This window comes from Cucumis sativus, chromosome 1 (assembly GCF_000004075.3).
Source record: "Cucumis sativus cultivar 9930 chromosome 1, Cucumber_9930_V3, whole genome shotgun sequence".
Taxonomy (NCBI): domain Eukaryota; kingdom Viridiplantae; phylum Streptophyta; class Magnoliopsida; order Cucurbitales; family Cucurbitaceae; genus Cucumis; species Cucumis sativus.
Window position 1 is genome coordinate 3,756,914 of NC_026655.2, and position 495,575 is coordinate 4,252,488.

Genomic DNA, 495,575 nt, shown 5'->3' on the forward strand with positions numbered 1-495,575 from the left:
CTGTTATATACATTTAGAGGCACTATCCAAACTTCCAAGTTAAATACAAATTAGAGACTTGAATCTCTCTCGAAAAGTACAAAGTCTCAATAATGAGCAAAGGGTGACAATTTTCAAGCGTGCCTTTTGAAAGTTACATTTAAACCAAACTTCTTAAATTAATTTGAAGAGAGAAAGTTCATGAAGTTTCAACTCTGAAGATTACATATGATAGAGGTTCCATCAGGAATGTGAAAAAAATTTACACTTTTGTTTGATAATGGTTTACTAAGTGCATATGTGGTTGAAAATAAACAAGATCATAAACGCTATGAAACTGTTTAATCGCAACCACACACCAAAAACTATTTGGAAAGGACAAAGAAAACCTTGATAATGATCCGTGTTGAGAAACTCTATGTATATGTATATATTTATATAACAGATATCGTTGATATACAATCATGCCTCAGCTATAACCCATCAAGGGAAAAGAAACAAAAAAACAAAAACAAAATAGTAACCACTAGATCTTACCTCTATTGAGAGATGTGAATGGTGGCATAAAAAACTGAAATGATTCATACTCAAAACTGACCAATACAGGAAGGACTAAAACAAAATTTCAAGTTAACCTCTTTGCCATTTCCTGGAGGAGTACTCGCTTTTGTGAAGCATTGATTACATTATTAGATTCAGCACTCTCCAGAACATCAGTGATAATTGCAGCTGCGTGACCAAGAGGCTCCTCAACTGCCCTTTTCAACATGAAAGCCTATAAAGCAAAATTTAAATCCGCATGAAATTCACACAAATCTATCGGGAGTCAGATCAAACACATCTCAAGTAATACCAAGGAAAACAGAAAGCTCTTAAATGAAACCTAATCATGCCAGAGAATTGTCTCATTTCCTACGCTACAAGGGAGAAAATCTCGTACCCATATAAGTATTACCTCTAATCTTTTCTTTGAAAACTAGTTAAGGAGATATTTCTACTGAATAGTGAATGATTATGAAGCTTGAAGACAGTGTTTCAAGCAAATCAACGTACAATTATTAGATTCGAACAACTGAAAGTAGGAACGTGGTGCTACTGCCAAATCTAGAAGAAAAAGTAGGTGTTTGAGAACAAGCTTTTGATCACAGCAGAAACACTAAGTAGATCTAGGAAACTTGTATATTCAGCAAAGCCAATACTTAGAAATCAAATGATTGAGAGTGACAGAGTTGAACACATTTCAGATCCTCTGATGCTCCTCATTCTCTACCCGGATTCTCCCTTGTGTTCTAACCAAGTCCCTCCTTTTTAAATTTCAAGGCAATAAATATACAAGTTAAATATGCATTTAAGTTCCATGCAGGATATTTTTCCAATTTAGCCCCATTCAATTCAATATAGTATCTTACTATCTTGCGTTTTAAGATTTTTCAGTTATACACACTTTCATTGGTGAATGTTAAAATTGGCTTATGATATGCTTGAGTTGCATTGGCTTATCTTTATAAAAATCCCGATTAAGGCAAGAGTTTCATGTGATGTGAGGTACTTGTGCATAAAACTAACCAAACGATTGAACATCAAGATTGCTACCCTGAGTGAAAGGAAAATGGAAATTGGGTTTTCATTATGACAAGAAGCTGAAAATAGAAAGTGGGAACTACCCGGATCTTGCTGAATTTGACTGTAAATATCCTCACCGAAATTTAGGCTTCATTGTCGTATGCCAGGGATTTGAAAGAAAAAGGAAATGGTGAATATCTATGTGGATTTTACTTGGAATCTCTGTTTTTATAACTTTAGTATAAATCAGATCCTTACACAAGTTAAAGTTCAATTATGTGTAATAGTACACAAGCGTTGCCATTGCAGCTCCGGTTTAAACAAAAGATAAGCTGAATTTGCATCGTACTTATTGACTTGGCATAAACTTAAAGAATAAACTAAACTACCAGATGAAAAACTTCTCTAATTCTTTCACTAAAAAGGCAACAATTTTTCTTTCAAGTAACATAATTTCTTCTTAAAATTTCTGTCGACCCTCAAGCATCATAACATGGCCTTTTTATTTATTTATTTATTTGTTTTTATTTGGATTTTTAGATAAGAATCGTGTCATCGCCTATTAGTTATGTTTGAACCATCATCAATGAGAAGGGAGCTAACTAAAAAATATTAGAAGTAGAACATATACAAAATAATTTATATTATGGACCATAACATATATCGAGCCTAAATGCCTTTACTTATTTGCTTGTTTATAATGTATATTATGGCCTTCGCATATATACTCACAGCACGACAGGGGTTACTTGCAAGTCGACCAACAATTGAGAAATATCATGCATATTTTCTGTGTGTGTGTGTGTGAGAGAGAGAGAGAGATCCCAGATGTTCCACGAGTAACTAAAGCCACAAGATCGTGGGCTACGTTACAGTCTTCTTCAATGAAAATTTAAAAAGAAACGAAAGAAGAGAGCAAGAGCAATTACCTGTCCATGGTGGGATATGACTAGTGTACACGGGACTTCCTGAAACCAAGGCTCTCCATCAATTTGAACAGGCAGTGCAGCACATAATTGTATCCTAATCGACTTTCCCTGTGCAAGTCTTCTAGCTCGAGAAAGCCCCACCTGTTTCAAAAAGAAAGCAGCAGCCATCAAACATCTAAGCAAGGAGGTTACAAAACAACTCTAAGTTGAACCTTGTCCTTTACCCAAGATTCCAACCACTTCATGTCTCAGGACTCCAAAGTATATACTACAAGTCAGAATCGTCACTCTAATGAGTAAATTTGAGATCCCTAACATTTGAAATAGGATAGAGTCACGACCTAGCACTAAAAAGGATTTTATGATCTCACTGTTCGTTTTCCTGGGTGATAATATAGTAGCTTTAATAAACCTTATAGACAGTTTTGAAAAGCTCATGTAGACCACAGTTTGGTGTGGATTGAGGAATCTCTAAGGAAGAGCTCTAACTGAGCACTACTGCGTGCCATAGTGCAAGTGTGCATGCCTTATCGTCCTTGAACCCTTCTAATATTTCTTTTAGAGAATCTCTTAAATATTATTGGAGAATCTCTTTCTCCAACACACGCATGGTGCATATGTGCACACACAGACACTTAATCAAGACATCTAACAACAAAAAATTAGACAAGGCAGCACTACGTGAAATTAACGTAGGTCCATCAAATTTGATTTGATAGCATGTGGAGACAGAATCCTTTATTTGGATTATTGTCTACCTGTAGCTTCCCAAGGTGCCAGGTCCCAGATATGCTGACAACCTCAAGTAGTTTATCATGCATGGACTGCGCATCAAAATTATCAAAAGTCTCATCCTCGTTATGCCAAAGATCTACACCACCCATGTAGCTTCCAATGTTCGCAACAAGCACACCTTCTGCATCCTGTAAATAATCAAATTAAAGTTTCAAATAATCAAACCTCAAGTAAACGAAAATTCAGGAAAATATCATCCCAGATGAATAGCACAAATAGTATGCTTTAACAAAGGAAAAATTTTCAAGAATTCACACCCAAAAACTAAAATTTTTCCTCGTATTATTGAACATTTAACTAAAATTTCCAAAAAAAAAGAAAATAGAGTGACAATTTGGTAATGTTTCAGAACCAAAGACTTCGAAGTTCTTACCTCAGGAACCTCTACCTCAACACCATCCACTTCCACCCGAACTTGCCATGGAATATCTGCAAACGTCCTATCCATTATGCTCTTGGCTCCTTCTCTTGCATAAAGAACTTTATTCATAAACTGCAGTTATGTTAATCGTTTCAGCTAAGTGATCTAACTACTCAAATAATCTAGGATCAGAGACAACAGATACGCAAGAACTAGCAAGAACTCTGCAAATATAGACATTCACTTTTATAAAGTATATACAACTAATTCATTAATTTTTTTAAGAAATAAAAAATCAAGCTAAGAAGAAGGAAGAGGAGAAAAAGAAAAAACTTATTAATTGAAAAAATGAACACTTGTATCAGAGATATAGTTATTGATCAATTGTCTAGACATCAGTGCACCTGCAATCAGAAAGCAAAATGTCTGAACTATATCAAGTGCCCCTCAGGTTTCATAATATGATCACCCTTCATTGTAACTTCATTTTCGTGGCAACAAAGAGTTTAGCCATTCAACAATCAGCATAAAAGTATTTGCCCATAAAATTATCCACATTTTGGGAGTAAAAGAAATAAGGCACAACCCTGATAAAAAATTTAACATCTAATGGCGCAAGATACAAGGCTATAATATAACTAAACCATTTTCAAATAATAAACCATACAGTTTGAAAACTTGTAATGGGGGTCATGCATGGTTGAGTTATGGCCAGCATGACTTCATGTGATGGATTATCTTCGAGGAAGCTAAAGTTATCTTTTGTCTACAACTTTTATTACCTGGTTATAAAATTTTTCTGGATTTTCCTCACGTAAATTATGTATGTCCAGGGCAACCTTAGCATCACATCCAATTCCTGCATTTTGAGGGGCAAATTGGTAATGATGCGGTAAAAAATAAACTAAACCAAAGAAATTAGAGAGAGAGATGCAACGAGGGTTCAATAGAAGAACCCAGAATATGAGATATATGGTTCACATGTGCCCTGAAAGTTTGGTTGTATTTAACATCCAATACCTTAAATACGCAAAATACACGCACACTTACATATATCAACGAAACTTACCAAGATAATTATTCATAAATTGTGGAGATTTGAGTTGCTTTCCCTGTTGATCCACCATTGCCACCTTCCAACGGTCAAGAAGGGTCACCGCAGCATTTTCTACATGATGCAAGACTGTACAAAGACCCCCCTGTCTCTCCACTGAGCCCAAACCACCTCCCCAGTTCAATACTCTAGCGAGATCATTTCCTGTTCCAGCAGGAAGAATAGCAACTGGGGGAGGTGAAACAAAATTTTGCTTGTCTATACAGTTTAAGACCCAGCCAACGGTTCCATCGCCCCCACATACAAGAACCTTGAAGTGCGGCACTTTTCTGAATAAATAAAGACCAGATTCAGGGCCTTGTGTAGAACTCAACTCAAAAACCTGAAATATTAGCAGAGTAGACGATGATTACCTCATTAACATCATTAACACTTGCAGTCAAGAAATAGTTCAAAGAAAATGAGATTTAGCCCTACCCTACTCATACATAGCATTTTTATTATTTTCCGTAACAAAAATCTACATCTAGTTTAAAAATAAATAAAACCAGTTACTTTTAGAGGGTTTCATTGACCTTAATATTGTATTTCCGATAGACCCAGACATATATGATCCAAGTTCCCACAAAATTCCATAAAGAAAGGGAAATTGTGCAAAATGGTGATATCTACCTCGGTGGGTATCAAACAAAGAGTACTGAGTAGGTTGAACAAATTATGCTAAGCTGTAGTATACAGCAGTCTACTTTTAAAGTTGAGCCTGTTTTGAATAGAGTGGATAAAAACACATACCTGCACAGGATTCAAAAGCATGTTTAACCGTTGTTTTAGAGAATCTCCACGGCGGGCTCCACTTTTCTTGTTGATGAATACTAACAGGGGACGTGCATCTGATGGCATTTCAATCACCTCATATCTCAGGTTCATTCCTAATATATGAGTTTCATCCTTGTGATTGAGTGAAGAATTTTTCTTTAAGCTAGTATTTGAAATACTTTTATCATTTATATCACCATTTTGATGCCGACCTTCTGAAGTTCTGCTACCATTACAGTTTCTTTCAGTTCCATGATAACCATTAACTCTGTGATGAGAATCAGCAGTGCTTTCTGTAGACATATCACGAAGATTGCCACTTGAACCTGTATGATGAATAGATGGTTTCCGACTATGTTTACTCTTCTTACTCTGACTCCTTATACTGGCACGCACTGAGGATGCAATCTCATTTGCTCCATGGGTGATGGAGCTCAAAAATCCACCGGAAATCCTATTTGACTCCTTGACATAAAGTGGAGACAGAATCAACCTTCTAAATGAACCTAAGTCACAAATATCACCAGTTTCATTACACATACTACTATGGCAATCTACATGCACTAGACGTTGGCACCATAAGCAACACCATATTGGAGAACCACCAAGAAAAGATCCACTACATGGTTCTTCACAGTAACTGCAGAAGGAGGTTTCGTCAGATTGATCAGTAATCTCAGTCCACCGAACAGCCCATTGGTGCATCACATGGTCAAAGCCAATCATAGATACACACTTGCAATCCTTTTGAGCATTAGAAGAACAACTTAGGTGAGCTGCCACACCACAAATGTTGCAACGGTGAATAAAACTATCTGAAGCGACCATAGGACCGAGAGTTTGTGAAGGGGACACAAACTTTAAGCACACACAACAACTCAAATTCTTTCCACGAGATACTGATTCTAGAATCCAATCGTGTGCAGCTACAGGAACTCTTTGAGTTTTTTTCGGGTTTCTCCTCTTCGACCTGGCTATAGCCCTCATCCAACTCAAATTAATATTTCTCCGCCATTGGAAGGCCGTGAAGGCTATAGTCAAAATTCCAATGATGGCAGCACTAAAACAAGAAATAACAAAAAGGCGATCAGTTGGGTTCTTGCTGTTCCAACTGGGGAACAACAATCCAATCTCCCATTCTTCATCATCCATCTGTTTAATCACAGATATGAGAAGAAAACCATCTAATGCTGAAATAAGAAATCTGGCTCAACACAGTTGACGGCCAGTTGCCGCCCAAACTCCAACGTAATTCAAATCAAAACCAAATTTACTGACTCCAACTTAATGATGACATTACCAATTTATAGGTGGTAACTCACTATTTCACATCTCAATATCACGGATGTAAACTCTACCACACTTCCAATGGATCAAATAAAACACGGACAAATAATCCACATCATTCCTGAAAATGTAAAACAGTAAACATTAAAAACAAAACTTCAAAGTTTGAACGCTATCATTAAAAAAGACAATAAAAAAACATACATCTTCAAAGCAACCCTCCAACGTTGAAATTCCAATTTATTCCTAAAAATACCAGAGTCATATTAACTTCTAGAAGATAGATAGATTCAACAAACTTTACAACGACTAATTCAATAAAATAATATATACATATAAATAATAATTAAAAAAAAAAAGACCTCCATAGAGATTGCAACATCCGAACAGAAATAAAAAATAAAATCTAGCAGCACAAAATATTCAAGTTCATAACACACTAAACATGTTCAAATCTTCCTCTCAATACCAAAAACAAAATACAGAGCAAATTCATTTTAAAAACAATAAACATACCCACAAAGAACGATGGAAATGGGTCACAACACAACAAGAACCTGACAAATGAATCAAACTTACTGAAAAATAAAAAATAAAAAATAAAAAAAAACAATGAGTGAAGAACAGGATCAAATGCTCCGATCACAGAAAACCCTAACTCGATCTTTGAATAGTAAAATCACCGTATTGGTTGAATCGAAGGATTCGTGGGAAAACCCAAATCCGAAGCTTTCGAAAGAGGAAGAAAGGTACGGATTTGAGAATTTTCAGATGGAAGTCACGTTGCGTTACGCTCTCTATTCCTTTATTTCCCTCAGTTTTCCTAAATCAAATATAAATTCATTAGAATCTTTTTTTGAAAATTCGGTTTCCAGATTTATAAAAATTAAGATTCCATCAAAGAATCTTATTTATATATTCGCCACTTGGTCCCATATATATTTTGTACGTGGCACATTTACATTCGGCCAACTCGCCCTTTGATACTGCCACGTGGAACTCACTTCCCTCGTGTTATTTCCGTGGTTACTCAGCGTCATCCGATTAATTTAATTCCACTCTTTTAGTACTTTTTTAATTTCAATTAATCAAATTATTGTTATAAATAATCATTGAAAACTTCTTTTAAATTTTTTTATTATATTCTAAAGATTAAATTGAGATCAAATATATAATTTTAAATTTTCATCTTTAACTATTTATCTTATTATTCGTCACCCAATTTTTTAAATGAAAGTTCTGTTTGTCATAAACAAAATTAATTTTCATCTATTTTTCTCTGCATTAATTGAACTTCCCTATCATTATTATTATTTCTATATCACTATTCTCTAATTCAAATCATCAAAACTCTAAAGAGAGTGACATTCATATTTATTTACTACTTGCTTAATGTTCTTCTATATTTTATGGTTGCTAACAAATTGCAAAGAAGTACCTAAGTTTAATGGTCCTAATATTTCTATAATTTGAATTCACCCCTTCACTAAATTGTAGAAAAAAAAAACGTAAACTTTCAAAAGGGATTGAAGTATGAACAAATAGAAAAAGAAAACCGTGTGTTAATAAGGTGGGAATAAAATGTAATGGAGGAAGAAAGCATTTCACTTTCATTCTTTATCAATTAGTTTCCAATTCACGTCCATTTTTGTCGGCATTAATTCTTCCTTCTTTTTCTTCTTCGATTTTATTTTCTTGTTATTTAATTGTATAAGGACTTTTCCATTGATTAAGGGTAAAGATTAGAATTGACTTTTATGGGGACGACAAACAATTTCCTTTTCATTAGATCTCGATTTGTACTTTATATAGTAAACAAAAATTTCAAATTAATTTGAAAGTTAAAACTAGTTTCTTGGTCATTTAAAATTGGAATAAGGATAATTTACTTTTAAAATATAAAAAGTTTGTCGCATGGTTTTTGTTTAGAATAGAGAACTATAAATATTTGTGCTTTCTTTTCACATTGAATTTATAAAAAAGATGTTCACTTTTGAATAAATATGTGAATTCTTAATAAAATTAAACAAAAGAAAAAAGAAACTATTTTAAAAGTTTCAAAAACTAAAGACTTACTTCCTTCCGTAATCATTTAATTTTTTAATTTTAAGTGATGGGTCGTGATGGGTCGTTTTAAAAGATGATTAGCAAAGAAAGTCTAGAACTCTCCACTTGTAAGATGATGAATTTCATAAAAGATAATAAGAATCTCAACATAATTAAAATATTAAAAAGAACAAAAAAATTCAATCTCTAATCTCTCTAAAATTAAATGCTATAGTAACTTTAAAAAAAGAAACGAAACAATCATAAAGGAGAGAACTATGTTTATCCAAAACAGTAAATCATAGAAAAAATGGAATATTAAGTTAGAACCACAGATCACAAGACGACTAAATGGTTATTGTTACCAAGTCAACCCAAATCTTTCTTTCTCCTTTAAATATTCTCTATTATGGTTATTCATCCAAGATGATTATAAAACGAATCAAAAAAAAAGTAATACAACTTAAATTACTTAGGGTAAAATAAAACATATATAAACAAAATAATCAGCAAGCTTTTTGACTAAGAAAATCTAAACTAGTTGAAAAACTTGATTATCAACTGACTAAAACTCAATTGATTACACAAAAGGGGCAAATTGCTAATCCATCCAAAACGTAGGTTGATAGCTACAAACTTGCCACTACACCGAATTTCTATTATAAAAGTTGAGTTATCAAACTTGTATTGAGGATAAAACTAGACCTTCAAAGTTCAAAGTTACACAATTGCACAAATTGCAATTATATAAATTTAACGGTTGGATTTTTATCGTTTTGATGCTATGCTTGAAGTTTTACTATTCAATTTTAACATTTTACAAGGCAGAAGACGAAGTTCTGGGATGTTATTGCAACCACCGCCATAATACTTCGAGAATGGTTTTGCAACAAAGTCAAAAGAAGAAGAAAAACTTCTTAAAAGCAAAGCCAAAGAGAAATAAATCCTCTGAACCACAATGAAGACAGATGGGCAAGAGTACCTTTGAGACCTCCGGGTGGAATGACCAAAACAACCACGCTGCCCCTGAGGGAGATAGACTGTGGGATACTTGAACCAAATTGGAAAACGGATCATGACAACCAATATGATGACAATGGTATATCATTAAAAATAAAACACTTGATAAAAAAAAATTTTATTACTTCAGCTAAAATACTGATAAAGATTTACAATTTTTACATGTAACGGCCAAATAATCTGTAAATTGAAATATCAGCACACTAACTTCGAGCCCAACTCTGTGCCTCCACATCTAACACTCATTTTCTTTTTTTCCTAAATGAGAAAGGCTAAAGCTTAAATCGTTGAATAAAAAAAACCCATACAAGTACAATTAATACCTGGGTTCAGAGATGCATGGAGACTTCTGGAAAACAACCGCACTTCTTCTGCCTTCCCGTTTGCAGGAAAGAAAAAAGGAAAAAAGGAGAAAGACAGAGCATTGCAATTTCTTTTGTACATTTAAGTGTGAAGGGACCTATTTATATTACTCAAAATGACATTGATGACCTAACTTGAACATATCTAACATCCTCAATTGATTTCAAGGAGATAACTTAGAAATCATTTCTCTCTGACATTCCCATTTGTATGGTTCTATTTGTGAAGCATATTGACTTAAGTTGAAAGAAAATCGACCAGAAAAGCATTAGGGATGTAGAGATAATTGGCCGACGTGAACAAAATCAATCAATTAATAATTAAAGTGAAAGACATTGTACCCTGTCAGGAAGATTTCTAGGAATGGGAAGTGCAGTAACATATCTCTGGGGGCAAGATTTCTGAGAACTTGCGGTTAAATCAGAGGATGATGAGGCCTCACCTCCATCAACTTGTCCTCGGCTATGGAACTTGGCAAACCGATTGATAACAGAGAACTTTTCGAGATCCTGGCATTCCACTCTCAAGTCTAAGATTGAAGCTCTTTTCTCCACTCTGGCATAGCAAAAACAGCTTATTACTAATTTAAAGTGAATCACAATCAAATAGACAACCACATGAGATCAGTAAACAAAGTAATGGCAGCAACAGCAGACACCAAATTAATAGAAAAACCTACCTCAATAAATCATCTTCCATCTTCTGTCCCCGTTTCGTGAACTCCTCCACAACTTCAATAATTTTGTGAATATCAAATTTCCCCGGTACCTTAGGTCTGTCAGGAAGGCTAAAACGAACATACGAATAAACCGTTGTATTAGTATAAACAAATAATGAAAAGATGTACAACCTGTCCTCCTTGCATGGACATTCAAAATTAGAGAAATCGTGGAGGAAAATTCTTACGGATCTCTGCTTTCTGGAGGGACTGCATTGTCAGTTCCTGTGGAAGAAACTATATTACAAGCATCACCTAATGCTAGCCTTGCAACAAGATAAGCCACACTCTCATAATGTAAGCTGGCATCTGAAGAGAGAGTGGTAGAAGGAGGAGGACGAAGGAGTTGTTGTACAAGCTGTGTGGTCAAGTTAAGCCTCCTCTTCAATTTCATCATTATCCCATCGTCACCCATTTCAACATCATCTTCTCTCTGTCAAAGGGTCGAACGGAATAAGAGCCATTTTTAATAAAATAAAAACTCTGACTAAATCAGAGATCTGGAGTAACAAACATCGGACTCAAGAAGAGCATAGTGTTTTAACAACTAGCATACCTTCTCAATCAGCCGATTGGTTGCCTGAGCCCAGTCAATATCCGCCATGCTGCAGACAGAAATCAGCAGTTGGCATACATAAGAAAAAGCATTTAAAAAATGATAAATAAATAAATCAATCAGGCAATATACTAAACCCATAAAATCCACCTTTCACGAGATAACTTTTTTTCGTGGATAGAGAAGGTATATAACAAGAACCAAATTTTGTAAGACAAGAAAGGATCACCTTTTTGAAAATACAGACGCAGTGCAAATCAGCAAAAGAAACAAATTTGAAAATGAACACCAGAAAACATTATTTTAAATTGCTTCAAAGTATTCCAATCCTTCACTTTTTTTAAAAAAAGCATTTCAATCCATTACTCTAATCAACCAGAGACACTAATAAAATTTTGGGTGATGGTGCAAGATTCCGGTTTTGTATATTGAACAGTCAGTTTGCAGTTGCATTTCAAGACCAACCTTTCTACCAGTTCATTTCCTTTAAATTAAACTACTTTGGTTTAAATATTCTGAGGAAAATAGAACAACCTTATATCCTGTAGCCTTCTAAAGCTTTGTGTCATTTCTGCATTCCATGATAACAGTTCAGGTGCAGAGCTTTTGCGCTTTTTTGGTCTTGCAGCTGCCAAACTTTGATTAATGAAATCAAGGGGCAAAGAGTGACCTGCAGAGAAATTTCTGAGTTCTATCGACATGAGATTTGAAATTTCCCGAGCATTATTATGCTCACTACCATCAGCAGAAGCATTTGCTTGCTTCACAGAATTTTGAGCATTGAAATCAGGGGCCCTTTCAACAATCAAAGGTTGATCCAAAGGCGACTTTATGGTTGCATTTTTAGATCCAGGAAATACTGTTAAAGTTTGTCCATTTTTGAAGGTTCCGTATTGATCAAACCAAGATGGTGCCATCTGAGGACTGATTTGAGAATGCTCGCTTCTCACAGAAGATGCAATGTCACTACCAGGTGATACATAGGCATCCCCCTTCTTTGATGAAAAATTACCCGCTGCTGCATCTACATGTGAAATGGAAGCATGGTTAAGCGACGACTCTCTGATAGCATTACTGTGTCCATGCGATAAAAGTTGGCCCCCATCCATTGCAACTTGCTGAGAATCTAAACCACAATCTGGACCCTTAAATCTCTTAACAGTCCTGTTAGTCGGGTCATTTTCTGCATTTTTCACAGCCTGCATTTGATGCAGTAATGTGTAATGCTGCTGTGCATTAATGTTTGGATGCATAGAATGACCAACAGTCTCAACATTTCCTCGAGTACCCATGGAATTTGATGGAGATGCACCTAACGAGGGATGTCCAGCAGATTCCAAACCACCTGATCCAGTTGGGGCCTGCAGGGAAATTTCACTCTTCCCACCTGAAATTTGCTTGCCAGGGCTTTCTTGCATTTGCTTCTCTCTCCCAATAATGTTTTGCATATTGATGGAATTTTCACCATGGGCCATAGCCTCTAGTTCCAATTTCTCTCGATTATCTATCTCTTTTTGTCCTGGAAAGGTCTTGTCTGCACTGTCCATATGCATACGAGATTTGAACAAATCTGAGGCAGCTTTTGACGGATCTACATGTAGTGAATGTTTCTGGTTTGTGACATTTGCCCACTCATTAGATGAAACTTTTGAGAAAGAAGCACGTTGAGATGTAGACACAGAACCGAATTCCTGTGCAAGCTGGGGGAGATTTTGGGCATTAGATATATCACCACTGTTTTGCTGAGATGTGTCAGCAGAAGTAACTAGGTTCATTTGAAGGCTGCTTCTGGAAATATCTGTTGACGCCATATGACTATTGTCAACTCGCTCAGAAGAGTTATCAAAATATCTTGAATGAGTACCAATTCTATCAGAAAATACATTAGCAGAGTGATTGGCAACAAGGTGCTGATTTTGAAGATGACTTCTAGGATAGGGAAAGGCAGATTGAGAAGCTGCAGCCAAGTTTCCTGGAGCATTGATAGGAGGGATTTTATTGCCATTATGTCCAGAAGGCCCAGTTATATTATTTCTAAAATCCCTCTGTTTAGAGGCTACAGGAGGCAACAACATATGGCCACGTTCTCCTGATTCAGAAGTAGAATGTGTTGAATTCATAACCATGGGCAAGGAGCAATGAGAAGATAAAGCAGCATCTTGCATGGACAATCGTTGAGGGGGACCCAGTTGCAAACCAAAAACTTGAGAATCAGAGGACTGATTTCGTGGTGTTTGACCAACTGATCCCTCAGAAGTTTCTGCTTCACCCATTTCTGAAGAATGATTTCGGTAAGAGGGACTACGTGTTGCGTTATTATGTTCTCTTGGTTGATCCACTTTGTGAAGAAGCTCAAGCATATTTTGGCTGGAAAATTAATAAAGAATATGAAGGATGTTAATTAAATCATCATTTGATCTGAAATACATAATCCAGAAACACATAAATGTACACGTTAATGTGACAATTCAGAAAACACATGGAAGGTGGGAAAGGAATTTACCAATTGCTAAACTCAGACACAAAATTAAGAGGAACCTCCTTTGAAAAGAAAAATTGGTAATTTATGGCTAACCTTGATTCAAACTAATATTCTGTCAGAACCCAATTATAAATTAACAGTTGGTAAAACAATGTCTCCATCTGTGGTTTGTTTAAATAAGAAACCAAATTCTCATAAACCAATCACAAGAATATACTGTGTCAAGACAATATATACTTGTGATCCACCCCATAACCAAGCCAAGAAGATCACCCAAAGACAACCATTCCATTAGCATAAGCCAAGGATGGGTAATAGTTATAAGGTTTTTTTTTTCGAAAAAAAAGCGACGAAGGGATGAATCTTAGTGGATCGTGGCAGCAAGACCACTTTGCCACTTACAATACCCTATCGCGTATTTAAGTTGTCTGCAAAGGATTCTACCAATCGCTCAGTGGGAATTACGTTACAAGGCAGACCCTGCAACTCATCCGTCACGGGGACTTAGCCAACGACACATGCCTTTGGGGGCCGGAAGGCCCCTACTGCTGGTCGGTAAGAGTTATAAGGTTAAAATGACATTTTAGTCCCTCAACTTTTTATCACATTTCTGCCCCTAAACTATCGGACTTTACATATTATCCTAAACTTGCCATAAAAACCAGTCTAATCCTTGTTGATCATTATGAACCTTTTTAACAGGAATCAAATCCTAAGCTGATCAAATGTACCATGTGAACAGATCAATATTTGAGTCTTATGTACTGGATCAAATGCTAGGTTCCTAAATGGCTTCAAAATTTTGTTAAATGATTGATAGAAATATCAATAGCAATAATTGAAGTAAATACATGATAAAAGATAAAGAACGGCAGTAGCATCAAGCATGAATTGCATAAATGGTAGTAACATCTATGCATTCTTTTCTTTATAAAAAGTCCAGTTAGTTCTTGGATTCATGTTTTACTAGGTTTGTTTTTGCCCTTGTAGGTTCTTGTATTTTCGTCAAAAAGCTCAATTTTTTGCTGAAAATAGATAATCAAAAGTTGCATAAATGGTACTAACATCAATGATCGATCATAAATTGCATAAATGATATAAACCATCGTTTAAGTGTCAGATTACCTTGATGGGAATGCCACATTTCGTGGATCATGACCAGCAAGTTTATCCAAAGAAGAAGAGAAACGAGCTCCAAAAGGTGGAAGCATTCTTTTAGAAGGTAAATCTCCAAAGGGTCTCATTTCACTCTGAAAACAAGCTTAAGCCTCCATTAATCACAGAAACTTTGAATGTATACTCAAAATTAGAAATATACAAAAGAAAAGGATTAAAAGAATTGTCATTACTAAAAAAATAAAGTCTCATTACCTTTTCAACGTCAATAGAATTCCCCTCTGTTCCAGATTTGGATTGCCTAAGATTACTCGGCTCACTGCCTTTAAGTCCATGAGAGTTCTGCTGCACATGAGCCTGTGGTTGTGTTACATGACTTGTTCCAAAAGAAGGTTCCACATCCATTTCTAGATTCCCCATTGGATGATACTGGAATCTACGAGAAGTTACAGATGGCTTCCGAATGGTATTACCTCCTTTTTGTTTGCTTCCAGAAGAAGTGTGTGTATCACTAGCATTTGAATTTTCAACCTCATTCATTTCAGTAGCATTCTTTTCTAGGCAACTGTTCCCAGATTCCAATATTTGAGAGCCCTTATCAATATGATGCTGGTATTTTGCCATAAACCCACTTTCTTTTAAGTCCATTGAAGAATTGGCATCTTTCCAAAAGGAAAGATTACGATTAACTGGATTTTGTTGCCTGCTTCCTAGGTCATCTCTTAAACTGCTAGCATTGGCTATGGCAGCATTATTCATTAAATTAGAACCTTCATTGTACACCTGTGTGTTCTCAACAGCATGATTTGCATGCTGCAATTCATCATTTGGGTTGGAAATTGAATCTTGGTTTTGCTTGAAGGTAGCAGAAGAGCCCATCTCTTCACGCATAGATCGCTTATGATCTCCACCCTGAGAAGATTGTGACATGTTATGATTCTCATGATTTTTCATATTGTTACCTTCATGGGAGATCATCGGTTCAATATAGCTCCAACCATTAGGCTTACTTGGTTGGCTATTATAAGTGGCCACACTCTGTTGACGGAGCCAAGAACCTGACAAATTATTTGTATTGATTTCCACACCTGACGTATTACCTTCGTTTTCAGATAAATTTCGACCTTCAGCATGTGACTTCGGTTGCAGATTACGATCTACCCACTTTCGTTCACCTTCCAATGACGAAGGGGTTGAATTTTGGGCACTACTGTTCTGAAAGCCTTCAGTTTGTTGAAAGAAGGATTTCTGGACAGGTTGTTGAAATGAAGGGACATTGGCTGAGTTAATATAGTTGTTGGGCTTAGTATTAGCCTCGGCAGAGACAGAAGCATGTCTAGAATTTAATGTCTGCAAGTTGTTATCAACCCAAACCGGTTGAAGTTTTCCACTGTCGTTAGCTTCTGAATGCTGCTGATTTCCATTGGGAGGCCCACTGTTATTAAAGTTTACACCACCCCAACCTTCTTGAACGCCCATATCCCCACTTGAAGTCTCTGCTACAGCTGACTGCATCAGAGCACTCCAACTTCCACTCTGTAAAAAGGAATATCCAGAATTAAAATCACTACCATCTGCCATGCTGTAACCACCTGCTGTAATATTGTCGCTCCGGCCAAAAGCATCCCACAAGTTGTCATCTGAACCATACAAAATCTTTTCCTCAGTGGGATCTAACGTAGCCACATTCTGCGATGGAGCAATCTGTGCCATTGTCTTCTCCTGTGACATTTGTGATCGACCATCAAACTCTTGTCGGCCACTAAACTCCTGCATAGATGCATGCCTATGTTGGAGATTCACATGCTGAGAATTTTCAGAATTTAATCCACCATTTAAACCTTGACTAGCAGACATCCCAAACATACTTTTCCCCTGGAAATCCTGTCTCACAACCATTCCATCTTGCATGCTAACCTGATCTGGGTATGCAGTATAATGGCTCCCTGAAATGGGGTTGTTACTAACAGATAGCTGCTGCATAGCAGGTTTATCTGTTGGAATGAGAGAATTTGAACCTGGAAAACTACTTGCAGTAGAAATAGGAACGCCATACAATGATTGATCAACTTGTTCCGGAATTAAACCCATCATGCGAAGTGCTTGCTGCTGCTCCGAAGGAAATACAAATCCACTGGAGGGACCCTGCATTGGTGTAGACAAACTATGCTGCAATGAGTTTGTATTACTCCCCATATGCTCAGGTTGCCAAGGAGAGGTAGATAACTCATTAACAGGAATACCATCAATCAGCGCAGCTGAATGGTTTCCTGCTCCCGGCTTTGAGCTAATCTGACTCATCAAACCATGTTGTCTTGCTTCCTGCTGTTGATATTGGTGTTGCCTCTGAAATTCTTGTATATGTGAGAACATCGCTTGTTGTTGCAGAAGCTGCATGTCAGGATTCCCAAGCTGCTGCTTAGGCAAAATCTGTGTCACACTGGGATTTCTGCTATTCAATTGCTGTTGCCCCCCAAAAAAATCAAAATTTACAGGAGAATCAGTAGTTTCCAACCTAGCTACATTTTTCTTGCTCAGTTCAGGATTATTCACTTGTTGTGCTTCATGAATAGATAGGCCTCTGGATGTTAAATGCCTATCAGATACTGCATCTGGACCTAAAAAGTTTGCTTCAATTTGCCTTGCATGGAAAAGTTGTTGGCCTGTTGCATAACCATTCAGATTCTGGTGTTGATTTTGAGACTCGCTTCTTCCAATCTCAGAATTTATATATGATTGAGAGAAGTTCAAACCATGAAGTGAATTAGACGGCTGACCCAGTCCTCCGGAATCTGCTAGGGAAAATATAAACAAAATACAGTAGATGCTATTAAAAAATGGAATAATGATGATCCATCCATCACACACACAAACATAGAGTAAGCAAGAAAGAATAATTAATTCATTGAGAAACTATAAAGTAATACCTGGTTGGTGTGCATTATAATTCTTCAAATTTGAAATAAAAGGAGAATTAATCTCTCTCTGGTTTCTAACCCATAGATTATTATTCAGACCAGCCCAGCTTCCATCAGCAGCCTGTGACTGATGCTGGCCCTGATACAAATTTTCTTGGCCAAAGAAATTGTGGACCCTGTCTCCAACTTCGTTTCCAGGCATAGATGGTCAACCCCACTTTTCTGCTGGTAATGACTTTTGATGTGAATATAGGTACCTAGAAGAAGAGTAAAAACTATAAACTGTTGAAATCTTAGTGCGAACACACGTATAAATTTCTCAGGTACGATTGTTCTCAGAAACCTACCCTCTTTTGGTCATTTAAGATTTCTCAGAATTGCCATAAGAGGAAACCGTTCAAATGTATCCTGCATATAGCCACTCAATTACATCATACTAAATTGAAAATAGATTTTAAGGACAGAGAAAATAGCAAGGAGTTGCAGCACAAAGATGGATGATTACTCATCATTGCCTATGGGGATAGAATTAGTAATTAGTAAACCTTTCCAAAACAACCCGCCCCCACTGTAGAAAAAGAAATCACTTTTTCAAATATATACTTCTTCCAACACAATAATTATTCTTATCAAATTGATGTTACTAAATGCGAGTGAGTAGTGTCTAAAAACTGCAAAATTAAAAAATAGCCATTTAGTACATTTCAGTTATATCACTTGAAACCATTTTTGAAATTGAGGGAACATCATACTAGAATAATGAAGACATAAGAAATGACCACGAAAACAAAGCCCATGCCAACACGTGGGTGATAAAAAAAAGTAGGAACGACACAAATAGTCTAAAGAGGGCTCAATCGGTTGTAATCAACAGAAGTTTGATGTAATTGATTTAGGTACTTACATACGTCCTCATGAAATGTAACACTACAAACTGTAAATTGTTCTATTTTCTCAATCTAGCAACAGCGAGTATTGTCCATATTAGCATATCATTTAAAATCAGAACCTGAACTTTATGCCTCAGGTCTCAACAAACAGCAAACCAACCGAAGGCAACAACAGAACCCCATTATTTTTCCCCTTGTCCCTTTCCTGACCTGGAGCTTAATAGATATCCTCTTTGGTCCTCGTAAGGCTTTATACCAGAGAAAGAGAGGCTCTAAAGCTACAAAGAATAAGAACCTAAGGTGCTCCTGAAAAAGACACATTTTAACCATTAAAACTAACCAAAATTGTGAGTTTAATGTTCTTCTATTTTTCCAGTTTCTGACATATATCCTTTTCAGCTCTGTTCCTAGCTGACATGGATTTAGATTTAACTTTTATTCAGAGGTTATGAACCACCGTAGTATTTCCAAGCGTTTCAACTTTTTAAGTATCTTAAATAATCTATTTAATGTGGTAGAGAGAGCATCCTTTTTCTTGCTGGCTACTGGAGTATAGAGTTTCCAGAAAATGAAATTTTGTAGTTCAGCAACAACAATAGTTTGTGAGACGAACAGAACAAGAACAAATGGTGTTACCATAATTCGTGATTAATAAAAAAACCAAACACAACCTGAAGGTAACATAGCCAATACAAAAGGGAAAGAAAATGGAAAGAAACCTAGCCACCCGATCAACAACTGAACAGATCGGAGGTACAACTTCTAACGTAGGTATAATTGCACTCCATAAAGTGCATGGTCGCTGAATGTAGCCTAAGAAACCATGTGATGAGCCACGTGAAGTGAAAGTTATAACACTACGCAGAGTGGGATCCTTATCAAAATAGACCTGTTAATTCAAGTCATTTTCTTAATGGGCAAACTCAGAGAAACAACGTCCATAAAATCAACAATGTCCTGCCAGAATATAAGAATATGAGTAGCCATTTCCATGAATACTAGTATTTCCACAAGGCATAACATGAAGACGACTGCGTATATTCTCAATAGACGTTAAGTGGACTCCATGTATCACCACATAAGCAGGACGTCTCCAGAAAAGAACCATTGAACGAACGTGAGAGTAAAAAAGGGTTGCAGATACCCATTTTCGCAGTATTTATGACCCGCAGAGAAAAGATTACAACGTTGCATTGTTAAAAAAAAAATCCTTCCCCAGATCCTAGAAGCGCTAACCAAACACGTGATAAGCAACAAATACGAAAATGGGGATGGGGATCGAGAGACGTCAAGTTAGGCTGACACAGGCAGCAACAGTATACTCGTCCGAAGACTCCATTTTCAACGAATAGAAGTAAAAGACATCCTAAAAAAAACTAATCCCACCCAACCTCCTCTATTCCTCAAACAACCAAACATAGACAGAACCCACAAATTTTCTCGAGATTAACTCAAGGAGAAGGTGCAAAACAACAGTAACAAGGTGTAACAAGCTGCCCGACCAGAAGACGCCACCAGTAAATCATCTATTAAGTATTTCCTAAAAGAAACGACCCGCAGAAAGGGGGGAAAATTAGGGTTTTTGAAGATAAAAGAAGGAGGCAACGAACTCACACTGATTTGATGAGCTTGCGTATGGAACTTGAAGGCGATCCTCTGATAATGCTGGATTGTGAAGTGTTAGGGTTTGAATCAGAGAGAGGGCGAGAGAGAGAGAGAGAGATACGACTATATGAGCCTCCCCGAGCTCAGAGAGAGAGAGAGAGAGATAAAGTGATCGAAAGAGTGCGAAAATTTCAACGAACTGGGGCACAGAACTGAGGATCGGACCGAAGCTGTGGTTCGGGATGAATATGGGTGATTTGGGTCCGAATGTGAGCCCCGATTACCATCGCCATCGCCATTGCTACTGCCCAATGAGGTTCTCAGAATTCATGTTTTTCTTCCTCCCAATAATGAGTTTAGGCACGTGACTTTAATGTTGTACCCATTATCATTATTGGGCTTGGGCTTGGGTCTGGGCCCAATTCAATGAACTTACTAGATCAAAGCCCAAAATTTTAGCCTTTTGTCATAAGCCTTACGAGGGTTTCTCAAGGGTAAAATGGGTACATTGAAGGCTAGTTGTAATGGATACGAACATTGGAAATAATGATCGAGTATATAGTAACATTTTTAAAAATTTGTAAATCTTGTAATTAATAAACTTCTATTGTTGGTAAATTCTTAAGATGATTCTCAAGAAGTTGTGAATTTCAGTCTTTTTTTGGTCCAATAAATTAGTAAATCTCACTATTAAAAAAACGTCAAATTTATATTTTAGAATCTCCTTACATTGTGGTTTAGTAGCTTATGGACTCTATTGATTTTGTAATTTTTTACTCTCGTTGTCTACATATTTCCATTATTGTTTTATTAACTCTAAACACACTTTAGGGTGTGCGTGCAAGGAATTGTGAAACAACACTCGTAAACTTCATCATGAGTTCCACAGCTACACTATAAATCTAAAAGTTCGTAACTTCCTAAATTCCATGATAGTAATCCAAACTTCATACTATAATATAACAGAACCAAACAACACGTGAAATATTGTAAATAATAAAAGGCACATAGACCATGCTCTATGAACTATATGATCGATATCAACTCATAAACTAAGTTAATCTAAGCTTGATATTTAAAGTAGTGTATTCGAGCCTCAAAACACACCTATTTTAATCCATTTAATGTTTTTGTTACATTATTCATTATATGTTTGTTGTTGTTAAGAGAAAAATTGTAGTGGATTGTAAATTGAATATATTATTATGTAGATGCGTCGTCCATATTTGATATTTTAGAAATACAGTAAAAATTGTAAATACATTTATTATCATGTCCTCAATGATCAATTGATATGGAGAGGACAAGAGACAGAGCGAGAATTGACTAAAGTTAGAGATAGAGAGGTAGAACAGTTGGAGCAGTAGGTGGCAGCGGATGGTGTGGAGGAGTATTGAACGATGAAATAGTTTTTACAGTCAGTGTGTATCACTTTTAAACCACATCAACCTACTCAAGCTTGTCGTTATATCAATCAAGTATATTGATGAAGAATACGAGCATCATAGAAAGAGTTTATCGTTGTTGAGTTGATCAACAATAGATTGATCAAGTATAATAATTTCATCAACAATATAAATAAGTGAATGATTCATAATTTTAGTATTAATCTATCAGTCAAGTGCATCATTGTTATCAAGCATATAAAGTATATAACTCACATTTATATTCACGACGAGGACATTTGTGATATTTTACTTAATTTGACACGAAGGACAAACTTCGTTATACCATTTTTTGCAACACAAGTCGTGAGCACAATAAATGGAATTGATTTCCCATTTTTGTAGGCACATCTATTTTATCTCGAACAAAACCATATACAAATTCAATTGTTAACATAAGCAATTCGTTTGAAATCGATAAACGTCAACAACTGTTTGTAAGGAATGCCTCACTAGATCAAAAGAGTTGTTTATTTTTTGGACAAATTGCAAAAACCCACCTTAAAGTATGGTGGTAGTTATAGCTATACCCTTAAAACTTAAAGTTAAATCCTGAAATAATTGGATCCTCAAACTTGCGTAACCGTAAAAACTCTATTAATTATGTAATTTTAGGGTTCGATTTTTGTAATTTGTGGATCCAATTTCTATAATTACTGTAAGCTTAGAGACAACTTTTAACACATTTAAAAGTCGAGGGACTCAACTGTTATCGTTGAATGTTTAAATATGTAATTGCAACTACCATTCTACTCTTTCACATTATTTTTACAACATGATAAGTGATTTTTGCAAACTTGTCACTTTTAAAATATAGACTTATAAATTGATATTTGTCCAATTTTTAATTTTTTAAAAATTGAATGGTTGAAAAATAACCATTGATAATTGAGAGAATAATATTAAATTATGTTAAAAAAACAAAATTAAGAGGAAAAAAATAATGAAATTATTAAAAAGTAGACCAATTTTGAAGACCACAGATTTTTGGGATTGGTTTTAGAAAGTTAAGTTTTACGACAAATTTGGTACGAAAAGTAAAAAATGCCCTTACACGAACATTTTCTTTGATATCTTTCTTCCCTCCAAAATAATATAAAAAAGTTTTATTTTTCCACGGATTATCTCATATTTATTTAACTTATTATCTTTTCACTAACGTATTTTAAAACTGGACATTGTAAGATAAAAAAAACTAGTAGCTAATTGTTTGTTGAAATAGTTGTAGAACCCTAAATTGCACAAAACAAGTATATGACTCACGTGAGATTGAGTATTTGAAATTTAGAAGTTGCAAGATGAAAAAAAAACTTGCTAAACATGTATTAAACAATCCTAAACCACTTAAAACAATCATAAAATTGATTTTGGGTATACAAGTTAAATATAAACATTACATCAAGACAATATTAAACATTAAAGGGAGTGAAATAAGCTAATTTAACAACTCCATATTTGTCTGAGGGGTTATCATAGTTTTAGGATTAGAGCTATTCCACTTTTTTCCTTTTGTTATTCCTGACTGTTCTCAACTTTTTCAAACATAAATTATATTAACTCGATGAAAAAAAAAATAAACACATCTCAAAATAGCAAAAAATTGTTTAGGACGGACTAAAAATTATAAGAAAATTGAGTGAAAATTGGAAGAAATGGTAAGAAAGCTTAATATTAATAAAAACTTTGTTGCGGAAAAAGAAGAATAAAGAAAAATTAGAGGAAAGGGCGTTTTTTATTTTTCATACCAAAATACAACCCTTTTGTTTTGGTAATTCCCAAAGAAAATCCAGATCCCAGTGGGCAACCCTCGTAACATCGGAGCCCTTGGACCTATTCGGACTTCCACTTCTTTCGTTTTCCGGCGAACCTACAGAACCACCCTACACGACGATCACACGCTCACATGGGGGAGGAGAAGAGGCACCAGATGATGCAGAATCTCTTCGGAGATCAATCCGAGGAGGAGGAGGAGATTGATTCAGAGCACGAGTCCAATCCTCAACCCAATTATGCCTCTGTAATTTCCGAAGACCTATGCTTCTGTTGATTTTCGTCTTTACTGGAACTATCGTTAGCTAGATATCGTTGAGTTGAATTTTGGGTTGAAGTTGTTTTGTGTCTTTGTAGTTGTTTTGTTACTATTTGTACATACAATCAGTCATTATCTGGAAATGACGTTTATCGTGTTTTGGGAATTGGTTTTACTGGGATAAGCTGGTTTAATGTTGTTTTTTTTTTTTTTTATCTGTTTGGTTTCATAGGATGAAGGAGAAGGAGGGGCGGAGCCTGAAGGTGAAGGTGAAGTGGAGGGACATGGGGAGGTGGAAATTGAGAGTGAAGGTGAGTTGCAGGATGCCGATCCGGATCCTGGGGAGAGTGAGGGTGAAAGGGATCAAAGTTCTCAAGAAGTAGACGTGGGTCACCATAGAGAAGAAGAAAGTGAAGGGAAAGAGGTGGATAGCGACGATAGGGAAGAATATGATCAAAGAGTGGTAACAAGCAGGAGGCATGATTTAGTTGAAAGTGAATCCGAGAGGTCCGAGGAAAACCATTATATTGACAATGAAGACGAAGAGGTGGATCAAACTAGGAGTCCAAGGTAATAGAAGTACTTTATCCCCTCCCATTTTCTCTTTTTAACTCCAATGGCTCCCAACCTTTTGTATTATTTTCAAGAATTCAAGCTTCATGGCCTTGTAACTTCCCATTGGAACTGTTTGCATACAGCAGTCCTCTCCTTCATATTTTTGCATTCTTAACATTTCTGTTATATTATTATTTCATCGTATTTGCTCTCTGATAAGAAAGAAAATTGTAAAGTTGGGAGGAACTTGCAACAGAGAAGTTCATAAACAATCACTTCAAGCTATGATTCTAGAAAATTTGAAATTACAGAACGAGGAGCTCATCCCAAGTTTCCTGCGTCCAACCCTGCTTTCTTTAGTTTGGTGTCTCTTTTTCTTTAACACCAGATCCTTCAAAATTAGCCTCCAATCTACAGGACCATAGCATTTTTAGTTTTCATTTTAAAGGGACACTGTAAAGGAGCTGCTTCATAGACATGGTAGATCACAACTAGAAGTTGTGTTATTAAATCTGTCCAAGACTTCTTTATTTATAAATGGACCCTAACTATATCTGCCAGCATCTTGAATTTGAATTTTGAACTGTGACAGGGAGGAGGAAGATCACAATTCACATCCAGTTGCTGAAATTCGTGACGTATTTGGTGACTCTGACGAGGAAGAGGAAGCAGAATATGCAGTTGGAAATGAAATTAAGCAAGATTCAGCTGTGAGTAATAAGTGTCCATTTTCAAAGTTGAACAATCTCTGATTGCTGAAACTGAATGACACTTGTGTTATAAAGGTCTTTAAATACTGTGTATTTTTTTCCAGAGGTCACCTATGGAAGAGGAGGGGAGCTTTGAGAAGAGTCCAAGACCTGATGATATAATTCCTGATGAAGATGCTCGGTACGAGTCAGATGCTCGTTATGAATCAGAAGAGGAAAATTTTGAGGTAAAACATAAAGAGAAGCCAGTTGGGCCTCCGTTGGAGCTAGAGATTCCATTACGTCATCCTCCTGCTCGCCCAGAAAAGGTTCTCCTTTAAACTCTACTGCATTGAATTGTCATGTGATAAATGACGCAATTTTTATTTTGCACCACAAAACTACCAAATTTTGCTTTCTTATCTGATGTTAAGAGTGAAGTGTTACGTTGCATAAAATCTGATTCCAGGTTGATCGGTGATGCATTTCCTGGTTGTGTATCAACAATTGTTCTTTTTCATGCTTTTGTTGTTGATGTTATGTAACTATTTTTTAGACTGCTTATAGGAGCAAAATTATGAAACCATGCTTTAATATGTATGGTTAGAAATTTTATAGTCAGTGACAGTGAAGTATATGTCCATTTTTTAACGTATGGACATAAGTTCCCCCTTTCTTTCCCTCGTGCATCATTCAATCAGAAGAGGTGCAAAAAATTACAAATATTTTGATGTTATGTGAATGTGACAGATTTTTTATCTGATTGCAGATGAACATGATAAAAGTTTCCAATATTATGGGCATTGACCCAAAACCATTTGATCCCAAAACATATGTGGAAGAGGATATATTTGTGACAGACGAATCTGGAGCCAACAAACGCATACGCTTGGAAAATAACATTGTGCGCTGGAGGACAGTTAGGAAACCTGATGGCACAACAAAGGTATGCTTCTTGCATTCATGTCAATGATTTTGCATGATGGGTTGACATTTTAATTATTGCTTGCAGTGAATAAAGAATGATCTTATAAATGATTTTGTAGTATTGTCTTTTATTATTCTTTTACTCCAAGTGAGTGACACCCAACCATGGTCGTTGGAGTGTGACAGGAAAGGAACAAGATACTCATCCAGATTCTGCAAATTGTTAAGCTTCCCTAAGTTTATTCTGCTTAAGTTTCACAACTAAACTGTTTCTTCATTTTTTGTACACTACTTTGAGTTTTAACACACACATATATATTCAATTTGTAGTATGAAAGCAATGCACGATTTGTGAGGTGGTCAGATGGCAGTTTGCAACTGTTAATTGGGAATGAAGTGCTTGACATAAATGTGCAAGATGCAAAGCATGATCAAGCACACTTGTTTCTTCGGCATGGGAAGGTGATGTCTCAAAACTAATTAAAATTAAAATTTAGATTATAGTCCTATTACTTCATTCTTTTTGTTGAACTACTTGATGTCATGGCTCTATACACATGCCAATTTCTGGATTTGAGATCGAGAGTTATCCTCAAGTATATAGAATATTGCTGAAATTTGTATCTTCTTGTTACTTCAGTGTAGCAGTTTACTTAGGTAGTTTGTGTTCTCTGTACTTTTACATATTTGGGCATCGTTGGAGGGGCTAATGTTCTTTGTACTTTGTGGAGATGTTTTGATAATTTTTATATTTGGAGCTTAGTATTTTTTATATTTATGTTTTTGGAATTGGGATGTGGATATGAATTATGATAATCCATCCTTATTGTGCTTCCACAATTAATAAAAAGGGAAAAAAGAAAAGAAAAGAAAAGAAAGGCAATCCATCCTTGTTGCAAAAATGACCAAGAATATGTACTTGCATTTTTTAGCCATGCAACTCTTGTTTTCCCTTTCTAGGGTGGCTGTACATTTGTCAAGGAACAAATAACAGGTCTCTTTTTCTTCTCTATCGGTGGAACTATACCTAATGCGAGGAATGGATCATCTGTTTTGTACATGCAGGGAATTTTACAATCTCAAGGTAGGCTTATGAGGAAGATGAGGTTCATTCCATCATCTCTGACATCAAATTCTCACCGCTTGTTAACTGCTTTGGTTGATTCACGACATAAGAAGGTGTATAAGGTTAAGAATTGCATAACGGACATTGATCCTGAAAGGGAAAAGGAGGAAAAAGAAAGGGTAAATGATCTAATGGTGTTTTTAGCTCTAAACCAATACATAAATCACAGTGTTCACTTGCTATACTGTACTTTGCTGTTCTAGGCTGAAAGTCAAACAATCCGGGCAAATGTGCTTCTTAATCGGAAAAAGGAAAAGGTTAGCAAGAAATATGCTCCTGTCATTGATAGAAGGCGCCAACTATCACCTGGGTTCTTGGAAGATGCCCTTGAGGAGGTATGCTGTTGTAATTTTCTTGTTCCTTTGCAAATTACTTTATATTTAAGGGGCGCATGGGGTTGGGTTTATGTGTGAGGGAGTGTTGCAGTTTGTATGGAGATAACTTAACTTATCATATCTGTTCAGGAAGATGAAACAGATTATATTGATTCACGTCGCTCCCGTCGCCGCTTTGAGGAAGATTTGGAAGCGGAAGCTCGAGCAGAAAAACGTATTATGAATGCAAAGAAGGTCTGTTACCTTGCAAATTAAATCATGCTCATTGATTTTAGTAGAGTTCTGAAAAAGCAAATGAAATTTCATCACAGGGAACTAGGGACATCCCTCGGAAGCCATCATTTCACGCTTCTAAATCATCTGGGCGTCCTGTGGATTTCTCAGACAGTGACAGGGAAGAGTCTGAGTACGAAACTGAAGGGGAAGATGATGCTCCTGGGAGAGTTGAAGAACCAGAGCAGGAGTATGAGGAAGACGGGGAAGAAGATGATGAACGTGATGAAGAGGCAGAAGTTAATGAAGTTTCAGATGTGGATGAAGAGGCTGAGGTATGGCTTGATATTTCTATTCTTGAGGTTTCACTAGTGATGAAATATAAAGGAAAGGGGAGAAAAGGCCCAATCCTCGGAAGTTGCAAGAAAGACTTCCAACTGGCCAAACATTACAGGTTGAATAATTACTATAGGATTTGATCTCTGAAGGTTATGGTCTTTTGGATCTGTCGCCTTGGATAAATTGGGCAACCAATAGTCCACTGCATATGACTCCAACCAATGTTTATATCCTTTAATTTAGTGCAAATTTGTCAAAAACACCCTGAACCTCCTATTCTATTTGTCATCCTTCCATTCTTTATGATAAAAGTTCCCCCTTCACAGGAGCCCAAACATAAGGTTAGAGATTATGGGAGCAGTCACAAGCGCAAGGGGATTGAGTCTGATGAGGAGTCACCTCCAAGAAAGGTTGCAACCCACCGTAGGATGGCAGTTGTTTATGACAGCGACGATGAGTGAAGACTTGCTTCATGTGAGATACATAGTAAGTATTTTCACCTCATTTCTATTTGAATGCTAGTTATGGTGGAAACTGGAAAACCATGCTTTTGATTTTACGTGCAGATGGTAAATAACCATTTGTTACTTTACTTTTGATTTGTACATTGTAGTGTGCTTTATTTTTATTTTTATTTTTATTTTAGAGTATATTTTGGTCGTTCATCTCTTTTGTATAAAGTTACAAACACCATTTATTGTACGCATGGTCAGAGTCATCGGTTCAAATTCTTTTGTAATCACTTATCTCAAGTTTCATAACCTGCAGCGTCCCAACTTCTAAAGTTGGAAACGTTTTAGCCCCGAAGCATGAAAAGGGGTCACTGTGAGGCCAAATTCAATGTCAATGAATAGTTATAATTGTTGATTCGGAGCTCTGCTAATTGGAGCTATGCCTTTTTTACTCCTGAATTTGTGTTTTGTGCTTCACTTTCGTAAATTGGCTTTCTTATTAATCCCACGTCTGCATAGAGCTGCGTGCCGGGGTTGGTTTATTTGTTCTAAAAATTTCAGTATTACAAGAAAAAGTAAGCATGAAAGGCGTAACTCATTTTCATTTCTAATTAGCGGTAGCAGTGACACGGTTGAATCATATAATGCAATATAGCATTCTACTCAGAGCAACATGAACAGCAAACACAAAGTGGGGGCTAAGGAATTCATCAACAGAACTGCAGCCAGATCCAAAAGGTAATGTTAATGGGGCTCCAGTTTATGAATCCCACATCTGTAAATTGGTAACATGAGATTATGCTATGAAAGTGGCGTTTTTCTTGGAATAATTTTCCCTGTGCCAAAGTGACCCATTACTTAATTTCTGTTACAATGAAAAATCATTGATTTGCATATTCTCATGGGCCTGAATTTTCCCTGTTCTTTGAATTCTATTTCCCCTTTCTATTATTTATAACACAAGTGGTTCAATGCATTTCAATCTCAATGCCATGTTTGGTTTATTGGTGAGAGAAATAGAATGATAAATTGATGTTAATTGCTAATAGTGAATTTTGTGTTGGAAATCTTAGAAAATTTCGCAAACACATGTTTAATTGAAGTTCTCAATTTCAAAATGTTAAATTGCATTTTAAAAGTAATATAAACTCAACTTTATTTTTTTATTAAAATCAGAATATTTATAATATAATATTTCGTATGTTATATATGTTAGAAAATAAAAATGATTAATGTTGTTCTATGGCATCATTCTCTTTTAACTTATTGGAACATTAACAAACAGATCTTTTCTTTTTAGTTCAATACTTCCTTAAGAACTAGTAAATAAAAAAAACTGAACTTTCAAGGATCTTAGTAACATACATACACCATATCAAATATGTTGTTTGTGTATTGCATCAGGTTTAACTTAAACGTTTGAGATGGATGATCGAACACTTTCGCTCCTATACATATTATGTATACATACACTGGTCTATACATACATGTGTGTATATTTATACACTTATGTATTATATGATCAAAAGCTAGGATGTGGACAAGTAATGGAAGAGCGAAGTAACTCTTTAAGAACTATTAGTCGAATTATACACCGGATGCAACTTTGACATGGTAGCAAACCATCAAATGTGTGTGGATGATCAAGTTTACGATTGTGCAACTTAGACACCTGAGGAAATTTATAGCTATTGACTTTAGCATCTATTGTAGGCTTGAGGATGTTGCAACTAATTCACAAACTCTCCAAAACATTTGAATATAACAATACAGGATAGATGGAAGTATCTAAAATGATCGACATTTAAAGATGTTTCAACACTTAGAGTTAAAAAAAATTATCAATGTTACTCTATGACATACTTTTTCTTTTTCTTCTTGAACTTTAATCTAAACGTGATTATTTTTCTTTTTAAAAGGTATATAAGAATTTACTTATTAAATTGTAGTAGATGATATTCGATAGTGATATATAGAAATGGGAGCGGGTCATGGAGGTATTATTTTTGTTTCTAATGGAACTTTCTGGAATCTTCTTCGAACATCAAATATCTTACTATGATATATACTTAAATTATAACTAAATATTCATAGGTGATAATCTTTATTTCCAAAATAACACTTATAATTCTAGAATTTTCTAGGAGAATAAACATATCATATCAAAATGAAACGAAACCAATAAAAGAAAGTTATCTAAATCGATTAAATCATTTTTTTTTAATGATTCAAAAGAATAAATTTAACATTGTTTTTTTTTTTACTATAAAATTTACTGCAAACAAAGTATTAATAATAGTGTGAAGCTTCAATTCTTACTAATATTGTACTTAATTTCTTTTATTTTTCATTTATCTATAAATAATCAAAAATTAAAATAAGATAAAATATTTTGATATTTATAGAACAAAATTTAAAGAAAATATATACTAAAAATTGTTTAGATTTGAGTATACTTTTCTAATCTAAGTTGGGATTAAAAATGTGTTTGAAAAATCGAAAGTTAAAGAAGAAAAGAAAGTAATGAATGACAAATTTGAAATATATAGATGGTTTATATTTTAAAAAAAAATTCAATTAAAATGTTCTTTAACCCAAAATAATAAAAGTAGTAATAACAAAAAAATAACAAAAAAGAAAATGGGGGACGTGGGGCCGGGGGTAAAGCATTTTGAATAATTTCTGGTAGAATCCGGCGATGTCTAGCTCCTTCCAGAGCTCTCCATTTCCATTGCATAAGAACACCATGCTTCCCCCAGTTTTCTTCAGTTTCGTTCTGTTTCTCTGCATTAACATTCTAACGCTTCAATTCGATAATCGTAATCGGATTTCACTTGATAACAAAGGGCTTCTTTCAAAATCTTTTTTTGATTGCTACTACTGTTGCAAGAGCTTTTGTATAAGAGCATCTCTGTTCTGTTCTGTTCTTTCTGATCGTATAAGGTATGTTAATATCTTTACCTTTCATTCTAATTCAATGTGTTTGTTCTTAGTTTTGTTGTTTATTTGATGGGTTTCGTTGTTTCTTGCATGTTCTGGTGTTGATTGTTCGTCTTTTTTCTTTTTCTTTTTCTTAAGGTTTTTTTCGCGGATATGAATCCTGATAAATTCACCCACAAGACCAATGAGGCTCTAGCTGGAGCTCATGAATTGGCATTGAATTCTGGCCATGCTCAATTGACACCGCTTCATTTGGCGGTTGCTTTGGTTTCTGATCCGAGTGGGATATTGAGCCAAGCGATTGCTAGTTCCGGCGGTGAAAATGCTCATAAAGAAGTGGAGACGGTTTTCAAGCGGGCGTTGAAGAAGCTACCATCTCAATCTCCTGCACCTGATGAAGTGCCGGCGAGTACTACTCTGATTAAGGTGATTCGAAGAGCACAAGCTGCGCAGAAATCGCGAGGAGACACGCATTTAGCCGTTGATCAATTGGTTCTTGGCCTTCTGGAGGATTCTCAGATTGGGGATTTGCTTAAGGAAGCTGGTGTCACCACTGCGAAAGTTAAATCTGAGGTCGAGAAACTTCGTGGAAAAGAAGGAAAGAAAGTGGAGAGTGCATCTGGAGACACAACCTTCCAGGCACTCAAGACTTATGGACGAGACCTGGTAGAACAAGCGGGGAAACTCGACCCAGTTATTGGCCGTGATGAGGAAATTCGTAGAGTCGTGAGGATTTTATCAAGAAGAACTAAGAATAACCCAGTTCTTATTGGGGAGCCTGGTGTTGGTAAAACTGCAGTGGTTGAAGGATTAGCCCAGCGGATTGTAAGAGGAGATGTCCCAAGTAATCTTGCTGATGTGAGGCTCATAGCTTTGGATATGGGTGCTCTGGTGGCAGGGGCTAAGTACAGAGGAGAATTTGAAGAGAGATTGAAGGCAGTATTGAAGGAGGTTGAAGATGCAGAAGGGAAAGTCATATTGTTTATTGACGAGATTCATCTTGTTCTTGGTGCTGGAAGAACTGAAGGGTCTATGGATGCTGCCAATCTTTTCAAGCCAATGCTGGCTAGAGGGCAGTTACGTTGCATTGGGGCAACTACTCTTGAAGAGTACAGGAAGTATGTTGAGAAGGATGCAGCATTCGAGAGAAGGTTTCAACAAGTTTATGTGGCTGAACCGAGTGTGCCTGACACTATCAGTATTCTTCGAGGATTGAAAGAGAGATACGAAGGTCACCATGGTGTTAGAATTCAAGACCGAGCTCTTGTCGTTGCAGCACAGCTATCGAGTCGATATATTACTGGTATGTATCTGTTTTCTCTCAGCTGTTTTAATCTTTTGGAGCTATTTATAATGATCATGAAGAAATTAATGCTGATTTGGTTTAATATTGTACAGGGCGACACCTTCCTGATAAGGCAATTGATTTAGTTGATGAAGCTTGTGCAAATGTGAGAGTCCAGCTCGATAGCCAGCCTGAAGAAATTGATAACTTGGAGAGGAAGCGAATGCAGCTTGAAGTTGAACTTCATGCTCTTGAAAAGGAGAAGGACAAGGCTAGTAAAGCTCGTCTTGTTGAAGTGAGGAGAGAGCTTGATGATTTGAGAGATAAGCTTCAACCTTTGTTGATGAAATATCGCAAGGAGAAAGAAAGGATTGATGAGATTAGAAGACTTAAACAAAGGAGGGAGGAACTACAAATAGCTTTGCAAGAGGCTGAGAGGAGATATGATTTGGCAAGGGCTGCTGATTTGCGATATGGAGCAATCCAAGAAGTAGAATCTGCAATAGCACGGATCGAAGGGAACACCGATGAGAACCTGATGTTAACTGAAACTGTTGGACCGGAACAAGTAGCCGAAGTGGTGAGCCGCTGGACTGGAATACCTGTCACAAGGCTCGGCCAGAATGATAAAGAGAGACTTGTCGGGCTTGCTGACAGACTGCACAAGAGAGTCGTGGGGCAGAATCAAGCTGTGGATGCTGTTGCTGAGGCTGTTCTACGATCAAGAGCCGGATTGGGAAGGCCGCAACAGCCAACTGGATCTTTCTTGTTCCTGGGTCCAACCGGTGTTGGCAAAACCGAGCTTGCAAAGGCGCTCGCTGAGCAACTTTTTGATGATGAAAACCTCCTGGTGAGGATTGACATGTCTGAATATATGGAGCAACACTCAGTTTCACGCCTCATTGGTGCTCCTCCTGGGTAAGTATTCTTCTTCATTATATAGAACAATAAGTGTTATAATTTATTGGCATTAATGAACAATATCTCATTGGTGTTTGTGATTTTTCAGGTATGTTGGACATGAGGAAGGAGGGCAACTCACCGAGGCAGTAAGGCGGAGGCCTTACAGTGTTATTCTGTTTGATGAAGTGGAGAAAGCTCACATCGCTGTCTTCAACACTCTTCTCCAAGTTTTAGACGACGGAAGACTGACTGATGGCCAAGGCCGCACTGTAGATTTTAGAAACACGGTCATTATCATGACTTCAAATCTTGGAGCTGAACATCTCCTTGCTGGATTAATGGGCAAGTGCACGATGCAAGTTGCTCGTGATAGAGTCATGCAAGAGGTACCAAAAATATAACCAAGTTCTTTCTTCTTTCTGTCCATAAAACTTCATCTGTTTGTTAGAACATAGCTAATGCTTGTCTTTTCTTTCAGGTGCGGAAACACTTCAGGCCAGAGTTGCTTAATCGTCTTGACGAAATAGTTGTATTCGATCCACTCTCACACGAACAGCTGAGGAAAGTTGCTAGGCTGCAAATGAAAGATGTTGCTGCTCGCCTGGCCGAGAGAGGCGTTGCATTGGCTGTAACCGATGCGGCCCTCGACTATGTCTTAGCAGAGAGCTACGATCCAGTAAGTATAGATGAAGAAAATGAACATACGATACAACCTTGTTTTGTCCCAGCAAAAATTCTAACTTTATGCCCTATTTGTGTCAATTTCTTCAGGTGTATGGTGCCAGACCAATAAGAAGATGGCTGGAGAAAAGGGTGGTGACGGAACTGTCCAGAATGTTGATCAAAGAAGAAATCGATGAGAATTCAACTGTGTACATAGATGCAGCGGCTGATGGGAATAGCTTGGCGTATAGAGTGGAGAAGAACGGTGGTTTTGTTGATGCAGCGACTGGCAAAAAATCTGATGTTTTGATTCAAATCAACAATGTTCCAAGAAGTGATGCTGCTCAGACTGTGAAGAAGATGAAGATCGAAGAAACTGATGAAGATGAAATGGAAGAGTGATTTGATGGGGGTTCTCTGTGAAAGAGTTTGCCATCATAATCTGTGTTTTTTTCTTCTTTTTTGTGTTTTGATAAACCAACAAGTGTACTTAATGTCTGTGGAAAGTTGTTCAAGTAAATAAAAAGGTTTTTCTTCCTTCAAATGTACTGTTTGATTAGAGGTTTTGATTATTAAACTCAAAATCCACATTTGTAATACAAACACTGTAGAATTAAAATAAAAATCAAATGAGTATCAAAAGCAAAAGTTGTCCTCTTGTTCATGAAGTACTTCTATACTATATATATTCTAAACAACAATCTATAGACAGAATTGTAAGATTTTGTTAGCGAGTTATTCCTTTAATTAACAAATAATCATTTTCTTAAAATAAATTAGTTTGTTAATCTTTTTGTTTTCTAAAATCAGTTTTCAGTTTGGATTTTGTTTTTATTTAGAAAACAAAGATATTTGAATTAAAAAAGCAGGTTTCTTGTGTTTGATGAATTAGTTTATTAAACCCACTTATTCTAAAAAACTATTTAAATAAAACAAATAACTTACTAAACAAATCTTAAATTAAATTATGAGATGGTAATGGTTTTAATAGAAAATAAAAACTTTAAATTATGTATTTTCTTAATAGGGTTTATAACCAAAATAATATGTATTATTTTTTGAACGGGGTTTGTAACAAAAATAATTAATATATAACAACATTTTAAAAATTTACAAATATAATAAAATTTATCGATAAAAATCTATCGACCATTTACGATTTTTAAAAAATGTTATCGTATATTTGCTAAAATTATCATCCATTATAATTATTTATAATAATTATTTTTTCACTGTGAAAAGAGAAAAAGAAACTGACATTTAGGGACATTTACGACTTTCTACATGGAATATGACCTAAAAGTAAAACTTTGTTAAAATGGACCGAAATGGGACATATATCAGAATTTTAGGAGGTCTACAAATCTAAAACTTCTGTTTTCTCTTACCGTCGATCAATTAGTTATTGGTGTCATTTTCCATCGACTAAATTCTTACGAATAATCTTCTTCTTCTTCTTCTTTGCAATTCCGATAATATGCTTAAAAAATTTCCCTCTTTATTTCTCTCCAAATCCATCCATGCTTTCATTCTTTAATGGGTCGCATGATCTGTGTTCAGTAGATCGAAAACTTTCCTGATTTCGCTGTTTCCAGAAATGGGGACGATTCTCCTACCAGTTTTCAGTTCCTCTGATGCTTTGTCGCCGATTGGGAGTTTTTCATCTCAGCTCAATGGGGATGTCCGGGGACTCACTGCCGCCTCCTCCGGTTGTCATGGAATGTGGTATAGTGCTCTTTTGGTTGCGCCCTCGGTTTTGTTCGCCATCTATTTGGCGATTAGTGCCATCAGGAACATCAAGAAGTTTTTTCTTGGTCGGTCGTTTATAATGATTTCGTATTATGCCCTTCTTTGGATCACTACGCTCTTAAATCTTGCTTGGTGCTCTCTTCAGGTGAGTTTGTTTGGATTATTTTCATCGAGTAAGGAGGACTTTAATGAATTGTAGTTTGCTTTGAATTAATGAGCTCTCTTGTATAAAGCTAATTATTTGTGTGTCTCGTACTTACACATGATGATTCGCTTTTGTACTACGAGATAGGGATAGAAACACGCCTATCGCTCTCTTCTTATCTTCGTGTTTTTTTTTTTCCATTGCTGCGAAATAATGTGAAATTTTCTTTGTAAGAAGTTAGGGGCTGTCAGATTGTTAGAACAGACTTTAGGAAGATTGACTTTTGAAAATTATTCTCTGGGTTTCTTTTCTTTTTAGATGATGTGATTTCCTATATTATTTTTGAGTTCTTCTCCCGAATATCAAGATTTTAGGACAGCGATTAGACAAAAATATTGCCTCTACAGACTTGCAGTGATAGATTTTGAGTGAATTTTACAAAGATAAAAAAACGGAGAGCCTGCTTGTAGCTCCCAAACAGCCTTACGAGTTTTATTGAACAGACTAAATCATGTAGAGGAAACGACTTCCTGTAAGGTACTAGAGTTAGAAGTAAGGAGAAGAAGAAAAAAAAGACTATCTCCGATTGGCTAGTAGGCTCCAAAACCAACAAGATCCTAAAACCCCCATCAAGCCTCTTCAGTCTTCTTTTCATTTTTAGTTATTTATAACAGAGAGCCTAGTTGCATCCAACCCAAACAACTTGGTTTTCTTCTTAGAACTTTGTTGATCCCATGGAAACAAGTTTCGGGCTACTGATGCCTGAAGACAAAGCCATGCGAATCAATTCCATCAGCCTTCGTTTAATATTAGGGATATATGGGGCACCTTAGTCTATTTTGCATCAATTTTACCGAAGTTTGATGGAGGTATTATTTCATCGTCGTGGAAGTATTTAGAGTTCCTCTTACTGCTTTCCTATTGGCTTTTATAGTAGTATTTTAAGCAGTTTTGAATCTGAACCAACCCCATGTTTCCAGACTTGGGACTACTTTTTGATACATTCTGAAGTTCATGAGATTGACGGTGCTACTAGCACATTGAAGTGCCTATAAGCTGCATAGGATTTGACATATTAGTTATCTAAGCCATAGTACAACTTATATTTAATTGTGATTTATTGTCCCTGAAGTTTTAATTTTATTTTTATATGTCTTTTCCACTGGTTATTTGATTCCTGAGATGGATACTTTTCGTTAATTCGTGCTGTTTTTTAATTCATTGTAAAGCAGGAATGGGAATGCTCTCCTGGGAAGAAGTTTCTTTGGAATCTTTTGTCGTTGTTCACATTGTCTGGAATGTTGTTTCTGGAAATTAGTCTGGTAGCCTTCTTACTCAAAGCGAATTATTCAGGTGGGATGGAAGCACTGTTGCACAATTTTATTGTCTCGGGAACTTTAGTTGGTGTGGATGTGCTTCTTAAGGTAATATATGAATGTACACATTTCCTTGTTTTGCAAACTGTAACTACTGATTCTTTTGTTGCTAACTGAAGTGGCTCCTGTGGGCTTGATTTCCATTATCTTCTTTCGTACCATTTATATTCTCAATTAAAGGTTCAGTTCAGTTTTTGTTTTTTTGTTTTGTTTGTTCGTAATTTTCAACTCTTCCTGCAATAGTAAATGAACACCCACATATTTACCTAATGAATTCTGTTCAGGTCATATACGTGTTTGGGTTTGGCATTCCACTGTTCATCGGGGTTGGTAGTTCACACTGGTCAAAGTGGGGTGTATGGACCATCCACAAGTTATTGTTAACTGCAGCTTATGGCTTCATATTATTTGTTCATTTCTCAAAATGGAGAGATAAGCTACCACGTTAGCACATATTCATTTCTCATTCGTTATTTTATTTATATACCTATGTCATCAAATTAACTGGGAATTCTCTTGTGGTTTTGTCGTGTCTACAGCCAGACCATCATTCTACAATTATATCGCTGTGATGTTTGTTGTTAGCGCTTTAGCATTTTTTGCCAGTGGGCTTTCCGCGTTTGGAGTTAGGTTTGGCATCTGGTAATTGTACCTTCTTTTATTTATACCATCCAACAAGTAACTGTTCAAATTCTCTCAGTAATTTTGATCTCTGTGGAAGTTTACATATCTGATGGTGCTATACGCTGTAGGTTGTACAATTTCACGGTTATCAGCTACCATTCTATGTATCTCCCATTCCTCTATGTGACGTTTCTGGCAGATTTTTTCCAGGTGAAACCCTTTGTGCAATATAGTTGATTCTTCATCTACAATTCATTTCTTGTTTTTTTTTTGTCTCCTGTACAAACAAAAGAGTTTATGCCAATTAGTGCTTGACTATGCTCATGTTAAATATAGTCCATATTTCTAAATGTAGAGGTATTCATTCTTATTCATTTGAAAGGCTTACATCAAAGGGGTATATGCCAATTAATTTTGGATTATGCTCCTGTTAATTAAAATTCATCTTTCTAAATGTACAAGTATTCATTCTTCTAGTGCATAGGATTAAGAGTTTTCATTTTTCAGGAGGAAGACTTCCTTTTGGAGAATGCATACTATTCAGAGATGAGAGATGCAGGATTCTTTGATTCAGAGTGGGATTAGATGTCTTTGTATGATTTGTATGGTTAATGTTTACATACGATGTAAATAAACATAAACAGAAATTTCTCATTAGCAATAAAGCCTAATTCCATTTTCTGTTCTCATTCATTTTGTTGAGAGTTACTGATCACTTCCGGTATTACATTTAGGACAAATTTGCCTGAGTGATTCTCTCGTTTCTTCTGTTGTGCAATTTAGTTCATAGATTATACTTTATGTTTTTGATTCACCGAATCATATAGATTTAGATAACAAATGTTAGTGAAAATTGTTCATCAAAATTTCTCTGTTTAAAAAGAAATTATCAAACACATTTTCAAAAATTTCTTAGTCTTCAAAACTACTAGAAAATATTGCTTCTATTTTTATGGAATCATTTGTTTTTGGTGATCAAATCGATCACCAACCTAACCATGGAGACCTTTAGGATAATACAACATTCTCACTGGTTAGATACATAAAATCTAAAAACCTGACTTGATTTGAATTTTCCACCATTGAAGTAGAAAGTTAAATATATTGAGAACATACTTGGTGGTTTATTTACATCGAACCTAAAAATGCCTGTGAATGTATGGTAACAAGTCTCAACTCTATCTCCAAGAGTAATGTCCTCATTGAAGTCAAGGGCATTGGATTTGTATTTGGATACTCAATAGATCGTTAATTGGATATCAACTGCTTCCATTTATCAGTTCTTTAATGGAGTATTGTTGCACATAACAAAGATAATAGTCTTAATAGAGGCTCTTACCAAGTACGCTCACCATGCTTCAACTTTCATCTGCAAAAGAGTGTTTAATTTAAATTTACATCAACTTGCAAGTCAATAATGGAGCTGAGAATTTCACCTTGGGAAACTGTGGTGTATATCATCACCAACAATATCATCAGCTTGCAAAAGTTGAAATAAATAAATAAGGATTTGGAGAATTGAAAAGCCTACATTTTTTAGTCGAAATGTTGAAACAAAAATTCTACAGGAAGCACATAGTAAAAGAACTCGCAAAATCTAGAAACTGAAATAGATGGCCATACAATCAGAGTTACCCAAAATATAAAGTAGAATGTGATCATCTTATTCTTCAGCATCTTCTTTATTCTTCTTCTTTTTCTTCTTCTTTTTCTTCTCACTTCCATCATCGTGATCATGTGCTTCACCATTTTGAACATCAGCAGCAGGTAATTGAGAATCATCATTTCCAGATTCCTTATCTTTCTTTTTCTTTTTCTTCTCGGACTTTGGTGTCTCAGGTGTAGCTGCTTCTTTAGCTTCTTTGTCCTTCTTCTTTTTCTTCTTCTCTGAATTCTCAACAATCTCCTCATTAGAAGGTTCTTCAGCAGTATCCTTCTCCTTGTCTTTCTTCTTTTTCTTCTTTTCTTTCTTCCCGACTTCTTCAACTTCCTCAGTCTTCAGTTTCTTAGCTGGAGCAGCTTCAGTTTCTTCATCTAGTTTTCGCTTCCGCCCTCCATCATCTTTTCCTGACTCTTCTGCAGCAGTAGGCTTAGCAGTTGCAGAGTCGGAAACGAAAGCACTTGCAACCAAAACGTCCCCACCAGTGGGTAAAACCAAATTCCTCATCCATTCCTGAGGAGTGTTCTCATTTGGTTTTCCATGCTTGTCCAACTTCCCTTCCCCAATAAGTTTTTTCTTCATTGATGCCCTCGGACCTAGTCCCCACTTTCTTGGGTAAGTATCTCGATCCATCACAACCCTTTTGATCTTCGCTACAACACCATGGTCACAGGTTGCCATCACTGCAGTAGTCATCTCTGCGATACCAAGAGCAATAGCTTCACCTTTGGTAGTCATAAGTACAACTTCTTCCCCAGCACCAATATCATTTTCAAATCTCAACAGCCCTGGAATCATCAACTTCGCACCATAACAAATAGCATTAACAGCAGAATCCTTGACAACCAATCTTTTATAGCTCGTCAAAACCACCTCAAGAGGCATGATTACCCTCCTCAGATAGCTTTCATCCTTGAAATTATCATAAAACCATTGAGCATCCATCACATCATGCATTGTAACCATGTTATCCTTCTCACCCAAAATCCCAGATCTCACCCTTCTAAGCTCCTGCATATGCCCTCCAACGCCAAGAATCAAACCCAAGTGTACGCATAACGTTCTAACATAAGTTCCCGCTTCACAAGAAATCCAAAACACAACCAAATGTTTATCAGCATCATACTCAAGAAGCTTGCTTTCATATATAGTTCTAATCCTAAGCTGTCTTTTCACAGCAGATATCAACGGCGGCCTCTGAAACACAGCCCCAGTGAGCGTCTCCAGAGCCCGAGCAACCTTAGAAACATCGGGCACAGCAGAATGCAACCGAGCAACACACACGTACTCTTTACCCGCACCCTGTTGCGATTTCACAAGCCGCGTGGCTCGATCAATGCACACAATCAGGTTCCCAGTTACCTTCGGATCAAGAGTACCACTATGACCGGTTTTATCAACCCGAAGAATCCGCTTAATCCAAGCCACAACTTCATGCGAAGAAGGATTAGCTGGTTTATCAAGATTGAGAATGCCATACCTGATATACTCAGCAAGAGGCCGTTTGAGAGGCAAATAACCAGAAGGCAATGGAGTGTAATGACCAGTACGTACATTAAGACGGTCATAGTTTTTCAGAAGAATAGGCCACTGAGAGGTGTCGACCGGAGGAGTAAAACTTTGAGGCTTGATCATAAAGTCAGCAACTTCCTTGGGTGGCTGTTCGTCGGAACTAACAGCCGATGACTTGCTGCTATGCTTCGACATGGCGGAACTGCCAGATGGTTTCCTCCAAAAAGAGCCGAAATTTTGAGAGACGAAGTTTTAGAGGAAATGGCTGAACTTCAACATGTGGTTCGGTTTTAGGGTTTTAGGGTTTTAAACAAAACATTTCATATGCTGGCCCACTTTTGTAATTCTTTCATTTTGGTGGGCTCTTTTGCAAATTCCAAAATTTCCTTCTTTTTTTTTTTTTCTTTTCTTTTTCTAATATTTTTAAAAACCTAAAAACTAAAAAAAAAAAAAAGAAGGAAAAATCATTATGAATTCGGGGATCACTTGAGTCTATTCTCCTAAGCACTCGAAACTAAAAATGTACGGTTTTAAAATTCAAAACCAAATGCAAGCATTCTTCATAACTTAACAATTAAAAATATAAGGATAACTACTAGTAAAATTGTAAAAAATAGCAAATTTGACCAAATATTTACATAGCAAAATTTTAGATTCTATCGACAACAAACATTTGATAGACAGATAGAAGTATCATCGGTTACTACTACTGATAGAATCCAAAAAAAAATCTATAGTTTGTAAATATTTTAATTTATTTTACTATTTTTAAAAATGTCCCTAATTACAATTTTAAGAAGAATAATCACATATATAGCAACATTTTAAAAAACATTGTAGATATAACAAAGTCTTCGATAGACTCTTATGATTTATATTGACCAATATTTGCTAGATAGTTTATCAGTGTGACTCGAACATTTTTTGCTATATTTATAATTTTTTTTAAATATTGCTATATACTTGATCATTTTTAATCTAATTGTTATATTTGCAACTATCCCAGAATATAATTTACGAGTACAATGACAATGTATGTCTATATTATATCAAATGGAGAATATGTGATAATCTTGACATTCATTATTTGCTCTTAGATCTTTTCACAATCCATCTTCAACAAAAATATGTAATGTCTAGACGCATCCTTCACCTACAAACATTCACATTTTCTTTAGCTTCATTTTGTTACGGTAATTGAATTTTCTATTCTTCCTAAACATGATATATGATCATGTTTCAAAAACTTATTTATAAATTAACATGTTATAAAGCATTTGATATTGTAACATAAAAATTATTTGAGGAAGCTCATAGAATAAAATACTTTCATACAAAAGTTGGGATTCTGTCTTGGTAGTGACTACAATATTATGATAAAATCACTTAAAATATATAGACTATATATATAGACTATCTATTGAAAATGTTTTTGAGCTCATTTTGCTATATTTGAAAATAACTCAAATAAGAAACACACTTCATATGTTAAAATAAGACTTCGAAAGATGTGATCATGTGGTAACTAAACTTGTACTTGATCATCAGATGAACAGGGCATAAGCCTAATGGTTAGATTTACAGAGTTTAGCACCTGTACATAAAATCTAAACCTGAGTTGATTTCGATATATATATGACTGAACTGTAAGGTCAATTTCTAGACACCTAGAAATGCATGTATGGTATGGTAATTCGTCTGGATTCGTATTGCAAGCCACAGCTATTTCCATCTCCAAGAGTCCAGTGGTGACATCTAATGAGTCTTCTCTCAAGTTCATGTCATTGGACTTACTTAGATTTGAATACTCAACAGATTGTAATTGGATCAACTGCTTCAATTTAACAGTTCTTTAATGGAGTATTCTTGCTCATAGCCAAGATAACAATCCGAGACCAAAATCAATTTCATTTCCTGGAAAAACATACCATCGAAAGTATTAGAAGCATGTCAGAATGTTAGAAGTTAATTCAACGAACAGATTTATCATCCACGGAATGAAAAGCTATCATGTAAAATGTTAATCAATCAAGAACCCATGAAAGTCGATTCACAGACAATTATACAAATCTAAAGCAAGTGGGTTTGTTTGTTTGGATTTAAAATGCTTAGTTTCAAAGTTACTTTTAAACATGTTTTTAACTATTTATAACCAATTTTGATGGTATGAGAATTACATCTAAAAGTTTAAAATTAATTTGAAGTGATTAAAGAAATGTTTTGAAGTGATTTTAAATATTACAAAAGCGATTTTAATCCTTTCAAAATTACTCCTGAACATATATCAGGATATAAAGTCGATCAGCGTGGCACAAAAAGAATGAGAGGGAAAATATTGAGTCAAGCACGCAGGAATTTTAGTTCTGAAGAGCACTTTCACCTGGAAATCATTTCTTTTTGGAGGTAACTGCATGGTTGTGACCAAGCGATCAGAGAAAGAAACTCTCTTTAAAGCATACAGTTCCGACGTAGAGGTGTTACCAAGTACAAGCCACCATGCTTCATCTTTTATCTGCAAAAGAACGTGTAATTTAATGTCTATTTGAAACTTTCTATGTGTTTATCAACACTATTTTTGCATCTATAAACACTTTTTTTCACTTATAAATACTTATTTACACACTTAGAAAGCTCAATCTAATGACACCTTTCATTTACGTCAACTTGTTAGTCGCCAATGAAGCCCAGAATTTTACCTTGGGAAACCGTGGTGCATATGCCCTGGTTCTGTTTTTTCTCGAACTTATCTTCTCCAATCTAATGTTAAGAGAGGGAGCTTTTTCAGCGTCATCGTCCTTCCTTAGAAGTTTTATCTTCATTTGGACACGGGGGAAAATCTGCAAATCCTGTAGAAACAGTAAACAAACATCCAAATCAGATAAATACTAGTCACTCGTTGCCAGCTAACTAATTGGGACGGGTAAATTAGCCGGAATTTAGTAATTTCCAACTATTCTTAACTGTTATGCTGCAACATTACAGCTACCTTTTCCGTATGTAATTACTATCCGGCCTTTTTCCTTGCATGTTTATTTGATGCAATGCAAGGCAACCATGCAGCAAGGAGAAAATATTTCTCTATGTGAAGAGGATACATAAGAATGGGTGCAGGAAAGTATTACTTCTCGAAAAATGTTTCTAAATGGTCATTGGGTCAAAACCATTACAACTTACTCAACCAGCAGAAAATGACATGACATTGGTGAGGTGTCTATCTTGTTGATTTGATATAGATATTATCACTCCCCCTTCCCCCTCCTTTTTGATCGAAATTGTGTGTTTTTTTTTAAATGGAGTCAAGCTTCTTTAATATTATAAAAACTCAAAGTATAAAATAATTATCCAATGAGATAACAGAGAACCCAAAAATAAAATGAGAGGGAGCGAGAGAGGATTAGTGGGCTTAACCCAACGAAGGATTTACCCTAATTTTCTTTTCTTTTGCGTATTCTCCACTCTTGTATCTTTTGTTAATATGAGAAATTAATAAGAAAGTCAATTGTGGTTTTTCTTCCGGTACTTGGGTTTCCACGTAACTCAATGTCTACTTTACTTTATGACTTTTAACAATTTCCATTTTTTATGATGTAGTAAAAATGTAGAACTCATGGACATGTAATTCTTGACATGTCAATAAAAATTTAATACCTTGAATATAAAATCATGTAAAAAGATCACACAGAACACTCCTGACCTGAGTTAATTTTGAAGCAGGAAAATTTCCAATCAAATTTTGCAAAGCTGTCTTGGGAAGATCCAACAGTTGCTGCAGAGTTAGATATCCTGATTTTTTAAGTGAACTTGCAAGGTCATCATTCATGCACGGTATCATCCACAATGCCGAATCAACATCAAACCACAAGCCCTGGAAGTTTCATAAATATCATGTAAGTCGGAAAATTTTAAGACAGTTCATTTCCAACATTGCAAGCAAGAGGAATGCTTATCTGGCATCCTTGAACATCCCAAACATGGAAAATTGAGTAAAAATGTCACATGGCATACTTTCTCAATTCAACTATATACCCAGCACTTGAAACGTGAAGAATATTATGTGAAGTTTAGGCAATGGATTCTTGAGTACAACAAGCTTGGAGAAAAAAACACTAATAATAAATGGAAGCGGTCATCTAGAAGTTTCACTTCTCTTGTCAGTTGTATTACATTTGTATTTCCGAACATATTGAATAAAGGAACACAGTCGTATGTTAGTTAAAAGTTCCTACCACGAAGAGAAACAAATCAGAGAGCAGCATTACCAAGGCGTAGGAAAAACATGCAGAAACGAACAAATACTTGACCATCTAAGTTCCAAATCATTGTGTTGAAACGTGGACTCGCACATGCAAACACACTTTTCCTTTTGTTCCTTCTGTTCTCTTTTTAAATCTCTCCTCGTACGTTTGTTTATTAGTCTGTATTTCTTCTATTCAAGCATGAAAGTTTTAAAAATGGCTGCCCGGTTGGTGGGACAATGCAGTGCTCCACCCAATTCACGTCTTAATTACCAATAATTCCTTTTTATGATAAAAAAAACAACTTTAATTAGGTATGAATGATAGTCAACATGAGTTTGACTAAATGGTGTTGGCATGACTTCTGAGGTCGAAGATTTAATTCGTTGTTGTACCAAATTTCTTATAACACACAAGCAAAATAGATAAAGGAGAACCCATGTAGCAGGAAAAAAAAAGCCGACAAAAAACATACAAACCTGATAATAATTTATTTTAAACTGTACCAATTTGTTTAATTAATTAGAAAATAAACTATAAAGAGAATAACCTGCATGACCATTTGTAATAGACGCATGCATGTAATTGAGCTTGATAACCATCCACTGTTGGCACATATATCAATCATAGCCTGAATGATGCGAATACTCTGATCCAACACCGACTTTAAGTCAGTAATGTAGTCACTGATTGGCAATTCCAACTGAGAAAAATGTGCCTGAGTTCCATTGAGAGATAGAGAAAACCATGACAAAATTTAAGATGAGCACAATGGAAAAAATTGATTTGAAAACGGATACATTTGAAAAGGGTATATTTAAAGAGAGAGAAAAACCTGTAAAAGTAAATTTGCCTTCACATGTGGATCATCAAGTCGATCTTTGTCCACCTTATATCGAACCCTCTCGGATAGAGCACCATTGTAATTTTCCTTAATAATTTTGATAGTAAAGAGAATAAATGAGAGTTGAACTGAATGATATTTATACGTTATCATCAATCAGTTAACAGTAAATGACTTGAAAGAAAACATAACAAATAAAATTTCAACTTATCCACCAAGACTCCAGAAAGCTGGCGGTCCTTCTAGAGATTTAAATAGTAAGAAATGCTACATTAGAATAAGAGAGATCTGTGATAGTGGATCTTGCCAACAATGGAGACGAGGGAAGAAAGAAGAAAAGGAACCTCATGAACTGATGATAACTTAAAAGGAGGGTTTTGCTAATTTGTCAGAGTGACAAATATAGAAGGAATTAAACTGGACTTAACACGTAACCCACGACAAAATTTCAGGAAATGATTTAACTAACGATTAATTTGTCCTAAAAATTCTTCTATGACAGCTTAAAAGTCATGATTATTTGGCTCATTGGTTCATCTGAAAATAGTTAACGACTGCAAGTTAGTAATAATGAACTTGTAAGAAGACCACTACCTCATTATGCCGCACAGGAAGTTCATCATATTCAGAAGCAGCAGAAAGGATATGCAAAAATACCTACAGGCAACAAACATGGTGAAAAACTATTCAAAGAGGTTAAACTGCAAACTAAACATCCTCACTGGACCCATAACCCATTGAAATGACTCACTTCAAGTGACGTATCTGGACCTATATTTGAGCCAAACATTGATAAAGTAATGTAGCTGAGGTAATACTGAGATGCTATTGAACCCAACATCATTGGCTCCACACTGTCTTCCTCCATCTTTATGCATCCACTATCCTCAAGATCCTCAAATGTGCTTTGTACTAACCTGTTAGAAGAAAATGCTCGCCAAATATACCATCATCTTAAGACAATTAGAATGCCATATGAAAGAAATTCCACTAAAACTAACAAAAAAGTGTTTTTACCTAGACAAGTACGAACTTAGAATTTCAGGTTCCATGCTATCCAACCCATAGTAAGCAGGATTTACCATCTGTACAAGAATGATGTTAGAATTTCTCCAGAGGACGACATCTTCGACAGTTTAAAAGATTTCATCCTTTATGATCATTTGCATTTTCTTGAAAATCTAATGCTTAAAATTAATTCTCACAGCTCTTTATGTTAAATGGGATCGTGAAACATTGAAACATAATCCCATGAACCCACTCCAATAATCCAAACACTGCCAATCTTTAATGAAGTGGGTAACATTAAAGACTTCAATAACCTCTACAAATCTTTCATCCCAAAGAGCTAAAAAACGACTAGCTGCATCAATGGAACCCCAACCAGCAGTTCATACTCAGATACTCTTACAAACCAAACGGAGTAAAAAAGAACCAAGGTTTTTTACCATTACTGGATCAATTCATTTCCTCAGAAAACATTTCAATTCAAATTGTATTCAACAACCAAACACCAGCATTTACTGCTCAAGGAAATGCACCATGCTTGCAAGAAAATTTACCAGCCTACGAAACAAATAGGTCCAGCTAAGATAGTGCACTGCATCCTCTTTATGACAAATGGTGCCCGAAACTATCTCAGCATTGATATGGTCATGCAACTGCTCCTTCAGACTACTCTCAACAGGGAATGGTTCGTACAAAAACTGAAAGTAATTATAAGAACCAAAACTGTCAGAGTGAAGGATTATTGAATAAAAGTATATGAAATAATCAGAAAGGCTGACCTTCTTATAAAAGCTCTTTCTGGGTTCATGGACAAGAATAACTGCTTTTCCATGTTGATCATACTGTGGTCGACCTGCACGACCCATCATTTGCAGAATATCTGTGATTGGAAAGTCAACGTATCTCTTTGATTTTCCATCATAATATTCTGTTCCCTGTTAAAATATAATTACTCAATAGTTATCAACAAGGTTAAAATAAAAATTACAGAATAAAAAGGAAACTTAAGATGAACTTAACCATGGAAGGTGAGCGAGAGAGAATTCTACTTTTTACACCATGTCGTTAAAAAACTTACGAAATTCATTGTAAAACAAACAATATATATCAAAGTTAAATTGAACAAATTGAAGAAAAGTAAATCACCTTGATAATAACTAGATGTGCAGGAAGGTTCACACCCCAAGCTAATGTACTAGTACAAACCAATACCTACCATTAGATAGTTAGAAAAGCTAAATTAGTAAAACAAAAATAGAATAGTTTATTTTATTTTATTAAAGCTGAACTTTTTCTAGTGAATAGTTAGATCAGTTGGGTAACAGAAATGCCTGAATTTTGTTGTTTGCAAACAGTTCCTCAACCATAGACCTATCCCCATCATTTAGACCTGCATGGTGTAGCCCGATACCAAACTGCAAGGTGTGCCTGAGATTTTGATCAATAACTTGACAAAGAATCATTTGAAGCTCTTCTTCGGGCATATTAAGAAATTGCCTTGGATGCTCATCTGAAGCTGCAAACTTAAACCATAAAAAACAAATTCAGATAAAAGGCAGTCATTCACAAACTTGAAAGGACAGCAGCAATTTTAGACCAGAGTATGAAGTATGTATCAAGAAACTTGTATAGAAAGCAATGCTGAAGCTGCAGTGGCTTTTAAAGTCTAAAAAACCCTATTTACCAAGCAAAGAGTAACGGTAATCAAGATCTCACCTGAATAAGGTCCAATGCTGTGAGTCTTGTCTGACGACGAGATGAGACAAATATAAGAACTGGCTTGGTTGGTGAATGGGTGCAGATGGCTGCATACGTTGGTTTATTCATACTGTTCATTCTAGGACAGTAGAACTTTCCAGGGTATCCCTGGATAAAAATGTCAAAACGTTCATTATCAGGGGTAGCAACTAGCAAGCATAACCATCAACGGATTTATTATATATTTCATTAGACATTAGTGAGTAGAAATAGAATCCCCTACGAGCTAATTGTTTCTTATGTATTTCATTAGACATTAGTGAGTATTCAAGTTCTATATTTAATTCTAGCTGGGGAAGTGTCCTTTTATGCTCTTTGGATATTTAGTTCATCAACGGATTTATTTTTTATACATTTTTTCTAAAGAAATCAAACTCAAAGTAAACAGACCAAACACTAAAAATATGTGAATGAAATAGGTAGTTCAAATTAAATAGTTTTATGTTCCTTCTGACAATGTATTATCAGAGCAGATAGGAAACAGTCAATATTTTTGCTCCCTTGATTCACGTCTAATTGATTGAAACCAAGTTTACCAGGTAGGTTCCTAAGCGCAGAGCTTTAGAAGCAATGGTACAGCATATAGATGCAATTAAATTAATCAAGAACTCATTTTCCCAGTCTTGCAAGAATTTTCAGGTTTACTGTCACTTAAATTCACCCAAGATTAAACCATAGAGGGTGAATACAAAAATGAACACCATCACATATTTTTTACTGAAGTAACTTTGTTCTTGGACAAAAAGAAATAAGGCAAGTCCTTTCAAGACACCATATTTACTTGCCTGGATATGAACTTCAAGAGGCACTGGTCTTACACTTGGTTTGAAATTGAAAAGTCCATTTTCTCCCACACCTAACCAGTCACCCAAATCGCTAATAAAAGAAAAATATGAGTGTTATAGGCCATCATCAAATCCCAAATTTCCAAATAAACACCATATTTTAGAATTTAAGATCAATAAAACCATGAAAAGTTTGATCATATTCTTGTGTCATAAGATGCATTTAAACAGATGTGTAGATGTGCCGAGCAAGAAAATTAATTGCAGATGGTAAGTATTAACACTAAAGATACTAGGAATAAATTCAATGATTAATATCCCTAAGCTACTGCATATTTTTAACAATGAACTATGTTTATTTTCTAAAAACAACAAATGCAATTCTGTCTTGATTCCGGTACTGTCCTAAGGGGAATGGTATATAAGAATACAATTAAGCCAGCAGTGCAATGGCCGTGAAGAGGCATTCCTTCTAACAGCTCAGCTAAGTTACTGCATCCATCATCTGTGATTTTGTGTGTTCTTCATTATGGCCAGACGTTTTTGTCAACAACAGAAATTTGGAACAGATAACAAAATCAAGAAGTACAAAATTTGAAAATAGAAGAAAAAATAGCAACGTCTATTGTATAGTAATGGTAAATCCTTCAGTCGTGCTTGCATACCTTGCATTCGCTAAAGCAGTTGAAAGGCCTACAAATCTAACTTTTCGCTCAGTCTGTGATGATATATATCTCATCCTTGAAACAATAACCTGTGAACACAAAAGTTAACGACTTTAAAAAGTGAGTAATGTAGATAAATGGGAATCCTATACTAGATCAAGCCCTAAATCCTTTAAAAGGAAAGTTAAAATTTAAAGTTCAATTAAAATCGAACTTCAGGATCTGGTGAGTAAATTTAATTGATAAGTCATAGTAAGAATGTGGGTTGCATTAAGCATTGATGTTTCTCCATGATGAGAAGCACGTTGTGTATTCAATCCAATGAAACTGAAATTAAGGGACCCTCATACCAAAAGAAGGCAAAGCACAACATAAATTAAGAGCCCAAACAGCAACTTCTTAAAATCATGTGCAACAATTAACAAATGTTATATTCAATTGGGAAATATTTGAAGCAATAATTTCTTAAAATCATGTGCAACAAATTTTATTGAGTTAGTTTTGTCTACTGCTTTTTTCTTCTTGTGTAAAATTAAGCACATCTTCGTTCATTATAGCTTATCTTTCTTAGTCAATAATCAGCACTCTTTATCGTAATCACCTACAGGTGTTTGAGGTTTCTCTCTGAATTCATTTATCAATGAAAATGTTTCTTTTTTCACAAAAAAAATTGGGAGCCATTTATCATAATTTTTTTTGGGATAAGAAACCAGAATCATTCATTATGTTTAATATATATCTTCTAATATGTTTGATGAGATATCATTATACATAAGTTTTTAAAAATCGAACATGAATAAGTTCAGATAAAATTCCATCAATACCATCCTGTACTAAGTTGCTAGCCTTAATAATTAAATACCTCAAGAATGGGACCTCGATCTGCTCCCAATAAGTGGATCTCATCCAGAATCATTAGTCCAACCTATTATAAATGTCATTTGTTAATAATGTGCTTCCAACATTGAAAAGTGTGAATAAAAATCTGCCATTTAGTACTTGCGCAACTAGGAAAATTTGAAGAAAGCCATTTTCATTAACTAATGCCTCAAGGTAATGGGTAATAAAAACTGAGAGTATGAGAAACAATGGGTTCTCTCTCTTTGTGCCCAGCTGTGGAGTTTAAGGGATTGAACTTCTATGGAAAGAACTAGCTGTAGCCTGTAGTGTTAAACAAAAGTGTCCATAGACGTCCAAAGAAACAACCAAACTTTTGTTTTTTTTTCCCAAAAAGAGTGCCCATTGTGTCAATTCACCTTTGTAACATAGCTTCGACTGTGCCAATTTCTACTAATACCATCCCACTTTTCCGGGGTTGATATAATAATATCTGCTGACAAAAGTGCCATCAGATCAGGGGTATAGTCTCCAGTCATTTCAACCTGAAACCAAAATCATTGAGAAACATGATATCAAAGAGGTGGCCCTTGAAGCAGCACAACAACTCACCAAACAAAAGAAAATAAAAGAAAAATGAAGTATGCAAGATGTAACCATTTTTTTGCTGAGCCGAGAAACAAGACAATTTTTCCAGTCATTCATTCTTTCACGAACAATGGCCTTCAGAGGTGCTATGTAGACAACCTGCATTGCAATAGCAAAGTTATGATATAAGTTCGACAAGAGATCCAACCAAATAAATCGTCATAAACTGAAGGAACCAATGGAAACCCATACCTAAAAGAAAGGGAACCAAGAATTGCTGAAAGCCCCAAAATGAAAAACAAACGAAAAATAGAGAACTCAAAGTCATAGTTATACCTCCCACTTGTCATTGTTAAAAATATCAAAGAAAATATTGATACATAGTGAGCATTTTATGAAAACATTTCAAGAAATTGATCTAGCAACATCAACATGCAATCATTCTCAACTTGGTAAATTTTAACACTCGAGAAAAGTTGACATCCATCACATCTTGTACTTTGGGTTTTCTGTGCACAATAATTGATTTTTTCATGGAGAGTTTTCTTTTTCCCTTTTCTGCCTTTTTTTTCCTTTACCTTCATATCAGGCTGAGTATTGAAGAGACGAAGCATAGCAAGTTCAGCAGATATAGTTTTTCCACTCCCAGTGGGAGCACCCAACAGAATGTTATCATCGGAATGATACAACACATGAAAAATCTGTGCAAACCAACCAGAAGCATCAAACAAGAAGTCAAGATATGGCAAAACCGATAAGGATGTGTGCATTTCAATTGATTTAAGAGTTGATGGTTGTTACAAACCTGTGTTTGTATTGGATTAAAATGTGAAAATTTATACAGGGATTCATAACTTCTGTTACCAAGAGCAGTTATTGGAAGAGGCTTCAAGTCTAGGAGCTCAGTGTGTGATGTATGGGACTGAAAAAACAAAACTTCAACATCTGTACCAAAACTTTGGAATGCATTAAATTATCATGTCAAAAAAAAATTGCTATCGATAAAACATATAATTACCTCCGGTAGTGCTAAGTTTTGAAAAGATATGGTGTAAAATGCTTCTGCTTGCAGCCAAGAGTCAGAAACAGCGTGAATGTAATATTGAGGTGGATGTGGTTCAAATATTGGGACTGTGAATGAAAGCCTTTGAGGCTCTCTAGCCTTCTTCTTTGCTAGAGTGAAAAGCTCAGAGTGATAGATATGGTCATTCTCGTTGTCCTATTCAAACAATTGTGCATATGGTTAATTCACACGCTAAGGACAAGTTGATTAGAAACATGGATCGGTTGCATAATATACAACATCTAAATAAACTGTTACCAAGAGTGTTTCTCTTCTAACAAAAAACGAAACTTTTTGTTGAATAAATGAAAAGAGATGATTAACCAAAGGATTCAAACTCCACAAGGGGGGAATCAACAATAAGATTTAAAAAAAGAAGAAGAATGAGACCATTTCAATTCAAACCGATCTGTTTCTTCAGAATTTCTTCTAATCCTCTTCATCCTCATTTCAAAAATACAATTGCACAACTAGAAACAAATTGGATAAAATTTATTTCAATTCCAAATGCAAGATGTTAATATGTGAATGAATAGCTATTTTATTTTTGCTTTTCTAATCAAGAACCAACTTTTATTAGGAGAATGAAAGAATACACTTGTGTACAAAAAACAACATACAAACAGAAGCCCCTAAAGGAAGGGGATCCAATCTAACAAAATAGGACCAGGTGAAGAATTAGAAAAAGTACTAGTCGTCGTCGCCTAGAGAGAAACATTAAAATTCACTAGGGACTACATGTCAACAGGGTCCCTCTTGATCCCTTTAAAAATTATATTGGTTCTCTAGAGACCACATATGTGAACAAATAAGTTTTGGAGATAATAGGAAAATGGAAAAATATTAAATAAAAATTCTCCATGATTGCATTTCCTTAATTTTATTGGAAGCACATTGAATATCCTTTTATAGTAAAATACAGGTTGTGAGAGTGAGAATTCTACAAGAAAACTTAATTAGACACTATTACAAATGAATTGCAAATTCTCACCTCAACTAGTATCCACCAGCGTTGAGAACCACCATGAAAACGATCTTTCCATATGAACTCGGCTGTTATGAGCACCTCAACCTAAAATCAACATTTTAGATGTCTGATTGTAGCCAATAGTTTGATCACTTACGGTTACCACAGAGTGACATCTCGAGACAACTTATGGTAACATATAAGAACCGCAACAAAAGGTTACCTTTAGGACGGTTCTTGTTATTGGACTGACAGTTGCTGACAACTGGATTAGTGGAAAATATCCTAAATACTGCTTAACCAACTTCAATGAGCAAAAAGAAAAAATAAGTCAGTTATTTGACCAAAAAAATGAAAATATATACAAAGGGTAGAACATCGATATAATTAAACCTACTCTTCCACCAGGTGCATAACGAATCAATGCTCCTATATCTTTTTCCTGCATCTCCTGTAGACGATCCAAGTCAGCCTCTCGCTCCTCAAGCTTGCGCAATATCTGGTAGGGAAAAAATGGAAATAGAATGAGAACTTTCAACAGAGGAAGACAACATGTCTGAAGGAATAATAAAATAGAGTTGGACAAACATCTGAAGAAAGATCCTTGTCGAATTGTCTTAGAGGATGCTGGTGTGGCCATATTCGACGATCAACAGCTTTGCAGTATTCCAACATGAACAAAGTCATTTCACACCAACCCCTTCTCAAACATATTTCAAATAGAGCTCGCATAATACGAGCCAAGCTAGCACTTATATAAGCAGCATCGGAGACTAGAGAGAAGGTGTCAATGGAACCTCTGGAAATGTACAACTGCAAAATAACCTCTATATTAGAAATTCATTATTATCCTCCTTGTTGAAGCTAGAAACAACTTCCAGAAAAACAACCTGAATTAGGATGGAAATTTTTCCATGTTTATTTGATGGGCCACCTTTAACTTCCAAGGGGCATGATGTTCGTATTGACATCTCCAGCTCACTCTGCTCCTCATCTCGAACAACAATATTTTCAAACTCAGAAGAATGAGCAACCATGTCAATAATCTGTAAATGCAACAAACCAGTTAACCCAAAAGATATTTATATTAAGCAGAATATAAAAGAAAGATGAAGAATGCAACTTTCATTTTTGGAGAACAAGGCATCAGCGCCGTGATTAATAGAGATAAGGGAAAGATAACAGAGAAAAACCAACAGAAACCAGTAAATAATAAAGTATGGATGAACAAGTGAATGGAAAAATCAAGTAAAAAAAGCAATAGGCCACAGTCAACAACCTCACTGTCATTCATATGACGTCTCAACATCTCATTATATGTTTCAACACTGGAATACTGAATATAGAAGTGGCTGGCAATGCGGCCAAGCTCTGTACAATAAAAGTTGCCACTTTTTTCATCAAAGCGCATCATCTTTGATTTGTCAAGTGCACGTGCAGCATCCGTTATGAGAGCTCTTTGTTTTGAACTTAAAGATGGATCGGCCATGACCTACCAAATACAAACCAAAAGAAACCCTGCGCTAAGAAATATGATGAAGCAAGTTGGCAAATTAAATAGGACAACTGAGATGTATTGATCAAGAGTTGCAGTTGTCAAAATACCGAATAATTATATTGTAACTCTTTTTTTCTTTTCTTTTAAACAACCTTAAATCAATTTATTATATGACCTACTCGAAACTCTTTCGCTAGCACAGCTCAATGAACACTAATTGCCTAGGGTGAACATTGGAATTGATGGGTTAAAAAAAAAAAACGAGATGTCAAATAGCAAGAATACTTTTAAAAATAACTGTATGTTCACATTAATGGTTTTCTCGTATTACAATAATGCATCTCAAGTTACAGTCAGTAACAAAAAGTGTATAACTAGAAAAATTGTTTAATAAAGAACACTGGAAGAAGAATGAAATTTAGCCAAAACATATACTTTGTCCCACTATTTTCTTATATAAAATTTGGCATTTTCTCCCTAACAAAACCTGCATACATTCGTAAATTTTTGCATTCCCTAGGAATTTCCTACCACAAAATAATTGAACTATAATGTGGTTTGCCTTTCTTTCAAAATTCCACAAAATCCAAAATTGTTGCATCATCAGATTCCATTGGTTCAAAGGAGAATTTCTCTTTTGAAGAATAACTGAAAATGCTATGATCGTTAAAAAATAAAATAATTATAAATAAATAAATAAGTTAGTTTTCCTTGAAGAGAAAACTATGTTCCCATTTCCTAGTCCAAATTTCAATCAAATTTTCTACCGCAAACAAACATATATTACAATTTACAAGCAAATAATAGTATGTACAGAGATTCGAAATATACAAATACATTTACATATAAGGATCAAACAAGACTAAATAACAATATTTTTCACCTCTTAGTTTGCATCAACAAAACTTAAGAACATACCTCATCCCATCCAATGCCATATGCCAGAGGATTTAGTCTCATCCTTATAAATAGATATGTATATCCAAGCCAGGCACAAGCTTCTTTCACATTTGTTACAGTACCCAGTGCAACCTCCGCATTCAAATTATCTTTCAAAGAACCAATAAACTGCGGAATAAAAAAATTAAATATTTTCATAAACGTAGGTATTATCAAACCTTAAAAATAAGGAACCGTGGATAAAAATAAGTTCAAGAAAATTTTAATGAGGGGATGAAGTTATAATTTAAATTGGGCAAAGATAACAAAGCACTCTCATACCCGCTCCATACTCCACTTCCCTCCCCTATGTCCATGAAAACCGAGCTTTCTAGCTTTTTATGGTTCATTTCTTTTGGTCCAGGTTTCAGCCTAAGCAGATGGAGAATGAATACAAACTTTCTTTAAACAAAATTTCATTCTCAGAAGTTTTTCTAATAAAGTACAATTCTTATAGTAAAAGTATGAAAAATGACAAAGGAGTTCAAAAATCAAGTTCCATTTTTTAATCCATTGGATAGGTCTCCCTTTTGTAATTTCATTTTATCAAGTAAATTGTTTGATTTCTCTTATATATATATATATACACACAGCGTAGTATGACAGTGCTCTCTCTCTCTCTCTCTCTCTCTCTCTCTAAACCCCAAGAGAAACAAAACTAAATCAACTAAAAATAAGTCCATGTTAACTTATTTGCTAAAAAAACATACTTCAGAATCTCCAAAACTGAAAGTATTGAACATACGGACCTGACTCTCTATGGGGAGCTGACTTGTTAGCAATCGCAAATAATGGGCAAGCTTATCGTGCGATGTAATTATGATGCCTTCGCCACTTTTGTCGAACTGAGGTCTCCCAGCTCGTCCAAAAATCTGAGGGGTAAAAAGAAAAGTATAATATGAAAAAATAAGATCGCTTAGGACATCTAAATATGAATGGCATAAGTGACTCTGACCTGCATGACATCAAGCATACCCAAATCTCGCCATCCACCAGCTTTTGGATCATACAATTGGGTGCCCTATACGTTGGTAGAAAATTAATTATGAACTAAAAATTAATTATGAACTAAAAATTTGCACCGAAGCTCACTGACAACATTATTGCAACAAATAACAATACCATGGCAAGCAACGAAAACAAATCTAGATCACCAACTTATTAAATAATTAGTATACTGAGGCAAGGTTTTTAAATCGTAGAACATGTATCAGAATTTAATGTTAGTGTATCATGTATCGTAAGTTTTAATTTGGTAGATAACATATAACTATAAGTATAAATATGAAACTTTAAAATAGAGAAATAAATGGTCATGCACTAAATTAATTCAAAATAAAAACAAAAACCAACTTCAAAAGTCAAAAAGAATCAAAATGAAAAGGCTTCTGAACAGAAAAAAATTAATGGTCTGTCCTCACTCCATCTTTAAAAAGTAATGAAGTCAATTGTTTTTATATTTTAAAAGGTGAACTTGAAGAGTTTATATTTACATATTAAAAGAAAGGAAAATGAAAAAGCCCATTCAGTCCTGCACATCATCCCATCCCAGTTTCTATCTCATTCTCACATCTTTCTTCTATCAAGTCCAAAAATCAGACTTATTCTCCACTATCCAGTTCGGTGCACAACTTGAAGAGATGGAGATTAGGAGAACTCCAGTCCGGCGTGCAGGATTCCACCTTCTTCTCCTGTCCAGTTCGCTAAAAACTCGAAGAGAAGGAGAGCACGGTACTTCCAGCAAAAAAAAACCCATCTTCTCCAGGTGCAACTTGAAAATGGTTTTTAGAAATTAAAATTAAAGTAAAAAACGGAATGTTCCAATGTAGCACAATTAGAAACTTGAACTGTGCGATACATGAAATATGTCACCCATAACTACGAGTTAAATCGTTTTACATAAGTTCTCATACCTATCGTGAATTGTATGTTTTTAACAACCTGCTAACAGGTATGATTTATTTTGGAATAGATAACACTGTTGGAATTTCAACGTATCTGCTCAAAAGAAATTCGAGAGGTATACTTTCTCTCCACAGTCAACACTTACAAACTAACACAACACAAGACAACTTAACCCTCGGAAGACAGAAAACAAAGCACAAAGAGAAACACATAACCAACTAGAAAGTTGTAACTTCCTTGTAACAGGGCAACTGCTTGACTATATTATATTCGGTTAATATATGTAAGTGTTTGGACCAACTTACATGCACCTGAACTATTTTCATGGAACAACTGTCTAACTCTCCTACATTTTGGTGCCAAGAAAACTCAATAGGATATTAAATTCTAATTGGTCACCGTGGCTTGAATCAATTCCTTATGCCCTCTTCTACTCCTTCCAATTCCCTATTCAAACTTTCAATGACAGATAAAGCTAAAACTACAAGGTCTAAATACTTCACCACTTATTTTAAAAGGAAACAAATGTTTTTATTGATACGATGAAAAGAGACTCATGTTCAAAGCTACAATACAGTAACCAGTGGAAGGTGGAATAATAAAATAAGGAGAGAGAAAAAAGACGAACGAAGCCGAATTACAATGAAAAGATAAAAGCATTCCAATTGAGATAAAGATCCAAGTACCATGATAAGACCTAAAACTCACGCACAAGCATCCAAATTGTTAGGAATCAGAAACAATACTACATCAAAATTTGAACAACACTTTTACCTTTATAACAACTGTATGAGCAGGTAGATTTACACCCCATGCTAAGGTGGCTGTACAAACAAGAACCTAAAGCAAATAATCATTCGATCAGTCTATAATACGAGGTACTAGGCATTAACCAGAAGTGTATGAGCTCAACCTTCAACAATCCATCAGAAAAGAGCCTTTCAGTTAAACCTCTATCAGAGCGTAGCATTCCAGCATGATGCACGCCAACTCCAAAATTAAAAAGTTCTACTAGATCTTTATTCCTGGATTTGATGACTTCTTTCTGAAATGCATTTTAAATAAAAGGCCAAAAGAAATATTGGAAAAACAGTAGGCCAGGATCATAAGAGAAAAATGAACATATTGCACATAGTTACCTTGATAATACCAAATTGCGGGTGCGCATCATTCTTAAATAGTTCAAGATCATCGTACTTTCGACCAATTTCGACCTATATAATGCAAAAATAATATACTAAATGAATAAGAAAGAGAAGGAAGCATGAATGATAAGTTCATAGTAGCATACTAATTATTCGATTATATGGCATGAAACTTGATGAGATTAAACTTTTATCCGTTAGAACCCAACTATGAAAAAGAGAAAAACAATGGAAAAATGGCAAAATATCATTCAAGAAATAGGAAAATCTAATTAGATTGTCAATTTGAAAAATAAAATTGAAAATCCTAAATATACTCAGGCAAGAAGACAACCGATGATTATATCTGATTGGACTTAAGCACAACAAATTACAAAACTTACTTCAATAATAATCAAAGAATTAAAAAATGCCGGCTTTGTTTCTTTGTTTCTTTGAGTCCACTGAAATATTAACATCTTATTCCTCCAACCATGTGCTGGTTTATTTGTTATCAGGATTGTGGTTTAAGGACAAGGCTAGAATTTTGTGAATCAATGCGGGCAGAGCCCTCATGTTATCACTTTGGAAAGAAAGGAAAAGGAATTTGTTTTCGGATAAGTCCTACTCTAGTGATTTTTTTTATGAAATTGTACAATTTACAGCTTCTTCGTGGAGAATACACAATTCTTTTTGTAATATGCAGCTTAATATGATCATTTAGATTGGTGGTCTTTTGTTGTTAACCCTACGATTTTTAGGCTTAGGGACCTCATCCCTAAGGCCTTTGGGCAGTGTTCTTCTCTTCTTCTTTTTTCTCTAAATGAATATATAGTGTTTTGTTTCCTGTCAAATATCAAGAAAACAAAGGATGTTAAAGGCCCAATAGAATATTCTCATCCATAGAGGAAGATACATCACCGAGCAGCTTAAATAATTATCTCATCCCAAGATGTCTCCTCAAAATAATCAATGCTAGCTCTGTTAATCTTGAGACTGGAAATTTCCTTGCATGTGAATAACTATCGTTAAGAGTGATAACAGAATCTTCCTTATCGAAAAGTAGAAAATCAACTCTGCACATTGTAAATGAGTAAGATTAACTCTACCCATTCCCAACTTAAATCCATTAATCAGGATCGTATCTCCTTGCCTCTCAAACTGACAACTAAAATTACCACCACAATTATAACTTTCTAAGAAGTATTTTGAATAATTTCTTGCATCCACGACTTCAGAAATATTTCATTAGACAAATACTCACTAGCTCCCCCTTGGAAATTAAGCCAATTTACGTTTGTTTCTATAGAGTGGAACCTAAATTTATTATTCTATAAGAGCATAAAAATACCACAATTATTCTATAAGAATGATTCAAATCAATCCTTTGTTAAATAAATTGAAGAAAGCAAGAAGATTAAAGAAACAAGTTGCAGGTTAATTACAATGCATCAGCAATCACAGGAAGCCAAATTGATTCATACAACAAATGGACAGAATGGAAACAGTATACCAGTTTCTCTGCTGTCTTTGCTGTGTCCTTTCGAGAATGAACAAACACCATTGCTTGATGCCCATGCTTTAATGCATCAACAATCTTACACCAAATGTGTTGAACTGAAATGTTAAATCAATGGAATTCTTTTCCAAGGAAGAATCTGGTATAGATCTCAAATATAAGTAAATACCTTCTTGTAGCATATTTCATTTAACAATTCATTGCGAGCTGCAAAGTTATGCTCACTGATACCAATATATTGTTGTGCAAGGGGCACAGGACGGTAGCTAGAATCAAAGAAGAAAAGCCCTGTTCCTGGATTCACTCTAAGAAACTGTGCAACCTAGATTTAGATAGAGTGACTACAATCAGCTAAGAAAAAATAATGAGGTTCAAGATGGCCTAGTAAAAAATAATCACACAAAAGAATCTTTCAGAACATAGGGAAGGAAAACCTCTAAGTAATTAGGGAGAGTGGCTGAAAGGCCAACAATACGTATCATTGTTTGTGTTGACTCCACCTGTCAACATTCAGAAAATTAACAGTCAGGAAAACGCCATATATTCCTTGAATTTTCAGAAACATTAAGATAAATGGAAACTTGTCGCGACAGCTTGTAGTAAGATGGTATCTTAACTTGTGTTCATTTCAATGATTCGGGAGAATAGAAAAAAGCATGTCCATTAACACTTCGAGCAAATAAAACACAATATAAACTTGTATTACAATAAATTACCTGACGAAGAGTTCGTGCAACTAGTGCCTCAATTACCGGCCCTCGGTCATCATTTAGAAGATGTACCTCATCAATAATTAAGAGTTTGACTAACATCGACAGTGACATGTCACTGCTTTTGCGAGTAATGACATCCCATTTCTCAGGTGTTGTCACTATCATCTGGTGTCAATTGAAAAGCAGAAACAACCTTAGTTGCTTCTAACAAATGAGAAGAAAATTAAAGATGACTAATGTAGTAAAGCAACCTGAGTTTCTTCAAGTTCATTCTTCGAAAGTTGCATGTCTCCAGTTAGTTCTCTTACAGTAACATTCAAAGGTGATAAACGATGGCTAAAAGTAGATGTGACCTCTGCAGCCAACGCCTAGGATGTACAACACCAGCCAAAAAAAGAAGCTGTCATGCCAACACTCTCACCAGAAAATTAAAAACCGAATTGAAAGCTATTTACCTTCATAGGAGCAACATAAACTATCTTAAATTCATCTTTATGCAAATATCCATCCTTGAAGTGCTGTGAAATCTGGAACTCAAAACAAAACCGTAATTCATTCGATGCACATGAGTTTAAGAAATATCTTCCTGTCCATAGCAGGGCCACAATGTTAGTCATATAATTCTCTAAATTTTGGTTGGAAATGTACACAACCTGAACGGATTAATGTAACCCAAAGCATGAAAAATATCATTTTAACCACCATCAGCATAAAATTGTTCAAAATAGCTGTATACCAGTTCAATTAGCTATCTGAGCAAGTAACAATAATAATAATTTATAAGCATACATCATATAACACAAAAATGAGAATATAACGGTAGATGCAACTCTCCAACTCCTATCACCTCGATAAAGGCATCCATGTCGGAGAGGCCTGTGCTACAGGCCTACAGTAGTTATTCCTCGTAAATCAATTAATGACCAAAATATTATATCCAAACAAAGGAGCAAAACTTTTTTGGTACAACCATCAAAGTACAAACCTCGTGGAGAATGGAGATCATGGCTATATTGGTTTTCCCAGCCCCTGTTGGAGCGCAGACCTACAAAAAGAAATAATCATACAACCACAACAAGAAAGATAATCCGTATAGTTTATGTTTTCCAAAAATAGAAAGGAAATAACTCACTAGTATATTCTCATTGGTGTTATAAACAGTATCAAAAATGCGACTCTGGATACGATTTAAGTATTTGAATCCGCGAAAGGCAGCTTGAGCAAAATCATCCAACTCCTTTATTTCAATCTGATAGCAAATGAAAAGAAAATATATGTGCACTATAAGATGTGAAAAAAATTTAAAATACACACAGAGTCAAAAACTTAAAATGAGGTTGAATGAGTAAAACTAAAAGAAACATGAGTATATAAATAGTCTAGTGGTACATATTTTATGGCTGCAAAAAAAAACTCAATTTTTAAATCTCATTTTTTAAATGTCTTTGGTATATACATATCTCAACAGATCATAATATAGAATAATCTCTAAAGAACGGAAAATTATAATATAGAAACTTCAATTTCCCAGTTCTTAAAAAGTTTGATAAATCTTGTCTAGAATTACTCAGTACCATTTCTTTAAGAAAAATATCTGGAAAGTTAATCTTGGAAAAAATGGTATTACGATGTTATAAATGAGAGAAATCACTGCACCCTGAGAACATTATATCTAGAATTCAAGAAGACAGAAACATGAAAGGTTTAAAAATTAGTGATTATAGGACTCAATTCCTAAGGTATTCATAGAAAGATTACAATTAACTTTGTAAACTGAACTCTGAAAACCTGACAATTGCATTTTAGCAATAATATGCTTGGTATGGTTCCTAAGCCCATAACTACAGAAAAATGACCCTATACATATGTCTTGTAATGTCTTGACTAAACAAGACATTCAGAGATAAAGATAACAAATAAAATAATAATAAAAAGACTTACCAGCTTTTCTCCAGGTTTCATTTGCGCTGCTGGGATTGCAGGGATAATTACCTCCTCATATCCCTTAAAATGCTTCCTTTGTGTTCCTTGAGGAAGGGCACTAACTGTAAGGGAGTTAGTGCCCTCACCAGATCCAATAAGATCGTCAAATGGACTTTTCCTTTGACTTGCTTGAACTAGAGAAGAAAAGCTTATAGCAGAGAAATCACTTTCAGAACCATATTCAATTCCTCGTTTATTTTTCTTTTCCTCCTTACGTCGAAGCTTATCAATTTGTCTCTCTGATTCTGTTTGAACGGTAACCTTAAATTTCATAATAAAGTGCTTGATGAGAGATTTATCCACCTGTCAGTCCATGTTCTGATTAAAACCATTTTTACTCACCATGATCCAGATCATACCTGAGTTCCATAGCTAGGCATTCGTGATTGTGAGCTTGAATTTGTTTTCTCAGTTTTTATTATTGTTAATCCGTGATGAATATCATCAACAAGTTCCCTTCGGTGCTACAAGTACAACAGGAAAGAAAAGGTCAAAACATCAACCTTGTGACTTTGATCAAGATTTTTTTTCTCATTTAGAAATTTATTTTAGGAAAAAATTTGTTGTAAGCAATTAAAAATTGAAACTGTTAATAATTATTGCACATTCAACCTTCAATTAGAAAATTTCTCACTTCACCCTCCACCCTCATCCTACCCACACCCAAAAGAAAGAAAGAAAGAAAGAAGAGCAAGTAAAGATTAGGGGAAGAAAATCTGAACGTTCTAAACATAGCAAGGGTTTTCAAAAAGTTTGGAGTGCATGTTCTTACTGAAATAAGATCTTGAACAAACTCAAATGCTCCATCACCAACAAGATCCAACAGATCTCCAGCTATCTTCAGAATGGAAGAGAGAGAGGGAGTTATTTTGTTACAAAATAAGCAAGCTTTAAGGTAATGATATTCAGTACATATACATTTATTTGGCTACCTCCTCGCCAGGTTTTTCTGAATGAAGGACTCGGCAAATGGCCATTGCAAGTTCATCAAGAGAAAGTTGTGAGGTACTTTTTTTTGTTATCTCGCCACATGCATCCCTCAACCAACTCAAATTTAACTTTCCTTTTTCATTAGGGAGATCAAAGTTTATGGAATCGTCATGCACATGTTCTCTGTCATAAAATGTAGGTGCAGTACTACCCATGTCCAGTAAATCTGAATTTTCCAGAGACACGTCCACCAGAAACCTATTAGGTTCTCTAAAAGCTAGATCAGCACCAAACTCTACATTGGAGTCACCCTTGTTAACATGCTTCTCTGCCATCAATGCAGTTGCATGGTCCCTTGGCTGCAAAATAAATAGTTTCTGAGCTAGAGAAATAACTTTCTGCAGCCTAGCATCTGAAATTGTATTGCCAATAATCTTTTGCAATTCTTCCCTGCGTTTCAAAATCATAGTAGAAGTCAATATCTCAAAAACATGCTCCACTCACAGTTACACTCTTTAGCTTTTACATCTAATGGCTACGTTGGGCTGTGGTATTTGCACTCTTTGATGGTAATTGCAACTTCCCAACGTGAAAAGGTACTATACCAAGTTCTAATCCAAGAAACATTATTTCTTTTATGCATAATTTTGAAATGAAAACAATAAAAAATTTAATAAACCATAAAGTAGCACTTGTGCTTTCAGATTTTCTCTTCAAGAAACAAAAATTAGATATTGGCATCCATAATCTCACATGTTTTTAGCAGCACAGTCGAGATCATTTTCTTCTTTTTTCTCGCCAAAAAGGCAATAAATAGTCAGTGCTACCTCACCAAGCTCCTCGGATGGTACTTCTCTGTCCACCAACCCAACAACTCCCGCAATGAACTGCTTATAGGCTTGTCGAATTTCAAAGGATGCTGTTCCACCAATTTCCATCAGATTGAGAACGTCATGAGAAGACAAATTTACACAAATATGCTAATAACAATAATCTGTACCTTCGTCCCATTGATAAACTATCTTCCGCGCTAGCTCTGACTCGCCCGGAGGTACGGAGCTAAATTGAGATGAGAAAGAATAAACAGTTTCATTAAGTTCAGCATGAAGAACTAGCTCAATTGAGCACACAGATTGTAGCGTGAAAAAAACAAAAACATATTAGAATTTAAGCAGGTATGTATTCACAAATCATCCATTCATTAGCTCAATCCGCTACAGGGACCAGGACCATTTTCCTTGTTATACTCATAGTTTCACTCAATGCAATAAAACAGCTCAAACTCTGGCACTCCTGAAGCTGAATTCACATAGAGAAACAAATAGAAGCATAGAAATCGAAATGGGAAGTTCCCAGATCGATGGAATGAACAGAGTATATTATAATTTAAGCAGCTATGTATTCATTAGCTCAATCCACTTTAGTGTTCGTTTCCCTATACAAAAAAAAAAAAAAAAAAAAAAAAACAAACTAATTCAATCCTAATATAGCTAAGACTCTGACACTCCTAACCACGAATTCCTACAAACAGAGGAAATACGATAATCATGAACAATTGATTTGGGAGAGATTGTACTGGGTCGGTTTGTGGTTCTGAAGAAGAAGCTTGCGATGGAGATACGCCTGGTCGACATCGAATGGCTCCCTGAGGGAGCTGGTCAATCGGGGAATCTGAAACAACATTTTTCAATACTTCATATCCAGAGAATGGATCGAAGATAGAGATGCAAGTAGAGGAGGCAGACAATGCGACGGCACTAGCTCTCTCCAATGGCGGGTAGACGTAAGATCACTTCAATGACTCGCCCGACTTGTCGACCTCCACTGGACTACACGTCGTCAATTTTCTAACTCATATTTGTAGGAAAAGTTTCAAATTTAGCCATTTTTTTAATAATTAAGGATATAGCAAAAAAAAAAAATTTTAATTTATAAATATAACAAAATTTATCAAATTCTATAAATGATATAAGTCTATCACCGATAGACCATGTTGTAAATATTGGTCTATCACAATAGTCTTGTTATATTTGTAATTTTTTTAAAACGTTATTATATCAGTAATCATTATTCTTAAAAATGTAATCAGTTGCAATTTCATATTTTTATGGGCTGGAGTTTGGACGGCCTACTGATATTTAATATCAAACAAACGACATGTTGATTTGTGATAACAACCTTTATGGTTTGACTTGACTCATCGTGCATAAATGAGTATCGAGTATCAAGTATCAATTAGCATATTTTAGCTGTTTAGTTCCTTTAAATTTTGTGGTACTGTATAAGTTTAGAACATGTGTTTCCAATTTTTATTAGTTTTAAATTTGTGTGATATACTATAAGTTTCAAAATAATTATTTTGTGTATGCTTTTATGGTGTTTCTTTTTAGTAGTACGGAATTTGTGCGTTTCATAATATTGTTTATGAATTGGGTTGGATTTTGTTGTTTTTTCTTTTTAATATAAAGAAAAATCTTGGTCCACTCGAGTATTGGTATTTGAGAGATGGATAGAACGAGGTGATGCTCCTACGTCGGTTTAATTACAAGTGGATTTTGTTTTATAAATTTTCTTTATTCCTTATTTGAATAATTTCTTACGAAATTTTATTGGCAACTTGTTTGTTTCTTTTATACAGTAAGGATTCAGTTATTGAAGACTCTAATTTAGTGTATATTATCATTTAAAAAAAATTGTTTTATTTTAAAATATACGCTCGATTGATATTAAATTTATGTAGAGTTTCTCTTATTATATTTTTATATGAAGGTAGAGCTGTTGAAATTATATTATTTTTAGGAAAATTTTAAAAAATAGTAAATTTTACAAAATATTTACAACATATAACAAATTTTATTACTAATAGTCATTGACATACTAGTAGTAGTGATAGACGACTAATAATATAATTCAAAATTTTGATAGAGCTTATAAATATTTTAATTTATTTTGCTATTCTAAAAAATGCTCATTTTTTAAATTTTATTTAACTTTAATTTTAAATGAAAGTAAAACTAAATTTATCATTTAACCCGAGAATGGTTAGATTAATATTTTATCGTTTTTTTCATCTCACCACATAAATATCATTATCATCTGATATATTGAACTTATACATAGGTCGGTGCTAAAAAGTGTGGATCAATTCATTAAAAAAAGCCACACACATGCACAAAATCATGTGCATGTCATTCCTAATTCTTAACATGCACTACTTTTGTTTTCTGAAAGGATACGTATATTTTTGCATTTGTTTATTAGCTTGTCATGCAACCCACTTGATCAACCAACTCATTCCATTCTATTCAAACTAACATATATATATATATATCTTAATGATCAACATACAAATAATAATTCTAATATCTATTAGCTTCAATCAACAAGTAATTCAAACATTGTCCATAACCGAAATCAACACGATAGAAGTTTAAAAACAAATTACAAAACCCAACTTTTTTTAATTAAAGAAAGATGAGGCAAATGAAGATAGGTGTTCATGAATGACACTTAGGAAAGAAAAGTATATAAGAAGAAAGATTCATAATCATGTTCATAACTTTAAATACAAAATAAAGGAAAGAAACAAAAGGGATTATAAAAGCTAAAGGACGTGGCGGTGAACAAAGTAGTGGATGAATTGAAGGAGTATTGCTTTAAAGCAAAAAAACAACAAAAGAAAACTAAAGAGAAGAAAAAAAGTTCACAGTTCATTGTCATTATTATCAAACACTATTACTGTACATGCACTAATTTTAATTTAATAAAGGTTTCTTTAGGATGATTATCATTTCATTTTTCTCTTTCACACCTATATATAATATATATTCATTGTTTTCTGCCGCTTTGTGGTATGCCATTTTCAAATCTGTTCCCTATTTTAGTCCCTTTTCACTCTATATAGCAAATATCGTCTTCATCATATTAAGTTCTCCACCCTTTCTTTATCAACCTTCTTGTTCAGCTTCATTTTCTTCTGGCTATGGCTTTTCTGCATCTCTCATTGCTGCTTCTGGCCGCCATGGCTGGCCATTCAAGTAAGCTCTACGACTCTAGCTAGCTTCCCTTCATCTTCTTCCTTGGTTTGTGTGTGTGTGTTTATATGGTTAAACTTATCATAAGACATCAGTATATGATGTTAAGTTCATCAGATTTCGTGTTTTAAAATGGTATATGATCGTGAGGAATTAGTCTTTCCTTTCTCAACTAATATGGAGTTAATTTAACTGGTGATCTAACATTTTTTATATTTCCTTTTTCTGGAGTGATGCTGAAATTTTAAAAAACCTCACCATTTTTTGAGTTAAAAATTACGTTAGAATAATTTCCAATATATTTTCTAAAGTTTGGTTTCACGAAATTGATTTGTTTTGTTCTTTTGAGGTGAAGAATGTGGAGTGTACAAGTTGTGTGTATTTTTACTGTTCTACAACCCGATAACAAAAACGATTCAAGCAATACTAATACAATCTAGACTGCACATAATTGAAGATTTTTCAAGTTTGATCTTTTGTTTACTGATCTGGGACTAAATGTTGTTGTGTATATATGTGTCCCGTTCTGAGTAGGTGCAACATGGTGTGTCTGCAAGAATGGGGTGAGCGATGCGACGCTGCAGAAGGCGCTGGACTACGCATGCGGGGCGGGGGCTGACTGCAGCCTCATTCGACAAAATGCAGCCTGTTTCCTTCCCAATACAGTGAGGGCTCACTGTTCTTACGCTGTAAATAGCTATTTCCAAAAGAAAGGCCAAACTCAAGGCTCTTGTGATTTTGCTGGTGTTGCTGCTATCTCCACTACTGACCCTAGTAAGCAAACCCAAAACCCATGTTTTTTTCTTGATTAATAAATAGTTAAAACACTCCATAATAACTATGATCATGATACTAATTATAACCACAACAGTAAAGTAAAATCAAATAAAAGCAATAACTTTGTTTGTTTGTTTCTCATTTCACTTGCTTTTTGGGCAGGTGCTGCTGGCTGTTCCTACCCTTCAAGCGCCGGGTATGTTGCTTTTCTAAGATCTTTATACCATTTTATATTTCACTGACAAACTTTAGTCTAACTCATAACACATTATATTTTAGTTTTTCTTTGAAAGATCAAATATTTAATTAACTACCATATGCAACGTATGGATTGGTCGTTGTATACTATTTTGTTTGTTGGTGTGAGTTTATTTAATTTCTAACCATTTCTATACCAACTTATTTTCATTGTTAAAATCTTAAAACAGTAATAAATGTTTGTAGTCTCTCCAAATTTTGAAAGATAAAGAAGAAAGGTAAGTTTGATTTTCGAAAACTTATTAATTGCGTTCATACTAATTGATTCCTTTATCAATAAGTTGTGGGGAACTTACAATTTTCAAAGAAATATATTCAAGTTTTCCTTCCCTTTTTGTCTAGAAGGAATCTTCTTTATTTTAAAGAACTATATAAAATTCAACATTCCTATTTTAAAATTTTCAAACCCACATCAACCTCTTTAAATATTTCACACTATTATTCGAGTAGTACGAGACTCGAAATCACATCATGAACTCAAAAAATAAAACCTGTAAATAATCCATTGAAGAGCTCTACCTAGCTCGTACATTAGAATTGTTAGGGTTCTTGGATTAAGTGGCCACATATTATTTGACAAAGACAAAGGAAAAAGAAGATGCAATTATTGGGATTCCATTTCTTCCTCTTTAAGATTTGCGTTGTCATTCGGCAATTCAATAAATCAAAGGTTCGACTTCAACCTCGTCCAAAAGCATTATCTTCTTGCTTTTATTTTATCTCTGACGTAGCCCTAGCTTTTTTTTTTCTTTTGTAAATAATAATAAATTTAATTATTAGGAAATCATGGTAAATAGAAAAAACATATAAAATATTAACAAAATATAGGAACAAATCTATCTATTTATATTACACGGATAGATTTTTAATATCAATAATAGTTATAAAATTTTGTTGTATTTTGTAAATATTTTAGTTTATGTTTGTTAAGTTCAGAAGCGTCCCATTTTTATTATTATTATTGGATTTTAGAGTCGTACTTGATGGTAAAACTTTTTTTTATTATCATTTTCGTTTATAAACATTTAATTTCTTCCCATTTAGTCTTTTAAGTTTTTAAAATATATACTTCATAACATATTAAATGGCATATATTTGAACATGTTTGTTTACTATCACATTAACTTGAACATTTGACACGTGATATTAAATAGATAAAAAAAAAAAGTATATAGCAAAGATACCTACTAATAAAATGTGGTTCAAAGACTAATACAAACATTATTGAGATTTAACCCAATCAATTTTAATTTCTTTAGGAATAAAAACACCCAATGCTCGTGTTCTTTACAAAATGAGATATTTAAGCTTGGTACTTTGTTTAAAAACCATCAATCACTATAAAGTAGATGTTCTTCATGATTTTTGGTGTGAAACGTTACCATAATGACTTAGAAGTATTCGTTAGTGCTAGCCTGCTAGGATCGTCACTTTCATATCCCATAAGCTTCAAATTTCACCCTAATAAAATATCGATGGTAATATCTATATATATTATTGTTTCGATGCACTTAAAAAGTATTTTATTTATTTTTAATTATCTTTTAAAAACTAAAGATTTTATTTAACCCAAATTTGAACAAAGTTTAAAATTGAAAATTAGAATGGTTACCTTTTTCTCCTTTTACATCTGTGGGGCAGCTGGGTTGATCCCAGCGTGATTTTTGGGCGAGCCATTTTCCCTTGCTACTTTCTAGGGTTGTGAGCCAACTTTAATTTTCTTTAGGGTCCTTGAGGATCGTGCCCTTCCTTTTGACTTCATACGTCCTTTTGTCACTCCTTTCTTTCCTTTCACAAAAACAATCTAATCTCAAATCCTAAAAGACAGCATCCAATAACTCACATATTTCTAACTTTATGAACAATGGTTAACTTAACTAGTGAACTGAAGGGTATATGGTGAACATGATACAAATTAATGCTGACTATTAGATGTTATTTCAGGGGCAATGGTGGCGGAGTAACTCCAGTGACGACAACTCCAACACCACCTGGAGCAACAACAGTTCCCGGAATGACGTCGCCTGTCACGAGACCACCACCATCGTCGATGACACCCACAACTACAAATAACCCCCTTCCCAACACTGCATCCCCCACCGGAGTTTTGGGTGGCGCTGGCACGGGTGTCAACCCCACTGGAACAGGCACCACCGCCGACGAGAGCCATGGTGGAATCCGCCTCCAACGTCATATATTCTTCTCCATCTCAATCGTCCTTTTATTTAGCTTCTTGCTAATTTGTTGAGACTGATGAGTTGATTATAATGATTAAAGTACTTAATTAGCTAGCTTGTAAACGAGAGTTATAAGATTTATGTGGTTCCTCTATGTTCTATATTGTGGTCAGTAGTTTGATTAATCATCATTAAAATTGCTTTCTTATAAGGTTTTGGATCTTCGTTATTCTATCGAGATTAAGGATTGCACTGGAGTTTTGTAATATATACGATGTTTCGAGTGTTGATCTTCAAATATATATTAGAGTCATAGTAATTACTACCTATGGTTGGATTGTTAATTAATTACTAAAGTTTGGAAAAAAAGTTCACATGCATGGATGGACCTAGTACGTGGCACTTTCAAGATGTTTACACTGCACTTATATATGATACCTCTTTTTCAAAAAATAATATAGTATAAAACGACATTTAATTTGATCTATTAGATGAATTTTGTGATCATGTGAATAATTGAATTGCTACAAAGGATAGGTAGAAATTTAGCCAACATCTACGTTGTTTTTTTACATGGGCATAAGTACCATTGTTGTGTTTTAAGTTCTACCATTATTTGATCATTTCAATACATTCAATATAATGGGTTGATAATATACTTTTGTAAGTAACGTAAATTGCTATCAAAAGTTCAAATATTGATCCACATACATAACTGTTGTTGAAGCCAATTTAGAAAATTATTATAGCGAATTAAAAATCTTAATAGACACTATCCATTATAATTTAAAGAGTATATTTACCGAGATGAATAGCGCTTTTATAAATAAAACTTTTGATCTGACTGACTTCAATGGATCACAGTTACAAACTTTTGCTAGTAAGTGATTTAAACTAACTTTATCCAAAACAAAATATTATGAAATTAAAGCATCTTTTATCCTGACACCTAACTCTACCGTCAGGATAACTTGAATTTATTGTACTGTGCTATATTTTGACGATGTTGTTAGAATATCTTACTGACAATATTTTGCAGGTTTTTGACCATCTGCCAACGGGTAAACAATATCGTCAGCAAATAGAATCTTCGTCGACGCCTTTAATATACCTTTGATAGATATGAACTTCCGACAATGTATAACTAACTAACAAAATAAATGTTTATACCTCAACGATATGTATTATGCGCTAGGAGATCCTCTCCCAACATTTGTCTCTCGACAACACTGCCAACGATTTTTTGTGTGTCAACATATAAACCACTTTCGACACGTTTTCAAGTCCAATTAGACATTTTCGGTAGTCAACAAAAAATTATGTTTTAAACCTTCATGCATTTAAATTTCAACTCAATGTCATCACACATTTAAATCAACATTCCCATTTAAGTTTTGTATTAGGTATATCTTCACACATTTCAACACTCATTTAATTCTCATTAATATCAATGACTGTATTATAGCTCTCCAAACGTCATGATCATAATAGTCACACCCTTTGTTAATATAATTCATTTTAAGTAAACAAGTTATTGAAATGGTGCTCTTACAACAAGAGCATAAACCATGTTACTTCATCATCTCTACTTTTGGCCAAACAGTTCGACCATAACAATTACTTTGAAACAAATTTAAAATTCAAACGAGTTTTTTCTTAAACGAAAAGAAATATTAGCATTTCAAAGTGTTCATAAATATTTGACATAATTTATCCTTTTACTTAACTTTAAAGAGAGAGAAAAAAACTAATTTGACAGACAACCTTCTGATCCATTTTTTCCATTAATGGAGAAACAGGTCACATCAAGGACACTTCAATGCAAATAAATTACTTTTTTTACAGTATCTTCTAATCCCAGTATATATACGTTCACTAAAACAGCGTCTTCACACTAAAAATATAATAGTAATTAGATTTTACTTTTACCATTAGTTGAATGCCATCTTATTTCCTAATTTAAAGGACAAAAAAAATTATTATTGGCTGTTTATTCAATCTCTCTCATTTTTTCTCTTTTTCTGTTATCACAAGATCTAAACTATCGTTATTCTATTACAAATAAATAAGTGATAGATCTAAAACTTTGGGTATGTGACCAATTTTATTGATTTTTTTTAAAAAGGATCTTATATCTATTTAATTTGGATTTAGTATTTTTATTATTAATTTTCAGAGATTAATTAAGGGAAAATTGCAATATATGACTATTTTAGCAATAATAATGAATGATATAGCAATATTTTAAAAAATTTATAAATATAACAAAACTATCACTCATAGACTTCATATAGTATATCAGTGATAGACTTATATTTACAAATATTTTAAAATTGTGCTATACATTTAATTAATGGCTAAATTTGCAACTCGAATGATTAAGTAACTGAAATGATATTACGAGGGTGGACCCAAAGGAAGGCACGTCACGTGCACGACAGGGCCCTTCACGAAGAAATTGCGCCCGACGGATCGCATTATTTTACATTTTACATTTGATTTGTTTCCGCCTTCCTTAAGTAGTCATTTTCTCCCTCACTTGTTTTTCAAAGCCTTTTCTTCTTCCTCCCAGTTCTCACTGCTCATTCTCCAACAAACCATCATTGCCGCCGGCGGGCCAGCCATTAATGCTGCAACTCTGCTCGTTTATGTCAACACACAGTAATGTATTTCTTTGTTTTCCTTTTTCTCTTCTTCTTTTTTGTCCCTCTCATCTCTCTGTTTCTCTTCACTACGACGCTTTTTTGTTATGATCGTTTGGTTTTCCTACGTAAGAATGCCATTTCCAATGGTTTTTTAGGTTCAGTTAGTTACTTATTTACTTTGTTCTTTTGTTATCTGGTCCTTAGCAGACCAGCATTGTATGTGCAGTTGAAGCAGGTGATAACTTATTGCGGTGCTGAATGTAGATTTTTGTATCGGTTAATGGCGGTAAGTTCGTTTGCATTGTTGTGTATTTGTACTTCGCTTTTTTTTTTTTTTGTTAAACCGGACGTAGACGGCATATTTGTATGCTATATTTGAGAAGACGAAACTTAGTTGGATTAAAATAATTTTCTTGGACCCGAAGTTTGCCTGCTTGTTTCTGTTATCGGAATCTGCGTTTGGGTGAATATTATAATGTTTAGCATGCGCTGCTCTTTGGACTCTTGTATGTTCAGTCCAGTGTGTTTTGAGTGGAATACATCACTTTAGGTTTTAACTTTTTTTCCTTGTGGTTTACATGAGTTAACAAACTACGTGGAGATTGAATGATGCTTCATATATGTTTGTATATTTTAATGTAGTATTACTAATTTCAAAGTTAAGGCATTTTTGGAAGTCAGTGTTTAAAAGCGTACATTTCCAAACATTAAATTAATTTTTAATGACTGAAGGCTTGTTTCAAAACGATTTTAAACATTTTAGAATCACTCCCAAAATATGTTATTAATTACTCGTAACAATACTTAATCCAAATTTTAGTTTCCATTTTGTCATATGTTAACATGGTAGATAAATTAGAAAACACAAAATCTTTATTTCCCATATTTTAAATTTTCTGCATGCCACATGCGTATACATTATTCTGCATTCAATTCATCTTCCCATTTTATGAGAATGACAGGTTAGTTGGCTGCTCGGCAGTTATCCTTTCAGTTATGTTTTAGTAAGGAATCATTTCCATATTGAGAACAAATTTGAACATGTGTTTAGTGCTTCTACTTCTCTAGTACTACTCTCTACCTCAATTCTAGAGTCTAGACTTGCTTTCAATCATTTATGTTGATCCTTGGGTTTCTACTTTGATTTTCAGGATCAGTTGTGTTACATTTGTGGGGATGTTGGTTATGCAGAGCTGATGATAACCTGTACCAAGTGCAAAGTAGTTCGTGAACATCTGTATGGTTAACTCTTCAGTTCTTTTTCTTTGATACTGTTCAAGTTCATTTTCCTTGTTTCATTTCGTTATTGTGGGCTGTCGTTAGTTGAACCACTAACGGTCTTTCTTGTTCTTCAGTTGGTGAATACTACGATACAACACTTTGTTGAGTTTCAATTTGGGGATATTCCGAGGAGAAACTTACTCGTAGTATATATACTTAAGGGAGATTATGTGTATTGTCTTCTGGTTGTGTAGGTTTAAACCTCAGCTAGTTGGACTTAAAAAGGTTGATGAAAAATTGACTGATTTAACTTTAGGCTAGAGATTAGAAAATAAGTAATTGTAATGTTGGTGATATTAATCCCTTTAATTCCATTAGTGCTTTTGATCGTGGGATTTGATATGATTAGCTTGCTTGTTCCTTAAAGTTTTGTCCATCCAATGTCCTAATTAGCGTTCCCCATTTGTGACCCTTCTCATACGCTGCTATATCTCTGTTTTTAGTTATTGCATGCCCGACAGGTGTGATGAAGCCCCCAATTCCTGGCTTTGTTGTAATTGTACATTGGATGAGACCAAAAGTCCCGATGGTTCAGGGTTGCAGGTTCAACCCAAAATGCCAAGACATGCTAAAATTGGTAAAGTGAAGTTCATACCTACTGAAGAAGTAATAAAGCTATCATCGGGAGTGGTTAAGGTGCCTTCAAAGTTGAACACAACTTTTGCACCGCCGCAGAAAACATCCAAATTCAGAAAAGTCTTCGAAAGCTCTATGCCCCGGCCACTTTTCCAAGCATCAAAAGAATCTCAAGGTAGGTTCTTGAGCATGTTCTTATCCTTTTTTGCATTTGTTACTGGTGGAGTTCATCTATGAACCGTGTATTACAAGATATGGATACAACATGACATTACATCTTTTTAAATATCTATACATGAACATGATTATTACATATTTATTAGGATATAAAATTTAAAATACATCAATCGTTTTTAAACAAGAAGGAAATTGAAGGTCAATTAGTTTATAAATTTACATGGTTAAACGCAATTGATTTATTTCGCGTCCAAAATTTATTACTTTCTAGTTGTTATCTGTGTCTATTTTGTTATGCTTAAACAAAAGTTTGTATTGTGCTTAACAAATATTGGATACTTGGATCCATGTTTATTTTGTTCAACTAGTGTTTAAGACGTCTTTATTGTGTTGACAATTTATATGTGCACAAGTGTGCGTATGTATATTATGAGAAACGACCTTTCATTGAGAAAAGAAAAAAAGAATGAACTTGCATCGAAAAAGCAAGCTCACACAAGGCAAGGCAGCTAAGGAAGACCATGCAACGTACTAGTAATGATGAAATCGCCGCTTAGTCAAAAAGAAATATGGAATCTAATAACGGACCATACATCTTGTGGATCCCTTTCCAGACCTCTAGGCACTCATTTGTTTATTTTCCCTCAAAGATCCCTAAATAAGCACAGTCATCAAAAAAGCCACAAGAAATAACCTTAATTTTTAAAAGGCAGACGAAGAAGTAACTCCTTGATAATCTCTTTCACATCGCAGCAGTGGGCTAACTAAAGACCAAATTTGTCCAAAATAATTCCATACAAAGTGGTTGAAGCCGCATTCCTAAAGATATGCCCATCAAGTATCAAAGTGTGACATTTGTCAGCGCCATTAGCCGAACAAAGTATCAATACTTCTCTTTTCCCAAATTGATCTCCGTTTTTTGTTTATTGGAAGAAATTGCGGTGTTAGGTTTTCTATTTTATGTTATGCAAGGTCCAATAATTTATTTTATGAAAGTTCAATTTTTTTTGTACTAAAAGCCAAATTATTTGGCGACAAAGCTGTAGGTCACGCAGTATTTTTTAAGTATGAATCTCAGGATGTGTGTAAAGGTATTTTTGTGAACCAAAGAGAGCGACCTTTAAGGGGGGTCAATGAATCTATAGTGCCAAAAAATCATCGGTCCATCATATCCTTTTAGACAAAAAAGCATTCTACTTTTTATTCAATTTCTGACTTATGTTTAGTTGAATGTTTAATTTGAATTTTGTTTTTTCTTTCAGAACGAAGTCCTTTGATGCCTTCAAAGACGTGTGGCTTGAAGAAACAAGCATCAGCTACTTGTTTACCCCCAATGCCCGTAGGCCCAGTACAAACTTTAAAAAAGGTGAAGGTTGCAGATACACCTGCTTGCACTTCTTCTGTGTCAAGGCATGGTTTTCCTCTCACAAATACAGGTAAGAGAAAATAGGTTTGCAATCTTTATGAAACTCCTAAATTTGGTTATCATGGTGGGATCCAATCCCAAGCTAAACAGTATAGCCTCTTGCTTAGTTTTAATTTCCATTTCTAGTGGTATGATACCATTTGCTTGTTTTATGGCCAATATTATGATAACACAGGAAAAGAAGTTCCGTCACCTTCCAATAAGTTGCAAGATACGCAAAAACAAAGGAAGGATGCTTTGTTTACTCATGAAGTATATGCATATCGTGACAACAGAGGAAAACAAGTTCCTTCACCTTCCATTAAGTTGCAGGAGACACAAAAACAAAGGAAAGATACTGTGTTTACACATGAAGAATATGCATATTGTGACAACACAGGAAAAGATGTTCCTTCACCTTCCAAACAGAAGAAGGATGGCTCGTTTACCTATCAAATACACCCATCTCGTGACAACAAAGGGAAAAAAGTTCTTTCACCTTTCATTAAGTTGGAGGATACACAAAAAGAGAAGGATACTTTGATTACACATCAAATACATGCATATCATGACAAGAAAGGAAAAGAAGTTCCTTCACCCTCTACCAAGTTAGAGGATATGCAAAAAAAGTTGAAGGATGCTTTGATGATACAAGAAATCCATGCATACCGTGACTATCTCCCATCATTACATGCCTCTTGGAAGTGAGTCCTATCCTTTATTGTTTGCTTCTTCGTTTCCATCATTATAATGGGTATATCTAAACGTAGCCATTTTGTTTAATGGGTTTCTATGATATATTTATCAAAACCACATTTAACTTTCGTAAAGTGGGTTTCTATGATCTAACAATTTAGGGCCATTTGGGGCACTAAGTTAGTTATTATAGTAGGTAGGTTATAATAGTTTGTATTTAGGGTACAAACTACTTTAGTACAAGTTATTGTTTGTGTTAAGGGTGCAAACTATTTTAGTTTGTGTTGAAAATAGTAAACAAAGAGGGAGAGAGGATACATGAGAAATAGTGAACATTGTAACAAAGAGGGATTCCAAATAGGATTACTAATGCAACGGAAAAGATATCAGACCAACTCCTATGACCAAGAACGAAAAATTCATCCCTTGGAGACGAGAGAATGCCAGAACAATGTTCTATATTCAAAGGAATAATCAAAAGCTCCCATTACAAACCTTTGGCTTTTTATGGCGTTTCAAGGAAATACGAAAATAACCAGTTAAACACTAGTTAATCTAAATTATCAACTAAACTAGATACTAACTAAAATATTATAGTTATCTTCATCAAATGTTGTAGTTGATCGTAGGTTATAAATAGTTGTAAACACTATTGTTATAATTGAAGCTCTAACTCTTACCAACTTCAAGTTGGGTTGCCAACACTGATTACTATTTCGCCATCTTAGTGTTTGATGAGTGAAAGTTTGACCAATTCTCTTTTTTATATTTAATTGATGCATCCTTTTCTTGCATGTGTAATTAATGGATTATGAATCCCCATCCCATTTTTTCAAACTTGTTCTTTCTTATGGGGTTTTAATATTTTATGACTTTGTTCTTCTGGAGTGATTGTTGATGGATCAGCACTTCATATTCGTTGTTCCAACCTTATGTGAGCTAGTTATAGACATGGTAGGATTAATTGTAGAATGTTGATACGCTTGTTAGTTGGGGCATATTAGTAAATAGGTAGTAAGTTTGTGAAACTTTTAGTTATAAATATAGGGAGTGGGTCCGGGAGGTGTGTCTCGAGAATTTTGTGGGATTTCTTTTGGGAAATTTTGGGAGAGCTTGAAATGTTATGGTATATTGTAATTTCTTCCTTCATATTGCAACATATATTTCTATTTTTTTAGTGTTTTTTATGATCCTTGAGTTTCCTTCTTATGTGGCATTTCAACACATTACTGATATTACACATATATACAACAGTTTCATTGATAAAGAAAATACAGGTATTATCTATATGATTCACTGAAAATTAAAATTATTTACTACTTTCAGAAATTTCTATTCTTTAGGGGAGGCTTCCAATTTGTTGGTACACGTATGGCTGGTGAATTTTATGATGGTTTCCTGGCAAAGCCGCCATGTGCAGTATACGGTAGAGTATATGAATTGTCGCGGAAGATTCCTCCCATTCTTCAAGTGAAGCTAGTTAGTCGTTCTGATATTTGGAATGATCTATTTCACGATGAATGTCCGGATCTTGCTGATGTTGCCTTGTACTTCTTTCCGTGCAATATTGAAAGGTTTGTTATGAGTTTGGATTTAGTGGATACAACTCCACTTATTGTATAGCCATGTAAAAACAATTGTCGATTTAAGTGTAGGTCCAGAAAGAACAACTCTTGCCTATTTGAACTCATGGAGAGAGAAGATTTATTGATAAGAAGTCTTGTTGACGGTGCAGAGATGGTTCTATTTACATGTAGACAGCTGGATCGCCTCTCACAGTGTAAATGCTTTTACATTCGTTATTTTCCTGACATTCTTTAGTGTATGTAACCATTGACATCCCGAAGAGATGCAATTGGCTCGCATTTGATATTCTAAAGTTGGTTCATTGATTTTTAATTAATAACATTGGGTTTACTTGTGCTAGCTTTATGACATGTGTGCAGCTCTTTTTGCAGATATTATCAACATGTTTAATGCCGAATACCTCATTTTCGGAGTCTTCCGTGAAATTAAAGACTACCAGTCTCCTTTTCCTGTGTCACAGTATGGTCCTGCAGTTTCTTCAGTAGAATCTAATTCCAAAGTTCACCTACGGGAGTTCACGTCAAAGAAAACTGGAAAGCACGATGATGACAATGCCGTTAAAAGGGAAATTGACATCGAGGGTGGAAAGTCTTCAGCTGCAAAGGATGTAGACTCTACCATTCAACGATTACTCTTAGAATTTGGGTCACAAAAACCTAAAGATTCCGATGACATTACGTCAAACATGAATGCTCAGAAAAGAGACGAGGTAGAAAAATCTCACACTCGCTGCCGAACTGAGCCTTTTCCTCTTGATTTGTTTACATTTTCTCGTCGCCGTTCAATAAAAAGAAAAAAAAAAAGGATGAGCTAACCGAATGTTTCTTTAGTTTGTGTACGATGATGATACTAGAATCCTTCAACATCTAATCATTCTCTTTTCATTATTTTGCAAACCATATGACAGGAACGTACTCCAATCGCATCGACCGACTCCTACTCTCTGTCCGCGTCAAAAGTAAAGACCGAACATTCATCAGATACGAAGGCAGAAGGAAGTGAAGGAATAAAACGCTTGGAAACGGAGCGTTGCTTGAAGACGGCGCCAACATATAGTATCGGTGGGTCTCAAAGCATGAGTGAACAAGATGTTCCCAAGAGAGTTGCAGAAAAGTATCTCCAAATCTTTAATGCAGGGATTAAAAAGGAACGACGGTAGTCGTGATGCGATGCGATGCGATGATTCAAGGTTTGATTTTCAAATACATAGGTAGATAGATATCTAACTTGTTTGACTTAGCTTGTCAATAGTATAGTGCAGGGGTACATCGTAGGCCTTTTCTTTTTGGTATGTACAAGCAGTTGACCTAGGTTGTTAATTTTTGTGTTGAATACGTGTTTCAACAAATGTGATGTACTAACTCATTTTAAGTATCCACTGAAAAATGGAGGTTTTGTGGCAGATCTGTATGTTGTGTAGTGAAAACAAGTCTGTAAAGTTCTTTTACGTCGAATTTAACGTTGCTTATGCTTCTGTGTACAGTTTTATCACTGCCTCGAGGTTATGATTATTATTGGATTAAATTACAATTTAGTTTTCCTTCCAACTGTGTGTTTCTTTCGGATTCTTGATTTTCCAAAATTACAAGGATGTATAACTCATTCTACTCACTTTACATGTCATGAATTTACCACAAAACACGTTATCTTTTAGTGGAGAGTTTTCAACATGTTCTCTCAAAATTGCATCTTTACGTATTTCGTTATTCTTGTTGAATCAATATTAGATTTATAGGTTCTAATGGCATTTTAGACACACTACGATTCATCACAAAATCATCATTTATAAACTCGTGGGATATGTGTATATATAATATCTTTAACAGAACTTTATATTTAATTAAATCTTAAATTTATAATTTCGTTTTTAATAGATCCATAAATTTTAGAGTTTGTAAAGTCAAATTTGTTATGTAATAGTAATGATATTATTATTACTTTTGTACAATTGTTTGAATAAGAGAGCTAACTAAGCTGTAAACTTTAATATACTACCTAATATGAGATCTTGACCTTCAATTCTTTGAGAGGTAGAGAATGCCTTAAATAATTTATTTTAGTTTTATAACTTTTATTCCTCATAACTGTCTTTTAAGAGCATCTTTTATCTACTATCTTTTAATAAAAACCTAAAGTTGATTGAATTTTGCTATATTTTGTAAATAATTTTGATATTTTGATAAATTATATTTTTTAAGATTTAAATTCTCTTTATTTGAAAACTTAAATTCAGACGTACATGACATGCTTATAAAAAAAAAAAACTTATTAACCCTAACTTTTGTCTATACTCCAACCACCTTCTACCTTTTTGCTATTCCTACCATCATTCCTTAATTAAAACCGAAAGTACATAGGCTTAGGGGTTGACTCAAACTCAAAAAAACCATCTTAAAGGGTGTCAAGATGTCAAAGTCTTAAAATTACTATGATTTTGTGATTTTCATGCTATATAATATTTGATGGTCAAAATTTGTAGTGTACTTACATTTTGCAGTCCATCACTGTTTTATACAACTAAAATTCATAGTTCCTATTTAATATATATTTGAAAACACACATTAACTAACTAATGATTTTATCTCTTATAGGTTGATTGAAAATGGCTAACTAAGAAACAAGGTATCTTGAACCTCCAACTTAAATACGATCTTGTAAACACTAAGAGACTAATTAAATCTCTTCAATTTTTGTCAATATCTCTATTCTATAATGGAGTTATTTATGTTAAAGGGTGTTATTTATTAAATAGAATAAACGTGAGAGTCTAGTTATATTCCTATATGTTGCAATAAGATGATTCATTCCTCGTATTTAACTATATTGGATTGAAATCCTTCTTAATTGGCTTACTCGCATGGTTTGCTTTTGTTGATTAGTTTTGGTATGAATTGGTGTTTAATTGGAGAACAATTCTCCAAAATTTCGAATATTATTGGTCAAATACAAGAAGTTCAATAGTGTAATTTTGTTAATGATTGCGTTACATTTCCGAAATATAAATGAGGGTATTTTGGGGAAATGTAATAAAGGATTTGGCAATTTGGTACATTAACAAAGTATTTGTAAACATAGGCCTTGGCGGAGTGAGATGCGAAAAAGTCTCAAAACTAAGTGAGAAGCGTTTGAGTTGGGCTCGCTCGCAGCTATTGAAAAAGAGACAACAAACCCTTTCGTCGTTCTTATTTTCTTCCTTTGATCTACAATTTCCTGTTCCGATCTCGCTTTAGGAAGCAATGGCCATGGCAGCTCTGAGACGTGAAGGGAGGCGGCTCGCTACTGTGATCTCTCCTCAACCAATCACCGCTCTTCGGTCTTCCCTCCTTTACGAGTATTTATTTCTTACTTTTATTCTTCTATCTTTGCCTCAATGCGTTTTATCTGGATTCTCAGCGATTGGGATGTTTTTGTTAGACACCCAAAAGCTCTCTCATTTGATTGATGAAATTCTGGAGTAATTGCTTGTTAATTTTTATTTTTAGTACGTATTTGTCTGAACCATTTATGTTAAAGATTGGTTCTGGTCTAGTGCTTGGCTAATTGTTCTGAAATGTGCTGTGGGTTTTTTTTTTTTCTTTTGTTTTTTGAAAAAAATACAATGATCTTCCGTTTATGAGATACGTGAAAGTATTACATTTAAAAAACGTAGGGTGATTTTTAGATTTTGGGGAGCCATATTCCATTAGGTTTTCCGCCTAAGTTCTATTTGCAAATAAATCACTAATACTAAATGTGTGATTTTTGTACAGGGAACAAGCTCCTCTTGGTGTACGCTCCATCTCCACTCAAGTGGGTAGGTGCTATTTACATTGGATGGATGCTGCTATTTCTTTCAGTGCTATTTTCTGTTAATTAACTAGCATTTCTTTGATAATGTTTGGGTTTTTTTATTCTTCTTACTTACTAATGATTTGCCATCATTTTCTCAATATGTGGATGCAGTTAGAACTCGAATGAAGAGTGTGAAAAATATCCAGAAAATTACAAAGGCAATGAAGATGGTTGCAGCCTCAAAGCTGCGAGCAATTCAAGTGCGCACGGAAAATTCTCGTGGCCTTTGGCAACCATTTACTGCGCTTCTTGGGGATAATCCAAGTACGTTTATATTATGTATTTTTTACTTTCCATTGACACATAAGTTGTTTTTTTACTTCTTCTGTACTTCCCATTTGTATTATGTCAAAATGCACATCAAACTCATGGGTTATTTACTGGTTAGTGTACCTTATGTTTATTTTATTTTATATTTTAAAAAACCGATACTGTTCTGTACATAACACACACCATACACATACACACATGTACTTTTTCCCCTCTATCCTAGACTTGGAAATTTGACTTTTATTTTTGTTGGAAATGTAGGTGTTGATGTAAAGAAGAATGTCATTGTTACTGTCTCTTCTGACAAGGGTCTTTGTGGTGGAATCAATTCTACCTCAGTCAAGATAAGCAGGGCTCTGCGCAAGATAAATTCTGGTATTACTTGAAAAATATTTGTTTATCTATCCTTCACTTCAATGAAAGACTGCATAAGTAATATATTAATTTTGTAATCGCTCTACTCATAGGTCCTGAAAAGGAAACCAAATATGTTGTATTGGGAGAGAAGGCAAAGGCTCAGTTGGTTCGAGACTCCAAGAAGGACATAGAAATCATCTTCACTGAGCTGCAGAAGAATCCTTTGAATTATACTCAGGTTAGTTATCCACATAACATTGCTCATCATAGAGAATGTCTTCATTGTTTGTCCATGAGTTTGTGTTTCTGTCATTTCCCTATGCTTCCATATGTAGGGGTTCAACCGTTGGATTTGAAGTCTTTGCAATGGAGTAGGATAATTTCTCCAATTAAATAACGCTATAAATCTGATCCATTGTGGCAGCAAATAATGTTGTTTTTGAATGAATTTTCTTATTGTTTCTATCAGTGCATTTCTTTTGGTATACTGGCTTAGCAAAATGTTCAAGTTTGTGTTACAGGATGCCTTTCTTGACTTTTTGAAATGCCCATTTCTTATGGTCTTCTGTTGCACTTTTAGGTCTCTGTCTTAGCTGATGATATTCTAAAGAACGTAGAATATGATGCTCTGAGGGTTGTTTTCAACAAGTTCCAATCAGTTGTCTCATTTCTTCCTACAACAGCTACTATCCTGTCTCCCGAGGTAATAAGATTACTTGATTTTCTTTGCTATACTGGCCTTTTCTTCTCTCTTAAATTCTTGCACTTCCAATTGTCAATATTGTGCATACTGTATTTTAGATTGTTGAAAGAGAGGCAGAATCTGGAGGAAGTCTTTGTGACCTGGACTCTTATGAGATTGAAGGCGGTGAGACAAAGGCTGAGATTCTCCAAAATCTAGCAGAGTTCCAGTTTTCTTGTGTAAGTTAATTCTTACAGTCTCTCATACTTTTGTAATGAGGCATTAGTTTACTGCTGAACCTGTCAATGGTTATATACCAAATCAAATGAGCAGGATAGAAATTTGAGGTTTTTAATTCTTTGCAAGTTTCATGGAGTTCAAATTCTGGCCTAAGTTATACATAAGACACCGTGTAAATTTGATGATATGTATCAGTTAACAATTTTTTCCCATTTATTTTTATCTGTATCGAGCTGATCACTGAAATTTACGGGTCTTGATAATTTTATTTAGGTGAGCCAATTCTTAGGAAAAGTTTTCCTTCTAGATACTGGGACTTGGCATTTAACCGGATCACCATGGGTTGCTAGTGGTTTTTTGAGAATGAATAAGTGATGAAGTAATTTCAGTCTATGGTTGTATCGGTCTTATTTTCTTGGTTAAGGATGCTGCAGAATTGCATGTGTATCAACTCAAAGAAGAGAACTGCGATAATAATATGCAATAACGTTGATTACATTTTTACCTTCCTTCTGTATTTCTAATATTAACTTGTAGCAGGAAAATGTTGTCTTTTCATTGACCATTTATGTGATTACTGAAAGCTATATTCATGCCTACCAGGTACTGTTCAACGCCGTACTGGAAAATGCTTGCAGTGAACAAGGTGCAAGGATGTCTGCAATGGACAGCTCAAGCAGAAACGCTGGGGATATGCTCGATCGCCTCACATTAACCTATAACAGGTCTCTGAACATATCTGATGACCTTTTTTTCCCTCAACTTAAATCAATTTTTGGAACCTACTCGTTTTCTTCTTATTTATTTATTTTCTGTGAAACTGAACTTGTTGATTTTTGTGATAGAACCCGGCAAGCGTCTATCACCACCGAGTTGATTGAAATTATATCTGGAGCTTCAGCATTGGAGGGCTAGTTGCTAGATCTTCTGCTGGTTCACACAATGGTTGGTGAACTAAGATCACGAGGCTATATTTGATTATGACGATGTTGCCTTCTGAGTTTTTTTGTAATAATACACCCAGTTTCAATTCTATCCTGGGAACTATGTTTGTTTAGATATCAATTGATTTTCAGATTGCTTCATCCTTTTTCCAACCGAAATCCCCAATTGCTTGAATTGACTTTGTTTTTCTTTTTTTCTTTTCGAGAAACCTCTTCCATTTCAATATGATATTGAGATAAATAACTCGCTTAGAGGAACAGAAATTGAGTCGTGATGTTCTTCTACACTATGGAACATTTTTTTATAGCATTTTTGGCGTTTCTTTATAATCACTATCTAAATTACAAAATTCAAATATTGGGTTTGGAATTTGATTTATGTGACAGGAATTCATTGAATTCTTTTCATTCAGTGAATTTGGAAGTATAAAATTAAATTTGATTGGATACTAGATCAAAATTAAATCCAATACTGCCTTTGACATTTATATAATTGTTCATTGGCCATAAGGCTTTGAAATTGTTTCCCGGTTGACCAACACCACTGGCCACAAGATTTGGGGAGCAAAGTCTCAAGTAATTAAGAACTTGCATGGATATTTTGACTGTGTAATATATCCAATTTATAGTTCATGGTGAACGGGATATCATAAATCTCATAGAACACTCAAAAGTCAAAAGTTTGGTTTTGCATTTCCACTGAAAAATGACCAAAAGAACAAATATATTGCTGCTGCAAATGGCTAAAATACTAACACGTGTGATATGTTAACGCCTTAGCATGTTCAAACAAACTTCACAACACCTCAAAAAAGTTTGGACCGATAAAAAAGACAAATGAAGAAAAATAGTGGACGGGAGAAAGGAAAACATCAAACTCTTAACATCTTTTGATGGAACTGCTACTAAACTCAACCAGAATAATTACAACCAAATATGATAATAGTGGATTTTATACGGCTTTTGTGTTCTTCTTGCTTATTTTAGCCAATTATCTTTGCTTGAGCATGATTCTTAGACGAATTGATTTTTCCATTAGATTGCCAAGTTATTTTCTCTAAAAAAAAGAAGAGATTCTCCCTAAATTGCCTTTTGGGTCATTTTGGCTATTAGTTTAATTACCATCTGGGGTTGGAGAAAAAAAATATGAAAACTTCTACTGAAAAATTTTCATAGCATTTGTCTCAGCAAAGAGAAAGCAGAAATGGACTTGTGGGTTGTTGCAGCAGCTACTGGTGCTGGATATGTAGCTAAGTACTGGAAGAATCAATCAAAAGATGGGGATAATTCTTTATCACAGTTATCCTTTGGGGAATCCAATTTGGTAAGTCCTGAATACTCAAATCTTTTTCTAGACAAATTTTCACTAAGGAAGAAACCATATGAAGATGTTTTTGGCCATGGAATTATGGAAGAAACACCTTCAGTTTCAGAGTTGGGACTTATTGGGAGTCACCAAGGTTCCAATGGCAATGAATTGCCTACAACAAATATGACTTTGAAATCTTGGATCAATGAGAACTCTAAAGGACACATTGGAGAAAGCAGCAAAAGCAATAACATTGGAACCTTAGTTTGTAGTTCTTCAAGAAATAGAAGCACAGGTAATGCTAAATTCTCAAATGGGGTTCTTGTTAAACCTCTGAATTTAGTAGAAGATTGTCTTCTAGCTCACGAGAGTTCTTTAAATCCATGTATTGCTGTGGAACTGGAGGAAAATAAGCTGTTCAAGGGATCCCACTTAGATGCTAATGAAAGTTTATGTGGGGTTTCTCAACTGCCATTTGAGTCTTTGAAGATCTCTGATATAGTTAGTAATAAGACAGGAAAGGAATGGGAAAGAAAGTCAAGAAGTTTCAGCAAAATGGATAATAGGGAACATTCTGCTTCCAAAGGTATAATAGTGTTTTTTATTATAGCCTTTCGTTTTTAGCTTATTTTCTTAATCATTCTTCATAATTTGAAAAAAAAAAAGGAAATAATCTATTGAGAAAGGATATAAATCTATTGCAATACGAAAGTTTCGTGAAAGTTGAGAAGCTTTTGAGAATCATTCTTCTTTCTGCATATTTATGATTGATCTATACCTTAGATTGCGAACTTATGCTTATTGCTTATACTTTTCAGGTGTCGCGGATGAATCGTTTGTATTATATCTTGGAGTCTTCATTGGTGTAATCTTTTCCTTCATGTCTAATAAAAGGGAAGTTCACAATTTGAAAGAATTGCTAAAGCAGACCGAAGACTTGGTTCAAGATCTTCAAGAGGAACTTGAAATGAAGGATTCATTGAAGCTGAAGGAGCTCAGTAATGATAATTGTGAATCGTACACTTATAGTAATAATGCCTTCTCTGAGAAAACAGCAGATGGATCTTCTACACAACATGTCATGGATTACACAATAAACTTCAATGCTGAAGAACTATATGAACATAAGGCAGAGGAGAGTTCAGAATCAATGAGCAGAATCGAAGCTGAACTGGAAGCAGAACTCGAGAGGTTAGGATTAAATGTAAGCATTGATTGCACGGCGAGATTTCACGAGGAAGAGGAGGAGGTAATAGAGCCATATTAAAAACACAAGTTAATTCATTCTAGGAACTAAACAAAGTATGATGGTCTACTCATTGTTTCATTATGGATGATTTAAGTTAAAATGCAAATCCTTATGTGCAGCTTGATCCAGAATTCGAAGAAGATTTCGCTGAAGGTGAATTGAGGAATGAGATGATTATTGAAGAAAGTTGTGGTTGGACTAAGCCAAATGAAGAGGAAAGCAACTCAACAGTTCATTCTGGAAACTATACAGTGTCACCAAGGGAACTGAGCTTGCGTTTACACGATGTTATTCAGTCAAGGCTTGAAGCACGTATCAAAGAACTCGAGAATGCTCTTCAAAATAACAGCAAGAAGCTGCAGCAAATTGATGCACAATATAGGAGTTCTTGGCTTGAAGTAGCAGATGATGAATTGGAGTTTATTTCTAATACACCAATATGAAAGAAAAAAATGGTACCATTGATAAGTTCTGTTGAGTTTGGAAGAAGGGTGGTTTTTACCAACTGCTGACTTCTAGTGTTGTTTTTACAATGGAGCTCTCACATTTTGTATATGATATTTTTTTTAAAGAGTTTCGTTAAGTCAATAAACTAACAGAACACCATTCTAAAATACGAGATTACGAAAACCAAAACAATCATACTACAGAGCTCGAGAGACGAATGAACAACAAAATTGCACGAGTGATTAGCAAAAGCTCTACCATTGCATAACCACATTCTTAGTTTTTGAAAGCAAAAGACAACGTTTACATTTACAATTGTAGTTTTTTTCATCTTTTAAAACTACCCTACATTCTAATTACAAAGTATAAAGCAAGTCAAAATCACGTACGTGAGAGTAGAAGATTTCTTGATTTCTCTTTTTTTCTTTTAAAAGGTGGGGCAGTTCACTCAATTCTCATCACCTAAGCTCATCAAACAAAATTTGGAATTTTAATAAGAGACATGATTCTAAATAGCAATTTCACAATTCCATGAGGATAATTTGAATAAGAGACATGATTCTAAATAGCAATTTGTTTTCACAATTCCATGAGGACTTATCGGCCAGTCATCGTTGTTGTCACCGTCTCCATGGTTTTCCTCCTCGAAAAAATCATCTTCTCGTGATACATTGATGCAATTATAGCCCTTTTAGATGTAAGGGAAAAATCATCTCCTCGTGATATATGTATGCAATTATAACGCCACTATCACTGTAGTCTCAGAGAAAATTCTAAGGTTAAACAAGATGTAAATGACAAAAAAAATGTTGTAAATAGTAAATACCGTAACAAACTGGGAGTTCTAAAATAATATTTACTATAGCTAATTGGAAATGGTATTTACTATAGCACAAAATGGTTATTATAGTTCGGGATAATCTGTTTTAAACGACCTGTCAAGGTTTTGCAGTACAAAAAGGCACAAGACATAACAATCAGAAAGCCATTTTTTGAAAAATTAGATTGGGCAATTCCTTCAAGAGCTATTGGCAAATTCATCAGTTTTTGTCACCACCACCATAGCGGCTGCTACCATAGCGGCCGCCACCGCGGGCAACCTTTTCAACTGCATAGTTGCATCTAATGCGACGACCACCGAGATCCTGATTACAAAAAAAGAACAGTGTAAGAAGGAAAACAGTAGGTATAATCCACAACAGAACTACTAAGATCACCAAACCAACTCAAAGCAATGTCATGCTGATGTTTTTACCTTTCCATCCAAAGCTTTAATAGCACTAGAAGCTTCTTCCTTGGCACTGAAAGTGACAAACCCAAAACCTTTGCATCTACCAGTGTCAGGGTCCATTACCACTCTCGCTAAGACAAAGATAAACCATTAAAAAAAATTCAAATTCTTTCACTCAACACAACCTAAGAGAGGACATCAGCCAAGAATTGCTGTTCTTACAGAAAGTTTAAATGTATTCAATTTCTCCAAAACGAATGATGAGCAATAGTGGTAATACTAAAATATAAAATTTAGCTTTCATATTCAATAATATGATTAATTAGATAAGTTGCCTGCACACCTTCAACTACTTCCCCATACTTGCTGAACGCTACCCTCAGAGTTAGATCATCGGAGTTGTATGAGAGGCCTGCAGTACAAAGCAACGGACCTCAGGGAAATTTCTAAAGCTTAAAACAAGGTGTAAGAAAGAACAGGAGAAATGAACTTCCAGCTAACCTCCAACAAAAACTTTAGAACCCGACACGAATCTAAGAGTTCGAAAGATAGACAGCTTGGAAGGCTGCAAATGTGAACCGATCCCTGATGCAGAACTCTGACTAAATATTTTTCCAACTCTACTGAGAAAAGCCATGTTAACAACCTGAAAGAATTGCCAAGAAAATAAAATTAAATTCCGTAAGGGATAAAAAGTAGTTGCCCAAGACGATACAGCACCTGCAAATATTCAGAACTTCCAATGTAACATTAACTCCACAATAAAAAAGAAAGTCTTTAGGTACTACTGTATAATCCATAATAAACAAATAAACAAACAAAATCTGTGGAAACATGCCAGCAAACTAGCTAATCTTTACACTCATAAATTTTTTTATGTTCACATGCACGCTTTGATTAGACATTCTAGAGAGACTATGATATTAAAAAACGTCCCAACCGGAGCAAGAGAACACTGGAGAACGAACCGTAATAATCATTCTTAAGCAGAGCATATATACCCAAAACGTTAGAGTGGAAGTCTTAAAACACAAAAGAAGAATGAAACAAAACCTCCAAATCAGAACATGTGTAAGTTCAGTCAGGTGAACAGACAAACAAAATGTCTCTACACAGAACGACAAAAGATCAAAACACAAAACAGAAGCAATCAAAATCCACAACGAAGAACAAAAGATAAGAATACAAATTAGAGTCATTACGAGAAAAGAGAAGGAAAGGAAAGGGAAAGGGAAATGGGAAAACCTTTGTTTCGTTCTCTTCTTCCTTTCTTTCACAATCGACCTTAAACCCTATGCCTTCGATTCGTGTGGGGAATAATTGCATAGACGCATTCTTGAAGGCCCAATTAAAAAATAAGGTTTGGAATGTGTCTCCTCGAGAGACGCGTTCATGGAAAAACGGACTAAAACTCAGATTACATTATAAAAGTTCTTCTTGTTAACGTTTTTCATCAATTGTATGGTAAGCAAAGTGGTCACTCCTTCTACTTTCTTTTTCTTTCAAATAGGTAACATTATTGTATTATTCCTATTTACATTTTTGTGATCCATTAGAATTTGAAATTCAAATAATCAGAGAAACTATATATATATATATATATATATATATATATATATATTATTAATTACTTGTCAAATAACCATACAAATAGAAAGAAGTGGTTAATTTTTATTGTGAAATTATCAAATATATTAAAAATTAAAAATATCTAAAAATCACAGCAAAATCTATTTTATATTTTGTAAATAATTTCAATTTTTTCTACTACAAAAATTTCTCTAAATTTTTAATGCATATTTTTTTTACAATTTTAATCAAATTTAGTATTTTACTATGTGGGTAAATGGTTTCCATTCTTATCTATTCATTAACAATTTCTCTTTTAGGGAAGGAACAATGAGAACCCCTAAACAAACTTCTCTTTTGTAAGAGAGGGCTTTTAAATATAATTTTATTTACGAAGCATCACTTTTTTCAATTAAACTTTAATCATTCGAAACCCCTATAGAGCTGTGTAAGTGTATTCCTACTACCACGCCATCTTCAAAAGTGGTTAAGAGGTATTAAACCGAATGTTTTTGAGAGATTTCTCAACATGAAGAAATATTCTTACCATTTCAAATATACTCCAAAATAGGCCAAAAAGCAGTGGAACGGATTCAAGTTCGAATGGAAAGAGTTCTAAGAAGAGCAGGTCAAAATTTCAGAATAATGGATCATCAGAGCAAACGCCAGATATTGGAGTAGAAATCATTTACGCAAGAGAAACGTTTATGATTTCTTCAAGAATAAAGGAAGGGGTAGTTCATTCAATTCTCAAATCCTACGCAAAGGGCACTCTAACAATTCTGAATCGGAACGAATTATCTTCAAAATTGAAAAGTTTATGTCTAAAGATATAAACCGGCGGTACAAGGAAGCATAGACATTACACTTATAAAAGCCATTTGTTGAAACATTAGATAAGTTCCTTCAAGTCCTGTCAGCAAAGTCATCGCCGCCACCACCACCGCCATAGCCACCGCCGCCATAACCGCCACCACCATAACCTCCGCGGCCGCCACCATAGCCGCCTCCGCCATAGCCGCCGCCGCCACCATAACCACCACCGCCGCCTCCTCCTCCACTAGCCCTGTCAGTTGCATAGCTGCATCTAATGCGGCGACCATCGAGATCCTGATTACAGAAAATGAACAATGAAAGATGAAAAACAGTAAATATAATCCACAATAAAACTACTAAGATCACCACCAAACCACTCATGGCTATGCCATGCTGATGATATACCTGTCCATCCAAAGCTTGAATAGCACTAGAAGCGTCTTCACTGGCACCGAAAGTGACAAACCCAAAACCTCTGGATCTACCAGTGTCACGATCCATTATCACTCTCGCTAACACAAAGATAAACATTTATAAAAAATCAAATTCTTTCACTCAACATCAATTCCTGTTCTTACAGAAAGTTTAAATGTAATTCAATTTCCCGAATGATGAGCTATAGTGGCAATACTAAAATATAAAATTTAGCATTCATATTCAATAATGCTTAGTTAGATAAGTTATCTGCACACCTTCAACTACTTCCCCATACTTGGTGAACGCTTCTGTCAGCCTTTGGTCATCAGTACCGTATGAAAGGCCTGCAGTACACAAAACAATGAATGTCAGGGAAAGTTCTAAAGGATCACCAAGGTGTAAGAAAGAACTGAAGAACTGGATTTAACCTACCTCCAACAAAAACTTTCGAACTCGACATGAATCTAAGAGTTTGAAAGACAGACAGATTGGAAGGCTGGAAATGTGAACGGATCCCTGATGCAGAACTCTGACTAAATATTTTTCCAACCTTACTGAGGAAAGCCATGTTGTTAACGACCTGAAAGAATTACCCAGAAAATAAAATTAAACTCTGTAGGGAACAAAAAGTTGTTGCACAAGATAATACAGCACCTGCGAATATTTTCAACTTCCGACGTAAAACCTCCACAATCAAAAAGAAAGTCTTACGTACTACTGTATAATCCACAATTAACAGATAAACAAACAATAGCTGTGGAAACAAGCGAGCAAACTAGCTACTGGAAAAGCTTAACGTTAATATCCAATGTAGTCTCATACATTAATTTGTGTTCTCATGCGAGCAAACTACGCTTTGATTAGACACTCTAGAGAGACATAACAGATTAAAAGAATCCCAACCGGAGCAAGAGAATACTAGAAAACTAACGAATCATTCTTAAACAGAGCTTATGTACCCAAAACGTTACAGTGGAAGTATGAAATGAAACACAAAAGAAGAATGAAATGAAACCTCAAAATCAAAACATATGTAAGTCCAGTCAGGAGAATAAGCTTAATATTTCTCAGATAGATAAACAAAACATCTCTACACAGAACGACAAAAGATCAGAACACAAAACAGAAGCAATCAATATCCACAATGAAGAAAAAAGAGATAAAGAAACATAAGAATACAAACTAAAATCATTACAAGAAAAAGAAATGAAAGGAAATGGAATTGGAAATGAGGAAACCTTTGTTCGTTCTCTTCTTCTTTCCTTTCTCTGTCGGTCTTAAACCCTAAGCCCCCAATTCAAGTAGGGTTTTGTGATGGACAACAATTGCAGAGTGAGTTAAATAGACCTGAAGGTTTTATGTAAACCGTTGGATTATAAAGGGGAGAATGTAGACCGTAGGATGAGAAAGATATTTGTTGGGGGTTCACGTGTAACGATTCAATTGGACAGTAACTTTTTGATTGACGCGGACATGTTAGTTTAGTTTTCCCCATTAACCCTAAAATCTCTCACAATGTAACAAAAATACTTAAAGTTGCTAATGTACCCTTCCCAACTCTATATTTGCCCCTTCCTCCAGGCTTTCGACTTTCGAACGACTGGATCGAAGTTGATCGAAGAGGGTTCATGTCTAGGTTTGGAAAAATTCAAATAGAAAATTAACTAAAAGATATATTTCAAAGAGTTAAATCGATCAATCGACTTTTACTTCTTGACGAACAAGATCAATTTTAACATTTAATACAACCTAACATGTTTGGAAAATCGATTACGACTAATTGTTGCACACCTTTAGCTATTATGGGGAAAAGTAATGTTTATTCCAATCAACAAATTTCTACTCTCATTTAGGTTAAATGATTTGAATACTTTGTCACTCATAGCTATGTCATGCGAACGTTAAGCTCACAAGAGTTGCTTAATTCAAGGATTAGGGTTATTATAATCAAACACTTTGTTGCACTTCACCTACACCCCCAACACACTGTTTCACTCCTCCCAACTCCACACTTTCTCACACATTTCTCTTTTCTTATAGGGTTTTCATTTTCACTTCTCTCATTCATTTCCTCCTGGTTCGCTTTGACAATTTTTTTTAAACTTGATTGATGTATGTTTGATTACTGAAGTAAAACTAATATTTTCTTGAAAGACTATCAATAGTCAATTTTAAGATCACATATTTATAAACTTTTATGATACAAATTAAATGAAATACAACCTTGTTTTTAGATAACCATCTCCCAACTGTGTGATAAATTTATCATTATTTGACCATTGAACTTAGCTTAATACCAAAATTTGATGATTGGTTTTAGAGCCCTCATATAAGTCCTCTATCCAATGCAAGAATCCAAAAATTGTTTATTTTAATCATCATTACTTCTCCTCTCATTTATATACCTCATATGAAACTTTTATCATATTTTCATCAACAACCATATATATATATTACTAGGTTTGAGACTCGTCCTCAGATGATCATTCAAGATATGTCTATAACTAGACAATATTGTCTCTACTTTAAACATAGCTCCACCACCCTTCTCTTTATTCAATCGATATTAGGCTTTGCTCCAACTCTCTCTATCTCTCTTTAACAATGTTATGGCTGTGAGATTAGTCGGATGACAAATCTATTAAAGAATTATAACTCAATAGCAAAATTAATTAAAGAATATTCATACATAATGTCACCAAAAAGAAAGATAAAAGAGTAGAGGAAGTTGCATAAATGAATAGTTTATAAAGGAAGACAGCTGCAAGGCAATAGGAATTGAAAGTAAGTTGTAGTCAACTCTTGACTTTACTTTAATACTTCGATATATGTCAAAAATTCATTACTATTTCTTTCGAAGAAAATTCTCAATACTTTCATTTAATTACATATGATCTTGGCGGATCTTTTAGACATATTAAATTAAGTTTTGTATATATTATAATTTAACTTAATTTAATGTGTAGTTTTAACTGTAATTTTAGCAGTTTGAGTAAAAAAAAAAAAAGATTATTTCCTTTTCATAATCACGTACTTTTAGATTATTTAGAAAATTACAGTCGCTAGTTAAAAGTAAACATAGTTAAATTAATATATAAACGTGTGCTAGGAATTAAGATATTTGCAATCTTGATTTACTTTTTAACGAAGAAATAAATAATAAGTTTCTAAAACAAAATTATTATACCAATTTTATATTAAAAGTATCAAACTAATTAACTAATGATCGGCTTGGTACGATTAGGGTTTTTCAGTTGTTCTTAACGATCATTTGATGTTTGAAAATTGTTATTGTTTTTTAGAATCTCCTACTTGCGATTATCGTACTTCAATTTTATCCATACCATTTAATTTTTTCCGTCAATTTCAAGAAACATAAATAAGTTATAAAAAACCAAAATTCACTCTATGATCTTTCACCTTCAACTTCTAGATTCGGTACTTAAATAGATACTTTTTACTAACGTTTTCGAAATCTAAGTCAAATTAATTTTTTTTATTATCTTTTAATTTTTTAAAATTTATTTTTCATATTTTGATTTATTATATATTTTTTTGTCTTTTAGAATCGTAAAATAAATATAGTACACAACAGACTATAGGAATCAAAGTATGAAAATGATGTTTATGAAGTTATTTTTTTGTATAAAGAAAACTATGAAATATTTCCCAATGAAATCGATACTCATATATTCAAAATGGACAGTGTCGTGTGAATACAATGCAGAGCGGTCAACAAGTCAAAGCGACGAGACATAAAGAAAGGAAAAAAGAGACGATCATTTCATATTTCATGGAAAGAAACTACAAAGAAATCTTGTTACGAAATTTCAAACTCAATTTCTTTCAATGTTTCTTCATTATTGCCTTTCACTTTTCATCACAATTCTTCAAGTAACAATGCTTCCGACGTTCCTTTTCTCATGCTGATCGGTTGTTTTCCGTCGCTTCTTCTCAACTTTCCTCTCATTTTTTTTCTGAAGAACGGCTGGATTAACGGCCAATTACTTTAGATCTTGCTTTCTGCACTACAAAATCAGGTCATTCTTTATTTTTTAACATTTTAGCAAATTCTTCTTTTCGGTTTCTTCTGTTTTTTTTTTTTTAGCTTGAGGAATTTTAAGTGTTTTTGGTCCTTAGTCGTTCACTGTATTGTTTAGATTTCAATTCTAGAGGAAGCATGCCGTAGACTGTACGGTAGTGTTCTGAACTTTGATTCTTTGTACTTTTTTAGAACATCTCTGTTAAGCTTAAGAAGCCAAAATACGATGAAATTTGTTCTGTTTGTACTTTGTAGTATGATTTATTATAATTGGGATGGGAACGAGGTGAAGTGAATTATTAGATGACATAATGGGCTATGAGATGAGTAAGCTATATATCAAAACTAATTGGCTTTAAGATGATAAGCTATATATCTCTCTTCTTTTTTTTTGTTCATAAGGTATCTTTATTTATTTTAATGAGTTAAATCCAACCTTCTTCTTGAAGTCATTGTTCTTTTTATTAGATTACAATTTTTGGTTACATGAGGGCTTGAGTCTCTATCTCAAAAACAATTTGCACGTGAGAAGAGTAACTTTTCTAATGTAGATGCTCAACGTGGGGAAGAGTTGGGGACAATTAGAAATGAATAGGAAATCAAGAGAGTAAACTTTTGGTTGGAAAGTGCTTTGTGTTTTCACATGGCTGTTGATTTATGTCTTTCTTCCTAGTCAGATGGGGGATTGTGAATCAATTATACCAACCTCTGAAGGGGAGCAACACGCTCTAGCTGCATTTCAGCACCTAGTCAAGTTCTTAAGGACAAGTCAGAACGTGAATAATGAATTGAAAAAGCTCCTTGCCGATCTCGATTCTCATTTGACTTCCTTGACGTCGTATACTGTTGGAAAGTTGAGTGAGTTAGAGACAAGGTTCAAATCTGCCAAGGAGAAGATTACGAGATGGGAATCTAACAAATCCATGATATGGGATTCTGGTCCCAAAGAGGCTTCTGAATATATGAAGGCTGTTGATGAAATTCATAAAGTTCAGGAAGGTCTTAGAAGTTTATCTGCAAATGACAGTCAAAAGCAAAATGAACTTCTTTTCCAGGCCGACTCTGTCGTACAGATTGCAATGGCAAGGTTAGAGCAGGAGCTAATCCACATTCTTGCTCAGCACAAACTATATTTTGAGCCTGACTATGTTCCCTTCCAGTCTGGTGGCTATGATGTTGTCTATAACGAGTCCTTTGTTTCAGCCGAGGACAGTTTGGAGGTGGAAACTTCCCACGGAGAGAGTATTCCTGCTTTATATGCTGTGAACTTGGTCCATCCACACGTGATCGCTCATCTTAAATCCATCGCAAATGTTATGTTTAATTCAAATTATATTCAGGAATTTTGCCTGGCTTTTGTTAGAATGCGGAAAGATGCGTTGAACGAGTATCTGTTCATTCTCGAAATGGAGAAGTTTAGCATTGGAGATTTGCTGACCATGGAATGGAGCGACTTAAACGTGAAGATCAAGAAATGGGTTTGGCTTATTAAAATTGTTATTAGAGTCTACCTTACTAGTGAGCAAAGACTCTGCAACAATATATTTGAAGGCATTGGATCTTATAGTGCAGTCTGCTTTACTGAGATTTCTGCGACTTCTATGCTTCGCCTGTTGAATTTTGGAGAGGCCATAGCTATGGAACCCCATCGACCGGAAAAGCTGTTTCACTTGCTAGACATGTATGAGGTCCTAAAAAATCTTCTTGGATTTGTAGATGAATTGTTTTCCGAAGAAACAGAAAAGGGTTCTTTTCTCAAATTCGAGTTCCATAATCTTTTCAAGAAACTGGGTGTTTCTGCAAGGGCTACGTTTTTAGATTTTGGAAATTTCATTGCATGTTCCATATCAACAAACCCTTTTCCCGGCGGTGGTGTTCATCATCTAACAAGGTATGTAATGAACTACATCCATACCCTTACTGTTTTCAGAGACTCGCTTGTTTTCCTTCTCCAAGATCAAGCAACAGATGTCTTAAGCCCAACTACTGAGCTGCAGAGTGAAGTCAATAGCATACCTTGCCCAATGGCTTACCACCTTCAGTCAATCACTTCACATTTGCTATCCAATCTCAATAACAAATCCAAGTTGTACAAGGATGATGCTCTACGACATATTTTCTTAATGAATAACATCCATTATATAGTTCAAAAGGTTGAAAATTCTGATCTCATAGCCTTTCTTGGAAGTGGGTGGATGCGAGAACATATAAGAATGTTTCAAAGCCACGCAACTATCTATATGAGAGCCACCTGGCAGTCTGTTCTTTCTCTGCTAAGGCTTGATGGTGATGGAATGAAAACTTCAAAGGCAGTCTTTAAAGAAAAGTACAGGGCCTTCAATGCAGCCTTTGAGGAGATATATAAGAACCAAACTGGTTGGAATGTCCCAGATCCTCAACTACGTGATGACTTGCTTATTCAAACCTCAAATTGTGTAATTCAAGCATATCGAATCCTCTGCGGGTCAAGATCTCAATTTAACCGTGAAAAGTATATCAAATATACAACTGATGATCTGAGCAAGCATATGCTGGATCTCTTGCAAGGCTCATCGCGCTCGTTGCAAAGTTCACGCCGGAGATGATAACTGTTGCTGGTAAAGGTTTTAGAATTCATCAGCCCCTTTCGACATTCATGTCCTCCTCTTCTCGTTTTCCTTATAGGCACTTGTTAATTATATTGTTCAACAGCCAATCTTGCATAAGACTCTAGCATGCATCCCTATACCTACACAATCTATTCATTTATACTGAATATCAATTCAACTTGTAATACTCACAACTCCTCCTTGTATAAAGTTGACAGATATTGATTACTATCAATAGTCGTATCGTGTTCAATCATTTTTAAAATGATCTACTGGATGAGTGTTTCGATTAAAAATGTTTTTAAACACTTAAAAAGTTAGTCTAAATGGACCGTTTAAAAAGTTAGTCTAAATGGACCGTTTAAAAAGTTAGTCTAAATGGACCGTCAATAAGTTTACAATTGACTTACAATAATAATCAACAAGGTGTTTCTTATCATTTTATATGTTTAATGTGTGTAAATTCAATTGCAGGCCAACATCCATCGAAGTCAAATATTTGATTTCTAACAAGAAATGCCTGAGAATAATGATTGTGATGTGCTATTGCTTGACTTCCAAATTGTAATAGATACATAGATTTCAATATTTCTGTACCGTATTGGTAATGTTCAAATTCAAAGCATTAATCGTGTTGATTTTTGTCCGACATTTACCTAATAATCAATTTTCCAATCTTCATCCTTAATATTCAATTTCATCAAGTTGGATCCTAAATTGATTTGTTATGTTTCATTATACACTGAGCATACGTGAGAATACTTTTTGACAATAATATTCCAAACAGAAACTTACCAAGAGGGTCAAAATTGAAGAACATTATAAAGTTTAATGTTTAAATTACAACACTTGAACAAAACAAAACAAAAAACAAAAAGGAGATGAGACTTGAGTATTACAACAACAAACATGTTATTCAGTTTAAATGCTTGAATTGACAAGATTCATAGATATCATCAAACCTGCAGGAGCTGATTTAAGGTCAAGTCTTAGGTCTTCTCTTTGAAAAATTTATAAGTCTTCAGGTCAATACTCATACTGCCTTTTTCACAAACCGTATGCTACAGGGCTCGTTGACACAATTTCCAACCTCCTACGATTTTCCTTTGCCCTTCAAAGTTTTAGTACTGTTCTAAAACAATTTCAATTTATGGTTTGAAGAAAGTTATAACTTTGATCCAGAATTTTCCCAAACCATAGGGATGGATTTTATTTATTTCAACAACCAATAGCCGTATAGATAACCAACACAATCAATTTCCAAATTTCCAGGCATTGAACTTCTCAAGATTCAACCCTCAACCATCTAACAATCAACAGTTTTTACATATATACTGTTGGAGAAGCATCGGCCTCGAACATAATAGAGAAATCTAGTCTAAAACATCAAAAGGTTCAAAGAACATTGTACAACAAAGACCTCAAGGAAGAGACGTGTTAGGAAGTAAAACACGATACCTAGAGCTATTGATACTGGGAGAGCAGGCAAAGCTTTCTGATATATTGCCAATAGCATCAAAGTGATTCCAAGACCAGCTACAATTGCAAGATAACAAGCATAAACCGTCATGTAATCATACATTGCTGCTCTACCAACCAATACACTATAGAAAATGAAGTCTCCTAGCCCCAACTTGATAGCACCAGAGGATCCCAATCCTATTCCCTCTAACATCAAATTTTCATTTGATCCAGAAGCTTCTGCTACTCCATGTGGCTGAACATTCCCTCCATTATCAATTAATGGCACAAGAAGCTCAGTGTTCCTTATGGGGTGAACCTCCCCCTCTTCAGCTCTAACAGCAGTTGATATGATTGGAATTGGATTGGAGTTGGATGTTTCAATTTCATCTACATTAGATTCAGAAACCACATTCCCATCGGAAACAGAATCAGGAACAGCAATGGGGCGATTATCAGAAGTTTCATTTCTTTCCCTCCACACCCTCATCCTTCTTTGCACTAAATCCCTAGGATTTGAATCGTGATTAACCACTGGCCGAGCCTCATAAACTAAAGCTGGAATATCTTCATCCCTAGATATTGCAAGCTCGACTAACAGCCTCAATGGTCCAACAGGCAGTAAAACAGCTGCAAGATCATAGAGAGCCAATGCAACTAAAAGTGCCCAAGTAGTCCATTCAGGTAACAAAGTAAACCAATAAGCCACCAACATCCCAATTAAAACCAAGTACCCTTGTGTTACAAGGATAGCCATTTTTGACATGAACACAGCTAAAACACCCACAGCAGCAAAATTGAATAGAGCAACCAAAAAAGTGAAACAATCAATTGGAATACTGAACTCCTCAATCAAGAACAATGCAATTTCACCTCCAAGAAAACCCAACACAACAAAAGCAGAGAAACCCATGTAATACTTTAAAAACTTGACACATCTAAGGTAGAAAAGCAATACCATGAGAAATGTGGCCAGAGTTATAACAGCTACAAACACAAGTGAGTTTAAAAGAGCACCTATAAATTTGTCCCATGAAGTATCAGAGCTGCTCTCATTATATGCAATGGTAGCGATGGAGCCAACTGATGCATAAGAAGACGAAGAGTTGGGGTTGAGGATAGAGACTAGAATAACTACCATAAACATGCAGATTGAAACAGGAGTAACAATTCTAACGATCTCTTCCCCTAGAGATTCAAGAATGCTGGTGGGTCTTTGATTTTCGGCCATCTGGGTCTTTTTAGCTATAGATCAAACTTCAATTCTCAAGGCTATGGCTGTCGCAACAATCTGAGGGGGAAGATTATTTAAAGATTTCGACTCTTAGCCTAAATGGGTGGTGTTTCATCAAAGCGGGAACACCGCCATAAGAAAAAAGAAAGCTTTCATCGTCGCACAGAGAAAGTTTGAGCTGACAAAAATAAAATTTCTTCGTTGATTAACAATTTGAACCCTCCATAGATTCAATTAAAGCGAAGCTCACCAATATCCTGCGCCCGCTTGCCCTTCTTCAATTACTCTGCTGACCTAACTCCAGGGCATATTTGCCTCGAATATTATTGGTTTAAAAGTTCCATTTTTCATTTTGAATATCTGTCCTCTAAACTCTATTCTGATTCGTTTTGTAAATAATTAAACTAAACAATATCGATTAATATTTATTTTTAATAACTATCGGATGTAGACATTTGACTCGTTTTCGTTTGACAGTTAAATCTTGTTTTCGTTGTGAATCTATTGTGAACTTGACCTATAATCCGCTTCACTTCTAATAGTAGTTTTAATTTTAATGTATATTAGTTCATCCTTACACTAATAATATTATCAAATTAATTTACTAGATAATATTGAATCTTTTTCTCTATAAATTGACTCAATTTTAAACAATTAGAAGAAAAGAAGTTGAAATTTTATGATCTATATTTTTATATGCACAAAATTTTCAAAAGTTTACAATCTACATTTTTAATAATCGAAATGCATGTGAACTTGAGCCTTTAGTATTTTCATAAATCAAAACTAATCATCGTTTTCAGAATAAAGAAAGAAAGCATCATCAAGCAACGTAAAAGAGCTGAGAACAGAAAGGCAAAAGTTTTTCTTTTTCTTTCATTCATTGATAATTCTATCCAATCCTGGTTTAAATGCCATGCCCCAATTTGCCTTATCTATAAACAAATTTCAACAATGTTGTTGCCCAAACGAAGCAGCATAAGCCAACCCCAAATACTCGTCTGTCCTAAGGACTTGTATATGAATTTATCATTGAGGAAATTTTATGCAATAAATCAGATGCCTTCAGTTCATCCGCATCAGCGTCATTGGGAGGGAGATTAGAGGTCCATTTCTTAAAATGATGTAGACTACCCGTAAAGTCGGTGAAGAGGCCATCGACGCCTATTGTGTTGATCCAGTAATCAAATTCCTCATATGGATCTTGATGAAAGTTGAAGTGAACAAAATTATACTCGTTTCGGAAAGTGTATGGATGTACCTAAAATGAATATACCATGTCATTTGGATAACCATTTGGTATTTAAACATTAAGCTTATAAATACTACTTCTACCTACGGCGAGTTTCTTTGTTTTCTATTCTACATTAAGTCAAGTTTTGAATTAAAAAAATAGTTTTTAAAATTTTGCTTTTATTTTTGGAATTTATGTTTCTTTTAGAAAAATGAAAACCATAACCATAAATTTCAAAAACAAAAAGCCAAGAAATCAAATCGTAAGTGAACACTATCAAGCTCTAATCAGTTTATAAGATTCAGCTAGTATTCAAATCCAACATGAGATTTCACACTTCCGACATAACAATATTCCATGCATCAGTTATCAGGTGTAAGAGATTTGACAGGAAAGTATGTTTACCTGTAGGTTATGGGCGTGTGCTCGGGTAACAAGATCTGTAGGTGTTAGGATATAGTTGTTAACTACAGGAACAACAGTATCCTTCCAAGGTCCAATTCCCACAACATACTTCTTTATGTAATTGAAGTAGCTATCCGAAGTAATTTCCCAATATGACTGCACATGATCCAAAACTGTTTTTAAGAAGAAGCTTATTCAGACTAGAAAAAACAAGAAACTAATATGAAATTAGCAGAGAATATTTGCCAAGAAGCAGAGTCAGACGATGAACATCTATGTTGTCAGGTATATAATTTGTCTTCAAAAGAGAAAAGGGTAGTGAATTAACACGAAGCTAACAATTCATCATGAGAGAGTGATCAATGAGCATATTGTATATCCTTATCTATGACATTACATGAAGTTGATCAATGCAATCATAACGCTAATTCGCCTCTGTCGTTATTATCAAATGAGAAGTTAGCTGTTTACAGCAAAACTCTCACTTGATATTTTGCCAAGACAACATAACATTTGTAGCACCAAAATCTAGATACATTCACAGAGTTGAGAAAAATGCTCTTGAGGAAGGTTTCAAGTACCTGATTTGTGTCCTGCGTTGGCATTGTAGTATCATCGATCAATAAGATCTTGGGCAGGTCAGTTAGATTTGATATGTGTATGATGGAAGTTGGAGCAAATGACTGAATGAATACAGGTTGATGCAACCAGTTCTTTGACAAATATGAACCTTGGTATCCATATTTTTTAAGAATCTCAACAAACTTGTCCTCAAATATCTTACCATCTGGCCATTTGACCTGTGTGCATTGCCACTCGAGTATTAGGGTTTAAACTTTTGGTAAAATAAATCATTGAGCAACCATTGTATTATAAACACATTGCAGCTTAGGGGTTGGTCTCGAGAATATACAAGAAGTAGACCAATAAGCAATATACTGCCATTCTTATGAACAAATTCCACATTTGACTATAACATCATCATCAATAAGAAAAGGTCACAATCTTGAGAGTGTCAAAGCCATAGCAGGAAACCAAATTGCAGAAAACAGTAGAACAGTGATCGGATGATAGATAGGCTTTGTAAACTGTTTAGAAGTGTTTGCTTTTATATAAGAAAACTTACATGCTGGTTAATAAATACTGGATTTTTAATCTCGGGGTATATTCCAACAACTCTAGGTGCATCTAGTGCAACTGCAATGAAATCCTCAAAAGTAATAATGGAAAATTTTCCTGAGTTCATCATTTAGAGAAAAAAAGTTGGTTAGTATCATGCAAAAAGAGGAGGCACCAGAAAATAAATGAAGTAAAACATTCAGATAAAAATGGCAGTATATTGATAACATTCAGATAAAAATTGATGGAGCTTGGAAACTGATAAATTCAAACATATAAAAGGCTGCTTAAAAAATAAATATCATACCATTATATTGTTGATCTCTGTAAGGATATCTTTGCTTCACCTTCAATGACTGTAATTCTTTTAATGTGAAATCAACTGCATGTAGTCAATTAGAACCCTTAGAAACACCATGGAATGAGGTTAAAGTATAAGGATCCAATAAGAGATTTGAGCAATATAAGAAATAGATAAGCTGTAAAAAGACGTGCATAAAATTTTGCAGACACTATACCAGTAAAAAAACCAGTGACATTAGCTCCTTGGACTTCATATGTTCTTTTACGTTTGACGAACTTTTTATATTCTCCAACATCAGTAATCTCATCAAGGGTTACATCATGGAAGCATATAAGAGCCCCATCTTTGGATGATAAGATGTCCGTCTCAATGAAGTCTGCACCCTCTTCTATAGCTCTCTTTTATAAGTCATTGGTCAAAAGCAAATTATTAGAGCAAAGAAGAAAATTGAGTATAGTAAGCACATATTTCAATTACTCTACAAAAGATCATATGGTAAAACAGGGAACAAAACATAGGAGGCAAGTGCCTAAAATCCTAAGTATTCAGTTTTTTAAGAAGAGAAGACACAAACAGCCTAATCCTACATTTTTATACATCTTTATTTATGATTTTCACTATGAGCTTCAGGGTGTAAGATCAATTGATAAAACAGGGCGCAAAACATAGGAGGCCAGTGTCTAAAATCTCAAGTATTTAGTCTTTAATAAAGAGAAGCACAAACAGTTCTAATCCTATATTTTGATACATCTTCATTTATGACCGTGACCATGAGCTTCGAGGTGTTCGAGGGAAAGAAATGAATAGTCAATAACATCAAATTATTATTTATATTTTATTTAATAAATTTGATGTCATTTTATTATTTTCCAATTTTCTCGTTTTTATGACATATTAAGTAGGGGTATTTTTGTAACTTTAATATGAAATGTGTAATGTTATGTTCTTTAAATCCAACAAGCTGCTCATTTGGTCTTCAGTTCCATGCAAATGCATACGTCTGCTTGACCTGCTTCCCACTAATTGCACTATCTTCCAATAAATGAAGGACTCGTTATTGAACTTTGAGATGTCTATTATGAGCGGGTAATAATTGGTACCCTCATCAAGTACGAAACAATTTCAAAAATCAAGTGAACAAGATATTAGGACTATAGATAAAAGTAGATATGCCTACCTTATATGCAGGAAGAGTTTCTTCTGGAAATTCTCCATTTGAACCTCGATGAGCAATATTATATGGGCTATTGGTTTCCAGAGGTTGTCTAATTTCTCCCGGGAATCTACTAGGAAGTGGATAGAAAGGTCTTGCAGCACACCCAACAAAAAGAAATAAAGCCAATACCAGAGTAACTAAGCCTGTCCCATCAAAGAAACAGAAATTCAACAATCAATTGTTGCCCAAAGGTTTACTACACTGTAAGGATACTTCCCAACAAGAGCACTCAAGAAATACAAAGAACACCAAAGATGATTTATATTGCAATATCAATAACGAGATTATAATATACCATAATTTTTCAAGAGAGTCCCACACTTTCCCAAAGAAAATTACCACAAAATTCTTCACACTTCCTCTCAACCGCGATCCCTCTATTTATAACTAAACACTCTAACAAACTTATTACATATTGACTAATAATTCCCTTCTAATGAACATACCGATATTTTACTAAAAACCCTATTATATCTCTAACTAGGTCTTTCGCACTAATGCATATTAATGTTTCGCTGATAATAATATTATATCTCTAACTAGGTCTCTCACACATACATTATAAAGCAGTGAACACTTGACCATCCTATAGTGACAGACATAAGTACTAGGTGCTGCGGTGTTCCATGGGGTTGAATTTCCAGCACACTAAACGTTCATTGATAGGTATTTGAAGTACCTTTTATGAAGCAACATTCCAACTTAAATACTAATTTTCCCCATAGGCTCATTATTTGGGAACAGAATTGCTCTAAATTATGTCTGGCAATAAGTCAAGATCGAAACTCATCAAAATTAAACTGATAATACATACAAAGAGGTCGGTTAGGGAATTTTGATGTTTATCCCATCCAATTAGGATTATCCTTTCCATAGATGGAGCTGAAACCAAGACTTGCATCAGCCACGCAGACCACCACCTAAAAATCCTCAATGCAGAGGTGCTTATGCAATAATTTTGCAAAAACAAAGAAGTCTGGCTTCTCCAAAGGGCAATATCACAAGAGAAAATGCCTTGGGAAATTGCCATTTTTACATTTCCAACCATGCAGAGGTTAGTCCCGATTTCGAGAATGCCATGTTAGCATATAAAAACAAGAAGCCTCATGATACAGATGCATGAACGAGTAAGTAAATTACATTACAGCTAATCAGTGAGCAAACCCATGAGCCAAAAGAAACAAAATGACAAACCAACTTCACCATAAACGATTCAAATTTCCAGTGACGAAATTTCAGTTCCAAATCAAACAAGAAGACGAAACTGAGATGGGTAAAGTAAATGGAAAGCAAGAAAAGAAACCCACAAATTAAATTTAAAAAAAGAAAAAGAAAAAACAATCGATTCCTAAAAATCCTAGCTCCAAATGAAATGAAACTTCAAAGGGTACAGTGGCCATGTAGAGAAACAAACTTAGGCATGGTATGAATGATGGATCATGACAGAATAATGAAAGACAGAAAGAAATTGGAGCTTACAGAGTGCGGCGGGCATGGCTTTGGCCATTTCTCTGCTTCTCCGTCGTCCTTAGCTATATTTCCCAACTTTTTTAGACGGAATCTTCTCACCGGATATGCCTTTTCGAGTGCCTTTTGAATTGCAACTTACAGCCGTTTGATACGCCCTACATGACAATATTCTCATTTTCATGATCATATGATTACTTCAATTCACTTCCAATCTTAATTAAACAATATTCTATATACATGTGCATGAGATAATAAGGTTATATATTAAATTCCTTTACTAAAAATGATATTTTGGATTTTGTAATGATTTTGTTGTCGTACGTACGGTTCGATTCTGTCGATGTTAATACACACAACAATTCAATGTGCTTACGTCAAACGTTTCACTGCCTAGAGATGTATTGTCACGTTAGGGATATCTCACGTGTTGAAAAATGATCGAAGCCCTAATACATTGTTATTTTAAATCGTGATTTCTTGCTTAGGATAACATATATCTATGTCATTTTCATTTTTAATAAATAATCAAATTTTTCAAAACCACATCAGAACTCTACGGAATTCGTGAGTTCGATTGGACTATAATTGATAGAAAGGAATATCACTACGGAATTCGTGAGTTCGATTGGACTATAATTGATAGAAAGGAATATCACAGTAGGACTCTGATTATAGGTTAGAAAATCTTGTAAATGTTAAATTTTATAAATTAAGTAGGCTCACATTCACTTAACAAAATGTGGCCACCTCATGGAAATACCAAAGGAGAAAATCCACATGTACATCTACGTGGCAGAAGTTTAATGGTTGAGGATAATGACAAGAAGGCATTGGATTTTTATTTTCTATTTATGGGTTTAGTTTAGGAAGTGGGGTCCGTTACTTGTGGATATTGATGACGCGTCAGGCAGTTATTGGAGGATAAATAGTCAATCGCTGGGCTCAAGAGTTACTTATAAGATGCGGACACTCACATTTAACGCTTTCTTATACATGTCCACGTTTCGTCACTGACTTATCTTACATACGTCACCTTTTTTAAAAAAAATTCAAAATTAATTAAAAATATACAAGAAAGTGTTATGCATAAAAAATAATTATTTACAAAAATAAATCAAAATCATTATATTTATATTTTAAAAATTACATAAAATTGGACATATTTATTAGTTTCCTTTCTAAAGAGTTTAATCAAAACTTCGTACTTTTGCAGATGTATTTGCCTATTTCATGCAATCATCTAAAATTATTTACCTATATTTCTTTGTTTTACATTCCATTTGAAAAATAATTTAAGGTTTTGGAGGAACATTTTCATTTTTCTAAAGACCAACGTGACAATAACTCATTCCAATTGAGTTATGTAAAATAAATATGTATAGATTAAAGCTATATACAAAATGGTAAGTTATTAATCATTAAAAGGCATTGTTAATATTCTTGGTTTGGTTGAGATTTGAACTTGCATCAAGAATTGTTGATGAAATCATGAAAGTAATGGAATAGGAAAATGATGGTAACAATTAACAACAATAATCTCATTAAGTTGGTGCTGTGATCTTCATTGTTCTTGGTGTTTTCTTTCATTTTTCCCTAAAAACCAAACGGCCAGAGAGAAATCAGAAGAGAAAAACATTTCCAAATTAAATAAGTTTCTTTTTTTCCACTGTAATTTTCTAAAGAAAAAGGGCAACAAGTACAAGTAATTTAAGCAACTGACTTGAACTTACAATGAAAATGAAGTGCAGCATACATGGATGTGTTTCATGGGGTTAGCCACTTCCTTCCCACCGGCATGTTTCACAAACTCAGTTGGAGTAAGAAAGCTTCCATGGCATACACATACTATGCAGACTTGCCCTTTCATGTACTTGTACAAAAACCCTTCTACCTTCCTTCCGTTCGGCCCATCCCCGATTGTTGACACGCTTGGCATCGTTCTCATCACGTCCATCCCCTTATCCCCTTCCATCAATACCTTGGAAATTCTCGCTCTTTTTGCTGCATTTGTTGGTGGCTTTTCGGTTTTCCTTGATGCCATTGTTTGTGAGTTCACTACTGGCTCTCTGTCATTTGACTCCAGTGATGATTGAGAACTGGATGACCCTTTTCCTGATCCCACACTTCCATGTCCTGACAATGAAAATCAAACTTAAACTGTTTAGAAGCTGATTTGATCAAACTTATAAATCGACATCTAGCTCAATCGAATCCTAAACAACAATCAGTGTGTTTGATAATCCAACAACATAGTAAAACGTTAAGGAATTTGGATCGATCTTTCCATACTCCAATGAACCAGTTATTAAAGCCCTGCGGCTACAGTGAGGTAATAGTTTCGAAACTAGGCAAAACCCCTTTTGCCAACTGATTGGATGGCCAATTTAAAAGCCAACAAAACTCAATGACAATGAAAGAATCAACAGAGAATCACAAGCTTCCATGGGACACATGCAAGAGGTTTATTAGCAAGATCAGTTGCCTGAAACATCAGAAGAAATAATAAACTAAGTAATGCTACAGTGATCTCAGCTATGAACAAATACTTCAAGATGAATTTCGCATCATTCTTTTCACCCTCAAAGTGAAATATATCTTTTCAGCTCCTTGCTAAGATATCATCACTAGAAAGTAAAGTGCTTATAATTAACTCCCTTCTCCATTCCTTTCAGCTTATGAATCGCCCAGCAAAACAAAGTGAGAAGATTTTGATTAAACAAAGATGGTGAAGATTAATCAATTTAAAGAACATAGAATTACCTCTGAGCTGAAAAGCAGCTGATTAAACAAGTTTTTGAAAAAGAAATTAAAAAACAAAAGAAGAGGGAGTACCTTCAGTTGTATAACTCTGCGAATGGTTTCCTTGCGTGGATTTGATCTTATCAATCGCACGACATAGTGCAGGACTTTTTGCAGCAGAAGCGGCGGCCCAAGCCACCACTTCAGACGGCGACGGCGGTGCTGCGGCCGACTTCTCATCCTCCGGCGCAGGTGCTCTGCTACTCCTCTGCTCCACCAGTCTCTTTTTAGCCTCCATCCTTCTCAGCAATTGCAACTCCTTCAGTTTAATTCGACCGAGTTGGTCTGTCTCAGCAGGAAGAGAGCAAGATCTCGATAACGAAAGAAACGACCCCGTTTGCCTCTGCATATCCCATTTCGGTGTCTCTCCGTTCTGAGAAATCACTCCAATAACAGAAGACGATCGGGCTAACGAATTTTCCTTCGCCTTGCCACAATAAATTCCACCAAGAGAAAGCCTAAGAGTAAGGTCCGGCGGTTCAGAAATAGAAACGTTCGTTGTTTCTCTACTCATCTTCGGTGAAAGTCTCAACATCAGATCATCCCCACATACACCGATGGCTTCCCCCATTGAACAAAAACAGACAACAACCAAAGCCCCTTCTCAAATCAACCCACAAGCACACCTGATTTCAATTTCAAACACAAAACCCAGATAGAATTAAAGCTAAAACCCCATAAAACAAACGACCCAGATGAGGAAAAAGGTGAGAGAAGAAGTGTGAGTTGAAATAAGAGATTGAAATGGAGAGAAAAGAGAAACCCAGAAAGGGAAAATAAGTAAAGAAGAAGGAGAAGGAGAAGAGGGGAGAGGTTTCATGAAGGAGGGAAATGGGAAGAATCCACGTGGTGATCAGTGGTGAGGGGTTCACATCGTGTACGGTTAGAGAGAAACGGAGGTTCTGGGTGAGTGTGGGTTTCAAGTTGCAGGTGGAGGCTCCAATCAGCCACTCCCACCACCTGCAAGTAGCCGTAATACTCGCCCCCCTTCTCCAATTTCTGGCAGGTGTTGCTGTTGTTATTGCTGTTAGTGTGAGTGTTTCTCTTTGTAATTTTCTTCAAAATTTCGTCTCAATTTCTTATTCAACTTTCCTTTCCCAACTTCTTTGCTTTGCTTTTTGTTATTACCCACGCACACTCCCTTCCCCCACCTAAGTTCCATTTCTATCAAATTTTAGTAACATTTTAATTTTTAAGCAAGCTCTAAAACGTCGATCTTTACGAGAATAGTATTGATGTTGATAACAATTTAAAGAGAGAAACACACGAACATGACTTTTAATATTCATAGTTGTATGAAAATTAAAATCTAAACAAATTAAATATGCTTATTATTTACATTATATCTCCATCAATGTCATTTTGTTAGAAAACTTTTTATAGTATGCTAATTTTTTAATGATATAAGGAAAATATTGATTTGTTTCATAAGTAATATTGAATCCAAAAAATAAACATACACAAATATCATCATCTTCCTAATTAATTGATTTATATAAAATAACTTTATGTATAGCTAATTAGCCACACAAAATGAGGTGGTTTAGGAACTCAACTCTTATGCTATTTTTCTATTAATGTTCATGATCTTTTATATATGAGAATCAAATATTTAACCTCTCGAAAAAAAGGTTAGATAAATTACGATTGAGCTAAACCTACATCGATCGTTAAACGGTATATTATTTTATAAAATATCACTGTCAAACATTAATTTACAAAATCATAGACGTGTGTGAGAGAGTATACTTATAATTTCCAAATGTCACATCAAATGAAACAAGATTCAAACTTGCACTTCATGATTGAGGGAAGAAATATCTAACAACTCATACAAGCTACAACTTGAGGTATGTTTATACGTTCAAATTGCAAAGTTTGAGATGATTTTAATCGGTTGTGTAATAATATAACTTTATATAATCTCATATTTTACAATTTCAATAAAGGCAATAATAATAAAAAAGAAAAAAGAAAAAAAGAGGAGTGAGAGTTGTTGGCAAATGTGAAAATGAGGGGGGTGGCAGTATCAAAACGGTGGCGTTTTATATTTAATTAAAGAAATAAAGAAACAGTGGGGCCCGAATTTAAAATAAGAAAAAAGCCAAAAGAATAGCTTTTGGGGTTACGAAGAGAAAGAGAAAGAGAGAAAGAGAGAAAGAGAGAGAGGAAGGGGTAATTTAGGGAAGTGGAATCTGACACGCTGTACAGTTTTGAGATCGACACGCGTCAAATTATGGGGATCTTTGTAACAGTCCCTCCCTCGAGGAGCTGTTTTGTTCTCACGTCGTCGGCGCCTCTTCCTTTCTTTCAATTTCTATTTTTACGTAATAAACTATTTCCACATTTCCTTTTTTTATTATTTTATTTTATTTTGCTTTTCTTTTCTTTTTTAATTAAAATACAGCTTCTATAATTAAAAAATGAAAAGATATTGTTGTTTTTTTATTAAGGTTCAAATATATATATATGAAATAGATTATTTATAATTTCTATGGAGAAACGGTAAAATAATATTAGAAATATTCCTAAAAGTAACCAAATAAATTAAAATATTTACAAATTATACCAAAATTGTAGTCTTTTATCACTCCAATATATTAATTACTAATTTATCTATCAATACTCTCAAAGTAGGCGTAAAAGAAATAAAAAAATAAGAATAAATATTCTAGGTAATTTAGAAAAACATGAAAATTATGAATGAACAAATTAAGAATATATATATAAAAAAAACAAACATAATCTTTAAAAATCAAATAAAAAACCTTATCTTCTCATTTTAGCTCAAACTCAAAGAAACATGACTATAATTTGTTTTTATATATATATATATAATGTGATTTTGATAGGGAAAAAGCAAATCCATGAAAATAGACCGTATCAAGAGTTGACGAAGACATGCCATCCCCATTCATCAATCTATCCACATGGCCCCTATTACAATTTCATCATTTTATTTCTCCACTTTATCAATTCATTATTTCAAATTAAATGCATTCAATATTTCCTTTTTGTAACTCATAATAATTTCCCTTCCATTTTTCCCTAACCCAAAACATAACTTTTTTTTATTTAAAAAAAAATATATATATATATATAAAACGAGAATTGCGAGGGACAACAAAAATCCATTTTAACGTTCACCGTTAGTTTCATAACGCCTGCTTTTGCTTGTCCCTGGCGCCGTTTAGTGTATAATTTTAACGGACGGTTGCGAAAAAGCGGGGTGAAAAATCTCGCGGCGCCACGTGGGGGTAATGTTGAAAATTAACGTGGGGACGAGGGGGAGGTGGGGCCCAGGGAGGAAGGGCAAGTTGACGTCAAAAAGGGGAAAAAAATCGTAAAGAGAAGACACACGTGGCATAACAAGGAAGGGATTAGAATGGGAACCACATGTCGCCACTTGGCAAGTTGCATGCTACGTGTCAGAAAAAGGGAAGTACGGAATGACGAGGCATCAACTTGATTTGTGCCCCCCATAGGACATGATTGTCCACAACATAACAGGCTGGTGTCTAACACGCGCCCCACCTTTCGAGTGTGAACCACATTCTACCTTTCTTTCTATATATATATTCAAAATTACCATTTTACCCCTACATATATATACATATATTCGATGTGTCACTTCCAAGTTCCATTATATAAGGAAGGCTTTGGATTAACTTAACTTAATTAAATAAGACAATTCTTTTTTCTTTTAAATTTTATTTCTCAATTATGTTTTTTTGTGCAAGTTTCTTTCTTTCTTGTATATTATTGATATAAATCAAATTAATGTATACTCTTTTTTTTAATTAATAATTTAAAATAAAAGTTGCTAGTGACGATGATCATTAGAGTTGGTTGTTAGTGTTAGAAGTTAAAGATGGACTGGACAATATTGTTAATGTTAGAAGTTAAAGCAAAATTTGGCGTGATCTCGATGATAAATCGCTTATATTGTTGCTTCCCAAGATTAACGCGTACTCACAAGAGGTAGGAGTAGAATCAAAAGTAAATGATTGTTTAGATGAAGGAACTAGAGTTTTTTGGTAAGAAAAAAACTCAACGCCAAAATATTTTCTTTACAACATATACATATACAATGAATAATTGTTAGAATTATAAAATAAAATAAATAATGATAATCATTAATTTTTAATTGAAACATCAGTTATAAAACAGTGCAACGATAGTCATTTTCAAAAAACGCAGCTAGTTAGTAGTGGCTAGAGGGTGTGGTAGGGTAGCTACGACAACGTGATAAGTTGGTAGCCAAAAATTTCATCTTTTCATCTGTCGTCAATGACAAAATCGATATAGCTACTGTCGTGAAGGCATTTATACATAACATTTTACTTCAAGTTGGAGAGTTTGTTCAATTGCTTCTTTCAATTCATCAATACTCGAAGATCTTAACCGTGGATGTAGGGAAACATTATATACCAAACTGCTATAACCAACTCTTTTCTTCTTGAATTTGAGCTGAATGGATGAACTTGTTGCATCATTCGATGGAGAAAGAAGGTGAGAAGTACAACAAGGTTATTTTAGACTTTTTAGTTTCAATCTCTCCTTTAAATTAGACCGATCGTCTATTTTTACTATTTTTACAATAAAGAAAATCCTTTACCCTAATTTTTTTCAAATACTTTTTACACTCGTACAATTGCCCCTAAAAAATATAATAAGTTCGGTTCAAAGCATAAGAGACCAATGCCATATTTCAATATTTTGTTTCCATTGAGAACAAACTATCTCATTAAAACTAATAAGGTCGGTTGCAAATGGTCATTCCACCATATTGTTAATTGGTCACTTAGTCAAAACTATATGCTAATTACAACATTATTTAATTATCTTTAGAAACAAAACAAACCCATAATTAATTGAGTGAATAGTGAACAAATAATTAGATAATCAACATGTGATAAGCTAGGGCTATAAACAATCTTCATATCATTATTTTAATTCAAAACCCAAAATATTTTTTATATGATCATAATCCAACCATAGAAACAAATATTTTATTCAAATTCATACCTTGTATGTTTAACGTTAATACATACGTCATTTACTTAGTTATACATGTTTCAATAAGAACGACGTCGGATAATTAGTTAAACACGATGGATCATTCAAAGAATTTAATCATGTGTTTAATTATATTCGATACTAAATATGAATGTGTAAAGACATAATTATTCGACTGCGTTTTCTAAGACGTAAGTATCATTTGGCTGTATACAATGAATGTACAAGAAAAGATAGTCTAGTCACATAATGAATAATATAAAACTATAAAAGCGTCTAGTTTGACTAACCGATTTAACATACGTTAAATATTAAGACAAGTTGTAGCGAAAAGGAAAAAAAAAGAGTAGATGCCATTTTATTAAAGGATTTTACGTACACAACCACACAATGTTTCGAGACAAATAAAGATTTGATAAGATATATATTAAAGAAAAAAAAAGAAGAAACTTATTAAAGTGGTCACATAGGATGGAATCATGAAGACTTGATAAAGAGTATTAAAATATAAACACATACACATTATGATATGATATGATTCCCACAATAAACTATGTCACAAGTTGATATAAATTAATGTTTTTCTTTTGATCTCCTAAAAGTTGATTTAATTAAATTAAAATATGATGGGCCATTCATGAATTAGCATCAAATCAAGTGATCAAGTTGATAACAAGTTGGACTTAGTGCAATTTAATTAAACTTTGATTAAGCAAAGAGATAACAATTATGCAATTTGATTAATGACATTAATTAAAGCATATCTTGACACAATCTATTTAAAAGGGAGGGAATAATGTTTATTGGATTAAATAGTTGGTTATGACTTTTTTTCTTCTTTTTATCTTTTTTAAACTTTCATTAAGATTAATGATTGATGATGAACAAAAGGGAATATATTATATTTAAAAAAACATATGATTATTTCATTCTGATCTTATTCTACCACTTTCTTTCATTGAATACAAGTGGGAGTAACAAAATTATGAAATTTGTTGTTTATGGGTAGGGTTAATTTACCGATTTGGTTCGTATGGTTTATTATTAGAATTTAGTCGAGGTTTTCTATCATAATTATAAAGACTAAATAAGAATCACAATTTTGTCCATGTACCGTAATAAAAATCACAATTTTGATATCTACTGAAATGTCGATTGATCTATTCTAAGGGAGACTTGAGCCATTCTCAACTTTAAGCTATTTATATTATGTAACAAAAATAATAACAATACTAGTAGTTAACCTATCAATACATCCAACTCTTAGTGTGTAACTAAACCAATGTCAGTAGTTAGTTCAACGGTAAAACTGTCATTCAGATGGTCTGAGATTTATAAACTCTATATAAAGTTTCAGTCAACAAAACTTCTTAATCCGCCATTCAGCATAATCCTCTCAACCCAAATTAGTTCGAGAAAGACAAAGACTTGTAGAGGAAAAGAAAAAGGGGGTTAAATTTGTATATTGAAAAAGAAAAGAGAAGAAAGAGGAAGATGAGAGGTGAATTAGCTGTCAAGGGATAGTTCTTAGTTAAATGGCAAAAGATAGAAACAAAATTAAAGGGAGCAATCCCCCACTTGCTTTGCTTCCAAACGCCATTTTTTATTTTTTTTGTCTCTTCTCTCTCTCTCAACTAACCCCCCCATGTTTCACTGCTTCCTCTAACAAACAAAAGTTCCAATAACAGTCATCACTGCTTTTATGGAAATTCTTGTTCACAAATCTTATTAACTTCATCTTTATTCAATCTCATTATGTTTAGAACATTTTGCTAGTCTAATATTTGAGTCTTTGTGTGTTCAACCAAATCAAATTTTCGAGTTGTATAAGAAACTCCAACCGACCCATGTACTCTTTGATTTCTCTCCACACCCATGTTTTTCTTCTAAAAAAGAAAACATGTTTTCCTTCCAATGAACTTGCATAGTCTAGAGATAATTTCTTTACATACGTAGTTATTATTTGGTTACTTCACTTTCACTTGAATACGCATTCTCTCATTAAACTCAATATTCATAAACATACAAAATATATAATGAATTTCCACAAAAATTCTGACTATTTTATCTCATCATATTTTCAATTCTTTTTCTACCATCTAAATCAAAAACTGGTTTAAGTCACTCTCTGTACTTTTAGAGTTTTCCAATTCTCCACGTTTCTCTCTTCCAATGGATTAAGCATCTTGAAGAAGTCAGGCTTTCGTACCTTTTTTCCTCTGCTTTTTATGTGTTTTCTTTTCAGGATTTGGGCTCCGTTCTTTTGTTCCAAAACTATGAATTGCTATGTCCAACAATGCCACGTATCAAACTCATCAAGCCTTTGAAACAAATGAAACTAATGTTACTTGCAAAGATTTTGAACATTCATATAATCTTCAAATGTTCAAGAATAATCCATGAAGGTTGGGGAGAAAGTCCAAATAAAAAATGTAACGTTGTTAGATATTAATTGATGGATATGATTGTAGAAGAACAAGAAATGCATCAAAATTAGCAGTAATTCCACTGGACATTCTTGAACTGAGAAACCAGAGTATTGCTTTCTTTGAGGAAGGGAAGGTCTAATAAAGTGTTTTGGATTTCATTTTTTCATTTTGTCATATGTTTTAGGTGAAAAAGAGTGCATTCAAAGATTGGTCTACTTCAAAGAGAAAAGAGAACACATTCTCATCAATTCGACAGGAGGACAAAAAATCGAAACTTCCTATTTTGAAATTGAATAAAGCCAACTCAAGCAGAGAAAGGTTATGAGCTAAGAATTGCTGCCCTCTCGCAAACTCTCATATTGTCATCAGATCTCCATAATTCCGCATGAGAAGGATAGATCCTGCAAACATCCCCGCAGCACGAAGTAATTTCTGCAACAACGAAGAGAGTTGAAATTCAGTTCTATTTATAAAATACAGCCATACCATGATACCAAGGACACGTGTTTCTGTGCCTGATATTTCAATTTAGAAAAAACAAAGAAATATACTTTTCTTTAGGAGTCAAACAGAGAATTCACATAAGCACGACCATACAAAATCTAACAATATTTTCCCAAGTCCCAAATAATGAATTAAGTAAGGTAGCTCTATTGCAACTACAACCCAATTGGAGCGTTCATCCCTCTTCTTAATGCCAAAGCCAAATCATTCTTTTCATGCACGAGGGCATCTGCCGATCTCACTCTGGATGTTCCCTTGAGAATAATACTTCTTATGCTGCCTGCCTTAAAGTTCAAATTTACTTGCAGAGACAGCAATGAGGCTTACTCGTTTTTTCTTTTCTTTCCAAAAAGTGATTCTTATTGGAAATGGAAAACTGCATATCGTGTTCAGTTTTATGTTTCAGATTCAATAGATAAATGACGCATATGACACAGGCATGAGATGAGATAGTTATGCATTTACAACTCTAACCGAATACTCAGAAAAAACAGAACAAATCAATGTAATTTTCTGCAAATTATTATAATTGAATCAACATTTTAAAAAGCTAAAGGAAGTCTTGAGGATTTCCTCTTGAAGAAGCCATGCATAGGCATCAAGGTGGCAATAGGATGCAAGCTTCAAATTTAATAAAATACAAATCCTAGTATTGTATGATCCATCAAGTGTTGCAACATACATAATAATAGTTCTATAGAAATGTTTGTGTATATAAACATATATATGGACAACTCTGTCCACATAATTAAAAGTTATAAAATGTCATCCTTAGCATCACGTCTATAATCAAGATCGACTTATTCTAAAAAAATGATCTTCAATGTAATTAAATCTTTTGTCACAACAACTCACGTATTTACATTCCGTGCACAAGGGAAGCTTTACATTTTTCAGACTTGAGCAAATTAGTTTCGTTATTTTAATCATCACGCAAGACATGCTAAAGAGCCTTGGCTTGAGTTGAAACATAGATTTAAATGAGTGGAAAAATATAGAGAACCAACCCAAATGCATTACATCCAATTCTCCCCTTAATCTTCCCAGCTCCAACAACCCAATAAAAGTGCTAAACATAGACAAACCTACTGCTTGTTTGTAATCACCCAAAACCAAAAATTACATTTTTTCTTCCTTTTACTCTAATAGGCAATTTCAAAAGTGAGAAGAGAAAAAAAACAATCACAGTCTGAGACAACAAAAAGTAAGGTGTCGAACCAGAAGGAAACGCAACAAATTCAGATAAAGTGAGAAGACTGCTAACTGCTCTAAACACATACAACTTCACAAATAGCCCATCCAACAAGTTCTTGAATTTAATATAACCAAATGTTTTCTAGCAAGACTGGTCTACGAGAAACTTACATTTCCTCCTGAATATCTTTAATTTCAAAACAATCATAACGCTCAACAGCTTCGAGTATGACTTAAACCCAAAGTGTCAGACTATAAATTGCGCATTTCCATTAAAAGATCGACACTTCTTACGGTAAATGAAAAAAAAAAGCTCACACGATTTCTCAAACTTTCTCAGCTACCAAACATATTACAAGGCCTTAATAATGCAATATAAAAAACAAAACCGATGATGCCCAATCCTCGAAATCACATTTAGCAGATTTTGGGAGATCGAAAAATCCAGGTTAAGAAAAAAGATAAATATTGGAATGAAATTTAAAAGGATCGGAAGCGTACCATGTTCAAGGCCCACTTTTCTTCGTCATAAACCTGAGAATTGAAAAAGGATTTCACAGTCTCGACGGAATTGGCCGTACCGGAAAAGAGAAGATTCTTCACCTTCTTCACCGAGCTAGAATCGTCAGCCATTTTCGCGCGGAGTACAGAGAGCGAAGGCGTATGCGAGCGTTAGGGTTTTAGGTTCTGGGGGTTTGGTTCGAAGACGCGAGAAATCGGCTTGTAGACTTTGTGCAAAGTAACATTACGAATCTACCCTTGTATAAGAAAAAAAAAAGTAAAAATACTTTCCTATAATTTAAAATTTGTTAAATTTAATTTCAATACTTTCATTAAATCTTCAATTTAGTAATTCATATAACTTAAAAAATATAAATATAACTTAAAAAATTATTTCCAAAGTACATATACTAGAATTTAACCAGGAAAGATATAATAATAAAAAAGAAAAATTTGTTACCCAATAAACTAAAGTTGAATAATTGATTAGACCGAACATAAATATGTGTACAATTTAAGTAAAGATTATAGTACTCGAGGAAAAGTCTTCATGTTACCTTCTTCTAACAATATCTATATTTCGAAGATGATTTGATTATGGTCGTTTAGCTAAGTTGATGTTTATGGTGCTATTTTAAAATTATATATTATATCAATCCAAATAATTTTTATTAATGAAATATGAGAAAAAAATCTTTCCAACCACGTGGCACGAATGAGATGATTAAACGTGGAAAATCCAATATCCAACTACCTTCCCTCTCCATCATACATTTCCATGGTGCGGGCCTCTGCAATTCTCTCCTTCATCGGATTCATCCCTAACCATCGCCATTCTTCACTCTCCACACACTCACTAACTCTCTTCTAGCTATGGAGGTCACTTCTTTCTGTAGCAGCAGCACCAGAGCAGCTTCCTTCATCTACTCATATCCTTCCACAACCACTTCAAGAAGAAAACGCCCTCTTCATCTTCATTCCATGGCTACCGAGAAACCTCTCCCCTCCGCCGCTAAAACCGTCGGCTCCAAGAAGGTCAGTTCTTCTATTTCCCTTTTTCTTCCCTATCAATTTCTCCAATTCAAACACTGAAAACCCAGCATTGTGTAGATCAACACCACGGTGTTCCCTCTCGGCGAGAAAGGCCCAAGGAGTAGCATCTCGCTCTCGACTTCACCGCCGATTAAGCTACTGACGAGGGTGGAGCAATTGAAGTTACTAAGCAAGGCGGAGAAGGCTGGGTTGCTATCTGCGGCGGAGAAGGCCGGGTTGTCTTTGTCTTCGATTGAGAAATTAGGACTTCTGTCGAAGGCTGAGGAATTGGGGGTTTTATCGGCAGCGACAGATCCAGGAACTCCCGGTGCGTTGCTGAGTTTAAGCTTAGGGCTGTTGTTATTAGGGCCTTCATGTGTGTATTTGGTGCCGGAAGATAGTGTTTGGGAAATCGTGTTGCAGGTGGCAGTGGCTCTGGTCTCCATCGTCGGCGGTTCCGCAGCTTTTGCCGCGTCGAATTTGGTCTCGAATTTGCAAAGATCGAATTGAAATTCAGTGTTGGAATTTGTTAATGGCAGCCATGAAAGTTGTAGTTATCAGCTTTCCTTCTCCTTCCATGTCGTCGTTTTGTATGCTGTAATTATTGAATTTCATCATTTCCCGGCGAGTTAAAATGGCGATATTTGAACGGCAAATCTTATGCTCTCAATTTTACACCTTATGCCGATTCAAAATTAAATATTGAAGCATGCATTTGCATTATATATAACAACAACCTTATATATTATATTCAAACTTAATACCACCAAATAATTACCCATCTAATATGTTAATTTTATTTTAAGCAATGAATCATTTTCCATACCCAATTCAAATTAGAATATAAATTCGAGTTTGTGTGGCAAGACAAGACTAAACATATAAGAGCAAGTCGAAAGACTTTAACATATATATTTTTTCATGTCATTAACATATAAAAAGTTTGGGTAATTGTAATAATAAAAAAAACATCTTAATTTATCTTTAATCTTATATATTTTGTTTTTATAAAAAATAAGAATCTTATACTTAAATTTGTTGTATAATATTGGACCATTGGTTATTTTGAAACCTAATAAAAAAATATATTATATACTTTTCTAAAAAAAAAAAATTATAAAATTACTCGATGAAAAATTAGAAAATCATTTCACAAATTCGTAGTTATTTCGTCGGAAGAATTTTGGGTTTGTCCGCTGAACTTCGCTGCCGTTCACCATGGCGAAAGCTGCTTCTTCTTTATTGCAAACCCTAAGGCGCTACATTAAGAAACCTTGGGAGATCACTGGCCCGTGTGCAGATCCAGAGTACAGATCAGCGGTTCCGAGCGCTTTAGAGTACAGGGTCGTTTGCCCCGCCACCATAAAGGAGAAAGCCATTATCCCTACATCCAATCCCGAAACCGTTTTTGACATTAAGTATTACACTCGCGACCAGCGTCGGAATCGCCCTCCGATTCGACGCACCATCCTCAAGAAACCCGACGTCGAGAAGATGATGAAGGAGATCAAATTCGACCCTGCTGACTTCCCCAAAGTTTATCTCACTGCCGCGATTGAGGAGGATATGAATACCCATGGGGGTGGTTATCAGAAGTAGAAAGGTTAGTCGTTTTTTGTTTTTATTTTTGGTCTCCTTCAACTTTTGGATTTAGTTTTTTTTGTTAGAGAACCACTGGTTATGAATCAGATGCTAAAGGCATTTTAGGATGCGAAGTTGAATATATCAATACCGCATTCATTATATTTCCGTTCTGTTTTTGGCCAGTCTGCCTCATCTTCTTTGCACAATTCAGTAATCTGTCTGTTGTATAAGCTGTGAGTTTCCCAATTATGTTTCAGATGGCATTTGTCATTTACAGATCATTGCCAATGCAGTTGGTAGGATAGCTGAATACCTTGCCTCTTTATGGATGGTGGGTGCGAGGGCTAGACCAATTTCTGGTTCTTAAAACAAGTAGAACCTTAACGAGCTAGGAAGTGCTTTTAGCCTTATGGTTTTTTAAACTCTCCACTAAATCTTTCAGGATTTGGCTTCCATTCCGTGGATATTCTTTGAAGATGTCATATGATATATACAAATTGGATTGATTAATCTACTGCTAGAGTTGTATGTTATGCATTTCTTGAAGTGCTCAGTATAGGTGAAATTCACCATCCTAGATGCTCGAATCAAATGTGTGTATCCAGTTTCATGATTTCATCCCTATCCCTAGTTATGGTTACTGATCCTTTGGCAATTTCTTTGTATCATTTTTGCTCTTAGATATTTAACCATACACAAAGTATACACCGTAAGACTCTATGTGCTACCAATATAGGGTATAAGGTACATGGGAAGAAATACTATGTTTTTTGGTACTCTACCGGAAAAGTAGTAATAATCATTCCTTTTCAAAAAGAAGAAAGAGATGGAGATGGAAGAAAAAGTGAAAAAATCAGGTTGAAGAAGTAGTAGCCTTTCTTAAGTAATTGGGATATTCAAAAGTTAAGTAATAAAAATTCTGTGTGGACGCACTGTTTCCTGTTCTGTATAGAAATGTGTATTTATTGTCAGGCAGGTGTGTTGTTTGGCGATGGCTGCGTATTAGTTTCAGCTTCAATCCCCATGCATTTTATTGAATAGCATTCAACTTCAATCGTTCTTGATGAGCCAAATATTAATTTGGGGGTGGGAGGATGTGGGGAAGAGAACAAGTAGCTCTCATAAGATACAGTGACTGTACTCGAACACCCAGTCCCATATGAAGTTTAGAACATTAGGCTGCTGGTGGTGGTTGTGTTCAGTTTCGGAAAATGGCACTTCTTGTTTATGAAGGACAACCTGATACCAATATAATATTTCATTAAGAACATAATCGCAACCTTGTGAATTAATTTTATGATGTAGCTCTCATAAAATTAATTCTATTTAGTAATAATATTTCTTGCAATGATAGTATGTGCAGGCTTTCTGATACAATTAAGTTTTTCTTCTTTCATCAGGTTTGGTGGGTTCTTAAATGTTTTTCATGATCTTCTTGCTGCATTCTGGATTATTTCCTTTTGTTACTCTTGTCTTCTGCTCGATTTTTGTTGCTGCTATTCTATAGCATTGTAATCCTAAGAGTTGTTCTAGTTAATAATTGTCAACATTGGTAGCAAATTCCTGTAAATGACTATTAACTTTGGAATGTTTACCAGGTTCTTTGCGCTCTGGGCAATGTTCTCTTCAGCTTGTATTCCTCAACTCTGCTTCTCTTTCAATGTTAACCTGAGAGTGGGTTATTTAGGTAGAGAAGTTTGTATGCCTAGCCTATACATTAATACAAGACATGGGATTTGGCATCAATAAAGTACATCTCCTTCTGAACTCCTCCTCAATTTTTTGTTTCTTTTGTAACGTTATGTGCTTGTATTACAACCATTTGCAAAACACTCTTGCTTTTCCATTGCTCCTGAATTTTAGGACATTTTGCTTGCATATCGTTATTGCTATATTCCCAGCTTTGTGTTATTTGTCTTTGACTTCAGCAATAGCAAAGCTGGGATCTGACATATGAATAAAGAAGTGAAACTTACCTTGTCTTCAAATTTTCTTTCCCTTAATCTAAACTTAGACGATGATCTTCATTGGCAATCTTGGGGTCACTTGTACAGTCTCTTCTGGCTGCAGTTTGTCCTTTTACCTAAGCAAATTAATTTTTATCTGGTAGTCTATTATTCTATACGGATGAAGCAACTTGTTCATTTCGAACAAAAGATCGGTTGTTATCCATTTTTGATAAAGGGTTGGTATCCTTCTTGATAACTATTTTGTTTTTCTTAGCTTTGAAAATTATGCTCGTATCCTCAACCTTTTTTTTCTTATCATGGTTTTCATCTTTGCTGAACCAAATATTTAAACTTTTAGCAAACTTCAGAAAACATAAACACCTTCTCTAAACAACATGTTTTGGATGCCATTACGTGGAAGTAGTGTTTATAAATTTAATTTTTAAAAACAAGAATAAAATAGTTAAGTGACTATTCATTTAAATGTTTCTTCAATGAAAATAGAGCATAGTTTTCGAAATAGGAAAAATGTTTGGTATATTGCGATACAAACCATTTTCATCGATTATTTGATACGTCATAAAATAATTTATTAAATATTTATTGTATAATCTTCACACAACTTTAATAACTTTTTGTAGTACTAGAAGTTTCAACCGAAAAACAAAATACCTCTAAAAACAAAACACCTCGATAAGCCTATGCCAAAATAATTGGTCATCCATCTAACCACAAAGCATGTCTATTGCCACAGAATTCACCTTTGAAACAAAGCCATTTCACTCTATAAAGTCTCTCTCCTCAAATTACTCCAAGTTTTCTTCCATATTTTAGGCTCCTACTCTACACACCTTTAGGGAACCCTAATTAACAAAGCTTTTAATACTTTTTTTGACTTTTAACCATCAAATCAATGCAACAAAATAAATACCCATTATCAATAGTTCTCATTGTTAAACAATCTTCTCTATCAATTCTTCCTTTTCCATTTGGCATTACAAAAAATATATTCTCTCTCTCTTCTCTGAAATGGGATTGTTGAAATCATGAAACAACCCATTTGATTGAAAGAAAAAAGATCATATTTTTGGATCAGTCTATAAGCTCTGTTTTGAAGTTTTTTTTTTTTTAAAAAACCATAATATGATCTCAAAATTAAAGGAAGAAGGTGCTCATGATGAAGCAAAACAAAGGAAGGGGAAAATGAAGAAAGCAAGAACGTGTTCAAGACAAGGGCAATTTCTAAGAGGCAATCCAAGAATTTTTAGGGTTTCACCATTTTTTGGAGGTAAAGATAGGCACAGCAAAGTTTGTACAATAAAAGGGTTAAGAGATAGAAGGATTAGGCTTTCAATTCCAACAGCAATTCAACTTTATGATTTGCAAAACAAACTTGGTTTAAGCCAACCCAGCAAAGTCATTGATTGGCTTATTGATGTCACAAGGTTTGAAATTGATAAGCTCCCACCACTCCCTTTTCCAAAAGATTTTGACCCAAATGCTTCAATTCTTCATCATTCTGATATTGGAGATGCTGCTTTCAAGGCCAAAAATGAAGAAACTGATCACACACTTTTGGTTCAAACCAATGACATTAATGGAGTCTGTTCCCATTTTGAACCTCCAACCTTTCCATTCCCCTTCATGGACGATCAGACTAATTCAGCCCCATTTTCCTTCTGACCGTCGACGATACCATCGGAATTCTCTCCTTATCTTCTCAACGGCAGAAAATAAAGGTGTGTTTTAAAATAACTTTCAGACCCATGAAAATTTTGTTGTCTAATTTTTCAACTTTTATAAATTTGTATTAGATGGTTCAACTTTCAAATTTTTTATCTAATTGGTACTTTAAGTAACATTCAACAATAAAAAAGTTGAAAAATTAGTCAATATTTTTTAAACTAAAGAGCAAATAATATACAAAATCAATTTTCTTGTGAATAATTGTAATAATATTTGATAAATTAACCATTCATTTTTTATAACATAATGTATGATTGAGAATAGATAGTCATAAGGTGTTCATAATCCTTTCTCATTAATGTTATAAAATAAAACTTTGAATGATCATTATTAATTTTGTAATAAAACACCTACTAAATCCCATCAAGTAGGTGGTAATGTTAAAAAAACAAATACTAACACTAACCACCAGCCCCCGGCGAGGATCGAACTCGCGACCTTTCGCTTACGAAGCGAACGCACTACCACTATGCTACGGAGGCAATTTTTGATAACACAATTAAATTTATATAATCTTAATACATCATTTTATTTTAGTTTTCGTAGGTTTAATTGTCTATTGAAATTTTTTAAAAAAAGTATACATATAGGATGGAATAGTTATTCGAACTTATGTTGCTCAAATTGGTTAAATGATAATAAGTACTTTCGTGTCGTGAGAATATTGTCTCGAAGTATTATATTTTGAAAACAAACAAAGCTAACGTGGAAGGGTTATTTTAACCTATATAAGCTAATATGACATAATATTGATCTTGAGAAATTGTGAGTGTTAACTTAATGAATGGACGAAAATTTAGAGAAGAAACAAAGTCGTATAAAAGGAAAAAAAATGTCAAAGGGAGTTGAAGCTTTTCCCTCTTAGATAGACATTTTCCCTCCCCTAAATTGCATAAAATGTTATCATAAGTCAAATATAGTAACATTTCAACAATGGAAGACAAAATGCAACATTAATAAACAATAGAGACTAAAGTTAGAAAACACCCAAATAATTTGGATTCTGGGAATAAGACATAAACAGTCTTTGATTGGTAAAATATGAAACTTTCTCACTTCAAATAGATAAGCAGAAACAAGTTGTTTGATTCGTACAATCAAGTGCTGCAATTATCACATGGATTTTGTGGCTATGAGCAGAACCAATTTTTTGAATCATTCACTGTTTTCAAATGTTCTTCTTAGTGTTTATGGCCATAGAAAGTATGAGATGCTTTATACAATTATTTAGTTGGGTAAGACGAAGGAAGTGAAGAAAGAATATCAGATGCATACATATTTTGATTCATAACAAGAATATGTTCATGGGTTGAAAAACTTGTAAACCATCTTTACAACACTTAATGATTAGTCACAATGCTTCAGAGCATTATATATATTATAGGAAAAAAATATGAGAGTTTCATCACTATGAAAAGGTAAAATCAGATGGAGGTAGAGAATGTTAAAAAGAAGAAACTATCAAGTAAATAACTGTCTTCGTCTGCCTGACTTGGCGCGTAAATGAGCAGCCTCGACATATACGATTTCATCGACTAAGTCTTTGAAGACCAATCTTTCAATATCTAAGACAACGTTGGAGACGTCACCATAGAAATCAGTCCAACTTCCAGATCTTTGCATCATGTCTTCCTTTAAGATACTATCCAAACTCTCATCCTCCTCCGGTTTCTTTGTTTGGAGCTGTTCTATTTCAGAACATAGCTCCTTCAGAAGCTTTTGAGCACTAAGAGTTTTAGTTGCTAGTTTTTTGGATGTTGTCCAAGGCTCGGGTATTGCAGCAACAACAGACAATTCTCTAGCAAGAATCTCATTCACGGCATCAAAAATGAGCTTGCGATGAGATTTCTCTTGGTTCAGTTTTAAATCTGTAACTTTCAAAGAGCTACAGTCGTCCTTTCTTAACAAACTGCTTGTCTTGGTTTGCTCCAAGACGAAGAACAACTCGGGGTTGATTGGATGACCAGATGGATGGAGTTGAAATGTTGCTAAGCCTGAGCCAAGGTCCCGGAGTAAGAGGCCAGAAGCTAACAATATTTCGGATATGTATCTGTTATCTGGATCAGTATTCTCACATAATGATGCAATGTAATCTGTTTTTGCTTCATCATAGTGAGAGTTCAGGCGCCTGAGCTTCTGAACCAAGTTGTCAATGTTTTGCAGTTTCTTGCGGTTAATTTCTGTGCTAAGACCGGGCTCCACACTGTTTTCTGTGGCACTCCATTGGTATTCACCACAATCTCCAGAGCCTAAAGTCCTATTGCCTGAAATGTAAGCATCAAACAGTATAAGAATCAATCAAATTGAAAAAGAAGAGGAATGGTTGTACTACCATGATTAAATTATGAAATATTCCAATTGAATCAGAAAATGAATTTTGCTTTTGGGGACAGATTTGATCACCTTTAAGGGCCTTTGATATCTGCTTAACAGGAGATGGAGAAGGTTCGTCGTCCCTATATATAGAAGCATCAAGAATGGAGACTGGACTAGGGTGTTCAGGAGCAGGAGTAGCAAGTTCTGCCTGCAAGCCACAAAATGAAAACCTCATATTTGAGTTCTGAAGCAATCTAATAGACGTGTAGATTAGTTGCTGTAAATGCGGAGGAAAAAGAAAGGTCATTTACATTTTCCAATGAACGAGAATCTGAGTACTTTGAAGTCTTCATTTGTAAACCATGACTGCCATTAATGTCAGCAGGAAGTTCACTGCTGGTGACTTCAATATCTGTCTTTGAGTCCAAGGATAAATTACTGTCAGATATTTGAGATAAGTCATCCCCCTGGTTGCTCAAAGTTCTTGACTCATTGCTTACTTCACTCAATTGGTCATCCATTTGGGAGACATGGGATGGTTTCACTCTCGATCTTCCAACAGGAGAACCAGATTCAGTTCCCTGTCTGTTGGATTTCCATTTGGTTTTGTTTGTGTCAGATGGAGGAGTTGGTGGTCGAGATCGTTTGTCTTGCTCAGTTTTCTTCTGTTGCAGTCTTGGGCTCACGGACCCTGTGGTTTTTATTGAGCTTACTGTGTTTTCCTTAGGTAAATGTTGAGGCTTAGAAGAAGTATGGGTTTGTCTAACGTTTCTTGCATTATCTTTCTTTTTGGTGGAATTTGCACCGGAGTCCCTGTGACTGTTTTCCGGAGATGTATCTTTAACTACTCGGCTACCACTGGGGCTCTTTTTACCCTGTGAGGGTTTCTGAAGCTTCGGGAGACCAGGAAGGCCATCAATTTGAAGAACTGATGAAGCTGGGATTCCAGATTTTTCTACAAGTTTTGCTGGTTTCATGATCACAATTGGAGATTCCCCACACCTGGAAGAATCGGGCCTGCTAGTTGTTGCAGCCTTTTGGGTTTTTCTCCGACTTTGTTCACTGGTCAACCTAGAATTAACACTAGCGCTCTCCCGTTTCGGTTCATTCTCTCTTTGAGTTGCAGAAGGTTCCTCCTCCTTCCTAGTATCCAAGAGCCCCTTTGATTGCATAGCGTCAAGGATCTGTTTTAGTGCTCTAAGATCTTTCCCTGATTGTTTAAACTCCAAGTCTTCCAATCTTTTTTCAATTTCACTATAAACAGAAGGAAACGGGTTAGACGATCCAGCTAACCCTTTTGAATGCTTCATAGCAGATTTATCAAAGCCTCGAGTTCCATCTGGCTGCCTCCATGGTGCAACTTCCACAGGAAACTTCGAATTTGGTATAGGTTTCATAACAAAATCAGGATTCTTCCATCTTGGTGAAGTTGGGCCTTTCAACGTGTTCCGAGGAGAGTCAGTTCTAATTGGCCTGATAAAGTTTGCACCATCCAGTGAGCTAACAAAGGGGTCACCTTTAGCCTGAGCATCACTAGCCAAGGGGGAACCTGGAAGTGCTTCCAATCCCATTAACTTTGCCACAACACTAGGGGGATGCTTTCGAGATCCTGATGGTCGTGGTGGATCAGAAGAATTTTCACTAGAGCAATCACTACTGTGCAAGTTCTTCAAATTCCTAGTTGTATTTGACCCAGATTTGGAACCCTTAATTGAACTCTCCCGGCTGTCCAGTGAGAGCCTTGGAAAGTCTTTAAATTTTGGAGCTGACCGAATGGTATCTCGCGATTCAAAGGATAATCGATTAACCTCTCTCCCATCATATGAAAACCGAGGAGCATCTCTAGAGAATGATTGCAAATATCCATCTTTTACTTCGTGAGACAACCGATCGTGTTCTACAACTTCATTATAATACCATGGTGCATCTCGAAGTTTAGCAAGAACCAGAAGAGACTCCTTTAAATCAACAGGCATCTTCTGTTTCCAATCTGTATCAACCTTTGAAGCCCCATCTGCGGATTGGGATAGCTGTACAGGCCTTGGAGAGTCTCTATGCTTCATAGAACGACTCAGTGGTTCCTCACTAGTAGATGTCTTAACTGATAACGTTCTGGCTTCCCTATACATAGAATCCTTCACAACATCTCGAAGATCAAGATGTTGTCTCCCGACACGAGGAGAGGTATTTGACTGGTTCACTATAGAATCCCTTGAGGGCGTTCTTGATAAAAGTATCTGATCGAATGAGGACGCTTGCGACGGAGCTGTTTTGTTGTAATCACTGGAGGATAAGGAAGACGAGCAAGAAGAGAAGGAAGCTCTCGATAGTTCTTTATTAAACCTTTGTTTCTCATTGAAACTCTCATTTAGGGACATGTCCTGCAAGAACAAGATTCATAGTTTAAGATCCAGGAAGAACTCAAAATTTCCATACACAACTTAAATGCTTAACATAATTACAATGTTGTAAACTACTCGGCTTAAAAAATGGCTAAGAGTAATTAGAAGACTTACAGTTGCCTCTCTCTGAAAGGCATTGTACTCTTTTACTGCGCTGCCAATATTTAGATGAGAAGTGCCTGTAGAAGACAAGATCGAAAATAAATTGGCACGTTATCAATTTGCATACCCCTGGATTTTGATATATATATAAGAAACCAAGCTTTCATTGAGAAAGATAAAAAGATATACAAGAGGATAAAGAAACAAGCCCAATAACAAAAAGATCTAAATGAAATTCTATCCGGAAGAACGATGCTGAGCTCATAATTATATGAAGTCCGATTCACACACACACAAAGGAGCTAAATTTAATGCCTCGCAAAACCTCTCACCAAAATTTTCCAACCCTCTAAAGATTTTACCATTTCTCTCAATCCGGATGCCCCACAAATGACGAAAAACAAGACTGCCAAGGGATTTATAAACAATAACCAATTAAAGATTGTGAAGCTCGTTTGGAGTGGATCAAAACAGAAGCAATCTATCTGAAGTTCAATAAAACAAGCTCAAAGGATTGTCATTAGATTAGCCACATAATTACGAAAAGCATGACGTGTTTCCTTTTTTGCTCCACAGAACACCAATTACAGAGAAATTCATAAGACAGTGAAGTTAATAAATTAGGCAACACAAATTTCAATTCTGTTTCTCTATCCCCATAACAAAAAGGAAAATGAACAAACTTTTCAAGATAGGGAATAAAGTGGCATCTTCAATTCTTAGAAGAACATTAAAGTGATCAAAACATCAAAAACTATTAGGAAGCTTAAAACTTTGTAGCAGAAAGACAACAAGCCAAAGCAAGGTCAGATAGCAATACCAGGAGGAAGCCGCTTGTGTCTCATATGTCTTCCACTGAGTACATGCTGACGATCAAACAACTGCAAGATCCCAGTCATGCATCCTATTTGCTTCTGTAGATCTGGATTTTCATCAGCTAAAGAATGCAGAAGCTTTGCAGCCATCTTCGGGGTCTTCTCTTTCACAAGAAACTATGGAACTTTCCTCAGCTCAGTCATAGAAAGAACCACATACCAAAACAAAAACCCCAAATCTTAGGCTGTTCGAACAATCTAATGACTAGTGAAATGGATATTCTAACCAGTTATCTTCCAACCCCACCTAAAAGACCCTTTTTATCAGAAGAAAGACAAACACCTTTCTTCAAAAGGAATTAATTCTTATTCCTCATATTCCACGGAGTTCTATATGGTCCAAAAACCAAAAGATAAGGATAAAGAACTGCCAAAGCCCATGCCCTTTGAATTACAGCATCTCCCAAGAGATTCTCCACTCTAATAAAATTGCTTCTTGGGTTATATGTGCAAAACTCAATTACAGATTCAGAAAACAGCGCAATTAACAGCTTGAGATCACAAACATCAGCTCACAATATAAAATCCCAAACACACCACACACACACACACACACAAAAAAAAAAAAAAAAATCACCCCCCAAATTCTAAAATGCCCTTCTGGGTTCCTTAAAATTTTTCCAAATCTTGATTTCTTGCAGCAACAAAGAAAAATCCACAGCAAGAAGGAGCAAATGGGTAATGGTCAACGACGAATGGCAAAGGAAGAAACAGAAACACAGCTGAAAACTTTCTGCAGATTTAGTAACAGATGTGAGAAAACTATGTTCCAAGAACAAATGTAAGTACTTGGTTGCCACTAGTAACGTAGAAAATGGAGCTAAACAAACCCAATTGGGGGTACCAAGAAAAGAGCTGCCCCTTTTTTTCTTGGGATTTTTTTAGAGGAGCAAAATGAAAGAGGAGGAAACGAGAGAGAGAATGTGGGTCAGATGTTCTTTCAGCTCCCTATCTCACAAATCCATGTGAGATGGGTATGTGAGTGGGTCAAGAGCTGTCTACATGTGCATGTGAACTTGTCAGTACTCTCTTCTCTACAGAGAGAAACAGGGGAGCGATTTTTACTTACCAAAGAGATATGAGAAAAAATTGAAGAACTCCATTAGAGAGAAATGGAGGAAAATTACCCACAAAACTCCATTGAATTGAATCCTCTTACCTTAGTCAAACTCTCGCTTTCATGCTTCAAGTAGCTTCTTCCCTCAAATGGCCGCAGCTGATAATTAAAACAACATGACTTCAATCTCAACTTTAGTCCTTATAATAAATTTGAGAACTTGGGGTAGGGCTAGCTTTTAATTTCCTAGTTGATTTCTTCTCAAGATTCAACCTTTTTGAAATCTTGGAGTATTTAGCGAATTTATGTTTGATGGGTTTATTTCTAAAATTATTATTGGACTATTTTTAAAATTTGATTAATAATATGTACACCAATTCTAACCTTCTTTAACTTATAAAGTTAATTCAAATTAGAAAAGTCATACTATGAAATTGTTAAAATGGTCACAAATATATTATATGAATTTAAAATGATTGATTATTTATATAGATTAAGAACATGCGTTATATGGGAAAAGTAAATTAGTTGATGGTTTTGATTTCTATACCTTTCTTTTAAGCAAGTTGCATAAACTTTTAGTATTATAATGATATAGGAGATCAATTAGGTAGTAATTGAGAATCAAAAGAGTAGTTCAATGATTGTAAAAATGATTTATTCCAACCAAATCAATGCATATAATATATATTCAATTTAGATGTTAAAAGCTTCCTTTCTATTATTAATTATTATATACCCACAATTTTATATTTTGAAAAAATTAATTACATTTTTTAAAATAATAAAATAAATTAATTGCATATCTCAATTTACTATAAATTTTAAAATTGAATCAATTACGTTTAAAACATTTTTAAGTTTAGATTGAATATCGATTTCTAAATAGCTATGACTTTGTAGGTTCTTTGATAAAGAAATAAAGAAAAACGTCAACATTCTAAAAACGCTAACCAATGGAGACATTCCTTTTTATTAATTATTTAATTGCTTTTATAAAAAAAATTAGAAAAAAAGGAAATATTTAGAGAGGTTTTGTAGTTATAATTAAAAAAAATGTAAACTGTTAGGGGACACATCATGACATGGGTGCCATAATCTCACCACAACATGAAAAAGTCTTTGGTCATTTTTCAATTTGCTTTCATTTCACATTATTCAATCATAGTTTAATTTAAACCATGACATCTTTATTTATATATATATTATATATATATAATACACATACATTCATTAGAATATATAATTCATCCATCATTACCAAACCTTAGGGTTAATTTTTCAATTAGATTAAAAATGAGAAAGGGAAATGAAATTATTTTCGTATTTTAGTCTGTTTTGCTATACTAAATTGAATCGTCCTTAAATGCTAATATTACTGTCCAATTAAATACTAACAAATGTAATTTATATAGTACACGAGTAAAAGTCAACTTGACAATCATAATTTGATGACGTAAATACGAATGCAAATTAAAGAAACTTCCTGTAACGTAACCTCGTTTTCTTTTTTTGTTGGGTGTCTAGAATATTCGTGTAAAATGACAATATTGTTAATGAAAAATAGGTTGATATATATTTTAAATAATTAGGGCAAAATGAAATAATGGAAAGGTTGATGCATACTTAACAAAGAAACAATGACCCTACATGACATCCCAAAAGAAAGAGGATGAAAAGAAGGCTTTTTGCATGGCATGTGGGATGCCTTACAAAGATTAGGGCATCACCAACTAACCAATCAATATCAATTCTAAGCCATGTTCCATGCAAAACAATGCAATACTACTGCTCATTGACCTTATGCTTATGCTGCATTAATATTATTCGATTATTAAAATTTAATTGAGTTCTTAAACTTATACAAATATGGACAAATCAAACTTACGTAATTGTAGAGATTGTAACAATTGTAACAATTTTTACGAACTATTATAAGTTTGAGAACGCGATTTTTTTAAATTAAAGTTTGATGGTGTAATTATTACAACTACCACGATACATCGAGTGATGTAGGATGACTTTTTCAAATCTCTCTCTCAATTCCTCAACCAATAATCTATTTAATCATCTTCAAACATCATTTGGTTCATACCCCTCAATGAGTGGAAGAATTATATAGCCAAACAATGGTGGGGTTTTCAACCCTACAAACTCTAATATATATATATATATATAGAACTTTGAAAAAACATATATAAATCAATAATGATTTCATCTTCATGATATGAGAGAGAGAGAGAGAGATTAAAAAAATTATATAGAAGATGGGTATTGTTTGCAATTGAGTGAACATGGACCAAACTATTTGGGTTGGCTTAAGGTGCATGGTACCACCATAAAGTATACCCTAATAATTTGAATATCATAATTTCTCCAATGAAAAATTCCACTCTTTTAAGTATATTGTCTAAGAGGGAAAAAAAAATAAAAGGTTTTAATCATTATTCATGTGTATAGAATAATAATAATGTTTATTAAAGTATTGCATTTTTGTATATATTAGAAATGACAATCTATTATTTAAAAGTTGTGTTGTTTATCTTTAATTTTGAAAATGAAAAAAGAAATTGAATTATATTATAAAAGAAAAAAAAAAGTAAAATTTGTCTTCAACCTATATTTTTTAAAATTTAGTTTGATTTTAATTTAATTACAGTTTCACCTTTGAAATATAAATTTTGTTTTTTCAATTTAGTCTTTTAATTGCACGAGTAAAAATGTGAGACTTTATAATTAACAAATCAATTACAAAGGAAAACTAAACCTAAAACAACTTAATGACCAGAACTACAATATCGAATGATATTTAGAAATTAAAGGCGTATCAGTAAAGGATAAGTAATGAGAAGCTTTTGACACACCACTCCTTAATTTAATTTCATCCATAAAATTAATTATTGGAGACAAAAAGTTGAATAGAGAATAGTGTCCAAATTTTTTTTTTTTTAAATCCTCTCTTTGTTGTCTTTTGACTATTAAAGAGAAGTTCATATCCACTTTGTTGCATTAAGAGAAGTTCAACATTAATTTAGGTCACATTATAAAGGCAACATATAGGGGTGGAGGTTGAACCATAATTCTAGGCTATCCCTAATGCTAAATGGCTAAATGCCATGCCATGATACTTTATGTCTTTTTCCATTTTTTAGTTGACTTTTATGAATATCTTTAATTATATCGTTATTTTAAACGTTGTACGAGAAGTTTTCACAACTAGTTTTCTTTTAGTTTTGTTTAGTTCAATGCAACACGATTGTAAAAATTTTAAAAAAAATGGAAATTGGAGATCAAGAAGGTTGAGTTGGCAAGGAGAGGATGTTGGGAGTTGGTTTGCCAGGGCATAAGAATCCAACAGCATCTTTTGTTGCACATGATATGAATCAAAACATATACTTTGTTACCCTAGTTTGGTTGCAAGTTTGTTTGAAGAAATAATTGAGACATAATAAAGAAGTATCGGTTGAGTTAAGTAGATGGACGTGAATATAATTCGAGTTTGAGTACTCTTAGAATGAATGATTTTGAATGGATTGGTTGGTGCATGTCCCTATTAAACTTGTGAAGGCTTTGCTCAAAGTTAGTTTTTGGATGTGTGGTTGGCTTACAAAAGGGAAAAGCTGCTCATAACTCTAAACATAATGCCAACTACCTCAACATTATTGTTACTTTGAAGGGGGTGAGAGTGGCACTTTTGGGATATGATCCAAGTACTTCACTTTTCTTTTTATAAATTTACTTTTATTAAATTGAATTTTGTGTGTTTCGATGATTGATCTTTGTAATTTGTTCGACGGTACCTTATATATGTATTATATTGTTGGTGTGTGAATTTTGTACGCATCTGTTGTCTCCATGGTCCTTCGTGGACTTGACCTCCAACCACTTTTCGATCCTCAAGTCTATTACATCATAATGCCTAAATTAGTATAGAGACCAAATAGTTTAAGTAAACATACAGTATGGTCAAAGTTTTTCTTTGAAAATTACTTACTCTTCCACTCTTGAGCCATCAAATAGTGTTATTTCTAATATTCCTTTTCTCTAACCTACATGTAGTTATGTGCAAACTCCAGTGATATCAAGTTTGTTATAATGATCAATCTTATGAAGTGTGCTCGATCTCTTTTCAATCACACGCTTGGATGATGAGTCCAAAACCTAAGGTTGGGTTTCTTAGACTTGGGTCCGCCTATGCCTATAGATAAGACGAACTTCAAACCTTGCCTCGGGCCAACCCCTATATATATTTTGAAGGTGTTCTAAAGAAAAAACAAATAAATTTGGATATTGATAGGGGGAGGAGAGAGGAGATTAAATGTAGTGACATATTTTTCAAAGTATTCATAAATGATGTTCATGAAGGTTGTAATAGAGATATAGGGTATTAAAGGAAACACAACATTGGAGCATTGAAAGAGGTTGGTGAATTGGCAGTTAAAAAGAAGAAGAAAAAAAACTCCCATAACTAAATTCCTGTCTTATTGGACTTTGCCTTCTCACTCTTTTATTTTCCTTTATAATTTTGGATGAAAATATGAATTCACAATATATATATATATATATATAAATTTTATTTATATGGCTACTAATTAATAAGTAGGCTATAAAAACTTCAACCATATGGATGTTATAAAATTCTTATGAATAGTCCCTATTAGAATTATTTGCTTTTATTGTTGGTTGGAAGTGGCTTTCATTCGTCAACTTCATAAAACACGATAGCATGTTATCGAAAAGCTTAATAAAAATTAGATTAATTTAATCGTCCAACTACAAAAACTAAATTTACGATGCTTTTTTTTCTCTCATGATAGATAATGTTTGTACTTTAAATATTCGAAGATAAATAATAGAACCATCAATTTTATTATGGTCAAATTAATTATTATACAACAAATAATTATTATTTGCCGCATTGGTTGATATGGAATCAGTGCATAATTGACTATTATTGAAACAATACATTATTCTTTTTTTTTAAGAAACTACCACATGACTTTATCCATTTATTAAAAAAAAATCTCTCATTCATTGTCTAATAATAGTGAAGTGCAAATTTAGTGGCAAAGATTTGGAAAAAGTTTGATAATTCAAAATGTTTAACTAAATTCAAATTATAAATGATAGAGATTAAGTTCTAATGTTTTTCAAATCATAAAAAATAGAAGGAATGTTAGGTACAAAGTTGACTATCCGAATAACGTTTTTTCAACCTAAAGCGTTCTAGCCATTATCACAACATTGTAGATCAGTTTTCATCCAACATTCCAAAGGATATCCACTACAAGATTGGTTTCAAAGTGTTTACGAAAGAACGAATGGTTATATATTGTAACTTCAGTTGGATAACATTTTTCAAAACAAAGGGTTTGTTGTAATTTAGCCTTGGAAACAATCCATCATGAGAGAGACAACCCAAGAGAGATTATTGGAAGAGACAAGGATTGTAGAAGTGAAAAAAACAGAGCATATAACATTTTTCATTCGTTCATGTTTGTTTAACCAAAGAAGATTATAGATCAAGAAAAACTGAGGTTAGAAATTGATCCTTTAATGCATAAAAATCCTTTCAACATCAGGGGCCAAACTAACATGTAACACTGTTTCCATTCATACAAGAAGATATACCAAAAAGATGCATGAAAATGCCTCTCAAGTTTACCTTTTCAGTTCCATTGGAAAGAATTGTTATTCTCCTGATCATTTTTTCGCTCAACAAAATATATGATCCGTCTATAAAACTTCCAAGACGCGTTCTTTTCTGTAATGGGACGTTGGCCAAACCGATTCTGCTCAACGTATTTTTGAACGTTTTCTGCCATGGATAAACCTTCCAGAAAAACCCGAAGATCGCCTCCCGGTCCTAACATGAATCATTAATCATAAGAGATGACTGGCAGTAGTATAGTTTAACAAAAATATACCAGGAATCGTGCAGCAGCAGTAAGATAGAATAAGAAAAGGGAATATATTTGAAAAATTGGAAGGAAGTATCAGAATGAAAGTTTGTGTAGAAGATGGCTTGCTAGAAAGTAAGGGTCTAAGACGTGAACTATGGATAAAAGAGCATTGTGCTATTTTATAGCTTAGAAGCAGTTAGTTACCTAAAGACGTATCGTCAGTATCCCTAAACCGATATGTTACAGGAAATATTGCAGTGTTTGCCTACACAATAACAAGCACCCGAAAACGAAGAATGCCTTGTTAGCATTAGATTGGAGTGCAGAGAATGGGAAAGTACACATTCTTATTCAGAAAACGACACAAGGAACTAACCGGATTGCACAATGCCTTGTGTGGGGAATCATCCAACAGTAGGGTGTTTGATGCATTGAACTCTCGTGGCTTGAGGTATTTCCACAGTTTTTTTATTTCCTTTAAGACTAAAGGCTTGTGCTTGTTCTCTACGGTAGAGAACGTGGTGTCAGTACAGTGTGATTGATCCTGTATAGAGCAGTGTTAGAGAACCAAAAAGAAACGGCCTGATATCAATGATTTAGCAGAAGACATTACTTTTGGATGATTGCACACTCATATGAAATGGATTAGGGAACTGAATGATCAATGTTTTCCCAAAACCTGCATGACCCTCTTTAATCAATATTTATGATAGATAGAGTTCAGAGAAATAGTTTTAATAAAGTGTCTTGTGCCAAATATAAATGAACTAATACGAGTTAAAGACTTGTAGAAAAACTGCTGGCCACTAAACTACAGAGTTGAATATACTGATGCCAGCCGGCAAGAAAATACCATGCATGACATTGACAAGTGCTAAATGGTGTCAGAATGAGATATAACCAAATGAGAAACTATGCAGTATCAAATGACATTATTTGGTTCCATTTGTTTCAAATCCTCCTAAGTTCAAAATATTGAAGCATAATGACAAAGGCATCAACAGTCTTTCGAAACTTAAGCATAAGGTGTAAAAAAAGTCTGAATGTAATATAAAAACTATGAAATTATGACACATGAAATGAAAAAAGAAATAAAGAAATAAAGGGCTATATGACCTTCATGGGGGCCGCTAGCAGTCAAAAAATGTCATGGACTTAATAAATAACTTATGTAGTGGTCACCTACCTAGGATTTAGGACCCAAATATTATAAAATTAGACGAATTTTTTCATGAGATTAGTCGAGGTGCATGTAAGCTGGATTAGACACTCACAGATATCATAGTGAAAAAAGAGGAAGGGCTTTATCAAAGAAATTTATGCTTGTTATATGAATATACTTGTTTCTTATAAAAAAAAAAAAATTATCAAAGAAATTGTGTAAATATTTAGATATTCCCTTCTTTTTATATTGAAAAAAGACTCCTCTACGTACATTCCCTTCTTTTGCATCACCTGATATCGGATGCCTCCCTTGCACCATGCCTAGGTGAACGTTTTAAATCCATGAACATACTTGAGGGAATCATTCTATCAATAGATATTCTAGCCAACTAGATAGAAAAGAGGCCTAGAAAACTTTACAAAAAGAAGAAATGCCTATTAACCTTTTAGAAGCACCAGAGGTTCCATACCTTTCAGCATTAGTCCAGAGTCAAAGCTTCATGTGAAATAATTTTGAATCAATGTACAATAATAAGCACATTATTTTTTTTTTTTTGGAACAGAGACAAGCACATTATTTACATTTCATATTTCAAGAAAGAATGAAAACTGTGATATGATTGATTCAAAATCCACCCTCCCCCAGGTTCATATATGCATATATTCATATATATTTATATAAATAAACTTTTAAAAGAAACTGCCAAACATTATTTGGAGGTTGTAATATATGATACTAGGGGTAGAAAAGAAATAGAGAGAGAAACATAGACTTACCCAGCAAAATAGTAATTTTTCTCTATAGTCTCTCATTAGAAAATCTATCACCATGTCCACATTTCTCCTGAAAAATTGTTGGACGCGTTCAGGAAAAAATCATATGAAAAAGTAGGCTATCTTAGTGAAATGACCAAGTGAAACAATGCACAAAATAATTTGCAATTCACAACCAGACGAAGCAGGAAAAGTAAAGTGTAAAAAAAATTAAGTTGTCAATTGAACATTACCGAGTTCTTGACGACCAAACACCCACCTCGAATCTTTCAAAACAAAACTTAATAAAATCATCACAAAATGGCCTCTTGAACACTGTAGAAAGAAACAAGGCAATTCACTATTGAAGTTTTTAAGGAAAATGAAAAATAAAGAATGTAATTGTCAATCATTACCTGCTTTTTGTCTTATTATAATGTCTGGCTTATATCCAGGTGGAACGTAACAAATAAAATCTGCAAGCAGTCCATTTACATCAAGAACAAGAAGCTTCTTCGTTGTAGATCCAATTGAATCTCCTTTCTCTGAAGTATCCAAAACCAGCGGTGGAGTTTCCTCTTCAGCCATAGCATTAACAACACTGCTTGTCTCACCAGAATCAGTGAAACATACAACTTCTTCCTTGGCAGTTTCAGCATTTTCCAGTCCTGGAGGCACACAGGAAGGAGTTGACATAATCAGTTCCTTGATCGTTGAAGCTTCATCATCATGCTCACCAAATGAACAGCAAACAGAAGCTTCCTCCACAGGGCCTTCCACGATCTTTTCTGAAGCATTATTACCAAATGTGTCATTTATTTGTTCTACATCTAAACTTTTCAAAGAACCATCCCCATCGTATTCCAGCTCATTACATGGCAAAGGATAATCAGGGTCAGAGAGTTTTTCTCTAGAATGAACATCCTTCTTCACATCTATCATCTCCTTGCTCAGTTCTTGGGCGACAGTGTCAATGTTTCCTTGATCAGATACCTCATGACCTCTCAAACCACCTGGATCTTCAGAGATCCCAGAGTCTTCTTTGTAAGCATTCATAGAACTTGGCTCTTCCATTTCAACACTATATCCAGCAACATTTTGTTTTACTTCTGCTGCATTCAGGATAAGATTATAAGAACCATTAATATTTTCATTCTCTGTATCCGTATCCTTTGACAATTTTTCATCATCATTATGCTCCTTTTCATGAACATTCCCTTTTAGATTACATATCTCTGGAAGATTTTTTCCTGTTTCAGACTCCAACTTCGAGCACATAACTAACGTGGCATCTGGAGAAGGATCTTTTTCAAACAGAATTTTATCCATTGAAGATGCAAATTCAAAACCAGAACAAACACTACCCGTATTGTTTCCTTCAGAAGCATCATCAAACTGTTCTTGCTTTCTCTTTTTCATTTTATGCTCCAACCCTTCGTTTGTATCACATGCTGAAATATCCATGACCAATATTTCCAGATATTTTGCAGAAATCCCACTCTATATCCTCATAAATTCAAAAGGTCAAGTTCTTTGAGAACTCTCAAGTATTTCCTTGAAGGAATTTTCTCCTACCTGATGTATAAATAAAATAATAAGGTCATCAAAATCAGAATATCTATCTCGTTTCTATGCCTAGTCATAGATATCTATCACTAAGAAGCCCTATAGCCTAACTTCTCTGGATCTTTGTTCCTTTTCTAACTCCAGTTAAAACCCAGCACAGGGTCATTAAAAGTAAAATGTTTCAAAGCACAGCAGCTTACAAAGACATTATTTGTTTTACTTCAGAACTACAACAAAGCCATTAATACATGTAATCAGGCATATACCAGAAAAAGAAAGACAATAAAAGATCAAGGAGCTGATTCTAAACTATTTCGGCAAATAGCAAGATAAAGGTTAATCTTGAAGTTACTTACAAACGCAATTGCAAAACTCCCTTTCTAAAACTCAGAATGTCCCATTTCAGATAGATTCACCCTCTTATTGTCCTCAAAACACCACAATTCCTCACTTCTTAGTAAAAATCAAGTGCCAATAAGCTCAGACGCAGTCAAATCGAAGTCAAAATCAACAACAGTAACAATTAAACGAGCAAAACTCAGATAAAGTCTGAACAGTCATGGGCAAAGATAGTCTTCCAAATGAGCATCAACAAGCAGGACAAGTCAAACCCATCTCAAAACAAAGAAAACCCATTTGAATTCCCATCAACACTTGACCCAATAATGAAAAAAAAAAAAAAAAAATTAGCATGGGAATTAGGTAAAAGCGAGAGAAAGACAAAGAGACTTAACAGATCGAACATGGGATCAGATGAACAAGCAATGAACTGTAACTATTGGCAGGACAAAAAAGAAGAGTGTGGCATTGAATGTCGTTGGATGGCAGCTCAAAATTTCTCTCCTTTTGTTGGATGTAGCGCCGTCGTTCTTCTCGCGGGCAGCCCATTTGCGCATCGGCGGCTCACTGACCATCAATCTTCTCCTCTGATTTTTTTTCCTTTTTTCTTTTTCTTTTCTTTTTTCTTTTCATTATCAAATATATAATATGCTTTTCATACCCTTCATATCTTCTACAACGTGACGGTTTAACTGATAAAGTTTATATTTTTATATTTATCTATGCATACATTTTACTTCTATTCAACTTTAAAATTCACCGTCAACATATCTCAACAAGAGAAGATAAAACAGAAAAAAACAGTCAAAACAAATATAACTTAAATTGTTATAATACATATGTTAGCAAACAAAATATATGTGATTCGAATCTTTCAAATCATTACTAAAACAAATAGAAAAGAAAGTAAAAAAAAAAAAAGTTATAGATAAAAAAGAAAAAAACAGTTGTTTAACATGAAGTTATTTTAGGGTTTCTTCAAGAATATTACTTTACAAATATCGACATTTGGTGAAGAATGATACGTATGGGTAGTAAGTCTCACATTTTCTATAGTATCTAAAATCAAAAGAATAGCCAATAAACAATTTTCAACGAGTGTTTTTTATACAAACTTATATTATTAAACTATTGAACTTTTATAAGTAAATTTATTGTTTCATTTTGAAAACCTCTATATGAAATTTATAATTATATCAATTTGCTTTTTTAATCGTCCCTCTCATAAAACTGAAATTTAAAGAATTCTACACATGTAAAAACTGTAATTTAATTTGTTCATTCAAAATTTAGTACTTAAACTTGAAAGTTAATTATAAAAATCACTGATTAGCTCTGTAATTACAGATATAGAAAGATGAAATGCCATCCCATCAAATTATAATATAATTAAAGACTAAAAGGTTTTTAATTCATCTCATGAATAAAGAAAATAAGATGTCAAATCAATTGTTGTCCACTCCTCGGCTTATCCAGCCTAAAATATAATTCCAGTAGTGAATGAGCTTCTCTATGTTTCCAAACAGGTTCTATGATAATGGTCCTTTAGTTTCATTTGCTTTATTACAAATTTGAATACAAAAAGGTGAAACACATGGAACAGAAATTTCAACGAAATGGTATGCTATGTTAATGTGATTCATGTGAATAAAGAGATCTGCCAAATTGTCCCTTAGTGGACTGCTATTAGGCAGTCAGTGTGACATATAGTGACTAACTATATCATAGTGTTAAATCAACAAAGCAGGTATGTTATGAAATGTAAATGTATTAAACGTAAGAGTGAGAGGTTGAGAAAGAAGTTGGCGAGCATTATTGCATCAAACATAGTTTCGAGTATGGAAGTTCTTCTGATATTCAGAAAGGGCATGGATTGAGGCTGGAAATGCAGTACCCCACAGGTGGATGGATCTTGAAATTTGGTTGTCATTCTGCAGTGAACATACAAATTTTATGAATTTGCCTAACAGGAGGAGATCAGCTATATGTGACAGAGAAGAGAACTCAACATGGAGTTGGATAGAAAAGTTTAGTCAACATCGTACCTCTGGTAGCCTCAACATGTCCACTCCAATGATAAAACTGCCCGTAATGAGACCATCAAGAACTCTTTCAGGATTTTTCATAGTAAACTGTGAATCTTTATGCTGTTTAGAGTTCTGCATACGAGTAAGATGGCAAGAACAGGTCTGAAGAATTTGATACTGAGCGTCGAATTTGGGAAGAAGAATATATGAAGCAATATGAGAGCATTTACGGCTCCACTCACACCCTAAGTGATAAAGCAAAACGAACACCAATGATTATTCAAATTCTAATAAGTATATTGATGTTTGAAAGTCGAATGTGATCAGTAAAATGTATGTAAGGTTAAAGGAACAAAGTCTCATATCCAACCAAATAAGAACTTTCCCCAAATAATCAACTTTGTTTATCAGATGCCAAGCATCCTCCCCGTTGTTAAAAGGACTATAAACAGTTTAATTGTATTCAATAATAAAGGATTCACCAAGCCGTTTCAAATGTAGAAGGTTACGAAATTATTTTGGTATATGATATAACTTAAAGTAACCCATTATATATAATAACAATGCTAATCCTAAAATAACAAAGAATGAAGTTTCATAACAGCAAGCAGTAAGAGTCTATATGCCATGGGGGACACCTAAAATACAATGCTAGTGCCTATGAAACAGAAGGCATCATCATGTTATCCCTACAATTGTAAAAATCAGGTTCCAAAAATTTCAAGAACTCCCAATATCAAATGATAACCGTTTGTGTTATAATATTTACACAAAACCCATATAATATTTAGTGAAACTGCACTAACTGGGTACAAAGAAATTAAAGTGGCTGAACTGATCTAACCAAGTTAGAAGTTTCACAATTTCCTCATGCCATTTCCAGTAGTAATCAACACAACAATTGTTCTTCGTTTGCAAACTTCAACAGAACAATACAATTGGGAAAATCCGAATGCACGATGTAAAAATGAAATTCTGGACACAAAAGGACTTCACGTTCTTCATGTATGAATTCGTTTATACATGCAAGGAGTTAAATTGTTCTGATAAAACAGCCAAAGTTGGAAAAAGAATAAACACATTACCTGCCTCCCCATTGATGATCAAAAGCTAGTTTCAACTCAGACCTAATTTGTTCTAGACTCTTCCTGAAAAGGGTATTTGAAGTATTGAAGATGAATCGCTTTCCGGCGGCCGGAACTGAGAGAAACCCATAAATTTTCTCGGCAAAACTTGGATGAGAACTCCATGAACGGGAGTGATCCTGAAGTGGGCGAGTGAGGAATGAGGGAAAGAGGTGAGTTTATGGGTTCTCACTTGTGTGGCAAAAGAAGCGTAATTCTTACAATGTCGAGAGTTGGAGTGGGAAAGGAATTCGAGAGCCTTGATGCAAGGATGCGAGAAAGAGAAAAGAGCCTGTTCATGTTTTCCTTGATGATGCGTTTAGCCTCCAAAATTTGCTCTTTCTTGTAGTTTTTTTCTTTTCTTGAAGAAATTTAAAGACTTAAAATAACGTGTAACAAATCCTTAAGCTTCCTCTTTTTTAATATACTTATAATGTACATTCAAAAAAAATTCAATGTTAAATTAAATAAAGTCTAGTTTGGATGAAAACAGTTGATGTTTTGTATAAAAAATGTCCATAAACTTAAAAAAAGAAACTTAAACATATTGTTATTGTTAGCAATATGAACATACTTATTCGTTTAAGAAATATCTTTGAACTTCCAAATAGAATTAATATCATTAACCTTACAAAAAGAAAAAAGTTTAACAGTAGTAAATACAGTGATCAAAATCTCTCATTAAAGCTTACCAAAACGATAAACAAACAAATACAAAAGAATATATTTGGCTATTAACACACTTTATCTACTGATGTACAACCTTGTCAAAACATGCAAGTCTTTTAAGGTCTCTTTGAAATTTCAACAAAATGGCAGTATACATGTGATTTCATGTGAACAAAGATTTGCAAATTGGCTCCAATGGATTGGCATTAGGCAGTGTGACATGTTAACTATCATTAAACCAAATTGAAAAATCTTCCAGATTCTATACATTGAAAAGAAGATTTATGTAGAATGAGAGGATTGGGAAAAAAGTTGATGATGGGCATTGCTGCATCAAACATGGATTTTCAAGTATGATATTCAGAAACGTCCCCGGCGAACTCGAGCCCAGGCTAAGGCTGCAACTGCAGCACCCCCGAGGTGGGCAGATCCTGAAATTTGGCTATCATTCTGCACAGAACATACAGGTTTTATGAATTTGTCTAACATGAGGTGGCCAGGTATATGTAAAAGTTAAACAGAGAAAAGAACTGAAGGTGGAGTTGGATGGAGAAGTTTAGGCGTTCAATTAAACATCATACCTCTAGCATCCTTAACATGTCTTTTCCAATGAGAAAAATGCCCTGTAATGAAACAACAAGGACTCTTCAGGATCTTTCATAGTGAACTACGAATCATTTAGCTACTTAAAGTAGAGCATACCAGTAAGATGGCAGGAACGGGTATAAAGAATTGGAGATAGAGGGTAGCCTTTGGGAAGAGGAATATATCAAGTAACATAATGGCGTTTACTGCTCCACTTGCGCCCTAAGTGATCAAGCAAAACAAATATCAATGATTATTCAAGTTCTAACAAGTATGTTGGTGTTTGAAAGTCGAAGATGATCGGTACAATGTAAAGTTAAATGAGCAGAAGCAATGCATTATCATACGACGTACATTTTGGAAAAACAAATTTTGCATTGGAAGTAGGTTTATAGAGGAAATAGCTAAGGTCTTCAGTTGGCATTTACAGTTGAAAAAGCAATGAAGTATAAGGATTTCCAAAAGCATACCAATCCTTTTGCTCGCACTGGGTCCTCGCCCCAAAATGACCGGCTCTGTAGCAAGCAGAAAACCAGATAACAATGTTTAAGATTCAGTTTCTAAAACAATCAACAATTGGCAAATACTCGCATCAGTATAGTTTCTTTTTAAGGATAAGAAATGGATATGGTATATTCATCAAAAGAGCCAAAAAGAAAACGGCCCAAGAGCAGGGCTGAGGAAACCCTCTCCCACAAAATGGATAAGTATATTCATGGATCATGAATATATCAAGAGAAGTCCTATCAAAGGTGGTTTATTCCATTGGCAGATGAACTTCTCTTCTCCCATTGTGAATTCACAATTGGTATCAAAGTGCTCTCAACTACATGAAAGACACCAAATGAAGCTCTAGTTTTAGTTTAGTGCATTGCATCAGCAATTTTTTTATGCTGCCTTTGCATCATATAAAAAACAGTTACACCTCTACGACCTGAAAATTTTGCATGATAACTGTCACAGAAATTTGAATGAAAGAACTGAGCCATACACACTTTGCATACCTTTGAGGACAACGCTTGAAACAGATGATGCGCCAAGTAAAATGCTGACCCACCAATTGCTCCAGCCAGATACAATTTCAACAAAAACTCAGAACCAAATACATTACCGATCTGTTAAAGGCAAAACACATAAGATCAAGTATATGCTAAGAAGGTTGGGGAAAGGTCAGTTTTAACACTAATGGGCTTTATCATATTCTGGAAAGACCGAGGCTAAACAGTAAAGATAACTTTATAAGTAACATATAATAAACTCATGAGACAAACAGAATGGATTGGATTATAGTTCACAAGCAGACTAATTGTGAGCTTGGGATGAGCAATTCCTTGGTGAACAATGAGAATTTTTTTTAAATACTTTTTGACTATTTAACCACTTACCACACTATATCCACGACATATCAAAATTTTGAGGGGGAAAAAAATCTTTTAACAGGTTTGAGCATATTTCGCACATCCAAAAGCCATCAAGCTCACCTTATCAAAACCAGAATCAAAATGTATTACCCCAAATCCAGTATGAACTCGAAATTAGCATACAAGAAACTCACAATGTTCGTTTATCAATATTTATTGAAGCAAAGCAAGTTCTTTCAAAAGTCCTTTTATTCACAACTCACAAGGCAAAACTTTAAGATAGACTGTTGTGTTAAAATATATTATATTACCATGGCTACCTCAAAATGAGATAATACCAAAGAAAGAAAGAAGAAGAAAACTATGAGTAAAAAGAAAAAGCAACTACAAGATTACAATATAAGCCAAAGAGAGGAAATTGGTAAAGATCAGATCATACAAAAATATATATATATATATTATATAAACCACACAAATATAAACAGAAGAGAAAATAAAATAAAAATCAGGACCTAGTAGAAGTTCGAAAAAAGATAGCCATACGTTCATCCCAAAGAAGTATAGTCCAACCATGTTGGATACTATATGGCCAGTATCTATGTGACTGAAGGCTGATGTAATCAATGTATGTATGCGGCCGCTTCTAACATTTTCTAATGAAATCTGTGTAGAGAACATTGAAACACAGAAAATATAACGTTACCAATAGAGAAAAGTTGAATTGTACTTCCAAGCTTTGAAGCTTAGAACTCCAAAACTGCATTAATATCCTAACTTTTCCACAAATATTTCTCAAACCACGACTATCAATTTGAAATGACAATGATTATAAATTATAATTTATAGTGATGATGTTGTTAAGTTATCAACTATTAGGGCCATTCATCTTGAGAAGTCTCAAATGTCCACGTGGTGGATATCACAAACCAATGTTTCTCTCCCAAGGAATGTGGTTTACTAAGTATTGTGGCCTGGGTGTTTGAGATGCCCATGGATGAAATGAAATGGGTTTTAAAGATATATATCCTATCCGTAATCCAAATCTTCTTGTTACAAACTATAGAGACATCGGTGGAACAAATGAATGTTTTGTCACAATTATCTGTACAAACCGATGTACTTTATTTTTTAGTTCAACATTGCAGAGGTGGAAAATTGAATGATCAATCTTTGTGAAATACCAATATGAGTATATCTTGATTCCTATTCATGCAAAATACCCATATATCTAGATTTCTAGACATTCTTGACTCTCATGATCCCGATTCCCTCATGAATGGTTGGTTTCCTGTAAACCCTGATTCCCTCATGAATGGCCCCTTAAGAGAAATAGATCCTAAGAAAAATGAGAGGTGAGCAGAAACAATGTCTATACATTCCTCAATTCTGAGGCATGTAATTGCAATTGAGGACTTACAGTAAAATTTTTTGACATAAAGATAGGATCAGCAATCCGCCAGAGAAGGAAAACAGCAACATTAGCTATAATCAAGCCCAAAACCACTTCGTTAGGTGTCAGCCTTTGGAACCATGATCGCCTGTGAATAGGAGAAACAAAAATAATAATTATCCCCAGTAATCAACACTGTTTATCAGATATCAAGCATCCTCCCCTTTGTTAAAAAGATTATAACCTATTTTACTGTTTTCAATACTAAAAGATTCACCCACCCAAAAAGTAATTTTCTATGAGTTTCCTTGTCAAATGTTGTAGGGTCAAGCGGGATATTGAAAAGAAAAAAAGAAACTAAACTCATCGAGCCAATTCAAATGTGTATGAAGTTATTTTGATAGGGTTATACAAGAACTTAAAGTAACACGTGATAATAAAAATGCTAATCCTAAGATAGCAAAAAAGGAAGTTTCATAACAGCAAGCAGTAAGAGTCTACATGCCATGAAGAACACCAAAAATACAGTGCTAGTCTCCTATGAAACAGAAAGCATCATACGATGTCATCCCGATGGTTGTAAAGTTCAGGTTAAAAATTTTCAAACTTCAGGAACTCCCAAGATCAAAGAATAACCATTTATGTTCTAATACTTGCACAAAACCCAGATAATATTTAATGAAACTGCACTGATTGGGCACAAAGAAATTGGAGAGGTTTAACTTATTTGACCAAGTAGAAATTTCACAATTTCTTGAACTATTTAGACTTTCCAATAGCTCATGCAATCAGTCAATCTAATTGAAATGCATAATGTTAGGCGACGTGAGGCACACCGTTTGCAAACTTCAACAGGACAGTGCAAATGGGGGAAATCAAATTCACCATTGAAAGTTGAAATTATGGACATTATGATGTTCAACGCTGAACGAGTTGATTTAAACAAAGACTTCGCATTCTTCAGCGATGAATTCAATTGTACATGTAAGAAGTTAATTTTCAGATAAAACAGCCAACGTTGCAAACTTGCTAAAAGAACAAACACATTACCTGCCTCCCCATTGATGAACAAAACCAGGTTTCAACTGAAATTTCAATTTCGAAAATGGGGTTCCCGTAAATAGAGACCTGCTTTCTACTACACTCTTCATTGACCCCTTGAAATAGGTATTTGAAGGATTCACTATGAATCGCTTTCCAACCACCGGAACTGAGAAAAACCCATGAATTTTCTGCGCAAAACTTCGATGTGAACTCCATGAACGCGAGTGATCCTGAATGGGTCGAGTGACGAAAGAGCCAAAGAGATGGTTTTGGTTATGGGTTCTCACTAGTGTGGAAAAAGAAGCGCAGTCCTTACAATCTAGAGAGTTGGCGTAGGAATTCGAAAGCCTTGATACAAGTTTGCGAGAAAAAAGCTTGTTCATTTTGTTCTTGATTATGAGCTCTGTTTGGGAGCCAATAAAATTCCTTTCTTCAGGAATAGCTGTTTGATGAAACAGGTTTATATACTTGGAGTGGCTATGGCGTAGGAAGATTATAATACACCCAACTTTGAACTCTCCCTCTCCCTCTCCCCTCCTTCGAACGTTAATTTCTTTTTGGAAATCTGCGTAGGAGATGGAAAAATGGATACATCTTTTAAAACCAATGATAGACAGTCTTTTGCTTCTATAATCATCCTGTAAAATTCCCACGGCTTTCTTCTGCTTTTTTCTTTGTTTTGCAAATTCTGTTTTGTTTTTCTTTTCTTTCTTCCTCTTCTTTCACTCTTCTTTCTTTTTTTAACGATTATTTTTTTGGTGTGCTAGTATGCTAGTATTTAGTATCAACGATCGAATATCTAGTATATAACATAGAATACATAATATGAAGCATAGAGCATAGAACATTAAATATCGAGCATCGAGTATCAAGGATTGAGTGCACCGATGATTTTCAAGAATTAATTAGTAAATTGACACTCTTTAAAAATTGAATCATTTTTTATTTGAACATTCAAATGAAGGTCATCCGTATGAATCACACGAATAGCATGTGTTGAGATCCCATAAATTCTTTGTGACATAAATGGATTGCTTCTCTTATACAACAGCCCATAAAAATAATCTAAAGTTTCTTCATTCAAATATACCAAACCCATCCTTCCTACAGAAGCATGTTCTAAAATTCAACATAAACTTTAAACAGAAGTTTCATTTATTATTGATTTTCCTTTACTTTCTGTTTGAATTTTCTCAGAAAGTTTTAGACAGGTTTCGTCAACTGAAGAACATTTGGAGTGAATTACATAATCCTGAAGTCTATTTTCAGTCTTTCTCATCCTACTCACCAGTGTTGTTGACAGTAAACACAAAACAAATGTACAACACAAGCATCTTTCTTATAAAAGAACTATTAAGAAGAAAAGGGTGTGAGCTTTCTATCAATCATTGAAGCAAAAGTAATTTGTCTTATGTTGTTTTTGTATCTTGTAGTTGCCTTTTCACTAGTGCAGTATAGACACCATCCTTGCTAAGAAGTTCTTCATGTGTTCCACTTTCAACGATTTGACCATCAGAAATGACGGCCACGGTATCTGCAGTCTTGACGGTAGATAGCCTATGAGCAATGACTAGGACGGTCCTGCCTTTCATCAGAGAATCCATGGCATCCTAAAACGTGTCCATCGATGAGAATTTAAAATGATAGATATGAAATCGGAAACAGGTGGGGTAATTTTTAAGTTTCTAAAACCAAGCAAAAGTATTCACAACAAACCTGTACTAGGTGTTCACTTTCAGCATCTAGAGCACTTGTGGCTTCATCCAAAAGGAGGATTCTTGGGTTCATAAGTAGAGCTCTTGCTATAGCTACTCTTTGTTTCTGACCACCCGAAAGCCTCACCCCGCGTTCTCCGACGTGGGTTTTATACTTCTCAGGGAAGTTTAATATGAAGTCATGTGCATTGGCCATTTTCTGTCATTTCAGTAGTTTAAGTTAAACAATAGGTTTAGCCCTAAAGGTTTCCAAGAGGCAAAAGGACATAAGATCTTACAGCTGCATTTTCTACATCAATGCTATCAACTTTTCCATCTAAACCATAGGCTATATTCTCTTCTATGGAGCAGTTGAAAAGAACAGGCTCTTGGCTGACAATACTGATCTGCAATCGACAAGTAGAACATCAAAATTCAAAACAAGATCATACAGACTAGATCGGCAACACGACCTTGGACTTTCAATCGAGTTGGAAAAGTAATTATTAGAAACTTCTTATTAGTAATTATTATAAACTTCTTATTCTTACCCTTTTGTGTAAATGGTCGTGTGATATCTCCACAAGAGGAACCCCATTTATCAGAATCCGTCCTTTAGTGGGATCATAAAATCTTTCGATCAGGTTTGCTATGGTGGTCTGTGGCAAACAAAGAAACATGCACTATGTTGAGCGAGTTTTTAGCATGTAATAACTCTCAGATTTCTTGTCATAACCAGGAAAAGAAGAAACCAGCATTCAGCAAAAGAAAGTAAATTACTTTTCCACCGCCACTCGGACCAACTAGAGCTACTTTAGAACCAGGCTGCAATCTCAATGATATTCCCTGTATCATGGAAGTTGTTATAATTCAATAACACTACATAACCTGTCCCCATATACCTACAATTTTAATATAGTAGGTACCTTCAGCACAGTGTGATCAGGGCGGGACGGATATGCAAACCAGACATCATCCAACTCAACTTCTCCATCTAGGTCACTGCATTAAATGACAAGTGTTATCGTTCTGCTCCTTTTGAAAAATTGAAGTGAACAGTTTGCTTCTGTTCATGCGTCACATTTGCTCTTATTTAATAGAATTAGTCATCTCAATAACTAATAAAATAAAGCAAAATGAAGGAACACCAAATAGTAACCCAATGCTCAAGAAACAACAAAGCCTAAACGTAAAAATGATCCAAACTCTCCCCTTCAAAATAGAGTAGGAAATTTCATTTTCAATTCATAAAAACAGAAAAAACCATACCCAATAGGGCACTTGTTTCCTGAATTTGTCATTGTTGATACACGATCAAGGAGCTGAAAAACTCGTCTACTAGCTCCAGCAGCTTTCATGGCAACAGTGTACAATCCTGACAACCCCGATACAGAAGTTCCAACTACAAACAGAGAGTTGATTGCAGTTACTTTTATTGTTCCCTATGGAAAAGTAAAGCACCATAAAACAAATAAATTTTACCAGTTAAACTATAAAGGATGAAAGATGTTAGAGATCCCGGACTCATGAACCCTTTGATTGTCAGGTTAGCTCCATATATCACAACAACAATAACAGATAAAGTCGATGCTGCATAGAGACCTCCAGAGAATAATCCAACCACTTTCTGTTAAATGATTAGATTGGGAGAAAGAGCTATTAGCCTCCAAGAAAGATACAGACGTGCACGTGCTCAAAAAGATACTTTTCACTTCCAAAATAAACTCACAGCTTGTTTAAGTCCAAGTTGCAATGTCTCCTCGACTTTCTTAGAGTACCGTGATACCTCATAGGATTCTTGAGCAAAAGATCTGACAGTGCGCACAGCACCAAAAGATTCCTAAAACAAAAGCATAACAATGACATTTTCTGTTTTTTACTCTGGATTTCATCATGTACGATAATAACTAATTTGTTCACACAATGTGGATTTATACCTCAGCAATTGAAGCACAGACAGCAGCAGCTGCTTGAGTCTTGTGAGAAAGCTCACGAAGGAAGCGACCAAATTTACGAACAGCGACAGAAATAACAGGGACAACAACCAAAGCCAATACTAGAAATGATAGACCAGATAAAACAATGAGTGTATTGAGACCCTAAAAGTTGTAAGTTGACTATTTCTGCTTCAATGTTCAATTTCTTACATGTTAACTTCCAAGAAGTTGAAAACATGAAGGTCAACCCAATTGTTGCAGTTGATAGATTTCTTAGGGCCTCAGAAAGATTGGTGGTTGCTGCATTCTTAATTATTTGGGTGTCCTCAGATAGCCTACTGAGAAGTTCCCCTGTTCGAGTAACATCAAAGAAGGCTATTTCCTACAAAATTCAACAACCGTTACACGTGCTAAAAGTAATGAACATAAATCAGACCTTTTAACTTTTTGTTCCCCTTTTTCCATTGGGGGGTACCTGATTAAGAAGATGAGTAAACAAATTCTTCCTTAAGCGAGCAACAACTCTCTCACTAGCAGAAGAAAATAACCAAGCTCGAACAGCTGAGCACACCGAACTGGAAATCACAATTTTCATCAGTGAGTGTCATAGTACTGGATCCAACATAGTTTGAACTGCCCAGGAATATATTTTAAATAGACGTCTAAATCATAAAGCAGAATGCCAATTAACAACCAAAGCTATTAGTCTCCCCTTCTATCTGGTTTGGGTTTTGCCAAGCAGAACCCAATGGCAGTTTTATATACAAGACAATGACTCCACATATTATGCCTCAAGTTTAAACGATGTAAACAATCATACCCAACTAAGACAATCGATGTGATGTATACAATGGTGCTAGTGACTTCCTTTAGAGCTTTACTCTTCTGTTCGGGCGTGTCTATATCTCCAGATACAATGTCAATAATCTTTCCACCAAATTTTGGCTGCAGGATCAGCAATCCAAAGTATATTATATAATAGTAAAACTACAACTAAGTTCATGGCCATAATTTTAATCTCATGACCATGGAATAGATACATAAGAACACCCAAAAAAATGCATACGATCAATATACTAGTCGTGGAAGCAATCAGAAGAGCAATGGTAGCAATTATCAACTTTCCCGCTTCAGGCTTGGCCTGCAATACAATTTAGATGTTGAGCACTTGAAAGATTTTAACAGCAAAATCGATGGCTTTTTTGCCAACAAAACATCTACGCACTTACAAGTGAAAGTACTCTGCCAAATCCAACATTTGCGGGCTGAAATTTGCAAGCATAATAGTCAACATCGGAAAACAAAAAAGAAACAACTAGTTAAGTGAATAATTCCCTTCAATGAAATTTTCACTTCACTGAAGATCTAACAGGAACATTACCGGCACAGCATCCCCAAGTTCCAGGTCTGTTAACTGACGATCATCCGATGAGCCATTGCTCTTTCCTCCTCCCTACAAAAAACAAGGAAACAAAAACAAAAACCAATGAACACCCAAATAAACATATACATAAACATCAGCATTATGAGCACGATTAACAATTTATTCATCCATTTCAAGCTACAAAAAGTAACCGCGGAATTTCGAAGTGATGCTACGTTCAAAATCAATTCCAAATAAGCAGGCACAATAAATTGAAATTCAAATGAAGCATAAAGCAAAATAGTAAAAACAGGGAAAAAAATAAAAACTAAAGAAAACATACGTAAACATATATAAACGTCAGCAATGAGCACCATTAACAATTTATTCATCCATTTCAAGCTACAAAAAGCAACTCACGATACGTTGGAAGTGGTGCTATGTTCAAAAGCACTTTCAAATAAGCAGCCACAAGAAGTTGAAATTCAAACGAAGCATACAGAAGACTATAAAATCCCACAACAGAAACCAAATAAAGTAAGTAATAGAGACCATTCCATCGATTCATTCAAAAGGGACCAAATAATTTTCCACAAATACCGTGGAAATGGGGGAAAAAATAGCTTACCCCACGATCAAGCAGCGGAACTCTTTGGCTTCCGATGCCTCTCATCGTTGCAAAACTGTTGAATAAGCGACTAAAACTTCAGAAAAATCAGAGCCGGCCGAGGAGAGGTGCTGCTAAAGTAAAGTCTCTGTGGAGCTTAATGCTCCATAGACGAAGATTAAAGGACCCAAATGACAAATTTTGAATTTTATATGAAGTCTATGCTGATGATGACAAAAGTTGTAAAGAAGTTTGCGAGGCCACTATCGAAGAATCGTTCTCCGCCCCTCTTTGAGATGATTACGGGAAAGAGACAAATCTCCATTTCCTTTTTTCTTTTTTTTAAGATTTCATTGATCGATCGTAGCAAAAAACAAACCTTTTTTTAAATCTCATTGTTTGAATTTTCCGGTGAAGGGTGTAAGAGTTTTATACATGATTCTAAGTTTAGGCATATTTGTCCGACTTGAAAATGGACTAGAAAATCAGACAAAACACTGAAAATCTGTACCTTTTCCCCATTAACAAAACATATTTTTGTTTGTTCTTTGAGTTTCAGTCTTTTAAATATGTTATCTACCCAACAAAAATAAATGTATTTTGAAGATATATTATGATCTTATTATTCAAGATGAACATGGATTAGACTGATTCTTTCGTCCTTGTTTTAAAGTTTTAACTTTTTCGAACAGCAAAAAGAGAACAACTTTGTTGAACAGCTTGTAATTTGGACTTAAGTTCTTTCTAACGTTTATGTATAAAACAATAATTAGTGTTCCCTTAAAACAAGATTAAGAAAATTGTGCTCTTCATTTCTCTCTTCTTTTTTTAAAAAAGAAATACGTACAAAAATCATTTTTATTTATGCTTTAATTTTCTATTTTATCAAATTGTTGTTCCACTTTTTACCCTTTCACGCTAAAAATAGCAAGAAAAATTATGATAGTAAGATTTATGTCACTACACTTTTAAATTATAAAAATAACAAAGTTAACTTTAATAACATTTTGATAGCTTTTGTCATATTTGCAATATACAGAAAATCAGTGACATTAATTGTTTTTTTCTTCTAAAAGTTTTTTTTGTCATCTATTAAAGAAATAACAGTCTAATAATCTTCTTGAATTATTTTATTTCAATAAAAATAATGTTTTGATTAGAAGTAAGTTCAAATAATACACAAAACATCGAATAAAAATTAACTTTATTTGAAAGTGCTTTTGAACTTACCATTTTCTTAGGGATAATAAGAGAGGAAAATGGGCCAATGTTTTCTTAAGAGATGAGAATTTGGGCCTTTCTCGACCATTTTGGGCTGTAAACCACGTGTGGATTGGACTGAATTCTCACTTGAAATAAGGGCCTTTATCAGCCCAATTCGAACTTTGAATTTCCATGTTCATGGGCTAACGAGAGAAAATAGAATTTCAAATTTTAATTTTATAATTCATATCTACCTATAATTACAATAGAAGTGTATAGCAATTGTATTTGCAACTTTTAAAAATATTGTTCTATATGTTAATATTTTGATTATACTTGTCATATCTACGACTTTTCTACTTAAAGTTGATCCGTCATTATATTATAAAGTAATTTGTCAAAGTCAATCAGTACTAGTGTAACACATAACCTAATATATGAATGCATCGAGTTCGATAAAAAAAAAAAATCAAATACATATATTAATCTTTTTTTTTGCTAAATTAAATGATTAAAGATCTTTTTGCATTGAAATATGTAAACCATGTCTCCAACACCCCAACCATTTTGAGCCTTTGAAACCTAAAAACCCAACACCACTATTGCCTTTTCAATATACTGTTCATTTGATGTTTCCCAAACCCTATATTTTATTTCTCTAACCTTTTTTTTTTTTTTTCCCTTTACAACTTACATGGATATGATCTATTTTCATTAGTGCTATAGCTTGCCGATTTGGTTTGATTTTTTGTCCGTCGAATCTTTTTATTAGGGTTGTCGAACACCTATCTCTTTTTGTTGTTGTTAATTTTAATTTTATTTTAAATGATCAAGTTTAGAAAAACTCCACTTTTTATTCTTTCGTTCAAACACAAAATAACTTTTACTTTTGTGATTTGTTTTTTATAGTGTTATTGATCGCTAACCGTTTTTTCACTAATCACTATACATTAAAGTTGAAGTAACATCTATCATTTTTTTTGTTAATTTTAATTTTATTTCAAATGTTAATGTTTAGGGTTTCTTCTTATTCCATGATTTTTTCTCTCTTTCATTCTATAACTCGCTTGTTGGAATGAAAAAAGAATCGTTGCGTGTTTTCTTCTTCTACTAAAAATGGAGAAAAATTATAATTGAAAATATTATATTTTCCAATACTAAAATTTACTCGATGGTAAATGAGAGTTTTCCTCCTAACCCCACATTAATTATTATAAGCCTCAAGAAAGCAAACACACACTACCTTATTAATGGACCATTATGCAAACAACAACTATAGTAAGAAATTTGTAAATGCTTACACACAAGACATTAATTATCAGAAAAAGCAATTAATAATAACAATGGACCAAACTTTTAGTTGATTTATAATAATTATTATTAATTCTTTTAATTTTGAACAATACACATTGACCAAGTCAAAGGGTTAAATGTGTTTGATTGTTATATTAATTTAATTATTTTTCACTTAAAACCCGGTTGAGATGTCTCCAAGATTCCAACATGTTGACTTGGTCAAAGATATTTTGCCTTTCACCAAATTAATATATCATCACAACTCTTATTGCTTTCTTCAATGTCATCCACTACTTGTTTCTTCCCCTACACATTAATTACAACCTTTTTCATCATTCAATTTCTATATAATTAACCATACCCTAAACCCTAAACCCTAAACTCTACTAATCTTGCTTCCAAATTCTCACTCATTAATAACAATTAACTTAACTATGATATCACTTTGATCACACTTTTAAACGTTTAATTTAAATGTAAAAGTATTGTAATTTTTTTAGTCGAACCGTAGGAATGAATGAATCATTATTGATTCTTTATATATATATATAGTATGACAAGTGTCTCATTCATCGAGCTATGCCAACTTGCTATCAAGAATTCTAATTTATGCTATGCATATATAATTAATTTAACCTATCTCTTAAGTTTTTGACTCAATTAGGCTTCAATACTATATTTAGTTTATTTTAGTTATTGTATCATTAAGAACCACTATGATCTATTCATCTCTTTTGGAAGTTCAAAAATAAAAGGAAATGGAACAATTAAAAGTTGATGGACAGAAACTACCATACCAACTAAAGAATAGAAGAAAAATTTTAGCCAATTGGAAGTTTTATATTGGGTATGAATATCTATGAATTAGTGTATAAAGAAAAACATATAATATATATATATATATATAAAGGGTATCCCATAGAAGTTAGGATCCAACCAATTTTATAATGTAATAATAATTTGAATTGAGGACTTTTGAAGTAAGAATTTATAAGTGTGTCCATAAGCTGTCGATGATACTCAGACATTGGCGAAAGGTTTGTCTTTGCTCACCAATTAGTTGACGTAGAGCCATTGTAATCCAAGTATTGAATCTCTAAATAATTCAAATTTCTAAGCACATAATTAAACTAGGGTTTAACCGACACCCCACTTCTTAATTAACCTAATTAATTGATATCCCTTTAATTACCCTGTTGCCTAGCTAATAGACCCAACATTTGTTAATTGATTCCCACAAAGAAACCTATGTAGGATTCTTATGTTTAAAACCAAGACAATAACAGCTTTTATGGTCGAGATTATTCGTAAACAAAAAGGATGTGTTTTGTTTCTTTCAATGTACCTTTTTGAAAACTCTCGAAATTATCATTTACCTTTTGACAATAACGTAATAATTTTGGATGACAAAGAAAGCTAACTAAAATAAAAAAATAACTTCTCTTTTTTTTTTTAAGAATTAAACTTCTAGCCTCGAGATTGTATAATACTCAATCTTAAAAAAATTGTATAAATAAAAAGTAGAACAAATATCAATATTATATACTTCCAAACTTTAGGGATTATATAACTTAAAACCATAAGCGATCAATTAACTTACGCTATATCATCTAGAGTTTGTTGAACAAATTAAATATATCATGAAAAAGTTGTATACTATTTTTTCTAAGTATCATTAATTATTAGATAATCCATTAATGTCCGTTTACAAAAAAAAAAAGAATGATTAAATTGTTTTTGTATGTAATTATTAATTATTTTATACATAAAAACAAATGTAATAAATGATGTATTACAAAACTACCACATAACCTTTTTCTAAAATTTTATTTTGTATTTTGTACCTTTTTATTTATTAAAATAAAATTTAAAAAGCTTAGTCAAAATTTGAAAACAACCTTTCTAACCTAAACATTGACTAGGTTTTTGAACACTTTTTCAGATAGTAGTTGAGAATGGAAAATTTGTGTTTGGATTTAATCAGGGAATAAATTTTATATACTTTATAGTGTGAATGTTAACTAATTAATCAATGAATTTTTTACTATTAAAATTAATTAATTATAAAAAAAGTTCATCATACAATTACTTTTTAACGATAATTATGTCATCTTTCGTTCTAGTCTATATAAAAAGCGTCTTTTCTCATATTTTTATATAAATATTTGGATTTTTAATCAATTTCAAAAATCAAACACGTTTTTGTAATGTTTACTTTCTTTTGATTTTCAAACTCGTGATTTTGATTTTGAAAACACATCTAAAGTCGAGTCAGCAAAGCATGTAAACCAATATAAGAAAACGATGCTTACACGCTTAAATTTTAGAAATAAAATATTTTTTTCAAACCAGGCTTAATTGATATCTAAATTTTGGGTAGAAAAATTAATTTTATTTTAATATAAAATTTAATACTTTATGATTAAATAAATTCAACCATTAATAATGACCTAATAATATTCCAGCTCAGAAAATGATAAATAATTCTCACTTTGAAATTCCTTTGATTCGGTTTATGATTGTTTCCAAATCTCTTTACCTTTTGTTTCACTTTAATAAACCTGATTTCGCAGATTTTAAAACATTGAATTCCTATTATTATGGTCATAAGTCGTATTGTTTAATTTAATCTTAACCATGTCTATATATTTTTCAATTCATATTCTTATTATTTAACTAATTTTGAACAAAAAATTTAAATGACAACTTCAAATTTATTGAGAGTACACATATAAAAATTGGTGAGTTGAAAATATGTAGAAAAAATAGAGAAGTGCTTTTGGATATAGTAGAGAGAATTAAAGGAAAACTTATTATATACATAGGAGATCATGGAGAAAATGATTGAAGGTGTGTGAGAAAAAGGGTATTAGCTTTTTGTGAAGAAAATTAAACAAATCCTTTTTCTACATTTGAGAGAGTTAAACAATGTCTTTTCTTATAAATAATAATAATATTGAATATGATATAAAAGATATATTTACATAATTTTTTCAAATGAGAGCCACATGCCATGTGATATACACAAAAGAAGTCAGATGATAATTAAAGTGATAATTAGTTGTCTAAGTAAGAATTAAAATTGAACCCTTCCATATTTTTGTAGACACTTTATGTAAGTTTTCCTCCACATTACAAATAATTCAAAATTTTAAATTAATTACAATATAAATTAATAAAAGCATTAGAATAATCGATATTGCAACATAATTTTATCATTCAATCGATCGATTAACGACGTTTTTTGAAATACATATCCTTGAAGCCAACAAATCGAACACGACTCAAATCATATCCCTTAGCATCCAATCCAAACGGTAAACTTGTTTGATGAGACTTAGATTGTATTAATGTTGAATTGACAACTACCAATAATACAATTTTGAGCCGTCATGCAAATTTTCCTACCGACTTCATACCAATAAATTCTTAATTTGACCGAGAGGAGTTAACTTTTTAATTAAAAACATCAATACAATTTCAATATCAACATAAATCAGTCAATTAATTAATTAATTAATGAAATAACATCTTATTTTTGGTCTATGGACAACATAGACAGTAGATTAAAAATAATATAGATAGACAATGTAACAAACAAATATATACCATGACTAAAAGGAGGTGAAGAAATATATATATCTTATGAAGGAATATTATAGATATTAATTTGGTCCAAATTCCCAAATTAATTAATCGGTATCTTATGTACCCCATGATATTCTTTCATAAAGAATCATAAATAATATTAATCAACTCATGGCTTTAACTTCCACTACGTCATAGTGAAAACGTAAAGTTTAATAATGTCATATACACCCAATTATATGTTTGCGTTATTCTTCTATGTTGTGTATATATATATATATGGTGACTTATTTAATATACCATTTTTGGTTTTTATAAGTCATAGACAAAAAAAATTAAAATTAAATAACCTCAATTTAATTTGAGATTTATTTAAAATAAGTAGATTAATTATATCTAATCGGTATTACCAACGCGAGTATAATTGAGAAGAATACTAACTTCAATTACAAAATAGTAATAGAATTAAGACATTAAAATGAGTTTTATAACTAGCTAAGTTAAAATAAATGCTATGGAACTTCTCAATTTTGTCCGACTTTTGATTTCATTCAAAAACGATCTTCTATACGTTAGAAATAGTAAGAAAAAGAGTTTAGGTTCAACCCTAAGCAACAAAAAGTTAATAATATAAACAATCAACAATTTAAATAGAAAAATCTCGTTGGTGCATCTACCACGAAATGTTTAATCACGAAGTTATCATGTGAATAACTTTAAGATACTTTTAAAATTCAAATGACAATTAGTAAGTGAAACCTAATTTTATGCATTTAATTCTTTTTCTTGCATAGTAAAAAGATATTTTTTTATTATAAAAAAGTGTAAGTCAGGTTGTACCCAATTTTTTAAAAAATAAAAGTGAACAGTAATATTTTTAAATATAAAAATAAATTCAAATATTTATAACTAATATGGTAAAATATCACCATCTATTTACATAAATTATTAAACTATCACAATTTATCACATTTTTACCGTATTTATAAATATTTTTAATAGAAACAATTCTTCATATTTGATACGAAACTGATATTTTAAATATTCATCAACATTTATTATATTTTAGAGATTCAGAAAAATAAATAAAAGAAATTATAAAAAAAAGTATACTAAAAAGGCTAAAGCATGGGACCAAATGATATTTTAATAACATAATAAGAAATGATATTTTAATAACATAATAATTTTTTAAAGTGGGATTTAATCGATGTTCTTTCCCTCCAACTGCCCTCCCAAATTTCTCTATATATACTATTAACCTACACATTTATTCTTCACCAACTTAATTCTTCATCACTCTTTCTCATCTTCTTCAATTAACAACCAGTAATCATGTCTTTGGAACAAGAATTTCTCTTCCTAATTCCTTCGACAATGGCCAATAATCTCAATCTCTTCCTTTGTTTCCTTCTCTTTGTTTGTTTCTTCACTCTCTGCCTTAGCCCTGGTGGTCTAGCTTGGGCTCTAATTTCAAAGCCAAAAAACCAACCCATCATTCCTGGCCCTAGTGGCACTCCATTTCTTGGCCAAGTTTCAACCTTCACCAATTCCTTAACCCATAGACTCCTTGCTAATCTTGCTCATACCTTAAAGGCCAAGTCTTTAATGTCATTCTCAATTGGGTTCACTCGTTTTGTGATTTCAAGCAACCCCATCACAGCCAAAGAGCTTTTGAATAGCTCAGCTTTTGCTGATCGTCCAATTAAAGAATCAGCTTATGAGCTTTTGTTTCATAGAGCAATGGGGTTTGCTCCATATGGTGAATACTGGAGGAATCTAAGGAGAATTTCATCTACTTTTTTGTTTAGTCCTAAAAGGATTTGTGGCTTTGGGGTTTTGAGGGAGAGAATCGGGGTTAAAATGATGAAGGAAATTGAGGGTTTGATGGTGAAAAATGGGAAAGTTGAAGTTAGGAAACTTTTGCATTTTGGGTCCTTGAGTAATGTTATGGAGAGTGTGTTTGGTAAAAGTGTGGAGTTTGGTGATTGGGAGATTGAGGAATTAGTGAGTGAAGGGTATGATTTGCTTGGGAGTTTTAATTGGAGTGATCATTTTCCTGTCTTGGGTTGGTTGGATTTACAAGGTGTGAGAAAAAGGTGTAGAGTTTTGGTGGGTAAAGTTAATGTTTTTGTTGGGAAAATTATTGAAGAACATAGAATGAAGAGAAGGGTTATTGTTGGTGATGAAGAAAATAATAACAATAACAACAACCCTAATGATAATGAAGATGGAGATTTTGTTGATGTGTTGCTTGATTTGGAAAAGGAAAACAAACTCACTGACTCTGATATGATTGCTGTGTTATGGGTATGCATTATATAACTTCTTGTTTCGTCACTATTTTGATCTTTTTTTTTAGAAACACTTTAATGTTAACCGGTTTGAAATGACTTTTATAAGTCTCTCTTTACAAGAATTATGACATAGGTATATTTTTAGTAGTTTGATGTGCATGAAAAAAAGATTCATACACTTTTCTTTAAATATTTTACCTTTTTCTTATGTGTAATGACGAGAATAAGATGTATAAAGATAGACGCACATCTACTGACGTATAATGCAACATGAAATGCATGATTGATTTTTACTTGTTCATTTTCGATAAATTACCACTAGATCCAAAACTTGGATTCTCTCACTTATAAAGCACAAAATCCAACAAATAGTTACATGTTGGAATTTTCTTTACTTTGATATTATTCAATGTTTATAACGAATTTTCTCTTTGATAAACGACATGTAGGAAATGATCTTCAGAGGAACAGACACAGTAGCAATTCTCCTAGAATGGATTTTAGCACGAATGGTTCTTCATCCTGACATCCAAGCTAAACTTCGATCCGAAATCGACCAAGTTGTGATGAAAACCGGTCGAAACATCTCGAATTTGGACCTCCCAAATCTCCCTTATCTCCATGCAGTCGTCAAAGAAACTCTTAGAATGCACCCTCCTGGCCCACTCCTCTCTTGGGCACGCCTTGCCATCCATGACACCCATGTTGCAGGCCATTTCGTTCCCGCCGGCACCACAGCGATGGTCAACATGTGGGCCATAACCCATGACGACCAAATTTGGCCTGATCCAACAATATATAACCCAAACCGATTCATTAAAGATGATGTGGCTATAATGGGATCAGACCTACGACTCGCACCATTTGGATCTGGTAGAAGGGTTTGTCCTGGTAAAGCAATGGGGCTAGCCACTGTTGAACTGTGGCTTGCTCAGTTGGTTCATAAGTTCGAATGGGTTCAAGCTTCTAGCTCGAAAAACAAAGTGAATTTATCCGAGTGTTTGAAGCTATCTTTGGAAATGAAACACCCTTTGATTTGTAGGGCTATCCCCAGGAATGATGTGGGGTTTGAGTCTCACCCATGATCATAAAAGATTAAATAAAAACATATCTAGGGGAGCTTATTATGTTATTATCATATGTACGTTGAAAATTAAATGTGTTTGTTGTTTTTGTTTTCTTTCTCTTAATCAAGGAGAAACAGTACTTTGAATGTAAGAATATTAAAGTTTGATGTTATATTTTGTGTGGAACATATAATAGCCGGTTTGATCGATATTTAACGTTGGCATATCCTTAAATGTAAAATTCCGTTATTAAGTGTGAACTATAAAGTTTTTATGAAATGTGTTTTGTGTAACATTTGTTTATTTCTAATTCTTACTTTTAATCTTCATCAAATCTGCTAACTTGCTCAATAGGTTATTGCATACGTCATACACACATATATATATATATCTTTAAACCACATAAATTAAAAATCTCCATTTTTAAATATCTATTCCAACTTTAAACATTCAACCTTTTTTATTTTAATACTCAAACTTATACTAACATATACACATAGTCTATAAATAGCTTAAACAGTTAAACTGATATAAACCCTAAATCTTCGTTAGATTTAATTAATATAATACTATAGCAAAATTGTTTAATATGTCACATTAATTGGGTACAAAATTAATTAATTAGCTATTAATCCAAATAATAATTGTTCCCTTTTCCAAAAATCTCGTCTCTTTTTCTTAGCAAATGACTCGTACGTGTAACTTTAATCCCTTTGAATAGGCTTTTTTAGAAGGTTAAAATAAAAATTAATCACATAATGAACTTTGGTTTAAAGCTGAACTAATTATATTCTAAAAATAATAATATGATTTGCGGGTAATAATATTGACGTCAAGATATATATATATATATAGTTATCTTTAATTAATTGTTGAGAGACATATGAAATCATTTGAGGAATGAGAACCCCCACCCAAAAAATCAATAAAATAAAAACAATATTATCATATATATGTTTCCCTTTTTCTGTGATCCAAATCACTTCCTTCAATTTATAGTACAATCAAGGTCTATTATATGTAATATAATAACATATAATTTAACCATAAACTTTGCTGGTGAAAAGCTCCTATGCTTTTTCCCAAATTATTAAAGAATTATTCTGGGAATTTCTTTGAAATATATATATCCAATAATAATTCAAAAGCATTTCTATGTTTTTTTTTTCCTTCTTTATTCTAATTAATGACTGCAAGCTGCATTGCACTACAAAAAATAATGGGTTATTTTTAATTAGATGATTCTTTGTTTTATTTTATTTTATTTTTCTTCTTCTTCTTCTCTTTATAGGACACATGCATGCAACATTTAGAGGTCAGTCATTTCAGAGAATCCTTCTCAGCCAAGCCATGGAGGTGATACATATATATATCCATTTATTAAGAAGAAGAAAAAAGCATTATTTCAAAATATATGAACACTTTTTAGAAATTCTTTTGATTTGTGATCTAAAAACAAATATTCCATTATTGTGTTATATATTGATATTTACGATTGCTTGGAGTTGGGATTCTTCAAGTTGTGAAGTATGAAAATTTTAGTGTTAGATCTCAAATAAAAAGCATAAAGTTCATGGTTTTAATTAGTCGAAATCCATGAATTTCTTGAACCAAAATAAAAAATTTTAGAATTATTCTTTCGTTCTCAAGAATATTATATTTTTCGATTTTTTTTATAACTAATAGTGATTTTAATTCTTAATAAAGAAAAACATATAAATTTTTACTTTTCTTCCCCAATTTTTATTTGAATATTAAAATCCATCCCTAAAATGATATTAAAAAATATTTTGCTAACCCTTACAAGCTTAAATTTATTTAAAAATCAACCAATAATTACCAAATATTTTCAATGATTTAATAAAATAATAATAATAAAAAAGAAGGCATGCAAGACTTTGATGTGAAAAAGAGAGGTTAAATAAATATTTTTGGATATGGAAAATTTTTGAATCTTGAGATATATATATACCAAACTAATATGGGTATATATGAATATTATATATGTTTTATGTTTCCAATGGCAAAAAAATCTACTTTTTCAAGTGTTATTCACTTAATTAGTTGAAGAGAATATAAATGTAGGGTAGTTTTAATTAATTCTTTAATATATATTGTGTGTAATTAAAGCTACTTATAAAAATATTTGTGTACATAAAAAAAAAACCTCTTTGACAGACAAATATAGGATTTTAGCCAAACACACCATAAAAGCAAAAATAAAATAATTAAAAAGCCAAACACCACCTTTAAAGAAACCTATTTATTGCCTTATGTTTAATGGTATATAAATGTTGAATATATATTATATGCAAAGCATTTTATTCCCATGTGTAATTTGCACTAGACTACAAAATTATATTAATTTAGTTCGTTTTGCTTGTTAAAATTGGTAGTATAATATAATAACTCGTTAGTTTTACGGAGAATCGGTGTTTTGATGTATAGTATTAGGGTTGATATATTCGAACTTTTGTAATGCCATTTTTTATTCAATTGATATTCATTTATTTTTATGTATGAAATTCTTTATCTTTTAAGTCAATCGGTGATTTAATTAGCAATTTTGTTTCCTTTGTAAAATTTTTGATAACATATCACTCAAATAAGAGATTTAAGTATTTTTAAAGAAAACCAACGAGAATATTTGTATAATCGTGAATATATTGAATTTTTAGATGAAGTATAATCGTGAGATTTTCATATATATAATATTAAAACCTAGATCATGTTTTTTAAAATCAATTGTATTTGAATATATTATTATTGAGACATTCAAACAAATATTCTCAATTATAAACATAGGTTAATCGAGTAGTTAAGATATATAGAACGTTATTAACAAAAAAAAAAAAAAAGAAGAAGTTTTAATTCTTTCACTCGGATTATATATTAATGTGATCAAATTAAAATAGTACAACAGTGATAGTACAATATGCACATCGTGATATGCTTGGAGAATGATGAACTTAAATGTATTATAGTCTAATTAAAGTTATCAATAACTTAATTATTGACTAATGAGTCAAGCAACCAAATGGGTCTTGCTTATTTAAACTTTGCAAGCAAAAATATGTACTATATATTATATATGTGTGTGTTTAATTCATTGATATATGTTTGTATGATTTGGATTGGAACATTCTGATTTAGCTTTGGCTTTTCAGTACTATTTTTTTCAAAAAAGAAACTTTGAACCCAAGCATTAAGGATAGAATAATATATAAGAGGATTTAGCCCCACAAACCAAGTTTACATTTCTTTAATTTATTTTTTCATTTAATCACTTTTCATATGATTTCTTTCAAGTATACAATCAATTGGAAAGCATTATAAACCCTATAACTTAGCTATGGCCTGGAAGCCACACAGCTACAAAAGGAAAATCATCATATGAGCCAATGATCCATCTCATCCACCACTCTTAATTACACACAAACCCCCATTTTGGATTAAATTAATGTTCAAATCTGCCTCTTATTTATTTATTTTACTTTTTGCCAAAGAAAAAAAAAACTCTAAACATTTACATGAAAAAAAAAGGCATTCTTCATTTGATATTGCATGCGCAATATAAAGTAAGGTATGTGGCTTAGTCACGGTGTTTAAGTTGCTTAATCATAATTTTGTGTGGCCACTAATACAATTCCTCTCTCCAAATCGCAATGTGGAGCGGTCGACGTCTTTTTTTATTTATAAAAGAGCTTTGAAATCACTATTAATCATACTAAAGGTGTGGTTGGTCACTAAATTAAATAAAAAATATATGCATTAATTGATTGGTCTACGCGTAAATTTAGGGTTAAGTTCGGAAATATCATTTATGTGTAGGAAAAGTGTTAACCTTTAATCAACCCTACAACAAATGACTGATTCGAACATAAATATGAATATATGTAGATCAATGCATATACTTTCTAATGTGATAACATATATATGTTATATGTATGTTTTGAACTTTGAACTTTTCATTTGTCTTATAATATGATATTTTTTTATGTATTGACTTTTTAAGTCGATTTTTATATTATTAATCTACGATCAACTAGATACGTTGTTGTCCATTTGAATACAACTTAGATAGTTAGTAAACTTATGTATAAGTTTAAATCTTCACATTCACGTATTTTTTGACAAAATAAAATGAAAAAAAACTATTTAATGGTAACCTATACAATCTAATCCTATAGTATAAGGTTAATAATGTGGAATATGAACGAAAAAGCTTCTTTTAAAAATGGATAGAAATGATGATTTAAAAGAAATATAATATTTATTCGATAAATATTTAACTAAATTATATTATATATAAAGTGAGAATAATCGAGATTAGTGGGATTCTAAATCAAGTTGGGCAATGCACTTCTAATGATCTGTATCGCTATCCTCAAAATTAAAATAAAACAAAACAGAGATTTTCCAATCTTTCGTATCTTTCCACGTTTTTAAAGCGAGAATTTCTTTAACCCTAGTTTGTGAACTATGGACATCATATACAAAAAAGTTAGTAACACTCCCTCAATTCATATTCTCATAAATCAAATCCAAATCTTTATACTATATTAAAATTAACAAACATATATACATATATATTTAGGCGGCTTCAAAAAGAATTGATTTCATTCTTTGAATGAACTTTGTAACTTTTTGGAAAAAAGTTGAGGTCCCAAACACATGAACATGATTAACCTTATAAAGGGTTTCTTTCTTTCCTTTCTTTTTTTTTTAGGGATTTGGATTTGTGTTATGAGTTCCACTTAAAATTTTATTTATACACATATAGTACATTTACCTAATTTTTATAAGTGTCATCATCTTCTCACCATTATTCATAACAATCATGGCAATAGTGATAATCACTTTGAGGATGATTGAGATGTGTGAAAGACCACACCAATTCTCTTATTCATAATGTGTACAAACCACTCTTCCTTTTAATATACTTATCTAAATCTTAAAAACATTATATGCCTTTCTTTAATTTTCTCATCATCCTTTCAACCAACGTATCCATTCTAAATTAGTCGACGATATCAATAATTCTTACAATTTTATGAGAGATTGAATCATGTCTATCTTTTGAGTTATGTTCAAGTTGATAGTAAATTTTATGAGAGATTGAATCATGTCTATCTTTTGAGTTATGTTCAAGTTGATAGCAATACAATATTTTAATAATGAAATCACTTATGTAGTTACGAGTTCATGAATTTTATTTACAAATACTTTATAATATATATAGTAAAAAAAATATGAAAAAAAAGTATAAGTAGTGGGTTTGAAGCCAAAATTATAATTAACTAGACTAGCCTAGTTGTATTAATACTATATTATGTATTTATATATATAAAACATAAAGTTGAGAGGAGCTCGAATCTGCAAACCTATATAGTAAACCGTTGGTGATTGCATGATGTATGATTAAGTTATATATAAAAACCTAATAATCTATTATAAATGCGTCCAAAATCAATATTACCTTTTCTCTTTGTTCTACATTGATCTTTTATAAGTTAATATCACGGTTAGCTTTTCACAAACATCTCAAGATTTTCGTTGAAATAAAAATTGTTTAGAAAGAAAATTTAGATCACCATCTATATAGGTTTCAACTATGATTACATACGTCTCTAATTTTAAAGATTTTCTACACTAACGGTAGTTATAAAACGTCGAAAATAAAACTTTTGCAACTTTTGAAATTACAAGAATGGCTTTTATAATAATTGGTATGTTCCTACGAAGCTTAATCAGGTGTTTCTTAGGCAACAGAGTTTGTAATTGAAAAAGATTGATTAAAAACTAAATGGGAGGTGAGGGTGAAGGGTGAGGGGCCAAGGGATATATAAACCTTTACTGTGCTATCAATAATGGAGACAAGTTTATTTTAACACATAAATGGTACTCAATAATTATATAACCACAAAGACCAATGATTAGCTTCCAACCACATCGATTTTATTATATTTCCAATTTGGCTTTTTTTGTTCACTTTTTCTTAGGTTAAAACTACCATTTTTAGTCTCTATATACATGAATATGTTTTGAAAATTTATAGTGAAATTGCTAATAAACTTAGATAGTCTTTCAAAATTGATTAAGTTTAAAGTATAAGTATTTAATTTAGTCCTTATTAAAGATGTGTGTGTGGTAGAACAAAAGTTGTCTCCATTTTTGAGCCTTTAGTGATTCTATGTTTGAATTTTGTCCTAAAGTATGAAATGTATATATCGTTAAAGCTTTGTTTATATATTTGTTTGAAAGTGATGTTTGTTTAAAGTTTTTCTTTGGTGGATGAATTGTCACATTTTTGTTGGGGTATGATCATTTAAACTTTTGAATTGCATTATTAAAACATTATTATTTCTAAAGTTTACACTAAACCATATCCTTTTTATAGTTTAATGTGTGAGTATTTAGGTTGAGTGGATTATTTTTTTTTGTTAAATGCATGATAAGTAGAAATAATATAAAGGATAATTAACAATCATACAAGCAAATACATAAATTATGAATTAATATTGACCTAATCTAAGGTTTAAATACGTTTAGCTCATATCAAGTGGGGTATGTTTATAATTTGTAAACAAATTAATGTGTTATATGAAGGCCGGGGATAACGATGATCTATTGATTGATAGTACCATGCAACTTATATTGATTATTCTATATATTTAGACGATTCTCTTATCTTTTTAACGAACCAAGAGAGTAAACCGTTGTCTCGTTCCAACACAAAATATGAACATCATGTATTTTGGTAATGAGTTATTTTCAAGTTAATATGACTTGTTGGCTTCTTGCTAATAATATTAGTGTTTACGAGTAGTTTGTTACTATACTTCACCAAAACAACCACAATTCTATCTATTTTTGTGAATATACCAATCATTTTGAAAGTGACCGATACTATGTTAGTTGTGTCATCTCCTAAACAATACTCTCCTCCTACGATCCACTGATAGCTTCGCAAAAGCGATGTCACACGAGACACCAATTCACTCGAGCACTTATCAATCTCTATTTTACCACCTTGAGCTTGAAACGGTATATATTAGTTTTTTATTTGTATATTTGTATATCCTACGCACATTTTTATTGTAAATCAGACGTACACATTTACAACATTTATGAAAAACGTCACTTTCTTAAATTCGGATCAATGTTTGGTACAAAAATAATTGTATTTTATGATAAGTAATGGAATTATGGGCCCCATGATTCATTTAGTTTCTATTAGGGTAAGTGAAAGTAAATCCATAGGCATAGGAAAGAAATGATTTGGTTTAAAGTGAAGATGGATGGTAGGAAGAGCATTAAATTTGTTGGACCATTCCAATATGTATAGTGCCCCATAGCTTATTTTGGACTCGTGACAAATATGACGTCTATTTTATTATTATTACTATTATATTGTTCTCATTCAATCTACACATTTTTTGTTATTATGTATATACATATACACTTTTTTAAAGGAAAACTTGCTTTAATAGTTAAAATAGTATATTTCTAGGAAATTATAGTTTATGATTTTATTTATTTTTATTACATGTGTGTTGTGAATTTATTCAATGGTTTGGCAATAAGTACATCATTGGGCCTTCATGAGCAAGATTAAATAGTTGGGCCTTATTCACATGTCAAAGCCCAACTGAATGCCCATCACAATAGGGAGGATTTATTATCTTTTCAAGAATTTAGGAAATAAATCTAAATATGGTTTAAGTGATTTAGATAGTTGGGGTTGTTTTGAAATAAAACTACACCCGAGAAAGGAAGCAAAATGACAAAAACACGTGTTAGTGGAATGCATCTATGAAAAAGATATAAAAAAAAAACTTTAAAGATATATTTGACAAAGAGATGGTGTGACGTGACATTTTTTGTAGAAGAAAAGTTTAGACGTCCGTAACTCTCACTATTTCTTCTATAAAACCATCTCAATTCTACAATTTTATTTCAAAACAAACCTAATTATCCAAATCACCCATGAGATTCTTTAGAAATATATACATATCTCATACTTAGAAGAAAAAAAAAAGAAAGAAGTAAAGATGAAAAACCGAACCGAACCGACCGGTTCATGTTTTCAAGAAACCGAACCGACTTTCCCTCCCCTTCTACATCAGCGAAGGCTCTACTTTCCCGCCAATTTCTGCCAACTGAAAAGTGTAACCGCGCTTTTCAAACCCTAAATTCTCGAACACTGAAGCTTTGCTGATTTCCGGCATTTCAACCGTATTCGTCTACAATCATCGATCTTGCTGGCCGTTGCGTCGCTAGCTTCGTCGTGGAATTTTTTCTCTTCATCTCTCTCAGATCTTTCATTGTTTTTTCTCTCATTTTCGTTTATGGTTCGCCGGCCCCTGCACCACACACACTCAGTAGTCAGAATCGTTCAGGCATCGTCGTATCTTCCACGTCCAACAGGAAGTGAGCTGTGAGAACCTTGGGTAGGAGTTTTTTTCTTCACGTTTCTTGTTTGTTCTTTGATGAATTGACTCCGAATTTGGTTACGTTTGGTGTTTTTTACTCTGGATTTAAGAGATTGAAATTTTTTAGCTTGCTAACCAGCGTGTGAACTGACCCAGAACCTGTATGATTCTACATCATTTTGTCCATAGTTGGTAGAGTTCAGACATATAAGTTCGAATATTCAAACACGAATCAACAAGGAATCAAGTTCTTCTTCCCAGAAATCAGTGGGTAAGGACTTGTTATATGCGCTTTTGGACTTGTTTAAAGTGTTGTTAGCTAGACTTTAACCTGTGAAACTCTTTTATTTGCAATTTCAGTCTGAACGAACAAGAGTTAAAGTCGGCATCGAGCAAGAAGAGGTTAATAAGTCTCCTTACTGTCACTTGGGTAAGTAATAACTTTTTAATTGGGTTTCAAAGTAAGATTGTTCAAGTTCTTAGTTAAAAGTTGATTAAGGTCGACAAAGTTCTTTTAAGTGGGGTCAACTTATGTTTTATATGCTATTAAGATCATCGGGTCACTTTGGAACTAGGTTGAGAATTGTGTGCAATAGTTGGCCAGGATTATCTGTGTTGTGATGTGCTAAGTTACGTAGACTGACTGTTATGCTATGCCTGTGATTGAGAAGTGCACGAAAAGTTATTGTGTGTAAATACATTTTTTTATGAAGGAAATGCATTTTGAAAGCTTGATTCTTTGATTGAAAGTGCTTAAATTGCGTTTAATGTAAATGCTTTAAACATTGGAATTCTATGGGATTGCTTTTCCAAGTTACATCAACATGAAATTGCGAGCGTCACATCAATAGAACACTCAATACATTGTGGGACTTCATGCATACATGCACGAGTGAATAGTCACCGTGCTTTAAAGTTATGATTTTGAAGGTTGAAGTACCCTTAACTTATGTGTATGAATTCATGGTCGTTATGTTTATATGTTATGATTTCGAAGGTCGTGGTGCAGAACTTTCCTCTATCTGTACGTTGGTCTCGTAAACCAAGGCTCAGCCCCGCTGACTGGATGTCAATTAACCATCAGCAGGGGCAAAGTCTAAACAAGGGTTTACTTAGCAGTTAGCACCGAGGAGTTGGACATGAAAAGTATAAAGAGGAAATGGGGGAGTTGTACCCTTAAAGCTGGAGATAAAATGATAAAAAGAAAATGTTTTAATGTTGAAAAGTTTGGGTCCCACCAATCATGTCTTGCATGTGCTTGAATATATCATCTCGGATAATGAGGTTACTTACTAGGTACTTTTAATACTCGTTGTTTTATTTAATCCACCTTTCAACTAAAGACAACGACGTACTAGGTGACTGAAGAAGGTTGCTGCAAAAGGGCCACGAGAGACTTAGAAGTGCTTAATTGTTTTGCCTTAGTAAACAAATTGAAGTTTAATGCATTTTTTTTAAAGAAATATATTACTTTGAAGTTTAAAACATGTATTACTTATGTTTTAAAATGTTTTGGGGATCCCTAATATAGATTTACTTTTCTTAAAAGTGATTTAATTTACCTAAGGTTTAAGTCCTATTAGCCTTTGAGGTGTTCTTTAGCATGCATTTGTTGTGACCCCATATAGTACAAGTCTTACGAGTTGGGTTATTTCAGGTAGTGCCATGGAAGAAGAGATTGGAGAAGAATTCAAGAGGAGTGGCTTCACGTTCGATGAAGAGGAAGAGATTCTCAAGAAATGTAAGCTTTACTTCTCATTTTTGTTTGCTTTATTTCTATGATTGGGTACCGCTGACTGCCGATTCCTCCCTCTTCTGCACTAGGTGTCACTTTCTGTGTTAACTACAATCTAAAGCCTTCGGATATTGTTTCTAGCTGGGAGGTTTACTATCTCAACAGGTGGCTGTTTCTCTTAAACTATTGTTTCTTTTCGATGGCCATATGATTTAGTATCTACTTGATTTTCAGAGATTTTCCCACTAAACAATAGTGTCAAGCCAAGTATCTAAATTGCTTGAAATTATTTTGCGCAAGCTCGAATTCTTGTTTCTCCATTTCTTGAGGGTTTGGACATGATTGTTTCTCGGTTAGTAGCTGATTGAATGTCTTGTACAGGCTATTAGATGGGTCAGTGGTTGAACTTGAACAGCTGGATGGGTTCTTACAACATTTACAGAATGAGCAAAAAGAAACTGTCATTAAAGGGGAACCGGATCTTCATGTTTACTCAAGCAAAGATGTTGACGTGTATGTTTCTTTTCCCATTTGTTCTTTTTCCTGCTTTACCCAGTCAGCAAGCACAATTTTCAGAGTGAGCATTTACTTGTCACAGTCTATATAGCTCCTTAGCTCGTATGGTTGTGTTGTCTGTAAACACCAGTGGTTACTTTAGCAATTTTCGGAGGTCTGACTAACTTGCATATGGTCATGGATAGCTGCTTGGTTACCTTGTCTAATCAAGCATATTATAAGGTGAGTGGTCTATACCAGTCATGATAGGGTCACTTGAAAACTTGCACCAAATTGTGAAGGAGTTGTTTCGTCAAGGGTCTAAGAAATTTGTAATCTTGGTACAAATAGGAATTTTAGAGGACTCAAGGGGCTTTAGAAAATTGCCAACTACACTCATAACAGAAATTTCGAATAATTGGTACTTGTGTCTTGTTAAAAGTATAGTAATTTTCTCTATTGTGATGAAAATCTCTCTAAATATCATTGTAAAAAATTAATAAAAAATTTGTCACATAGGATTTTGAATGATGAGAACGAAGATCTAAATGAAGATATTCTTAAGACCCCAAATGGGAAATCTCAGAGCCTCCACAAAGAGCGATTGGATTTGACACCTTACACGAACGAAGGATTGTTCTCATCGGGAAAGCCTTCAAAGCATGAGACACCCTTTGGCCAAAGAACAGAAAAGTTTGTTGTGAGGTTCAACATTAATAACATGCCTGATATGGTGACTGCTGTGAAGGTAGATAATAGTGAGAATGATGAAGATACAATCATCAAGAAGGTTCGTCCCCTACAAGGATGCTCATTGACAGTCCATGGATCAGGATTTGGACTTGAACCTAATTGCAGGTTCATGTATGACAAGGATGAAGATAGGGTATTCATTATTTATCATAGCATTATATTTGATCACTGGCACAACTCCAGTACATGTTCTAAAATGGTTTAGTTTATGTTATAGTTTAATGCTCTTGATAACCGAATCATGAGACATGCTAAAGCTCTTGCTGCATCTGGGCTCTACGAGGAAGCAGTGGACCCAACAGTTGCTTCACAGGTAGTTTAATTGCTGTCTTACTCGCTTTCTCTCTGAAATTGTGTGCGTAAAGTTTTGATTGGGAGCTAGGTGGTTAAGGTCTTGGGGAGTTATTCTACAAACCTAATTAAGTTTATCTAGCTGCTTGTGTTTTAACTTATACCCTACAACTTTATGCTGCGCGCTGTGATACGCTTTTGCTGAGTAAATGCTTAGTTTGGTCGGTGATACCAAGTCTAAACGTGTGACCCTGTATCAGAAAAGCATTTTTGCGGTGGGCATGATTTATTGTGATGGTGAAGGACACTTGAACGATAAGTCCATCTTGTTGCAAAGCAGGTATTGTCATATATTGTTTATGATGTAAGAAGACTAAGAGTTAATTGGGTAATTCCTGTGTTTGTTTTTTTTTAAAAAAAAGAGTTAATTGGGTAATTAGGCAATATTCTAAGTTAATTTCTTTTTACCCAACTTGAACTCTATAAATAAAAAGTCTTCTCCTCTTGTATGAAACACATTATTCATTCTAATAAAAGATCCACAATCTTGGTTGTTGGAGGATTTCTTCTTGAAGTTACTTAGGCTACATCAATTTGATACCAGAGCAACCGTCTGGGCCATTGTTGACTGCCACCGGTGGAAGACTAGAAAACTCTTGTTGATGCCCCAATCACGAGGAGCTTTGAGTGTTGTGCTTGTTGCCAAACAACACACATCTAATTAGGGGGAGCTGTTAAAATTCCAAAAAAGAAAGAAGACTCCTATTCATAGAGTTCTGTTACAAAGTGGGGGTAAAAAGTGAATTAAATTAGAAGATTATCTAATCACCAATTAACCCCTAGTCTTCTTACATCAGTTTATTTTCTTGCCGCGTAAGTGCATTGCTTTTCTATTGCCACCTCTGTTTCTGTTTACGAAGTCGAGTTACTTTATTACTGGTAGTTACTTTATTACTGAACTCTAAGATTTCCTTTTTCTTTTATAGTATCGCGCATTCAGGGGGACAGCGAGTTCGTCTAGAATTACAGAACTTAAGCCAATTTTCAATCTTTCCTGGCCAGGTACAACATGCAATGTTAATACCATTTGTTCTGTCTTTCAAAAAGTATACCTACCAGGAAGAATTGAATTCATGCAGGTAGTAGGTATTGAAGGGCATAATCCTAGTGGACACTGCTTGATTGCGTCCAAACTTGTAGATTCTTTTCCTTTGTCTGCCACTATAGACCCCATTCTGCCTCCAGCAAAGAAGATCGCTTTGAACCATGATATTCAACCAATTAATCAATCTTCTACACCGTCAGAACTATCGATGGTGTGTGTTCTTGTAAATGGCTAATGTTTTTTCAGTAACCTTCTGTATTAGTCATCATTGTGTCCTAACACTTGCATCATGTCTCTACTTAATATCATATTGAAATAGGTCGTATTCTCTCTAGTAAATTTATTTAATACACTTTGAAATATTGTTAAACAGATCATTGCATCCGGCCCCTATACAACAACGGACAACTTATTGTTTGAGCCTTTGACTGAGTTATTAGCATATGCAAAAAGAAAAGTTCCCCAGCTACTAATATTGGTAAACAATCATCGGTTTATCTTGATTTTACTTAATGACTTGTCAAATTTAACTTATTGTCATTGACATTTTATGTTGTTTTAGCTTGGACCATTTGTTGATTCTGAACATTCTGATATCAAGAGAGGAACTGTAGAGATGAGCTTTGAGGAAATTTTCAAATTTGAAGTTTTAAGAAGGGTAATAATGTATACAGTAGACTTAACTTTGAAATACATTTTTTAAAATATTTTTTGTCTTTAAATTTGGCTTTATTTTGTTCAGGTACAAGATTATGCAGAACACATGGGTCCTGATGCGCGTGTGCTGTTGATGCCATCTACAAGGGATGCTAATCACGACTTTGCTTTTCCCCAGGTATAAATTGTTGCAGCAGATCTGTCCGTTTTTAAATGATTGAATTATTAAAGATCACCTTCTTCTGCAGCCTGCGTTCGACATTCCATCTGATCTCAAACTTCAGGTAATCTATTGTTTGTGTTACTTCTAAATTTTATGGAGCTTCATTTTCTTGAGTAATGCTTTCGGTTGAACCATGTTGGTTTTGATTCAGATATCCAGTCCCCCAAACCCATGCATCTTGGAAGCAAATCAGGTAAATCATGGATACATCTTTGTGTTTTGAAATGAGCTTTCAATGAACTTATTTATTTTGATAAGAAACGATGTCATTGATATATGAAATAAAAGGGGGCGGAAGCCCAAGACAAATGGAATTACATGAGATTTCTCTAGTTGGTAAAAAGAGAGGAAAAATCGTAAGAATGGAATAGGTGTTATTTTCAGCTCATGGCATGAAAAATTACAAGTTAAAAGTCATAGGAGCTTTTCCTCTCTGTGAATGGACGTTTGTTTCTTTCCTTCCAAATGTTCCAAATGAGCTTTCAATGAACGTCTTATTTTCATCAAGGTTTCCAATGTTGGAAAATTTAAGTTCGAAATAATTGGTTATCAATTAATGGTTGGCTATTTTGACACTATAAAATGAAAGAAAAAAGGGAAAAAAATGGGCGCTGGATGCTCGGCTGTAAAAAAAGAATCAACATATAACAATGCAAAACAGGAAAGAAAAAATATCGATCCCGCCAAAGACCATCTTGGCTTTTAGTCTGTCCATGATGTGTTTGCTCTGCAGTAGGAGTGACAATAGCAGTCCATTGGTATTCTATTTCTTACAAATGAAGAATTACATTTAGTTTTGTGCACCTGCAGTTACTTTTACCATGAGATAATTTTTTAGTTCGTTATTCTTATCATAAAGAGGGGGAACAAGACATTTTGAACATTCTTTGTTACCTTTTTGTTAAAACAAAGTATACATGGTCATGGGTCCCGTTTCTCTTTTCTTGCTCTTCTCTTTGGATTTCTGGCTGGGGAGAAAGAAACTAATACAAAAGGGGAGAATCCCACGGGATGATCCTTTTGATTTTGCCAACTGAGCTCCCTTCTGCTCTTGATTTGATTTTTATGCTTTTGTTATTTTAATTGGAGGGAGGACTCGCAAAGAGAGTTTGATAGGATATGTAAGAGAGTTCTAAATTGTGAAATAGATATGCCATTCCTCGCACATCACTCACATCATATGTAGTATTCTTGTAAAACTACAGAATTGATGTCCGTTGAATCAACAGAACGAATTACGATATTTTCGTCGATAATGAATTTCAGGCAAAGATAGCCTGCTGCACCATGGACATTCTCAGACACCTCAGTGGAGAAGAGCTGTCAAGAAATCTAACAAAGGGAGGAACCAACGATCGCCTGAGCACGCTTGCTAGTCATATACTTCGCCAGCGCAGGCATGTTTTATATTAGGCACAGAATTGTTGGTTATTCTATATATTAATATGGTGTCTATCTTACGCTTCTCTTGTTTTACTTATTTATAATGCACAACAGCTTTTATCCTCTATACCCTCCGGCCGAAGGAGTTCCACTGGACTTTTCACTTGCCCCACAAGCTCTTGACATCTCCGTAATACCTGATATTCTCATTCTTCCATCCGACATGAAACATTTCGTGAAGGTAAGTGATTGTCCTCATTATTTCATTATTGTACTCTGTACCATACATTTTACGTAGTGCCAGTTTTGCCTTCTATCTTTCATCAGTTACTTATTCTCAAAACTACTTCAACAATGAAAGTAAAAAATGTGACAATTTTGATACACACTATAGATAAAGAATGTAGACCGACTAAAGTTTCGCCTGAATCTCATCTTTTCACCTTTAGATGCTAATACTTACTTGAGGTGCTAAGTTGAGTTATGAAGTTTGAAGTTAGTACGTGAAATTTAAAAAGTTTGTTTTTGAATTTTAGAGTTAAAAAACGTCGAGGAAGTGGAAAATAGAGAAAAATGAACTACCTAAGGAAAATGTGCAAACTTTAGTGAACACAACTGAGGTGATGGAATTGAGTTTAAGTCGGTGGTGAAGATAAAAACATGTTATCTATGTCAGGTTATATCTCTTGGTGAAGGAGGTTCAGAGGAAGAGCAAGCAAGATGCGTATGTGTGAATCCTGGAAGATTGGCCAAGGGTGAAGGAGGGGGTACTTTTGTCGAGCTCAATTACTTCGGTAGGCCTGACCAGATAAATGCTATGGTTGTCAGCATATGAGCAGTGGTCTTGACGTCTAGCCTTCTGTTTGACTCATAAATTGGACCTGCCAAATCCTCTTCGGCTTCAGTTTCAACATGGAAGACTGGTTGTAGTTTAATTCATTAAATTAGGGATTAGGTATTAGATTTGCAATAAATTACTATAGTGTATATTATTGTCATTGTGTAGGAGAAGAGCAGTCTGCAAAATTAATGTCCTATAATTTGTGCCCACAAGCGTATCAATTATTTCAGCTACACTTTTCATTTGAGATAACATATCAAACAGCTGATGAGTGATTCCATCTTTGTATAATTGCCTACCTCACATCGTGATAGTAATTATATTTTATTTATTTTTTATTTTTCAAATTCCTAATTGAAGCATTACATACTTGTATTATACAGAAAACCTTTATTGGGTGGTTCTTAGTTATATATATTTAAAAAGGTTCTGACCTTTTAAATTTTTTATTTGAAAGACAATCTTGCTTTCCTTATTTGCTTATTGGAAAATAAAATTCAAGAGGATTCAGAATAAGGGCATAATAGTATTTGAGCCTTAACATTAATGAAATTATGAGCCTCGTTTTCCATTCATTTAAATAGCAAATTAGGATTCTTTTGCAATATGGACTTAGCCCTTAATCAGTCCATTTAGATTGGAGGATGAAACAATTCTTATCTTCTACTCTACGCTAGAGACTTTCCTTCCAAAAACGTATCGATTTATCAGTCCCGCAGGAAATGAAGGCCGACTCTGTTGGTGAGTGCTCGAGCCATCGAGGTGCACCGACATGGTTAGAAGGCCACCTTGCTACTCTCTCTGCTGTCAAAGCATCCCAAATAACAATCTGCAACCATTTAAATCTTATCAATTCAGATTCAAAACATAGGCTATCAAAGAACATCAATGTCACAGCTCTCAGAAGAGAAGAAAAGCAGGATCGACCTCATTGCTTGGTTCGTCTATTGATAGCACAAACTCCTCAGTATCATTGAATACAGCCTAACAAAAAAAAAATTATTAAATGTCAGATGGAAATGTAAACAGTTCATCAGAATCTTCCCATTACAAATTTGAGCCAAGGTTGACTTTCAAAAATGTTTAAAAATACTTTCCTTACACCTAAAATAACGTGTAGTATAACAGATGGTTGTCATCTGCTAGATTTATGTTAGTGGAATTAGAAAATTAGCATAACTCTAAATCCACATGCGAAAAGAAGTGTACTTGAATGTGCCTAGTTAATCGTAATTTTACTTTTATCTCGTTGAGATTTTTGTAAGTGTTTGGACCAACTTCAGCACACCTTAGTTATTTTCACTGGCCAAACCCTACTATATCTGATTACCAAAGAAACTCATAAGATATTAAATTTTAAGAGGGTGGCTTTCATGGTTTGGACTCATTCTTTTCAAACTCTTTATTTATTTCATGGCTCTTATTATTGACCACACGGGAGCTAACACGTTTTCAAACACATCAATGAGTTCCACTGTTCCAGTTATGGAAAACCTCCCAAGTAAAAGAAGCTTTTTGAAATTGAAATGAAACCAGACCTGACACCTCAATTGAATATGAGTGGCGCCAACATATTGTTTGACTAGTCTCCCTGTCCCCACGTCCCATAGCTTTACACTCGAGTCCTTTCCACAAGAAAGAACATACCTGAGATATTCATGATTAAATCATTGAACAAAACTCCAAGAAACCAATAAAAATATTAAAAACATTCTCTCAGAGCTGTGAAGGCCAGTAACAAAATCATATACATTCTGAATAACCCATCATGATTGTTGCCAGTTTACCTTTCATCCTTTGTAAATTTTGCACTGGTGGCCTCTGCTGTGCCATGTGCACTAACAATGGACCGAATACATTTTGCACCAATGCCGTCCCATAAACGAACTGCGCCGTCTTTCGAAGCAGTGACATACATACTACCTGTTGCCGAATACCTGATCTGTACAATCATTAAGCATGAACTGTGAGAGTTCCATCTACATCTAAGAGGATTCGGATTGTGCAAAATTTTGAAAAATGAAGTTCACAGCACCTGATTTATTGCTCCATTATTTCCTATTTCAGGAACATTTGCGGATAGAAAACACTGAAAAGTATTGACATCATACAAGTGGGGAATCTGATGATCCGTTCCTGAAGTTTTCATCCATGTCAGAATAATGAGGCACCAACCTCTTCTCATTTGGTTTCATTAATTTCAGGTCTAAAGATCAGCTAGTAGTGGTGGAACTCGGACTGAACTAGTAAGAGTAGGACTGAGAGCTATTGGAGCTAATTCCGTTGTAACCATTCTTTGTTGTATTTAATTTAGGATCAGTTTGTTAGTTAGTTGTTATTGTAATTACTTTTCCAAATGAGAACTTCCTCAAATTACTAATTAATAATTTATTTTTTTTGAATAAAGAAACATTTCATTCATAAATGCAACCAGGAGAAAACCCCCAAAGCACCTATAGATACAAGAACTAATTCAAAAAATGTATCAAAGAGGAACAGGAAAAGGATAGAGAAAATGACAGTTTAATAAATCCTCTCTCTCTCTAGTCAATTATAAAAGCAAAGCCTAAACCGAGCTGTCAGTTTTGGAAGGTGGATGGCAGCTAGCTTAACTAGCCCTCTATCGCAATGTTTTGTTCCTTTTTACTTCTCTTAATAGTAGAGGGGAAAAAAGGTCATAGAGGGATACACGTATGTATTCATTTAGTTAGCAAAGGAAAAATAATTTCATGAAATGAGAGGAAAGCGTGGTTATAGAATTCAAGTTTATTATGCAATCTAATTTAATTTCAATAACAAATAACAGTACTTGCATGCTTTCAAATATCAAAATCCAAAGAGCAGTTCAGCTATCAATTGATGAAAAGGAAGAAGACGGTACCTGCTAAGAGATAATCTCCTGAAGGATGAAGAGATATAGATCGCACGTTATGAGTATCCTTAATGACAAACAGAGCAAAAGGAAGAATTTAAGAGAATTCCTTTTGAAGTAAAAGAAGCAAAATTTGCTGAAGGATTTAAAAGCTGCAGCCAAATGGTACAATAAGATACAAGCTAAACCTGGATAACTCGAAATGCTTTCTTTGCAGTCAATTTGGAGAAGTCAAAGAACCTGGAAAAGAAAGCATTGTACAAATTTCTAGGATCAGTTATATTTCATTTACCCATAGAATGGTATCTTCAGAATTGAAGTTATAAGCTCAAAGATGACAAAAACAGTCATGACTTCTAGATTGCATTTGGAGCTTTGATAGTCGTAAATAAAATGGCACTACTGAATACTGATAATAATAAGTTAAGGAGCTACTCTCTCGCACAAACGACCTCAGGTAAAATGCATCAAGAAAGAACCATACTTTATTGTGTGATCTTTTGCACCAGATACAAGAACAGTATTCTGAGGATGAAAATCTAAATCATTTATTGGCTGCAATTAATTAGGAAAAGAATTAATCATCGATGGAGAAGAAAATCTAATTGATAATACAGAAACATACACAGATTAGAACAATGAAGAAAAGAGAGATGTAAAGAACTAAAATCCTGATCAGAAAGAAAAAAAACCATGTTCCCTTCCCTTGATGCAAAAAGTTTAGACAGCAACAGTGACCAACCAAAAAATTTAAAACATAAATGCTCTTAGCAGTTGTGAAGGTAGGGAGAAAACATAAATCTTTCTTTTTCTTTTTTTTTTCTTTTTTTTTTTGAAAAAAAAATTGCTTCTTTACTTATACATGAAACTATCAGCATAGCACATATGGGTTTCATGAACGTGATGTAAAAGACTAACTTGAATGTGATCATAAAATGTCCTTATAACTGGTCGGACAGGACCATCTTTTGCATCTGGCAGCATCATCTGCTTGATCTTTGCCACCTTAAGAAAAAGGGATTGTTAGTCAGATCTCATGTTGATTGAAGTAAACCATCAAATAACTTAAAGAAAGAGCACCAATACCTCAAACAGCTTTATTGACATATCAGCGCTTCCAGTTGCAACAAATCTCCCATCAGCACTGAATCTTGCACATCTGGCAACATTCTAGACAAGTTTAAGCCATCAGCCCAGAAAGAAGATACACCAATCAGACTCCGACAAACATAAACGTTAGTTAAATTTGACAGTAATAAAATCTATTCCCCCAGCCTATATATAACCAATATGTATGTCATGATGAGTAGGTGTAGGATCTATCCACCAAAACAAGACAATGTTATTGAAAACAAATATAATACAAGAACAAAGGACGCAAGCTAAATAAAGAGCTCTCTCTCTCTCAAATCTAAGCCTTACCTAGCCAAACCTTGCAATGAGTAACAAAATTTCAGGCCAACAATTCATTTCCTCTCAACATGAGTCTATAAACATCTTTTAGAAAAATTGTTGAGTTTAGTTTAATCACCTTATGCTCAGAAAGATGTCGAGTCTCGTGCTTTGGAAAATTCTTCGACGAACCTTTTGTATCCTGTGTAGTGCTGTCGGAAGGAAACAAAAAGAAGAAGAATCAAAAGAAGGTTGTTGGATTACTTCTGCTTTCACAAATCCTATACATGAAACTGCAATACATGACACATTGAATCCCAAGACGATCAACACTGTATCTAACATGGAAAAGCTTTACAACCTGAAGTCGATAGCAGAAGGACGAGAGGGCTGTGCAGATCCAAATGTAGTGGGCATTGATGAACCAAATTCATACAATGCAGAAGCAGGACTCCCTCTTAACGTCTCATCTTTCTCCACCGCAAGGCCCTGGTATCACCTTAATACAGAAACTTGCACTTAGCAACCCCACACTCAAAAAGGTTTGGACAAAAAGATTCTAGTAAACAAATTCAGACCTTTGCAACGAGCTCCATAAGCTTTTTAGGTGGAACATCAACATTCAGTGGTGTCATTGTAGCTGAAGCAGCAGCACTTGCAGCCTACATACATATCATAGTTATATACTTATATCATAATGTTCCCTCCCAAATACTAACTTAAAATTACTTTAATTTGAAATCTTTAATTTCTAGGAACCACGAGGACTTCAAAGGAGAACAAAAAGCACAAAACTTCTACTAAGAAAATCGAAACAGAAACCAAACTCGATATACAAACTCTGAAATGAGGTGACCCAGATGCTTAATAATTAAAAACTTGAAGAGAAAAGCTTGCCTGGGTGAGGTTGTGATCACGAAGATGAGCGACAATGAGAGAATTGACTTGTCTGTAAAGCTGTCCATCTTGAAGGGTCTGTTCGAAGCTGCCTTCCATCTCCTTCTTTGAAACAATACCTCAGTTGTTTCAGTTTAGCACCCCGACTGCTAGCTCCCTGCTCCACTCCAACTCCAACTCCAACTCCACTCTCGGATTCTTCACTGTTCAGATCCCCATTATAAATATATGGGATGTGTGGATGTCTTAGGAAGTAAAAGATGGCAAGAAAAGAAAAAGAAAAAAAAAAAGAGAGAAAATGGTTACTAAAAAAATTGAAAATTGGAAGAGCTTTGGGGGATCTTTCATCGTATTTCAATCTGAGAAGGTTGAGAATTGAAATTTAGGTTCTTGGGATCTCTTGGTTCGATCGAATCGAACCAGTTCATCTCGGCCCATTTCAGTATTAGATGAACCCAGACCAAACGGTGGCATTTTCGTTATTTAATTTGAACTCTCGGCTCTGTTAAACAAACTATGCTTTATTCAGCCGAGATGAATTGAGACTTTTGCCATGGAGAAATCAAGGGCTACCCATTTATCCCTTTTCTAAATTTTGATGAGGTACAGTTTATACTTCGATTTTTTGCTCAAATTTTGCCATTTGCGATTTTCGTTTCTGGTTCTTGTTTTTGATATGTTAGGATTAGAGTTACGCTTGTATGAATTCTAAGTGAAAAAAATTGTTTCAATGTGTGAAGTTTAACTTTTGGTATTTGAATGTGATTTCAACTGTTTGCTAGTTTTATTGAACCTGTTCTTTATACAAATACAATTGTATTACACAACTTTCACTGGTAGCCCAGGAGGAATTGTTGTTCTTACACAAAACCCACGAGAATCTGACAAAGAAAACTCTAGTTAGTAGGAATAAGAAACCCTTCATTTATTTCATTTCACTAGGAAGGTCAGGTTTCCAGTTTGGTCAAGCTTGAAACTGTGTGTAACTCAAGGAATGGCTTGAAGTTATGAAACCAGTCATTTTTCACAAGCGATGAAGTTTCAAGAAATACTTAGTTCTGATTTCCTAGTATTGACAAATAATTGACTCCAAGTTCTGTTAGCCAGATTATACTTTCCTTGGAAAATGAATTGAGCTTCAGCTCTAAGATAACAATGTAAAGAATATGGGAAGAAAAATGCAAGCTAGTGTTGACAATAGAATTGGATTTGCATTAGCTAAGTTGGGTAGAAATGGGTAAGAATCAGGAGATGGCATCACACATTCATCTCCATCAAAGTAAACTTTTTGAGGGAAAGCCCATCCATGTTCCAATGTAAATGTTGAATCCTTTTGAAAAATAATCTCTGAGTGAACGTTTCCATTTGGCCCTGCTTGAAGTAGCACATCATTGAAAGATTTTAAGCCATGAAACAGAGCAGTGTCGTCTGCACATAGAAAGGAAAGAAAAATGCAAGTGAATGACCAAGAAAATATCTAAATCAATGAAGTCAGCTTTCCCCGAGATATTTTCAGGAAAAATTGAAAGGAAAGTACAAGTACTCACTCTTAGAGATGAAGGGGGTGAGTGGCTTATAAACAAAGCTATAAACTTCCACCGTGTTGTTGAAATTGGGGTGCTCAACAACAAGAGTCCATTGTGAATAGTTAAGTCGATAGTTGAGATTACTGATGGTTATCTTAACCCGCCAATATCCCTTGTAGTTTTCCTTAACATGCCAGTGGACTTGAATTGGACAGTTATGTGTCGTGCACTGCACCAATGGAGCACTGTCATTTGTAGGTGCATTCAATTCCGTTATGCTTTGAAGATCTGATTCCGTCCTGCATCATGCTTCATTTCTAATGGTTACTGAAAAGACATGAATGGATAATTTGAAAAGAGAAATTCTCTCTTACAGGATACATGCCGTTTCTTCTTGGCAGCCACAAGCACATGCTTTACAAGGAGTAACTTTCGAGTTATAGAAAGATGACATGGAGACACAACAGGTTGGCGTTTGAGAAGCAAGAAACTGTGAGTAAGAGCATGTCACATTCCAAGTCACTGCAAAAAGAAGCAAGGGAGTTTGATGTTGGCAGGCAGTTGAAATGTTAAAAATAATGTGAAAAATAGTCTAGTAGGCATCTCATCCCTTTCAAAGACCTCATGAATCCTCCCTATCTTTGGAGTTATGAACAGTAAGATATGTAAGTGCACATAAAACATGGATATCTCTTTTTATGGTTTGGTGTAGTTGTGATATTTACTCAATGCATTAGTTTTTCGACGACCATCAGATGAGTAGAAAGCTGATGGTGGCACAATCTTTGCCTGGCTACATGTGTAACCCAGCCCTGGACCATTCAAGGTGAAATTCTTGGGAAGTCTCACTGTCTTATTCGAACTACCGGAATGACCAACCGTCAATTGGAAGGCAGAGACAGCAGATGAAGGATCTTGTCCCCAAGATGTCAAAACACCACCTTTGCAGCACATAGCTACCTGTCTGTTATAAGGAGCACCAGGAAGTAAGTCAACCACCGATGGATCTCTTTTGCAACTGTGTGGTATAGTTCCTGTAAACGTGGAACTGGAACAATCTCCTTGATCAGTAGCTTCAGCTCCCTGCATGGACCAAATGACCTCTCCCTTTGCCCATACCCATCCCAAGGTCCATCCGGGGCTCGTGATATGTCGGTATGTCTGAGAGTTTGTTATAGTCACTGTTGCCTGGAAATTAAACGTTGCATATAGCACATTACTTGTGTCAACCAAACCATAAAGTATAGTATTGTTAGAATAGGATATTCTTGGAGTCGTGTGTCAAAGAAGAGACGTACCACATAACCATCTGCAGTCCAGTACATGACATCCCATTTGATTTCGATTTTTCCATTCGGGTCGAGGAAGTCAAATGCCGCTAGAACATCAAAGAAGTGTGACAGTTAGGAACTTACCTTGGTAACATCTCACGGATAGTTCATAGACTGTAGCTTACCTGCTAGAGAAATCAGAAATAAAAAGGAAGTGGCTGAGAAAGTTAGGAGTTTATGTTTGTCTGAATTCATTTTCCTAACTTGGAATAGACTCGATTTACATAGAAAAGAGATTGGGTGGAGTTAAATGATCCAAAGCCTCCAAAAGCAAGCCTTATATATTGCAGTTTTGGGTAATTTCCTTGTGTTATGTTGCTAAGTGACTTGTTTATAATAATAATCAGGCAATTTTGAACTCTTCAAAGAAACAACACAAACTGGAAAGGAAGATCAAGTCAACCAAATCTCATTTTTTTCCCCCTATTTAAATCACCATTAGTTCTCCAAATGTTAGAAAAGAAGAGATGCTAAGTTCCAAGTAATATGCTGATACAAGAGCTTGGTTACAAAACAAAACAAAACAATTTATCAACGCGACATATGTCTTCGATGAAGACATGTAAGGTTCGAATCATGTTACCCCAAATATTGTATTGAACTGGAGAATAGAAAAACAAAACAAAAAAGACTTTGGACAAGTCCCACCTTTAATGGAATACACTTTTATTGGTATTTAATGTTTGAACCATTTCAAAATATTATTGCCAAATGCCATTAATATACTCTCTGTTGAAATTGCTTACATGTGAAGGTGAGTGAGACAATTTCATTAGCTCCATTTGGAACAAGCTATATAACAAATCACACTAGGTCATTACCAACTTGAAAATGACTGTTATATCCAACCACATAATGCTCAAAATTCAGCTGTCATCTTATTTATTTTAAGGCTTTCAAACATTACCTCATTCTTTCAAAATTATAATATTACCTTTTGCTCAAGAACTCTTCCTTGTCAACCGATCATGTAATACAATTGCTCACCTTTAAAAACTTTCCATGCTTCAACCCATTATTTTTCAATAGTTAGGCACGAAGATCAATCTCCACATTCCTTAACTTTTAGTCTCTGTATTGCCAAAAGAAGAAGCAAACCTTTTCCATTTTTTATTTGATGTTTTACTGTGTTCAACCTCTTACTTTTTGGGCTAAGTTAAGTTATTAACGATTATAATTAATTCAATTAGTAGAAGAGGATTATTGACTTTGCTTCAACACTTTATCTTAGCTTGAGTTGTGAGTAACTAAATTTGTCATGAATTGAATTGAATAGTAAACTATATATTTTCAAACTTATTTATTGTTTATATAATATTGTTTCAATGAATATGTTGGGGTTACCTAACTTTAGGCACATAAAAGATTTTTGCATGTGGCCCAATTTTGCCAAAATTTCCCTCCTTTTCATGACACATTGTTTCCAAGGAAAGCGACTTCGAATAACTTTGAATTATGTATCAATTTACATTTACATGATTTGACGTTTTTCTCTTCTTTTTTTTTCCCCTTTAAAGTAAAAAGTCCCATAACTCACAACTCTCTTTTGCTTCTTCTTTGAATTTTGAAATTAATCAATGAAAATACTAACATCTTGATTTTACGAAAATACGAATCAAAATTCTTCGTTTTGAAAATCTGACCGTTAGTCGGAATTAGAAACGGAAAGCGAAACCACCGGTCGGCGTCGGTTAAGGTTCAAAGCATACTCGTGAAAACGACGCCGTTTAGTAATTTAGCGGTTTTGTTAAACATATGCACCGTCGTCCGTACGCCACCACGTGTACGGCTAATATATTTAAGAAATAATAGCATTTATTAATCAATGGGAAAATTGTTTTCAGATGGTACGGCCAAGTTGGCCACCGGCGGCTTTGAAGGAGTCCGGTCCAGATGTGGAGGTGGAGGGTCGGCCACCACGTACTTACCTAATTCCTTAACTTTCTCCTCACACGTCATCTTCATTCCCCGTAGTTAATGCCAATTTTTCCACGCTGGCTTTTCGTTTTTCCTGCCACGTCTCCATTATTTCCTTTTAAAAGACGTCTCCATTATTATTGCCACATAGTAAAATCAACGCCTTAATTAAGTAATTAATTTTAAAATAGTAAAATAAATTAAAATATTTATTATCATACCTATATTTTTATAACACAAGAATACTAGTGACTATCAAATGTTTATTATTGATAAAATCTAAAATTTTGCTGCAACTTATAAGTATTTTGTCAAAAAAATTTATTACTTATAATTTTTCAGAAACAATATTGATTTCAAACGGTCAATCATTTCTTGTCATGTGATAATTTTTTTTGAAATATTTGAAATATTTGAAATAGTTTTTTATATTAATAAAGAGAAGATGTACGAAAAAAAAATGTTATAGAATGTAACATTAATTTATTTTAGTACAACAATTGAGGTAGGGGATTCTAACTATAGAGTAGTTATTGTTACATTTATTGTGCAAAAAATAAAAGAGTTGTGTTCTTACGTTTTTTTTAAATAATGAAAGATGTTATGTCACTAACAACGTGTTACCTACCTATATTTGTCTCTTGTTTATTAATGAAAATTAAGAGTGGTGAAAAATGTGATAGTGATAATCATGCATAACATTAGCGAGAAAGAGAACCATGTGAGAGCATTATTGTATCAAATTGCTTGAATGTTTATATTTCTAAAGTGTGTGGAAGACACTATACTAACATGAACTAAGTATGCTCTAAAGCAATGTTGATTAATGATTTAAATATTATCCAATTGATGGTTAAAAAAAGGTTATATTTTGTGGACATCAAAATTCAATACAGTCATATTTTGGAGTCAAAATCAACATTTTGAAAATTAAAAAATATGAAGATTAAATTGGAGGAAATAAATGAAGAGAAGAGTAATAAAGTAAGGTAAAGTTAAAATTAGAAGCATGAAAGTAATATATTTAAATGATGAACAATCGGGCTGCCCAGATATAACTCCATGTGACCGACACAATTTGATCAATTTTTATTCTTAATTTTCTTCTTTCCATATGAACAGAACATGTTTAGATGTGATGTTTATTCTATTCTCTGATTTTAAAACAACAACTCAACTACTACTACTACCACCTTCATCTCAAACATCTCAACACGTTATGAAACATCTTTGATTTGTTTATTTGTTTAGATACTCTTTTAAAGTTGAATACATGCATGTTGAGTTAAACATATAAGTTTAATTATGATTATGGGGGTGATTTGATTTTTGGTGTTGGTAAAGATGAAAGAAATGTAACGATAGAGAGAAAAGAAATTAAAAAACCGATGAGGAATATGCGTTTACTTGAATAATGGTGTGGTGGAGAACAGAAAAGTCAATAAATTGGACTCTCTTCGCTGTTCAAATTGTGATTTGAACCGATTCTCTTCAAATATATAAACCCTTCACCACCCCCATTGCATTTCAAGCTCAAACCTTCAAACCCCACAATTTTATTTCATCTCTCTCTCTCTCTCCACTTCAAAATGGCGGATTCCAAAGTTTCCCCAGTTCCCCTGTTGAAAGATGAGCTCGATATCGTCATACCCACCATCCGAAACCTCGATTTTCTGGAGATGTGGAGACCCTTTTTCCAGCCTTACCATCTCATCATTGTTCAGGACGGTGACCCTTCTAAGGTCATTAAGGTTCCTGAGGGTTTTGATTATGAACTCTACAATCGTAACGATATTAATCGGATTCTGGGTCCTAAAGCTTCTTGCATTTCCTTCAAGGATTCTGCTTGTCGTTGCTTTGGCTATATGGTCTCCAAGAAGAAGTATATCTACACCATTGATGATGACTGCTTTGTGAGTTGATTTGGGATTTTTTTGTTTTCTTCTTTCTTTTCTCTCTTTCCCCTGTTGTGAACTTTGGATCTTATCTGATTGGGTTTTTTTTTTCCTTTTAAATTGTTAGTCTTGGTAATGTTGATCTGACCTTACACTGTTGTAGTGTTGTTGATTCGGTTTTAGATTGTTGGATATATAAACTCTCTGCTTAGTACAGCTACATGCATCGTGTCAGTGGTGCATTTGTAGATTTGCATGCTTTAAAAGACAACACAATCCATTCGTTGGTGTAGATCTGTCTGAAAACTCATTCGAGGTCACAAATCAGTTTAGAATTTTTTAACGTAGTTGACTGAAACATGTGGATCTGCTGCATAATTAGTCAAGCAAGTGATCTTGGATTGCTAGAGCTAAGCTTCTGTCATTTCAGCTTTCTGATCCATGATCTACGAGGTCTTGCTTTGTGGATCCATGTAGTTTTTCTTAGTTCTATATGGGAGTGTTGATGTTGAATTTTTTTTTTTTTAGTTTTGTCTAGAATGGTACAAGGAATGAGTGATGAGATCGTCCATTCTGGATCTAATAATTATTCTTTATTTTGATCTTGCAGGTTGCTAAGGATCCATCAGGCAAGGATATCAATGCACTTGAGCAGCACATCAAGAACCTTTTGTGCCCGGCTACACCACACTTCTTCAATACCTTGTATGATCCCTATCGCGAGGGTGCTGACTTCGTCCGTGGATATCCGTTTAGTCTCCGGGAAGGTGTCCCGACCGCAGTGTCTCATGGCCTGTGGCTCAACATCCCTGATTATGATGCTCCTACCCAGCTCGTGAAGCCACTGGAGAGAAATAAAAGGTATAGACTTTTTGCAGTACACCAGAGTTTAGCATTTACTTGCCCAATTATCATAAGTTGATTATTTAGCTATACTATAGGTATGTAGATGCAGTCTTGACAATTCCAAAGTCAACCCTCTTCCCCATGTGTGGAATGAATCTGGCATTTGACCGTGATCTGATCGGCCCAGCAATGTATTTTGGTCTCATGGGTGATGGTCAGCCACTTGGTCGCTACGACGATATGTGGGCTGGCTGGTGCATGAAGGTACATTGATTCCATGACTAGATGGTTCTTTCTGTCATTTTTATTATTGTTTTCCCATGTGTTGCAATACCTCGATCAAAGCTGATCATATTTGGACTGTGGGATATATTGTGTACTAGGTTATATGTGACCATCTTGGATATGGAGTGAAGACGGGATTGCCCTACATTTGGCACAGCAAAGCAAGTAACCCATTTGTGAACCTGAAGAAAGAATACAAGGGAATCTATTGGCAAGAAGAGCTAATACCATTCTTCCAAGCTGCTAAACTTCCAAAAGACTGCACCACAGTGCAGGAATGCTACATCGAACTCTCCAAGCAAGTTAAAGCAAAGCTCGGTGGCGTCGACGAATATTTCATCAAGCTTGCAGATGCCATGGTCACTTGGATTGAAGCTTGGGATGAGCTGAACCCATCAGACAGTAAAGCTGCCAATCTGCCTAATGGTGCCCAGAAGTAGATATATCTGACTCAGATTATCAATACTTCTCAAAAGATCGATTTTACTGGCATTACCTTCTCAAGTTACCGGCTTAGCATTCGTTTGGAAGCCCAGAGTATTGGTGTAGCGGCATTGTAGAGAATGTAGTATGATGATTCACTTGTCATTATGACCTTAGTCACAGTAAAAGAAAGATGGTATGATATGATATCTATAATTTGATGAGCATTATTTATTTCAGTCTGAGATTATTTCCTGAGAGATTCAAATGATAATTTGATTTTCTTAAGCTATTAGTCTGTTTTGTTTGGTTTCCTTTGACTTATTTACAATTCTGGAACTTTCACATTTGGCTTTTGAAGAAGTAATGATTATAAAATGGCAAAAAGTAGTGAATGTTAGTTGTAGAATTGTAGTAGGCCTCCATTTTTTGAACTTGAGCTGTTTTTGTTTAGCATATTGATGAAAAAGGATTTCGTTTGTTTTTCAGTCAATGATGGAAAAAGATAGATTTGAAAATGGAGGTGGTAATAGCTAATGATTGATAAAGATTCCCCCTTCGTAAGTTCAAAATTTGAATTTTAAGAAACCAAATCTGAGATAGCTAGCTAATATCTAGCTGTAATGAAGAAAAGGGTTCTTTTTTTTTTTTTTTCTTTTCCCTCTTAAATGGAAAGAAAGAAAAAGGAACAAAATCCAAGTAAAAAACCATTCTAAACTCTTCTCCTATTAGCCTTTACACATCTAGTGGAGTGCATAAATGGAAGGCTAAACATAGGTTTGTCTCTAATGTAGGAAATTGATTGAACTTTGAATCGTAATCTATTGGATTTTTTATTCTTGCTCTAAATTTTGGCAAACTCAATGCAAGTTTATAAACTGTTTTGACATATCAATCTTTCTATTAAAAAGAAGATGTATTAATACAGGAATAGTTCTACGTAAAATGTATATTTTGATCTGGTTTGGATCCAGTTTGAATCCTCCAATTTATATGTTGGTTAAACTGATATAAAAAACAACAATAATAAAATAACCATAAGGAATTAAAATAAAAAGTGTCAATATCTAAAGAATAGACTAAACTGAAAAGTACAAACATTAAGGACCGAACTAAATATTTTTTTCAAGGTGAGAATAACACAACAATAATTAACCCAAACCAACCAAATAACGACACCAACAAGCAAAAAAAAATTGCTTTCTTTCAAATAGAGGAAAATTATAATAACCTTGAAAACTTCGGCTATACCTTGAAAACTGATTGTTTCTTGAACGACTAAGACAAAGAAGGAAAAATAAAAGAAGAAAGAAGAAAAAATTCCCAAATGGAATTGGATGGAAGCAGTGAAAGCATATTGTAAGGAAAAACTTCAACTGTAGGCATATGCAATGAGACATTAAGCACAAGTGTAGCATCTTAATCAAAGGGCGAATCTCTGAGGACTACAACCGTATAAACTAAATTTTACGACGAAAAATTTTTGGGATTCGACAAGCTAGTCCCAAGATAAAAACATTGGTATTTTAGAAACAACAACAGAATCAGAAAAGAAGACAAGGTTAGAGGTACTAGATAGGAAGATTATACAACAATTTATTCTCTCCTTGGCTAACAAAATGTACCATTGGCATAGGTGTGATGGGTTCAAGCTTCAACTTCTCACTAGCCTTCACGAAGTCTCCTATGCAGAGTCCTGTTGCAGCAAATGCATTTGATTTCAGTCAAAGCTATAAAGAATCTGTCGGGATACATCTTAACTAGAATAAAATTTGAAATATATTGAGATATAAATTATGAAACTACGAGACAACCTAAGTATAAAGGCACACTTGGAATCTCCCCTTTTCCATATGCTAACCCATGCCCTAAATCATTCAACAATTGCCTACCCTCCAATCCCTTTCTCTCTATTTATGACAAAATAGACTAATTCGCTAACTAATTACACTTGTTGCCCCCCTGCTACTAATACCCACCAATATTATCTAAGACCATTACAACATCTAACTTGATGTGATATCTAATGGTAAAAAGAGTAGAAGGGATTCTTAAAACTTTTTTTGTCAACGAGAAAATTTCACCCAACCATGAGCAAGGGCTTGATTCATGTTGATGGGGGTAAGTCTTTCACTCTCAGTCAATAAATGAGTGAAGTAAAAGGACTTATCTACCAATGGCCACCAAAAGTGTTCCTTTTAGAATAAGCATGTAATTGAAGAAAATCAGAAGCATATCATGTGGATTTTAAGGCACATGCAATGTATATTTGATCGAAGTTCAAAGTGATGCACAGATACCTAAGAGCCTACTTGGATTGACTTTCTAAATACTTAAAAATTTTGTTTTTAAGTTGGTCAAACAGGCTCTTAAGGCAGGCTACATTTGATTATGATAATGAAACTAAAAATAATCTAAAGATTAGTTTCCCCAACAACATCGGATCACTTACATAGTCCTCCGTGGATCTGTGTTGGTAGAAAAGAAACACTCTCATACTACAATAGGCAAAAGATAACATGACAACATAAAATTAGCAGTGGTGACCTTAGCAAATTTGTTGTAGCGTTCTTCCACTAATACTGATGGAACCGGTTTTCTTGTCTGGCTAAGAAGAAAAAACAAGTACTTTCTAGATTACTTTTAATTTGGGCTCCTACTTTTCGATCTCATTGATCCTGATAACACAAAGAACAAGAAAGTAAATGCCAGTGTCCTTTCCTATACCTTACAATTGCCATTGTACTTGTCAATGCTTGAACCCAGAACCCAGAACCCAGTGAGTATTACTATCAAAAAGAAACTATCACACATCAACAAGAAAAATGAGGAGAAAGTTTGGGGTCCCAAAAATTAAGCCAGAAAAAAGGTTGCTTGTGAAGACAAAGTTCGAGTGCTTAGGAAACCTTCAGACTTCAAGTTAATACATAAGAACCTTCAAGTTTGAGTGCTTAGTTCCGCAGAGCACAAGTACCTTTTGGATGAATATTAATCTGGATGAAAAGAAGTATAATATTCTTATTTATTTACCTGCATGGAGTGCCTCTGATGTTCCACTCGCTGGAGTTGTGATGAAAGTTGAAGCAAGTCAATAGTTGGAGTGCGTTCATAGGAAATGTTAGCTTTAGGATTTGCCAAACCTGATCTATGAAGAACTCTACCAGGAATCTGAAAGGTGACAGTACGATCACTACTTCCACAAGTCGGTATGGAACCCATTTGAGCTTCACTCATCCCCGAGGCAAATTTACTCGTAATCCCAGTTGAAGAAGCTTGTGGGCTCACTCCCATGAGCTTTTCGGAGAGTTCACTCATGCTATAATTTGATTGACTCTCGGACATGATGAAAGCACGAGGAATGTGAACTATGGATGGATGGTTCGATGCACTTTGTGATTGAGATGACAGAAGAGAGAGAGCACAACCAGAGTCCGGAATTCCAGAAAGTCCTTGGATGGTTGATGCTGCATCATAAACTCCAAAGTCTTCGCTTGATAAGGTAGTTTGGTGGAACAAAGGATGTGTATCAATATGGGGACCTCCCACATTATGTGAATATTGGCAAGTTGTCTCACTTAGCATGTTTACTGTAGGTGCTGTACTAGTTCCATTTTCTTGGAAAGGAGGAATCTGCACTTCGAAATCATAGGGAAGCAAGGGAGATTTCACATTCAGATGCCTGTTGCTCAGTGAAGTTGCAGATATAGAATTATAATCACTCTTCCCCTCAACTTTTACACGCTTACACCAATCGTTTTCTCCAAGCTTCTCTGGATAATACAGACCACTAGACAGTATATCTTTGCAGATAAATGAAGTTGCAGTCAACGTTTTCTCCTGAAATCTGCTGTCTCCAATACCTAAAATTTCATTAGGTATTGTGAATGTTAATAATGTTACATGGCTAAAAAACATGGGCTGAAAACTAATTCAGTATTTTGAAAACATAAAAGGAATGCAGTATGCTTACTTAGTGCTTACAAGGAAATGAAATTAAAAGTGATGATTCTTTTAATGAAAAAGCGAAGATTGATAATTTAGAGAAACAAATACAGGTATTAAGATAAAGCCGTGATATTGTGGTAGTGGTTAACAAGTTTAGTGAATCAAAGAATATTTTTAAGATACTGTAAACAGCATAATCGGATTCAAAACAAATAGATGAAACATGTCAACTAGATGTTGAAGGCATTAAAACAGCTAGGCAATTAAGCAGCACATGTCTAATGGAGGGCTGTCAGGAATCTTTGACTTTGAATCTCTCGTGTTATATAACTTAAAAGATTTAAGATGTTGCCACACAGTTACTGTTGTTCCCAATATTGTAAAACTTTTGGTTAGTAAACAAACTACAGTTGTGCGGTTCTCATTTAGTTCAACCCGATCCAGCTTTACCAAATTTGGTATTCTCTCAGGGAAAACTCAAAAACATAAGTTGCAAGAAGCAAAATGATTATTTGGTCAGCTTTCAACGTTTGCATTGAAATCATGTTTGAGAATGAACTCAAATATATGAAAAACTAGATACCATTATAAAGCTTATTCAGTGTGGGCACCAATGCAACTTATGTTGCTCCAGAGTTATCTAATAACAATAGGGGCACAACTAGAGGGAAAGGACAAACAAGGAATAAGACAATTCAGCAACATGAATGAAACTCAAAGGATGACAATTACCATCACCCAAGTTGTTAAAAGTAATGACAGTCGATGGAACACTTGAATGACTATTTACTCACCAAATAGATGCATGATTTCCAAGAGAATTTTGAAAACTTTTTCTCAGTTGATCTTGTCAAACCCAGTATCCAAATGTCGTTAAAGTAGAGCTCTAAAATTTATAAATTCTACACCAGTTATTAAAGGAGATATCATGATTCTTTTATTTACCAGCCTTGAGCATTTAAAAATGACCAAACATATGGTATTTGACCGGATAATAATCAGCAAATGCCAATTTCCTGAAAAATTACAGGTTATTTGTGAGGAATACCCAAATGTTCCATGTATTCTAGTTGTCATTACTATGGATATACTATGAGATGAGCAACCACTTTTACCAGAATTTTTTGTTTTAAAAAAACTTTTTTGAAAATTTCCTAGGTTCCAGTATCAGATGTCATTATGCATGGCAATATAAAGGAAAAAACCATCAACCAAGTATGCAACCAGATTCTAACAAAGTTTACATAAACAGAGGTAAAACTTTACTTTCACTTTTAAATGTGGTTGTTGGCTTGTACGATCCAAATCAAGCAAATAGTAATGACAGTTAGAACAGAACCATCACAATCTCATTCACTCCTCGCCCCCCCTTCCCCCAAGAGCGAAAGCATTAAAAGGTTGTCAAGAAATGATTCACAAGAAGAGCTAAAAGAAGGGAACAAACTCTAAAAAATGTTGATTGTTCTTCAATTTCAACTACGCCTAGCCATGAAATTGTCATCTAAAGTAATTTTTCTTGGGTAAGAAACAACAATTTCAGTGAGAGAAGTGAAAGAAAATATAATAGCTGCACATGCACAACTTCACCTGGTGAAATTTTTATTAGTAAAATTTGTGAAAGGGGGAAAATTGTGTATGGATCATGAGAGAGAGTTAGAATAGTGAGATGGAACGATGAAGAGTTAAAGAATATAGATGGAAAATTGATATGGAATATGCTATAATACCATTATAAGGCTGAAGCAACCTCTGTGCCCTGCCTGAGTGAAAACTGACTTGAGGCTTTCTTCTTCGCTCATTATGGCCTGCAAGCCGTTTTCGACAGCTGCGTTTACCATCATCAAATTCAACAAGCAAATGAAACCTGAACGTAAAAACAAGTCTTTTAATCAAAGCAGCAACCTTAGTCACAATCCCTAAATCAAGCTGACTAACAAAGGTAATGTATGTCTGAATTCATTATACGCCCATCGGCCAACGTAATGAGAAAGAGCGAGTTCTAGGATCCATAGTTGAAATAAAGATCAGCAAAACGCTCACTCCTCCCAAAAAGACCAAAAATACTGTTGAAGAATAGAAGGACGATTTGAGGTGATTCCATGGGAGAATTTCTATCTAAATATAATTCTTTGGTGGTTTTTCATAGCAATTGTGAGGAGTCGAAAAAATGATGAGAGAAAATGGATAAAAATATGTATAACGAACCTGCTGCATTGCTGACAAAACCTCTGTTCTATGCCATTCACAATAACTTTGGCAGTCTTTGAATGAACCTCACAAACTTTATGCCTCTTGTGGTAGTCTTTAGAGGAACTGAGATCTTTGTTACAACCATAGACTTGGCAAAACGCAGTCTGGAAATTCACCCCTTGAGATCGCATTTTCTTCTGAGAAGTCGATGATTCAGTGGAAGATGAAATTGCAGCTCTCTTGGAGTATTTGGAACTGTGAGCATCCCCTTGATCAATAAATCTGCCTAGCTTCAAATCAATAAGAGATGAATCTCGATTGTTAGAGTCAACAATGGAGCCAGAGAGCTTTGAAGTGGACTCTTCTTCTCCATGAAGTGGATGAGAGGTGGGCAAAACCAGATTCAAGTTTCTCCCTCCATCAGTTTTAGTATTCAAGACACCACTGACAGAATCATCAGGTAATTGTTTTCCAACCATTTGGGGAAATTCCAGTTCCCCAAAGCTCTGATTCTCCACATGCTGAGCACCACTTGTAAGAAGCATGTTGTCCCCAAAACTACATGGGTTCTTGAATTCCCAACCCAACAAAGAATATTTACTTCTCAGAGGTGAATTAGTAGATGAATTCATCTCATCAGACAGAAATCCCTTCCCTTGAGAACCATAATTCCAAGACTCCATAATACAGAAAGATCAAAGCTTATGAGTTCTCAAAAGAAACCCACCTGAATAAACAGGCAAAACACCATCTTCTTTCTTGAAAACTTCTTCAACCCCAACAAACCCAACTCATATCATAGTTTCCAAATCATCATTAACAAACAAAATCTAGGTTACATTAAGAGCCATCAAACCAATCAGCATAATCCCCAGAAACCCCCCACCTCCCTCCACTAAGCATAAATAGAAAGAAAGCTACAAAATTATCTTCCCCAAGTAACCATCGGTTTGAAGCAATCAATCAATTGGGTTAAAAAAAAAGAAACCCATCTTGGAGAATCCAAATACAGACAACTGAAATGCACAAGACGACAAAAGAATGTCTGAATTTCACGTGAATGGAAGAAGAGCTCAAGAGACAAACAAGAATGCTCAGCTCAGCTCATGAAACGAATGAAGTTAGAGCAAGACTACAGTGAATAGATTGAAAATGGGAGCATACTTGAAGATTTAATTGAAAACAAAAAAGAAAAACCTGAATAAATGAAACTAAAATTTGTTCACAATGATCGGAGAAACGAATGAGAAACAGGGCTCTGTGGATTTAGAGAAAGATGAGAATATGAATGAAACCTACTTTAAAGAAGGTACATACACAATGGTAATATACTGGCGAGGATTTGCACAACATAAAGTTATAAAAATAAAGAAAAAAGAAAACCAAAAAGTGGATTTGAAACTTGCCAAAATCCTTGGATGTGGGCTGAACAGTGAAGTTCTATTTTGAGGAAGATTAGTATAATAAACCTTGATTTACACTTCAAAGTTACTTCCTTTTTTAATAACTTCAACATATTTCTGTTTGATCATTGACCCTTTATCCATCCTCACAGCATGAAAATGATTTTTTTTTTCCCAATCTAATACATTTGAGCATTAAATGAAAAATGTGATAATATTATGAACAAGTTTAATTTCAACCTGCCTTGGTCCATAAGGAAAAAACTAAAAAAAAAAAGTGCCCAACTCAGTTGCTTTTTGAGAATTGATTGTTGTTTTAGGATAAATATGAAACTTTGACATGGCAATTGCATCCAGCTAAGTTGTATAGTATTCACTTCACTTGGGAATAATACTTTTCTTCTCTTTTCTTAAGTTTCTTTTGTCCCATTCTTGTAATTTTAGCTTTTAGATTTTAAATTTCATTTCAATCTCATCCTTAAAATTTTATCTTTTTTTTATTTGACTTTTATTTTAATTTAGTTGTTATATTTCATTGTTTAAATTTTGACGTAACTTAGCTCGGAGGTTCACGAGTATTAAAAGAAATAACTTTTTTTCTTTTTACGTTTTTTGTCTATCCACATCTCCAATAAATCTAGAGCATTCTTGTTAAGAACTTTAGTGATCTCAAATGTATGAGTACAAACATTTAAACCAACTATACCTAAAATCTATGGAACAAAAAAGTATATTTTTTTTTCCTTAAGTTGTTATCGAAAGAAAATTAATCAAATGTCAACTAACTTGAATTATTCTTCTTTTTCCCGAGTAAATATCAACTTATGGTGATGTTTATGCCACATCTCCAAAAACGAATACTATAGTGAAAGAGAATAATTTTATAGATAGCGTTCTAATATCCCAATTATTTGTACTATACATTTGTCGTTACACTATTTTGTTGCATGTGTCTTGTAGTTAGTTTATTGTCTTAATTTTGACATAGATGTTTTTCTTTTTCAAAGATTCAAATTTTCTTCTACTCTATCAACGTGTCGTTTTCATATATAAGTAATAATTTGATATAATAGGTGATTTCATTTTGAATGTTGTTGATAATACGAACAAATATATACTAAAATAATTCTATTTGAAACTAAGAAAAATTGAAAAATGTAAGGTTAATATCAATAGAGTATTATTGAAGACACATGGTAGTCCATTGAAAAATCTCATACAAACTTTTGGGAAAAAAATTGAAGAACTATTCATTCATATGCAAAGTCATGTGTGTAACACATCATCAAATGAAAGTGTAAATTCAAAAGGCAATAATAACAATAATATATTTTTGATCACAAAGAGACCAAAAGGAAAAGAAAAAGAAGAGTTTGAAAAGAAAATCATCACTATAGAAAAGCATGCAATTGGTATTAGTAATGACATAATATATTAAAAGAGTTGACCAAACCAATAATTTGGAGAATAATGAGAAGAGAATTAGACCCACACATCACCATTCTAATCATGAATTATTAACAATAACAATCAATACTAATTAAACCCACCTTAAGGGATTTCAAAACATCCTATTTTGTATGTAATTAAAGAAAGAAGAGAAGAGAAAAGAAAAATAGTGTGTTTGGAAGCTTCAAAGTTGATGGGTTTTTTTATGAATCAAAATGAATGATTTGCTTCAACACAAACCTTTTACTTTTGTTTTCATATTTGTGTGTGTGTTTAGGATGTGAAAAAGTGAGAAAGGAAGCATCACCCCACTAAACTAAAAATGAAATAATAATGTATGGGTTTCACATCCAAATGGGCACTTGGCAACTTATTGTTAATGGAGGAAAATGGGGTCCCTAAATTAACATCCTCACATATTTGACAAACCCCATCTTGGTGGGGGTCACTTGTCACATCCCTTGATTAGAATAAAAGCCCTAATAGGAGCTTTCCCCTCTAGTGGATTCATCTATAGCTTCCATTTTTCTCTCTTCAAACTGCTTCTAGGTTTTCTATATTCTGTTTCTAATTCCATCATCTTATGTTTCTTGTATTAGGGTTTTATGTTTGAGCTTTCAGTTTTCTTGCAATTCATTCCAATCAAAGTTTTGTATTTTACATTTTTTACCTTATTTCCTTGATTGGATCCATACCCACTTTTAGTCATTTATTATTTTAACTGTGGAAGTTAATTAGTTATAATTAGTTTTTTAAAAATTCATTGAACTGAAGACTACAGAAAGTGACCACGTCTAGATATATAACAAATTGATACAAAACTCAAACTTTGATTGTTTTTTTACTGTACAATCCGACTAATCTAGAACCAAACACAAAACTTAAAGCTAATGTTTTTCGAAATCTAGAGATCAAATAGTAATTATAAGACTTGATTGTAACATTTTGAAACTTAAAAAATGGTAAGATTTTGAAATAGGTTCTCGTTTTTTGGAAATTTTGTTTTATATATTTAAGATATTTTCAAATATAACAAAATAGTATGGAAATATATCATATTCATCCAAAGAAAAAGAAAATGATGATATAAACCTGGGATGGATGGGATGGAGTTTGTTTTGTTTCAAAATTTCTAAAAAAGAGAATTTGGATAAAAAGCAATTTAGTTGTTGGAGTTGGGAGTTTTGAGGGTATATGGTGAGTAGTAGTAGTAATAACAATAATAACAATAATAGATATCAAAATGAGAAACAAAGGCTCATGGTGTCCAACTCAAAGTGCCACCCAACTTTCCCAATACAAAAATCCCTTTTGTCTTTTACCCAACCACTCCTGGGGCCATCCCCCTCCCCCATATGCTTCCATTCATAAATATTTAACACCATTTCTTTATTTCCTCTTTCTTCTTTCTTTCTTTCTTTCTCTTCTCCAATTTAATCATTTTATTCATTTTCAAGAGACTTCAATCAACTCTCTTTTGTGTGTTTGTGTGTGTTTTCCCCCTTTTTTTTCTTCTCTCAAAATCCTTGTTGTTTTTTGCAGTTAGGAATCTAATTAATAATGCTTCTAAACAAACAAAATCCTTATCTTCATCATCATTATTCAATATCCTAAACTTAAGATTATCATCATCATCAATCATCCATATGCCTTTCATTTTAACACTCTTTTATACTAATCTTCACATGAAGAAGGCTAGCTGGCCTAAATTTGGACTGTGACAAAGTGTAAACATCAGCTTCTTCTCCATGCAATATTAGTTCTAACTGATGATTTGACACTTAAATTTGAAGGAATCAATTTAAGAAAATTGTTAACAAACAAACATCAATGAAAATGATGGTAAGATCATAGATAGATATTTAGAAAAAGGGTGTTTGGAGTTATTACCCACTCCATGAGTTTTGTTTATTATATATTACATATCATCTCTCCCCATCCACTTTTTGATCAATTTACATCAACTTGAAAAGGAAGTTTTCCTATTTTACTTTTGAGAAATTGAAAAGTTACTTACACCCAATCACTCATTTTCTTATATTTCAAATATTCATTTTCCTATCATTTTTTTTTTCAATTTTATTTTTTGTTTGGTGTGAGGAGAGGGAGCATCTTTTTTTTTTCTTTTTTTCTCTGGGTTAACTCTAAAAATAAAAAATGATGTCCACCACCTACTTCATTGAAATGTCACCATCAAAGGTGGAGAATTTCAAAGCAAACTTTGTAGAAATGGAAGAAGATTGAAAATTTTGATTAGGATCTCAAGAGAGATATTATGAGAAAGAAAGAAAAAAAAGAAATTAAATATGAGAATGAATGGTAGGGAAATAAACTCAACTATAAGTATATTTATTAATTTGGACCCTACTGCCCTTCACAATCTCATCAAACTCACCTCTCTCTTTCTTTCTTTCTTGCTTTATCCAATCATGCCTATACTTTCTTCTATAATATCGTGTTTCATCTATCTCGTTGATTACGTAATGAAAAACTTATTTTAGTTTTGTTTTGTATTTCTGTTTTTATTTTCACGAAATGGAATCAAGAGTTTAAATCTATGACATATTACTCGAATGTGTACCGTATATATTATAACTAGTTAATTGTATATATACTTTGAATAGCTTGGTATATCTGAACGAAATTTGATTCAATAGTACTGACACGAGTTATAGACTTATCAAGTCAACAATCTCATCCGAGAAAAAAAAAATCCCACCATACCTAAAAACATATCTCGTCAAGGGTCTAAGAGATCAAAGGATATGCACAATATGTTGTAATTTATGTACAATACTGCCCCACCATAAGCTAAAAAATCTCTTCCATAAAGAGCTTGTAACGAAAATTAGATGGTTGTAAAATGGGCTTTTACTACATACCAGATTCCTAGACCCAATCTTGAAATGGGCCGATATCCATTTAGGAATTTTGGGCTTTCTCTGAAATGGGCCGATATTCACAGCCCACAAAACTTCATTTCCAATTGATTGTGATGACATGGCCATGTGGTCTTTCTGTCCTATTATTCTTTTTCTTTTTTAAATGCTATAATTATTCTTTTCTTTTTTTTGCTCTATTTAAAAAGCTTCTTTTAATTTATCATTTTTACTCAACCAGTAATTCATTTAAGAATATTATTTAAATTTTGAATGTTAACAAATGTTTTTAACACAAATTATTAAAACACTAAAAGTCTTGGATCTATAACATGTTTCCAAACTTTTAAATATATCAAATAAAAAAATCGAAATTGAATGTCCGACATTTTCGACTCTATCAAACACTTTATTTTTTATGGTACCGAATTTACAAATATAATTTTGAATAGATTAATATATATATATATATATATGATAGAATTGTATAAATTATAAGCTATATATGTTGTATAAATTAAAAGCCATTAAAGAAAGAAAAAAAAGGCAATGGTATAGACATAGATTCTCATTGTTCTTTTAGAAAGTTGTCCATGTACATGAAGTTCACCATGTGGCCACATTTATATATATGTATAAGAATCAATAGGGTATAGATAGGGGAATGAGGAGTGGAGTATGGTATAAATTAAGGGAAAATGTTTAATATTATTTGAGTCTTGTTTTAATTTTATCTCATATTTCAAAAACTGCTATTTAATTAATATCAATTTAATTTCACTAGATATTACTCATTTTCAAAATGTTTAATGTATGTTAATTAGTTTGATGAAATAATTAGAAAAACTAGTCACAAAACTTCACACAATTATTCAATTACAATGGGTATCAAGCCAACTCAATTAAATGTTTAATACATGCTTTTAATTATGTGATCATTATACAAAGTAGAAGATTACATATTATTTTAGCTTTAGTCCATGAAAATATATATTGGTTCATATAAGAGAATAACAAAACTCTCACTCTCCATAAAATTAAAGTGTTTTGCCAATAAAGAAAGGGACAGTACAATCTCTTGGCATCATCATCACATACACAACTTAAAATGAAATTGATGGGATGTGCATATGATAATAATGGACAAACTTTATATGATATACAGAGAGAGAGAGAGAGCTTTTATTTTCTAAAGGGTACTATATATCTCATGTGATGTGTGGGATCCCCCCATATATGATAAATAACAATAACATATAGTTGAAAAAATCTTAGAAGAGAGGACAATCAAATCAATTTAATGTACAATGAGAGGGACCCCATTATCAATACATATCTATACCATATGAATTGTACACATTTATTTAACTATTTGCAAAATCCTTGTAAAACAAATCAACTACTCTTACCTCTTCAATAATCCACATGCTTATACTTAGAATAATCCATTTTATCCTAAGCTAGTTTCTAAGAACTTAGCTTATATATATATAAAATATTCCTCTAGCCCTTAGCTTAATTATGTGCCTCTTTTTTCTTTTTGTTTTAAAGAAAACACACCTCTATTATATACAAGTACAAGACCATAAAAATTTCTGGTACATTTGGTACGTAAGTCATTTTAAAGCAATAAATCCTATGAAAACTATATATATTTTTTTAGGACTTTATAATATATACTTTATTATCTATGTGTAACAAACACACATATATATAGCTATAAGGGAAGCTTGTTTCAGTTCCACATAATGAAAATTAAAAATATGGTATATATTTAGTATATTCTTTGATATGTCGTCCTTTAATATCTGCGTGTAGTGGTGTAGGTGATGGTTAGTTCAAATGATGTATTATATGTATATGTTCAAGGTTAAGATGTATGATTTGAATCTACCATCTTTGATTTGGACTAAAAAATGGTTTCTATTTAAAATTTTGTTAGAATTGGGTTTATTCCTATGTTTTTAAAACAAATGATAATAGTAATTAAGAATTATTATTCAAAATATATAGTTGAGTATCGAATATCTTAATTAATCTACTGCCGTTCTGAACCACATATTTATATGTATTCAAACAAAAATATCACTTTTTTGTAAGGCTAGTTTTATGCGAATATGATCACGTACTAGAGAAAGCTAGATTCTTCTTGTCGCATATAGAAATATAATGTTATACTTTCTATATTATATATAGACTAAAAGAAGATAAGTAATTAATTCTTACTCTTGAATCCTATAACTTTTACACTTTCTTTCATTACTTAACTTAGTTGTATCAGAGTATGTGTGACAAATACTACATCTATATGTATCTATTTTCTCCTTTTAGATTATCAATAAAATTATTATCGTTGAATCCTGTCTAAATTTTAGCTATCAATAACACGTTCCCATACAAAGTATAATTTTTTCTTTCTTTTTCTACCTCTTGTTCCCTTCCTACTTGGGTTGGCCATGTGAAAATTACTTTCATCCACCCCATTAATTAAAGCCAACCTTTGTACCAAACAAACCACACTTTCAACATTTCTATTCACTTTTATTCCCTTTTATTCTCACCTTCCTCAATACAAGTTTTCCCCTTAGTTTCTTTTATGGTTATACTCACGTGAAAACCTAAAACCCTTTCTCTCTAATTTCATTCGAGACAAATCTTTTGAAAAGTCCAATCGTTTCTACCAAAGGACATATCAAAAGAAAATATATGTGGAATAGATATGACCCATTTGACAAGACCCGACCCATATGAAATCCGACCTACCTTTTAATTTTAAAACATAAAAGTTTTACGGGATCTTTTGTCTAAATGAAAAATTACATAATTATCCCGATGTGTACGTTATATATACTCATATTCTTCGATTGGCGTTACTCACTTCTCATTACTTATCTCCTTTCTTTTTTCTTTTTAACGTATTTCTTCGAGTTGTCACTTCTTTAATATTGTATAGCGAAAGTAGCAAGTAGCTATAATTGAACAAAAGGGAAAGAAAACAAGAAAAACAATAGGGTTTAACCCGGGTGTAGCCCACTCGATCACCAATTGTCTGCTTAATTTAAAACTGTCATGTGTAAGTTAAATTATTATTCTTTTGTCATGTGATTAAATGAAGTGTTGGTAAGAAGATAGGTGTAACCAAGACTACACATAATCATTGAGCTTCCATTAAATGTATCATAAAATACAACAAGATGAATTATTATTCCATAACTTTCAACATTGTTAATTCTTTTAGTTCGTAATCTTACATTTTAAATTTTACTTATCGTCTTGTGAATTTGACTAACCATTATCCTCTTATTGTTCAGTTAAAGAAGTATATATGACAACGTTGATGTGATAAGACATTGCGTTTAGACATTCGAAGCGTATGCAAGGGAATCTTCGAACCCTACTCGTAGAGGGTCGAATTAAAAAAAGGAAAAGAAATTGAAGAGAGAAATAGTAGAAATTGGATGAATGGGTGTCATTGTGTTGGTTATGATATCATGTTGTGAGGCTTTTACACCAAGTTGGTGTTCATAAGTCAAAAAGTTGGACGTAAATTTGGTGCAAAACATGGAAGCATTCCCGCTTTTGTCGGATTCATTTGATTCATTTTTTATGGAATAATCTTCGACAAAATAAATTAAATTTTAGTACTCCAAATATTTTAACATAAGAATAAGAAAAAGAAAAAGAAAAAGAAATGAGTTTTTTTACCCAAAGATAAAATTTCATAATCATAAACCCTTTTCATCCTTTGGTGATAAAAAAAAATAATGTATGAGCGATGGAGAGATGGACACGTGTAAAATGGAAAAGAAAGCAACTTTTTAAGATTAATATTAACAACCATCAGACATTGACATGTAGCTCAGACAGTGTATAGTTATTTCAATACACACCAATACCCTAGGAATTATTACTTACAACATATCAAATCCATGAATTATCAAACTCAATTTTCTCATATATCAATTTAAACTCCAAATTTTGATAGATTTATATCTAGAGAAATGTCGTTGAGTTTTTTTTTTTAAAAAAAGATACAATGTTAAACATCTCTTTAGAACCCTCATCGTCTCCGCTTGATTAATAATCAAACAGTCAATAATACAGAAAGCAAAGAAAAAAAAGAGCTAGAGAAAAACTCAAATAGACCCAACATTAAACAAAAGTGTTGATGTTTAAAACGATAGTACTAACATTAGTAGTTCGAAGAACTTTTTACTCTATCTCCTTCCTTTCGTGCCCGCTGAAGGTTCTATGATTTCTCTCAAGCTGGATGGTCCAAAGAGGGGTAGCAATGGTAGGGAATAACTGAATATGATGGTTTCCTTTTTGTTTTTTTTATTTATTTATGCTACTAAGATTTTTTTTTAAATTTATGGTCCAAAGAGAAATATCGTTGAGTTGATTTTGATTATTTTACTAGGATGGTATAAACTTTTTGAATTTCAATTTAACAGAAACAAACAATTATAAAAGAAATCTTAGCGTTGTTAAAAAAATGTTTAAAACTAATTTTAGGGGAGATTTTAATCGAAAGTTTGAAAAAGATACATCAAACTGTAATTGGTCTTTTATACAAAATTTAACGTAACGAATGGTTTAAATTGATACACACTTCAAAACGAATATTTGTAAAGTGTGAGTATTTAGTCCTTTCTTGTAGATTTGACATTAGAAATATATATATATATTGATGGATGTATGGGGTAAGATTGAAATTAGAGGGGAATAGGGTTGGTTATAGATTAGGTGTGGTTATTTATATGAAAAAAGAGATACAGTTAAAAACCTGAAAGAAAAAGAAGATCTATAGTGGTTAAAAAAAGGTTAAAATGTTTTTTCTTTTCTAGTTGAGGGTTTTTTTTTTTCTTTTTTCTTTTGAGGTGTGCTCTGATCTCTTTTCTCGTGTAATCGTTTTCTTTTGATGTTTTTAGGACGAAAAATCAGAAAGAATTGAGAAGGGGTTGGTCAGTTTGTTTGCCAAGACTAGAAAGAATATATATATATTTACACATATATATATATTTTTAAATTTTTTTGAATATATATTAAATAATATGGGAAGAGGAAGAGTTGAATTGAAGAGAATTGAGAACAAAATTAACAGGCAAGTCACTTTTGCAAAGAGAAGAAATGGTTTGCTTAAGAAAGCTTATGAACTCTCTGTTCTTTGTGATGCTGAACTTGCTCTCATCATCTTCTCTAACCGTGGTAAACTCTTTGAGTTTTGTAGTGGCTCTAGGTACATGTTTTTCATTTCTTTTTTCTCCCCTAATTTTCCATCTCTTTCTGATATAATCTCTCTATATATATATTCACGTTTTTGTTTTTTTGTTTTTGTTTTTCATCCATCCAATCTTCTCTTCTTGTATATGTGTATTTTAATTTATAACCCTAATCATACTCAACTGGTTCTACTCTCTCCAGAAAGATCAGTGTGTGTTTTACAACCTAATCATACTTCAACTAGTTGATCGACGTATTTTATATAATCTCTATTTTAATTTATAGATCTAAGTCGTTTTGTTAAACATTTTGAAACGGAATTAACAAGTTTTCATGTATATTTTGTAAAAAATAAAAAACAAAAACTTGGGTATGTAAATTTGATCGAGTAACTGAAAGGTTTGTTTTGATGCCCTTCCAAAAAGAAATTATTTTTATTTTTTATTTTCTTGAGATGAGATGATGTGGAATGATCTAATTGTTGTATTAAATAATTTGAAAAAATATTTAACTATTGTAAGATTGATGGATGTAAGTTTAATGTTATGTTTAGTTCTTAATTAAGAGATCAGTAAACCCTTTTAGATGCTAATTATCTATATGATATGGGTTTGTGGGTTTTTTTTTTTTTTTTCTTATTTGGGGTACTTGGAAATGATTTGATGACATGAAATGTATACAAATTGTTTAATTTTGGTTTTTGTTGTGTGTGTGTATATATATATAATAATCTTAGTTTTATCTTTATTTCTTCAAAATTTTAAAGATGGATTATTACAGCTAAAAGAAGGGAAAGTTGGGAGTGTTCATCATTTCCCCCCCTAGTTTTGAGGAGTGAAGTCAGGATATTAACCATTATATTTTTTGTTTAGTTATTGGGGACTGTGTAAAATAAAATGTTATTAAAATTGTGAAAATTTGTTAAGAAGTAAAAAGTACTTTGTTTGTACTTTGATTGTTTACTGTTGTGATTTTTGTGGCAGATCAGATATGATGTTTGAGCTGAGACTTAAAATAATATTATCCCATCACCAAAAAAGAAAGTAAATGAATAAATAAAATCCCTTTCATGTTCTTCTTTGTTCTAATGAAATTTGAAGTAATTATTATATATTCACCTTCTGTTTTTTCTCTTGATAGGGTTTCGTCACATATATTATTTTGTATCTATGAAGAAAAGGTTTATCTTTTTGCCTGTTGTGCAATGTGTTTCTTCAATTTTTCTTCTTCTTTTTTTTTCTGGAGCACTTTAAAAGTTGGATAAAAGAGGTCTTGTTGTTATGTTTTTTATTTTATTTTATTATATATTTGGGTTATTAATTATTACATTACAGAAGATCATTAGATAGCTAAAGAAAGTTGTTGGTTTCATAAATGTTAGAAAAGTTCTAATTAGTTTTGTTTATTCTTGTTTTGTTTGTGATAAGCATGACTAAAACGTTGGAGAAATATCGAAGATGTAGTTACGGTATACCGAATGCTACTCATCAAGTAAGTGTGAATCAAGTAAGTGTACTATAGCTTTTGTTTTCGGTTTCAAAATTCTTTTGTAATTATTCTCTTTGCAACATTTTACGTAGCGGAAAATTCTTTCTTTTTTTTTTTCTTTGAATTTAAAGTTTGTTTCACAAATCATGTTTTATTTACCAAAATAATGAATAAATGGAGTCCAAATATATGTTTGGAGATACATCCTGACCCCTAACACTACTTCTTAACTCTTAATGTCTTTCAAACATCACATGACAGACAATATAAGATTTTTGGCTGTGATGATTCTGGCCAATATTATGCAATCATAGAATATTGTGATATATATATATATATATATATATATATATATATAATAAGCATTGTAGCATATAGATCTTGGTCTACTTTTTTAGCTAGGCTTTATGATATACATTAATTTTGACGATGTTTCCCATAAGCAGCCACAGAGCTTTGATGACTATCTGAATCTAAAAGCCACAGTTGAATTCATGCAACAATCTCAGAGGTACATAGACATACACATTATACTTTTTAGTTCACATTTTCTCCAGAACAAAAAAGAGAAAGGATTTCCCATTTGCCCTAATTTTAGATACAAGAGAAATCTATGGATGCACTACATGTTTCATGGTATAGAATTAGACTGCGTGTATTAATCAATGGGACAAAGTTATATAGTATTATTTGTATATATAACTAACCTGCATGGAATAATAATTATTTAGATCCTTTAGTTAAGTTTTTGAATTTGATCAATTATGATAATGTGTTACATTATATACAGAAACCTTTTGGGAGAAGATTTAGGTCCACTGAATGCCAAAGAACTTGAGCAACTTGAACATCAACTGGAGACATCCTTGGAGCGCATTAGATCCACAAAGGTATACTTTAACAATAATAACAATAACAATACATATACTTATAAGTTATATTACACAAATGTATATTATATTGTTGTTCCTTAAACAGACACAAAGCCTACTTGAACAACTTACAGAACTTCAACGCAAGGTATTATTTTCTTTTTAGTTGTTTTCGTTTAGAAAACATAAACTTAAATATGTTTTAATTGGTACCATACACATAATTTATATTTGATCTTCACATATATATATATACTACAACAAATCTTTGAGCCATGACGATATATTGACAAGATATAGTGTAGAGATTGTGTACATTAACACTTGAATGTGCATGCAGGAACAAATGCTTGTCGAGGACAATCGAGGATTAAAAAAGAAGGTAAAAACGACCGTTTCTCAAGTAGTTAGTGGGATGCGTTTCTTTTGTTATATATTGTGTGCAATTTGGGTCGTATTTATATTTTGTGCATCTCACTCAATTGTCCAACCACAGTTTGTCACGTGATAAACTTTTTTGTTTTTCAAAAAATTTATTTCTTTTATAGTTAGGGTTACAACTAAAGTTGCTATTTAATTTTAGAACAAATTTTGAATATCTAACCTAGAAGTCCAAATATAAACTTAGTTGGTTTGTGTATAGTGTAGGGTTTATTGATGAAAGGTTCTAAAATCTGCCATGATATCAATTTTATTATATATAATCTTTTTGAAAAAGTCATCTCAAACTCAGTCTAAATAATTTCATGCAGCTGGAAGAAAGCAGTGCGCAAGTGGCGGTGGCAGCAGCTGGGGCATGGGGGTGGGAAGATGGCGCCGGAGGGCACAACATGGAGTATCCCAGCCGTGGTGTTGCTTCACAATCAGATGCCTTTTTCCACCCCATAGTTCAACCCACTCCCACTTTACAAATTGGGTATATATTACTTCTTTTGTTTTCTTTAGAAAGAAAAAACTAAATCTTAATTCAACGATTTTAATACTCAATTTAGTTCATAATTTATCTATTTATTCAATGTAGAATTTTAATTTTGTGTTGTGGGGTTTGTGCAGGTACAGTTCTATTGGCTCAATGGGAATGAATCATATTGGATCTCCATCCCAAAATGCCAATAACAATGCATTTCACCTTGGCTGGATGATTTAAAATTATGACCTAAACTCAAAACCATAGTCTTCTACTAAAAAAAAAAACCCTATTATATATCATATAGCTTTCGAATAATTTCGGTTAATTAATTAACTTAATCTCGTGCTCGATTCTGCTGTGTTGTTTCGAGACCACGACAATCTAGTTTATGAATTTGAAATTTGGCCTGTATTATTTGAGCTTTCAAACTTTTGCTCGTTTTACTATCACCTCTACCTATCCTCTTTTCAGTAGTGTACTCATTATATATATATATATATGCAAACTTGTAATTATGAACTCTCCAAATATATTTTTAATTATATATTGCTTTTCCGTTAAAAAAATTTAGTAGTGTACTCATTATATATATTTGTGTGTAAATTTGTAAGCATGAACTCTTCGAATATATTTTTAATTATATATTGATTTTCCATTAAAAAAATTTATAGGAAGAATTGTCAAAAATAGCAAATTTGACTAAATATTTACAACATATAGAAAAATTTTAGATTCTATTAATAATAGACCTTGATAGTCACTGATATGCTTCTATCAGTGATATTGATATACGAATTTGAAAATATAACGACCAAAAAGTTTATTTTAACCAAAAATATTTTTTAAAAAAAATTAAAATGGGAAACAAAATAGTTGTGAAAGAGAATGAGGCTTGAGCCCATATGTAAAGTTGGGCCTAAAATTGAGGCCCATAATAAATTAACTTGGGCTTTCAACATTTTTTTAAAATATTGTAAAAAAAACCATAATATTTTTTATTAAAAAATTGTGGAATTGAAAGTTTAAACTTTTAATTAAAGAAAAGTATATATGTTGAGAAGAAGCTAATGAGTAGTGAGAAGACACGTGGCAAGGAATTGAGTACATCTAAAGTTTTAAAAAAAAAAAACTTTATGTCAAATAAGGAACCATAAATTTCTTTTTTTCTTTTTGAATCATTCATCAATTAACCCCATTGTTGACAGACTTAGGAATCATTTTTCTCCCTTTTTTGTATTTTACTTTTGAAAAAAATTATTCTAAAAAATTGGATATTTCAAAACATTGTCACTATTGTTGATATAAATTTTGGATTAAAAAAAAGGAAATATTATGCTCAAGATTCAAATTCCAATTGTTTTTATTGTTGGGATGTCATAATAGAAAAAAAATATATATTCTTGGACGATAAACAGTATTTTAAATAAATATTTAATGAGAGATTGAGAATTTAGTGGTTTATTTAATATGGTACATATTAGAAGAATAAGAAAATACAACGTTTTTAAATAATAAATAGTCCACATGATGCATATAAAAATCATATTCGTTAAATATCATCTTCTTCCCTTAACTTTCAACTTTAAACCTCTTAATGTTTTGTTGATTCTTTCCACTAAAAACCCTAGCCCAAAGTTTAATAGATACAACCTTTTCTGTCAATGAATTTAACAACAAAAACCCATATTTAACCTATCTATATGTTTTGAACTTCATCTAATATTTTTCTTAACATTGTGAACAACTAAACTAACTATAAATAGTGTCTTCCGTAAGAACAAAAAGACACCCTATTGAGAGAAAAAAAGATTTTCAATCGAACTAAACCAAAGACGATTATATCGTGTACACCAAAGAGTGGACTACAGAATTACACGTAGGTTTAATTACGATGTCCTCATGTACTTGTATATTGGAATGGGAAAGGCAGAGAGATATAAGTAAGGGTAGAAAGAAAAGAAGAGAAGTAAGAGGTAGATAAAGCACCACGTTTTGGGAATATATTATAAATGTTAAAGAAAAAAACAAGAGTGTGTATCATAACCAAATTAGGGCAATCAAATGGTCAAAGATGGGGTTGAAAAGATACCCTAACTTTACCCTTATTATCTGCAATTTCAATTTCTACACCTTACCCTTATTATCTGCAATTTCAATTTCTATACACTTTTCTCTTGTTTTCTCTCTTTAATCTTTGACAAAAAAACAGACCCTTGTAGGAAAGTTTCCTCTTTCACACACCCAATAATACCCTCTTCAAGTAAATATCACCCTTATCTTTTTTGCTTCCCTGTTGCATGCATCAAACTCTACTAATATGTGAATTCAATCACCACTTTTTCTAGGGTTTCGAAAGTGCATGCACTACCCGAATTCGTCCGTTTCGAATTGAAAAATTTGGGTTGATTATAAATTTAAATCTTTGAATTTTTGTGTTTTTGAATTTCTAGCATCTTTTTTTCTAGGGTTTGGAGGGTACACAATGTGTTTACGTCCGTTTTTCATCGAAAAAAATTAAACTTTTAATACATTAGGTATAAAATCAAAAGTTCATAGATTTATTAAACACTTCTCGACCATTTTATATAAACTTACTGTAAGAAACTATTTGAGATTGGATGGCATAAAAGTATAGAGGCCAAACTTGTGTCCTAACAGACATGTTAAAGGTATTTTTTTTTCTATTTCTCAAGATTGGAAGTCCAAAATATTATAGATTTCCCATCATTCATATATTTTAATATATTTTTGGCTAAAAAATTTGAAGAGATCATTAAGGTATTTAATTTGCAATATGGCATGTGGCCAACTTGATGCTCTTTTCTTCTTTGGGAATTGAATTGTATATGAAATAGAAACCCTAAATTGTGTGCCCATTGCCAATTGGTTCCAATTTGAAGGAATAATCTATTTATTGAATTTGACCAAAAACTAAACTTTATATTATTCATTAAAAAGCTATCAAATATACATACATACATACATACATACATGAACTTCATCAAAACTTTTATATTTGTTGAGTTACATTGATTGATACTTACTAAGTTGGTTTGAATTTTAATTAATTTTGACTATGTTTTACTTCAATGTGTATATAAAGTGAAATATGGATCATCTTAATTACTTTAGTTAATTACATTAATTAACCATTATTGATGACATGTCAATGTTAAGTTGTTTAAGTGTTCAAATTATATTAATACTTAAGAGGGTTTAGAAACTTTATTATTTGAGAGAATAATACCTCTGTAACCACTAATACTTTGAGATTAAGAAGTATATATATATACATGTGTGCCTTATAGGACTTAAATATAAAATATGGGAAAAGTACAATTAAAATATAGATATATATATATAGTATGGGCACTACTTTAATTTTTAAAGTAGTTTAAAGTAGATCAATACTTATGGGTGGTTTGAAGTACTATAATTGCACACACAAAAAAAAGTTAAAATAAAAAATAAAGAAACATTTATTATAAAAAAGAATAGTCTACTAAAAAAACTAAAATATGCAGATTAGTATTTTTTTAAAAATATTAACAGTTTTTATTATTATTATTATTATTATTTGTTGTGTTGACATTTGACATTAAATATCAGAAATAGTATCTAGAGATTTAATATCACAAGAGGCATAGAATAAAATAAGGCTAATTTTACAAACTTTTCGTCCACTAACTATTTTTCTTAAGATCAAGAATATTTATAACAAGTGATAATTTTATATATAGTCTAAAAATCAAATCAGAATAAATAAATAAATAAATGTAAATGAATTCAAATGTTAAACGAAAAAGTGATATAAATATGTTTATTTTCAAAACTACAGTTATTGTAGCTAGAAAGAAAAAATCAATTACAGTGACTATAGTTACTTCATTCTTCTCTTTGGTGACTACAAAAACGAACAATATTTGTAGAAGAAGCGACGTGAAGTTACAAGTTTATGAAAATATAGGTTGTCGGCAGAATGAAAGTGTCTCAAGCAGTCCAAAGCTCTTCTATCCATACTTGAAGCTGGCTCTGAAGGGACCTTCACCAAATGATGGCAACCCTAAATTTCCAAACCAGAAGGACTAAAATAGGCATAATAGAGTGATTAAAACAGGATGTATCAGTGTATAAGGAAGGAGAAAAATGAATTAAAAGAAAAGTATTTTGGAGATATATATGGGAGAGGAAGGTGAGTTTAGAGGAAAAAGAAAAGTGAGTAGTGTACAACAAGAATGGCTATAACAGTGAGTAATTGCTACATAAATATACCAAAAACAAAGGGTAAATTTCATGTCAGGACTTTAACTGTTTCACATCACCATACACCCAACCATAGTAAAAAGAAAAGTCTCAATATATAAAAACAAAAAACACAACAATATAGCAATATAGCAATATAGCAATATAGCAATATAGCGATATAGCAATATAATAATATTTGTAATTTACAAATTGGTCCCTTACTAATAATAAATTTTTAAAAAAGGGTGTGGCTTGAAACACCCCTGATGGTGACAGCCAACACATACGTCACAGACACCCTCTCATCAACCAATCAGAATTCGACAACAATTTAGACCAAACCACTCTGGTTTTATAAAACCACCCATCTAAACAAAAAAAAAAAGAGAGAAAATATTATTACCCCATCTTCCAATATTGTTTCCTTTCTCTCTAACAAACAAAATTTTCATATTTTCCCATTTTTCATTTCCAAAAGGTTTTTTTTTTTCCCTCTTTCATGACTATTTCTTGAATGAAATAGCTAAAGAGCTAGATAAAGGGGGGATTTTTTTATATATTTTTTTTGTTTTGGGAATTTTGTTATTTGGGTTTGAAGTTTGGATTGAAATGGGGAGAGGGAGAGTGCAATTGAAGAGAATAGAGAACAAAATTATTAGACAAGTGACTTTCTCTAAAAGAAGGTCAGGTTTATTGAAGAAAGCTCATGAAATTTCAGTTCTTTGTGATGCTGAAGTTGCTCTTATTGTTTTCTCCACCAAGGGGAAGCTCTTTGAATACTCAACTGATTCTTGGTATGTTTAAGTTCATTTTTTTGTTATGTATTCAGTAATCTTCAATAACCCCATCTTTATTTCTTGTTTGCTGTTAAAGATATTGGTGAATTTCTAAATTTGTAAACTGATTTTCTTCTTTGTTACGATAATATAATCCCCATATGTGTGTGTGTATATCTATGGTGTTATTATATATATGTTTATCTCTCTCCATGAAATTTTGTTTTTTGACAGTTTGTTTTTGTGTTTTACAGTCTAATCACACATTCTCCTTTTGATTTTTCAACTCTTTGTACTTGCATGATTTATATTTTTACCCTATTTTTTAGAATATATAACCCAATATATGAACAGCCATATTTTCATGTTTGTGTTTGTGAATTATCTTTTTTGAAAATTCAAAGTCTACATGCTGTTTTTTTTTATTTTTTTATTTAAAGTGTTCGAATTTCTCGAGATTTTGGTACTACGTACGTTTTTAAACATTAATACTTGTTCAAGTTGGTCTTGCTTGTGTTATTGTGCACATTGTTTTTGGCAGAAATTTTATTTTTCTTTAATTTCTCTTGGTTGTTAATCACTAATTTTTAGCATTGATTTATGGAGGAAAAAAGAAGAAGAAGAAGAAGAAGAAGAAAGTAAAGTTAAAAGTTTCTTTGGCTATGAAGAACACCTAGGCCCCCTCCCACCCTCTCTTTGATGCATTTGTTGTATAATTGGATGAAATTTGCACAAACTCCACGAATTCATACACTTTTGTTGTTTTAATTAATATATTTACCACTGAGTGGATCTTTCTTTTAAATAATAAAAATACGTGTTTAATGTAAAATGTATTGAATGATCAAGTGTTAATTTGTTTAGTATTTCAATTCAGCTTAAAGCATCATAATTTTCTTAAATAATTTTTTGTTATCTTACGAAGGAATGTCAACTTTTCTCTTTATATATATATATATATATATATGCTTTTGATATTGAATAATAAACTCAAGTACTACACTAATGTGTTATTATTTTTATAGTGAAATGAATATGAGTCAGAATTTGAATTTTCATTTCAGGTACGGAAGTAGTTTTGTAACTGTTTTAGTTGTGTTTATATTGAGAATCTATGTCCTGCTCTCAGTATTTCTATTTTTTTTTATGTTATTTGTTTACTTATGTAAAAGGTTTTGGGAATGAAGTGAATCTCAATCAGTCAATTATGATTTTTGAGTTCATCTCCCATTCTTCATTTTAAATTTAAAAAAAAAGCATTCAAAAAGAATGGATTAGAATCATTTGTCTTTTCAAGAATAATCATGAACAAGACTTTGAATATAATAAAAGTTTTAAACAGATTATTTGCAACTTTCATATTACTACTCATTATGATTGTAATTTGAGAAAAAGATTCTCTCAATCTAAAGACGAGCTAGCGTTTATCATCAATAGAATATGAAATTCGATTTTCTTTTGTAAATATTTTAGCGGTTTTATCATTTATAATATCTTTTTTTCGTATTAAACTGTCGGATCATTCTCAACCTTACTAGAAAAAGCTTTGGAGTTAAGAAAATGGATCAATCTTATGTTTCTCGTAAAGTGATTTTGTGATTTTATATATTTGGGATTGGGACCAAATGATTTCATATTTTTTCCATTCTCACTCTCTCAGTTTTATATGTCAATGATTTTATATTCATATAATTCTAACTGTGAATGATTTCTTTCTACAACTTTTACTTTAATCTAAAGTTTTTGTTTTTGATTCAAATTAATCTTTTTAATATTATGTTATGATCATGATTGCATTATATATGTTATATTACATAATGCCCTGAGATTTAGTTTCGGATTTGAGTTACTTAATTAATAGTCAAGGAGCTGGAGACTTTTAATAAGCTTGGATGTTATATATATAACATATTTGAATCATTTTCTCACACCCTAAAGTTTACGAGAATCCTACATATTATACAATTTTTATGTCAATGGAACTATGTTCTAAATATAATTGTCCATCATGTACATTACTATTACTATGATAGTAGTGTTACTAGAAGTTAAAAAGATTTGATATGAATATGAATGGATTATGGTTGAATATATATATACAATGGGATGATTGGTAATATATTTGTGTTAATATGAGTGTAGTTTTTAATGAACAGCATGGAGAAAATTCTTGAGCGTTATGAAAGGTACTCATATGCAGAGAGGAGACTTGTTGCAAATGATAGCCAACCAAATGTACATTACTAAATTAAGCTCTTCGTATTGTATTATTATAGATTTTTGTGTATATATGTATTCTATATAATTTCTTAACTCATTATTATGAAAACTTTGTGTATTGGATTTTGTTTTAGGGAAATTGGACACTTGAACATGCAAAGCTTAAAGCCAGAATAGAGGTTTTACAGAAAAACCACAGGTTTATTTCTTTCTTTTGTTGGTTATGTGGTTTATGTCATTGAAATTCTAAGTAAAAGGCTCCGTATATATCAACAATCATATCTTCTTTTATAACCTTTTCATTTTTCGTTTTCCATTTTCAAATATATCCTTCATTTTTCTCTTTATCTTGCAGAAAACCTATATTTGAATTCTAAGCTTTATTCTAACAGTATAAATAAAAATTTAAAAACCGATTTTCTTTTAGTTTAATAAATTTGGCTAGCAAAAGAACAAAACATAGAAATTTTTGGATGATATTATGTTTCTTCTTTTGTTTTTGTTTGGAGATTTATGGTTGTGTTTACTTGAAAGGTACGTTTCATATACTTGTTTTTTCGAAAGAATGAGTAGTGTTTAATCACGCATTAATTCGAAACCGTAAACTAATGAGTTACAAAGAAACATATTGAATAAAGTTGTTTTTAAATTATGAAAGGGAGCAAAATTTATTGGAATAAATTGCAGGCATTTCATGGGGGAAGATCTCGACTCATTGAGTCTAAAAGAGCTCCAAAATATTGAGCAACAACTTGATTCTGCACTCAAGCATATAAGAGCTAGGAAGGTATATATATATACACACATACATGCATTTATTTATTTACTATATGTTCAAGTTTGGCATATATTAATTTATTATATATATGTGTGTTGAAGATAATTTGTCTGTAGTATAATATTTTGTTGCTGACTGTATCTCCAAAACCTTTAATTCTATCTATCATTACAGAACCAACTCATGCATGAATCCATTACAGAGCTAAAGAAAAAGGTAAACTTTAAGATTTGCTTTTCCTCACTTTTTTTCCCCTTTTTGGCCTCACCCCACTACTCTTTAGAAACTTCACATCCCAAAAAAATGCAACTCCTAGGATACATTAATCATTATATATAAATTTATATATACTATATGTTCTTAGTTATAATTGTGACCCCAGTTCTATACACATTTTATGATTTCGTCCAAATTACAGTATTAAGAATATATTAAGAAAATAGGTAAGGAGTTTGTTAGGAAAGTTTGGTTATTACTAAAGTGAGAAGGAAAGAAGTGGAAGGTAGAGAATAATATTTTGGTGAAAAGAAACCACGACCACCTATTCTCAACTCTATATATTAAGAGGGGTAGGTACATACTTAGAACACTTGATTTATTTTGTAATTCTGTTATCTTTTCAACGTCCTACCAAATATGAATTCACTCGTAAACCGAACGACAACGAGTCTAAGCAGTTTTTTATTTCTAGTTTGCTACACCTAGCCTAGGCTAGCTTCAATATGATCTCTTGAAGCTCCTTCTAAGGAAGAATGTGCATTGTTTAATTATATTTAGCATTTTTTTTATCAGGGCAAAGTACTACAAGAGCATAATAACATCTTAGGCAAAAAGGTATACATGATTTGTTGTTACCTTCATATATATATAAGTTTAATAATATTGTTAATGAGATTTAAATAATAATAGATAAAGGAGAAGGAGAAATCACGAGCTCACAATCCACAAATGGAGCAGCAGCAGCACCAGAATAGTAATGTCATTGAATCTTCTCCACTTCTTCTACCTCAGCCATTTCAATCTCTTAGCATGAGGTTAGTATCTTAATTAATTAATTAACTTTATTATAACTAAGTGTATGGGAGTGATTATGAAATCTTTTATTGTGTTTAAAATCATTCCAAAACACACCTTCACGGCAGGTTTGAAAGTGTAAGTATAAATTATAATTTTAAGTGATTAAAGATTTGTTTATTTAGAGTGATTTCAAACCTATCTAAAAAAAAATTTAAACAACGTTTTGATTTTATAATTGAATTTTAACCCTTATTTAGAAACTCACTTCCAAAAATATTATTTAATCAAACGTAACATATCCTAAGCCATGGTTTCTATATTAAGTTTTGGATTGATATAATATTTGCAGTTGTCCTTATCCAACCCACGGCCTCGAAGAGAACGAGTCCGCTCCCAATCACGAAAGATCCGATACCCTCCTTCCGCCGTGGATGCTCCGCCACCACCTTGGTGACTAAAGTAATACATATATACAATACAGGACTTATAATAATTGTAAGGCTTGTTATATATATATAACAATAATATAGTAGTTGTAGTAGTAACAGTATCCTGAAATATGATTCTTTAGGTGTATGAACAACCCTGTTGGATAATGGATATATATTGGGATTGGATCCTTTGTGAAAACTTGTACTGTAGCTTTTAGTAAATGTAGTTAAGGAAATTAAAAGGGTACACCATGGGAAAAGAGAAAAGCTAGCATGCAGCTATATATATATATACATATATAGGCTTGTTATTATTGGTTCCCAAAATGAGACATTTTATAGAGAATAAGGCACAGTTTATATGATTATTGTGTATATATATACACTTTGTATAAATTCCAAGCCACAACTTTTTAATTACTCAATCTCAAATTTAGCAATAGTACTTTTGCTCTCTTTGTTTCATTTTCTCTTTTTTTTTTTTTGTATTTCACTACTCTACATATGCTCATTTCTTTCTGTATATATGCACGATAAAGCCATTTATATTATTCTTTTTAGTTATTTTCTAATTTGGTATAATAGCATTTTTCTTCTGGATTATTGATATAGAGTTGGAAATAATATAAGTAAATAACTAGGATAGAGGTTATATATATATATATATATATATATAAAGTAAGAAAAATAAAACAAAATCATTCTTAGTTTCAATGGTACACTGCTGGTAAAGAAAGAGCGCTGTCAATGACAGAAGGAAAGGAAATGAGTAGATGCAAACATAGAAAATAATTTAAAATATTAATTATTTTGAAAATGATGTGAGTTATATATTAGAATTTTCCTCCAAAAAGATGGTATTGTGCCATTATTTATGGATGACATGACATCCAAATAAATTGAGAATGACAGATGTCACAGTTTTGTTCCAACCAAGTGAAAGCAAATGGCTTCTTTGATTTTCACAACTATATATATATATATTAATTCAGACTAAAGTGTAGAGCAAGCCGATGCTTTATCTCTTTTATCATGTAAACACCAGACGAAACTCTCTTGTAAACAAGTTATAGTGTTGATTACTTTTAACATCAGTACTTGGTAGTAAAACATTTTAACCGTGTGTTACTAATTGATAATTTTGCATGTTATGATTTCATAAAATGTGAAAATACATGCAAAGTAATAATGTTAATTCAGCAGTACTCGACATGAACTTCCATTTCGAGTTGCTATACTAATAAGAAAAAATAAAATGGAAGAGAATATATAAATATATAGAGACAGAAGCAAAGGATTTAATATTGTGTGCTCAATAAAAGAAAAGAAAGGGAAATTAATATAATGTGGGTGGGTGAGTCAACAATCCAACAATAATTGAAATTGAAATTTAATGAACCCTTTACTACATTTAAGTTGTAAGTATCATACTTGGAATGCAACCCATATTCCCACTTTATTTCTCTAAATATTTTCATTTGCTTCAACCAAATATTTTCATTTTTAATTTAAAACATATTCAATGCAATTCAATTCACCATAAACAAAAAAATATGATTGCTGAATTTAGAGGCTGAATGAAATTAATTTCAAATTTCCTGTTTCCTTCTTCAATCTTCCATATGCCTTTTTGTTATTTTTTCTTTCTTTATATATATATATATATGTATTAACTTAAATTTGTAAACTTAACATACACATTTATGTATATATATTGGTTGGATTTATGTGCACACGTGATCGTTAAATTACTACTAAAATTCATCATCTATGAAAAAATATCTAAAACCGTAAAACAACTCTATTCTCTTTGAATAGCATGACAAAAACACGTAACATTATAACAAAAACTAAGAAAGATAAGAATTACAAACATAAATAACTTCTCTAGATTTAGGAATGAAAATATGGAAGTAGAACTAAAAATGGTGACCTAAAGCATGGGGTTAATGATATGAAGAAAATGAATGTGTGACCAAATAATTGTGAAGGGCAGAGTGTTAGGTAGAATGAGTCAATCAAATGAAGAAGACAAAGAAAAGGGAGGCCTCGTGTGAAATAATTCAAAGAATTCATATTCCAAATTATAAGAAAAAAGGTTTTTTTTCTTTTTCTTTTCTTAAAATAACAATGAATGTGGCAGCAAAATTCCTAAAGACTTGCCTTCCAAAAATTTATGTGCTGCACGTCTAACTAGGAACAGCCCTACCATCATTTGACATCAAAACAATAAAACAACATTAGTTTTTAATGCAACGAAGTTTAGACATTCAAAATTCCACACTATATTAAAGTCAATGCATTGCTGTCTTTATCCACCATTGTTTTTTGTATTTATGTGTCTTCATTTTGGCATTTATCTTCATCACTATTTAAATGGGTAGAGAGAATTGGTGGGTTTTTGAGATTTAGAGCAGCTTGAAATATTGTCCATGGCTTGTTTCTTGCTATGTTCTAAGTCACAACAAGAAATCCCCATCTCAGATTCAGTGGAAAATGTTCAGAAAAGAGAGCTTTTAGGGAGTAGTGTTAGTGGGGAAGAAGATTTTAGTTCTGATAACTCTAAAGTTGCTTTATGTCAAAATGGAAACAGAGTAATGGTGGTTGTGGATTGGAGTGTTGAGGCTAAAGAAGCTTTGGAATGGACACTCTCTCATGCTGTTCAGAAAAATGACACCATTGTTCTTGTCCATGTTCTCAAAAGTTTGAAGCTTCAACGTGAGAGTTTCATAGGTTTGTTTTCTTTTAGCAGAAGAGAAGATTTGTTTCTTTTGTTTTCTTTTTTTTTTTTGTCTTTTGGTGCAGTGAGGATCAAACCTCCGACTTTTAGAGACGAAAGTAATGCTAGTAATATTGAGTTAAGCTCACTTTAATGGAGATTGATCGTTTTTGTTTCTTCTTTCTGCAGGTTTTGAGTTTGGTAATAAGGTGAATTACATAAAGGCCCACAAGCTTCTCTTTTCTATGAGAAGTATGTGCCTAAAGACAAAGCCTGAGGTAAATTTATGTTAATCCTATGGCTTTTTCTTTAATTTTAATGTTTGCGACTCAAATGATATGGACAACTAAGGTGCATGTATCTAAATGGAAAGAATTGAATCGCTTTGAGTAGGTGCAAGTAGAGGTAGCATTGCTGGAAGGGAAAGAAAGAGGTCCAATAATTGTGGAGGAAGCAAAGAAGCATAAACTTTCGCTTTTGGTACTTGGTCAAAGGAAGAGGCCACTTCTTCGACGTTTATTGAACAGATGGGCAAAGAGACGCAGTCGAAGGAGGAAGAAGAAGAAGACTTGTCGAGCCACGGCGGAGTATTGCATTCAGAACTCATCTTGTATGACCATTGCAGTAAGAAAGAAGAGCAAAAGGATTGGAGGATATTTGATTACAACCAAAAGTCACAAGAACTTCTGGCTCTTGGCTTGATCTTTTCTTTATTATTAATTTTTTCTCATCTTTTTTGTGCTACATAGTCTCCCACCTTTTTTGGGTTACAAAGTGAATACGATGTTTAGACACTTAGACCTTCAAACTTGGACTTATGCTATACTATGGAGTTAGTTGTTACTGCATCTATGGGTAAAGTTTGAATTTTCACTCAGGAAAAGGTTCTGAAATTGTAGATTCAATCCTACAAAAAGTTATTCAAAGATCCTGCTCTGTAAATCATATTGTTCAAGCAAATATATCATTAAGTAGAAATCCATGGCTGATATTGATGAAACTTGAAAGTTAGTTGGCCCGGGAATATTAGTACGAATCATTAAGCTAAGGTTATTCATCAAACGACTTCGACCTGATCAGGATAAAAGAAAATGGAAGAGAGACTGTAAAATAAAGGTTGGATTCCCATAGCAATTCTTCCATTTGTATTTTCAACTTTTAAGTCATACATTATATAAATAACCAACAAATGAAGATGTACTTATGGATTATACACAGACAATGCCTTAGTATTCATTCTTCACCCCAATGGTTTTTTTTCTTTTGGGAATCAAATCAACATCTTCTTCGTTTAAATCTCCCTGCTATCCATCCAGTTCAATTTTGAAGTCGAACCAGGAAAAAGTGTGTCCCATTTTCAGTCATTTTGAAGCTATTTGATGTTGCCCTCCAAAGGAATAACCATTTCTACATGCGATTCGGTGCAATTGATCATAACCTGCAAGAACGCCAGCTCCAGCAACACCAACAAGCATATTGGCTGTGACTCCTCGAAAAAGAGCAGCAATGCCCTCATGGCGAATGATCTCAGAAAATGCATGCAAACCACTACGATACTTCAAGGTTTGTCCCGATGTAAGCATCATTCTTCGTCGCAGTGTGTCGAAAGGATAAGCACATACCCCAGAAAAGGTTGTAATACTCCACCCCAGTAAGAAACTAGCAAAAAAGTTCCCCTGCATAAAACAGCAATCCACATACTTTCAAGGGACTTTGAAGCAACGGTATAAAGGCAAGCAAATAAATTGAAGTTATCCATGCTTATAGACAAGAAGATATTGCATTTCTCCAACAAGCAGATCCCAAGACCATCATTTGGGACTTGGAATTATGAAAGGTGAATGAAGGTAATTGATTCACACCGTTGTAAGTTATACTAATATGTTTGTTGAAGTGAATAACCAATATTTGAGTTGTTTTGCCTATTTCATAGACATTTTGCCAAACATTAAGTTATAAGTTGAAGTAATTTCCATATATCTTCTAGTAAAAAGTTGAGGTACAAGTTTAATATATACCTAGAAGAAGAAAAACCAAAACTATTGACCTACTGAACAGAATAGATCCTTACCTCAAACTGTCCGACCAGAACAAGAGGTTTCAAAGTGTCATAAATCCCAAAGTACATGCCCCTGTACAGAGTAATTCCAATGATCGAAACACTAAATCCTCGGTATAGACCAACAATTCCATCACTTGACAATGTTTTTCTGTACACATCAAAGATCCCTTTGAACTGATGCTGACTGTTACCGCCACCGCCCTTTGCATCGGTGCCAAGCCGAGTGCGTGCATAATCCAAATGATATAGAAACAAAGATGTAGTTGCTCCAGCAGCACTTCCTGATGCCACATTTCCAGCAAACCACTTGATGTATCCATCCTTCTCTTTCGAGCGACCAAATTTCGTTTTGAAGTAACCTTTGAATGCAAAGTTGAAAGCCTATGGGCAATTCAAATTCTCTTCTGTAAAAGCATTTGGAGATAATAACATAAATTTAAAAATTTGGTAGGTTAGTCCAAAAACACAAATAAGCTAAAAGTTCAAACATAAAGAAAAATGATCCTCAATCAGTTCATTAGAATCTTGCATGCTCCATGCTGACATCAATTAGAATGCATCAAACATATTAAAACCTCACTCCTTGGGGATCAAGATGTTAATTAGTTCCTGAATCTATGGTATTCATAATTTCATCCAAATACTAAGTTAACACTTCATTCTAATATGGTATTAAATGAAAGAGGATACACAAAACAATCAGTTCATAAGAATTAAGAAAGAAGATATTAAACCTTCATTTCATGTGGATTAAGATGTTAATTAGTTCCTAAATCAGTGGTATCAATCAAATTCCGGATTTCACCCAAATGCCAATCCAACAATTGATGGCAATATGGTATTAAATGAAAGAGGAAACACAGAACAGACCAACCAATAAGGGAAGGGAAGAATCAGAATAAAATTTGAAGAGAAAGCAAACACAGAAAAGGAATATAAAACTTGGGTGTAAATTAATTAAAAGAAAGAAAGAAAGAAAGAAGAATAGGGTTACCTGAGTAGGGAAATACCGAATAACATTAACCTGATTTCCCCTCCATAGAGACAAAAAGCCTTCTTCTTTGAGAACAGTTCTGAAACAGTGATGAATTCCAAGATATGGGTTCTTAAGTTGGCCTCTCTTTATCATCTCCCCCTGATTCTGCAACAAAAGCTTGACCCTTTCAATGGGTGCGGCTGCAGTTTTGGCCACAATCGCAGCAACTCCACCCATCACAAAATCCGCCGAAAATTTCTGGGATTTTGTCGCCGCCATGAATCTATAGCTCCGGAAGATGGGATTAACGTGGAGGTGGGTGGAGCTCGTCGGCGAGAAAACACAGGGAAGATGATTGATGGAAAAAGCCAAATTCCCAGATGGGAATTGATAGAACGATGAACAAAAGTTCTTTTTGATGGTTGTGTGCGGTTGCCAGCTCAAAGAACAACGGAGGAGGAGAGAAAGGAGATATCTTTTTTCTTTACATTTCACATTTTATTGATTTCAATCGTTGAAATCTATTGGAATCGAAACAAAAAATTTCAAATCATTCTCAACCTTTAAAATCTTAAATTAATTTCCTAAAATAAAGTCCTTAACAATTCTTTTATTTAAAAAAAAAAAAAGAAAACACCTTGAATTTCTCATCTTCCAAACTCGTCAATGGTTTGCATCCAATCGATTTTTCGTTTAAATTGACTATGATAAAAAGACTGTAGTCGGTTTTGTAAATGTTGAAATCCACTTCGATCGTGTGAAGGATTACAAACGTGACTACTTCCTTTTTATCTATGATAAATGACTCCATTTTTCGATCTATGATACTCATCTAACATAAAATAGTAAAAAAAATTATTTACGTATTAATTTGTTTCATTTTGATCTCATATATTTTTATTTCATTAAAATCGTAAAATATAGAGACTAAAATAAAACATTTGTATATAAACGTAAAAAAAAAGAAAATCAAACTTTCTTAAAATTTAATTTGAGCAATTTTAAACCAATTTAGTTTAAGCTAATATTGCAATTTGAAATGATTTCTAACTCTTTAATTTCTAGAATTAAATCATTGTTAAAACAAAGAATAACTTCTTTTCTTTTTCTTCTTAATTTATTGTTATTATTTTGATTAAGAATTAATTCAATTTTGGCAGTTTTGGTTTTAGCCACTAATCTAATCTCCACAAATTCCTCCATTTTAAAGCATAACTTTAGCAAAATAACTAATTAATTATTAATCTTACAATTGTAACTTCCACTATAATTCAATCACTTCATTTCAATTTCAAATCTTACTTTCTCTCATTTCTCCCCCAACAAAATTTTGTTATTGTAATACACCAAAAATTGTACAATCAAATGGTGACTTAACGATTGGCCTTTTTTGGTTCTTTGCTTCCAAATTTCCTTTAAGGTATAAGAACAACCTTACCTTTTTCTTTTACAATATCAATCACTTTCACTTATCTTTATGATATTCATTGTAAGTTTTTCATTTTATCTTCTACAAACATTAGATACTTCACTTCACCATCACCTCTAATGCAAAAAACGAGTGTCGTTTTCGGTATGATGAGTATTACCTCGAAAGGTAAAGGGAGTTGCAAGAAGATTTCGAGACACAGAAAGCACTCCTCACCACAAGCTAAAGATGTTGTTGTCGAAAAGAAGACGACAACAACGGGGGATAGTTCAAGTTGGCCACAGTTTGAAGATGAAGACTACATTGTCTTCTGTTTCAAAGAAGATGGAGCATTCGATGTTATAAAGAATGGGAATAATTCAGACACTTCTCATTGCATTGATTTAGTTTCAACAAGTTCTAGACCAGTTAGTAGGAAGGTTTTGTGTACTTCATGTTTTCATCGTCTATTTTACGATATGATTCTAAATGAAAGATTAAGTAAATCTCTCTCTCTCTTGACAGCTTAATTATAGTAAATGGGATAAAGCAGCCAAAAGATACAACAATGGAGATTACGTTATATCACCTCAAAAGGTACATAATCTTTACCATTCATTTATCTTTCCATGATCACAAATGTGAAGATTTGCTGAGATGAGTTGCAGGAGGATGAAGGGGAAGAAATGAAGAATATTCACCTGGATAAAGAAGAGAACAGAATGGCAAATCACAACCAGCTGATCGATAAAAATTCGATTGTGGCAGTGCCTACTGAATCAAGCGACTCAAATTATTCAGATGTGGCAAATCACAACCAGATGATCGATAACCATCCAATCGTGGCAGTACCTACCGAATCAAGCGACTCTAATTATTCAGATGTTAGCAATGGATCCTTCGCGTTTCCTGTGTAAGCCTTTCCACAATAATATTAATGATATAAAGGGAAAAGATGGGAAAATGTTAATAAAGATTGAAAATAAATTCCAATTCTTGTAGGTTGGGATGGGAGTGGAGTGGAAGTCCAGTGCAAATGCCAAAATCAAAAGGTTTGCAGCTGAGAAAGCACAAAGTGGGGTGTGTAGGAGGATTTCTTTTCTGTTGTAAATTTTAAAAGAAATTAGGATTTCATTTGTCTCAATATTATTCAAATAATAAACAAGATTTTAGTTTTTTTTTTATGTTAATCTATGAAAATTTTGTCTGTGAAAAGAAGCATTTCCTCTTGTCTAATGTTCAAGGGTCTTGATATACAATGGCAATCCATTCTTTGGTTAGAGATGAGATCACCTGAATGAGATGAAATCCTTCTCCCTAATTTTCTTTCGAAGTAATAAGGTTTGATTTGATCAGATTATCTAAACTGCATCGGAAAATGAGAGATGTATTCAATAATTGTGGAACAAAATGTCTCTCTAGCGCACAACCAACGGTGGCGCGTTTTCATTAAACACGAACATGGAGAAGTTACATACATCATACATACAAAATGAAACAAATGTTCCAATTTTCGCATTTCTTGAATATATTACTACAATAAATAACTCAGGCAACCCTACATAGAACACTATAGTATCAGGCCGTAGTAACAATCAGAAAGAAATGCCAAAGGAAGCAAATGTTAACGCTGAGTGATGAATGTTTGAAACTTATGTTCTGAAAACGAAAGATTGAAGATGTAATCTTGCAGTTGCAGCAGCAGCAATAGATTCTTCATCTTGCTTTGCCTTTGCAGCAGCAACAGCAGCTACATAAGCTTGTCTTGCTTCTTCCATTTTCTTCATTTCCACATCATCCAAATCATCCTGCTCGATAAAAGGTAAATAGTCCTAAATCCACGTTATATTCTGAAAAAGTAACAACGTGATATGCTAGAACACAGAAAGAATAAGAATTGCTAATCTTATTAACGTACGGGAACCATAAAAACAGACTGCTACAAACGCATGTATAAAAAGAGAATATAATAATGTGCTCACAATGGAAGGGCAGCTCTCAGGGAGATGTAATGAAAGATTATAATCTTTGAGACGATCACTGCAATCTTTCTTTGTCAAGCCTTCAAGTAACAGCATAAACGATGAAACATCCCCTTGCGAGGATTTGAGCTGTTCTTGAAGTTCTTCTACTTTTGTATTTGATGTCGTTACCTCCCATTGTATCTTCTCCAAGGCAGCTTGCTTATCTGCAAGCTTAATCTGCAGATGAAAAAGAAAGAGAGAAAATTTATATATATTTAGGAAAAAGAATCCGTCCAAATGAAAATTATTTCAATAAACAAAATGTAGCTATAGGAACACCTTTGCATCTGAAAGCTGGGAATGAATAGATTTTATCATAGAATCCTTCTCAGCAGACTGGAGACTCAAAGCATCAAGTTTTGAGTAAACATTGTTCATCTGGTCCTTCGACATCTCTGCTGATTTTAAAAGCTCCTCCTTTTCAAGTAATTTCTTTTGAAGATCTTCCACTTGTTCTCTCAATGTGATTAGCTCTTCTTTCTCCTTTTCAGAGACCAAAGAACTTGAAGAGAACATTGAAAAGCCATTGGCATCTCCGTTATTATCAACATTATGACCCTCTTCTTTGTCCCCATGATCTTTTTTCTTCTTGGTTGGAATAGATTGACCATTATTCTTACCTTTCTGTTCAATCTTCATGAGTAAAAATATTCATCAATTAAGGAATGCATTCATCAATTAAGGAATGCACAAAAAATTAGAGACAACCACACCAGAAAACAAACTGACATTAGGCTATTGGCTACAAAATAAATAGAAACTCAAAGCTCATTGGACTCACTTAAATTAACAGAATTCATCACAAACATGAAACGATCCAGTAAACTTGTCCTGCCTTGGAATCAAACCGCTATATACAATCCATTGAATTCTTTAAATCAAAGAGAAGTATATATGTATGAAGAAATGCCATATCGTATATAAGTGAAAAATACTTACTTTCCTGTGTAATGAGTCTCTAGAAGGTGTCTTAGTGTAAATCATTGAACCCCTCTTCGTGAAGGAACTACTGGCTTTTCGATCCTAAAACCAAAACAAATACCCATAATCAATAAAACATCAAAGATAAAATAAAAAAAAATAAAAAGAAACCCAGAAAAGAGAGAAATCGAACGAAGTACTTCGAATTTGAGAAGAAATCAGTAAAGAACAGAACTGAATTACATTTTCAACAATTAATCCTTCATCGAATACAGAAACATTCAATGGATGAATTAATTTCTTTCCCAACTCCGCCCCATTTCCCATCTCTGAAAATAAACAACTCCAGCCTTTCCCATCCCACGAGTAGAATTTATAGAAACCTAAAAATAGTACGGTTTTCAAAATCAAATTTCCCTCGATCACGAGACTCACGACACTCTACCCTTCCCCTCTAGTACCCTACAACAGAATTAAGAAAAACCCCATTATTCATTTGCATCTAAAATAGTTAAAAAGAGAGGAATTACAATAAGAGACTGAACAAGAGGAACGATGGAGACGAGATTGTTGAAGAGTTCACGATCAAAATTCCCATTAGCGGCGGCGGCGGCAGCAGCAGCAGGAGTTGACGAAGTTGAAATAGATGCGTTGGCAAGTGATGAGTGAGAGAGACGTCGAGCTGGGGAGGAGTTGTGGTCGCCGGAAAGCCATGAATTCTGGTCGCCGAAACCAGAATCGTCTTGTAACAAATGTTGGGGATCAAACATTGTTAAAAAAGATGAAATCTTGAGAAATTTTGAAGGGAAAAGGAAAAGCCAAACCCTCCCTCCCTCCGTTCCTTCCTTCCTTCCTTCCTTCCTTCCTTCCTTCAACGAAAAAGGAAAGCAAATGAGAAAAGAAGGAAAAGAAAAGAAATTGGATAGTCGTTGGGGACCAAATTTCAAATTCCTTTTCTTTTAGGGTCACCGACGTAAATGCCAAATCTATCTTTTTTCCCCAAAATACCCTTCCTTACTTCTATTAACCACCATAATACCCTTCCATGTTTATGTTCATTTCATCAATCAATTTTATATATTGATTGATTTATGTGTTCTTCAATCTTTTCAATTTCAAATTTATACAACAATTCTCTTAAAAGTAGAGACTGATTCTCATAATTTCATTTCAAAATTCAAGAGTAAAAAACGGAAACTTAATGGCATAAAAATAATAATAGAGAGAGATACATTTGTTGTCTAAATTAATCAATCATCAATTGTTAAAAGGATGCGTTAATCCGTAGAAATTCAACCACGAACTTCCATTATTATCACCGGAACTCGTCGGCAATTGATCTAATCCAAATAATCCCTCTTCCGCTGCCGGATCCCCAGCTTCAAATTCCCTTCCGTTCCACTGGAAATCCCCCGCTTGATTATTCAACTTCAACGGACTGGACAACATATCCAAATCAGAGTTCGAATTACACGCTGAATCAGTGAAAGTCGCACGTTTAGCTTTAGAATTCTTCTTCGATTTCCGGGTTCCACCGCCAACGGGAATATTACGGAGGAGACCGCCGAGGGTCCAGTAGCGGCGGCAGGTCTTGCAAAAATGGCGAGGCTGAGAGTAGTTGTAGTTATTGTAATAGCAGAATTTGGTGTGGAGAGAATTGCATCTTGGGCATTGGGATTTCAATTCGTTGGGTTTGGATTGGAAATCCATGAGGCCTAATTCTGCAGAAGCATTGTGCGTTGGGAATCCGTATTTATTGGAAAGCGATGAAAGGGTTGAGAGCGTGAAAGTCAGAGAGGGGAAGTCGGCAGCGGCGGAGGAGGAAGGCGGAGGGGTTGGGGAGACACGTGGAGGGAGAGGGAGTGAGAGAGAGCGCCACGTAAGCGATGGAGGAAGCTGAGGTGTGGACGTGTCAATGAATTTTGTTTGGTTATGAAAAGTGGGGTTTGGAATCTGTTTTTGATATTTGAAATTTGATTTCTTTGTTTGGGTTTTGGTGTGAAAGAAAGATTGTGTCGGCCATTTCAGGATTAATTACAATACAAATATTACAATTTTTGAATTGAATTGAAGCTCCAAATCGAATATAATAACCTCACACCTCCTAATTTTAGTTTTGCATTTGAGAATAACTTCTTATATCATTTCAAATTTGGACAAAATAAATGTACTTATTTTCATTCATGCAAGAATGTGACTTTCACAAAATCAAGACTTTGGAGATGCAATACTATTGGTCTACTATTGTCACCATGCTTCTAATGATATATGTACGTTGAAATATTCTTTTAATTATATGCATGTTCAAATTGTTATTGAGTTTTCTTTAACTAACTTAATCAAACTTTGATCTTTTAGTTCGTGTTAATTCTTATTGAGTATATATGATAATAATTGACATAGTCATTTAAAGTTAAAAGATTCAAACTACCGTAATTCTTATCCGTACAAATTCAATTGATGTGCATTGATTTTAATTTGTTTGATTAAATATGACACAAACATACAAGAAGATTGATGATAGTTAAGTTCGCACCTCAAATTCTATGTATTATTGTTGATTGGAGTAAACGAAGAAGTGTGTTCATTATAAAGTTCACAACATTCTTTGAACATTATTATTAGCTTTTGACAATTCTTTGAACATTAATTAATTTCTTAGAAGAACACATTAAAGTAATTGACATTAATTAAGACTCGAATTTCCATTTATATTATGTTTCCAAAATCATTGGCTCCATAATTATTTTCAAACAAAAAGCCAATATATATAATATTACACAATAATTTTAAACAACCTTTTCAATTCAAATTTTGATAATAAATTCTAAAACTAATTTCCATTAATATTGACGTCTTATATATATATATATATATATATATATATATATATATTGGTTTCTTCTTTATTCTCATTCCAAAAAAAGGAAAAAGAAGTCAAAGTTTCTAATTAATTCTTAAGTAGATTTTTAAACATAATATTCGTCTTTAATTCACACACACACACACATATATATATATATATATATATATATATATCATTATGCTTTACTTTTCTAAGCTTAAGGTTTATATTATTAGAAGTACAAAAATAATATTCTCACGCATTAATTACTTTTCAAAGAATTGAATTGATGCTAAAGAGAAAGTTATTTATTCATCAAATTCATTCAATAATTTATTGATATTAAACAAGTTGAGTAATATGTTATTATTAACATGATGAGCATGGTTCTTTTTAATAAATTCAAATTTCTTACACAATAAATAAAATAGTTATACTTATTATGTGTAAATATTAGCAGTACATAATGCAAATATATCCTTTTTAGAGTTGTCTAAGTCGAACCATAAATACCACGAGCATATATATATATATACCCAAACCCATATATGGAGTATTGAAATTCATAAAAGGCATAGGAAACACATGCGTTCCAAATTAGGGTTTTCGAATTTAGATTGATTGACTAAGTGAGTTGGATGATGAATGTATACCAATCGTCACTCTGCAACCTTGAGTGTCGATAACGCACTGACAACACATTTCCATCACACGAATTTGACCATGTTCGTTAGATGACAAATTTAGAAATAGCTAGCCTCCTCGAAGAAATATTCCATATGTGAGAGACTAAGTAATCTAAAAACAAAAAAAAAGAAATGTGATGTTACTTATTTTCGTGCTCTTTGCCCTAAATATAGTTATTCATTGTTTTAATTTAGGCATCGTAGTGTAATAGACTTAAATTAACATTACAACAATGTATGGTAACTCCAAGAATATCGAGATTAGATTAGGGAGATGTGGACGAAAGGTCAACGCCATTAGGGATGACCCGCAAGAAAGTCCAATATACAAACGAGATTTGAAGCACCAACTATATTTACCTAAGCTAGACGACAAAAATAGCTCCTTCATTCACACATACAAACCAATTATGACACATGCATAAAAAGAGTAATTAGGAAACTTCCTTAGACATTCAAACATACATATTTAGACAAATTAGCAACAAGAACCTAACATAAAATCTCTCTTTCATAGACCTCAAGAATCTGCTACTACTAATTGAACCAAATCTAAACATCAACCAACTTCCACATATATTACTTCTTCCATCAAATAAATAAAATCATATGAAATAATTCAAAACCTCTAATCTCTGTAAAAGCTCACAGTAGAGTGATCCAGAAACATAAATTGCTACATTAACACACCATCTTCTAATTATGATTCTCTCTCCTGTTATCAACTACCCTTCACTACATTTCTTTTTTTAAAGAAACCAAAACTAATATCATTCAGAACATATATATATATATATATATATATATAAAGAAACAAAATGGTGCTCATCACGACAAAATTTAATACATATTATTAGAAAAAAACCAGTCTAAGATTTGGAAAACATACATGATATTAAAAGTCAAAGCAGCATTGGAGAATAAGTAAAATAGAAGATTTTGTGTAATATATATTAAAGAAAGTAAATCTCAAGAAATAAATGAGTAATCAACAACCTAACTTTGCTTCCTTGCATGTCAGATCCCATATTATTGTAATCATCCATAATTAAAGGGAAAAACATAAATATTTGATCTAAAAACAAAAACAAAATTACGATTTATATATATTTATAAACATTAAATACGCAATAATAATAATAATAATAATGATGATATGTAATATTAAATGGTAAGAATAAAAAAGAAAAAGAGTGAGTGGGCTTCCATGTCAAAGAGGAAAACCGAATATCTCTACGGCCACCGACTATCTATATTCAAAGATAAGCGCGTCGCGATATTTAGGGTTCAAATATCGTGAGTTTTTTTTTTTGCGTATTTATTTTCATCACCTACCGAGGAGGGGTCAGGGGTCAGGGGTCAGGGCTCATAGACACTGAGCCCCCACCCCGAGATCTCTTTTAAACCATATTTTCAATGAGGCACGTGGACGAATCTAAGTGGTGGAATATTGACTCATCCTCACCCTCGGGTTCGGTCGTTTTGTTTGATCCCCATACCAACCCGGTTCGGTTTACTTTCTCTTTCCTTTGGGTTTATTTTTAACTTTTTGCTCTTTTCTATTTTTATTATTATGGGTTAATTAAGTTTGATAAATGTTGATATCAATAGTAAATATTGAAAGAAAATTGAAGTCAAATGTTGATAGAGATAAATGGAAGCTGAAAAGAAATATAAAAATGGAAAAGGACGTAAATGGTAAATTAGAATAAAGAAAGGACTAAATGAGACCCAAATGGTAAATTTTGGAATTAATTTAATATAATATTGGAGAATTTCCGATTCCTATATATTTTCAATAGCGTCATCGGTATTCGCGGCGAGGCGAATGGCGATTGAAAGACGATCTTCTTCCGCCGAAACTTCTATTTGTGGAATCATCATTGATTCATAATTCTTTTGAAAAAATATTGAAAATTTTGAAAGAATCTTTCAACCCATTTTGTTGTTCTTGTTGCTGGTGGTGTTCTTCGTTTCTTCGAAGCTACTGATTTCAAGGCCTCACCGACGACGGGGATTTCGGTAATGTGCGTTGTACAATAAAGTATTTTAGTGTTTGTTGATGCTGTTTACAATTTGTTTCTATAAATCTGTTTTTTTCTCTTTCTCTAAGCTCCGGGATTTCTGTTCTTGTTTTGATCCGATTCTTCAACCGTATCTTCCCTCTTTATGAATCTTCAAGATTCGTACTAACTTATTCCCATATATATATATACATATGCAGAATTTTGTTTTGGCTGCATGTGTTCTTTATTTCTAAATTTCTGATTCGGCATTCATCGAAACGGAACGGATCGAGTGTTCGGCTGATTTTGTTTCTCGCCTTAGAGAAGGGTTGAGAGGAATACAAATATGTGCAAGATAGAGGGAAATCGGAGGAAGCTTAATGAATCGACGGTGATGGAGTTGAAAACATTTGGAGAAAGCAAGGATGATAAACTTAAGAGTTCGATGGTTTCTTCAGGGTCGAGAATACGGCCGTGGTTAATCCGTTTAACGACGACTGTTTTGCTCTGGACTTGCATTGTTCAAATGGTTTCGTTAATGGAGTTTTGGGGGCCTGGGGTCTTGAAAGGATGGCCTTCTTGTTTTTCTCATGAATCTGCGGCTGCTGTTGTTTCTGGAGTTCAGGAAAATGCCCTTTCAGTTCCGCCTAAAATCGTATTCCTTCCTAAACGTGAGTTTTTGCTTGTTCTATCCTTTTGAAGTTTGAGGTTTGTCGAAGATTTGATTACTTTTACTTTCTTTAAAGAATTGGGAATCACTGAAAATGATTTGTCAGTTTTTAATCCTCTTGCAGGGAATTAGAATTGGTTTATTAATTGGCATTTCTCTTTTGAATCTTAATTATTTATGAGATTTTACTTTCTCCCTTAGGATATTACAAGAACAATGGCTACTTGATGGTGTCCTGCAATGGAGGGCTCAACCAAATGAGAGCAGCGGTGGGTGGTTAGGTTTCAATATTATTGTATTTATCACAATATGAGCACAAGATTGAATATTTATTTGTGATATGCTTTAATAACTCTATGTTGTGTAGATATGTGACATGGTTGCGATTGCGAGACATTTGAACGTGACTCTTGTAGTACCTGAACTGGATAAGACCTCATTCTGGGCTGATCCAAGGTGCCTGACTTTTAATTCCAAACTCCTTCATTATTGGTAGGATAAAATTTTATTATATGACTGAGCTGTAACGAACTTGTATTGATTTTTCAGTGAATTTCAAGATATATTTGATGTTGAACATTTTATTGGATCACTGAGAGATGAAGTACGGATCATAAGAGAGTTGCCCGACGGGATTAAGAAGAGAATGGAGCAAAGGGAGACCTACACTATGCCACCTATTAGTTGGTCTGACATTTCATACTATCGTAATCGGGTTGGTTTTCTTCATGTTCCTCAGATGTTAATGCAATAAAGTTTATCTAGTTTTGTTTATCATTCGTACATAATTCTGAAAAGCCTTTTCCCCTTGTCTCCAATTATAGATTCTTCCGTTGATTCAGAAGCACAAAGTTTTACATTTGAACAGAACTGATGCCCGACTTGCCAACAATGACCAACCAATGGAGATACAGAAGCTGAGATGTCGAGTAAACTATAGTGCTCTGAAATTCACCCCACAAATAGAGGAGTTAGGAAAAAGGGTTGTCAAGCTGCTTAGGAAAAATGGCCCTTTCCTAGTGCTTCATCTTAGGTATGAGATGGATATGTTGGCTTTCTCTGGCTGTACTCAAGGTTGTAACAGCGAAGAAGTAGAAGAATTGACAAAAATGAGGTGATGTTTACTTACTTATTTACTTATTTACTTATTTATATTTCAGACAAAAATAAGACTTTTTGGCAATTTTTTTCTCATTCCCATTCTCTCACATTTCAGATATGCATATCCATGGTGGAAAGAGAAAGTAATAGACTCTGAGCAGAAAAGGAAGGATGGACTGTGCCCCTTGACTCCAGAAGATACTGCACTTACACTGCGGGCATTGGATATTGATCCTAATTTTCAGATTTATATTGCAGCTGGTGAAATCTATGGAGGAAAAAGGAGGATGCAGAGTCTTGCAAAGGCTTATCCTAAACTGGTTTGTAGATTAGTTATTCAACAATTTCTGTATCCCATGAACTATATTATGTCTTCCTGCCCTTACAAGCTGTCTCTTCTTTTGGTTAAATAGGTCAAGAAGGAGACATTGCTAAAACCTTCTGACCTCAGTTTCTTTCAGAATCACTCATCTCAGATGGCTGCTTTAGATTACCTTGTCTCATTGGAAAGTGATATATTCGTTCCTACATATGATGGAAATATGGCTAAAGTTGTTGAAGGTCATCGCAGGTATGAAGTGACTTATATTCATTTGCTTATCTACTGCATCTGGCTAAACCAATTGTACTGTTTTCTTGATGAGATTGATATTCAACTAAACCTATCCAACTCTAGTATCGAGCTGTTGTTGATTGCTTTGGTTCTTAGTTGTCAAAGGATGTGACTGATATGTGATTACTTATGTAGATACCTTGGCTTTAAGGAGACCATATTGTTGGACAGAAAGATACTCTTCAATTTGATTGATCAATACAAGAGTGAAAAGCTAAGCTGGGATGAGTTCTCTTGGGCTGTAAAAGAAGCTCACTCAGACCGGATGGGGAAACCAACTAAACGGACGGTGATCCCCGACAAACCTAAAGAAGAGGATTATTTCTATGCCAACCCTGAAGAATGTTTGCCACCATCCGAGGAACAAAAAGGGGCTATCTCTTCTTCAATGCTGAAGAGAACAATTTGAGTTTTGAATGTTTGAAACACTGACATTTTCAGTACATGGAGATTGAACTAATGGGAACACTCAAGATATTTTCGAAGGTCCACAGATTTGCATATACAAAAGCCGGAAAGTATATATAAAGAAGAGCCGATTGGAAAATTGTTTATTGAGCAACAACATGGTTGTATATATTCAGCTACATTGGCTAGCTGTTATACAGGATGAAAGAGCAGCAGCTGCACCATCAAACTTCTCAGGAGATGCATAAGTGAGTTTGTACACAGATGGATTTTGGTATGATATGAAATTGTCTCACACCCATTGTTAGCCTCAGTCTTCATATTAGTAGCAGGGGAGCTAATAGGGAATGAAAATTGTTTATTTTACTTATTTTTCCCAATAAAAAAAAAAAAGCAATAGCTGTTAGGCTTCATATTTATGTATTGAGCAATGTTCATCTCATTTTCCTTCGGATTCTATGAATGATGGCAAATTTATTCATTGATTTTGTTATTTATTCTCATTTGGTAAAATCATAAGATGCTTTGTTGTTCATGGTTAGGAACTTGTTCTAACCAAGATCAAATCATGTGAAATTATTCATTGCAGCAAAATATCATATTAAGTTTGACATGAAGGGAATAATAATAATAGAATTTGTTGGAAATTTTTGCATTTTTTGTGGGATGGAATAATGAATGCACATGGGTCCTTAGAGGCTGGCAAATTCTGATAACGTGGAGAAACCAAAGGTTGAATTCTAATTATATGAGATATTATGAACAGTAGAGGAGAAGTGGATACCCATTATTTTTTCTTTTTAAGGTATGCTTTCAGATTACGAAAGCAAATTAAATTATATATATATATACCGTAGTTTGATGCTTCTTCAAGTTTAATAACGGCGGAGGAGATTTCTTTTTTCTTTTTTCTTTTTCCTGTTTATAAGACTAACAGAGAACACCGTTGAGATCCAGAAAATGGGGATATAATATAATAGAGTCGTGCCATGAAAGTAAACAAATTTATTGTTTTCTTTTCTTTTCTTTTATCAAAAAAGCAGTTCTATTGATTCAATGTAATTATTGTAGTTGCGTAATGATTTAATTTTATCATATATGTTTCCGAATTTAGAATTTTTGGTTAAATTTAGTGGAAACCATTCTAAAAGTAATCATAGGCTACATCGTAAAAGAAAAAAACCCTCCCCTTAACTTTCTCTTTGTTTCCTTAATAGTTTTCAATGGTGTGGTAATCCAACTAGAATAGTGCAGCAATCTAAATTATGTTCGGGGTAGATTAATAGTAATAATATTTCAACTTTTAGAAGTATGGGATACTTTTGAAACGATGATCAAAGTTTAAGAGGTGTTTTCTAGTAATGTAATGGTACCGAAGTGTTTGGTTGAAGAGGAAACTATACATGTTTTGTTATTTTGATTCATTCCCAGAAATAAGCAAAGAGGTCTACACACCTTTACATCCAATTTAAGCCCTTTACATATAAAAGGGGCATCCAAGCCTAACTTTCTAAAGCAGAGCAGCTACATACTTCACCATATTCAAATGGGGAATGCCCAAAAGAAAAAAAATCAAAACTAGAAAATGAACTAACCTAATGTACAATAAATTAAATATTGGTCAGATGCCATAAACGCCCCAGGGAAGAAATGGAACGGTAAAAATGAAGTGATAATAAATAGAATTGACGGGAGAAGAATACTTGTTTGTTGTATCATTCTCTTCTTTCATGTCTTTTGCTTCTTTCTTAATGCCTGCTCCATATTCTCTCCAGCTATAACTCTTGTACCAACGCTCGCTCTCTCACTTGGGCGAGCTGAATCGTCCTACGAAATAACAAAGAGAAGAATAAAAATTGGGAGAAATGTTAATAGAACTAGGAAAATAATATACCAAAATGAACCTAACTCAATTGAGATATGTATGTTTAATGTTCTAGGTCTAAGATTCAAAATTCAGATTTAGCACCGGATGACCCCAACATTCTCCTACCATCTAGCATTTTCATTCCAGACAAGGAAGTATGACATTAAGTCATAAGGAATGCAGGAAAATATCGAGACCATTAGATGAATTTTGGGTCTACGGAGTTGCATGATGTACTAAAAAGACTCAGAAAAGGACATCTATGTAGTAGTATATTCAATTCTTGTTTACCACAATAGGAGAAGGGACGATCTCTCTGTAATTCGTTCTCTTTCCAAGTTCTATTTGCACCGCAACGCTGGCCTGTGACATATCCACTCCAGAACTTTGTAGCGCTTGTGTGAGAATTTTTAACAACCTGCCCATCAACAAACCAAATCTCAAATTGTTTACTATTATGCTAGATACTTAACCACCTTGGAGAACCACACTCCAAAAGCTAGCTATTGGGGTGGGAGAGCCAAGTCACTTAACTACCAAATCCGTCATCCCATTCTAACTAATGTCTAGGCATCCCATAACTACTTTAATTCCTAACATATTAGTCTCTTCCAACAATTAACTTTGCTGCCAATAAGAGCTACTTACTAATACTATAATGTCAATCTTGAAGAGCGCTAAATTTATTGTTTGACTGAATAAAAACTCAAGATCGTTAAAATTAATGTACACATTATACTCACCCTTGAGAATATGCACCTGAGATGCTAATTCTACCACCATCAATCCTCTGCTCAGGTTCTTTCAGCTTATTATTGCCATCAACAATATTGGTAGTACATGATCTCATCTCGCACGATAGTGGTTGTATTTCACATGGTTTATTGTCTGCATTATGTCCTACTTGAGAATGGAGTCTAGTTTTTGCACCTTCACTTATGACAGGTGTGAAATGGCGTGGGTCCAACATTGGATAACACGTTTTGTTATTTGTTCCAGGGTGTTGATCCGCTTCTCGGAAGGTGGTGGAAGTACTGACTTCAGATTCTACTGGGTTGTGCGAGCACCTAGGAAATGCAGGGGAGTGACACATATTTTTCTCATCAGATCCAGCAAATATAAACACAGGGCCGCTCTTTGCTATTTGAGATTGATCGATGTAACATTGTGCTGGATTGCAATTGTTTCTCTGCACAACAGATGATCAGAATCTTTCCTAATTAGGTGGCTAATACCATTAAGTTTACTGGAACAAGAACAAAAGAATAAGAGGTTTTTAGAAGGAATGTATAGAGAGAGAGTTTGTAATGAGTATTTACACAGGGGATCAATTTCGCTGGTTCATGATACCATCCTTGCGGTGGTGAGCTTTCATACTTGCGAACCTTTTCTTGTAAAAATTGAATGTACTCGATAACCTGGAAACATGCTGAGAAATCAATCTACAGCACATCATAAGCAAAAGAGAAGTAATGTATTATCAAGTGACATGCGCATTTACCTCTAATAAGAACGATGCCTTGTCTCTCTTCTGATCACTACGGGGAATTAGTTCTCTCAGCTTCTGAAATCTGCATGCAACTTTTCAACTTCAAACTTCTAGAGTGATACAACAAATTGCTTTCTATAAGGAAATATGTACGCAAGTCTGCTACTGAATTAACATATATCTACGAAATCTTGCCTATCATTAATTTTGCTCCTTCGACGCTGTTCTGTTGCAGAATGTTTGGATCTCGGCGTGTTAGCCTTCTGATCAGAGCTTTTTCCACAGATATTAATCTTCAAGTCACCTGTAAATCCAAGATTTTTAAAAAGGTGAATACTTGAGAAAAGTTTTCTGGGGGGAAAATTCAATTTTTACCCACTAAACTTATCACTATATCAACTTTATCTATAAACTATAAACTTCTTCAAATTGAACTCCAGACTTAGTTTAATACGATTCAATTTCCACTAACTTTAACAAAAGAAAAAGTGGTGAAAGAATCTCCATAAACTCACTAATTACAATGATATCAAAATTTACAAAAGTTAGAATTTCAGTAGTCCACATATCAAATGTGTAACTTTGCCAAAACTCACAAATTTTAGCCCAGAAAAAATTAGCTTTACTCTATTTTAATTTTTCTTTCTAATCTCTTCTATTTTATACTTCATTAAAAGCTATCAAAATACTTTTTTCCAACGAATTTTCACGAGAACTTCGGATAAAGATTGCAGCGAGATTCGACAAACTTAATAGTTTTGGGTCAAAATGAATGAGTTCTCCAGAAAGAAACAAATTATATTTGTGGGTATAACAAACAGAGCATCATGAGGAAATGAACCTTTATAGGCAGTGGATGGTGATGATTCCTTCTTAATAACAAATGCTTTGTCGTCGTCTAGTTCCTCTTCCATGGAGGAAACATTGACTGTGGACTTTAACATCTCACCGAAGCTTCGGCTCTGCTGCCCTGAAGGCCTGAACGTAAATTTTAAGGAAGTCCAGTCTCAATAACTACAAGGAAACTGAAACAATATGTTGACGTTTTGATAAGTAAGAAGCGAAAGAAGTGACTGACTGAGAGGGGGAGAGAGAGCTGAAGCTACTGCGATGGTTGCTTGACGACGATTGCATTGGCCGCTCTGTTGTAACGGTCCATTGCTCAATCTTTGCCGGTGATTCTGCTATGAAGAACAGAATATCCGTTCGATCGGGAAAAATGATAAGGGAAAATATGTACTGATACCAGAACTCCGAATAAACACAAATAGAAAGTTGAGAGGAGAAAGCCCACATATGCACATGCACAAGTTTCATAGTTTGGTAGCAAATATTGACCGATTAGTAGTCGCATGTTATTCCTCTGCGACCATGGGGTATGGTAGCAAATGTTGTGTGTGGGCTAGCTGTATATGAATAATTAGAGCTGAAAATATTGTAACAATAAAAAAACTTTACCCTTTAAGGCGGGCTTTTCACCCAGATTCTCCTTCCTTGTCTTTCCCTTTTTAACAGCAGATTCTTCCCACAGCGTGAAACCATTTCCAGACAAAGAGCTACAACGGGAGTTGTCATCACTTTTATCAGTATTACTGGCCTGAGGCACTGGGAATACCGACCCTTCTGGCTTTGGAACCCTCTGGTTAAAATAAGAAATGTGGCTAATACTGTAAGTCCCAATTCCACCCGGTAATAAACGCTCGGCAGCAGAATTATGTGCTTGAGTTCCCAAGGTTGGCGCTGCTCGTTCCACAGTGGATACATTGATTGTTTTCTCTTCCTTGGCGCATGTCTTCCCAGTCCGTTCCAACGGCCGGAGAAAATCATGCGTTTTAAGGAAACCCCCTGTTCTCATAGAAATAGAAAAGATATTACAGTAAGCTAACCCAAAGTCAGCCTAAACTGGGATTACAATTTACAAAACTTGGAGACTGAATTCCCTGTTCATGTTTTACTATTCTCTTTTTTACATTGGAGGTGGGGAAGGTAAGCCACTAATATATATAGCAATCATTACTTATAAAGAAATGGAAAAACAACTGTCCCAAAAAACAAGAACAAGCTGAATACAAAAATTTCAAAGTCCCCCCCATTCAAAGAGCACTTCATAATGACAATTCCTTAAGCGACACGCATGGTGGGGGAGCAGTAAATATCTACAGTAGACGATATATCCACATGTCAAGGTTAGAAAGATTCACTTTATTTATTATGGAATTTATTCATAAGCATATGCACATCTCAAAAGATTAAAAAAAAAAAAAGAAAAAAAAGGAAAAAAGAATGCATTTTTGAAGGGGTACCGAAAGGGAGGCTGAATTTGCATCCTTCCCTTATCCTGAAATGTGCGATAGGTCAAGTCATTTGTCGACACATGAGCTGAAAGCGGGTCCCCATCGATAAGGGGTGAGGCTAATTGGCTACCTGCCGAGCCTTTCCTTTTCCTTTTTGGAATTCAGTGACCCTATTCTATCATCTATCATCTATTCTATTCTGTTTCTAATTTAATTCAGTCCCTACTTTTACTTTACTTCCTGCTCCAAAGATCAATGATTTAATTCAAGGTCACGTGCACGAACAACCATAGTTTTTATTTCGTTTTCAAACCAAAAGCAATTTATTAAATTTAATAAACAAAATACCTAAAACAGAGACGTGGCTTTACTTTAGAATACAAATTCTAAAGAACATAAAAACTCCTCATTCATCTTGGATCTAAACTGTATATTACATCATCACTATTCACTAATAGTACGAAGCTAAACAGTTCTACGGAAATTAAAATCAAAATATGAGTTTGGATTTTTGCAACTTTAATCTGCGAGGTTTAATTAATTTAATTTACCTTGAAAGGACTGGGATGGATCTTGTTGAAGAGCAGTTGAATGACCATAGAGTGATAGAAAGTCATGCGTTGGTTTCCGTCCTGAACACAAAACAGCTTTATTCAATTTCTGTAAAACTCAAGTTCAGAAACATAAAAAATCAAATCGAAAAAACAACCTTCGGTTCCAAGAGGACGAGGAGGTTGAGGAAGCTCCATCGTGAATTATAATCAATGCAAATTCTAAGAAAGTTCAATCCTCAGTGATTTAACCTAAAATTGAGTGTAGAGATCGAGAATTTCCTGAATTCCTACAAAAGGTCACGGATCGGAGAATTTAGGCCTTGGTATAAAGATCTGAAAGTCGCATTCACTTTAGAAAAAAAAAAAAGAAAAAAGAACATATATGTGATTGCGAAGAAAGCAATTGTTGAATTCCAGCTGCTACAACAACAACAGTTGAAGAAGAAGAAGAAGATACAAAATTCAAGAGAAAAAAAAAAAAAAAGAATTGGATGAATTAAGAAGAGAGTAGAGAGTAAATACCAGGATGAATCGGATGAGAAAGTGATTTAGAGTTGTTGTGAATTTCAAGAAATGAATTGGGAAAATGGAGAAGAGGAAGAAGAGGAAGAAGAAGAAGAAGAAGAAGAAGAAGAATCTGCTTCGAATTGCCGCTTACAAACAAAAGAATTGTGTGTTTTTTTGTTTAGGCATCCAATTTCTCGTTTTTCAAAAACTGAAAATCCGAAAAACCAAATAATAATGAAAATGAAAATGGAAAAAGAGGCGTAAGGGTTGGATTGGATTCACCATCTTTTATTTATACTTTCTCTCTCTTTCTTTTTACTATTGAAAAGGGACCCTTCTTCCACTACAAACACTTAAACAATCATACAAATCACTAAGTAAGTTTTCTTCTAAAAATTGGATTAACATCACCACAAAAACATGAAATGTAAAAAAGTTTAAATGCTTTTTGATTCTTTGGTTTTCGTCGTTTTCCGTTAGGTGGGACTACGGCGTTAAGTTAACGGCGTCGCTGTCCACGAGCTTTAATTTAAATGCATTATATATATATATATATAATATATATATATACCTCTGGGCGTCAATCCCTATCTATTTTCCAAATATTTTCGGCAATCCCAACTTGTCCTAATTCTTATTTCAAAATCACCTTATTATTATTATTATTATTAAATAAAATTTTCATTAATATATCAAACAGACACAAAAAATTTCATTAAATATTTTGTGGGTTTGTTAAATTTTTTAAAAAAATCAAAACTAATTTTGTATTTTGGGTAAATAAAATAAATTGATTTTTTAAAAGTTTTATGATTTAAAATAAAATTTCTTATATATTTGTCATTTATTTTTGTGGAGAGAGAGGATGTTGGTGGAAGGCGTGGGATAATCACGTGACTGACAACCTCTTCTTCTTCCCTTTTTGTAATTTTTTTTTTTAATTTTAAGCTTAAAGTTTAAGCCTCAAAAAACAATTTCACTTTTTTTTTTTGGCATTTTCTATTTTTTTTCTTCCAATATATATATATATATAAAGAAAAGATTATCTTAAAAAATTTAGAAGGTAGTTAAGTTGATTAATTATTATATGTGCGTTAGTTAATTCGAGATATGCACATGGAGGTATGTGATTGTGGATACAAATTATATTAATATAAACTTTTCAACAATACCATTTGACATAAGATGAGAGGGTTTTAGGTTGTTGATTAGTTTTAGTCTATTTGATTTAACACCAGAACAACCTCCTAATGTGTTTCAATTAATTAATTTTCCTAATAACAATTTATCCCCATACTTATCTTCAACAACCATATTCATTACATAATTACTTTTAAAATAAAAAATAAAAAATAAAATTGAACTTAATTTAATGGCAATGGAGGTCATAGGGTTCCATGGGGTTTTGCTTAAGTTTTCGAGTCTATTATGTTTTAAAGTGTTGTGTCCAGCTTAGGTTTATTCATCAGAAAGGAAATCAAGTTGTTGATCATCTAGAAAAATTGGCTTGTTGCAAAAAGGAAAAGAACTTTGTAAGATGTTTCTTCCCTCTATAAAGGTAGAGCCTCCCCCCTCCCACCACAACTTAGCCATGTGATGAACATGTTTGGTTAGTGTTTTTCAAAACAAAAACAAAAAAGAAAAACTTGAAAACACTATATATCTACATAAGGCCCTACAAATATTTTTAGTTAACTTTTTATGCACAAACATATTGAAAAGAGAAGTGAAATTCTTTAGCTTTATTTATAGTAATTTAATTTGATTTTAATGCAAATGAAATATGAAATATGATTTAAGTGGGGGTTCGTGCAAGTTGATATAAATGCAATAGTTAGTGATCCAATTCCATCTCCCCTGTCTTCTTTCTATCATTTCTGTCTTTCTTTCTTCTTTCATCCAAACCTACACTTAAGACATGGATTTGACATTATTGCTTTTTATAGCTTCTTATCAAAATTTCAATATTTCTCATGTCTATACAATTCTCAAATTGTATCAACACTCAACATAAAATCACGTTTCATCCTTCAACTTTTAAAAATGATTCTAATGGTTGTCCCTTTGATCATCAAGTCTGCCTAAGATTATATCATGCCTCCAACTCGCTCTCCTTAAGTTTGGTCTCAATTTTGTTTGAATTGACGTGCTTAAAAGGAATATAAGGTCGGATCTTTGTTTTGGATATATAACATACCCTTTTCCAAGGGTTGTTAAATAGCATTTATAAGCCAAACCAACCAACACATGCCTTTGTTTGTGTGTGATGACAAAATTGTTAGAGACGTTTTTGGCACTCAAGGGAGTGCCAATCTGTCCTCTACTGCTTTATTTCTTGATCAATATATATTTTAGACATTTACCTTTTGGCCAGATGCACACTTCACAATGCTCTTTCTCAACATCCTTCCGTCTTGGACAACTTTTAACTCTTAAATAAGTTCACTCAAAATGAAAGCAAGGTGAATATGGATAAAAAGATATATTCAAACTAATTTGTAGATCAGTAATGAACAAATCATGAAGATGTTAACAATACTGACAAATCCAAATATGTTATCATCATCATTATTATTAATATTATTATCGTATTGAATTCATCATATAATAAATGTAATTTAAATTTAAAAAGTATAAAAGAAGCAACAGAAAAAAGAAAGATGGAAGGAGGGGGGAATAGCATAAAACACGGACATTCTGAAGGGATCCGTTTAGGGATCAGTTAACAAATACTAAACTTTAAAAGGGGTTACCGGCGAAGAATCCGCAAGACGCACGTGATCCTTTTCACACCCTCTTCCTCACGTGGCCAACTCACTATTTTCGGGACCCACTTTCTTTTTTTCTTTTTTCTTTTTTTAATATTTTGGCTGCCCATGCTTATGGATGCCGTCCGTATGTAATTTTAATTTAATAAAAGGGCAATATAAATAATCGAATTAATACGAAAAGTAAAAGAAAAGGGATAATTAATTAATATAGTTTGGAGAAAAGTTGTTTTTTTCTTTAATGGTTTGATGGGGTAATCAATAAATAAATAATTGATAGTTATATAAAAAGAAATGTGTGGAGAAGTGATAGGGGTATTAGGGCTGTGACGAATGATGAAGTGACAGCACCCAACACGGAAATGGTAGTTCAGTTTCAAAGCACGTGATAAGGCAGTTTTGTCACGTGTGTCCCCATCCCTCCCTGCCTCCTCCCCCCCCCACGTGCTCCTCTCCTGACACCTCTCCACGTGTGTTGTGGGTCCTTTATAATATATATATTTATTTATTTATTTATTTAATTTTGTGAAACATTTTTCCAAAATTGATATACCAAAATTTACAAAACTAATAATTATTTATGAAGAAACTTGAGTACCTAAAAGACGATGTCCACGTCCATGTCCATGTCCATCTTCTGCTGACGTTCTTCAAAGTCACGTGATTTTGTCATAAGCGCTTTTCTGAGTGCTTTCACAGAGCGTCCACAAAAGCACTTTCACATCAACCCCTTCCAGTTTGGTCCCCGCATCTTCTTCTTCTACTTCTTCAACTCTTTGGCTTCTCTATTTTGTCCTCCTCTCCTAACTCTTACGGATAATAATGATAATAATCCACATTATTTGTTAGTTTCTTTACAGCCTATGAAGTTGAACCCACCGTTAGTTTTTCTAACATAATGGCATTAACAACATCTTTCACAAACCACATGAAGCATTTCCTGCAAGAATCCGGCATTAGAGTCGACCTGTGAAGCTTCCGGATTTCTTCTTCTGTGTGTTTGCAAACCGAGGACGATACGTATTGTTTTGTTGGTTTTGGTGGGGGTTCTAAACCACATCTTGCCATGATTGTGTGTGTTGCTAGCCTTGTCACTTCTTTGTACCTTTCATATCCTGCATAAATCTTATCTAATTATTACTCCGCTTTATTGTTACAAGATAACTGCATATCAAATTAATGGTAATGGGGTTGGAGAGTGTGACGTCGTACCCAAATTTTTGCCTTGGCTTAGGAGTTTTAGATTGATTTTGACCAGTGTTCGTATCTCACTTTTGCCATCGTGATCACTGCCAGCCTCACGAGCAGAATGGTGTTTATCCGAGGCTTGTGTCATTGTGGAGGATGATGAAACTTCATCCACTATTTTGTTTGATGGCTTTCTTCTATTTTCACAGTGGAAATCACCTCCGCCAGTCTGGACCATTTTACCCAAGGGAAATTCTCCATTACTGGATGAATGGGTAGGAAAAAACTCATCAGAAGCTTTATTCTTCTTACTTGCTACAGGACGACACAATTGCTTATCCAACTCGAGCAATCTTTGTTTTCCCATTTCCTTCTTATGCTTGGCTGGCTCATCCGGCTTCTTGATTTTGTACTGTTGACCTTTAGCTGTGTGAGAATCTTTTGTTTTTGTGGTTATTTGTCTACTAACAGGATGTCTCAAGGTTTGATCTCCCTCACGTATAGATTTGGCCTTTGCAATTTCCATCATTCGCCATGCCTTCTCGACATCACAAGAGTTTCCATTAGACTCAGGTAATGTGGTTGCCTGCAAGCTAATGGCATGAGGTTGATTTGTTTGCTTGTTTATTAGTTCAGCACCACCAGTATCTCGTTTGGAACTGTTGCCACAATATGTGGATGAGCTGCTAGCAGGAAACCTCAGCGAACCCTTTCGTACAGCATCCCAATTATCACGTAATGCCCTTATATAGCTATGGATGTTGCGACATCGATGTAATGTTCTTGCACTTGTTCCCGCAGCTTTACCTCCTCGACTAGGCAATGATTTCTGGGCCACACTTCTTCTCGAACTGGGGACAATAGAAGGTGGTTCACGATTGGAATGTAAAAGAGCTCCTCTACGAGTTATGCTAACTGTTTGAGCACTTGATTCTTTTACTATATCAGAAATAGCAATGCGTGGTTCAACTGTAGTTGTTTGATTTTGTTTGATGAAACTAGTATCTAATTCAGTATCAGTATGTTGAGCTCTGGCGATGGTGCAGTCATGGCAATACCAATCACCTTCGGGTACATTAGCACCAAGGCCGACACAAAAAGTATGAGCAGCTGAATCACAGAGATCACAGAGTAACATGAGACCTTCATCTTCCATTCCCTTGCACACAGTACAACACGTCTCTGCATATGGATCCCCAATTCTAGCACTTCCAGAAGCAGACTGGTCCTGAAATCAGGAAAAGTTAGAAGCTTTTTAAACTATGTGTATTTCTACACCCAAATTGAACTATGTTTAGCAAATCATGCTTATAAACAGAAGATTTCTACTGCGCTATACATCTTTTAGATGGTTTAAAAACTAAAAAAGAATTCAAATGTGTGTTTTTAAAGAACATGAAATCTGACCAAACAAACTTGTGATGAACAAGTATAACAAACAGAAAACTAAAAATAAAATGGATATCAAACAAGACCTTAGATGGATGTTCATTCAAATTTTGTGGAGGATGAACTTGCGAAACTGAAATATTTCTGGTGAGGTAAATAAAGATGCTTATACTTCTTAAATCTTTTAAAGACTTCTATCATTGCTGTTCGAACAAGTAAATGACAGCAGAAAGAGAAATGGATGCTGTAGAGATGCAAAAGTATATCTATTTTGACCTTAACCTGAAAATCAAGCAAGTGCCCACAAAATTTCGACATAGTTCAATACAATCAAACGTAATTATATGAAAATTTGTTCCAATAACTACGAGTTTCAAAAGAAAGGGAAGAATTTTACTAGTAGAGAGTACTGCATTGCATTATTCAATCGGACTGAGACTTGCAGTCAAGCATATTAGCAATGACATCAATTCTAAAACAAAAAAATTTCAAATTCCAAGCAAAAACCGCACCCCTTAAACCCTAAAAAACCTAAATATCAATCTTCGAGTTCACAATCAAGCAGTAAGATGTCAATTACAGAGTTACTGACCTGATTCCGCATAGGAATATTAACAATTCGTTCACGGAGTCGACAAGGATCCTTCGCAATTCTATGAACAACAGTGAACCTTCCCTTACAAGCAGGGCATCTAGATTCAATCCTCGCCCACTCCATAATGCAGACGAAGCAAAAATAATGATCACAGGAATCAAGCTTGCCTCTCTCCGCTTTTCCATCTTCCGAAAAGCAAATTACACAGATAGAAGAAGGATTATCATCAATCAGCAGGTGACTTTCTTCAAATCCACCTTCAAGAAATTCCTCTTCGTTACCGAATTTAGCACTCGCGGAAGGACAAGAAATTAGGGCTTTTAATCGATCTTCTGAGGACGAAGCAAAGGAGTTAGTTGAATCGTCCGCCATCGTCGACGAGTGACAGAGTGACCCTTCGGACCGGCGAAATAGTTCAGACAAGGTCGCCGATGAACGTCGACGAACAGTCGTTGTGCGAGGAGGCCGCCGGTCTCGTATTGTCCGTTTCTCCAAAATATTCTTTTAAGAGAATGAAAAAAAATATATATTATTTTCATTTTCTCCTTTGCCAATATTTAAAAAAAATATTACCAATAGTGACATGGCAATAGCTGTATTTAAATTTTGAATTCTCCCACAACATCCATCAAATATACTTTCAAAGTTTGAAGTTCAATTAAATAGTATAAACTTCACACATTTGGTCATCATTCAATTTCTCGTAACATTGTTATTCAATCGTTTAGAGCTTACAAAGATTGTCTCACCTCAACATTACATGTTGTTTGATGATTAAGACATTATAAGTTTGAATTTATCTACAGTTTGATCAATGTTAATTATGATTACTGAAAATCAGACAAGTATTGAAATGCATGTTGAATTGAGAGCAAAACAAAGACGATCCAAACGATCGGTATCTCTTTAAAAAGAGTTCAGTATTGTAATTCATATTTAAAACGCTCGATTCAAACGTAAATTTTGAATTACATTTCAAACATTCTTTCATTTTTTTTTGTTTCTAATGCTAACCATTTTCAAAATTTAATATTTATTTCCACTTTTCAACCATTGCATGGATTGGAGAATGAAAAACATAAAAATAGAAAATATGTTGGTGGTAATGGATGAAAGCCCATGTGAAGGTGTTGGGTAAAGGAGAAACAACATTTTTTCATTTTGGAACAAATCCCAAAGTAATAATACTTCACAACATTATAAATTTAACCTACAAAAGTTTATTTTGCCCTTCATTTAACTCCTCACCCTCAAATGTTTACATTCATTTTCTTTTTACATCTCTATGTCATTTTATCATTTTACCATTTTTCTTTTACTGTATGGGTGTGAACCAAAATGTACCATTTAATTTAATAAAATATAAAATAATCCAAAATGTATTTTCAACCCTTCGAAAAAATAGCAAAAAGAAAAAAATTTTGATAATAGAGTTCATAATATGCCAAATTTACAATATGAAAGAAGAGGTGTTATGTGTTTTTTTTTTAATTTTACCTTTTTTTTTTCACTAATGCAATTTTTCTTAATTATATATCATTAAATAAATAAAAGTAAGAAATTTTTAAAAATAGAAAAATTGACAAACTATTTATGGTTCATACCAAAGTTTTAATCCAAGTCCAAAATAGATTACTAAAATTTTAACCTAAGCTCAAAGTATGTTTGTATATAATGTAAATACTTTACATTTTCTTCTATTTATGTGAATTTTCCGTAAAAGTAACACGTAAATTAATTTGTTTATGGAAATAAACAAAATTTCCACATTTCAAGAGGGTTTGTAATTTGTTGTCTCCTTTCACATCTCCCCAAACATAAAACCCATCAAATTACAATACCTAAGATTTCAAAGGTTCTTGAAGATTTGTGGGTTTGTTGTCTATATATATATATATATACAATACATAATCTTTACCTTTGACAATTTTCCCACTCACACATGCAATCAATAAACAATAACCAAACTCCCAACCACATTCTCTTCTTTATTTTTCTCAATGCATAACCAAACAAACACAAACAAAGATATACACTTTTGTTTTAATCTAAGTTTTGACTTCCAAATAACACTCTCTTTTTTACTTTTCTCTCTATAAATTACACTCTTCTTCTCATTTCAAATGCTTCCCCCCTTTGCTTTTTCTTCCCCACATCTCTGTTTTGTTCACTACTCATGGCTTCTCCAAGGCTTCGTCTCTTCTTTCTCTTCGCTTTCGTTTTACTACGAGGTAATCAAACAACAACATCAGTTTTTATAAATGTATGTGTCGACGTCTTTTGTGATGTAAGTTTGTTGTTGTTGATTACTTTTGTTAAATCATTACGGATATATCTCAAATACTCGAGTTTGTGAGTTTCTCACTCAGTTATATCGAACCAACTTGAAAATTTGTAGAAGGAATTTAAGAAGTAAAAGTGTATGTATGATAGCTTTTTGCTCAGCTTAAAATTTATGTAACTGTAGGTGGAGTTGCTGATGGAAGAAGCTATCCGGTTTCAACTCAAGTATTGGGTAAAGAAACGCAAGAAGATGTAATGAAAAAGATGGAAAGAATAAGAGTGAAAGAGCAAGATGGTTGTCGTTCTTCTCCAAGTACAACTGACTCGTCTGATAATCTTTATCAAAACAAGAAGAGAATTTTGAATGTAAAGTACAAATGGATTAACAAAAGAGATAAAAGTGAAGGTGGACATCTACTTAACGATGAAGGTTCGAGATTTATAGCTTATAATGCCGATTATTTTGTTGCTAAACCTCATCCTCCAAAGAATAATGGAGGAGGGAAATATCTCTAACTATTTGTTTATTTTCTAGTAGAAATTATATTGTTTCATATGATAGATTTCTAGATTATTTTTTTTGTTCATTGTAAGAATCTTAGTATAAATAAATGCTAAATCATTCAATAACACAATTTCTTTACTAAATTAATCATTTCTATGTACAAAGAGTTTGCTCTTCAAATAATTAAAGATGCAATAAATAAAGTTAGTCAGTCTCTGTAGATCAGTTCATGGGGTCAAGTTCAAATTTATGAGCAATTTCCATTCTTAGGATGTTTTACAAATGGCTTCATTATTAGTACTTTCCATTATTTTGGTCTATATATTGTATTTCTCAGGTTAACATAATTAGTGTATAATGTTATTTTATAGCAAACATATAATAATTCAATCATAATGAATATGTATTCCTTCTGTAAGATTGATAAGGTTCAAATATATATATATATGAATGTTCGTATCAGCTCCCACATAATTGCTATACTACATAGTTTTTATTTAATTAATCGATGGTTAGTATATTTGAAAACTCATACAACAACAACTATTAACATATATATATATATATATGTAGATTAAACTTTACTGTTATTTTAATAAACAATATCTATATATATGATGATGAACATTCCCTTTTGAAAGTTGGGAATAAAATAGGGAAGAAAAGCATCTTATCCTTTGTCAAGTCAACTGTTAAAGATCAGCAAGAAATTAAAAAGAAAAAGAAAAGAAAAGAACCTGAAACCCATTGAAAAGAAATAACAATGATAAAAGAAAAGTTAATTAATTATATATATATATATCCTGATGGGATAATTTGGATTTAGAAAAGTAGCTAAGCTAATGATCATGATGAAAAATACACATATATATATATTATGATATTTGTTCATCTTCTCTTCTTCTTCTTCTTCGTCATCTTCATGGTATATTAAAGTTGTATAAGAGAGAGAGAGAGAGAGAGAGAGAGAGAGAGAGAGAGAGAGAGAGAGAGAGAGAGAGAGAGCTAGGAAGAATTTGGTTCAGCTGCTGCTCTTCGATTATTTTTAATAATGGAGTTCCCAAAAGCATCTTCACAGTTTCTCAATGGCGTCAAGAAATCAGTTAGAATAATCTGAAGTGATGATACTTTTCGTTTTAGCTCTGCATTCTCATGCAGGATTTGTTGGTTGCATTCCACCACTTGTATCAACTTCTCGGATAATTGTCGATTTGAAACCTCCAACTGTCCTACCTGACACGTATTAAATTTCAATCAACATCTCTATATTTATGACATCTTAATCATAACAACTACACAATAAAACACGAATTATGGCTATCGAAATAACCATCCGAGAAGTGTGCATGGGGTGAAAAATTGAACTCTCGAACTTATACAGACGTTTATAATATTTGGTTTTTGCAATTATTATATACGTAGAGATTTGAAAATCTTGCCTGGTACTGCAACTCTTCGATTTGTTTCTTCTTTCTCATCCTTGACCTTCGTGCGGATTCCCGATTTGATATCATTCTTCGTAGCTTCCTCTCAGCCATTACGGTAAGATGATGATGACGGTGAACGTCGAGAACTTCAACGACGTCCAAAACGTTGTCGTTGCTATAACAAGAGGCGGAATTGGGGGAGGAAAAGACATTAGAATTGTTGTTGTTGGTAGGGGTGTGGCTAGTAGTGATCATAGTAGATGGGAACACAATTTCTCTATGGATCAAATTACCACAAGAACCATTTGACTCATGATCTTCATGATCATTATTATCACCTTCTGATCTTCTCATCATCGTCCTATTTGTTTCCATCATCAAATGTGAAGAACAATGCCTTTTCAAGCAGCTTCCATTAAATGGATTTTCACCAAATCCCAAATCTTCATTCATCTCCATTATTGAGAGAAAGAGAAAGAGAGATAGAGAGAGAGATTGAAAGGTTAAAAAAGAAGAAAAAAAGTTCAATAAAAAGATGGATGGATGGTTATAAAATGAGAAGCCTTTTGTTTTGATTTTGAAGGCTCTTAGCTTCTTCTTCATTTGCTTTAAGAGAGAAGAAAAAGGGACCATTAGGGAAAAATTAAAGAGGTAGATGGGTAGCCATTTAAAGGTCAAAAAATTAATAGACTCATCAAAAAGTGTTTTTTCTTAATAGGCAATCTTTTCCTTTAAAAAAAAAATTAATTATTATTTCCATGAAAAAATTACAAAATTCACACTCTTCTTTAACCGTCACACGATTGTAATTAAAACTATCACAAAAAATTTCACTTTTGTTGTCGACCGAAATAAAGCAAATTTTAGGGTTTAATTTTTACATTTGAAAGTTTGAAGGTGAATTTTGTGATTGATCGTATTGTTTATAAGATGCTCTTTTCATATATATATGTATATATATCGTTGTAATAATGTACCAAAAACTTGGAATAATTTTTTTGCAATATATTTGCATGGCCTTTTCACTTATAAAATGTACATTAACCAGAAAATTATTCTAAATGTTTTTGATAAAAAAAAAAAAAAAAAAATAGAGAGGATTGCTTAGAACATTTCTTCTACCTCTCATGTCTATATCACCACACAATTTTCTTTTTTTCTTTTTGATATTGACATATGCCAATATTCCTACCAAAATCATATGCAAATCCTAAATGATAATGTTATTTCCCATCTCATTTATTTATTCATTCATTCATTCATTTCCATCAAATCTCTAAAATAAAATTAAATAATAATAAGCATATGCTATAAACTTTTCTTTTTCAATCTCCCACCCACTATGCCACATCTTTGATTCATTTAAGGAAACTTTGTAAGAAAAAAAATATATATATATCATTGGAGAAAGTGTTAGTGCTTTAATTCAAATCCAATTTTAGTATTAATTGATTAATTTGACCACTATTGTATAGAATTAATAACTTAATTAGGAAAATTAATTGCTGTTTTGTCCTTATAAAGGTTTTCAATTAAGTATGTGGTTAATTAATTGCTTCCAACTCACACCCATGTTTGCAAAAATTTAAATAATTTTGTCCTTAGGCTTATTCTAAGCTATAGTTTCCATTTATGATATGATATATATTGGCCCCCCCTAACATTTAATGTTAGTATTATTATTTTAAAGAATATGTCTCCATAAAAATAAAACCATAGCTTTATATTTAGCTAATGAAGAAGGGGCCCTTTGTTGTGTTAAGTTTATGGCAAAAACTTGGTTTAAGAAGCAATAGTATTTCTTCATCAATTAATCACTTCAATTTCAAAACTTTGCTCATTAATTAAGTGGGTGTGTTCTTGGGGAATTTGTGTTGGAAATGTACCAAAAGGAATAAATTGTAAAACCCCTTGGAGTTTATATATATATATATATATTATTTAGTTGTTTATTATTTGTGAGAATTAGTATATATTTAGTATAAAGTGTGGATTGATTAGTGAATTATTATATATTTTTAGATGATTATTCTAGTTTTTTTTTTCTTTTTAATAAAAGTTATTATTTATGTAGATGATCGAAAAGTCAAACCGTGCGTAACAATATAGGTTTTGCTTGTTCGTCACTTCATTTTATTTGTTTAATCGTAAAGAAGTCGAAAGGTCCATTAAGAACTTGTATAGCGAATATTGTTTATAAACTAGTTCATTTTTTTAATTTACTTTTTATCAATATAGTCAAATTTTCAAAACTTAAAAAAAAAAGTAGCTTTTAAAAATTTAGCTAAGAATTCAATGGATTGAGAAAATTATACTAAATTAATTAAAGCTATTTGATTAAATACTAAATAATAATAAAAGATGTTATTTAACTAATTATCTCATAAAGGATTTACATAGAATATATGAACGAATTTTAGAGTAAATTCCCCTAAACCTAAATTTAGAGTTCTATTTTTCTTCTTAAACCAAATTAAAGGAAGAAAAAAAAGAATATTTTTATTTTGTGAATTTTTGTGTATATTCTCATAAAACATAAAAAAAGCAAAACCAATGGAATCAAACCTAACAAATTTATTATTAAGAAAAATTATTCTTTAGCCACTAAGAAAATAATTAATGGGTGTGGTTGGGGGAAGATAAAATCTCACCCTATATGTCTATTAAAAGCATTTAAAATTCCATTTCTACCAAAATTACACAAAATATAAACCCAATTAAAAACATTCCCTTTTAGCTTAAATAGTAACATAATATGAAAATTGATATTGATTAATATTAAGATCATATGCTATAAACAATGGTATAATTATAAATGCTAAGGCTATAGTTCAAATCTTATAATTGACCCAATAAAGGAGAGATTATGACATTAAACTTATAGCTAAAATTTGAACTTTGCGTGTGAAAATCAAATCAAATCAAATATCATTGAAGAAATTATCCGAAATGAAAGAATTAATGATATTATTAGTATGAAATTGTTGAGACTTCGATATCTTATGCGTTGTTTTTTTAGTAAAACACCTAAAATGGGATATTTCCAATGTTATACTTACTACAATTATTATTTATATTGCTTTCATATTTGGATATAATATTTTACTAGACTTTACATATTTATATATATAACTAAGTGATGAATTTAATTTAAACCCTTAATAGTTTTACAATTAATTAACTCTCAATTTCTACAATTAAACCTTTGAGCCTATAAGTTGGATTTTGCAAAGAAAATTGGTGTTAATGTGATGAAATGGGGTTTGGTTTACAAGTAGATTGGGCTTTCTTTCTACTTTCTAATATTGGGCCCTCGATATCAATCTAGATAACCGTAAAAATGGCAAAATAATACCGTACAATTTGAAAAATAGCAAAATTTAAAAATAATTTGATTTTTAGCAAAATCGCATAAGTAGATTTTTCTTTACAATTTTTCAACCGATTTTACTCCTTAATAGTCTACAACTCATTTTTTCAGTTATAGTATATTTGTGCAGCGTATATTTGCATATAATTCAATTTGATAATAATATTAAATAGATATTTATGTTTTAGATTGATCTCATTTAACCAATATAGGTTAGATTCATGCCATCAATTTATAAAGTTATCGGATTTGTACACTTCAAATCAAATGCTTAACAAATTATTTTTAATAATATCTATTTATTTCACACTATTTAATTTACACCATAAAATCATTGATAATATTATTCCTTCAAGGTACGTTGCATAACTTTTGCTTAATGATGCCAAATATCATATATAATGTATGTGCAAACTACAATCATTTGGGAAAACATTAACTATGATATTTTCGGAATTGACAATATTTTCCCAACATCTTCTAAATATATGCCTATAATTCATAATAAATTTTTGGATTTTTAGTATTTCAATCAAATTAATTAACATTTATTTATTTAATTCTTAAAAGTTGTTTAATAAAGATTCCCCTAAAAAATTGCCAAAAGATCGTTCCTTTTTCATTAGATTTCATAATATTTTGAATTCAAATATTACAAAATCTAATTCATAAAATAATGACAATAACTAATACAATATTTTTCGTATAATTTATAATTCAAAATATTTTTAAAAGATTATTAGATAATAAATAGTACGTATGAATATAAAAAATGGTTATGAGAATTTCAACCATTTTCGAGTCATTATATTTCATCTATACAATCATGCTAATTATGATTATACACTTATTTTGGTTGATTTTTATTTTAAAAAATAATTTATTGTGTCTCTTGTATCGAATAATTATTTGTTCACCTTGTGTTTTTTAATTACGTTAATATTCATATTTATTTTAATTAAACGTTTTATTTTGTTTGTGACGTTTTATTTCCAATCATCCTTGCTATGCATATCTGAGTATAATATGTGTTTTACAGATACGGTGTATTTACATGATACAAATAATGAGACCAAATACCACATAGTCACATATACAATGTATTTACAAAAATGTGAACTAATTTATGATATTTTCGAAATCGGCAAGATTTCCCCAAATAACTCCTAAATATATGTCCATAATTCATAACTAATTTTCGGATTTTTAATATTTAAATCAAATTAGTTAACATTTATTTATTTAATTCATAAAACTTATGTTTAATAAATATTTCCCTTGAAAAATTGGTAATCACTAATTTAAATTTGAATTTGTTATATTTTAAACAATTTATTATATTTTATTATATGCAATATTTTCAAATTTGTTATATTTTAAACCATTTATTAACAATTTATTAAATTAGAGGTAAGATATATTTTTAATAATTTGAATTTAAAATTTATAATTTAATTATGCTTTAATGACATTTTTGCAATTATTTGAATCTTCTTCTTTTAGGTTTTATTAGAGAAAAGAAAAGAATGAGATTGAGAGAGGGGCAGTCGACCATAGACAAACACAATGAGATAGATAAATTTTTTCTTCCAAACAAGAGAGAAGAAGAGCTCAAATGAATCTCAAATGTATGAAGAACTTGAAGAACTCACCGATTTGAGTAGACGAACTCACCAATGTATGCGAGTCTTGACTTCTATGATATAATTTCATGATTTTATCTTTATTATAGTATCAACAATGCTCCCCTTTTGAATACTTTGATAAATTGATGGTTTTAAATGGTTTTCAAACTTCCTCTAGGGTTTCGAATGAAAGTAGTAAGTAAGTGGCCGAAATTCAAGGGGAAAAAATGACCACTTGTAGAGATTTTAAAATTTGAGCTTCCCATTAATGACAATTTTTATAATCTTTATGTTTTTTGGGAAAAAATTTTATGTAGCATGTATGTTATTTCAATTACAATGTATTTGAGGTTTATGTAAACAATTGTATTTTACATATTGGTTAGGGGCATTTGAGGGATTGTTTTATTTATTTATTTTTCTAATTTTTATGTTTTGCTATTTTAACAATTTAAATTTATTTTTGCTATTTTGTCAAAGTAAAAGTCATAATTTGATACTAATATTTGTTGATGTATATATGTGTTTGTTAATAAGATTGTATAACGTTCTTGTCTATTTTTATTTGATTTGATTTAATGTTTTTATTTTATTGTAATTGTTAGTTGGCTCATTACTAGAAAAGCACGTTTGAAAATCTATTTTGGATAATTATAATTGATGGTCATTTTAAGAATAATAATTAAGAATATAACAATATTTAAAAATAATTGTAAATATAACAAAATTATCACCGATAGACTTGTACTGTTGATAGACTGTATGGTCTATTAGTGATAGACCAATATTTAGACTTCTATCATTGATAGAATTTGATAAATTTTGCTACATTTGTAATTTTTTTAAAATGTTGCTATATACTTAATTATTTTGAATCTAATCGCTAAATTTACAACTATTCCAACCATTTTTATCTACCATAAATATTGACTCAACTCCCAACGTGGATGATTTTGAATTTCTTTTCTTTTTTATTAATTTTCATAATTATCTATTCATATTTATTTTGTATTGCTTAATTTTATTTATTTATTTATCTACTTTTAATTTTTCCTTACTTTATTATTATTTTTTTAAATGTGTAGTTTGATTTAATTTTGAATTTTGAAATTTTTTAATATTTAGATTTATGTATTATTTAATTTTCAAATTTCATAATTAAATTTAAATTTTATTTTATTTAAAACAATTGAATTGAACGACAAATAATATCTCAAATCAAAATTTAATAACATAGCGTTAATAAAATTTAGTGCAATTTTTTTTTATTAATTTTACCATAGAATTTATATTTATATTTGACAATGTTAATGTTTTATAATTGTTTTAAATATTTTAATGAATTATATAAATGTTATGAAAAATAATAAAAAAATGATTGTAAAACAAGTTTGTGTTTCTATTTCAATTTTTTAAGAAATAGGAAACAATAATAAATATAAAAAATTGTCCCATTTCTTGATCTTAAAAGAGAAGGGACAAGAAATAAGAAATAGAAAAGGAAAACGTTATATCAAATTGACAGCAATTATAGGTAATTTCTAAATAATACAATTTTTTTTAACACATACTAAAATTGACAAGTAAAATGTATCAAGTATTAATCAAACTATCATTTTTTCGAATGTCAAGAAAGAATTACATTTTGACAACTAAAAATTGTCAAGTTATGCAATACTTTTATCGTATCTAGACACTTGACACTTAAAATAAGTGAACGTACGCGACATTTGTAAAATTAGTATAAAAAATTGTATGATAATAAAATCAATTTCACAATATTTTCTAGATTGTAAAAATAACAAATTTAAAAATGAATAACCGTTTAAGTATGAAAATTGAATATAAAACCGACAAAAAAAAAAGAAAAAAAGTGGGGCTTTACTTTGAAAATTGGTCAATCACCACACTTTACATCATATGTCTAATAGTGAATGAATTTTATTTTTTTCTTTCAACCTTCAACTATATCTGGTCAAGACTTTATGTAATAACAACAATTTTAAATTGACTTCCTGCACCTTAATTTTCTTTTATGTCCTTTTTTAATATAAAAAGTTTACAAAAAATAATATTTTTAGAAATAAAAAAATAAATTAAACTATTTACAAGTTATAGCAAAATCGATAATGTGAGAGAAGACATGTGCTTTGATGACGTGAAGGTCGTTATTACTTATTTTATAAAATCAAACCTACAAGAAAAGTGGAAAATGATTGATGAATAACACTACCCTTTAAATATATAAAAAATTAAACTCTTTGTCAAAAATGGACTTGTCTATGTTGAGGATAGAGACCTCAAATGTGTGTATATATATATTTTTTCATCTTTTAAAAATAAATTATTCAAATCTTCTATGGAATCCTAGCTCATTTTTGTTATTTTTGTCGATTTCTTCTCGTTCTTCAACCCAAAATATTCTTTCACATTGCTCAGCCACTCCCTTTCTTTCTTGCTTTTGTCTAAAAATTCTTCCACGTTAGATGTAACGATATTGTTTCCCTAATTCAACTGTGCAAACTGCTTCTCTACTCCAATCTATTTATCAAAGACATGCACAGAAAATATCAGAAAGGAAGGGGTTCGATCATTCCTCTAGATTCAATGCTTCAAATTTAATCAACTTTAAATTTCTTCATATGGTTGCCCATTAAGTATAAATAAGGCCACACCTCAGTTGGCGCCTCCCATTTTGTTTTCTGTGCATATTACAAACTTGATTAATTAGAAAGAAGAAGAATGTTGGGTTGGTGTGCTTTGATTGTGGCCGTGGGGGCTTGGTTTAGACAGCCGTATTGTGGAGCGAGGAGAAGCTTGGAAATAGTGGCGGAGACGGTGGAGGAGAGGAAAGAATTTATTATAGGATTATGTGTATCATCGGCAATAGGGATAGTAACAACGTCTGTTCAAATCAAAACCAAGCTTCCAAATTCATTTCAGTGTCTGTCCATGCCTATTTTGCTGTGTTTTGTGTCTGTTGTGTTTGCAAGAATGATCGAATCAGTTTTCAGAACACTTTCAGAGATTCTGTATTGTGTTGGAGATTTCATGTGCGCTACAACCTGTTTCATTGCCACGGCCATTTCCTATGACGACGCACATTTTCATACCATCGTCATTGTCCTTTACTCAATCTTCTGTATCATCTGCATTATCTTCATCATCTTCATCTCCATCACCCACAACGACCCTTCATCACCTTCCTCCTCCAATATCTAGCTTCCTCTTTAATTTGACACACCATAATCTATCAAACCAAAATCACTAAGTTTCTTCGTCCTATAATACATCTTCTTTTTTTTTTTTCCATTTTCATTTCACTTCTTGGGAGTTCCATTGGGTTGTGTTGGTTCCTTAATCAAAAACAATCTGAAGATATTCTGATGCAGAAGCTTTATTATTGTTTTATTATTTTGATCTTTTAGTATAATAGACTGTTATTGTCGGGTCGTGTTGGTTCATTTGCAGTTTGAAAAATAAAAAGAAAACATATGATTCATCATCTTTTTATATAGTTTTTAGGAGATAGTTATTGTGAAATAAAAAAGCAGCTCTCGATTGACATATGCATTTTAATATTTGGCTGCAGATACGTTTGGAACTTGGAAGAACAGAGACGCATGTGAAAAAGTATAGTATTTTGTTGGGCTTCTTTCATTTGACCCAAGCCCACAATTCATTTTAGGTTAAGTTTTTTATTATGCAAATTCACTCATAAAAAACAGTGAGTGAAAAATTAGCAAATTCCACGCAGTTCGATCGAGCTGAAATTTTGATAGTGTATTCTTGACATGAGGGTCTTCAATGGTGGAGATTTTGTTTGGAACTATCTATAGTCAAATTCTACTGGATAGTTGGCTGCCATATATTGTGAGATCTTTCTATTTTTTTTCATTGTTATTGTCGTTTGTTGTCGGGATTATTATTGATCTCGAAATATTTGCCTGTAGTTGTGACTATGGAGAACTTTGTTGTACCCATTAAAGATTATAACGGAGATTTTAACTTTGGTTCATGATTTTTTACCCCTCACATTGAGAGATGAAAAACCCTACAATCTTCAAAGTAATTAGGAACTCTTTTGTTATATGAACAATTATCAATCTTTTAATAACCACTAGCAAATTGATTTCAAGGAAGAGTATATATGAACTATCCAATATCAGAATGGTTGCATCATTTTGCTTTGAAAAGAAGGTGATGGATTTTTATTTTATATGAAAAGAAATTAATGCAAGGCAACATTTACTGAAGTCTTCAAGATTAGAACTCTAATTCTTGTGAAACATAACATGGTTTTGCCTTTAGTTTATGATTTTCTAATATAAATGAACAACAATAGTGTTCAATATTTAAAAAGAAAATCACAATATGATGCATGTAGTAAAATAAATTTATCAATGTTCAGATTGTTTGTGTCGTTTATTCAAAAGAATGAAAAAATAAAGTTGAAAGGAAGTCAATTAATTATACTTGTAGTTTAAAGAAAAAGTTAAATTTTTATTTATATACACATATAACTATCTACTAATTTATTTTATTTGAAACACTAATTGAATATTTGTAATTGAGTTTCAATTTATTGTTATGAAATAAATTAGATTACAACGATTTTTTAGTACAATTTATTAATGCTAACATTGTTCTATACATGTGTTAATTATTTGGTTAATAAATGATTATCCTCTCCAATCAAAACGGGTTAATTTCTAAATAATACAAAATTGTGTTCTTTAGGCAACTTAATTAAAAGGAAAAAGAAGAAGAATATAACATGGTTGTGCTTAATTTGATTTGTATTTTTTTTTTTTTTTTTGCCCATTTATTGTAAATAAGGCCACACATTAATTTGCTCTCATTTTCTTTTCTTGGTATTACAAACTTAATTAAAAAGAAGAAAAATGTTGCATGCTTTGATTGTGGGGGCCGTCTGGTTTAGACAGGCCTACGGTGGAGTGAGGCGGAGCTTTGAAGTGGCGGCAGAGATGGTGGAGGAGTGGAAAGACATGATTATAGGATTCTGTGTGTCATCAGCTATTGGAATAGCAACAGTGTCTGTTCATATCAAAACCGAGCTTCCAAATTCATTTCAGCTTCTATCCATTGCTGTTTTGCTGTGTTTTGTGTCTGTTGTGTTTGCAAGAATGATCAACTCCATTTTCGAAACACTTTCAAAGATTCTGTATTGTGTTGGCGGCTTATTGTATGCCTCAAGCTGTTTCATTGCTACGGCTATTCCCTATGGTACAAATTTTCATATCATTGTTATTGTCCTTTATACAATCTTCTGCATCATCTTCATCAGCTTCATCTTTCATCACTCACAACCCTTCACCACCTTCCTCCTCCGACACCCTTCCTCTTTAATTTGACGCACCATGCATATCTATCAAACCAAACTTTAGTAAGTTTCTTTGTCCTATGATACATCCTTTTTTTTCTTCTTTTTGTTTTCATTTCATTGTCCTTTACTCAATCTTCTGCATATCGTCTTCATCATGTTCATCTCCATCGTTCACACCCTTCATCACCTTCCTTCTTCAATGCCCATCCTCTTTAATTTGACGCACTACCATATCTATCAAACCAAACTTTAGTAAGTTTCTTCGTCGACCTATAATGCATTTTCTTTTCTTCTTCTTCTTTTCATTTTCATTTTTTCATCTCATTTCTTGGGAGTTCCCTTGAGTTGTAAACAAAAGTAAAAATCGTTTGAATTGTGTTGGTCGATTCAACAACATGACATGACGTCACTAAGGATACCAAACTGGAAGAAATAAATCAAGTCAAATATATCCATTGGGCTGCCTATCCAAAGGAGCCACCTATCTCTTCACAGTCCTCTCAGGTAAATTATTCATTATATTTTTTATTATTCCTATCACCAAATTCAAGAAATATTTGATGTATAAATGACCATTGGATTAGTGTTATTATCATACACAGAAAATTCTCAAAATTATTTCAAAACCCTTTTACCTTCATAGAAAACAGTCTGAAGATTCTGATGCAGAAGCTTCTTCTTATTATTTTATTATTGAATTTCACATGTTTTCATATAGAATAAAATACTATTTTCAATAATAATAAACCTTCCAATATTGATTGTCTTATCATAGTAATAAATTAAGAACTTATAGCCAACATATTAACAAAATAGAGTTATATTTCACGTTTTCATATACGTGTTAGTTTTAGTAGCAAATAAAAATTAGATTATAATCTATAAACACATATTTATTCGATATAATAGATTGTTTGAAAAAATATACAAAATGATACAAATGTTTAGGTATGGTTTAATGTCTTCCTTGATTTCAAGCAATTACCGGAGATCGATGTCTAGTAGCAAGTTCCAACATCAACGTTAGAGGTAGTGATGCTCCCTATCCTCATAGATGTTAATTTTTTGAACTCTTCTTACATGTTATTTGACGTTGAAAAAAAGTGGTTCAAATGATAAATTTTTTTTTTTTATTTTTTCATGAATATTTTACTTACTTGTTTGATATGGATAATGAAAGAGTGATGCTCAAAATGTATTATAATTATAGATCAATTGAAGTAGAGAAACAAAACTATTTTTTCTCATTAGGTGTAACACATATTAATTATTATCTCATATATTTAACACCCAAATATTCAAATTCTACATGCAACAAATATACATTTCTTAACTACATAAATGGCAGTGCCCTTGTTATTAATATAACACAAAATCCATTCTAAGATATATAAAATTATCGCAAATGTAACACGAAACGATTGAAAAAAGTTACAAGATGAAAAATTAAGTAATTCAAGAAAGATTGAAATGCCTATATACCACGTTTATATATCTTGAAAACATATTATAAAAAGTAGCTACGTACCATAAAGTAGATTATTTTATATGTTTAAATCTTTTATATTGTTATTTATAAAAGACAACCTTTCTTCTTCTCTTATATGCTATAATTAACACATTTTCTAGAGTTAATTGGAAAATGAGGATATATTATTTTTATCTTATGAAATTACTTAGGTTAAAGGACTGTTTTCCTTATTAAAAAAAACTAAGGTAGAATGATTAAAAGTTATATAAGATTGAATGATTTTACATATTATTAACCTTCTTCATAAAATTTTCGAATGTGTCGTCGTTCAATCAATATTTTTTTATTTTGATAACATTATTTTATTCTTTATTTTGATGATCCTCTTTTTTATTTTAACGTGAATAAAATAATATTATTGTTTTAGAATAGATTTTCTTTTACCAAATCTAGTGGAAGTGCAATACATAAAAAAAAAATAATAAATAAAAGCTTAACGATACTTAAGATGATGTACTACAAATAGAGACGGTCATAAAATATTTAGGGTTTTGGGAACCGAATCGAACCAAAATCAAATTGAATCACTGATTACATGCGGTTTGGTGTAGTTTATGTAATGCTTATGTGGTTTGGTTTTACTTAATATTTTAAATAGATTCTAAAATCGAAGAAAATCACTTCATTAAAATCATTAAAGAAATGTTCATAAAAGTTTTGTTTCTAAAACTCGATTAAATATGTTACCAAATCAAATCCACCTAGATCCAAAATAGAAAGAAATATTTTATAGAACTTGATGCTTTGGGTAGTTCGAGATTCTTTGGGGATTAAACTGAATCACATATATGGTGTGCTTTTGATTCGGTTTGATACAAACTCGCGATTCGATTCGGTTTCAAAGCAATTTTAGATTGAAACCGAACCGAATTGTGAATACTCCTAACTATAAACAAACATTATTATTTATTGGTATATTATAAATGCATCATCTAATCCCATCGGCAAATCTTATAATTGACCCAGTAAAACAGATTATGACATTAAACTAAAAATCAAATATATATAATTTGATTATTGAAATTTAACATTATTCACATAATTTAGAAGGAAATTACTTGAAATGAAACAATTAATGATATTATTGGTATGAAATTGGAGACCTTTGATATCTTATGTGTAATTTTTTATAGTTAATGGGATATTCCCAACGTTATTATTTTACTACAATTAACATGCAGTGTAATTAGGGTTAGGAAGAAGTCGAATATTTACATGAGTTTGATCATTTTGATAATTAGTTACCCGACTTTTTACGTAATAGAGTTATGATTGATGCATTTATTATTTTCTTTTAATCTTAATTTTAGGCTTAATTACAAAAAAAAAAAAAAAAAAAGCCTTTATAACCATAAATATTAATTACAAATCGAATTACTATATTAAGAGAAAATCGATTTGGTACAATCTTATATTTTTAAGTATAGTACGTCTTTAGAAACATAAGCTTTATCAATAGATTAAGTTAGGTGAACACCAAACCCATATTTTAAATTACTATTGTACTCATTGTAATATTTTTATAATTAAAATTTGAAAATTGGAAACAAAAATAAATAAATGGGTTATATCATGTTCATAACAGTTGATTTTTCCTTCTAATACTCTTCAACTTAATTCTAACATATGTATTAATAAAAAAAAAATTAAAATAATAAAATTACATCTAAATATTATTAAATAACTTAAAGCATAAATAATTACTTATTTATTTTTCCTTTTTGTTGTTGAGTAGAGATTAAGAATATGGTTTGTCTTTTTCTGCCTACAGGGTTGGGTGGAAAATCCTGTGGAAATTGTGCAAACATGTAATGTAACTTCCTAATATTTAATACTTCTTTTTTCTAAATCTCCAAAATTTTATTACTTTATAAAATATATTTATGTATTTTAATCATCTAAGTGCTTTTGTCTGCTTAGGAATCTACCTTTAATTTTGGTGTTACAATCCTTTTTTAAAAGAAATTTCCACATGACTGCAAGCTGTGCTATTCATTTAAGCTATTATTATCTTCACCAAAAAAAAAAAAAAGAAAAAAGATTCAAGTGTGGTATTACAATCATACAGTCACTGATTTTTCAACTTCTCACCGTGAGGAAAAATAAGATTGGTTTTGTTCAATGCTTCATTATTATTAGACTCTCTATATAGTTCGATTCATATACTATAGATAATTAATCCTAAAAATTGTCATAGTAGTGTTTATAGTAGATAATTAACCCTAATTAATTTCCAGCATCATTATTCTTCATTTTTTTCTGTTATTATTCTCTCTAACGTCATTAATCAATTATCATATACAAAAGTTATGGGTAAATTATTATATTTCAAAATAGGTTGAAGGGGTTTATAAACACACTTGCACAATATATCTAAGCGTGAAGTGGAGCTTTTTTTTTACACTAGGCTACAAAGGTATACATGCATAATTCAATGTAATTTTTAACTACTAACTTTTTTTAAAAAATATAGTGATTTGAGAAACTATTCTTGGAAATGAAGTTGGGTCAAAAAAAACAAAAAAATGTGTAGTTTTAGATTCATCTTTTTTTTCTTTTAATTATTTATATATATTACTCGTGAGTACCGTGAATTTTTCATTGTATATATTAAATATTTCAATTACTAAAATTAATATCTTTATTATTTTAATTAATTAATATATTTTTTGCAATTTCTAAATTTTTTAGAAACACATACATTAAAACAAAGGTGAATTTTTAAAAATGGTAGATTTTACAAAATATTTACAACATATAGCAAATTCTATCAATGATAGTAATTGATATGTCATAGGGATAGAAGACTATTAGTGATAGAATCCAAAATTTTGCTATAGCTTGTAAATATTTTAATTTATTTTGTTATTTTTAAAAATGTTCCTTAACAAAATATGTTATTAAAAATATATATTAAAAAAATTAATACGATAATAATAATATTTAAGAGAAGTTTGTGGTAATAATCATAAGGGAGAGAAATTGAATATCTTAATATTCAATATTCAATATTTTTTATTAAATTCACATTTTCTAATTTAATTTGATTATTTATGGATCAAAATTATACAGTTTTTTTTTTTTCAATTTTCAGTTTTTTTAAAAAATATATATATTGACAAAAGTATGTTATTAACAAATATAGTAAACAAATTAAAATGGTAATAATAATAATTGAGAAAAGTTGAAGTTTATCCAAACACATAATAATAATAATAAAAAACAACCACTACCAGTGGACATTGGTCAAGTGGGTAATTGAATAAAAAAAAATTTAATGTTTATAGTAAAAGGAAAAAAAATAAGAATAGTGAAATAATTTAAAATCAAATGGAAATTATGGTTCGATTCCAAATTAAAATTAAAAAATCTAATCTAACCAAATTAGAAAAGTGTACGAGGAATTTATTGTTGTATCTGTTACTAAAATTTAATAGGAATAAAATCAAATTAGATATGGTGTGATTTTATATAAAATAAATTAGTTTTTTGTTCTAAAATAATATAAATAAATAAAATGTAATATTGTTTAATATAAATTGATTTGTTTTCTTTTATAGGTTTTATTTTCAATTTTTTATAAAATTTGTTATTGATTATTATAAGATTTTATATTATTATAAAATTTTTACTTTTTAAAAAATTAAAACCTTATTCGTTATTATTATTATTATTTTAAGAATAAAAAATATATAGGATAAAAATAGGTGCTAAGGGAAAAAAAATAAAATTGAAAAGATATTAAATTTAATAAGTTAATATATTTTTATAATGAAAATATTTAATATATTTATAATTACTTAGTGTTAGGTTATTAATTATTGCATATATACACACACACAAGACGACTTATAAGAGAGTCATTATTTATTAAGGGTGATGAGTAGAGAGATCGGTTCATGCACGACGAATCCCCTATGTTTTCTTATTGGTCCACTTAGTTGACATAGTGGATGCAAAAGGCAAGTATAAACAACGTATAATAGAAGGTTTTGTCTTTGGATTATGATATTTCACTTTGGTTGCTGAAAATGTTTAATGCATATAAATAGATGAGAAAGATATATAAGTCGAGAAAAAGACAAGAAGAATGATGCAGAGGGCAGCTGCGCCGGCATATTGTTCATATATATTACACCAGGAACTTTAAGAGAAAGAATTTGCTTAAATAAAATTTTAAAAAAAGTTATGAATTTGGACTCTGATCTCCATATTAATGAGCAATATGTAAAGTAATCATTTTAAATGTGTCACACTTCGATAATGGAAGCTAAAAAGGGCGTTACTGCACTTTCATACCTGATCACCTCCATATTCTTTGGGTTATTTTACTTCTTTCAAATCAATCATGTAATTATCTCAACTTTATAGAAATTAACTACTACTGCATGCTAGCTCCATCACAAAATAGTTACTGTTTTTATTTTATCTTTTTGTACAAATAATATAATAATGATCCCTATTTACTCTAAAACTTGGTTGAGATTTAAAAGTTGGAGGACCTAAGTAAAAGATTTTCCATTCATGTATATTCTTTTTCAAGAGCGTTCTAAAATAATATTATGATATGCTCCTTGTATTTGGCCATTAATTAATTAGAAATCCCCACTTTGTAATTAGGGTGAATAATGGATTGAAAGATTAAATTTCTAAAATCATTATCATTAACTGATATAATGTTTAAAAATATCCATTTTGATAGTAGAGATTTGATTCCACACTTCCTATATTATATCATATATAAAAAAAGACTTAAACTCAATAATTCAAACTTAATATTCTTTGTTAATTAGAATAATTAACTCAACTATATGTATGCATACTTTAGATTGAGTTGTTCATATAGTTTGTGTCATTTTTTCAACAAAAAAAAAGGAAAAGTTGAATGGAAAAAGCAAGTACTCAGTAATTTAAAGGAAAAGTTAAACATCAATATATTATTATTCTGTATAATTGTATGTGCCAACAGTTCTATAAATGGAACTCATGGAATAACTCTCATTTTACGTTTATATTTGAGTAGAACGACTTTAACAAGGAGAGAGCATTCATTATTTTTGTTGTTTTAGAAAAAGAAGAAAGGATGTGTCGTTGTTGGGTTGGAAGTTGCATTAGAAAGGCTTGTAGGTTATGGGAATCATTAAAGGGTGAAGAAGAGAGTGGAGACAGCGGCGGCCATGGGGGGAGGAAACTGACGATGGTGGCGGAGATGGTGGAGGAATGGAAGGAGATGATAGTAGCATTGTGTGTATCATCAGCCATAGGGATAGCAACAGTGTCCGTTCAAATAGAAACAAATAAACAACTTCCGAAAACATTTCAGTTTCTATCCATTGTTGTGTTGCTTTGTTTTGGGTTCGTGGGGTTTGCAAAAATGACAAAACCCATTTTCAAAACAGTTTCAAAGATATTGTACTGTGTGGGAGGGTTTTTGGGTGTTACAGCCTTTTTCATAGCCACTGCCATTCCATTTGCTCCATACTTTCAGATCATTATCTTCATCCTTTACTTGCTCTTTTGTTTCATCTTCATGCTCATCACCACCATTCACAACCAACAACCTTCTTCCTGATCCACTCCTCCCCTTTGACACATGCATATATATATATATATATATATCAAACCTCTTAACCCCAATATCGTCCAAAAGTAATTTAATTATATGTTTATATATACATCTTCTTTTTCTTCAACTTAAATGTGTGTTTAATATTGTGTTCACCCTCATAATTGATCGATTGGATACAACCTGACTCTAAAAGATATAGGCAGTCGAGTTCTATCAAGTTCCATATAGACTAAAAGAGTACTATTTGAAAGTTTGGATCATATAATGAGTCAGATCTTCAAAAGTGAACAATTAGTAGAGGTTGCACCTTATATCATGCTTCGTTTTTTTTTTTTTTATAAAATAATAAAAAATAATCATAATTTAATATAAAAAAATGGTTGCCACATCACAATATTCATTGGATAACTAGGTGGTACAGTCCAACGACCAATACCTAGCTAAGTTTTTCTTGTTAAAGTTTGAACGTGAGTTTGAATTGTATATTTAGGTCATCATTTTTCAAAATAATAGGTTCATATCTAATCTAGGTCAAGTTGAGAACTATTCATCGTGGGTCGAGCTTGGATTGAACCAAGGGCTAAGTTAAAGATGAGTGTTTGGGACACGAACGTGCGAATGAGAGGTTTGAGTCAACTCTCATATTCCAAGTACTACTCTTTGTCACATGTCAAACTCTTTATTTTTATTATAAAATTAGGTTCAATAATTATTATGTTCAAATAGAAATATTTTGAATTTTTGTGTCTAGTTAGGGTCCTAACAAATTTTTTACATAAAATTAAAAAGTTTATGGTTTTATTAAATTTTAATTTTTTAAAAACAAATAAATTAGTTAATTTTATTATGCTTCAAATATACTCGGTATTAGTTACACAACAAAATTAAAACATAAAAAACTTATTCGATAATATTGACTTTTTTTTACAACGCGTGAACTAAAAATCTTTAATCTTTAACCTCAAAGTTCATAGTATATATATTTATATATGTTAGTTGAGTTATATTAAAGTTGAGAAATATCCTTGATCGTTTATTAAACACAACTATAAAATGTTAGCATAAATCGCTTAAATTTGATAATTTAACCCTAAAAACTAATCTTCCAAACTTGCATATATAGGTTGAACCTCTCGTTTTTCTTTATATATATATTCCCATTTGAGCAAACTTTTTCTTTCCTTCATTCTCCAAATATTTTGGATGATATTCTTCTGTCTATGGAGATATGATGGGGTTTTCTTCTTTGGAAATGACTCATCTTCTCCACTTTTTTTTGGAGTGGACAAAATGGCTTTTTCAAAGTGCATGACATTCTTTTTTCTCTCCTTTAATTTCTTTCATTTTGGTCTACCACTTGGATGATTTTTTAATAATTGATTTCTAGAATCAAATGGCTACATGTTGAACTTCATTAAAAAGAATATGAATTATAATATTATCATGAAAAAAAACCAATTAAAAATATCAAGGTATATACTTTTGATTAAGAGAAGGTTCAATTAATATTTCACTTTTACAATAAACAATAAGATAAGATATAAAGAAAAATGTTTAATTATTTCTTTATCATTTTCGTATAATTATTTATGATAAATATACCTCATAATATTCACTACGTTTTCGTAGAATCAGTTCTTCCTTTCGGTCATGTTCTTAATTTTTTTGTTTATCGTATCTTCTAATCGGTTACATATACACACTAACGTTAATAGCATTTTGTTTAATTACGACATATTTATGTAATCTTATTCATTTTTTTTTGTTTAATAAAAATTTCATGAACAATATTTACATTTATATATACGACATTAACGCTAATAGTATTTTGTTTCATTACAGCATATTCCGATCATCTTATTAATAGTAAAGGTTATGTGAACAATATATACATTTATAAACCGCTGTTTAATCTACTTTTATTGTGTGATATATATATATCTTTAGTTTTTTTCTTAAATGTGTCGTCAGTGGTAAATACTATTATATACCATTGAATATACCATTTAATTTGTTACACATATACTACTACATATATTGAATAATACAAAATATATCTTTAAGCAGCAGATGCATAATATATCATATATTATACAACATATATAAAATATCATTAACAATAATACATTTTTCTAATTGTAATGATATAAATTTGTACTTTGACATAATATAAATTTTGTTACAAACTTAAAATACAATGTAAAATATGCATACATACATTGTTATCTAGTATTATGTTAAATATATATGAGTATATAATAATCTATTTAAATGAAAAACAATTTTATTCACGGTAAATTTTATAAATCAACTTATATTATATGAAAATCAATTCAAAATTGATGAAATATAATGAGTATATATCATAAATTATTAAATTATGTGGAACATACACAAAACAATCCAAAACAAAAGAAAGAATGAGCAAAGAGAGATCGGAAAGAAATTCTTTTTAAACAAAATCACCAAAAGAAAAATAAGTAAAGGATAATTTTGATTATAATATTACACTATTCGAATTAATCCCATATGGTATTTACATAGTTTGTGTCATTTATTCAAAAGAAAAGGAAAATCTTGAATGGAAAACCAAGTAGTACTCGTAGTTTAAAGGAAAAGCTAAACATCAATATATTATTATTATTCTTATTATTCTGTATATATCGTATGTGCCAACAGTTCTATAAATGGGACTCATGGAAGAACTCTCATTTTACGTTTATATTTGAGTAGAACGACTTTAACAAGAAGAGAGCATTCGTTATTTTTGTTGTTTTAGAAAAAGAAGAAAAGATGTGTCGTTGTTGGGTTGGAAATTGCATTAGAAAGGCGTGTAGGTTATGGGAATCTTTAAAGGGTGAAGAAGAGAGTGGAGACGGCAGTGGCCGTGGGGGGAGGAAACTGACGATGGCGGCGGAGATGGTGGAGGAATGGAAGGAGATGATAGTAGCATTGTGTGTATCATCAGCCATGGGGATAGCAACAGTGTCTGTTCAAATATAAACAAATAAACAACTTCCAAAAACATTTCAGTTTCTATCCATTGCTGTGTTGCTTTGTTTGGGGTTTGTGGGTTTTGCAAAAAATGACCAAACCCATTTTCGAAACAGTTTCAAAGATATTGTACTGTGTGGAAGGGTTTTTGGATCTTACAGCCTTTTTCATAGCCACTGCCATTCCATATACTCCATATTTTCAAACCATTATCTTCATCCTTTACTTGCTCTTTTGCTTCATCTTCATGCTTATCACCACCATTCACAACCAACAACCTTCTTCCTGATCCACTCCTCCCCTTGGACACATGCACACACACACACACATATATATATCAACCTCTCAACCCCAATATCCAAAAGTAACTAAATAAAAAATTGTTGCCATGGGACAATTTTCAGTAGGTAACTAGGTGGTACAGTCCAACAAGCACTTAAAATTTTCATGTTAAAGTTTGACAGCGAGTATGAATTGTATATTCACGTTAATTATCGTTTTTCAAAAATAATAGTTCATATCTAATCTAGGTTAAGTTGGTAAACTATTAATTATGGGTTAAGCTTGGATTGAACGAAGGCTAAGCTAAAGTTGAGTGTGTTTAGCGCATTAACGTATCAATGAGAGGTTTGAGCCAACACTCATGTTCCAAGTACGCTATTCTTTTGTAACATGTAAAACTATCTTTATTTTTGTTATCTAGCTAGTTGTTGGAGTAGGTTATATAAAGATAAGTGCACGTACGAAACGTTCCAATAATTATTACTCCTCTTGAAATATATGGATAATTGTGATCTCCTTGTCGTTATAACATGTTATCATAAAAATTAGGTTAAATCATTTTACAAATTTAGTGCAGGAACCTTCCTAGTTGTGTTTTCATTTTTCCATATAAAAAAATTTCTGAAATAAAGAGATAAAAAAACAAATTATCTAGCCTTTGTGTTTAACAGATTTATTATTTTAGAAAAAAAAAATATCTTAGTCCAATAATAATTAATATCAAGCGTTTACATACATTTTCGTAGGTGTAAAGATTCAATTTATACAAATATATATATTCACATATATCGTATATGCTTGATCGTGTGTTACGAAGATCATGATGTAGAAACTTAATTATTATTATTATTTTCAACAAATAAGCATATTGTTAATGGATATATTGAATTATATTCTTAGAGATATGAGAAGGGTTGTCTATAATTATGTTGCATGTAACGCTTTCGTTTTTTTTAAATATGAAAATAATTAAAATTTTAGCATGATTATTCATTTTTAATCTTTTAACGTATATTTTAGCTTCTTATATAGGCTTGAAGAGATAATTATTGTAAATCCCCACCTTTCAAAATTAACATATAGTTTATGTTAGGATAGTCAATAACAACGTTGTGATTCGAAACCTTTATTTTTATTTTATATTTTGAGAGGGTTATGTTAGTAGTTGATTTAAAATTTGAATTCTAATTTAAACCATGTTTTGCTACTACATTTCACATTAACTTATATGGCACTTAAATATTAGATTGAGGATAAAATATTATTAGTTAATTTATGAAAATTTGTATAATTATTATTTTATAATGCCATGCGTAATATATTTGCAATACATTACATAATTCATAAAAATATCTGAAAACAAACTTTGTGAAACGTTGTACATATATTTCCATTTGAGCAAACTTTGAACTTCATTAAAAAGAATATGAATTATAATACTATCATGAAAAAAAATCAAGATATATACCTTTGATTAAGAGATGATTGAAGGTTCAAATATATTTCAAACAAATAAGATATAAAGAAAAATGTTTGGAATATAAGACAGCATTGCAATATATAACTCAACGACGTCGTTTGGATGATTTGGCGCATCAGAACACTCAAGTTCGGCCTTCAAAGATGATTTTGTTGGGCCGATAAAGCCCAATTAAACGTATGGATGTGAAGATATAATTGGGCTAAAACGGGGGAGCTTGTTTCGCCTCCATCCTCACCTTAAACCCTAGTAATAAAGAAGAGACGAAGCCAAAAACCCAAGCAGGCACCAGTCTCCGTCGTCGTCAAAATCCCATTTTTCTCCGATAGTTCCATCTTCAATCCTCTTACGGAGGCAATGGGAAGTGATAGCGAGGCAGAGAAGTCGCGTCTAAAGGACAAAGAAAAGGAGAAGAAGCTCTTGGCTCTTGCTCCAATTGCCAAACCCCTTGCGGGCAAAAAGCTCTGCAAGCGTACCCTCAAGCTTGTTCGCAAAGGTGTGCCATCTCGTTTACATTTTTTTTTTTTTTTTTTTTTTTGAGTTTTGAAGATGTTTTTGATTGTATAGAGGAGGTTTGTGTTGGAATTAGTACGATTGCTTTCGTTGAACTCAAACAATGGATGAAACTAGTTGAATCTGGAAGCTATTTTTGTTCTTGATAGATTTGATTTCTGTATTAGATATGAAAAACATTTCGTCTTAAAACATTCGTCTCTGTTCTTTCAGCTGCTGAGTATAAGTGCTTGAAGCGGGGTGTAAAGGAGGTTGTCAAAAGCATAAGGCGCGGCCAAAAAGGGTAACTTCGGCTATGAATTTTATCCTATTTTTTCGCTTACATCGATTAATATGATGCTAAAGATAGAATAATGGTGAAGGAATTAGGAATTAGGAATCATGGAATATTAATATAATTTCAATAGACTTTATATTCATTTTCATTATTTTGGGATGGATTGAAATCAAAACAAGCCTTTGGGACATCTATACATATAATGTGACGCACGAAATTCCTTCTACTCTATGTTATTTTGAATTTCTTTCCTCTTTCCTCTTCCCCCTTCATCTTTTGCCCTCTGCAATGCAGATTGTGTGTAATAGCTGGAAACATTTCCCCCATTGACGTGATCACTCATGTTCCAATCTTATGTGAAGAATCAGAAATTCGTTACGTATATGTTCCCTCCAAGGAAGTAAGTGATGGCTAACGTTTCAATCTTTTCAGGAATGCTTTGATTCTTTGTTTATTTGTTGTGGTGTTTTATCTGAATAAGTTGAGAAATGAGATAAGTAATGGGTGCATGTTTGTTCTTTATCCACTCTAAACTACTTGAGTTTGACATTGGTTCAATGTAGAGCATAATTAAATGTAGGAGGTTGCAACGCTTAACATCAAGTTCCCAAGTATCCTCATGCTTTGCCATGATTCTTCATTCTTGTGAAAATAATCTGACTGGTGTTAATCGTGTTTGTTATCTAGGATCTTGCCAATGCTGGGTCGACGAAGAGGCCAACATGTTGTGTGCTGGTACAAACAAAGCCAAACAAAGGGGAGCTTGGATCAACTGAACAAGAGAAACTCAAAGCTGACTTTGACCAAGTTGTAGCCGAAGTATCAGAACTTACTAGCACTCTTTTTTGAATAGTAAAGTTGTTTCTTTATCTTCTCTCAATGTACTTGTAGCATTTCTCTTCAAACTGGTTAGTGTACTCTGTTTTACCCTCAAATTTGTTTGGTCTTATTCCATTTCAACTCAATCATCTCTCCCAATATTATATATATATATATATATATATATAACTTATTCCAAATCATCTTGTGGAGAAGCAATCGACAGTATCCGGTGTGTACGGATCTTGTATTTCCATTGAGTTCCATTTTGGAGCTTTCGTGTAAAACTCGTCTACTATTTTTTTTTTTTTCGTCTTCAGATTTTAATCTGTTCATCAAACTTCTGAATTTCTAGTAAGCCTATTGTTTGTAGAAGATGTCGAATATCTCCAAAATGATACCTTGGGACTAATCCCAATAATAATTATTTACAAACTATTGCTTTTTTGAGATATCATAGGTGGAAATGAAGGTAATTTTAAAGTTTGTGTTTATTTGATATATGTTTACCTTCTGGAGTTGTATTTATTTGATTTATGAGTTTTTATGTTTTTGTCTAACAAGTTATTGATAAATTCTAATAATTAATTGATCTATTTTTAAAAATTTATTTCAATTAATGTTTTTAAACTTTCAATTCTAGCCTTTGAAGGCAAATTAACGAAATTCTCATTTTTTTTCATTGATATTTACATGTATCTATTGGTAAATTCATGAAACCTAAAAAGAACACCATAACTTGTTCTTTCAATATTGATCAAACCTGCCACGGCAATAAGTGCTGAATAATTATCATAAGAATCACTTTTTCATATAAAAGAGTTATGATAATGAATCACTTTTTCACACATATATATAAAGCAAAACAACAAAATACCAAAACCATAAGGATCGTTCATTCAATATAACAAAATCTATCCTTTGTTTTTTTTTATACCATAAGTTGAGTAGGGACTGAATTTCAAATCGATATTGGTTGAGAAAAAGGAAAATCTTGGGAAAAAAAAGTAGTATGTTCTCTACTAGAAAGGAAAGTCGTTTTTGATTGATTTGAACATTGGTGTGGCGTGGTTGCGTATGGTAACTATAGCCGAAGTGAATCCATATGTGAAATAAAAAACGAGCGCGACACACCACCAAAGCTTTTGGCTCCCACAGGTCAAACACCAAACCGCCTAGCAATCCTCTTTTGAGAAAAGCTTCAGCACAAATGTACATATTTTTAGTGTAACGTAAATCTCACTTTTAGTTTACGATTCTTTTCATTTTACATCAAATCCGGTCTGATTTCATTTCCCCTTCCATCGATTTGATTAGATTCAAATAATTTGTTTTCAATCCCTTCCTTCCAATCTATATGCTTTCGTCTCCCTAAAGGGGGAAATGGGTTGCTCCTTTTCTGGGTTGAATGCTCTCTACGACGCTGTCAATGGTGGTGGAGACGTTTGGATCAACGAAAATCGCTTTAGGATCGTCAGGCAGCTCGGAGAAGGTGGCTTCGCCTTTGTGTTTTTGGTCAAAGAGGTTGTTTCCGACTCTTCTTCACCCTCTGGTGGCGGTCTCGCTAAGAAATTGAAGGACCCATCTCGTCTTTCCGGTTTGCCCCTTTTCCTTGATCTCTGTTTTTTTTTTTTTTTTTAATTCATTGTTGCGTTTTTCTGATCTGGGTCATTCTGAAATTAACTTAGAAATGCTTCAATTTGATAGTTTTGATCTGGGTCTTGAGTGCTTTTAGAATTTGACTGAACTGGACTCCAATGTCGTTTCTTGCTTTTTGTTGTTAGTTTTAAATTTATGTTTTCGGCTTAATGAATTTAATTATTCTGTAGGTGATGGAACTTATGCTTTGAAAAAGGTTCTAATTCAGAGCAGTGAACAATTGGAGCTGGTGAGGGAGGAGATACGTATTTCGTCGCTTTTCAGTCATCCTAATCTACTTCCACTTCTTGACCATGCAATAATTGCCGTTAAGGTAGTGAATAAAGATGTTTTTTTTTCCTTTCTATATCTGCTTTGAGTTACAAGTAATTATATTATCTTTTAGCTAGTAGTTTTAATGTTTAAAAACATCTAGGAAGCTTTGCTTAACTTTAACTCTCATCTGAACATCAGCCTTTCATTGAAGATTATGTGAATGGATGGATTAATATATATGGTTATCACATAATAAAATACCTTTACAAATGTGGATATTTCCTTGGAGATTAGATGTCATTATTGCATTCGTGAGTTTGCGAGTTAGTATTGACGATGATATTACACTTAGGCTTCTGGTTCAAGTAATAATTTCTATGACTATACTTAACCTTTCAAATGGTATTTCCATGACTGTGCATAATCTTTCTCCCGCTTTTTTCTTTTGTTATGGGGTAGTCATCTGAAGGATCTGTGAAACATGAAGCATACTTGTTATTTCCAGTTCATTTGGATGGAACATTACTGGACAATGCCCAGACAATGAAGGCTAAGAAAGAATTCTTTTCTACATTGGATGTTTTGGAGATATTTCGTCAGGTAATAACTATCTGTTATTGCTTTATAGTTTTCACCTTTGAGTTAGTTTACTTCTTATGAGTTTTTCTTGACTTATTTACTATGAATATCTATTGACAATGTCAATACTCTACGCTTAGTGTGTATCCTATCCTTGACTTATACTTCACGATTGATATGTATCCGTGACTTTAAATTGTTTTTACTATCACATACCTCTAGCTGCAGACTTGCTGGAAATATAACAAATCTGTGGATAAATTTTATTTAAAATTTGTAGCCTTATGTTGCCCATTCTTTTTCCCATTTTTTTTTCCTGAAAGGAGGAAAATTTTATATGAATAATATCACCGTTTTGGTTTGAAGTAAGGTATGCATAGATATCATAATTCTTCATGAATTTTCTTGAAACAAATTCATTTGAAAACATTTCCTACTGCAGCTTTGTGCAGGGCTTAAGCATATGCACAGTAACGAACCTCCTTATGCACACAATGATGTGAAACCTGGTAATGTTCTTTTAACTCATAGAAAAGGGATGTCACCTCTTGCAATATTGATGGATTTTGGTAGTACTCGACCTGCTAGAAAAGAAATTCGTTCTCGTTCAGAGGCACTCCAATTGCAGGTTATTGATTGTTCTTTCTTTTCATATACTAGTACCAGGATCTTTGCGACCATAACTTACACAACAGATTATACGCATGTACCTTCAAAATTACACAACCTTTTGGTGGATCATTTTACTCATGCTTGTAACATCTTGATTTAAATAACAAAACTATAATCTTAGAAGAATTGGTCCTTGTTTGTAGATGTAAGATCAAAACATTCGTGTTATATAAATATACAGTGTACTTCATTATGGTTAGGCTTTCTTAGTACAATTGGGGGCGGGGGGGATTCAAACCACAGAACTGGTAGTTAACACATTGGTATGCAAATTAAGCTATACACATTTTGGCATTATGGTTAGGCCTTTGCAAGCGAGAACTAATAAAATCTTCAGCCATGATTACCAACTGTGAATTTTCATACTAAATTTGATGCATTCAACTTTATTTGCTTTGTAGGAATGGGCATCTGAGCATTGTTCAGCACCTTTCCGAGCACCGGAGCTGTGGGATTGTCCAAGCCATGCAGACATTGATGAGAGAACTGATATCTGGTCACTGGGATGTACTTTGTATGCAATAATGTGAGTAGTAATAACTTTTCTTTGTGATTATTGAAACCATGTCAATCTTTCAGAAACTATGATAGTGTGTTCATACAATTATGAGAAAACAAGGCGCTAATTGCTTTCTAGACAAACCTACCCTTACTGAGCAAAAGCTTTTAGTTTGATGCATCATGAGTTTACAGCCAACCATGGAAAGGACCATTTAAATGTGGGTTAGCTTATTAAAAAGTAATAATTGAGGACAAATTTAACCAAATGTCAATTCAGATCGGTGAAGTAAAAGCTTCACCTTATCGGTCAAAATATTTTACCATAATCCTTCATCTATTGGTTTGGTTAATTATTTAGATAAAGTGGATCAAACTTCATCACATCATTAATATATAAACTAAACTTCACTGTTGATTGCTTGTAATTTCTCATAATTTTCACTAATGGATATGCTACAGGTATGGGTTAACTCCATTTGAGTATGCCCTTGGAGAATCTGGTGGAAGCCTTCAATTAGCCATTGTAAATGCACAAATCAAATGGCCAGCAGGACCTAATCCTCCATATCCTGATGCCCTCCACCAGTTTATAAAATGGATGCTTCAGCCACAGGCTGCAGTTCGACCTCAGATTGACGATATCGTCATTCATGTTGACAAGTTGATTGCAAAGTTTTCTAATTAGATAAACAGGGCATGTGACAGAAGTTGATAGTTGTACACATTTTCGACAACTTTTGTGCCTCAGATCTTAATATGTCAGTTTAAGCAAGTACAATTTGTCTGTTGAGATTATTTTTCTCTATCGTCTAGGTGTAGCCGGGTTCGATTGAAGTTTTTCTATTTATTTTTTTCACTTTTTGCCCATAAAAATTCTAGTTTGTAGAATAACAGTGGGTTCTGTACATTGGGTTCTGTACTTCCTGGAATTGTTGAATGTTTCATAGAGAGACCCAATATTACTGCAAACTAATCTTTGATCTATCAATTTTTAATAGACACAAAATTAGGTAATTTAAGATTGCTTAGACACAAAAGTCTTTTAACAGATTAACTAATTCTCAAACACAAATTTAATAAACCTAATTTTGGAAGTTATGATTTGATTTGTAGATCAAGGTCATGACCCTAGTTGTAAAAATGAGATATTGTTTGAATAAAATAACTAAGAAGATAAGGATTCAAGGTCATGACTAACACTCAAATATTGTATAGTCTAGTGGTGAGTTGTCCCATAAACGTGTAAATTGGTCAAAAGTTATAGAACCCGATACATTTTACTTTTTTAGAAGAAAATTTTGCTTACATAACCTAGAATTTTTATTCTGAAATTTCTATTTGATTGTTTTGTTGCATGTACTCAATACTTTGTATAAAACAAATTGTTAACAAAATATATGAGTAGAAAACTCTCAAATTTGCTTAAGGTATTTGTTGTAATATATAAATGGAAGTCACATCATGAAAAAAGTGAGATAATGGCGTCGCCCGGACTTGAACCGGAGACCTTCAGTGTGTTAGACTGACGTGATAACCAACTACACCACGACACCAACTTGTTTGAAACGTATAATAGCCAAATACAAGTATAGCCATGAATAAGTTGACAATAACAATAGTTTGCGACTAGATCCACGACACCTCAATCCCCCGTAAAAGTTAGTGGGATGGAGAATGGGATAGGGTGCGAGGACACCCCATCCCCGCCCCCATCCGTCCCATGGACATCTCTATTTGTGACTGTTTCTTTTAGTAACAAACAAAACTAAAGAGAACGAGTAGAACTAACACAAATAACAACAAAATCCCCTACCTTGCATGCATGCATGGTATATATACAACCAATCAAAACCCTAAACTAAGCTTTATATGGTACAACTATTTTGCATACATGCTCAACTAATGGATATAACAAATTAAACATTGTAAAAAGTTGCATCATAAACCATTATGATGCTATATATCAACCTAATTTAAGAATTTATTAACCCACCAAAATTAATTTTACCTGACCTTTTTAGTCTTCATCTTATCGAAGAAAAAGAGAAAGATCAACCCATTGTCTTTGAAAATACTTTCATCAAAGGGCAACCATTTTAGCAAGTAAGTTGAATAGCAACTTGACAATTTTCAAATTGAGACGTTCCGTGAATAATTATTCGAAAACGGTAATTAATTTGGGGGATCTGATGCATAATAAATTTTAGTTTGAAAAGATTAGTATGAAACAAAAGGTTATAAATACAAATGGTGAAACTAAAATTTGTAAGTTTAGAATAAAAAAAAAACTGCTTTTCTTGAATTTGCATGCAAATGTATATATAGTTAACGTGACGTTGTTGAAGATCCACGAGGAAGAAACGAAGTTTTTTTTACCTCTTCTTCGTCTTCTTCTTCTTCAAATCATTCCCTCTCTGCAACCAAGGAATTAGGGTTCTCAAATAATTCTCTCATTTCAATTTGAATCAAAATCTCATTATCCTCATTGATTCAAATTATATCACAATTAATTCAAACATATAAACTAACAATGTGCCGTTTAAGCAATATATTAATGAGTCTCCTTAACAGCTGCACGTTAATCGTCAGCCTAATCGCCATTCTCGCCGCCGTCCAAGTCCGTAATCACGGTGGCTCCGCTTGCCAGAAGTTTCTTCAGGATCCTATTCTCACCGTCGGAATCTTCTTCTTCGTCGTTTCCTTGCTCGGCCTGATTGGATCTTGCTGCCGTCTCAATTCCATCCTATATCTCTACCTGATTGTGATGTTTTTTATGATTCTTGGGTTAATGGCGTTTACGATTTTCTCCTTATTGGTGACCAACAAAGGAATTGGACAGGCCGTTTCTGGAAGGGGGTATAAGGAATATCGCCTTGGAGATTACTCGCATTGGCTTCAGAATTACGTCGTTAGTCATGATAATTGGCGTCGCATTCGTAGTTGTTTGGTTGATTCGCCGATTTGCCGGAGCCTTGCTGCTAATTTTCATGGAGAACAGGCGGATTTCTTTAAGGAGAATCTCTCCCCAATACAGGTTCCTTCGCATTTGGATTTTGTTTATATAAAGAATTGCATGTAAATATTTCTTAATATAATTGTCCTTGTTCTTGTTTCACCGAATCTGAAAACCATGGAATGCGTTTCTAAACCAATTTGAATTGTTTTGCAGTCTGGATGTTGCAAGCCGCCGTCGTACTGCGGGTTCGAATTCAATAACGCCACATTCTGGACACCTCCGAAAGCAGGGCCGGCAGTGGCGGACAGCGACTGCACCACCTGGAGCAACATACAGAACGCTCTATGCTACGATTGCAAGTCCTGCAAGGGTGGAATTCTGGCTAACATCCGCAAGGAATGGAGACGTTTCGCCATTTTCAACTCTTGTGTTCTTGCAGTCATCACCATAATCTATTGCATCGGCTGCTGCGCCACAAAAAGCAACCATAAACGTAACAGATACTATGGTTATCCTTAACTCTTTCTCCATCCTTTGCTTCCACGCTTCAACCTGCTCCAAATGACTTTTTAATGCTTAAAAACAGTGTCATTCAACACGGATACGTCGTTATGAAATCGCAAATGCCTTAGTGATAGTGTTATGTATTAGATCTTTTGTATGATAATGGTTTGGGTTTGGATTTGTTAAGTTCCCATGTCAAGGTGATGTGTATGTTTTTGGTGCCTTTTACTTGCATCACGTATGCATGTGGCCTGTTGTTCATAATTTTTTTACTGTCTGTAATAAAGGCTTTATACAAAACTTGTGCAGTTGCTACATTCATTTCTTTGTCTTTATGAATTATTCATGACTCTGGTTAGTGTAAAGAGGAAGCAATGGATATTAATCTGATGCTATTTCTACCTTTTTCATCAAATATATAACCCGGAAGCAGTAACTAAGGCAAGATACGAAGACAAAATCAAATCAAGAATTACAGATGATAATTTACAGATACCTATGGTAACGTGGGAAGGGAAACTGTGTGATGATTGGCGAAAATTTTAATCAGCACCAGGAAGCAATTTTTGACTAGATGTAGATGTCAATGAAGTCGTCCCGAAACGTTTGGTTCCAGATGAGATGACTCGGGATGGCGAAAGGATCTCTGCGAATGAGAACTTGTATGTATCTGTTCCTAATCGACTCTGTAACCAACCTTTGCTACCTAAAAAGCCATCAGTTACAATCCAGGAGTTCTTGAAGCCAAGGCTTGTTAGTGCTTTTGCAACTGCTTTTGCTGAGTCTGAGTACCTGAATTTTCAAGAAATTTAATGCAAGTATGATCAGTAAAAAGATATGGATGGGTAAAGTAATGATGGAGGAATTAAAATTTGAGATGGGGAAGATGACTCACGAGCCCAAGATCACTATATTGGAGCCTTTGTTAAGTTTCTTGAGGTATGAAATCTTGATGGCTGAAAGTTCAGCTTCCAGTTTCTTTACGTTTCGGACAATGCCTCGCAACTTGTTTGGTAAATCTTCGGAACTGAAACAATTTGATGCAAATGTTCATTTCTATGAAGGGATGAGTAGATGAAATTGATTGTGAAAAAGTTTGTTCAACTTACGGGATGGCAATCGCTTGGTTCTTTGCACTTGAAGGAAGGCGGGGAATGCCAGACTTATCCTTGTCCTTCTCTGATCGAATATCGATTAGAAAGTAATTGCTCGATGAAATTAGATCGAGTGTTTGAGCAGGAGAGAGTTCACCTAGTCAAAACACAATGTATCCCTAGTCAGACTAAATAACCCTAAACACAAAATCATAAGATCCAAAAACTCTTTATTCTGTGGCTAGAATTGGAGATGAACGTGAACATTGGCGTTTTCTTGTAATGTGTTTCCATAAAGGAGAATAGATGCACCTTTGTAGCCACGAAAGTTGAAAGAGATAGCAGACCAAATTGGAGGAAAGAGCAGGTAAGCCAAGGCTAAGACTCCAGCAATTTCTGCAATTACAAGAGGATCGGTTGTGGAGATCGTCTCGACAGTCGACGACGCTATAGGCTTGGCACCTTCAATGACCTTACCAGTTTGTTGTGCTGCCCCTACTACTGTCTGCAACCAAGAAAAATACTTGATATGTGAATTTGGGTTTGATGAAAACAGTCTTAATAGAAAGATTCTTCAATTGGCACCAACGGTAGAAATAACAACTAAGAAGCATGGATGTGATACAACACAAGAGAAACATGTCGACACATCATTATTTATTGAACTTAGCAAATGGAGCATACTCAAAATTTATTATTTTTGCACATAAGTGTCTATTTGGTAAACTTAAGCTTTTGGTGCATGTAACTTCATCGTTCGAAAAGGAAAGAAGAACGGCAATAATCTTCTTTAATACAAGATGAAGAAATGACAACCAAGATTTAATGTCAATGCCAATGAAGGAGTACAAACCTTGGCAGCACTAAGAACAGGTTCGGTGTCAATGCCAGAGTCCTGAAGTGCTTCAAGGGCTTTCTTTGAAGCCTCAGAAATAGTTGGAGAAGCAACCTTCAAAGCCTCTTCTCCAGCTTGCTTCACAATCGGCAGCGCCGCATCAACACCCGGCTTCAAAACAGTTTTAGCAGACTCAATAGCCTGTTGTGCAATATCGAAGAAATTCGACCCCATTTCTTGAACCTGATCAAACGTCTTCTCCACCTACAGTTCCACAAAAAAAAAACGTCACATCGACAAACAATTGGTTCTAAATCGAACCAATTTACATTGGAACAGAAGAACGATTGAGTTACTTCATTAAGAGATGAGACGATTTGGTCTTTGTTGAGAGCCTTAGCTTCGTAGGGAGAAGAAAAAAGAGCTAAGAGAGAGAGAGTAGTGGAAGCCGGTAAAGAAACGGAGATGGGACGGAATTGGGACTTGGAATCGGATCTGTGAGAGGGAGAAGGAAGCGAAGGAGTTGGGTGGTGATGTCTAGGAATGGAGGAAGCTCTAATGTGGATGTGCATCGCCATGGATGACTGTTACAGAGCCAACCTCAACCCAAAGGCGAGTGAAGAAGAAGAAGAAGAAGAAGAAGAAAAGAAGGATTGAGGTGATGAATTAGTGGTGAGTGTTGGAAGGGAACATTATGAATAAGAAAAAGTGGTTCTTCGCCCATTGTTGCACATCTACTTGGCACAAAAATGGATTTCATTTCGTGGCTCCAAATTTCCCAATTATAATTCAAATAATACACTTCCTAAATTTATTCTCTCTTTTTTTTCTACTACAAAAATGAATATGACAAAACGTTATAATATAATATATAAAACAAATATTTAGTTACAACCTATCTAAAAATTCAATTCAATCTTTAAGTTGTCACGTGACAAATTATATATATATATGTATAAATATATATAAGAATAATAGTTGGACGATAAAATAATATAGAGAAATCTTTTCGATAGACCACGACATTTATATTTCATGTACTAAAATATAATGAACTGTGGAGTTTGTTGTTAAGTTTTCTAAACATACACTTTTGAATGCAAATTGAGAGCTATAGTACAATTCTCATGATTATTTGAAATTATTGAATACAACAATTGGACATGTTTCCTAGAAATTTCATGAAAGGAATAAAACTTTTGACCATTTGAGTTTCGAATGGTCACTTAAGCTGCAAAGACATCAAACTACACAAGAATCTTATGTACACATGTTGTATAAATATATATATATATATACACTGAGAAGAAACTTGCTATGGAAAAATGTTGTAAATCTTTCTATGGTAACGAATCTCATCAGCAAACTAATGACTCTTGATTTCTGAGAAGTCTTCAAAATGCTTTGATGCTTCGAACCGAGCTGTGTAACCGACGGTTGTATGTCGTAATGATCTTTGTCTCACTACCTGACAGTATTCTGGATCGTTTAACTGTCCGTCAGCTTTTATCCATTGAATCATTTGATGATACATCGGGAAGAATCGCATTTGGATCGAGCCAAAGACGAAGTATGGAAGAAGGGAAGCTCCCAGAGCCAAAAGTGTGAGGATCCAAAACGATGGTGCCGGGGCACATGCCTCAATGAATACCTGAAATGCTGTGGTTGATATAGTTGGGTTTATAGCTCCATATGCCATGAGGAATAAGTACCAAAGAACGATACTGCCCCAGATGAAAAGATGTTGAATATATGTGAAGTAACTGATGGACAATGCCATTTGGCAGTTTACAACCCAAACAACACAAGTGTACATGGTGACACCAAGAATTTCCAGCCCGACGACCTCTCCGCTGTTGCGGAAAGCTTGATAGTCCATTGCCCCAACACAAAAGAAGAATATGATGACAGAACTGAGTAGCCCATTGAACACCCATCCAAAAATTCGAACCCAACTAAATAACACATTTTGGACACCTTCTTGGTATAGAAGTGAGAACTGAAGATGCAAAAATATAGAAGGCAATAAGCCATTTGATATTGTATATAAGAAAGGCAAAAGATTGCATGAAACAAATAAAGGAAAGTTGAACTTACCTTAAGACAGTACCGGGATGAGACGTCTTGGTCAAACACTCCCAATGCAATCACAGGGAGAGAAGTAAAGAAGACGTTATACAGCGAAAGGAACCAGTCGTTGTATACAGTTTGGCCGGAGAATGATGCATACATCTCAAAGAAGAATAAAGTGAACCCAAAAACAATGTTCTTGTAGAAGAAATAGCATATCTGTCATATATAAAACCCGATCAGTTTGACATATTTCAACGATTTTCAAGCTAAAAATGATGTTGAGGCTGTACAGTTGCACATTAATCTAGATGATTCTCACTAAAAAGCTAATATCAAGTAATATTTATAAATCATAATGTACCATGGATGAGATCCTTCTGTAACACCAATGACCATGCACAAGGAGCAGCCGCTCCAAGTATCGAAACTGTGCGATTGCAATATCACTTGACATGACTGCCTGAAATTCAGAAAGATAAGAAATATAAAACAAAACTGAGATGAATGAAAACTTTTTGTTATCACTCCAGCTGGGATCTGTTTTAAATTTACCTGCATCCCTTCTACACCACTAATACCGATCCCGATATCCGCTTCTTGGATCATTCCGACATCGTTTGCACCATCACCAACTGCTAGAGTGGTGCTGCCTGTCTTAACCTTAACCATTTGGGTAACCTGCATTTATGCAAGATTGCATCATATTAGACTACTGCTTCTAATTTCTTCATTTCACTGTTTGGAGAAGGATAATTCTGACTCCGGTTTAGATAGTTTGAGAAGGTTTGCTTACTTGTGCTTTCTGTTTAGGAGAAGATCTGCAGCATATAACTGAAGCACAACCAATGGCAAGCTCCAGAAATAGGTCCTTAACATCGTCCTCCAAAGCATAGGTGAGAGACTTTCCATCAATTATCAAAGCCAATGTTTCTGGAGTTTCGCTTGAGGATGTAAGTAATGCTTTCGCATCAGTTATTTGTTGAGTCACACTTGTTTTAAACGCCTGAAATCAGCAAGGTCCCATCAGTATAAATTGCAACATGTAAACATTAGCTAATTATAAAGCAATAATTGCAGAGTTTGTCATTTAGTTTGTGAATCTGATCTATTTACCTTGATAGCTGCAGATTTGTGATCATCTTCGACTTTGTCTAAAGCTTTTCCTTCTGGAGTCTCTGAGCTGATAATTATTTGCTTCATTCCTTGTCTAAGTAAACTGCACGCGAAGCTGAACAGAGAGTGTCCGGGTTTGAAACAAGAAGTTGTTAGCATGTTGAACATTTACGTGAAGTGGTGTGCGTTGGAGCTTAGAAAAAGTTGTATAGATTATGCTTACCCAATGTTGATGGCTGTTTCCATCTTATCACCAGTCAGAACCCATATTTTAATTCCGGCCTGAGCAAGTTTGTCTATGCATTCAGGGACCTACAAACACAAAATAATCAATAACTTGTAAGCTTTTCATCTTCTTATGGTATGAGTTTATTAATTTCATTGTTAGAATAAGGCAAACTACTCATAAAGAGTGATTTTAGTTTTTCATGGCTTAATTCATACCCCATTTTGAAGTTTATCTTCAACTGCTGTAGCACCAAGAAGAATCAAATCTTTCTCAACGCTTTCTGTCAACTGATCGATTATGTCGTCGCGATCTGTGCTCACTGTGTTTTTCGCTTTGATGAACTCTTGATGAAATGAATTAAACTCTTCCTCTTTCAGCTCACGATATGCTAAAACCAAAGTTCTTAAACCAGCATCGGCGTACTCATTGACGTGCACCTTTGTTTGTTCTTCAAACTCACATCTATTCTTGGCAAGTCTTTCAAACATAACACTACGTTTCAAGAGAAGAAGATCATGAGATAAAATTTCTTAGCAACAAAGAAAATAGATCACTATTATATGCATGGGAGAACATAAAGTTTAAGTTTACCAACCTGTCAGCTCCTTTACAAAGAAGTAGTAGTTTTCCCTTTGAATCTCTTATAATCACAGACATCCGTTTTCTTGTGCTATTAAACTCCAAAACATCCAGTAGCTGATATGATCTGCAAACCCAAAGCCATAAAACTCACAGTGAATAGACGATTGGGAAATTTGGAGAGCAACCGTAAGATGACGGAAGATTAATCCTATAAACTCACAGTGAACTGACCTTTCAACTTTTTTAGCTGAGGTCGGATCGAACTCCCGTAATGAAATGCTTGTCTGACTCCTTTCATAGAACTCGAAACCGAATTCTCTGGCTGCAATCACAAAAGCTGCCTCATCTGGTGATTCAGCTTCATAAGATATTTTTCCAGTTTTCTCGTCAATTTCGGGCAATGCCGTATGGCAAATAGCCAGAAGCTGTAGGAACTTCTGGATTACATTGGCTCGAGGCTCCTTCACCCAATTACCATCCATCATTCTTTCGTCCTTGAAATTGAACCCCTTAACGAATGTTTTTTCGCCGCTAAGACGTGCATTGTCGGCCCCAAAGTTTTGAGGTAAAGTCGACTCCTTTCTTCTCGCAAGAGCTCTCTCTACTTCTGTAATTCCTCGCCCGTACGCAGTACCGCCCACCGAACACTTGATGAACTCCATTGAATTGCAAGTCAATGTACCCGTTTTATCGGAAAGAATAGTGTCAACTTGGCCAAGCTCTTCATTCAAATTTGACGTGCGGGCATGAGCTGGCTTATCAGTTTCCTCATGGTACATATGTAGATCTTGGTTGATGAAGACACTCTGCAGAACTTTGACAATTTCAATGGACACATACAATGATATGGGAATCAAATAGCTAAAAAGCATAAGAGCAGTCAAAAACTGCAATACTGCTGCAGCTGGAGCATTTTTGGGGTTGTAATATGTTGTGGTATCATCTGGCCGTAGGTACCATCTCGTAGCTCTTCCATTTTCTAAATCGTCTCTAGTCTTAACACCAAAGAAAATTGACCCAACAACTGATAACAAAACCAAGACAGCAAACAGAAAGAACACAATCTTATCCATCCTTTTCTCAATCTTGCTTCGCTTGGAAGGAGGATCTGTTGAGTTCTGAATAACCTTTGTATCGTGACCAGTGAAAATCACCACCCCGTATACAAAATCCGTGTTTCGAAGCTTTGAGTCTCGAAGAAGAAGTTGTTGAGGGCTGAGGGGATGTTGTTGTTCTTCAAGCAACATACTACCTACGAAGGAATACAAATTGGCATTGGGGTCTTCACATTTTATTGTAGCCTTGAAATTTTGGAAGCTTGAATCATCATGTAAGTTCGAGCTTGCTTCTAATGCGTTTTTCAGTTTCAAATTTGTTTCTCCATCAAGATTCATCGTCTCGACGTAGCAAATCGCTTCCTCATAACTCGACGAAAGTAAAATGAGATCAGCGGGGAAGAATTCATCCTTCTCCACTCTAACTACATGCCCAACTCTCAAGTCCATCCATTTAGTCTCAACAAACTCACCATCTCCAATATGTACTTTCACTTTCCTGTTATTCATTTCCATATCCTGAAAACAATTACCACAAAAGAAAATTATAAAAGGAAAAACTTTGAGCAGTCGTCCTAAACTGAAAATAGAAAGATTCCAAATTCACCTGTTTGGTTCTCCTCCAATCTTCAAGAGCTTCTTTGCCCATGGTGACTCCAATAACAACAACAAGAGGAAGAACATTGCTGACAGGCGAATATGGAGAAAGAGGGGTAAAGGATAGCAAAGCACAAAAAAGGAAATACAAGTTGGCAACCCTTCTGAATTGCTCAAACAATGATTTGGGGAAGAATGAAGCAACAGTATACTTTGAAGTTTTGACATAATTGCCTCCATAGTTAAGAAGATTAGCCTCAAAACTATCTGGATCGTTGCAGTAAACTATCCTTGAGAATCCTGGCCCTCCAATTAAAGAATGTTCATCTTTGAATGAAGCTCTACCACAAGGAAAAGCGTGAATCCTTCTGAAATGTTGCTTCCTCCTTTTTCTACCACTCCCCATTTATAAATCCAACTATACCTTCTAGTTTAAACCCTTGTGTTGCTGCAAAAAAATAGCAAAACTTGAACTAACAAAAATGTCTCAAAACTTTTCTAATCCTGTTTTTATATGGTTGGTTGATGTAGAAGAAGAAGAAAGCTAAAATAGGACGTAGAATGAGAAATGGGGTCTTAAAGACAATCTAAAATCCCAAGAAATGATTATGTAAGAACAGATAGCCGCTCAGGACACAAAAGGGGTTAAAAGTGAAAAGAAGGAAAAAGTATAGAGAGCTAAAATAGAATGTAGAATGAGAAATGGGGTCTTAAAGACAATCTGAAACTCCCAAAAATGATTATGTAAGAACAGATAGCCGCTCAGGATACAAAAGGAAGATTCTATGAAACAGAGCAGTTTAATACTGTTCATATCTTCCCTCTTTCCATTTACAAGCCCTCGGATTTGACTAATACCTTCAAGACGGCAAATCAGAGATGGGTATTATTTTCTTTTATTTTCTTTTTTTTTTTGAAGAAGAAGACGAGTTTTTAGTTTTTTTTTTACAGAACTCAACAACTTCAAAGGTAGATTTTCTAAAATCAAATCGTAAAAAGTAAATCACAAAAACAAACCCAACCCACAATGAGATATTGAAACCTCACCATTTTTCTTTTCCCTCAGGCTGCTGCTAAAACAAAAACGAAAGAGCTGGAATCTCACGTCATCGGCAAAACCAAAGACTTTTTAGAAGCGTTGACCAAGCCTTCTTTGCCTTCTTCTTCAAGTCAAGCTCAAAAGGTTAAAGATTTTGCAGAAAAAATCACAATAGTAAATCTGGGTTGAGCATGTTAGTCTCTGTTTTGCTCTGTTCTTTTTTTCTTTTTCAAAGAGAACAAGAAATGTGGTTGAAGAATCGAAGAAACTGAAAGCAATCTAATAAATGAAGGTTTCCTTTAAAAGTTAAAAAGAGTTTACTACAGATTGAGTAATACTGACTAGTGAGTAAATAAATTTATGATCTGAGTCTCTAACCCAGTTGGAAATTTCCTGTCATGATTATAAAATTAAATTCTGTGCTAAAAACAAGCGAATTATAAGATGATTCGTGTTAGAAATGGAGAGGAAAATAGTTATAAGAAAAAGACAGTTAAAAGTGAAAGTGAAGATGAGTTGGAGGAAGAGCAGGAGAGGATCTAGTGAATATCTATTGTTTATTCATTTATTTACAAAACTTAAAATTGTTGAAAAGATTGAAGAAGAACAAGAAGAAGAAGAAGATGGCGGATGAGGCTGCGTTGGGTTAGGGTCAAACTGAACCATTCTCATGCTTCAACTATTATCTTATTTAATCTCTCTTCACATTGTTAATACCCAAAATACCATTGTTTTCTATATAACGAATGCTTTTTATTTTATGTCAACATGTGAGCTTAAGTTATCTTCTTCCTTAGGGATGAGAGAGTACACAACGACGACTTATTCCACACATCTTTTTCTTCGGTCTGGAAAATCTTTGCCGTGGGTGTGGGTGATGGGTTTGCGTGATGGTGGAGGGAGTGAATGAAGAAAAAGAAATTGTAATGATATATATGATTAAGGAATATGAATACGACTCTTGATATGTGAATCAAGAAAAGCATATATTGATGGGGTCCTCGAAAATGAATTCTTTTCCTCAATCACATTGGCCTATTTTTGACATTCAAATATTCTTAAGTTCTATTGTTTACAATTGAAAAGTGAAACAAAAATGGAATTTTTCATGTAATTCTTAATTACTCATTTGTTTTCGAAATCAAATTCGATTAAAATCTGTGTATTTTTTCAGTTTTATTTTCTAAATAAGTTGATAAAGTCTCGTTTTGTTCGTTATTCATTTTTGTTTTAATGTTTTCAACAATAAGAAATGTATTGAAAATGATCCTAACCTCAATTGGAATACTTGTTTTGAAAAACGATTTCCGAAAACAAACCTTAAAATAACCTAATTTAATATCGTTTTTTTTCTTTTAGAAACTACGAGCATAATCATTTTCAAATTCCGCTATACATAATTTTTAAATTTCAAATTAAAACCAAACGTGTTTCCAAGAACTAATTGATTTTTGTTTTCTACTTAAAGTTTTGTGTTTTTAAAACAATTTATAGATCGCAAACCGGACGGGATCTAAGGATCCATGTTAATATTTAAATTATTTAATGCTAACACAAATTCTAATAGTGTTTTTTTTTAAGCAACTAATCTTTGAAAAGTTGAATAGTATATATATATATATATGTTTGGTTAATTTTAAGCCATCGAATTTTAAAAATATCGGAGGATTAAAAAAAAATGTAAAACAGAAAAAAAGGTATGAAAAAGATTCAAATTGGTTTAAAGTAATTGATATATAATTAGGATATTAATTAGCATGTGGGGTAAGTTGTTTCATTCAATAATATGATATGTCAACTATAGGATTAATTACACAAAGTCTCATTTCGTTATCAACATTATTCTTCAAATCAAAAGTGCTTCAATTAAGAATAATAATACTAAAGCTCAAGATTATCCATTTCATAAATTAATTAATGATAAACAAAAAAAGTGAAAGGAATTTGGTAAAAAGGGATCTGAAAATAAAAATTTAGAAATATTTTCAATTTTAATATAATGAAATTTCATAAAGTTAGATAAAGAGAGATTTGATAGAATTGGATGTGAATATCTTTTTCTCATTTTCAAAAACCCTAATAATTCGTACGGATCTTAGTCAAACCTTTTGGGTTGACTAATTTTTTCCTCCGATTCCACGTGGCACCCCCACATTGCACCAAATGCTTTTACTTACTAATTAGTTTCGTCTCTCTGCTAAGGAACCTTCCATTTATTTATTTATTTTATGGAAATTTCTATAAATGATCATAGTATTATTTTGGCTCATTTATTTTTTAAATGTCAATGATTGAGATTTGAGAATAGGGAAAAACTTGGCAAAAGAAATATATATATATATATATATATATATATATATATATATATATATATATATATATATATATATATATTAACTATTTTAGAAAGGTGTGTGGTGCGGAGAACATTCAAAATAAAATGTTCGCCGTATTGAGATGACCATTTTTCTCAATTGAATCTAATGTTGTAACTTAAGTTAATAACTAGCGATACGACTGGGAGAACATGTAAGTCAGTAAATCATAAATTAATTGGTAACTCAGTTCAATGACTATGTACTTATGTTTGGGGTGTCTTAGACCCAGATAAGAGGATATATTGCTCATCATATAATGGATACTATTACAATGTTATGACTCAGAGGACAACACGTTATTCATAGTGACCATTGACTAACTTAATAATTATCTAAATCATGTTAAACATAAAAACATGTGTCATAACATTATGGGAAGCACTCCCCCCTAAATCAATAAACATGATGTAATCTCTTATGCTTCAAAAGCATCGAAGAAGCTCTTACCTTACCGTAATCATCAATATATTCGTTCAAGACCAAAAGGAGAACGATCACCTCTCTTCTGATTTCTTGTTCCACCTTATACAAATTAGAATCTTCAACAATATTTACTTAAATGATATCCAAACAACCCAAGAAAATAGAAATATTACAACCAGATAACCGTAAATAAATAATCTTTTAAATAAAGATAGTGAGACCACTTTACAACATATAACCTAATTAAAACGGTCAGTCTCTTTAATAATGTTTCACTTAAAGTCTATTTTTTCTATATGTTTTGGGTCTAGTCTTTCGTTAATTAAGTTATGTACTCGTTGATTGATTTAGAAAACTATATCCAACACACTCAATCTACATATAATTAAGAGATTACTTAAATGATGGAAAAGATCAATTCTTTGGAATTTGCTCCCATCCATTTTTTATTATTCTATATGTTGGTCTAACTTGGGAGATGTTTTTCTTTTTGTTTATAGAAAAGTATGTAAATACGATATTATCATTATTAAAAAAAAAACAAAAACCCTATGAATTATTGTAATAGGACCTTCTTTAACACTTTGAATTTGATATCAATTATCATCTCTCTTTAGTTATAATTTAACCCTACCCTCTCAATTGGACCTGCTATTAATTGTTTCTCAACTAAACCTTCAACTCCAAAAACAAAACAAGTTCCTATTATTATTAAACTTCATATAACTACTGCCAAGTAAAATTAAATTCAGTGGTACTATAATAATTTTATATTTTGAATGCTTGATTAATGCATGGTTCACAGAAAACTTCATGAATTTTCCAATGTTTAAAGTTTAACATATATAATTAGCTATGGGTGTGTGCATGCTTTGATAATATAGATGAAGTAATTTATTTAAATATTTCGATTACAACAACTTCACTCTACTCTAAATTTGAATTAAATTTAACTTTTTGTTTAGTTTTGTTATTATCGATGTCGAGCTTTGAAATAGCCGAGGGAATTAAATATCCATTTTGGAGCCTCTTGCAGCCATGGGTTCTAAGTTCTAACGATTTGGATCTTTTCCTATTAAAGAAGAAAAAGAAGAAGAAGGGATTTTGATAAAGTCTATGAGACTGCGAAAATTGCACCGCCGGACGGACGGAGCCACCGCGTATTCTCCTCATGCCGTCGTCCTAATTTAAATATCATTTAATTTTTAATAATCTTAACATTTATTCAAACTCTGATCACAAAAACTTTGTATTTTATTTAAATTGTTTTTTTCCCATTTTTTCTAAATTGAAATTCCAGTCAAGTCTGAGAAATTTAAATAAAATGAAATATTGGGTTATTAGAAATTTATTAATACAAATAGGATAAATCCAAAACGTGTCAATTATATTTAAAACGTCGTCGTTTACCCTTTTTTTCCCTTTGAATTATTTGGAAATATTATTGGAAAAGCCTCTCATTCGATGCTGATATATATATGTATATATATATATATATATCCATTTTTTGAATGGATCAAGATGTTGTAAATTACCTAACAATATTCATTACACATTCATCAATTCAACTCAACTCAACATCACGTTTTTCATTCATCATTTAAATTAATTTTAACCATTTATATATATAAATTCTTGTAAGAATGACACTTTATTTTAAAATATATTTGGTTATATAATTTGAATAGAATAAGCTATTAGTTATTAACATTGTGGAATGTTATTGTATAAATATTGTTTTATTTTCTAAGCAATAAATTAATATTTAAGCCGAGTTGTAGTCTCATATAACGATAAAATTAAACACAATCATGCATACATATTTTATTACTAACTAATTAAACTTTATATCTATTTGAATTTTTCCAAAGAGAGGAATTGTGTATAGCTTTGTCTATGTCAATGAATTTATTTTAAAAACGAGTACAAATATATAAATTATCGTTTCTTATTATTATTGTATCATTCAAAGTCGTTGCTTGGAGTTAATAAAATATCAATGTTTTATGTCTCGAGAATATGTCCAATAATATTTTTATCTAACATTATTTATTCATCATTTGTTTTTTGTTCAGAATATTATAAGATTGGCACTGAATTTGATGTGATCAAACGATCATTTCTCCCCTTTTTCACGTTTTCAATTATTCAATAAGACCTAATTTGAAGTTTTATTTAATTGTTAGTTCAATTTAGTTCTTAAAATTAGTTAAATAATGATTTAGTTCTGATTAAATCGATAATGAAATGTATATATAAACTATGTAAAGTCTTGTATTAAGAAAATTGATGGTTGATAATTAAAGTTTTTATTGAAAATTTCTCTTCAAAGGGACTAAAATTGTGATGATGATTACATTCGGAATATAAGAGCTAAAGATTGTTGAATTTTATTAAAGTTTTGTAATTAACTAAATTCTTACCAAAAGTTTAATTTAAAAGGAAAAGCATTGAAACAATTACCCTAAGACTATTAATGACTTTAGTATTATTTTGTCCCAGTAAATTGTTAAGCATCACATGGTAAGATTAATATAGTTTGAATATTCAAAGTTAAAAGTAGAAAAGAAAAATAATTGAGTACTAAACAAATTTAGAGATTAATAATGCATATATGATTAATTTAGACCTACAATAGCCTATTTTGATATTATTCGAAACTACTAATAAACTAATTCAACACAAAAGTTAAAATTATTACACAATTATATATTAGTTCCTAAACTTTTATATATGTTTAATTGTTTTTATTAGATTTTTAAAATTAAAGAAAAAAATCTAATAGATTCCTAAACCCTCAATTTTTTAATTTTATAGGTAACAATATTCAAAAATATTTTGATAATTTAATAATTAAATTAGTGTATAAGACTTCTAAATTTCAATAATACACTAATTATTACTACAATGGTCGACTTAATAAACACAAAATTTAAAATTTCTATTAAAAACACAAAATCATCTTTTATCTTTCAAAATTAATCTTTTATCTCCTCTCAATTTCTTACGATAATTTATATATTTATTTAGTAATTTGTAGCTAAATTTCAATAACAAATATAACTTTCTTAAAAAGTTTTTTTTTTTTTTCATATTTTGGCTTAACTTTATAGAACACCAATTAATTAAGTAGATGACGAATAATCTATAAATTTAGAAATGGAATGAGCGTTCACTAAATAAATGGTTATTAGACCTACGATCTTAATTACCACTTGTTTGTAAAACTTTAAAAGATCTATTAGACACAAAATTAAAAGTTCTAAAATGATTTATTTGACCTAACTGTAGGTTAGGATTGAAATTGGAATAAAAATGATAGGAATTGTAGGATTTAGGGAATGAGGTGAAGGAGTTGGGTGAGGGTTGGTGGATTTTAGATGTATTGAATGGATTAGATTAAATCTTCATTCAACTCTCTATGCCCCACTTGATCATAATAAGAACACACACACCACACCCACCATATAATATAAGCTTTCACATTAATGCAAATGTGACAATTTTGATAACATATACCTTCCAACTTTGAAAAAAATTGCTCCACCTTAGCTTGTTTTGTGACCCAAAAAATAAACTATTGTAATTAGAAGCACCAAATTCCTTCGACGTCTTTTCTAATTTAAAACTATACTTTAAATTGCAAATTCAACTAATTTTCATGTATATATATATCCACCTCTTTAACACTAACAAGAAAAATGGTCTACAACCACAATTATTTTCTATTGCAAATAAAATCAGTGATAGTTAGTTACAGTCATAGTATCGTCTGTTGTGGAAAGTTTTTATATGACAATTTTAAAAAACTATCACAATAATTGTTTTCATGACAAAAAATAAATGTCATTATTTAATATTTTATGACAACAAATAACTGTCGTCTTTTATTTTTCGACAACAAATCATCATTTGCATATTGACAACAGTTACAAAAATGTCACGAATTCTTATATTATGACATTTGTTCCCTGTCACCGGTAGAAGAGATGACGACCACAGTTTGAACTTTGAAAAGATTGCGGCAGATTGGAGATGACGGCACAGATTGAAGAGGTTGCGGCAGAGGATGTTTCATCGTCCGGTTGAGGAGGTTGCGGCAGCATTTGAGTGAAGAAGACGAGCACGAGGCGGTAGTGGCGGTTATGGCATCGAGAGATGGTTGGATAGAGATGACCTTCTTCTTTCACATGAGGGTTTGGAAAAATAATGCTAAGAGATTTAGATTGGGGGAAAAGCTTCTATAAACTTTAATTTTCATTTAAAATTAATTTTATTTTAATAAATTAAATAAATTATTTATATATCTTCTATAAACATTAAAAAAATTGTTCCGAAAAATTATGTTTTTTCCATAAAAAAAATTATTACTATTTGTGACAATTTTTTTCCTATCCAACTATCCCAATAGATAGTTTTTGTTGTAGTAAAAATATTTGTAGGATGAATTAGAAGGATTTATATTAGTTAGGATGGAAATTAATTATCACATTTTGTTTGTCTAGGGAACATGGAATTTGACTATAATTATAATTATTATCACATTTATTTCAAGTCATTTGAAGAAGAAAAATACATAGAATTTGTTGCTTTTAATTTCACACACACACTATATATATATCATTTAAATCAATCATAAGTCATTACAACAAAAATACATATTATTAACATCTTAATTGAACTATAACATTTTATATGCATACTAATATTTTGTTTATATATATTGTAATTATTTGTATACTATGTTCAAGTTATAACTATAATTTAATTTATGGGTATATGAAGTAAAGTCAACTTAATTAATGGTAATACCAAATAATTTGGAATCATTTGAATAAAGAATAATTGAAGGTTGAAAAATGGTGAAATATAATCTACTTATTTCAACTGATTTATTTCAATGAAAAACCCTAAAGTTTTTTTTATTAACTTTTGGAAAGAACCTTGAAGTTTTATTTTCTATGAATGGAATAATTCTTAATGATCTTGTTCAAGATTTGACTTCATAATGCACAATTCAAACTTTTGCACTAAATTAATAAAATAAATACAGATTTAGAACTTAATCTAACTTTTTAATGTTTGTTAGCAGAATCCCAACCCACACAGCACCAACAACCACTATTTCTCTTAATATATATGAACAAGTAATGTGATATTTTATTTACTTATTTGCTGCATAACATTCTTTCTTTACTACAAATGTATTAATCTCTACTCCCCAAAGTGGATACCAAAAACAAATTACAAATCTTTCAATCTCTAATTTTCACTGTTTCTTTATTAGAAGTAAAAGTAAAAGTAAAGTTTAAATTTTAATTTTGAAAAAGCTAACAAAGCATAATATTATTAATCTAAATGAATTTTATCTATTACATTTTTTTACTTGTTTTTTTTTCAATTTATTTATCGTCATCTTTTTTTTATTATTAGGTATTTAATTGTTTAATACTGCATTAAAAAAAGAAATCTTGTAGTTTTCAAAACCTAACATAAATTTTAAACTATATCATATAAATATAAGGAAAATCATAAAGTGAATTGTAATGGTTTTTTATAAGTTAAATGATGATCAAATTAAAATGTTGTAAGCCTTAGATTTGTTCATCCTTCATTTCGATCATCTTTATTCTTTTTTATTTGAAAAGACATATCATTGATATTTGTGGTGTAGTTGATTAAAATATTTGTTGAGCAATCAATGATGATTTTTTGTTTTGTGAGAAATGAAGGAGGATTTGTTAAATGATATTTGTTGCAAGAAGAACACTTGGGTGTAAGCATAATTATAAATTAAAAATATGATCACAAATGGCTTTGGTTCAAATCTTACCAAAACCATTTGCTTATCTCAAAATGCTTTAGGATATATATATCTATAAAATGTCACGATCCTAATTCCTAAAGTGGTTATCCTATATCTCATGTAATATCATTTTAAAATTAAATTGAATAAAATAAAACCTACCTTGTTTTATTATGCAATGTTATTATTCGTTTTGGCAACATCATCATCGTCTATATTGATTGCCATGAACTTGTATTATCCATTCCAAGTTTTGAGTTTGGATTCCCACCCCACACAATAATAAATATATAGAACGTATACGTTATCAATTGAGTTGAAAAATACTAATCTATTTTAATGCGATGTATTAGATTTACAACGTGTTTAGAATATGTATTCGATGGTTTTTCCTATGATTGTAAATCAATTGATCATAGGGAATATTAGGACCAGTAGTTGTCGAATTTGAATTCTGAATCCGAGTTTAAATCTTGGACCTAGGATGTTACAAGGACGTATATCTAATTCTAATTCATATTTTTACGGTATATATGTATATATGTTTATTTGTTTTGTTTTTTTCATTTTTTGTTTTTTTTGTTTAAATAGGCTTTCTTTTGTGCAGTTTGTTGTTCCGTTTTCTAAACAGACAGTTTTGAATGCAAATGGAAAACTATGGTACAGTTGAAACTTCTCAATGATTATTTGAAATGGTTGAATACAACAATTGACATATTTCCAAAAAAATTCATGAAAGGAAGAAAATTTTTGACCATTTGAGTTTGGAATGGTCACTTAAGCTGCAAAGACATCAAACTACACAAGAATCTTATGTACACATGTTGTATAAATATATATATATATATACACTGAGAAGAAGCTTCCTATGAAAAAATGTTTTAAATCTTTCTATGGTTAAAAAATCTCATATGCAAATTAAACTAATGACTCTTGATTTCTGAGAATTCTTCAAAATGCTTTGATGCTTCGAACCGAGCTGTGTAACCGACGGTTGTGTGTCGTAATGATCTCTGTCTCACTACTTGACAGTATTCCGGATCGTTCAACTGTCCGTCAGCTTTTATCCATTGAATCATTTGATGATACATTGGGAAGAATCGCATTTGGATCGATGCAAAGATGAAGTATGGAAGAAGGGAAGCTCCCAGAGCCAATAGTGTGAGGATCCAAAACGATGGTGCTGGAGCGCATGCCTCGATGAATACCTGAAATGCTGTGGTTGATATAGTTGGGTTTATAGCTCCATATGCCATGAGGAATAAGTACCAAAGTACGATGCTGCCCCAGATGAAGAGATGTTGAATATATGTGAAGTAACTGATGGACAATGCCATTTGGCAGTTTACAACCCAAACAACACAAGTGTACATGGTGACACCAAGAATTTCCAGCCCGACGACCTCTCCGCTGTTGCGGAAAGCTTGATAGTCCATTGCCCCAACACAAAAGAAGAATATGATGACAGAACTGAGTAGCCCATTGAACACCCATCCAAAAATTCGAACCCAACTAAATAACACATTTTGGACACCTTCTTGGTATAGAAGTGAGAACTGAAGATGCAAAAATATAGAAGGCAATAAGCCATTTGATATTGTATATAAGAAGGGCAAAAGATTGCATGAAACAAATAAAGGAAAGTTGAACTTACCTTAAGACAGTACCGGGATGAGACGTCTTGGTCAAACACTCCCAATGCAATCACAGGGAGAGAAGTAAAGAAGACGTTATACAGCGAAAGGAACCAGTCGTTGTATACAGTTTGGCCGGAGAATGATGCATACATCTCAAAGAAGAATAAAGTGAACCCAAAAACAATGTTCTTGTAGAAGAAATAGCATATCTGTCATATATAAAACCTGATCAGTTTGACATATTTCAACGATTTTCAAGCTAAAAATGATGTTGAGACTGTACAGTTGCACATTAATCTAGATGATTCTCACTAAAAAGCTAATATCAAGTAATATTTATAAATCATAATGTACCATGGATGAGATCCTTCTGTAACACCAATGACCATGCACAAGGAGCAGCCGCTCCAAGTATCGAAACTGTGCGATTGCAATATCACTTGACATGACTGCCTGAAATTCAGAAAGATATGAAATATAAAACAAAACTGAGATGAATGAAAACTTTTTGTTATCACTCCAGCTGGGATCTGTTTTAAATTTACCTGCATCCCTTCTACACCACTAATACCGATCCCGATATCCGCTTCTTGGATCATTCCGACATCGTTTGCACCATCACCAACTGCTAGAGTGGTGCTGCCTGTCTTAACCTTAACCATTTGGGTAACCTGCATTTATGCAAGATTGCATCAAATTAGACTTCTACTTCTAATTTCTTGGTTTAAGTATGCTTGAGAAGGTATGCTTACTTGTGCTTTCTGTTTAGGAGAAGATCTGCAGCATATAACTGAAGCACAACCAATGGCAAGCTCCAGAAACAGGTCCTTCACATCATCCTCCAAAGCATAGGTGAGGGACTTTCCATCAATTATCAAAGCCAATGTTTCTGGGGTTTCGGTCGAGGATGTAAGTAATGCTTTCGCATCAGTTATTTGTTGAATCACACTTGTTTTAAACGCCTGAAATCAGCAATGTCCCATCAGTACCAAAACTCGTACTGCTTTTGACAAGATAGTTAGTTAGATTTGGAATCTGACACAACAGAGTTTCCATTACAAAAGAACAAAGATTCTACATTATAGTATAAATTGCAACATGTAAACATTAGCTAATTATAAAGCAACAACTGCAGGTTTGTCATTTAGTTTGTGAATCTGATCTATTTACCTTGATAGCTGCAGATTTGTGAACATCTTCGACTTTGTCTAAGGCTTTTCCTTCTGGAGTCTCTGAACTGATAATTATTTGCTTCATTCCTTGTCTAAGTAAACTGCAGGCGAAGCTGAAAAGAGAACGTTCGGGTTTGAAACAAGAAGCTGTTAGCATGTTGAACATTTACATGAAGTGGTGTGCGTTGGCGCTTAGAAAAAGTTGTATAGATTATGCTTACCCAATGTTGATGGCTGTTTCCATCTTATCACCAGTCAGAACCCATATTTTAATTCCGGCCTGAGCAAGTTTGTCTATGCATTCAGGGACCTACAAAGACAAAACAGTCAATAACTTGTAAGTTTTTCATCTTCATATGGTATGAGTTTATTAGTTTCATTGTTTGAATAAGGCAAACTACTCATAAGAAGTGATTTAAGTTTTTCATGGCTTAATTCATACCCCATTTTGAAGCTTATCTTCAACTGCTGTAGCACCAAGAAGAATCAAATCTTTCTCAATGCTTTCTGTCAACTGATCGATTATGTCATCACGACCTGTGCTCACCGTGTTTTTCGCTTTGATGAACTCTTGATGAAATGCATTAAACTCCTCCTCTTTCAGCTCACGATATGCTAGAACCAAAGTTCTTAAACCAGCATCAGCATACTCATTGATGTGCACCTTTGTTTGTTCTTCAAACTCATTTCCATTCTTTGCAAGTCTTTCAAACATAACACTACATTTCAAGGGAAAAAGAACATGAGCTAAAATGTCTTAACAACAAAGAAAATAGATCACTATTATATGCATGGGAGAACATAATGTTTAAGTTTACCAACCTGTCAGCTCCTTTACAAAGAAGTAGTAGTTTTCCCTTTGAATCTCTTATAATCACAGACATCCGTTTTCTTGTGCTATTAAACTCCAAAACATCCAGTAGCTGATATGATCTGCAAACCCATAGTCATAAAACTCAAAGTAAATAGACGATTGGGAAATTGGGAGAACAATCATAAAGATGACGGAAAATTATTCTATAAACTCACGGTGAACTGACCTTTCAACTTTTTTAGCTGAGGTCGGATCGAACTCCCGTAATGAAATGCTTGTCTGACTCCTTTCATAGAACTCGAAACCGAATTCTCTGGCTGCAATCACGAAAGCTGCCTCATCTGGTGATTCAGCTTCATAAGATATTTTTCCAGTTTCCTCATCAATTTCGGGCAATGCAGTATGGCAAATAGCCAAAAGCTGTAGGAACTTCTGGATTACATTGGCTCGAGGCTCCTTCACCCAATTACCATCCATCATTCTTTCGTCCTTGAAATTGAACCCTTTAACGAATGTTTTTTCGCCGCTAAGACGTGCATTGTCGGCCCCAAAGTTTTGAGGTAAAGTTGACTCCTTTCTTCTCGCAAGAGCTCTCTCTACTTCTGTAATTCCTCGCCCGTACGCGGTACCGCCCACCGAACACTTGATAAACTCCATTGAATTGCAAGTCAATGTACCCGTTTTATCGGAAAGAATAGTGTCAACTTGGCCAAGCTCTTCATTCAAATTTGACGTACGGGCATGAGCTGGCTTATCAGTTTCCTCATGGTACATATGTAGATCTTGGTTGATGAAGACACTCTGCAGAACTTTGACAATTTCAATGGACACATACAATGATATGGGAATCAAATAGCTAAAAAGCATAAGAGCAGTCAAAAACTGCAATACTGCTGCAGCTGGAGCATTTTTGGGGTCGTAATATATTGTGGTATCATCTGGCCGTAGGTACCATCTCGTAGCTCTTCCATTTTCTAAATCGTCTCTAGTCTTAACACCAAAGAAAATTGACCCAACAACTGATAACAAAACCAAGACACCAAACAGAAAGAACACAATCTTATCCATCCTTTTCTCAATCTTGCTTCTCTTGGAAGGAGGATCTGTTGAGTTCTGAATAACCTTTGTATCGTGACCAGTGAAAATCACCACCCCGTATACAAAATCCGTGTTTCGGAGCTTTGAGTCTCGAAGAAGAAGTTGTTGAGGGCTGAGGGGATGTTGTTGTTCTTCAAGCAACATACTACCTACGAAGGAATACAAATTGGCATTGGGGTCTTCACATTTTATTGTAGCCTTGAAATTTTGGAAGCTTGAATCATCATGTAAGTTCGAGCTTGCTTCTAATGCGTTTTTCAGTTTCAAATTTGTTTCTCCATCAAGATTCATCGTCTCGACGTAGCAAATCGCTTCCTCATAACTCGACGAAAGTAAAATGAGATCAGCAGGGAAGAATTCATCCTTCTCCACTCTAACTACATGCCCAACTCTCAAGTCCATCCATTTAGTCTCAACAAACTCACCATCTTCGATATGTACTTTCACTTTCCTGTTATTCATTTCCATATCCTGAAAACATTTACCACAAAAAAAAAAAAAATTACAGAAGGAAAAGCTTTGAGCAGTGGTTCTAAGCTGACAATAGAAAGATTACAAATTCACCTGTTTGGTTCTCCTCCAATCTTCAAGAGCTTCTTTGCCCATGGTGACTCCAATTACAACAACAAGAGGAAGAACATTGCTGACAGGCGAATATGGCGAAAGAGGGCTAAAGGATAGCAAAGCACAAAGAAGGAAATACAAGTTGGCAACCCTTCTGAATTGCTCAAACAATGATTTGGGGAAGAATGAAGCAACGGTATACTTGGAAGTTTTGACATAATTGCCTCCATAGTTAAGTAGATTAGCCTCAAAACTATCTGGATCGTTACAGTAAACTACCCTTGAGAATCCGGGCCCTCCAATTAAAGAGTGTTCATCTTTGAATGAAGCTCTACCACAAGGAAAAGCGTGAATCCTTCTGAAATGTTGCTTCCTTCTTTTTCTACCACTCCCCATTTATAAATCCAACTATACCTTCTAGTTCAAACCCTTCCGTTGCTGCAAAAGAATAGCAAAACTTAAACTAACAAAAATGTCTCAAAACTTTTCTAATCCTATTTTTTAATGGTTGGTTGATGTAGAAATAGATGAAACAGATGTAGAAGAAGAAGAAGAAGAAGAAGAAGAAGAAGAAGAAGAAGAAGAAGAAGAAAGCTAAAATAGAATGTAGAATGAGAAATGGGGTCTTAGAGACAATCTGAAACCCCCAAAAATGATTATGTAAGAATAGATAGCTGCTCAGGACACAAAAGGGGTTAAAAGTGAAAAGAAGGAAAAAGTATAGAGAGCTAAAATAGAATGTAGAAGCAGAAATGGGGTCTTAAAGACAATTTGAAACCTCCAAAAATGATTATGTAAGAACAGATAGCCGCTCAGGATACAAAAGGCAGATTCTATGAAACAGAGCAGTTTAATACTGTTCATATCTTCCCTCTTTCCATTTACAAGCCCTCGGATTTGACTAATACCTCCAAGACGGCAAATCAGAGATGGGTTTTCGTTTTTTTTTTTTTTTTCTTTTTCCTTACAATCAAATCCTAAAAAGTAAAACACAAAAACAAACCCAACCCACAATGAGATATTGAAACCTCACCATTTTTCTTTTCCCTCTGGCTGCTGCTAAAACAAAAACGAAAGAGCTGGAACCTCACGTCAACGGCCAAACCAAAGACTTTTCAGAAGCGTTGACAAAGCCTTTTTTGCCTTCTTCTTCAAGTCAAATTTTTTTATCTTAGCTCAAAAGGATAAAGATTTTGCAGATGAAACCACAATAGTAAATCTGGGTTGAGCATATTGGTCTTTGTTTCGCTCTGTTCTTCTTCTTTTTTTTTCAAAGACAACAAGAAATGTGGTTGAAGACTTGAAGAAACTGAAAGCAATCTAATAAATGAAGGTTTCCTTTAAAAGTTAAAAAAAGTTCACTACAGATTGAGTAGTATTGACTAGTGAGTAGAAAAATTTATGATCTGACTCTCTAACCCAGTTAGAAATTTCCTGTCAAGATTACAAAATTAAATTTTATAAAAAAAAAAAATCAAAAGAAAAATAACACACTGTTTTTTTCCTAAAAACAAGCGAATCATGAGATGCTTCGTGTTAGAAATGGAGACGTAAATAGTTAAAAGAAAATGACAGTTAAAGTGCAAGTGAGGGTGAGATGGAGGAAGAGAAGGAGAGGATCTAGGGAATATCTATTATTTATTTATTCATTTACAAAACTTAAAATTGTTAAAAATATTGAAGAAGAAGAAGATGGCGGATGATGCTGCGTTGGGTTAGGATCAAACTGAACCATTCCCATGCTTCAAATATTATCTTATTTAATCTCTCTCCACATTCTCATTAATTACCCTTATTATTAATACCCAAAATACCCTTCTTCTTTATTTAATGAATGGCTTTTTTTGTCAACATGTGAGCTTGAATTATCTTCTTCCTTACGGATGAGTGAGTGCACACAACGACGACTTTTTCCACACATCTTTAGTCTGGAAAATCATTTCTTTAAATCATGATTATAAAAAACTAATCATAAGCCTGCAGATGATCGGGTCCGTTTAATAAATTACACGTTTCGGTTCTTTTTGTTTAATAGATTTTCTGTAATGGATCTAATTTCGAAAGTTGTATTGTTAAAATTTTGTGATGAAAGTTGAGTTTTTACAAATTCATTGTTTAACCTTCTGTTTTGGGAAAACTCTACGTTTAGCGTTTTTCATACTTTTTTACACGTAAATTTCTTTTTCCGAAAGTTTCGCCATCAAAGACAATTGGGATTCTTTTTCCACGAAATTTCTCGCCACTGACGTTCGTGATGACGACGTTCCTCTCAAAAGCGTCAAATTCTTTTTATTCACGTCTCTACAGTATAGTATCTTCACTTGATTTTTTTTCTAAAAAAATCTCATGTTACATCAATATCTTTTGTTTTTCTTCAAGCTAATATATCTTCGGCAACAGGACTAAAATTGTTTATTCTTCTTCCACAATCTCATGTTAAACCATAATTAGAGATTTTTCATGTTAAACAGAAAGAGCTTTATATATAAAACTGAAGAAGAAGAAGAAGAAGAAGAAGAAATGGAATCAAAATCCATAAATTTTGTACATTGAGCTACATTGAAAGCAAACGAAGTGGGGAGTAATGAAAGCTTACCGGTACTGGGCAGTGGAGATTAGGTGGGCTGTGGGAACGATGCTTTTGAGAACTGTGCCGGAGATGGTGACTGCGCCGATGATGCTCCCCCTTTAGCGTGGGGCGTGGGGGTGGGTAGTGATGTGTTTGCGTGATGGTGGAGGGAATGAAGGAAGAAAAAAGACGATGACCCTAAATTCCATTTATATATATAGTTTTCAAAATTTTATTGTTTGGAGGGTTTGCAGGCATGGGTTCTAAGTTCTAAGGATTGGATCTTTTTGTATTAGAAAAGGAAAAGGATATTTGATAAAGTGTATGAGAGGGCGAGAATTGCATAGCCGGAGGAAGGCACGACGTAGACTCGTCACGCGATGGGTTAATTTATGCGGTCAATTATTATTGTTATTAGGATATCTCTATGTAGTTTTAGTAAATTTAAAAATCACTCATTAATGCTTAGTGTGGAAAATTGTTCGTGGGACCTCTTAGGTCCGGAATTTTCAATTTCTTTTATTTGTTACGTAACACATTGGATCTTACAAAATTGACAAAAAAAAAACAAAAAAAAAAAAATCATAACACTTCTCTCCTTCATACAGTAAATTTGATAAATACGTACTGAAACACTAATTTGATACTAATCAGCTTTTAAATTTGCTATTGTTACAATTTTAAAAAATAAGTAACATCAATCTTTTATCATAATTTTTGTGTTATTTTTTAAAGTTAAACATATTTATACATGTTTTTTTTTCCTTTGAAAATAATTATTTTGGTAAAAGTTAAGTGCACAAAATGAAGTATACAATTTATACGAGGACTAAAATTGAAAACTTTAAATATGAGAAATGATATTTTATTTAAGAAAATTGTCAAAAATAATAAATTTGACAAAAAAATTTACAAGTTATAACAAAATTTCAAATTTTATCAATAACAAACATTTGATAACGAGTGATATTCTTTTATTGTAAATATTTTAATTTATTTTACTATTTTGTAAATATTTTAATTTATTTTGCTATTTTTTAAAAATGCTCATTTTGTTCGTTTGTTTTTAGGTCATTTGCCAATTATTTTAACTTTGTTTTTTGAATTGGCATGATACAATGAAAATGAAACTATTTATAAAATATAAAAAAAAATGAATAATATATTTTTGTTTTGCTTTATTACGTAAATAATTTTATTTTTTTATTTTTTTCAAAATGTTTCTGGTTTTTTTTTTTTTCTATCTTTCAAAATTTTGAAAAATAAATATCTTATTCAATAAATTTATAGATATACTAAATTTTAAAATTAAGGATACATCAATTAATTATCAATTGTTTGTAGATCTTTGAAAGATGTAGCTATTAGACACATAATTAAAATTCCAATAATCTAATATTATACACAAAATGATAAGTTGAAAACCCTAAACATTGAAATTGGAATAAAAATCATTACACAATTAAGGATATACAAACAGTAATAATAGAAAGAAATTAGGGGTTGATGGGAGTGGGCAAATGGTAGGATTTAGGGAATGGGTGAAGGAGTTGGGTGAGAGTTGTTGGATTTTTAGATGTATCCAATGGATGATATTAAATCTTCATTCAACTCTATGCCCCCACCATATAATATAAAGTTTCACATTAATGGAATGTGACAATTTTGATAATATATACCTTCCAACTTTGAAAATTGCTGCACCTTGTTCTATGACCCCCCCAAAAAAATGATTGTAATTAAAAGGACCAAATTCCTTTAAGGTTTTTTCTAATTCAAAACTATACTTTAAATTGCAAATTCAACTAATTTTCATGTATATATACCTCTGCCTCTTAAAAATATGCAGGGACCATATATAGAACTAGAAGAGTTATATTAATTAAGATGGAAATTAATCACATTATGTTTGTCCAATGAACATGGAATTTGATTATTTATTATTTATTTATTATTATTATTACATTTATTTCAAGTCATTTAAGGAAGAAAAATATATAGAATTTGTTGCTTTTAATTTCACACACACTATATATATCATGTCAATCATATTTTATTTCAAGTCATTGCAACAAAAATACATATATTGTGGCCTTTTCATTTGTCATTTTCATGTGACATAGCCTTGTTAGGTAGAAAATTAGGTTTCTCTCTCTCTCTTTTTTTTTTTTTGGGATAAATTTCATAATTCATTTCATTAATACCAACTATTAGATGAAAATTGAACTAGTACAAGACAATAGTACATTATGTATATAAGAAAAAAACACATTAATACAAATTCACTCATACCCCTTAATATTAATTTTATATATAAGAAAAAATTACTAATTGAATTGTAAAAGAAATTCACCAACCAATACATATAAAAAATGTTAACACGATAATATAATTTAGTTGTGACAATAATTAATTATGTCAATCTCGAGGTTACAAATTTCGGTGTCCACTCAAACAATTTATATTTTCATTTTTTTATTTAAATATTTTAACCTTTTTTTTTTCTTTACTCCATAATAAGTTTTAATAACTTTATAAAATCGATCCCAATATATTTTTATTTAACTTTAATTAATTAATGTTAATTGATCTATAATATTTTATTTATATTTATAACACAATATTTCTGAGTATGCATGGTGTAATTATTTGTATACTACATGTTCAAGTTCATGGTATTTTACAATAATTTGTGGTTAATATCAAATAAAGTCAACTTAATTAATGGCAATACTAATTAAATTATTTGGTTACATCTAAGTAAATAATAATTGATAGTAGGGGTATGGTTGAAAATTGGTGAAATATAATCTACTAATTTCAGCTGTTTTTTTTCAATGAAAAACCCTAAAGTTTTTTTTATTATTAATTTTTGGAAAGAAACCTTGAAGTTTTATTCTCTTAATGATTCTCTTCAAAATTTGACTTCATAATGCACAATTCAAACTTTTCCACTAAATTAATAATTAAGTCCAAATTTCAAACTTAAACTAACTTTTTTATGTTTGTTAGCATAATACCAAACCACACAGCACCAACGACTATTCTCTTTTGATATTATAAACAAATTTAAAAACAATATATATGAAATTATTTCTTTACTACAAAAGTAATAATCTTTACTCACAAAGTGAAAAAGTGTAGCAAAAAATTAAATTAAATTATTTTTCCATTTTGTCCAACAAAAAAGGGTCAATTTCTTTATATGGGTAGGTGAACTTTAAAATTCAAAACTAAAAAAATGTAAGGTTTGAACTACATTTGAATTATTAGTCAAAATTAAAAAAAAAAAAACAATTTCTTTTTCGTTTTCAAAACTTAGCTTCATTTGGAAAACATTTGTATGTAATTAGAACAAAGGAATTTGTTTATTAAACAACCAAGCCTAACATTATTAATCTAACCTAATTTTAGTTTTTTATTTATTGAAAATTTTGACTTGTTTTTTCTCAGTTTATTTATAGTCATCTTTTTTCTTAGGTATTTTAATTGTTTGGGGGAAGAAACAAGTTTTTAAAATTAATTAATTTTGTAGTTTTCAAAACCTAACATAAATTTTAAAATCATGAGAAAGTGCCATTCAAATAAAGAAAATCATAATGTTTACTTTTTTATTTGAATTAGACTATTATATTTGATATTAGAAAAGGCATATTATTAATATTTGTGGTGTAGTTGATTAAAATATTTGTTGAGCAATCAATGATGATTTTTTGTTTTGAGAGAGATGAATTAGAGAGGATTTGTTAAATGATATTTGCTGCAAAGAGAACTTAGGTGTAAGCATAATTATAAATTAAGAATATGATCACAAATGGCTTTGGTTCAAATCTTACCCAAACCAATTTGCTTATCTCAATATGCTTTAGCATATATATATCTATAAAATGTCACAATCCAACTCCCAAAGTGGTTATCTTATATCCATGCAATATCATTTTAAAAACGAATAAAATAAAACCTAGCTTGTTTTATTACGTGGCAATATGATCTATATAGCTCTTGAATGTCATAAACTTGTATTATCGATTCTAAGATTTGAGATTGAATTCACGATACTCCACACGTATATGTTATTCAATTTAGTAAAAAAAATACTAATTTATTTTAATGTGATGTATTAGATCTGTAATGTTTTATATCCATAATCTATAATATGTATCCAGCAGCTAATAAGTTTCTCCTATGAATGAACCACTGAAAACGAATGTATACTTTGCTTATTTGTAAGAACAATTAGTGGCAGAAAACATAGGAGAATGTTTGGATTATGAATCATGATTTAACTCTTGGGTCTAGAACGGTACATAAACATATCTAATTCATAGATTTAAAAAACAAATTAATTATTAATGCCTCCTACTTTGAATTTAATTATGTATGTGAATCATGTTACACTCTTTGGTGTAAGTGTTATTTATGCTTATTTAACTCCCACTAGAAACATTTCAATTAGAATATAACTCCCAAAATTGCAACAAAAGTACGTAATAAGAAAGTTATCACGACTTTAACTCCTTTCAAATAAATATAAAAGACGGATAAAGATAGAAAAATGAAACATCACTAGAAAAAACAACACAAATTTTTCTACTATTATTATATCAACATACCCACTAGTAAAGTTTAGTCATACACGTGTAAAAGTTACATATTAACGATTTTAGCAAAAAGCAACCTAAAGTTGATTACTCGTTTTTAAAGAATACGTACAACTACCTAAATTCAAAATATTCTTTTTATTTCAACTAACTAAATTGAATTTTTGTTTAAAGATGAAAATATATAGTACTATATACGAACATATATATTTTATATATATAAAAAAAAAATGGTACACCCCAAAAGAATACTAAAATAATTTAGACCTAATATTTTACTTTTAAAAAATAAAGTTAAAATGTAAACCCACTTTATTTAATTATGAACATTGTCGGTAGGTAAAGTAAAAGTGAATGTCTCTCTTGATGAATAGTATCATACGATCAATAATTTATAATATAAAGTTTTAGGGTTTGTGGTTCATAGTGTATATATATATATATAATAGCCACAAGCTCAAAGCGTGGCACGAAAATCAAATAATTATGCTTTTCTCACACTTACTCGGACCCCACTTTTGCACTCCATTCTTCATTTTAGGTTTACTTTACCCTTCAAAGTCTTTCTATGGTTGAATGATCTCTTGTTATATCTCTAGACACTTTGAATTATTAGGTGTACTTTAGTTTTTAAGTCTTTCCATGGTTGAATCTCTTCTTATTTAGACTTTGAATTACATATTAAATAATTGTATATAATTATGTATATTTACTACTATATAATTAATTAATTAATTTAGAGAAGTGCTTTCTATAAACTAAACTTTTTAATTCCATTGGTTATTTGAGTATTCAATTTTACTTTAATTTGTGATAAATTTATACAATTTTTATTTTGTTTATGTATGATGATTTTGATGGAGTCACTAATCAAACACACAATTATTTATTATCTTTCTAATTCAAGATTAATACAACTTGGGACGAAAGGATTTGAATTGGAACCTCTTGTTATTGGGTACATACATGTGTTAGTTAAGCTAAGTATACTTTGACAATTTTGATATATTTAGCTAGACTATAGTTCGCGAGGAAAGATTGTCGAACATTCTAAGTATCAAATAAATTTAATATAAAGTAATGCAAAAGAATTTAGAAAAATGAATAGTTACAAATATAGTAATTAGATTCAAAATAATTAAGTATGTAGTAATGTTTTAAAAAATTATAAATATAACAAAATTTATTAAAATGAATAGTATGTTTGTAAATATCGGTTTATCACTCGTATGAATAGTAGTCTATAGTTCCTATCTCGATTATAATTGGGAACAGTTGTAAATTTTGCAAAATTTGTCAAATTCTATCCATGATAGAGTCTTATCACGGATAGATTATATTGTAAAAATTGGTCTATCACCGATAGATCATACGAGTCTATCGGTGACACAAGTCTATCAGCAGTAATTTTGCTATATTTGCAATATTTTTTAAATGTTGGTAACGTGGTTGATTATTATTTCTTAAATGGAAATAATTACAATTACCCGTTATAATTAGAATAATTAGAGTAAGAAAAAATTCGAGCGGACAGACCACGGCCCACGGCCCAATTCGATTCAAAGCCCAAAAGTTGGAGGTTTTGTAACGATCAGCTTGTTCCGACGCGTCTAGTTGGCGCGTGGTAGAACAGACTTCAGTAAGGCCTTTCCTTGGCGCCAAATCAACAATGACTTCTTCAATCCTTCGAGTCTCTGTACTTTTGTTCTTTCCGATTCGATTCAGTAACCTATGGTGAGCGCGGATCGTTTATCCGACTTCTGCTTTTATTCTGTCTTGGACTTGTGATTATTTATTGTGATTGTTATGGAAATGGTGGACACTGCACTGCAAACCGTGAAAAGTTTTCAGAGAGGAGAGGATGCTCAAAGGCACACTAATCACTCTACGATTACAATGGTGAATGCTGATTATTTTTAGGTTTTGTTATTATTCATTTTCCTGGAGTTTTTAATTCGTCTACCTAGTTTTGGTTTATTGATTGAAATCGATAACATGAAGGATATCTTTTGTTGATCATTGGTATTGGAGTGGTTAACGCGTATGGTTGATCAGCGAATTAATTCACACTGTAGATGCTTTCTCTTTCTTGGATTGTAGTGTGATTAAGATTTCTTGATTTTTTTTCCGGATTCTAGAATTGTGATAGAATGCTTGTAGTACGAGAAATAAATTTTGAGCTGAATTGGTTATATTCTATCATCTATATTACAAGATTGATTGATTCTATTACCAGTTAATAGCACTTGTAGTTTGGTGTGATTAGCTCCCATTTCTTTTTGCCAATTCATGTTCATAATCTTAGTTTGAGATTAAAATTATTATGGGTGATGCAATATGTTCTTCTTTTAAATCAGAACCATGATCAAAATCATTAATGGTCGCTTGTATGACAATTAATGTTGCAAGAGGTGCAGATCATTTTCTGATTCAGCCCCGTTTTCGGTCTGTATTACAAAGAAAGAAAGATTAGAGGAAGAGAAAGCTGCTAGAACTCATTCTCTTCTTTCCTTTCTTCTTTTGTTTATGTGTGCAGTGTTGTAATTTTTCTCTCCCTCGCTATTCTTAGTTTTTTGCATATATGTATTTGTGGAGTATCTCGCATATATTTTTAAAATCAAGGGACCTCGTTACTCTTTAACGATAGATAGACTAGTTTCCTTATCATCAATTGGTGGTGAGATGAAATCCTATATGGTTTTCACATTTTCCGTCTCTTAGGTAATTACTAGTCTACGTCCGAAGATATTGTAGATCTCCTAGTTCTGTTACGCTGGAAATGATAAAGTTATTTTGTAAAACAGTCAGCAAGATATTTCTGTGGAATATTTGCCTTTAAACTTATTTTGGAGACAAGCACGAGGAATGTTTTTTGAGTTGCTTAATTTGTTCACTTTGCAATTTCTTTGTTTCATTTTTCCTGATATAGTTTTCTCACACTATTCTGCTCTCTTAATACTAATTCGAGGCCTTTTCTGTGACCCGTAGGCTTCAGGACATGTGTTGAGAGTGTTTTCAAAAGAACATTTTTCTATGGCATTATCATTATTGTTGTTGTAATTTGTAAGTACTACTTCAATGATGAGGATCTAATAATAGTTTTTGATACCTTTTATTTCATCAAGAATAGTTTTAGAACGAGAATATCTTTTGAATTTTTTTTAAAGAATGATATATTTAAGGTAGCAAAAATATGATTCAAGTGAGAGTTTTAGAGAACAGCGAGATTTCCTTGGAGAAAATTTGTAAATCACTTGGAAAAAACTAGTGATAGGTTTATTCTGCGAACAGTTACATCTAGATGCGAGGCTTGCTTTACGATTAGATGGCTGGCATGTGAACAGTACTGTTTCAAACCTATGGGTTTTTTTTTTCGATTGTGGTTAACTATTTTGTCAATACCTGTCTATAATCTCCGTGCAGATCCATCCGTTCAACGTTAGCAGGCGTTTTGCTACTCTCCTAGGATCCTCATCTTTTCAATGTAAATACCGCCATAACTTTTAAAAAGAAGTTAAGTTTTGAAAATGAATATATATTATATAAAAATTACATGGGGATTGTTTGGAAACTGTTTTCAAAATGGTTTTCTGTTTTAAAGAATAAAAATCTGAAAAAATGTGCTTGGAGTCACTTTTTAAAAGTAATTTTCTTTTATTACTGTATTTCTTCTCACATGTACTTTTTTTTATATTATTTTTCTTAAAAAATTGAAGTAATTCCTTTCAAAATTACAAAACACGTGAATAGTGTTTTGATAATATTAATCATAACTCCTCTTAATAATGATTAGAATGAAAATTGCCAGTCATCAAATCAAACTACCGCCATAATTTTTAGAAACCATTCAATTATTGATTTTGGTTTTTTGAATTTTCTCCAACAGGGTTCTGTGAGGGTGAAGTGGATCACTGCAGTATTGCAGTTGTGTGGACCGAGAGGAAGAAGCATTGCCTGAGCAGCAGAGAATGTTTGCAGGAAGGCACATGCAATAATAATCGGTGGAGCCCCTGCTCCTAGTACTTGAGAGCCAGAGCTTGATCAAAATTTAGAGAGTTAACTAAAGGAGTTTAACAGAGTAAGCAAATACTTGGAAAAAACTGTACGTAATCACTTTGCAGTTTCTGATCTTGTACGTTTCCCTCCTGAGATGTTTTGTATCAAATCATCATTATATATTTAATATAAACTCTCTTGCCTTTTATACTCCCTGACTCGTTTGTTTTCTGCTTAACACAGTCAATCTGCTTTTGATTTGTGTATTTCAGATTATGCGCTGATCGAGCTTGAGTTACATCCTCCAGTTGAGATCCAACTACATCATTACAATGAGTTCACATCGCTCGGTCAACGAAATAAAAAAAGGGTATGGGGGTTTCCAACTCATTGGTGCATTTTTGCTCAAGTTTTTACTTTCTTGTTTTTGTCACTTTCCATTGAGTGGATTTTATCTTTTGAGCTTCCCAGCTTTGTCAAGACATGAGGGCAAGTAGTTAGAGCAGATAACCTCACTACCTGCATTCTAACGAGATTTTGAACCATATAAATCAAAAGGGGAGTCAATGCCATAATGCAGTTGAAAGGTGACTAAGATTTAGTTTATGTTAAGGAGGTCAAATCATATAACGGCTAATATATTTTTTTTCAAAAACTTGAAGTTTCCCTCTTTCTTCATCCTTGTGGCTCATTAAACTAGGAGGCGTCAGTTACAGAAGTTGGTAGAATGTATACTCTACAACCAGCAAAGGCCATGAGATTTCAGCAACACTATCAGATAAGCATTACGTCATCTCTTATGATACTTTGCATCTTCATAAGACACATCTCAGAACTATTCAGAGGTAGCATTTTCCGACCAATGTTCATTGTGAACAGTGTTGTCTCCACTCTTTTGTAGGGTCTCGATCCTCGGCTCCATAATTTTACTCGTCTGAGATTTTTGGGTCAAAATGTAAAAGGGTCAGTCAATTAAAATCCCTACCAATCCCTTCTCACTACCCACAAGAAAGTGAAAGAACACTCACTTTGTCGCCTCAGATTCCTTTCTTTTCCATTTTTATGTCTCTCTCTTCCATATTTCGTATGTCAGCTGGTGGGTCAGTGTGTGTTTCTTTTGTCAGGATTCTCTTGCGCTGCCTAGAAAATAAAGAATTTTGAGTACTGCCCCCACATACCAAATTAAAGAGAAGAGCGCAGAATCTCTTCCATTCTTTTATATTCTCTCACTCACTCTCTTCTCCAATATTTCCTGCTATCTTTCTTTGCTTTTCATATGAAGACGGTCATGGATTCCTCCTCCTCCAGAAGACATTTCCACTGGACCCAGAAGGTAGGTAGTGAAGAAGAAGACGATCAATGCCCCCTCCCAACTCTCAAGCCCTCCTCCGAACCGGCCGAGCTTGAAGAAGTGAAGAAAAAAAACAGAGTCGTCTCTCCAGAGCCGCAGTCGCAGCGACCGCATACCGCAGCCCAACCACAAAGGAGGAAGATGCCGGCCGTTGCAGTTGCGCGGTTGCGTTCGGTTCTCACGGTTTTTGCCAAAAATCGGTCGACCCTTTCACCAGGACTGGGTTCTCGGGTCATTGGAACCCTTTTCGGCTCTCGGCGTGGCCATGTTCACTTCGCATTTCAAAGAGACCCTAACTCGGAACCTGCGTTTTTGGTAGAGCTTGCGACGCCTATTAGTGGCTTGGTTAAAGAAATGGCGTCTGGGTTAGTCCGAATTGCGTTGGAATGTGATAAAGAGAAAGAAGGAGAAAAGAAGGCAGTGAGACTTCTAGAACAGCCTCTCTGGAGGACTTTTTGCAATGGGAAGAAGAGTGGTTTTGCTACAAGGAAGGATTGTGGGGTTAAAGAGATGAAAATCCTCAAGGCCGTGGAGCCAATTTCCATGGGTGCGGGTGTTCTACCAGGAAACTATGAAGCCGAGTCCGAATCCGCTGGAGCTGAATCGCCTGAATCTGAAGCCTGTTCTGATAATGAAATTATGTACATGAGAGCCAAATTTGAGAGAATTGTGGGTTCTAGAGATTCTGAAGCTTTCTATATGATGAACCCAGATAGCAATGGAACTCCTGAACTCAGTATCTATCTTCTTAGAGTCTAATTAAGTTGCAGCCATGAAAGCTCTGGGTCTTGCTCATTTGCAAAAGAATTTAGTCAAGCCTTGATGGAGCCTAGCTAGCTACATTTCTCCATAACCTTACTTTTGTTTTTAATTTTCCTTTTTCCTTTCTGATCTTTTGGGAAAATGGTTAGTGGGTTTATTGTATTTTGTTAGAGTAGGTGGGGGGGGCAATACATTATAACATGATGGGAGGAGGGGCCATGAAGGTGTATATGTATAGTTTTTTGTTCAGTCCTTTATATTTGATAAGACAAGGTGGGTGTTGCAATCAAATGATTGTCTTTGCATTTTGGTTAAATCCTTCTTGTTTGCCAATAACAGAGACTCCCCAATCAACAACATGTTTACAGGAGCAAAAGAAAGAGGGATTTAAATCAATGCTATTACTTATTGCAGGCAAGTGCTTTTACTATTTGTTTCCACTCTTGTTCTCTTTCCAAAAATGACATCTATAATCTATCCATACCTGCATCATCTTCTTTAATCATGTCATGTGGATCTAACATAGTTTCTTTGTCTCTAAACCAACCATAATGAGGGTGCTTTATGCTCTGGTGAATTTTCGTCAATTTCTTGTCTTACTTTTGTGTGTTTATGAGCTATATATCGAACCATTAGGCCGTTGAGCAGAATGGTTTAAAGCCAAATTCTCTCCATATTTAAGAGGAATTAGACATATTTCCATTCTCTCTTTTGGTTGATAGATCCTACCCGTAGCTCCTTCATTTTGACTGTTAAACCTTTGTCTTGGAATTAATAGAAAATGATTGATATTGTGCGATCTGACGCATTTGATCAAATCCTAAACCTATGAGATCTTTCCTTTTCTTTCTAAACGAAGTACCATTTCACTAAATCCATCTGTAGGAAATTTCGAACTAGAGATAAGAGAGATACTTATTTGGATAGAGATGCATTTTGAGAAAGCTCGTAAACGCAGTCATACTTTGATTAGAGATTAAAGTTGAAAGATAAGTTAAGAAGGAAAAGAGGATTATTCTTGCTGTTGCCTTCTTTTTCAGAATGGTGGGGTGCTCCAAGGTAAGGATGTCTCCTCCACCCGCAACCTTTCCTCAATAAATTCACCAACGATCATTAGTTATGTGTCTTCTTCCTTCATCTTTCCTCGTGAGGTTTCAATCATCTAGCAACCTATGTCCACAAAATTTCAGCCCTTGATCTATTGGCTAATAGACTAAGATATTCCAATCTTTACTTTTTCTTTTCTTTTCAAATTAATCCCAATATGTTTTTAAAATAAAGCCAGTTCATAGAAGTCATCAAAAGGGCAAAGAATTATCCTAAGGAATTGCAACTCGCATCCCTGACACCATTGATGAGCTTTCCTCCTTTTGTTGACTGCTTTTTACTCTTCTTCAAAGTACCAAGTCTCTACTTTCACATCTCTTAAGTTTCTGGCTTGATTCTTTTCTCCTAGTTTTGGGATCATCACTTCATCATAATTTCATAGATTGATTTTCTATACTTACAGCTAAAGATCAAATGGGACATAGTTTCAAGGATTCATGTATCTAATCAATGAACACGGGGGAAAGCTTTGGTTCTATTATAGACATAGAGTATAGGAAATAGCAAGAACATAAATCGCCAAAAATGGGCCTAGTTGAAAGAAAATGATCTAATTTCACATGGACGATTTGGCTAGTGGGCTCGATGTGGCCACTTTGTAGGGGCCTCTTTTTCTCTTCCTGGTTTCATGGCTTTCATTACCGCCTCTCTCTCTCTCCCCTTTTTAGATAAAAGGGGAAAACGAGCAGGTCGGAATGAGAAATTCTGAGTCGCATCCTCCTTCTTTCATCTATTTTTGTGCATCTCTCATTCTAGTACGTGAGATTCTAGTCTGTCACACACTAAATTATCTATACCTTTTTTAAAAAAAATATTTATATTTTTATATGTGTGATGAGAGTAAGATGCACAAAGATAGATGCATTTAGAAATACACTTAAATATTGATTTTTACTACAAGTATAATCTACAACATGTGAAAAAAGGAGAACAAAAAGAAAGTAAACAAAGAAGTGCTTATCATTATCTCTAAAAAAACATTCTTCCCTCTCTTTCCATGCTTTATGTATCTAATCAATCATTCTTCAAAAGAATAGTGGCTAGCCTGCTTCATGATACCATCATTGCACCAATTAATATGGACTTTCACCTTATTGTATATCCAAAATCCTTCCCAATACCGATGGCCCGAAGGTGTTCTAGGTTTATTGATTGTTTTGTGTAGTCTCCAAATGTTGTTAATTTGTCTCCCTCACCTAATATAGACGAAAATTATAGTTCTTTTAACTTGCAATTAAATCATTGATATTTGACATAATAATTTGACATCTTATTTTCTAAAGTGCGTAGAGATTGCTAAGAAAGATGAGTTGAACTTAGAGCTCATTTGTGTGGGTTTGGATGGTGATATAAATTGACATTTGTCTGTTTAAAGTGTCACATTGGTGATGAAGACGTGCATCTAGTCCGGCTAAATGTTTCCCAATTTGCCTTGACATGCCCCGCTTGTTTTTACAAGTGTTGTCTTTCAAGTTGCAACCCACATGTCTAATCCACCAAATTGGTTCTTAGTTTAGATTATTATGTATTTTCAAATATCTCTATTTACTTCTATTTTCAATCAAATCTCAAAACTAGTTTTAATTTTAATTCTTAGTTAACTATATAAAAGAAAAACAAAACAAAATCTATGATTAACTTTCCCACGATCAATTTTGGAAATATATTAACATTGTATTTAAAATTTATAACAAGTATGGATTAAAATAAAATGAATATGATGTATTTGACCTTTCTAAATAAAATTGAAGATTTAAATGCATACTTGGATTAAGTGTTTTTAGGAGAAGAAAATGTTTATAAACACTTAGAAAGCCAATTTAAACGCACCAGATACATTTTTGCTCTTAGATTGTAAATATAGTTTCTATTTGATCCTTAAGTTTGAAAACACTAATTTTTTAATTTAAGTTTTAGTTTAATTTGAAGTTAGTCTATAGATCTCAAAATATTACAATTGCACCGTTAAGATTTAAGTTTTATTTAACTTTAGTCAATCTATTTTAAATTTTACACTTTTAACGTTGATTTTTCACTAAAAATTTATTACTTATACAAATGGCTATAAATTAATTAAAAATATAATGCCATGTAATAATTTTTAGAAGGTATTCATTATTATAAATATTACTAAATAAATGTCCATTATGCTTCGTGTCTATGTCATGTATCACTTCTTTCATATTCCATCTATATTGTCTTATATTTTAAAGAGTGTCCGTTATTATGTGTCACTTCCTCTAAATCTTATAAAATAGTGACATTTGTATAAACATTAGTTGAGCTTGAGGCATAATGAAAATTTTTTTTTCCTGCTCTTGAATATCTTGTTTTAGTAATCCAGTAATTTATTTATATAGTATATTGTATATATTATCATATTATTATTGTTATATTATATTTTCTCTATAATTCGGTCGTGCTTCTCAACTTCACAACATTCATGAAATAATGAAAGATGGCATCTATGATGAATATTCTTTGTTTCATTAGACATTGCCAAATTAAAACAATATTTTTTGAAAAATGTTTGAATGTATCTTCTTTGTAAAAATAGCTAAACGAATAAATTTGGTTTGATTCTAAATTAATTAATTAATTAACTTAAATCTTGATAAAGCTTGAGATAAGAAGTCGTCGACTTGTCGATTCAATTAGGCCCAGAGAGCCCATAATTTTATTTAAACGGGTCGACTTGTTGGCCCAAATAGGTGCGCATCGTGTAGTCGTTGAAGTCGTCGAATTTTTCTCTAACGCCGGTGGGTTTAGCAGATAAACCCTAGAAGAGCTGGGCGGCTTAGTCCCTACTGGCTTAGTATCAAACTCTTCTCTTTCATTATTCCTGTTCGAAATTCTAGCGACAATCATCACTTGGAAGAAGTTAATGCCATGGTCGAATTGGATGAGAAAGTTCCCTCCTCATCAGAGGTTGAGGCAATGAACAAAAGGCGCAAGAGGAAGAGACCCAAGAAAAATCTTCCTTCAACTACTACGGAAGAATTGGAACTTCAAAGTTCAATGCAAGGCGAAGAAGAAGGGGAAGAAGATGGTGTAAGCAACGAACCAGAGGAGAGAGTGAAAAAAAACGAGATGAAGAAGAAGAGGAAGACGAAGACGAAAACAAAGGTGAATGACGAGTTGGAAGACGAAGGGAACGATAATGTTAATGATGGCGAGGGCGAGGATGGCGTGGAAGGGGAGGGTGAGGAGGATGAGAATAAGAAAAATAAGGCTAAGACTGGTGGGTCAGGAATTATGAGTTCCGTTTCATTTGATTCGCTTGAATTGTCAGAGAAAACTCTACGGGCGATTAAAGACATGGGATTTGAGCATATGACTCAGGTGAGATTTCTGTTTAGAGGCTCTATTGTCAAATATTTTTAATTTTAAGTTTGCTGGATTTGTTTAATGTCAGTGCGTGACTAATGGTATTAACCTTGATGATGACTATAAATTGATTTTAATGGAGTAAGTTGAACACTCGAAAATGGTTGGAGTTCTTTTATGAATCTTGAGCTGGTTTTGTTTTTTTGTTTTTATTAGTACAACAAGTGGTGTATCATGTTTAAGGATTTGAACCTTACTAATACATTGACTTTCATATTCTTAAATTTTTTTCGACATTATGAATGCAGATTCAAGCCAGAGCAATTCCGCCTTCTCTAATTGGGAAAGATATTCTTGGAGCTGCAAGGACTGGATCCGGAAAAACTCTTGCTTTTCTTATACCAGCTGTGGAGTTGCTGCATCACATTTGCTTTACTCCTCGAAATGGAACTGGCGTTATAGTTATTTGCCCAACACGGGAGCTTGCGATGCAGGTTGACCGATTATTCCCCCTAACTTGTATTTCTCTTATAATTATTTAGTTATTGATGCTGAATGAGCTTACTATTTTTTTTTTTTTTTCCAACCATCCGTCAATCTCATCAGCTCTCTTGATATTATTACTAACTTACAATTTTTAATAATTCAGACACATGAAGTAGCAAAAGAGCTTCTCAAATATCATTCACAGACACTTGGCCTTGTTACCGGTGGTTCTAGCCGACAAGCTGAGGCTGATCGTATTACAAAGGGGGTCAATCTATTAATAGCAACCCCTGGTCGTCTTCTCGACCATCTTCAGCACACCAAGAATTTTGTGTTCAAAAACTTGAAGGTAATGTGGCCTATCTTTCATTTACTTGCCATTATTTATGTATATTGGAAAACATTTTTAGCAATTCTAAGTAAAGATTGCATTTTTTAAATTTGGTTGCTAGCGACTTCCTCTATGAACTTGTTGCTGCCAACGTGTGGTCTGCTCACATGTTCCCTGTTTTTGGATGAGAAATTATTTCACGAATAATAGGCTTATATATTAATTAAGTTGGTTTTTATCATCTCTAAAAAATCTGAATTTTTTGTTTTCATTCACAGTGACTTGAATTTGCATTTGAGTAACTCATTGAATTATGTTAGTAATTTCCTGTATGTAATCCTCAATTTTATAGCATGTCATTACATTCTTTCCTGTCTAAACGCCTTTTGCAGTGTCTCATAATCGATGAAGCAGACAGGATATTGGAAACCAATTTTGAGGAGGAAATGAAACAAATTATAAATCTTCTCCCAAAGGTAATTGAATGTTGTCCTATGTCTTTTGCGATGATTGGGCTTTTACAATACTGTATAATTACTTATTAGAAGTTGCCACATCTTCTGGTGTAACTTTGCAAATGGGGTTAAAGTAGTGTTTGGGTAGGAATGCACTGACACTACTATTGTTGTTTTTATTATTATTATGGTGGGATCATTCTTTTCCTCGTGCAATACTGTAATCTGATGGTATTTCAATTTGCATATTATTTGCAGAATAGGCAGACTGCTTTATTCTCAGCAACCCAAACACAAAAGGTTTGTGCATTGCATTCAACTTTTATACTTCTTCTCTCCTTGGGTTTTCTTCTTTTGTACCATAATGTATAAACAGCTATCAGTTTATGAACTTCTATTTCTTTGTTCATGTGGATTGATTTTGGTTCAGGTGGAAGATCTTGTTCGCTTGTCATTTCAGTCAACTCCTATTTATATTGATGTGGACGATGGTAGAACAAAGGTAACATAATCTACTGTTGTATATATGTTAATTTAATATGTAAGTACTTGCTTCTGATTGATTAAATTGTATGTGTTGTTGTAGGTCACCAATGAGGGGTTGCAACAAGGTTATTGTGTTGTGCCCAGCTCTAAAAGATTCATTCTTCTATATTCCTTCTTGAAGAAAAATTTATCTAAGAAAGTAATGGTCTTCTTCTCATCTTGTAATTCTGTGAAATTCCATGCGGACCTTCTTAGATATATTAAGGTCGACTGCATGGATATCCATGGAAAGCAAAAGCAGCAGAAGAGAACTTCTACCTTCTTTTCCTTCATCAAGGCCCAGACTGGGATCCTACTATGTACTGATGTTGCTGCACGTGGACTTGATATACCTGCTGTCGTAAGTTATCTTCTTCTTTCTTTCCTGATTTATTTTTGTTAGAAATAGTGGGCTTTGGGTCATGTTAGCCCAAGGGTAGTTGAGATTTACTTTGCCTTAATTTTTTATTGTTTTAATTAGGCTCGTGTTGCCTATAAATATTTTTTCCTTTGTAACTTTATTATCATGAGAAAACAATAAGAAATATCAGCTTCTCCTTGTACTAGGTTTCCACATAAATTTGTGTTTGTTCTACATCTCTATTTTCAATAATTTTGTGTATACACTTGTAGTGTTTGTTTGGGTAGGTGGGGCGGCTCCTTTTTACATTGGAGTTCTTTTGGGGTGTAAGTGTCCTGTCCACAAATACTTTGTCTGGATTCGTTAAAAGAGATCAATTCTATCAGCATAAACCTTGGAAGGATGAGGTTACAAGGAACTTGTATTGCAATGACTATAGAATAGAACTGATAGATTTTTATTTACTTCATAGTTGGCATCTCGCATCTGTGGACTGGCCTTTTGGAAACCACATATTAAAATTACCGAGTTTAAGGATAATAATGGTTTTACATTTCTTAGAGCCATTTAGCTTACCATGTAATTCTCATTGATTCTCTATGCTCATTTCAAATGTCTCAGGATTGGATTGTGCAGTACGATCCTCCAGATGAACCGAAGGTGCCTCTTGCTCCTTAATTATGTTCACGTCGCATTTAGTATCCTTGTAATTCCTGTATTATATTTTTTAAAATAGGTTATTCCTGTACTAATTGAGTTTAATGTTGTATGAAATCATTGAGTTTAGGAATACATTCACAGAGTTGGTCGAACAGCTCGAGGGGAAGGTAGCAAAGGAAATGCCCTACTTTTCCTGATTCCTGAAGAGATTCAGTTTCTTCGCTATCTGAAGGTCCGGTATTCTCCCTAATATTTATGTTGAATTGTAAGCACTGTGAGATTCAAATTAACTTCTTCACAGAGGTCAAGTAGTATTAGAGAAAAAGCATAAACAAACGAAGCTCAGAAGTCCATACAGTTTTGCTAATTTCACGTTTCTCTTAACTAAACCTAACTGTATATAGGAGCTTGTTTGATAGGAGGGATTAGCATACATAGTTTCATAGTGTTCTACCGTCTTATTAATAGTTTGATGATTCGTGTTCTATTGGCAGGCAGCAAAAGTTCCAGTCAAAGAGTATGAGTTTAGCGATAAGAAACTGGCCAACGTGCAATCTCATCTGGTGATTCCCTTGTCATCTCGAGCACAGGCATACATTATGAAATATTTATTACTAATCCATTGATTCTAACTCTGGACTCTTTTGAATGATGCCAGGAGAAACTAGTTGGGAGCAATTATTATTTGAACAAGTCAGCTAAGGATGCTTATAGATCCTATATATTAGCTTACAATTCACACTCAATGAAAGATATTTTCAATGTCCACCGCCTTGATCTGCAGGTACTAACTAATTTTTTCTCATCTATGCATATAAAGATAATTCGCTTATGCTATGTCATTTTCTACCTAAATCTTAGCAAACTAAAATAGTTCGATAGACAAGCCTTTGTTCACACGGAAATGAGTGCATGTTTGAGATTGATTTTAAAACTGTTAAAATCACTTTTATCATGTTCAAAGTCACTCCATAACACAACTTGAATGCCTTGAAATTAATCTTATATTTAAGTGTGTTTTGAATCATTAGAAATGTGTTTCGTACTAATTTTAACCATTTTAGAATCACTCTTAAACATGTTCTGAACGTATTATATTACATCTTGAAGTTTTCTTTGCTAGAACTCGTGTATCTGGAGGAAGGTTATTATATATATTCTATCACTTCTCACTTTATAAATAAATGTGCACATACAGGGTATTGCTGCTTCATTCTGCTTTTCCAACCCTCCGAAGGTGAACCTTAACATTGACAGCAGTGCCTCAAAATTCAGGAAGAAAACGCGTAAAGTAGAAGGCGTCAACAACAGATTCAGTAAGAGCAAGAAAGAGGGAGATGACAGACAGTTCGTAAGATACTAAGCTCAACTCAACTGCTGTGTTCGTCAATGAAATTTTACTTCAAATTTCTTCATAGTTGAGGAAATTTTTACATTTATTTGATGATGTTCCTTAAATAGTCTGGTAACCCAGATGCGATTTTGTATCCTAATATTCATACCCTATTTAATGAGAGTGACTCTTATTGAATGCACATTTTTGGCAATCGAACTCTATATATATTTTTCTATTAGTCGAAATAAAAGGTAATTGATCCTTTTTCCTATTTTTGAAAAAAATAATTATAACTTTTAGAGATGAAAGATATATATATATATTTCCTATTTGTAATTACACCAACTTTTAAATTTGAGAATCAAACTTATAGTTTCTTTCAATGAAACTAAATCCAAAGTTGCAAAGCCCTCGAACTTATCATTCATGGTTGAGTTACACATTGATAGAAGTTATCGGGTAATTAAACTCTAAACTATCACTAGTCATTAGTTAATCAACAACACCTTAAGCCTCACATGGAAGAATTTCAAGCGTATTCCACATTTCTTTTTGTAATTTTGTTATTATTCAACATCTCCAAAATTACTCAACTACAATCAAAACTAAACCAACCATTCATTCATAACTCTAGAAGAAAAAAATTAACAAAAACAAAAATCCTAATAAATGAACAAACCAATCGAATTTCCCAAGATACCCCTATTTCAAATCGACAAAAACAGAGCAAAGAACAACATGAAGAACATCCCCAAGAATGAAGATGTAACAGAGACCAAATTAGAATGTGCAGCACCACTTTTTTCATCTGGTGGAACAGTGGGTGGGTGTGGAGGACTCATAGGTTCTAACACTTTGATTATCATTCTCTGACCTTTCTGACAATGCCCTGAAACTCCACTAATGAAATAGAACAATCCTGCTCTGTCAAGCTTTACCACACTATCTCCATTGTTTTCATAAAATAGAGGCTTTGGTGAAACACATTGTTTGTATTCTTCCTCCGTCACCATCATCACTGAATCTTTCTCGTACTTGAAATCTAACACAACCATCAATCTAAATCAACAAAAATTCTAAAAAAAACAAGTTTTTGTTCAAAATTTTCTAAAAAGAAGCAACTTTTTTGGGTACTTACGGACAGTGTCGTCGATATTGAATCTGTTGTGGGAAGCCCATTTGTTGTATTTGTCAGCTTCTTTTGGTTTAGGGGCTGACCAGCCATCGCTGTCGCCAACAAGGAAATCAGTGCTGATTGCTGGGAAGAAATGGAAGGAGAGGAGGAGGACGAAGAAAGCAAGTGGGAAAGGTTTGAAGGGTGAATAACAGTGGAGAAAAGACATGGTGGTTTGAGTTAAATGAGAAACGAAAGAATGAAAAAGGGGTTAAATAGAAGGAAGAAGAAGGAATGAGTTTGTTGGAAGTGGAGAGACGTGGAGAAAGTGAAGAGATTTTGGCGGTCAGCGTGAAGAAAGGGATTCCTTTTGAATTGCTATAACTGTTTTCTTTTTCCCTTTTTCAAAATGGGTTTTTTTCCTTATTTTTTCTTTAAGCATTGAAACAAGAAGCCATTGAAATTGTAATATTCAAAAAAAGTATTTTATGTTAACATTTTTACTCAAATTTGTTGTTTCTCTTAGTCGTAATGGTAATGATATTGAATGTAATAAGGTTGTGTTCGTGGGTCTAAACAGGTACTAATGAACCTAATGAACCTACAATATTTCTTTCGTCTTACTAATTCTTTTATTACGAATATATATTAAAGAACAAAATTTAATTGCATTCTAAAATGCTCCTAATAATTATCTTCTACTAAAATTTATATTTATAATTTAAAGTATCAATTGAGGTTCTTTTACCTTTTTCAATATGTGAGTGAATGAATTAAAATTACTTTGAAAGTAAATTTCATATTAATCAAATTGATTTTGGGGTTGGAATGGTATTAAGCCAAAAAAATCTCAAAAGAAATATTAAGAACATTACCTTAAAGATCATCATCTCATATTCATCAAATCAATGGCGTTGATGCAAATTACAGATGGTGCCATTCCCGTTCATCTCTAAACTCAGGGTCTAGTCGGAGACGGAGATACAGACCGATTGATACTACCTTCACTCCTCGACGTCGAACACACAAACACAAGAAAACGCCGCACCGAAGAATTTCGTCGGAGCCCTCGATTTGCAGTTTCTTCTCTCTTCTGCACACAAACAAATTCCCAATTTTCATTCGAGATTCAACCCATGTCGCAGGATTCAGAGAAGAGATTCCATTCCATCATGGACAAGCTCTTTCAGAATGCACAATCCACTCCTAACTCAAATTCCGCATCTTCCCCCTCCTCCTCCTCCAGGTTTTCTCGCTTTTCTTAGCTCATTGTGTTTTTCGTTTGTGTTAGTTTTTGAGAACATGAAAGCATGAGCTGAATTTTAGCTAGTTTATGTGTTTTTGGTTTGTAAATAGGGTAGCTAAAGTTTTGTGATTGTTCATCCTCTCGTGAGTGATGTTCTTAAATTGTTTTGTTTAACATGAATATTTTCTGTTTCAATGATAGTCCATCCGGAGTACAATTGTCGAGAGGGAGAAAACGGCCTTATTCTTCGTCTGCTTTGGTAGTGGGAGAGCTGAGATCAAAAAGTGATGTTATTGAGGCATTGCAGAAGCATTCTTCAGCTTCTGTTGGATCCTCTGATGCTCCATTGTGCAGGCCTTGGGACCGTGGAGATCTTTTGAAAAGACTAGCCACATTCAAGTCAATGACATGGTTTGGTAAACCTAAGGTTTGTTTCAGATGTTTCACTTTCTTCTTTAACATCTTATCAATATTTCTTGTAATTTCAATTTTCAATTATGTAGCGTTTGTGCTTATTCAATTGGTTAGAGGATATTTCACTGGGTACATTGTCTTGGTTTTCCTTGGAAATATATACTATTGAGTTTTGTTTTCTGATGGTATTTTGGCTTTCAGCTGAATTACCTTTTTTGGATTTAGTGGACTGTCCCTTCACCACTTTGATCACAGTTTAAAGTTCAGGTGATGGTACAATTTTAGGAAATGTCTGTTTGGGCAAAGGGAGAAAAGGAAGGATCAGGTTTAGAGTGTCTTTTGATTCTTTCTAAAAGATTAAGCCTATTCAAGTCATTGTCAATGGCTGTGTTTGGTGATTCAAGTGCACCGTCTAACTATCAGAAATGGATTCGTTTATTCTCTGGCTAGGAAATAAATATTAGAGCAAGCAGAGTCAGAATAAAAATATTTTAGAACTCAACTATTCTCTCTGGCAATTGGAAACGATATGTTGTTGGCCAAGGGCTGTTATTTCACATGTTTTTCATTAGGTTGTTGAATTATTCACATGATTTGCTCTATCTTACTTCATTCATGTTCTCGTTTTTCTATTATCTCATATTCTCCTGCACACCTAATATTTAAGTTTACAACATTTTCTGTACAAAGTTCTCAGAGAACTTATCACTACTTTTTGCCTTCATATAAAACAACCACTGGATTCCAAACCTTTAGTAGTATCTTTTATCACAAACATCTTTTTTTTTTTTCTGGATAAACGTTCTGTTTCTCTCCCTACAAGTTCTCTCTTTTTAATGTCTATATTTGATCGGTTTCACACTGTATAATATTTATCTATGATGCGTTTCTGTATTCTTGCTTTGTTTCTCTATGAGTAGTGATTTGTTTCATTAGATTTTTATTTGATTTTCTTAGTCATTCAGTATTTCCATATCAATGAATTTGGAGAGTATATGGGTCCCATATGTAGTTTGCAAATATCTGATTTTATGTAAATGTCCCTTTCTTTCTCCTCTCTGAAAAACATACATACAGTTTGGCTATTCTTTGATTCTAATATTAGAAAATTTTAAATCTTTCGTAGGTAGTGAATGCTATAAATTGTGCTAGAAGAGGTTGGGTCAATGTAGATACAGATACTATTGCCTGTGAATCATGTGGAGCACGTCTTCTTTTCTCTACCCCATCTTCCTGGAATCAGCAACAAGGTACGACTCTCTACCATGTACATGTAGTACTGAAAGAATGTGACACATTTTGACCCCAGTTTGCTTTCTTTCCATTCTTTTTTCACTAAAGATGAATTGTTCTGTGTTTTTCTCTCTCAGTTGAGAAGGCCGCTTTGGTATTTAGCTTAAAGTTGGACAATGGGCACAAGTTACTATGTCCCTGGATAGATAATGCCTGTGATGAAGCATTGGCTGATTTTCCTCCTACCCCTCCTCCAGTTTTAGTTAATAAATTTAGGGAGCGTTATTCAATGTTACTACAGCTTTCAGCTCTCCCTGTTATTTCGTCTTCATTTCTCAAATGGATGAACAGTCCCCATCTCAAGCAATTTATTGAAGAATTAACCTGGGAAAATTTTGGCAACGAGTCTCTTGACAAATCTGAAATGGAGTACCTTGGAGATGGACATGACTCAGATACTCCTAAAGTATATTATCAGGTTTTGCTCTTGCTCCATCGATGTGTACAATTCCAGTAATTACAAATCTTCTTAGGAGTTGTTGTCTGTCATTATCATTTACGCTATTAACCTTTGCCAATCTTTCTGATGTTGGCTTTGTATTTTATTAAAATTTAGGATATATACTCATGATAAAATGGTATAAGTACTCACAATTTCCCTTAAATGTATCAGATTTTTTCCCCATAATTCTTAGTACAAGTTCACTTTCTGGCTATTTGCGTAATTAACTAAATTTAAAATATTGCAGGCTCTAAAGCTAATTAGCTTGTTTGGATGGGAACCCCGTTCACTGCCCTATGTAGTTGACTGCAAGTCCGGAGCGTCAGATCAATCTCTCAAGAAATCCACCACTTTTGATTCACGCCCTACAGTCAGTCTCTTCACTACTACCACCAAAGAAAATGTAGCTGGAAATAGAATTGCTGAGCTTTCAAGTGAATTGCAATCGCAGCCTAATTCTGTTGTTTTGGATTGCCGGCTTTGTGGAGCTAGTGTTGGATTATGGACTTTCCATACTATTCCTAGGCCTGTGGAAATCATCAGATTGGTTGGATCCACCGAATTAAACAGTGAGTCAGGCACTCATGATTCAGGCAATAAAAGTGTCATCAATCATGCAGGTATTGGTAATGTTGGAATATCAAAATTAACTTCAACAATTGCAGGGGGGCCTACCCCTGCACGACAGAGTTTCAAGGCCACCATCACTTTGCCTGTAATTGGCCAAAGTTTAAGGGCTAGGCTATTCAGTGATGAAAAGTTTAGTGATCAGGTGTATAATGACCAAGAAATGGTCCAAGCTGATTCCTCGGATAAAAAAATGTCACAAAACAGCAAAAGCAATGAAGATGCCATCCCTACTGGAGAAACAGATCAGCCAAAAGACGGAAGATTGTTACAGAATCAAACACTTGATCCTGGATGCGTTACTTCTGGTGATGATCAGACTCCTTTGTTGGAAGGTACGAGTGTTACTGATCATGGAACCTTACCTCAATCTAGTTTGAATGGTTCAACTGAAGAAACTAAAGTAAAGAGCACAGAGTGTGTTCCTGCGCAGAAAATTGAAGTGTCGGAGAATGCTGAGAATTCAATACAGTCGGATTCTGGTAATAAAGTAGCAGATCTCCATCCCCTAACTTCTCCAGCCGAAAATCCTTTGACGTCAACAGATGCTGCTATGATCACAAGTACTGAATGCAGTGAAAAGGAGTTGCCTTCTGATGTCTCTGACCAATGTGATAATTCAAATAGCAAAGAGATTTCATTGGCCGACTCACAGATGACCTCATGCAAATCTTCACGCCTTGAAGATGATACAAGTACCGATATTGCTGGTGTGGAAGAATCAATGAAAGACAAACTTGGTTCTGATAACCACACCACTTTAGAAAACCAGGCCCGTGAAGGAGGTGGCTCCAATGACAAAGTGCATACCTCAATGAACAGCATGCATCTTGCCCATGGTGGAGGTACCATTTATCAAATCCTCTTAATCCTTCTCTTTCCACGAATGGTGCAGCATATTTATAGATTCACTAGTTATCATAGCCTTAGGTAAGGCAGCCCCTAAGATATTCTGTGGCTTCATGCTTTAGTTCAGTGGTATTGACATATCTAAGTGCAATAATTATTAAAGTTCAATTGTTTACATGAAAATTTGTGTTGGAATAAATGGAGTGGCAAGTTGTCTGTGAGCAAGTATATTAAGCTTTCTGAACGATAGTTGGCTTATTTGCTGTAGAAATGTTAGATTAATTGAATAAGAATTCTGTATAATGTATCATAAACTATCCTAGCAGCTGGTTAAAGAACAAGTCAGTTAAAAGAATCAACCCGGCATGTGTTTTTTTTTTTCCTGCCAAGTTTGTATCTTCTCTGTTATCCTTCCCAATTCATTATTTTTAAATGATAAATTTAAATTATATGATGAATCATATTTCATTATTTTTACCTTATTCCTTGCAGAGGATTATTCCAAGGGTGTAGAGTTCGATCCAATCAGGCAGCACAGATACTTTTGCCCGTGGATTGCCACAGGAAATGTCGCACCTGGATGGAAACAAACCCTAACTGCTCTACAGCGTGAAAAAGGCTCTTCACCACATTCACCTAAGAACTCTCCATCAGCGTCCCTCATTAAGGTACGTAAGGACGTCCAGTAGTCAAGCAATGTAGATGTTCACTCCATTAATATTTTAATGCTAGAATAGTAGTGGCATGGCACGGTATATTGGTCTTTTGCAATACCATTCTGGCCGTGATAAATGGTAACCTAATTTTGAATAAACCATCGAAGTTGTTTTGGAACAAATTCAGTAAACTGGTTCCTAAGTAGTTAATCCATTGCATTCATTGATAATGTTTGGATCAGTAGTTCTCATTCTATGGGATATGATTTATCCATATATTCTGTTCTTGGATTTTCAACCTCCTGCTCTTAAATCCCCCATTGTTGTTTTCCTGTTCTGTGCCACGCACAGGAGACTTTCTTTCTCAAGTGAATCCACACTGAAAATTGTGTTTTCTTTTCCAGGTCAATGACCCCGTTACATCGGTTCGAAATCTATTCACGTCTTCTGCGAAGAAATTGAAAAGCAGTCTAGTTTCTAACGAAAGAACCAAGCACTAGACACTGCTTTCAGTTACATATTAACCTGACAGAGCTTCCAGGATTGAGTTTCTGCCTCTTCTAAGGTATTATGAGATACACACCCTTTGAAGAAGGGTTTTTCATGTCATGCCGTTCCCTATTGAGTAAATTCTCAAATGAATACATATGTTGTCATATCATTATCTATTTGTTCTCAAAATAGTTATTATGGGGTTTTGTAATACTAAAGTAATTTTGACTCGGCCTCTATTGGTAGCTTGCAATTTTTGGAACTTAGTTTGAGGTTAAGATTGACGAGTGTGGTCGGGGCTATTAATTTAGATTGTTATCGAAACATAGTCATTAATTTGTAAGGTCACGATTTTGAGTATTACCAATCTGATTATAACTAAATGGTAATTGACATGCACACATTCCCCTTCTATTCATATTTTTGTACTTCTACATTTGTTGTACTAAGATGACGATGGTGGCCATTACCTAATTTTCATATTCCATGGTTCTAAATTCATTAATCATGTTATGTGGAATGAAATGAAAATTAACATAAGGTGAGAGATTGAATGTACAAATTAATTTATAGAAGCAAAATACCTCATTATGAATATAGTTACATTTAAATAATTCAATTGAAAAAATGACAAACAAAACTGGAAGCACAATCGAGTTATTGTAGCCAACATAAGCACAAGCATAAGTACGCATAGCTCAACTCGTACAAGTATTTATTTTGGACAAAGACTAATCATTCCTCTAGCAACCCACAGTTTGTGACAATCACTTTAGAATAAGGACGGTTGAACCCTCTTTCTGCAACAACAGCTCTTTTATCGCCTATTATCTTTGCGACTCTGCTCATCAAATCCAAACGTCAATGTCAAGTTTAGAAATCTAAACCTTAAACTTTAAAAAGTAACGCAATCTTTAATAATCTAATAAGTGTTTGTTCCAAACATGATTGAAAAAGGTTTTCTTTTGATGTGTTCATCAAAGTATAAAATAAAAGAGAAATATGAAACTAAAACTTTACCTGAAATAAGGAGAAGTAGTATTATCTTTAACAGTCTTCACTTGTGCAATCTTCTCCACAACTTCCATTCCATCCAAAACAATTCCAATCACCAAAGCTGAATCATCAAGCTCTGGTGAATCCTTAACCGATATCGTGAACTCCGTCCCATTCGGTTCGGTACCGACCTGTTCCTGATCAACCTCCAGCTTCCCTTTCCTAGCTACCAACTTCAACTTAGGAGGTGGTTTTAAAGGGTCTCTCACAATGATCCCCACAGTCGAAGCCAAATTCTTAGTCCCAGAACATTTCTCATTCGCTCTCTCCCATTCATCCTTAAGAGTTTCAGATACTAATTCATTCCCATTCCTCTTTGCAAGCTCAAAATCCACACCATAAGATCTAACTCCACTATGTTGAACATAATTTGAAGTGATCTTTACAAAGTCTTTTCTTCTATAAGAAATGCCAGCAGCTCCGCTTACAAGATTGCTAAACCTTGCAACTCCTGCTGGGGAATCATTGCCATAAAGGCCAATGATAATGCGACCAGCAGGAACTCCATCAATGGAGATATCAAGAAATGCACGTTTCGTAGGGATCTTTCCAGTGCAAAGAAAGTCATCATTTTTAGGACTCTGTAATTCTTCTTCTTCAACCTCTGCTTTGGAGGACATTAAAAATGGGTCTTGAATTTGAGAGTTAAAGAGAAGAAGTAAGAGGGAATTGGTTCCAATGGTGAGATTCCGGCGGGAGATTTTGCAACATTGTTTGATGAATGGAAATTTTGAAGAAGTGGGGATGTTTTGGGTTTGGGTTTGGGTTTGGGTTTGAGAAGAAAGGTTTGGGGAATGAAGAAATTTGGGGGTTCGCAACATGTCCTGATTTGGAGTGTGTTGATTTTGGGTTTGTTGATTTTCATTCACTGTGAATTTCAAGTGTTTTGGGGAAGAAGATTTTGTGGATAAGCAATGTGTAAAATGATGGCCACATAAGATAAGAGTGTAGATTTTCTTGTGGCATTTGTCCACCAATCATAAAAGAGTAATGTGGGTCAAACTATGTATTCCTATTCTTTGATAATATTTTTGTTTTTAATCTCTTTGTTTTTGTTTTGCTTTAGTTGGTCTTGTATTTGTTAAGTACTTCAGTGAATTTTTTTAAAAAAAAAAAAATAGTTTTGAGAGTTTGTTTGAATCTTTTGACAAAATAGTTATAAACTTAATTTCCAAAATTATGAGAATGAAACTAAAATCATGAGAATGAAAAAGTTTCGCATTTTGAATTAGCAAATGAATATAATGAAACATTTTGTTTTCTTTTTGCAATGAGTATGAGTTTGTTGTTTGACGAATCCAATTATATAAAAGCATTGATTTTATGTTTTATATTTTATTAACTTCTTACACATACATAGGCTTTAAGTTTTACAGATCTTCGGACTTCTAATCCCAAATACTCTCTAAATACATACTTCTCTTGGATTCAATGTATTAAAGGTTCATAGGAATTTTGTAGTACGAAACATTATGATTCTATTCGGAGCAATAATTTTAACACATCACCAATTTGATCACGAGAAATGTTAAGTGACACCTTTCAATTGTTTAATTTAGGTTAAATTATAGAAAAAGACATTCAAATACATTAACTTTTCTTCTAACGTTCGGAACAATTTTTCTACACCAAAAGCAGTTTGATGAGAAGCAAGTTTCCCTCCAGCAATCATCTCAGTCACCTTCACGTTGCTTTTTGTAGATTATCCGTCACCTTATTATCCCTTTCTGCACCATTACGAACCAAACACAATCTTCTGTCATATTTTTAGTATCTATTTTCTAGAAAATGCCAATTTCATTCATTGTCTATTATTGAAAATACATAGCATCACAATGTACGAAACTCAATCATTCCCAGTTATGGCATTTTTTATTTTAAGTTATCAGTTATCAGATTCAGGCATTTGAATTTCAATTTTCAATCTACCAACTCATACTCATACATTATGTGGCTCCATTGCTCACACATGTGCCTCTAATAACCCATCAAAGATTGTCTTGCGCATTGAAAGTACTGATGCTTGTTTCACAAAAAGACAGCATTCACTCTGTCTAACCATAACTATGCCCATGACCCCTGCAACTGAACATGCAAGCACAAAATAAACATCTCAAAAGAAACAACAAGTCGTGTACACGGTTGAAAAACAATGAAGAAGTGGATTTCAATTCTCTCTCAATCAAATTCATTTAAATCGTATAAATATCAAAGACATTTGTCGCTCGACAGAGGGTGGGGGGGGGGGGGGGGGAAGGGAATCATCACTAGGCCATGCAGTAGATCCTTTTCTGAATGTCTTATTGCAAGTCTGTGAAGTGAAATAACAGCATTTACAGAGAGAAGTGGGTGATTCAAACCTTCAGATGACAAAACTGCAAACGTCTCTTAGTAATAGCCAACACCTCTGAATTCTGATGGGGTGGACTCCTGAGCATTACCTTCTCCCTTCCCCAAAAATACAAGCCGTCCTACATAACAACCAAACTTTATCAACGGAGGTCATATGTGGTGATCCTAGGGCCATTTGTTTCAGCATGCATGAATGTCAAGTCAGCACAAAAGCAATCAAATTCTTTATAATTCCTCCGATTCACAAAGAATCAGGCCATGAAAAAACAAATGGAAAAACCATAGACCCAACATTATAATTCAAATACCAGTCGGTCAGAATCTATATAGGTTTTTCAGCCTACAGAAGAAAATAAATTTGCTTTTCTTTTTTTAGTTAAAATACATATCACGTCCAAGAAAGGACATTCACATCGTAAAGAGGCTGTACCTTCGTCACAGTTCAGAACAAAACTTGCCGAATTCTTTTTTATTAAAGATGACACAAATGGTATGTAGTTTAATTAAGTAGCCATAATACATGAGGAACTCTATATTCATAGAAGCAGGGTACTAAAACATAACAAGGGTTGTACCATTTTCTTTTGTAAAAGAAACCGTTTGAAAGAACATATGATTAAAAAAACCACAAAAGACCGCTTTAAAGAATGAAGGGGTAAGTGATGTACCATTGCCACGAATCGCAACTTCTCTAATACGTCGAACAAGACCAGTGACTTGATCAGTGAAGATTTTGGTCTCCAAGTTCCCTTCCAAATACAAAATTGAACTGACAAGGACAAATTTACACTGTAAGAATAAAGCTGCAACAAAGAACAGCGAAACTAAGACTACAACAATATCTTTTGTGAGAAACGGAGTAACATGAACCAGAAAAAAACGATAACTACAAAGTTAATAACGGGCACAGTTTGGAATTCAAATTAATCGAGTACAGCTTCCCATCACTATACTAATCAAACATAAGCTCGTTGTTAAGAATTGATGGCAGAATATAAATAAATTTCTATGATATTATCTCCATGTACCTCAGGTAAATGATCAAGACTGAAATGCTTACCCGGGCACAACATGCTTCATGACGATATTGCCCAGTCTCGTAGGATAAATCGAAACCCGATGCCATTGAACTGCGCACCGATTTGCATACTCTCTGGGTTCCTCGTTAGCCAAGGGTCTCCGATTATTACGAATACCCCCTGTCCCAACTGATAACAGCGTCACTGTTCTTCCACTCTTCAGCTGCTTCTGCAATGGACTTTGCCCCACCTTACCCACCAATATAGCCTTCAAGCAAACACGAAATGTCAATAAGATGAAAATGTAAGCAAAAAAACATCGAGAATCGAAAGTCTCAAAGCACCTATACATCATCCAACGTACCTTATAAATGCCAGCATCGAGGCCATTTTCCAGAGGTCGATTATAGACCGGTCTCGGTTGGGTGGGTGATTGGGACGAGGACGGTGAGAGAGAAGGTTGATTAGTTACTGAATTTGAGTCCAATTCCGTGTACAAGTCCGATTCAATACCGGACTCAGTGATGTCTGATACCGAGCGGAAGGAAAGGTTATTAGTGCAATAGGTTACTGGGAGGATATCGTAATGATGAGAAGCTTTTGAATTCGATAGGAGAGAGCGGCAAAGCCTTCTTGACAGTGCAACCATGGAGGTCATCGTCTTCGTAATTGGCAATCTGTAGAGAAACTCAGAAGTTTAGCGCATGGCTTAAACCCTAGAAAGTTAGAACCCTTCAGATAGTCGAACCGACCCGAACCGTAATCTGGATTATGATGCGGGTTGAGGTTCGGATCGGACCGTGTTTTTTTATTCTTTTTCATGCTATTTTATTTAGAGAAATTATTTTCAATATTGTCTAACTTCAAAGTTAAAATTAAATCATCCCTACTTAACTTTTCATTTACGATTTTGAAAATTAAATCATCCTACTTAACTTTTCATTATATTAATCGTAATTAAAAAGGGAAGTGAGGTCGGGAAGTGAGGTCAAAAATTAATCCAACGATAAATAAGGTGTATAGTGACAGTTTTATTCATCGAGTTATACTTAAATTCAACTTGATCCATAGAAACGTGTCATGGACAGAAAAAATAAAAAAAAATTATCACTATCGATCATTCGAATCTTACGTTAAATCCAAGCAAGTTGCACTTTCGTGTGGTTGTCAAATTTCGTACAACAAAAAAGATTAATAGTGAAGCCTTCAATTATGTCATGAAATTTGTTTGAGAAGTCCATCAAAGTACACAAATTGATGTTGCTGGGGATAACCAAGTCACAATCCTATTCAAATCCATACAAGATATGCTAGGTACAATGAATAACGGGTCATGGTTCTTTGATAATGGTTTAGTTTGTATCATAATATATTATAGCGACCATATTCAATCTCTATCTTTTCAATTTTCATCTTGAATACAAAATCTACATTTGCCTATATGTCATGCAACATAGCTCAACTAAAGTTGTATGCACCTCAAGCACTAACGGTTACAACTCATTAACTATAATAACCAACTCAACGCCTTAAACACCCACATAACATTTAAATCACATGTGTTTTCAAATTAGATGATGACGTAACAATGTATATTAAAACTCATTAATTAATTTGGTAGATATAAGGTATCGTCTATCTTTTCACCAAATACAAATATTTCTATTATTCTAAAACAAATTAAGAGAAAAAAGAAAAAGGTATATTATTTAAAGCAAAGTATCAACTTCCATACAAGAATTGGAGCAAAATATGAAACAAAAAAAAAGTAAATAATTGAAAGTTCATTTTTAAAAAATGAATTTGTTTTGTCTTAAACTTGATGACAATAATATGAAAGGAAACATGAAACAAACAAAAGCAAACAAACTATGAACTAAATGAATAAATAACTCAAACAAAACAAAAACAAACAAACTACGTGACCGCACGACCCATATTCTGCATTTTCCTTCTAAAATATAGTTTTAATATAATAAGGATGTGGGTAGGGCGTATGAACTATGAATTAATTATTTATGCATCATCCATTTATTTACTCACAATTGTATCCACCATACACGTGGCAGATATGGAATTTTAACCGTGAGATCATCACCTAAAACGTGCTCTAAGATACCCCGTAGATACTTCTTAAAAAAAATCACATACCATAAATTAAATCATAAGTAATTTTGAGTAATATTGATATTTTTGCATATCGCTTCATTGTTTAATTATAATTTGTCGTGTGATAAATTTTGTCTTGATTTTTTAAATTTTTTCTATGTGTATAATAGTAAATATATCATATACTATGTCTATTTATTTATTGTGTGTCAGGTCAACATACTTTTAAAACAAGGTGTGGTTCTTCGAATGGAGATTATGGTATTTCAGTACTAAATACTTTCTTACGTAATGAGATGTGTAAATATTAACTTGGATACCATATGAACATTATAACTCTATTGGTATAGTTATTATGTAATACTTCCCTCTACTAAAATTTTAATGTTCTTTTGTTTGTGGGTCTAGCTATTATAATTCTTCAAACTATTATAGTCACCCCTCGTTTCAAATGTTTGTTAAGAAAGCGAATCTAAAGGAGGTGAAAAAGAAGGAAAATGGAGTCTTGAAAAATGGAAACATTGAAGGAAAAAAGAGAAAGTAAGATAAGAAAATGCTTCAATGGAAAATAAGAGAGAAGATAACAATAATTTACTAAGGAGATTATTAATGCTTGTCACTCTCTTTCAATGTCTTTCCAAGTATAAAGTCAGCTTCTATGGCTTTCTTTAAAACAGAGCGTATCAAATTCCAAATTATCCATTAACAGATTAACCAAGCTTTTACGTTGTCTCTTCAATGGCGGACTCGCCAGAGCTTTGATCACAATATTCCACCATTCAAAAAATACTTTGGAGCGAAACGGAACACAGAATTATCATTACAGACCATCTAGAGGCCCACGAAAACAGAGCAGAGAGAAGAGAAGTTCATATTTCAGAGACAGCAAAATCCCAGTCAAATCACTACAGAGTTTCCTCCCATCTATTTCCACTGGGGTGTCTCAATTAATTGCATTTCATAATCCTCTCTCTCTCTCTCTCTCCTTATCTCTGTCAATACATCTATGGCGATATTCGATTTACAGAGATAGGCGGAAGAATCGCGAGTTTCTTGGTGAAAAGAGAGATGGATTTGAGAAAAATCGTGGTGATTGTTGAGGATGTTGAAGTAGCAAGAACAGCGTTGAAATGGGCGCTTAATAATCTAATGCGCTATGGCGATTTGATTACTCTTCTTCATGTATTTCCTTCTACAAGATCCAAAAGTAGTTCCAAAGTTCGTAATCGCCGATTGAATGGCTATCAATTGGCCCTAACTTTCAGAGACCTCTGTAACACTTTCCCTAATGTAAGTTTTCCCATTACAAATTTTTCTTGTTTCTTCATTCCTTTTGTTATACTGATGATTTGAGTAACGATAATCATTTTATAGGGTTATGTTACAGACAAAGGTAGAAATTGTTGTGACGGAAGGCGATCAAGAAGGTAGAAAGATCACGGCCATTGTTAGAGAAATTGGAGCTTCTGTGCTTGTAGTTGGACTCCATAGCCATAGCTTTCTATACAAGTAAGTTTTTTCAAAATTAATCAATTATTTCACCGTGTTGATGGATTATTGTTTTCATTAGAACTCTGGGAATCTTCATTAATTATTATGTAATTTATGATCCTGATCTGCCATTAATGAAGGGGGTCCTGTCCTGTCTGTTTACAACTTTTTGTACTGAATGGATCAGAGCCAGAGAGATTTTCTCTTCCCCATGTTTAGAAGTTAAGAACAGAGGATGGAAAAGAGAAACTTTCTGGGAAATTGCTCAAGAAATTGGTCAACTATGTTAGGTTAAGACAGTGTCTCAATGGGTTTAGAATTTTTTAATCTTTGTTTTCTTATGTGATTAACATGCATGATCATTGTCTAATTAGGATTTTGTGCTTTCTTTAATAGCAGAGGAGTGGTTATTGTTAATTAGATCTTTATATATATATATATATATACTCATTCCATGTGTATTGCTAAGAACAAATTTAATACCATCCTACTTACAACTATACTTAAATGTCAATTAAACCATCAACTTTTTGTGTTTTGGCTTTGATCTTTTCATCACAAAAATGCCTCTTACCTGACAATTTTATTACAAGCCAAAACCAAAAGTACCAAATTTCTTTTTTATGATAATTGGATAGGACCCATTTAATAACAGTCAGTGTCACTCTTTCTTATCATCCACCCAAAATATGTCATCTTTTGATATGACTTGGTGTGGTGGGAGAGAAGTTTCCTTTCCTTAACTTGGGATTTTGAATCATGGGTATGTCTATTGTGTGAGAATATGGTTCATAAAACTAATGTTAGGTGTTGTTTTAGCCTTAAAAGTTATATAAAATACCTCCTAAACTCCATCCATGTGTCCATCTTCTCTTTGCAGTTCATTTCAATAGGATGCCAAAAGAAATTAAGAATAGAAAATTAATACACAATAATGTAATGTATAAATGTGTAAGCAAAAAGAAAAAAATGGGTGCTAACATATAATGCACTCAATTATTTTTCTTGCATAAATTGAGTGGTTAACTATTAGGTGAAATTTTACCTAATAACACACCTTCTAGAAAAATAAATATTTATGTTATTTTTCCTAGGAGATGTGAATGTTATACTATATCTAATATTAGTTGATAAAGTAATGATCAAATTAATTAAATGGGATTTGTATTTGCAATGCATTCAAAATATGTCTAACCTTTAGTTGAGTTCAATTAGACAAAACTTTAAATATATAGAATATCTACTTGATACAAGATTAAAAGTTGAGAATATTTTAGGTTTAGGAAAAGGTAGGTTAAATCATTCAAAACTCAAATTGATTGATTCTCCTCTGTGGGCGTGAAATATAGAGAAAGACCTTACAACTAGGGAAAGAAATAACATTGTTACATTGCATGCTATATTACCATTAGCGATTTCATTTACGAGAGATTGTTTTCACTCTCCCTTCTTTGAATCAAAAAGAGAGAAATAATTAAAAATAACTAGCATTTTGTTTGTTAATAGGATGGCTATGGAGGAAGAAGATTTAACCAGAATTTTCAATTGCAAAGTGCTGGCAATCAAGCAAGCAACGAACACAGCGGAAGAATCACAAAAGACCAAGAGTGTGGAAGTTATAGCTGCAACTACGAACGGTTCAACCAATATGGAGTTCTCCCAGATCGAGATTGCTAAATTACAGTAAGCTAATTAAGCTAATCACTGAATTTAAATACCATTACTGGAAATATTTCTTATTCTTTATTTGAACTTGAACTTGATATTATTATATATACATATATATTGCAGAGCTCCTGAAGTTCCTATACAGAAAATTCCATACAGAATTTGCCCCGACCCTTATGCGATTATTTGGAGATCGAAGAAATCAACAAGAAGATGGACTTTGTGACAAACAACCACACCCAGACCTTCTTTATTTATCTCAACCTTCATTCATTCCACTAATGCTCCTTTATGTTCTATCTCTTTCCCACACTTCTTTTTAGACCTTGCCAATAATGGAGTTCTTTTTTGTCATTGTCAACAACAACGTATGCCTTGTACACCACACATCCAGTGTAGATGAAAAAAAGTGCACTACAATTGTAATCCATTTTATCTGATATATATATATAGGTTTTGCAGTTTTTCTTTGTGTGTTTCTATACAATTACTTTATACCTTGATCTTGTCTCTCTGCACACTCTTGAGACGTTTTATTTAATATAACAAAGGTTGTGAATGTACATATGAAATGTAGTTGAGCTCGTGGCAAATCTAGAGTATAGGGAACCCACACCTATTGAGAAAGGTTGAACATATTATTTTTTCAATATTGTTTACATTCTTTTATTTTCATATTTTCACTGGTCGGATTTTCTTAGTGACATCACTAAACAATATAGATTTACAGTAAAATGTAATGCAACGAAAATCTAAAAAAATGTTTTAAAAACTTTTAGATGTTAAAAAAGAACTTTTAAAAATTTATGGTTAACGGATTAAAAAGTTTAAAGACTACAGAGAAAGTTTGTGAATTCAAATGGGATTTTATGATATATAGTTTTGTAATATATTAAATTAAATTATCATCATTTTAGAAAGTTGAATGACGTAAGTGTTTTAAATAAATTGATTATTTATATTATCATTTAGTGTAGTATCCAAGTCTGTCTGGAATTGTTTTTCTTTTCTATAAATAAATAAATAAACCAAAAGTCTGCTTGGAATTATTATGAGCTGATCTCATACCAAGTGGGTGAACCACATAGTTTCTAAAAGATCATATCAATGGCCCAATTTATTCAATGTTTTGAAATTTTAATTATTTATTCAAATACAGAAATAAAGAGATTTCATTTTATAATTATAAACTTCTTAAATACCGTTAATATTTATCCATTGTTAGTCCATAATTAATCATGTACTATAGATTAAATGATAAAATTTTATTTTTGGTATGATCAAAACATTTTAGTTAAGGAAATACGTGTGGATAGATTAGATGGAACTGTGGAGTAAATTTAATGGAGGGCATGTCGAGATGAACTAGATGGAAGGAAACATATAGTATATTTTACATACACTCAACATGATTACTTCCACTCTATATATATTATATACTATACAAAGGAGAAATTTGCAAAAACAGGGCCGAAGTAAAACCCAAAGGAGCATCCCCAATTCTCACCCATTCACATGCTTAGGTGACCTACCTGAAATCACCCGCGCGTGACGTTTAAAGATACTAAAGCTCCATTCAACTCAGTATACCTGGCGGTGATTGGTTGCAAGAAAGGCGGGCAACGGGCTGGCACGTGGCGACCGTAACGGAACTTCGTTCAGCTGTTTCCCGTTACTATCGTAATAAATTACGCCCGAGAAATCCAACGGCTCACACTTATCTCCCATCAAGATCGCCTTCTGCCATACTCCGCCGTCTCCCCACTCCTCCTCCTCCGCATCGCCGGCGCCGCGCTTATTCTTCTTCTTATGAATTAACGTGTTGCTTATGTTCTTCAGAAACCGCTTCGGGCGAAGCTGGGGTGACCTTAACTCTAATCGCGGCAACTGCTTCGATTTCAGTTTTATTTGAAGCTTTTTTGATACTCTGTTCGCTTGTTTCGCACAGAGCGCCATCAGAGTCGATAAAGAGACGATCAAAGTCGCTGCTGCTCGCCTTGGCGTTGCTAGGACAGAGCCACCGCCGGAGATGGAGGTGGAGCCGCCGCGTTCCGGAGTGGATTGACTCATGCTTGAGGAAAATTGGAAATGGGAAAAGGTTAATTAAAAACTTTCGATTTAGGGATATTATTATTATTTGAGAAGAAGTGAAGTTTTTGAATTTGAGAACTTTGGTTTGTATTTATAGTGGTCTTAGTCATCGTTAATTAGAACATCTAGAAAGAAACGACACCGTATGACCTCGTCAGTTTAATTTTTATAATTAACAAAAAGTGGATTATTTTTTCATTTTTCGATTTTCTTTTTCTATATTTCAACGGACTAGATTTGAAGATATGACAATAAGATATTGTGAAAAATAAATAAATTGTTGAAGTAAACCACATTTGATTTTTGGCGATAAAAAAACAAAAAAGATGGAATCTTCATTGAATTAAAATATATATATGTACAAATAAAATACATAATTATAAAGAGTTGAAGACTTAAAAGTATTTATATAATTCAATCAAATATTTGATATCTTGAATCTTTCAAAGTAGTTTTAGAGTCTAGTGGTCACCTCACCTAGAAGCCCAAGAGCTTAAACCTTAAGCCTTTGAAACATTTTTCTAAACTATATCGTTAATTAAGATTTGAAAATTATCTTCCAAGTTGAAAAACATTCCCTTCTAAATAAATAGCCATAATTTTAATTTAAAGTTGTCTTGTAAAGAGAAATAAAAACACGTGTATATATTAAGAGGAGATAGTGGAGCAATGATTTAAGATTAATAAAGCAAGTGAATTCATATTTAGAGGTTAATTATTGTTTAATTAAAGGATTTGTGTTGATGTGAAAATCGTGGTGGATTTTTAGGTTTTCCACTAAATACAGCGGATAAAAATGGAAAAGAGCACTAGAGAGAGAGATTAGTGGGATTCATCTCGTTTGCCACGTGTCAGAGAGGGAGAAGAGAGATTGCAATTGCCACGTAGATGTGTGCAAACAAAAGCAATTTAAATGAAGTGGGAGAAAGTGGGTGGGGAGGTGGAGTCGTACGTTGACTCAGCGTGCAACTTGGCACTTTTGGTGTTTCGTATTGCTTTCGACCCCACCACTTTGGGTATTTCAAAATGCTGCCACATTTAAAGTTTAATTTTAATATAAGGTCGAGATTAGAGAATATTGTCACACCATAAAAAAAAATGCCTTTTTCTTTTTTACGAGGAATAAAAAAGGTTTTGTTTAATGCTACTTTTATCAAAGATCAGAATTTTAGCTTTAAATTCTATCACCAACCTATAAAAATAATATTTTGACGTTATATTTATCGATTCATACTATATGTGTTTAACACGATGAAATGTGTTAAGATTGACTATTTTTAGTTTACATGTTACATGTCTATATTTTTTAAAGTTTTTTTTTTCTCGAAGAGGGATAAAAGTTCGCTTTAGTAAAAGTTTTAAGTAATAAGAATAAAATATTTAGTGAGATAAATAAATAAAATTAAAAAGTACGTATAAAATAGTGAGACGAATAAAATTAAATAGGTACAAGAAAATTATATACAAATAGAATTAACTTTATTGCTTAAAAAAAGTAATACTCGAGATAAGAATGAGCTTAAAGGAATATTTAGACGACTAAAATAAACAAATTGACACAAAAAGTTAGGATTCTTTGATTCTATACATAAGGACGTTTTCTTTTTCTTTTTAAATAAAATTTTGCTATGTTCCTTTTAGCTCATCAATCTTTTGTATGTTCAAAGTTCAAATCGTTAGAAAGAGCAAAGCTTAACTAATAGTATAGTGTACGCTCAATACACAAGTTTGTGGCCTAAAACTTCAAATTTCTATTCATTTACTAAAAATTCAATCTTATACTTGAAAAAAAATAAAATAAAATGTTAAAGACATATAAAACGTGACAAATGACATATTAATTATAATGGAATCCAGCAAAGTTTGATAGGAGGTCTTTCCAATTTGGCTTGCACTTCAACTCCAATATTTTGATTGCCTTCAAAGCTTTTATCATATCATTTTGATTAGGTGTGCAATTTTATCATATCTTTCTTGGGCATGATATTTGTTGATCAACTTTTCACCTATACTTTAATTTTGGAACTATATTATAGCTATATTAGTGGCTTCATTAAATATTAAATCATTCAATCTTTCCCTAATTTCTACCAAAATGCAAAAGATTGTCCTAATTAATTAGGTGGTATGTAGTTCCACATCCTTGCTCATTGACATACACTTAAAGTGGGTAGTATGATATTAAAAGCATGAATGGTGTTTGAAATGTCAATTTCATAAGTTGTTCTATGAAATATAGTACTTTGACAAGATGAAAATCTTCAATATTGCAAACTTTTATAGAGTATTTTCGCATATTTATATATATAAAAAATTCACTTTTTCATATTTTTCAATAAAATGTAAAAGTAACCCTATTCAATTTTGGGTAATTACTTTTACCATTGAATTCGTGTTTGAACATCTTAAAATTTACCTTTCAAATCATTTTTTATACGTTCTAATGTTTAGAGACTCTACGAGCTAAAAGGGAATTTTATGTCGTGGATTCGAATTGAAACTCAAAAAACTAGTTAAACATCAAAATCACAATCTAAACACTTAAAGGCATATATATAATTAGACCTAAATCTAATATCCTTACAAAACACCCAACATTCTCTATCGATTATTATTAGAATGTTATAAATAAATAAGCACGGGATATTTGATATAAGCATCATATTAATAGATAATACTAGGTTTAAACACGAATTGAATATGAGTTCACTCTGTATAATTTATTAACTAATTTGATTGAAATTTTTGAATACGAAAATAATTCATCCATGATTAACCTAAATATTTTTTTTTATTGAAAAAATTCACATTCTCGTACTTTACTATTTTTGCTAAAAATTCTAAATTTATAATTTAATGTTGAAAGTGACTGGAACCCATATGACGCATTTTGGTTGGGACGTTATTGGGTTACATTTGTTGTTATTATTTAATGGTTGAAAAGTCATATGGCTTAATTAATTAGGTCAGCTATCTGCTAATTAAATCTCTCTACCTTGTCACTGTCTTCATTAATTTGTTAACAAATTAATCCTTCTAAAGCCGTTGCGGCTCATGCAATTTAATTCAATCAAATGTGTAAAATAATTAAGGTCAAATTCTTTGTGATTACGGCTCAAAATACACACTGATTAAGGAATTTTTTTAATCAAACACAACTTGGTAGTTGAGTTTAGGATGTTATTGCATTTGATTTGGCTCTTTCTCTTGTCTAAAAGACATTGCCCTTCTTCACTTGCTGCCTAATCGAGATTAGTTACAACTACTCGTCTCTTCGCCCTTCCAAAATTTTTGGATTAAAACTCTTATAATACACCCACGTATCATCATGCATCCAAAATAATCTTTGGAATTCTGACCTTATTTGTGAGTATTAGCTAAATTATACTATATGTACTAAATTAGTGTGAGGAAATCAATTTGTAAGACAAGGAAAAACAGTCCATGAGAAATTTCATAATAAGCATGCAATGACGAATAACATGTGATGGTGTGGATTCGTAGTTTAATATACAAAGAAATTAAATTGTTACTATAGAAGTTAATGAATCACAAACGTTGTCTATTCCTTTACAAAAATTCTTCTTGACAATGATTTTATTTTTTAAAACTGTAGTTGTTCTTTTCGTTTATTATTTAAGTTGTTAATCGAAACTTTTCACTTTTCTTGTATAAATTATTATCTTTAGCTTTCGAGTTTTTACCACAATATCTAATAAAAAAAAATCAAAACTAAATAGTTATTGTATTTGGAAATTAATGCATACGTTCAATCTATGTATTATTGAATGGTAGAAGATTATTGTACATACTAACAAAAAGGAGTCGATTACATGCAAGAGCTATTATTTTCCAATAAAGTCAAACAAACAAAATTGATATCTAAAAATAAAACACAAATGGGACAATGGAAAAAAAAAAAAAGGCATGAAATGCATATAATGGAAGAAGTTGACTTTTCTATTGGAAAAAAAGTATACTTTTCATTATCAAGCATGTTGTTAAAGCGACTTCGAGAATTTTTTTTGATAAAAATTTACTCTATTTGGTTTTGTTCGAACTAAAATTTTTTCTTCAAATATATTTTTTAATGTTAGTTAAACTATGTATATATATTCGTATATATATCTTACCATGATATTGAAAATATAGAATAGTTTTCATTCAAAATGTTGTTGAATTTAATGATTTATAGGATTTACACAAAACAAAAAGATGTACTGTTTATTAGTATAGTAATTCTAACGGTTGATTTTGTTTCTTGTTAGCCCACCTATGGTCCATTGATGGCAATATGACATTGTCGCACACCTTTCTTTTTTATAACACTAAAGTACAATCAATTTCATTATAATTTTAAAACGCTGCGGCAATATTTATAACTTCTATTATTTTTTATATTCAAATAACGTAATAGGAAAATGATGTAATTGGTTCTATAAAGTTAAACATATAGGTTAACCTATTTTTTTAATCTCTAACTCGATATTAGAAACTTAGTTAATTTCTTGGAAAATCAATAAAATTATTTTTTACCTTAAATATCAAAATTCAACTCTCCAAATACTGCTGACATCAGTCTAATTAATTCAAAACCATGAATACTCAACATAATCTAATTTTTTTTTATTTTAAAATATGCTGTATGCAAGTTTGGACGATTTGGGCCAATAGGATTCCACTCGGCCCATACTCAAAGCGGGCTCACCGTTGTAGCGTGGCCATATTGGGTTGGACAAATATTTCGTTTGCACAGTAGAGTTCTTTATTTTACACCCCTTAATGTTAAGGTTATGTGTTACACGGATAATGTTAAAAGGTTGCAAAACAATAATGTCTAAACTAACAAGAGTATTTCTTGATTGATATGACATTTCCAACGTATATTCCTCTATGTCGCCTCTCAGTCTCTTACGTGGAATTAATTTATATGGGACAGCGTTTAACGTACTTACAAAATTTTAAAAAACATTTTTAATCTTCGTAGTCGTGAAGTAGAATATATATAGACGACCAAAGTAAACCTTTAATTATGAAAAATAATGTTTTAAAAGTAACAAAATGACTAGACTATGCTTGTATCAACTTGGCTAAATATATATATATATAACTGATTTTTTCGATCAAAATTGATTTTAATTAAAAGAAATTCCAATTGTCTACGTAGCTTATAATCTACGAGGATCGTTGGATTAGATCAGTGGGAGGAGTGTACGGTTGTGATTACAAGGACTAGGGCAACTAAAATAGGATACACGGCTGGCAAGCAAAACCCATCCATTATAAAAGAGCTGGTAGAAGTCGACCATATAAATCTCTCGTGTTCGTCTTCGGATTTGGATCGCGTTGCTTCGCTCCAACCTCCCAGTCACCCGCTCAGGCTATGTGCTTGCTATGGCCAAGCCTCGCAAGCCCAAGAACACCGACGACGCCAAGCCACCTGACAACTCCGGAGCTGTAGTTCGTCACCAGAAGCTCTGTCTTTCCATCGACATTGACAATCGTCGCGTTTATGGGTTCGTCTTACCTCTACCTCCTTCAATTATGATCTCTAACTCCCTCTACCCATCTCCACATTTGCTTAATTTCTTGGTGGATTCATGGGTTTGTTTTTATTTTTCTTGCCTGTATGCGTATGAGTTTGCTTTGCTGAATCTTGGCCACCGATAACTCACCGTTCTTGTTGCTGGATTTTAGGTTCACCGAGTTGGAAATTGCGGTTCCTGATATTGGTATAGTTGGGTTGCACGCGGAGAATCTTGGGATTGTGAGTGTTTCAGTGGATGGTGACCCAACTGAATTTGAGTATTATCCGCGGCCTCAACATGTGGAAAATGAGAGGAGTTTTAAAGCAGTTTCGTCGCCGAGCTCTGCTGCAGATGCTGCAGGGTCAATCTATTTGTCTTCAATAGAGAAGGAATTGGTTCCTAATTTGTTGATAAACTGCTGCAAGGCTTTCAAGAGTGGAAGCGAGCAGCAAGACCAGCCATTTCTGGAGAATGGAGTGCAAACTGCGGATGAGGACAAGCAGGTTGTAGCTGTTAGCTATTATCACGATGACAATCTTTTATATGGGGGGGATACGTACATGGATGCGAAATGTTGTACTAGTTATTTATTTGTATTCCATGTATTCTGGCATGTAACTATTGATGTTATGAAGTATATTATAACTTGTCTCTCTTTGGAAATGGTCTCTGGTACATTTATTGTTCATGCAGTTCCTATCTCTTGCAAGCTTGGTGCAAGTATTTTGAAGCATCTATTTGTAATGAGCAGAACTAGTTAAGCATACGTTTGCTGTGGTAGATTTGGAAATGAAGTAGTTATCTTTGTTTAAGTATCCAATTTTATCATGAGCAGAAAGAAATCAGTTAATTCTTGTTTAGTTCAAACTGCTGAATATTTTTTTCACATAAAGCCGTGTGCATATCACAAACCGAGTTAGGCAGTTATAATTAATGTAAGTTTACATACTTTTGTGAGAACCAAGGAACAAGGTTCTCTTATTGATATGTAATTGTTTGTGAAAGTGCTGAAGCTCTATCGTAAGTCATGTTTATTATTTCTTTTGTGGCTTCTCATGAAGGACAACTTTTGATGCAGAATGTAAGGCTGGTTCGTATTGATTACTGGGTAGAGAAATCAGAGGTAGGTATTCACTTCTATAATCGTATGGCTCACACTGACAACCAAATAAGGCGTGCAAGGTGCTGGTTCCCTTGTATGGATGATGGTCTACAACGATGCAAGTAAGGATATCATGATCTGACTGGGTTAGACAATTTTAACTTTTTACAACCCATTTATATTCTATATGCTGTCTTATGTTCAGGTATGACCTCGAGTTTACTGTCTCTCAAAATCTTGTGGCTGTCAGTAATGGAATTTTGTTGTACCAGGTGAGAAATACTCTGAAATGAGATGTTTGTTTATCAGTTATGTGGTATAAAGCAATTTTGTTGAGTAATGTGTACCATATGTTATTTTTCTTCCTCTTATTTTATTGGATAAGAAACAATTTCATTGTTTGGACGAAATAATCTAAAGGGGTAAACGAGAGCCCTCAAGGGATTAAAAAGATGTCTCCAATTTGCAACAAGAAAATTTAAACTCAAAACTGTTAAAGGCAAAAAAATGCGTGGAAGATTGGTAGATCTAAGATTTCCTTAGAGGATCTATCTTTGCATTTGAAAAGCCTAGCATTCCTCTCATCACACAATTTCCTCAAAATGGCATTGACAATATTTGTCCATTGGAGACTCTTGGTACTTTTGAAAGGTGTTCGTTCAACATCGTTCCCAACCAATCTATATAGCCATGCTGAGGTGCTATAGACTAACAAAGGTAGACAGTAATTCACCTCATATGTGAGTAGCAAACAGGCAGTGAATGAAAATATGACTTTGACATTCATGATCATTCTGACAGAGGCAGCAACAATAGGGAGAGAGGCTCATCCATGGACATGTCTTTTGGAGCAGATCCTTAGTGTTGAGACAAGAGTGGCTAATTTCCCAAATAAGAAATTTTACTCTCTTTGGGCAATGGAATCCCCACAATTTCCTTTAAAAATCAGCATTAAGAGAGGGCCCATCAGAGGTTCATTACCAGTCCATTGATGAAACCAAAGTGATGTAGGTTTTCCATCACCAACAATGCACTGTATATGGCTGTAAAAGAATCCCCGTTGGTTCAAGATGTATTTCCAACGCATCTTTGCTGTTGGTTTCTTAGGACTTTTCTTGGACTATCTAAATAAGGCAAGATCTTAAACCTGGCCTAGTGGTGCCCTGGGTTTAATAAAGGACTTAGAGGGAATGTACTCAATCCATGGTGGCCACCTACCTGTTGGTTTCTTTGCTGTTGGGTCATGCATGTTGTCTCATGAGATAGTCGAGGTTCGCGTAAGCTAGCTTGAACACTCACGAGTATCCAAAGAGAGAAAAAGGCACGATCTTTTTCCTTGAAGTTTATTGTATTTGAAAGTTATGGAATTTCAAATTACTTAAATCAACGAAGTTTGTCAAGGTACAATAATCATTTTCCTTGAAGTTTATCGTATTGATCTTCATTAGCTATTCTCTTAATCCCTAGATAAAGAACTACAAAGTTATGAAATCTCAAATTGCTTCAATCAACTAAGTTCGTTCTTTGTAGTTTTTAGCCTTATTATACCTGACTTTAAATGTTCATTCACTCTTTGCTGAATTTTAATGAAATCAGTAGTCTAGTGGTCAGGATATTGATGAAAACTTGGAACGTTTAGTAGTTGACAAGATTCAATGTTGAATGGTGTTTAGTGTAAATAATCTCAAATGTTGGCCTCTTTATTGATTCTTTTTTTTTTTTCATGGAGTTGAATGCAAATTTGGCTTGAAGGAGAGCAACATCTCCTTGAAGGATGATAATTGGAAATACATAGTAAATAACCCCAAGTGTTCAAGTAGGTTATATCTGGCCACTTTTTGGAGATAATAAGTAGTACATTACTTCATGGTATTGAATGAATCCATAAAATCTTTCCTAAGTGACTAAGAAAAATTGTGTCTCCATTTGAATTACAAATTGAATTTCATGTAGTTGAAATAACCTCTTGAAAGAGAGTTCACTTTTGTAATTACATTAGATATTTTTTTGGTAAGAAAATTACATTAGATATTGTTGACGATAAATTGAGGTATCTTGCTAAATTTATCCAATTCATGGTTTCAATTATCTTGTGATTGTGGGAGATAAGGACAAAATCAATCGAAATGTTGTTCTAAATGTTATATGGAATAGAGACTTGTGACTAAAGATACACTCGTTCAAGCTATTAAGTACTTCTAGTATTTTGGCAATGAATGAAGTGTTATTTTTGTTAATGAACCAAGCTTTCATTGAGGAAAATGAAAGGGTTTTGTGAACAAAAGTTCATTCTTTTTGACATTTATCTAAAATCTATTTCTAAACAAGGTAACCATTGAACCCATTTAAATGAATCTTTTAATGTACATGTTTTCACGGAAAAATTTCAGGACCGGAGGCCTTTTCTTTTTTGGCTCCCTTTTATTGTGGAATTGTATTTTCTGGATGTTTGTGTAATCTTCATTTTTTCTCCATGAAAGTTGTTCATTCATAAAAAAGAGATTACAATAAAGTTGCTCAATATTGCTGAATCACTAGTGGTCTAGTTTTTATTCAAGAAAGTTCTTGTCAGGACTAATATATGTTTGAGATTTCTCTGGGCTTTATAGATATTAATCTAATTAGAATATTGAAAGGATTGTAGAGAATTGAATTTATTTTAATTTAAACTCACTCTCTCATCTTGAATGTGCTTACGAGGGTGAGGGGTCAATATAATATGTTTTTACGGCAGAGTAGGATTTTTAGTGTATGTGTTTAAATTAAATACCTTTTAGATTGGCCTCTTTATTGGGTACAACTGTGCCTCGATCCTGGTTGGTGCCTATTTGCGGGGATAGCTCAATTGGGAGAGCATCAGATTTTAATCTGGAGGTCGCGTGTTCAATCCACGCTCACCGCACTTATTTCTGGGATCAAACGTGCCCTTTCTCCATGTTTTGAATCGATGGTTGGGCAAAAGGTTCCACTTGGAGCAATATTCTGTTTGGACGCAGTTAAATTTTATGATTTTTTTAAATAAAGAAAATGACCTTAATATCATTATCTTATATGTTCTGCTTCAAAACATATTTCCTTCCCATATTGTACTAGAATATTAGCTAATGATATTATTTGTCCTATCAAACCATGTTATGCTACATTATTTATTAAATGAAAAAACGTGAAGTTAATACTAAACTATAAAAACCATCATAGATTGGTCTCGTGCTAACAAGGAGACATAGTCTCAACCTCTAACTAAGAGGTCATGAGTTCAATCCATAGTGACCACCTACCTAGGAATTAATTTTCTATGAGTTTCTTTGATACTCAAATGTTGTGGGGTCAGACGGGTTGTCCCGTGAAATTAGTTGAGATGCTCGTAAGCTGGTCTGGACACTCATGGATATAAAAAGAATATATATATATATATATATATATATATATATATATATATATATATATATTAAATATGAATTTGAATTTGTATTAATTGTATGGGATAGTTGCAAATTTAGCAATTAGATTCAAAATAATTAAGTATATAACAACATTTTAAAAAATTTGCAAATATAGCAAAATTTGTCAAATTCTCTATCAATGATATAAGTCTATCACCGATAGACCAAATTGGTCTATCAGTATACGAAGTCTATCAGCGATACAAGTCTATCAGTGATAGTTTTGTTATATTTGCAATTTTTTAAAATTTTTGCTGTATTCTTAATTATTATTGTTGAAATGGTTATCAATTGCAATTTCCCTAATTGTATTCACTCTCTGAGGGAGGATCTCATTTTTGTAGATGTTCATCTAACAACCACAAAAGAATTGAAACTATGTACTGTGCTTTCAAATGCTTTGGATTACACAACTTGTGTATGTTGAAATATTATTTTGCATTCAGAGGATTATCTCAAATATCTCATCCAAAATCACCATCTTCCGGACTCTGTTTTCTTTATCTTGTAAAGGTGGTATCACTGAATAAATCAATTTAGCTAACGTTAAGATGAGCTGCACACACACATGTTGATTTGTAATGTTGGCCTTGTACAACCATGGGGGGTCTGGTTTTCATTGTCTTCCCCGTGATTGCATTTTGCTTTTCTAAGAGATACATCAGTACGAAGATCCCCTCAAATAGAAATCTTGGAATTCTAAGTTTGGTAAGGGGTAGCATATTACATCTTGCTGCAAGTTGCCTCTAATCTGACTTGCATATACGTTTTCTTGTCTTGGCGAATCTTGTTTCTTATTTGCATTTCATAAGCCGGGGGCAGTTGATGTTTTAATGTATATATATCAAGTTTCTCTCTACATATCAAATCAGCTTCAAGCATTTTGGATGTTTTGACTTTCCATGTATCTCCATTCCTTTCAGGTCTTGAGCAAAGACAATCCTCCCCGCAAAACTTTTGTGTATAGGGTAGACATCCCTGTCAATGCACGTTGGATATCACTTGCTGTTGGACCGTTTGAAATCCTTGCTGATCACCAAAATGTACTTATATCACACATGTGCTCGCCTGTTAATTCTTTAAAGCTCAAGCATACGGTGGATTTTTTTCATAGTGCATTCAGGTTTGTTTTTCAACTTTTTGAATGCTGCTGTAATGATTACAAACATAAGTTTTATGTGTGTAAATTATGTCTTTCTTTGGAATTTACTTTGCACAGCTGCTATAAGGATTACCTCTCCGTGGACTTCCCATTTGGGTCATATAAACAAATCTTCATAGAGCCGGAGATTGCAGTATCATCAGCATGTTTGGGAGTTTCCATGTGTATATTTAGTTCTCATCTTTTGTTTGATGAGAAAATCATCGATCAGGTTTGTTTATTTATAGGGCTTGTATAGCATGGGCTTAACAATTCATTTGTCTTGGAGTTTATATGTGTTGTAGGTGGACATTCAGTTTCGTGCGTGCGTGTGTGTGTAATATGCATCAGTATGAGTCCCACACAGGCAATACTCTAGCGCTTGCAAATATCCACAAACTTGGTGGTTATTAGGGCCGAGTAAAGGGTGAAGTAGTGAAGGGACTTAGATAAGTTGAAACTATGGTGGCTGCCTGATTAGGATGTTAATATTTTATGAATTTCTTGGTCAACCAAATATCGTAGAGTTTGATGATTATCCTATGAGATTCGTCGAGCTATGTACAAGTTGGTTCAAATACGAGATATAGAAAAGGAAAAAAGAATCGAAATACTGATCTCTCTCTCTCTCCATCCCCCATTTTCGTTTTTTTTGATTTGGGTCTGTCCAAGTAACTGCCAACTTTTGTTGGTAAGGTGTCTGGCTCCGCAGTGCACACATCCATAATTTGTTTTTCTTTTGTCTTTTTAACAACAATAACATGTGTGTGTGTGTGTGTGTGTAGGTAAGAAACCAAGAGAAATTATGTAAATAACTTGAATGCTAAAAACTCGGTTGGTTTGCTTCTTTAATACATGTGAGTTTTGATCAACATTCTTTCTCACAGACCATTGATACGAGGATTAAACTTGCTTATGCGCTGGCAAGACAGTGGTTTGGCATTTATATTACACCTGAAGCTCCAAATGATGGTAAATGGTTATCACATGTTCTCGTTACAATTTACTGTTTCATCTTCTTTCATCTTTTTTTGATCTGGCATGTTTGATTCTTATTGCTAGAGTGGTTGTTGGATGGTCTTGCTGGTTTTTTGACTGATTTATTTATTAAGAAGAACTTGGGAAATAATGAGGCACGCTACCAGAGATACAAGGTTTGCTCCACCATGTTCTTGGTTGCTTGCAGTTATTCTTCATGAGATTTCTTCATCTTTCTTTTCCTTCTTTTCTTCTTGAGGGCTTGGAGTTACTTTTCTCTACGTTGGTCATCCAAAGCAGTTTTACTATTTCTGGTGTCACCAACCATAAAATGAGGGATAATTGCAATTTGTGCCTCTGTACCTTGGCCATTTAGCGATTAAATCATGTATTGATCTGATATTTAATTTATTAATCCTACCAGTGATGTCATTTGTTATTAGTCCTCTGGTTAAATCCAACATACGAGTTTCTTGTTAAAAAAATATTTCACATTTTCAAATATCAATTTACATTGAGAAAACTCTGTTATGCAGGCAAATTGTTCTGTTTGTAGAGCAGATGATTGTGGTTTGACCACCTTGAGTTCCTCTTCTGCTTGTAAAGATTTGCATGGGACCCAATGTATTGGTATATATGGAAAAATAAGATCATGGAAGTCTGTAAGTTCACTTTCCTTATTTAGGTTTTTACCTCTCATTCAACCTTCTAATGTTTTTTTTTTCCTTCAATAAGGTGGCAATCCTTCAAATGTTGGAAAAGCAGATGGGGCCTGAATCTTTCCGCAAGGTAACGGTTTGGGTTTATGAAGATATCAAGTTCAAGGATGTAAGGATGATTATAGATTGTGCCATTGGTTTGCATTTTAACTTCTTTCGGTCGGATAAGATAGAAGTGTTTTCTTCTCCATTTATTTCTTCAACATTTGTGGATTTGGTCGAACACAGTACTCATTTGTATACAGGGACACTCTTATGTGCCCCAATATGATGCAAGAAAAATAGGGGTCCATTGGGTAATTGTGTAATATTCTAGTTTAATTCCCTTTTGACCCTATTTGTAATAAAATTCTATAAATAGGAGTCTTCTCCTCTTGTTTGAAACAATTATTATCCTTCTAACAAAAGATTCACAATTTTGTTTTTCGGAGGATTAATCCTTGAGGCTACTTAGACTACATCACAATAACAAAAGACCAAAATGTCTTCTCTATTGCGGACTCAGAACCTTGGGCTGAAAGCCATCCCCTAGCTCTTTCCAATCCAAGTTCCCCTTGGTACATTTTGATAGTTTCTTCCCACATTCTGACCATTTAACTTTGTCCAGCCATAGTGAACGCTCTTCCTGCTTCTTGTTGAGCTGTAGTTCATCCTGACGTTACACATACTGTGTGGCTCAATTTTGTCAATTAATTTTCCTTGTATGTTTGAGAACACACTGTGCTACAAAGACCTACTATTTATAGAAGATAAGTTTCTTTCTTGATCCTTGTATTGATTTCTATGGTCCAGTGGTGTCTTTGTCCTCCTTTTGAGACTATGGTTTGAAAGTAGTTCTATAATTTTTCATGGCCAAGAAACTAACATGGGCATATTTTTTGACATTTGGTCACCCTTTTTGCTTCTACAGTCTTTTACTCCATTTTTAAAAATTATTATTACTATTATGATTGCAATTGTATGCAAGCTCGTATTTACACCATTTGGGCATCTTTTTTTGTAACCATTGGTGTTTGGTTACATCTCTTCTCTCCAAACTCCCATCCTTTAGTGTTTCTTCTCTTGGTAATGTAAGTTATGTTTCTTATAAAAGAAATGATTGTCATGTTGATTATGTTTATTCTACTGTGCCAGATTCTACAAAATATTGTTTCTCATGCTAAAGATACTGGTTCTACGTCACAATTACTCAGCACGAAAGAGGTACTAATTTTCTTGTATGATGATACTTTACGAGGGCTTTTTGTTTTGGAACATCCATTTACTAAAATTGTGTTAGAATACTGAATGGTTTAGGTTGCATTAGGCTTGTGTTTTCAAACTCTACAATTTTACCTCTAAGTTTGCAATGGTAGCATTATTGGTCCTTGTTAAGTTCTTCATTTACAAACAGAAAACTGGCAATACATATTTTTATATTTTCATTATTAAATTAAATGAAACATTTGTTTCATTTTATTTCCTCCTTTTCCCTTGTCTCGATCCATTTTTCCCTTCATCGTCGATGCCGGCTGCTGCCTCTTGTTGCTGCCAAGCTAACCCAGAGCTCAAATTCGACTGGTAGTATGTTGAAGATCATCTGAACAATTCAAACAAGAACAAGCAGATCCACAAATGGTTCTGGGAAGAAGAACCACCAATCCAATGACCCACAAGCACAAAATTGGCGAGTCCACTTTCATAGACTCACTGGCTTAGCCAGCATAACCACGATATACAAACTTGTGACAAACGTTTCCATCATGAACCAAACGGGAAACGATTACAAACCTTCAGTGGAAACTGTTGATGCAACAAAACTACAAATATTCTCTTTCTTCAACATTCTCCAATGCCTCTTTGACTGTTTCCATTGAGCGTTCTCTGACATTTGAACTCAGATCTGAAATGAACCTAGATTTGTTTCAGATCTAAAACTTCATTTCTGTGTGTGTGTTTAAAGAAAAATTTTTTTCCTTCAAAATGGGAGAAAAAATAGGAAAAAAGAGGGGGAACAAGAAGCAGAAGAGGATGAAGAGGAAGGAAGAAGAAAAAAGGTCACTGACGATGTCCACTGATGTTTGACAATGGTTAGTGGCAGCCATGAGAAAAAGGAGAAAGGATGGAAGAAACAAACAAGCAAGAAATAGATCTGAAATTATATTATTATTAGTTTTACATAATTTAATAAAAAGTTTTGGTCTATGGACATGGTGAATGAGAATGACGTCTAATGTCAGACTTCTCTATAATTTTGCGATGCAGTTTCGTCAATTGGCCAATAAGATTGGAAACCTAGAGCGACCATTTCTTAAAGAGTTCTTTCCTCGATGGGTTGAATCATGTGGTTGTCCACTGCTGAGGTAAACAATATATCATCTTTTATGCCCTTATGTCTGTTTATTTTGCTTACCTTGGTTTGTATGTAATACCAGAATGGGATTTTCCTACAACAAGCGAAAAAATATGGTTGAAATGGCAGTTTCACGGGAATGCACAGCTACACCAGCCACAAATGTAGAAAATCGGGACAGTGATGCTGGATGGCCTGGCATGATGAGTATCAGGATTTATGAACTTGATGGTGTCTTTGATCATCCAGTTCTTCCAATGACTGGAGAGTCTTGGCAGCTACTAGAAATACAATGCCACTCCAAACTTGCTGCTAGGCGCCTCCAGAAAACTAAAAAGGGGTCAAAACCTGATGGTTCTGATGACAATGCTGATATACCTGCACTCGACATTCGCTCTAGGTTTATTATTCCCTCATCATTTGATTTTATCACTGATAAGTCAATCTGCTTATCATTTACTTGAATGCACTATATTGTCCCTTTTCAGTGTGGAATCTCCTTTGTTATGGTTGAGAGCAGACCCTGAGATGGAATACCTTGCTGAAATTCATTTTCATCAACCTGTTCAGATGTGGGTAAGACTGAATTTTGTTATCCATAATATTTTTGTTGGTAGGGTACATGTTTGCCTGTATTTCATTTCTGGTCTTTTGATTTCGTTTTTTGGCATTTTAGGGGGACAGTCACTAGGATTTTCATTAGCATGCAGATTTTGTCTATTCATGTTGTTTGTTGTTGCTTTATTATTATTATTGTTATTATTATTAGTTCCTTTCTGTGGATTTGGGAAAAAAAATATTTTAAAGCCGTTTTTTGGTGGGAACTATTACTGGTTCTTTTCATTTCTCTTTTCAGCTTTAACCGGTTATAAACCTGAAATAGGAGAAGCTAAAACTAATGTTTGAAAAATGGGCTCTGATACAAAGATTTATCAGTATTTATAAAACTAATGTTTGAATCATATTATTATTCTAATAAAAGATTCATGAGCTTGCTTCTTGGAGGATTACTCCTTGAGGCTAACTTTGGTTACATTAATTTGGTTTCAGAGCGACCACCTAGAACGCCGATGTTAGACTGGAAATGATGGTTTAACAATTGTGTATGTATGCATTTTTGTGTGAAATATTTACTCTAGTTTGTCTTTTACTATCAGATCAATCAATTAGAGAAGGACAAGGATGTCATTGCCCAAGCACAAGCAATTGCGACCTTAGAGATGCTGCCTCAACCATCTTTTTCTATTGTTAATGCTCTTAACAATTTCCTCAAAGACCCCAAGGTTACACATCTTTTTGAGACACGGTTCTTTTTTATTATGTATTAAACTTACAATGGATTGTGAGTTGCTGAACTGTCGTATGAAGGCCTTCTGGAGAGTAAGAATTGAAGCAGCACTGGCAATGGCCAAAACAGCCTCAGAGGTATTATTGCAATTATTTTATTTCAGAGTTGAACACCTAATGAAAACCTTCATTTCTTTATCCAAATGGGTTTTACAGCAAAATTTCTACATTTATTGACCATGAAATGTTGGAAGGTCAAATGATGGTTCCTCATTTTTCCAACTCAGTGGAACATAGACATTCAGGAGCTTTAAATTTGTGACTTAACCTGTGTAAAGTAATGCAGGTTACTCATTCTTTTCGTTGAATTTGACTTTCTTCTGCAGGATACTGATTGGGCTGGTTTGCTTAATTTGATTAAATTTTTTAAAAGTCAGAGGTTTGATGCTGATACTGGACTCCCCAAGTAAGATCCAAAAGAGTTCTCTTTCAGTGAGTTTTCTCTTGGATCACCTATTATGACTCTTGCTTGTTCTGATATTCTTACCAGGCCAAACGAATTTCGTGATTTTCCTGAATATTTTGTTCTTGAGGTAATGCAATGAGGTAGGATTTGTAATGTGTTGTGGAATTGCCTATTTGGTTTCCACAGTTCAGAATATGGTTCTTATATAAACCATATGAACCCATAAAATTGTCACAATTTGCTGCATACTCTTTCTGGTTATCTTATGTGGGCACCAATTATTCAGATAATACTCATGCAAAACAACCTGATACTATGAAAATAATTAAAATGCTGATATGTAATTCCAGTTAAATCAGATACTCTGAAGTCCATATAATCTTGAAAGCTTTGCAGAATCTCCAGATTGTTTAAAAGATGATCTCATTGTGTAAATTCTTTAGTCTATCTCTGCAGTCCTTTTCTATATAGAGTTTGAATTGCCTTTTATGCAGACTACATACAAACAATGCAGATGCTTCAAATGATATAAGGACTTCTTTTTGTCAGTTTGTGGTGTGGTCATTGATGATTTCAGAATATATTGATACTGTTTGTGCTCTTACTTAATGGCGTTACAATGCAGTTCCTGGTAGTCATCCCCATAGTTACCATAGTTAGTAGCATAACTATTGTTCGACTTAAATGTGACTTGTGAAGTAAAAAAGTGCATCACTGTATTGAATTAATCCTTCTTCAATCTCGTATAGATATTGGAAATCGAGGGTTGTTGGGTTGATTTTACTTTATTTGAGTGAAGATTTGTATACACTTCTATTTCTTACTATTTTTGGTTGACACCCGAAAACTAAGGTGCTGTATTTTTCCTTGTGTTCGCATGTGTGGTTCTTTTTTGGGGGGTTCTTATAGGCCATTCCTCATGCTGTTGCTATGGTCAGGGGCACCGACCAAAAAAGCCCTAGAGAAGCCGTTGAGTTTGTTTTGCAACTTTTGAAGGTAGTATTCTTTCTGCTTGTTTCATAAGTGGGACAATATGTTATACCCAAAAAATCTTGATTTTCACCCTGCCTGATCTGGCTCTATGGAATATGAAGACACATGTTGTAATATGGCAATACATGTTGTAATATGACCATACATGTTATCCCAATTCTATTACATCGATACAACATTTCAAAACCATGCAACATCACAAAAATGGCCCCTAGCACTTCAAAATATCAAAATTTTGGGTAACTTTTAGATTTTTCTCAGAGAATGCCAAAAGAAGAATTGTTGTCTTATGACAACCACAGTTTTTTGTTTTTGTTTTGTTTTTTGTATTTTAAACAACCCCTGCTTGTTTTTTTGAACTTTTAAACTTAATTTTCTTCTTGATATTATGCTTCTTTTCTGCTCCTTTGTTACTTGAAAATCTTGTTTGTGATCTATTTTTTTTAATACCATCTTTGTATTTCGGTAGTACAATGACAACAATGGGAATCCTTACTCTGATGTTTTTTGGTTGGCTGCACTAGTCCAATCAGTTGGTGAGCTTGAATTTGGGCAACAGGTTGGAATGTTCTCCTCTGCTTTTATCATTTGGTAGTTTCTTGATATGATAAGTTGCGAAGTTTAATTTTTGACATCTTAGTTAATGTTTACATGACTGCATCCCATGCAAAACTTTTTAATATTTTATCTATTTCAAGTCTAATCGATGGTTGGCGTCATATTTATAAAAGTTCCATGTTTCCCAAACCCTTGTCTTCTTCATTCTTTCATGAAGATTAGCTCTTCAATTTCTCAATTTAAGAGGAAATTTCTCGTCTTCTGAAACCACCAGAACAATCTTGCCAATATACACGGACACCTCCACTTCAAGAAAATCTACTTGCTTTAAAATGTAAATGGCTACACTCCCAAAACCCATTCATCATAGACTTGTTCTGCAATCCCTATTCCTTTATAGTAATGGGATTTACTATACATCTGTGTGGTCTTTCACGAGTGTTTCCGGTGAGCTCTTAGGCCTTGCCTATTTGTTTAGACAATTATATTGCCTCTGCTTTTATTGGCCATGTTTTTTTCTCTACTTAGACCCCTGTTTTAATTTCTTTTCTTTTTCTTCCCTGATAAATTGCAGAGCATTCTCTTTTTAGCATCGCTTCTCAAAAGGATTGATAGACTTCTGCAGTTTGACAGGTTGGTTAACCTACTGGTATTTGACTAAATGAATTATGTTTATGAAGAAACTAGATCTTATGCTTCTTTAAATGATACCTGACAGGCTGATGCCTAGCTATAATGGGATATTGACCATTAGCTGCATCAGAACCTTGACCCAGATTGCACTGAAACTATCTGGACTTCTCTCTCTTGTAAGTTTTTTCTTGTCTTCATATTATTAGTCAAAAGTTGTACTTCATTTGATATTCTATTCCTCGAGAATGACTATATTGCATTTTAAACTTCCTACAGGATCGTATCATTGAACTGATAAGACCTTTTCGAGATTTTAATTCCATGTGGCAAGTTCGAATTGAGGCAACCCGATCACTTCTCGATCTGGAGTACCACTGCAACGGAATTGATGCCACATTGTTATTGTTTATTAAATATCTAGAAGAAGAGAATTCCTTGCGAGGTTTGTTTCTGTCATTTATCTTTCTGTTTTTCCCCTCATATTACTCTTCGAGTTATCCTTGGTCTTCTGTGCTTTTGGCCTCTTCTTTTGTTTAATTTTTCTTTCTTTGTATGACTATTCCATTTATTTGTTTCTTATAATGGGTTTTCTCTGAGCTCAAGGAAAGAAGTTCTCATATTGCAGGGCAAGTGAAGCTCGCAGTCCATGTTATGCGTTTATGTCAGATAATGAGAAGATCTGGTTCAAATGATGTAGTCAATAATGACACTCTTGTTGCTTTGCTCCTTCTATTAGAAGGCAATATGGCGTTTAACAACGTCTATCTTCGTCACTACTTGTTCTCTATTTTACAAGTTCTTTCAGGGAGGTAGGTACCCCTTTTCCTGGTAATGCTAGGTTGAATTAAGTAGATATGGGAATACATAATTGTTCTGTCTTATAGTTTAATGCATGCTTTGCTATTTTGTACTTAATCATTGTATTCTTTGTTTTTCCATTTTTTAATCCCCCACCCAGACCATGTCTCTGTGGCAAATAGTAGACAAATGGACTTAACGTGTTAGGTAGTAATGCTTATAATCGTTGATAGGTTTAATAGGTTTAAGTTGTGCTTCTTCAATATCTACTACCATATATCCAAGCTTGCCTCACAGTGGATCTTTGGGGATAAGTATTCATCGGCTTCCCCAATATTCTTCATGAGAGGGCACAGTACTGTTCTCTGTTGTTTACATTTTGTTACATTCCTCTACTGTCTTTGTACAGTCATGCTAATGTTTGTTTTTCATTAGTCTGACCTTAATGTTCCTGTGACGGTATGGATTTTTATTTATTCTTGTATAAACTCTTTTTTTACTTCATTTTCAGGTCCCCAACACTTTATGGAGTTCCTAGAGAATATAAAACATTGCATATGGGAGACACGGGAACTTTCAGTGAACAGAAAAGGATGTTAACGTCTATCATTCCTGAATTTAACCCACCAGAGCCATCATCAGTCTCTGCAGTTGCGCCTATGCCATGTATTCCAGCAACTCTTTCATCAGAACCGCTTCATGTTCCCACACCGAGGCCTGACAACTTGGCAGTTCCCGAGCTTTCCAAGGAAGAAGGAGCAATTGCAGAGGATCCTAAGCAAGCTATGGCAATAGTTGAAGCTCCGAGAGAAGCAGCCTCTGTTTCCAGTAGTCATGAGAGGAAGTTACCAGTTGTTAAGATCAAAGTCAGATCATCTGCTGCTACAAGTAGAGCAGATGCTGATAATCTAACCACTGAAAGATCGCATGCTGCACCTCGTGAAACAGATGTTGGTCCTAGTAGTTCTGTTTCTGTTGATGCACCCCCAAGAAATACTGCTGAGGCTACAAGTATCAGCAACCGTATTCTGGAGGAGGTAAACTCCTGTCACGATCACGGGTCTCATATGACAGCCAGCATTGGCAGTGCAAAACTTGCAAGTTATGGTGATGAACTTGGGAAGGAATTCCAGTGCACTGCTGATTCCAGCAGTCGAGCTTTTGGACATTTTCAGCCAGAAGATCCTTCATCATCGAGCATCATACAAGATAACAATATTGATGCTGATGCACAGAAGTATGCAAGTCTTCAGACACTTTCTTTACCACAGCATGATCATGGCTTAGCCTCTTCGCACTCTCGCCATGGGAAAAAAGAAAAGAAGAAAGACAAAGAAAAGAAACGTAAGCGAGAAAGTCATAAAGAACATCGCAACGATCCTGAATACATTGAGCGCAAGCGACTGAAGAAAGAGAAGAAACAAAAAGAAAAGGAGATGGCAAAGCTATTGAACGAAGAGGTGAAGCCACAGCCTACTGCAATGCCTCGTATAAAAGAACCACCAACCAAGTCAACACCCGTGCAATTGGAAACAAATGAACCTAGTGGATCAAGATTAATCATAGGATCAGTTCATAGTAAGCCGGAGGCATCAGAAGGTACAACTTCTGCTGCCCCCAAACTTAGAATTAAATTTAAAAACCGAACGTTGAACAATTCATAATGGTTGTACTCAGCTCGTATATCAGTTGAAATCCCTACAAATTGTTGGCATTCATCCTCAGTCCTCTTTGAGGCTAGGTATATAATCTGAGCCCCACGACATAACAAAATGAAATTCAATCAATTCAAAGCCCTTCTTTACCCTCCATCTCAAAGTCGTACAGAAATTATAATTTCTTTTGTTAGTATCTGCTTACCTAAATGATGGACCTAATCTTATCTTGTTAAGAGAAGGATGAAGTGGAACCTAGTTCACCTAAAGGAATGATGGACCTGTAAAAGGGGCGAGTTTTATGCATATCCAAAGAAAAGGACTTGTAATTTGAATGAATCTGGGCTTGAATGCGGCCATTAGCATCTCAATTTTTGAAGTAATTGCAGGGCGAAAAGAGAAAAAGAGCTTGGGATCTAGAGGTACAATATTGAATATCCAAAACTGAATCAAAATCAAGTGAAGTTCTCATTTCTCAATAGTTATCCATGTGAAATCTGTATGATGGCTGCGAACAACATTAGATTCGGCTTTAATGAATGATAATGGACTACTAAAATCAGGGTGGAGAGAAGTATTTCAAGTACACGGTTTAGCATATATCAGGCCATCCTTTGACTATTAATTCCTTTCATATGCTACCAAGTAAGGGAGTTCACAACTTCTACTCTTAGCTAAAGATTCTCAAAGTTACTTTTCTATGCGCGAAAAGATAAAATGATCCAGCTCTCTAAAATAACTAACTCTAATATTCTACACTATTAAATTAAATAATGAGCAAAATGAGATATGATATTCTCAAGCCTGCACCAAGCTACTATCACAAGCCTCAATTATTCATCCTTTTCATGCAAGAGAAAATTTCCTCTTCCCCTCCTTTGTCATCTTCTTCTTCTACATTTATTTAATGGAAAAATTGGTAAGGCAGTCATAATTATACTATTAAATTTTTAATTGTAATAGCTAAAACTTCAAAAATTAAAATTGAATCCTCAAACTTATATAAATATAGAAGTTGTAAGAATGATATAAGACTCTGAGTTTGAACTTTACAATTTGAAGGATTTAACTTTAATTATTATTGTATGTTTATAGGTTTAATTTCCAACACGTCATGAGTTTGATGATTCATTTTTTATAGTTGAAAGTTTGAGAGTGTAAATTATAACTACTATATTTAGAGGTGATTTTTTAATTGTCTAATATATATATATATAAAATGTATAAAGACTACAACATTCTTCTCACTAGACAAAAAATCAAAACAAGATTCAAAAAGTAAAGTGACAGTAGAAGTGAAGGAATAAACATTAGTTTCATGCGCAAGAAAGAACAAAAAAGCAAAGAAGGTGCTAGAACAACAGCAACAAGAAAAAAGAAGAAAAAGAACAGTGAAGATTTAGTCAAAACAAAGGACAAAAGAGACGTGTTAGGTTTACAGAAATCTTTTAGTAGACTGTTTGAGTTTTACAATAAATATTGATGGTTAGGCTACTACTCTCTCTATGACATCTCACACATTACAAAAACAAATAATAAATTGGTAAAATAAATAATATCAGATTAATACAAAATCAGTTTTATAGATTTTGTTGTTTGTTCCCATTGGATACTGCATTGAAGCAGCAGCAGCCAACCAAATTCTCTTATCCCTTCTCTGCCATAAACGTACGTGTCAACTCTCAACTTGAGGGCCCTGGTTCAAACCTTTGAAAAAATCAGATAAAAAGTTTGCTCTCTTTTTCAATCCCTCTTCCAAAGTAATGATTTTTTAACAACCCATTTCTTAAAACTGTATAAGTATCCAAAGAATCACTTCTTTAGGTTTCAATTGAAGTTATTATAACTACTAGTTCTCTAAGAAGAATTTGTGTATTGTTTTATATCAACGATTATATATGATTTTAGGATGTTGCTTTGCCTAGCAAGATTGTTGTTTTAAATGCTTGCAATCTCTTCTTTACTTTAGAAAGTTATAGATAAGCTTTCATGTATTTAACGAGTTTGAGTTACACATATGAAATATGTAATACAAAGTATAAAGAACTTTAATACGTATCAATAATTTGAGTTTTTTATTTCAAGTCGATCTCGGACTCTTTTTGAGTTTATTAGTTTTTTTCCGAGTATGATGAGTGTATTGTGAATGTGTCAGTTAACCTAATTCGAATGTATCTCGTAATCTTTTTTTTTTCAATAGTTAATTTTTCTATAAAAATTATTCTTTTCTCTCATGTCATAGGGCATTCTGCCATTGCTATTTCATGGTTCCACCTGTTAATGTAGACGGATTTTATGAACTGTGACTATTTAAAAAGACTCTTTTCTAGCCATTAATGTGTACAATTTTAATATTTATATAAAACTATTACTTAAACTGTTGGCTGTTATATAAAAAGGAAAATGAAAGATATAGATAATAGATCAGTTGACAGGCATTTGAAATATGAGCCAATGTTATTGCATTATTTCAGTCATGGGTTTGACTTGCATGCCCTGATACATATATAATTTGAATACATATCCCACAAAATCTAACTTTTTTCCTTCCCATGCCCTCAACTTTGACTACATTTTACACAGATCAATGATAGAGCCAACTTTATGTTCAAACATAATTCCTTCCCAGCATAAACCGTATATCTGAGAGAGGTCATATTTCTTTGGGTTGGATGGATAGGTTAAAGAATCATATATATTATACAACACAGGTAAAAATGAAATATGTGTACGTAGGATATCGCGAATTGCACCACATATAGGGCCAAAAAATCCAATATACAAATTCAGTTTGGGAGGGTTATGCATTTACGAGGGAAAACGTGACAATCTCATAGATGGAGGAGGCGCAGGAGGGCAGATAATTCAGGGGTTGGGCCCCCAAGGAGTCTAGGCTTAAGAAAGGTGATGATTTGTTTAACCTGAAGATAGATGATATTTAGTAGGGATGAATTTAACACGAAAAATGTAAAATTAGTTGCATAATAATTCTTTGAGAACATCCTTAATGAACCAATAAAACTGAAGAACCTTCAAGAGAAAGAGCAACTGTCTGCTTTATATATATATATATGTATAGATATATATTCTTGAGACAAATGAGGGACAAAAAAGAGATGTTAGGTTAGGAACAAACTACACTATATTACACAAAACTGACATCTAACAGTAACAAACCCCTATCTCCAACAAAACATCCCTAATATTTCCAGCCACATTTTCAGATTTTGCTGTTTCTTCAACAGATTTGGATCTTGCCAAACAGATTCTCCTTTACCAAAGTTACATTCAAAGAATTCCTATCTCTACCCTTTTATCATAGTGTGACTAATAATTTTTCTACCAAGTAAGTTTGGTTTCATGATTGGTCCATGTCCGGTGCGTGCGTTACATTTTTAGTGTACCAGTTATCGTTGGCCCATATGACATGTATTAATTTATACACATGAATTACTGTATTATGGTTTAACACTATTCAAAAAGGGAACTTCTAACTATGCCAGTTTTTGTTTCTGTTCTTTCATTTGAAATTAAAGCTAAGAGACTCTATTTGTTTGTAGGTTTCCTCTTTTGTCCATTGCTTTCTTAGCCTTTGGATACAGAAGATACTTCTGTTTCCTGTATTTTTCAACTTAGTTTTATAGTATAGCTTCAGCTAAGTCTTAAATTTAGTCCAACTTCCAAAGGATTTCTTGATCACATATGTACTAATTGCAAAATGGTTTTATGTTTTAGTAATAAATAGTCTCTTTAAATGGATAACATTTTCAAATAAATAAAAATAAAAATTACTTTTTTTTACTTGTTTAATAATCATTTCAATCTTTAAACTAATTTCTTACCATAATTTTTTAATTTTTTATTTTCTTTAAGTACAATGGATAAATTCTTAATCAAATTCTAAATAAAAACAAGAGTTAATTTTTGCTTATTTTAAACCACGTTGATTTGAGCAACTCATTCAATTGAGCAAACTAAAATTTAGCACATACAAATAATTTTGATATCAAAACACAAACTAATTATTAAATAACTTTGCCAACATTCAGAAATTTCAATATAAATATAATGCAATTTTCCTTTAAATCCAATTAATTTCATGTTATACATTCGATAGTTCATAAAACATTATTCCAATCAAACACTTACTATAAAAGTTAAATTGCAATACAAGATTGCCACAAACAATTATCAAAGTTTGAAGTGTAATAATTTGAGAAATGAAATTAAAAACTTTATATTAAAATTGATAAAAAATTTAAATTTCCATAAATCCAAATTTAATAATACTCTGACATGTTCTCCCAAGATTGCAGCCTTCAATTTCGGTATAATTTTGTCTGCACAAGTAATTAATAAACTCCTCCTTAATTTCTTCTTCTTTTTCTTCCACTTTTCTTTTTATTCTTTTCTTCAAACTATTTCTACAGTTCTTGTGAGGTTCATAATAATTCAAATATTTCAATCAATCAGACATCCAAAGGTTCTAGATTTTCTTTTCTTGCTGACTATTTGAAGAAATAATAACATGCTTTTCAATTTAACTAAATTTGATAATAATTTCTATACCATTGTATAGTCATATAATTAAATCTAAAAAATAATTATATTTATATATCAATGCACATTTTTTCTTTTAGAAAAATATTCAAATTTGGCACATGGACAATTCAAATTGATTTAGACTAGTATGAATAAGTGACACGTTACACAAGTTGAAATACTTTAATTAATTTTCTTTTATTAGAGAGACCATAAATCTTTTCCATCAAAGCAAAGTTTTTATATGTACAAGTACTACGTTGTTGTTTTGCAATTTCCAAAATATAATTGTGGTGCATTTTTTTGTTTTTTGTTTTTGGTGGCCATGGAAGTTCCTTCAAGTTCTTATAATGTTCAAACCATTGCTTCTATCTTATATTTTCAGGTACCCTTTTAACTTCTCTTCTTCTGATCTTCTGAACTTCTTTTTCCCTTTAATCATTTGTTTCTTATACAGTTTTAGTCTAACGTTAAATTACAAATTGGATCAGTGTTCGTCAAAAGAAAACTTTGTTTTTAGTTTTTTTCTTTTCTTTTTTCTTTCCACTCTTTTTATATATGTGTTGAATTTTGGTGTAATTTCCTTTCCTTCTGTTTTATTTACTGTTACATGCAAATGGGTTGCTTCATATTGGAATTCCATATACACTTCTCAAATATATATTTTTTTATACAAAAGTAAACTCATACACAATAATTGTTTTCTAGATTATACAAACAAAAATTCAACCAACAAACTAATGAAGTATTGATCATTTTTGTCGTATCAATTTAAGGAACAAAAATGAAAACAAAATAAGAATAAAATTAATGGGTATGAATTTGTTTGATTTTGTGTTTTTGGGGATAGCTTATGGAATGTTCTTATAGAAGAAAGCCCATTATCCTAATATTTTAAAAGTTCTGAATAATATAAGAAAGAGAATAATTTTCCTGACCTAAATTATGTGAAAAGGATGGCCCATAACTGTTCTGGGAAATGGGAACTTTCTCAGATCTCTCTGTGTTTTTTGTATTAAAAATATATAAAGATGGTGTGAGTAATTTCAGACCTGAAAGACACTCTTTTTACTTCCTTATTATTATTATTCTATTAAAGAAATGTACATAGGATACTTGATAATTACTTAATTAGTTTTTAATTGTGTTTATTTAGTTAGCAAACTTTCCTTTATGTAATATACTTTTCAAAATATACATACTAAAATAAATTCATAAGGACACTTTTTTTTGTGGAGGAAATCATAATAGGGTCTTAACCACAACAATAATAAAACTTTGTTAGTTGAATTTAAGATTTAGAAAATCAAACATTCTATGAAATATGAACAGTTCTTTTTTTTTTTTTTTTTTTGGATAAAATAATACGAACAGTTCATGTTGCCTAAAACTGAAAAAGACAAAAAAATATGAATCAAACTGTACAAAAGTACAGTTTCTTTTTTAATCGAGAAATTGAAAATAATGATCTGTTCATCTATAAGTTTTATAATTTTGTGCCCATAACGTATTGAGAAAAAAGTGATAAACATATATTTTCTAGGAAAAAAGAAAAAGAAAGCAGAGATAAACATAGATTCAGTAAGTTGGATTTTTTTTCCCTACAAAATTCTTCTATAAATTGGGTAAAAATTTTGATTGTGTCATCATCAATAAGAAAAAAAGTGAAATAGAAAGAAAAATCAATACTATGCCTCAATTTCTTATTTCTTATTATTATATTTTATTTGTGAAGGATTAGAAATTCCTTATTAAACATAATTATAAATATATAACAAAATTTTAGAATACATCTATATCAACTCTATTGTATATCTATCAATCTTATTGATATCAACTCTATTGGTATCTATTAATGCTATTGATATATATATATTATATTAACATGTAGAATTATTTTTAAAATCAATGTTCAAATCTTTCTCCTAGGTGAGTTAGCAATAAAAAGTTGATAGAGAAAAAAAGAAACGAAAAATGAAAAAAGAAATCTAATGGTTATTGTGATGGCCAAGTCATTGAGAAATCTATCAATTGAATCTGGTAGCTCACAGCCACAATTTTAAACGATTATCGTTAACGTGCTTCCACTTTTTAACCCTATTTAACTGTGTTCTCCGTTGCCGTTAGGGTTTCCATTTCCCTTCTGGGTGCGGCGGCACTGTCCGAAAAAACTCTCCTCTTTCCAGTTTCTTCATCTCCTTCATTTCTTCTTTCATCTCTCTCCTCTCTTTAGTCCTTCTTTGTTGATTTATTTTTTTACGATTTGATTAATCTCAGTCAGATTTTATAAGATCCATCAAAGAAATGGGATCTTTAATCTGTAATTTTCCTTCAAGTGAAGATCATATCATAAAGTTATTTCCTTCTTTCTCGGCCTTTTTTTATACTAAATTTCTATCTTCTTAAAGATATCTTAAGCTTATTTCAAGTTTAGGATTTTTAATTTATATATTTTGTTTTTTGTTTTTGTTTTTCTTCATATGAACATAGATCTAGCTCTCTAGGGCTTCCTTTATATTCTTTTGCCTTTATCTCTTTTCTAAATTTCTAAGATTTCAAGAACAAAATTTCAGCTGATTTCCAATTTAATGGTTTTTTTTTTTTTTTTTTTTTCTGTTTATAATTTAAATGTTAGGAGAGTCTCAAGATGGTATCTTTCTATCTTTTGTTTCATGGGTTTTTAGTCTGCTGCTAGCTGTTTTTCTGGATTTATGTATAACATTAATTGATAGGAACCATAATTGGCATCTTCCTTTTTAGGGGTGGAATGTTGGATTTCCCATATTTTGTATAGAAAAGAAACATTACTGTATATATTTTTCATCTTTTTTAGGATTTTTTTCCACCTGTTTCACTTCTTCGAGATCGAACGTTTTGGTCCCTTATTTCTACATTTTATTGGTGTTTAAAATAAAATAAATAAAACTCAAATTGTTCAGCTACTTGTGAAGGGGATGGGTTTACTGCTAAAATGTTTCCTTTTCCTAAGAAATAAATTGGAATTATCGATTCTCTCCCTCTTCAATTTACCCCAGTTTTTGGAGGGTAGAGTGCAGAAATCTTTCAAGAAAAATTAAGTGTAAAAAACTCACTGGTTTTGGTTATGAATGGTGAACGAAGCAAATTAATTATGACTGATTTTGAGGAATTTCATTTCATTTTTTTGGAGGCAAGGAATTTAAAAGTTAGTATTCAACAGATGGGGCAATTACTTCCCATAAATCAAAGGGAATAATGGAACCAAAAAGAGATGAATGTTACAGCATTATTGTGATCTGATGGACTAGCTGTTCTATCTAGCTAGGTTACACAAATCTATGCTTTTAACATTTATTATTAGACTAAAATAAGTAGTAAACTGAACTTTAATAAACATCCAAACCTAAAAATCCAATCACAATTTTGAAACTTTATTATTATTATTATTACTTTCAAATCATTCAGTCAAAATAATCTTCGATTGCGAGTTAGAATAACAATATTCTTTTGGAACGATGATGATAGTGAATTTCGAAGCACTAGAGTGTAAGTGCTCTATAATTAATATATTTTGGTTGGATAGAGTATTTTTTATAACTCTAATAATCTGTCATTTATTGTGTGATAATGTCATTCATCTTTTTGCTTAAAGAACCCTAGGAAGGATGAGGTACCTTTTTTATTTTCAATAATATATAAATTTATTTTTATCTTTTTCCAAGAGGGCACTCATTATGACAAGACAGATTTATACTTTTTATTGCTTTTCAAATGTCATGTTCTTGAATCCATTATATCCACAGCTAACCAAAGTTTAGAATCATTAGTAAGTTTAACACAGTTTAAATTCATTATAATTAGCATACATACATCAACTCCTAATTAACTGTACTTTTCTGAACAATAACGTTTCGTATTGGATATCGTGGTTGGGGTGTGCTTGATACATATGTGAAAATCACTGGTAAGTTCTTAACAATTTTAATTATTCATAACAATAAACACCAACTCCTAACTTTGTTTTTTATCTTTCTGAAAAGCTTTTCGTATTGGATATTGGTGGTGGGGTGTATAATTTGGTCTATATATATTTGAAAATTTTCTGATTTTCAACTATAATCTTCTAGATTTTACTCATGATTAAGATTAACATGTTTGATGCCAAAAACAACAAAGCTCTATTAGTGTTTGTTGTTCGATTCCCATATATTGCAAAGAAAAAAAAGAGTAACTAATTCGAGGGATGTTTAGCACTTTGTCAAATTGAAAAGTTTCTCTTTACCACTTTTTCCCATATAAATTTGACAAACTTATGGCTGAGAATGGATACTTCTCTGCTTTTATAGATAATATATAATATGTGGGTGGTAAGAACGATTTTTACCATGTTTATTTTGGTTGAAATTAAATTCTTGTAGTAGCAATTTTTTTTTTTTTAAAAAAAATTAAAACTTCTTTCATTTCAATTTGACAGGTTAGATTTGAGAGTCTAAAAGTTGATAAGAAAAACTAGTATTAGAAACATGTTTTTTTTAACTAGGTACTAGAAAAAGAGGAATCCATGAGATGTACTATTAACTAGATTGATCCATTCTTACTACTTTTGTCATGCCAATAAATAAAAATTTCAACTTTATTAAACGGGATTGTGGCTAATTTAGCAATTAAATTCAAAATAATTAAGTATATATCAACGTTTTAAAAAATTTACAAATATAGCAAAATTTGTCAATTCATGATAGAAGTCTATCACCGAAAGATTATGCTGTAAATATTGGTTTATTACTGATAGATCATACGAGTCTATCAAAGATACAAATCTATCAATTATAGTTTTGTTATATTTGCATTTTTTTAAAAAACATTGCTATATCCTTAATTATTATTCTTCAAATTGCCATCAACTACAACCATCCTTTATATATTTTGGTTTCATTACTTTTTACTTGAATTAGAATAATATATAGGTTAGGAATTAAAATGGATAGTTAGGATTATAAACATGGAGTAGATTTATAAATAATAATAATAATATTAATAAATATTATTGTAAGAGTTGATGTTTTCAAAATTTTGAAGATTTTTTTTGCTCTTTGAAACAACAAATAAATTGCAATTTGATATGTTAGATTTGAGAGTCAACTTTTTTTTCTCCATTTTGAAATAAGCATGACATTGCTTAGCTCCATTATATCTTAAGTGTCTCCTTAATTATTCATTAAAAAAATTGATTTAAATTGCAATTCTTAAAAAAAAAAAAACAATTTCGTAGTTCTTTTTGATATAAGGGATAGTAATTCAAATATTATTTTTCCGTTATTGAGTTCAACTGATGTAGTGAACAAAATCTCTTCTGGATAACATAATTGGTGTCTTATTCACTTAATTATGCTCAAATTACCATTAAATAGACTATATATCATATGATCATAGGGTGTTAATCATATTATTTTTCACAATATCTGTGTTAGCACATGCAGGATCTCAGCAGCTCAACTTTGTTCTGAATGATGCAACGAGAAACAAGGAAGATAGCTAACCAGAGCTTTGAATTTTAGGTAACTGTTTCTTACCCTCTTCCTATGAAATAGGTTGAAAACTCTTGAATATTGATGAATGTTTCATTTTTTTATCAAGATAACTAACAAGGAGAGGGATTAGTAGGATGTTTTTTTGTTTTTTGTTTTCCTATTTTAGGAATGTTTTATGGGATGGCATCGATGATCATATACAAGTTAGCATATTAATGTCACCTTTAATTGACCATTTCCGTTTAGGAGGGAGCTTAGAAGAGTTATTGAACCACTAAAACAACTACTCATTTTTGTCGTCTCTAATTGGACCTCAAAGTCCAAAGGTATGGTTGACATTATACTTATGCCACTAAGATTAGTATACATGTGCGGGACAATGACAACACTTTAGATATCTCTAATCTTATTTATTTATATATATATATATATATAGCATCGACCATTTGCTTAATCTACATGTATTAGGTTTAATAGCAATGTGGAACGTAACTTTGGTTGCATTCCAATAATGCATATACTATATCAGTGGTATTTGACATAGGAATGGGTAATACTGTATAGTCTAACATGCATATCATACTCTAACATGATTTTTTAAAAATTGCTATTAAACCTAAAAGCTTAATCCATGGTAAGTTAGGGTTTAATTTATTTAATTAAGAAAAAAAGTGTTGAACGATATACTGTGTGTAAAGATAATTTTATTGGGGAAGCTGACAGCTTTTTTTACAAAGATTCTTGGTACTAATAGGAAGACAGAATTATAGTTAAAACAGTGAGCATATAGAGAAGTTTGAGTTGCCAAGTTGTTGGGTCAATTGTGGAAAATTGATGAGGAATTTTAATTTGGTTTGTTGAGATAAAGCTAAGGGAAGACAGTAAAGCTAGGTGTATTTCAGACATTGGGATAACATTTGATTTGAAAAAGACACTCAAAGGTAAGTGATGAACCCAAAGATTGTTGAGAAAAACTGGGATCGCATTTCCTTTGACATGACAACAACATATTAAGCTTTGTACTTCTTAAAGTCAATTCCACTACAATTACAAATCACTCACCCAAATACCTATACACACCAAAATTTTAACCCACAATTATCAAAACAATATTAGTGCAGTAAACTTAATTAGATGCATTAATAGTGTTATTAAATTTTAAACAGATATAATAATATGGTCATATTTGGACTATCCACGTGCAATTGCAATAAATTTACTTAATTAACAAAATGGGCTTAAATAAAAAGTCCAAAACAAAAGCTGAAACACAATCTCTATATATAACTTCAGTTTTGAGGGTATTCCCCTCGACTCCCACCACACAACACATTCAGTACCACATTTTAACATATATTCCATTAATTGTGTACAATAGTTTTTTGGAATTTTGTAGTTGGTTTTTGTTTGTATGTAATTCTTACATATATAATTAATATGTTTATCTCACACAGAATATGAACTCATACTTTCTAAAGTCATTATATACTTTTATTTTTAGAGAAAGGGATACTTTATGAGAAACACATACGGAAAAAAAAACACCAAAATATTATTACAAAAGAACAATTTGAACAACCTAATTACGTTTTTTTTTTTTTTTAAATATTGTATTCACATAGTTAGAGGAATATATCAACAAGTGCATGCACTGAGACAATTCAATTAGGATTGACACCCACGCCCCATCACGGTCCAAGACCAAAAGATTCAATCAACACAAAACTATATATATAACTATGTTTCTATAACTCATGAATCTCGATCTAATGAACAATACACATGAATTATTCCTAAAATTATGAAAACTATGAACTGATGTTTCCCTAAATTTGATTGCCTATGACATGACTTAGTGGTTATATATGTTTTAAAAGGTAATGGAAGAACTTTTATTGTTAAACATTACCCATCATTCATTCTTCGAAAATTTGTGTCATTAATTAGAGTACTCTAAGAAGATTGGCATCATCCACATTGTGAGAAAGTGGATAATGCGAAAATTTATCTCTTGTGTCTATTCCATCGATCACTTCCTAAAAGGTATCCTCTAAATCTCTCATTACTGGCTTCAATGTAATCCACATACTATAACATCATCATGCATATACTTTCGAGGGAAATAATAAAAACATGATCCTTTTGGGATAAAAGGAATTATGGATAAGAAAAAAAAGAGGAAGAAACACAATAGTAATTCCAATAATATAATGAGTTTTAAATTTAAATCTCTAAATGTTTTCAAGCCTTTTCTATTCCTTAATTAGACATCAACTTCTTAACATAGGTTCTTCAAGAAATATCTACAAAAGTCAAGAAGATCATGTGCATGAAGAGAGAATTATAGAAAAAATTTGCACAATTTGTGTTGTTAATTGAAAGCACATGCAAATATATTGAGAAATGTTTCTATGTTTTACATTAATTTCAAACAGAAAGTGAAGAACAACAACAAGACACTCGACATGAAATTATGAGAATAATAACAATGGTAATATAACAATATTTGTCTTTCCAACTTGATATACTTCCTAGCTAGGTTAATTCCCTTGAGAAAATTAAGAATCAAAATCCCATGTTGTTGAGACTTGTAGCATGCTTGCAACCAACCCATATACCTTTTATCCAAAGATATCAGAGTCTTCAAATTCATGCTACAAAAAGAAAAAAAAGTTGAATGGGTTTGATCAGAATCATAAAATTTATATCCATGCACTTCATTTTTGTCCTAGATACATATTTTTTTCAGACTTGACTGTTTGATTAAGATTAAAGAGGAAAAATAATAGTAAATTAACTTCAAAACTCACCTGTTGATGCAGAAAATTGAAAGTTGAATCATCAGATGGGCTCCACTTTGGCAAAATAACATCAAAAGAAGAAAAAATTTGGTGGAATTGAGAATCAAACTGGGAAGTGATTGGATTATTATTATTATTGTAGCTTTGATGAGTAGTAGTACCAGCTGATTCCTCTCCACCAGTAGTTTCAAAAGGACTGCTCCAAGAAGAAGATGAATTAATGTTGGTAAAATTTGGTTGATGATCATCTGAACAACAAGCTGAATCCCTAATAAACATCTGACTTTTCAGCTTCTCCAAAGTTCTTGCTCTTGCTCTTTCTCTTGCCTTTTCTCTCAATTCTTTGGCCATGGTTTTTCTAATTGGCAGTTGTTTGGCTCTCATAATCTTCTTCTTCTTGATCTTCTTCTTACTAATTTTGATATTATTATCTTTGGTATTCAAATTTTGATCACCAATAATTACTCCAACTTCATTATCAAGCTCTGAAGAATTGGAATAATTAGAAGAAGAATTACTGATCGTGAAACAATTATGGTTTTTTTTCTCTGTAGCAAGTTTCAAAATTTCAGGCTTGGCTTGAATCAACAACCATTCAACTGTTTTGCTACCTTTATCAACACCCAACATGTCTTGTAATCCAAAGAATTGCTTAGCCACCGGTAAAGAAAGCCTCATTCTTCTATCTCTTACCCCTTTTGCTGTTGTGATTTTGCTATGTCTATCTTTTTTTGACAATCTTTTTCTTTGTGGGACTTTCTTCATCATCTTCTTCATCTTTTGATCTGAATTCATCACCACCATGCTCATGTTGTCAATAGGAGGGCTATTACAAGTGGAAATAATAGGAGGAGGATTATTATTATAATTTTGAGAAGAATTAGAGGGAGAATTAGTAGTGAAATTGAGATCACGATCATCATCAACTTCAAAAGGAGAAGGAAAGGGGAAGAAAGAGATGGGAAGATGGAATGAATGGTCAAGATCATGAGACAAATTACCAAATGGGTCATGGACATTTTTGGTATTACCACTACTATTTGTGGAGAAGAACATGTTCCTTTTTTTTTTTTTTTTGGGAGAAAAATTGTGGACAAAAAGACCTAGATTTGATGATGGAAATGGCTTGAATTTGATGACAAGTGCAAAACTTTGAAGATGAATAAAAGAAATCTTCACATCCTTTTCAAATTCCTCTCTTTTTTTGCAGTAATTTTTTGAGGTGTTGAGAGTGAAATAAAACCAACTACAACAATAATGATAATATATAATAAATTCACTTTTTTTTTAATGGGGAATTGAAGGACAAGCTATAAGTAGAGTTTGAGAAAGACAGCACAGTGGAGATTACTGTATATAGACTGGAAGGAGCTGAATTAGAAAGAGACAGACAGAGAAAATTAGAAGTTTGAACCAAAAAAGAAAAAAGAATGGATGAGTTTTGTAAAGAAAGACAGAAAATGTAGAGGAGGAGGCTGAATTTATTTAATGTGTAAAGAAAGACAAAGGAAAAGGATCCATCTCTTTCTAAAGCTCTTTCCTTTTGAGCTAAAAGTTTGCATCTTTAGAGTGATATATATTATGGGAAGTTATATGTGAGTTGAGTAGTGAGTGGGGTTGTTGAAAAAAAAAATACAAATACATGCTATTTAATTATATAATAATAAACAAAAGAAAAATTAGGCTTTTTTTTTTTTTTTTTATCCCACCAAACATATTTCTTCTCAAATCCTCTCAATTACGAGGACACCTTATTTATGCTCGGTTGTGAAGAGAATGTTAAAAATATGTCAACATATTTAAGATGTTTCGGTGTACATGCATGCATTGATCCCTTCTTTTTCTCTAATTTCTTGTTTAAAATCCTTCCGTGACTTCTTTTAGGTTTGATTAGGGTTTAGGTTGAGTAATTATTAACATTCATTACTACTTGTGGTAGTTTAAATTGACAAAACCTACAATCAATTTAATCAACGTGACTTGTTTAATTTTGTTAGAATGATACGTTGTTTAAGATTGATTTTAATCACCAATTTGAGTTACGCATTTAGATCAAATTTATGTCTTTAAATTTGTTCGTATATCCAATCTTGTTGGGTATAAATGAATGGTCAACCAAAACAACAAAACAGTTAGTTGGATATTGTTCTTTAATTTGATTCCAATTAATTCATTTTTTTATTAACTTCTGAATGGTTACCATCTTCAATATTAAGAGAAGCCTACATCTAGTTCTGTTTATATAACCACTAAGGGTAATTTTTTAACTTAAAAGTAAGCACACTCTACAAGATCTAGGCAAGATTCTAGGTAGCTAATAAAGATCTCCTCTCTTTGAAAATAACCTTTGAATTTATAAATTATATATAGCCTAAAGCTAAAAAGCCTAGATTTGTATAGCCATCCATCTACTTAAAGATCACTTAAATAAACCACATGCAAAGCCTAATAAATTGAACTTAAACACACACCCATTTGATAAATTAAATGAAGTTTTATACCTTATAAACGGATCATAGTACGTCTAGCAACCACAAATTAAAGTGATATACAAATACATATATTATGTAAGTAAACTGAAGAATCCATAGTAGAGTACTGAAGGGAACTTTGGGGTTAACTAATCCATGATTTCATGAGTATAGATTCACTTATATATTTAGTTATGATGATGGGGTGCGGTGGGATAAAGTTGGGAACCGAGAGATCCACGTGGCCATGTCTAAGATTTTTAAGTGAAAGGACAATTATTTGACTCAAAGGGGCACGCTAGTGGTAGAGAGAAAGGGAAGATGAAAATGGGGGAATATATATGTACATTATTTTTGACTGTTTTTGTGTGTGTGTGTGTGTGTTTGTGTATGTGAGGTTAGCCAATGTCACTTTCTACAAAAAGGAGAAACACCTTCTTCTTTTTTTTTTCTCTCTCTCTCTCATCTTCACCCTTATGTGTCCATCAATCAAATTCACCATAGGAGGAGAAGAGAATCTTGTTGTTATTGGCCTTTCCCTCCATGCGTGCTTATCTCTTTCTTTTCTCCTTTCTTTCTCTTTCATTGACAAGAAATTAAAAGAAAGCAAATATTCTTTTTTTCGGTTTCTAGGTTTAATTTAGAGTTTAGTTTCTATTTCATCTCTTAGTTTGGATATATATTTGTGGGTATGCGTGTTACTTTTTAGTCTTTAGTTTTGAGTTTTATTTTAATTCATTCCTTATCGATTTTATAATATATGTTTCAAGTTTATGTCCTTAAGAGATTGATTTTAGTTTTGTTTCGATTTGATCTATAGGTTTTAATTTCAAATTATATATTTTTTGCATTGATTTTTTTTTTTTTTTTTGCTAGATACTCTATTTTTTTAAAAAAATATAATACTAGAGATCGATGGATCAATAGACCTATACCTAAATATCTTGACTAGGTTGATATATGGATGTATGACATCCTCCCATATCATATCATATGCTCAAAGTGATGCATTGATTACTTTGTGTTTTTGGTGTTAATGTCTATAATTAATTTAAACAAATTTAAAAATTATAATAAATTTAAGTTTCTATGTTTTTCATCCTTATTAGTTTGTCATTTTTTATCGTAAATATTTCGTCATTTTTTTCTATTTTTGACCATTTTCTTTAATTAAAATTAAAATTGAAATTTTGCTTTTTAATAATTTTAAATTTTAAAATCAATTAATAAAAGGTCAAATTCCAAAAAACAAAACAGAATGTCAAACACTTAAAATAAGTATTTAGTAATAAAATCAAGGTTAATTGAAAGTTTAAATTTTGAAACTTAAAATTTTGGTTTTAAAAAACAAAACTCAAATATAAAATTGTAGCTAATTAAACCTAGCAACAATTTTTTATAACAAAATACGCAAAATAGAGGAATGAGATAATTGTAAATATAACAATTAGATTCAAAATAATTAAGTATATAACAACATTTTTAAAAAATTACAAATATAACAAAATCTGTCAAAATCTGTCAAAATCTATCGATGATAAGAGACTATCAATGATAGACCATACAAATATTGGTTATAACCGACGATAATTCATAAGAGTGTGATAGACTTTTCTATGTTTGCAATTTTTTAAAAATATGGTTAGGTACTTAATAATTATTCTAAAAATTTCTAATTATTATAATTATATGATTGAGACTTAAAATTTTTCTCCACTCTCACCATATTCGATGCATCCTGAAAGAGATTCATTATATAATCAAATCCAAAACCTAAAAGTGTAGCATTTTGAAATTTAAAGGCCAAACGAAAGCTAAACAAAAACGATCGTAACCAAACAGATATTTTGTTATATATAAAAATATATATAAACATAAAAACAGTTCCTTTGTACTTTGAGCACTGTTCATGCAAAGACCTTCTGAAACCCTAGCCAATCACCAACTACCATAACCACACAAAACCATCTCATCTTTCTTCATAAAAAGAAAAAAAAATATGTAGAATGGCAATATTCCTATCATCAATCAAAACCCTCTCTCTCTCTCTCTTCTTTTCCATGGCTTCCTCTAAAACTAAAAAAAAAAAAAACAATAATCTATTTTTCCATTTTTACATGCCGTCCTCTCTCCCCTTTCCCCACCCACTTATTTTTTCATTTTATTTTTCTGTTTGTGTGTACTAATAAGCTAGAGATGAAATTGACTGCTTTGTACTGTCATAATTATAAAAGGACCACACAAGCTGATAATGCAAAGCTAGCTGTTTTTTATGTTGTGTTCTTTTTTTTCTAAGGGGTTACTTTCTTAAAGGATAAACTGCTAAAAAAGATAAGGGTGGCAAGAGCTGAATAATGTACAAATTTGGTGTGATAGTGGGCACGTTTTAATTATATCAAGGTATCAGATTCATACACATATATATCAGATGTAACCCTAGAAATTAAACATCTAATATCATTACATTTTATGTACTTTCTTAACCCCCTGTTTAGTTCTCAGCTTTTTAGTGTGTGAGAGCAATTATATATTATGTTGTTGTTCAAACCCATGATAAGTTTTTTGTTGCCTATGATCGATTGGTTTGTATATTGTGTAGTACTCTGTAACCATGGCCAATTTCAATATTTGTAATCATCATTGATTCTAGCTATAAGGAATAATATGGTAAACACTATTGTATTCAGTTTTTTTAAGAATCTTGTGTGTGTGTGTGTTACTCTTGAGCATCTTATACATGTAATATTCTTGCAGAATGAGAAAGTACTATGTTAGTCCAATCATTTTTACTTTTTAATCACTATATCAATATGTTTGAGGCTATGCCAAAAATGTTCGAGGGTGTGTCAAAAGTATATATGTCTGATGCGATTGGGGATTATTGGATTAGAAGGTGAATCAATGTATCTCAACTAGCTAGGTTGACATATCCATAATATCCTCGATTATTATGTGCTCTAGACTCGGATATAGGTTTGTTAATAAAGTTTTAAAAGAAAATAAAAATAGGTTAGGTTGTTGGGGTCATCTAAAAAATATAAATTGATTTATATATATAATATAAACATCAACTATAAACATTAGGATATCTTCATTGATAAAGGTTGGGTAAAAGTTGATCGGAGAAGCTCAAGTAGGTTAACATATCTATAGTACTTTCATCACACCGAAAAAAATAGGCTCGAAAAGTCATCCAATTTTTTGACAAAAATATTGGCCCATGCAGGTCTCGAACCTGCGACCTTCGCGTTATTAGCACGACGCTCTAACCAACTGAGCTAATAGGCCATTTGTTGTAATGCAAAAAACTTTATTATAAAATAATGTCTTCAAAATTTAGCTATGATTTATTTTTAAGAGATTTTTTTAAAATGGTAGATTTTTCAAAATATTTATAACCAATAGCAAATTCTATTACTGATAGTCATTGATATGCCATAGTGATAAAAAGACTATAAGTTATAAAATCTAAAATTTTGTTATAATTCGTAAATATTTTAATTTATTTTATTATTTTAAAAAATGTCCCTTATTTTTAACTTAAAAAAACATCCTTTCAAACATTGGATATATATTTGAAACTTTTTATTTAGTTCATAAATTTATGGTTTATAGGAAAGTTAGTATATTATATACTATATAAAAGGATATATATAGTAATAAAAGATAAACATGTATCTTCTTAAACTAAAAATTACATAAAATTACTCACTAAAATCACCAAGCCAAATAATTTTGTGAAAGCAAATACAAGATGGGTATGGTTTTATAGAAGTTTGTGTATGAATTTAGAGTAAATTCACCCTTTTGTATGCCTAAAAAAATATCAGACCAATTGAAGAAGATTTAAGATCCACATGATTTTATTTTGTTATTTTTATTTCTTATATATGATTTTTATTTACTCCATTTCTAATGAAATAACATATGTCTTAGTTCATTGTCAGAAAATTTTGACTTTCTCTTCAAATAATATTTTCTGTCGATAAATATTAAGATATCTCATTCCAATGATATTGAAAAAACAAAAAGAAATTGAAAAATTACAATTAAATAATTTAGTACCATTTAGAAAGATAGATGGGATATTAGTGAAAAAAAACCTAAATATTTTAAAGCAAATTAATGCTTCAAATATTTAAATTTTATAATAAGAGGTACAATACGAGAACTTTGTAAGTGATCATCTATCGTCTAAGCATATTTATCTTATTAAAAATCGTAAAATTTCTTTAATTCAATTTTTATTAAGGAAGATGTCAAAACACTGTGACAATAACAACTTTTTTTTAAAAAAAGAACTATCGTAAAAACTAAATTCAGATAAACTTAGAAGTAGAAAACCGAAATAATATTTTGACCTAAACATTTGTGGTACATTTTTAATAAAATACACAATCCAACTAAAACAACCCTCAACACCTAGATTTCCACCACCCATGGTTTTTTTTTCCAAACTCCAAACTATTGAATTTGGGTTCTCATGTGACAATGTCTACTTTATATGTATCAATTGACCTTTCTTTCTTTCTTTCTACTGTGCTCTCTTCACATCTATTTCTTACATTACTATACTCAGTGCTCATTCCCATTAATTTCCCATTGCTTCAACTTTCTATATCATTCAACATTTATTCATTTATTTTGGCTTTATTATACATTACTATACTTTTGGCTTTGCTGATATGTCACTGTCACCCTATATATGTTTAAGGGGACAGTTTTTCAATTGTTTATATCTATCTTATTTTACTTCTAGCTCTTTTTTTTATTATTAATTCTTTTTGGTTGGGAGGAGGGGGTGAGGGGGGGTCATTTTTGGTGTTGAAAAGACATGAAATTTTCCACAAATGATGCATATATATTATATTTCATTTTAGTATAATCCAAACTTTATGGAAAAAGGACAATTATATTGGATTGTTTTTTGTTAATCACTTGGAAAATATAAAAGGAAAACATATAAAAAAAGAAAAGAGAGATAGGTTTAAGTTGCCTTTATTGTCTGTTCATTGAATATGATTTCAATGAATGAGCTCTCTCTACCAAAGCTCATTTCTTTTCCTTCTTTTTTTCCCTTCTTTTTTGTCAGTATAGTTTGCCTTTTACCTTTTATTATTTTAAACAAAATCATTTCATGGAAATATATATATGAAAATAAACTTAGAATTTCATTTGTTAAATGATGATCATTAACTTAACTTTACTTCTATTGTTTTTTCTTTTAAATGAATTGATGATCTTCATGTTATGTCTAAAAGTTATATTGTTTTGATGTGAAATAATTGGAATTGAAGTTATTTTTTGAAGAGAAAAAAAAGTTACCAGATTTTGATGTGTTTTACTTTACACGTGCGAAAGATGAGTCAAAGTATAAGGGGATGCCCTTAGCTAGGGGCCTGGGTGGGTTTTTATTATGTCCATCTAATAATGGTTTTTTCAACAGTACAATTTCAAAAGGTCTCTCATTGAGGGGGAAAAAGAATTCATATTCACATTTATTATCCTGGCTTTATCTTATCATAAAATATTCCTTCTAATTTTTATATAACTTTTAATAGATTTGCTAACGTTAACGATTATATATGTTTATTGACACATAATGATTTAAGACAAATATATATGTGCACCCTCTAGAGAAGAAAGCAGTATGTTTATTGTTAAACGAAACTTAGTCAATCAACTATTTATAAATATTAATTTTACTAAAGGAAAAGTAGTTTTATGAGGAAGAGATTGATCATGTTCGTAGTTTCAATATTATGGACATTATCTATATAAAATTATTGTTGTTATTTGGAATGGCAACTGTGAGAAAGTTTGTGGAAATGAAGGAAGAGTATTGCATTGATTGTTTGAACTATAAACTCAGTTTTAGTCTTTAGAGCTAAAAAAATAAGAATTGACTCATTGAAAAGGAGGGTTAATGTATCACATCTCAGAGAGATAAAATTTCATGATAATTAACAAGAAACTAATGGATTAATAGATATATATACCAGAATATCTCAACTAGGTTCTATAGCATCATCCATACCACAAAGCCAAAAGAAGAATATCATTACCTGAAATAATAAAGTACAAGATAGCAGCAAGCGCAAAAGGCTCAGAAAAAGCAAGAAAGATCAAATACAACATAATCCAAAGAGAGGAAAAAAGATGAGGACGATCTGCAACATTAAAAGAAAATTGGAAAGATTGATGGTGTCACCCTCGTTATTGAGAGGTGAAAGGAGAGAACTCAGAGAAAAGCTTTCCAAATCAGAGCAAGTGTGAGGTTTTGAGCACTAAGAATTTGATGTTGTCAAAGACATTTTTTAAAAGATGGGTGGAAAGATTTGTGTTCATCTTTGAAGATTAAGAACATAGATGGTGTTGTTTCTTACAATTATTCTTTTCATAAAACGTGTGTGAAGCAATATAAGCAGGATGTTTCATAATTCCCACTTAACAAATAGGTGATATGGATCTCAACTAAGCACATATCAAAATCTAGAGAATACGCATATACATGATCTACGTCATAGGTAGTTATAGCACCAATTTGGATATGATCTGAATCAATTAGAAAATTCACATTGATAACTCTAGTCATAATGAGACCTTTCTGTGCATTGTGATCTATATAAAGACTTCACATTTCTTTTGTGGACGCTTATTGATATCTATATCAGAGGAGGAGATATTTAAAGCAATCTAAACTAAGAAGGTAGGAAATATTTTTAAAATGGCTCGATCACTAAAAGTCATCCTTTGATTACGTTCAATCCAAAACTCTATATCCTAAATTCTAAATCAAAAGTTCCAAAGAAGATAAAACCAAACACATTGGTATGAATAGTGAATGTAATAGATTGAATTGAATTCCAAAATGGTCGAATCCGGAAGCGTTGCTAAAACTTTGATATAGTTTCACTCTCATGGGAATGATCATAATTGTTATTATTATTGTGTTATTGGAAGAGTACTGTTAAGGATCGTTGAAATAACAATTAGCCAATAATCTAAACGACTTACCATAATACTGTTTTTTGCGTCAGAAAAGATGAAATTGAAGTGTTGATAGAGCTGACGTCCATTGATCACTCATCCAGAAAACCAACCGAAGTTTAGGTTTGGGCCTTTCGGTTCTGGGCCCAAACAAGAACGTGGGGGCAAACGATCTAAAACCTCTTTTAAATAAAATTTCAATTATTTTCCTAAAAGCTTCTAGCTTCATTTGTGGACCGATTTAACATTTTTACTATCATTTCAATATTAAGAGATCGAATGAATTTTGATTTTGTTTTCGTGGGTTTCCATTTAATAAAACCTATTTCAATTGATGTGTTATCCATTTCAAAGATTTTGTTTGTTTACTTTCATATCTTTATGTTGAAATGTTGAATATATCTATTGAATATAAACATAATAAGTTACATGCTTTTTCGTGTGTTTAGAAACTTACCAACTATAAATGCACATAGTATATATTATCCAATATGCAAGTCTTGAACAAATGCTCGTCACACGCTTCCTTGATTTTCATTTGTTTTTTAGGACTTAAAAGTAGAGTTCATAAGAAACTTCTGTGTGCCATTTGATATTGTTATTATTATATTTGATGAAACCAAATGATGAGATGAAAAAATAAACAAGTCAAGTAAAATAATAGTATTAATTTTAAATATAGCAAAATTTAGACAATGGTATGACTTTTATTTAGGTGTAAAAAGCCCTTTAAAATAGCAAAAAAAAAAAAAAACGACTTAATATTATTATTTTCTTACGGGTTCCAATGGAGAAATTCAAAATTTTAACTAATAAAAAAGCAAACGTTTGAACCTTAAACAAAAGTCATGACTATAAATCAACCATTCTCTCATCATATCAATTATAGTTGGGACTATAACATGAAGTTTTTTCTTGGTAATGAAGACCAACTCTCGTCCTCAACGAGGACATATTGTAATCAGAAACCTATTCACATATAAAAGATTACAATAAAATGTACACATTGGTGTAGAGATATATAGAGTGGAAAAAGAAAAGAAAACAAAACACAAAGAAAAAGAATGAACAAAAATAGTTGAATTGGGGATTCTGAAACTCGTTACAAAATACGAATAATAATTGCTTCAATCATGCCAACAAAGAAGCATAGCAACACATCTACCAAATATATACAGCCTACCTTTTCCTTCTTGTACAAATCCAGTAGCTCCTTTACATGATGATTTAGTCTTAGAATTCTCTATTGTAGAACCACTTCTAATCTTCATATCTTCTTCAATTCCCTTCTTTGTGGGCCTCGTCATAATCTCAATCCTTCTTTAAGATGACTCAAATTCATTTTCATTGGAACAAAAATCTCTAAGAAAGTGATGGAAAAGTGCAGGAAAAACTTCTTTTTGAATGTTCTTAAAGGGAAAGAATGGATGAGATCAGCTTATACTTGATACTTGGACCAACCCAAGATCCAAAAATCATAGGCCATAACTTATCAAAGCTTCAAATGAGAAAGGGTCCCACCTTAAAAATAAAAAAATAACAATCCACCAGACGATAAAATAATCTAAACTTAGATTAATCAGTGAGCTTTTGGTCCCATCAAAAGTTTTAAAAAATTCAATCACAGAGAAAGTTCCTCAGCTTTTTCTTCCTTTTTTTCTCTAGTCAGGTAGGTGAGGAAGCCAAAATATTCCCAATACAGATTCCACAGGGAAAAAGGAAGAACCCAAATTAACAAAGGGAAGAGTGGAGGGGGGGCCCCCAGATTATTGGGTCAATTGACTTAAAAGGGAAAAGCCATATTAAAGACATTGTACACGTGAAATTCAAAACATACACGTGAAGTTCACAAGGATGGGCATGGGAAATGTCTAACAAGGAGGACAACCTTAGTTTTAGATGTATGGTTATAGAAACTCTAAGCTTCCTAGATCATGTAAAATTAGATGTCAATATTTTTCTGTAGGTCCATCACAAACTACTGAGGTGAAATCCCTGCCTCACGTTGTACACTACAATATGAGGCGTTAAAGTAAATCATCTTTCCTAAACCCAATTGCCTGCTTTGCACATTTTAAGTCCCATCTTGAAATATCTAAAAATGGAGTCAGCAGAATTAAAGGGAGCGGTGGACTACTTTTCTTCACTTCTCTTTTGTGTTTATGTGTTTGTTGATGAGTCAATCAGATAAGAAAAGTAAGCAAAATTCCAATTTTAGTTCATGTGATGCTGATGAGGTGGGGAAAAACGTGTGGAGAGGGGAGGAGATTTCGTACCTGACATGAATTGAAAGGGGAAATGTAAAACAAGGCAAGCCCGCCAGAGAGGTTTGCTCATCCAGCTCATTCCTGGTAAGAAAAAGAAAAATAATGAATCTTTTACTAAATACAGAAACTTTAGGATAAAGTTGAAAACATAAATCAAAATTGTACAGTTTCATTTGGCTTTTGAGGGTTTCTCATCCAACCATTGCAAGATTTAAAATCCTATCTTCAGATAAGAAAGTGTGGCTGAACTACAAAAGCTTGTTATTACCCTGAACACACCCTTTCTCTGAAATTTCCTGGTCCATATTTGGAAGCTAAGCTTTTGGTCCACATACAAAAAAGACTTATCAGAGCTTAAAGTTGAAGTTGCTACAACATTGATGCTCATCATACTTTCTGTCCTAATGAGAAACACACACTAATTTCCCTTCAACATGAAGTGAAAACTTAGTGAAAAAGTAGATGGTTAAAATGACTCCACGTTTACATCTTGGGAAGAAGAAACTTGTTCCTTCATTTCCCACAAAATGCATTACGCTCTGTTACTTTCCTATCTTCTTGTTCTGTTCAAAATAGTAGGAACACTTTCAGCGGAAATCCATTTTTATGATTGTCCTTGTTTGGTCTCAGACACTTCTTTTTTTTTTTTTATGAAGAACAAGTACAATGCTCCAACTTTCTGTTCTTTGGTTTTTTTGGCATGCAATATTACAACAAGAGTACTGAGGCTTATTCAAGAATTGTATATACATCTTGAAATAGCGGTTATGGGCATTATGCTATTTTAAGATTTCACCTGGACCATGGATATTTAAGGTACCCCCAACTACAAACTTCTCAATTGTTTGTGTACACTCCAAGTCCAGTCACAATAGGACAACAAAAGTAAAGTGGTTATCTATCACTAGAGTGGCTTAATGTTTCCGAAGGGGATTAAGTATTTCCATTTTAATAACAGGTCATAAGAAAGATAAATAGACCAATATATGTAAATATAAGACAACAATTTAAATCCAAGTCATTCAATTATTCAGAAAAAGGAATAGATAGATTACTCATTAAGTTGATAACCCATAAATTTTGGGCTGGAGTTCTTTTTATCACTAAATTCAGAAACCAAACCTGTTTCTGAATGGTTCTTCAGGACACACTATGATTGTTAATGCATACTACCTATTAGGCACGAAAACAAAAAACAAACAAAAAAAAAAGAAAAAAAGAAAACACCGTTTTATGTTTTTATGTTTGTCGTCTTTCTATTTTCCAATAAATGTTTTTCAATAAGAAGAAAAAGTACATTTGTTCTAGGTCACTGCCACACCCGTTACGTCTGTTTTCCCTCATCATTCTAAAAAACTTCTATATCAAATTAATTTAGAAATATTTAAATGTAAGGTCAAGAATTAAGGTATTGCAACTTCCGAAAAAATATGAGTGCTTTTGAAACAAAGGACAAAGTAGAAAGATATATTTTTATAATTTAACCCAGTCAACCTCGGATTTTCTCTAGAAAAAAGAACAAAAAAGTGGCTTGAACAAAAATAAATCGACCTCAAAATTAAATAGTGAATCAATCCCTTCACCATTTCATCATTGTTGGAACATAGAGAACTGTATCCAAACTCAAAAACACATCAAAGCCTTCGTCGAATCTGCCAACAGCGGTTCGTTCCCAATAACAATTTAGAAGATCCTTATCTAGTTGAATTACTATATTTTTCAAAACTAGAAACTAAGGAAACTTCTAGTTCAAACCTTTAAAACGGAAAAGGGGTATTTAATCTACCCTAAAAAGTAATTGCTCATGATAAATGATCTTAGTTCCTGGATCATGCAAATCTACGTAACCATGAGTCCGTTAATATTCAAGATGTTCAAGTGGAATCAAATGCCGATAAGAGAATAAAGTTTTACATCGGCTAGAGATATATGACGGACAATGGTCTCTCAGACACATGCACTCTATCTAGTAAAGAGACAAATCTTATCATTATAGACTTTTACCCGTTCTCCAATCTCTCACTTGAATTCCTATCATTTTAATCTCTCCACCCTCCCTCTACAGGGAAATAAAAGAAGTCCCCCCTCTTTTAGAACACCATGTCATCAATCTGTTGATGATAGGAGACAGTGTTCAGAAATAGAACTGAAAAGTGATTGATTTTATCGTACAATTTTGACCAAGAAAACCAAAATCAAGGACTAAACAGAATCCCACAGGCCAAATTATATGTTACTCGGGTTTCACAGTTAATGGATTGAGAAAAGGAAAATGCACCGGTGCCAGTAGAAGTGAAAGTAAATTCAAGAGACCCATCATGGCAAACCAATAGCATAAACAGTAGTTAAAAAATAAAAATGTCCAAGCAAAAGGAGTTCAAAGCAAGAAATGAACAAAAGTTATCACATCAACCACAACACGACAACTAGACCACCACAATACCAACCAGGTAGAACTGATCTTCATAATATCATTCAACCATTTCATCCAAGTTGGAAAGAAGAGGAGAAATTTCGAACACTTGCCATTTTATATACCACATAAACACAAAAAAGTTGAGAACGCAATCATTCCATATTTAAAAGGACAATGGCCAACTACCTCATGTCATATATTCTTGTAAAACATCTGCCAGTCTTGCTCCATATTAAACAACCACATTGCTTCCCCAGAAACTCAGATAAGTCCCTATTTCAGCTTGATTTAAAAAATAAATAACAAGTCCCTTGAATCAGCCGCATTAACAGATAAGTTATAGGAGTTTAAGGAGTTGAAGAATATTCAGATTGATGCAACAGAAATAGAAAATAAAAGGCAAAAGAGACTGAATCGATAAACTAGGTAAATGTTCAAACATCCATCTCATCTTTAACATATGTTAGGATACCACCTACCAAGGAACACAGAAAAACTCAAATACACAGAAATTTGAAATATACATAAAAATAACGACTTTCGTTGAAGAAAAAAATGAAAAGAACACAAACATTAAAAAGAAACCAAGCCCACAAAATAATGGAGGAACTCACATTACAACAAAGAACTTTAACTATGTGAAATCACGTGTATAGAATAGTTACAAGAGATTTCCAAAATCAAAACAAACAAAAAAAAACAAGAAAATGAACGAGAGACCACCCCTAAATACCCTACTGTTCCGCTTACTAGCAAAACTTATAAGACAACACTCTCCTGCTAGGCAAAAAACCAGTCTTTCCCCAGAAAGAAAATTGAGGAGAAATTATAGTATTGAGATCTTTGTCACAAACGGTTATCATGCGATTCATGCCAAACGTCTTCCAAAAGAAATCCCAGACAACAATCACTAAGTCACATCGCCAAAATATAGGTTAAGGTCTTCCTCCACCTCTCAACAAAGAATACAACAAAAAAATCCTAACAAGCAAAGGTAACTTCTTGACAAGCCTGTCCAGCGTGTTAGCATGATTGTAAAGAACTTGTCAAACAAAGAATTTCATATTTCTAGGAACCTTAATCCCCCAAAGCATCGAAAAGATCAAATGACCTAAGGGGAAGGATCAGCTAAATCACAAAGAGACTTACACGATAACACTTTCAAATGATTGGGACTCCAAAATCTAACATCCATTTTCCCCAACCTATCGAGTAAAGAAAGAAAAGCAGCCACATCCATTGCTTCCTAATAGAAAAGAGGGCTATAGAATCCAAACGAAAAAAACAAGAGCTCCCAACCCACACCAAAACATTGACTACAAAATGACTGTTGAGAGAAGTAATACAATCGAGGATGATACACAACGAAAAGAGGTCTCTCACCCACTCAATGATCTTCCCAAAAGTAAGCATCTCTCATGGAAATATCTAAAGTTACAATATCATATGAGGAGTAGCAAAGTAATCGCTAACTTTTCAAGATAACTAGTTCTCCCAAATTCTCAGAAGAACAAAAATCCAATAAAAATTTCGCACATCTAACTTCACTCTCACTCACCGTTTGTAACCAAAAAGTCTTCCCTACTTACATCTAATTACTAACATAATATCCTTTCTAATGACTTACTATCTAATTACTAATTTATCCCTTCTAATCACCATATTATACTGATATTCTATCAGTATTTGTACGATTTCTTTTACCCCCATTATGCATTGCATTCCATGACTTTCATGGAACTTTTAATTAAACTTTCTATAACACCCCAGTGTACAATGCATTCCATCAAACTTCCAATCAAACGTCCAACTCCAAACTTCATCCTTATATTTATGTCGAATAAATCTTGAATATTTTTTAATTGAGAAGTTTGTGTATATTTTCTTTACAATAAAATGAAATCAGGTTGATCTTTATGTAAAAATTAAAATAATAATCAAAATTAGAAAAATTAAAATAATAATCAAAATTATAAAAATTAAAATAATAATAACAATTAGAAGGAAAAATGCCCTTGACTCGAATTAGGAAAACGTCTCTAGTACGAAGAAATAAATAGAGTTACGAAACGTGACGTTCAATTAGACAAAGGAAATGGACTGAACTTGTAAACTAACTTCATTGCCTCTGCAATAGTCGGAATCCAAGACCAGCGAAACTCTCATCGAAACTCCGAAAGTTGGCAAGGTTACAAAATTTAAGCATGATAGAGAAAATAAAGACGAAACACACCATTGTCGCTCCACCAAACCGCCGAATTAGTACATTCCTCGATTAAATTTGCCTCTTTCGCCTGATATTTTCGTTGGCCTACTAAAATATCTATGCGTACCATCTTATGGATTAAAATCAATAGAGCAAGCGGAAGATTGCTCCTCAAAAAGCAAATAGCATTCACATTTTACAATAACGAGTTTATACCTGGTTGAACATTGGTGTGGACTCCACCTCCAAGACGCGAACTCAAGCTCCTTAGAACCTGGAAATCGAAACCTAATCTTCTTATAATTATTATACATTATGGGGAACATAACAAATGGAGCAAGCTCTAATTTTTTATAGAAGCTGACGCATACAAGAGAAATAACACGCTATATTGCATATAGATGCCTTCGATTCTAACTCCCACTAATATATATGAACAATTCCTACATATTTAAATTTACAGGCTACAAATCTCACCAATGTCTGCTTTTCTATTAGCACAAAGAATTCAAGAACATCATAGAGTTCAGATAAGATCACCAAAATTCGTTCCCTCCGATAATATTTTTTTTTATGGGACGATAATTAAATCCATGACGTGGTGACACTTAACTGAAAATATACATCTATATTCCGAACTCGAGATATTAGAGACATTTACACGACACCGCAACTACTGATTCATCATCTTTTATCTTTTTCCCTGTTGCCATATGCTGGAACCTAGGAAAAGTGGGTTCCTCTGGTGTTCTGTAAGGCTAGCCATCCAGCTTCTCCTTTCGTTTCAATTTTGGTACTTTTGATACCTTAGGTTTCAGTTTCGATCCAGGCTCATCGACCAGAAGTAGCCGAGACATCACGTAAGACAAGAGCTCCTCCCGGTGTGAGAAAGTGAAGTCCAGATGCGCGTATTCGAATTCATTGAATGATACATCAACAGCAGCATCCTTCATCATTCTGTAGTACCTTTTCACCATGGTTGGTCTAATTACCTGGTCCTTCCGTCCTGCAACTAAATCTACAGGGATATCTATAAGACCAAAGTATTCGCCCAAGTCCAACGGCTCTGGTGATCCATAGGCTTCCATGTTCAGGGATGCATTTCCATAATCGAACATTCTAAATTTCTTGGCATGCTTCATCTGAGCAAGATGAAGACCCACCCGAAATGAAACTCCGGGCATATCATTCATGTTATAATGCGGAGTACCCAGTACTCCAACCCAATTTGAACTATCACCACCTAAAAAGTAACTCACCACGGTTTGAACCAAACCTCCAACAGCAGGATAGTGCTGAAAGTCGCGAGCCAACTTGTTGAGAAGCATACGGCAAAATCTCGTTGGTATGTACAACCCAGGCACAAATGGAGCTAAAATTGGAGCTAGCAGGAGCAAGAGATTCTCAATCACGGTGAAAATAAATGGGGCATCATCATGGAAACCGGCAGGAGATAGTAAAACCAATCTAGACAATCTATGTGGTTTCTCTTCAATCCTCCGTGTTATAACATACATCAACATACCAGCCCCTCCCATGCTGTGGCATAGTGCACAAAGCTTGAATGGCTGGTCATTGTCGGTTACTTCCGCAATTTCAGGTTGGCTGAGCTTCAATTCAGAATTTTTCACTTCATAAATTTTCTCAATCATCGCTGGAATGTCCTCCATGGCATGTTCGTTTATAGAATATTTCCAGTACCTGGATGGTTCACAAAATCAGAGGACATATAGCTTTCACGTTATTATGCCTAGATTAGGGAATAGTGTTAAATGAACGGAATATACATGAAAAAGTGAAGAATGCAGATACTTACTGTCTTGAAGATATTTTTTTATCAATATGTTCTCTAGAGACCAGGCCACGGAAATTGCCGAGAAAAACATCATACCCTGCAATAGTTTTAAAAATAAATTATTTATTATCTTGAATTCCTAACAAATGATAACAAAAAAGAAAAGGTGTGGATAAGTCACAGCCAATTTTGTCAATACAAAAGTCAAAAAGGTTTGAACCGCTGAGCAAACATGAAGTACCTTGGTCAAAAGCTGCAAAGGCTGGAGAACCAACAACCCCATTGGACACCCAACTAATCAGACAAAAAATTAGCACAATTAGAGAACGCATGCACATCAATAGCAGAAGCATGCTACAATGTGTTTCCAACCCATCCAACCTAAACATTACAAAATTAATGAGCGCAACCTCATTTTTATCTGTCTGTGTTTGTGTGTGGGTGTAGGTGTAGGTGTAGGTGGTGGGCGAGGGAATTGTTCAGAATTTAACACAATCTGTTTCCTTATCCTTGAGATGTTAATTTGTGTTATCAAACATCAAAGTTTTTATTTTTGAAGATGACATGGACCCTAACAAAAGGGCAGCATAAAGTCATAATTTCCCCATCTTATCCAACATCACAAGAATAAACAAAAGTACCCTGAAACAGGAACAGGAAAGAAATGGGAGACGAAGCCTCACCCCATTGAAGAATCAAATATTCCATGCTGAAGATAAAGAACTTTACGTGCATCACGCCTGAAAATCACAGTGTAAGTGTTAACCACACAACCTTGGATAAAAACTGAAATAGGCCAGAACAAATTAACTAGCACCGTACCTGGGTATTCTTTCCAGAAGAAGAACATATCCATCATTAGTCACAACACGTATAGCTTCATATGGATACCTGAGATAGGAAGGAAGACAGAAGAAAAATGAGAAACCAACAGCTTCAGGCCAATCCCGACATCTGGAACTATATTGGGAAGTTACCAATTATCTTACCCAAGCTCCGTTATAACATCTTGGCATGTTCTGGCATCCGTATTCAAAGACTGATGAAAAGTGTAACTCCTTTCACTAGGTGCAGAATCATCATCCCCAAGCGTAGCTGTGGGGACAGTAACATCAGCATCATGATATCTCTCACAACTGTCCCGAGGAAAAAACCATCTGAACGAAGTTCTAAGGGCATCCAATGGCGAGAGGATAAAATGTGCAGCCTTATGGACTATTTCAAAGACAGATTCAATAAAGATTTCACTTGCAAGATGAAGATCCTAATTCAAAAAGTAAAGGCAGAGAAATAAATTAATATATAGAAACCAGGCCTATTGATCCAGATGTATCAGCACAACACTTGAAATATAAGGGAGAAACCTCAATAACTCCACGTCTCCTGTCAGTGGTGTGAACAACATGGTCCTTATGACTATGCACTCTCCTAATCGAGGGCCAAGGACTTCCAGGGGTGGTTGTGGACCCAGACCATTTAATAAAAAAGAAGTGAAAAATTCGAAATGGAATCCCCAAAAGGAACTTTGCTGGTAAGAGGATCCAAAAAACTATGCTTCTGATCCTTTCTGTCCAGTGCCAAACACTCTTAGCATGAAAACCAACCCTGGACCTGGAGCCTCGTGAACCCTGAGATGATGGTGTTGCAGGATATTCATTTCCGAAACCATCTTCCTCCCCAGAGGAATAATCTAAGCTTGAATCATCAGAGTCCACAGAAAGCTCGTGAATGAACTGGTTGAAAGAGGACACGCCACTATTTATCCCAGGAAAAAAATATGTCAACTACTCATTTAGCAAAACAGCATAAAAACTATATGTGATGCATGTCCTATATATCAACGGCAATTCAAACTACCAGAAGGATTTAATAAAAGAAACACCCATTCAATCCAAAGAAGTGAACTTAAATTACGGAAAATAAAAATTACAGTATGGGAATTTGAACACTTCGTGTCAGAAAAAAAAAAGGCACTTGTATAACCTTAAGGAGTCCTACTTCTGTTTTTTTTTTTTTCTCTTTTCTTTTTGGTTCTAATTCAACTTAGTTCACCAATCGCTTAAGTGATTTTGTCAACTCAACTCTTAAAGCTACCTGGTTATACGGAGAACATAGCCATGACAGAAGGAAGGGTCTTTCCATGGTGCCAGGCAACCAGCAAACAATCATGCTGGAAGGCAGACAAGCCAATGCTTACGTTGCAAACAGGTGAATGCGGATTCATGAATTCACATACTATTCCAAACTTCATGCTCCAACATTGTCTTTAACGCACTTGGTTTCATACAAATAAGAAAAACAAATTTCAATTTCTGGTCTTGCATCTATAGTGACTTGAAGGGTTTTCCCATCCTAAAGATTCACAAGGCCATATTCGTCCTACATCCTACAAATCTATTCCAGCACTAAAGGTATTTTCTAAAGAGCTAAAAAATATAACATAAATAAAAGTCAATTGCAATACCATACAAGCCATCCTGGATTAGGACCTTTTTTTTTTTAGTATGAACGAATAAATGACAGAAAACCCTCCCGTCCCACCTATACCATGAATGTAAAAGTTCAAATTAATGTCTCAAATTTTCTCCACAGAAAACAAACTAAGGAAGAGCTGAAAGATTGATTTTGATTTTTTCTTTTTAGGTCTGATTAAATTAATCATGGCAACCTTTTCCCAGTTATCCTTATCACTGGAATAATAAACCAAGTTTTCCAAGTATAGTGTCAGAACATCTTGAGAACCAGGGCCATCCCCAGTGAGAAGAAAATAACGAGATAAGATTATTTTTGACACCCTATACAGTCACAGGGTTCGGGTCAATAGACATACTTCTCCATCCAACGAGGAAAACGAGGCCCTCGAAACGTTGGTCTGAGCTCCCAGCCATTAACACCTTCGAGTACAGAACCTTTCCCTGGTAGAAGAGTCAGCAGAAGCGCAGATAATCCGTTGATCAACCTCACAACATTATTCAAAGACTCATACGTAAATGTCTTCACGGACCTGCACTAAAAAGATATACACGAAGGAAAGAAGTTACTTCTACAATGAGATAAGCTCAACTAGTAAGAAATCCAATCTTATGAGGAAATCAATTTAAACATACGAAAAGAAATTCTAAGACGCAAGTTAAAAAAAGCACCTACAAATTAAAAATTGCAACAAGAAAAACAAAAGAAAGCTTAAGCAATAAAAACAGCAACCATTTCTTCATTGAAACAAAAATACAGAGAGAGATGGCAAATAACTAAATTAGATAAAAGGAAAAAGAAAACCAACTCGATACAATAAAAACCAAAAAAATTCCTCAAGTGAAACAGCACCGATTTCAATAAACTATTCCAACATTCAAAAGAGGCAAGGCATTCATATCGAAATCCAACTCCAGTTCTATTGTACGTGACTTATAACTTGCACTAATTAATTTTCCAGATTTTCCTTCCTCTCGCATAATAATGAGATGAGAGATACGGTTGTTTTAGAAATTTAGACAAATCTTCCACCGCGAAATCAGCTTTGAGAAAACATATCATGAACCGCCAAAAACAAAAAAAAACAAAAAAAATTCCCGCAAAAAACAATAAAATCGAATCCGAAAACAAAATCGATCAAAAACTGGAAAAGGGAAGAAAGATGAGAACTCACTCTTTGGTAACAGCAAGCACATCGTCAACAACTCGTTGAATCATTTATTAAGGTACTTCAATCTCTTTCCGATCCGAAAAAAATTACGGAATCGGAAAAAGAGAGAGATTAAACGAAATCCAAACCTAATTAGAGGCGGAAATTGAGGCAAGGAATCGGAGAAAGAAGCGGAAAACCTGAAGAAGAAAATAAGGAAATAGCAAAGAGGACAAACCAAAGGGAGAATTGAATATACTGAAAGAGAAACAACGGCGATTCTTGACGTAAAATGGAAGTCGGTTATTTGTTTGCTTTAGGCCGGTGGTGACTGTGTCAGTCAGGTAATGCCTCGCGCGTGAGCTTTCTCATAAGGGAAAACAAGCAACGTGTCCCACCCGTTTCGGATTTGAATTACACGTAGTTATGACGTGGATTACCTCCCTTCACTTTTTGACACACGTGCTTGCGGCTTAATCTTGACCGTCTATTCTGGTGGTCTCACTACGCATTTGTAAGGCGCAGATGCGGTCGGTTGGGCCGACTTGGACGACCCGTTCCTGCCTGAAAGTACTTGAAAATGGGATGCTCACATTAAAATTCATTAATAATGAAAGGGGAAATTTTTAAAACCACGAAACTCGTGAAAATATATTCGGTACTATAAATTAAATTATTATTTAGGTCTAATGAATAGATCCGTGTTCACATTTAGCTCACTTAGAATAAATTAATTGGGAGATGTTAATTAAATATAAAGTTTTTTCATGCATTTGGCATGTTAGGTTTTATAAAATGTTTTTAAATATTTTTCAAAAAACTTTTGATAATTTTTTAAATTATTCAATTTAATTTCACAAAAAGTTTCACATCTCTCGTATGTAAAGGTTGGTGGTTCTTCTTCCTTCCTTTTCCATCACATCTTTCTCAATTTCTTCTTTTTATTATTGGGTCCCACCATCCTACTCCTTACGAAGATGGAAAAGGTTTGCTAATTTCGTTTAATTAGGAAATTTGCGACAATAATAAACTTTTATTATTATTTAGCGTACTATTTACTATTTTCTTCTTAAACTAAAACAATTTAGTTTCCAAACATATACTATCGTAACAAAAACTAAAATAATCTATAATTAAACACAAACGGTTACAATCCAACGATAAAATAACTCATTGTTTGCCTGTATGTCTTCTTAGTTTAAGCAAAAAAATAGTAAACACTATAACAAATAATTAAAATATGACAAATGTAAAACAGTAAAACTATCACAAGGATTGTATCTGATAAGAGTTTTGAAATACCGTTGATAGTAACAATTTAAAATGACGTTTAAACTATATCTTATATAAAAGAATTCATAGTAAACGTTTATAAATTTTTATTAATGACTAATGAGCGATAGAAGTTTATCGACTGTATCTATTATTTACAAAATTTAAATTTTGTTATATTTTATAAATATTTTAGTTGCTATAATATATTTGAAAATTTCTCTAGACTAATGTATAATACGTGAAAATGTTAAAGAATATTGTTAAGTTAAACTTCATACTACATTCCCAAATTTTTTATCTTTTAATGTTAAAATTTGTGAATTAGATCAAGAAAATTGTTAAATTTCAATGAGATTAAAGAAAAACAACATTAGGCATTGACATTATTTTTAGAATCAATTTGAACATATAGTAGGATTAATTAATGATAATTTTATGATATTAGTGTTTAATTTACGAAACTGTTGAGAAAAGGATGTAATTAATTTTTGTATAGAGTCGTAGTTGACTAATTATTCATTGATTTATTTGTCTTCAGAACTAATTGTAATGTTTTTAAATATTAATTACAATTTTGGTTTAATAAATTAAAACATTTTTAGTATTGAAGAAAGAAGCAACATTAAGTTCGATCATAGGAATGGACCAAATAATTTTTAATATAAAGTGTACATTTTTTTCAAAATAGGTTCTTAATGAGGCTTAGAGAATTTAAAATATTCGTATGGTCTAAAATAATTCGAAAAAATATATAAGATATAGTTTAAACGTCGTTTTAAATTAGTTACTGTCAATAGTATTTCAAAACTTTCATCGGATACAATCCTTGTGATAGTTTTACTGTTTTACATTTGTCATATTTTAATTATTTATTATAGTGTTTACTATTTTTTGCTCAAACTAAGAAGACATACAGACAAACGATGAGTTATTTTACCGTTGGATTATTATAATTGGGTTGTAACAGTTTGTGTTTAATTATAGATTATTTTAGTTTTTGTTACCATAGTATATGTTTAGGAACTAAATTCTTTTAGTTTAAGAAGAAAATAGTAAATACTACATTAAATAATAATAAAAAATAGTAAATACCAGCAAATGAATATTTTGAAATAATGTTAACTACATTTAATTGAAAACTTTTAAATAGTATTTACCGTAACTAAATGTAGTTATTGTAGTCTCGTATAATTCTTGCCTCACACACACATTTTAAATTATTTACTTTTAAAACGCATACTATTATAAGTCAAACTAAAATATTTCATCCTCCAAACAATAATAATAATAACCAACTTTTTGTACCAAATACTGGAAAGAATCTAACTTAGGAACATTTATTATATATCCTTTTCTTCAAAACAAACATTCAATGACTGTCATTTTTCAATAATAGATTATTGTTGGGTTGGGAACACAACTTTCAAGTTGGTTTAACTATTATAGAGAGAGATCCAACTATGAATGTTTAAAATAATAAAGAATGACATATTGGATCTAACGTATTTCCATATTGGCTTACTGCTGAAATAAATTATATAAAAGTACAATTGTCTTTTGAACAAAAATTGACAAATAGAGAAAATAATGTGTTCTTGCAAATTCTTGCAAACTTTGCTCATTTGAATATAATTGAAGTGGTGACTATGGTTAAAGAAATAAATAAAGTGGCCATTGTGGAGATATGAATCAATGAATTTGGAGTCTTTGACCAAGTTTGTTGCCTTTGTTGTTATTATTGCAAAAGAAATATTTCAAAAGTGTTAGGCTTTAATTTGTGTAATGTTTTAAAAGTCTTAACATTTTAATCTATAGAATCATGGGTAAGGTTATACACAGAGTTCAAGACTCACTTAGCATAAACATTACCTTCATCATACATTAGAAATTTTAAAAGAGCAAGAGAGTGTAAATAGTGAGAAAGTAGAAATTATATAACCTTTTATTCACGTGTGTCACTGTTGTTTAAGCGGATTTGAGTCTATGCTTGTGATAGATCAACAACGAAGGTTTTTCAAAAAGGTGAAAAGGTTCTCACGATCACGATGATACTGCTTCGTTGATTATTTTTGTACTTAAAAGATTCCTTATTTTATTGAGCAATAAAAGATTTTGATTTTTGGAATTGAGATTATTTAACCTTCAACTTAAAGTTTTATGTTTGTTTTTTATATAAAAAGAATGTAATGATTAAACAAATAGAAAATAAAAAACAATTTTTTTCCAACTAAAAATTTTAATTCATTACAAATTGTCACCTCGCTTAACAACGAAAATATAAATATTTAAATTTATGACTATTTGAAAGTTGACATATATCTCAAATTAAAATTGCATAAATTTGATCATTTTTATGACTTCTCATTTTAATCGTTCTATCAAGTTAATTATTTTGATTTAATTAAATATTATTTATTTAAACTAAAATTAAATTGGATTCAAAACTAAGATGTTTGATATCATAGAAAAATTAAATATTTTAAAATCTAAAATATGCAAGATTTAAAAATAAAACTACTTAATTGGGCTTGTCACTTTTTTAACTTTCATTTAACATATCACATCACATTTAAAAGTCTATATTAGTAAATCTCTTACTTTCTTTTACTTCTTAATTGTGATAAATTTTAAAATATATTAATTACAAAATTTTCTCATTTCAAACAAAATAGTTAAATTAAAATTAGTTTTCACATTTTAAATCATTACTCCAACTTTCATAAATCCAAACACAAGGTAAGAAGTAAGAACATTTTATACAAAAACACCTATCTATAAACAAACATCATTAAATTAAACCTTTTAAACAAATTTAATTTTCGAAGCTATTTTCTATAATTTACAATAAAATCCTTGGTTCAACGGGAGGAGTTGAAACGACGTCGTAGAAGGTGTATGGCTGAGACGAGTGGCTAATTACCCGGCTTAAAAGATCGCGAGAATGGGACCCGCGACGAGTACCATTTAGCTAAGAGCCAACCCACGCGTCAGCAACTAAGCCACTCAGTCGAAGCTCCTTTTACATTTTCTCTGTGAACCACTGAACCTTACTCTTGCTGTACCAAATCACTCTTCATCCTTCAAACAGTTCTTCAAGCACGCTGAGAGAAGAGGGCGACAGAGGCCATGGAAGCTGCAATTTGCGGTCGAGTACCTCTTTCACCCAACCAATTCTTCACCTCAACCAAGCCAGGTATTCAAATTCTTTCCTATTTCCTCCTCTTAACTCTTAATTTGTCTCTACTTCTTTTGGGTGTGTATGCTATGTTCTTAATCCAAATTCAGATGAAGGACTTTGAGAAATTTTGGTTTTGTTGATGAATCTTTGCATAATTCCTGGGTTTGTGGAGATTGAAGCTTTTGGCTCCTTAGAATGAGTATAATTAATATTATTTACCGGGAAAATCTGTGTAGAATATTATTTTCCTGTTTGTATGAATTTTGTTTTTGTCGTAGAGGAGAGAATAGAGTGTTGCATTATGAGGGGAGAACTACAAATGGGGCCTAATTGGTGTTTAGAAGAAGATCTGAAGCTTTTTGTTTGTTTGTGTCTGTATTTACGCTGCAGTAGTTTAAAGCTTTCGTGGTTGTCTAGTAAAATATTGTTTGTGGTGGGTGGAAGTATTGATATATTTAAATATATTGTAATTCAAACATGTCAGGAGGTGGTATTTTCAAATCCTGTAGTGTCATTTTTACCAGATAATGTGAAGCTGCGATAAAAGGAGCTCCTTATCTATATTTAAGATTGTGAGGTTCCTTGGCATGTTTCCTCAAAATAATGCCACTTTTGGTTCTCCATTTTTTAACCAAATATTTGTTTGGGCTTTATGGGATATGTTAACATATTAGGTAATATGAAGTTTCGTCTTAAAACCAATAGGTAATGAGAGGTTAGAGGAGTAGCTCATCTATATTGTTAAGATTATGAGATGGTCGATCTTCTAATATGCTAGTTTCAATATCTGAGGTCTTTTAATTTCTCTGCTATGGGGATCATCGACACTTTTATCTCCAATGTTGCATTTTGAGAGATAAAACACTAAAAGGTAAATTATGATAAAGCTTTTCAATTGGAACTTTGAGTAGAAAGACTGCCGTCTTTAAAAAACTATTTACTTTTTGCATCAATATAAAGTTGGCAACAAAATTAATCATAAAAAATTATCAACATTTGAAGAAGGGTAACATTCTCCCATTTCGTTCACACCAAAGGTTAAAAAATCATCCCTGTTGACAGCAAGCTATAATGATATCTTCACACCATGGTAAGGATGACCCAAAAAAAATGGAGGCAAGAATGTCATATATGTTGCTAGACATAATCATTGACCAACCAAAAGCATCCAATATCAAGAGGCAAAAGAGAAACCTAGTAAAAAGATGGCATAGATGTTAAGGAAACACACCAAAAAGCAGAGTGACAAACGTGGAGCGTTCTCTTTTGAAGGTCATCAGTAGCTCCCACAAAAAGATTTAAATTTCCTTCAGATAAGCTTCCTTCCAAATCAACAAAAAAGTTTTTTCGGAGATGAGTCCTTAGCTTGGATAGAATCCTTTGTTAATAAACGTACATGAAAGCTTTAGAGGGATTAAGAGGTCAAATCCACGAATTGTTGGCATTCCTCTTACTCTTTGGCTTGTCCTGGGGGCAAAGAGTTGGGATGTTTGGCGATATTCACCAAAGTATTGCTTCAAGTCTGCAGGCAAAGAATTTAATATTAATCCAGCCCATGTTGCATCTAAGACCTAGAAAAGTAAAATACATTAAATGATTATTTAAATTCAACTGATTAAGACATATACTCTTGGCTTAGAGGTTAAAGGGTCAAAGGCTCGACCCTTCTCATTGTTGACTAGTTTGTGAATCATGCAAATGGATAACCATAAAAGAGGTTCATTGTTAGAACTAAATTTGCAAGGATCTTAGATCCTATTTATATACTCTTCAAAACACCTTTGAATTTGTAATTTGAGATAAATATCAATGGCCTATTCTAAACGTTAATATTGATAATTATGGTACGTAGTTTTACCTGCAAAATTGTGAAGGCTGTTCATTTTATTATTCATTGGAACTTGCATGACATCTTCATACAATTTTACCCATTTATAATTGCTATTTGTGTCATAGGGGATAAATACTATTTTCATAAACAATGTAGAAACCGGAGTGCCTTAATGATGATATCAGTTGCTGAGCTTGGAAAAGGCGGGGGGTTGTTGGAAAAACCAGCAATAGAGAAGACAACTCCGGGCCGTGAATCTGAGTTTGATGTTAGGTACAAAACACTTTTCCTTTTAATGTTTGTCACGTATAAGCAACTAAAGATCTGTATGCATTAGAGAAGGTCTCAACTTCCAAAATTATTTTGATATTCAGGAAATCAAGGAAAACTTCTCCACCTTATCGAGTGTTGCTACATAATGACAATTTCAACAAGCGGGAATACGTTGTTCAAGTTCTGATGAAGGTGATTCCTGGAATGACACTTGACAATGCAGTCAACATAATGCAGGAAGCGCATTACAATGGGATGGCAGTGGTAATTATCTGCGCTCAAGTAGACGCAGAAGATCACTGCATGCAGCTTAGAGGCAATGGCCTTCTCAGTTCAATCGAGCCTGCAAGCGATGGTTGTTGAATAAGAAACATAGATTGTGTAATGTACTCTTTTTCCTCCCTTAGTTATCAGCCATATTAAAATTGCATGTCCTCAACTGCTACATTGTTGCAAGTTGCGCCTATGTACATAAATAGAGATACTTCATAAACAAACAATCTTCAATTGATGAATATAATTATCACTCTAGTTATGATATGAGTTGTATACACAAACACATCTTCCTTTTACTAAATTTTTTCTTTACTCGACTTCCATGTGGCTTTTTGTGCTCTTATGGATGCAATTCATAGAGTGGGATCTTACTTTTACTTGGTAGGACTTAGTTTGAGTAAATATTTGCAAGTTCTTCCTTTGGTCCCACTCTCATGCATACATTGATAATTTTTCTAAGAATGTTGTTCTCTCTGTTGCTTGATTTCTTGATATAGATTGAGACGTCTAGTGCTTTAACTCTATATTTACACATTTTCCAGTTCCAGTCTTGGGAAGTAGTTCAGAACAGCTGGAGTTTCCAGTTTGTAGAAATCACCTTTTCGTTAGAATACTTTTTGAACGAGTTTAGTGGATAAAGACAACAATAGAATACTTTTTGAACGAGTTTAGTGGATAAAGACAACAATTACCATCCTAACGATGGATAACAATTGGTGAACTGTTGTGGATGGTTAATTAAGCGGTTGCATTCTTCACCATTTTCTTGAAACTATAACAGTGCTTTCCATCTATTACAAAGCTTTTCAATACACCTGTGAATTTAATGAGATAAAACCATACGAATAGATCGATAAATTTATTTTCTAGAGTGGCGCAGGGCTGAAAGAGAGATGAATGGGCTGCACTAACTCTTGCAGGACTCAACATGGACTGCCCTTGAATTACTGCAACAGCTGCAGGTAGGTCCAATATCCAACCTATACTACTATTATTTCTTTCCTTATTTATGATAGCATGACAAATTAACTTCGAAAAATGTTAAGAGAAAAATCATAGACTTTTCTATCATATAATTGAAGTAGGTGAACTAAGGTACCGAAGTATCTCCATTGTATTTATCATTCTTTTTAAAAGAATCCGTTATTAAGTATGGTGGGTGAATATTTATAACTTTCAACAAACTATGCACACTTTTAAACTTAAACTTTATAAATAGAAAATTGGTTCAATACTAATGTATTTTTTGTTTTTGTACTTTCATTTTACATTTTATCATTCTACTTAAAAAAAAAAAGTAAACATGTTAGTCTTAAGTTGGTACATATAAACATATAAAACGCAATAATTAAAATAAACAAATTTATTCTACCAAAACCCGGAAAAATGTATCTCTCTCTTTGTTTACATATTGAGAAAAATATTTAAGAGAGTGTTTGATCCACTGGACTTCGTAAAATCAATATTAAAATTTCATAATATTGAAAAAGTCTAAACAACTTGAAATGCTAAATTTACAATTTTCGAACTCTGGGCGAAAGAATTCTAACTCGGCTCGACAAACAGCTTCATTTTCTTTTCTATTACTATTATTATTTATTTTTGCCCTCGTGATTGGAAGGTAAGTCCATGACTCTATTAGAGTAGGTAGCATTTATTATTGACTTCATATATCACGTCTATAATTTATATTTATATTTTTCTTATTTTTTTTTTCAAAAAGGAAATTATTTATGTATTTTTCACTTCGAAAACGACATTTTTCAAAAACTAAATCTGTTGCAATCTCAAATTATATATATATTTTTGAAAATTTGAAAATAAAAATAATTATAAAATTTTGAATAATTTTCTACAGATAATGCCAACTAGGGAGCAGTGCCTTTGCCCCCAACCCCAAACCAAACTCAACCATCTTCTTCCCCATTAATAAAAACTTCACTTCCTTTTTAAATCCCCAACTCTCCAACTCCACTTTCTCACTGCAACTTTTTCTCCCTAACAATGGCGTTAGCGACTTCAAATCTCCTTTTCCTCTTCCTCTTTTTTCTCTCTCTCTTCCCCTTCACTCTCTCCCGCTCCTCCTCACACCTTTCTCCTCACTCCTCTGCTTCTCTCGACGTTTCAGCTTCTCTCCAACAAGCCAACCAGGTTCTCAAATTCGACCCCACGGCTTCCATTTCCTTCCAACAGCAGGTTCATCTTGTTCCTTCCAACTCTTCCTTCTCCTTTTCTCTTCAACTCCACCCTCGCGATTCTCTTCATAATGCTGGGCATAAGGACTACAAGAGCCTCGTTCTTTCCCGCCTCTCCCGAGATTCGTCTAGAGTTAAATCGATCTACGATAGGCTTGAATTTGCTCTCAGTGAATTGAAGAGGTCGGATCTTGAGCCGTTGAAAACAGAGATTCTGCCGGAGGATCTGAGTACTCCGATTATCTCTGGTACCAGTCAAGGAAGTGGTGAGTATTTCTCCCGTGTTGGTGTTGGACAACCGGCTAAGCCATTTTATATGGTTCTTGATACTGGTAGTGATATCAATTGGCTTCAATGTCAGCCTTGTACGGATTGTTATCAGCAAACTGACCCGATTTTTGACCCCAGAAGTTCGTCTTCTTTTGCTTCACTTCCTTGTGAATCTCAGCAATGTCAAGCTCTTGAAACGTCTGGTTGCCGTGCTTCTAAGTGTCTTTACCAGGTCTCGTATGGCGATGGTTCATTCACCGTCGGTGAATTCGTTATTGAAACGCTGACGTTTGGTAACTCCGGGATGATTAACAATGTTGCTGTCGGTTGCGGCCATGACAACGAAGGATTGTTCGTTGGATCGGCTGGATTGCTCGGACTCGGCGGTGGATCATTATCCCTAACTTCTCAGATGAAAGCGTCGTCGTTTTCATACTGTCTCGTCGACCGTGACTCCAGTTCGTCTTCAGATCTCGAGTTCAATTCCGCTGCACCTAGTGATTCAGTGAATGCTCCTTTACTCAAAAGCGGAAAAGTCGATACATTCTATTACGTCGGACTCACCGGAATGAGCGTCGGCGGTCAGTTACTCTCAATTCCTCCTAATCTCTTCCAAATGGACGATTCCGGTTATGGCGGCATCATCGTCGACTCAGGAACTGCGATAACTCGGCTACAGACTCAAGCCTACAACACTCTCCGTGACGCCTTCGTGAGTCGCACACCGTACTTGAAGAAGACAAACGGATTCGCATTATTCGACACATGTTACGATCTGTCGTCACAGTCTCGAGTCACCATTCCAACGGTGTCTTTTGAATTCGCCGGCGGGAAGTCTCTGCAGCTGCCGCCGAAGAACTACCTCATCCCGGTGGATTCTGTTGGAACATTCTGCTTCGCGTTCGCTCCAACGACGTCGTCTTTGTCCATCATAGGGAACGTACAGCAACAGGGGACACGTGTCCACTACGATTTGGCAAACTCGGTCGTTGGGTTTTCACCCCACAAATGTTAGGAAATTGGAAAATTATAAATTAGGTTTTCTTTTCTCTCTCTTTTTTGGGGGTGTGTGGGAAATTACGAAGTTAGGGTTGTGATGAATTGAAATTATAAATTAATTTGGGTTTGTTTAAGGTGGGGCAGATGGATATGGATAAGTAAATGGGGCCATGGAAATCAATTGGAGAAAGGTTTGTCATGTGCTCTTCATAAATCAATCATAATTGTACTCTCAAGGTTCTGTTGAGTGGCGTGTATAGTGAATAGAGTACAAAACTATTAGCAACTTTGAATTTCTAATTACTAGTTAAAGGTATCCATTACCATCTCATATATATAAATCTGTCTTAATTACTCTTGTTTATAAGATAAACGAGTTACTTCGATTAATTTTTATATAGAATCATAGATTTAATTGAAGAGTTGTTGTCTAGAAAGAAATGTTGTTTTGTTTATTTAATAGATTATAAGTTTTAAGTTGTTTTGTGGTATTTTGACGCTCATGTACCAAAGTTTCATGTGATTGACTAATGATTTTTAAATAAGTTGTCGTACTCCGTGTTTGACTTTTTTTTTTTTTTGAAACAAATCTTTGTTGTTTCAAACTAGGGATGTTTGAGCTAGGTTGTGGGTAAAGTTTTAAGATGATGTTATTATTTTATATTTGTTACTAATAGTATCATACATGAAACATTGTATATTTAATAAAACTTTGTTGGGTCATTGTGGTAGGTCAAACAGGAGACATTCTTTCAATACTCTAAGAGTAGCAGCCAGCAGGTACTCTCTCTAAACTTACACTATAAATTTTCCTTTATAAATAATTTTGCAATACAAGTGAATCTTCACTAATAATTAATAAAAGTAGTATTCATAGTTTTTTAAAAAAGGGACAAAAATATAGAAAAACAACATATCAAGATGAGTTAATGACTAAGTTTGTAATGTGATCAATATACTAAATTTAAACTGTGAAACAAAAATTTTTAGTAAAAGTATCTTTCTGGGTTTAGTAAATTGAAATTAATTGAGTTGGAAGAAGAGAGATATACTTATGGATTGAAACAAAAACAAAAGAAGAATTAAAATGAAGAACAAAAGATGAAAACAAAGAACAAAAACCAAGGGGGAGCTTAGGGGAAAGGAACTTTTACTTTGAATTGGAGTGGAAGACAGCCATAATAAATGAATAATTAAATGCTAAAATGTAGGGATGCCTTAGAAAGGTAAAAAAAGTGATAGGGTGCAACAAGGACCACGATAGTGTTTTCTTGTGGACGAATTACTGGCCACCGATTTTCAAATTGGGTGTGGAGCCACGTGGCGTGATTGTCGGTGCGGTCTAACTGAACCCGGCATAATGGTTGGGTTTATTTATTGACTTTCATTTTCTTTAATATATGGTTAGTAATTAACTTAGTAATGTAAATTCATTAACTTTCACTATTCCTACTCAAGTTCAATTATTTAAACTTTGTTTTTATGCAAAATTCACAACCAAATTATATATGTGTGGTCTTTCTTTTTAAATACAAATTAAAGATAAAGAAATACATAAATGTATCAATTAATTAGCTAACCTCTTATCAGAAAGAAAAAAAGTTATTGTACACATATATATGGAGAATTGTTGTAAATATGTATAAAAAAAAGGCTTACTTGACCAAAGAAAATGGAAATTATGTAGAAAAATGATCGTAAATGATATAATTGGTGAAAATATTTACAAAACGTTGTAAAATTTAGACTCTATCACTAACAAACACCCGTAGAATTCGAACACCCATTAATGATTATCATATCTACTAATAATAAAATATAAAATTTTGGTACGTTTTGTAAATATTTTGGTTCATTTTGTTATATTTAAAAATACTTTTAAATAAGTAACATTTGAAATAGTGGTGGAGTAGTGGAGGAAATTTTTGGAAGAAGTGTGAATATAAATAATAGTGATTTCGGGTTCAAATTCCTCTACCTTCACGTGGTACTAAAAAAAGTTTAGTATTATATAAAATTATAAATATATTTTCATAATTTATAAAGAAGATCATGCTCTTCTTTAAAGAAAAAAACTTAAAAGGATCGAATATTAAAATTTATTAGAAAAATACTTAAAGTGATTGAAGGATTGGAAGTATGTAAACTAAAACGAAGGAAACATCGAGAAAGACTATAATATAATCTAAGAATTGCTATTGAATAAATTAAAGGGAAGTTTTTAACTTTTTGGAAGACATTTTACACATAACACGTTTACAACATATAGAAAACAAGTTCTAAAATAAGCATGTGGATGTCAATTCTTCAATTTAATTCTAAAAAAGAAAAGAAAGTGAGAGAGGCTATGATTGATTTATTCCAGAAAACAAAACAAAATTGCATGAGATGTTATCATGTGGGGGAGAGAACCAAATATTCTTTGCAAAACAAGAAATTAGATAATAAATGGTAAAGTTAATAAACTAGATTGGATTGATTTTATTAAAATTATAGGGCACATGCCAAATATTATTATGAATAAGAACAAATACAAGTTGTAGTTTGCAAAAGGACAAGAATGGAGGCGGTGGTTCATGTGAATGTTTCAAAAGAAAACGATATTACCTGTTTTTTCTTTTCTCATTTTCAAATTTTATATTTATTAATGTCTATCACGGGTAGAATATGAAATTTTGATATATTTTATAAATATTTGTAGAAGTTTTTGTCATTTATAATAACTCTTCTTTTTTTCTTAACCCTTCTTGGTGTAATTATGTAATATTACTCTTCCATATTATTTTTTGAAATATAAGACATAAAAGGGCATCGTTGTAAGTCTCCACACTATCTATATTTATTGTTTTTTCATAATATAACCTAAGAGCCAATAGTAATTATACATGTGAAAATGTTGTAGGTCTCAATTATATGCCGATAAACTTTAGAGTAAAATGAGTCATTCCCTATGTAATTATACAAGACCCGGTTGAAACTTATATTTCTACCTAACGTTCTATCCCTCTACTTCATATCGATAGAAAAATCAATGAAATAGTTGTTTAAAAAGTCAATTTAAAGTTTGGGAATAAAGATAAAGTTTTTGAAAGGTCAAAAGCGAAAAATTAAAACCTACCACGCTCTAAACTTCAAACACATTTGGTATAGTTTAAACAAAAAGACTACGAACAATTTATATATTGCTCATTTTAAGATGGAGAAATTATACTTTTAATTTGAAGATTGAAAGTAAGAATACTATGTAACGTAGATGAATTGTACTCATTTTAATTCGATTATTTTAAACCGTCATATTATTTTTTTGAAATTCACACACTTCTTAACTTTACAAGATGATAGAGAAAGAAGGTCAAATCATAAATAAGAACGTAGGAAAGGATTAAACAAAAGAGTGGAGCATTGAAGATGGAAATCAATTTTGCATTTATTGAAAAGATATTTTATATGAAAGAAGGAGAAGGAAGGAAGGCATGCAAACTAAGAGCTTCCCAAATGTCTAATATTTGGGGATGGAGAGGTTCGTACTGATTTTACATTCAATCCTCCCTCCTTCTTCTTCTTCTTCTTCTTCTTCTTCTTCTTCTTCTTCTTCTTCTTCTTCTTCTTTAATCACATTCCACAAGAACAAAAGTATTATGAGAGTATATTATTATACTTTATTAAAATTTCATCCATTAATATCAGTAGACTCAAATTGACATCGTAGACTTTACATTATGTACTTTTAGAAGTCGTGACAAAAATAAATGAAGTTTAGAGTGAAATATTAAATTAAAGTTTCATAAAGGTTAGTTTTTCAAGGTTGCATATGTCATATAATAGCCATCTGATTTAATCTATAATGTCAAATTGATAACCATCTGCCCCATTTGATATTGATACGTCTTGTCAGTTCTAAAGTAATTTGATTTCTTTATTGTAGGCTTTGTCAGCTTTGGTCAATTTTGTTCATGTGTCAAAATATCTATTTGGAACCTTTTTTCTTACTTAAGAAAATGGTATCAAATTCATCACGGATTGAGGGTTAAAGTCAAACATAATATGAACCTACTCACACTCACATTTCCCAACATACATGCATAATTAAACATCTCTTACTATTCTATCTCTCCACCTTTGAAATAATAATCAATTACAAGTTAGACCACAATTTATTGGAAATAACTTTTTGACACTGATTTTTACTCAAAATGATTGGTTTAGTCATCCAATAATGATCTTGAGATAGAATCTCTCAAACATACTGGAAAAATATTATTGTTTACAATTTTAGAACCTATTTATTTAGGTTAATTAGAGAAAAGAAAAATAATTGTTTTTGAAGAAAATAGTTTCTATTTAAACCGTTAAAAACCATTTCAAAAATTATTTTGACTTGTTTGAGACAAGAATTGTCTAAAATTATTATAATCCAAATTAAAACAATCATTATTACCCGACTATAACAACTAATGATTTGTATAACAACTTCTTGCTTTTTTTTTTCTCTCAAAAGAATGTATTTTTTAAAATTAAACAGTATCTCGAAAAACATACAAAGGCAATTCTTTTAAACAAAGGTTTGAACTAAAAAGTATTTAGCAAGAACAAATGCTGCACATGCCATAGAAGATCTACCTCTAGCCAAAATAAGACACAAAATAGTGAAAACCAACTAAAGACAACTAACATAAAACATATGTTTATATCATATGAATGCCAAAAAAGCTATAAATTTAAATCATCTGACTCCAAATCCTAAACCCCACGTACTATTGAATTGGAGAAAATGGTTAGTAAGAAGTAATTAGGTTTTAAAACCCATCACCAACATTTTAAAATTTTGTGGGATCTACCTACTTAGAACTTGGAAGCACTCCATAGGAGGCAAGTAAGTCCATAGGGAAGCTATTCAACAGAAACCTGAAAAACACAGGCATACATGAAGAAGAGAATGTGAATGAGATCAATTATTGTTAAACTGGAGAAGATAATTACATGGTCAGGCAACCGAGGAAATGCATATAGAAGAAGATGACAAGACGGGCAAAGAAAGAGACACCATTGGTCCATTGGTCCATTGGTGATTGCTAAGATGAGATATTTAAAGCAATAAAAGTTAGGTAGAGGTAGCTGCCTTTTATCAATTCACGTCCTTACTCAACTTTTATCGGTTGGTTTTCTGCATGGTGGGGGAGGTTTTTAGCTTTATTGATCTCTTCAAAGATCACAACTTTATGTCTAAGAGATTTCAATCCAAAAGGAAGAAAACAAAGAAAAACAATGTGAGTACCATAGATAGGGTTCAAAATCCTACGTACACTGATTGTTTGTTGCTGCAATACGCTTTTCACCACACGGAAGTTGGTAGTTGAAACTGTAGCAAAGACAGCCAGAGTATAAAGCAGTTTGATACATACAATAAATAGAATGGAGTTCTTTAAGAGTCTATAAAAATGTTTAAATATTGAACATTTTCAACTTATTTGTTCCAGAGCCATGTTGGTGTTGACAAATGTTGCGCTTTTGTTGAACCCCTCGAGCAAAAGAATCCGTATTGCGTCTTCGCCAACTTGCAATGTAAAGTTCAACTGAAAAGAAATGATTCCATTTCGATGGTCAAAAACTAAACTCAGTTAAATTATCAACAAGCTTCATTTAGTGGAAATATGATGCCATTTTACACACCACTTTCTCGTTCTTCTTCGTTGAAGGGGCGAAGAACAAAATTTGCTGCATCCATTTTCCCTGGAGGTCTCCCTATGCCTAGAATATTTTCACCCATTTAACAGCTGATAATATATAGAGGCAGTGTGGAGGTGTTAAGAGAGCCCTAAGACACGTACCAATTCTTAATCGAGGGAAATAATCACGACTGCCTTTGAAATGACCAAGAATACTCCTCATTCTGGCACAGACAAAAAAGTAATAAAAGTTTATACTTCTGATGTCTATTGCTCTTCGTAATGATTATTTTATTTACAAACTTCATCATACAATCAAAACCAGTAATCCTAGATCCTTGAACTGAGTTTTCTTGGATCAGGCGCACACATGACACCTTTTAATCTTTTGGCAACTTTCACATTTACTTGTCAAGTCAACTCAATTAAATTCTATTTCTTCCTCTAAAAAGCTGCAAAGATTCAAAAGCAAAAGTCTATCTTCAGATTTGAAGAAAGTGTGTGATTAGTTCTTTATAGCACAAAAACTTTTGCGGCCAAAACTTTTCGAGTAAATATTTTATTTGAAGAAAGTATACTTTTCCTTGTATGGAAAAAAATCATAACCTTTCAACCAAAAATCCATTAAAATGGAATATGCTTATTTTTTTCCGGAATGGAAAAACACATGCATTACCTCTACTGCCTCACAGAATAAAAAATGAAAAATAAAGAATACAAGTCAGCATTACTCAGACACAGAGCATGGACTTAGATTGGCCAAAACGCCCACTGAAAGCTACTATCATCATGCAGTAAATCAAGCTTTCTCCACTTTCACACTTTATGTAGAAGCTCACTCGTTAAACTAAATGAAAGAAATTTCTGTTGATATATACAACAACAAGGCAGAGAATATTGAACATGACTCTGAAGAAATTATATGAAAATCCACCGCTGTACCTTCTACCTAGTGTGTTATTAAGGATATTGAAAAATAGATGCCACAAAACTCAGAAGACTGAGACACCAAAACTGTAGATTAAAATGAATCATATTTTCTGTAGAGAGATAGAAAGAGAATTTGTCAATAGCTTATTTTTTACATTATTTTCTAAATTTATATTACTTTTAAAAAAAGTTCGTTCATCCTTAAGAGGAGGATAACATAGCGTGTTCGTGTTTGTGTGTTTTCAGATGGTAAAAGAGACATTTACATATGGTAAGAAGGTTAGTGCAAGAGATATAAACCCTAAAATTTTGGATTTTACTATTTCAAGTGAGCTTCAACTTTTTCTAAATAAAACATTGGAGGCTCGTTTTGAAGATGAAACGGGGTAAGTTCCAAAAATGAAAAATGGGAAGGCAGAAAAGTGCCTAGAGGTGAGTCCCGGAAATGAAACTTGCAAATATGATTTTGGTCTTTATTATGGGCTTGTTGGAAGCTTATGGCTCTTTGTAAGGAGGGTAATGGTGTGCTGGCCCAATTTAACTGGCATTCGGTACAACAATTTGATTATGGGCCTAGCCCAATAGAAAATAAGAGTTTGAAACTTGCAAATATGATTTTGGTCTTTGTTATGGGCTTGTTGGAAGCTTATGGCTGTTTGTAAGGAGGGTAATGGTGTGCTGGCCCAATATACCTGGCATTCGGCACAATAATTTGATTATAGGCCTAGCCCAATAGAGAAGAAAAGTTTGAAACTCGCAAATATGATTTTGGTCTTTATTATGGGCTTGTTGGAAGCTTATGGCTGTTTGTAAGGAGGGTAATGGTGTGCTGGCCCAATATAACTGGCATTCGGCACAACAATTTGACTATGGGCCTAGCCCAAACACAAGAAGAGTTTGATATGCAAAGGGCTATGACAACCTGTTTAGGAAAAGGATGATGAAAGAAAGTTGGGCTGCTTTGTGGGCTGAAGAAAGACGATTAGCCCAAAGTCAATAAACCTTATTGGAGTCCAGAGATATAACCCAAAGTATATGGAGTTTTAATTAGTATAGCCTAAATACACTTAATTGTGTAAGTTTAAAATTATCATTGTTTACATAAAATACACATTGAACTTCAAATTTACATGGAAATAAGACCAAAATGACTAACACTACTTATAATTACGATTAATATTATTAAGAAAAGGTAAGAAATTAAAGAAATTCATAATTAAAAATAGTTTTCTCATTTAGTTAATTTCACAGTTGTGTAACTATTATTGTTTTTTTAGTTTGAAGCATGTGAGATAATTCATATATATATATTTTTTAAATTTTTTGTGTTTGATAAAGTGAAAATATACATATCATATACTATTTGGTATATAAGATGATTATTATATATAAAGAAAAAATAAATGGTGTAGGATCCATACGGCCAACTCACTAAAGTCGTGTCCATGACTTTGGTTGTCAACTGTTACGACTTCACTAACCTATTTTTGTCAATACTTTTTGACATATTTTATTTTTTATATAATTTTTTTAAATAACATTATTTAGAAAAAAGGGGTAATTTGAATAGTTTTATGTTTTGCTGATGAATTATTATAAAAATTATCGATTTTGCAACTTCAACACAGTCTAATTGCTTTGGTCACAAATAGTTTAATTTTCTATTAGTTAATTAATTAAATTAGAGTATAAATTATAAACTTTTCCGTTAGATTTTAAAACACTTCCCATGAAGAATAAAAATTCATGGAATGATTTTATAGTTTTTACTAGTGTTAAATTTATTGATGAAGACTTAATTTAAAATGGTTAAATGGACTAATTTTTTTTTTTCATTTATATCCTTTTATATATATACTATAGATGTATTGCATTTATTGTTGTAATTGCTATCTTATATCCCAAACATTATTCTTATAGCAGAAAGATTTCAAAAGGTGTATGAAAAAGATAAAAATAAAAGATTAATCAAATATGAACGTGTTGGTGTATGAAACTATGTTACTCCTAGATATGTTATATCACTCATAACTTCTACAAGTACAAATGATTTGGTCACTAATAGTGAAAGAATTTGAAAAACTTGAAATTTTTTGTCTATACATGCAAATACAAATGATTTGGTCACTAATAGTGAAGAATTTGAAAAACTTGGTCTATACATGCAATTATAGGTCTAATTACTATATTTTTATGTCAAAATAAGCTCAGATCAATTTTAGAAGTGGAAGATTCGATCCTACCCAAAATTAATTAAATTTGTAATATAGCTGGATGGACTGATATGGTCTTAGGCACGAAAAGTGAGTACAACCGCAAATCTTTACTTCAACTCAGAGAATTCAATTTGGGATCAAACAATAACTCAATTGGAGACAGACCCTCAAGTGTAGGTGTGGGCATTTCATTTAATAAAATAACAACTATTAACGAGGCATCCCACCAATAATTCAATGTTATGTTGGCTTGCGGAAGGAGAGTAAGCCCACTCTAAATACAACATTAATATTACCAAGATTTGTTCCTCTTGACAAAAGTTGACGTACCTTATTTTTGTGCATGAATTGTTGCCAAAACACTAGAAATTCTTTTAAACTAAAAAGAATTTCAGAAAAAGAAAAAGAAAAAAAAGTGCTGACATGTCATAGAAGATCTACCTCTGGGCAAATAAAGACACAAAATAACAAAAACCAACTAAAGACACCTAACATAAAACATATGTTTAAATCATATGCCAAAAAACTAGAAATTAAAATCATCGACTCCAAATACTACAGAATTGTAGAAAATGGTTAGTAGGAAATCATCAGTACGTTTTAAAACCCATCACCAACATTTTTAAAATTTTGTGAGATCTACCTACTTGGAAGCACTCCATATGAGGCAAATAAGTCCATAGGGAAGCTATTCAACAGAAACCTGAAAAACACAGGCGAACATGAAGAAGAGAATGTGAATGAAATCAATTGTTAAACTGGACAAGATAACATGGCCTAACCAAGGAAATGCATATAGAAGATGACCAGACGAACAAAGAAAGAAACACCATTGATCCATTGGTCCATTAGTGATTGCTAAGATGAGATAATTAAAGCGATAAAACTTTGGTAGAGGTAGCTGCCTTTTATCAATTCATGTCCATACTCAACTTTTATCGGTTGGTTTTCTGCATGGTGGGGGACGTTTTTAGTTTTATTGATCTCTTCAAAGATCACAACTTTATGTCTAAGAAATTTCAATCCAAAAGGAAGAAAACAGAGAAAAACAATGTGATTACCATAGATAGGTGTCAAAATCTTACACTGATTGTTTGTTCCTGCAATACGCTTTTCACCCCACAGAAGTTGGTAGTTGATACTGTGGCGAAGTCAGCCAGTGTATAATGCAGTTTGATACATACAATAAACAGAATGGAGTCCTTTTAGAGTCTATAAAAATGTTTAAATATTGAACGTTTTCAACTTATTTGTTCCAGAGACTTGTTGGTATTGACAAATGTTGCGCTTTTGTTGAACCCCTCAAGCAAAAGAATCCGTATTGCGTCTTCGCCAACTTGCAATGTAAAGTTCAACTGAAAAGAGATGATTCCACTTTGATGGTTAAAAAACTTTAAAAAACCAAACTCAGTTCGATTATCAACAGGCTTCACTTAGCGGAAATAAGAAGCTATTTTACACACCTCTTCTCTTTCTTGTTTGTTGAAGGGGCGAAGAACAAAATTTGCTGCATCCATTTTCCCGGGAGGTCTCCCTATGCCTAGAATATTTTCATCCATTTAACAGCTGATAGTATATAAAAGCAGTGTGGAGGTGTTAACAGAGCCCTAAGACACATACCAATTCTTAATCGAGGGAAATCACGACTGCCTTTGAAATGATCAATAATACTCCTCATTCTGGCACAGACAAAAAAGTAATTAAAGTTTATACCTCTGATGTCTATTGCTCTTCTTAATGATTCTTTTATTTCAAACTTCATCATACAATCAAAATCAGTAATCCCAGATCCTTGAACTGAGTTTTCTTGGATCAGGCGCACACATGACACCGTTAAATCTTTTGGCAACTTTCACATTTACTTGTCAACTGAATTAAATTCTATTTCTTCCGCTAAAAAGCTGCAAAGATTCAAAAGCAAAAGTCTATCTTCAGATTTGAAGAAAGTGTGATTAATTCTTTATAGCACAAAAGCTTTTGCGGTCAAAACTTTTTGAGTAAATATTTTATTTGAAGAAAGTGTACTTTTCCTTGTATGGAAAAAATTCTGTAAAAAGATAAACTTTCAACCAAAAATCCATTAAAATGGAATATGCTTATTTTTTTCCGGAATGGAAAACACATGCACTGCCTCTACTGCCTCACAGAATAAAAAATAAAAAATACGAGTCAGAATTATTCAGATACAGAGCATAGACTTAGATTGGCCAAAAGCCCCATAGAAAGCTACTACCATCATGTAGTAAATCAAGCTTCCTCCACTTTCACACTTTATGTAGAAGCTCACTCGTTAACTAAATGAATGTATGGTAATATATATACAACAAGGCTGAGGATATGGAACATGGCTCTGAAGAAATTAAATGAAAATCCACCGCTGTATCTTCTACCAAGTATTATTAAGGATATTGAAAAATAGATGCCACAAAACTCAGAAGACTGAGACACCAAAACTGTAGATTAAAATGAATTATATTTTCTGTAGAGAGATAGAGAGGGAATACCCATTATGCCCTCCATGGCCACCCTTCGGCAGCATTCGCAATTTGGCAAAAGGCAAATCCAAGTCATCAAAAATCTGTTATATGGATCGCAATTTATGGATTAGATGTGGTAGGGGAAAAATTGAATCACACAGATCCCAACCTCCTCTCTTGTCTTCCCCAAAAGTAGATATCACTCGTCAAGAACACTGATAGTCTTACGTGGGGAATAAAATATTTACCACAAGTACTTGCTTCAATGGAATCTTATAGTAGGAAACAATAGCACCGACCTGCAATCAAAGGTTAAACGCATAGCATAATAAATCAATCATTGAGACCGAAGGATAAACCTAATAACTAAAATGGATGAGATCCTAGAGAAAGCTTACTTACTGACTCACCACTTGCATTCATGAAAGTTTGTGGCTTAGCTAGCATTACAGGAACATCCCCGATGAAACCTGAAATAAAAGTGAACATAAAATCTCTTCACTATTTTAATAATCAACAACTGGGAAATAATAATATCCCCAATACTATGTCCTGGACAATAACTCATTTTTTGGGGGAAAGAAACATTTGATTATTCTGGTAAAACAAACTCCAACAAATGAATCGTGCTTTATCTTTCTTAACAAGAAACAAACTTAACGGATAGATGCAAAAAGAAGATATATATTTGAGAATACAAACCCCCAAATAAAGAGAAAAGAAACAAGGCACCCAATGAAAAAATAAGACGACAAAAGTTCCAAGAGCCTGAAAAGAAAATGAGTATCCGAAAGAACAAAAGAACATCAGCTTGAAAGAACAAAGACAACAACAGAGACAGAAACTTTTAGGCTTCTTGAAGACCAAAGCACTGAGGACTCCAAGAGATCTTCAATCAACAAAAGCTAAAAGCAAAGCATTGATTGGAAACACCACAAACCACGGAGCCTTCAAACAGAAAAGGAAAAACCAGCTGGATCTTAGTGAAACATGCTCATTAAGGATTGAGAATGCAGCAATCGAATTAAAATTTCAACAAAAGTCTGATTACAGACAATCTAATTGTTATTTTATCAAATTATAGTTCATGATCAGACTACCTTGTCCCAAAGATAATCTTCAAAGAGGAAAGGTTGGAGTCAATAATCTACCAGCAAATTAGTTCAAGTCTAACAAACTGACTTTCTGGTAGATGTGCTTCTAAGTCCTAACCAAATATTCTAATTTCATCAACTGTCAAGAATTGTTAAAAAATGCATACCCTTCCCTATCAGAGCTTTGAAGGAAACATTACTGATGGATATCCCTTCAGCTTCAGCTACAGCATCCACCATCTCAAAACCTACCTGTAAATTCAGTCATAGCATTAGCTACTGATAGAGTTTCAATTCATCTTCATAAAGAACATCCAGATAACACTCATAATCAACATTAAACCCTAATTTCCTCCAAAATAATAATAAGTTCATGCTCGGGAAACTTCCCTATGTGGTATCCCCACACTTAAATCAAACAGAAAACAACGCATAATCTTCTATAGCGAGATCGAGGCTAATTTCTGGAAAAGCAATCACGCTCAAAGAAAAAATGAACTAAAACATAAACGATAGGAGAAACTTGGAATTCATATAGCAGAGATAAGGACCATACGGACATTATGGCGCGTACGATCGTACTTCTTCCCGGGATTTCCGAGGCCGACGATGAGCCATGGCTTCGGCGGCGGCGCGGGCTTCTTGTCATCTAAAGCCGGCTGCTCTGTGGTCGGAGACGAGGAAGTGGACATCGAGGCAGTAATGGAAGAAGTGATTGAAGAAAAGATATGGAAAGTTGGAGAATGAAGGAGGGATAGAGAAGGGAAAGAAATGAGGGTTTTGGAGGTTGGAAAGCAATGGAAGGAAAAAGGAAGGCGGAGGGCGGCGACTGAAGATATAGAAGCACCGATAATCATAGTGTTTCGTGTGGTGTTTCTTCAATGGAATGGAGAGATTTCAAAATGGGAAAAGGATTGAAGTGGAAGAGACAACAATGGCGGGAGGAGAAAGGAATGGATAGAGGATTATGCTTTACAAATGGCGGGAGAAAAGTAGAGTTGATTTAACCTAATTTTTATATGCCGTTAGGGTTTACTTCTCCGCTTAATTTTACAAAATTTGGTAGAAAAATTGACAGAATGTTGAAACAATTTTTTCTTTAAAATAATAATAATTAGTTAACACGATTATTGTTTATATTATTAATCTATAAAAAAACACTAATAAACTTGTATCAATACATAATAAAAAAATATCAGATGAATGTTAGAATTTTAAAAATAGACTTTTAAAAATATAAAACTATTGATTAAAATTTAATCATATGATTGCTTTTAAAACTTTTGATAAAGGTTAGAATTTTAAAAATAGACTTTTAAAAATATAAAACTATTGATTAAAACTTAATCATATGATATAATTGATATTATTTAATCATATGATATAATTGATATTATTTAATCATATGATATAATTGATATTATTTAATCATATGATATAATTGAAACGTCAATTCATACTATTGAAAGTGTGGAAGTATCGATTATTAGACTATTGAAAGCGTGGAAGTATCGATTAAAGTTTAATAAGTACTTCTACAGTAGAAAACTTTCGAACTTAGAAACTTAGTATAAGATATGGACAAATATGTTTTTGAACATTTAAGTGAATAGTTAATAGAAAAAACAAAGTGTGGAGGAAGTGGCAAAGGTGAAGATAGGTTTTGGGATTTATTTTGCTCATAGATGATGCCATTCTTCAACACCATTGTAAATCTTTTATTACTCAGTAAAAACTCCGAATGACCTCCCAGTGTCGAGTTATGAAAAGTATACAATATCTTTAGGGGTAAGAGGGGGAAGAATGTGCTATGCCAATGTATGTAGATTTTTATGAATTAGAGGTCTTAACACTTTTCTACAACAAACACACTAATTTGACATCAATAGCTACAAAAATTTGATTGAAACCTCACACTTGCACCTTCAAACACACCTATCTCTTATATACTTATGCTATATTCCAATATATGTAAGAATGAAAACAAATAAAATTTTGAACAAACAGACAAAGTAAATCTAAAATCCTTGATTTAATCAAGTTAGCCGTTAATTGCAAAAATCCACATCTGGCTACCCCAAAGAGAAAATCAATTAATATTGGGGCATTGATTCACTTTCCTCTGCATTCCACGAGGGTAGCTTCACCTTCTTGTAATGAGTACTCACTTTTCTGTACATTGCACCGCTGAAATATTACATCAACCAAGTATACCTTTTAGGTGAAACTAGCCAACTCTTTGAATCATATTTCCTCATGAATTGATGATGATGCTGCGGACGACAAATGGCATAGACCACTAAGGTTTTTGGAAACATTTTAAGAACGGAAAATTATAGCATAGGATTTGAACTCACAATGATAATGTTGCCTCAGATGTTGATTGTTGCTTCCCAGAGCCTTAGAAGGCCATTACGACCACCAGTGCATATTCGTTTCCTTTCGAGGTCTGAAGCTGCACATCGTACCTGGATCCATGCAATAGGTGCATTCAGATGAAAAACTTTTTTATAAAAAAAACATGGAAAACAAAATTGAAACAAGAGAGAACTAAAAAAGCAAGATCTCTGTGGACAAGAAAGATTGTTGAATAACGGTGAAAAGAATTTAACATTTGAATATTGCATGTAGTAGCTCTTTAGCTTTGTCTTCATTGGCCCAAGTAAAGAGAATCACTAGGCCAACTACTAATTTCGTTCTGTCTTCTCAATTTAAGTAAAGAGAAGATAAAAAACCGTCTCCCAGGATTGAATTAAAATGATACATTATAAAAAGAAATATATATATAACAAAAAGGCTGTCAAAAGAGTCCAAACCGCCTAAGAATTAAAAAAAAAAAGAACTTTATACCATGGCTGCAGTCTTTTGTGGGGTTCTGTATAGTTGCCACCCAGCCATTTTTGCACCCGTGTTAGGGAAGCCTCCGAGTCTCTCTTGTGGCCGATGGAAGAGAGACATAGAGTTATCTGCCGCTCCAATTCCTAACCAATGTTCCCCAGCACTGATTGACAGTATGGCAGCACTGTGAATGGTGACATTCTTCACACATCTAATACCCCCTACATATATAGCAAGAAAAGTTTGCATCACACTTTCACGCGATCAAGAAAATGAAAAAGCTCCATTGCAAGGAACGAAAGTTTATAGTTGACACTTGATGATGTGGGAGGAAAGTTAAATGAGTGAAAGACATCATATTATCAATAAATTTCAACATTTTATATAGATAATTTACCATCCTCGTTTTCCCAAAAACGGAGAAGTCCATCAGTTGAACCTGAAAGGAAACACGTAGCCATTATTTTAATTTTAAACTTCCATATACTTTAACTGCATTAGAAACGTGAAGAAGCCAAGTTAAATACCAGTTATTATTCCCTTATCCAGTGCAGAATACTCGACAGCCAAGATTGGGCCAGCATGGCATGCTAGAACAGCATCACATGTTCCTCGAGAAACAGACCACAATCTAGCGGTCCAATCGTCACTACCGGTAACTATGGTGTCTCCTACCATTCTTATTGAGCTGCATGGATGCCATATGTGTATTAGACTGACCGGCACATTAAAATATCCAAGGATGTGAAAATAGGAAGCCAAGAAAAATAAAAATTGTGATTTATACACTAGTGTGGCTGAAGACACTTGCCCTCTGTGTCTGGAGTGTTCTACTTGCTTATAAACTTAGATTCAGACAATTACTTATTCTTTAATTATTTTTATTTTCTAGCCTGCAAGTTAGTATTCGGGCCTTGGATTCCCTACATCTTGATCCTATAAATATTGGTTCCTTAAGGTTGTATGGATATTTTTTTCCAAATAAACTAAAACTACTGTCCATTTTACACCACTTACCGTATCCATTTTGTATGACCTAAAAGCTTGTGCATTTGCCGGCCAGCACGGATGTCCCAGATATTTGCTACTCTGAAATGCGAGTATCCAGTACATAGATAACAAGTCAGTGACCATGCAATCTCAAAATATTTTTATAGAACATATATCATTTTAGACAGTTTAACAGGATATCTCGGCCACCCTCTATATCAACATACACAAAAGAAACATAATTTCAGTAAATTGACATACGTATCTCTACCACCAGCAGCCAGTATTCCCGTAGAGTCGTCATATTCCATGCATAGAACTGCACTAGAGCAACGACCAACAGTTGCCACACAAGTATCAGTTCTGACATCCCACATTTTCACAGTTCCATCATGTGCAGCCGTAAGGACACGTTCACCTGATAGCATACGAACACAACTGACCTGCCAAAATCAACACATGACACATTCAGGCATTGCAGACTCCACTTAGTTAATAATATTGTTCTTCACAAGTTTATTCCTCCAAATATTTCAATGTTCCAGCCTAAAAAAAGACTGAAACAAGTTATTTTCTAAATCAACATACTACGACATATTTCATTCTAGCGTTTTAGTAATCTCTTGTATTAGAATTTTTTTAAAACTAAAAGTAAAATAGAAATAGAAAAACACCTGTGCATCGTGGCCTTTCAGCTCTTCTAGAAGCTGGGTTGTTTGCTTATCCCATACAATCACTGACTGATCATCAGACCCAGAAACTACTTTTACTCGATCAGAGTTAATCGCACGAACAGGTCTGTAGGCTTGCAAAAAATGGGTAAAGAGAGGGAATATAGTTAAAACTGAATAGTGAAAAGACTAAGCAAATCAAACTGATCCCTGAGAATGAAAATGTAAGAAGTTAGACAAAGTACCCTGTGTGACCCTTTAAAGTTGCTCGCAACTCAGAACCACGAAGACTTGGATCCCATATCTTGACCTGAGCAATTTTGAACAATATGATTCAACACTTCATAATTCATATGCCATACAAACTCTCTAGTACAAATGGTTTTCCCAAAGATGAGAAAAATGAGATATCAAGATTTTACCAAGCAGTCCGTGCTTCCACTAATGAAGAAACCTGCATCCTCACGGTCTCCCACCAAGTCCCACACCTCCCTTTTCGTAACACAATGAAGTGCCGTCACAGCTCCACTATGACCCCTAAGGACGCGAATATTGCTTTGAACCTTTTTCTGCCCGGCTGAGGATAAATCTTGTCGTGGAGGAGTACCGCTCTCACTTGTGGCTAAAAGCAAAAGGAAAAAACAAACAACACAAAATCTTTGATTGCACGATAATATTAATCCACAAAATCTTGATGAAAGCTACATATGAGACATCCCACCATCGGAAGACCAACGACCACTACGACCTAAGTTAATCCTTGCAGATGTATCCCTGCTGAACATGCTCTGAACCCAACTTCTTCCAACAACAGAAGCCTCAGCAGGTTGCTGATTCTGATCAGATCCATCTTTGGGGCGTGGAGATGGCAATGCATGAGCAGATATGGACTGAGACTTAACAGAAGAGAGCCCCCAATAACTAATGCGCAGCTGCTGGATATGGGATAAGAAACCTCGGAGCTTTATCTGAAAATCATTAAGTAGGATTGTAAATGAGAAAAAATGCGGTAATGCAAAACCAACCATCTTTAGAACTTTTCTTAATTGCAGTTGATGCAAACACTGAATGCATGTTGTGGCTGATGTGAACAGTTCTGGAATGCATTTGCACATTATGATGAATCAGATAAAATGATATTTGACTTACGAGTTGCTTGTATCCAATGCTGTTTTTCTCCGCAATTGTCTCAATCATGTACCAAGCATCAGTGTCAGGAAGCCCAAGCCCAGCCTTCCAAGTAGGCAATAAACTGAATTAAGTTTTTTTATTGTTTTCTGCGTGTGTGTGTGGTGGGATGGTATTCATTTCAAAATGAGTGATAAATCGCGTGAAGTGGCGTTTTGTTCACTCTCACACAAAATGTCAAGGTGAGGAGTACCATATGTGATGCCATAACAATTAGCTGTGCAGAAACCTGAGATGCATAATTGGCGCTTCTGCATTCAAAATAAAATTGAAAAAGAACAAGTTAGAGAACATCTGGGAGATGGTATGGAGATACAAATAACCAGTGCCCGTAGATGGTCTAGTATCAAGGAGCGCTTTTGAGATGATAGTTGGTTCTTTGAGAAGTTCGATGGAATAAGAACGAAGAGTATGAGCATGTTCAGAAAGTACAATGCCGAGTTGGAACTATGCAGAAATTCTATGATTAATGGTAACTTTACTAGGTCCAACCGAAGGGAATCCCTACATTGGACCTAGTAAATGGGTGGTGAAGTTCATGGGCTCCAGACTATCGAAGAAATCAAGAGCTGCATAAGACCATGTTCCTATCCTCTAAGAAATGGGATTTCATCTTGAGGACTCCATCCTTTTATGTTAATATTTGTGGACCCTGGAACAAGACTTTGTGAATTTCATGGAGTTCTGGTGAAAAACAAAGAACTCCTGGGTGGGTCTAAACTGCCTCATCAAAATTTGGGAAAAAATTGAAAGATCATTTGAAGGAATGAATTTTAAAGGAGGAGCCAGAAACATCACTAAAAATCAATACCAAAGAAGAATCTGACAGATTGGCACGAAAACATGGAAAACTTTGATGTGGCAAGTTAGCAACCATATGATGTCATCCCAAAAGATAAAGTCCTTATAAAAGTTTTTGAGAAACTTCAGGGAATGAAACCATTAATCGAATCAGAGGTTTAAAGTTCACCTAGCCGAAAATATTGTATAAAGCAGCAACATATACAAAATAATAAGAGAACAGCGAAGTAATAATTAATTCAGCACTTCCTTGCATAAACCATGTAAATCCTTACTTATTTGAAGACCGTTCCATCAAGTAATCAAAATAACCTTCCCAAAACCTGCAGAAAACCAAATATCAAGATTGAACCCACAGAAGTCCTGATAACAAATAAAATATTTCAAGGTAGGATGTACTCCGTGAATAAACCAGCTGAATACTGGTATGCTACTGAAAAAATCAAAGGAAAATTACAGATCTACAATGTCAAATATTGGTGCTTCAGAAAAAAAATCCAATGAAATTAAGCAATTTTCTTCAACTCAACATATGAAATAGGAATATTGTTACTGATAAATAAAAAAAAATTAGGAGAAATGTTAGAAAACTAGAAATCTGACTTAATGAGCAAAAAATACCACCAAAACTGGCAAGTAAATCTCACCTTAACTCCTCCCATATAGATAGAGAAATAAGATGGCGTTGGATGTAATCAGGAACATTATTGGGGTCTTTCTTGAACATTTCACCAGACACCTCAAGGGCATCCCTAATTGTCAATATATCATTTCGTGAAGTTGCACGACTGATTGCTGTTTTTAGCTGATCAGAAAAACAATTTTTATTTTTATTTTAAACAATAAATGTGAGGTAATTGAAAAGAGATAACTTCCAAACTCTTATTCAGCTGTACAATGCAAAAAGAAAATACAAATTCTATATGTTTTCTAAAACCATTTGCAACTGCAAGTTCAGGAATAGTTGGAATGGTTTTTGTAAACACTTGAAAATTTTATGTTTTATATACGTGCATACACTCTTCTTTAAAAAAATGCCCCAAAATTGACAACAAATAGCAACCAAAAATTGCTAATAGTTTTATGATACGGCTGCTTACCATCACCACAATTAGAGTGTTTTCGTTTAGCTTTTCTATAATTATTCTCTGTTGGGGTCATCGTTATGTAACCTCAACTTGTTAGCAGATTTTCCCCTCTGCTTTCTTTTGTATCTTTTCATGACGCCTAATGAAAAGTTCCTACCACTTTCTCAAGAGAATAAAATAAAATCAACCAAATTTCTGAGTCAATGAATCATTTTGCTTTTAGGAAAAGAAAAAAAGTTTAACTCATTAAAACAACCTTAATTCCCTTTCTTTTATTTAGAAACAGTGATAAAAACAGGCAATGTAAACAAACGAAATTGTTGAAATCAATTTTTACTCGTTTTTAATAATGAAGAAAAAATTGACATGACAAAAACAAATACATGTGCAAGAAGTTAGTTACTATAAATATGTCAAGTTGCATGACATACCAGTTCTTTCACAGCAATAAATTGTTCATCGGTTAACTGACAAAGCCATCCCTGAAAACACAAAACCAGTCAAAAGTTAACCCAATGCCATCTTGAGATGAACCTGTCAATGTCTCACACCAACTGCTACAATCTTAGGAAAGTAAAGGCCACACAGTTTTATTTATGATTTTAACTTCCTTAACCATTTTCTGTAGGTTTTGGATTGGAATTGGAAGTGTCACATTCTCATTGTTTTGTTTTATTCTTTTCCTAAAATTGTTAATTTTCTCAAACTATGCATTAAAAACCTGATGTGGATCAGAGATCTGAATTTGAGGGAAAGAGAAACAGAAAAGGTAATGAAAATGATACTGAGAGAAACGATCGTAAAATGGGAGTTTGAGCATGAATGACCAACTCTTATTAATCCCACGAGCTACTTACTGTATTTATATGCTCACTAATGCACTCAACAAACCCACTACCACCAATTCCCTCTGCATCAGACTCAATCAAAGCTGCAAAAAGAAAATCATAAATTTTTTTAATTAAAAAATTAAACGTATTTTACAACAAACAGAGACAAATACCTTCTCTAATCAATAAACCAGCAATAAGTCTATAGAAAAAAGTTACCAAGAATAGTGCCATATTCAAAAGAAGAAAGAGGATCATCAGTTGCACCCAGTTTCAGAAGGCGTAGCCAGAGACCCTAACCAATAGGAAATACTAATTAATACATAGAAGCCTGAAATCAATACTGTCTATGACTCTAACAGAAGCACATTTAGAAGAAAATATTGCAATACTCGGTAAAATAATGACCTGTAGCTTGACTTTAATGTCCAAAACCATGCGATCTCTTTCGGCCTGTCTCTCCATTGGACTGAGGCTTTCTGCTTTCAGATCCTTGCCCGTCGATATAGAAGGTGAACTGATTGCAGAAAGAAAAATCAAAGATTAATGGACAAGTTTGACAGCTAATTCATGGCTCTGCAGAGTAATTACAGGATTTTGAAAGTAAATCCATACTTAGGATTATGTTTTCCAGAGTATTCAAAAGCTCCACTAGCTGCTGCTAGAATTTGTTTTCTCTTTTCTTCCTGCTCCTCAGTTCTAATGTTTGAAGGAAATCTATCATAAGTGTACTTGGCACCAGAACCTCCAAAGAAAATTGGGAAGAAAAACCGACATCTCAGCACCCATCGAAGGTTTCAAGAAATACTGTACGCATGTTCAGTAATTATGCGGACACCATTCAATTTGAAATTGATATGTTCTTTACCTGATGTTCCCAAATCAGGGTCAGAGATTGTTATGATCTCAGGTTCAACCAATGGCGGAAGAATTGAAAGAGGATTTTGACCCCTCCCAATTGCATCTTGTAACTTGTCAAGAATATTATTATTACTTTCATCAGAACCTATGCATCTCTCTAGATAGTCTAGAAATCCTTGGGACTCCAGGAATTGAGTTATCTGAAAACACAACAAAAGTATTGGGGTGTAATTTGTGAACCCAAACATTAGGGGAAACAAAGAGAACTTTCTAGGAAAATACTGTTCCATTTGCAGAAGCAATAAGATAGTATCACATAAACTATCTATATGAAGATAAATCAGTTTCATTAATAATTCAAAAGTTAAGTACACAGAGGATGATGTGCAAGGTATTAATTAGATGGCATTACCATGGGATCTTCTGGTTGATTAGTCGATCGTGAACGCTTCTTCAAGAATGCTTGTGTATTGAAGACATCAGTCGCATTGCTTTCCTGATTAACAATTTTCATTGAAGAAAAATTGTAGTAAATTATGATGCCAAACCCCTATTGTAAATGTTTGTGAGAGAAAGATAAGAGAGAGAGAACTACATACTACAAAATTGCGATAGCCACTTAAGAGTGATGCAAAGAATTTTAAAAATATCAACCTGCATGAAGGATGGAAAAAATATTATAACATCTATTGGAAAATATAGACAAAGAAAGAACACAAGATCTACGTAGAAACCCTAGTACAGAGAGAAAAACCACGGTACATATGTCTCTTATTATTTTCTGATAATCATAAAGGTACAAAAGGGAGAAAATTTATAAGCAACACAAGCCTAGTTAAAAGAATAAAAAATTAGGACAAAGTAAATCTTAACTACTCATGGCCCTTCGTCAAGGCCTAAGCTCACTATTTCTAACAATATCAACCTGCACATATCATGTTAAATTTTAGAAATCACACTTGAGATAAAAGTCTACTTCATGTGCTTATGCCCTGAAAACATTTCTTGCATAGATATCATAGAGATCCAAGACTGACGCCATCATCCAAACATATCATTATCATATACATGGCAGACTGACTACTGCAGAAGCACATATGCCAATAAGTGATACTAGTTTCTGAAATGTCACTTCTATAAATAATCTCAGGTCCATTCATAAGCACATTCATACTTATGATGATAGCCAAATCAATGCAGACAGGTGATAACAATCAACAAACATGCCGAATGAATTTGAGTGATGAAAAAGCTTAAACGGTAAACCATTATCATTTCAGATCTCCAATTTTGGATAATGAAGAAAAGTAGCACAATTCATAACTTTACTAAGTGAAACTACTTTTTACTACCGAGAAAAAAACTTTAAATTAGAAAAGGAACTATAAGGATATACATGGTGTCCCAAATTAAAAAACTTAAAACTTGTGAAAAATGTTCAGATGGAGCAAGGTGTATTAAAAAAAATATGCCATACTTGTTACACAGTCTTGAGCTTCAGTTCGATATTTAAGAAACAATAAAAGTAAAACTAAGATCCAGAGTCCCCAACAAGTATCCGAAGTTCTACACAACAATCACAACAGACAAAACCTAAAACTATAGACCACAAAAATAAGTATTACAGAGGAGCAATATAAATATTAAGAACGAGTACATGAAAAATTACATAGAAGTCGTTCAAATGCAAGTAAACTTTTAAAAAAAGAAGGGAAAAAAATCAGTAGGAGAGCTAAAAGTATAAGCCATGCACCAAATTATCACCTAAGCTGAAGGTCTTGGTTTTCTCCCCAAGGCTTGCTGCTACCTCTAGGGTACTGCTCAGATGCGCTACGCAAATCAGATCTCATTTGATCTATGCTAACAACATTGGGATATAATAACTTCATCAGCTCACTACGCAAAGATCCAAGTTCTGGTTCTGGAATAGGTGGTATATCCTCAGTAGTTGTGATACAATTATACTCAAGATCCACTACAACAACCTAGGTTTCAAAATGAGCAAAAACATTTAGCTTTATTTCACTACATAACTCCATGATAAAAACATCAAATTTTCATAAAATATCCTATGTTTCAGCTCAAACAAAAATATTTGAAGGAAGAAAAAAAAAGGCAATAAGTAACAGTATTGCAGGAAGCACAAACCAACAAATCTAGTTCGCAATGTCTTGTTATTGAGTCCCTGTTGTGATTAAATACAGTTGGAGTGGATTCTTGAAAGCTCTAGGGTGAACGCAAGTTGAAGGCAAAACACACTAAAGAAGTAATTTCTGACTGACCGAGCTAATCACAATTTCAAAGTAAATGATCTAGGTCTTCCTCTGCCCTCCAACGGGGAACACATGCCAAATATGTGGTTGAGTACATGCACGGCAATACATTCTAATATAGCCATGGCCCATGATAAACATTGTTTCTACTGGAATTTCATTTTATTTTATAAATTTTAAAAAGGAAAAAAAAACATTAAAATACGTATTAAAAAAATCAAATTACTTACACCATCCATTGCCAGATAAGATGTATCAACACCTGAATGAAGACCCATCATATATGGTGTGGGAGCATCAATATAGTCTACTCCACTGAAAAAGAGTAACGGAATGTAGACATGCTTCAGGACAACATAGAAAGCTTGGGTTAGAATCTATAATAAAGAAGCAGAAAAATATGCACAAAAAACAGACTCACAAATATTACACCAAAAATGTGGAGTTACAAACATTTTCAATTAAAAAAAATTAATAATAATAATATGAAATTTTAAAGAAACTGACTGACCTGCCATCTAAATGGATATATTAAATGACAAATGGCTTCTGATACAAGAGTTAGGAGCGAATACCTGCAAAAAGAAGAACAAAAGCATGAAGGAAAATGTGTTATCACATACTAATAAAATGACAATTATCAATTTGGAAAGTTGGAATTGTCACTTACAGAATCGTACAAGACTATGTATGACAGAGAGCAAGCAATCAAGTCAAAATGACCAATTAAACCAAATTGTTGAACAAGAGTCTGACTAGTACTAGGAGAGAATGGCACATTAAAGGACGGGGACTAAAAATAACAAAGACAACTAAAAAAACATTTGTTCTTTAAGATTACTAGAAACCCTGAATTCTGAAGTATTTGGTTGAATCGTACATTGACTCTCCTACACTTTAAACAATCAGATGAGAATTCCAGTAAATGAATAAATATATGTGCATATATAATGGGAAAAAAATCCAAATTAATCATCAAACAAATGAATAAGATAATTGTGGTGTGACAAATATCAATTCAAAAAGTCTGTAGTAACCGAGAGATACTTGTTCGATCGAAGAAGAATCCTCCTCTCCAGCAAGACAGCAGTGAAGAGTTTGATTACGTTTTCCAAATCTAAGCACTGCGTAAGCGGCTGAAACGAAATCTGCATTCCCCATAAAGAGGAATGATCATTAGATGAGAAGACAAATCAACATTTCACTTTCTGAATAACATTGTCGGCAAGGTACATCAGCGCTTAGTCAGCTTTCAAAAAAGTATTGTTTACATAATTAAAAAAATGATAAATAAATAAAAACTAACTTACATCAGCATAGGGAAGCCCATCCTTGGACGGAGCCTGAACGGAAAGAAGGCAATTCTCAATGCCAAACAAAATCCGATCCTTCCCAGGAGTAGACAGTGGTACATTGGAGACTATGTGTGCTATGATATCCCACAGAGGCTTGCTGAAATGTTGAAGAGCTGAGAATATAAGCAGCTAAGGAAAAAATTCCATTGAAATTCAAATTCTAGGCTAATTGATTTTTGTAACGTGATTACTTATTACTTTAGGCCAGTTGAATAAACTTTTTCGATAGCCTTGAAGGTTGAGTTAATTTCTCATCGCCCTTCTACTATATCTTTCTTCCTTCTAGATACAAATTTGTTAAATAAATCTACTCGTGTCTATGAAATCAGATTTATATTTCACGATGTGGTACCAAAATCAGCTGCCACACACATAAATATGAAGTAAGGAAGAGAGCATCTAATTATGTACTGACCTACTTCCACTGCTGGAGAAGCACAATGCAAACAGTTCCTCCAATGCATCTTTAAGTACACGGAAGCTGGGTGAACGCGAAACAATACAGATACATTTATCAGCATAAGAATTCGGTGGAATGCGATAAGCTTCGGCAATGTCCTCACTAACAGGGTCTCTAAAAGCAATGCAACTGACATAAATTTTTGACCCATCGCCCTCTGCATTATAATTTCCACAATATCAGTGAGTGAAGATACACAGATGCCACACCTAATAACTACATTCCATTCAAATATAACATACATCCACATAGCCAATCCCAATCATCTTCGAATCACGAATGCTGAAAGAAATTCAAAGTTAAGCACCAATCATACCCGTCAAAACAATCGGATAACTCCGCGGAAAAGTGCTGGCGTCGCTGGAATCATATCCCGATGAAAAAAACTCAACCCCAGCTGGTAAAACACACTGCAGGCAAAATGCGATCCACAAGCAGGCAACTCCGGTTAATCAATCGGTAGAGAAATTCGACACCTCTAAACTAGAAAAACAGAAAAAATATGGTTGAAAGTGGATAGAGTTTCTGTATTGGAAGTCACCGTTGGGAGCTGAGGTGGTGGAGGAGGACAACGAGAATTGTTGGAAGGAGGATACTGGTCGAGAAGAGATGGTAAATACAAGTAACCAAATCCATGAAATCCCTTGTTTCCATCTAGAGTACGAATCTCGGGCCCGATCCCACAAACCACGAAATACTCAAAGATCCGAGCCATTCAACACCGATGGCCGATTAAATCGTGTCCGTGATTGATTCTAGAGAGGGAATCGAGGAGTTGCAGCTGATCTTGAAGGTGGAATCCAACTCAGAATGTGGAATTGATGGAAGGAGAGATGAGTAGAATCATACGGAGTAGAAATGGAGGGGAAGACGAAGAACTACTCTGTAGTCCGTCCTGGAATGACGCGCGATTAGATTTTCCAAACCGGAAAATGTATATACGTGGCCGGTTGCCGGTTATCCCGTTTAACATTAACCATCGCAGAATTATTGATGATTACTTTTCTCTTTTCTTTGAAAGAGGAAAAATGGAAACTGTTTTCTTCAACTCCTACTGTCCTACAATTAATTTTGGTTTTTAGATAGTTATTACACGTAGGAAATTGCTCAAATAGTCTCTCAAATTGTTCTAAAATATGTTTTCTAATCTTCAATTTTAATATTTTATTTTACATTTTAAAACATGTTGTGTTTAAAAAAATATTAATCCCGCTGAAATGTTTGACATACATCCACATGGTGGATCTTAATGGTTTCGAAATTGACTCAAGAGAGGCTTTGTGCTAAATGCAGCACACCCCTCGTCCTCATCACTCTGTGGTATCCTCCAACTTTAGGTTGTTGGAAGCTCAACATGAATACAATTTGGTCAGGTGCAATAGATTAGTATTGATTTTGATACATTATTTGAAACCATTAACGGAAACGGAAGGGTACACAAAAGGATTGAGTTTTAAATTTGCTAAAAGTGGAAGCATAGTTAGAAGGTCAGTGACTTGTGTTGAGCAATATCGCATATGAGACTAACTCTGATTGTGAAGTTGAAACAAATGCACCTGATGCAATCAATCTATTTAAAAACAATAAGTTATCACTAGTGAAAATTCGGGTTTCCATTGAATATATATTTTTTAATGTAACGTATGTTATGAAACAATAACAAAATTGAGCATGTTACCACACATTTTTCTTTATCTCAAAGTTGTTAGTTGATATATTTTATTTTCCTAACAATATCACCCATGATAAAGATGTAATTAATAAGTTGGAGGTGGGCGTTTGCTCGGCTACAAAGAAAAACACATTAAACTATAGTCGCTTACTTTAAACTTTACGAAATAAATAATTTGTAATTACATTTCATTATTTGAAATTTGTAAACTCCAAGAAACTGAACCAAGTAAAACATTACCCACAAAATCAATTAATCCATTACCGTATTAAAATTATTTTATGTTTAGAATATCTCTCAAAACAATTCAATTCCACGTCAACAGACCTATTCTTACAATCATACCCTATTTAACTTTTAATCTTGCTATAAAAATGCTAAAGCAAACATAGATCATGTAATACTCAATCAAATTTTCATTACAAGAAACAATTTAATTTCTCAATAAAAGTAAAAATAAAAGAAAGGAGGGAAAAGTTGTAATGATTCAAACTCATCAAAAAGTGATAAAAGAAAATGACCCCTTTTTTCCTTTGGTGCTTTCCCTCGCGTTTTCTACATGAAGATCGTAGAAAGGGCCCGCAGTGACCCTGATCTTGACTCTGTTCAACCTACAAGCTTTGGAATATCCTTCCAGTTCCCACTGTGGACTTTCCCCAATCCCAATCCATTGATTTGTTCCTAATTTGACTTTGAGAACTTAAAAAATGGAGACTCCATCCAAGTAACAAGCAGATTCCACAATCGCACCTCTCTCATCTTCAACTTCTGTACATCCTCGGTGGTTGAAGATGGACTCTGATAAGATTAAAGGGGTCGTCGTAATCACTCTTCCGCCGCCGGACAATCCCTCATTAGGTAAATCCGTTACTGCTTTTACTCTCACCGATGACTTCCCCGAACCTCCTGGTGAGTCCGTTGCAGTTGATCAAGAAGTACAACAACCCAACAATGACCATTTGACTCTCCCACCGAATCTCCCGATTCAAGCCCCTTTGAGTCAGCGAAGTATCCCTTTGTCGAGGGAGCTTTTTGCTGGTACTCCTAGGAAGCTTGTTTTCGTATTAGGCATTGCTCTCGCTGCTGTTTATCTTTATGCTTCTAATTTTCCGGAGACCATTCGGGAGCTTCGTCGTTCTGAGAGGAACGATGATGATCGCCCTTCATCCTTTTTGTTTCCCCTTTATTTCCAATCGGAGTTGGGTGATAGTAGTGATTTCCAGCTTAAGTTGGGAAGGACTGTTCGTGTAAATAAGGATGATCTGGGTGTAAGATTTAATGATGTACTTGGAGTTCCGAAGCCTAGCAAATTGATTTCTGCCTCTTTAAAATCTGATTCATCAGCCGTATTTCCTGTGCGGGGAGATATCTATCCAGATGGGTATGTTTTTTCTTGTCTTCTTCACTTATTTACTTTATGTTCGGTGATGAGTACGTCAGTCGTCACCCATTCCAAGATATTGCTGTGAACTTTTTAGCTTAAAGTAGTTGAACACAAATACTTTTTGAAAGCTTCTTTTTATCGGAAGATCAAGAAGAATGAAGGTACTTTAGCAGGGGAAGAATAGACGGCTAGAAAAATAAATATTCGTAGTCCTTGCAGCAAAGCTGATGTTTCATCGTTAAAGACCTCGGCTCATACCAAAAGTCAAACTTTTAAATTGACTTGAAAATGATGATGTGGGTTACTTAATGCCACTTTTGAATGACCAAGAAATCATGTAGCACAACTGAACAAGCCACATACAGATATGATTATACCATTTCTGACTGTAAATTAGGATTCTCAAGTTTACGCATCTGAATTCTGGTCATTTTGTGTCGATAGCATACAGTGTTTGTCATGATCTTGGAGATGCCTTTATTTACACTAACATGGATTTTCACCAACATATAGATTGTATTATACATACATAATGGTTGGAGAGCCACCAAGACCTTACTTCCTCGACATTGATACTGGGAGTGACCTGACATGGGTTCAATGTGACGCTCCTTGCAGCAGTTGTGGCAAGGTAATCTTCCAATGTTATTGAGGAATTTATGCTCTTGTACAACTTAATTAATTTGCTATTATTTTGGTTGCGTTTTTATTTCTTTTAAAGCCATTTGGTCGGGTGTTTTTCTTCAACTTGTATATTATCTAAAATTCAATTTATCAAGTCACTGTTGCTGCCTTTTCTTACAACATTCTTCTTTCAAATGGAATGTTACCTAGTTCTTGAATGGGGATTATTTCGTGTGTGAACAATCCAACTTTTTTACCATACTTTCTTGGTAGTGCCGTACATTTCGTGACAGTGATGACAAGTGTTTTTCAAGTGAGATCTATTGAGGACATTCACATAATTACAGTTGCACCTGCTTTGGGTATATCATTGTAATCTGACAGGTTGAAAGAACTTCCTGGTTTAAGGTTACTTTTTTTGATTCAAATGAATAATGGAACCATGTTTGCTGGTCTTCAATGGAAATATCTTGGCGTCGTAGTTTGATCATATTTCAGAATGTTAGGGAAGGCGAAGCTAAAGGAAGGAGAAGACAAATAATCTCACATTAGGAAATTAAAAACTTTTAGTAGGTTGACACCAGCTGAAGCAACTTGAATGGATAGTCTTTATTTATTTATTTATATTTTTTATTTCCATTTAGAAGATTCGAAGAGACTGGACAATGTAATACGTATGGAGTTATAAACAAACATACTATCGTTGACAAATGAATTATATACATACCTGGTCCCACCTTTGATTTTCTTTTCTTACGAGCACAATGCACTTTGCAGTAAATTTTTATTGCAACGTTTTATTGAGTAATCAACCACTGTAGATTACACGACATTTTTGTTGTCAAACAAAACATTAATCTAATGATATAGTTTATGTAGGGAAGAAGTCCATTATACAAGCCAAGAAGAGAGAACGTTGTATCTTTCAAGGACTCTTTGTGCATGGAAGTTCAAAGAAATTATGATGGCGATCAGTGTGCAGCCTGCCAACAGTGTAACTACGAGGTTCAATATGCCGACCAGAGCTCCTCTCTGGGGGTTCTTGTTAAAGATGAGTTTACTTTAAGGTTTTCCAATGGATCATTGACTAAGTTAAATGCCATTTTCGGGTATAATATTTTCTCCTTATACCTCTGTTGTATAGATTATCCAAGTTCTAGTTTTAGTGTCAATATTATAAAATTCTCTTATTTATTTGATTACAAGGTGTGCTTATGATCAGCAAGGCTTGCTATTGAACACTTTGTCGAAGACTGATGGCATTCTAGGACTAAGCAGGGCTAAAGTTAGCTTACCTTCCCAGTTGGCCAGTCGAGGAATCATAAACAATGTGGTAGGTCACTGTCTTACCGGTGATCCAGCAGGTGGTGGATATTTGTTTTTAGGTGATGATTTTGTGCCACAGTGGGGGATGGCATGGGTTGCCATGCTTGACAGCCCTTCCATGTGAGTATGAATTACACCTGTTATGGGTGTAAATTTGTCTTACACAAGAAGATTCTTCTTCCAACTAGTTTTTTAAAGATGAAATAAAAAATGAAGAGCAGAACCTATAATCGAATTTGGATCTCAACATAGATGCTCATAAGCTTCCTAATTTTAGTACCATAAATATATCTATACTTACCTTTCTGCGGAAAAAAATAAAAGAAATAAAGAAAAAAGAAAAAGAAGCAAATGGAGTACCAATAATTTGTTGGTTGTCTTGTATCAAATCAACTCTGCAGTGTACATTTTCTAACGAGAGACTGAGCTTTGAAAACAAACGAAAGAATATAAAAGAGCATTGAAAAAGATACTCTATTAAAAGGAACCCAGACCAAAAAAAAAAAAAAAAACTAACCGGACAAAAAGGGCCTTTAGTCCAAACAATGACAACCTACCTTGTAGTTATAGTTATGAAAGAGCCTTAACAATTAAAATCCACAGATGGACATTAAACTCAATGATAGTTCAGTTCTGTCGACTCCTCTTAAAGTTCTCATACTTCTCTCTAGCCAAATGCCCCATAAAACAGTGGAAAGGTAAGCATACCATAGAGTAATACGCTCTTCTCACGAATGCTGCCAATCAAACATGACATAGTTCTCTGCTAAAGAGTTCTGCTGTGTGCATTAATTCAATGTACTGTGTGGCATTTACTTGTGCTCCATTGTCATAGGTCTTTAACTGCTTCAATTTTATAATTCCAGAGATTTTTATCAAACAAAGGTCGTGAGAATAGATTATGGAAGCATCCCACTGAGTCTTGATACTTGGGGAAGCAGCCGGGAACAAGTAGTTTTTGATAGTGGCAGCTCATACACTTACTTCACAAAAGAAGCATATTACCAATTGGTTGCAAATGTAAGTTTCAAGATATAGTAGCCTATTGTAACCTGAAGGCCGAAGGGATCTTCTTTCTTGTTTCTTCATTTTTTTTTCTTTTTTTCTTTTTTTTTTGTTTTAATATGCTGATTATGTATTTCGATTCCTCTGTAGCTTGAAGAAGTGTCAGCGTTTGGGCTTATTCTTCAAGATTCATCAGATACCATTTGTTGGAAAACTGAACAATCTATCAGGTATAAGAAAGATAGAATTCTTAAGAACCCTCTGAGTCATCAGAAGATATTCTTGAACCATCTGCATCCTCAATATGAATAACATTTACTTATTGAAAGTAGAGACGAAGAATGAACACAATTTAAACATAATTTTATGTGGAAACCTTAGTATAGGGAGAAAAATTGCGGTGCAGACAATTTGATTATTTCTAATATTCATAAAGGTACAAAGGGGAAGTATTTATAGGCAACACGAGCCTAATTAACAAAATAAAAAATAGGGCAAAGACAATTACGTAACTACCCTTGGGCTTTCAACATGACCCAAGTCCATTACTTCTAACACTTCTTACAAATTTCTCTTACAGATCTACTCACAAGTGATTAATTATTTAATCAAAATGGAATACTTGTTGTGACTAGAAAACTTTGCTTATTTTCTTCTGTTTTTAAAACACCTTGATGAATAATGATGATGGGGGAGAAATAAAGGAAAACCTGGCTAAAAGTTTCTAGCTTAAAAAAGATTATAGAAATTCTTGGTAGTACGAAACATTTCCTTAACCACGTAAAAATTTGCTCTACTTCAATAGTTCCAGTCTCAATGGCAACTCTCCATTATTGCTAGATCCTAAGTTTCACATGAACTCCTGCAGATCTGTTAAAGACGTCAAGCATTTCTTCAAACCTCTAACGCTTCAGTTCGGGAGCAGATTTTGGCTTGTGTCCACGAAACTTGTGATTCTTCCAGAGAATTATTTATTGATCAATGTAGGTCTTAATTTATTTCCTTTAGAAAAAGTATAGATATTTCTCCTGCTGTCGTTTCCATGTTTTTTGATTTTATTTGCGTTTATAAATATTGTGGAATAAATAAGTACTCCATGTTCTGCAGAAAGAAGGAAATGTATGCTTGGGAATTCTCGATGGAAGCCAGGTACATGATGGGTCCACAATCATTCTTGGAGGTAAAAACTATTTATAGAGTTCGTGTTTTATGCTACCTCATGGACTTGCATTATAACCTTATGCTTCGTGATAATGAGAATTTTTATATATTTCTATCTTTCGTTTTACAATAAGGAATTTTCATGTATTTTTATGCTCTGGCCTCTGGTTAAGCTCTATCACGTCAACATACTTTTAATATCCCTCATGGTTAACAGAAACATTAATCTTAAATGGCATTGGAGGATTCCTTTGAGTTTTTCAGCATTGTAAGAGCCTGTTTGGAATGACTTGGTTAAGTTTAAAGAAAAAAAGTGTTTCTAAGTGCAAATAAGTTTTTAAGCATTTAGAAAATCAATCGAAATAGGTTCTAGGTGTGATTGTGGTGCAAATTTTCCTGGTTCGAAATTACTGATGTTTGCAACTCAAACATCATTTTAAACTTTCTTCAAACTCATTATTTTTCATTGTTTTATCTTTCAGACAATGCATTGCGTGGGAAATTGGTCGTGTATGACAACGTGAATCAGAGAATTGGATGGACTTCATCCGACTGTCACAATCCAAGAAAAATTAAACACCTCCCACTATTTTGATACACTGTCAGTCTACAGATAAACTACTTAGTAATTACTACGTGATATGCCTTGATTGTTCTGTCTATAAATATAAATAGCTTATTTGTGAATAAAATAATAGAAGTGTAAGCACTGGACTTCAAAATTCCAACATGATCAACTGTAGGTTCTCTTTTGGTCTCTAAGTAAACAACTAAATCCATACAACTTTATGAAGTAATTTGCATGTATGACAGAAAAATGGTAAAATAGTTTGAAAGATGAAGAAGAATTTATGTTATAGGAGAAGCTAAGTCTTCCTGTTCTTTTGTGTCACCTTCATGCTTACAACAAGTTTCAACTTGGTCATAGTTTGATTGGCATTTCCAGGCATTGATGATCAAGGGCCCTTGGATACCATTGTTTTCATTGAAGGTATCACACTCTTGAATCTCCAATATCTCTACTCTGCGGTTGGTTTTCTTTCTTATTTTGATTGCTATATCTTGAGGGCTAAACTTCCCACAAACGCTTACCCTGCACTGCTTTTGTTCTATCAAATGGGTCTCCAACTCTATCAAGGTGACAAGAAGTTACATGTCACAGGTTACCAAGTAGAATCAATTGAAGAGAGCAAGTCTAACTCAAAACTAAAGGATTGAGAGAGACAGAGATGCGAAATTATTTATTCTGACTTCCTCAATATGACTGTCTTTTTCTAAACTCTAACCATTAGTTTCATGGTAAAAAAATAGAATTTAATTACTCTCTGATTTTGAATGGTTTGAAATAGTCAGCCATATTGTTTTAGCAGCCCCCTTAAATAATTTCTCTATAGAGAATGAAACAGAGAAAGAAAGAGATTTCACCTTTTATACTGAGAATAGCCCTTCTTACTTTCCTGTAACATCCATTGCAGTCCATGTGAATTCTCAAAACCATGCAGAAAAACTGCCATAGTTGTCAAGGGAAAACAGTTCATTAATACCAATGAAGCTTCGAAGGAGAAGAAGAATGGAGAGTTGGTGAGGTTGAACTTGCCTTTCCTGTCATTAAAACACTGTCCAAAACAAAACCTTTCTCCCTGAATGATGCTTAAACACGTAAACAGAGAGAAAACTGATGTGGTTTTTCACAGAACTTGAAAGGGATGGACTTGAAAATCTAGGTTTAACGACGGTATTGATTGGTGAGAGAATAAAAATAAAAATAATAATAATATTGTTATTATTAATATTTGGAACCTGATTCTGCACTGTGGTTTGTAGGTTGTTCATTATATTCTTGGCTTCTTCACTTTGTTTCTCCTTTTCATTCTCTTTTTCGTATAGAGAAAAAGAAGGCATCCTTTCTTAAACCAGATAGTCATTCTTCTTCTCATCATAAGGCCATAATTCTTCATCAAAATTTTAGCAGAGCAAGCAATGACAAGGCAACAACCATATAGAAAACCTTTTTTTTTCCCTTTTATATTAAGGAATATTCCAAACTACTCTCAGGTTTAATTATTAGTGCATTTGGTTCCAGGGTTAGCCTTGTCTAATTTATAATTAAAAACGTGAACTTAGGTATGATTTGTTCTAAGTTACGGATTCGTGAATCCACTAGAGACACTAATGTAATCGTATAAACTAAATATATACCATAAAATTAAGTCTAATAAGTTAATAAAGGCATCAATTATAGTAAGGTCGATGATTGGATTCTCTTCTCACGAGTCATATACTCAACTTTAACGTTATTGTATCTTTTTACTTCAACCTCTAAAAATTCAAACTAAATAAAGTAGATGAAGTCGAGAGATAAACTATATCCAAAAGTCTAAATTGTAAACTCCTTATGCCTAACTTCATTAAACAAAACTAAAGATAATTTGATGTGATATGCTAAATATTCACTTCTCTAAGTTCAACAATGTTGAGGTAGCATTTTGTGCATCGACTTGATTTTTAAGATAAACCAACATTTTAATCCGTTGAGTTATATTTAAGTTGACATATTAGATAAGACTTAGTTTTCGTATTTAAATAAAATACGTGGTTATTAACGACGATAACGTGACTTTTGTATGTTGTATCATCTTCCTCAATTTTCTCTAATTATAAAAGGCATACAATTCAAGTATTTTCAAGGTACAAGATTAATTACATTAAATGTCTTAGACACCCATTACTGACTTTTTAAAAGCAAAATACGTCCTAAATGTCAACTTTATAATACTGCTTGCTAAGAAAAATAAATATTGAAAAGAACTAATAAGTTAGAGGGCATTATTGAAATTTTAATTTTTTTAAAAATTTTAGTTCTTAGGAAATTAAATTGCAATTAAACTAAAATTGATACAATAATTTAGAGTAATTTTCTTGTTAAAGGGATTGATTCCAAAGAAAAAGAAAAGTCAAGTCTTTTGTTTTCCTTAACATCAAAACTTTGTTGTTCAGATTCTGAGTGTACTTTATTCTTTATTGCACTACAATTGAAGAGCCACTTTTTTTTTATGTCACAAACAACTATTTGAGATATGATAATATCTCTTGAGAAAAAAATTGATTCCTATAAAATAATATTAAATAAAAAATGGAAAAGAAAATAGAATTAGTTACCATTTAAGTTGAAAATTGGAAAGGATTAGAGTTCTTTTGTGGGCTAAATTGAGTAAACTCATACCAAAAATTTAATGCAAAAAAAAAGGTTACATTTAAATGAAAATAAGAATATTTTCCATTTCATCAGATAATCTTAAGCATAGTTCTATTTTATATAGTACTTTCTCATGTAAAAAATGGTAAATTTATCGATCAACTTACATTTTTTGTTGAGCTAAATTTTAGTTCAATGATTTGAGAGTTTCATTGTAGTAATATTTAAAAGTTTAATCGTAAAATTTCAAATTTTGAATAAAACAATTTGAGGATATAAACTTTACAATGGCTAATTCTCAATTTTGTTACATATACTAATAATTTGTACTCTGGAGGGTAAGTATATATTGTCATCTATATATAAGAACATATAAAAAGTATTCTCACGTTTCCTAACATAAAGATGTGAAGCTTGTGCCAGCTTGAGAGAAATTTATTAATAGAAGTATATATGTTTGGGCATTACAATTGAAATCATGGAAATGATCAAGATTTGCAAATATTGTTATTATTAGTTACATCATTTCCAAGGGTACTTCAATTCATACCTTTTGTTGGTATGGTTATGGAAGGAAATACCAGAGTTTCCAGCACTCCAATTGCAAATATTATGGTCACAATAATTAGTGAGATCTGACTCATAATTTTCTGGCCGAAAAACATCACCACTTACCGTTCCATGTTTGCTTTCAAAATTGCACCAAAATAATGTGCTTAGCTGAAGATTTTCATAAAACCCCCAGTTGTATTTTTTCCTATAGTCGAGTATGTGCTTGCCCAGATCGTCATCTTTCGACTTACAGTGAACTGTTAGACTTGATTCATACACATGATTCCAAATCGTCACTTCCCACCAATCAAATGGATTTAGTACTTTGGATTGGGCGAAACACGACTTGATCATCGTGTTTGATTCCAAAACAATAAATAAGAATATGAAACCTAAAATGTTTACCAATTTCATGATTTTGATAACTTCTTTTTTCTTATAATAATATAAACTGTTTTAGTTTTTGTTTCGTATATATATATATAGCCAACTTGAATTATATTTCTGATATGGAAGATTAATCTTTAATTTCCTTACCTTATTTATTAAACATATACCATGAATGTATGTAATCATGTCTAACATAAGGAAAGCTATTAGTTAGGTGAGATGAATTTTGAATTGATATTGACTTTAATTAAATAACTAGCAATGCATAATACCAATTAAAGTAAAAAAAAAAAAAATCATACCATTACATTGAATCGGTGATAAAATTTAAAGTTTGTTCACGATCAATATATTTTGACAATGAATATATTTTGTTCTATTTAATCATGATCAACAATATAAAAGAGTGACTAGATTCATGTTTAATATCAATGTAATTTTTGTACGGGAAGATTTCAATATTTTTAATTCGAAGAAAATGAGTTTGGATATGGAATTTGAATAATATAATTATATTTTAAATACTATATTTAGAAAGATAGAAAAAGTACAATATATATATATAAACTCTATAAGGCAGATACTCATATCATATTATAAAAGTTTTTCTGAAGACATAAGTTAAGAAATACCAATGTACATTTGTATATGATAATACTTCATATTATGGATTTTTTTTTCTTGTTTAGATAATGCAAATTGATTTCTTTTGGCTTCAATTTGGGTCAATTTACATTTTTATATTGAATAGAAATTTTAGGAAATATTAGTTAACATATGATAATATTATTAAATATATTATTATTTAATTTAATATTAAAGAAAATACATAGATAATAGGACTTTTAGGTAATATTTTTCTCCCTCAAAAGAAATCATTTTCGAGGACGAAAAATAATGTAAGGATTTAAGTTAGACATGTACACATAATCACTTGGACAGTGTACACATATGAAGGTCCATCGGAGAAGTCATTACATATATTATTTCCATCGATAAGCTATAATATATTCATTGATAGAAGCAAAATACAAGTAAACCCCAAATCTTCGAGCAGACCAAATGCAGTTATGATCTTTACATTGATCACTAAGCCGATTTTTTCTTTCTGGCCAGAAAACATCACCAGAAGCCTGTCCATCATTGCTTCTAAAATTGCACCAAAACAGTGTAGTTTGCCAAATATTTTCTTTAAAATTCCAATACCATTTATCTCCGGAGACGATCACATGCTCTCCTAAATCATTGTCTTTTGACTTGCAATGAACCACCAAAGTTGAATTCAAATCATTCAAAATGGTCACTTGCCATTTGGAAAATGGAAGTTGTACTTTCGATTCTTCATTTGATGGATTTAAACATGATGACCTAATCATCATGTTTAATTCCAAAGCTACCAATAAGACAAAACACAAACTGTTTAGAGGTTTCATCTTCTTTTTCTTTGGAAGTTTGATCTTAATTTTCGGATGCGAACCCTAATTTTGGTTTTGTTTATATAGTACTCAAGTTTAGTTCCTATCCTAGACAATTAATTTCCCCCTAATACAATATATTTAGTTTTTGTCGTTTCATATATATATATATAGCCCAAATTGAATTATATTCCTTATATGGAAGATTATTCATTAATTTCCTTACCTTAAAAAACATATAGAATATATGAAGGAAAGCTATTAAGATGAAATTTGAATTGATATCAAATTTAATTCAATAAGTACTCGATGTTGTTAGTAATGCATAATGCCAACTAAACCCTAAACATACAAATAAAAACTATTGTATCATTTTTTCGAATTGGTAATAAAATTTAAAATTTGTTCACGATGAATATATTTTATTCTATTTAATCAGGTTGAACAATAATATAAAAGCGGGTGACTTTGAGTTCTACTATTCATCTTTATGATTTAATGTAATTATTGTGTAAGATATTTTAATATTCTTTAATTGAAAGAAAAATGAGTTCGAATATAGGATTTGAATAATACTATATATGAAAAACTACAAAAATATAAACTCTATAGAGTAGATACCATATCATATTATAAAAGTTTTTTTTTTTAAGATATAAGTTAAGAAATACCAACGTACATTTGTATATGATAATACTTTATATTGTGGATTTTTTTTTCCTTGTTTAGATAATGCCGATTGATTTCTTTTGGCTTCAAATTGGGTCAATTTATATTTTTATATTGAATAGGAATCTTAGGGAATATTAGTTAATATAAGACAATATTATTAAACATATTATTATTTAATTTAATATTAAAGAGAATACACAGATGATAGGACTTTTAGGTAATATTTTTCACCCTCTAAAAAAATTATTTTAAAAGATGAAAAATAATGTAAGGATTTAAGTTAGACATGTACACATAATCATTTGGAGAGTGTACACATGTGAAGGTCGATCGAAGGAGTCATTACATGCATCATTTCCATCGATAGGCTATAAGATATTCATTGATAGAAGCAAAATACAAGTAAACCCCAAATCTTCGAGCAGACCAAATGCAGTTATGATCTTTACATTGATCACTAAGTCGATTTTTTCTTTCTGGCCAGAAAACATCACCAGAAGTCTGCCCATCATTACTTCTAAAATTGCACCAAAACAATGTAGTTTGCCAAATATTTTCTTTAAAATTCCAAAACCATTTATCTCCCGAGACGATCACATGCTCTCCTAAATCATTGTCTTTTGACTTACAATGAACCACCAAAGTTGAATTCAAATCATTCAAAATGGTCACTTGCCATTTGGAAAATGGAAGTTGTACTTTCGATTCTTCATTTGATGGATTTAAACATGATGACCTAATTATCATGTTTAATTCCAAAGCTACGAATAAGAGAAAACACAAATTGTTTAGAGACTTCATCTTTATTTTCTTTTGGAGTTCGATCTTAATTTTTCGATACCCAACCCTATTTTGATTTTGTTTATGTAGTCAAGTTTAGTTTCTATTATAAACAATTTCTCCCTAATTTTCTTGTCTCTATTATTAAAAGATTTGTTGTTGTTGTTATAATTACTAAATCTTTGTTAGATCATTTCAATTGTTATTGTACATAACTATTGTATTCATGAACGTATCTATGAATAGGATTTGATTTAATTATTTCATTCAATTTACTTTAATGAGAAAGATATAAGATTGTCAAGAATTTCTTGTTACTTTTTTGTTTTCTATTCAAGCATAATACAGTATATGGATGGTAGGTATGTGGTAATTATATACTACTACATCAAAAAAAGACCCGCTCTGACGTCATTTTTTAGGGTAGGTTTTTAAATGTCATGAATGTTTGTTACTTTTGATGGTTTTTACCTGTCATAAACATTAGTAATTATAACAACCACAACAAATTTTTTAATAATAGAGACAAGAAAATTAGGGGAAAATTGTTTATTATAGAAACTAAACTTGACTACATAAACGAAATCAAAGTAGGGTTGAGGATCGAAAAATTAAGATCAAACTCCAAAAGAAAATAAAGATGAAGTCTCTAAACAATTTGTGTTTTCTCTTATTCGTAGCTTTGGAATTAAACATGATAATTAGGTCATCATGTTTAAATCCATCAAATGAAGAATCGAAAGTACAACTTCCATTTTCCAAATGGCAAGTGACCATTTTGAATGATTTGAATTCGACTTTGGTGGTTCATTGTAAGTCAAAAGACAATGATTTAGGAGAGCATGTGATCGTCTCGGGAGATAAATGGTTTTGGAATTTTAAAGAAAATATTTGGCAAACTACATTGTTTTGGTGCAATTTTAGAAGCAATGATGGGCAGACTTCTGGTGATGTTTTCTGGCCAGAAAGAAAAAATCGACTTAGTGATCAATGTAAAGATCATAATTGCATTTGGTCTGCTCGAAGATTTGGAGTTTACTTGTATTTTGCTTCTATCAATGAATATCTTATAGCCTATCGATGGAAATGATGCATGTAATGACTCCTCCGATGGACCTTCACATGTGTACACTCTCCAAGTGATTATGTGTACATGTCTAACTTAAATCCTTACATTATTTTTCATCCTCGAAAATAATTTCTTTTGAGGGTGAAAAATATTACCTAAAAGTCCTATCATCTCTGTGTATTCTCTTTAATATTAAATCAAATAACAATATGTTTAATAATATTGTCATATATTAACTAATATTCCCTAAAACTTCTATTCAATATAAAAATATAAATTGACCCAATTTCAAGCCAAAAGAAATCAATTGGCATTATCTAAGCATCCATAGTATAAAGTATTATCATGTACAACTTACATCGGTATTTCTTTAACTTTCACAGTTTTTCCTATATTTTTAGATATAGTATTTAAAAAATTACTATATTATTCAAACCTCATATTTCTTCGAATTAAAAAATGTTGGAATCTTCTACTACATTAATCTTAAAGATGAATAGCAGAATTGAAAGTCACCATTTTATATCATTAATTGTTCATCATGATTAAATAGAACAAAATATATTTATCGTGAACAAATTTTAAATTCTATCATCGATTCAACGTAATGGTACGATATCTTTTTTTTTGTGTAAGGCTTTAATTGGCATTATGCATTACTAACAAATTTCATCTTACCTATCTAAGCAATAACTTTCCTTCATATATTTGTATTTGTTTAAGGTAAGGAAATTAAGGATTAATCTTCCTTATAAGGAATATAATTCAATTTCGCTATATATTACTACTACAAATTTGATCTTTCTTGATGCACATAAATTAAATTTGATCTTTCTTGATGCACATAAATTTTGGTCTTTTTTATGGTCGTGGCAAAGGACCATCAAGAAAAATATTTTCTTGATACAATGTTAAAAAGAAATGTGGACTTTTTATTTCATTGTTGGACAAAGTTCCCTAGTTTTGTTGATGGTTCATAAACGTCAAGAAAACCATTTCTCGATGGACAATAAACATAAAAAATAATGCATTAGTTGACTGACAATGTCCATCAAGTTATATAGGTTTTCTTGATGGATAAGATCTATAAAGGAATGAATTTTCTTGATTTTCAATTGCCGTCATCGAAAAAATTAATATATTTGTTTTGAATTTCTTGATGGACTTAGAATTTTTTTAATATGTCTAGGGGTTCTTGATGGACAATAATATATATATATATCATGGCCAAGGTCCATCAACAAAAATGATATCTTGATGGGCATTGTCCATCAAGAAAAAAAATTATAATTCTCGATTTAAGATAAGATTATGGACAAGATCCATAAAAAATAATATCGTCTATCAAAAAAATTATTTCCTCTAAAACATGAAATTCGGACCCTTGTTAACAGGCTTAGAAAACATGATATTCATCAATATTATTCTTTAAGCTTAAAGGCTTTACTATTTTTTTTCCACTGTCTATACATCAATAATACAATATTAATTTTTTAAAAGTTAACTGTTGTAATTATAATTATATTGAAATAAGTGACTTTATCAAAATTAAATTACTTATTTTGTTCAACTTTAATGAGTTGAATTTAAAGTTTGTAATATAGGGATTTAAAAATTTGTGATAGTTATAGAACATAAACTTAGCTCAACTGGCACTTGTATATATCTATCGACAAAAGGTCTCGCATTAAAAATTTATAAAAATTATTTATAAATTTACGTTCGCTAGTACACAAAACCTAAGGTGGGTGTGAGAATATAAAATACCTTGGAAAGGAGGCTTTGATGTGTAGACATTTTTTTATGTGATTTGGATATGATGCTCACTTTCTTTTTGTTATAACAACACAAATTATTTTAGTTTTTGTTTCATATATATATATAACCCAAATTGAATTATATTCTTTATATGGAAGATTATCTTTAATTTCCTTGCCTTAAACATATACAATATAGGAAATATAGGAAGGAAAACTATAGCTTAGATAGGTGAGATGAAATTTGTAAGGATATTGAATTTAATTCAATAACCACTCATGGTGTTATTGTTAGTAATGCATAATGCTAATTAAAGCATAAATAAATAAAAATTATCCTACTATTATGTTGAATCCGTGATAAAATTTAAAATTTGTTTACGATGAATATATTTTGTTTTATTTAATCATGATGAACAAGGATATAAAAGCGGGTGACTTAAGTTCTACCATTCTCATTTAATATTAATGTAATTTTTGTGGAAGATTCTAATATTCTTTACAATTTTGAAAAAAAATGAGTTGGAATATGGAGTTTTGAATAATATAAACATTCTTTTATATACCATATTTAGAAATCGAAAAATTAGGAAAATATAAATATATCCATACCATATTTTTTAAAAATATATAAGTTAATAAATACGATATACATCAATTAATTATATGATAATACTTTATATTATGGATTTTCTTTTCTTGTTTAGATTATGCCAAATGATTTTTTTTTTGGCTTCAAATTGGGTCCATTGTTATTTTTATATTAAATAGGAATTTTAGGGAATATTAGTTAATAATTGATAATAATATTAAATATATTATTTTTGATTTAATATTAAAGAGAATACATCGAGAATATAAGACTTTCAAGTAATATTTTTCTTCCTCAAAAGGAATAATTTTCGAGGATGAAAAATAATGTGAGGATTTAAGTTAGACATGTACATATATTCACTTGAACAGTGTACACAAATGAGTTAAGGTCCATCGTAGGAGTCATTACATGTATTATTTCCATCGATAGGCTATATGATATTCGTTGATAGAAGCAAAATACAAGTAAATCCCAGCATTTCGAGCAGACCAAATGCAGTCATGACCTTTGCATTGATCACTAAGCCGACTTCCTCTTTCTGGCCAGAAAACATCACCAGAAGTTTGCCCATATTTGCTTCTAAAATTGCACCAAAATAATGTAGTTTGCCAAATATTCTCTTTAAACATCCAATACCATTTATCTCCCGAGACAATCACATGTTCTCCTAAATCATTGTCTTTTGACTTACAATGAACCATCAAAGTTGAATCCATCAAATCATTCAAAATGGTCACTTGCCATGGAGATAATGGAAGTTGTACTTTCGATTCTTCGTATAATGGGTTTAAACACGATGACCTAATAATCATGTTTAATTCCAAAGCTACCAAAAAGAAAAAACACAAACTGTTTTGAAGTTTCATGATCATTTTCTTTTGGAGTTGGATCTTAATTTTCTGATCTCCAAACCTATTTTGATTTTGTTTATGTAGTCAAGTTTAGTTCTTATTATAGTCAATTTCTCCCTAGTTTTCTTATCTATTAAAAGGATTTTGTTGTTGTTGTTATAATATTACTAATATTGTTCTTTGTTAGATCATTTCAGTTGTTTTACATTCCATTTAATTATTGTATTCATCAACATATCTATAAATAGGGTTTGATTTAATTATATCATTCAACTTTACTTTAACAAGAAAGATAAGACCATATGTTCAGTTTCAATTTTATTTGTTAATTTTTTTGTCAAGAATCTCTTATTACTTTTTTGTTTTCTATATTCCAACAGAATACAATATATGGATGATAGGTATGTGGTAATTATAGGGTGAAAAGAACTATTCTTGGATCAATCTTTGTAGTCAGTCTGAGACAATTTTAGAATTCGTTTTATAACATGTTTTGATTTTCATTCTATTCCATAGTGATGAACTGATCATATGGATCATTCAAGTGGTTCCAAATTGTAGCTTGAGTTATGTGATCCAAATTCTAAGATCAATTAGGTTCTCGCAGTACATACAATACTGAATGGTATAATAATTTTTTTTTTCTTTTTTGTAAATAAGCCAAACTTCAATTTTCATACAATAACCCATAAAAACAAAAAAAAATATCTTTTCAAAAGTAAAAAAAGATTGACACAAATATCTTTATAATATTTTAGTTAGATTGAGTAATATTTTGAGTGTTTGGCATCAATGAAATGAGGGTTGTTGTTTTTAAATTAAATACAAGTTTGAACATTACTATACACGAAAAAATGAAATTAACATATTGATATTGTAGCATCAAATGTAAAATTAGTAATGATAGTCAAGATGCATGTAAGTTTCAACATTATCAAATACAACCACAATTTTAAAAATAAACAACTAATATTTTTCAATTTTAAATCTAAAATATTATTGTTGTCAACTTTGATATATATTTTCTTAATTCCAACAAAATTGAACGAGAGAATAATAATATGAATCTAGAGAAGTTGAACCACAATTTTTATTGTTCAAACCTAATGGTTACTATTGATTAAAGATTTGAGTTTTATGGAAAAAAGTAGAAAATGACGAGGACGATGTAATTTTAACCTCAAAGCTAATAACTTTATACGCTAATAAAAATTTACTATTACAAAAAGAAATTAACGTTTCTTTCTTTTCAAAGTTGTTTAAAAAAGTTTGTGATATTAATCTTGTTCAATATATAGTTTAGCATATTATTTTTCAATAACAAGGAGCGTATGTATTCATCAAATTATATGTTTGAATTTTACATTTGTGTACAATAATCAAGTTGAGTAGACATATAGAGGAAGGTGTTTAGGGGTTACACAAATTACTTCCAAGTGTACTTTGTATGAAAGACCTTGGAAGGATGATTAGAATACAAGAAAACCCCACCAACTTGAACAAACCAAATACAATTATTATTTACACATTGGTCAGTAAGTCGACTTCCATTTTCTGGCCAGAAAACCTCACCAGAAACTTCCCCAAAGTTGCTCCTAAAATTGCACCAAAACAAAGTGGTTGACCAAATGTTTTCTTTAAACTTCCAGAAGTACTTCCCTCCTTGCTTTATCACTTGTTTCCCCAGATCGTTGTCTTTCGATTTGCAGTGAACCACTACGTTTGAATCTATATTATTCGTAATCGTCACTTTCCACGCAGAGAATGGAAGTTGTACCCTTGTTGATTGTGCTAAACATGACTTGTTTGATTCCAAACCAACCAATAACACAATGCATAAAAGTATGTTTACAGACTTCTTCATCATCTTCTTCTTTGGACACAAATTATCACATGAACACAACCCTTTTTTATTTTATGTTTCATATATAACCCAGCTTGAGAGTTCCTAACAGAGCTCATTTACTTGCTTTTGTTAAAACAATTTTGTTTTCCTTTTTAGTTCCTTTTCAGCTGAAACGTTCTACATTCTGTTCGATCTTCTTATATTCATAGTATACCTATTAATAGCTATTTTTGTATCACTTGTAATATTGAAGAAAAGAAACAAACCCTTTTGTTAATGATCATATCCAATGTTTTTCTTTTTTCCTTGAATTTATGTTTATCATCTGGTTTATTTTCACTAGTTAGAGAACGTGTGTATGATCCACGCTAGGACGTGAGTTTAAAACTCTTTGTATTGATTTTTGAAAACATCTAAAACCCCAAGGATTACTACACAATGTTGTATTTGTTAGAAAAAAATTAATGTTGATAAGATCTTATCTAATTTGTTTATCTATTATTCTATGTATTTGTTTCATCCATCATCAGTTGGTGTTAAATATCAATAATGTAAACCAAGAATTTATAGTTTTATTTTAGTACATAGAGTAATAAAATAAATCTAAATTATAAATTATTAGTTTCATTATTATTTCTTATAATTATAAATATTAGAATTATGTTGACAATTTTCCAAACCAACCCCTCCCAAATGAATGAATATAATATCATTGATATTGAAAGTTCAACATGAATGCCATTTTTATCATTTTATTTATACCCAATAGCACATAAAATTTATTGAATTGAAAAAAGAAAAGAAAAAAGCTCATAAAATTTAGAGTTTTACGTTAATTTCATAACACGTTATTTTAATTTTGACCCAATAAATTTTTGTTTAACTTTGAGAATTGACTCATAAATCTACATAAATTTAAAATTTAATCCACACATCATTTTAAGAATAAACATTAATTCTTATAATTTGATAATACTCTCATTTTTCAAATAACTTTCTCTCTCATTGGTAAGAAAAAAAGGTATTATATGTTATTAAATTCTAATATATTTGTAGATATTTTCCACCTATTTTTAAAAAATATTTATCATTTAAAACAAATTTCCTTTTATTTATAAAATATATAAAAAATCAATTCTAGATATTTTAATAAAATAAGACACAATTAATTTAATATAACCTTTTACCTAACACTAACTTTATAATTTCAAACGTCTAGCCTTACACTCTCAATGGTTGCTAAAATAGAGATTAAATAAAAATCTTCACCAATTAAATTCATTTCAAGAATGTGCTAAAGATAAATTTGAAATTTCAACGGAGCCATACATTATATTATCTTAACTTCTAATGTGGACTAAACCAAATTACTTCTTATAAATATAAATATTAAAATGATCTTTCTTGTCAACTTTCCAAAGCAACCAATAATAAACACATAAAAAAATCTATTTTTTGAAAAAGAAAAAGAAAAAACATTGTTTTTCTTTTAATTCTGCATTTTCTATTCTGAAATTTGTGTGCTTTTTTTTTTTTTTGGATTAAAATTTACAACCTACATGCATGAAACGGCGTCGTTTCCCACGTAGCAACACGTGAAAAAAAACCAACCCTAAAAGAAAAAAAACCCAAAAACCACCATCCCTATTCCATTCGAAAACCGTTTCTACAAAGCCGGTAAAGACTCCGGCCGAAACAGCACGTCGGAATAATCAAACAAACCACCCAATGCAACAAACTCTCCACCGCCCAACCCATTGTCCTCCGCCACCGCCGCACCGGAACCAATCCCCATTCCCAACTCGAACGAGTCGTAACACGGAATGTCATCATCAAACCCCAACTTTCCTTCCAACTCGAACACATCAGGAGAACAAGAAGAAGCAGGAGGCATAAAATCAATGGCCTCCATCTTCTTCCCTTCCGTAGTACTACTCAAACCTCCACTCGGCGGTAACCCTAACTCATCATCCGACGCCCCAAATAAATACCCGAGTTCCGCTTGAGGGGTTTCATTATTATTATTCTGATCATCCACCGACGAGGGGACGCCTTGAATCTCTTCCTCAAAGCTTTTAATAAACGAATCAAGTTCAAGACCTTCAATAGCACTCTCATCTCGCTCCGCTACCACGTCTGAATCTTCAAGAATATTGAGTAACAACTCATCCTGAATCTCCTCAGATTCCACCAAATCATCAATATTCAAATCACCAGCAATAGCAGATGAACCTTGGACAACATTGAAATCCTCCTTAGTGCATGGCTTCCCAATTCTCAAATCCGATGAGTTGAGTCTTCTAAGCTTGGACTCGGCAGAATCGGCCAACGAGTCATCGTCTAACTCGTCGTGAACTCGCTTTCTATCCTCGGAGAAATTATCCATGGAAGTAACTTAGAAAGAGAGAATAAAGAAGAAGAAGAAGAAGAAGAAGAAATAGGTTGGTTCGGTTCTAAGTTGAAGCCGCCATTAGAGAGAAGAAAAAAGGAGAGGAAGAAAAATGTGAAGTGGTGAGTGAGAAATGGAAGGAGGGAGGTTTTAAAAAGAGGGGGAATTGAAGGGAAGAAAGAGACAAATACAGGTGGCGAATAAAGAGAGGGTTTAGAAAAACAATTTCTCGGTCGTTTTGTTCCACTTTTTCTTCCTTTTTTTTTCTTCTCCCAATTTTATCCATTTTTGTTTCTTTTAAATTTCTCTCCTCCGCTTTTTTTTCCTTTTTTCTTTTTCAATAATATAAACAAATACATATTTGGGTCTTCGTTTTTTTCCTTCTTTATTTAACTAAATTTGAATCAAAACTTTGAAGTCCGTTGCGGGACCCACTGACTTGGCATTGAATTTCGCCTCTTTTTCTTTAAAATAAAAATTACATTTTTGGGATATTAATTTATTTATTTATTTACATTCGTTGGGGTCGGCGTTGAATCGGTCTCTACGCATTGGCTCTTGACCGCTCCACCTGAGTTTTGCATCACTGTCCTTTTCCTTTCTTTTTCCCTTCACCATTCTTCTATTTTTCCTTCTCCCTATATTTTCAATTAACTAATCTCCACATTTTTCCTTTTTTATACAAATGCCATTTTTACCATCCATTTTCTTAAATAAAATTATGCAAATACTGATTGAAAACATTACTATTCAACTCTTTCTGTTTTCTTTTCAAAAGTTATTCCTATAATTAGAATCTTCTACACTCTCTATATAAACAAATCCCAGAGTTTACAGCATAAATAAACAATTGAAACCCAAGTTCATTACTATTTTTTTGTGATTTTCTAACCTCTCGATTTAGTCCGAATGACTATGTTGTTACGTAACTTAAGATTATGAATTTGTTGAGCTTTGATTCTTTTCCCAGTTCCAACTAAACACTTCAAACTTTAATAATAAATAACGTATAATCATATTTATTCTAAGATTAACTATTAATTAAACCAAACTAAATTTTGTTGACTCAACGTTATTCAATGTGACTTAAGGATATAAAAGTTTAAATTTTCGTATATTAAAATTTAGGTTAAATTACAAATAGGTGTTTGATTCTTTAGGGTTCTGTATTTTTGTTTTTAGTGTTCAAACTTTCAAAATGATGAAAATGGGGGCTTTAAACAGAATACTAACAAAGGGATGAAAATGAGGTATAAAAAAACAAAAGGAAGAGAAGGAAGGTTGTTTCGAAAGTAATTTAAAGTAAATAATTAATTGTAGTCTTGTTTAAAGAAGCTTCATGAATAATGGGTTTCTTTCGTCACCCTTTGTTTTTTTATTTTTTAGGGCTAATTCTAAATAACGAAATAAAAAACGAAATGATTATCATGAGAGGTTTAGATGATTTTTATATTAATATTAGACTACGAATATAAAACTTTAATATATATAAATTAAAAATAAGTGCTAATTTTTTAAATTTTAAGCAAAATTTTAGAAATAAATAACTAAAAACTAAATTGTTATCGGGTCTAATTAGTTAAATTGCAAGTTTAGACTAATTGTATTTATTTGATAGTTTGCTTTTCAAGAGTGTTTAATAAATTTATTTTGAATTTTTTATAATTTAGTTTCTAAATTTAAGGTTCGTTTTAAATTTTGTTTGTTTAAATTTATTTGTGTGAAAATTGCATTCATACAAATAATTTTATATAGCATCCAAACATTTAATTTTTTCTTCGAAACAATCCATCTTTTAAATTAAATACTTGAAAATGCAATTTAAATATGTAATAGTTCACTAGTTTAAGATTTATAATAATTTTGATTTTATTGTACAAATTAATGTGAAAATTTAATAATATTTATTACATAAACAAATTAATAAAATAATTAAAAACTCAATAATTTTATGAACTACAAAAGTCTCCATCCTAAAAAAGATAAAATTTGACATAAAATTATATGATAATTTGTGACTAAAAACGGTTAGAAAGTAAAAAAGATTAATTGTTTCGTACTAAAATATAAAAACTAAATTAGAAAAATACACAATTAAACAAAATAATTAGTTAGGTTAGAGTTGATGTGTAAATTAGTGTTAAATGTGTTTAGGTTTGTGCGTAATAAGTGTTGAAAATACAAAAAGAGTTCATAATAAAAGGCAATTTAGAGTAATTAATTAAAGTTAAAGGGAATGGGGGTGGGGGTGGGGGTGGTGTTCACGTGAACCATTTAACGCCGCCTGAAAAGAATGAGCAAAAATGGTAACTAACGATGGCAATGTTGCCGTTATGACTGCCGTGTCGCCGCAGTTTCCCAGTCGTAAACGCCAACCTTCTCTCCATCTAATTGCTCAGTGGGTCCCCATCCCAAATTATAACAATTAATTACAATCCAACGCCTCATATTTACTCTTTTTCAAGTCAACTTCATTTCTATCAATTTCCATTGTTTTACACTTTCCTTTCTCTCAAAAAACATTCATATTACATAAATAAATACCATCGTGTAACTCTTAATATATATCTCTCCCTCCATACAGTCTAAGATAGAATATTGGTTCCTACATCCAATTTGATTTTGTTTTAATCCACCTAATCATAAATATCTAAATTCTATCTCCCCTCTTTTCTTTTTCTTGAATAGGTGCAATGAATAATAAAATATATATATATATATATATATATATTGATAATTAACTCAACCGAAATGTTGATGTTTTCAGTTGTTGTATTAAAAATGGTTAAATATTGTATCAAAAAGTGAAAAGATAAGTTTGAAATACAAAATGCTAAATACTATTCATGCACTAATTTGTGCATGATAAGACTTTTTGAAACGTCCGTTTTATGAAATGAATAACCACAACAAATGCATGTTAGATTTTCAATACATTTGTTTTTTTCTCTAAAAATGTTTTTAAATCACCGATTAAACCAAAAATAATAAGTAGAAACAGATTTTAATTGAAGTAAAATATATTTTGAACCCACATACTCTGATACAATTTAAATCATCACTCGATTAAAAAGTTTACATTAAGGTATGTGTAACGATAATGTGATAAAAGAAAAATGATAAGAAGACGAAAAAAAAAGAAAGAAAAATGGGAAAAGAGCAGTGAATTTAAAATTGGTAGAAAGAGGAAGGGGAGTTGTTTTGGTGGATCCCAAAGAGGTCTGACGTGGAGATGGAGGTGGAACAATTGAGGTGCAGCTACAGTGCATGCAGGATGCCACATCATAGAGAAGGGGCCACGTGGGTGAGAGACGGGCGTGACAGGCTTCCACACGGCACCGCTAGTGGAGGGTTATTAGCAAGAAACCGCCTTACAAACTCCCATGCCGGATCTTCCGGCGGGTGATTTTAAAACCGTGGGCCCTGAAAAGAATAAAAAAAAAAGAAAGAAAGTTTTGAAGTAGAGAGAGAGTCACGTGGAAGAGGTTGGGGCGAGGGCGCCGTCACGTGACGCGTGTGGATGTTGCGTTGTGCGTAACCCCACGCTCAGATATTTTCGATTCATTCTATGCGTCCTTTCCTTTCCTTTCCTTTTTCCATTCCCCATTTTCGTATCCTCCAATTTGTCGCTTTGGTAATTAAACGTTGCATCTACTCTTTTTCTTTTCTTTACCTTATAAATTTTATGTAAAAGGGGTATTAGGAGTGGATTTGAAACGGAGACGGATTTATTAAGGAATCAGAAACACGTGTTTCCACCTTCTCAACTTTTATATTTTAATATTAATTTTGAAGTAATCAAATTACCTAAATTATGATTTTAGTGTAGTACATTCTTCCAAAAAACACAAGCTTTTAGATTTGATTATGTCTTATAACAATTATTTTTATAAAATAGTTTTTTCTTTGTAAAGTGATTTTTTAAAATAAAATTTATTTGATTTCTGAAAAGAAATATAATCTTTTAAAAAGAAGAAAAAAAATCTGAGTAATATAAAAACCCCACCTTATTTCCTCATTTGTTACCTAACAATTATGTATAAAAAAGGTGTAACAAAGTTGATAGTTCGATGGTATAACCTTTTACTTTAAATAATATTTTATAAAATATATATTTTTAAATCTACATATTTATATTACAAAAAAAATCATGTGAAAATTATCGCTGTTTTTTATTGTGAACGAAGTATTGATGAAAAGTAAAGATATTTTTTTAATATTGTATTTATTATATAGTATATAGTGTTTTTTTGTCTCACTGTATAAAATCTATTTATGAATCCACAGCTAATTTGAAATTGAATTGAATTTAATTACTTTTATGATTTTTCTTTTCTTACTCAGAACGACATTTCCATCCTGTGGTAAATTTAAGTTTATATTATTATGGTTTAGTAATTAAAATTGGGTTTTGTTTGGTGTGTGTCAAATCAATATTTTGATTAAATAAAACGTGAAAAAGAAGAAAATAACTTATGTTAAATTTTGTAGTCCTAATTAATTTTTAAATTGTTATGTACAAAAGAACTCATGCATGTAATTATTCTTTTAATAATACAACTTCAATTATTTATATTGTTTTTTCTTTTTCTTTTACTCTTTGCATGTAACCTGCTCTTTACATTTTGCACTTATTTTTTTGATTTATTAAGTAAACTAAAAATTGAAAAAAAAAAACACTTTTAGTGTCCATCATGCAGACACTTACATTACAAAAGTCACGAGCATACCAAAAAAGGCAATATGAGAATTTATGAAAAAAGACAAAATGGACATGCAAAGGTTCTCTTTACATAGCCTATCTTCATATATAGTAGAGGTTATTAAAAAAGTATTTTGTGTACGTAAGAATATATATTTATTTATCACAACAAATAAATAAAAAATTGTGTGTCAACAAAAAGCTCAACCCAACTAGAACCATTGTATATATTGAGAATAAAGAGGGTATAGATTCAATTTTTCTGTTTCATACATTTGTACTAAAAGATAAGAAAGGAAGAAAATAACGGTGAGGCTAAATGATAATGGGTTTTGTGTGCAACGTATCTAGAGAAAACTATATACAAAATATAAAATTAGTTAGACTATGGTTCGTCTTTTGTTTTTCATTTTTGAAAATGAAGAAGAATAAAAAATGAAAACAAAATGGTTATCTATTGAGAATTTAAATTGTAACATTTCAAATTAATATTTATTTTATGTATATGTTTCAAACAAATATTTAATAATGATATAGTAAAATATCATGTTCTAAACAGTAAAAAAAGTGTATCAATATCTATTATTGATTGTTCAAAATTTTATTAATATTATTTTACTATTTTTAAAAATATCCATACATTAGTATATTAGATCCATTTTACTTATTATGCATGTTGCCCAATCATTTAATATATATGAGAATTCCAAACAAAGCCTTCGTAAATTTAAATGGAGTTTTTACAAAAGTAACAAAAAAAGTTTATGATAATAAAGTTCATATGATCATAATATTTTTCAAATTTGCAAAAGTATCAAATTTAAAAGTGATGACCTTGTGATGACCTTATAATTACCATTTGATAGTCTTCGTTTGAAAAAAATTGGTGTCATATACTGTTTTTTTGATTTGATGTAATTTTTAAATTTAAATTCTATCCCAAAACATTATTTGTTTTGTTCTCTCCAACTAATGACATTTGGTGCAATAAAATATATTATAACGAATTAATTACTAATAATAATTGTAATTAATTATTAAATATGAATATATTGTTTAGACCTAATAAAGTATGACAAATTCATTTACCAAACCTTTTAATATAAATCAAATTTATTTTCAATATCTCCCCCTCTATCATATCATATCATATGTCAATTATGTAAGAAGTTGATTTATTCCATTAACCTATGAAGTTGATGTGTAAATTGACCTTATTTTTTCTCTTTGGGTCTATTGAAGTATGGTGGAAAACGAGAGGCCCAAAGTGAGATTTGTCACAAAGTAAATAATAGTAATGACCCACCACCCAAATAGATATAATTGTACACATTATTCACAACAGAATTAAAGATAAGTGATCTTCTTCTTCTTCTTCTCTCTCTCTCTTCCTTTTCCTTTTCCTTTTTCCATTAAAAAGAAATGTCGTATTCAATCTAATATATATACACATGTATGCTTTCTCCATCATTCATTGAATGATGAAAAAAAAAAATGACATTCTTTCTTTGCTATCCAACTTTTTCTTTTTGTTTATTGTTCTTTTTTCATTAATAAATAAGTGTTTTATAAGTCTACTCTTAAAGAAAAATAGTTAGTAACTAGAGATTAAGTTTAATTCATGAACTTTTAAGATAAATATATAGGGAGATAGTTAGAAATGTAAAATAAATAGAGAAATGAATATAATAGTTGGATGAGGACAACTATGATTTTTATCTATTAATCTATCTACCCTTCCATTAGTCAAATTACGTAAAACATGGTTGATATAAATGAAATACAATGTTATATCATTTTAACGTAAAGTCTAATGAGTTCAGACTTTTAGTTTTAATAAATTAATTATTAAAATTTCAACGTTAAAATTATAATTTCAATGTTAAAATTACAATTAAAGTCTCGTTCGATAACTATTTAGGTTTGGTATTTTAGTTTTTTTTTTCTTTTTTAAATTAAAGTCATTAATACTCATTCTAATGATAAATCAATTTGGAGAATAAAACTACCACTTTTCGTTTCTTATTTTTCTTCTTTTTAAACGTAGAATAAAGGCAATAATTGAGTATATGTATTCCCAATGAATTATCAAGATCACAAAATCATCTTTCTCAATGGGTGCATTCACAACTCGCTATCACCCTATTTTTGATTGCGTTCGACTTTATTGCTTATTCTTGACTTCAATTTTATGTTGTCTCGATTGATATACGTAAAAGATTATTGTAAATAGTTTTAAAACAAACGCTTTTGAAAAGTTACCCTATTAACTTTTTTTTTTCTTCCAAATACTTTGAAAATTAAAATAAATGTTAGGAAGAAAAGTTTAATTGAGGTTATGTGTATAGCTCAATTAATATAAAGAATTCATTCTTCTTCCCTCCTATTGTCATTAAATAGATAAATAATGATAAAGGAAATTTACCAATAATTTAACAATATATATATATATATAAACAGCTCCCAAATTAATACATGAATTTGACCAATTTTTTGCTCTTGCATAGAAACAAAGGTGATTCAAACAATTTTGGCCAAATTCATATTTTCTTCTTCAATGAGTAATTGGGTGAGGTCAATTTATTAATTTTCAGACTTTATAATTCATAAAATAGTGACATAATAATAATAATAATTATGGTTGGTTTTGTTAATTGACATGTTATATTAGACGTGAGACTTTTTCTTTCATTGAATAAGAATATTTTTATCTTAGTTTTGTTAGGGAATTTAATTATTTCCTCCCACTTCTATATTTGAAATGAAAACTTGAAAGACTTACTTAACCCTCTACCAACCATTTATATAACAAATCAAATTCATTACTTTTATGTTATTTCTTTCTTATTTTAGAAAAATATTGATAAAATAAATATTCCTTTTTTCACAATTAAAATATGATAATGCTTAATTTAAATATATCTCATAATTTAAGATACTCATAAGAAAATTTATTTTGGAATAATTTTTCTTTTTCAAAATGTACAAAAATGTTGGGTAGAGAAGCAAAGATTGAATTCCATTTCTTTGCGATTTATTCCTCAACCACTACTTTTGATTTTTTTTTTCTTCTTCTTGTTATCTATACTTTTCTTAGTATGAATTAAACACGTTGCATTGTCACCAAAAATATAATAAATAAATAAGTAAAAGTGATTATAAGTATGTCTCTTTAGTTTTGTTAATATTTTTTTAGAAGTTGAATTATAAAATTGTTACATTTAATCATGGATTAGTTCCTTTTTAAACTAGTGGGAGGTAGGGGATTTGTACCTTAGCTTTAATCATTTTGAAATTAAGTTCTTCCCAACTTTGAAATTGGTAGATAATAATAAATAACATGACATAGAAAATAAGTATTGATGTAAAAGTTGTATGAATTAATTTCTCACAAATTTGGAGGAATGATTGGAAAGATTTTGTGTTTTGAAAGTTAGAAGACTAAACTTTTGGCTTCTCTCAAATTTTCTACTAATTCACTAATAATATAATTTCATAATTTAATCAAAACGTTAACAAAAGAAAAAGATTTTTTTTTCTTTCTAGGAAGAGATTAATTATTTAGTTATGGTCAATAAAACCAAACCATTTGAAAATAAAGGAAAAGAGACAAACAATAATCCAACACTTAATAAATTCAATAAAATTGGGAAAACATGAGACAAAGAAATTCCCAAAAACTCCAAGTTTCAAATATTCCAATCTTTGAATTTTGATATCATATACCACTTGTGAATTAATAAGCTTTCAAACAAAACAATACAAAATTTTGGACCATTTTTAATAAAAAAATTCTTTTGCATAGAATGTTATGAGCCGACTGAGAATTTTTTCAAATCGACCAATATGAATTTGAAAAATTTTCAAATGCACAAACTTAAAAAAGTTAAAAGAAATTAAATCGATCAAACAACTAAATTACTAATTAACCAACTTTTACTCATGTTTACTAAACAAACAAACTCCACTCGACTAATGTTCATCCTAAGTTAAAACTGATTAGTGATCAATTAGTTCATCCCAAGTTAAAACTCATTAGTGATCAATTATTAATTTGGGTGTACCCAAATATTTTCCAAGAGGCTGACCCTTCCAATAATCCAAGGTTTTGTTTCAAAGTCTTCATTATTAAATGCTTTAAAGTCTTCCTCTTTCTCTATATTGTATTATGAACATGAAAAATGAAAGTGTGAGAAATAAATATTTTATTTTGACCCAATTGTTTCTTTTCTTAGGGACATGTGTGTGTGTGTGTATATATATATATAAACATTTTCAAGTAATTAAAACAAAAGGTTGGTGTAGGTAATTAAAATAAGTTTTTGTTTGCTAAGTTAAAATCAAGAATAGAATAGAAGATTTAAAAATTAAGAAACTAAAATGAAAAAAGAAAAAAAAAAAAAGAATAAACTTAATAGCCTAATTAAAGATCGAAAATATTCTTGATGACTATGACATACATATATACATCTAAAGATATGGTTAAAATAAATGTTAGGTAGAAGATTGGAATAATATGGAAATAAATAAAGTGACATAATTTCATCCATCTATTATTTTAGTACTAAACTATACTCGTAAACTAATTTTTTTTAACCTAACACCTCAAGACTTTAGCTCTCTCTGTTTCAATTTTTTAATGAGTGCACAAGACTTTAGGTTATCAAATTAAAATACAACATTTGCTAATATAGTTAGAAGGCAAACTTTGGTAAATAAACTAATCAAATTGAATGATAGGCAACAAAGATAATTTAAAATATAGACCAATTAACAAAATATAAACACTTTACTTATTAGAAAAAACACACTAATAAACCATCTCAACCATAGCTTAATTAACAAAGAATATTATTTTAAATTCTAATCATTTTAAGTTTTATATGACTAAGTTGCTCATTTTATTTAAATTTAAATTGTGGAAATTTTCTTGACTGCAACCGTCCGATTTGAAGTCTTTTTTTAATATATGATCACAATAGAAGTCTTTTTTTTAATACATTGATTTGGATTTTACAATAGAAAAATAATTAGTACTAATGCCTAAGTTTCAATTAAAAATAATTTGACTTGTAGATAAAGTGCTAGTTTTTTTTTTTTTTTTTTTTAAGCTAGGGGAGAAGGAATAATGTTCTAGCATTCTCAATCTCTCTAATTTTGGTCTCCAACATCATTTAACAAAATAAAACACTAATAAAACACTAGTAAAACACATATACGTAAAACACATATACGGCCTGAGATTCGCTTATGAGTATAAGTGAACGAAGTGTTCTAGTAAATGTATGAACGTTAAGCTTATGAATATGAGTGAAGAAAGTGTTCTAGTAAATGTATGAATGTTAAGCTTATGAGTATAAGTGAAGGAAGTGTTAATATGGAACGTAGCTTTTTGGTTCATACCGACTTACATCGTTTTCTTTTTTTCAATTTGTGCAGTCAAATGCCCTTTTTGTTTGCCTTTGGTGAAGATTTTCGTGGATATCATAAAACAATAGGTCCTATCTGAGTTCTCAGTTTGGGACGTTCATATTATCCCATTGCCCTAATTGTCGTTTTCTTTGCTTTATTTTATGCACGTTGTTGTGAGCATATGTTTCTCGTCTCTTCTCTTTGAGTTTTCCTTTTCTTTCTTTCTTTTAACATGACTTTGCCTCTCTAAGTCTCCCCCTTTTGTTGTAGTATACACTTTCAAGAAAGAAAATAAAAACCCTACAAAATGTGAGTCTAAATTGATAATAGCATACAGTTTGACAGTTCAAACAACATCTTATCTACTTCAAATCTTTGTCCCATATTCATAATTGTTCTAAAACAAAGTTCTAACATTTCTAAAAATTCAAACAGTGAGAAAATTCAAACCTTCTGTACAATAAAAAATTGTACCAATCTCCATTGAACTATATAACAGCATGCATTAATTACAATTAAATAAATGAATGAATGAGTGAATGAAGTGTGTGTGTGTATACATATGTGTGTGTGTTCTTTTGAGTTTTAACAATAAGAAAATCATGAAGGAGAATATGGTAATTAAGAAGTATGGAAACAAATTAAGGCAATTAATTAAAATGATTATTTTACGATTAATATTTACAAAGGATTAGGAAGTTAATTAAGCGTAAATCACGATGAACAAACAAAACAACTCCGAGAGTACAGCTTCTTCGTCTTCCTCTCGTCTCATTGTTCAAATTAGTTACTAGAATCTGAAGGCACTTCATTCAAATTCAGTTCCTTATTTTCCACAGCCACCGCCGTCTCACCCATCGTCGTTCTTCTCTCCGGCACTCTCTTCCCTTTCAAGTACCGCAAAGCCTCGTCCATTCTCCTCAAAATGGCATAAAATTCCTCCACCTCCTCTGTCGATGGCTCCTCCACCTCCGCCGCTGCTACCGCCTCTTTCTTCTCCTCCTCCTTCTTTATCTTCTTCTTCTTCCTCCTCTTCATCTCTTCAACCACTCCCCCTTTCTCCCCCTCTGACATTTCCTTCCTCTTTTCCCTCTCCATTCCCAGATCCCAGACACAAACCCTTCCTCTCCTCCAATCAATCTTGAAATCGGAGCGTCAATCCAAAAGATCAGAGCATTTCTTGATGAAAATCGTCGAAATCAGAGATTTGTAAGAGCTAGCGGCCCCATCTTCTTTGTTTTTCTTTATTGTGCGGTGAATCATAAGGATGATCACCGCTTCTTAAATGAGTTATTTTTATTGTGTGGCCGATAGTTTTCCACCGTTGGATTCACCGGACGTCATTGTGCTTCATCCATCATACGTCATGATATTGAAAACTTTTGTGAGCTTTATTATTTGAATACCACGCGCGTGATGGTAAAGGAGGATGCACGTGGGGTGATGGGTGTGTTTTGTAGGGTTGGATTTGGGTGGTGGAGAGGACGTAGAGAGGATGGAGAGTGTGTGATGTGATTCTTTGATTATTCTTTTGTGGACTTAAAGCAGGGCATCTCCCCTAGGTCGCTTTTTTTAAATGACTAAAATTTCGGTGTCTTTTATGCAATTTCGTGGGAAAGTTCCATTACACATTGCATTTGTGAATTTTCATTTTAGCCCTTCTAATTTCTACTTATTTTCCTCCACACTATTATTCTTATTTGCCCTCCTTTCTATTTACAATTATGCTCTTACACTTTTAAATTTTAAAATATATATATAAATTCTTAAATTTATCTAAACTTTAAAATTTCAGGGGTATAAAGCGATAAATCAATAATTCTATGAATATGGTTGTTTGATAATACTAATTTTGCCTTTTTTTTTTTTTTGTAAATGTATTAAAACCATATCATTTTTTTTTTTTTATGGTTGAAGTAATTTCAAGAAATCAAATTTGTATTAACTTGATCCATGAAATCTAATCTAATGATGAAAGAAAAAGTAAATAAACTTTCAAGAAAAGAACTTTATAGGTTTAATTCATACTACTCATCTATGATTTTTTAAAAGATGTTTTTTCTTAATTATAAAAATTAAATTTGAATATCTAAATTTAAAATTTATTTAAAATATAGAGAATATGAAATAGATTTTTTTAAAAAATTTAGGTGTTGTTTGTTTATAGTTGAGGATGCAATATTTGGTTTGGTAATTAAAATAAATTGAGCATTAATATCATCTATTTATGTGATCCCACACCAACAATATACATGGCCCCATAGCATAAAATTATGTGGTAGGTGCAAAAGCTTAATCAATTCTTTTGCTTTTTCATTTTAAAATCACCAGTTTTTGTCGTTCATTTAAAATTTAATATCTCAAAGTTTTCTTTTAACACCTGAATATCGTTAATATTGAGAAAAAACTTTTACTATTATCACATAACAAAGCAATTAAACGAAACCATACAAGGAATTATAAATACAAAATAATTTACGGTTTAGACCCACGAGAAAATGCATTGCAATTACATAACATAATAACTCTTTCTTTTAATTAAAAAAAAAAAATTCAAGCACGATAAAAAAAGATATTGGTATTTCTATTGACTTTCAGTCATGATCTGATCAAAATAGACAAGATCTAAGATGTCTTTATCTTGGAAATGCTATGACAGTTTTTTATCTGCTTACACGTACATCAAACAAGAAGGGTGTGGAATGCTTCAAGAGCCTGAGAGTCTGATTCATGCCTCAACTTTCATACAAGAAGCTAAGTTTCTGTTTTGCAAGTTTTGTTGATCGTTACTATTTCAGAGATGATGTAGTAGTTGTTGTGGGTACTTTTTCTTTTTCTGTTTAAGCATAAATTTCTATATATTATGAAAGATAGGATATGGGTATGGGTATAACCACTTCACTAACAAGTTGGTGGAGAGGAAACATTTATTTTTTGTACAATAAAGTCAAGTAGATAGGTAGTGTGTAGAAAATGTAATCCACTCAAATGGAGCTGTCCCATCCTTATTAACACCTTTCTGCTTTTTACAAATAGTGCTTCTTCTTCTTCCTCTTTTCTAAACAATAAATATTCTCATAGTTTCTAACGAAATATTCCAATTATTCTCAAATTTCTCTATATAAAAAAACAACATTCTTGGGGCATACATGAACTCAAAGTTAAACGTACACCCAAAAACTTTGTGTTTGAAAAAATGACAATTTCAATCCAACCCACCAGATTCGACGCTTTTAAGTATTTAATAGCTACACTAACAAGAAGCGAGTTATTATAGTAAATCATGAACGAGACAAGATTAGCAAAAATGGGCCTTTACATTGCATTGATAGTCCTTCAAAGGCTTGGTAAAAGTAGCAATAGAAGTGGGTCCAACCCAATCATTATTAAATCCAAAATCAATACCCTTATTGAAAACAATTTTGTGTCTCCATACAACCAAAAAACCTGATTACTATACTTAAGGCTGCTTTAAACCAAATGATAACCCATGGATATGCATGTAATTTCCTATTTGATAATTTGAGTGTAAATAAAATGAACGTTGGATTGATTTTCAATACATACTAAATCACCAATGAAATAAAAAACAAAAATTAAGTTTCTATTGTTGATATATTGATACGATTTATTTGATATATCAATAAAACCATCTATCTTCTTGATGGTTATTACGACATACTATTTAATATTCGTGAAATTTATCATGGTATGTGCAATATACTTAAAACGAGACTAAAATATGATAAATTTATTGTTTGATATATTTATTTTAACCATTAAATTTAGGTTGAAAGTAAGGTATTATTTTGAAAAGAAAAAAAAAAACTATTCTATTGTTTCTTATTTGGGCCCATCTATCATTCAAAGGGCTTGGGCATATATTGGGCCAATATTTAATTCAAATTTGGGCCAGAGGCCCACACCCCACTTGTGAGCCCATTTTTTTTTCTTTTTTTGGAACTTATGTGATTAAGATAATGAAAGTCCCATTCTTTCTATATAAAATGTGAACTTATACCCCAAACCATTTACAAATTGATATCTTTCTTAACATTATTTGGATAATGGATTGAGATCTTACATGAAGAAGAAAATACATTTTTTAGCTTTAGAAAAGTGAAAGAGGAAAGAAAAGAATGAAATCATTGTGGGGGGCAATTAAGATAAATAGAAGACTATTTTTTCAAATAATAATAACAATAAAGAAAAGAAAAAAAAGAAAAAAAGAAGATTTTTTTTTTTTTTTAATTTTTAAAAAAGTAGAATCTTTTATTGGGAGACTTGAAAGCCCTTACCAAACTTAATACAAAAACACCTCACCTTGCCCATAGCTTTTGACCACTATAGTGTTTTCCCTAATGTTTTTAGGACCCAATTTTGGTCTTTACAAATTTAAAAACCAAAAAATAAAAAATAAAATAAAATAAAAATCAAGGACTTTTATCTTATATTATCATATCATCCTAATTCAAATTAATTGATCGTCACACGTTATTGAGTCCTTTTCATGACTTGGAATTGACGTCACATATTAGTTGGTACAAAAACTCTATGCAAAATTTAAATTCTTGATTGTCGTTTATCGAAAATGGTAATTAAACTACGTACATAACTCCCTTGTCGTTTATATGTCGTTTCAATCATACGTTCTTAGATACGTTATACTTTAACCGTACAACAACAACGAATCTAACCTTTTATAGCATGACGTAACGTAACGTAACACAACGTAGATCTCGTGTATCTAATGGGGTTATGAGAAAACTACGTCATTTAAACCGTTATTAACGAATAACGAATAAGGACAGTGAAATCAATCGTGACGATATACAAATGATCGATCGAGTTCGTTATTGTTACTAATACGAGACACTTTAACTAAAACGAGTCATGAGAATTTACATTACGAATAAAGAATATCATAGAATTATAAAGACATGTATAGAGTTGAATTTGCTGTACTCCTTGACAGGGTGGTACTCGTAACCTGAATTTGAGCAATAATAATGGAAGGTAGTACGAAATAATTTTATTTTTATATCATATGTATGAAAAAGAAGGAAAAAAAAAGGATTTATGAGAAGGGCTAACTAATTTGAAAATTGCATTAAATGTGAAGTAAATTGGTTACCTTACTTGACATAACAAAAAAGAGAGCCATATATGAGAACTATTCCACCTTTTCATGCCATTGTAGGGAAGCATTTGTTCTTATATGGTGCAATGTAAGGCAATTTCGCTGTAAATTTTGTGCCTATTCTACACCTTCTTCTGGATGCCTATCATCAATATTCTTTTTTATATATACTTCCATGCATTCACATTTTAACGTTCAATTCTATTCGGTTCTATCTTAAACTAAACGTTACTTAATATTTTCAAATTTGAATTAGTTTCCTAAATATTCTCATATTTATCGAGATAAAAATCTCAAATTTATGTTTAATATTATATTTTTTTTGGTATAAATTTTTTAATAATACATATAATATAGCTTTGCTTTACTCTCTCTCTCTTCTTTTTTTTTTTTTTTTTTGCTTTTCAATTTGAACATTTTTTTAAAAATAAAATAGTGTAAAAGTTTAATATTAAAAGGAAAATAGTTTAATAGAGGACATAATTATAAAACAAATCTTTTGTTCTTTTGTTTTACAAATTAACAAATAGCTTTAAATTTTAAACAATATACCTTAAGAAATTTCCTTTCTAAAACAAAAGGAAGAAGTGCTTTACAGCTAAGCATTTTCATGTACTTTCTTTTCTACATTATTTTTTAAAAATCAATACTCACATTTTTAATAATAAAAATGATAATAATTTAAAAAAATCCTCCTAGTAATGAATTTATTTTCAAAAAGAAAAGAAGAAGAAGAAGAAGAAGATAATAGATGAAATTATTCAACCAATATAAGCATTTTATTGTATAATCTGTCACAATTATTACTGTTTTGTATTGAATTTTATAGCTTCCTTTCTTCCTTTATTTATTTATTTTCTTTTCAATTTGGTCATCAACATTAAACTTTGAAGCTAAAGATTGAATCTTTACTTCTTGAGATTTTGTAATAATGTCAGCATTTCATTTATTTCCCATAAATTTATCATAAGTGAATGCATTTGACTGAGAGGAAATGTGTTGTTTTTCCTTAACAAAACAATACAAATTTACATTAAATTATTGAGTTTTAAATTTCTTTTCTAATTTTATTTGCATTATACAACAACAAATTAAACTTTTCCTTTTCTTTTCTAATTTTTGAAAAATAACTTGGAAACAAAAATTAAGATGTATAGAATTTGATATTTGACACTTTAAAACCATTAAAGTCTTGAGAACTTTGACTTGAAGATTCTAAATAATAAAAGAATGAAAAAAAAAAAAAGGAACAATAAACCAAAAAATGTGACAAATTGGGCTTCCAAATATGCTTAGTGCCAAAAATCAAGACAAAGACAAAGGAAACATCATCCTATTGAACCTATTTCCATTTTATTCATTCATTAATTTAACTTATTTTTCTATTCTTTTTCTATTACATTTTTAATGTAGAATATTCTATATTTTTATGAAGATGTGGATATTATAAGAAAAACAGAAAGAAATAATAATAATAGTCATTTATTAAAAAAAAAAAAAACAAACAAAAGTATATCCCATGTGTCATATTTGAAACTATTAGTTATAAATTACCATGACAATGATACTTTTAATTATTATTATTATTTTTACCTCAATTGGATTTCTTTTCCTTTTCTTTAATTTAATTTAATTTATCCCATTTACGCGTAAAAAGAAATTATTTTCTCTTATTTTTTAAAAAATATAAGTAAAACCAATAAAAAAATTTCAAAATTCAAAAAATGAACTTTTATATGTGATTATTATTATTATTATTTTATAATAATACAACGATTAGAGTTAGGAGTTTTCAATCAAGTATTTTAATACATAACGTAATAGAATCAGATAAGATTAGAAGTAATTATCTTATACATTATTTAAGACAACGAAAGGCTTAAATAACGTAAAACTTTGATAATGTATTATTCAACAACCGTGTGACACAAACACCGACATTAAAACATACCTATTGTCTTCTTCGGTATCATTCAACGTGCATGTTGTTTCTCTAACATCATGTCTTAATACTAAACTCAACCACCAATGTATTGAAAAAGGCATGTATAAAAAATATGGTTTGTAGCATTTTTAAATTTTATGATGGGCAAGTGAGATTTTTAGTATTTGATATATATGAAGTTGGAAAAGTTAGAGTGGGAAGATAAATAAAAATCCATGGAAATGAGAATAATCAATATTTGGAAAGGGCCCACAATTAAAAGAAAAATAATTTCGTAACGTAGGTATTTGGTGAGAGGTGAGTTTGGTATATTTTGTAAATGGTATAATTTGGATGAATTATGGGTTAATAAAATTTGAAATGGTTATGTATAAATACTATAGATTTTGATTGGAATAAAGATAAGTGATAATAGAAAAAGAGCTTGACTGGAGCCGGAGCTAAGGATTGGGATTGGGTGGACAGATGGCCCATGAAGGCAGCACGCGGGAGGGAAGAGGAGGCTCTTTTAGCTCACCTTAAAATGCCTCATTTCACACTCTCTTTTCGTCTCTCTGTTCACAGATTTGGGAGAAAATCAACACACAGAGAAAAGACGGGGGGGAGAGTTTGAGGGTAAGGCTCTGTGTTGTTGGAGAGCCAAGAATTCACAACTGAATCCAACTTCACACACCCCTCAAAGAAAATTACTCTCTCAAGTCTTCAGTGAGTCCTCTAAAACCCCTTCCGCTTTTGCTTACTTTCTTCTATTAATTTGTATGGTTTTATTTCTTCGTTCCATCTGTTCTGTTTTTTAAGTGTTTTTCGCCATTCATGGTGAATTTCTTCTGTATTTCGTGGGATTTTTTACGTTTCTCTGGTTTTTTTAGTCTATGCTTCTGACCCATTTCGGTTTTTTCTTTATTGTAGAAGAATTTGTTTTCTCTCTTCCTCTGTCGACGTTGGTAAGAAAACTCACAAAAGGGGGTTTAGCGGAGGGATTTATGTCTTCTGAGCCTCATCTGTTTTCTAGAGCTTTGAAGCAGCTCTGGTTTTCTTCTTCGTCTCTGTTTTTTGTACTTCACATGCAATTTGGTTCCTGGCAACAACAAAGTATTCGACCCTTTTTCATGCAATTAAGATCAAATCGGTAAGTGGGTTTTGTTTATTTTGAGAGTTTAATTCCTGAGGCTCCATAATTTTGGACTGATTAATGGGTTTATGAGTGTTTTTTTTTTTTTTTTTTTAAACCCCTTGTTCTGGTCTTTGTTTCATTTCCTTTTCTTCTTCCTCCTGCAGGTCTTGTTCTGGAGTGAAGGGGTTTCAAGATTCTATCAGATATCATATTCTCTTTTCAATTTTGGTTCATTTTTGTTTCATTGTTTTTGGTTTTCGTTGACATTAAAGATCACCTAAAGCTTCCTCTGCCTTCCATTTCTCTCCCTTTCACCTTCTCAATTTTTCATCCTTTTTCGTAAAACAAGTTTTGCCCTCGTTTCTTTATTCATTATAGTTTGAGGATTTGACCACAAAACGTCCGGATTCTGAAGTTAGTTTTCAATTCGAGATATGTATGGTAAAGAAGAGAAGAAAATGAAGCAACTAAAAGAAGGAAAGTCCATTTCTATGAGGAAAGTTCGTGTACTGTTTCATGATCCTGATGCCACTGACTACTCAAGCGATGAAGATGAACATGTCAGTCAAGGGGCTAAGAAGATTGTTTGGGAGATATCGTTTCCAGGCATTCACCGGAAGCCAACGGAGGTGAGCTCACAGAAAGAAAGGGCTGATGGAGTCAAATTCAGAGCCAAGACTGAAGTAAAAGAAAGCAGTAGAAGAACGCAGAGATCCTCGTCGATGTATAAAGGCGTTCGACGAAGGAAATGGGGGAAATATGCAGCAGAGATTCGCGATCCCTTTCGCGGTAGAAGATTATGGCTCGGTACTTATAACACCGCAGAAGAAGCTGCTGTTGCTTATCAGAGAAAGAAGCATGAGTTTGAAAGTATGCAATCCATGGAGAATTACAGCAGTGAACTAAGTGGAGGGAAATTTGAAGAGAAGAAGATCAAATCACTTGTTGATGACACTGCTGAATCTGAAGAAATTATAGCTATGTTTTCTCATCCTTCACCATCTTCTGTACTTGATCTCTGTACTGGAAGTTTAAGCAGCAATGGACTCAAGAATGTAATTGAAGAATTCAAAGTGGATCAAACTAGGGAACATACAATCACCAAAAAGAGTAAGCCTGTGCAAGATGGAGCTGAAAACATGCTGGAATACATCTGTAAAGATGAGCAGCACATTTCCAACATTCTGGAAGAGGCACCGATGTCGTCGATGCGGATGCCAATACCGCCATTAGGTGGTCGGGAAATGGACTTTCAAGTACTTGAAGACAATGCAATGATCTGCAATGATTTCGATCAGTTATCCAACGATATGAACTACATAGACAATTGTACTCTATACAACATTGATAACAGTCTCGGGGCAATCGATCTTCCTCCAATGGACATAGAATTTGACAAAGAGTTTTCTTGGTTTGACGAGACGTTGAGTATATCATGCATGTAAGTTTTGCAGTTAGGAGACAGTTAATAGCAAGTATTAAGAGCAGTAAAAATGAAAAAGAGAAAAGAGATTGTTTTTGGGTGAGTTTGATCTTCAAAATAAAACCATTGTGAGGATGCAATCTGTGATAATGTTTGGTAGAGAGGGGAGAGTGTTCTTGGGTTTTTCTCTGTGCTTTTAGAGCCGTCCAAGATATTTTTTTTGTTCAACTCTCATTTGTACTGCTAAGTGCTAAGTTATATAATTTTTATTATTATGAATGCAAGTCTGATAAGTTTTCCATGTTGCTCTGCACCAATTGCATATACAGAAACTGTCATTTTTATTTTGCTTTCCTCTTCTGTACTGTCATAGAGAGACAAACTCTGAGTTTTGGTCTTGTCTGTCCTACTTGTTACTTTTTCTTTTGATTCCCTTTCTAAGATGACTCCCTGATTTTGTCTCTTGTTTGATTTTCTGCTTTTTTTTTTTTTTTATGGCAAGTGTTTGGCGAAACCTTATGAGGATTGATAGAGCCAAGGAGGCAAGTGTTAGGCAATGTAGAGTGAGAAACATATACAAACACATAAAACCTGACCATGAAAGCGCTGGACAACACCGTGACAAACATGCTCGCCTTGAAGTTATCAAACATGTCTTACAAACCTCATATTTCGGTTTCTTTTTTTTTACTTTCTTGACTCGGTTTGGTCACTAAACAAACGACTTCGTAGAGGTTTCTCTAGGCAAAGTCTCAAGGTTCAGGAATAAGGTAAAGTTCGAGGAAGAACATAGGTTGCATTGAAGTTTTGCATGTTGCAAAAGAGAGTGAGACCTTTGGGTTTCGGGTGTTGGGTTGACTAGTCGAGTTTGTTTTTCTCAATAGAAAAATAACTTGAGAATTGCGTGTTTCAAAAGAAAAAGTGAGACCCTTTGGTTTTGGGTTGAATAGTCGAGTTGGTAGATTTTCCTCAAAGGGAAAATAATTTAAGAATTTGCATGTTCCAAAAGGAAAAATGAGATCCTCGAGTTAAGGTCAACTAATCAAGTTGTAGAGTTGTTTAGAAGGAAAAATAACATAACCAAGCTTCCTTTCCACTAACACTTCATAACTTCAAGTCTTAACTCCACTAACGTTACAAGTAACTCCAACCCGTTATTATACTTACCTATTCCCTACTCGGTTCAACACCACACCAACATGAGCACTTCTCTCAAATAAAGCCCACATGCATGCAAGTTCAACACAAACAGGACCTCAAGCAAAAAAGGTAACTTTTGTAATCTAAAGTGTTTGATGTATTGATAAAAGAGTAAATGTTAGAAATGAGAAAGAGTGATATTAGGTTTTGATAAAGTTAGAGAGATTAATTAAGGTTATCATATGAAAAGGGAAGTTGAAAGGGAAGGGTAAGAAAAATGACACACACTCACACACACACACACACACATATATACAATTGAGAATTTAGGGATTATTATTATTGGTATTTTTGTTATTTTGTGGGATTGGTGGGGAAGTTTTTAATATGATAATGTGGCGGTGGCACAAAGGCAGAGGATGGCTTGATAAGGAAGCAATATTTGCATAATTTGAGGGTAGTGGTTATATGTACTTTTCTTTTATCATTAAAAAGAATATTTCCTTTTTCATTCATTTCATTTCTTCTTCTTCTTCTTCTTCTTCTTCTTCTTCTTCTTCTTCTTCTTTTTTAAATTCATTTTCATAGCCTAAACCCTCTAACACTACAATCAATCAAAGTGGAGCCATCTTTATTTATATATATATATATATATATATATAAAACCAATTAATTTCTTTGATGGGTTTAGAGTGAAATTTACGTTTGACTTGAGTCATTCAATATTCGAAAAAAGTCAAAGATTTCTTGTCATTGTCACATGGCTTTAAAAGTTGAGTTTGAATTTTCCAAACTCTTCTCTCCCATTTTCATTCAATTATTATCAACACATTAGGAATTTTTCTGTTTTTTTTTTTAGTACAGCAGACTCCTTTTTAATAAAAAATTTCCATGTAATATATGTTTTTAGAGAAAAGTAATTTAATTCAATATGTTTTCAGAAAATCATTAATGTAATTGTGGAATTTAAAATAGTAATTCATTCTTTTTATGAATTCTTATTTACGGTAAACATTAATATGCATAATTGATGTTTTGACCTATTCATTATGGTAACAATTGATTGTCACATCTTTCTGTCTTCCTCTCTTCTTTTTCTTTTTCTTTTTTTCTGTCAAATTTTCATTTGAGAAACTTATAATAACTTTGTTAATTAATAAGGATTTAATTCTTCTTCCATCAACTTAGTTGAGAGATGAATGGAAGAAAAAGGAAATAGAGATGTATATCTCACAATAATATAATTCGTTCTGTGAATTATTGAGCTATAAAGTTTATTTTATTGACGAAGATGTTGTTTTTAGAAATGTATTAACTTTATATTGATCTTTGGAATGATAATTGATGATTGACCTAAGCATTGATATATAATAAAGTATTGTAAGATATTCAATCTAAAAAGACTAATTAGTGTCAGAATCTATTATATTTTCGATTTTTTTTCCACTTTTAGTTAGTTGTAGATGAAATCTAAGTAAAGTTATCAAAATTAAAGGTTCCTTTAGTGTTTTTTTTCTTTTTGTAGTATTTTCTTATTCAATTTTTGGTATTATTAACAGAAGAGGTAAAGTCTCGAATCAATATATTTAGATGGATAACAATATATGGGGCGGAGGATTCAAATCTCAAACCACTTAACCAATGATACATATACTTTACTCCAGTTGAACTGTATGTTTACGTTCGTCACTCCCATATATTATGATTTATGCAATATAATGTATTTTTTATGCTAAATGTCCATATTACCCCTAACAAATCACAAAAAGTCAATTCATGCATTCTACTCATTTTAGTATTGAGACAATCATTGAGACAAATCCTAAACCCTAAACCAATATTGTCCTAATCTATCGTGTTTGAATTTACTTTCCATTGTTATAAATATATATGGTATCAAATGATTAATATTGTAGATAGAATATGTACGTCTTAACGAGTAAACTATGTTATATGTATGTATTAGTAGATACGATGATATATTCCTATACATAACATAAAGAAAATTGGAAGTATGCCCCAACTTTTAATTATCTTCCTCAAAAGAAAAGAAAAGGGGAAAATGATTTGAAGTGTTCATTGGATGAATGATGAGAATATGACTCTTAGTTTATGTGTTGAAGAAAGTTAATAAAGAAATGAGGAAGAAAAGGGAAAGCCGCCATGTCAATTCAAAGATCACTTCACATGAAAACACACATTTTTAGTTTATTTTTCCAAATAACATTACTTTGTGGGTCCATTCCTCCAAATTCTCAGCCGCCTTCTTTTCTCTTTTCTTCATTTTTTTTTTAAAATTTTAAAAACGTCCATCTTTTTTCCTAAATTGATAATCAACACACTTAATTACTATCTAATTTAATTCTTATTTTATGTTCTACTAAATACACCTAGCCTATTTCTTTTAAATTTGAATTATAAAGATTAAATTGTTAAAAATTCAAAAGTCAATTTCAAAAACTAAAAATAAAATATTACTTTTCAAGAATTTTCATTTTTGATTGAAAAAACAAGAGCTTACATTAAAAATTAATATAAGACTTTCAAAGCTAAGGTTGATATCATCAAAATTTATTTGCATGTGTGTATAAGAAATATAATTGTATATATCTTCTCATTGGTTTGTTATTATTTTAATTTGTTCTTGGAAATTGGAATGCAAACAAAAGATAAGGTATGAATTTTTCAAATCCTACTCTCTTCTCTATCTATCCCCAACGTATAAGTTAGGAATTATATCTAACTTTTCTTTACACCAAAAATAGGGTTGTTGGAAACTTTTGTCTCATTTTCTCCCACACTTTTTAATCAAATCACCTAATAACATATATCAAAACTTGGTTTTGGGGTTTTATGAATCGTACGATTATTCACTCAAGAAAGTGTCACATTTTGAAATTTTGTGAATATTAATCGTAAAGGTTCGACTAGATGAGAATGGTGATCGAGAAAAGTTCATTTGAGTGAAGAAAGTGTCAAAGATCCACCTTAGAAAAATTAATAGACCTCATGTTACTCTTCTTTTAATCAATTAGTTTTGAGATGAAATTAATTGTACGTTATTTAATATGATAGCAAAACCGATTAAATCTAAGTGGACAGTTTGTTAAATGAAAAACATGATAAGATTAATAATCGAAAAGATATCATTTTGAGAAATAGAATATGATATTATGGAGAAATTATGTGTATGATTTTGTAGATGAATGAAAAGAGAAGAACAACTTTAATTCATGCATGTTTTAAATCTTTTTTAATTGTTGATAAACACACACACATATTATATATAGATTTTCCTTTTAGGGGACACTGTTACTAAAAGTGATATGACACTCTAACAACAAGATTCTATTATTCTTCATTAAAGCTTACCCAATCTTATATATAATTTAATTAATACATGATATAATAATTATAATAATAATAATAAATAAATAAATAAATAAACAAAGATTCCAACTACCAAGATAATTTTAAATTTAATACATGCTTTGTGTTGTTCATTCCTTTTTATCATATAGGAAGCTAGAGATTGACCTTACTACAATAATATGATACAAATGTTATGATATTTTGTATGTGTTAGGCACAATAAATTAAGTCATCAAATCGAAATGGAATAAATTGATCATATTGCATCATAACTTACCAATAATGTTGGCAAAAAGGACTTTATGGGGGAAGTTGGGAGGAAAGAGGAGGGAAA

At 32.9% G+C, this 495,575-nt stretch overlaps 69 protein-coding genes, 4 long non-coding RNA genes and 3 other non-coding genes across 124 annotated transcripts; 35 read left to right on the forward strand and 41 right to left on the reverse strand.

The window, feature by feature from the left end:
• Positions 1 to 360: 360 nt before the first annotated feature.
• On the reverse strand, positions 361 to 7,662 carry LOC101221520 (diacylglycerol kinase 1). Of its 7 annotated transcripts, XM_031888818.1 has the most exons (10): positions 7,301 to 7,662; positions 6,989 to 7,030; positions 6,820 to 6,905; positions 5,474 to 6,557; positions 4,697 to 5,063; positions 4,410 to 4,486; positions 3,640 to 3,759; positions 3,230 to 3,394; positions 2,472 to 2,612; positions 361 to 754 (listed from the first exon to the last, which is right to left on the reverse strand). In XM_031888818.1, the coding sequence occupies exons 4-10, from the start codon at positions 6,482 to 6,484 to the stop codon at positions 605 to 607; spliced, it is 2,031 nt and encodes a 676-aa protein (XP_031744678.1). In that variant the 5' UTR covers positions 6,485 to 6,557; positions 6,820 to 6,905; positions 6,989 to 7,030; positions 7,301 to 7,662; the 3' UTR covers positions 361 to 604. The 7 variants fall into 7 exon arrangements, with proteins under 7 accessions (XP_031744678.1, XP_031744683.1, XP_031744674.1 ...); XM_031888823.1 differs by lacking the exon at positions 6,989 to 7,030 and having other exon boundaries at positions 7,468 to 7,662; XM_031888814.1 differs by having other exon boundaries at positions 5,474 to 6,905; positions 7,468 to 7,662.
• A 2,275-nt stretch (positions 7,663 to 9,937) lies between these two features.
• Positions 9,938 to 20,751, reverse strand: LOC101222546. Of its 3 annotated transcripts, XM_031880141.1 has the most exons (11): positions 20,508 to 20,751; positions 19,013 to 19,199; positions 18,351 to 18,411; positions 18,013 to 18,260; positions 15,341 to 17,877; positions 15,095 to 15,219; positions 12,022 to 13,854; positions 11,488 to 11,536; positions 11,120 to 11,364; positions 10,893 to 11,000; positions 9,938 to 10,768 (listed from the first exon to the last, which is right to left on the reverse strand). In XM_031880141.1, exons 4-11 carry the CDS (start codon positions 18,203 to 18,205, stop codon positions 10,534 to 10,536), a joined length of 5,325 nt encoding a protein of 1,774 aa, XP_031736001.1. In that variant the 5' UTR covers positions 18,206 to 18,260; positions 18,351 to 18,411; positions 19,013 to 19,199; positions 20,508 to 20,751; the 3' UTR covers positions 9,938 to 10,533. The 3 variants fall into 3 exon arrangements, with proteins under 3 accessions (XP_031736001.1, XP_011650117.1, XP_011650124.1); XM_011651815.2 differs by lacking the exon at positions 19,013 to 19,199; XM_011651822.2 differs by lacking the exons at positions 18,351 to 18,411; positions 19,013 to 19,199.
• A 2,878-nt stretch (positions 20,752 to 23,629) lies between these two features.
• LOC101221752 (protein LEO1 homolog) lies at positions 23,630 to 29,584 on the forward strand. 2 transcript variants are annotated; one of them, XM_011651830.2, is made up of 12 exons: positions 23,630 to 23,960; positions 24,205 to 24,542; positions 25,120 to 25,237; positions 25,342 to 25,545; positions 25,986 to 26,162; positions 26,474 to 26,605; positions 27,209 to 27,388; positions 27,473 to 27,604; positions 27,734 to 27,838; positions 27,916 to 28,152; positions 28,483 to 28,642; positions 29,224 to 29,584. In XM_011651830.2, exons 1-11 carry the CDS (start codon positions 23,847 to 23,849, stop codon positions 28,615 to 28,617), a joined length of 1,872 nt encoding a protein of 623 aa, XP_011650132.1. In that variant the 5' UTR covers positions 23,630 to 23,846; the 3' UTR covers positions 28,618 to 28,642; positions 29,224 to 29,584. The 2 variants fall into 2 exon arrangements, with proteins under 2 accessions (XP_011650132.1, XP_031745210.1); XM_031889350.1 differs by having other exon boundaries at positions 29,233 to 29,584.
• Positions 29,585 to 31,295: 1,711 nt separating this feature from the next.
• Positions 31,296 to 35,057, forward strand: LOC101221981 (chaperone protein ClpB1). Its single transcript, XM_004137379.3, has 6 exons — positions 31,296 to 31,551; positions 31,687 to 32,851; positions 32,947 to 33,751; positions 33,843 to 34,122; positions 34,215 to 34,412; positions 34,508 to 35,057. The coding sequence occupies exons 2-6, from the start codon at positions 31,702 to 31,704 to the stop codon at positions 34,799 to 34,801; spliced, it is 2,727 nt and encodes a 908-aa protein (XP_004137427.1). The 5' UTR covers positions 31,296 to 31,551; positions 31,687 to 31,701; the 3' UTR covers positions 34,802 to 35,057.
• Positions 35,058 to 35,813: 756 nt separating this feature from the next.
• LOC101222221 (protein CANDIDATE G-PROTEIN COUPLED RECEPTOR 2) lies at positions 35,814 to 38,986 on the forward strand. The gene is made up of 6 exons (XM_004137380.3): positions 35,814 to 36,293; positions 37,526 to 37,717; positions 37,954 to 38,113; positions 38,209 to 38,311; positions 38,422 to 38,503; positions 38,801 to 38,986. The coding sequence occupies exons 1-6, from the start codon at positions 35,997 to 35,999 to the stop codon at positions 38,876 to 38,878; spliced, it is 912 nt and encodes a 303-aa protein (XP_004137428.1). The 5' UTR covers positions 35,814 to 35,996; the 3' UTR covers positions 38,879 to 38,986.
• A 689-nt stretch (positions 38,987 to 39,675) lies between these two features.
• On the reverse strand, positions 39,676 to 41,754 carry LOC101222784 (H/ACA ribonucleoprotein complex subunit 4). The gene has a single exon (XM_011651846.2). It carries the CDS (start codon positions 41,658 to 41,660, stop codon positions 39,957 to 39,959), a length of 1,704 nt encoding a protein of 567 aa, XP_011650148.1. The 5' UTR covers positions 41,661 to 41,754; the 3' UTR covers positions 39,676 to 39,956.
• Positions 41,755 to 42,779: 1,025 nt separating this feature from the next.
• Positions 42,780 to 66,670, reverse strand: LOC101222457 (DExH-box ATP-dependent RNA helicase DExH14). The gene is made up of 49 exons (XM_011651850.2): positions 66,403 to 66,670; positions 65,827 to 65,885; positions 65,580 to 65,745; positions 64,829 to 65,276; positions 64,669 to 64,734; positions 64,256 to 64,360; positions 63,855 to 64,157; positions 63,046 to 63,162; positions 62,899 to 62,958; positions 62,369 to 62,440; positions 62,165 to 62,281; positions 61,917 to 62,078; positions 61,635 to 61,700; positions 61,370 to 61,522; positions 61,195 to 61,278; positions 59,697 to 59,771; positions 59,471 to 59,602; positions 59,332 to 59,397; positions 57,608 to 57,673; positions 57,402 to 57,524; positions 56,632 to 56,781; positions 55,495 to 55,707; positions 55,106 to 55,261; positions 54,804 to 55,028; positions 54,613 to 54,714; positions 54,439 to 54,519; positions 54,240 to 54,320; positions 53,204 to 53,404; positions 52,991 to 53,107; positions 52,764 to 52,886; positions 52,255 to 52,344; positions 52,017 to 52,142; positions 51,623 to 51,685; positions 50,761 to 50,849; positions 50,096 to 50,186; positions 49,269 to 49,418; positions 48,884 to 49,075; positions 48,699 to 48,764; positions 48,332 to 48,487; positions 48,107 to 48,250; positions 47,562 to 47,629; positions 47,296 to 47,461; positions 47,139 to 47,201; positions 46,536 to 46,631; positions 46,251 to 46,418; positions 45,160 to 45,330; positions 44,162 to 44,311; positions 43,846 to 43,977; positions 42,780 to 43,379 (listed from the first exon to the last, which is right to left on the reverse strand). The coding sequence occupies exons 1-49, from the start codon at positions 66,507 to 66,509 to the stop codon at positions 43,302 to 43,304; spliced, it is 6,255 nt and encodes a 2,084-aa protein (XP_011650152.1). The 5' UTR covers positions 66,510 to 66,670; the 3' UTR covers positions 42,780 to 43,301.
• Positions 66,671 to 68,655: 1,985 nt separating this feature from the next.
• On the forward strand, positions 68,656 to 72,399 carry LOC101203547 (PLASMODESMATA CALLOSE-BINDING PROTEIN 3-like). 2 transcript variants are annotated; one of them, XM_011651855.2, is made up of 4 exons: positions 68,656 to 68,863; positions 69,395 to 69,634; positions 69,800 to 69,833; positions 71,828 to 72,399. In XM_011651855.2, the coding sequence occupies exons 1-4, from the start codon at positions 68,809 to 68,811 to the stop codon at positions 72,141 to 72,143; spliced, it is 645 nt and encodes a 214-aa protein (XP_011650157.1). In that variant the 5' UTR covers positions 68,656 to 68,808; the 3' UTR covers positions 72,144 to 72,399.
• Positions 72,400 to 74,571: 2,172 nt separating this feature from the next.
• LOC101223019 lies at positions 74,572 to 81,986 on the forward strand. The gene is made up of 10 exons (XM_031880720.1): positions 74,572 to 74,733; positions 74,925 to 75,003; positions 75,869 to 75,954; positions 76,442 to 76,749; positions 78,014 to 78,187; positions 78,353 to 78,860; positions 80,196 to 80,426; positions 80,508 to 80,632; positions 80,799 to 81,148; positions 81,347 to 81,986. Exons 2-10 carry the CDS (start codon positions 74,998 to 75,000, stop codon positions 81,596 to 81,598), a joined length of 2,040 nt encoding a protein of 679 aa, XP_031736580.1. The 5' UTR covers positions 74,572 to 74,733; positions 74,925 to 74,997; the 3' UTR covers positions 81,599 to 81,986.
• Positions 81,987 to 83,496: 1,510 nt separating this feature from the next.
• On the forward strand, positions 83,497 to 87,073 carry LOC101222697 (ATP synthase subunit gamma, mitochondrial). The gene is made up of 9 exons (XM_004137382.3): positions 83,497 to 83,770; positions 84,189 to 84,232; positions 84,382 to 84,534; positions 84,802 to 84,915; positions 85,008 to 85,135; positions 85,478 to 85,600; positions 85,699 to 85,818; positions 86,423 to 86,544; positions 86,665 to 87,073. Exons 1-9 carry the CDS (start codon positions 83,676 to 83,678, stop codon positions 86,732 to 86,734), a joined length of 969 nt encoding a protein of 322 aa, XP_004137430.1. The 5' UTR covers positions 83,497 to 83,675; the 3' UTR covers positions 86,735 to 87,073.
• A 145-nt stretch (positions 87,074 to 87,218) lies between these two features.
• Positions 87,219 to 89,935, forward strand: LOC105434747. The gene is made up of 3 exons (XM_011651877.2): positions 87,219 to 88,658; positions 88,891 to 89,321; positions 89,441 to 89,935. The coding sequence occupies exons 1-3, from the start codon at positions 87,968 to 87,970 to the stop codon at positions 89,762 to 89,764; spliced, it is 1,446 nt and encodes a 481-aa protein (XP_011650179.2). The 5' UTR covers positions 87,219 to 87,967; the 3' UTR covers positions 89,765 to 89,935.
• A 672-nt stretch (positions 89,936 to 90,607) lies between these two features.
• Positions 90,608 to 92,458, reverse strand: LOC101203791 (glycine-rich RNA-binding protein 3, mitochondrial). The gene is made up of 5 exons (XM_004137389.3): positions 92,245 to 92,458; positions 91,501 to 91,645; positions 91,343 to 91,411; positions 91,024 to 91,130; positions 90,608 to 90,913 (listed from the first exon to the last, which is right to left on the reverse strand). Exons 1-5 carry the CDS (start codon positions 92,323 to 92,325, stop codon positions 90,809 to 90,811), a joined length of 507 nt encoding a protein of 168 aa, XP_004137437.1. The 5' UTR covers positions 92,326 to 92,458; the 3' UTR covers positions 90,608 to 90,808.
• A 782-nt stretch (positions 92,459 to 93,240) lies between these two features.
• On the reverse strand, positions 93,241 to 95,185 carry LOC101203302 (glycine-rich RNA-binding protein 3, mitochondrial). The gene is made up of 5 exons (XM_004137387.3): positions 95,040 to 95,185; positions 94,234 to 94,381; positions 94,077 to 94,145; positions 93,790 to 93,896; positions 93,241 to 93,678 (listed from the first exon to the last, which is right to left on the reverse strand). The coding sequence occupies exons 2-5, from the start codon at positions 94,367 to 94,369 to the stop codon at positions 93,475 to 93,477; spliced, it is 516 nt and encodes a 171-aa protein (XP_004137435.1). The 5' UTR covers positions 94,370 to 94,381; positions 95,040 to 95,185; the 3' UTR covers positions 93,241 to 93,474.
• A 2,321-nt stretch (positions 95,186 to 97,506) lies between these two features.
• Positions 97,507 to 101,082, forward strand: LOC101202747 (exocyst complex component EXO70E2). 4 transcript variants are annotated; one of them, XM_031888649.1, is made up of 2 exons: positions 97,507 to 100,440; positions 100,906 to 101,082. In XM_031888649.1, exon 1 carries the CDS (start codon positions 98,521 to 98,523, stop codon positions 100,426 to 100,428), a length of 1,908 nt encoding a protein of 635 aa, XP_031744509.1. In that variant the 5' UTR covers positions 97,507 to 98,520; the 3' UTR covers positions 100,429 to 100,440; positions 100,906 to 101,082. The 4 variants fall into 4 exon arrangements, with proteins under 4 accessions (XP_031744509.1, XP_031744501.1, XP_004137600.1 ...); XM_031888641.1 differs by lacking the exon at positions 100,906 to 101,082 and having other exon boundaries at positions 97,508 to 97,841; positions 98,312 to 100,696; XM_004137552.3 differs by lacking the exon at positions 100,906 to 101,082 and having other exon boundaries at positions 97,508 to 97,841; positions 98,395 to 100,696.
• Positions 101,083 to 101,193: 111 nt separating this feature from the next.
• On the reverse strand, positions 101,194 to 103,471 carry LOC101223166 (presenilin-like protein At2g29900). Its single transcript, XM_004137384.3, has one exon. The coding sequence runs from the start codon at positions 103,121 to 103,123 to the stop codon at positions 101,810 to 101,812; it is 1,314 nt and encodes a 437-aa protein (XP_004137432.1). The 5' UTR covers positions 103,124 to 103,471; the 3' UTR covers positions 101,194 to 101,809.
• A 497-nt stretch (positions 103,472 to 103,968) lies between these two features.
• LOC101222932 (glycerophosphodiester phosphodiesterase GDPD6) lies at positions 103,969 to 109,039 on the reverse strand. Its single transcript, XM_004137383.3, has 8 exons — positions 108,884 to 109,039; positions 107,366 to 107,547; positions 106,403 to 106,586; positions 106,192 to 106,266; positions 105,892 to 106,001; positions 105,347 to 105,565; positions 104,766 to 104,921; positions 103,969 to 104,387 (listed from the first exon to the last, which is right to left on the reverse strand). Exons 1-8 carry the CDS (start codon positions 108,909 to 108,911, stop codon positions 104,133 to 104,135), a joined length of 1,209 nt encoding a protein of 402 aa, XP_004137431.1. The 5' UTR covers positions 108,912 to 109,039; the 3' UTR covers positions 103,969 to 104,132.
• Positions 109,040 to 110,348: 1,309 nt separating this feature from the next.
• LOC101203065 (ninja-family protein 6) lies at positions 110,349 to 112,833 on the reverse strand. The gene is made up of 3 exons (XM_011651915.2): positions 111,707 to 112,833; positions 110,605 to 111,007; positions 110,349 to 110,467 (listed from the first exon to the last, which is right to left on the reverse strand). Exons 1-3 carry the CDS (start codon positions 112,242 to 112,244, stop codon positions 110,458 to 110,460), a joined length of 951 nt encoding a protein of 316 aa, XP_011650217.1. The 5' UTR covers positions 112,245 to 112,833; the 3' UTR covers positions 110,349 to 110,457.
• A 6,352-nt stretch (positions 112,834 to 119,185) lies between these two features.
• Positions 119,186 to 121,556, reverse strand: LOC101204927 (mitochondrial import receptor subunit TOM5 homolog). Its single transcript, XM_004137394.3, has 2 exons — positions 121,321 to 121,556; positions 119,186 to 119,553 (listed from the first exon to the last, which is right to left on the reverse strand). Exons 1-2 carry the CDS (start codon positions 121,450 to 121,452, stop codon positions 119,476 to 119,478), a joined length of 210 nt encoding a protein of 69 aa, XP_004137442.1. The 5' UTR covers positions 121,453 to 121,556; the 3' UTR covers positions 119,186 to 119,475.
• Positions 121,557 to 122,053: 497 nt separating this feature from the next.
• Positions 122,054 to 123,029, forward strand: LOC101204037. Its single transcript, XM_004137390.3, has 2 exons — positions 122,054 to 122,355; positions 122,431 to 123,029. Exons 1-2 carry the CDS (start codon positions 122,194 to 122,196, stop codon positions 122,860 to 122,862), a joined length of 594 nt encoding a protein of 197 aa, XP_004137438.1. The 5' UTR covers positions 122,054 to 122,193; the 3' UTR covers positions 122,863 to 123,029.
• Positions 123,030 to 123,552: 523 nt separating this feature from the next.
• Positions 123,553 to 125,530, forward strand: LOC101204278 (the record flags this gene model as incomplete). The annotated part of the gene is made up of 2 exons (XM_004137392.3): positions 123,553 to 123,955; positions 125,337 to 125,530. A coding segment is annotated over one exon (399 nt), but the record flags the coding sequence as incomplete, so codon positions are not given.
• A 1,498-nt stretch (positions 125,531 to 127,028) lies between these two features.
• On the forward strand, positions 127,029 to 127,568 carry LOC101204687 (transcription factor TCP5). Its single transcript, XM_011662041.1, has one exon. The coding sequence runs from the start codon at positions 127,029 to 127,031 to the stop codon at positions 127,566 to 127,568; it is 540 nt and encodes a 179-aa protein (XP_011660343.1).
• A 473-nt stretch (positions 127,569 to 128,041) lies between these two features.
• TRNAT-CGU lies at positions 128,042 to 128,113 on the reverse strand. Its single transcript has one exon. It is a non-coding gene; the product is annotated as a tRNA-Thr (tRNA).
• A 768-nt stretch (positions 128,114 to 128,881) lies between these two features.
• LOC101202986 (protein LONGIFOLIA 1) lies at positions 128,882 to 134,548 on the reverse strand. The gene is made up of 5 exons (XM_004137553.3): positions 133,272 to 134,548; positions 132,464 to 132,528; positions 130,259 to 132,328; positions 130,035 to 130,155; positions 128,882 to 129,895 (listed from the first exon to the last, which is right to left on the reverse strand). The coding sequence occupies exons 1-5, from the start codon at positions 133,414 to 133,416 to the stop codon at positions 129,093 to 129,095; spliced, it is 3,204 nt and encodes a 1,067-aa protein (XP_004137601.1). The 5' UTR covers positions 133,417 to 134,548; the 3' UTR covers positions 128,882 to 129,092.
• A 5,285-nt stretch (positions 134,549 to 139,833) lies between these two features.
• Positions 139,834 to 144,807, reverse strand: LOC101203219 (hypothetical protein). Of its 3 annotated transcripts, XM_031882259.1 has the most exons (7): positions 144,504 to 144,807; positions 142,620 to 143,778; positions 142,458 to 142,539; positions 142,228 to 142,294; positions 140,663 to 140,830; positions 140,491 to 140,551; positions 139,834 to 140,249 (listed from the first exon to the last, which is right to left on the reverse strand). In XM_031882259.1, exons 2-7 carry the CDS (start codon positions 143,665 to 143,667, stop codon positions 140,053 to 140,055), a joined length of 1,623 nt encoding a protein of 540 aa, XP_031738119.1. In that variant the 5' UTR covers positions 143,668 to 143,778; positions 144,504 to 144,807; the 3' UTR covers positions 139,834 to 140,052. The 3 variants fall into 3 exon arrangements, with proteins under 3 accessions (XP_031738119.1, XP_011650225.1, XP_011650222.1); XM_011651923.2 differs by lacking the exon at positions 140,491 to 140,551 and having other exon boundaries at positions 139,836 to 140,249; XM_011651920.2 differs by lacking the exons at positions 140,491 to 140,551; positions 144,504 to 144,807 and adding an exon at positions 144,126 to 144,482 and having other exon boundaries at positions 139,836 to 140,249.
• A 3,164-nt stretch (positions 144,808 to 147,971) lies between these two features.
• LOC101205793 (RHOMBOID-like protein 12, mitochondrial) lies at positions 147,972 to 152,994 on the reverse strand. The gene is made up of 8 exons (XM_004137396.3): positions 152,315 to 152,994; positions 151,292 to 151,412; positions 150,418 to 150,537; positions 149,518 to 149,628; positions 148,984 to 149,028; positions 148,631 to 148,735; positions 148,510 to 148,551; positions 147,972 to 148,378 (listed from the first exon to the last, which is right to left on the reverse strand). The coding sequence occupies exons 1-8, from the start codon at positions 152,689 to 152,691 to the stop codon at positions 148,289 to 148,291; spliced, it is 1,011 nt and encodes a 336-aa protein (XP_004137444.1). The 5' UTR covers positions 152,692 to 152,994; the 3' UTR covers positions 147,972 to 148,288.
• A 439-nt stretch (positions 152,995 to 153,433) lies between these two features.
• LOC101206026 (ABC transporter B family member 25) lies at positions 153,434 to 158,428 on the reverse strand. Its single transcript, XM_004137397.3, has 17 exons — positions 157,931 to 158,428; positions 157,321 to 157,392; positions 157,169 to 157,204; positions 157,006 to 157,080; positions 156,760 to 156,884; positions 156,415 to 156,514; positions 156,150 to 156,321; positions 155,940 to 156,058; positions 155,732 to 155,842; positions 155,485 to 155,629; positions 155,272 to 155,404; positions 154,929 to 155,004; positions 154,783 to 154,848; positions 154,554 to 154,661; positions 154,302 to 154,409; positions 154,025 to 154,222; positions 153,434 to 153,918 (listed from the first exon to the last, which is right to left on the reverse strand). The coding sequence occupies exons 1-17, from the start codon at positions 157,973 to 157,975 to the stop codon at positions 153,718 to 153,720; spliced, it is 1,890 nt and encodes a 629-aa protein (XP_004137445.1). The 5' UTR covers positions 157,976 to 158,428; the 3' UTR covers positions 153,434 to 153,717.
• Positions 158,429 to 165,277: 6,849 nt separating this feature from the next.
• On the forward strand, positions 165,278 to 167,653 carry LOC101203458 (cytochrome P450 78A5). The gene is made up of 2 exons (XM_004137555.3): positions 165,278 to 166,306; positions 166,743 to 167,653. Exons 1-2 carry the CDS (start codon positions 165,332 to 165,334, stop codon positions 167,376 to 167,378), a joined length of 1,611 nt encoding a protein of 536 aa, XP_004137603.1. The 5' UTR covers positions 165,278 to 165,331; the 3' UTR covers positions 167,379 to 167,653.
• A 7,868-nt stretch (positions 167,654 to 175,521) lies between these two features.
• LOC101206268 (DNA polymerase alpha subunit B) lies at positions 175,522 to 183,625 on the forward strand. 4 transcript variants are annotated; one of them, XM_011651945.2, is made up of 19 exons: positions 175,522 to 175,813; positions 175,923 to 176,066; positions 176,156 to 176,225; positions 177,453 to 177,536; positions 177,620 to 177,695; positions 177,912 to 178,043; positions 178,545 to 178,911; positions 178,996 to 179,091; positions 179,330 to 179,409; positions 180,056 to 180,131; positions 180,209 to 180,385; positions 180,548 to 180,652; positions 180,737 to 180,832; positions 180,917 to 181,009; positions 181,080 to 181,115; positions 181,206 to 181,247; positions 182,321 to 182,451; positions 182,552 to 182,678; positions 183,114 to 183,625. In XM_011651945.2, the coding sequence occupies exons 4-19, from the start codon at positions 177,461 to 177,463 to the stop codon at positions 183,270 to 183,272; spliced, it is 1,869 nt and encodes a 622-aa protein (XP_011650247.1). In that variant the 5' UTR covers positions 175,522 to 175,813; positions 175,923 to 176,066; positions 176,156 to 176,225; positions 177,453 to 177,460; the 3' UTR covers positions 183,273 to 183,625. The 4 variants fall into 4 exon arrangements, with proteins under 4 accessions (XP_011650247.1, XP_031738804.1, XP_004137446.1 ...); XM_031882944.1 differs by having other exon boundaries at positions 175,935 to 176,066; XM_004137398.3 differs by having other exon boundaries at positions 175,952 to 176,066.
• Positions 183,626 to 183,791: 166 nt separating this feature from the next.
• LOC101206503 (cleavage stimulation factor subunit 50) lies at positions 183,792 to 188,632 on the reverse strand. Of its 4 annotated transcripts, none has more exons than XM_011651977.2 (14): positions 188,440 to 188,632; positions 188,121 to 188,204; positions 187,904 to 188,031; positions 187,682 to 187,754; positions 187,237 to 187,309; positions 187,069 to 187,155; positions 186,635 to 186,705; positions 186,339 to 186,390; positions 186,160 to 186,217; positions 185,314 to 185,414; positions 185,066 to 185,220; positions 184,817 to 184,925; positions 184,206 to 184,262; positions 183,792 to 184,107 (listed from the first exon to the last, which is right to left on the reverse strand). In XM_011651977.2, the coding sequence occupies exons 3-14, from the start codon at positions 187,974 to 187,976 to the stop codon at positions 183,952 to 183,954; spliced, it is 1,065 nt and encodes a 354-aa protein (XP_011650279.1). In that variant the 5' UTR covers positions 187,977 to 188,031; positions 188,121 to 188,204; positions 188,440 to 188,632; the 3' UTR covers positions 183,792 to 183,951. The 4 variants fall into 4 exon arrangements, with proteins under 4 accessions (XP_011650279.1, XP_011650275.1, XP_011650285.1 ...); XM_011651973.2 differs by having other exon boundaries at positions 187,237 to 187,320; XM_011651983.2 differs by having other exon boundaries at positions 187,237 to 187,320; positions 187,904 to 188,041; positions 188,440 to 188,630.
• A 292-nt stretch (positions 188,633 to 188,924) lies between these two features.
• On the forward strand, positions 188,925 to 190,933 carry LOC116402774. Of its 3 annotated transcripts, none has more exons than XR_004215405.1 (3): positions 188,925 to 189,042; positions 190,342 to 190,630; positions 190,721 to 190,933. It is a non-coding gene; the product is annotated as an uncharacterized LOC116402774 (long non-coding RNA). The 3 variants fall into 3 exon arrangements; XR_004215406.1 differs by having other exon boundaries at positions 190,703 to 190,829; XR_004215404.1 differs by lacking the exon at positions 190,721 to 190,933 and having other exon boundaries at positions 190,342 to 190,716.
• On the reverse strand, positions 189,344 to 191,626 carry LOC101203708 (COBRA-like protein 4). The gene is made up of 6 exons (XM_031882969.1): positions 191,422 to 191,626; positions 191,264 to 191,343; positions 190,691 to 191,153; positions 190,340 to 190,487; positions 189,987 to 190,264; positions 189,344 to 189,867 (listed from the first exon to the last, which is right to left on the reverse strand). Exons 1-6 carry the CDS (start codon positions 191,489 to 191,491, stop codon positions 189,584 to 189,586), a joined length of 1,323 nt encoding a protein of 440 aa, XP_031738829.1. The 5' UTR covers positions 191,492 to 191,626; the 3' UTR covers positions 189,344 to 189,583.
• Positions 191,627 to 194,645: 3,019 nt separating this feature from the next.
• LOC101203952 (probable UDP-arabinopyranose mutase 2) lies at positions 194,646 to 197,040 on the forward strand. Its single transcript, XM_011651988.2, has 4 exons — positions 194,646 to 195,126; positions 195,719 to 195,969; positions 196,050 to 196,218; positions 196,338 to 197,040. The coding sequence occupies exons 1-4, from the start codon at positions 194,803 to 194,805 to the stop codon at positions 196,677 to 196,679; spliced, it is 1,086 nt and encodes a 361-aa protein (XP_011650290.1). The 5' UTR covers positions 194,646 to 194,802; the 3' UTR covers positions 196,680 to 197,040.
• A 977-nt stretch (positions 197,041 to 198,017) lies between these two features.
• On the reverse strand, positions 198,018 to 204,127 carry LOC101206747 (squamosa promoter-binding-like protein 6). Of its 3 annotated transcripts, XR_968832.2 has the most exons (5): positions 202,813 to 204,127; positions 202,335 to 202,471; positions 199,693 to 200,522; positions 199,210 to 199,340; positions 198,018 to 198,358 (listed from the first exon to the last, which is right to left on the reverse strand). XR_968832.2 is itself a non-coding variant. In XM_004137400.3 (4 exons), exons 1-4 carry the CDS (start codon positions 203,478 to 203,480, stop codon positions 198,347 to 198,349), a joined length of 1,647 nt encoding a protein of 548 aa, XP_004137448.1. In that variant the 5' UTR covers positions 203,481 to 204,116; the 3' UTR covers positions 198,018 to 198,346. The 3 variants fall into 3 exon arrangements, 2 of the variants coding, with proteins under 2 accessions (XP_004137448.1, XP_031738806.1); XM_004137400.3 differs by lacking the exon at positions 199,210 to 199,340 and having other exon boundaries at positions 202,813 to 204,116; XM_031882946.1 differs by lacking the exon at positions 198,018 to 198,358 and having other exon boundaries at positions 199,206 to 199,340.
• Positions 204,128 to 213,247: 9,120 nt separating this feature from the next.
• Positions 213,248 to 217,587, forward strand: LOC101204197 (agamous-like MADS-box protein MADS2). Of its 5 annotated transcripts, XM_031889569.1 has the most exons (9): positions 213,248 to 213,351; positions 213,460 to 213,767; positions 215,179 to 215,257; positions 215,686 to 215,750; positions 216,030 to 216,129; positions 216,218 to 216,259; positions 216,452 to 216,493; positions 216,864 to 217,027; positions 217,165 to 217,587. In XM_031889569.1, the coding sequence occupies exons 2-9, from the start codon at positions 213,583 to 213,585 to the stop codon at positions 217,256 to 217,258; spliced, it is 771 nt and encodes a 256-aa protein (XP_031745429.1). In that variant the 5' UTR covers positions 213,248 to 213,351; positions 213,460 to 213,582; the 3' UTR covers positions 217,259 to 217,587. The 5 variants fall into 5 exon arrangements, with proteins under 5 accessions (XP_031745429.1, XP_011650324.1, XP_011650310.1 ...); XM_011652022.2 differs by lacking the exon at positions 213,248 to 213,351 and having other exon boundaries at positions 213,377 to 213,767; XM_011652008.2 differs by lacking the exon at positions 213,248 to 213,351 and having other exon boundaries at positions 217,171 to 217,587.
• A 4,046-nt stretch (positions 217,588 to 221,633) lies between these two features.
• On the forward strand, positions 221,634 to 226,894 carry LOC101207225 (truncated transcription factor CAULIFLOWER A). 2 transcript variants are annotated; one of them, XM_004137401.3, is made up of 9 exons: positions 221,646 to 222,060; positions 223,068 to 223,106; positions 224,199 to 224,277; positions 224,397 to 224,461; positions 224,950 to 225,049; positions 225,215 to 225,256; positions 225,833 to 225,874; positions 225,950 to 226,074; positions 226,407 to 226,894. In XM_004137401.3, exons 1-9 carry the CDS (start codon positions 221,876 to 221,878, stop codon positions 226,513 to 226,515), a joined length of 786 nt encoding a protein of 261 aa, XP_004137449.1. In that variant the 5' UTR covers positions 221,646 to 221,875; the 3' UTR covers positions 226,516 to 226,894. The 2 variants fall into 2 exon arrangements, with proteins under 2 accessions (XP_011650331.1, XP_004137449.1); XM_011652029.2 differs by lacking the exon at positions 223,068 to 223,106 and having other exon boundaries at positions 221,634 to 222,060.
• Positions 226,895 to 228,827: 1,933 nt separating this feature from the next.
• Positions 228,828 to 230,149, forward strand: LOC101207475. The gene is made up of 3 exons (XM_004137402.3): positions 228,828 to 229,221; positions 229,397 to 229,485; positions 229,601 to 230,149. Exons 1-3 carry the CDS (start codon positions 228,921 to 228,923, stop codon positions 229,907 to 229,909), a joined length of 699 nt encoding a protein of 232 aa, XP_004137450.1. The 5' UTR covers positions 228,828 to 228,920; the 3' UTR covers positions 229,910 to 230,149.
• A 169-nt stretch (positions 230,150 to 230,318) lies between these two features.
• LOC101207715 (ADP,ATP carrier protein ER-ANT1) lies at positions 230,319 to 232,783 on the reverse strand. The gene is made up of 3 exons (XM_004137403.3): positions 232,264 to 232,783; positions 231,279 to 231,650; positions 230,319 to 230,883 (listed from the first exon to the last, which is right to left on the reverse strand). Exons 1-3 carry the CDS (start codon positions 232,522 to 232,524, stop codon positions 230,569 to 230,571), a joined length of 948 nt encoding a protein of 315 aa, XP_004137451.1. The 5' UTR covers positions 232,525 to 232,783; the 3' UTR covers positions 230,319 to 230,568.
• An 867-nt stretch (positions 232,784 to 233,650) lies between these two features.
• Positions 233,651 to 234,940, forward strand: LOC105434774 (protein BREAKING OF ASYMMETRY IN THE STOMATAL LINEAGE). Its single transcript, XM_031880264.1, has 5 exons — positions 233,651 to 233,665; positions 233,769 to 234,081; positions 234,179 to 234,250; positions 234,322 to 234,566; positions 234,656 to 234,940. Exons 2-5 carry the CDS (start codon positions 233,794 to 233,796, stop codon positions 234,768 to 234,770), a joined length of 720 nt encoding a protein of 239 aa, XP_031736124.1. The 5' UTR covers positions 233,651 to 233,665; positions 233,769 to 233,793; the 3' UTR covers positions 234,771 to 234,940.
• An 80-nt stretch (positions 234,941 to 235,020) lies between these two features.
• On the reverse strand, positions 235,021 to 237,481 carry LOC101207962 (protein MICROTUBULE BINDING PROTEIN 2C). 3 transcript variants are annotated; one of them, XM_031880262.1, is made up of 5 exons: positions 237,129 to 237,481; positions 236,617 to 236,700; positions 235,957 to 236,310; positions 235,636 to 235,854; positions 235,021 to 235,485 (listed from the first exon to the last, which is right to left on the reverse strand). In XM_031880262.1, the coding sequence occupies exons 1-5, from the start codon at positions 237,366 to 237,368 to the stop codon at positions 235,306 to 235,308; spliced, it is 1,077 nt and encodes a 358-aa protein (XP_031736122.1). In that variant the 5' UTR covers positions 237,369 to 237,481; the 3' UTR covers positions 235,021 to 235,305. The 3 variants fall into 3 exon arrangements, with proteins under 3 accessions (XP_031736122.1, XP_004137452.2, XP_031736123.1); XM_004137404.3 differs by having other exon boundaries at positions 235,021 to 235,461; positions 237,129 to 237,480; XM_031880263.1 differs by lacking the exon at positions 237,129 to 237,481 and adding an exon at positions 236,842 to 237,087.
• A 252-nt stretch (positions 237,482 to 237,733) lies between these two features.
• On the reverse strand, positions 237,734 to 238,513 carry LOC101204440 (dof zinc finger protein DOF1.7). Its single transcript, XM_004137559.2, has one exon. The coding sequence runs from the start codon at positions 238,306 to 238,308 to the stop codon at positions 237,856 to 237,858; it is 453 nt and encodes a 150-aa protein (XP_004137607.1). The 5' UTR covers positions 238,309 to 238,513; the 3' UTR covers positions 237,734 to 237,855.
• A 3,391-nt stretch (positions 238,514 to 241,904) lies between these two features.
• Positions 241,905 to 245,440, forward strand: LOC101208206 (rhamnogalacturonan I rhamnosyltransferase 1). Its single transcript, XM_004137405.3, has 9 exons — positions 241,905 to 242,156; positions 242,354 to 242,806; positions 243,007 to 243,074; positions 243,173 to 243,261; positions 243,355 to 243,520; positions 243,630 to 243,919; positions 244,022 to 244,226; positions 244,320 to 244,477; positions 244,655 to 245,440. The coding sequence occupies exons 2-9, from the start codon at positions 242,482 to 242,484 to the stop codon at positions 244,926 to 244,928; spliced, it is 1,575 nt and encodes a 524-aa protein (XP_004137453.1). The 5' UTR covers positions 241,905 to 242,156; positions 242,354 to 242,481; the 3' UTR covers positions 244,929 to 245,440.
• An 867-nt stretch (positions 245,441 to 246,307) lies between these two features.
• On the reverse strand, positions 246,308 to 251,813 carry LOC101204688 (transcription factor BIM1). Of its 2 annotated transcripts, none has more exons than XM_011652069.2 (12): positions 251,654 to 251,813; positions 251,287 to 251,418; positions 251,129 to 251,209; positions 249,742 to 250,128; positions 249,362 to 249,464; positions 249,125 to 249,261; positions 248,479 to 248,587; positions 248,296 to 248,365; positions 248,114 to 248,212; positions 247,538 to 247,983; positions 247,086 to 247,212; positions 246,308 to 246,754 (listed from the first exon to the last, which is right to left on the reverse strand). In XM_011652069.2, exons 2-12 carry the CDS (start codon positions 251,324 to 251,326, stop codon positions 246,656 to 246,658), a joined length of 1,698 nt encoding a protein of 565 aa, XP_011650371.1. In that variant the 5' UTR covers positions 251,327 to 251,418; positions 251,654 to 251,813; the 3' UTR covers positions 246,308 to 246,655. The 2 variants fall into 2 exon arrangements, with proteins under 2 accessions (XP_011650371.1, XP_011650369.1); XM_011652067.2 differs by having other exon boundaries at positions 249,362 to 249,467.
• Positions 251,814 to 254,293: 2,480 nt separating this feature from the next.
• Positions 254,294 to 258,089, reverse strand: LOC101208450. Of its 2 annotated transcripts, XR_004214020.1 has the most exons (4): positions 257,576 to 258,089; positions 255,619 to 256,822; positions 255,005 to 255,521; positions 254,294 to 254,890 (listed from the first exon to the last, which is right to left on the reverse strand). XR_004214020.1 is itself a non-coding variant. In XM_004137406.3 (3 exons), the coding sequence occupies exons 1-3, from the start codon at positions 257,948 to 257,950 to the stop codon at positions 255,268 to 255,270; spliced, it is 1,833 nt and encodes a 610-aa protein (XP_004137454.2). In that variant the 5' UTR covers positions 257,951 to 258,089; the 3' UTR covers positions 254,891 to 255,267. The 2 variants fall into 2 exon arrangements, 1 of the variants encoding a protein (XP_004137454.2); XM_004137406.3 differs by lacking the exon at positions 254,294 to 254,890 and having other exon boundaries at positions 254,891 to 255,521.
• A 1,461-nt stretch (positions 258,090 to 259,550) lies between these two features.
• On the forward strand, positions 259,551 to 260,417 carry LOC116401758. The gene is made up of 2 exons (XM_031880261.1): positions 259,551 to 259,809; positions 260,046 to 260,417. Exons 1-2 carry the CDS (start codon positions 259,755 to 259,757, stop codon positions 260,375 to 260,377), a joined length of 387 nt encoding a protein of 128 aa, XP_031736121.1. The 5' UTR covers positions 259,551 to 259,754; the 3' UTR covers positions 260,378 to 260,417.
• A 696-nt stretch (positions 260,418 to 261,113) lies between these two features.
• Positions 261,114 to 262,413, reverse strand: LOC101205173 (transcriptional activator TAF-1). The gene is made up of 2 exons (XM_004137562.3): positions 261,806 to 262,413; positions 261,114 to 261,599 (listed from the first exon to the last, which is right to left on the reverse strand). Exons 1-2 carry the CDS (start codon positions 262,394 to 262,396, stop codon positions 261,372 to 261,374), a joined length of 819 nt encoding a protein of 272 aa, XP_004137610.2. The 5' UTR covers positions 262,397 to 262,413; the 3' UTR covers positions 261,114 to 261,371.
• A 21,785-nt stretch (positions 262,414 to 284,198) lies between these two features.
• Positions 284,199 to 285,793, forward strand: LOC101208691 (H/ACA ribonucleoprotein complex subunit 2-like protein). Its single transcript, XM_004137407.3, has 4 exons — positions 284,199 to 284,487; positions 284,718 to 284,787; positions 285,076 to 285,181; positions 285,469 to 285,793. Exons 1-4 carry the CDS (start codon positions 284,349 to 284,351, stop codon positions 285,628 to 285,630), a joined length of 477 nt encoding a protein of 158 aa, XP_004137455.1. The 5' UTR covers positions 284,199 to 284,348; the 3' UTR covers positions 285,631 to 285,793.
• An 887-nt stretch (positions 285,794 to 286,680) lies between these two features.
• On the forward strand, positions 286,681 to 290,234 carry SESTK1 (serine/threonine-protein kinase 16-like). The gene is made up of 6 exons (NM_001280721.1): positions 286,681 to 287,197; positions 287,430 to 287,572; positions 287,974 to 288,114; positions 288,536 to 288,721; positions 289,167 to 289,291; positions 289,726 to 290,234. The coding sequence occupies exons 1-6, from the start codon at positions 286,984 to 286,986 to the stop codon at positions 289,949 to 289,951; spliced, it is 1,035 nt and encodes a 344-aa protein (NP_001267650.1). The 5' UTR covers positions 286,681 to 286,983; the 3' UTR covers positions 289,952 to 290,234.
• Positions 290,235 to 290,745: 511 nt separating this feature from the next.
• TRNAV-AAC lies at positions 290,746 to 290,819 on the reverse strand. The gene has a single exon. It is a non-coding gene; the product is annotated as a tRNA-Val (tRNA).
• An 819-nt stretch (positions 290,820 to 291,638) lies between these two features.
• On the forward strand, positions 291,639 to 292,933 carry LOC101205414 (tetraspanin-8). The gene is made up of 2 exons (XM_031881550.1): positions 291,639 to 292,341; positions 292,423 to 292,933. The coding sequence occupies exons 1-2, from the start codon at positions 291,797 to 291,799 to the stop codon at positions 292,739 to 292,741; spliced, it is 864 nt and encodes a 287-aa protein (XP_031737410.1). The 5' UTR covers positions 291,639 to 291,796; the 3' UTR covers positions 292,742 to 292,933.
• Positions 292,934 to 293,101: 168 nt separating this feature from the next.
• On the reverse strand, positions 293,102 to 295,388 carry LOC101209180 (calcium sensing receptor, chloroplastic). The gene is made up of 6 exons (XM_004137409.3): positions 295,012 to 295,388; positions 294,674 to 294,919; positions 294,133 to 294,325; positions 293,836 to 293,977; positions 293,622 to 293,753; positions 293,102 to 293,518 (listed from the first exon to the last, which is right to left on the reverse strand). Exons 1-6 carry the CDS (start codon positions 295,231 to 295,233, stop codon positions 293,269 to 293,271), a joined length of 1,185 nt encoding a protein of 394 aa, XP_004137457.1. The 5' UTR covers positions 295,234 to 295,388; the 3' UTR covers positions 293,102 to 293,268.
• A 337-nt stretch (positions 295,389 to 295,725) lies between these two features.
• LOC101205650 (putative phospholipid-transporting ATPase 9) lies at positions 295,726 to 301,490 on the reverse strand. The gene is made up of 12 exons (XM_031880139.1): positions 301,352 to 301,490; positions 300,315 to 300,752; positions 298,884 to 300,226; positions 298,666 to 298,776; positions 298,286 to 298,562; positions 298,065 to 298,153; positions 297,842 to 297,956; positions 297,522 to 297,731; positions 297,281 to 297,406; positions 297,090 to 297,188; positions 296,753 to 296,944; positions 295,726 to 296,654 (listed from the first exon to the last, which is right to left on the reverse strand). Exons 2-12 carry the CDS (start codon positions 300,708 to 300,710, stop codon positions 296,022 to 296,024), a joined length of 3,591 nt encoding a protein of 1,196 aa, XP_031735999.1. The 5' UTR covers positions 300,711 to 300,752; positions 301,352 to 301,490; the 3' UTR covers positions 295,726 to 296,021.
• Positions 301,068 to 301,656, forward strand: LOC116401703. The gene is made up of 2 exons (XR_004214036.1): positions 301,068 to 301,187; positions 301,371 to 301,656. It is a non-coding gene; the product is annotated as an uncharacterized LOC116401703 (long non-coding RNA).
• An 8,955-nt stretch (positions 301,657 to 310,611) lies between these two features.
• Positions 310,612 to 318,213, reverse strand: LOC101209427 (putative phospholipid-transporting ATPase 9). Of its 3 annotated transcripts, XM_031884757.1 has the most exons (13): positions 317,832 to 318,213; positions 316,269 to 316,496; positions 315,236 to 315,673; positions 313,800 to 315,142; positions 313,582 to 313,692; positions 313,202 to 313,478; positions 312,981 to 313,069; positions 312,758 to 312,872; positions 312,340 to 312,549; positions 312,133 to 312,258; positions 311,942 to 312,040; positions 311,605 to 311,796; positions 310,612 to 311,506 (listed from the first exon to the last, which is right to left on the reverse strand). In XM_031884757.1, the coding sequence occupies exons 3-13, from the start codon at positions 315,629 to 315,631 to the stop codon at positions 310,874 to 310,876; spliced, it is 3,591 nt and encodes a 1,196-aa protein (XP_031740617.1). In that variant the 5' UTR covers positions 315,632 to 315,673; positions 316,269 to 316,496; positions 317,832 to 318,213; the 3' UTR covers positions 310,612 to 310,873. The 3 variants fall into 3 exon arrangements, with proteins under 3 accessions (XP_031740617.1, XP_011650408.2, XP_031740618.1); XM_011652106.2 differs by lacking the exon at positions 316,269 to 316,496; XM_031884758.1 differs by lacking the exon at positions 317,832 to 318,213 and having other exon boundaries at positions 316,014 to 316,947.
• Positions 318,214 to 327,434: 9,221 nt separating this feature from the next.
• Positions 327,435 to 328,941, forward strand: LOC101209919 (protein MIZU-KUSSEI 1). The gene has a single exon (XM_004137412.3). It carries the CDS (start codon positions 327,678 to 327,680, stop codon positions 328,509 to 328,511), a length of 834 nt encoding a protein of 277 aa, XP_004137460.1. The 5' UTR covers positions 327,435 to 327,677; the 3' UTR covers positions 328,512 to 328,941.
• Positions 328,942 to 332,343: 3,402 nt separating this feature from the next.
• Positions 332,344 to 337,313, forward strand: LOC101209673 (DEAD-box ATP-dependent RNA helicase 51). The gene is made up of 12 exons (XM_004137411.3): positions 332,344 to 332,963; positions 333,257 to 333,442; positions 333,598 to 333,783; positions 334,158 to 334,241; positions 334,479 to 334,520; positions 334,651 to 334,722; positions 334,807 to 335,106; positions 335,728 to 335,766; positions 335,894 to 335,998; positions 336,261 to 336,329; positions 336,425 to 336,550; positions 336,965 to 337,313. The coding sequence occupies exons 1-12, from the start codon at positions 332,511 to 332,513 to the stop codon at positions 337,127 to 337,129; spliced, it is 1,827 nt and encodes a 608-aa protein (XP_004137459.1). The 5' UTR covers positions 332,344 to 332,510; the 3' UTR covers positions 337,130 to 337,313.
• Positions 337,314 to 337,623: 310 nt separating this feature from the next.
• On the reverse strand, positions 337,624 to 338,718 carry LOC101205884 (mavicyanin). The gene is made up of 2 exons (XM_004137565.3): positions 338,241 to 338,718; positions 337,624 to 338,144 (listed from the first exon to the last, which is right to left on the reverse strand). The coding sequence occupies exons 1-2, from the start codon at positions 338,443 to 338,445 to the stop codon at positions 337,810 to 337,812; spliced, it is 540 nt and encodes a 179-aa protein (XP_004137613.1). The 5' UTR covers positions 338,446 to 338,718; the 3' UTR covers positions 337,624 to 337,809.
• Positions 338,719 to 339,075: 357 nt separating this feature from the next.
• LOC101206120 lies at positions 339,076 to 344,649 on the forward strand. Of its 3 annotated transcripts, XM_031881277.1 has the most exons (8): positions 339,080 to 339,462; positions 339,664 to 339,889; positions 341,003 to 341,126; positions 341,247 to 341,587; positions 341,859 to 342,573; positions 342,655 to 343,083; positions 343,580 to 343,755; positions 344,148 to 344,649. In XM_031881277.1, the coding sequence occupies exons 1-8, from the start codon at positions 339,353 to 339,355 to the stop codon at positions 344,241 to 344,243; spliced, it is 2,217 nt and encodes a 738-aa protein (XP_031737137.1). In that variant the 5' UTR covers positions 339,080 to 339,352; the 3' UTR covers positions 344,244 to 344,649. The 3 variants fall into 3 exon arrangements, 2 of the variants coding, with proteins under 2 accessions (XP_031737137.1, XP_011650425.1); XR_004214575.1 differs by having other exon boundaries at positions 339,076 to 339,462; positions 341,859 to 343,168; XM_011652123.2 differs by having other exon boundaries at positions 341,859 to 343,083.
• Positions 344,650 to 344,781: 132 nt separating this feature from the next.
• On the reverse strand, positions 344,782 to 346,223 carry LOC101210168 (peptidyl-prolyl cis-trans isomerase CYP26-2, chloroplastic). The gene is made up of 2 exons (XM_004137413.3): positions 345,256 to 346,223; positions 344,782 to 345,076 (listed from the first exon to the last, which is right to left on the reverse strand). The coding sequence occupies exons 1-2, from the start codon at positions 346,110 to 346,112 to the stop codon at positions 344,971 to 344,973; spliced, it is 963 nt and encodes a 320-aa protein (XP_004137461.1). The 5' UTR covers positions 346,113 to 346,223; the 3' UTR covers positions 344,782 to 344,970.
• Positions 346,224 to 346,744: 521 nt separating this feature from the next.
• On the reverse strand, positions 346,745 to 349,443 carry LOC101210420 (single-stranded DNA-binding protein, mitochondrial). 3 transcript variants are annotated; one of them, XR_968854.2, is made up of 6 exons: positions 349,027 to 349,443; positions 348,704 to 348,930; positions 348,312 to 348,412; positions 347,652 to 347,762; positions 347,237 to 347,376; positions 346,745 to 347,018 (listed from the first exon to the last, which is right to left on the reverse strand). XR_968854.2 is itself a non-coding variant. In XM_011652129.2 (5 exons), exons 1-4 carry the CDS (start codon positions 349,318 to 349,320, stop codon positions 347,680 to 347,682), a joined length of 705 nt encoding a protein of 234 aa, XP_011650431.1. In that variant the 5' UTR covers positions 349,321 to 349,443; the 3' UTR covers positions 346,745 to 347,018; positions 347,652 to 347,679. The 3 variants fall into 3 exon arrangements, 2 of the variants coding, with proteins under 2 accessions (XP_011650431.1, XP_031745512.1); XM_011652129.2 differs by lacking the exon at positions 347,237 to 347,376; XM_031889652.1 differs by lacking the exon at positions 346,745 to 347,018 and having other exon boundaries at positions 347,069 to 347,376.
• Positions 349,444 to 351,281: 1,838 nt separating this feature from the next.
• Positions 351,282 to 354,400, forward strand: LOC101206357. Its single transcript, XM_004137567.3, has 4 exons — positions 351,282 to 352,061; positions 352,159 to 352,280; positions 353,769 to 353,945; positions 354,054 to 354,400. The coding sequence occupies exons 1-4, from the start codon at positions 351,840 to 351,842 to the stop codon at positions 354,154 to 354,156; spliced, it is 624 nt and encodes a 207-aa protein (XP_004137615.1). The 5' UTR covers positions 351,282 to 351,839; the 3' UTR covers positions 354,157 to 354,400.
• Positions 354,401 to 355,265: 865 nt separating this feature from the next.
• On the reverse strand, positions 355,266 to 356,103 carry LOC105434785. The gene has a single exon (XM_011652139.2). The coding sequence runs from the start codon at positions 355,998 to 356,000 to the stop codon at positions 355,512 to 355,514; it is 489 nt and encodes a 162-aa protein (XP_011650441.1). The 5' UTR covers positions 356,001 to 356,103; the 3' UTR covers positions 355,266 to 355,511.
• A 5,221-nt stretch (positions 356,104 to 361,324) lies between these two features.
• LOC101210662 (transcription initiation factor TFIID subunit 2) lies at positions 361,325 to 377,810 on the forward strand. The gene is made up of 25 exons (XM_004137415.3): positions 361,325 to 361,537; positions 361,719 to 362,052; positions 362,628 to 362,773; positions 362,857 to 362,923; positions 367,018 to 367,217; positions 367,314 to 367,467; positions 368,123 to 368,207; positions 368,298 to 368,389; positions 368,750 to 368,875; positions 368,949 to 369,002; positions 370,067 to 370,135; positions 371,177 to 371,274; positions 371,347 to 371,664; positions 371,753 to 371,840; positions 372,422 to 372,547; positions 372,633 to 372,689; positions 372,938 to 373,017; positions 373,102 to 373,144; positions 373,927 to 374,013; positions 374,480 to 374,569; positions 375,143 to 375,201; positions 375,287 to 375,377; positions 375,478 to 375,643; positions 375,827 to 376,010; positions 376,511 to 377,810. Exons 1-25 carry the CDS (start codon positions 361,416 to 361,418, stop codon positions 377,661 to 377,663), a joined length of 4,089 nt encoding a protein of 1,362 aa, XP_004137463.1. The 5' UTR covers positions 361,325 to 361,415; the 3' UTR covers positions 377,664 to 377,810.
• A 4,669-nt stretch (positions 377,811 to 382,479) lies between these two features.
• LOC116402717 lies at positions 382,480 to 391,698 on the forward strand. 3 transcript variants are annotated; one of them, XR_004215269.1, is made up of 5 exons: positions 382,480 to 382,581; positions 387,656 to 387,733; positions 387,953 to 388,032; positions 390,529 to 391,169; positions 391,329 to 391,698. It is a non-coding gene; the product is annotated as an uncharacterized LOC116402717 (long non-coding RNA). The 3 variants fall into 3 exon arrangements; XR_004215267.1 differs by having other exon boundaries at positions 390,529 to 391,690; XR_004215270.1 differs by lacking the exon at positions 387,953 to 388,032 and having other exon boundaries at positions 390,529 to 391,690.
• LOC105434786 (transcription factor TCP18) lies at positions 390,073 to 391,594 on the reverse strand. Its single transcript, XM_011652154.2, has 2 exons — positions 390,517 to 391,594; positions 390,073 to 390,360 (listed from the first exon to the last, which is right to left on the reverse strand). Exons 1-2 carry the CDS (start codon positions 391,561 to 391,563, stop codon positions 390,328 to 390,330), a joined length of 1,080 nt encoding a protein of 359 aa, XP_011650456.1. The 5' UTR covers positions 391,564 to 391,594; the 3' UTR covers positions 390,073 to 390,327.
• Positions 391,699 to 396,192: 4,494 nt separating the features above from the next.
• TRNAI-AAU lies at positions 396,193 to 396,266 on the reverse strand. The gene has a single exon. It is a non-coding gene; the product is annotated as a tRNA-Ile (tRNA).
• Positions 396,267 to 400,823: 4,557 nt separating this feature from the next.
• LOC116403720 lies at positions 400,824 to 404,819 on the reverse strand. The gene is made up of 2 exons (XR_004216555.1): positions 402,401 to 404,819; positions 400,824 to 402,316 (listed from the first exon to the last, which is right to left on the reverse strand). It is a non-coding gene; the product is annotated as an uncharacterized LOC116403720 (long non-coding RNA).
• Positions 404,820 to 407,189: 2,370 nt separating this feature from the next.
• LOC101210904 (lipase member N) lies at positions 407,190 to 412,635 on the reverse strand. 2 transcript variants are annotated; one of them, XM_004137416.3, is made up of 9 exons: positions 412,299 to 412,635; positions 411,483 to 411,656; positions 410,017 to 410,407; positions 409,642 to 409,916; positions 409,475 to 409,543; positions 409,336 to 409,392; positions 408,894 to 408,946; positions 408,674 to 408,749; positions 407,190 to 408,558 (listed from the first exon to the last, which is right to left on the reverse strand). In XM_004137416.3, the coding sequence occupies exons 1-9, from the start codon at positions 412,340 to 412,342 to the stop codon at positions 407,616 to 407,618; spliced, it is 2,082 nt and encodes a 693-aa protein (XP_004137464.1). In that variant the 5' UTR covers positions 412,343 to 412,635; the 3' UTR covers positions 407,190 to 407,615. The 2 variants fall into 2 exon arrangements, with proteins under 2 accessions (XP_004137464.1, XP_011650463.1); XM_011652161.2 differs by having other exon boundaries at positions 411,483 to 411,661; positions 412,299 to 412,614.
• A 3,921-nt stretch (positions 412,636 to 416,556) lies between these two features.
• Positions 416,557 to 419,388, forward strand: LOC101211403 (ATP-dependent Clp protease adapter protein CLPS1, chloroplastic). The gene is made up of 3 exons (XM_004137418.3): positions 416,557 to 416,742; positions 418,684 to 418,831; positions 418,933 to 419,388. Exons 1-3 carry the CDS (start codon positions 416,676 to 416,678, stop codon positions 419,192 to 419,194), a joined length of 477 nt encoding a protein of 158 aa, XP_004137466.1. The 5' UTR covers positions 416,557 to 416,675; the 3' UTR covers positions 419,195 to 419,388.
• Positions 419,389 to 421,003: 1,615 nt separating this feature from the next.
• Positions 421,004 to 422,906, forward strand: LOC101211153 (protein ASPARTIC PROTEASE IN GUARD CELL 1). Its single transcript, XM_004137417.3, has one exon. It carries the CDS (start codon positions 421,112 to 421,114, stop codon positions 422,585 to 422,587), a length of 1,476 nt encoding a protein of 491 aa, XP_004137465.1. The 5' UTR covers positions 421,004 to 421,111; the 3' UTR covers positions 422,588 to 422,906.
• A 4,590-nt stretch (positions 422,907 to 427,496) lies between these two features.
• Positions 427,497 to 428,615, reverse strand: LOC101211652 (peptidyl-tRNA hydrolase, mitochondrial-like). Its single transcript, XM_031880215.1, has 3 exons — positions 428,400 to 428,615; positions 428,242 to 428,319; positions 427,497 to 428,144 (listed from the first exon to the last, which is right to left on the reverse strand). The coding sequence occupies exons 1-3, from the start codon at positions 428,458 to 428,460 to the stop codon at positions 428,014 to 428,016; spliced, it is 270 nt and encodes an 89-aa protein (XP_031736075.1). The 5' UTR covers positions 428,461 to 428,615; the 3' UTR covers positions 427,497 to 428,013.
• Positions 428,616 to 431,541: 2,926 nt separating this feature from the next.
• On the reverse strand, positions 431,542 to 435,952 carry LOC101211885 (peptidyl-tRNA hydrolase, chloroplastic). Of its 2 annotated transcripts, XR_004216347.1 has the most exons (9): positions 435,515 to 435,952; positions 435,122 to 435,206; positions 434,263 to 434,330; positions 434,109 to 434,159; positions 433,888 to 433,961; positions 433,004 to 433,062; positions 432,847 to 432,923; positions 432,469 to 432,738; positions 431,542 to 432,086 (listed from the first exon to the last, which is right to left on the reverse strand). XR_004216347.1 is itself a non-coding variant. In XM_004137420.3 (8 exons), exons 1-8 carry the CDS (start codon positions 435,809 to 435,811, stop codon positions 432,625 to 432,627), a joined length of 825 nt encoding a protein of 274 aa, XP_004137468.1. In that variant the 5' UTR covers positions 435,812 to 435,952; the 3' UTR covers positions 432,416 to 432,624. The 2 variants fall into 2 exon arrangements, 1 of the variants encoding a protein (XP_004137468.1); XM_004137420.3 differs by lacking the exon at positions 431,542 to 432,086 and having other exon boundaries at positions 432,416 to 432,738.
• Positions 435,953 to 436,750: 798 nt separating this feature from the next.
• On the reverse strand, positions 436,751 to 449,294 carry LOC101212131 (DENN domain and WD repeat-containing protein SCD1). Of its 4 annotated transcripts, none has more exons than XM_011652196.2 (31): positions 448,851 to 449,276; positions 448,626 to 448,719; positions 448,265 to 448,466; positions 447,805 to 447,946; positions 447,542 to 447,642; positions 447,006 to 447,069; positions 446,725 to 446,838; positions 445,986 to 446,206; positions 444,821 to 444,875; positions 444,634 to 444,717; positions 444,229 to 444,421; positions 443,976 to 444,105; positions 443,769 to 443,877; positions 443,580 to 443,655; positions 443,388 to 443,461; positions 442,962 to 443,012; positions 442,090 to 442,247; positions 441,718 to 441,765; positions 440,835 to 440,892; positions 440,603 to 440,686; positions 440,175 to 440,421; positions 439,876 to 440,075; positions 439,699 to 439,763; positions 439,457 to 439,580; positions 439,044 to 439,225; positions 438,810 to 438,881; positions 438,320 to 438,480; positions 438,190 to 438,231; positions 437,805 to 438,013; positions 437,312 to 437,422; positions 436,751 to 437,141 (listed from the first exon to the last, which is right to left on the reverse strand). In XM_011652196.2, the coding sequence occupies exons 1-30, from the start codon at positions 449,022 to 449,024 to the stop codon at positions 437,327 to 437,329; spliced, it is 3,630 nt and encodes a 1,209-aa protein (XP_011650498.1). In that variant the 5' UTR covers positions 449,025 to 449,276; the 3' UTR covers positions 436,751 to 437,141; positions 437,312 to 437,326. The 4 variants fall into 4 exon arrangements, 3 of the variants coding, with proteins under 3 accessions (XP_011650498.1, XP_011650495.1, XP_031743093.1); XM_011652193.2 differs by having other exon boundaries at positions 436,751 to 437,227; positions 448,851 to 449,273; XM_031887233.1 differs by having other exon boundaries at positions 436,751 to 437,227; positions 447,805 to 447,962; positions 448,851 to 448,899.
• Positions 449,295 to 450,506: 1,212 nt separating this feature from the next.
• On the forward strand, positions 450,507 to 456,472 carry LOC101212372 (aspartyl protease APCB1). 2 transcript variants are annotated; one of them, XM_031889092.1, is made up of 10 exons: positions 450,507 to 451,362; positions 451,879 to 451,996; positions 452,869 to 453,098; positions 453,196 to 453,435; positions 454,182 to 454,335; positions 454,471 to 454,550; positions 455,189 to 455,303; positions 455,428 to 455,500; positions 455,964 to 456,082; positions 456,428 to 456,472. In XM_031889092.1, exons 1-9 carry the CDS (start codon positions 450,773 to 450,775, stop codon positions 456,074 to 456,076), a joined length of 1,713 nt encoding a protein of 570 aa, XP_031744952.1. In that variant the 5' UTR covers positions 450,507 to 450,772; the 3' UTR covers positions 456,077 to 456,082; positions 456,428 to 456,472. The 2 variants fall into 2 exon arrangements, with proteins under 2 accessions (XP_031744952.1, XP_004137470.1); XM_004137422.3 differs by lacking the exon at positions 456,428 to 456,472 and having other exon boundaries at positions 450,508 to 451,362; positions 455,964 to 456,228.
• LOC101212620 (heavy metal-associated isoprenylated plant protein 7) lies at positions 456,204 to 457,618 on the reverse strand. Its single transcript, XM_011652206.2, has 3 exons — positions 457,079 to 457,618; positions 456,907 to 456,988; positions 456,204 to 456,611 (listed from the first exon to the last, which is right to left on the reverse strand). Exons 1-3 carry the CDS (start codon positions 457,088 to 457,090, stop codon positions 456,331 to 456,333), a joined length of 375 nt encoding a protein of 124 aa, XP_011650508.1. The 5' UTR covers positions 457,091 to 457,618; the 3' UTR covers positions 456,204 to 456,330.
• A 12,652-nt stretch (positions 457,619 to 470,270) lies between these two features.
• LOC105436376 lies at positions 470,271 to 470,990 on the reverse strand. Its single transcript, XM_011662043.1, has one exon. It carries the CDS (start codon positions 470,988 to 470,990, stop codon positions 470,271 to 470,273), a length of 720 nt encoding a protein of 239 aa, XP_011660345.1.
• A 17,641-nt stretch (positions 470,991 to 488,631) lies between these two features.
• Positions 488,632 to 491,038, forward strand: LOC101212855 (ethylene-responsive transcription factor CRF3). Its single transcript, XM_004137424.3, has 3 exons — positions 488,632 to 488,897; positions 489,102 to 489,321; positions 489,471 to 491,038. Exon 3 carries the CDS (start codon positions 489,741 to 489,743, stop codon positions 490,749 to 490,751), a length of 1,011 nt encoding a protein of 336 aa, XP_004137472.1. The 5' UTR covers positions 488,632 to 488,897; positions 489,102 to 489,321; positions 489,471 to 489,740; the 3' UTR covers positions 490,752 to 491,038.
• The last annotated feature ends 4,537 nt before the right edge of the window (positions 491,039 to 495,575 follow it).

Excerpts from the sequence above, each read along its gene's own strand:
- LOC101221520 (XM_031888812.1), bottom strand. The coding sequence starts at position 6,649 with ATGGATGATGAAGAATGGGAGATTGGATTGTTGTTCCCCAGTTGGAAC. Across the intron at positions 3,395-3,639 it reads TTGAGGTAGAGGTTCCTGAG|GATGCAGAAGGTGTGCTTGT; the intron begins GTAAGAACTTCG and ends GATTATTTACAG. Across the intron at positions 755-2,471 it reads TCATATCCCACCATGGACAG|GCTTTCATGTTGAAAAGGGC; the intron begins GTAATTGCTCTT and ends TTTGCTTTATAG.
- LOC101222546 (XM_011651822.2), bottom strand. The coding sequence starts at position 18,205 with ATGCCTGGAAACGAAGTTGGAGACAGGGTCCACAATTTCTTTGGCCAA. Across the intron at positions 17,878-18,012 it reads TTATAATGCACACCAACCAG|ATTCCGGAGGACTGGGTCAG; the intron begins GTATTACTTTAT and ends TTTCCCTAGCAG. Across the intron at positions 11,365-11,487 it reads CCAATCGGCTGATTGAGAAG|AGAGAAGATGATGTTGAAAT; the intron begins GTATGCTAGTTG and ends ACCCTTTGACAG.
- LOC101221752 (XM_011651830.2), top strand. The coding sequence starts at position 23,847 with ATGGGGGAGGAGAAGAGGCACCAGATGATGCAGAATCTCTTCGGAGAT. Across the intron at positions 23,961-24,204 it reads CTCAACCCAATTATGCCTCT|GATGAAGGAGAAGGAGGGGC; the intron begins GTAATTTCCGAA and ends TTGGTTTCATAG. Across the intron at positions 26,163-26,473 it reads AACCTGATGGCACAACAAAG|TATGAAAGCAATGCACGATT; the intron begins GTATGCTTCTTG and ends TTCAATTTGTAG.
- LOC101221981 (XM_004137379.3), top strand. The coding sequence starts at position 31,702 with ATGAATCCTGATAAATTCACCCACAAGACCAATGAGGCTCTAGCTGGA. Across the intron at positions 34,123-34,214 it reads GTGATAGAGTCATGCAAGAG|GTGCGGAAACACTTCAGGCC; the intron begins GTACCAAAAATA and ends CTTTTCTTTCAG. Across the intron at positions 34,413-34,507 it reads TAGCAGAGAGCTACGATCCA|GTGTATGGTGCCAGACCAAT; the intron begins GTAAGTATAGAT and ends CAATTTCTTCAG.
- LOC101222221 (XM_004137380.3), top strand. The coding sequence starts at position 35,997 with ATGGGGACGATTCTCCTACCAGTTTTCAGTTCCTCTGATGCTTTGTCG. Across the intron at positions 37,718-37,953 it reads GTGTGGATGTGCTTCTTAAG|GTCATATACGTGTTTGGGTT; the intron begins GTAATATATGAA and ends AATTCTGTTCAG. Across the intron at positions 38,504-38,800 it reads TTCTGGCAGATTTTTTCCAG|GAGGAAGACTTCCTTTTGGA; the intron begins GTGAAACCCTTT and ends TTCATTTTTCAG.
- LOC101222784 (XM_011651846.2), bottom strand. The coding sequence starts at position 41,660 with ATGTCGAAGCATAGCAGCAAGTCATCGGCTGTTAGTTCCGACGAACAG.
- LOC101222457 (XM_011651850.2), bottom strand. The coding sequence starts at position 66,509 with ATGTTGTTTCAGATTCCCCGATTGACCAGCTCCCTCAGGGAGCCATTC. Across the intron at positions 59,772-61,194 it reads CAAAGACAGCAGAGAAACTG|GTCGAAATTGGTCGAAAGTA; the intron begins GTATACTGTTTC and ends TGCATTATATAG. Across the intron at positions 43,978-44,161 it reads ATGCACCACGGTTTCCCAAG|ATAAAAGATGAAGCATGGTG; the intron begins GTAAAATTCTGG and ends GTTCTTTTGCAG.
- LOC101203547 (XM_011651855.2), top strand. The coding sequence starts at position 68,809 with ATGGCTTTTCTGCATCTCTCATTGCTGCTTCTGGCCGCCATGGCTGGC. Across the intron at positions 68,864-69,394 it reads CGCCATGGCTGGCCATTCAA|GTGCAACATGGTGTGTCTGC; the intron begins GTAAGCTCTACG and ends CGTTCTGAGTAG. Across the intron at positions 69,834-71,827 it reads TCCTACCCTTCAAGCGCCGG|ATGTTATTTCAGGGGCAATG; the intron begins GTATGTTGCTTT and ends GCTGACTATTAG.
- LOC101223019 (XM_031880720.1), top strand. Across the intron at positions 76,750-78,013 it reads AGCATCAAAAGAATCTCAAG|AACGAAGTCCTTTGATGCCT; the intron begins GTAGGTTCTTGA and ends TTTTTCTTTCAG. Across the intron at positions 80,633-80,798 it reads GCTGGATCGCCTCTCACAGT|CTCTTTTTGCAGATATTATC; the intron begins GTAAATGCTTTT and ends ACATGTGTGCAG.
- LOC101222697 (XM_004137382.3), top strand. The coding sequence starts at position 83,676 with ATGGCCATGGCAGCTCTGAGACGTGAAGGGAGGCGGCTCGCTACTGTG. Across the intron at positions 84,535-84,801 it reads GCTTCTTGGGGATAATCCAA|GTGTTGATGTAAAGAAGAAT; the intron begins GTACGTTTATAT and ends TTGGAAATGTAG. Across the intron at positions 85,819-86,422 it reads CAGAGTTCCAGTTTTCTTGT|GTACTGTTCAACGCCGTACT; the intron begins GTAAGTTAATTC and ends CATGCCTACCAG.
- LOC105434747 (XM_011651877.2), top strand. The coding sequence starts at position 87,968 with ATGGACTTGTGGGTTGTTGCAGCAGCTACTGGTGCTGGATATGTAGCT. Across the intron at positions 88,659-88,890 it reads GGAACATTCTGCTTCCAAAG|GTGTCGCGGATGAATCGTTT; the intron begins GTATAATAGTGT and ends TATACTTTTCAG. Across the intron at positions 89,322-89,440 it reads TTCACGAGGAAGAGGAGGAG|CTTGATCCAGAATTCGAAGA; the intron begins GTAATAGAGCCA and ends CCTTATGTGCAG.
- LOC101203791 (XM_004137389.3), bottom strand. The coding sequence starts at position 92,325 with ATGCAATTATTCCCCACACGAATCGAAGGCATAGGGTTTAAGGTCGAT. Across the intron at positions 91,646-92,244 it reads AAGAAGAGAACGAAACAAAG|GTTGTTAACATGGCTTTTCT; the intron begins GTTTTCCCATTT and ends CAATTCTTTCAG. Across the intron at positions 90,914-91,023 it reads TTAAAGCTTTGGATGGAAAG|GATCTCGGTGGTCGTCGCAT; the intron begins GTAAAAACATCA and ends TTTTGTAATCAG.
- LOC101203302 (XM_004137387.3), bottom strand. The coding sequence starts at position 94,369 with ATGGCTTTCCTCAGTAAGGTTGGAAAAATATTTAGTCAGAGTTCTGCA. Across the intron at positions 93,897-94,076 it reads GTATGGGGAAGTAGTTGAAG|CGAGAGTGATAATGGATCGT; the intron begins GTGTGCAGATAA and ends TCTTTGTGTTAG. Across the intron at positions 93,679-93,789 it reads TTCAAGCTTTGGATGGACAG|GATCTCGATGGTCGCCGCAT; the intron begins GTATATCATCAG and ends TTCTGTAATCAG.
- LOC101202747 (XM_031888649.1), top strand. The coding sequence starts at position 98,521 with ATGGGGGATTGTGAATCAATTATACCAACCTCTGAAGGGGAGCAACAC.
- LOC101223166 (XM_004137384.3), bottom strand. The coding sequence starts at position 103,123 with ATGGCCGAAAATCAAAGACCCACCAGCATTCTTGAATCTCTAGGGGAA.
- LOC101222932 (XM_004137383.3), bottom strand. The coding sequence starts at position 108,911 with ATGGCCAAAGCCATGCCCGCCGCACTCT. Across the intron at positions 106,267-106,402 it reads TGTCACTGGTTTTTTTACTG|TTGATTTCACATTAAAAGAA; the intron begins GTATAGTGTCTG and ends GACTACATGCAG. Across the intron at positions 105,566-105,891 it reads CAGTATTTATTAACCAGCAT|GTCAAATGGCCAGATGGTAA; the intron begins GTAAGTTTTCTT and ends CAATGCACACAG.
- LOC101203065 (XM_011651915.2), bottom strand. The coding sequence starts at position 112,244 with ATGGGGGAAGCCATCGGTGTATGTGGGGATGATCTGATGTTGAGACTT. Across the intron at positions 111,008-111,706 it reads GCAGAGTTATACAACTGAAG|GACATGGAAGTGTGGGATCA; the intron begins GTACTCCCTCTT and ends TTTCATTGTCAG.
- LOC101204927 (XM_004137394.3), bottom strand. The coding sequence starts at position 121,452 with ATGGCTGACGATTCTAGCTCGGTGAAGAAGGTGAAGAATCTTCTCTTT. Across the intron at positions 119,554-121,320 it reads AAAAGTGGGCCTTGAACATG|AAATTACTTCGTGCTGCGGG; the intron begins GTACGCTTCCGA and ends TCGTTGTTGCAG.
- LOC101204037 (XM_004137390.3), top strand. The coding sequence starts at position 122,194 with ATGGAGGTCACTTCTTTCTGTAGCAGCAGCACCAGAGCAGCTTCCTTC. Across the intron at positions 122,356-122,430 it reads AAACCGTCGGCTCCAAGAAG|ATCAACACCACGGTGTTCCC; the intron begins GTCAGTTCTTCT and ends AGCATTGTGTAG.
- LOC101204687 (XM_011662041.1), top strand. The coding sequence starts at position 127,029 with ATGATCTCAAAATTAAAGGAAGAAGGTGCTCATGATGAAGCAAAACAA.
- LOC101202986 (XM_004137553.3), bottom strand. The coding sequence starts at position 133,416 with ATGGCTGCAAAGCTTCTGCATTCTTTAGCTGATGAAAATCCAGATCTA. Across the intron at positions 132,529-133,271 it reads ACACAAGCGGCTTCCTCCTG|GCACTTCTCATCTAAATATT; the intron begins GTATTGCTATCT and ends TGTCTTCTACAG. Across the intron at positions 129,896-130,034 it reads GATATCAAAGGCCCTTAAAG|GCAATAGGACTTTAGGCTCT; the intron begins GTGATCAAATCT and ends CTTACATTTCAG.
- LOC101203219 (XM_011651923.2), bottom strand. The coding sequence starts at position 143,667 with ATGGATATTTCAGCATGTGATACAAACGAAGGGTTGGAGCATAAAATG. Across the intron at positions 142,540-142,619 it reads TATAATAAGACAAAAAGCAG|TGTTCAAGAGGCCATTTTGT; the intron begins GTAATGATTGAC and ends TTCTTTCTACAG. Across the intron at positions 140,831-142,227 it reads AAAAATTACTATTTTGCTGG|GATCAATCACACTGTACTGA; the intron begins GTAAGTCTATGT and ends TGCTCTATACAG.
- LOC101205793 (XM_004137396.3), bottom strand. The coding sequence starts at position 152,691 with ATGAACAAGCTTTTTTCTCGCAAACTTGTATCAAGGCTTTCGAATTCC. Across the intron at positions 149,029-149,517 it reads TTCAAGCGTTGTCCTCAAAG|AGCCGGTCATTTTGGGGCGA; the intron begins GTATGCAAAGTG and ends TGCTTGCTACAG. Across the intron at positions 148,736-148,983 it reads CAGTGCGAGCAAAAGGATTG|GGCGCAAGTGGAGCAGTAAA; the intron begins GTATGCTTTTGG and ends TTGATCACTTAG.
- LOC101206026 (XM_004137397.3), bottom strand. The coding sequence starts at position 157,975 with ATGAGAGGCATCGGAAGCCAAAGAGTTCCGCTGCTTGATCGTGGG. Across the intron at positions 155,405-155,484 it reads CATCCTTTATAGTTTAACTG|TTGGAACTTCTGTATCGGGG; the intron begins GTAAAATTTATT and ends CTCTGTTTGTAG. Across the intron at positions 154,849-154,928 it reads CTGATCACACTGTGCTGAAG|GGAATATCATTGAGATTGCA; the intron begins GTACCTACTATA and ends TCCATGATACAG.
- LOC101203458 (XM_004137555.3), top strand. The coding sequence starts at position 165,332 with ATGTCTTTGGAACAAGAATTTCTCTTCCTAATTCCTTCGACAATGGCC. Across the intron at positions 166,307-166,742 it reads ATATGATTGCTGTGTTATGG|GAAATGATCTTCAGAGGAAC; the intron begins GTATGCATTATA and ends AACGACATGTAG.
- LOC101206268 (XM_011651945.2), top strand. The coding sequence starts at position 177,461 with ATGGAAGAAGAGATTGGAGAAGAATTCAAGAGGAGTGGCTTCACGTTC. Across the intron at positions 178,912-178,995 it reads ATGACAAGGATGAAGATAGG|TTTAATGCTCTTGATAACCG; the intron begins GTATTCATTATT and ends TTTATGTTATAG. Across the intron at positions 181,010-181,079 it reads ACGACTTTGCTTTTCCCCAG|CCTGCGTTCGACATTCCATC; the intron begins GTATAAATTGTT and ends CTTCTTCTGCAG.
- LOC101206503 (XM_011651973.2), bottom strand. The coding sequence starts at position 188,538 with ATGGAAGGCAGCTTCGAACAGACCCTTCAAGATGGACAGCTTTACAGA. Across the intron at positions 187,321-187,681 it reads GACATCTTTCTGAGCATAAG|AATGTTGCCAGATGTGCAAG; the intron begins GTGATTAAACTA and ends AAACTTGTCTAG. Across the intron at positions 184,263-184,816 it reads ATATTCAATTGAGGTGTCAG|GCTGTATTCAATGATACTGA; the intron begins GTCTGGTTTCAT and ends TTTTTTTGTTAG.
- LOC101203708 (XM_031882969.1), bottom strand. The coding sequence starts at position 191,491 with ATGAATTCAGACAAACATAAACTCCTAACTTTCTCAGCCACTTCCTTT. Across the intron at positions 191,154-191,263 it reads GGACTGCAGATGGTTATGTG|GCAACAGTGACTATAACAAA; the intron begins GTACGTCTCTTC and ends TTTAATTTCCAG. Across the intron at positions 190,265-190,339 it reads GAAGAAACGGCATGTATCCT|GACGGAATCAGATCTTCAAA; the intron begins GTAAGAGAGAAT and ends AGCATGATGCAG.
- LOC101203952 (XM_011651988.2), top strand. The coding sequence starts at position 194,803 with ATGGCGGATTCCAAAGTTTCCCCAGTTCCCCTGTTGAAAGATGAGCTC. Across the intron at positions 195,127-195,718 it reads CCATTGATGATGACTGCTTT|GTTGCTAAGGATCCATCAGG; the intron begins GTGAGTTGATTT and ends TTGATCTTGCAG. Across the intron at positions 195,970-196,049 it reads CCACTGGAGAGAAATAAAAG|GTATGTAGATGCAGTCTTGA; the intron begins GTATAGACTTTT and ends GCTATACTATAG.
- LOC101206747 (XM_004137400.3), bottom strand. The coding sequence starts at position 203,480 with ATGGAGTCTTGGAATTATGGTTCTCAAGGGAAGGGATTTCTGTCTGAT. Across the intron at positions 202,472-202,812 it reads TTTTGTCAGCAATGCAGCAG|GTTTCATTTGCTTGTTGAAT; the intron begins GTTCGTTATACA and ends TTTTACGTTCAG. Across the intron at positions 200,523-202,334 it reads GTTGCTTCAGCCTTATAATG|GTATTGGAGACAGCAGATTT; the intron begins GTATTATAGCAT and ends ATGAAATTTTAG.
- LOC101204197 (XM_031889569.1), top strand. The coding sequence starts at position 213,583 with ATGGGAAGAGGAAGAGTTGAATTGAAGAGAATTGAGAACAAAATTAAC. Across the intron at positions 215,751-216,029 it reads TTCATGCAACAATCTCAGAG|AAACCTTTTGGGAGAAGATT; the intron begins GTACATAGACAT and ends CATTATATACAG. Across the intron at positions 217,028-217,164 it reads ACTCCCACTTTACAAATTGG|GTACAGTTCTATTGGCTCAA; the intron begins GTATATATTACT and ends GGGTTTGTGCAG.
- LOC101207225 (XM_004137401.3), top strand. The coding sequence starts at position 221,876 with ATGGGGAGAGGGAGAGTGCAATTGAAGAGAATAGAGAACAAAATTATT. Across the intron at positions 223,107-224,198 it reads AATTTGAATTTTCATTTCAG|CATGGAGAAAATTCTTGAGC; the intron begins GTACGGAAGTAG and ends TTTAATGAACAG. Across the intron at positions 225,875-225,949 it reads ATAACATCTTAGGCAAAAAG|ATAAAGGAGAAGGAGAAATC; the intron begins GTATACATGATT and ends AAATAATAATAG.
- LOC101207475 (XM_004137402.3), top strand. The coding sequence starts at position 228,921 with ATGGCTTGTTTCTTGCTATGTTCTAAGTCACAACAAGAAATCCCCATC. Across the intron at positions 229,222-229,396 it reads TCAACGTGAGAGTTTCATAG|GTTTTGAGTTTGGTAATAAG; the intron begins GTTTGTTTTCTT and ends TTCTTTCTGCAG. Across the intron at positions 229,486-229,600 it reads GCCTAAAGACAAAGCCTGAG|GTGCAAGTAGAGGTAGCATT; the intron begins GTAAATTTATGT and ends CGCTTTGAGTAG.
- LOC101207715 (XM_004137403.3), bottom strand. The coding sequence starts at position 232,524 with ATGGCGGCGACAAAATCCCAGAAATTTTCGGCGGATTTTGTGATGGGT. Across the intron at positions 231,651-232,263 it reads TTCGGTATTTCCCTACTCAG|GCTTTCAACTTTGCATTCAA; the intron begins GTAACCCTATTC and ends AATTGCCCATAG. Across the intron at positions 230,884-231,278 it reads TTCTGGTCGGACAGTTTGAG|GGGAACTTTTTTGCTAGTTT; the intron begins GTAAGGATCTAT and ends TGTTTTATGCAG.
- LOC105434774 (XM_031880264.1), top strand. The coding sequence starts at position 233,794 with ATGCAAAAAACGAGTGTCGTTTTCGGTATGATGAGTATTACCTCGAAA. Across the intron at positions 234,251-234,321 it reads ACGTTATATCACCTCAAAAG|GAGGATGAAGGGGAAGAAAT; the intron begins GTACATAATCTT and ends GATGAGTTGCAG. Across the intron at positions 234,567-234,655 it reads GGATCCTTCGCGTTTCCTGT|GTTGGGATGGGAGTGGAGTG; the intron begins GTAAGCCTTTCC and ends CAATTCTTGTAG.
- LOC101207962 (XM_031880262.1), bottom strand. The coding sequence starts at position 237,368 with ATGTTTGATCCCCAACATTTGTTACAAGACGATTCTGGTTTCGGCGAC. Across the intron at positions 236,701-237,128 it reads CTCTTGTTCAGTCTCTTATT|GATCGAAAAGCCAGTAGTTC; the intron begins GTAATTCCTCTC and ends TTTTGGTTTTAG. Across the intron at positions 235,855-235,956 it reads CCCAGCTTTCAGATGCAAAG|ATTAAGCTTGCAGATAAGCA; the intron begins GTGTTCCTATAG and ends TTTCATCTGCAG.
- LOC101204440 (XM_004137559.2), bottom strand. The coding sequence starts at position 238,308 with ATGGATTTCCAATCCAAACCCAACGAATTGAAATCCCAATGCCCAAGA.
- LOC101208206 (XM_004137405.3), top strand. The coding sequence starts at position 242,482 with ATGTGCAAGATAGAGGGAAATCGGAGGAAGCTTAATGAATCGACGGTG. Across the intron at positions 243,521-243,629 it reads TTTCATACTATCGTAATCGG|ATTCTTCCGTTGATTCAGAA; the intron begins GTTGGTTTTCTT and ends CTCCAATTATAG. Across the intron at positions 243,920-244,021 it reads GAAGAATTGACAAAAATGAG|ATATGCATATCCATGGTGGA; the intron begins GTGATGTTTACT and ends CTCACATTTCAG.
- LOC101204688 (XM_011652067.2), bottom strand. The coding sequence starts at position 251,326 with ATGGAGCTTCCTCAACCTCCTCGTCCTCTTGGAACCGAAG. Across the intron at positions 251,210-251,286 it reads TCGTCCTCTTGGAACCGAAG|GACGGAAACCAACGCATGAC; the intron begins GTTGTTTTTTCG and ends TTTTGTGTTCAG. Across the intron at positions 246,755-247,085 it reads TCGTCCCTTCTCCTATTGTG|GACGATTCAGCTCGCCCAAG; the intron begins GTAAACAAGAAT and ends GTTATTTCGTAG.
- LOC101208450 (XM_004137406.3), bottom strand. The coding sequence starts at position 257,950 with ATGGCGGACGATTCAACTAACTCCTTTGCTTCGTCCTCAGAAGATCGA. Across the intron at positions 256,823-257,575 it reads ATATTCCTATGCGGAATCAG|GACCAGTCTGCTTCTGGAAG; the intron begins GTCAGTAACTCT and ends TCCTGATTTCAG. Across the intron at positions 255,522-255,618 it reads AAGCCAAGGCAAAAATTTGG|GATATGAAAGGTACAAAGAA; the intron begins GTACGACGTCAC and ends AGATTTATGCAG.
- LOC116401758 (XM_031880261.1), top strand. The coding sequence starts at position 259,755 with ATGGCTTCTCCAAGGCTTCGTCTCTTCTTTCTCTTCGCTTTCGTTTTA. Across the intron at positions 259,810-260,045 it reads CGCTTTCGTTTTACTACGAG|GTGGAGTTGCTGATGGAAGA; the intron begins GTAATCAAACAA and ends ATGTAACTGTAG.
- LOC101205173 (XM_004137562.3), bottom strand. The coding sequence starts at position 262,396 with ATGAAGAAGAAGCTAAGAGCCTTCAAAATCAAAACAAAAGGCTTCTCA. Across the intron at positions 261,600-261,805 it reads TCGAAGAGTTGCAGTACCAG|GTAGGACAGTTGGAGGTTTC; the intron begins GCAAGATTTTCA and ends AATACGTGTCAG.
- LOC101208691 (XM_004137407.3), top strand. The coding sequence starts at position 284,349 with ATGGGAAGTGATAGCGAGGCAGAGAAGTCGCGTCTAAAGGACAAAGAA. Across the intron at positions 284,488-284,717 it reads CCTCAAGCTTGTTCGCAAAG|CTGCTGAGTATAAGTGCTTG; the intron begins GTGTGCCATCTC and ends CTGTTCTTTCAG. Across the intron at positions 284,788-285,075 it reads ATAAGGCGCGGCCAAAAAGG|ATTGTGTGTAATAGCTGGAA; the intron begins GTAACTTCGGCT and ends TCTGCAATGCAG.
- SESTK1 (NM_001280721.1), top strand. The coding sequence starts at position 286,984 with ATGGGTTGCTCCTTTTCTGGGTTGAATGCTCTCTACGACGCTGTCAAT. Across the intron at positions 287,198-287,429 it reads GGACCCATCTCGTCTTTCCG|GTGATGGAACTTATGCTTTG; the intron begins GTTTGCCCCTTT and ends ATTATTCTGTAG. Across the intron at positions 288,722-289,166 it reads CAGAGGCACTCCAATTGCAG|GAATGGGCATCTGAGCATTG; the intron begins GTTATTGATTGT and ends TTTGCTTTGTAG.
- LOC101205414 (XM_031881550.1), top strand. The coding sequence starts at position 291,797 with ATGTGCCGTTTAAGCAATATATTAATGAGTCTCCTTAACAGCTGCACG. Across the intron at positions 292,342-292,422 it reads GTTTATATAAAGAATTGCAT|AATTGTTTTGCAGTCTGGAT; the intron begins GTAAATATTTCT and ends TAAACCAATTTG.
- LOC101209180 (XM_004137409.3), bottom strand. The coding sequence starts at position 295,233 with ATGGCGATGCACATCCACATTAGAGCTTCCTCCATTCCTAGACATCAC. Across the intron at positions 294,920-295,011 it reads TCGTCTCATCTCTTAATGAA|GTGGAGAAGACGTTTGATCA; the intron begins GTAACTCAATCG and ends GTGGAACTGTAG. Across the intron at positions 293,754-293,835 it reads AACCAAGCGATTGCCATCCC|TTCCGAAGATTTACCAAACA; the intron begins GTAAGTTGAACA and ends AAATTGTTTCAG.
- LOC101205650 (XM_031880139.1), bottom strand. The coding sequence starts at position 300,710 with ATGGGGAGTGGTAGAAAAAGGAGGAAGCAACATTTCAGAAGGATTCAC. Across the intron at positions 300,227-300,314 it reads ATTGGAGGAGAACCAAACAG|GATATGGAAATGAATAACAG; the intron begins GTGAATTTGGAA and ends AATTGTTTTCAG. Across the intron at positions 296,945-297,089 it reads ACAGAAGGATCTCATCCATG|ATATGCTATTTCTTCTACAA; the intron begins GTACATTATGAT and ends TATATATGACAG.
- LOC101209427 (XM_011652106.2), bottom strand. The coding sequence starts at position 315,631 with ATGGGGAGTGGTAGAAAAAGAAGGAAGCAACATTTCAGAAGGATTCAC. Across the intron at positions 312,041-312,132 it reads GTGGTGTAGAAGGGATGCAG|GCAGTCATGTCAAGTGATAT; the intron begins GTAAATTTAAAA and ends TCTGAATTTCAG. Across the intron at positions 311,507-311,604 it reads CATCCCGGTACTGTCTTAAG|TTCTCACTTCTATACCAAGA; the intron begins GTAAGTTCAACT and ends TTGCATCTTCAG.
- LOC101209919 (XM_004137412.3), top strand. The coding sequence starts at position 327,678 with ATGAAGACGGTCATGGATTCCTCCTCCTCCAGAAGACATTTCCACTGG.
- LOC101209673 (XM_004137411.3), top strand. The coding sequence starts at position 332,511 with ATGGTCGAATTGGATGAGAAAGTTCCCTCCTCATCAGAGGTTGAGGCA. Across the intron at positions 332,964-333,256 it reads GATTTGAGCATATGACTCAG|ATTCAAGCCAGAGCAATTCC; the intron begins GTGAGATTTCTG and ends TTATGAATGCAG. Across the intron at positions 334,242-334,478 it reads TTATAAATCTTCTCCCAAAG|AATAGGCAGACTGCTTTATT; the intron begins GTAATTGAATGT and ends TATTATTTGCAG.
- LOC101205884 (XM_004137565.3), bottom strand. The coding sequence starts at position 338,445 with ATGTCTTTTCTCCACTGTTATTCACCCTTCAAACCTTTCCCACTTGCT. Across the intron at positions 338,145-338,240 it reads CAATATCGACGACACTGTCC|ATTTCAAGTACGAGAAAGAT; the intron begins GTAAGTACCCAA and ends TGGTTGTGTTAG.
- LOC101206120 (XM_011652123.2), top strand. The coding sequence starts at position 339,353 with ATGTCGCAGGATTCAGAGAAGAGATTCCATTCCATCATGGACAAGCTC. Across the intron at positions 339,463-339,663 it reads TCCCCCTCCTCCTCCTCCAG|TCCATCCGGAGTACAATTGT; the intron begins GTTTTCTCGCTT and ends TTTCAATGATAG. Across the intron at positions 343,756-344,147 it reads CATCAGCGTCCCTCATTAAG|GTCAATGACCCCGTTACATC; the intron begins GTACGTAAGGAC and ends TTTCTTTTCCAG.
- LOC101210168 (XM_004137413.3), bottom strand. The coding sequence starts at position 346,112 with ATGTTGCGAACCCCCAAATTTCTTCATTCCCCAAACCTTTCTTCTCAA. Across the intron at positions 345,077-345,255 it reads ACTACTTCTCCTTATTTCAG|AGTCGCAAAGATAATAGGCG; the intron begins GTAAAGTTTTAG and ends TTTGATGAGCAG.
- LOC101210420 (XM_011652129.2), bottom strand. The coding sequence starts at position 349,320 with ATGACCTCCATGGTTGCACTGTCAAGAAGGCTTTGCCGCTCTCTCCTA. Across the intron at positions 348,413-348,703 it reads ATGAAGCATGTTGTGCCCGG|TTCAATTTTGTATTTGGAAG; the intron begins GTAAGCATTTCA and ends TGTCCTTGTCAG. Across the intron at positions 347,763-348,311 it reads AGTTGCGATTCGTGGCAATG|GACGGCTTGTATTTTTGGGG; the intron begins GTACATCACTTA and ends GTTGTTATGTAG.
- LOC101206357 (XM_004137567.3), top strand. The coding sequence starts at position 351,840 with ATGGATTTGAGAAAAATCGTGGTGATTGTTGAGGATGTTGAAGTAGCA. Across the intron at positions 352,062-352,158 it reads TCTGTAACACTTTCCCTAAT|ACAAAGGTAGAAATTGTTGT; the intron begins GTAAGTTTTCCC and ends GTTATGTTACAG. Across the intron at positions 352,281-353,768 it reads AGCCATAGCTTTCTATACAA|GATGGCTATGGAGGAAGAAG; the intron begins GTAAGTTTTTTC and ends GTTTGTTAATAG.
- LOC105434785 (XM_011652139.2), bottom strand. The coding sequence starts at position 356,000 with ATGAGTCAATCCACTCCGGAACGCGGCGGCTCCACCTCCATCTCCGGC.
- LOC101210662 (XM_004137415.3), top strand. The coding sequence starts at position 361,416 with ATGGCCAAGCCTCGCAAGCCCAAGAACACCGACGACGCCAAGCCACCT. Across the intron at positions 367,468-368,122 it reads ATGAGAAAATCATCGATCAG|ACCATTGATACGAGGATTAA; the intron begins GTTTGTTTATTT and ends TCTTTCTCACAG. Across the intron at positions 374,570-375,142 it reads AGCTTGAATTTGGGCAACAG|AGCATTCTCTTTTTAGCATC; the intron begins GTTGGAATGTTC and ends GATAAATTGCAG.
- LOC105434786 (XM_011652154.2), bottom strand. The coding sequence starts at position 391,563 with ATGTTCTTCTCCACAAATAGTAGTGGTAATACCAAAAATGTCCATGAC. Across the intron at positions 390,361-390,516 it reads TCAATTTTCTGCATCAACAG|CATGAATTTGAAGACTCTGA; the intron begins GTGAGTTTTGAA and ends TTCTTTTTGTAG.
- LOC101210904 (XM_004137416.3), bottom strand. The coding sequence starts at position 412,342 with ATGATTCAACGAGTTGTTGACGATGTGCTTGCTGTTACCAAAGA. Across the intron at positions 410,408-411,482 it reads TTTCCTCGTTGGATGGAGAA|TGGCGTGTCCTCTTTCAACC; the intron begins GTATGTCTATTG and ends TGGGATAAATAG. Across the intron at positions 408,750-408,893 it reads CTTTGCAGCTTTTGACCAAG|GGTATGATGTTTTTCTCGGC; the intron begins GTACTTCATGTT and ends AAACTATTGCAG.
- LOC101211403 (XM_004137418.3), top strand. The coding sequence starts at position 416,676 with ATGGAAGCTGCAATTTGCGGTCGAGTACCTCTTTCACCCAACCAATTC. Across the intron at positions 416,743-418,683 it reads CTTCACCTCAACCAAGCCAG|GGGATAAATACTATTTTCAT; the intron begins GTATTCAAATTC and ends TTTGTGTCATAG. Across the intron at positions 418,832-418,932 it reads GAATCTGAGTTTGATGTTAG|GAAATCAAGGAAAACTTCTC; the intron begins GTACAAAACACT and ends TTTGATATTCAG.
- LOC101211153 (XM_004137417.3), top strand. The coding sequence starts at position 421,112 with ATGGCGTTAGCGACTTCAAATCTCCTTTTCCTCTTCCTCTTTTTTCTC.
- LOC101211652 (XM_031880215.1), bottom strand. The coding sequence starts at position 428,460 with ATGAGGAGTATTCTTGGTCATTTCAAAGGCAGTCGTGATTATTTCCCT. Across the intron at positions 428,320-428,399 it reads TTTCCCTCGATTAAGAATTG|GCATAGGGAGACCTCCAGGG; the intron begins GTACGTGTCTTA and ends AAAATATTCTAG. Across the intron at positions 428,145-428,241 it reads CGAAGAAGAACGAGAAAGTG|TTGAACTTTACATTGCAAGT; the intron begins GTGTGTAAAATG and ends ATTTCTTTTCAG.
- LOC101211885 (XM_004137420.3), bottom strand. The coding sequence starts at position 435,811 with ATGATTATCGGTGCTTCTATATCTTCAGTCGCCGCCCTCCGCCTTCCT. Across the intron at positions 434,331-435,121 it reads CAAAGCTCTGATAGGGAAGG|GTTTCATCGGGGATGTTCCT; the intron begins GTATGCATTTTT and ends CTTTTATTTCAG. Across the intron at positions 433,063-433,887 it reads GGCCATGGAGGGCATAATGG|AATGAGGAGTATTATTGATC; the intron begins GTATTCCCTCTC and ends TGTCTGTGCCAG.
- LOC101212131 (XM_011652196.2), bottom strand. The coding sequence starts at position 449,024 with ATGGCTCGGATCTTTGAGTATTTCGTGGTTTGTGGGATCGGGCCCGAG. Across the intron at positions 442,248-442,961 it reads TTATTGCTGTGAAAGAACTG|CTAAAAACAGCAATCAGTCG; the intron begins GTATGTCATGCA and ends TTTTCTGATCAG. Across the intron at positions 438,232-438,319 it reads GGATAAGGGAATAATAACTG|GTTCAACTGATGGACTTCTC; the intron begins GTATTTAACTTG and ends GTTTCCTTTCAG.
- LOC101212372 (XM_031889092.1), top strand. The coding sequence starts at position 450,773 with ATGGACTCTGATAAGATTAAAGGGGTCGTCGTAATCACTCTTCCGCCG. Across the intron at positions 451,363-451,878 it reads GGAGATATCTATCCAGATGG|ATTGTATTATACATACATAA; the intron begins GTATGTTTTTTC and ends ACCAACATATAG. Across the intron at positions 454,551-455,188 it reads AAAACTGAACAATCTATCAG|ATCTGTTAAAGACGTCAAGC; the intron begins GTATAAGAAAGA and ends GAACTCCTGCAG.
- LOC101212620 (XM_011652206.2), bottom strand. Across the intron at positions 456,612-456,906 it reads GGCTATTCTCAGTATAAAAG|AGTTGGAGACCCATTTGATA; the intron begins GTGAAATCTCTT and ends TCACCTTGATAG.
- LOC105436376 (XM_011662043.1), bottom strand. The coding sequence starts at position 470,990 with ATGGATAATTTCTCCGAGGATAGAAAGCGAGTTCACGACGAGTTAGAC.
- LOC101212855 (XM_004137424.3), top strand. The coding sequence starts at position 489,741 with ATGTATGGTAAAGAAGAGAAGAAAATGAAGCAACTAAAAGAAGGAAAG.